Genomic DNA, 490423 nt, shown 5'->3' on the forward strand with positions numbered 1-490423 from the left:
AAAGTAATCAAATCCAAATGTTCCTTTCACATGTTTTTATAAGGGATGCCAAGAAATTTATACGGACTAAATTTCTAAACCGTTAAATGATGATTGATTCAAAATAAAATTAAGTGTGACATGTATGTGACAGCATACCTGTTCGTTTTTGTGAAAGTAAAATTGGTCAATCAAGAAGTTTCTTGATTATTGAAGAAACTGAAATGTCTGCGATAAATCTTAGTTAGTTAGAGTGTACATCCTTAAGACCTACAAAAACTACTGAGACCGTACAGCCGGTGGGCAAAAATACGTTTGGAAGTGTACCCTCTAAGATTGCTGCATATCTACGACTCGCTGATGCAAAAAAGTGCCTAAGGTGTCACTTCACTCTGATGCAGAGGGTAGTTCAGACAGTCTAATGAGATTAGAAGGATGGAAGAGTGCTTCTGTGGCACGCGCAGATGTTGGCGGCAGCGACAGCTCCAAGAAGATGAATGCATCTCTTGTGGCTAACTACAACTTGTACCAGTATCACAATAAGCGCTCTGAAGAATGGACCCTCCAACTTTTCGGGCAAATTTGAGAACTGTGCCTTTCATTTTAATTCTTCTATTTCTTATTTGTTTCTGCTTGATCTTTGAAAATAAAAATTCGAGATTTAAACGATTTGATTTAAAAAATGGTCAGAGGGCATTATGAAAAATAACGCCCTATGGTCATTTCTTAGATAATTAACCTTAATAGGTGTCATTATTGATAAAATAATAGCACTGTCGGACATTAAAAATTAACTGACATAAATTGTATTACTGTAGATTTTGGTGGTATCCTATATTTCTACTTGAATATCCTTTTCATAATTAAAATAGCTTTACTAATAATAATATGTTGAAGGAATATAGACAACAAGAATTTAATTCCGAACTATTGCGTTTTTCATAACATCAACCTGATTCGTCACTATTTTCAAAATTACTGTTTAACTTCTTCTCGTCTTCAATGTAACTGGCATACAACTTGTCAAGCTGGGCGTCTATGTCTTTCAACGACTGCTCCAATACGAATTTCTTCCAAAATTCCTCGTCTTTCACCACCGGAGTTTCTTTGTCTACATTTTCCTGGGCGCCCCGATCTTCTGTCAATTTCTAATAAAAAAAACTATCAAATTTAATGATTACCTCTGAATTGGAATAGGAAAAGTAACCTTAAGTTCGGAATCGATCTCGTCCAATCGGGTTTTATCACAATCGCCCAGTGAATAGGCGTTTTCTCTCCTGAAAATCTCCTCATTTTCTTCATTAGGAGCCGGTTCAGTGATTGAGGTGGAGGACAAAGACAGTTCTACGTCATCTAACTGGCAATTGTCTAGAAAATACTTTTATAACACCCTCTTAAAGATGGTATTGAAATCAACCTAAATCTTTTAGAATGTCAGCAATTTCCGCCTTTTCCTCGTCTGTCAATGAAAAACTTGCCATAGCACCTTGTTTTGCTGTCTGGAAAACCAATTTACTTAAAAAAGTTTGATCGATACAAACCAGACAACGTTTACGTCAATGTTTTTCTTAATAAAGTAGGGAAAATCGAATTCGCTTTTTTGTCGGTAAACTTCGTTAACCTGTTCAGTTTCTTCTGAACTACTACCCTGAGTTAGATCCTCATTTCTGTAGTTTTGGTGTTCTTGAAAGTTGCACATTTCGAGAAACTTATCAACGTCGCGCTCTTCATGCAGCTTTTCCTTGCTCAAAGCCTGACACATTTCAAATTCGGTAGATAACCGCTCTTCTCGTTCCACCTAATGTCAATAGATGTGTTTAAAAAGTTTAAAAAATTACACTTCTAAACCTTGTAACGATTTATAGTGTCGTTAATTTCCAGATCCAATTTGTTTATAAAATCCAGTTTTTCTTTAACTTCGGGGGTATTTTTGAGCTCGTTAAAAGTTTGTTCAAACTCTGGACACGGACAGGATTTTAACGATTCTAATTTGTCGAGCATCGCATCGTAAAAGTTTCCAGTTTCATTAACATTTTTTCTTGAATCGCCTGTAAAAATTGTATTTTTTTCTTGAGTAAATAATTAAAACACTCGCGCCAGCGTTTAGTTTTCTTTTTTAATTCACTTAAATAAAACAATGAATTCATTGAGATTTAACAGCTGTTTTGTAGAATTTACACGTCGATCAAGTAGTTAAAGGTGTAATTGTCACGATAAAAGGTTAAATTTGAACGATTAAAAATATTATGACAATCGGAATAAGTTACGACTGTTATTCAACGGTTGATGATGGCTTAAAACAAACTGCCTGGTTAAAAATACCCTTCGAGTCGGTTTGTTTAGCTTAAAAATATTTGAACAACATGCGGCGACTTTTGGACTTGGCGAGTAATATTTTCTGACTAGATCACTTGGAAAAATACTAAGCCAGTTTAATAACAGGATGCAGTTAATAATAATTTTATATAGCCGGCAACTGGAAAATTGGATTTTGCAAAACATCAACGTTTCAGGAAAGAAGGTTTATTAATTATCATGACCAATTCTTTTGGTTATATTTTTATTTGAAAAGTATTTTAACTGTGTAAAACATATAAAAATGTGACAGAATGTGAATATTTTTGTACCAAGGGCGTAAAAGTGGTTTACGCCAGAGGTGCAAATCACATTTTTTGTACGCCGGGAATAATTAAATAATTATATTTTTAACTTTTAAGGTGTAAGTATCACTTTAGTCATCCCGTATGTTGATTTTATTTCACGGGGTTTCGCTTTATTTGCTGGTGTCATTGTTTAAAAAAAGTGAAGAAAGTCATTAGCAGTCAGAAGGCGAACTCTCTAACGAATAGCAAGGAAATTTCTTTGCTATCATAGAAAACCCTTCTCTATCGTAATATATGGTACTCTCTACGTTTCAATTGGCGAAGATCGGCACTCAACGTAGCTATTCGGGTTGTGTAAAATAGAAAGACCAAATGAGGTCTTGCTATGATTTTATCTCTCTTGCGGCTATGAAATTTTGTATTTGTCAATCTTTCTTTTCCGTCGTCTTCTAAAATTCAAATGTTTTGTTTTTTAACCTTTATGCCCGTCAGTGTCAACATTGTGTCAATAAGGTTGTGTTGGGGACCAATTGATTGTGTTTGCACCCCCCTTTCTTTGTTTTTGAGTTTTTAGTTAAAGTGTTAATACATCTATTAGTTATTGTTTTTGAGGTGTAAGCTGTTCATGATGGAATGGTTGTGTTATGGCTATATGGGTTCCATCAACACATCCTAAAGTTCCATCCTACTTTCTTCACAAAATGCATAAAAATTGGTAGCATGTTTACAAGCAACTGAAAAATATTAATGGTCTTACAAGAAAATAAGAAACTGAAGAGACAGAACTACAATAAATAAAACCAACAACAAAAATGGCAACAAAACAGATTATTTTAGAATGTAAACTTTGAAATATATGATTAATTACTGAAAAAGAAAGTAAAAAACGTAGAATTATTCAAATTATTGTCATTGATACTTGTCATTAACCCTGAATACGACGAAACAAGTAAAAGCCCTAGATTTATTACTAGAAATTAGTCAATGTTTTTAGGACCGATAAGTTCCCGTTTTCTGTTAACGGTGTCAGCCGAATGTGATAGAAAACAGCTTAGAGAGTACCAACAGTTAATAGAAAGAAATTTTCTTTCTTGTCTATTTCTATGCGTTTTCTATTTCCTACATCGTTACGGAGTTCGCCTTCTGATCAATTTAATGTTGCCAAGACAATAATAAAAAAAACATTTGCTTGTCAAAAATTATTGAATGTCAGTCTTCAAGTATCTCATATAAGAAGAAACTATTCCGACGAAAATGATGGCAAATTCAGCCAGTAAAATATGTTCCTTCAGTTGATGCGAAAAAAGTCAAGAATATTGTATGAAAAGTCATGCCAAGATTTTGTTAAATGGTGTGATCTAAGGCAAGTGACGTGCAAAATGAAAGTGCTGTGTTGGTTTATTTCAATGAAAGAAGCCAGATTTTGAAGCCTTTCTAAAACGACGTTCGGAAGCATATATTCCGAAGAAATCCAGTCTCTTTACGAGGGAGGAAATCCAGAGATTTTTTGCAACTGCTCCAGATGAAAGCTATTTGCTCGAAACTCAAGAAGTCAGAGGCCCTTCCACCCAGACTTTATGGTTTACCTAAAATACACAAGCCGGATGTACCTCTGAAACCCATCGTTAGTGCCATAGGAGGCCTTACGTATGAGATAGCAAAGTACCTTACAACACTCCTTCAACCAAAAATAGGAAAGACGGACAGCTTCATATAAGACTCAGGACATTCTGTGGACAAATTGCATGCCTTAGCTTTATCTCCAGGTAAACGATGCAGATAGGAAACGACGGCTATGAAGCAGATAGAACGAGATGTTCCACTGGACATCGCCAAATTGTAAATTGCAAATGGTAAAAGAAGTAAGTGGTGGTTAGGCAGACACTGTCATATTTCAGTTCAAATCACCAGTCGTTTATCATGGTTGAAAAAAAAAAGTATACAAACCACGGTGGAAAGGTATTTTCTGTCTCGAGATAAAGTTTACCTCGACTTCGTCCTAATTTCTCACTCTACTTAATTTCTCGACAGAAATCAAACACTTTCCACCTGAAATATCTATCTACAGGGTGGTCCAGTTTTAAATGTCAATAATTTACCATTCGATAGCCCATCAAAAAAATAAGTTAACACTATTCCTGAAAAATGCTTCCCAAGGAAAATCGGTTTCTTGTCATAACTGTCAGACCGCTGGAGCAATAATGGTTTTCATTTTTCTGCCTTATTCTCTACGTCACTGGATATTTTGCAAAAATTTCAGTTTTTTTTTACTTTACTTGTTCAATTTGACAAATAAAGTATCTTTTATAAAATTCTGATTTGAAACTTCGTTTACGAGATAATTGAGTTATTACGTTCAAAGGCCCAAAACCAACTCAACCCAACTTAAAAATTGTCTTGAAAATGGTGAAAATTGACTTAAGAAGCTTAAAAAATGTCTTTGTAGCCAGTTTTCATAGTTTCCAGACAAATTGAAAGACTTTAGTTTTGAAAATTGACTTAGAAACCAGTAAATTTACTTTGAAACGGTGAAAATTGACCTGAGAGGCTTAAAAATTGTATTTGTAACCAGTTTTCAGACAAATTGAAAGACTTTAGCCTTGACAATTGACTTGGAAACTATGAAAATTGACTTGAGAGGCTTAAAAACTCTCTTTCAGTCAGTCGTTATAGTTTTCAGATAAGTTAAAAACTTTAGTAGTGAAAATTGACTTGTAGCCATGAAAAAGTACTTCATCGAGAATTTTTCACTACAAATTCACACATTTCAACCTTGAAAATTCTTGGACACCAAAAAGTGACTCTGAACCAATGAAAAGTGACATCAAAAGCTTAAAATTTTAGGATTTAAAGTAAGTTTTCATAATTTGAAAATACATTTCAATATTTTAGTCTTGAAAATAGTCTTAAATACAGGATATTGACATTAGATTTATGAAAATTGACTTGAAGACTAACTTTTCAAGTTTTTTACTTTGCTTTTAAATTGCTGGACTATTTTTAGAGCTTATAAACTGCTTTCAGCTTAGAAAATCAAGTTTTAGGGTTATCTTCACCAAGTTTTTGACATAGCAGACTTAAAAAACTGTTTTTATATTTTCCATAGGCTTAAACATGCCATTTCACGCTTTGTCAGTATTAAATTAACTGCTAGATGAAAGTAAACAATTTTGGCATTAAATGCTACGATATTAGTCTTGAACACTAATTTTTAGAATTAAAATAGTTCGAAAATTCGGATTGTTACCAGCGTTTAAATGAATAAAAAAAAATGTTATTGAATGATCAGTTTTACACTACTTATAGTCTAAAAAATTGAACGCCAGTAAACATTAGTCCAAAAATCCTGTTTTTTAACTATTTTCAGTGTCAAAAATTAACTCGTAAACCTCACAGATCACCAGATTTTAATCCTTTTGAACCATTTTAAAACTAAAAAATACAATAACCCAAGTAGGCATTTTTGTCAATTTTGAATAATATCCAGTGAGCGTAGAAAATAAAGACTATCCCCCTATAACGAGTACTCATTTCATAATTACTTGTTAAAAATTTCATCAAAGTTGGTCCAACAGTTGTAGCAAAAAAAACGATTTTTTAAACTGAACTTTGGAGGTCTGTGTCTTCCTTAGGAAGCGTTCTTCAGGAAAATTACATAATGCATGTCAACTTATTTTTTGATGGGCTATCGATTGATGAATTATTGACATTTAAAACTGGACCACCCTGTATATACTATTTAGTATCTACAACTTTCCTTTTGAACCCTTTTCTCTAGGGCGTCAAATTTTGCTAGAAATTGCAATAATACGATTTCAACCCTTATTTATCACCCCCTGCCAACTGTAATCAACTGCTCACGCTTTTTATTTTTTTTGTTTACTATAATCTCCATTATCAATTGTCCTTATCCTGTTTACATTTTTTTTTGTCAAAGTACCTAGACTATTGAAACGTTACTATTTTTTCATATTGTTATTGGATTAATTTATTTATACAGCAATTGATTATTTTTCTGCTTGTGACCATTAAAAAACACACTAAAAATGTCATACAATTAGTTTAATAAGTCTTTCTTTCAAAGATTAGTATTCTTCAATGATTCAGCGGTAGTTTCAAAGGTGAACAGTGGGCACATCAATTTTGCAACGTGACAAGCACATTTTAGATGCGTGTGTGAGAATTCCTGAATTTTTTAACCTCGATTCGACACTGACCTCAAGTGGTAAGGATTATTTTTCTAATTTTGACTGAATAATATGGTGATTTATTTAAACGTGCCATCGTTCAAATCAATGTTTATATACTTGCTATATTCAGTTTTTAAAGGAGAACTGAAACTTTCCACTATCATCATCTGAAAACTTTTTATTTCTGATTAATCCTCAAACTAATATTTAGTTTAAAAAAAAAACTGATTAGCGCAACAACCTAATAATACAAAAAAATCTATTTTTTATAGCATAAGATCACTAGAATAAGAATAATAATTAAACTTCTATCGACCTACCAGCAGCTGAACTGCTTTCCTCAAGGGAGGAAATTTTTAGGGCTCCCTTCATTGGCCTCCAATCCTCCATGCTGAGTCTTTTTGATAAGCATTCCGAAGACATTGGAGGTGCTTGATATTCGTCGTCAGACGTTCTGGAATCGTCCGTCGATCTGGAATGTGTGTCGTCTGATACTGGCATTAGTAGTCGATCATCTGTGTTGATCAAAAATATAAAAATGTTATAATGACAAATCAATAGTATTGAGAACAATATTGAATTACACATTAATGATCAGAGGTAATAACGATGTACTTCCATTTTCTTTAGAAAAAAGTCAACCAGACAGAAATATTTACTTTTTTAGATAGTTTCTTGAAGTGATACTATTAAAAACAAATAACGCTTCCAGTATAGTTTATGATCATTTTTAAGAGGTTTAGCGGAGGTAAAACAGCTGTTCAAAACGAATATTTTACTTTTTTTCGGTCCCTAAATCCCAAAAAAATAAAGGAGTTACAGAATTTTGAAAATTTTGGATACTTTAAAGTTGAAAAAAGTAAAAAACGACAAATATCTCGGAAACGCTTAGAGTTAGAGGAAATTTTGCAAGAGAGCAGAAATATTCAGAATGACTTTCTTACTCAGTGAACTAGGTTTACACCAACTTAGAGCCGAGTAAACGCAGAGCGTTAGTTTTAAATTTATCTGTACTTCTTACTTCTGTACTATTTCTGTTTTTGATCTTGTTTTTTGAATACTCTGCATTTGTCGAGGGGTAGATCGCCGAGGTAATTTGGTGTACACATTGGAGGTTTTATGAGGCACTTTCCCATTATTACAAAGCATTGTTAGGTATTACAAGGCATTACGAGGCATTTTGAGATATTTATAAGACATTTGAGAGTATTTTGAGACATTGTCTGTATATTTCAAAATGTAGTGTATTAATATAACAAAATTGATTGAAATTTGAACAGAACAGCATAGGCACATGTAATTATTATGGTAAAATCTGTGTTACATGATATTGAGTTAAAACAATATTCATTACAAATTATTATAATAATTTACCAGTTTTCCAATATTTAAACTACATTTTTAAGGTCACGTGACTGTTTTTGACAGGTGTCAACTGGCTTTTACAGTGGTGCTTAAAAGTGTGTTATTAACGTCACGTAACGTGTATTTTACAATTTCAGCTTTTACAGCTGTCTAAATTTAATTTACCAATTGATCAACGTTTAAATTTCATTTTAAAGTCACGTGACTGTTTTTGACAGGTGTCAGTTGGCTTGGACAGTGTTGCCACCTCTAAAATGACATAATCAAAGTCACGTGATGTGTCTGTTGCAATTTCAGCTTTTACAACAACTGTCTAGAAAACATATCCGACGTTCAAAATATGTTGAATAACGTCAACATCTAGTCGAAAATATGGTCTAACACTCAACGTCAAAAAGGCCAAATACATGATTGTGACCAAAACTGAATGGCCAAATGAGGATCTGTATGTGGAAGGCGAAAAGCTGAAAGGCCTCGTGAGCTATGTCTACTTGGGGACAAGTGTCAACTGTTCTGTGGACTATTCTTCAGAAATAAAGATTCACATTAAAAAGGCTTGTGCATTCTTTATGAGGATCAAGAAGCTGCTCTGTAGTCGCGATCTGAGCATGGATCTAAGAACTCGTAGGCCTCCCGGTCCTTCTGTATGGTGTGGAGGCTACCCTAAACGTATATTGATAGCGAAGATTGGTTGAGAATACCATGGAGGGAAGATGTTACAAACGTAGAGGTCCTAAGAAGAACGAAGAAGTGCGTAGAGATCCTACATGAAGTTAAAAAGAGAAAACTGCAATATCTCGGACACGTATGAGAGTTCAAAGGTATGAGATCCTGCAACTCATAATCCAGGGAAAGATCGTGGGAAGTCTGTTGAAAGGAGAAGAATATCCTGGCTTAGAAACTTACGAGAATGGTTCGGCGTCACGTGCCTCCAACCTATGATGATAGCCAACCAACGACATGGAGATTGTACATGAAGAAGAAGAGAAGAATCAGTTAAAAATCCAGCCAATCCTGTCATATTAACCGCAGTATAGTTTTGTATATCTTAATTTTAAGATAAAGAAGTACTTTAGTTTTGTATTGGTTATGGTCCTGTAAAAAGAGTATCGGCCCATTTTTTAGCCAAAATGTTGGTTATCTCTTCTTTCTGTGTCTTGGAACCCAGAACAAGGTAACTATTATTTCGGCCTAGTTCATTGAGTTTGCCTAGACATTCCCATACCATTTTAGAGCTATGGTTGAGCTCAGCCCTCTTATGGCTACTTGACTATCGGTCAGAATTGCAATATCCTGCTTGCGATAGCCGTTTTTAATGCTGAACTGAGCGCATTTTTCTATTGCGTGAATTTCCGCCTGAAAGATACTGGGGTATCTTTCATTGGCTCCAAGTATTTGGTTCTTGGCTCAAACACTCCCGCTTCTGTTCCCTTGTGTATCTTGGACCCATCCGCATACCATTTAATGGCGTGTTCGAGCAGACGGTAAGTAACAGATTTATTGGTCCACTCTCTCTTGTTGCTTACCTTAGTGAAAAACGTACTTCCAAAGTAAAATTTCCTGATAGTTTAATCTTTTGAATACGTCAGATGTAGAATGCTTTTTGATAGAGATGGTCCAAGATCTCTTACTTACCAGCATTCCTCCTCCAACTCCGTTCTTAGCCATTCTAAACAAAGCTGCCTCAGCGACCTCCATTGCCGCTGTAGGACATATTCTCATGGCTCCTGTTATGCATATGCCAGTCTTTGTATTTGCTATGGGTATGCCTAGCAGTAAGTACCTTGTCTGGTTTTATTGTACCAAGCAGCCTCCCCATACGTAATAAATCATGGTGGTATACATCCATATCAGAATACTTAGGTTACAACCCCAGATCTTTCCTGTCAGGCTTACTACACACCATTAAATGCACAACAACTAACTAATAGCTCACAAAACGTTTCAACCAGTTTATCAGTTTTTAAAAGTATTTCAAAAGAGAGTTTTAGAGTCTCTGAGATTTGATGAAGTATTGGTTAAAAAAAAAACAAACCAAAATTACCTAAGTCTTTTGATGTGCTTGGCACTGACGGTATAGAAGGTCTCTGCAATCTAATGTTGGGGGAAGAACGTTTTCGATTTTTCTGTTTCAACTTCTTCTTGAAAGCGTGCTTTGTCTTGGAACGGTCATCGTCGCTGCTGTTTTCCGTATTCAGGTCTTCGCTAGAAATCCAAAACTCTTCGTCCTGCAAAACAGAAATGTTTTGAAAATATTCAGGTTATGCTGTACCTGATAATGTGTAAAGGACAACGTGTTTTAGGACATTTTCGGTTCACTACACCCTCTAGTCAAAGTAAGCAGACCCAAATAAAACAAAAATAAATACTTGTGGTAAATGGGAATTATGTTATTGTGCTATCCCAGTAAAATTTTACAGTGGTTTTCGAAATAACGACCAAATACTACAACTGCATTTTTTGAGAAAATAAATTATTGATTTTTAAATAAAAATTAATTTTCTCCAGGCTGTCTAGTTTGTTAACTAGGTCTCTATCCAGTTTTTCAAAAGAAAATATTTTTTCTAATTTTCGCATATAAAGTGACACTTTTCAAAACTGATTAGCGTGACAAAACGTTTTACTTTTCGTAACTAGTTACGAAAAGTAAAACTTTATGTAATTAGTTATGAAAAGTCCATTTCATAACTATTTCATTCATTTCATCCATTTCATCACTCCCTGTTTTTATGCATATCCGTAGAAACATATGGGCGACATCCATCATAACATGTCGTTGTCACAGTTTATACAAAATACTATGAAAGTGAATATTTGTGTTAAATCACTTTAAAATATGGTTTTCACAGCTTTTTGGTCAACATTAGAAAAAATTATGTATGCAATACGTTTCGAAAATGTCTTATTGTTTAACTCATTCAAATTGTAGGACCTCGCTGCGCTCGCCCTACAAACATTCATTCGTTACACAAAATCGAACTTTTCGTAACTGGTTACATAAATAGCTATTTCAGCATTATCCACGTACCTTTTTTTGTGAAAAGACTACTAATTACTAATAATGACCAGAAATTACTTTTCACACCACGTAATAACTGCTCTCTACTTGGTTAATGACCATCATTAAAATAATAACAGATAAAGGAACGCTTTAATTGACTTCGTCTGATTACCGATGTACCGTCGACCTTAACTAGTGTCGTTCAAAGGTCTCATACATATGAATCATACATCCATATTATTAAGTCCAATTAAATCCAATAAAGTTTGATCTTTTACAAAAAGACCGCAAGTATAAAGAAACTCACCTTATTTTTTATGCACGTCATAACCATCATATCAGCGACAAAACTTATATTCTGGTCTCCCGTCATCAAACTGAATATTACTGGTGTTTTTGTTAGTACTAAAGCAATATTTAGGTACTAATATGTATGTATATAAGCGCGTGATTTTGTAGCATATATTAGCACTCATGTGCAAATTTTACAGCACTATTTGCTCGGTGCACATAGTAGGATTATGTGATAATTGTCGCATGAAATCGTTTTTAGTAAGGCATAATAAAATCCTATTAAGGAAATCGCGTCTGTTTAATGTGACATTACCTTCGTTTCTAAGTATCGTCGGAACACAGTCTAAACCATCTGTTATCCGACATTTAATTGCAAGGTGGATGAGATCGTAACCGTATTTCAGTGGCGAGGTTTTAAACGCCCTCATTTTCTAGAACAAGTTTAATACGGAGACGGTTGAGGTCTAACGTTTTAAGGGAATTGCTATTTGCCATCCTTGAAATCTAACAGAAACTAGTTCTTAACTAAATACGGTTTACTCAGGAATAATCGAAATTATAATAATGTGCTGAGCAGGAACGAACGTGGATAATTACAATACAGGGGATTCCCTTTAGTTATATATTCTATAAACATATTTTTAAATAGTGATATTTTTAATTCTGGTTACTTGTAAGGACTAGAGACTTCTCCAGTCTTACGAGTATTTATTTTTGTTGTTCTCTCCTCTAGGTCCTCGAGATTTTTTAGTTTTAAATTTAATAGCTATTTATTTAACCAGTGGGGACAAGTACGTTTTCTTAATTTCCCAACTTGTTTCATACAAGATTTTTTCTAATTTTGACCTCGGCGTTCAGAATACGATCATACAGAATAATACTTGTAAATCACCTGACTTTAAAATAATGCAGGTATACTCTTTTTGAAATATTGCAGGTGTACTATGTACCGTTGCCTAGATTCCCAAAATAAGTCAAGCTTGACACATTACTATTGATCACAGATTTTTGGTGTTACTTTTCATTGCTAATTAAAAGGTAAGTACCAAAACCATGTCAAGCGAAGAAAGTGATATTAACAAAGATATTGAAGAAGCCGCCCAAAGATCCACTGTTATTCCGACAAAATCGAATGGAAAGTATGATTTGGCATATGCCAAATTTGATGCTTGGTGCAAAGATAAAAATGTAAATCATATAAACGAGAAGGTCTTGTTGACCTATTTCGAAGGAAAGAAGACCATGAAGAATTCCACCTTATGGAGTCTATTCTATCTCTAACTCTAAAAAGAAATGTGAACATCAAGAAATTTACTGTTTACTTGCATTTTTAAAACTCCACTCCAAAAATTATCAGCCTAAGAAGTCAAATGTCCTGACGAAAAAAAAAACATTGCTAATTTTGTCACAAAAGTTGACGATTCACATCACCTAAAGATGTTTATGACAATACCTAACCCGGCTATAATAATGGATATTTGTTATTTTAGGTGGCCTTGATTATTGGAATCTCTGGTGCTTGCTGGAAAAGTAAATTAACATGTCTTCGCCTAGATAACCTCGTTGATGAAGGACAGTACTTTAAAGTAACAATTCCTAACACAAAGACAAACATACGGACGGGTTAGACCTCATGGAAATTATAAAAAAGTACGTTTCGTTTCGACCACCAAACATGAAACAGGATAGATTTTCTAACGGAAAATGTGGACCTCAACCAGTGGGTATTAATACTTTCGGAAATATACCGAAAAATATAGCGGCGTTTCTAAAATTACTCAATCCAGCTCTATACACTGGTCACTGTTTTCGAAGATCATCGACTACACTGCTTGCGGATTCTGGTGCAGATCTTTTAAAAATTAAGCAACATGGAGAATGGAAGTCCAACGCAGTGGCAGAAGGTTACGTCGACAATTCCGTAGAGAATAAGCGGAGAATTGCATCCAGGATTCTTGGAGAAGCTTTAGTGCAAAATACACAAATAAATACAAATGCAAACACGTCTTTGTCATCTGGAGTCAGTATCAGTAATTCCTCAAATTGTGTTATAAATATATACAGGGTGGTCCAGTTTTAAATGTCAATAATTCACCAATCCATAGCCAATTAAAATATAAGTTGACATTCATTATGTCATTTTCCTGAAAAGTGCTTCCTAAGGAAAATACAGTCCTTCAAATTTCTGTTTAAAAAATCGTTTTTTTTTGTCATAACTGTCAGACCGTTGGAACAATATTGATTAAATTTTGAACAAGCACTTTATTACACGTAATTACGGTCAAAGACCCAAAACTAACCCAACCCAACTTAAAAATTGTCTTGGAAACGGAAAATTCACTTGAAAAAATATTATTGTAGCCAGTTTTCATAGTTTCCGGACAAACTAAAAGACTTTAGTTTTGAAAATTGAATTAGAAAAGATAAACATTTCAGAAGCTTAAAAATTGTGTTTGTAACCAGTTTTCATGCAAATCGAGAGACTTTAATACTAAAAATTGACTTGTAGACATAAAAACTACTTTTTCAAGAATTTGTTACTACAAATTCATACATTTAAACCTTAAAAATTGACTTGAACCCCAAAATGTGACTGAACTAACTAAAAGTGACATCAGAAGCTTAAAATTTGCACATGAAGTAAGTTTTCATAATTTGAAGACAAATTTCAATATTTTAGTCTTGAAAATAGTCTTAGATGTAGGACATTGACATTAGATTCATGAAAATTGTCTTGAAAACGAATATTTCGTGCTTTTCATCTTCTTCGAATTCTGGACTATTTTTAGTGCTTCAAAACTGCTTTCAGCTTGGAAAATCGAGTTTCAAGACTATCTTTACCAAGTTATTGACATAGCAAACTTAAAAAACAATTTTTACATTCTTCATAGACTTAAAATAGCATTCCAAGCTTTGTCACTATTAAATCGACTTCTAGACACCTCAGTGCTAAAAAGTCGGGTATTTCTTAATAAACTAGACTGTTTTTAGTCTTTTAAGGCTGTTTTCAGTGCCTCAAATCGAGTTTCAAGACTATCTTTACAAAGTTTTTGACTTATCAGGCCTAAAAGCCAGTTTGTCCACTGACCATAATCTTGAAAATGTTATTTCAAGCTTCTTCACTATTAAATTGACTTCTACACTCATACGTTCAATAAATTGTAGCATCTCTAAGAAATTCAGACTGTTTTTAGTGCTTTTTAAGACTGAAAAATCGAGTTTAAGACTATTTCCAAAAGTCAAGTTTCTTCAGTAATAACAGTAAAAAATGTTGGTACCAAATACTACAATAATGTCTTGAGAACTAATTTTTAGAAATAAAATAGTCCGAAAATTTAATTTACTTCTAGACTTGTTGTCCAGTCCAGAAAATTGAGTTGTACACCAATTAAAGCCTTGAAAATATACTTTTGGGCTCTCTTTAGTCCTAGTAAAGTCAGTTCTAGCATTAAAAGTCAACTTTTATATTATTTTTAGTAGTAAAAAATGAGTTTCATGCACAATACAATCTTTGTCTTGATTTCAGTTCTTGAATGCCAGTTTCAGACACTCAACCAGGATGGCAGTCTGAGAAAGCGAATCATAAGACCATTCCTAGTAGTAAAAAAGTTTTTAGACTATTCAGTACAAATTTGGACTTTCACAAGTCTTGGATGTTCAGTTTTAAAATATAAAACGATTTTTTAAATTGAAATTTGGAGGACTGTATCTTCCTTAGGAAACGTTTTTCAGAAAAATGACATAATGCAAGTCAACTTATTTTTTGATTGGCTATCAAATGGTGAATTATTGACACTTAAAACTGGACCACCCTGTATAAAGATTAGTTTTTCACCAAGTTTCATACACCTACATATTTTCAATAATTTTTCCTTATTACCTTATTGACTTTTATGTTAATTATTCTCTAGGAATAATAATCTTATTGAATATAAACAATTCAAATATTGAGTTAACCATTTTTTTCATAGTAGATATACCTACATACGTTTCATAAATGGTGGTGAAAAGCACTTTTCAACACCAGTTGGAAAAAGTTTTACTTTAAAAGTCATGAAAAGTATCACTTTACATGTCAAAATTAGAAAAATGTAATTTTATTTTATAAGTAGTTTTAAACCAGGAGCGAAACTAATTAAAAGTGCCATAGGTTAATTAAAAGTAGAGGCGTTATTTAAAAAAAATTGTTAAAAATCAATCAGATTGAAAAAAAAACTTGTTAAGAGAAAAAATAGTAAAAGGAAAAGAAAAAACTTGGAAGAAGCTCTGAAGAGGCTAGGAAACATGTTCGACTGATGGTGTCTGTCTCCAAGTTTGTACTTTCCCTAGTAATTGAGACATTTGGACCGAAACCTTTAAAGAAGGGCGTTGAAGGCTGGAAGGGCGTTGTTTCGTTAGCAGATTTTTGGAAACAACTTACGTTTGAGCTATTTTCCAAAAATAAGAAGTTTGGGGAGTGTGTCCTGATCAACTTATTGTTTGGACCGATTTTCACTGATGTTTGGGCACTGAATTGACAGCAGAGGAGGATCCGACTTACAGGCAAAGAAAAGATCTACTAGAGGTGATCTGCACTGGTGATCGGAACTGTGGACTGTGGGTACCCATAAAGACTTTCAAGTTTCGCTTCTGGCTAGTAGAATATTATTAGTTTTAAGTTTTGTAAATAAGTTACGGGTAGAAGATTGTCCAGTCTATTTTATTTTGAATAGTAACGGTTTAGAAATTTAGTCCGTAAAAATTTCTTGGCATCCCTTATTAAAACATGCCAAACGAACATTTGGATTTGATTACTTTTGAAAATTTATCTGATGATCTAGGGGCAACCTTAGGGACCTCACCTTTGTATACGGGGGCAAAATTAAATCGGGGTTCTTTAAGGGATAACAGAATTCACCATACTTGTGTGTACGAGCAATCAACACGCTGTACTAGACCAATTAAATATAATGTCTGGGTCAATTAAACTAAATGTCAGACTAATCAAGTAGAATAATTAAGTCAATAAAAATAAATCGAAAAACAGTGAATCATCCAATAAATTGATTCATCTAATTTGTTTTATACTACTAGTAAAGGACAGACAATTTTTGGATTCGACATTTTTCTCTAATAAAAAATATGTAAGGGTTTAATAAAATAATTCTACAAACAAACAAACAAACAACTAGCAACTAGAAGAAGCACTAGACGCAACTTCTCCATTTCGTAAACCCTGTATAGCCACTTTATCAAATTTTCTAATTCTTTTTTTTTCTTCTCTTGTAAAAATTGCTTGCTCCAATTATCAAATGATAAACAACGTTCTTAATATTTTTTAGACTTCAAATTGTTATTTTTCATCTGTATGGATTTTTATTTACCACCGGATGCTGATGGCACAGGACCGGAGGGAATGGCAAAGTATGAGAGAGGCTTTTGTCTAGCAGTGGACAGTACACCCTGATGATGAAGTATCGGTTTCCAGTTTCCAGAGCCTTTTATAGATATAGCCGTAAATAATAGGACATTTCTATTTATAACACTAATGTCAACATTCAATTAGCATTCTAATAATATCATTTTGTGATAAACAGAACAACACAATCAGCGGTAAAGTTGGCATTACTCAAAAACCACAAATCATGATAATCGTACAAATCACTCGCCATAGTTATTCATAATTTTAATTTGTTTAAATTCGTAAAAAATAAAAACCAATTGTGCCTACACCACATAAAAAAACAATTCATAGGTATGGGTTTCTTGGATTACACCAAGTCTTTTGACAGATGCCAGCATGGAAAAATGATAGAGATGTTAACAGATATTGGACTGGATGAAGGTGAAAGCTTTTGAAATGTGGATTTTCAGAAGAATTCTTAGATCTCTTGGATAGAAAGAATTACAAACGAAGAAGTACTTCGAAGAATGGGATGTGAGCCTGAAATCATGCTTATTAAGCGTAGCAAATTAGAGTATTTTGGCCATATCATGAGAAATAACAAATACAGAATTCTCCAAAACATAATCCAAGGCAAAGTTGATGGCCGACGAGGGCCTGGTAATATTTTAGGAAATCTTTGTATAAAAAAGTTTCAAAAAGTAAAATAAAAAAATTTTCTTAACGACCCTATTTTGTTTAGATGTTGAGATAACCTGTATAACAAAATCAATTTCCAAACAAGCGAGACAACTATTTATCATTCTCCATGCACTGTCTTTGATTAACATAAATTTTCTATTAATGCAAAAGTAAACCCAGTCGACTTTTTCACCTTGGTCCGTATTATTTAAATGAATTCTAATTTAGGCTACTGCATATTCGACCCTAATTATTATTTTTAATAAAAGTACGTTCTACTAATACCTATACACTAATTAAAAATTTTAAAAACAACTTAATAACATCAAGCAATGACCGGGATTCCCCATCAGGGATGTGCTATAAACATTCACTAAATTCAGCTGCATTATATTAAGTTGATTGACGTTAGTCAAGTTTATTGTTTATATTTTCATTTTACTAAAGAAAATATGGTTTTACTACAAGTTGGATTATTTAATAGAGATATCACTCAAGCAGACAGCAAATACGTGTATTATTATTCAATGTGCGTCGGTTTACAGTGCAAATAAAGCAACTTTTTATGGTACCTACTAATAAACCCATTATGTGTAAATGAATAACTAATTGCTGCGAAAGTAATTCTTTAAACGTATACCTTCAGTCTCTATTTAATATAAATTTTACATACGGAATTTAAAATTTTCGGACATTGTGTTCTAATGGGTTGTTGCACCAGTTTTAAACCAAGTTTATGACGTTCTGATTCAAGCTTACTTTAAACTAAAATAATTCTTAAAATATGAATTTAGCAACAAAAATTATGCAACGTTGCCAGAAAGTGCAAAAATACGCATTTCAATGAGATTTTCCATACTGATATGTACTATCGTCATTTCTCAAAATAACCTCTGAGGACACCTTTCAGTGGCGTTTGAAGAGTTTGAACCTTGCAAACGTTTTTTTTTAATTTGTCGCCATTTTTTTTTTCCTAGAATAAGTTTGATCCCGGAAACTCAACTATCAAAAGCAAGAGGACTAGAACATATCCAAATATATCGGTTTGGTAGTACAATCTAGTTAATTCATTGTTCATTGATTGTTTCTAATAATATTTGCAGAGACCTTCCTAGTGATTTCAACCACCCCCAAAGGCAATACTCCAGTGGATTTAAGTCTGGTGATCTCGGTGGCCAAGCGTGAGGTCCTCCTGGGCCAATCCAACGATCACGAAAATTATTATCCAAGATATTAAGCACTCTGCGACTAAAATGAGACGGGGCTCATCATGCAGAAAGTACATTCGGTGTCGAACAATTAGCAGAACATCATCCAACATGTTCGTTAAATGGTCTTCCAAAAATCGTAAATATCCATCTCTAGTAAGACATCCATCCAATACAAAAGGACCAAACAATTGGTCGTTGAGCGTTCCACACCACACGTTAATACTGAATCGATGTTGAAAGTTTCGTTCAAACATGGCATAAGGATTTTCATCGAACCACCGATGTTCATTGTGATAGTTGTTGATTCCATCGCGGGGAAACTGAGCTTCATCAGTAAATAAAATATATCTGTAGACAGTGCAGGTCTCGATTTTGATGGATACATTCACAAAATTGAACCCTTAAGTCATAATCACCTTCTTGAAGACTTTGAACTGGTTGAACGTGGAAAGGCTTTAAACCGTTTTTTCTAAGCGTCTTCCAAACGGCCACATGTGATGGTATTTGAAGTTCAACACTAATCCGCCTCGTACTAACTCCAGGATTCTCTTCAGCCATATCCAGAACATTTTCTTTATTTTCAGCATCTAAACCCTCCTCTCGTTCAGAATCAATCCTTACGCTTGGAAACATTCCAGTTTCCTGGACCCTTTTCGATTAAGAACTCTTCGATTTGGAAAACGACGTCGATATTCATCAACAGCTCGCATTGCCCTACCATTGCAGAAATCATACACGAATATCATGTCGGCAAACTCTCTATGGGTGAACGTGTGAGGCATTACTTATGCAACCTTTTTTGTCTTCGAGTCGGAACGCTCAATATCATTCAAACTGACAACAACCATGCTTGTCAAAACTATCAGTCAATTAAATTAGGTAATGACAAACACTGAAATACCTACAAACTAATGTTAAGAATTAAAAACACCTTGATTTCAGAAACGGTTAAGAATCGAATTAAACAATATGGGTTCATTTATCTTATTTTAACCTCCTGAACGCATTCCCAAAATGTTTCCTTTTCCTCCCGAAACACCCTGTATAACAAATAACTAAAACAACCACCTTTGTTTATACGGACCTGCTATTAACAGCAAACACAATGAGTTGTTGGTTAAACTGCCTAATTTTCGTGAGCAAACACAAAAAAATACTATAAACCGTGCTTTGTGCATAGTAGACCAACAGACAGAATAGTTTTCATAATAACGGTCATTGTTGCCAAAGCAACTACAGTCAAATCAGCCTGATTTTATGGCAAAGTCATGGTTTTATGTTGGTACGAATTTAATTTGCGACATAATTTAGTGTAATTTGGGTTGTAATCAAAATTATTCTACATCTCTCGCTTTAACCATTTTGGGCAATTATAAACCCCGTTTTAAACTTAAATTGAAAAATTTGTTTGCCCCCACTGTGACCACTTATTGTTAAAACGCGTGTTGAATAATTGGCAACAGTGCTTTTACTATCATTTTAGTGACGTAAAGCGAGTTTTTACTCGGCTATAAGATTCAGACATGTTATTTGTCTATTTCACTACACTTAATTAAACTTTAATTGGTTTATTCACTTATAATATGTTTAATTTCAAACACTGCCTTCAAAAAGTGTTGATTTTATCAAATTAATATTCCTTCTGTATTGTAATTTATTATAAACATATTTAATCTACACAGTGTGTGTAAAGGAGTTATATCGAAAATCAAACCAAATTTGAATGACGTCACAGTCGTACAAAATTGCATTGTTGCCAACTTCAGTTCTAATGGTGAAAATAATACCTTAGTGCCACAAAGGCCTGTTTATGTCATAGCAGAGCCCTTAAAAGGTACAGTTTCATTTGATTGACAAACAATAATGGCGTCTGATGGTAATATCAAAGATGTAATAGCTATTTATGTACCAAGGGCGCTAGAGAGAACATAATGTGCTAATACAGGCCGAAAGATAGATTTCGGCCTGATGGACATTATACTCTCCTTAATGCCTGTGGTTATATTTCACCTAATTCAGCAATTATTTACTGTTTCTGACATTGAAAAGTATGATTTACCTTTACCGGTATGTTGCTTAGTGTTTATTTTTTGTAATATTAACCATGGCATTTTTATACTTTCATGCCATAAAAACTACTTATTTTCTATCCTAGGATGCTCTTAACTTTTTAGGTAATAAACTTTCGTTAGCTTTTGCTGCATTTTCTTTTATATTTTCTAAAATTTCGTCCAGCTTTTGCCATTTTCACTGACTGACAGGATTATCAACGTCACAACATTCAGGAAAAATAATTTAAATTTAATGTCTTTAATGCCAGAAACAGGGGGTGAAATATAAAATTGTAACATTGTATGCACCACAGGCGTAGGGAGAGTTTGGAGAGTATAATGTCCATCAGGATGCGTATTCTTGAAACGAGGGAAAGGAGTTATCAAGAGAAATCACTGTAAAATGAGACAGGAATTGTCAGCTTCTTCTGTCATATTGCTTTCAAGAATTAGGCCCCAGGCTTCAAGACATTACGTTCTCTCTAACGCCCTTGGTACATAAATAGCTATTAAGCCTATTAGAGTTTTAGACAAAAGCTTGTAAATAAAGTTACAAACGACTATGTCAACCTTCATATTACAGTTACAATTTTGGTTAGTAACAAGTTTTTTCTTGGTGTTGCAAACATTGATTTAAAAAATAAAATTGACTTACTTCTTTCAAAATCCTGGCATGTTGGCTATGAATCCTTTTCACATCGTCCGGTTTAGCGCCACTTTCCATGTCGTCCAGTTGGAAAAATGAACTTTTCAGCGCGCTACAATATCTCCGAAACTATTCAGGAACACTGGAAAACTGGCTCGGATGCAAACGCTTTTCGCACGATTTATTTATTTTTTATGCGGTATACGGCGAGGCGGTACGCTTGTTTGCTTTGGTACGGTCCGTCTGTATATGTATGTGTGTATGTATATTCAAAATACAAAGACGGCGAAATCCTTGACTCGAATCCAGTTAACTCGACAAAAACCTGAATAAAAATTAAGTAAACACAAGGTGCATTTAATTAGATACGAGGGACTGTCGATTACGGGATATTTATGGTTTATCCAAACGTTTTGCATTAATCATTTAGATTGATTGATAATGATTTGTTTTAAGTCGACAGTTTAACGATTGGTTGTCTATGTTAAAATAGCTATTTATCTACGACTAGCATGGTAATGATCCATTACATAGCTTCTTTTGAGTTATGCAATGATCGATTTTACCACACTAGTGTGCTAAAGTATACCGTACCATACTAGGACCGTTACCGGACCGTGTCGGGCATCACTATGCAAACTATAGGGGATGTTGGACGGATGTCGGAACGGTCTAGTTGGTATTGTCTGATTACTTCACATGCAAAGAATATTGGTTTGCATGGGTCGGTACGATTACAGTCCTACTACGGTACGGTGTAGTGGGCAGACACCTTAAGAGTACAATAAATCAATTATTATCGCACTAGTGGCTGTAAAATTCCTCATTACACGTAATTCAAAGTTAGAGTAAAAAATTACTAAATTCTGAGTTAATTGTAGATAAAATATTGTACTGTGTGGTACGGCAAATTAAAAAACTCGTGTGTTCACCACAATGCTAAATACTTCCCACTCGAGACTATAAAAGTGCTCATACCACACTAGTAATGTAAATAACTATTATGTAACGCATTCAAAAAGCTTCAATATGTGGAACGAGCAGATTAATACACAAATTGTATAGAAAATGCCACCGAAAACTGCATTCACCTCGTACAATAATGTCGTTAAACCTGTCAACATTTGTGAGATGAAATACATTTTGCTAAAATCAGATTTCATTAGGGATTTCGTTTTTATAGCTAGTTAATGACTACCTCAGTTTCCTCCTAACTATACAAAGAAGTGTGTCCCTTTGTACAGGGTGTTCCAATAAGCCGTGCACGCGGCTGTTTCTCGAAAACTGTACATAGTAGCGGAAAAAAAAATCTGTATAGTAAATGTGGCCATAACAAAATGGAGGAAATAATTTTCAGCTTTCTAAATCCACCGCTAGGGAGCGCTGAAAAATGATCGAAAACTTTAAAAAATTAAATGGAATGGTATAGGAAAGTGTTTGTTCTCGACGAACAATTTTGCTATTTAACTTTTTTTTCTCTTCATATGAAGTGGTGGGGATGGTCCAAAAGCTGCTTTGACAGAAATGGATTATCTCGAAAATGGCTGATCGTAGATACCGTTTTTGCGCCATTTTAAAGACCATTATTTGTCTTTTAAAATGTCCCGACAGACATGTTCAATTAAGTTTTCAGTCTTCCCTGTAGAGGGTGTTTCAAAATGTACGCTTTCATTCTAAATATCTCGAAAAAATAGAATTTAAATTTAAATTACCAAACTTTTTGAGTTTTGTTTAAATCCTCATTTTTGCAACTTTAGAACATGGTTTGACAGTTTTAACGTTAGTGACAGTTGTCACGTGATTGTAAAACACTGTTAGCTAGACGTCACGTGACAATTGGCAAAATAACTGTCATAAATCTCAGAAACACGTTTTATATCAAATACTGCAAGAGAACGTTTCTAAACCCTGATTTTTGCAACTTTGGAGCATGGTTAGACAGTTTTAACGTTAGTGACAGTTGTCACGTGATTGTAGAACACTATTTAGCGAGACGGTCACGTGACAATTGGCAAAATAACATTTATAAATCTCAGAAACACGTTTTATATCAAATACTGCAAGAAAACGTTTCTAAACCCTGATTTTTGCAACTTTTGAGCATGGTTTGATAGTTTTGACGTTAGTGACAGTTGTCACGTGATGGTAGAACACTATTTAGCTAGACGGTCACGTGACAATTGGCAAAATAACATTTATAAATCTCAGAAACACGTTTTATATCAAATACTGCAAGAAAACGTTTCTAAATCCTGATTTTTGCAACTTTAGAGCATGGTTTGACAGTTTTAACGTTAGTGACAGTGGTCACGTGATTGTAAAAGACTGTCAGCTAGACGTCATGTGATAATTGTCAAAATAACTGTCATAATTCTCAGAAACACGTTTTATATCAAATACTGCAAGAAAACGGTTCTTAATCCTGATTTTTGCAACTTTAGAGCATGGCTTGACAGTTTTGACGTTAGTGACAGTGGTCACGTGATTGTAGAACACTGTTAGCTAGACGTCACGTGACAATTGGCAGAATAACTGTCATAAATCTCAGAAACAAGTTTTATATCAAATACTGCAAGAAAACGTTTCTAAACCCTGATTTTTGCAACTTTTGAGCATGGTTTGACAGTTTTGACGTTATTAACAGTTGCCACGTGATTTGAGAAGACTATTTAGCTAGACTATGAAGTGACAATTGTCAAAATAACTATTAAATCTCAGAAAATCGTCTTGTTTCGAAAACTGTGTTAAAATGTAAATCTTGCAAATTCTAGTAAAATTTTGACAATAGTGACAGATATCACGTGGTTTTAGAGAATAATTTGAAGTAAGAAAATGACTGTTTTAAGCGCATTTTTAGAATCCTTATTAAATTTCCTATTCAATAAACTGAAAAAGTATATGAAAAGTTTCAGAACCAACATAATGGCAATAACGTAATTAAAAACGTTAGATTATATACAAAAAACAGGAGAACAGTAGAAGAACTACAAAAACGGTAGATATACCAACATTGAGTGTAGGAAAAATTCCTCCCCCTTACTACTGGAAATGTGCAACGTTGCCAAACCGAAGGTTCAAGAAAACGGGTTTAATCGTTAAAAAGCTTAAAAATTAGTAAATTAAATAAGTATTTTTAGTTTTTACATGCAAAGTGACACTTTACTATCTATAATTACTGTTGACAATGCTGACCTTAGTGTCCGATTAGTATAAGCGGCAATATTTATTTTTTGTAAATGTATTGAAAATAATCTAGTGCTAACCATAGTAGCCAACTCATATGTAGCAATAATTATTAAGATCTCAAAAATGGAAAAAATATGGAAAACTTCCATTTTAAGAAATTAAAAATCAATTTTTAGAATGTCTTTACTATTTTTGAACAGAAAAGCAGTTCTGTTTGACAACGTTGCTAGGGTTGTTAAGCACCAAATAAAATGTTCAACCATCACGCTGGTGGTGCTGGTACCGATCAAAAATATGTCATTTATGTTTAGTATGGAGAATGCCATAACAAAGGAAATAACGTGAAAATATGAGTTTTTCCTGTGCGAAAATGATTCACCCTTATTTTGGTAAAAGTAAGTTAAATAAACAATCTGACAACGATTTCATCAAAAAAGAACTAAAAATACGGTGGCACCTAAATCGCACAAGAACCTTCATATCAACCCCATAATTATTTGTCTCAATTATCTCTTGGATAGTATATGTGTGTGTATGATAATGACCCCACAAATAAGTTAAAAACCAACAATAAAAAAAAGTGGCAACACTGGCAACACTGACACTGTAAAAAAATAGCTTCAGACTATTTTTAATTAATTTCCATTAAATCGATGATTCACCGTTAGTAGGTACGATTTGAAAATAGATATAAACAATTGCTCATCTGTAAACGCGGTAAGAATTGGAAATTAAAATAATAGACCTATCAAAAAAACTACTACATGGCAAGTGATAATGCATATTAAGTTCTGTTATTGACCTTAAACGAAAGCAGCCAAAACCTTGTTGTTTTGCTTGCTGTTTTTTTGTGTTTATTATTATCGATTAACACTCTAAACAAATAGAAATTCAGTTTGGATTCAGTTTTGGATGTTGGCGAAATTAAACGCAGACAACAATAACAAATTTGAGCAAAAATAAACAGTCTCTAGTTTAAATTCTAAACAAGACAGACATTATACGGGCAATCAAACACAGCACAAATAAAGAAAAGAATACCTGAAACAGCGGAAAAATCCAGTTGGTTCACACACGTTTTAATTATCCACAATAAAGTAGTTTTTTTCAAGTTGGACCTTCTAGAAACTATTTTGAGAGTGACAATCGAACAGTCGCTGTCATAAATTGCATACCTTTTCTGCTGAAAATAATCAAATTTCAGGTGTTGCTAATCTATCAGCTTATCAATACTTTGTGTGTACTATATCTTCAAATAAGATTTGCCGTTATATTTGGACCGGAATCAGGTAGCAAGAGCAAACTGATACAGTTTTACTAAAATTATTGTATCAGTTAGAGAACTTTCCGTTCCATTTACTACAGAAATAACTAATACTTTCCAAGAAAATCTTGAAAGATTATTTAAAATGGCAATCAGTTCTTATTAAAAAACGTTTAAAGCTTGTTGACTCGCACTTACTATGTACTATGATAAGTGTTTTTATCATTAGCATTAACTAAGCAAAAAGCACAAAAAAATTGTCTCTGAAATCAATAATAACTATTTAGCAAACAAAAAAAAACGCACATGAGGCATTTTTGTCCTATCATCGTTTTAATATAGTGCAACACACATAAACAGGACTGATTGAGCCATAAAAGTAAAAAATTCCTGAAACCAATTACTTAAGTTAAATAAAAGCTTAAAGTGTAGACCTACAGCTAAATTAACTTCAGATTGACGTTTAATCATTTTAACTAGAGAGAAGAACTAATCAATCGAGTTTAATACACCAGCATATGTCTGCTTCATCAATTTGACCAAAGCATTTGATAGGGTTCGCCTCTCCGACATCATAAATATACTGATAGCGAAAGAAACGCCGGACACCATCGTAAGAGCAGTCCGCAGTCTCAATATGAACAACATGACTAAAGTAAAGACAGCAGACACTTATACGGAAGATTTACCGACACCAGGAGGCATCAGACAAGGTGACAGCCTTAGCCCATTTCTGTTCAATCTCTTAATGGACAGAATTATAGAGGAAGTAGCATCATGTGATACCGAATGGGACAGAATAAAAGAATCAGCATGGCATGTTACGCCGATGATGCAGCTATTCTCGCGGAAACGAGGACGATCTACAGAGACAACTACACAAATTCTGCCAGGTCAGCCAAGCGATGAAAATGACCATATCTATAGAAAAGACGATAAGCATAACCTTTGCTAAAGATCCCGTAAGATGTAAGCTGGTAGTTCAGGACAAAATCATCGAGCAAGTCTCACAATTCAAATATCTGGATATGGATCTATCGAGTTATCACGACCCAGTGAAGGACTTAAGAAGCCAGATCAACAAAGCGACCGCCATGTCGGTCTGCTTAAGGCAGATAATATGGGCGAAAGGATAGCAAGTTCAGGATCTATAAGACTTTGTATCAGGCCAATCATGACATACGGAATAGAAACCAGAGAAGAAACCAACAAAACGAAAAGAATGCTTCGAGTAGCCGAAATGAAAACGCTCAGAACTATAATGGAAAAAACAAGAGTAGATCGAATTAGGAACACTGCATCTTCCTTAGGAAGCGTTTTTCAGGAAATGATAATGGATAAAGCATGTCAACTTATTTTTTTTGATGGGCTATCGAATGATAATTGACACTTAAAACTGGACCCCCCTGTATAGAGTAGGCAAATTATTTAAACATATACTTACACATAAAATCAACACAAAAACAATTGCGATTACGACATTACACTTTAAATAAGCCAACATAAACTCTAATGATCTTAAATTGTGTTGACAAATTTCCATATAATTCATGCACATTGACTGGTCGGTCATCCATATAATTTCCATGTAAAACTAGAATGTCATAAATAAAGTTATTAGGTGCTAAATTAAAAATCAGAAAATACCATTCAGTTACTCTATGATTTATTCTAATAGCTTCATTAATTTTAATAACTACATATTAAGTATAAACTTACTTATAATACTGGTTTAGTTGAGCAGAAATTATGGAAGTTCATCAATTTGAAGTTAATAGCTTTCTGATATTCATAGGCAAATGATCCCTAATAATAAACCTTTTATCTGACGAGTCGCTTAAAGTTCTCAAGTATCCAAACCAGTATATTACTAGACCAGGACCAAACCTACAACAAATATGTAATATACTGTACAAGTTTTTTTAACAGTTTTCTGAAAATTATTACAAAAAAATTCTCAAAAAAATGAAATTGTTGCACTTTTAGTATACTTACTTTCATGCAGATTTTTTAATCTTGTTGTATGCAAAATGTTAAAAATATATGCAAAACTCTAGACAACATTGTTGAACAAAGGATAACATAATCATAAATTAGCATATTGCAACCAAATATCATTGAAATGCAATTTAAAACAATCAAAAAATTGTAGAAAAAAACAACATACCTATTCCAGTAACTTAAGTACTGACTCCTCATATAATCTTTATGAACCTCTTCATTAGCAAACAGAGCTTTGCTTTCAATCCAGTTTATAACAAAACCATCAACGGCCACTGGCACTTCCAGTTTCAAATCTGGAGTTTTATCGTAGCCGAATTTTCTAAGGTACTCCTCATCTCGAAAAGCTAGACCCAGTTGGACTGCTTCTTTGTGCAACCGAATTTCGTATTGTTGTCCCAAAGACCTTAATGAATGAAAACCACAGTTATTATTATGTGGTTATTAAAAAAATGCTTACATTTTCATAGCGTCAGCCAATGGGCTGTAAAGATTGTCAAAAATTGTACACTAAAAACAAAATGTTTATTTAAATATCGGTACAAGTAAATTTAACTCATACCAAAAACACTTCATAAGCCAAATCTGGATCAGGTATGAGGCAGGTGTTTTTCAAATATTGATTTATATTAATAGGGCCTTCTCTATCCGGTGTTTTATCCTCCTGATCATCAAAGTGCTTTTGTAGTATCAATCTTGCCATTAAACAAGGTGGAACATCGAAAGTTTCCGCCAATCTAACCAAAACTCCCGGTGATTCTTTGCTATCCATTCCCTTTTTGAACATGTCCCAGAACTTGTTGCGATTGTTTTGGGTTTTACCGTAGTTCCATCGCATTTTTCTTTGGTACTCTGTACATAAAATGCTGTACAGAGTGTCTCCACTGATACTAAAAATAAATTACAATGTTGAACTAGTGGGTACAATTTTATTCCTAAGATAGCTACATAACAAAATTTGGGTCATGTTTGGCAAAACTTGTTTTTTTTAGTTTCTTGGGTCCTAAATAGTGAGAAACAGTCAATGAGAGCCCTCGGAAAATGGGCGTAAGTTCAGAAAAATCGGAAAACGTACTTTTTCAATTTTTGTCAAAATTTTCCCTACATTTTAGCAGTGAGCAGACATTTCCGGTGTTTTTGTTAATGAGAGGTGCTAGGATGGTCAAGGGACTTTAAAAGAAGCCAACCCGCTATTTTGGTTGGGTTACCTAATCCATAATCTACTTAAATTAGGCCATTTTAAGTCAATGTTTACTAATTTCAAAGATTTGTTTAGTAGTATTTGTTTCAATAACTTTCACAATTAGTTTACATCAACAAGAGAAGAAATTAAAAATAAAGAAACTGCCCCAAGAACCTCTAATAATATTACATTTACCGGCAACAGGTATATTAAGTTGCTGCAGTAAAGAAAATTGTCAATAATCTGTTTTTTGACACAAATTTGCAGTGGTCTAGTAGATTTTTTTAGATTAATTTTTTTTTATAATAATAACATATAACAATAATTTTTCTATTTACTGTGGACATTTCATCACTCTTTTGTCCAGGCCCGGTCAAAAAAAATAAAATTACTAAGTCATCTTAAAAAAATCTTTTAAAAACCCTTACAATGGGTAAAAATTGGCCAAAAATAGACTAATTTAAGTAGATTATGGGTGAGGCAACCCTAGCTACCAAAATCTTGTATTAACTTCTTTTAAAGTCTCCTGACCCTCCTAGAACCTTACATTGACCAAAACACCGACACCTATCTTCCCCTCGCTAAAATATAGGGCAAAAACTTAAGAAGAGCCATTTTCCAATTTTCCGAGAGCTTCCAATGGTCGCCTCTGACTACTTGGGACCTAGCAACCCAAACAACACTTTTAGCCGATGGAACCAAACTTTGTTACGTAGTGTAATTTTCTATAGAAACCTTAAAATCCAACGCTACTATTGATCAATTCTGTCAATTCTATAGAAATTATCCTAAAATAAATTTACTCAGAGGTGGAAGTATGGGCCTTTAAGTGTAACAAAAACATTTTGTCCCCCAGAGTTGTCAGATTAAGGACTTTTTTAAATTAAGATTTTTTTTGGACGATTTCTCCTTTGGTAAATATTAACTAGAAAAATAACTGGAGATTTTAGGTCTGATACTGCTCGAAATCACCCCCTTTGAGACAGTTTGAGTTTATGAAGAAATCTTTGAAAGGAAATATACTAAAGTTTTGTAATTCAGTTTCTCTAACACAACAGTGTTTTAGGCCGGTTTCTCAGTTATTAGTAGTTTTTCTTAAAAACTTTGTCTAGACAAAAGAAAGCAGAAGTTTTTGGCTACATTTTGACGTCAGAACGAACCTCCTTACTGTCACAGGAATCAAGTTAGGAGCTGTCAAAGTGTGATCTTTAAAAAGCATGTTCACTTGCACTGCTTTATTTTCGATCAAATCTCTCGATTATTTGTAATTTTGGAAAGAAAATTGTATTAAGTTAAAAAAATGTTACACAGTTACGGGCTATATTTTGATATTTGGACGAAATTTCTAGCTCCCATGTTAGCAGTTGTCAAATAAAAACATCTTTAAAGAAACAGTAGAAATGTCGCAATTTTAGGGAAGCAGAGAGATAGACAGACAGACATTAAAATTTGAGAGTGAAATGCAGGGATAACAAATTATAATCTATGAAATATGTTTTGGACATTTCTTTTATTTCTACTGGGAAAATGGAGATGACGGAATTGGAAACCCTAATGTCGCCGCATTTTGACTTAATAGAAATTGAGGAGTTGTCATAGCATTTCAACAAGTAGAAGCAAAAAAGTTATTATTAATCGGTATTTGCCTTTAACTTAAATTAAGCTAATTTCCAGAAAAAAATTTAAAAAAGGCAACTACACGTGGTGTTCCCAGGCGGTCACCCATCCAAGTACTAACCACGCCCTACGCTGCTTGACTGCGGTGATCGGACGGGAACCGGTATATCCAGCGTGGTATGGCAGTTGCCTGTAGAGGAACTGTTAAACATGGTATAAAAACTGGGAAAATGATAGAAACAGATGGAAAAGAAGTACTATAATTATTTATAACATAAAAAAAATGCCAAATATAACTGGACTGTAATGCAGATGAAACTATCTATAGACAGGCACAATTTACTTTCTCACACACTACATGTGAAGAAAAATTTTCTCCCTTCCTATGCTAAAAACTTTAAAAAATAAAATGTGTGAAGAAACAACATTAATTGGTAACTAGTAAAGTTGTGGTAAAAATTAATAGTAAGTTTGAAGAAAAGACTACAGACAGTCAAAAAAGCCAGTTTTAGAATGTTATAAATTCTATTACAATTATTATTTAATAACTTTGATATTTAGCACAAATAGCAACTACTGTTAAGGAAAGAGAGACATAATGTCTGAATTTCTGAATAATATATGGCATATGGCCAGCATTGATTAGAATTACAATTTGTGTTGATCTACTCACTTGGGAAAGGTTTCTTCTAGTGTTTTGCTGCAGTTTTTGGTTAAACCCCTATAGTTCTCGATTATGTTTATTACTTCTTTGTACTGTTCTGGATCCATTTGAATTTTCCAGTAGCTGGTCCTGTCTTTTTTATTTATAGGGGCTAGTATTCTGGCAATTTTCTATATTCGCCCTTATATTATTCGATTCAAATTCAATTAGAAATGTTGAAACTGCAAACCCAAAATATAATATTTAAATATTATGAAATTTTAAATTTTGTTTTTTTTTTATTGATGTTTACAAAGACTTTCCATTTGATATTTGACAGAAAAGACACTTATGGCAGAAGAAATGTCAACTAGATGGTTTGCCAATGTCAAACACCAAACTCGGTCACTATTCAATATTCATTCAGTGACGTCACGTGTGTGCCTGTTTCGAACAACCTTAACAAATTTTATTAATTATTTTTTGTAATTTTTTTAAGTTTTGTAATACAAAGGATAATTAATACTAAACTATTAATGAAAGTATGAATCCAGTATTGAATATTTTGTTGTCAAGTTCCCTACTTATGGCTATTATGAGGGGATACATAAAATATAACAGAGAACAGAGACTCAATTTAAAATAGTTCATTTGCTGAGACCTTTAAATGAAGAGTTTTAGATAGTTATTTTCAATAAGTTACGGAATAATAAAAAGAAAAATAGCTCACATGTAAGTTTTTTCTATAAATTTATTTTTATGTTTTATTGCATTTTGCTTCAAATTTTAATCTTAAATAATTTGTATTGAACTGATACTTTAAACTGAAATGCTTTGTAAATTTAACCAGTTCAGAGTGCCTAAAAATAAACATAAAACAGGATAAAACAACAAATGGAGCATTCAACAAGTAGTAGTACTCTTCGTTTCACTTGTATTTACAGTCTGTTTCTCTCACCTTTCCACACAAAAAAAATCAATTTACTTACCTTATTCCACCTTCAATGCATTATTTTAATGACGTTACCAAAAAAAAATGTCATTTTTACGCATTTTACACATTAAAAACTTAACGAAACACCTAAACAGACTGTATGGCGACAATAAACCCGTTATAACCGTTACGCCACAAATAGCAAACAAAAATGAAGATTCTAAAGATAATTCAACCGATTCCACTAAATTTGAAAAACGCGTTATCCAGCAAGTGACAATCGAAAAGGAACAGGACGCCCAAATAAGAATCCGCTTGTCTAAAGAATGTAATGCTTTCTATACGGGTCTAGGAAAACCTGTTGCGTCTGTTAAGTATGGCTCAATTCGAATTCCGGAATCCATTGACATGCCAACCAAACCCGATGATTGGTACTCGTACAATTTTGGGCAACTGGAAGCAACAGCTGTGAACTGCCCTCCTGAGGGGAGCACTGCGAAACCACATCCCAAAGGTGAGGTATCTTCAAATACAAAAGTTGATGGAAATAATGCGAAAGGTGGTGGAGATATATCAGGATCTGGTGGTAGTGGTTCTAGTTCCGTTCCCAGACCTGTTAGACAGGAACCAGCAAAGGTAAATTAAAACCTTTTATACGTAATAAAGTTTTCTATCTATGAGAGTGCCAAATTTTACACTCTTGATTGTCTAATGTGTTGTCTGGATGATTTTTCTAAGCCGATCTTGCAATAAAGTATTACCTTAATTACTTAATTAAACTGTGCTAGGTTTACTTCGCATTTATTCCTGAGAGCTGGTGCAACGCTTTCATGCCCAAAACTGGCGTGACCGGATTCTGGACGTTCCTGTTCACATTCGGAACGTTTCTAGTTAGCAAAGAATACTACGTTCTCGAACACGAATTTTATACTGGACTATCGATGTTTTTGGTGTGCGTACTTGGAATTAAGTATATGGGGAAGGACGTTGCTAATTATCTAGACAAAGGTATTGACGAGTATGAAAAATCTTGGAATGAAGGTACCGAAAAGCAAAATAATACGATAAAAAGCAAGAGTCACAAAAATATCTTATAGGAAGGGAGAATGAAAAAAAAGCGTTGGAGGAGAAGATTTTGGACGAATTGCATGCCCAGTATATAGCAGAGGGACAACTTTTACTATGTGACGCTAAAAGAGAAAACGTGCAATTACAGCTAGAGGAAGAGTTTCGAAAAAGGTATGTTACATCTAGAATAAAGTTGGAAAACAAATTATCCTGTTGCCAATAGGATTAACTTTTCAAATAATCAAGATTAATGCAACCACATAGCTGATGCATCACAAAGTGTTCTAAAATTACAATAGTTCAGACTTGGAAGGAAAGTAGATTGGAAGGAACTAGAAAGTCTTTTATAGCAGAAACCTCCCTCTATTCAAAGAGTTTTCTGACAAATGATTATGGCTACATATTAAAATAAATTTTGTTCACATATTGCTAATGAAACTACTTTGGACCGTAGTTAATATAGCAAACTTGGGTTATTTTCTAATCCACTATCAAGACCTGAAATATGACACATTTATCGTGAAACACCCTGTACTTACACAATAACTTACACAATATTATACTGCAAATTTCAGGAACATCTCGTATAAAATATTTTATCCACGACCAGTATATTAAGAAGGTTTAATACGTCTGTTTGGCTTTCATCTTCTAATACAAGACAGTGTATTAAAGGCCTACTAATACACTGTCGTGTATTAAACTCATAACACTACGCTTACCTGCAAGTCAGTACGTACCTATTTTTATAAAGAAAAAAATTTCCTCATGTTCTCACTCCGCTTTCACTTTTCTATAACCACCCTCCGATTTTATAGTATTTTATTTGGAATTATTATTAACAATAACATTTATGTCAAAAACAAAATTTTGGGCAGCAGTTTTCGAATCCACTTGATTTGGAGTTTCTGAAGAACTGGAAAGGCCAACTTTGCGGTTTTTAGGTAATACTTGTAATTTTTCAGCAATTGCCATTTTGCTGTACAATAAATCTTCAATATAACTTACCGCTACCGTACTCGACTTCCAACCTCCGTGGCGCTTGAGAGTGGTAATATCGCCTCCAGCATTGGCCAATAATGTTGCCGAAGAGCGCCTCGTCCGGTAAAACTTTCTGGATCAAGGAATCCAAAAAACGACGCCACTTTTGAAAAAGTTCTCGAAATTGTGTTGACGCTTATAGGTTGTGCAGTACATTTTCCATCCACATATCGCAAGAAGAATCTCCCATCAGTAGTTTTTAGCTTCTTCAATAATCGTGAAACTTCTTGAAATGTTTATTTTCGTATTCGGAATGAGCACGTGGAAGTAACTGCCTTTGTCTTGGACTTGGCGGATATCCAAAAAAGGTTAATTCGTTGCATCGACAAGCCTGCGACTTCCGTATGATCGTTGCAACTTGTAAATGGTTCAAAATAAAACATTTCATATGTAAATTGAAATATTAACTTCGTGAACTTCCTACCTTAACTTGTAAATATTCCTGATACGGTGCTTTTCTAAAAAAATCTTCAATTTGCTCTCTCTCCAGTATCTTTGCCCTCTTCAGTTTGTAATTTCTTTATATGAAGTAAGTTTACCATATTTCGAAGTATCACAATACTTCTATGCACTTTTAACATCGAATATTTTGTCCACATTGTGGAAGCAGCAAACCGTTTCTTCTTCACATTAAAAAAATAGGATAATAGAATCTCTTCTGTAATTGCTCCTTCTGTTTTACCCCTTTTTTTTCTCCAGCTGTTGAATTCCACCAATTTCTTCTTGTATACACTTTTACTTTTTGCTGGTAGCAGACATAAAGTTGCTTCTTGCTGGATTTCAGCAGGAATAAAGAGATTCTCACTCATTTTTTTGATGATGCCGATTTTGTAAACTGTCTTGGTCGCTTGTTGACAAATAAATCCTAGAGTTTACCTATAACTGAAGCGGCATTAATAATACATTAGGAAGCCCTTGAAGCGTAAACGGCTTCCTTTTTGGGTGCCACTTTATTTACATTGCGCTGGTTGTCTGTACTTATCATTTAGTCTATGATAAAACGTTAAATTAAATTCGGGGAATAACGGCCTTTAATCTTCTCGGAAAAATGTAACTCCCGGCTGCGCCTCGAGTGTACATTTTTTCTCGTGGATTAAAGCTTAATTAATAATTATTGTATTTACAGACAAATTATCGCATACGAAGAAGTAAAAAAACGTTTAGACTATCAAGTAGCTGTCAATCTAGTGAAGCAAAGAATTCATCACCGGAACCTAATCGAATACGTCACTAGGGAAGTACTGAAGGCAATCACCCCAGAAATGCAATCGAAGCTGATTTACTATTCCATCGATCAAATCGCGCAGGACATCAACATGGAAAAACACAAGAAGTAGAGTTTCAATTAGTTTCAGCTTGTTAAGGTATATTTGATAAAGAAACATTTCTAATCAAAGTTGTCTTTATTGAAAGTTGAGAAAAAATAATTGTGAAACAACTTAACTGAGTAACAAACTATTTACAGGCTCTAAAGTAGTAACAGATCGATCAGGTTTCAGTAGTGGTAAGTGGAAGAAAACCAAGTGAAAAAAGCAATAAAGTAGGTTTCCTTCGCTAATATTCACATTGTGAACAAAGATAGCCTCAACAGAAAATTAATATCAACAAAACACAGTTAATTTATCCTCTATTTTAATTGATATTTTGCTTAACACAGCCGACTGTAACATTCAGTTAAAAATAACATAACGTTATTTCAGCCATTTATAATATTAATGATTCCTTATCAATACGATCAATAGTTGAAATAACTTAAAACATGAAAAAATCAAATCAAAACCTATTAAACGAATTTGGCGCCAAAAATTAATAAATACACTTTAAAAAAACGCCGAGCATAATAAACTAAAAGTAAACAGGACATCAAAGCTGTCTGGAAATTCGTATATTTAAAAACTAGAAATTTTCTCTCTATATATTGACTCAAACAGGCATAGAGACTTACTTTATCCGTTTCTTTTTCGCCGTGTGAAGCGCGTCCATATCGTCGTCCTCATTTAAGAGTCCAGGTGGAACCGAAAAGCCTAATTCAGTAGCTTTTCTGCATAGGAACGAGGACAGTTGAACGCCACATCTGCAGATGCAAAACTAATAAGTAAAACCACAGTAGTTTTAACTAAAACTGACTTACTTATACACTTCATCCTCGCTGGAATTGTAAGTATTGCAGTTTTCAAAAATCAACCCTATATCCCTCATCACTTGACCGTCAGAATTGTAATTACCCATATTTAGTTTGTTTTTTATCGTGCCAAAGTCCATAGGTTCCTTTATGATTTCGTAGTAGTCGGGTACCTATGATTATCAACATACAGACTGTTATAAATATTGCACATTCATGCATATTTGAGATTGTTTTAGTATAGTGACAGAGGGTTTTTCTAAAAATAGTAAAGTACCTACTGTTCTCGCGGACTGAGTTTACCAGTGCGTCATCCCCCTGTGATTTAGAAGTAGACATGCATTATTGACTTCATCCTTGTCTATTGTTCACTTTCAGAAAGGGTAAATATCTAAGTGAATGTCTTCCAAAAAAAAACATTTACTGATAAGCGCTTCTATTTCAGTCATTGTCAGTTTGACAACCATCGAAATTTATTTGATTTGTTTACTATTAATTCTTTTCAGTTTCTTTGTGTTGTTAATCATTTATAAAGTTTCCTATTTACCACACCACCACAGTTCTTTTAAGAGCTATTGTTTCTACGCTTTTAACATTCTGTAAGTACTTTCATAATATTATTATTAATATTTTTATTTTATTTATGTCGGCTGTCACGATCTAACCAAAATTGGCACAATTACTAACCTGTTTTGAAAAAAAAGTGGTCTATTATGGTTTTAATTTAGCCATTTGGTTTTTCGTAAATTCGGAATTACTTACTATTACAGTATTTTTTTAGAAAATGCCTGGAAACATTCTCCACAGACAAGCCCAGCAGTTAATTCTTAACCTTTGTGAATATTTTGAATTGGAAAAAACCAATGGAGGCTCTTTAGAAGCTTTCATCTGTTCAGAAAGAAAATAAGAAATTTTAAGACCTTACATATTCTTACTGATGTATTTTTTTGATACTAGAAGGTGGCAGCTGTTTTGAAAATTTCCCGCAAAACTGTTTATTCGATTCGGAAAAAGCAAGCAAGTAATCTTATGATTTCCTCACCTAGAAAACGTAAATCGAGACGTTATCGACCGTCCAAGACCACTGATTTATCTGAAAGCATTAAAATGGATGTTCGAAATACATTATATGATATGTACAACGATAGTATGTTAATAATAGTAAAATATATCTACTTTTGTAAGAAACGTCCATTAACATTTCATTGTTTCCAGAGACTGAGATTTTTGGGTTGCATTATAGATTTTTTATAAAAATTTCTTCAAACATATTAATAATAAAGTCATAGAAAAAATAAAATAAGCGTCTAAAATGTTTTCCAGCGGGTTTAAAATAAAATAAGTGGATTGCAACCTGAAAATGAGATATGAGATACTACAGCATAACTCAAAATGTCTTATTGAATTTTTAATTTGTTGTATTTATTTTAGAGAAACATGTAACCATCCAGAACCTAAATCAAGAGCTTAAAGTTAAAGAAATACTACATATTGGTAATACATCTCTGCGAATTTTGATAAATAAATTAGGTTTCAAATTTAGACGGAATTCTATGTTCCAAACGGAGACTTCTCATAAATAAAAAATGTTATTTCGGACAAGATATTTTTGATTTGCTTTGGTATAAGGTTGTTTTAGTGCAAATTTGCAGCCAAAGATCTCTACTTTTTGACTGACAATACACGCAAAATTTTAAACGTGACGAAGCTTTAGACACTCCCTTTTCTATAATATGAACACAACAGGTTTGTTGACGAAAACTTAATTTGATTCATATGATTATAAATGACGTAGCCTTTGTGACGCACGGGTAAACTTACTCCGCGAGAACAGTATTGGAGAACCAAAAGTGTGATTTTTTATATTGAAGAAAAGTTAGATACACAAATGATCCAAGATTTTCTTGTCTCAAACACTATGTACAGTATGTCCAAGATTTAATTCTCTATACAGGGATCTCGCTTCCCGTAAGAGCTACTGCAAAGGTTAAATTGTTAAATGAAATATAGAAATGTTTTTGAATCAATGATATTTAACAGACTACCTAAAAATATTTTACTGTTAATATTTTTTTTCTACTCCTACAGGGATATTGGTTCATTCCTTAACAGTTTAGAGAACGGATAAGTAGACAATTGCCAACGGTTGAACGAATACAGAATCCTAGACTTTCCGCAACTGTGCGATATGAAATAGACCAATCACAGGCAATCTTCAGCGTACGATATGAAATAAACTAATTACAGCAAATCTTGAACGTAAACAAAATAATTCTTCTGATTGTCATCCTCACTGACAGTTGGCATCAAAACCGTTTTGAGGCAATGAAAAAGCCGTTCAAGTTCATATTAAAATAGCAAATGGGGCGCCAAACCAACTGTCCTCAGAACCACCGCCCAAGCACTTTGCTTCTCCACAGCCGAGTATGCATGATCATCCAGATCGGCGCATGCCAAAAAAGTCGACATAAGCCTCAATGAGACCTGTAGGCTGGGGACGGGATGCATGAAGCCCACAGAACTGGGGAACCTGTATACAGGGTAATTCAAATTCGACCCTCACCATTGGGATCTCGGAAACTATAAGAGATACGAGAAAGTTTAAATTGGGGCAAAGTTGCGCAATGTAAAGCTCAACCAAATGCAGTTTTAAAAATTTCGATTTTCCGAGTACTTCCGAAGATATCCGAAAAAAACTGAAAATTTGATTTTTTGTTTTTATTTATTTCTAATCTTATTTGAAGAGATATTCCACTACTAAAAGCACCTTTTCATTGCCACTTTTTCTCAGCTATTCGATGATGGATTCAAATTTGCCACACGACGTTTCGTTTTTTGGCAGCCATCATCAACTTTCTTTTTTCTTATGGGCGCCATATTGGATTTTTAGCCTACCAAATAGTACGTTTTATTCTGATTTTAGTGATGTATAATAACTTATGATTTGCTTCATAAATAACAAAATAATTCAATAAAAACTATTTTTACTTTAGTTATTGGCTTTGAGTTAATGGGTCGTTTTATAAAATGTCATTATTTGACAGTACTTGTCAAACACGATAATTCGGACGATCATTAGAGCTTTTAGAGATTTTACCTTAGTTAGCTTTGTTAATGAGACGTTTTATGAAGATTACTTGGTAGTACTTGTCACACGCAATTGACCTGAACATACTTAGGGACAAACGTGTACACGTGACTTAAACCGGTTTATTCACTCGAAGAGCTTAGGCCACTCGCTACGCTTGTGGACCTAGTTGTTCTTTTCGTGCATAAAAAATGGTTTAAGTCACTTGCTGTATAAATAACTATTAAATCACTCTGAATGACATTCGCCTATTTACAGATGTAAACAAACAAACATCAATGTTACATCTACGGGGCGTGGTGCAAATTTAATAGAACTGTAATTTTAGTTTTTTTTTTAATATAAAAAGTCGAAATTTAATAAAATACTGTATAAGACACGTGACTTAAACCGGTTTATTCACTCGAATAAATATGAATGAATAAAAAATGGTTTGTCACTTACTGTATAAATAACTATAAACATGCACTTAACATTATAAAAAATTGAAATTTGGCAAAAAATTAAGTTCTTAAAATGATGATCTTTCTCTTGGAAACATAAATAAGCCTTTTAAGTTAGAGATAATGCTAACAAATTTCTTTTTCTGATTAACCTAAATAGTTCAGCAATGCTTGTATAATAATAACATTTTCTGCGGGGATTTCTTTTCTAGATACATTTTTAACTATGATTGACGCTCTAATGATCCTCCGAATTATCGTGTTTGACAAGTACTGTCAAATAATGACATTTTTTAAAACGACCCATTAACTCAAAGCCAATAACTAAAGTAAAAATAGTTTTTATTGAATTATTTTGTTATTTATGAAGCAAATCATAAGTTATTATACATCATTAAAATCAGAATAAAACGTTCTATTTGGTGGGCTAAAAATCCAAAATGGCGCCCATAAGAAAAAAGAAAGTTGATGATGACTGACAGAAAACGAAACGTCGTGTGGCAAATTTGAATCCATCATCGAGTAGCTAGGAAAAAGTGGCAATGAAAAGATGCTTTTAGTTTTGGGATATCTCTTCAAATAAGGTTAGAAATAAATAAAAACAAAAAATCAAATTTTCAGTTTTTTTCGGATATCTTCGGAAGTACTCGGAAAATCAAAATTTTTAAAACAGCATTTGGTTGAGCTTTAAATTGCGCAACTTTGCCCCAATTTAAACTTTCTCGTATCTCTTATGGTTTCTGAGATCCCAATGGTGAGGGTCGAATTTGAATTACCCTGTAGAGCTGCAGGTTTCAGCGATCCCAAATTAAGAAGAACAGCTCACGAACACTGAAAAGTTTTAAAAAACCTTCGACTATCCCCTGTTTACCACCAGCTGCCTATCATCTTACAGATTAAAATCCAGACACCGATTTCTTAAAGATCCATTGGATGAACCACCAGCCAACTATACTCTCTCAGAGGACCCGCCCAGTGGTGTCTTAAGTGACTTTAAAACCTGGACGACGCTAAATCGCATTCGAACTGGTGTCGCACCTGTAAAAACAAACTCGATGAAATGGAGACTATCCGAGCCAAATGACGACAAGTGTGACTGTGGCACAGTACAGACAATGGAACATGTCCTGACTGCCCCATACGGTGTTCCCTCGACGACCTATGGCTATAGGCAAACCCGAAGCATTGGACGTGGCCCAATGCTGGGCCGAGAAGCTTATTCCGGACACGAAAAAGTAAAAGTATTGCCCATTAAGTTCGGTTGGCAATAGAATCCACTGTGTTACGACGTGCAACTAGTTATAATAATCAGGGTATACATGAATGAATACATTTTGTATTTTTCTAAGCACTGAATACACTTTACACTTTTTTTTTTCAGTTATTTTTGCAATCAAACAACTTCACTTCAATTTTTAGCTGTTCAATTTTGTGTAATAAACAAGAAACGCAGAAGACCATTTACTGTAATTTGAACCTAACAAAAGTTTCTAAGTGCTTGTTTCAATATTTTCTGTATTTTTTCTGCAAATTTACTTTAAGCCAAAAAGGTTAGTAATAAATCTTTCCAAATGTTTTGGTCATAAAATTTCCTGCCTAAAAACCTGACCCAAATATGATGACCAACTAAATTTCTTACTGAATTACTTCATAGTCAATTTCATTACCTCTTTTGGTTGGACCGGTCGCAAGAATGGCCAAGCAGCTTCGTGTTTCATGACGTCCGAGAGCAGTTCATGTAGAGCTGCATTGTGCAACGGTAAATCGTCCCGATGCTCGTCTCGTCTATATGATCGTTTGTTCACTACCTCATCTTCAATATCGGAATCTAAAAATCGGAAAAAAAATAAAATATATTCATAAATCATAACAATAACAACCCCAAATATAAATACTACAGAATAATTAGTTTTCTTTAAATTAATATCAGTTCTGTCAGTAGTGTCATCGATCACAAAATCCCGTTTTTGAAGTCAACAAGAAAAATGTTACCAACCAGCTAGTTCCAACACATCTCAAGACCACTTCAACAAAACCATTCTCTGACGTCATTCATCACAACTTAATGTTGACTTTAAAAATACGCATTTATTTACACGCGTTTGATTACATATTGGCGCAACGCAAACGCTAAATGGTCCTTTTTAAAATCATAATATCGTTTTATTGCAACGACGACGATCTCAAGTCGACTTTCAGTGTTGGATAGATCAATCTTTTTTCTGATATCACAACCACATGAGAACCAAGAACAATGTCATCAAGTTACTACATAATCATCGCCAAAGTAGTAACATGACGAAGTGTCATTAAATTGCAATGTGTTAAGTAATGTTAGCAGTGAGTGTCCATAATCTTGATTTGATGTTCTTCAGCCAATTCAAAGTGTAACACACACATACAGCTAACATGCAGAATACTAAAATATCTAGCTAATATGAAATTTATTGATGTGATGCTTTACGGATTAAAGAAATTAAAGCAGATAAATGATAAGAAAGGGTAAAACATAACGGCATTAGTGGATACAAATAAAAATGAAGCTAATCTGAATTATGGGTGATTTAACCCACCGCTTTCGTTATAGTTAGGCGACCTCGAGTTGGTATCGCGCAGCAATCGAGCGAATGCGTGGATTTTACGACTCGCTTTAGCTGCGCATCGCCTCTGGGTGTACGACAAGCCAATCACATTAATATTGGCGCCTTCTATGCAACAAACACTTATCGTTATTAATTATAGTAATTTCCAAAACAAATTTGCAAAGGTGATTTTGAATTAATTCAACTTTTTAATGTTTTCTTTTGTTAAATAGAGTAGTGTAACAGATCAACATTAAAAAGTGCTCACGTATGTATTCTTTTATACAGGGTGGTCCAGTTTTAAATGTCAATAATTCACCATTCGATAGCCCATCAAAAAATAAGTTGACATGCATTATGTCATTTTTGTAAAAAATGCTTCCTAAGAAAGATACAGTCCAAAATTTCAGTTCAAAAAAATCGGTTCTTTGTCATAAAGCCGGATTTATAGATTTGCGTAGCGTAACACAACGCAATCCTAGCGCATCGTAAGAAAGTTGAATCATCCAGAATATGTTGATCAATTTATAGATGCACAAGCGTAGCGTAGCACAACATAAGTACAACGCAGCGCATCGCAAGAGTTGGTAATTTTCAACTTTTACGCTACGCTTACGCTGTGCACCTCGCGTCTAGCCAATGAAAATAGGTTAAATGTCACTTGTCGCTTGTTAGTCTTTGTTTGACGCGCATGTATTCAAAGGAACTCACATCTTAAACAAATGAATCTATAAATTGCACTACGTAAGAAAATTGCGCTATGCTGTGCTACGCTGCGCTAGGATTGCGTTGTGTTACGCTACGCAAATCTATAAATCCGGCTTAACTGTCAGACCGTTGAAGCAATTTTGCCCAAATTTGGAACAAGTCTTAAATATAATTAATACTCATTACGTGATGTTATTGAAAAAAAAATTGATCGGTTTACACTTTCACAATGGTCTGAGATTATAACAAAAAACAACGATTTTTCCGAATTTTAGAGGGCTGTATGTCTCTTAGTATGAGGACTTTTATAAAATGACAACAAAACTTATTTTTTGAAGGAGAATGCACTTCTGGCAGATTTTTTTAAATTTTTATAAAATGATATTTTGCTGCCCGGATATTCCTCTTTTCTTGGGTTTTAAAACGTAATAACTCAGTTATCTCGTAAAAAGAATTTTGAATCAAAATTTGACAGCAGATACATCTTTCTTTAAATTGAAGACGGAAATTAAAAAACTGTAATTTTTGTGAAATATCCAGTCAGCGTAGAAAATAGAGTGGGAAAATGAACACCATCTCCCTGTATCTACGCCACTGAACAAGTTTGACAAAACGTCATTCACATGACATAATGAGCATTCATTTCATAAGTACTTGATGAAAATTTAATCAAAATTGCTCCAACGGTCGGACAGTTATAGCAAAAAAACGAATTTTTAAACTAAATTTTGGAGGACTTGACATTTAAAACTGGACCACCCTGTATAGATTAATGCAATAATTTTGTTAAATGACATTGTATAATCTGAAACTGAAATACAATCTTTGACTCACCATCAGTATCAAATCCATTTTCTTCGTGTTGATGTCTATTTCCATTTCCATTCGTGTTCTTCGTGTGGGGTTCTGGATGTTTTCTTTTTTTATTGGAACAACTCGGACAACTCCACGGCGACCTAGGAAGCCTTCTCAAAGGCGGTTCGACGCATTCCTTGTGATAACTAGCGTCGCACTTTTCGCACGTAACCATATCGCCACCCGACCCGCAGGTTTTGCAAAGATCTCTACATTTTTTAAATTATTACGTGCTGACTGAACCAAAGCCAGAAAAAAACTTACTCTCTATCATACTCCTCACTCTCACTGACACCCTCTGACGTGCCGCTCTGTTCCTCTTCAGCTCCGTCTTCGTTGCCCGAATCGTGCTCCTCCTCCTCGTCCACTTCCTCTTCTACAAAAATTCGCCGGCGCCTTTTTACAGGCCGTGGACTGAGCAGCAATTCTTGTTTCACTTTTTCTTTTTTACATTTATCACAGAACCAGTCTCCTTTAGGAACAGCCTGTAATCCAATGTTTTGAAGTTATAATTACATTCAAGGTCTCAAAAAACTTATTCAATGGTCTTCACGTCCGTTACAGTGATTACGAAGAGAAAGAAAAATTCCTGCATTGATCAAATGAATGCATATTTAGTCCAAAAAAACCGTAACTCTCCTTTCCCTTTAAAATGTATTATAATAATAGTAATTCCAACAAGCTTTTACAATAAAAAATGTCTACACCATTTACACATCTAGTTTCAGTTCAATTTTAGAATCCATAAGATAGATTTCATAAATATAACTTTGATTTCAGAAATTGCAGTTGTATTTCAGATTAGTCACTTGTATTACAGGAAAGATTAGTTGTATTTCAGACACGGTCCTTAAGTGTCCTAACTGTCATATTTAACGTGTTGATCATCATTTAACGTGACAACTACTAAATTTAGACCACAGAGCTACGAATAACAGTTTGCGGGGTGATTCATTAAAAAGACGCGACTAGTCGACATTTTACAGTGGCCGCATTCATAAGAACAAATCGATTAGCAATCGAAAAATCTGATTTTAAATTCGACGGATAAAATGACGTGTAAGTAATGCTTTTTTGATCAGTGTTAGTGCATTCAAAAGAAAATTGTTTCACGGCACTGTTTAATGTTTTGACAGATGTCAGATCACTATAGGACTCTGTCTTAAACGTTATAGCCACTTCAGTTCGTTAAAGTGGTCTACGTTTTGTGAACCAGACAAGTTAAACGTGTTTTCGACGTTGCCAGATGACTGAATCAAGAGTTTTGACTTTAACAACGTTGATTTGAATGTAATTTTCAAGCTTTTCCACGTGAAAAAGTTGTTTTACAGTTTAAAAAAGTGAATTTTTTTCGTGTGATGATTTGAGTTTAAAACACCGAACGACTCGTCCAAAATTCCATTGCGTAAATTGCTGCAAAGCCATAATTTTCAATTTATTATTTAATTTATTTCAAGCATTTATTTACAACTGACGAATAAAAAAGAGGGAAAGAGCAAATTCCCGATAAATTACTGAGAATTTAATGAAGATTATTTCCCTCATTGTACTAGCAGCCAATAAAATTCAATGAACCTTTCTAGTTCGGCCAATGAGAGCCGTTATATACTGAATAAATCCCTAGTTGCTAAAATTTTACACTGACAATTCCACTCATGTACAAAAAATGCCATATATACGTCATCAAAACACGGTTTGCTATCGGCTAATAAGGAAGGAAGAGAGTTTGCTAGCGGATAAAAAAATCGGATAAATTTTGCTGTTGATTTCATCGTTTCCACGGATTTTCACTACACTTCTATTGTTGCAATGTCTCACCTTGAGATTTTTGCTGGCACTGTCAATTTTGATTTTTGTTCGTATTGTTTTGGTTATGGCTCGCTTCGGATAGAGTTTTACTGCAGAAAATCAAAAGAACCAGAAAAATGTATTTCTGCCAATACATGGCAGTAGTTATTGATTATATTCATGGAATTGTCTTATCAAATACCATTCGAGCTCAGATTTTTAACAGGATAATTTTTCCGCTTGTCTTCTCATACTTTCTTTATGGTACAAAACTCGACCTATTTGGCAAAATCACTCGAGCTGCGCTCTCGTGATTTAGTTACAACAGGTCTCGTGCTGTTACACCAAAAAGAAAGTGTTCTAAGACAAGCACAAAAATTATCCGGCTAAATCTGAGCTCTTGTGGTATTGCCCCCGACAATTCCACTCATGTACAAAAAATGCCATATATACGTCATCAAAACACGGTTTGCTATCGGCTAATAAGGAAGGAAGAGAGTTTGCTAGCGGATAAAAAAATCGGATAAATTTTGCTGTTGATTTCATGGTTTCCACGGATTTTCACTATACTTCTATTGTTGCAATGTCTCACCTTGAGATTTTTGCTGGCACTGTCAATTTTGATTTTTGTTCGTTTTGTTTTGGTTATGGCTCGCTTCGGATAGAGTTCTACTGCAGAAAATCAAAAGAACCAGAAAAATGTATTTCTGCCAGTACAAGGCAGTCCCAGTCTTCAATATGGAAACAATTTAGTCAGTTTTGTGAAGAAAGGCAGTTCGAACTGGAGACACAGCAATCAGTAGACGATATTGCACTTATACTAATGGATTGGGGATTTAATATGAAAAAAAAAACGGCGATGATTATAAGGAGTACGTAGTAAAAACCATATGGAATACAACAGCAAAACTTCTGCAAATGAGATATCTAGAAAGGTACCGTGTTACTTTTAATCCTTTTACTGATCCTGGTTTCAAAAAGTCTCGCGACGCACGTGATTCTAAACGAAAGAAGCTGCAAAGTGACTACACTAAATGTAAAGAAAGTTCTGTCGCATTAACTAAGAGTGAAATCGACAAAATGGCGTTAATATGGAATGAAGACACACCAATAGGCCTATTAAAAATATTTTACCATGTTGTCGCATACGAGCTAGCATGGCGCGGAGGCGAAGCTGCTAATTGTAAAGTGTTTTATTTCAAGGAGGAAAGGTTTAATAATGGAGACTTGACTGGCCGCATCGAGTACAATTCAGTGTTTTCAAAAACTTGTCAAGGTGGCTCAAAACAATGTTGCGACAGTAAATGGTTAGTAAAGAACAAAGAAAATCCTTCTATTTGTCCAGTAAGATTATTTTACAAAATTTTATCACACAGAGAAAATCATATTTTAAGTGACAGATTCTTCTTAACTCCAAATCCGTTCTGGCAAAGTAACACGTCAAAAGGTTGGTACAAGAATGTTCCTATAGGAGTTAACAAAATACTCAAGTGGACAAAAACCTCCGCCGAAAAAATCGGTTTGGACATTAAAAGAAGAAAGATAACTAATCATTCTCACCGTTCGAGTGCGGTGTCAAATTTAGCAAAGGCCGGTGTTAGTAAACAAAATTTAATCAAAATTACTGGGCACTCCTCAGCAAGTTCCATAAAACCTTATTTACAACTTCACACTGATCATCATTTAAACCTTGTATCCAGTCTCCGAGAGCATTCTGAAAACTTTGATGCACCTATACAACCATCATCGAAGAATCTATTTCAGTTACATCAACAATCAAGTGCTACAGTTACAAAAGAATCTACATCGATCCTAGAAAGTAGCCTTCAAGGTGAAAGTGCAAGAAAGAATTGTGTTTTTAATAATTGTTCTTTTTAATGTGTAGTGTTTTTATTTGTTTAAATACTCGTTTCTAATAAAATTGTTGTATTACCTTATATTTCAGAATTATATTCATGGAATTGTCGTATCAAATACCATTCGAGCTCAGATTTTGAACAGGATAATTTTTCCGCTTGTCTTCTCATACTTTCTTTATGGTACAAAACTCGACCTATTTGGCAAAATCACTCGAGCTGCGCTCTCGTGATTTAGTTACAACAGGTCTCGTGCAGTTACACCAAAAAGAAAGTGTTCTAAGACAAGCACAAAAATTATCCGGCTAAATCTGAGCTCTTGTGGTATTGCCCCCGAATAAACACCTCCTACCTTTTTCAAATACGTTTTTTTGAAGAACATTTGATATTAAACGAAACGGGATTTAGACACATCAAATTTAAGCTATTTTCTTCAATATTAACAATTAATAAATCACTATAACGTAGTTTCCATTAAAAAATTACATAAATTAAAATATTATGACGTCTGATTGTCAATCTGAAATGTAAACAAATATATGGCTGAACGAAAATCTGTCGTCTGCTGGGGTGAGTTCAATATTATCATTAATTTCATCACGTTTAGTTTAGTATTTGTGTTCTAACTAAGGTGTTTTCTTGTTAATAAACTAAAATGTGAGTTTTCAGGAAATAATCTTGACTTATACCCCTCGGCGTTCACGTTTTATCACGTAAAATGTGCATTGGTAGGTTTTTTGCAAAATTTTTCTTTTAGGCAAATGGTTTCGACTAAATTATTCTTTGGAAAAAATCCTTCGACCTGCGGTATCAGGATTTTATCGTCGAATTATTTAGGGTCAATCATTTTCCAAGCAAAATTTTGCAAAAAATCACCTATGCACAGTTTACCCGATAAAACTTGAACGTCTCGGGATATAACCTATGATTATTTCCCTCATTGTACTAACAGCCAATAAAATTCAATGAACCTTTCTAGTTTGACCAATGAGAGCCGTTTTATACTGAATAAATCCGTAGCTGTTAAAATTTAACAGTGAATAAACACCTCCTACCTTTTTCGAATACGTTTTTTGAAGAACATTTGATATTAAACGGAACGGGATTTACACACATATAAAATTTAAGCTATTTTCTTCAATATTAACAATAAATAAATCAGTACAACGTAGTTTTCATTAAATAATTACAAAAATTAAAATATTTCGACGTATGTTTGTCAATCTGAAATGTAAACAAAAATATACATGGCTGAACGAAAATCTGTCATCTGCTGGGGTGAGTTCAATACTATCATTAATTTCATCACGTTTGGTTTAGTATTTGTGTTTTAACTAAGGTATTTTCTTGTTAATAAACTAAAATGTGTGTTTTCAGGAAATAATCTTGACATATACCCCTCGGCGTTCACGTTTTATCACGTAAAATGTGCATTGGTAGGTTTTTTGCAAAATTTTTCTTTTAGGCAAATGGTTTCGACTAAATAATTCTTTGGAAAAAATCCTTCGACCTGCGGTCTCAGGATTTTATCGTCGAATTATTTAGTCTCAATCATTTTCCAAGCAAAATTTTGCAAAAAATCACCTATGCACAGTTTACCCGATAAAACTTGAACGTCTCGGGATATAACCTATGAAAAAATATTCAAAATTCTGTTGTCCATAATGGATAAAATTACTTTGGGCCATATCTATTTAGAATTAATACTCGATTATTCATATTACCATACACTTGATATGCCAATAAAGCAATTAATTATAAAAACTTCTTTGACAATATCAAATATTATGTATGCTTACATCTGAAAATGAACAAAAACTTACCGTCAATTTAGGTTTGAGACAATACATGTGATGACCTAAATTACATCCATCACACAACAGCATATTTTCTGAATCCTTTGCCCTTCTGCAAATTTGACAACGGGCCAAAAGAGCCGAACGGGACCACATTACGCACGAATCCAACGTGCCATAATGCAACAAAACCTGACTGAAACTAGTCGACGCCAACAGAGACTGGACCCACTTATCCAGCCGATCGTATGGCTCTTTGTGCTTATTGTTGGCTTTAACGTCGGTGCGGCCTAAAGGTCGTTTTAAATGCTTGGGGTCCACAGCCTTGGCCACGTGACAAAGGGCGTTAGCCAGACACTTTATAGCCTTTTTGATGTCCTCTGCCTGATGCAACACCAAATCATCGAATTCCCAATCAGATTCGTTCAATTCTAGGTCATTTGTAGTTGTAGCACCCAAAAATTTGCCAGGATCTTGGTATTCATCCTCTTTATCGGGAATTTCAGGTGTGTTTGAACGGCTGCGTTCTTAAAAAAAAAAACATTAGCTACAATCCTAGACACACTACCAAAGTAAAACACCTTCATCCTTTTTGATTTTTAAATGTTTGTTGTCCATTTCGATTGGAATTGTTTCAAATTCGTCATAGTTTTTGTTTTGCAAACAGTTTCTCCATTTGTCGCGATCTTTAATTTTTAGTTCGCCCAAAGCGCCGCCGTGAATTTTATCTTCCATCTCTAGTATGTTTTCTATCAAAGCGTTTTCGAGAACTTCCTCACAACTAGTTTCTGGAGGATAACCCAAGTTGGCGTCTTCATATCTGAAATAACAAAACGTCCATGGTGAAACAATAGTTATACTATTTTACGTAACAAGTAGAATATGAATGAAATTATTAAGTAATGAATAATTAAATAGTTATCACATTTTAGGTGCGTTAATAAACATTATAAACATTGAAAAATCCATAGAGGATACAAATCTTATAGAGCTTAAAATGAGTTTTTGATTGGAAAATTTGTAACACTGTAGAGTGTATCAACAATATCAACATGTTAAAATTAATAGCAGACTTTTTATTCTAGTTTAATTATCTCTGTTATTTGAGAAGATATTAATTTTTTTGTACAAGCTGATTCTACAGACTTAGATGCAAATGCGTATATTGAAAAAATAAATTAAAATTAGGCTATGACAACCTAACATCACGCAAATTCAAATTAACAGTTTGTTGATGCTCCTATATCAATTTTTGCAGCACATTTCTTTTTATTTTTTACAAAATACAAAATGAAAAAAGACGCAGTCTTCTCCACAACAAATTTTATTCAACCTTTTTGTTGAATAAAATTTAAGTTTAATAAGATTTTTTAACGAAATACAGACAGGCGTGTCAGTGTACTGCGCAAATAAGATTTATCCCAGGGCTAGCGGCAGTGACGTAATATATTTGATAATTGTCGTTCTTTGTCTATTAGTTGTGAACTGAGCGAGAAGTAATTTTGTAGTCATGAACGTTTGTTCTTTAACTAATCGTTAAAATTCGAAGAAATTCGACATTCTCGCTGCCCGCAACGCCATTTCAAATTTATAATTTTGTTTCTTGACGTTTGTTGACAATTTCTTTCTCTCTGACAATTTAAATTTATCGATTTAGATATAATTTTTTGCGAGTTGTGTGTTTTTAATATTTTGATATTTTCGGTAACCTTACTTTGCAGGTTTACCATCAAGAAAATAACATACACAGTCCAGAATCACTCCATCCAACACCAGCCTGCACAATTCAAGTAAAATAATAACACTGATTTAACAAACATCTAAAGCACTGTTAATGTCAATCAATATGTTTCTGTCTTTTGCTAACCTTACTCATATATGGATTATTATTTCTGAATCAATCAATCAATATAATCCAAAAAACATCCAAATTGATGAAAACATTCAGAAAAATTCAAATTCAATTGGAAACACTTTAGTAATGCGATAATTTTTGTGAGGTGTGTAACTTACGTATAGTGTGTAACTTACGTATAGTAAATAAAACGAAAAAATCGCTTTTTTCTGAATACACCGAAGAAAACAACTAAGCTATTTAATAATCCTCAAAATGTCGGTATTAATTGACACATAAGATTGTTTTTTCTCCCCTTACACATGCAGAAACTTAACTTTCCTCAATACGGTGTAGGTGGCAAAACAGAACTATTGTAAACTAATGTTCTCACTAAGATAAGGAAAAACTTCAGTTTGATTAGCGGTCTGGCGCAACAGATGATACGTCATTTGACAGTTGGTCACAAGATAAAATTTTTATTTGTTTTGTGACTGATTGTTTGGTTTTCTCTTCTTACCATTAATTTTCAATAAATTTTCCATAAATTTATATTGTTGTAAATAAAAACAAAGTAGCAACAAACTCACCGATCCTTCTTCTTAGCGCTTCCGTTTACTCTGCCAAAAGGTTTCTCTTCTTTTTTAACCTCAATCGTCGGATTCAGCAATGCCACTGGAGTTCTAGCCACTAGATTCTCCAACTCAGGCTCCTCAAGTTTCATAATTTCCTTCAATTCTCCTTCTCGGTAACCCCGGCTATTTAATGCCGCTACCAAACTCCCAATCTGTTCTTTGTTATGGAAAAAGGCCCATTTTGAACTGTTGTGACTATAAGAATGAACCGGACAAGTGTCAGAGTCGGTAGTGCACAGCAGTAGCTCTTGGCAAACTTCCATATCGTCATGCGGTGACGATTTGTTGATCAACGAACCTAAAGTGAGTAGTTTGCATATAAGGACAAGTTTAAATGGTTGTTTGCTGATAATATTACCGTTTAGTTTCAGAGGCGCCTGTGTATCTTCCATGGGTTCAGTTTTTATGTTGAGTGATGATAAAGGTTCGTTTTTAATTTCGCCTAAGCAGAGGCGTTTAATGTGTTTGATGAGTTCGGTCCGGTCTGGTTCGAACAAACCGGGATACTGCACTGTGATTTTTTCCTGACAGGCCCCACCCAATTCGTCGTCCCAATTAACGAATAAACCAGGAACTGATTCGAGTTTTATGTATTTTCGGTATGCTCTATCGCGTCTGAAATTAATAATTACAAATAATCCTACAGAAAAATGCTTGAAAAAGTATCTTATTTTTAAACGCGCATTTGATAAGTGTCTTAAAATTGAAATATGACCTTCCAGTAGACATTTTCAAATGAGAACCGCCTTTTTTTAGCCTTTTTTACCTTTATGTATCACGATGTTCAAATGTTTTAGATGTCAACTGTTGAGTAACAATTTTTTTAAATTTTGGAGTATAATAGAGCCTAACTCGATTAAGATAGAGAAAACGGCTTCCATGTTTCTATCCTAACTTTTAGGAATCTATCATTCTGTGACTTTAATTTCGACGTGTCAAAAATGTTTTACAGTACACCATACCACAAAAAAATATACAGTGCGTTTTTTTTAACGCACAACATCGGATTTTACGTGTTAAATTTTTAAGCCCATGTAAGACCATGTTATTTTGGCACTGCAGGTCTAAAACTTGACGGGTGTGTCTTTAGTACCCTGAAGCTTAAGTAAGTTTACCAATTTGGTCTAAAAAGTGATTAAAAACTGGCAAAAAATCATTTTTTTTCGAAAAGATTTTATCGTTTTGTACTCTCCTGTATGCATTGTTCTTTTTCGTTTTTGATATCGGCAGGACAGGTAACAGGTAGAGTGACATATTTTGACTGCATCATGGCCCGACATCTTTTGAACGTCAAAAGGGCATTTTATGATTGTTTGGAATACTGTTTGGCTTCAAACTGAGGTCACTTTGAACAATTCACTTATAAAAATACCTCTTTTGTTCTTAACTTTCTTGATATAAAGTTAATGATCACCCTGTTTTACTTTCTACGCCAAATTTTACCTGCTACCTGCCGTGCCAGTATCAAAAACAACAAGCATCTATCATACATACAGGGAGTATGGAAAGATAAAATCTTTTCGAAAAAAGATTTTTTGCAAGTTTATAATCACTTTTTAAGCCCAATTGGTAAACTTGCTTAAACTTCAGGGTACGAAACAGCCACCCGTCAAGTTTTATACTTGTAGTTCTAAAATAACATGATCTGACATGTGCTTAAAAATTTAACACGTAAAATCCTATGTTGCGCGTTAAAAAAAACTCACTGTACAGGGTGCTGCATTTTCGATGGTTTTACGGGGTACAGAGAAAACGGTAATAGATAGAAAAAAAGTAGCATACGTGTTCTGATCTCTTTTTCTGAGCTGAGATGACTGGCGAAGAGTTGGCTGCGCAAACTTCTTTTGTTTCAAAGATACGGGGGGCTTTTGAAAATTGGTCATTTTGGAACCCCCTCTGTATTTCATTTGCTATTAAAGTTATCAAAAAACGAAAAACGGTTTCCGGTAGAAGTTTTGACGTAGAATCCAATGGCGGAGTCAGTTTTTTCTATTACGTTTAATTTCTGACATATGACAGTAAGTTATATTTTTTTAAATGGAACACCCTATATATTTTTAGTTCATTTAATTCTGATGATTTTTACTTTTTCAACGGTGTAATAAAACATATAAGTTTGTAAACGTTAATCTTGGTGATTAGAAAAAAAGCGTTTCCTTAACAAAAAAGTGCTAAATAATATGTATAAAAATACCCACAGCCGAAACAAAATTTGGCTATGTTCATATTAACAAGTTACATGTCGTTTATAAACAGTTTTTTTTTTTAAATTCTACCTTAAAAATAGTAGAAAATATAAATGGCCACTTTTCTTATTAAAGTGACGGTAGAACTGTTTGTAACTTAGATTTTTAATAAGATTTATTAAAAATATTTAATTTTCTGATGTGTTAGTTTATATGATTTCCAATTTTGTTTGGTATTTTAGATATTGGCCTTTTTTTAGCTTAGCAAAGGTCTTTTTTTAAAATAACAGGATTAACCTCTACAAACTTATATGTTGTAATACACCGTTGAAAAGGTAAAAATCAATAGAATTAAATGACGTAAAAATATATAGGATGTTCCATTTAAAAAAATGTAACTTACAGTCATATGTCAGAAACTAAACGGAATAGAAAAAAACTGACTACGCCATTGGATTCTACATGAAAACTACTACCGGGAACCGTTCTTCCTTTTTTGATAACTTTAAGAGCAACTGAAATACAGAAGAGGTTCAAAAATTAACAATTTTCGAAAACCCCCCGTATCTTTGAAACAAAAGAAGATTGCGCCGCCCACTTTTCGCCAGTCATCTCAGCTCAGAAAAAGAGATCAGAACACGTACGCTACTTTTTTTCTATCTATTACCGTTTTCTCTGTACCCCGTAAAACCATCGAAAATGCAGCACCCTGTACAGTACACCACATATCACTTATGTGAAACTCCTATATAAAAAATATTTTTCTTATAATTTCTGAAGGGTTTCCATTAAGTAAATTAGTATAACAGTTGAGTAATAAAAAAATTGAGTTAAGAAGTAGGTACGTAATTCCCCTGGTAATTCCGGGGTATCCCAAAGTTTCTACTTTTTCAAAAACATACATTTAGTATCAAGCAGTCAACAAAAATAAATATTTCTGTAAGGTTTGAGATCATATAATATTTTAAGTTGTTGTACAAATATTTGTAAAAAGATACAAAATAAGCAGATCCCTTACTTTTCAGTTTTTACAAAACCCTTAAAAGTTAAGACCATACCCACTGCAGCACTGTAATAGGGTAAGTACACCTAATTTTTCAACCATTTGTTAGCATGGTAGTTACCGTTATACAGTGTGTCCATAAAATATGGAATAAATTCGATTACATTTCAGAGAATTATCTTTCAGAAAAATGCTCGAACACGTATGTTATTACTTTGTGTCTTGACAGTGTCATATTGTTTATTATGTTAGGTCAGAAACGGGTTGTTCAATTTGTCAGGTGTAAGTCGTTTGTTCAATAAAGTTGTTCCTATCCACTCTGGATAGGAGCAACTTTATTTATTCTTCTTTTTTTTTCTTTTTTCTTCCTCTGCCACGACCCAACACGTAACTACCGTTTCCCGGATATTCGACTTTTTTTGAAAATTGCATCAAAGTTTTCAAAATTCCGTATCTCGGCCATTTTTGGAGTTTCAGTGACTGTAAAAAGTTCAAAATGTTCGTCTTGAACTGCTCTTTGATTCCGTGCTAACCGCAACACAATTCAACATATACAGGTTCAAAAAATAAACAGTTAAATTTACAACTAATGTGAACTTTTTTTGTAAAAAATGGATTTCCATTCCACTCTTCATATTTTGGATTCATTATTTTGGAAAAAATGGGTAAAGTTACGATTTTAAAACTACACAAATAGTGTGTATGGAAAAATTAAAAAACTTACCCTAAAAAGCTTTGTCCCACCGTCAGCGATTTTTCAGTGTCTGCAATTTTATCCTGAGTCACTTTGCGTAGTTTTTCAGTATGCACTTCCAGTTTCTTTAAAGCCGTATCCAGCTTTTCTGGTTCTAGACCTAATTGCTTCTTTAGCTTGGTTCGTTCCGTAATAAACTCGGTTTCGTGTCTTCGTTCCTCCGCCCTCAAACTTCTCAATTTAAGTTTGGCCGTTCGAGCCTTTTCTAGACTTTCTTCAATAATGTCCCGCACGTCGGCGTATGATAAAATCTGATGCATCAAACATGTGATGATCTTAATTTTATCGTTAATAGACAGCTGCACCACGTTGTGGATTGCCAAGGCTTTTAGGATGTGGGTTTGGTGCAGTCTCATGTACAAACCTTAAATTTTTATAATGCTAGTGATAATTGATAGACAGGATTTAGTTCAACTTACCGGGGTCGTCTTCATTGGTATAGCCGCCTCTCTCTTGATAGCGCCATCTGGAGCCGTGATCTTTAATCCGGGCACCGGACGCTAGTAAATGAAGCCTCAACACTTCAGACACTGTTAAAGAGTAAAGTGGCAATCTTGCGATTGGGAGACCTTGGTACTTTATCGGCCATTTCGATGCCAATGTGGCTAAATGGGTGCCTTGTTCCACACTGTAAGTTGTAGAAATGTTTTTTTCTTTCATATCTTCCAGTTCTTCAGTTCTGGTGTTGTAACTGTTTGACTCCTCTTCCTGACAGTTAAAAATGGCAACCAACAGCATCTGTATCAAATCTGTTAATGGACCAGCCACTTCCTTTTCTGTAAGCGACCTTTCCAGAATTTCTAGCGTAAAACCACCAGGAAAAAAGTCTTTTGTAGACAGCAATTTAGTAAATTGATGCACGAATTCCAAAATGGAAATCATGTCACCAAAATATTTGTTGGGGACTTTGCATTGAATGGGAGTAGGCACCGGTAATTTCTGAATAACATCCACATTAGGCTCAACAAAGTGTAATTAAAATTAACTTACCTGGTGATTCTCCAACTCTAAGTCTTCTTTTGGCTTATACCAATCTCTTATATGCTTCTCAACCATTAGCTTTTCTTCCTTTTCCTTTTGTTTGCGCAACGCTTTTTCCTCGTCATTTAACTGCTTAAGCCTCTTAAACTCCTCTTCCCTTTTCCTCATAGACTCAAGAAGCTTACCCCCACCCTGGCCATTTTTCTTTTCTTTATCTTTGTTGAATTGTCCTTCCTTTTTCATAACCAGTCCATTTTTCTGCAGATAGTTTGCCAAAGTTTCTTGACGTTGTTTCTTTTTCCCATTCAAAGCTTTCTCAAAGTTTTTGGATGATTGGAAATTTGGTGGCGGTCCGTCAAATATTGTATCCCACATTACATTATTCACTTTATACTGTTCTAATACGCTGGGTTTGATCACAAAAATTCCACGTTTATCTTGCTCCACGTTCTGTTTCAAAAACAGCTTGACTTTTTCCCGCGAATACTGACTTCTCTTACGTCTCACCTGATTACTGTCTACAATCATTATTTCACTTACTTCACTTCCAACTGTACGTAAATATTCCACTTCGTATTTGTACAGTCCACTTGAAGGTATAAATATCCGTTCTTGAGGACTTTTGTCTCTGTGAAATTAATTATGGTTTATAAGACTTTGAAGTTCTACCAGAAAAAAGGTATACAGAGAGGCCACTTTTCGTTGGTTTTACCTCGTATAGGGAAAACGGTAATAGATAGAAATCATCACAGATAAAAATATCATTGGAATCAGCTATCCAAAAAAAACAATAACATAAGAAAGAAGTGACTACATCAACAATTTCAAGATTAAAAGCTGTAGACAAAAAGCGACTACGCCAATGAAACTATGTGAAAAAACCTATAAGTAGCCGTTTTCGGTATTTTGTTACCTTAAATGATTTAAATTTAAAAAATATTCTGTATATCCAAAACAACTGAAGGCAAAACAATTCTAATTGAACCAGCACCCTAAACTAGAAAATCAAGCTCCCAACACCTATCTTACTGTTTTTTATCTATTACTGTTTGCCGAGGGGTAAATGCCAGTAATGCCCACTAATTTCTTATCTCTTTCTAATTCCCAGTAATTCCTATTAATTAACCTAACCTAACCTAGCCTAACAATACCCACTAACTTCCTGAATTATCACAACTGGAGCGTCTAAAAAATCCTTTTTTAATTAAAAAAAGTAAAAATCAGAAAATATGCGTGAAACGATTTAACAGGAAGTAGATATCAGCTTATTTTAAATGGGACACCCTGTATATTTTTTAATTTTTGTATTCTACGTCAAATTCTAGACATATTTCGTGTATTAATGTCATATACCTATCTATATCCGTTTCTGAGATATTTACCATTTTATGTAAAATTCGATATTTTTGGTATCCAAAACATTTTTAATTTATACATATCAGGAAAGGTTTTTTTCTTGGTTTTTGTGTTTTGTCATGTTAGACAAGGTTTGTTCTAGGAATGAGTGCAGAAAGACGTCAAATCATATAATACAGTGTGGTCAAAAAATCAGTTCTAAAAAAGGACAGAAAGTCTTTCCAACGGTACACATTCTTATAATTCTGTCTGATTCCCTGTTCAAAATTAAAAAAGTTTGTATTACGCCACTTATTTAAAAAATCACTTTTTAAATTGATACATTGAACCACCCTGTAACTGTCAAAATAACCGAAAGTAGCAGTTGTCAAATTTAGTCAAAACTGTCAAACCCAACATTTTGTATAGACTTTTATCTGTCTCTCATTAGGATAGTGGCGGTGGTTCAGGCATATTTGACCCTTACGAATTGTCATTTGCAAAAACAGTTTTTCAAAAAAATTACAAGGATTACGTCGTGGTAGATCTAGTAAGTCACGTGACCGTGTTTTCCTAATTTTCTTTATCTTTCTTAAATTAGCTTTTAACGAGTCAAAAATGTTTGTGGTTCATCCTGTTACTAAACCGTAAATAACACACGTGTATTTGTAGCACTTTGTATATACTTTTATATGTGAGCTTCTCATTGACGTATAAAAATTGATTGGTTAGTGGTACCGTTTGCCCGCTAGAGGGCGTGGGGTATCTTTTTGTTTAACTCTCAAAAACTAGCGTAATTGCACTATATTTTGGTATACGTGTTTTATACGTCAATGGACAACCAATCAAATGAGCTTTCTAAAAGTATCCCTATTTGGGTTGACAGGTTAAACGGTTTGGCCGCTAGAGGGCGTCAAATTTGACCCTTTTTTTATCACTTTTTTGGTGCATCCTTTTGTTTAATCCTCAAAAACCCGCTTAACTGCACTACTTTTGATAAAGTTTTATACATCAATAGATACCCAATGAGCTTTCTAAAAATACCCCAACTGGGGTTAATAGGTTGGACGGTTTGGCCACTAGAGGGCGTCAAAGTTGACTAATTTTTTCATGACTTGTTGGAAAAAAATAATATTGTATGATTATTTTTTTTATAATATAATTTAGACCTTTTCAATTTTATTAATAATACTAATTTAATGCCCAGTAATGCCTACTTATTCTTAGTAATGTTGCCAATTCCCAAATAATGCCCACTAATTCCTACAGTTTGTACACCATAATGCCCCAGTGGTTTACCCCTCGCCGTTTGCTTTGTACCCCGTAAAACCAACGAAAAGTGTACTTTTGTACAATTTAACATGGAAAAGCGATGAAGTAAATGATTAGATTGCAAAATCGTTGAGAATTCTTAGGTAAAATAGAAAAGGAGGTTCAAAATATATAAATATGCACACATCATAGTTTGAATTTGATTGATTTGAAAATAAACAAATGTCAATGAAATAAAAGATCAGTTGTACTAATTGGAAATTGAGTAGGAAATAAACCAACTTATGCTTTGTTTTTAAAAGAATCATCAAAATGGTTAAACTAACTTTTATTATTCCGTAAGTCAAAACATGTTACCTTTGAAAAAAGAGATGCGCATCAGGAGTGTTCTTCAAGACTCAAAATAATTATTGTATACATTTAAAAACTTTAAGAAACAAACTGTGATTGATAAAATTAAATAAACAATCAAGCATATCAACAACTAAATCTGAAAAACTAAAACTTACCCAAGCTGTTTAATTTCGTGTTTATAGTCTTTCTCATTTGGAGCAATCACTGAGATGACATGGCATTCCTTCCATTTTTCGGGAGTAAAGCAAGCTTCAACATTTTCGCCAACAAAATAGCGATCCTTAGTGTAAAGAACAATGTCCTCGGCCATTTCGCCGAAAGACGTGCGCTTAGTTAGTGTAGCAAGATAGAGGATTGGAACCTTCAGTTCGCTCGGAAATACTTTGAGGCATTGAATAGCCTGCTCTTCACTTTCGAGAGCTTCTTGGTATGTTAAATTGGATTTGCCTGTCATGGAGCATGTCCAGACCATGGAGTTGCATAGGAACATTCTTTCAGAAAAGTCACTAAAAATGTAATGTGTTATTTATTTCATGAAATCAAACCAATGCTTAGAACAAACTTTTAAATTCAAAAATTTGAATTTAAGTTTTCATAATGCATCAAGACATGATATTAAAACTGTAATTTGCAATACAATAACTATGTCTTTTCAAAAAATGACAAACTACAAACACAAATTTTGTAAGAAAATCAATTCAATCAATCAATTTACACCTCAACTAATATCTTTCTGAGATAGTACCTAATAATGGATAAACTTATAATATCTCTCACCCTATTTAAGATGGTCAAATTTAAGATTTAAGATCTACAAATTGATATATCCAACTCAATATAACTAAAATCCATGATTTGTATTGTTGAGACAGTAGAATACAGACTTAAATTTAATTCAGTCTGTCATGATTGTTAAATAACATTTTTACTGTAGGCATTATAAAGAGTGGTGAAAAAAGAATTTAAAATACTACAAATTCATATATTGAATCACTCTGCTACTATTAAAATAAAATAACAACTGAATTATGGACTGGTAGAAACAGTAGAATTCAATCTTTCTGCTAGTCCAATTTGCCGATTATTAAATATTTGACATTTTGAACTACCTACCCTTTTGACAAAAAAATTGTTAATTTATTCATGCAAAATTGTCTAGAAGCTTCATTTCAGTCTAACCAAGTTCATACCTAAGTCTAACTTTATTTGAATCACATAATTCATACATTTGGCACTATGTTTTAATAGTTAATAGTATTGTCATTTTAAACAAGGGGACAGCAAACCTGGGGTAGTGTTGTGAAAAATTATATGTAAAGTTTTTTAGGATAAAACATTTCAAAAAACCATTTAAACAATTTTTAATAAAACTAATCTAAATTAATTTTTGATATGTTAACTTTAAGTTTTCAATTCTGATAATGGGTATGAAAAAATGGTGATTTCTCCACAATAAGATTATTTTCTCTTTAAACTTACTAAACTTGGGTTTTTTGAAATGTTTTATCCTGGAAAAACTGTAACTTTTTAATATTTTTGAACTGGTGTTTTGAAATGTTTTATCCTGACAAACTATTATTAAAAAATGTTTAAATGGTTTTTTGAAATGTTTTATCCTAATAAACTTTACATATATATTTTTTACAACGCTACCCCAGGTTTGCTGCCCCTTGTTTAAAATGACAGCCAGCTGATAGGCTGTTTAATTAGCCCCTGATGATGAGTAACTGCTGCACTCAAAAAATGTTTTATCATGCTAGTCATAGAAAAAGTTATTATTTCATTAACACTGTTCACACACAACAAAATGATGTAAATGACAATGTGTATAGTTTCTATTAAGTCCTGACTCCTGTTATCATGTTGATAGGGTTGAAAAATGTACTCTTAAGTATTTCACAACCCCATCTTCACTGGTAAGATTTTTGTCATGTTTTACAAGTATCACACCGTATTTGTGTAAATTTCAGCACAGTGGGTAGTTTGTGATTAGTCAAAAAAGCAGCTTTCTCTTGACCAATCACAAACAACAAACGGTGCTGTGATTTATGCCAATCCTGCACATATGGACTTCACATTCTCAAAGGATCTGAATGCATATGTGAGAGAGGTTCTGACAAGCTACAATAGGAGAATTACATGAAATTCACTTAATTCGCAACTTAACAAAATCCAAGTCAAGTGTTGCTTTCAGCATTACTACTGTATACAGAAAATAGAAGAGGCCTTGGAAAATGTTGCAATTTTATTAGACAACTTTGCACAACAAACCAAACCATCTAAAATCATGATAAACATTGTCTGTAAAAAATCCAAAGAATTTAAGCAATAATTAAATTGATGAGACCTGAAAGCATGGCGTGGTTGAAACGCAAGTAGGTACAACGACAAACCGTTATAGATTGGCGAATAATGAGTTTGCATTAAATGCCCAAGATCAGAACAAAATTTGGCTGCCTACAATGTGAAATTTCTACATTACTTACTGGTAATCCTTGAAAATCTCGTTAGTGATCTCACAGTGGAAGACTTCATCGTCGTCTCTGAGATATTCAGGCTCCACATGCTTTTCAAACACCTTCTTTCTGAGCAAAGGCATTTTGCGGATCAGTTGCAAGAATATTTGGAGGGAACTGGACAAAAAGTCTGGATTGTTTGTTTACATAACCAGATCAATTACGGTGTATCAGTTGTGGGAAAAACGTTTGATTTGCACTAGAAAAGTCGTTTAGTCACTGGGAAAACGGTGGACACAATTTTATTCGATATTTTTCTGTAAAATACGAACAATCTACAACGTTTGATTCGGTTGGGCTTGTGAGAAACGGAACGTCAAAAAAACGTAACTAAACGTCAAATCAATCTGTTAAGGCTGGTTTACACTAGCCAATATTCGGTCATTTTTTGACAGACCGTTATTGTATTTTCAACTAAACAACAAAAATCGAAAACGCATTCAATTAAAAAACAGTCACAAAAAAAAACCAAAGCAACAAGCTTATAATTAGCAATAAAAATACCAAAAAAAAACTAAAACAAATCTAAAAATGACAGAAGACAGAACGCGGCAAACAGGTGTAAATCCGGCTTCAGCACATTTGAAATGGATGATGGAGGATCATGCGTATTGGTTGACAGGCCAGATGATCGGAAAAAAGGCGCGCAAGTCATTAGCATGGTGGACATTTAATTCCAGTGGTTCTCAAAATGTTACTTGCCTTGATTTAGCTGTCCATACACGGCTACGTTAACGCACTTTGAACTATCTGGTTTTTGTCATTTTGTTTTTTTAACAAAGTTTATCATAATATTAAGAGTGATTTATCTCAGAAACTATTAGTAAAAAAAAAAGTAAGATAGCAATAACCAACAATAATATAAGAGGTTAGAGGCATTTTGTATACAAACAACTGTAAAATCTTACAGAATAACATTTACTTTATTGTATGAAAACCATCTGAAACATTTTGATGTTAATTTTTACAAAATATTTAAAGGCAAAAAATAATAAGCTTTGAAAATGTGTGATAATTTTAAATGAATTAAAATTTAACGATTTACATAATAATTATATACAAAAATATAAGTTACCCTACCTAGCCTAATGAGACATACAAAATGACATTTTTTTCAATGTTATGGGTGTTTCCACCTATTCTTTGATAACATTTTGATTAGAGAAGAAAATTTAAATTTACAAATTTGTTTTTTTAATAAAATTGCTGTAATCTTGGTTTTGTGAGAATATTTTTATTTGCAGTTGTTTATTTTTTAGTTGCACTTTTTTTTTAGAATACCTCATTGAAAATTCTATAGGGGTAAGGTCTGGCAACCTAGCAGTCCATTCGTTTTAGCTCCTTCACTTAAACTACTTTTTGTATCAGACTTTTAAGAGTCTCGGTATACATAAAGTTTATTATAAATAAATTTGTGAAGATTTTAAATTCTGCTACAGCTGATCAAAATGTTACCAGCATTAACGAACTGTATTAAATATGTTTTAACAAATAGGCTAAAATAACAATTATTGTTTCTCAAATAAGAAATCGTCTACATATTTCAAATTTCAAACAGAAATAATGGTTTTTAACCAGAAAATCTTGTTTGACTAACTTTATGTTCATTAGACCGAATATTGATAGACAGGTAGTGTTACAAATAAAGGAAAAACTAAAACTATTTTTTTTCGGTTTGGCATTTGCACTTTTTTAGTCACAGTGTTGTTGTATTACTAATAATATACAGAGAACTCTCCCGAAAAAATCACAAACAAAATATTAGGGGCTTCAACTTAATCTATAATAAAACAGAAGTTTAAAGCCAAAAAAGCGGTAAAAATGGAGAAAAACTTAATATTAACAAAACATAGTGAATTTCAAATTAATTGTTGACCAAACTGAAAGCATAAAACAAACTTGAAGCCACTTGATTAGCAATGAACAAAATGAACAGCCTTTGAGTAAAAATTATACTTGATGGGTGCATATTCATAATAGTTCCTGCAGTAAGTGACCTTATTCAGAGTGCTGAATGCTTTGATGGTTCTATATTGCTAGAGAGATGGTTCAAAAATTGCAAATTTTCAAAAAACCCACGTATTTTTAAAACAAAAGAAGATAGATAGTGTCCACTCTACTTTCTATCATCAAAAACAGCACCTTGTATATAAAAACAAGAATTTAGGAATAAAATATTATAAAGTCCGTGCCATATTAACGATGAAATAAATAATGCTAACTAATAGTAGCTATATAAAGTACTGATTAATATAAAAGTTTAAACAATGTAAAATTTATCTAGTCAGTAAAATCTTATCGATAGAAAATCAACAAAAATACTCAAAAATCTGGCAGCGTCTGGTTTAAAACCCTTAAAAAAATAACAATTTCTTGCCACACCAGAAAAAACAGAACACATTGAATGTATGTACAGGGTGGACTAACCAACCCCGTTTTTTGGGCTTAAAAAACTGAAATAGCCATTTGAAGTAGTTTAAAAAGTTGTATCCAAAAATTATTCTCAAATTATTCATAACACCCCGGTATATTTATGTAAACTGCTCGTCAAAAAGAATGGGACAGCAACATTTTTGGACTTTTTTGAGCGGCTGTTTCTTTAAATTGATTCACTAGATTTTAGTAATTTTTTTCAGGATTAAAAAGTATTTTCTTCTTCTTTCTGATGACCTAAATGATCTTTTTGAAAGTTGCCACGGATCCGAGATCTGTAGGTAACAGGTAAAAGTTACTGATAAGGTAATTGATGAATAAAAATTTTTTTTTTTGGAAAATAGACTGTAGATCCTAAAAATGTTTTTGTAAAAGTGAAGCAAATGCCAGAGCTACTCAACATTTCATTTTTGATGACAATGAAGGGACATCAATTAGCTTATCTGTAGATTTTACCTGTTCCCTGCATTTTACCTAGAGATAGATATACGTATGCAAGGTTCGTCAAAAAACAAAATAATTTGTTTTCTAATAGCCTCTATTTAGGAAAATTATTTAAGAAAAAAAAGTCTATAAAATATTTGCCAAATTTTGTTTGCATTTCTAAAATACTTAAACATACCCAGTTATACCCTTTTATTTTAAGATTAAGAATATTTTGGTAATCATTTTTGGATTCAACTTTTTTAATTACCCCAAATGGCTATTTCATTATTTTAATTGCATGCAGGAAAGCCCAAAAAAGGGGGTTGATCAGTCTCTAGTGAAAGAGTGAAAAGAAAGTGTTCGGATTTAGTATGTTTTGACAGGAAGACCTCATTTCCCAGCTTACTACAATCGAAGCATGTCTATAGTTAATCTTAAAAATATAAAAATAACTGAGATATTTGGTTTTGACATCGTATTTATTTCTGGTTTCTATGACACAAGAAATTTAACACACTTGACAACACTTGAATGTTTAAAATTCAGTCAAAGTTTAATTTTTTTTTCTTTATTTTATTTATAATTATATTTTCTACCGTTAATTTAAAAATTAGTTCTTCAGTTAGTTACTTTAATGTGTTTGAAAATACTTAAAAAGTAATTTGTTATTGGATCTGTTACACATTACATCGAATAATATCGGCAAACAAAGTCTACTTCGTTCTGTCCCATATATTCCGCTCCAAAATCATACACAGAAAATCAAAAATCAGGATATACAAAACCATCATCAGGCCGATACTATGCTATGGATGCGACACATGGGTCATGACAAAGAACTCACAGAATAAGCTGGAAGTGTTCGAAAGAAGAATACTAAGACGGATCTTTGGGCCACTAAATGAAAATGAGATATGGAGAAGAAGATATAATCATGAAATCTACCAACTTTTCAAGGAGGCATCTATCTCAGAATTCGTCAGACTACAGAGGCCACGTAGTAAGAATGCCGGATAACAGACTAACAAAAAGAGCCCTCAATAGTAGGATGCAGGGCAGAAGACCAAAAGGGAGACCACGGAAAAGATGGGAGGATGGAGTGACAGAAGATGCGCAAAACTTGATAGGTGTCAGAACCTGGAGGAGAGCGGCGTTAGATCGACAGTGTTGGAACAGAAGATAAAGGAGGCCAAGGCTCAATTTGGGCTGTAGCGCCATTGAAGGGAGAGAAAGAGATCTGTTACACATTGCAAGTTAACTTAATATTTGAGTTATTTGAAGGAATAACTACACACATATGTACTTACATCCTAGTAAATATTTAAAAATAGACATTTTTTTAATGTTATGTTCGATTATGAACCTCATTTAAAATAAGAAAGTTATGTCAATTATTGAGAAAACAGATGGCAGTAGCAAAAAACTATGCTCGCCACTGGAATCACATCAAAAAAATGCCAAAGAAGGATGTTTCTGTTTCATTTCGATATTTTAATAAACAAAAAAGTTGTGAAAACTTTTCAAAATGGAATTCGAAAAACACCCTCTAACGCTGTTTTTCGAGCTAACCTGTTTTCCTGTCAAAGCACACTAAAATCAGAACACCTTGTACATACAAGAATTGTCTTAACAATTACCTACTCATTTTTTCATGTGATTCTCCATATTAACCACAATACCTTCAATTTCTTGGTTAAGATCACGAATTTTCAGCTTTAAGTACACGTTTTTCATAATTTCCTCCTGAATTAGCTTTCGGACTTTAGTATGGTAGGTTGGATCCGCCATTTCGGCCATCATATGCAGGTACTGCAATTTAAAGTTGTCCATCAGCCTCTTTAGACTTCCTGGTAAATGATTGAGGCTGTTTGGAGATGAACTGGAGGAGTCCGAATTTTTCCTGGCATACATTTGTTGACTCCAGCTGGTAGAATCGTACTCTGGACTGCACGCTCTTGAATCCTTCCTCTTTTTTCCCCTCCTCTTCTTTGGTATTGGTATAGGTTCTTGAACTGGTTGCGGTTTGCTTAAGATTAGTTTTCCAGGTTTGATGATGTTGTTCGGAATTGGTTTTGCAGTTGTTAAGGTTTGTTTTAGTATAGGCCCTACAGCTGGGTTAGGGTCGTCATTTTTAACTTTAAATTTCCTTCCTCTTTTTTTGGGTGGGGGGGTTATTCCTAAGTAACAGTCGCTGCTGGCAAGGCTATCGCTGGTACCGAAAGAGTCTGAAGACTTCTCAGCGTCCTCACCATTCACAACTTGGAAGGTACCGTTCTTTTTTGCATTGAAATAGTTTTCCAGTTTGGTTCTGTCAATTACCTGCAAGTAGTAGGTCACAGGTTTGTCAGTCCAAGACACTGAGCTTGAATTAGGGGTGATTTCGGTGATGTTCATTATAGTACCAATATCACTTAAGTTCCGGTCAGTAATACGGAAGTTTAGGGGGCAAAAGCTTTTTGACGACACAATTTTGGTACCGTGCTTCAATTCAGCAAAACGTTGCTTCAGTTTGTGGTCTACTGAAGGTCCGAAAGCAAAATTATTTACAAAAATCACGCTAGACTCAAAAAACTTCTCTCTATGAGCATCATCAAAAAAATCACCTTTTACTAACTGGAAAGCACCGTACTTTTTGCCGTACCACTGCATCCAAAATTTGAACTTGTTCTCCATGGCTTTGGCGTACTTTGCCGGCACTTCTGCTCTTTCAATACCAACACAGACGCGACATAAACTTGTAGCGGCTACCTGTAAAACTACCTGACCCACCCCGGACCCTAAATCCATGAACACATCATCTTTGGTTAAATTGATCTGATCGATCATTTGGGCGATCAGATCAAACGAAGTCTCCCCATACACGTCAGGGGAAAACGCTTGATATCGATTCAGTTCCTCAGCATTCGTTACAGCCGCGCTGTACGTTTGCTGTATCACGTGATGCAGCAATTCTTTGCTGGCAATTTGGTTCAGTCTATCACAAAACTTTTGAGTACCTTTCTCTAAAGACAATATGTTGCTAATCGCTTTGTTGTAGCGCTTAGTGAGCGCTTTCATCGATTCGTAACTATTCACGTCAACGTTCTGTAAAATATTCTTTTTCAAGGGGACTTCTAGGTCGGGAATGTCTTTACAGCCCCATATAATGGTTTCGATAATTTCACGAGCCTCGTCGTAGCCCTTTTTTTTGTTTAAAGGCCACTGGTAGATAGCGGGCGAGCCTCCAACCGGCGAGTTCAGTCTTAGTTCCATGACGTGTATGGCCGGCTAAAAAACCGGTGACGACGTTGACATTTTGAGAAGCGCTGACTCGAATCGACTCAATGACGGCCTGACCGAAACGTTGTTTAGGTGATAAAATTGTGTACTCAGGCACTGTACGGTTTTATCATGATCCGTCAACGAACTGATGAAAGAAAACATGAGGATAACCTAATAAATTACGGAAAATATCGAGTGGTTTCTACGTTACCATTGAGAAATGCTGGACGATCTTTCCATTTGTATCAGAGGAATTAACCATTCAACACTGCACTCACACACACATCACACCAGTTAAACTTTTGCTTAGCTTTCTAATCGACAAAGTAGTTCGTTACCGATGTGGTGACCGCCTGAGGTAATTGAACCTAACCTACAAATTGGTAAAAGCGCGGGATCTAAACGGGGGAGATTCTGGTGGGATATTGTTTAATTTCGGTGTTTTTTTATTCTTTTCCGGTATCGCAGTACATTTGTTGCCCTTTATTGACTGAATTGACTCCTTGTCGTGCAGCCATGCTTCCATATCACCCAGATCAATAAAAATGTAATCAGTCCATGTTCCAGTAAATAGGATGTACCTACATAGGGTGGAACTTGCAGGCAACTTCTGAAAACCTGATTAGAGTAAAAAGAGGTGCCTCCAGTCTTTATTTCTCGTATCATAAGAACTGTCCTACCTACTTATTATTATTTTATTCAAAAGTAAAATTTGAGTAGGTACTAATGGTTGGTTGTTGGTAATTACCTACCTAAGCTGAAAAGTGATAGTACACTCTGTAATATAATAGCTGTAATTTCTTATCTAGGAACTGGGTAAACTAATTATTGCAATAATTGCTACTGATTAACATTTTAACTACAATAATTAATAATCTGAAATACAGAAATTTGAAACTGTATGTAATCTCAAACTCAGACCTATTAGGGAATATGGGACAGACTTGGCAACAACGATAACCGGATAACCTAATAAAAACGGGGACTGTCAACTGTCAGATAGGAAACCAGTTTTTGGTTTTGAGCATGATCATGAATTTACTCGCCTTACCAGCGCCCCCTATAGACAAAACGTAATAACGTAAAAAGTAGACTTTAATGGTTGCTTTAGCAGACTGTTTTTCCAGTATTTTCCAGAGTATTTTTATTTTATCACATTTTATAGTGTGTACTGTTTACATGTATAATTGGGAAACAATTTTTTTTTTATAGCAAAGCTCCACTTACGTCAAAAATGCCTACAAATATGCCTAGAGTGCTGTATGCAAACTATAAAACTGTTTATTTTGTACTGCTTCGGTATCGTTAAAAATATACAATGTGTTAATATACAAAGTATATTTTATTAATCTTCGTGATTTATACAGGGTGTCTCTAAAAGGTCTGTACAAAATCCTATGACACATAATACTAAAAACTTCTTAGGTCATAAGTAGAGTCCGGATTTCTAAAAAATTTGCTTTTTGTAAATATTAAAAGCAACCAACCTTTGACATCTAATGTGAACGATTTATGCAAAAACGCGTCCATTTGACCGATTTTGTTGATGCTTTTTTGCTTTTTTCCTCGTTTTGTGCTTATTTTACTGCTATTTTTGTATGGTTTAACTAGTTTTTTACAAAACAAGCTCTACAAGTTTTTAAATATAAACTAAACTAATAACTGCTTTGACAAAAAATTGCTATACCTATTGAGATATTGAAGGCAAGAAATGTATACGTATCAATTTACAAATTTAAACTGACCAACAAATTTCCAAATACTCCTGAAGTAGTCTACAAAACTGTAAAAACATTCCAAAACACTATAAAACCTCTAAAATGTCTTGCAAAGCTTACACAGCAGCCTAGAAGCTTCTAAAAGCTTTTAGAATAATCTAAAAGCTTCCAAATGCTTTTCAATTTATATAGAAACTCTCAAAAGCTTTCGTATGCTTCTAAAGCAGTTTAAAAGCTTCCAAAAATTTCTAAAACCGTCTACAAGGTTTCAAATGTCTTAAAGGCAGTCCAGAAACTTCAAGGCTCTTTAAACTGCCCAAACACCTTCCAAATGTCTCCTAAAGTAGTCTAAAAAGGTCTTAAAACACTACAGAAACTCCAAAATGCTTCTAAAGCAGTCGGAAATCTTTCAGAACAGTCTAGAAGGTTTCAAAAGCTTTTAGAACACTCTAAAGGCTTCCAAATAATCTTCAACTAGTCTAGAAGCTCTCAAAAAAATTCAAGGCAGTCTAAAAACTTCCAAAAGTTCAAATTCACATGTCTTAAAAGCAGTCCAGAACCTTCAATGCTCCTAAAGTAGTCTAATAAGATTTCAAAACACTACAGAAACTCCAAAATGCTTCTAAAGCAGTCGAAAGTCTTTCAAAACAGTCTAGAAGCTTTCAAAATCATTTAGAACAGTATACAAGATTCCAAACGCTTTTCAACTAGTCTAGAAGCTCCCAGAAGATATTAAAGCAGTTTAGAAGCTTTCAAAAAATTTTGTGAACCGTGTAAGAGATTCTAAATGCCTCTAAAGGATTCCAGAACCTTTAATAATATGCTGTTTAAACGGTCCAAAAATCTTTCAAATAGAGATCGAATCACCTAAGAAAAGGCCACAGGCGTCATCAAATGATGATGTCACATTATCTGTACCTCTCGCTTTAAACATTGTTGCTCTCGTTACTTTCCAAGTTGATGCAGCGAGTCAGTGGCGTGCTATTCTCTGCTCAGTGAAATGAAATTTAATTAACGTAAATAGGTGTAGTTTTTGCTTTTTCATTTCATAAATTGTATTAAAACAGGATAGGTAAGTAGGTTTTATAAAACAAACCAAATACATATACATACATAATATTGACGCTTTGAGAACAAAATTGGCCTAGGTCTCTGGTCCCATTTCTTTAAATATTAATTTAAAAAATAAACAAGAAAACAAGCAAAGGGTAAATTAAAATACAGTGTGTTTCGGTTAAAAAGATGTGTGCAAATTATTTTTCTGCTGTAGCTGCAGGGTGATGATTGATGAAGAATATTAAATACCAATTAGTTTAAATCCAAATTATATAACTTAACTTAGGGCAATGTTAACCACAAAAAAACATTGTCTTGGGGCAATTAATCAATTATTGGAAGATAAAAATAGGCAGCTGGTTTCTTTTTTCAATTATTCTTAATTTGAAGGTCCTACAGTGCAGCTAGACCTTGAAAATGAAGTCTCAAAGTAACTTTCAGCTTGCCTTTGCATCGTTTTTGATATACAGGGTTTCATGAAGAAGAGGTAATATTTAAAATTTGTTATCTTTGTTAAATTTAATAATCATATATTTTTATAAATTTGATAATTTTGTTTATTTATAAATACATATACATATACAAATTACGAATTCATAACATAAAACAAAAATCCAAAACTTAGTCTAGGAGTGAGCATCCTAATTCTTCTTCGGATAAACTGGCATCACATTCATCATCATCATCACCAAAATCTTCATCGCTATCGTCAGATGAACCAGTGTTAACAGTAAAAATAAGCTGGTCCACTGTATCATCAAAAATATGCTCTTTTTTTATGAGCTCCTCTTCATACTTTTTTACATGCTGGCAAATGTCAAACCACTCTTTTTCAGACACCTCTTGAAATTTTTGTTTTGTTAAAGCTTCGGTATCAGACAATTTAAAAGTGGTATTATGAGCTGCTACCCAATTTTTAACCAAAGCCCAAATTTTTTCTATTGGGTTTAATTCTGGATAGTAGGGTGGTAAACGCAACACAAGATGCCCATGTTGTTCTAACAGCCTATCTAAGTTATATTGTGGAGGAAATCTAAATTTATTTTCTTGTATGATTTGATACAGCTCTGGCTTTGTTAAATGAGGATCTGCTGGGATTCCTTTTTCCACTAGCCAACTTAACATATCTCCTTTTTTAGTAGCCGTTGTAATATTTTTGTTAACAGTAACATTGTGGTAGGCTGCATTGTCTATAATAAGGACTGAGCGGTCAGGTAAATTAGGAAGCAATTGCTTTTTTACCCAAGTCATGAAATTCTCATGGTTCATATCATCATGATAATCTCCTGTTTTTAAACCTAAAAAAAAAAAAAAAAAATCATAGTACAAACATTATGTGTCTTATATGATGTGTAAAATGTGGTTAAACTTATTAATTACTTGTTATATAAACTTATTTTATTTAAGCAGGAGGAAGTACTTAAGTAGGTTTGAGGTGTACATAAATATTACCTGACTTAAATATAAGCAATCCATTTTCAATAAATCCTTTTTCTCCACCTGCGTGCACTATTATAAGGCGTTGTCCTTTAGAAATTGGTTTCCTTTGTCCTTTGTCATGAATCTGACTACTGTGAATGTATGTCTCATCTGTATATACAATATTGCGACCTTCTGAGCGGTATTGCACCAATTTTTTTAAAAAATTTATTCGTTTTAAGCGAATGTCATATGATTCACACAAGAATTTTCTTTTGTCTGGTGTCTCCTGCCACCTACAAAAGATAAAGTTATTTTGATGTACATGATTGCCAAGATGTAAAACATACTTAAATCCAATGTTCTTAAGCAATCGCCCTAAGCTGCTTACACTAATGGATTCAGTCAAGATTTGCTGGTCAATAATTTTTTGCAAAATACCTGTAAGATAAAAAATAATCCCATTTTAGTCTAAATTTTGTTGTTTTAAATTTTCAATTAACACATTATCAAGGTTTATACATATAGCAAACTAGGCTTACATTTAATTGTAAAAAACATGGTAAGTTCTGCTAGAAAAACTCTGAAGACTCTGTAGGTATACCTAATGTATTATAAACTTACCTTTTAATGTTGGAAGTTTTTTCTCAAGAATATAGAAATCATAAATAATTTCTCTGATTCTTTTGATTTCATCAGGTTTGATGTTATCCAATTTTAATTTTTTAATCTGTCCCTTCTTTGTAGGAGTCTGAAATGATGAGCTTGGCCCTCCCCATTCAACATGTAGTGCTTCTCTAGATATCTTCTGCACAGTAGATCTAGACACCCCTGTAGCTGCTATAGTTCTCTCTCTAAAATGATATTTATTATATTATTCAACGTTTTCGTCGTTTTTAATCAAAGACAATACCTGTAGTTTTTCAAAGGAATGGAAACTCCTTCTGCTTCTTTCTTCATAAATTCTAAGACGTTACTTACAATTTCACGCCCTTGGCTGTGTATCACAACACCTTTCTTCCCAATCTTTTTTGGAGACATTATGACAAATTAACGATTTTTACTTATAACACGTGAACTCAAACTGCGACCATCAACAATACAACCAAAACACCAGACTAAAACGGAAACTAACCTAACCTAATTTTTAAACTCAACCTGTCCGCCACTACATTTTTTTAAACTTGGCAACATCGTTTAGAGTGCCGGCTAGTAAAAGCATGTAAAAGGGTCCATCTGTCCCTGGCCGCACCCGCATTTGTTTTAATTGTGCCCAAGTAAAAAACCGTACTACGTTGCCAAGTGGCTTTTTGACCGCTTAAGAATTTATTTTCGGGAATATTTTAATAGGACGCCTCTGATTATATCTAATGCGACGGCAACTGTAGAAGGAGAAAGAAATAATTTTAAAAACTGCGTCATTGATGATGCGGTGGCCTTTTCTCATCTGATTCGAGCTCTACTCTCAAGTAGTTCAAAAACAGCATAAAATCTTCCGTATGCTGCTAAAGCAATTCGAAATCTTCAAAAAATTTCTAGAAGTTGAACTCAAAAAAATTTTGCATCTCTGAAAGAGTTTTGTGTTTTTTACCGATTTTTATGCTTTTTTTGAAGAAAATAATTTTGTTTTTTTTCACGATTTTAGTACTTTTTAATCCGGACTCTAGTCGTACTACTAATATTAATTTAATACTATTAGTAAAATTAAATTTTGTTTTCTAAACTAGGCTTTAAAATTTAAAATATATTTTTAAACAAACCGATCAAAGTGGTTAGAAAATATTGTTTTAATCCTCTGATTCAGATTCAAACTGGTTTTTTACTGGAAGTTTTAAATCCAAATCGGAATAAGAATAAGCCTGAATTGTATGGAGTGTTTGATTTAGAAAACCTATTTGAAGAAAGGTGGCATTGCAAAAATGGCTCAAGCATTGAGAATCACGAAGAAGACTTCGAAGTACAGCCCAAGAAGGACCATAGAAGAAAAACTCTGCATTCTCTTAAAGAACCTTGCATAACCAAACAAGTTGATTGATTTGGAATTTTGAAACGCTGGTTTGGCAGATCAATCAAATAAATGATAATCAAATAATGAATAACTTTGGACATTTATAACTTCTATAATCTGGAAAGGTTTAAAGCCAATGGAACACCAATTCCAAATTGTTTTGGTTTGATTGACGGTTTTTACAAATGGTGTATGTCCGCACATTTGAATGCATGCATCTACATAGGGATTGTTTGCTACAATTTTCATTAAAAGGATTTGATCATTTGCCTAGCTGCCTAGCTGAATATCTAACTCTAAACCTTTTCAGACTGTTTTTAAGATATTGGTCTTAGAAAAAGTGTGTCCAACCATATGGTAGGTGTTTAGATATCAATTTAAAAAGCTATAATCTAATTTTTAACTTCTGGTAACATTATTTTTACTTATCAATGCTTAAATTAAAATTCATTCTAACTTCCCAAATATGGTAGAAAAAAAAATTTTTTCGGGTATTTTGACTATCAGTAGCATTAGAACCAAAGACTTTTTTCCTAATGACAGTTACGTCAAAACCACATATTACGTATACAATTATTGCACATTGCTCCAAAATCCCTGTCCTAAAAAATAATGGTAAGTCTACATGTGCAGCATTTGCTTAAATCACAGCATAGTGGATCGTTTGTAATTGGTCAAGACAAAGGTGCTTTCAGCTTGCTGCTTTTTTTGACCAATCATAAACTACGAATACGATTTATAATTTTGATATTGTTATGATTTATACGCAAATACTGCACCTGTGGACTTACCGTTAAAAACGTTTGACGTTTATTCTGAGGTTTAATAAAAGAGGTTAACATATTTTATTACTGTATTTTCTATTTGACGTTCTCAGTAATATTAGTCATATATTTTTTTCCTACTTTTTTTTTAAAAATTACTAACACTTTTTAAAATGCTAGGAAGTGATTCTGATATTAACACAGATGATACTGAGGAAGACGATGCCAATCCTTCAACCCTCCCAAATCGTAATTTTTTCGTAATATCAGTGTAGTTGCAATTTAATCATGTCTTCCAAAATGAATTTAGAACAAAATTGGCTGAAGAACACTAGTGATTCGTCTATAAAACCTACCGCAAGTCACCCTGATAGGGCCGAAACAAAAGTTCAACCGAAATTCAGAAGGTACCTCGGTTCCGCAGATTTGCTCCTACAACAAATCACTAAACCACCGTCTGTTCAAATGGTTACCGATGTGAACTTATGCGACAGCAAACACTTATTAGAACGGGACACCGAATCCTTCCGATGTTTGGCTCAGGTGATGTTATCCACTAGTTCACTGGCTAAAAACAGATTGTTTCTATTCCCACCCCTTGAAGACCCTGGCATTGCCCTGGCTTTCAACTATGAAGGTGTTTTTACAAGTTAAATCACAATTTTTACTACAACATAATGTTGTTGTAGATCCGGCACCGGTTATTGATGACATTGGAGCAGTTAGATATCAAAAACTATGCCGGGAACTAAAAATTGTCCCAATATCACGGATTGTCAATTCTTTGGATAGTAACGTTCTTGATTTGAAAGTACTTATTCAATCAACAATCTACTTAACAAATTAAAGCTTCTATACAATCTAGTACTACGGTCTAACGAGTAAAGATGTAGAAGCTTTATCAGAAGCAATGAAAGCCAACTCTCACGTTCAAACTTTGATTCTTGATGATAATTGGCTCACACCAGAAATGTCCCAGATGATTTGTGACATGATTGGAGAGAACACATCTTTACTCGAACTGTCATTGCGGGAATGTAGAATAGGGGAAGAAGGTTCTAAAGCAACTTCCTAGAAAACATAAAATTCAGTTGGATGATTTATTGTAGGGGCGCAAAAGTTGGGTGAAGTCCTGGCAAGCATGGAAACCTTGAGATCCCTTGATTTAAGCTTCAATGATTTAGGAGATGCTGGGTTGCTGGCTTTGAAACAGGGTTTATGTGGAAATGCCTCCTTAATAAAACTCAATTTGAGTCATAACAATATTAGCGAAAATTCTGGTGAAGTTATTGAAGCTGTTTTGTTGGAAAATACTACTATTCAGGAACTTGATTTGTCTTGGAATGGTTTTTATACCCAACCAGGTAGATTGAGAGTTGTAAACATGTATTCTTGATCGAGCAGAATATTTTGATAGGAAACAAAAAACTTTTTAATGGATTGTTGAAAAGTGACAGAATTAAGAGTCTGAACTTGTCCTGGAATGCTATTGGTGTTGTTCCAGCTGTGAGACCTTTGACTCGTTACTTAAAAAAAGCTGAATGTTTGGAGGAACTTGATATTAGTAACAATCGGTATACCGTACAAAAAAATCATACAACTTTTGTAGAAATGTATGACCCTGTTTTCTTGTAATTGTATTATATTTTTAAGATAGATTGAGTGGTGATTCACTGAGAATAACCAAAACGGCGATAAACAAAAACCACTCTCTGCGAGTAGTCAAAATCGGTAATAACACTTACGGACCTGAAGAAACTCAACTCTTGCTTAACATGTTTGCGGGAAAAACCAAAGACCCTTTAAATTATTTAGACTTGGAAAATATGTATATTAACAAAGATGTTAAACCTGTATGGTAACTAAATCGACCACAATAACTATCAACTAAGTTGTTAATTTCTAGATTTTAACCAAAATTAAGAACCTCGGCAAGTCAGTAAAAATAGGAGGTATTTTGGGCGACTATAAGATTCATGGTCCAGACGCCAAAAAACTCATTTACGAACGGTGTAGATACATTTTAATGAAACCTAAAAATCTTAAAGCCAGAAAGGATTTTGGGTACTTAATTTCAGCGATTTACAGAATTATTATTATCAATCAAAGTGATGCTTTTTAGATGTTTTATTTTATCTCTGCCTGACCAGCCAATGTCTACGGAAGATTTCCAGAAAGAGTTAAAGAAGCAAAAGATCAAGAAATTAGACAAGGACCTGGTGCAAGCTTTAATGAACCTGTTCACTACTAAAAAGCAGCAGGTGGACTGTCCGGCTTTGATGCAAGACTACAAGTCATACTATCCTGATGCTAGACCTCCACCACCAAAACCAAAGAAAGCCAAAAAAGGAAAAAAGGGCAAGAAAGGTGCTCTTTCTTTCTTTTCTTTTTCCTGTCCAAATCAACAAATCATATTGTTACGGTTTGGGCCTACTATGCTCGATACTCGATGAAACCGATGCGCCGCAATATCTGGCCGGGCGCGTGTTAAAGTAGGCCACACTTTGGAAGCGACACCTGGAATATTCGAAGCAAATCGCGAAGCGTTTTGCGGTCATTCTAGAACGTGGTTTGCGAATATAAAAGAAGCGGTGTCGACGTCGGCGAGAGTGTAGTGAAGTAGTGAATTTGGGAACGCGGTAAAGTTTAAATAGCGGAGTAATTGTGGAATTGTAGTAGTGTTTTTAGTAGCTGTGTTAATTATTGTACGGAGTGTTTTGAAGTGTAAATAAATTTATTAATTGTTGAGTTAAATTGACTTTGTGTGAACCCACGGGAAAATCGTAACAATTGGTGTCAGAAGTGCGATCAGACTTTAGTGCGACGTGAATTGGAACTAAACTTCGGGTTAGAGACTTGTGTTCAGAACCGGACTAGAGATTTTCGGAACAGTGGTGTGTTAAATTTATTTTATGCCAATAACAAGACGTCAAAGTGCAAACATGGAGGCCCAACTTGCAGCTATTATGGCAATGCTTGAAAAACAAGAAGAGAAACAAGAACAAACAGAAAGGATTCGACAACAAGACAAGGAAGAACAAGAAAGAATTCGACAACAAGACAAGGAAGAACAAGAAAGGATTCGACAACAAGAGAAGGAAGAACAAGAAAGGATTCGACAACAAGAGAAGGAAGAACAAGAAAGGATTCGACAACAAGAGAAGGAAGAACAAGAAAGGATTCGACAACAAGAGAAGGAAGAACAAGAAAGGATTCGACAACAAGAGAAGGAAGAACAAGAAAGGATTCGACAACAAGAGAGGGAAGAACAAGAAAGGATTCGACAACAACAAGAAAGAATGCTACAACAAGATATAGAAATGCGTCAAGAAGATAGAGAGCGGCAAGAAAAACGTAACGTAGAAATATTGAACGTTCTAGCACGGAACAAGACAGAAATCCAAGAGTATGTAACCCATAGTCTCAAAAAGATGGAGTGTGATGTTGAGGGAAAATTAAATGATGTTCGGGACGACATTAATAAAATTCAGAATGATGTTGAGATTAAGCTACGCGACTTAGAGCAGAAAATTGACAGCAGAGGAGTCAGCTCTACAGTGTTCACCGGAAACGGGTTCAACAAGATCAAGCCTCCCACATATGATGGTCAAACTTCATGGGCAATGTACCAACTCCAATTTGAGGCCGCTGCAAATGCAAATAGATGGAGTAACGAGGAAATGGCTGTAGCACTAATAGTGGCATTACGAGGACCTGCATTGGAGCTGTTACAGACGGTGCCTATCGCCCAACGAAGCAACTATGAAGCATTAGTAGCTGCATTAGAACGTCGTTATGGGGATCAACATAAGAAAGGACTGTATCGAACGCAATTAATGGCAAGACAGCAGAAAACTGGTGAAAATCTAGAAGAGTTTGAAACCGAAATTCGTCGCCTTGTGCATCTGGCTTACCCAGCCGTCCCGGATGAAGTCCAAGAAGAACTTGTGGCACAGTATTTTGTAGATGGGATTCGAGATCCGGAGGTAAAGAAATGGCTGAAGATGTTCAAAGGGAGCAACAACAGCGAATTACTGATTCGAGCGCTGGAAATTGAAGCTGCGTGCAATGATTTAAAGCCAGAGCCTATTCAAGAGGAAAGAGTACCGCCAGCCGATCATGTTGCTACATTAATAGATGAAATTAAAGCAATGGTAGGCCAATTAGTGCAACAAATGGCAGCATCAGGAAATAGTCAGTCCACACAATTAGAACGATCACGCCCGATCACGAGAGTGGAGTGTTATCGATGCGGACGTACGGGACACATTAGAAGGAATTGCAGACAGCGGTCTTGTTCTCCAAACCCACAGTGTCGACGAAACCAGGACATCAGAACAAATCACCGGAACTCCTCTGCTAAAGGAAACATTACATGTTATATTTGTGGACGTAAAGGACATTACCAATGGAATTGCAGACAGCAGTCTCGTTTACCGACCCCGCAGAACTGGCGTAACCAGGAGCAGGAAATGAAGAATCCGGAAAGACATTTACCGCGATATGTAGAGGATCGTCAAGTTTTTGATAGTGACTTAAGGTACCGGAAAGGACAAATTCATAATGGTTGGAGGATTGGTCAAATCGCGAAGGTGACAGATAAAGAGGCTACAAAAAGAATGAAGAGCAGCGTTTCTAAGGAAGTCATAATAAAAGGACAGCGCTCAGACTCTGATTTGGAAGTAATCAGAAGATGGTTGGAGAAGGATTTGAAACCGGATTGGCAACAGATTTCCAGATATGGACCAACAGTAAGGGGTTACTGGTTGCAGTGGAATTCGCTTCGACTGCGAGATGACTTAATTACTCGCAAATGGGAAAGTCCAGACGGAAAACGCTTTGTTTACCAAACAATAGTGCCCAATTCCTGCAAAGAGAATGTGCTGCGAGAACTACATGACAGTCGCGGAGGAGGACACTTTGGAGTAAACCAGACTTTGGCTAGAATAAGAGATCGATTTTACTGGATTAACTTCAGAAAGGACGTTGAGGAATGGTGTAAACGGTGTGACCAGTGTTCGTTACAGAAGGGATCCATCACAATTCGGGAACTTGAGAGAGAAAAGATGAAACCAAACAACGACCGTATGAAGATGACGCTGGACCACAGACCAACTGGTGGCAATTATAAGGAAGGTGATGCTGTGTGGATGTTTCAACCCAGGAGGAGCAAAGGATTAAGTCAAAGATGGCAACGACACTGGGAGAGACCTTACCATGTGGTAAAAAGGTTAAATGACGTCGCGTACAGAGTCCAACGCAGCCCCAAAGGCAAGATGAAAATTGTCCATCTGGACAGACTCAAGAAATACCAGGGATTAGATGAAGCGGATCGGGACGATCAGCTTTAAAAGGGGGGCAGTGTTACGGTTTGGGCCTACTATGCTCGATACTCGATGAAACCGATGCGCCGCAATATCTGGCCGGGCGCGTGTTAAAGTAGGCCACACTTTGGAAGCGACACCTGGAATATTCGAAGCAAATCGCGAAGCGTTTTGCGGTCATTCTAGAACGTGGTTTGCGAATATAAAAGAAGCGGTGTCGACGTCGGCGAGAGTGTAGTGAAGTAGTGAATTTGGGAACGCGGTAAAGTTTAAATAGCGGAGTAATTGTGGAATTGTAGTAGTGTTTTTAGTAGCTGTGTTAATTATTGTACGGAGTGTTTTGAAGTGTAAATAAATTTATTAATTGTTGAGTTAAATTGACTTTGTGTGAACCCACGGGAAAATCGTAACAATATCTTTTGTGCCCAGTACTGGGCGACGTCAATAGCGTTCTGTTCAGCATTCCACAAATCATCCAGGAAGCAGGTGTTCGTGAGATGCGCCATGTCTTGTATTTGTCCGCAGTCGCAAAAGGCGTCTTGATGGTCTATTTGGTTCCATCTAATCTTGTTGGTTTTTACGGCTGAAACTCCAGTTCTGATTCTGTTTAATGTTTGCCATGTTCGCCAGTCCAGATCCACCCCTCCAGGGTTTTCCTGACGTGGTGGGTAGTTTTCAGGGGGTTCTTCATCGAAGTTTCTGCGTGATCTGAGCCTTCCCTGTGTCACATATATTCCGTGTAGTGGATGTCTCTCGTCAAAGGTCTGCTTGAACTTTTCTGTATATTCGGCGGCCTGGCAACGTACCTGGGGACTGACAAAGCCTGCTGCTCTGTAGAGTGCTGGTAAAGGTGTTGCTTTCATGCACCTGGTGGTTATTCGGCATGTCTCATTGACGGAGCTCTGCCTTACAACTGGGTCTCCGTTGAGTTTTTTGATAAAATTCCAAGCTATTTTGCTGCTATGTATCATGTCTAGGCTTTCCAGTTTTTCAACCCATTTCTCCTGGCTTGTGGAGCTGAGCTGCTGGACCAGTGCGGTGCTACAATTTATTGTATCCTCGCTGAATGGATCGCGTTCATAGAGTTTAGTGTATTCATTCAGGAGATTCTTAGTGTTGTTAGACAAACCCGCTATGTATTGGGTTCTGCATCCTCTCGGTATAGTCTTTCTAGAGATTTCTTTGTGTATCTTGGTAAATTGTTCGTAGTTTTCCGGTATCAGTTCTAAACTGCTAACTGTCTGGTCATTTTGGCAAATTCTAACCAATTTGCTTTTTTAAAGTTGAATCTGCGTCTAAAGGAAATGGTTGGTGTTTTCACGGCAGCGTAAACTTCAAGACCAATCGGTCGGTGTTGGGTTTTTGGGATGGGATCGTGGACTCTCTTGACACAGAGGTTAGCTACTTTCTGGCTGGCAAAGCATAGGTCTGGATTGTATCCTCTTCTCCAGATTTTACTTTGGAATGAGTATGGGAGTTTAGAAACATGTATTAGGGAAAAATCGCCACTTTCACACCATTCTTCCACTGCTTTCCCGTTGTTGTCGGTCTCGGAATATGTTGTGTGTGAGAATTAAAGTTTTGTGGTGGTGTAAAAGCAAACGTTTCTGTAGGAGGTTTGTAGACTGTGACTCTGCCCATCTCTATAGTGATGATCTCAATTCCTTTGTTCTGGGTGCAATATGATGATGATATAGTCTTATCGGGTTTGGCGAAAACAGCGCATCCGTGCTTGTTGTGCGGAATTTCTGCTATCATGTGATTTCCTGCTAAAATGATGATATGTTAAAAATGTCGCAAAAACAAATATACTAAATAACTCTCTCACCACCGAATTAAAAACGTTACTTTTTTATATTGACTGAAATAATCAACATGTATGGTTCCAGCTCAAGAAGAGGAAGTAACTAAAGAAGAAGACGGACAAATACAACAACCAGTAGCATCTAAAAAGTCTTTGGTGGAAGCTGAAACTACCAAACCTCAAAGTGATTCTAAACAATCTGTTAATCCAACAACTGAAAATCAAGCAAATGATCAAACGCCTGAAGTTATCAAAACTGCTTCGGTTACCGGTAAATATTCTGATATAAAACTAGACTTATATTTCTTTACACTTCTTATTTTTATGTGGTATTGCAGAAGAAACACCAGCACAAGAAAACGAACCCTCCTCAAATACAGAAGAAATCCCGTAAAATATTACGTTTCTACATTAAATTGACAAATACTGAATACCGTATTTAGCGTTTTAATTAACTTCAAAACTACATCTTTTACTCTTCTCGTCATAATATTGTACTTCCAGTGGTTATTTATTATCATTGTTCCGCATCTTAGAAACAACATGTACTTAAAAACAGAAAAAATCGTTGGAAGAAATATGTTGCTCTCTAACCCAAAAACTAAAACAAACTGCTCACGGAAAGCAAAAAAGATACAGCAACATTTTTGGCCATTTTTAACGGCCTGTAACTATACCTCAGCCGAATTTAATAGACAAAAGAGGTTTTGACAGGCCCTTTCTTCTAGAATCTAAGAACCGTCATTAATTTTGGCTCAAAGTGTTTCTTCTTTAAAGTGTAATTTTTCAGATATACAAGATAAAGAAAAATGTGCTGCAAATGATCTAGTTTCTACTATACACTGTGGGTAAAAACTCTGAATTATTTCGAAAAATATACTAAAATATACAGCTTATGCGTATTTCCAAAAAACCAAACCCTTAATTTTAAATGATCTTGTTCCAACCTGCGCGTCCTCACTGTATATTCCCGAGACACACAGTAACATTAAATGTTGGAGTTTTTCGAAAACACCCCGTATATTTTGTTGAAAGTCAAAAATAAAAACAGTGCCAAACATGAGGTTCCCAGGTTTCAACCAAACCCATTATATGACAGAAAAATGTTCGAAAAATTATGCCAACTATCAAATGCAATGGGTTGAATTCAACTTCTCTGGTGCCTGCCGGAAAAGTGAATTAACATTTCCTCGCGTGGATAACCTCCTTGATAAAGGAGAGTACTCAGTAACAATTGCTAACACAAAGACAAATATACGTCGTGAATTTGTCATAACATCGGGGAACATTGACGGATTAGACCTCATTGAAATTATAAAAAAGTAGGTACGTTTCGTTGCGACCACCAAACATGAAACAGGATAGATTTTTTATTAAGTATTCTAACGGAAAATGTGGACCTCAACCTGTGGGTATTAATACTTTCGGAAATATACTAAAAAATCTAGCGGCGTTTCTAAAATTACCCAATCCAGCCTTATACACTGGTCACTGTTTTCGAATATCATCGACTACACTACTTGCAGATTCTGGCGCAGATCTTTTAAAAATTAAGCAACATGGAGGTGGAAGTCGCAATGGCAGAAGGTTACGTCGACAATTCCGTAGAGAATAAGCGAAGAATTGCATCCAGGATTCGTTGAGAAGCTTTAGTGCAAAATGCACAAATAAATACAAATGCAAACACATCTTTGTCATCTGGAGTCAGTATCAGTAATTGCTCAAATTGTGTTATCTTCTTCTTGTGGTGCCTATCCGTTACGAATGTTTGCGATCCTCATGGCGATGCGTAGATACTTTGTCAACCGCTGCACCAAAAAGGCCTACTGTTTTTGTATTGAACCATGTGCGCAAGTTCTTTAACCAGGATATCCTTCGTCTACCAGGCCTCCACCTTGCCCCGCAGAATCAGCCGTAGTAAGTCATACCGCTGGCTATTTCTCATTATATGTCCCAAATATTCCAGCTTACGGGTTTTTATTAAGAGAAGCAGATCCTTATCTTTACCCATTCTTTCTAGGACCCTAAGGTTGGTGATATAGTCGGTCAATGAGATTCTTTTCAAATGACTCAAGTTTTGTACAGGAAGCTTCAGTTAGAGTCCAGGATTCGACCCCGTAGAGCAGCACCGGAAAAACGTAGCACTTCAATAGTCTGATCTTAGTTGGCAGTGATAGCATCATGGCACTTGAATAATTTAGACATTTTCAGAAATGCAGCTCTGGTCCTCTCTATTCGACATTTGATCTCCAGAGAGTGATCCCACGTTTCACTTATCTGGGTTCCGAGGTAAGTATATGTCTGAACTCTTTCTATGTATTTGTTATTTATCGAGAGTTGGCCAGGATGGTTGTTGGTTTTTGACACAACCATATATTTTCTTTTTTTAAAGTTCAGAGACAGTCCGTATCTTTCACTGACTCCGCTCACCTAAACCATCATCTCCTGAAGACTCTCAAGGCTATTCGCAAATACTACAGTGTCATCTGCGTATCGTATGTTGTTTATATACTCGCCGTTGATTTTAATCCCACTGTCTGTATCTTCTAGAGTCTCCTGGAAAATCCGCTCCGAGTATACATTAAAAAGTAGAGGCGACAGCACACAGCCCTGACGGACCCCCCGTTGTATCGATGCGTACAGATGCTGTTTGTTGCCAGTACAAGTTGGTAATTATTTTTAGATCTTGTTCGCCTAGTCCGATCTCCTTTAGAATTTCAATAAGTTTATGCAAAAAGCCCTTATCAACACCAGTTGGAAAAAGTTTTACTTTCCACAACTGATTGCGAAAAGTAAAACGTTGTGTCACTGGCAAGGGTTATGAAAAGTGTCACTTTACATGTCAAAATTAGAAAAAATAAATTACCCACTTGGGTAAAAAAATGGAATTTTGGAAGAAAGGATGCACGGACGGAAAAACAGGTTAAAAATAATATTTTCTATTAGTTATTATTTGGTAATCGTACAGTTTTATTTATACAGGCATCCAAACAATAATAATAATAAGCAGCAGCTTAACACATCAGTCTTACATATACATATAATTTCAAGCATTATTAACATACTTTAGCGTTTTATAATAATTGGATATTTAAAATTTTCAAAACAGAACTGGAACAGAACGCGCTGTTCTCGCCTAAATAATGTCGAATCGATCTAGATACACGCACCATTTAAGAAAATATAAATCTTGCACATAGTTAGGTTTACGATAAGTTTACACGCACAAGTAGAATGCTGAGGAAGCTGAAGATCCTTAACTATCAATAAGTGTGTTCACTCGACTGCCTAAACTAAAACTAACCGTAATAATAGCAACTAAATACTCTTTTAAATTCGATTGGATGTGTTTTATCGTTTTAAGCTTATAAAAAATCGATTCATTCGAGTGATATGGCTCCGTAAAATTGAGACTTTAGCAAAAATATACGAGTGCTGATATTCTGAAACTACTGTTGTTGATGGGTGTGTATAACATGTATCAAAACCTCTCAAAAGTTTGATTAATCACTGTAAAATTGTAAGTAGATATGTAAAAAAGCTAGATATTTAAGACTATATTAGACCAGTTTAGACATTTTTGAGCCCAACTGAGACTGTTTGCATATACAATTATTAGACAGTTAAACCGGTTGTTGTTGGGATCAACTTTTGGCAGGAGTCTCCGATGTCCTAAAAACATCCTCCTAACTAAGCAAAAAAAGCACAAATGGTGTACTGACCTAATTAACTTAAAAAGACGTATACTGATAACGAGGAGGACAAACTACGCAGAAAAAGAACGCACTTAGGTTAAACAAACTACAGTAAATACATCTTAACTTAGCGAACGTTATAAAAATAAATTGAGACCCTTCTTGCAATAATAATTAATCTACCGTTTTGGTCAATAGTTCACAGACTTTTCGTTTGTTTTGATTCTAAAAAATACGTTAACACAGCAAGTATGGTCAGTTTCCTTAAAAAAAAAACCTTGAGATCTCACACGCATCCTGTGGCGCGGTTAAAAGGATCAGAACTTCGAGCTTAAACACAAAAGATATACAACTGGTTCTTGTTTTTTTTTTGTTTAAAGAGAAGGAATGGTAATTTTAAATCCTATAACACACAAAATTGATTATCCGGGTGGGTAAATTTCAAATATCATCCATTGTCAACAGATAATAATTAAATACACTTAATAAACTTACGCGAATTACTTAATTACTTCTTTTCCGCGTTTTCGGCCGGTTCGCCGGTCCCGTTGGTAATCGCCTCCTCTTTCTTTTCCTTCTTCTCTTCTTCTTGTTCTTTCTTTTCTTCTTTCTTTTCCTCGCCGTCTTTCTTTTCTTCAGACGATTGCTTCTTCTTGTCTTTGCCTTTAGCAGGGGTGGCCGGTTTCGGTTTTGGCTCTAGGCTCGGGTTTAGGATCATCTTACCCACGTTTTTGTGATCGTGCATTTTTTGCATAGCTTCCACAACCTATAATTGACGAATAAATCGAAATAAAAAAATGTTTGTTAAATAAAGGTAATTTAGATTTTATAAGTTTTTTAACGTAATCCCTATTACATTATGTTGTGACTAAAGTGTTTTTCCTTTTTCTCTCTTAACTATACCTATATTATAGTAATTACTGAATCTTTAAGTGTTTTGGTGACATGCCATCTTTTTTTAAAAACTGTTAACATAACGTAGAAGCATAGTTTCTAAAACAGATATTAAATACCATATTTTAACAAATATCGTTACTTTTACAATACCATTAGCACCGTCCAATCTCGCAAAACTATTATATAGCAAACAAAGGATCAAGAAATAATTAATGAATTAAAAGATAATGATATCTGTTCTGAGATAGCAATGCTAATGCCTTGAATTTGTAACACCCTGTATAGCAGAGCCCCACGAGATAAAAAAGGACACTCTGGAGTCGATATACTCATAGACAAAAAATACAAACAGAACATTGAAAACGAACAGTACATCAACGATTCAATACTGCAGGTTAACCAACAACGAGAGCACTCACTTCATAAGCGTCTACGCGCCCGATATAAGTAAAGAATGACAGACTAGAGAAAAATTCTACGAAGAATTGCAAACAGTAGTCGATAGTATCAAAGCACAGGATAAAATCATAATAATGGGAGACTTAAACGCTAGAATTTGAAATGAACCATTGGGCGGAACAACTCAGAGATTCAATGAAGAAACTGTTAATGACAGTGGAGACATGTTAAAAATGTCTGCGCAGCAAACAAAATGAGAATCAACAACACCTTTCTTGACCATAATATTAGTTACAAGTTCACTTGGCAAAATACAAGAGGACAGCAATCGGTGTATCGGACTATATTATAACTAACAGAGCGTTTACTCCACAGATGATACTAGATGTGAGAACACTTAGCGCTGCAAACGTGGGCAGTGATCACAAGTTGCTGCTTTGTAAAATTAGACTAAATATACCTGCCACACCAAAACCTAAACCACATTACATAGAGAAATTCAAGATCGAATCTCTGGAAGACGAAAGCCTGAAACAATTGTACGAAAGCAGGATGTCACAGAAGATAACAGAAAACCCAATCAACAGAGAAGACACTGTAGACGAACAATGAAGAACGCTAAAACTTAATATCCTTAACGCAGCCAACGAAACTCTAGGAAAAAGACAGGTAGATGTCAACAGATAAAACACCTTGGTTTACACCGGAAATAAAGGAACTATCAGAACACAAGAAGAAAGCACACATAAAGTATCTACGCAAAAGAAACCAAGAAAACTGAAATCTATATAAAACAGCACGAAACAGAATGAATGTTAGAATCAGAGAGATAAAAGAAGATTAATGGGAAAGATTCACCAAAGAGATGGAGAGAGATATGTACGGAAGCCAGAGAAAGATATGGGAAATGCTAAGAAGGAACAAATTAGAAATCAAGGATACTATATTGATCAATAAAATCAATGCGGAAGAATGTAAGTTATATTTCGGAAAATATATAAATGAAATGAGGGAATTGAACTACTAACAGAAGAAGACAATAAGAGTGCTGGACATTAACAAACAGGCATTAGCCTACCTATATGGGACACGCATATTAGAAAGAAAGAAGAAGAAACAAGGTCCGCTAAGTAATGGTAAATAATTTAATGGCGGATTTCTGGGACAAAAATAATTCGATTTAGCATAACTCAGACGAAATGTCAACGGAAACAGAAATACAGGGGGTCAAAGTTATTTTTTTGAAATGGTCTTTTATAGATAACTCACGAACAACCTGTTGTTTTATGGTAAAATTAGATGTTCGGGGGTTTTTCGCTTGACATAACTTTTTTCTGATATAGCCAAGTGACAGCTGGAACTCGAATATCTGTTTCCCAATATCCCATAGTATCCCTAAAACCACCGGTTTTCGAGATATTTGCAATTAAAGTATTGGGCTCCATGCATTTATGAGAAAAGTTTATGAAAGTTTTGGTTCAAATAACTGCCTATTATTGTTCCAAAATGCCTCAATGCCATTTTGAATTTGAATTAATAATTTGTCTACAATATCATTTATTCATACAAAAAAGGCTTCAGGTACACAAAAATCTAGAGGACTAAAATTCAAACTTCGCGTTGGTTGATGATATTTATTTTTTATCGGATTTCAGTTGTCACTTTGGTTTACCAGAAAAAAGTTGATGATTTGATGTACATGGCGCCCGCTATAAGCTGGCTTAAAACTGACTGGAAAATCAAATTTTCTCACCTTCGAATACCTAATTTTAGCAAAAAAACTCCATATGAACCGCCTGTTAATTGAAAAAATGCATAAAAATAATAACTTTGACCCCTATAAATACACCATTACTTATTGGACACCCTGTAGTTCTCAATTTAGTAGAGTAGTAGTCTTATTTGTTCCATTGTAAAGTTTTTCTTCCTTATTTGACGCTGATTCAATATTTAATAAGTGTAAATCGGTAGTCAATAATTATTGGTTCCCAAGTCATAAAAAAGGGGTTGAAAGGTGTATAAGAGGGTGTTAAGAAGAAAAGTATAAGGAAGAAGATACTACTCGGGAAGCAAACTAAATTGTTTTTCGGCAGTCCCAATCCTGTAAAAACCTGTCAAGTCAGTAACAATCCTATTTTGGTTGGTATTGTTGTGGCTAAATATTTTGGTCTTCTCTCTTGTGACAAATTGAGAGGCTACAACAATAATTGTTAATAGTTAGTTATTGTTACTAATTATTAGTAATGTGTGTGTGCGTGTTCTTCGTTTTAAAAACATCGTCTAAACTGGTAAGGGGTAGTTTAAAGCGGTATGGTACTAGGCAAACTTTTTTTTTTATTTAAATAAATTTCAATATTGTCTATTTTTTAAATTCATGTCTTCACTTATTTTCTCTTTGATTTGTAACTTTGCCATTTCCTCTACATTTGTCAATATTGTAAATATTTTAGGATTCGTAATATACGCATGTACTTAACGTAACGGTTGGTCTACAATGTTTCCAAGTGTGCTCAATTTTAGCTAGAATTTATCTCATGCTACATTTCCAGGGCCTTCAGCAAACTAATTAAAATATTGAAAACGAGAAAAACAGTGGCATAGACTAAAAGACTGTTCAAATGATTCTTTGAAGTCTACACCAAGAATTATTACCGAAACTCCGGAAATTGCAGTTAGTAAAAGAACAGTTTCAAGAAGAATAGTAATAACAAAAGCCATCTAAGTAAGCTAAATAGCTGTAAGTTTATCATTTGCACGAGTTCAACTAGACTTTGATCAAACGATTTATAAATTATTCAGTTTCAACAGAATGACTGTATGAAGGAGCCATGTAGTATATTTGTGCAATAATATAACATCATGAAACACGGAAATAGTATTTTTTTCCGGAAATGTTTCTACAAGTTTTGTACAGTGTTTATGCCAGTTTTGGAGTGGTCTGATAATCTTTGGGACGAAGTAGAATGTCACATTTGAACAATTCTAGCACAAAATGTCTTCAAAAATTGATTGATTCTTCAATGTTGCACCGTTGTGAGCTTTGATTCATGAGCGAATAATACGTTAAGTAAAGTTTTTAGCTCTAAATTCATCCCAAGTCCTTTAATGATACCAAAGTTTAGCTCAAATTTGGATTATATGTATCTTATCAAGCCCTACATCCTACATCATTGGATAAGCTAACTTTTTGCAAAACTATACGGGGTGTTATTTTGTGGGGTTGGGGCCCTCTTTCTGCTTCCACAAACTTTTTTCTGGTGCGCTAATATTTTTTTTATAAAAGATTCAAATTGTCTTTTAATTTAGAGATTTTTTTGTCTCTTTAATTTTTTTCGTACACAGTTTGTCACAGTTTTTGAGAAAATTACAAATTTCTTCGAAGCGAAAAAAGTATATCTAGTTAGTATCACCGGTTTTCGAGATATTTGCAATTAATGTATTGAACCTGATGCATTTAAGAGACATATTCAAGAAAGTTTCGGATCATCACAAAAATCTGGACGATTTAAATTCGAACTTCGTGCTGGTCATATTTGGCTTCCTCGACCAATACGGAATTTCACAAAAATTGTTTCTTAAAAATACTACTATAAATCTTCAGTACATAAAACCTATACCATTAAAAAACATTTTTTGTACCACACGGCTGCAATTAACGAACTAAAAATGTCCCAACTAGTGGTCCTGACGCATAGTATGATCCGGCTACTGTGCTAAAAAATACTATATGACGTCAAGGTATATGGCGAGCGCAACTTTAAATGTTTATTAACAAGTTATTTTTAATTTTAGAGTAAAAATACCTGGAATTCACCTTTTTTTGAGACCTTGCTTAATCAGATTATTGAATAAAAAAAATTGCAAAGTTCCCCATTCAACGATTCGGAAAGTTTTTGTTCAAGTAATTTCTCAGTTGCAAAGAGAAATGAGCTAAGGCTCCATCTTCCAAGAATATTACAAATTCGAATCATATATGGCACCGAATACTTAGTTGCAAATATCTCGAAAACCGTTGACTTAAAACTGAGTAGATAATCTAATTTGACCCCCTAGAACCCCATACGCGAATACCTTTTAGCAACAATTATTAATAGTTTTGAAAAAATAAATGGCTTCTCATCCTACAACTATACACTTTTCAAGTAGTGCATAAAAATGGAGTTGAACACTTCTTCATCACAACTGTATCCTTATAACTTAATTAGAAACACAATAATATGTATACTTACATCTTCCAAAGCCCACGTCGAGTCCAACAAAGGTTTGATCTTTCCCTCTTGGAACAGTTGGAATACTTTGCTGACAGTTTGCTTAACGTGCTCGGCACCGTCCTGCTGGTACATCAAATGGCGCAAATTGAACCCGGCCAGGCTCTTGTTTTCGTCGAACAATTTCAACGGAGACACTTTGTCGACTTGCCACCACTATACACAACAACTCTATCAACCATCAAACTTAATTAAACTCAAAAAGGGCACTTACGCATCTAGCGGCACTAAAGAATCCTTTGGTCTCGCCAGTAACCACGTTAGAAGTGCCGTAAAGGACGTACCTTCCCATGGGTTTAAGTAGGCTGTAGCCTTTATTGCATTCCTCGCCGCATAGACAGTCTAAAACTATGTCGACTCCTCCGGGAGATACCTAAGGAATCACATTTTAGAAGTCGATCAGTTATTTAACTAGATTTTGCGGAGAAAGATTGATTCAAGTGTTGTTATAACTAGGGCATGTAAATCTGATGCATTTTAGCTGTGAGTACCTTTTTAACATCGCTAACGTAGTCAGCGCCTCTCTCCAGCAAATGGTCAACCGGGGAAGCGGCTTCTTTCAAAGCTTCATGTTTGCCTTTGGAACAGATGCCAAAAATAGTGACGTCTGGCACAGTTTTAGCTAGCTGAGCTACTGCTTGACCCTAAAATTTACAAACAAACTGTCGTTAAACATCATAACATAAAAACAATCATGGCAATATAGTGCGGGCTGTATGAACTAATAAATCAATTGAAACGTCAAATCTTAGTTCGGTGATTAATTCCTCTTTATGAAATACTCCATTAATCTGTGCGTTCGTTTTTGACAGCTGTGATTCGTCGACTGTATATTGGATTTCCCCCCAAAATCATGACAGCTCATGTAAGTTCCTTTATAATATGTGTTGTACGTATTAACCGGGAGATAAAGGACGCCACGAGTCATTGTAATTCCCTGTGCATCACAACATGATAACTACGGGATCGATCAATACTGCATTAAGTGGAGTTTTCGCTTGTGTCAAGTTTAACGGTTCATATCAAAGTAAAACGCTTTAGTTAGTTTCCGAATGTTTTTGTCAAATATTATATTATTTGTTAAATATTAAATAAATAAAAATCATTTGTATGCTTACCTAAGATTTCAAATTGTTGAAAAAAATTAGTTTCAATCAAATTTATTGACCAAATTCATGATATATCTGATATTTACGAATTTAAGATACAGAGTGTTAAGTTTAAAAACTAGCGTTTCATTCGATGGTATCGATTTGAATAAAACTTTACCGCTTATTAAAACAATTATTGAACCAGTTAGATTCGATTATCAGTTTTTATGTTGGAAAAAAAATACAGTAGCAGTATAATTGCTATCTTTAAAAAAAGCGTATCATTCACCAATAAAATCTCCTTGAAATATCTAGTGGATTAAACCCAGCACTTGCAGACACATGTTCTCTTAAACATTTCCTTTTTTTTTATTCCTCTGAAACACCTTGTATAGTTCAGAAATAATAATGTCAATAATGGTAAAAAAATGTAGGTTTTGACCAATGGTTGATGCAATTTTAACTGGTACTTATTTTAAGGTTAGTTCTTAAACCCAAGTATAGCAGCAAGAACAGAAAAAACATGTAAATCGATAAATACAAAACTGGTTTCCGAAAAAATAATTACTTGTTTCCTACTGATTATCAAGCAATAAACATATAATTAACTGTTTAAATCAATAATTGAGCTGTAAAATTCTGACTGTCAAAGGATCATTGGACTGCAGTAGTTCTAGTGGATTAGTTTAAATTCACCAGCAAGAGTCTAAAATCGTTTCGCGTCTTGGTATTGTCAAATATCTCAATAACTGTCTAAAGACTGGTCATCGAAATTTAGAAGATTGTAATTAACAGTGCTAGTAAGTTTAGTGTCGTTATCTCATAACGCTATTGTTGGTTTCATTAACTTTCCTAGCCAGTAAATTGGCACAAGAACTATTTTTCACAATTTAAAATTGCTACAAACTATAACAATTACACAACCAAGTTTAAATTTGTGTGTATTGACAATCTGTGTGTACTGGCACATCTTTTACAACAAAAATAGCGTTGTCTTCACATGATGACAAAGGTACCCAACTGCTTTTGCAATAACTCATTGCTAACACAACAATATTATTAATAGTTAAATTTTTTACATTTAAGGACTTTCCACCCTTGAGAGTTACGGGACATTTTTAACTACTTAATCATAATCAAATCAACAAAATAACTGAGAAAATCTCTACATATAAACAACATTCCCACGCTAAAAAAACCGTCTAGTCAAGGGTCGTTTCAGCTTGAAAGCTAATTTCAAAACAAGGAACCTTAACCGATAGGATATTTGCAAGCAAAATCTCCCGACCAGAAATCCTGTCACTCAGACCAAAAAAAATCTAGACGGACACATTATAAAGGTTGCACTAAAACTTGGGAGAACAAATCGTTTTAGAAAGTTAAAGCGAAAGTGAATTTAGCAGCGACTTTCTGAAAACTCTCCCTTTTGGGCGTTAGTCAGGAAGTTTCCCGACGTGTTGGCCGGACGAAGTTCGGTAACATATGGACGGTTAGATTTCGATTTGACGGGTCAAATTTCACATTTATTACGTGCCTGAGAAGCAGTTTGTCTATTTTGCTAGTTGAATTTGAACTAGTTGTTTCGATTATTAAATAAAACTAACAAAGCGTCTAATTTAACATAGATACCAAAAGAAGATTTATTAGGCAATATTAACAAAACCCTTCAAGACCAGATGTAAAGTGATAAACCGCACCCGAAAATATTTACGTGCCAGCCTCGCATTACAATTTCGTGGTAAATTCCCGGGGTTATTAATAAAGTCTGGCAGAAATGGGAAGCGAAAAAAAAGCACTTTTCTTTGTCTGAGAAATTAAACATCATAATAAAGGTCGGTAAATAACCTCGTAATTGCATAGCCAGATATTGCAAAATTTCCTTTCAAACCCACAACATGCACGGATTAATTTGTAGGAAAAGCAAAGAATAACAATAAAGTGCTTTGCAATAACAATAACACTAGTTATAAGCAGAGGTTGACGACTATACATTTTTGAACCGATAACGCAATTTGTTTAATATTCTCTTCCAGAAATAGGATACTATTTGTAATGCAGCGGCTATTATTGTTTTGTGAAGGTCTTTGATGAAACTGATACCGATACAACAAATAATGGCAAATCAATATTGCGTTCATAATGATTACTTTTTGACTTTTTCCTGGTTTTATTTAGTTTCATGACGTCCGCACGCTTAATTTGTAGTTAAAAAAGCGCTTTTAGACTTCGTATCAAAGTTTTTTTATAAAATGATTATTACCAAAATGTAAATATCTCTGTTTGGCGTAAAAATGTCAACAATTTAGGCCGACACATTTTGAAATTAAGGTGGAATTCAGAGATCGTCATAAATGTGCACTACTATCTCATTCACAGTTTCTCCTTAGCTCATTCAATTTCGGGTTCCAATAAGGACCTAATAAGAGTATGCGTGAATTTAAAAAATGAGCTTATTAGTGTGAGGTTTAGCAGAAACCAAACCGATTAACTGCTTGAATCTAACTTAAAACTGATGTGTTCCGAACAAAAAGATTTAAAATGTTTACTGAACGCGAAAATTGAAAAAGATCTTTTATGACTGGTGAGGATAAAACCTTTTTAAAAGAGCTAGTATGTAAAAAATCACAACTATTTGATTGAATCTAAGCGCACTGATGCAATTTCATTATCTAAAAAGAAAAAGGCTTCTCAATATTCAAGGGTAAGAACACCTATAGTTCTGTTTTATGCCCGTTAGCTAAGACATTTCTTATATTTTTAGAGAACTGTTGAGCAATTAAAAAAATTTTGGGACAATTTGAAATCCAGGTGAAGGAAGGAACTCTCAGATGAAAAGAAAAGATGGGTACAGGTGCCAATAAAGCGCCAATTTAAGACTCTTTGGATAATGCCTTTAATGCAAAGCTGGAACTTGAATTAAAAGACACTATAAACAGCGACACAAGTTTCCAGAAAAATACAGTCAGAATGTAGTTTTATGAGACTAGAAAATGACATTCTAGAACAGGCTGATCCTGTTCTCTGTGAAATTTCATCAAAAGAAGCTGGAAACTGTTCAGTAAAATTATCTAAAATATGACTATCTAAATTTTTGGTATTCATATTTTAGAAACTGTTGCTTTACAGGGTGACCCTAAAATGACTGTACAACGGTTAACCACAAATTCCTTGGCCAAAAATAAGGCAATCTAGACTACCTATATCCAAAGTTGCTTCTCAAATTAATATCGATTTTTCGAAATAATTTATAAACGCGCTTATCGATTTTCACGAGATTTGGGACCAACAATTACTACATAAATTGGCATGTTTTGACCTATACGAAATATTTCTTCAATGAGGGGAAATAATAAAAATTACTTGGGCCTCGTAAATAAAAGTTTGTATTTTTGTTACCCCTGTATCAATTACTTTAATAATTTATTTGCTAGTAACTGACTTTATTTTGAATTATTTTATAATTTTTTTCGTCTAGCTAATTGGTAATTATTGTGTATGCTTTGTTTGTTCCGGTTAAAAATGTAGTGATGAGTTGCAAGGTATTGTACTTCTTTTTAGGAAAACTGTATGTCTGACAATAATTTTGCAGGAGACAAAAATGTTTCAAAATGAAGTCAGCTAGTAGGGAAAAAAGTAATGAACTAATTGATACACGGTTAACACAAAAATATAAACTTAATTTGAAGTGCGGCTACAAAGATCAACAAAATAGCTCAGGATGAAGAATTCTACTTATTCCAAGAGCAAAAACCAAAACTGAGGAACAAGGAGTAAGTAAATTTTAACAACCAATCAGTAGTTTATAGTTATCAGAGAAGTGTCTATGAATAGTAGAATTTAGTAACATAAACAATGTAACTGTGCCAAATAAACAAATTTTGTTTTTCATATTTACCTTGGCAGTCAGATAGGGTTCATTTTCAATGTAATCTACATATTTCCAGAAATTATCATCATCCATCTTTAAAAAAATCTTCCCAATATTTAAAGGTAAGTGAACTGTTTGCTCTGCTCATATCAAACCTATTCTCCACTCACTTGTTAGGGTCACCTAAGTACCTCACTCAAAAGCAATTTGTTTATGAGATAAGTGAGCGCAAATATTTAAGAAGATTTCTGAATTTCGCCCTAAAATCAGGACTGGCAGGGTCACAGAAATTTGTAAGTTTTATTTTTTAAAAGAACACCCATTTTTGGATGAATCTATTTTCAGAAATATTTCTAAAAATGAATAGCACATCTAGCGTGCACAGTTTTCGAGAAAATAGCGATCAAAAATTTAGCATTTACATGTTTAATCCGTAAAACCTAAATTAATGAATTCCAGCAAATTACCTGCACATTCCTATCTTAATTCTTCATGAACTATGTCAAAATGTCTTTGCACCAAATTTATTAGAAGATTTTTAATATCAAAATTATTGATTTTCAGGTTTAACTATGAAATTACAATAACTCAATATAAAAGAATAATAATAATGCAATACATTGAACAAAAATAATCATTTTTCGGTTATTTTGAGTTACCCATCGGAAAGATAGAGGTCGTTGGTTCAAGTCCAGCTACATAAGGAACAACATTTTTACCTAATTTTTAAATTATATTGCATGCATACCAAAAATCATTTCCTTTTATTTAGTATATTTACGGACTAGAAACAAGTTAATTTGAATACATTTAACTTTATAAACCAAGTACGCCGCCTTGAATCAAGCAGACCAATTCAAACCTCTGCAGTGCCATCTATTATTTTACTGTCTTATACTACCTACAGAGATTCCAAGTAAAAATACTACATTCTATATCTCAATTACTCTTCTTGGAAACAAATGATATTTTATTGACCAAACCGGTGTGCCTCCCCAGCTCGTAAAACTGCGAAAAAATAAAATAAAAAGTGGTTTAGACTGTCGTAGTCGGCTTTAGCTTTCCAGAAGTTGTGTATTTTATAACCCTTCACCATTCAATAATTCAGAGTCGCAATCGTGACTGAGTGGCCCTTCGAGGGGTAGCGACAACAAGGGTTTAACTTTCTACTTTTTTATATTGAGCTAAATCATGCAATCCCAGAACGATTACGACTACAATTGCACGAAATCTGCCGCCTACTCCCTTTCAAGTAATACACATTACATACTCGTATATGCATATGGGTAGGTCTACACAGTAACTTGAAGCAAGACGACATCTGTCCTTACAGCTTAGCCTTCAGAAAGGTCGTTTCTTCTCGGTTTTTAGACGCTAAAAAAGCGGCATAACTTTATCTTGGCTTTCGCCCACGGTGGATGCTTTTCGATTGGATCGATACGCGTCTGGAAATACCCGCGGACAACCCTAAGGGCGTCGCGGCGCCGGCGGACTGACTACCTGTTGCCGCGGCGTCGGCTAGAAAGGGTGAAGGACCGCGCCAAATGTATCGCAGCCGTTTTCACTACTGTCGTCAAGGGCTCACCTTCATTTTCCTTTTGTTACGATCTATTGTTAGTTGATCTATTCTATTTCAATAGTCAAATACAAGGGCATGACTGCACAACATGTTGCACGAGAGTGCTTTAACATTAACAACTACCAATCTAATCAAATACATTGACATTTGGTTTTTCTGATCAATAGACTACTTTCTACAATTTTTTAAAAAAATTGTTCTTCTGAATTATTTTGGCAATCTATTTAGCATGACTTTTAGAGCCAGTACTTTCACTTACTTGGAAATAACATTATTCAAAGTTCTATGGTCTTTTAATGGCTATAAAGACGGACGGATTATACAGGGTGTCCCACGACGAAAGACATCGATTGATATTGGAAAAAGTATAAATAGGAGAGTTTCGAAAATTTGGCAGGATACTGATGTGGGCATGCCCAATCTAACTAAAATATTTTCAAGATGGTTGCACTTCCGTTTATACCGGAAGTCGATCACAACTTTCTTATTTTAAATAGAACACCCTATATATTATTACATATTTGGATTCCTCACAAAATTCTGACCAACTTTTGTGTACAATGCCCTATGCCTATCTCTAGCCGTTTTCAAAATATTTGATGTTTTTCCAAAAAAGTGACAGTTGCAACGCTCAACATATTTTTGTACTCTGTCATTTTGCAATGAAACTTTGGGTTATTGTAAATAGAGGATCGTTTTATTAAACTGAGGGTGCGTAATGTATACAGGGTGGTCAAAAAAAATCATAAACCTGCCACTAAAAAAAATGAAAAATTTCAAGTTTTTTAAATAGAAACCCACATTTTTTATGACGGAATCATTTTGAGCATTAAAAATTACTATACGTTTCAATTTACTTGCCTATACCTAAATCCAACCCATTTCGTTTTATTTGAGAATAAACATTTTTTATTATTAAAACTCCAGATTTCTTGAAAATTTCTCTCTCTAATTACGTGTGGATTTATGTCACACCAGTATTGTGAATTATGTCTATTGAATATTCCATTTTTAGTGAATTTGGCCTCGTCGCTCTAAATAATATTATTCAAAAACAATTCTTCTCCATAGTGACTAGTCAGCAAAAACTCACTAAAAAACACTCTCTTTGGAAAGTCAACCTCTTTTAAGTGTTGCACTAATTTAAATGAAAAAGGGTGAAATTTATGTTTCTTCAGAATCCTTTGAATTGAGCTTTTGGATATGCCTGATTCTACAGAAACTTGTCTTATTGACGAAGTTGGATTTGCAACAAAATAGCCCAAAATTGCAATTTCTACATTTGCATTATTAAGGATTGGTTTTGTTTTAATAGCCTTTCTCTTTACAGATCCCGTATTCTTAAAATTTTCAATTATTTGCATGACAGCTTTTGGTAATGGCTTTCGTTTTTCTGGATAACGAGCGGCAAATACCTCACATGTTCTACTCACAACTTTATCACATTCTCCGTAAATAATAAACAGATTTAAGTAATCTTAGTTTGAATAACGTAACCGCGACGGCGTATTTGCAGTTGTTAAAACACTCAAAACTAGTGTTATTAACATGCTCTGCAGGTCTCCAATACCACCGTGTGTCAAAAGCATGACCAACTAGAGTACCAGCTAATCCCAACCATGCAGCCTAATAAAAAAAAGGTTAATTCTCAAATAAAACGAAATGTGTTGGATTTAGGTATACCCAAGTAAATTGAAACGTATAGTAATTTTTAATGCTCAAAATGATTCCGTCATAAAAAATGTGGGTTTCTATTTAAAAAACTTGAAATTTTTCATTTTTTTAGTGGCAAGTTTATGATTTTTTTTTGACGACCCTGTATACAAACGGGTCATTACGCATCCTCAGTTTAATAAAACGATCCTTTATTTACAATAACCCAAAGTTTCATTGCAAAATAAAATACGCTTTTGACAGAGTACAAAAAGATGATGAGCGTTGCAACTGTCACTTTTTTGGAAAAACATCAAATATTTCGAAAACGGCTAAAGATAGGCATTTTGGGCATTGTACACAAAAGTTGGTTAGAATTTTGTGAGGAATCCAAATATGTAATAATATATAGGGTGTTCTATTTAAAATAAGAAAGTTGTGATAGACTTCCGGTATAAACGGAAGTGCAACCATCTTGAAAATATTTTAGTTAGATTGGGCATGCCCACATCAGTATCCTGGCAAATTTTCAAAACTCTCCTATTTATACTTTTTCCAGTATCAATCGATGTCTTTCGTCGTGGGACACCCTGTATACAGCAATAAATTTATCCGGTGTGAAAGGGCTAAAGTGAAAGTACCGGTCCTTAAAATACCACTATTACTTGAAGCCAATTCCATTCAGAAATCAAAAGATGTCCAAAAAGCAAAGCAAATTTTGCATAAAAAAATCATTTCGTCAAACCTCTCTTCTAGGTTGGCAGTTTTCTTGGATTTTGGATACAACATTTTCACTCTTTATAGCGGTTTGTAGGCTTTCCATATTTACCTACCTTGCATCAAACCCAGTGGTCTAAGGTTTGATAAATTTACTATTCAAAACCTCTTTTAAATTCACTGGATCTACCACTTTTCCACTTTCAGGTCTGTCAAAATAGTTGTGCACAGCTGCCTCAAGGCTTACAGGAGATAATGCCAACTTATAACTTTTGTTAGATGTTTTCGTAAATCTGAAGTTTAAAATGTTTCATCCCTTTTTATAGTTGGTAAAACTGAGTGGAGAAGTGTAGCGGGTAAGAGACAAGAAAACTTCTTCAAAATTTTCAAAAAATTGCCGACGTTTTGAAGTTTTGTTCCAGCTTCCAGCTTTGAAAAAGAAGTGAAATAAACTTTACGTAAATGAAAGGTCGGCAGTTTTTTGAAAATTTTCTTGTTCCTTACCCGCTACATTTGTATCTGTAACTTGGGAGAGTGGTGGCACCACAGCACTTAGGCCACAGTAGGCCCATTGTGCGCCTCAGCAAGAGAGGAGGTCATCCTCAGCTTTATCCGGACAGCTCAGAAGTGCCTTGGATAAATTGCAGCCAATGGTATCGTCCCAGCGCTGTTTAAAAAGCGCTACGGAGCGTTCTTTGATAAGATTTTTGGCTACCGTCATGGTCAAACCCACGAAGGGCTCTGGTCCAAAAAGCTGAAGCCTGGCAGCCTTCTTAGCCAAAGAATCTGCAGCCCTATTACCCTTGTTGTGATTATGCCCTTTAATCCAACTGACTTTCACCGCGTTACTTGACGACGCCTCAATGAGGGTGCGGTGGCTTTATTGTACTAGTTCTGAGGTGAGAGGTGGTCTGGACAGGGTTAGTACTGCTTGTCTGCAATCCGTGTAAATGTGCACGTTTTTGTCAGTGATATTCTTACTAGCTATCTGTCCTGCCGCTATAGTTATGCCAATTAGTTCTGTTTGAAGAACGCTTGGCATGGAACCAAAGGCTTGACTAAGGTTCAGTTTTAGGGATTTGGAGTAAATTCCACAGCCTGAACCCATTTTGCCAGTGTAGATGTTTATTACGCCTGCCATTGAGTTGTTGCCAGTACCTTCCATGTTATTTGTGTAGGGTTTGCTGAAAGCAAATAGTGGCACTGAGTCCACTCTATATAGCCTCCAATAGTGGAAGCGAGTTTGTCGCCTCTTTCCAGATGCGAGCCCTCTGCAGACCAACTCCTACACTGGGTTCAATTCCTACAGTGCAGAAGCAAAATATTGGAGTTAAGGCGACCTCCTTAACGACCACTTTGGGAGAGAGTTCCCAGCTACACTTTTCCACTGAATTAAAAACAGTAGGGCCGTTACCACTTATCACTTTCATCAAGTCGGTAAAACCTCTCTTAAGTTCTACTGTATTATGAACCTGAAGATGGAATTCCTATGTGCGTACAGCCAGTAAGTCCTACAACATTAGGAAATCTCAAAATCTTAAATTCCTCACAGATAGCTCTAATTATTGATTGATTATCCAACAGCTTCTGATTTCTGATACTTTTTTATCACAGCACTGCTGGTTGATTCATAAATAAATAAGACAGTAGCATATAATCTCAAAGCAAGAAGCAGCTGAGCAGGTAATGAAAAATAATGTGCATTTTACGAAATAATCTTAGAAACTATATACTAGCAAAAACAATTTTCAATTTGTCACTGTTAATGTGAAGGCACTTGAAAGATGCTAGGTATAATGTTGTACGCACCCCAGAAACGACGACCCAAGTTTTGTTAATAACATAACTGTTTAGCAATTTGTTAGCACTACAAATTTCTATGTGATTACTTCCTGAGCAATCTGGGTTTTAGTGGAGTTTCAATTACATGAATAAGATCTTCATAAGTTTTCTAGGAAGTCTTCAAATACAAAATTTACATTTTCGACAAAACTCAACCGAAAAGTATAATAAAATCCTAAACAACCAAGTTTAAAAGGCATTTGGAAAGACATACTTGCTCAAAGTAATGGTTGTCTACTAGTATGGAATCTACAGAAACAATGAATGGGACCTACTAAGTCATTTTGCTGTTTTTGACCAAAAAAGAAGTCGTAAGGTTAAGCAGCTCGTTTAAAGCCTAGTATCATCATTTAATCAACTAGAATCGAATAGGGCGTCCATGTAAAGATCAGTTTCCTAATAAGATGATAGGACTTAACGAAGTTACGCAAATACATTGACAACTTTGATACCCTAGTTGTATCTCGAAAACAAACCGTGGGGAATAAAGTTTGCATGAACTTGAAACATTAGTTTCCATGTCAAATCGTTTCCCTACGAATAAACACACGGATCCACTCAATCAAAATCAACTACAGAACTTCTTTTTCAGAAATTAAACTTTGTCACTTAAATGGTTAAGTGGTTTACTTGCTTCCTAATTATTATGGTTTTCATCAAATGTTATGTTTATCAACATGGTAAAATAAATCAATTAAAATGATTTTTAAACGTTAACCACAGAGCCATTACATAAATTTAAATTAAAATTCAAACTTTAATAACACTCCGATAAATTGATGTCTTTATTTAAAACCTCAGCGAACAGTCACGTTCCAATTATTTGAATGAAATTCGCGCAGCTAAATCAACATTATCCAGTTATGTTGGTGTCACATCCGGTCGACCGATTGTACTTGGCAATAGTGGTTGATCGTTGGCTATTCACTTTTTTTGAGGTGAGAACAGTGACCTGTCTGAACATACATTTTCCATCCACCTTCGTGATCATTTATTAAGTTGGTAAGCCGTGTCGTGTTAACTGACAAACGATCATGGACAATAATGGTATGAGCATAAATCATTTCTAAAAGAACAATTATTGTAAAATTTCAGTATGCGTACGTGTGATTTACGGGAGTAACGATCCGTGTTATAAAGGAAATTAAAATCCGACCTTTTCCATGGGGGGACTATTCCCGATACGCGTAAAACAATAATATGCAACTTTTTACTTTAAAATGCTATGTAGTTAGGGCGTGGTCGCGCACAAACGCGATTATTCCGTCTAACCCCCGAGCCGTTTAAAAGTTAGCTTGATGGATGATCTTAATTAAGTAAATTGCCATTTCATCCTGCCGCTTTGGTTTACCCATTAATTCTACTTCTCCCTGATGTATGCATATTACCTCGCATAGCTCGGAGGCGGGTTCACATAAAGTTTTTGTGTCACTTTTATTTCCTCAAACAAATTTCCTTAAACCCTTTTCCCATCCCACCTACGGCAACATAATTACAAATTTCCATTAAGACCCTAGGATTTTGCCTTAAGACTCGAGGCAACCGTCAATACCACATTCCCAAACCACTCCCTGACAAATTTGAAGCACACATTTCCTTAATTTACCCCTAAGGCAGCAACAGCTCCTTAAGAAAGGACTTTCACAGAAACCCTTACTTTCAGAGCAAAACGAGTTTTCGCTGCACACGCAGTATATTAAACAGTCCATTTATATTCACGCTTTTTTTATTAAAAAGGTTAAATTCGCAGACAATTTTATTTCAATGATCCCACCACCCTCGCTATCAGAAATACAGACTGCTGCGGTCGAGCATTTGTCCCTGTCAAGAAGACGAACGCCAGTATCGTGGCCTTATTACTATGCAAAAACACAGACAAAAGAGACGGAGACGAAAAAATTCAGAGAGTAAACCTGATACTTTACCTGAGTAGTGAGAGTTTGCTAGGAAAGACCCAAAATTCACTTCATTACTAATTACTACTATGGAAATTACCCTCATTAGGAGCATTATTCAACTCTAGAGGATCAATAATAATAATGTACTGTATGAATCAACGTAAAGAGAAATTAACACGATTTACAAAAAAAAAACCCACTTCACTATACAACGCATAAAACACCTTCAATGCTCAGTCTCGCAAGAAATTACGAAACAGCGTTAAGAAATCTAACGGTAAAACCAAACGCAATTAGACGTAAAAACTCAATCAAGTTAAATTATAATTCTCTAGTATTGGATTGAAGAAAAAGCAGCCTCTCGACTAAGGCGATAATGACATCGAAGAGTACAAAAAGCCGCTGGCAATTTGCTGCGATACGATGGTCTCTGAAATTATGATTGCAAGTTCTCAGACAGGCAGAAACGAGCAGTATTTAAAGTAGTGAAATTGAAATCTAGTTTTCAGATGCTTTAAGAAGATAATTGAAATTCGAGATGAACAGAGGAAAACCCGTTTAATATGGAACAGAAAATTTGTGACATGTATTACAAAAACATCATGTACCCTTGATCTAATACATACACAAGAATAAACCTTGGAATAAACATCTGTAGAAAAGAGAACTAATTTAACAAAATGTTATTACTAGTCATATAATAAGTTCCAAATTCAATAATTGTTAAACCAAGAAGTCCTTTGTTAGTTGTATGGTATATGTTGTATTTACTGCTATTTTGATGTTCAATAATTATAGCTAGGACAATGATGGGATTGATGGGTTTGGTGGAAGGAATCTTTGTCCTTCTAGCTGCTTGTTCATTCATTTCAAATCTTTACTCTCTACTTTTTCCTGTCACTTTTGTTGTATGTACATACATAGAGTTCCAAGACTTTGTGATAAAGATGTCATGGAATGACATGACACACAGACTAACTGAAGTTTGCAGATCTTTATCAAGAGTATTTATTTGAAATGACTTTCTCTTGAAACATTTGATTTTTTATGGATAATATTAAATTTTTCACATCTACAGGGCGCCTCTAAAAGGTCTGGACAACGCTCTAGCACAGGTAGATGGTACCAAAATCTGGCGACTATTGTATGTACTTAATAGAGGGCGCCACTTGTCACCACACTACTCTAAATTCATATTTAATTCTATGATACTGGTTAATCTGATACCGTATGTGTGTGTTGAATTGACTATCATATTTTCTCACCAAATTTGCATAAATAGAGAAGCTTTATCAAAATCGCTAAAAACAACCGTTTTCGAGTTTTCAAGTAAGTTTTGAGAATCTATTATAACAGTATAAATAACTAGTTTTTACCCCAAAAATGTCTTATTTATGAAATAAATTCGGATAACATCTAACAAAGCACTTCCAGCTTGTAATAGAACACAGAAAGGAAAAAAGATAATATTAATTTAGATCAGGTAATCTCGCAATCATGAGTTATCTAGCTACCAAAAAACTATTAATCTTATGCACACATTACTACTTCAATTACATATTTCTCGAAAACGGCTGCTTTTAGCTATTTGGATAAATTCGGTTTTTAGCTGTAAATGAAGCCCTTCTATAAAGTACAGGGTGATTGGTTGAATTTTGACCACCCCCTTAACTACCTTAATTTAGATTTTAGCAAAAACCGTTAAACACAAAACTAGTAGATATTTAGGTCTACCTTACTTTAAAATAAACATTTATTATACAGGGTGTCCCAAATTTGAGTAACAAACCAAACTTATGTTTTTTGAAATACAATGACCAACTTTTTATCCAATATTTGAATTCCACGTCAAATTCTAGGCCTAATTGATGTAAAATGTTTGTATCGATATTTAACTGTTTCCGCAGCAGCGTTCTTGATTGATTGAATTTTGACCACCTCCTTAACTTCCTTATTTTTGATTTTAGTAAAAAAACTAGTTGTAGCAACTTAGTTGTAGATATTTAATCTACAACTAAGATTTTTCTACTTCACTCTTAGATAAACAATTATTATACAAGGTGTCCCAAATTTGAGTAATCAAATTAACCCTTAATCACATAATCGAGGCAATATTGTTAAATATAACCAATGCTGCTGCGGAAAAAGTTGAATATCGATACAAACATTTTACATCAATTGGGCCTAGAATTTGACGTAGAATTCAAAAATCGGATAAAAAGTTGACCAATGTATTTAAAAAAACATAAGTTTGGTTTGTTACTCAAATTTGAGACACCCTGTATAACAATTGTTTATCTAAGAGTAAAGTAGACCTAAATATCTACTAGTTTTGTATTTAACATTTTTTGCTAAAGTCAAATTTAAAGAAGTTAAGGGGGTGGCCAAAATTCAACCAATCACCCTGTTCATAAAAATAGTCAATTAATGCTTGCATATTGAAAAACCACCGTAAACAAAATTTTATGGCAAAAACAAGGAGACCTAAAAACACAAAGTCGTTGCCACTATAATTTAATGGGTAGGTAACCGGTTTCGGCCTAAGCCATCATCAGACCAATGTCGCAGACAAACACACAGTAAAAACATGGGAAACTTTGAGTTTTTGAACAATTGCTTCCTACTTAAAATTTGATGTATTTCCAATTCATCGTAATAATAGTGAATAATATTAATTAAAATCAATTTTTAACTTTTATCTTTGACCCTCTTCATTGTCCTTACTATCAGCTTATTGACTTAAGTAAATGTGGCTAAATCGAGATTTTGCTGAATGCTCTCATTTAATCTTTGAGACAATGTTGCCGTCTAATTTTAATTTATTTGTAATAAGTGACAAACAAAAGATTTACACTATATTGTAAGTAGTACCTACATTGTTATATTAGGGCTAAGGCAGTATTTTTAATTTTGTTTTTCAATAACATGTAAATTGTTTGTCTACCTAACATTTTAAAGATCCTATAACATGTAATTTAAAGGGAAAAAATATATTTACTATGTTTAAATATGTAGAGAGTTATTATGTCTAGTAGAACTAACTGTGTCTTAAGCTCTTCAAATAGAATCCAGAATCCTGTGTGTCCTGAGGATGACCCAAATAAAAGGGTTGAAAGGTCCACAACAGTGGAAAAACTCATTGTGTATAAATTCAGATTTGTTTTTGGAAAAAGATAAAATAACTTTAGTTGAACCCTTCAGTTGCAAAATACAAGAACAATATGACGTTTTAAATATTCACATTAAATGTCTATCACATTGTCAATATCATCAGTCAGTTCCGAAAAGCGGGATAAAATGAAAGTCATGATGCCTCCAAATTTGATTTATAGATCTACTGAATTGTCGTTTGAAGGGTTAAAAGCTTCATATTCAAAATATATTTTCGCAGTAGAGAGGTCCTTGGCACTTAATGTGCTTTATTTAATTAAGTTAGATATTTACGACATTCCATGGGAAAAATTTAGATAAGAGTTGCAAGCAGTTGTGTTAGTATTATTTGAATGTATAAAAAAATATCAACCAGGCCTTAAGCTAATAGAACACAAAGCTTTCTGGGGTTTATTTAAATGTAAACACACTTTTCTTTTGTGTTGGTTGTCTGTCTTCAGTCAGTAGTATTATCAACAATCTCACCCAACGAAAATAATATTATCTTGATCATAGGCTAGACACCATCATAACAGAGAACACAAAACTTTTTTTAAATGGAGTTGCTTTGAAAGTTTAGGCTAACCAATAACAAGTTTCATTAAATATGCAAAGCAAATTAATGCTAACTACAATAGTTTTTGCCTGTACATATTTGTGTGATCTAAAACTAAACCTAAAATTCAAAATTGCATAACTGCAACCTGTATACTCCTGACCACAACAAAAACCAGATTAACCCCCGCGCGGTCTTGAAACAACATTACAAAGTTACCTGTTCTAATTACCAGGAATATCACATCCCAATTTAGATCATAACATAACCACATTTAGAAGCCAAACCCAAGCGAATGAAGTTGATAACGAATATCCGAGCGACGGAAACTTCGAGGCGACCGAAAGTTTGTCAACTAGTAAAATTATTTACCAAATACTCGTTCAGAGTCTATGAATACAAATTAAGCAAAAGTTGGTCTGGAGTTTTCACGGGTTATGTAGGAAATTGTGGAGGAGGTTTAACATGATTGGATGGACCGTCAAGCTGCCGGGTGTGAGAAATCGACTTGCGGTCATCGACTCTGCTGCACGTGTACACTTATGCAAAGACTGGGGGATGATTTAAGTGTTCTCAGGGTAAAACCCTTCTCAAACATCTTGTATAAGTTATGAAAAATGTTTTAAAGCTTTTTGAGCAAATTGATTTGCACAGAAAATTCAAAAACCGTAAAACTGGTGGGTTTTACTGGTTACACTGATAGTATTGCAAGTGACAACTGTAAATATTTATAAAAATGTATTTTCAAGTCGTTTTTAAAGCGGTTTTTTTTATCTAATACAAGTCTATTTGTCGGTTTTCCGACTCGATTTTATTAAATAAAACATTTATAACAAATCGTAATACTCAATGTAATCATCACCCGGTGCGGAAAATTGCTAGGAGAATGCTACATAGACAGCACTTAACTGCCGGTCTCGTATTAAAACCACATTAAACAGACTGTTAACTTTGATAGTGTATATTCCAGTCGATTATATGACTTTGCTAACTATTGGTTTTAATGGACATAAATGAGGTTAGAAAGAATTAAACAGCCAATTTAAAGTTAGTGAAACTTTGTTCAAGATGGTGACAAAACTGGCTAAAGTATTAAAAGAAGAATCAAAGAGACATCGAAGTTTAAAGCAGAAGATTTATAGGCATGAATTAACAGCTGAAAACTTGAAGGCATGATAATTATCCCTTCCTCCTTATCCGCTTTCACACACCCTATTCAAGTCAGATGGATTCATTTTCTACATCCTAGTTAAAAAAAGCTTCAGTGTTATTTTTAGATAAGTATTTTAAATAAGGGATTTTTTAAATCGTTTTAAAAGCAGTTATAGTGTTAATAAATAATAGCTTAGATCCAAAGCTAGAATTTGTATAGCCAAAGGCGTTAGAGGAACATAAATGACCTGAAGGCCTAAACAGCCCGAGGAACAGGTTTCGGCTTGATGGGCATTATACTCTCGCTAACGCCTGTGGTGCATACAATGTTTTATGTTTCACCTAAATTCAGCAATTATTTGCTGTTTCTAATATTAAAAAAGGTTTGAGGGCGTTATGATGACGCCTGCCTATAATGCCCTCAGATTGTTATGAACACTATAACCTACACCGTTTCCAAAGTATTATGTATTTATAACCTATAGGTGAAACAAAAATAAACTAATAAAACTAACTTATTCTACTGCTTTTAAAAGATGTAACTCTTTGGATGTAGAACAGTGTAAAACCAGAATGTTTCACTCTGTTAACGTTTTGCTTTATTTGAAAAACTTCTGTAAGACAGTTTTCTTTGTAATTAAATGTCAGCTTTACAAACAAAGATAAGCGTTAACAGAGTGACAAATCTTGCTTTGCCACTCTGTCTTAAATCTATAGAAATACACACTGTATAGATCAAGATTTTAGTTTTGTATTGTAATAGATTGGTTTTGCATTCCTAATACAAAATTCTGTTGTTAAAGAAAGTTAAAATAAGTAGCACTTCATCTTTAGTTGTTTGTCGATGTTTGGACTGCAATTTAGGCTTTCTCAAGCCAAGAGAAGTAGATAAATGAATATAATTGTCAATTAATATTAATTTGAAAAAAAAAAACATCAAATTCAAAAGATATGCAAAACCACAAAAAATTTTAGATACACATGGCTTTGGAAAAAGACTGGAATAACAGTCATCTTCAGTATAAGGCATAATAAATCTTCACGCTTTTTAAAACTGTAATGCAACAAAACCGTTATTACAAGTTATTCTTAAATTTCACTCGGTTCTAGGAAGAATAACAAGCAATAGTTAATGATTATTCTAAAAATAGACTCCAAATTCAAAATATGAATCTAAAAGCAAGGTAAACATGTTAAAACTCCAACTTATTTGTGAACAGTAAGTTTACGACCGTGTACCGCATATCAAAGAACATCTCAGGAAAATAATAAACACACTATTATGCATATTTGTACGGAGATCAAGGATATCAAAAGGAAACGCTCTTGAAATCTTTAAATCAACATCTAAAAAGCTACTGTAAGAAATTCGGTTACTTTTACTGCACTTTTAATTAAATCTGAACAACAATGTTGCAATGTTTATGTTATTGCGGTCGTCACATGTTAATAGTGTGGCAACAATTGTTTTAGATGTAATTTTCCATAGTGAATACAATTATTCTTATTAGTCAGTGTAAAGGGTTTATTTCAAATTTGTTAATTCAAGTTTTTATGGGTAGAAAAATTGGTGAGTAAATTCTTAATGGAAAGCAAAATTGATCTCTATCAGTGTTTGAAAAGAACAATACTCATAAACTTACCACTCCACCTCCAACTGAATGCACCAGAATTGATTTTCCCTGAGTTAGACCGCCAATTTCGAAAAGTAATATGTAGGCCACAGTGTAGTTCATGGTGATGGTAACCGCATCCAGGTAGGACAAGTCATTGGGCAATTTATAGACGTATTTGGCAGGGACCGCCACTAGTTCAGCCCAGGCCCTGTATTCCGGAAGAGCTACCACTCTATCACCAATCTAGAACGGAAATTTTTATTAGTTTATCTCACAGGAAATGAATCCATGTTATAGTTAAACTATTGCAGTCAATGGCTTTAGGGTTTCCAAAAATATTAAGTAATAAATCGTGAAGTAAAACGATTGACTGGAAATTTACGACACCCAATATGTGTCCAAGTAAATCCTAGAAAAAATTAATGTTTATTGCCCTGGGTGAGTTTTTCCCAGAGATTTTTGTTTAAATACGTCGCACACCAAATCGACTCTATCTATCTCGATTTTTCACAAAAAAGTTGTTTACATCCGTCCCAAATCAATACGGATAAGCATGAATATTTAGTTCCTCGCCCAGTCTAAATACGAACACCGAAAGAAAATCAATAAACAATTATTTGCTTTCTATTGCCTTGCCTTTCTACGAATTATTTAGACTTATTTATTGTATAACCAAACTAAAATATTATAAAATTAACCGTTATGAAATTAGTCTCGAATTTCAAAAAAAAGACAAAATTTTGTACAAAAAAACATGATAAAACAGTTCCTGCTACAAAATATGAACTATTAGTGGAGATAACCATGGACAGCTACAGAGCCAGTCAAGTGAAATGAAACAAATTTGTTATTCAACTGACTTTTTACTGATATTTGATTACGCATCAATACTTAGACTATCAGCATTATTTACTATAATTATCCGTCATAAATTGACTTTACAAAAAATTGTATCATTATACTATGACAGAAACACTGACTATAGGAATTCCAGAATATTTAAAACTGTAAAATACCCAGTTTTATCACACTCAGGCCGGTTTTCACCAGAAACAAACAAAACTGAGTTTATTTTAAACGAAGTTCTTAAACTCGGTTAGCCACGCATTATTTTCACAAACGCTGTCTTTTTCCAACCATATTGAGAAAACAGATGCTTTAAGTTTACAATAAAAAATTCAAGAGTAGATTAAAACAGCAGACGCTTTTAATGCCAGAGGTATGTAAAACAAAAATAGACAATTAACGTTGGGAAATTTGAAGAAAGTAAAAAGAATACTTACTAAACAACGACAAAGTAAAATTGTCACATTTTAAGTAGGACTTAAGTTATAAGCTCACACACAAACATTTTTTTCAAAATTGGTTATCACAATATAATGCAACTTCCAAAAAACTTTTGGTTTGAAAAAAATTTGGTTCAAACTTTAACTGAGTTTAGGAAGCTTAACGGCAGTTAAAAATTTATAAAGGCCAGTGGTGAAATCCGGCCTCAAAGAATAATTAGAATACTGAATTGCTCACTCCCATCAGTATATTGTTAAATTCATATTTTCATTATAAATTAAACGTTTCTAATTAAGTTAAATTAACAATAAATTACTCGAAGATAAGGTCTTAAAACTCCCTTTAATAGTTAACCGTGATAGTTATTAAAGTTATGGCACCCCTGTATAATGTTAAAAGTCAATTCCAAAAACTTAAGAAGCTCGCGTGCCATTCTAAATAGGAGTTGATGTATGCAAATTACTAATTTATACCGGGTGACTCAGGAATTAGTTGCTAAGCAATTACACTACTACGATTTCGTGAGGAACGAAACTTTAGGGGTAGAAAAAATTAATGCAGCAACAAAAATACCCAACCGCTGAAGCTTTGAATCGAAACAAAGCTGCTTTTCAACGCATTTTAAATCCTAAACTAGGTGCACCTCCATTACCCACACCAGGAATACACGAACTCTGCAGTAACATCTCAAGTTGCGACAAGAAATATATGCTCTAAACAAAAGGGAAATTCGAGAAAAGTCAGCCCACACACAAAAAATCTAATGAAAACAAGAAATGGATCGAGAGGACCAAGGATAGGAACATCCGAAAAGATTTAAGAAATCATAAGAACACAATCGAAGATAATAGAAACATGAAAGTTCTAGATCCAAATTATCAAATGAAAGGTCAAATATGACTAAAGTAAAAAACAAGGAGGGTATTGTGGTGAGCAATCGTAGTGAAATGCAGTGACTGCAGTTCAGGACTTCTATGGAAACCTGCACAGTTCTAAAGGGCCGTCAATACCAAAGGAAAATACAAAATGTGGGATCCGAAGAAGTCCCTGAAATAAATATCGGAGAACTGGAGATCGCACTACATCAAATGAAAAACAGAAAGAGTCCAGGTGAAGATCTAATCACGAGCGAAATGATTAAAATAGGAGGTGAGACGCTGATGGAGCATGTAAGATTGTTGCTGAATGAATGTTTGACAGAAGGTAAAATCCCAACTAAGTGGCAAAATGCAGAAGTCATCCTATTATACAATACAGGAGACCGAAACAACATAGATAATTATCGACCTATCAGCTTATTATCGCTCTTAGACAAACAATTTACGAAAATAATAACCAACCGGTTGACGAATAAGATGGACTCATACCAACCTAACCTAACCTAACCCTCCATTTGGTCTTCATCGACTACCAAAAGGCTTTTGACTCTGTCGAAACCTGGACAATTCTAGAATTCCTAGACAATGCAAGGATCGACTCTAGATACTTAAACCTCATCAAACAAATCTATAATAACGCTTCCATTCATGTAAGAATAGATGATGAGTTAAAAACCGACAGTATTCCAATCAAGAGAGGAGTAAGGCAAGGAGACACCATCTCACCAAAACTTTTTACCCTTGCCCTGGAGGATGTCTTCAAAAAGCTTGACTGGCAAGAGAACGGGATTAATATCGATGGAGAACGTCTAAACCATTTACGATTTGCAGACGATATTGTAGTCGTTGTCAGCACAGGCGAAGAGCTGAAAAACATGCTTCGGGAGCTTCATCGAGCATCGCTGCAAATTGGACTTGAAATGAACTTGAACAAAACAAAGATCATGAGCACAGAAGACATCCAGGTGACCGTTAACGACCAACCCCTGAAGGTTGTCTCGGAATATGTTTACTTAGGCCACAAAATTCAACTTGACAAAGAAAATCAATCTTCTGAAATCACAGGAAGAATAGGCCTCTTCTGGGCAGCCTAGGATTTATCCTTAAATCTAGTGAATTTCCTATAAATTTGAAAAGCAGAGTGTTGGATGCCTGCGTGATGCCGGTTATCACATATGGACTAGAGGCAATGGCAATTACCCGCCAATTTGCCAATAAACTGCAAACCACCCAAGGAGCAATGGAGAGGGCTATGATAGGAATCACTCTAAAGGATAGAATCCGCAACGAGGAGATTCGTAGAACTAAAGTGACAGATGTTCTAAGGCTTGTGGCACAACTGAAATGGAGATGGGCAGGTCATGTGGCAAGGCAGGTTGACCACAGGTGGGCGCATAGGATACTAGTTTGGCGTCCAAGAGAGACCAAACGCAGCATTAGTAGGCCCCAGAGACGAAGGCGAGACAATATCCAGAATGTTGCAGGAAGGAATTGGACCCGGACTGCTAGAAATAGAACGGCGTGGAGGTATTTGAAAGAGGCCTACATCCAGGAGTGGGTACATACGGACTGAGAAGAAGAAGAAGGGGTAGAAAATGTGAAATAATATTTTTGATACTGTCCAATTTGCGAAGAAAAATGAAAGCAAACTTTCAGTCAAGATAACCTCATAAATTGAACTTAATTTTTGTAGAGAGATATCAGTCAATCATTCAGATAGAATCTTCAATTGCAAGACATCTTAAACACCATTTAAGATAATCTTTGAATAATGTAACAAATTGTTTCATTAGTCGCCAATAATATGTTATAAACAACCTCGAATCCAATAATAACCGTATTGTTTTATTTTTCGGGATCATTAATAAATTACAAACAAATCCATTAGTTGCAACCGGGAAAATAAGTGCTTTAATTATAAGCACACTTATCAATCATAATGTTTAATTATAAATTTTCAAAATGGATTGCAAAATATAATAATGTCCGGTAATTAAAAACTGGTTCTAATCATAAATGTGCCAATACTGACTAACAATAAACATTAATCTTAATAACAGTGATTCAGATTGTTTATCAACATCGTTGAGCCATTAACGCTAAGTACTTCCTTGAAATTGATATGATTAATGAGCGCATATTATTAAGTAAACACTGATGGTTGCTAATACCTGATTTATACTGTAAGAATTCTGCTAGTCACTTAAATTCTCATCGCTACAAGCAGAATCTGGAAATCGGCGAAATAAAAATCACTTTTAGAGTTATTGAAACATAAAGACTGGTTCAAAGTGATTAGCTGGAAACCAAGCGGAAATTACGCCTGGCATTTGAAACTTTTATTCGCTTTGATCGTTTAGACTCCCTTGAGCTATCGACCGCTTTACCAGACGGAACAAAACTTCCGCACAATGCTTTTTGTTTTCGACAGAAACAAGTAGCGTTAATTGGATATGGGTTTCACGTAACACGCACATCGGTCAGTCGGAATCAATCAACCCGACTATACATTTAATTATCAAAAATAAGGTTTCAAGCAGCAGGATTTGTTCATGTATACTTACTTGAAAGTCTTCAACACCTTCACCAACTTGCTCGATATCTCCGGCACACTCAAATCCTAAGATGAATGGACATTTTGGTGGAGAATCGATGGCACCTTGGCGTACCATCAAGTCTTGGAAGTTCAATCCACTAGAAAGTAAAAAATGTTTAAAAAAATTGTAATAATTTAGATCTACACAATAATAATATACAATATTTAAATCCAATCAATTTTTTCATTTATAAGTTGGGAATTCTGTATGTAACTTGTCTTGTGCTGTTGTTAAGGATTCATCAAGTTAAGTAGCTTAACATTCTTAAAAAGTACTTGACGAAGTAAATACTTTAAAAATAAGTATTTGTACAAACTTTAAGGGATAAATCTTTGACAAGTTTCAACCAAAAATTTCTACTTTAGGTTAGTTAGGAACTTTTTGCCTCTTGAATTTTTTTGATATCATTCTGAAGTTATTTGTATTACAAAAAATGCTTCGGTTTGAACCATAATTTTGAATGAATTTGAACCTTTTACATGTAATCGTTATGATTATTGAAACACCACGAATATTCAAAAGAGTTCGTCATGTTAAAGCGAATGGATGCTTGCAGAGTTGGTCATTTTCAGCAAATTATTGCAAATATTTTTTTACTTACTTCCATAAATAGTTCAGTTCAGTTTTGTAAATAATTAAAAAAAGTTTATTGCATTATACATATTTTATCTTGTTTTTCAAAAACACTCTTTTCTGTTTAAGAAAAAAACAAAATTTTGGCTCTTGAACTGTCATGACTTTTTTTGCTACCAAACAAGAATTTTCTGAATCCTCTGAATTGTTTTCCATGGCTTTCTTAACATATAAAAGTTAAATATTGAAAATTATGATTCAGAGTAACGGTTTTTTTGAAAAATAACTCTCTAATAAGTTTCTAAGAAGAAATTCCGATTTTGTGGAAAGAAATATCAGTGGCGGGTTCTCAACAAAAAAGTTCGGAGGGGTAAAAAGAAGGAGCCACAGAACCAAAACCCTGTACTGTATATTGAGGGAAAATGGTGATAATAAATACGGATAAGTGAATGTGACATTCCCAAAAATGGTTATTTTGTATTAAGATCAAAATTCAACAAGGAAATTCATCTACTCCGCGTATATCAGCAGAAACAACGACATTAAATTAATTTGTAGTTGATGTTAATGAATTTACTAGCTGAATATTAAGCTAAATACAAAATAGCCAACTTAAATTCTCCCTGCACAAATTGAAACAAGCCCATCGATTTTTCTCTCTTTTAGTATTGTCTGACATCGGACGTTATTTTGCCAATTTTGTATTGTCTGGCGTTTGCGAAAGAATTGCGACGCGGTATCCTAAAGTCAAATCACTTTTCTGTCAAGTTTAATGCACTCTACAGGGTGATTCCAAAGTTGGTGCTTTCCTTTCACATGCGAATAGGGCTTCAAAAAATAAGGTTTTTTCTTTGACTTTTTTCGAAATATGAACAATAACCAAGATACAGGGTGTCAAAGTTTTACTGAAAAAAAAACAAAATAAAAAATAACTTAAATCTTATTTTAACTAACTACAAGTTATTCCTTATTAACAGACATAAACAAAAACAAAAGATTTCAACCGCCTTTGAACTAATTTTTAATAATTTGACATTTTAAATTAAAACAGCATTTAATTTTAGGCACGCATTAAGACGGTTTTAATTTTTTTACTCGAAAGCGGTGCGTCGTAGCAAAAATTAATAAAAGGGGTTTTATTTTTAGAATTGAACAAGGAATTCAATAAATTTTATGTTGAAAAAAAAAATCAGTGGGGTAATATTTTTTTTCGAAAATGTTTTAAAAAAATTATACGCGCGCCACTGGTAAACGCAAGAAAATTGTTGTTTCATGGAAAATTTCCTTTCCACGTAGCTACTGACTTTGGAATCACCCTGTATAAAGGCAGTTCAACTTGGAACATCAAATGTTAATTTAACTACTTTTCTGTGTGTCAAATTACTGGATTTTTCAAGTACTTAGGGACTACTTGATTTGACTTGAAAATCCAGTCAAGCAGTAAATCCCTAAAGATTATACTTATTTAAGTCCTAAATTACTACAATAGTGTATTTTCTATTGACAAGTTGATTTATGAATGGTAAATTAAAGTTTCTAGCATCCAAAGTTTCTATACGTGATATTGGATAAAAATCGAACTGTATGGAACACAGCTCATCAATTCAGTAAACCAGACACTGTTTTCATTGAAAGCAATTTTTACCAATAAACCTTGTCTGCGTTTTTCCCATTAAAATAAAATAAATAAAACCGTCTCACAATGCGGTCTGCGATCAATCAAGCCTACCCAAATTAAAACACTTAAACCAATTTTACGAGAATTCTGGAATACAGGGGGAACGCGCTTTGAATTATGACTCATTCCATCAAGTCCTGGTCATATGAGTAAATTATTAAGGTTATCGGGTAAAAACTTTTTGGGTCACACCAAACAGGATGATTGTTAAAATCGACAAACCCCGGTATAGCCACAGCAGTCAGGCAATATAAAATACAATTATTCTATTCTATTTTCAACTGCAGGACCTGCAGGGCTCGGACACGTCTGCACCATACTCTGCAAGGGGTAAATGCACTTCCGGACTGTAAGGCGCCACGATGCATACTTTATTATTTTCCCCCCTTGTTACAAGCCGTCTTTCCTGGCCTTTCCAGCAATTTTCCTACTATAATGCACTCATAAGCCCTATCATTGTCCGACGTGACCCCACTTCGCAATAGGGAAATCTTTATGAATGCTGGTATTGTTAAGGGCTTAACGTTGGTTGGTTGAGTGCTCATTTGCTAACTCCATAAGTGGAGACAACAATCACAAAAGGAAATGGCTAGTGACGTGGATTTTTGACAATTTAAATAACAATAAATACGACAGGAAATTATTTAATTTGCATTGTGTGTGACTAATTAAAACTTTATTGTTTTTACAAAATATTTTCAGTATTATCAGTTAGTTCATAAATGTCTGAACTTGATGGGAACTTAATCCGTTTTATTGGCCCTATTAACCGAGCCAGATGGCATTAGACATGCTGGGTAATTGGACATTTGCCAAGCGGTAAACCACACACTTAATGGTGACAAAAAAATTTAGTCTGATAGACCAAACTGGTTAATGAACCCTAACATTGTTCATCAAAAACAATTAAAACGCTTGTTTTTTAGGGTTATATTTTCCCATAGAAACGCCTGCATAGCTATTTTAATTGACTTTAAGCCACAAAGCTTCAAATTAACACTTAATACCAATAATAACAGCTATTGATTCCATATAATGCATTCATTATAGGCAACGACCAGGAGGGCTTAGACCTGACTAATAGATGAGAGAAAACAGTGATAAAGCTGAATGGAATTCTTGGACTAATAATAGACTTCTCGAAAAGATGAAACATCCCGACTGACGGATCCTGGGCTATTGGATAATGGCCTTAGTAATTTACTAAATTACCCCCCTGAATTAAGATATTTATAAGTCAGCGTTCAGATTTTTTTAACGGCTAATTTACGCTTGAATTGATTAAAATGTGTTTTGATAGGGGCTACGGGTTCACACATCGACGGTTTAACACCAACTACAAAAGGTGTTTTTATGGTTCGTAAAATATTATTATTATGACAGGTTATCAAAACGTATTTGGTGATTTACGAGAAGAGGTTGATTCAGAGAAATCGTAAAAGCAAGTAAAATTATTAAAAGTTTACTTGTCTAAAAGAGAAACTGATAATTTGGTGAAAAATAGTAGTAAGTCTGACTAGAACTTTGTTCGGAACCAAATTGAGAAGTCCTGGGGCTGGTCCAGGTGGTCCCAATTGCTGAGAAAGCTCGTTTGGACACCGCACTAGTAAGAGGAATTCATAGACCAACTGTAAAAATTGCTCTCGATTTCCGCCATTTTGCTAAGTTCCGGACCAAATCTGGTCCCGGGATCCTAAAATCACCCAAAGTCCCGGGACTGGAAGCCCTAAATTGTAGTGAGTGGATCAATAAAATGCAGATTTAATGGACTAGAGAAAAATAAGAAAGTCACTTTGCTCTGGGGTACAAGACGCATAATAATTAGGGAATTGAGAAAGTTCTTTGGTAACGATCCTTGGAAGGATAAGATTCTAGCATTGCTAGATAGTTTATGACTAGTACTACGTAGCGGATGATTAACTAAAACAGGACGTTGTATTTGAAACCTAAAAATCATTAGAAAAGCAGGTCTGAAACAAAAATGTATGAAGAAAAAATGGGCCTAAAAACTGGGTAAACCGTTTATAAAACAGGCATCAAACGCTTGATTGATGGTATTAGGTGTTATTAGAATTCCAAATTTTGAAAACTTCATTATATATCTTCAAAACGAGAATATTTAAAAAGAAACTGATCAGGATAACAACAAACACACATGGGAGAGATACTTTGAAAATCTATCTAGTGACACACACATAGACGAGATAATAAGACTGGAACGTAAAAATGATCACAACGAAGACAAAGAGGACCAAAATCAGACAATATGACAAAACCAAAAATTGAACTAGTAGAAATCCACCATATGTGCAATATTCATTTTAAGACAAATAGTGGAAAAAGCCATTGACATAACAAAATTGCTTTTATGTGCTTTATTAAAGGAGAGAATCCCAAAACAATTATTGAAATCATTACGGAAAAGAACATCAGAAATAGCACGTTTATAAAAGCAAACAATAAGTTTTCCAACAAGATACCAGTTTCAACACGAATGAGGCAAGGGGATAGACTTAGCTAAAACTCTTTAATGTCTGTTAATGTATTAATGGATCATCAAAAAAGTGGATATAAACTGGGCAAGAAGGAATTTAAAACAATTTGCTATACGCTGATAACATCGGAAGATGAGGACCATCTGTAGAAATGTCTTTACAGATTTTGAAATTTGCAAAGGAACTAAACATAGTGATCTCTGTTGCCACACACAACAACATAAAGATGAAAAATTTATTTACGAGTCGGAATCTAACCATGGAACTTAGGATGAGGATGCTGCAGACCTTTGTGGTGCTACCGTAGAATGTGGAGGATTCCATGGACCGATAGAATTGCTAATGCCGAAGTGCTAAACCGGATGCAGAAGGAGTGCGAAATAGTTAACGCCATAAAAAAGAGAAAGCTCCAATATCTGGGTTATATAATGAGAGGACAGAAATACACACTTCTACAACTGATAGAAAGATTAGGGGAAGACGGAACATTGGCAGACGCCGCGTGTCCTGGCTAAGGAACCTAAGGGATTGGTTTGATTGTAGCAACGTTCAACTGTTTAAAATAACCAAAATAAATACGCTAAGATCAATTACGGGCAAAATACTTTAGTTATGAAAAACCAGTCATACCATTATCATACCAAGAAAGCATGAAAACTCTTTTAGACAGTGAGAAACCGCGATATCAGAGTCCAATGTGACGTTCCAACCATTGTACGATCAGAGGAAAGTAAGATGGTCCAGAATGGCTATTAATCGACTATCCAAAATTGCAAAAGAGGAGAAATCAACCAACCGTAGATCTCCAGGAAGACCCTCCAAACGATGGTTCGAAGGAGATTTGGATGAATAAAAACAAAGACTGTTAAAAACTGTCGGCGTTTCGCAAGTTCTTTCCTCAAGACTAGAAAATTATACAGGAGCATATGTAGTAAGAAATAACAAACATTTTGTTATTAGGTTACATTTTGACTTCATCTTCAACACTTTTTTCTACCACCCCTATAGAAAATAAGATTTTCCTCCCTCATTTGAGAGATGAATGTATCACTTTAACCTAGAGAGTGAAAGTGCCACTGGGTGCGGATTCTTGAAACGAGGAAAGGGAGTTATCGAGAGAAAGGTCTGTAGAATGTGACAGGAATCTGCCATTGTCAGCTTCTTCTGTAACATTCTATCAACACTTCCCTTAAAAATTCCGTTCCCCAGTTTCAAGAATTAGGGCCCAGAGAGACTGAAAGTATTTTCCTCCAATGGGAGAAAAAGTGCCACAAGTAAGTCACACTTTCTAACGACAGTTTGTCACTTACTTGACAAATATAATAGGACGAAATTTAATAAAAGTAGTGCTCAACTTCACCCTCTATATTTCACTCTTACCAAATTACATCACTTTATCTTCTGGGCAGAATAGAAGGGAAATTACTAAAATTGGAAACAAAAAACATAATGGATTTCCTAAACATACATTCCTGTGTTTATAGAATGTGTCGAAAGTGCGAAAAGTAAATTGCTGTCTAGAATCCCCAACTTTAAAGGACACAAAGTCAAAGCAAAAAAAGGGAAAATCCTTTTAACAAACCCGATTCAGGAGACGCGACATGGTACTCTTAAAAGCGAATAAATCTAATTTATCTACGATACCTCCTTGGCAGACAATTTCCCTGGAGCGTTCTTATCGGAAAACAGTGACATCCGGTAAAAAACCGTTCTAAGCCATTACCGTATAGCATATTCATGACCCATCCCAAGCGTTTCCAAAGATTTAAACAGAAAATATAAACGTCGTGGGTTGGTAAGAGAAGACAGCTCTCAACGCTGATGTCTAAGATAACAGGCTTTATTGGTGGTACCCATGATTGCAAGCGCCCTTGTCAGGCTAGTTATAAAGTGCTTCCGGTCTTGTCAGTCAAGATTAAGTGCCAGCCTAATGAAATTAAGAAAGGAATTTAAAAGTATTTATTATTTATGAATGGCTCTATTAAATTAGTCTGGACAACTTTCTCAAGATGGCTGGATGGGAAACAGTCAGTAAAATGGTCAGTACTTTTTTTGATAACCATTACCTTAAAAACAGGTGGAGGATATCCGGTCGTGTAATGACATTTCATAAAACTAAAAGATCACAGTCCAACAAAAAATTGGAAGAAATATCTCCTACCTGCATGGATGTTAACAACTCAAGCAACACCAAATGTGACAAAAAAGATCGTTTAGTTTCGACCTGATTTCAAAACCAAAACGTAGTTCTCCTAACACGTTCCAATGTTAATTTGTTTACGTTGCTTGCAAGCTAATGAGCTGTTATTCACTTTTTGATGTTTTTGTTATCATGAGTAACAAGTATTGAATATTTATTTTATCGTTTTTATCTTATCACCAACAGGCATTTTATCCAATAATCCATGTCGTGCAGGGGAAATATGGTTTTGCAAAATTAAATCAATTTTCACTTCATTCGCTGTTCATTTTACAGACCTTTTCTAATATTTTAACATTTTTTAATTTATGTTATCAAAAATAACGTATACGTAAGTCTTATGTTTAAATCCTCTAGTTAAACAAATAACGGAAGGTTCTGAAGAAAAGTGTTAAGACGACAAAATATGCATAATCCAAACAAACATCGCCCTATTTAAATACACTTGTTATATTGTATAAAATCTTTATCAGTATTGGATGTAGGTGTGTTTGATATCAATATGAGACTCAAGTTCATGAGAGTATTTTGGACAAAAATAGATCTTTGAGATTCTTCTATTCAAAGTGAATTATTACTTAATTTTAGCAATATTTAGCCTCCACATTGGATACAACACACAAATACAAATTTACTAGATTAGTTTGAATAATGGCCAATTTAAAGGAAGGAAAAATTGAGTTTTGTTAGTATCCATATAGAATAAATATCAATTTTGATAGGTAATAATCTATAATAATTAACCCTGCCTGAAGATGGCATTTTTTTAAGTTATACCTGCTGATCTACTGAGCTAAAATATTTTCAATGATGTGGTGTTGTCACGTATATCAGAAAAGTGGTTCAACTCTGTTACTTTCAATAAGACACCCTGTAGGTATATTACTGTATTTTTTTTAGTACGTTATTTAATCTTAATTATCTTTGAATAACCCTTTCCTATGCCTAATTCCATTAGTTTTCGAGTTTTTTATTTATTTGTATTTTTATTTCCTTCAAACATAGCTGTAATAAAATTGTTTTGCTAAACACCAAAAATTATTAAAATGTTCATTTTTTCAAATGGATTTTCTTGTCTTTTGTCCGCTATTTTAAAAGACAATTAAAAGGTCTTGAAAATGATATATCAAGTTCCTTTACCTAAATAATATTTTTTCATAAATAAAAGCCAGGTTCTGTAAGAATTAGACAAAGAATTAGATTATCTTGTGATAATAACATGATATATTGAAAGGAATTTAATTCCAAATTTAATTTTCTATTATACCTACTTAATATTTGACAAAACACAACATGAGTTAGGTTGTTCAAGATATTTAACCACTGCAATGTTCTTTAAAAAAATTGAGCCAATATTCCTGAACTTTTAGATATTGTGGTTATTCTAACCCTTCTTCGTGTATAAATAAATATTCTTTCAGAATGATTTTCCTGTTAAAAATATGTATTTGTAAACCACTAACTTTATAAGGCAAAAATGTAAATTTCTATCGCAGCAAACTAGTTTCTTCACTCAAACCACTAAAATCAATCAATAAAAAAGTTCGATTTTCCCAGGATTTTTCTCTATTTTGTTTCTTTTTTTATAACTCCGCAAATTACAAGTTGATGTTTTCGCTTGCTAGAATTGGAAAGTCAAAAAGTTGTATTCTTAGTTTTGGCATGTTTTTGTACTAAGGTTAGTGTTAATATCACCATAAAATTAAAGACTAAATAATGAGAAAAAAATGCCTAGACTTTAATGCAAAATATAAATAAAAATAGCATCAATCCAACTGTTAGCATCACTTACTAACATTGTTGAACAAAAATCCATGTTGTCACAGATAACAGAGACAAACAAATCTGCTTCTATTATCTTAATACAATTTTTGTTAACCTGTATAATTTTTTGTTCATTAAATAAAGCTATCTAGGGATCCTAGGGTAGACGATTAAAAATTTACAATTAACTTGAATAAAACGTTTGACAAGGCCACTATCATTCCCTTTCTTTCCAACTTTGAAGGTTATTGAATAAATTGTCAATTTGTAATCCCTGTAACATAAAAAAGCAAATAATAACAATATGCATCATGGCATTACTAAAATGTTTTCTTCTTCATTTTAATGTTTCTATTCAAACTAATCTAGTGGATTGGATGTCCGAATTATGTTATGTTTTTTTAAAATCTTGAAACAATTTTTCAGTAACAATTTGGATGCTAAATATTGCTAAAATTAAGTAGTATCTTAATCTATTTTTGTACAAAATTCTACTCAGCGGTTTACCCCTCTGTTTTCTTTGATAAAGAGAACTTTTGAGAAAATCAAAATATCATAAAATATTTTTTCTATACGTCTACCATTCAAATTTAAACTTGACAGTTTGGTAATTTCAATGAAATCCGATGGAAAACCACGAAAAATTATTAATTTTGTAACTTTCATTTTAAATATTTTAGCGACAAAACCGTACCACTAACCCATCAACTTTTATACGTCAATAGAAAGCTTGTTTCATTGGCTATACATTGACATATAAGAGTTTATACAAAGTCAAATAGCAAATAGTTATTGACGATTGAACAAAAAAATGCACCAAAAAAGTCATAAAAAAATTAGTCTACTTTCACGCCCTCTAGCGGTCAAACCCTCCAACCTATTAACCTAGGTTGGTATATTTTTAGAAAGCTTATTTCATTGGCAATCCATTGACGTTTAAAGCTCCACTAAAAATGGTGCAAATAATTGAGTTATTCAAGAGTGAATGAAGGGATGCACTAAAAATAAGATGAAAAAATTTGACGCCCTCTAGCGGCCAAACCGTCCAACCTATTAACTTAAGCTCATTTCATTGGCTATGCATTGACGTATAAAACTCTACCAAAAATAGTGCAGTTAAGAGACTTTTTGAGGATTAAACAAAAGGATACACCAAAAAAATTGGGCAACGTTTACGCCCTCTAGCGGCCAAACGGTACCCCTAACCAATCAACATTTATACGTCAATGGAAAGGTTATTTTATTGGCTGTCCATCGACATTATAAAAGTATATACAATATACAAATACGCGTATTATCTACGGTTTAGTGATAGGGTGCAGCAGAAGCTCTTTTTGACAGGCTAAGGGCTAGTTTGACACCGAAAAATTAGGAAAACAGGGTTACGTGACCTACTAGGTCTACTACGATGTAACGCTTACAAATTTCGTGAAAACCTGTTTTTGCAAATGACAATTTTCTTAAGGGTCAAATTTGCCTGAAACACCGCCACTCTCCTAATGGGTTTTGCGTTATGTTGGCCACTTAGTGCAAGCGATAATCGACCTTAATGATTTTATTTCTACAGTAGTTTTGCTGTGGCTTTAGATTTGACAATCATCATCAGGTTAGGTTGTGACAAATAACAGGGCCATATCTGCCCAATTAAAAAAAAATCCTCAAAGATATTAAGAGTGGTAACAGTCAAGGAAGCTGGCCATATTGTTGGAAAGCCCATTTGATTGGCTATCCATTGACATATAACAGTTTGCAAATAAAAGAGTTATTTGACAAATAAAGGCAGTTTTGATTGGATTTGACAGCTTTTTGAGCCCATTTTTTGACCCCTCTGTATCATATATTTTGACGTTTTTCTGCACCCATTCTTAGAACAAACTTTGTTTTACCTGGACAAACACAAAAACCAAGAAAAACTTTTTCTAGTATGTGTAATGTGTAGGTAAATAAAAAATTGTTTTGGAGACTGAAAATATAAAATTTCACAAAAAATGGTAAAAATATCTCAGAAACCAATACAGATTACATAACACTAATACACAAAATATGTCTAGAATTTGACTTAGAATCCAAAAATGCAAAAATATACAGGGTCTCCCATTTAAAATAAGCAGCAAGTTGATATCTACTTTGGGTGAAATTGTTGCATGCAAATTTTCTTGTTTGCTTGTCGTTTTTTTAATAAAAAAACATTTTTTTAGACTCTCCAGTTGTGGTAATTCAGAAAATTATATTGTTAGGAATTACTGGGCATTACAAGGAATTAGTGTACAAAATTTTACTCAGTGGTTTACCCCTCGGAAAAAAACAAAAACTTAAAATATGAATTTACAAAACTACCATGCATGCATAGTCCTATTTTATGGGAAAAAAGTACACTTAGTACAAAATCCCAGTGAGCAAAGTTAAAATAAGACTTTTAATTGATACAATATTCTCCTTTGTAAGTTAAAAAAAAAACTACCCTGCAAAATCTATAATACTGTTAATCATTTGCATGATTAACAATTAACTGATCAATAGCTGAAACAAGTTGATGCTGTATGATAAAGATGTATTGATTTTTTCCTTTCCTTGTCCATATTGCCTTGCTAATGATGACAGTTATTTCCATATGGAAAGTAATTTCAAGAATGTCCAAAAATCTTTCAGGCACACAAAACCATAGTTTTTTTGAAAAGGCAAATATGTGGTTTTAATGATAAGTGATAAGGAAAGTTGCAATAAACAGAAATGCGGGTAAAAACCGCCCACACATCAGAAAACTAGCAATGTGAAGACCTTATTGAATTTAATATTATTACTATTTGAATTTGAATTTTCCTCAAAAATCTTTAAGATGTCCCCCAAAAAAAAAACCAAATCTTACCAGGCCTTGACTCTGATCAAAACTTCCCCCTTGCTGACGGAGGGCTCGGGCTTCTTAAGAATCTTGACAGACTTGAGGCCCCCAAAACCGGTCAGAACGACGGCCCTCATTTCTTTTTTGGGTGCTTCGTTTTCGGTTTCTGCAACAGGTTCAGCGGATTCGCCGGTAGTGCCATTTTCCGTAACTTTTTCCTCTTTATTGTCGCCATTAAGCACAATATTCTGTTCGCCATTTACGGCAGGGGTGGCGTTGTCTTGTTGCTCGGACATTACGAATTCGGTTTTTCTTTAAAAGGGGACGAACGATTAAAACTGCACGGACGAATTTGTTATTTTACCGGCCGGTAAACGAACAATGAACAATGCTCTAGATCGAGCAGACGGCAAGAAAGTAACAGGTGCTTTCGGCTTTCAGTTCGCTTTGGCTTGGGGCGAGTCTGAGACAACGCCTGCGCACAATGTGGCAACGCCACCGCCGCTCAGTCGGTTCGTTCCATCAACTCAGTAATGCAAGGTTGAATTGGTCCTGATTGGTTAGCTTGCATCATGACAAATCCAACCACCAATCCGCAGAGCGCATGAAAGTTACATATCCCAGCGTGAACGCAGCTATAAAAAAAACAAAACGCACCCCTCCTCAAAGTCTGCGTGAGCATGAGCGTGCGTCAAGCGGTTGGAATGTGAATAGGGAAGCTGCTGATTTATGAGTGAGTAATTTATGATGATAACACAAAAATACGGAATATTCTAAGGGTAGTTTTTTGCTTTAATTTATCCGCAATTTTGAAATTATGCAACCCTCTAGTAAGCTCATGTGCTTTCAATAATCCTAATTTAAAAACGTTCACATCGACTGTATGACTATTACGTTAAAAAGGCACTTATGGCCAACGGCTGAAACATTGAGAATAAAACTTTTTACAAACAGTTACCTAGGTATACATAAAAAAAAAACAAAGTAGAAGTATGAAAATGTAAAATTAGACGTAAATCGCCGCCTACTATACTAGAAAACTTAGAAGGTGCTTGTCAAAAATTCCAATATGGCGGAAATAGTGATGACAGTTTGCATTTGTTTGTATTGTGCAAATTGAGTTTTTTGGGGTTTAGATGAATTTTTACGGTTTAAAATCAACACTTGAGGTTATTTGCGTGAATTATTTTTGTTTGCTGCCGTTCGTAAGTTTTGCAAGCCACATTGTAACAGCAATTCAGGAAAAAACTCAACCGTGTCAGTTTTTTACTTTACAAAAAACCGGATCTAACTCAACAGTGGTTGAACACTTTGAAGTGGAATGATTTTACTCCAACCCTATACTCAATGGTAAGTACAAGTACTTTCTAGTACAGTAAACTTATTAGGTACTTGTTACATGCGCAGGTATGTGAGTTTCATTTTAAAGCATCCTTCAATGTGAGAGCAACAAAAATAGTTTTGAATGAATGTTCTTGGTAATAACATAAGAACCATTTACCAGTTTTGCTTACCTAGTTTCAAGGATTTACACATTTTCTTACATTGAACAGTGTTTAAACTAGTTTGTTGTACTTTCCAGGACAAATGTTCTAACCAATTTGTTTAGGCTGGACTTGATTGTGTATAAAAAGCTCTATCTAACACATATCTGGATCAGGAATGAAGCTTTTTTTTATTTTTCACTCACAACTTGCAATCAACTACACGAAACAATTAATCTGCATACGTTTGTGTATAAAACGAAAACCGCTAACGCCGCCATTAAAAGTGACATTTTAGGCTTTCTAGTATAGAGGGCGGTGCGTAAACTCGTAAAATATTTCAAGATGGCGGCAGTGTCACTTGTCAGTCATTGTATCAAAAACAATGTTTTTTGATTTTCTATGAAATGCTGATGTGTTCTTTTTGCTTCTTTCCAAGTTGGGCAGAGATATGAGGTAACTCAGACTCGTTCTGAGCAACGAATCTTTGCCGTTTCTGCAGCCACCACTCGTCCGAATAGTCCTGGCAGCTGAAAGCCGTTAAACCAAAAAAAAAACAATGTTGCCATCACTGCAGTCAGTCAGCAGACAAAAACAAAAAAGTGAGAGTGAGAGATGCAGAATTCAATATATAAACACAGTATTCCAGGATGATTATGAAATTTCAAAATAAAAATATCAAAAATACCAGAAAAACAAGTAGGAATAATCTGTAGAACTGTTCTAGAGATTGCCAGATATTATGTTATTTTCGGAGCTTACAGTATGCTTAACATTGGACGTTGACGATTTGCCCATATTAGGTTGAGTTAATTCTCATAGGCCCTATTTATTTTCACGCTCCATGGAGCGAACAGAGCGTTTTTGACGTCACAATGACGTAATTTGACAGTTGGTCCAATTATGTTTTTGCCAAATTACGTCATCGTGACGTCAAAAACGCTCTGCTCCCTTTATGGAGCTTGAAAACGAATGCGGCCTTGTTGTTGCTGAAACTTCACTTGGATCTCCAAAATTCTTCCTTTCTCACTGCGGCTTCAGGTCCTGTATGTTCGGTTTCCATCCCTCCATCAGCTTCAATAAAAAGTCACGATCGGTTAATACGTAACTGGTTAGGAAATCATCATCCAAAAAAACATTACTGTCAAACGGGTATACCTATACAGGGTAATTCAAATTTCGACCATCACCATTGGGATCTCGGAAACTATAAGAGATACGAGAAAGTTTAAATTGGGGCAAAGTTGCACAATTAACTTTAGATAACCTTTCCTATTGGAATGACAAAAGTCAAAATTAATTGAGCCCCTATACATCGTAGGCTTATTCTAGGCGCTTGAACATAAGCGACTTGAAAAACTGCGATATATACTCTACAAGCCGCTATCTCAAGCCACTTATTCAAGTCAAGTCAAGTCTCTTTTTTAACAGACTTGAACTTACCAAGCCTATTTGAAGCGGCTTAGAACAAGAAGACCGTGCGATGTAAACGAATTGTAAAGTTTTTAAATGACATTTGGCTTCTTTTGTGTCGATTTGTATTATGAACAAGGCTTAAATCTTTAACATTATTTGATTCCATCTTTTTTCAATAGTAACGGCTTAAAATAGGATTGACTTTATCTTTTTCCAATCTTCAAGAAAAGCTGCGATAACTACGAAGCTTAACTGAGCCGACTTGGTGAAGCCGCTTGATTAAGTCTACTGCGTATAGGGGGTCATGTCAATTTTTATTGACCAAAAACCCTTTTCAGAGTTTCAAATTGAACATTATCAGGTTTAATATTTAGTGTTGTTGTTTTCTGTGTTCTGTCGTTGTGTTCCTTTTTAGATTCTCTGAAGACGGTGGTAGATTTTTCACCGAAACGTCAGCGTTTTTAGGTATCAAGACCGAGCCTAAGTTAGTTCCATAGACAGTGGTTTTGTGTTGGGACGACTAGGTTAATGTTATTTTCAACTTAGTTGAAAATAGTGCTTAATTCTATTTCCCTAACAAACCTTTTTTTGTGTGGTGAGACAGAAACCCAACTAACAATAAAGAAACGGACGTCTTCTATTTTTAAAAATTTTCAAACCGTCCCTTAAGTTGTTAGAGGTCGTAATTACCCCTAAAGGGCCGAAGCCGGTTCACAAAGGATCAATTAACTTTTGCACATAGCATATACCTACGCTTTTTACTGAACCACCCTGTGTTCTTCACCGTGCACACTTGACATTGCTAAGCTTTTAGTCGGACAGATAGAAAAACTGCCAAAAAGTCGTTTTTTTAAATGAAAAATAAAGTGTTTCATGGTTTGTAGTAAAAGAAAATTAAATTTAGAACAAATCCATGTATTCATTTCCTATACCTAACTTCAACCGTTTCTGACTTAATAACAGTTTTCCTTAAAAGGGCGCATACAATCGTAATCCATGATAACTGAATACGGACACCTGCTTGTGCTTAATGACTACATAGTTGTCGATTTCATAACTATAACATGTTCTGACAGATATTTGTCAAATTCAACACTGGTTCAAACTTAGCACAAGCAGGTGAATTCAGATTATTATGGAGTATTTCTACATATAGGCACTTTAAGGAAACATTGTTTATAACTCAGAAACGGTTGAAGTTAGGTACAGGAAGAGTATACATAAATGTGTTGTAAATTTAATGTTCTTTTATTACAAACCATAATATATTGGTGGTTCCATTAAAAAAAAAACGAACTTCTGACAGTTTTTCTATCTGTCCGACTTAAAGGTAAATATTGACCACCCTGTTGGTTTTTTCATTTTCAGTCTATGGGCTTTTAAATCATGTGGTATTATCTAACTGAGGACAAAAGGTCAAATAAGCAAACCTTTCATGACTTGAAAATTGAATTAATGTTTAGACTACCGTTTTGCTGACAAATCCACAATTTTTATGAAATATCTAAGAAACGGTGCAAGATAGATATAGGAAAGTATTTACATAGTCCAAAATATTTTACATAAAGAGTTTGGACCCAACCTAGGCTGCACTTCAAATTTCAACAAAAAATATTGAGTCGTTATCTAGATACTTCTAATATACCATCAGCGTGAATCACCCTGGATAATAAACTTTTGACATAAAGTCGATGCAAACAAGTTGCAATCAGGTAGTTTTTTCGACAAAAAAAAGACATGTAAAATCAATTTTACAAAATTTTTATTAAAACTACATCAGCAATGCAAACTACTTTGTAAGCATGTAATATATTAAAATTAAATACCAATATCCTTAATATGAGTTGTAATTAATGATAATTAAATCAAACGATAAATATTTCACTTATTGCCGGTGGTATAATCATCCCTAAATACCTACTATTTTAAAATTGCATAATATTAAGAGATAAAAATACTTAGATTGTTCGGAGACATCGGACAAACACCAAAAAAAGTAAAAAAGCTTTATCCAATAAAAAAAATACACTCTAAAGTCTAAAGTAATTTAATTTCAATTTCTGCTGATACAAAGCAGAAATGTATACACAATAAAATAAATTTAAGGATAATTCCGTCAAAATAGTATGAGATCAAAGGCTAGAAGCACATGGCGAAAGTCACTTGACTTTCTAACGCAGTTTGATTCAGGGAAACAAACTACACAAATATTTACAAGCAAACAGAATTCCTTTCATCTAAACTAGAAAAATATTAGATTCTGGGTAGCATACAGGATGAATAAACAGCGAAATAACTTTAATATATTAACTTTGAACCTATAGTACGGCAGCCGTAATGCGGAGAGATAACATTCTTTAAAATCGGAAGTAACCAGTGTCATGCATTAGTTACTCATTAGCTGCATTCTGACGCTGTCGGTCTTCGACTAAAGATTGCAATTTCCGGTTAGTCGTAATTCTCTTATTTGGCATACCTTCGTTTTCGTCGATTAATAAACGTTTACCCTGTATTGCGCTGCCGTTTATGGCACGGTTTATTTGCATTAATTCCTGAAAATACAAAAACAACAATACATAATACAATACATCAATAAATTTAAAAAGCTGAGCTAAGCCTTACCTTGGACGGACTTCTACTAAAGTAGTAATTGAGTGAAGTTCCGCCGGATGGACTGACTATTGAACCCTCTAACGGCTTGACAATCACATTTTCCATTATTTGATGAGTGTTGGAAGAATTAAAAGGTTTACGGCTTGCAGGTAACGGACTCAGTATAATGTCCTACAAGGGTTTAAGTAGTTTAAAAAAGTCCTGCTGGGGCTGAATAACTTACATTTGCATTGGCCCTGGGTTGAAATTTGATGGCTGATGATTCCATTACTTTGATGTAGACGGAGTTGTAGAAGTGTATTAGGTCTTCTCGTTCTTCAGGTACCATTATGCCATCTAAAACGGAGAAAAAATTCGATTTGAACATTTGAAAAAAAAATTCCTTGACTTTTTTAATGAATTTATGCGGGACTTTTGGCCTTTACTGTATAATTACAACACTAACTATAATTGAGTGGTGTCACAGCAAAACAGCCAATATCCATTTTTAAACTGATTTAAGATTTTTGATGCAATCAAGAAACAGGAAGGTTATTTAGAGTTCATTTGCACAAGAGCAGCCAATTTCTCATTTAAAAACATTTGTTGCAAAAGTGTCAAACTTCAAAGAGGTTTTACTGTTTTTACTCAAAACAACAAAAATTGGAGATTGGCGGTTTTGCTATGAGACCACTAAATTGTCGTTTCTTTTGTATTACAACTTGTGAACTGAGCGTGATGGAAATTTGACGTCTTGTCGTATGTTATTTACAAATCTTTAAATTCGTGAATGTTCGTACTGGTTCGGAGCAGGGACTGTTTGCGACGCTATTGTGAACTATTAATTTTTATTTCTTGTCGTTTGTTGACAGTTTTCTCGAATTTTTTCCAGTTGTAATTTGTATTTACTGAATCAGTTTTAATTTTGAGGAGTTGTATTTGAAGGAGATATGTTCTATATGTTTGTTGAGACGAGTTACTTATTTTTTTCTTTGTTTATTGGGTCTTCTGTCTCACACAAAAAAATGTTTATTGGGAAAATGGAATTTCGCACTATTTTCAACTAAGTTGAAAATAACATTAACCTAGTCGTCCCAACACAAGACCACTGACTTAGGCTCGGTCTTGTTACCTAAAAAAAAGGTTATCTATTGTTGTAGTGAAAGGTGGGTTTTACAATGAAAACAAAATTACAAGAAATTTCAGTTTCGTTTGATATGACCAAGTGATCTCCTCCTCTAGAATGTTTAACCAAGTTTGGTCAATATTAATAGAGGATGTAGCAACATAGGAGTCATGGTTTAATCTAATATATGCACTTTCTTTTATTTTACGTTTTTTTGATAAAGTTTCTTTGTCTATGATACTACATTCATTCCATTTGACTCTATGATCATTATCAAACGCGTGTTGGCATATATTAGATTTGTGAAAGTCTCCAGTTCTTAAATAATTTTGGTGTTCTTTAATACGTTTTTTTAAAGGTCTGGAGGTTTCACCAATATAAAATTGATTGCATTCGCAAGGAATTTTATATATCACGTTTCTTGTAGATTCATTTTCATTGTGAGGTTTTGTTTTAGTTAAGTGTGATCTTAATGTGTTTTGAGTTCTAAATATTGTTCTTATGTTATATTTTTTAGCTATTCGTTTGATTTTGTCAGAAATACCTGGAATGTAAGGAATAAAAAGGTTAGTAAAAGGTAAAATTTGATTTTGATTTCCAGATTGTTTTGGATGTTCTAAATCCCTAAAACATTTATTAATAAATGTTTCAGGATAGTCATTTTCTTTTAGAACATTTTTAATGTATAATTTTTCTTTTTTAAATTGTTCATTATTGCAAATAATTTTGGCTCTATCAAATAAACTTTTTACAATACCTTTTTTTACCATTATTGGATGATTGGATTTGTAGTTTAAATATCTATTTGTGTCGGTTGGTTTTCTATATACTTTTGTTTCAAATTTGTCTATGTCTTTTTTGATTAGAATGTCTAAGAATGGAAGTTCGTTATTTTGTTCAGTTTCTATTGTAAACTTGATTGTGGGTTCTATTGAGTTTATGTGAGTTAGAAATTGTTTGAGATGATCATTACCGAATGGATATATTGAGAAAACATCATCAATATATCTCCACCAGATTGTTGGTTTATAATTAAAATTATTAATGTTATTTTCTTCGAAATGTTCCATAAAAATATTACTTAATATTGGAGACAATGGAGAACCCATTGCCATTCCAGAATTTTGTTGGTAATAATCATCTCCATATTGGAAGAATGTTGTTTTAACATAAATTGTTCTAAAATAGTGTTTACGCTTAAGCTTGTACGTTCCCCAAGACTTGAATCATTTTGCAATTTAGATCTAACAATTGAAAGAGTTCGTGAATAAACTTACAACATCAAAACTTACCAGAATATGATTTGGATTAATGTCGATATGTTTGAGTTTTTCAAGAAAGTGAGGAGAGTTTTTTATGTAAGAATCTGTGTTACCTACTAAAGGATTTAAAATGTTTAGCAAGAAGCGAGCTAATGAGTGAGTAGACGAATTTATACTACTCACAATTGGCCTTAATGGCATGTTATTTTTATGAATTTTAGGAACACCATAAAAATGTGGTGTTTTGCTATTATGAGGCGTAAGATTACGCCTCTCAAGATCAGAAAATTGATCTCGATGTTTTTTTAAAGTAGTGTAAATTTGCCTTTCAATGTTTTCTGTTGGGTTTTTATTTAATTTTGTGTAATTGTTTTCATTTAAAAGAGTCATGACTTTGTTGTGGTATGTAATAGAGTCCATTATGACTGTAGCGTTACCTTTGTCTGCTGGAAGTATTTTTATGTTGTTGTCTTTTTTGAGAGAGTATAATGCTTGTTGTTCAGGTTTGGATAGGTTTTGTTTGATTTTGTGTTGTTTTTCTAATATAAGTTTTGATCTTATTTTAAATTCTTGTTGATGTTCTTCTGGCAAATTTGGAGTTGTCTCTTCAATTGCAGAAATAATATCAAGTTTGGGAATGTGTTGTGGTGTAATGGCAAAGTTTAAACCTTTTGAAAGAACAAGTTTTTCGCTATCAGATAAATTTTTGCTAGAAACATTTATTACAGTTCTTTGTTGAAGATTATTGACCTGATTGTGACTATTTACAAGTTGTATATGTATTTTTTCTTCCATTAAATTATTAAATTTATTGATATGAATTTGTTTTTGCTTATTACAATTTATATGATAGCTATTCAGAATACATTGCCACATATGATTAAAATCATTAAATGAGACTTTTGACTGAAGGTCATGCTTAATAAAGTTAATTTTGTATTGTATTTGAAATTTTGATATTATCGGTAATCGAAAATGCCTAAGCATTATAGTAAGTGCGAATAGCAGTTCATTTTTGGGTTGATGGAATATTCTCAAACAGAAAAAGAAGTGAATTAACTTTTGTTAACATTAAGATCATTATTACATATTTACACATTAAGATACATTAATAAACCCATGACGTCACAATGTAACTGACGTGTCATATTCCATGAAACTTTTCTGTTGCAAAAAATCGGTTATTGATGTCTTTTGTGTTGATGTTAGGTTTTGCTAATTTATTCATACAGAAAAAACAACATTTATGCACTGACATGAGTGAATTTAATATGACGTCATAATTAATGTGGTCACTGTCACTTTTCTTGGGACAGGAGGGTAAGTATTTTCCCATCTAAGAAATAGCTGAAATTTTTGATGTTAAAGTATTCCAATATACTTTCTGGATAATTCAAAACTAATGACTTTTTGGATAGTTAAACGTAAATAACACAAATAAGTTGTACTCACCAACCACCTTTGCTCTTTCAATCAACACGTCCCTGTATACCGAGCTGCAGGCTTGCGGTTGCAACCGGTAATATCTCATAATAACCGTAAACAAATCGGGAATTTTCATAATGTTTCCCACTTTACAGATGACGTAGATGGCGCACATCAACAATTGGTCAAGGTGCCGGTCTTTAATAAGATCCGTATGCCGGATGGAGTCTTCGAAAATCGTCCAGATTTTCCGACGCACCTGGATGTCTTCCAGTCCCAAGTTCGAGCACAAATGTTGCAATCTCATGCCGGCCAGATTGTAAAACTATTTTTGTTTTTACCGTCAATTAATAGGTAAGTTGATTTAAAAGCGATTTTGAAATACTAACTTTACGAAAAATTATCGCCAAACTACCAGTTCTACGAGGTGGAACATTAGGTTGGGGACTTGACCTAGCGCCGGGACTGCCATTCTGATTGTCAATCTTCACTTGATTTGACATTATTGGAATCAGTTTCATGTTTCCGTCTTGATCAGACCGAACTGAAATTGGTTGATCAAATTCTAGTTGGTTCTAGTAAAATTTCAATGTGATTTATACCTAAATGGGTTCCCTGGCGTTGCTGTAAACTCCCAAATCCACTTGTTGGAAATATACTTCTGCAAAGTTGAGACAGAGGAGATTGAAAACGATCTACTGCAGATGGAGTACCTGGAGATCCAAGCACTGAAAAAAATACAAATAGACTAATATAATTAATTTATTAAGAGAAAAATCTCTGGACTGAGACTTACAACTTTCATTAGATACATCATCATACAGCAGATGACCTGGCAATGCTGTATCTTGAAATTTAGGTATTTCCTGACCAGACTTTTCAATTACTTCCCAAATTGGACTGTTTGAAGTCCAAGCTAATGATTCAATTACTGTTTCTTCAATCTGATATAAAAAAGCAATCAATAAGTGAGAAAGTCAATAAACTTACGTAATTAGTAGTACTTACTCTATTTAGATGTTTGACTAATTCTTTGAACATTGTCTCTTTCAGTCTAACAATCAACTCAATAACTTTAACAAAATGAACCGGTTCTACGTTCAGCGCGTCCAAAATCCAAGGAAACTTCTTAGGAAAATTGTAGCAATACAACACAATTTCCAAGCAGCAAGTCAACATGCATTGATAAAACATTTGATTCTCCACCAAACCCTACATCATAAATAATAGAAAATAGAGATACAGTTGTTCAATAATAATTATTATCATGAAAACTAACCGAAATATTATTCCTGATCGTTTTCTCGTGATTCAAAATCATCTCCACATATTTATAGAACAGAATCACCCCCAACTCAAACCGATTCTGAGCCTCGTCTATTGACACTATATTGCCAGTGTACGCCTCAGTAAATATAACTTTCATTTTAGATATGACTTCATTGATTTTTGGTTGTGGGTCCCGTTGACATGAACTTTATTATCACAGTTTAGTTACACTACTATGACACTTGTAATAATTTGAACTTACTCAAAAATAGCCTTCAACTGATCACTAGAGCCAGCTTTTCGATTTCTTAAATAGGCGTGCAGTCTTGACACTCGTTCAGTCACTGAGCGGCCATCTGAATCTCGAGGACTGAGAAAACTCCTCCCACTTAAAGGAGTGTCTAAAACTCTGGGCTGATTCTGTAAGGTCAGGCTCAATGTAATAATGTTTATTAGGTAATATGTCAAAACGCCAATAGATATAAATATATTATTGTTAGATTTTAGAACACTCTTTATGCTATCTACCTCGTTGCATACGGGATTATTACAACTTCAGTTTCACGTTAACGCCATAACTCATAGGTTGCCAACTATTCCCAAATTACCGAAAAGTAACATAGTAGATACAGGAGTTTATTTGATTAATACTGAACTCTAATGCAGACACAAACATTATTTTCGTTTATAAAGTCTTACAACAGAATTTAACGCAATATGATAAATCTAATAAATGTAAAACATATAAAACCATCAGAAAAATATATATCTTATTGCCATTTGAAATTAAAATTCATACAAATTAATGCCAAATGATATGTTCCATCATTGTACTTTTTACTCAATCCATTCTAAATTTGTTCTTGTTGTCAAGTCATAGACTACGTTTATATCGAGCAAATTGAATCCGCTTATTCAATCCGATCAAGTAAACCGCGATAAAATCTTCGATATAAACAATGCAGATTAACGATTTAGATTGACTAGTGGATCCTAAATATTAACAGGATTGAAACACTGAATCCGATTAAAACGCCACTTTTTAAACGGGATATACGGGATTGAATAAGCTGGCATTTGACAACTGACGTTAACCAAGACAAGTGAATGAAGTAATCACAAAACAACTCCTATTTTTTGTTTTTTTTATTAGAAGCGACTTATTTTCTGCTTTGACTTAAATTTTAAAGCGCTCAATTTATTCCTTTTGATTTTTTGAAGGAAAACCGAAAACAAAAAAAGTGTAAAGTATCAGTTCTATTTTGTATCTTTTTTTATTTTGTAGCTGTCTTGCTCTGGTTTCTGGTTTCATCGGTTTGTCTATATCGATTGACTAATCCAAACAAAGCTAAATAGGAATAAAACAGGTTCAACTTATGGTTGTTGTATCCCCTTCAATAATCGGATTAAGGTTTCACGATATAAACGTAGTCATTCATCAAGTTGATAGATTATGTGCAAAGTTGAGCAGGCTTTGTACACTTCTCTAAAAGATAATCCATATCATTTCTACTCAAACTATAAAACTTTTATACTTTGAATGCGTACAGTCATACAAGTTAATCATTAACTGGCAGGTACTCTTCTGTTGTACCTGAAATATTTTGTTTTGTGAGGTTGCTTATGTTACTTGTAGGTATGTAATAGTGCTAGCAATAAAAAAACAATTTATTTATCAAGAAAAGCAAAATAGGTTGGAATTCTCGAACAAGGGCAAGGCGCAGTTTATCAATATTTACAACGCATTACAGAATACCTGGCAAATGTAATGCGCCATGAGAAATATTGTTCTGCAACTCATCTTACGGGACAAAAAGCAGACAGCAAAAGAGGCCTGGGTAGACGGGGTTTTCTAATCATGTAAGTATCTATAAATTTTTATAAAATATTAAGGCCAAAAACAGAACAAACTGTCATTCTCTAGCTCTGTTTTTATAAAAAAAAGGTGGAAAAATATAAACCCTTAGAAGAATGGTGTATACAATTAAACGCAAAATTAACATTGTAACCGATCAAGTGAAACTACTGCCAAGAAAAATCATATTCTTCAATTTAGATTTGTAATTTATAACATTGGCAACGCCGCCCATTTATTTTCTTGAAGACGTGTAACTGTCAAACTCACAAGTGATTGGATTGCTAAACTGGTTCTCGACCAAGTAAATCAAATCTGTATTTGCCACTAAACAACTCAGTTACTAGACAACTTTACTATAAACACTTTATAGGACGATCAAAAGAGTATTTCAAGGGTTTTATAATGATGAGCCACACTGTAACTGTAAAAATAACTGAGTTAAAATGAAAACTATGGAATTTACACTATTACTACATAACTCAGTTATCATCCTCTGTTCAGTGACTTCTGACTGTTGCGTCACATCCTTTACTGTTCTCGCGGAGTGAGTTTACCCGTGCATCATCCCCCTGTGATTTAGAAGTAGACATGCATTATTGACTTCATCCTTGTCTATTGTTCACTTTCAGAAAGGGTAAATATCTAAGTGAATGTCTTCCAAAAAAAATATTTACTGATTAGCGCTTCTATTTCAGTCATTGTCAGTTTGAAAACCATCGAAATTTATTTGATTTGTTTACTATTAATTACTTTTCTTTGTGTTGTTAATCATTTATAAAGTTTTCTATTTACCACACCACCACAGTTCTTTTAAGAGCTATTGTTTCTACGCTTTTAACATTCTGTAAGTACTTTCATAATATTATTATTAATATTTTTATTTTTTTTATGTCGGCTGTCACGATCTAAACAAAATTGGCACAATTACTAACCTGTTTTGAAAAAAAAGTGGGAGTGTCTATTATGATTTTTATTTAGCCATTTGGTTTTTCCTAAATTCGGAATTACTTACTATTACAGTATTTTTTTAGAAAATGCCTGGAAAAATTTTCTACAGACAAGCCCAGCAGTTAATTCTTAACCTTTGTGAATATTTTGAATTGGAAAAAACTAATGGAGGACCTTTAGAAGCTTTATCATCTGTTCAGGAAGAAAATAAGAAATTTTAAGACCTTACATATTCTTACTGATGTATTTTTTGATACTAGAAGGTTGCAGCTGCTTTGAAAATTTCCCGCAAAACTGTTTATTCGATTCGGGAAAAGCAAGCAAGTAATCTTATGATTTCCTCACCTAGAAAACCTAAATCGAGACGTTATCGACGGGTCAACACCACTGATTTATCTGAAAGCATTAAAATGGATGTTCGAAATACATTATATGATATGTACAACGATAGTGAGTTAATAATAGTAAAACATATCTACTTTTGTAAGAAACATCTATAAACATTTAATTTTTTCTAGAGACTGAGATTTTTGGGTTGCATTAGATTTTTCATAAAAATTTCTTCAAACATATTAATAATACAGTCATAGAAAAAGTAAAACAAGCGACTAAAATGTTTTCCAGAGGGTTTAAAATAAAATAAGTTGATTGTAACCTGAAAATGAGATATGAGATACTACAGCATCACTCAGAATGTCTTATTGAATTTTTAATTTGTTGTATTTATTTTAGAGAAACATGTAACCATCAAGAACCTAAATCAAGAGCTTAAGGTTAAAGAAATACTACATATTGGTGATACATCTCTGCGAATTTTGGTAAATGAATTAGGTTTCAAATTTAGACGGAATTCTATGATCCAAACGGAGACTTCTCATAAATAAAAAATGTTATTTCGCTCAAGATATTTTTGTGTCGCTTTGGTATAAGGTTGTTTTAGTGCAAATTTGCAGCCAAAGATCTCTACTTTCTGACTGATAATCCATGCAAAATTTTAAACGTGACTAAGCTTTAGACACGCCCGTTTCTATAATATGAACACAACCGGTTTGTTGACGAAAACTTGATTTGATTCATATGATTATAAATGACGTAGCCTTCGTGACACACGGGTAAACTCACTCCGCGAGAACAGTATCTGTTACTCATTTCAAGTTAACTTCATATTTCAGTTATTTGTAGGAATAACTATAGATATACTTACATCGTAGTAAATGTTGAAAAACAGACTTTTTTTAAAAGTTATATTCGAGTTTCAGTTAAAATAAGAATGTTTTCAAAAGAAACGAAAAAAGAAAGAGTTTTCAAAATGAAAAATTTGAAAAACGCCCTCTAGCGCCGCAAACTGACAAGATATCGAAATACGGTTTTTGCCATTAATCTTTTATCAAAAATCGAGCTCTACACCTCTATACTAGTTTTTTTTCCTATCTAGCCAGGAAATGGGGATTTTCTGTCAAAAACACACTAAATCCGGATACCCTGTGAGAGATTTAAAGAGAATTAAGAGGCCTTTACATTATTCTCCCTCAATATCCTGTGCAAGTTCAAAATTATTAAATTAATATTGACATATTTAAACAATTCCACTAAACCTGAGACTAATCCATAATAGTATTTTCCTTTCCAAGAATTCAAAAGGTACTTACATTACGATCAGGTACAACAGGTGATTCCAAAACGGTTGAATCCGCTGGAGGTAGTGAGTTAATTAAAGCCCAACTATGATCAGATTGATCCCTCTCCATCATGTTTCTCTTAAACTCATCTAAAATAATTATATTAAACATTGATAATGCATTTTGAGAAGCATTGAAATGACTAACTGAGAAACACTCTTTCATCAAACTGGCCCTGACTTTGCAAGTTACTCTCGTAAGATTTAGTAAGATTTCTGAAATTTTGGTCAAAATTGTCAAACACTCCAGTAAAATCAGTATCATCAATCACCAAGGTGCCTTGTTCTATCAATTTGCTTACAAGTTGCCTAAATATGTAAGCTTTCATGTGTAAAGCTTCTTTAATGACAGAGTCCCGTTGACAAAACCTAAAATTGTAACAATACTTAGGAGTTTTACTAAAATACAAATCCAACAACCACCTTTGAACCATGCAGGGCACTTCTCTTATTGCTCTAGTATCCTGGCTGTACTGCGTCAGTTCTTCGGCAATAGTGTCATTTAAAAATTCTCTCATCTTTGAGGAAACCACATTTTTGAACACAAAATCAATACAACAATATAGAAGGTGGTGCGACTTAATCAAGTCACTTCCGCATGCCGGTTCTTCGGATTTGAGAGTGACGAATAAGTTCCATATAAATTCAAAGATTTTAAGTGATGTACAAGGTATAGGTCTAAAAATACACAGTGTTTAACCCACCACTTACTAGTCGCAGACAGTACTTACTTGTGTTTTTTATTCCTCTGTTTTGAAGCCTCCAAGTCCAATGAAGTCAGTTCAGGCGGTACAAAAAGTTCCACAAAAAGCGGATGTAATTTATCGAAAGTATTAAAAACAATACTATAATTACTTCTTAAATTTTCAATATGGTTTCGAAAATCTTCGGGTAGCTGAACCATGTCCACCCATCGATTTATATTATTGAAGAATTGCACAAATCTAAAAGAACAATTTAAATTAGCCATAAAAAGTACAAAAACGCGCTTTTTACCGAGATTACCTCAATTTGCAAAGCGTTAACAGACTAGTAAAGTTTAAAACTGTGCCTTTAGCGGTGGAAGCTGCATTTGAGTCGCGCGACTCACGGCAGGCTACGTAAATTGCACATCCCAACCAATGGATTTTTTCTCCCTGAAATTGATGTTACACACATTCAGTTTCAAACTTAAAAAGTATTATCTCTACTATACTACAAGTTAATTAAGTATTCATATAGTGTGATTCTGCTCAACTTACTTATTCTCTTGTACTTTAGTTATAATTTTCATTATTAAACTCTCATTTAAGGTTTACTTCTTGGTTTAATCTAAATTTGTAGTGTTTTTTCACTTTGATATCATTTTGATCAGCAGTTACTTTATTGTTTTGAAAGATATGAGAGGTAAACCACTAAGTAAAATTTTGTACACTGATTCCTAATATGCCAGTAATGCCCACTAATTTCTTGTAATGCCCAGTAATTCCTAATAATTAACCTAACCTAACCAAGCCTAACAATACCCACTAACTTCCCTCCAAATTTCCTGAATTATCACAACTGGAGACTGGAGAGTCTAAAAAAATAAGAAAATATGCGTGCAACGAATTAACCGGAATGGGATACTCTGTATATTTTTTCATTTTTGTATCTACGTCAAATTCTAGACATATTTCGTGTATTAATGTCATGTACCTATCTGTATCCGCCTCTGAGATATTTACCATTTTATGTGAAATTTGATATTTTTGCTCTCCAAAACATTTTTAATTTATACATATCAGAAAAGGGTTTGTTCTTGGTTTTTGTGTTTTGTCATGTTGGACAAGGTTTGTTCTAGGAATGGGTGCAGAAAGACGTCAAAATATACCTATAATACAGTGTGGTCAAAAAATCAGTTCTAAAAAAGGACAGAAAGTCTAGTTTTTCAAACTGAACACATTCTTATAATTCTGTCTCGAGTCTCTGTTCAAAAGCAAAAGTTTGTATTACCCCACATTTAAAAAAATCACTTTTTAAATTGATACATTGAACCACCCTGTAACTGTCAAAATAACCGAATTAATGAAGGTTAAAGTAGTAGTTGTCAAATTTAGTCAAAACTGTCTTTATTGTCTCACACAACACTTTGTATAGACTTTTATATGTCAATGGATAGAAAATAAAATGGGCTTTCAAATAAATATAACCATGTAGATAGGTTGCTTCGTTTGGCCGCCAGAGGGCTCCAAAGCTAACTAAATGTTTTCCTTGACTGTTACTGCTTTAACATCTTTAAAAGATTTTTTTTAAATCAGGCAGATACGGTACTGATATTTGGAACAAACCTAGCACAATGATTGCCAAATCTAGAGTAGTAGCAAAACTGTAGAAATACAATCAATTAAGGTTTCGCTTGCACTAATTGGCAAACCTAACGCGCAAAACCCATTAGGATAGTGGCGGTGTTTCAGGCAAATTTGACCCTTACGAAAATTGTCATTTGCAAAAACAGTTTCAGAAAATTTCCAAGCATTACATCGTGGTAGATCTAGTAAGTCACGTGACCGTGTTTTCCTATTTTTCTATAGTCAATTTAGCCTTTAACTTTTATAAATGTTTGTGGGGCATCCTGTCACTAAACATATACTTTCATATGTCGATGGACAACCAATAAAATGAGCTTTCCATTGACGTATAAAAATCGATGGGTTAGCCGTTTGCCCGCTAGAAGGCGGCAATTGTTTTGGGGTATTTTTTTGTTTAATCCTCAAAAACTCGCTTAATTACACTATTTTTGGTAAAGTTTTATACGTCAATGGATAGCCAATGAAATGAGCTTTCTAAAAATATCCCAACTGGGGTTAATAGGTTGGACGGTTTGGCCTCTAGAGGGCGTCAAAGTTGACTCGTTTTTACATGACTTTTTTTGGTGCATTTTTCCTTCAATCCTCAATAACTGGCTTATTTACTACACTTTGTATAAGCTTTTATTTAGTCTATTTAATTTATTCCATAGTACTGCCAGTCAGTGTATAAAATAAGCTTTGTTTGGATTCATGATTCTGTTCTCACACTGATTTGGGCCATCTGCATGGATGGGATAAGTATTTCTGTGTAATGATTTAAAGGACTTATCAGGCAAATGATCCAAACCCATATCTAATACTGTTCAGAATTAATAACCGAAACAAAGCTGTTGATGCTATTTTCTCAGAAAAGTTAAAGATAAGTATAGGATATGCTTTATAAAGTGCTGGGTTTATGGAGTAGAATCCACATATCCAACAATATAAAGGATGTTCCATTTAAAAAAAAAATATAAGTTAGGTTCTCAAAATCATTGATCTTTCATTTTTTTCTTCAAATAAGAGAAAATGTTTGATTTATTGCTTGATTCTTGTTCACATTCTGATATTTTTAAAAACAAAAAAGTTAGCTAATCGAAATGTTAACAAAGCTATTGAAAAACACTGTATGTACATTTACGGCAAAGAAATACCTTGCACCTCTGGTTGAAATTTGTAGTACAGAAAAAAGTTTAAAAAGGCAATTTAAACTTGTTTTTTGACTTTTTTAGTACTCATTTCACATAGCTCAGCAACCTGCATTACTGGCTGCATTATAAATGAGAATTTTTCTAGTCTCACTTTAGTCTTTACATTAAAGTTTGTTACATAATAATGTAGGTGGGTTTCTTAGTTCCTTTATTTATAAATAGATTATTAGATAAACCTTTTTTAAATAGATTTAAACTGGTGAAGATTGATGGGGTGCAGTTGGTACTTGGTTTTGACAATTTTTATTTTATAACAGTTTAAGACACTACCAGTTTAGGTATAACAGACTGGATCCTAGACCAGACTGTATAACCAATAAACAATTTAATAACATACATATCTCAATGTTATACCTAATTGGTAATGTTTTAGAAACTTTGTTGTAATTGGTATAATGTTGGTTAATTTGAAATACTTAAATAGCAGTACTTCATGGATTATCATTACCACATAAAGAAGTACACAAGCAAAAACTACTGAACTAAGTTCAATTTATATAAAGAAACACACAACATAAAAGAATGAGAATGAGTCTCTCTATGTAATTATACATACCTCCAAAACAAACTTTTTGCTAATACTCTCAAAAGTGTCCCAACTGGAAGCCACAACATTGGAATCCAAATGTAATCTGTGGCAAATCTGCTGGTGAATTTTACTCCATTCCTCGTTAGTGGGGCCTGACTGGACCATGTTTGCGTGCAACGCAGCTGCTTCTAGCGCGGGTGTTAACACACAAATAAAGGGATAAAAGGGCACTTGTGAATCAGTAACAGTGGTAGCTTGGCAATTCAACAGACCAACGCCTATACAAAACTCCAAAACTCACACCTGCAGAGTGCCACGCGGGCTTGACTTTTCTGGAAATTGGCGCGGAAACACCTCCTATAGCAAATGGGCCTTAAAATTTCGCGGGCTCATTTTTTTCCTTCATCTGGGTAGGTGAGATTTTATGTGGATTGTTGTAAACATGAATATCAGCTGTCACCTATTTGGTTCAAATTATAACCTCAAAGATGTAATCGGCGTTTTGATGATTTAAGCCAAATTATACTAACTAAAGGCTTTTTAGTAAACAACTTAAATGTAAGGATTTCACTGAAAATGTTATAACAGCAGGATAATTACGCATTAACGAAAAAATTGGTAGAAAAGGGCACGTCCCGCCCAAACTGAGACTACATTCGTTTCACTGTACGATCACGCCCTGGGTCTACTCAATCCAAAATGCGATCTCTCCTATTGGTTGCTTCCTAAAAGGTATAACACGTGACCTCTTCAGATGGTAATTGATAACTGGAAATGATTTGTCAGCAAAGCAAAGGATGCATGCAATTCCGTCTGTCAAATGTCATTTGTTCGTCGTGCATACGCCTGACGTCATCAGATTGCCTGTGTAGTTTGTATATGAAAATTTGAGATTCTACTTTACAATCGTTTAGGATTTCTTATTTAGACAAGTCAATAAATGAAGAATCTAAAGGTCATTAATTATTTCATTACACAGGTATTGTTGTATAGACAGTCTTAAATGTAGCTTTTATAATATTATGTTCATGCAATAGAGTAATGTGTGGGATTGCATAAGGGCAATCGATTGTTTTCTCGTAATTCATAATAGTATATTACGTAACTAGTGCTGTAAGAAGTATTTTACGCACGATATGGAAAAAGTTACGCACGAACTCGCGTAGGGCCTTAGAACACGTGTGACGTACTATACTTTACGACCAAATGTAAAATTCTGCATTCGCAACTCTTATAATTTAGAATAATTTTTTTTTCATAAAAAAATATATTTTAAACATTAACATCATATTTTTACTAATCATAGGAATTGTGCTACTAAAGAAAAAAATAATAATGTAATAAAAAAATTTCACAAAAACATGTTATCTAATTGTTAGTGTTGTTCTTAAAAGAATGATTTGATATTACGGTTATTAAGAACAAATGGCGTATCTGTTTTATTGCTTGTTAACTTAGGAAAATGTGTTGCTATTATACTCCTCAGTTGAGTTATTATTAGTATTAGAAGTAGTGCTTTCAGTAGCATTACTTGATGTGATTGCTATTGCAGATGATATTCTAGACTTTAGGTGAACCGGAATTTACGAGTTTATACCTAAAACAATGCACTACGCGATGATCTCCATCTAATATACTTTGATAAAGCAAGAAATAAATCAGTTTTCTCCAGTATCAAAACAGTTAGTTTATGGCCGATCTTAAAACTGTGCGCTTTTTTTACAGCTGTGCGTAAAGATGGTCATTACGTAACGGAAAACTATGCATGCTACACTGAAGTCGTAGGTACTTTTTTTTAATTTAATTTCGTCCTATTATTTGTTAATAATTCAACGCTTAGCAACGATTAGCAACAAAACAGGTGCTTTCTGTAAAATTAATAAAATATTGTATAAAACACGTGATTTAAACCTGTTTATTCACGAAAAGAATAATTAGGCCCATGAGCGTAGCTATGAGTAGCCTAAGTTCTTTGAGGGTTGAAAAATGGTTTAAGTCACTTGTTGTATAAATAACTATTATCGCTCGCTACCTAAGATTTGGAAGCCAAAAATGGATCATTATTTAGTGTTTGTAGAAGAATAATTATAATTCGTACGTTAGTTTAGTTCCAAGTGTAATAAATTCAATTCTTTGAAAGCTTTAAATTCAGCCGTCATAGTTGATAAAAAGTATTAAAGGCGGGGGATGCAAAGAGGAAGCGAGTGTCCGATACGCTAAATGATACTATAAAATAATTCTTGAACATTTCATCTGCGATTGTGACCGGTTAAAGTGCTCTAAAGAAAAATGTTATTTTTTATAGTGTTAATTGGTTTAACTAAACTGACCAACTGTGTGTTTTTTAATTCCAATTCAACAGGTATAGGTGAACGTTTTTTATTTAAAAATTATTAGAAAAAATTAATGAAAATTTAGATTTATCAAACTGCGTTGTTTCGTATTCACGATCCGGAAGCGTCTACAAGGAATTTTATCCATTAAACATCAACGAAAATGATACTCTAGTGCTGGATTTCCATTTTGCGGTGCTCGCTAGCAGCGACGCTCATATTTTATTAGCTGAGACTGGTAAGTAACTATATTGTTTAATTTAAATAAACTGTTTATTAGTATAAATGCACTGCGTTTAAGATCCTTGAATTTACGCCTTGCAGAGAACCTCACCAAAACTGATCCTGCATATGAAATCGTTATCGGAGCAGGAGGAAACACTTTCAGTGATATTAGACGAATGCAAAAGTCCGAGGTGAAGCAATCTGCAAGGATAAAAGAACTTTTGTCTGCTCTTGATCCACGCTTTTTTTGGCTGCACATTACAAAAGGTATTATAACTTATCTAAATTTTATTATAATTAATTAATAATTTTGCGTCTTTTAATTAGGTATGTTTGAAATATTTTTGTTATATTTTTCTTACATTTGCTTATTCAAAGTTAGTTAATTTCTATTGTTATTCATGATTTTTGCCTCTTAATGGACATCAGAGGAACTACAAAAACGAAGAGATGACAAGTGTCTAGTAACTAATTGGTTTCAATACTTTTGACTAAATTTTTAAAAAAATTGTTCTATTCTGCCATCACCAATATTGACAAAAATGTTTATTAAATGACTTGTTTCTTGACATTTGGTAAATGTATGTTTTACTAAAGGACTCTTTACATTCAACAAGTGTCAAGAAACGTTATTCGCAATTAATAAAATTTTAATTTTTGGATACTGTGCTAATGTAATTAAACCCACATAACAAATAAAGTATATTCATGTGAAAAATACATGCCAATTTAAGAATATGCCTAGCATATACCCGACTGCTGTACAAATTTAACTTTTTAAATATTCCAATAAGTATATGCCAGGGGTATGTCTGAGAAGTGAAAACTGGTCTAGTATAGTTTGTTATAAATTGAAAACAATTTCGTACAATTGTTACAAGATATAATACACTATTTCAAACTGAATGATTAAATGAGAATAATGAAAATATAGTATAAACTATAAATGGATATAAGAAAAGCAAAATATGAATATGTCTTATTTTAAAATCTTACATTTTCATTCAGCCGTTGAGCTAATTCAAGCACAAGAAAATTACAACACGTAAACCAAACAAAAACTACAAAAATTACTGAAATCACAAAAAAAATACAATTTGGAATTTCCGCCTACATCAATGTTATTCTGAGAAACATGCCTGGCACATGAACTAAAGGGACAAAGTAATATGCCAGGCACGTATTGGAAATATACTTTCATATACTTTGCATATATCTGGCATATATTTGAGAATATATCCCTGTCTGAAAGTAACTGCCAGGCATATTCCAAGCATACAATTTTGCTATGTGGGAATTGTGAGTGTGCACAAAGAAGCTGCTTTGCGCACACTTTTACATATGCAAATAGCATTTTCACACTATGCGGGAAAAATTGTCAAATAAAAATTTAAAATTAAAAACAAAATGTATAGTTATTTCATTAGTAGTAGAACAAATGTGGTTCCTAACACTTGCGCAAAGTAATTTTCCCACACTTAAAAAAGCTTATCCGTCTAACTACTTTCACGTGCGGGAAAACATAACTTTACGCACTGATTAGAAAAACTACTATTTTCTACAAGCGTGCGCAATATTTTTGTTTTCGAAATACAGGGTGATTCACGCTGATGGTATATTAGAAGTATCTATAGAACGGCACAATATACATCAGTGATTGTCATTTTGCAAAAATATGATGCTGCTGAAATTTGTGCTTTTTTGAAAAATTTGCTACTTTTGTTCCAGATGGTGCTATACGAGTAGGTGTAGAGGGTCAAAATACCTCTTTTATTGAATGGGTGGATCCCGAACCGTTAAAAGTAAAATATGTAAGTTTCAGCACTTGGTCAGGAATTGAGGCTAAATGGTATTTTAATTGCGACCGATCTCAAAGTGAAGAGGTAAACTAAAAAAACTGCACTTACGCTTATACCAACCAATCCAATTGATATTGCAGGAAGCTCTGAAACAACTTCCAGCTATGGCCAAACTTAGGCGATTTTTACTTAAGCTTTACGATCCACTCGTTCGTCCTGTAGTAGACGAAATGACCACTACGGAGGTGTATATGTCTTTGGATATTATGGATTTGAAGTTTGTATGTTTTTAAATTAACGTCATACAGGGTGGCATAATAATACACTCTGCTGTAGTGAATTGGGTGTGTGATTTTGCAATTTTTAGGATGAAAACCATATTTCCCTTAACATTAGAGGTTCCGCTAGTTTGGTAAATACGCCAATTGCAATTTTTTTTTTACTTATGCATGTTAATTTTAGAAGTGGCATGACGAAAAACTTAACTGGAACTCTAGTTTGTACAGAAATATCTCGGTAATACCCGTAGACAGCAAAGAGATATGGACTCCTTCATTAAAGTGCTTTCAGTTAGTTCTCTGCATAAGGTTAATTCACTTCATTTAATGAAAATGTTTCAGGACCCCAAGTTCTACAAACGATTTCCTTCTTGACACCATTTTAAGTGTAAATAAAATTGGAACCGTTTTGTGGGAATCAACTTTCCGTATGGAGTCCCAATGCCAGCCTTCCAACAAAGGAGATTGGCCAAGAGATACTTATGTCTGCACAATGTTTTTTAGTCTAGCTAATGATTACAGTGGCGTCTTTCTTAACTTTGACTACAATGATAGTAATTTACTGGTAAAGTTTACTGTAACAGATCTGATGAATTTCGAAATATTACCAGAAATTTGTAGATTCAACAAGAGGATGACGAATGGAATGTGCTGGAAGCTTTGTTATTTGAAGTGCCTTCTAATTCATCCATGCATACTCCACCATGGGGACTTTCGTTTGAAATTAGGAGATCATCCTTAATTTACAGCACAGTTTTTTTGTTTCCTTTATTTGGTATATAAAATTCCATTATATTGAGGGAAAATCAAACTGAATTAAAATAACGTCACAAGTTTCAAAAGTTTGATGAAATATCAAAACATGTAGTTTCATATATTGCAATTTCTTTGTTTTTCTACACTGTGCCATCAAATGCAATTTTCGTGGCTGTGACGTCATCTTGTTATACTTTGATTTTCCGTATAGAAACCACTTTGTCGTATAAGGTTAAAGATATGAATGTTTCAGTCATAACTTCATGTCTACTGTTTATCTTCTGGGTGTCTCCACGAGGTAACACCAAACTGTTTTTGGGTTGTTCCCAGCTTATTATAGAAATTTTGGTTTTGCTGTCGCTGGCCCACTTTATACCACACAGAGCGGCCGGAGTTCCACTATTAAGTAAGTTAATAATAAATAAGTAACTAAATATAATATACGAAAGATGCAGATTTTATAGAAGAAATAATTTACAAGTGCCGCCACAACGAAAAACAATTTTAAAATCATCTGGTAAAACATTTTTTTTTAATGTTTGAGTAACTGTGTTTATCAGGATCTAGTGTTGCCACTGCAATTGAAAATACAAAAATTTGCTCTCTAAAATTTCGTACAAAAAATTTAATTCTCTAAATATGCAAGTTTTAAATACTGTCGAAATTATATTTCATATCTTAGTTCAACGTGCCTATTTTAAAATAATTTTTTTTACAAATTTACTATTTAAAACTCACATCACTTTGTCAAGAACTGCTTTATGGACTCTGATTAGAATTTAGTTCATTTGTTTTTAATGTTAAATAACTCAGTCGTTTGACATTTTATCTATACTTATATGTATGTTACGACAAAAGTTACTTCATAAAAATATTTGAAATTTCTGAATTTCCTTCTCCTTTCCCTTATTACGCTACAGCCTCTTATTTGTCATTAGGTAACTAAACATATTTTCCAAAATAATGTAGTGTTATTCGATAAAAATATTTTTATGTTTGTTTCAGTCATACTCTACGGTTTGTGCTTAGTATGCAGTGTCACAGCTCTACTTATATCAGTAACAGTGATGAACTTATGTAAAAAGAAACGGACCAAGCCGCTGCCTCATTCTGTAAGCAACATACTTACCAAAAAGTCAGTGAAAAGAGCGCTAATTCTTCCCAATATTGTGGTAAGACGACACACTCTGTTGATATACCTTGTTTGGTTTAAAATATAAAATTTTAGGTGCCTGAAGATTACGGTGACTTGGATTTATCAACGTCGTTTAACAACGTTTCAAGACCAGTAGACAAGGATCATACTGTATGGGTTTTATTAGCTATGGCTATCGAAAGGATACTATTTTTCGTCTACTTAATTTGTATGACAGTTATCATTGTAAAGTATATTCTTGCATGTTTTTGAAAATTACCGATTTATAACTAATTTTATACACATTATCATGTTCTCTGTGTAAAGAAACTATTGATTTACCTATACACACTTCACTTTGAATTGTTACATTTACATGCGTCGTTCGTTCTGTATTAATAAAAATGTAATTTTTTCTGTTCAAATGATTTTTTTATTGGTTACTCTATACAGGATGCTACAAATTACAGGGAGATAGAGGTAACAACAGCGTATTGGTTCAATTGGACTATAAAACTTCAGTTTAACTGAACTAGTAAAAGTCAGTTTTACATAGTTCTGTTAAACTTGTAGTTAACTAAAACATGTTCGGGTATTTTCATTGTTCAATTGATGTTTTCCAAAAACAAAATAAGGACCAAATTACGTTAAAACGAATCACGAAACTAAACGAAATTACTCTGTCAAAAATGTCAATTTAAACAGTTAACTCTGTTAAGTATTAAAAATATGAATATACAACACCAAAACATTGTAAACCAATAATGCTGACTTTAAAATAACAGGAAACGGTCACCATAGAAGAAATACACTAGACAGTGTTTGTTAAATCGATTCGACGTAAACAGCAACCAAACGTAATGACAAGTTATAGTCCTGAATTTACTCCTGAATCATCAGACAATACCGAGTTTAACAAAATAGTATAGAATGGACGAAAGTGTAAGAGACAAAATGGAAAATACAGAATATACTCTCGACGATCCGCTTTATCTACTCAGCAAAATATCACATAACGATTTATTGATGCTTGAAGAAAAATTTAAGAAAACTACGGTTGAGGCAGAAATTGGATTGTCTAAGGATAACTTCATTGAAATCGTCAAAAGCATTGGTAGCAATGGTAAGATTTGAAGAGCATTACTCAATTCTAACTCATTGATGGATATTTGTAGAAGCAATTTTGGAAAAACTTGCTGGCAAGGTTTTTGATCAAATGGTTGAAAAAAATCATAGAGAAACTGTCACTTGGAATGATTTTTTGGATTATTTAATTGAAAATATGTTTCCAGAAGTACAAAATGCACTTAGTTTAAAAGTGAAATCTATTGAGACAGTAGCTCACACCAAGGTATTATAATTTAAATTTAATTCATTGATTATTAAGTTGGTTTTGGTTATTTAGATTGAATCAGTTGCTAAAGTAGTTCTAATAGAAACCAATCAGTACTTTTCTTATGCCATCATACTAAAGCATGGTAGAGTGGGTTTGTACGATGGTAATCTCAACTTCTTGACTTCGTACCATGCTATAATGACTAGAGAAGATTTGAACCGACCTGAAGATGAACGAAGAAGACGAAACCGGTATCTTTTGCTATAGTATAAGTAGTTTTTGCAAATCTTACATAAAACTTTGAGTTTACACACACATTTTCTATATAAAGATCAATAATTTTTATTTAAGTAAACATAATAATTTAATTCTTGATTATTATTTGATATACCGTAGATGGGTGACTGATGCTATTTTTTGCTCCGACACTTTAATGCTAATCATCACCAACACTGCCAGAAGCATAGTGATTTACGAAGCATCGGGTTTAAAACATGTACCTTACTGGTTGATTTTGAGCACTCCCAACATAACAGAAGTTGTACCCTGTACATTTTCGTAACACTGTAACTGTGACTATTATTTTTGTAGGGTTTGGCCTACAAACCTTTTACCAAGAATGCTACTACAGGTTGTACTAGCAGTTGCTTGTTTACTGGAGACTGCAAAGGGCTGGTAATGAGTTTTACGTTTTTGCAACCCAAAAATGGATTACTTAGAAGGAAAAGAAATGATCAAATAACGCTTTTCTACTGGAATGTAATACCTATATTCTTTTTAATGCTAAAAGCTGTTGATTGTATGGAAATTCCAGGATTTTTTAAAAGAAAAAGACTACGTGATAGTGAAAAAATATGGCAAAGTTCACAAAGACTCTATAACCCAAATTGCTTTTGTAGAAGAAATGGGACTTTTGATCACATCTAGTCTGGATCCTGAAACATCAGTGATTCTTACACACACCGATCACAAGAATGATACTATTTGCTATAGGATGGCACACGTAAGTATGGTTTCTCCAACAAATCTTAAGTTTTATTTAAGTTTAAACTGTAGGGAACTAGAAGCTTTGGCATCAGTCCAACGTGTAAAGTTCTTATAACGGGAAGTGACGATGGTATTATTAGGTTGTGGAATATTTTTATATCAAAAACAATAGAGGTGTTTGCCGCTCATCAAACTAAAGTAGTCGATATTCAAGTTATCGATACTCAATGTGTGTTTTTGAGCTGCTCTGCGGATGCTGTAAGTAATGATGTTTTGACCTTAGTAGAAGTTGGAAATTTACGTTATTTTAAATGGGACATCCTGTATAGTTGTTGTTGTTGGTGTTGCGTGGGGCTGTTTAGTCCAGGTGTACGCAAAGGGGATTTCGTTGTCTTGCAAGCAGCCTCTGCAGGCCGGGTCTTCGTGAATTCTCAGCATGTGCATATGCCGTGGCAGATGACAGTGTTTAAGTTTAGGAAAAGTTTGGTCGTTTGGGGCACGGACCAGATATTAGGTCTTTTACCTGTCTCATGCCGGAAACAGTTGCCCAGCATATTGAGCGGACTGCCGTGCTATAGGAGATCCCCATACTATAGGTTCAGACCATAAGGGCGGTTCTGTGTGTCCCGGCACCCACACGTCTGGATGACAGACCCGACCGCTTCAAGACAGGGCCTCCAAGGTGTTTTTGCACTCCATTACCAGCTTGGACCGCACCTCCTTGGCCTCAATGGCCCTGATGGGAGCCTTACTGTCGGAGCAGATAACTGTTCTGCCACCCCTCCGCAGATCGGATAGGAGACACAGCCCGCAAGGATAGCATATACTTCAGCCTGAAAGACTGTAGTGTAACCGCCGAGAGCGATACTCTGTGACATGCGTCCGGAGATGGCAAAGATGCCACCAGACTGTGTACCAGACGTCGCTATTCCGGAGAAATTCCGGCCCATAGTCGGCCTCCCACTCCTCTCTGTCAGGAACTGAAGAGCGAGTGACTTGTGGTGAATGGGTAGACGTGTTAGGCATCAGAATGGACAGGAAAGGCATGATCATAGAACATGCCAAGCATATAAGAGGAAGGATGGCGGAGGCAGTCAGTAAGCTGACGGGCCTCTGCAGAAATAAAGAAAAAATGGACAAGGAGAAAGTGAGGGCGATCATAGAGAGAGTGGCAGCACCTGCGGTGCTATATGGTAGGCAGATCTAGATAGGGAAAAGGGCGAAAGATAGCAGAGTGATAAGGCACTTGGGGGCAGCGGAGAGGAAGTTCCTGCTGGCTACTGGACCGTGGCTACGGAGACCCTCAGGGTCGTCAATGGCACGCCACCAGGGTTGAATCTCGAAGAGCGTGTGAGAGAGAGCAAGGGAAGACGACAGACTGTTTCCGGGATGGAGACTCTGGGAAGGAGCAGAGAACTGTCTAGATAGTGAGGTCGTCTGGATGGATGCGAGCGTGCAGGATGGCTGGACAGGAGTGGGTGTATGGGGAGAGGACGGGATGAAGATAAGTCTCTGGAAGGACACCGAAAGGGAAAGTCTTAGTGCGGAGATTTTGGGGATAGATGAGGCACTAAGGGCCATAGGAGAAAGGGAAATGGGGTGTTACAGGGTTTGCTCAGACTGCCTTATTGCTGTTAATATAGAGCAACAACCGAGCCTACACAGGGTCGTAGAGTTGAGAAGTTGGTATGTAATAGGGTGTGCTTGGAATGGAAGGGAAAAATGAGGGACTTAGGAAAGCCGACAGCCTGGCCAGAAGGGCAAGATGGGAGGGCCAACCTGGAAGATGGGAAGGGCTGAAGCTAGGGGGAAGAAAGGATATTAAGAAGCGAATGATGGAATGGATCAGAAGGGAGTGGCAGGGTACTTGGGACACCTCAACCAAGGGCAGGGAGGTTTACCAAGTGTGTAAAGAAGTGGGTGCGGAGAGGTTGCCGTTGTCCTTCAGGGGAAGCCAGCTACTGACGGGGCACGGCAACCTGGCCGCGTACCTGAGGAGAATGGGGGGTGTGAGGAAACCTCACACCATGCGAGGGAGGATTGTAAGATGAATGAGAGAGAAGCTGTGAGGGAGAGAATGAGAAACGAGGGAGTGCATTGGCATTAATTATAATTGAAGCTGCGAGGGAATGGGAATGCCAATAGAATTGATGTGAAGCGGGTGAATTAATGGGGCGAGGCCGTCATCGTAAATGATAGGGACTAGGTAGCATAGGTTTGTAATTCAAAAACGAATAAAGGGCAAGCAAAAAAAAAGGTCTTCATCCCCGGTAGTTTTAGGTGAAGTGAAGGTTGGTGGGTTCGCTTGAGAGTGGTTTCGTTTCATAGTTGGTACAGGAATCGGCTCAAGCCCTTCTAAGGGTCAGGAAGCGTCACTTTTACGGTATGTCAGGAACTATGACTTTGAAGAGATTTGAGGGCGCGAGCTTAGATATCTGATGATAGCTTGGAGTAGGAGCGAACATCGGTCTGTGGCCCAGCCTGCCGTGACCATAATCGCCTTCGGAGTATTACGCTCCAAAAGTGCTCCACACTAGTCCGCATTAAGTATTAAGTGCTTAAAATCTCTGACCCCCGAACACGAAACATATCACTTACTCTCTAGGAGCATAAAGCACCAAGTAAAAGGTTGGTGTATCAGAGGTGAAGGACGAGAAAGCCAAGAGTGTTCCGGGAGGGTAGAAGTGTGCGGTTTTTGAGAAATTTACCAGCAAAATTGTGTTTGTCTTCCGAAACGAGATTGCTGTTAAGTGCTTCATCTGCATTTGAAGCTGAAACCTTGTATATTATAATGGTTTTAAATTCGCCTTTTAAAATGCCTTCTTAATGAACACCCTAGAACTTTTTTTATTAGAAGCGTGGTTTTTGAAATATTACAGTGGTGAACTTTTTGCACACAGTGTATACGTTTTCTAGGTCTTAAAGTTGTGGGATTTGAAGGAAAGCGTTTGTCTCCAGACAATAAAACTCGACTTTCCTTGTTTCCGTATTCATGGAAAGCCCATCGAGTGGGGTGTAAACTGCATTTATCCAGGTCCCAAAAGACGTCAGTTGGACGAATCTAACGTTAGCCAAAACAAAAGGGAATGTTTTGGCATCGGGGACGTCAACGAAATGAAACTTGAGGGAGATAAAACTGGTGCAAGGTCAGCCGAGATGTAAAGCATGTCTGAAAGTTTCTTATTTGGAATTTTCAGCTCGACGAAACGTATCTGGGAACAATGGGAAAGATCTTGCATTTTAGTGACATGTTGCAACTATTTTGCAGTAATTAATACCACTTTCAAGGATGTTGGCATAGAATCGACTTTTGGACATCCAATTTTGCCAGCTCCTCCTTTACAAAACAGCGTATTGATTCCGTCAAGTTGGGGAGTGCAAAGTGAAGACTTTAATTCCATACAGTATGCAAGTCATCTAGTGCAAATTTGATACAAATTATAGTCTGTTTCAGGTTTAACAAAGACCTAAAGTTTAATGTGGAGAAGCAACTGCTGGAACTACGGTTTATCCTCGATAGAGACATCCTGGAAGATTACGGTGGAAAAAGTGACATTAATTATAAAATTGCCATTCTGGAAGCTAAAAAGGAGAAGGTTGATTCTGTTTACACATGCTTCAGAAGAGTAAAGTTGATTTTTCAGATGCATACAAAAGTTGCCCTTGGCTCACCCTACTTAGCACTAGACATACCTGAAATCGAAGAACTAAAATTGACTTCTCGGTTAACTTTAAATAGAAGCAAAAAATCCGAACAATACGTTAAAAAAATTAATGGTTTGCTGCAAAGGGCGGCGCATCTGAATGAAATATTTTCATCCCCTGAACCTTCGAGCAGCCGTTCAAAATCCAATAAAAGTAGTGTTGTTGAAATGCCTTATTAAATGTCGGTTGTATTAAAAGTAGTATGTAACAATTATAATAATAATATTGTTTATAAGCAGTATAAGAAAAAATACAATACACAAAAGGCAACCATTCGCTTTTGTGTTCTTTCCTGCTCCCTACAGGTACATATGTATAAATAATATAAACAGATCCGACTTGATTATACTAAGCTAATACCTAACTAACTACCTTCACTAAGAAAATTGTGTTTATTATTACACAAAATTTTGGAGTCATTATTTTAGCGTGTGTGTGAATTGGTGTTACATCCAAAAATATGAGAAAAAGTTTTTACCTTTTCTAATGCATCTTCTTTGAGATACAGGGTGTCAAAGTTGGAAAAAGAATATGGTTTTTTGTAAGTATCTCCGAAACCGTTTGTAACCGTACTGAGAGCAATTTTTAAATTTTTTTTAGTGTAAATTGATTGATTTTACAAAAAGTAGTAGCAGAGATTTTGGGCTATCAATATGATGTCTTCTTTCTTCAAAAAACCACCTCTTTATAAAGGAAATGACATTTGTATGATCACAAACAACTAATTTTACATAAAGCAGTGGAACACATTTTGTGGTTTACAAGGTTTTTTGTGTTTTGTTTGAGGTGGTTTTGTGTTTTTCACCCTTAGGTATCTAGGGCCACAGGAGCTGCTTTAAAAGATTTTTAAAGGCTGAAGGCTTAGATATCCTACATCAAAAATTACTTCTGAAAATTGTTCAAAAATCGACCGGTTTTGAAGAAAATTGAATTTTATTACCAAAAATATGAAACTTAAAAGAAAACAAATTAATGAATTAGAAATATTTACATCATCAGAAAGGAAAAAAGGAAAGTTAAATTTTAATAATTTTTAACAAAATTCAATTTGACAATCAATTGATTATTATTAATAATTACTAAATAATTACGAACCGAAAATGGGTACTTTTGTGCGTTTTTACGGAAAAGGTACATTTTCTCGATAATGGATCAGTCGATAAATGAATAAGTTTTCAGAGTCATAATGAAAATATTATTTCATTAAATTTTTTCATTGGCGTAGAATTTAGGAACAAAAATAACTTTGTTGACCTGAAATATCCGCCACTGCTTTATGCAAAATCAATTGATTTACATTAAAAGGTATGTTTATATAAAGGTTTTCTCATATTTTTGGGTGTACTATCTATCCTTACAGTTTCGAACATCAATTCAGGGATATTCTGTAGAATTAATACATGTACGACGTCAAGGTAAAGCTAATTACACGTAGATATCCGTAACGTAATGACCCACTTTACGCACAGTTTTAAGATCAGCCATAAAATAAACTAACTGCTCTAATCCTAGAGAAAAAATTGATTTTGTTTCCATTTCTTTCTTTATCAGAATATAAGATATAGAGATCATCGCATAGTGGATTGTTTATACAATTTTAAGTAAATACACACATCAAGTAATGCTACTGAAAATACCCTCCTCATATTAATAATACTTTAACTGAGGTGTATAATAGCAATAATCTAAATGTATTTTAAAAACAACACTAACAATTAGATAACATGTTTTTGTGCTTTTTCATTATAACTTTTTCTTTGGTGGCGTAATTTTTTTGAATAGTACAAATTTGATGTTAATACGTTGAAAATAGTTATTTGCGCAACTAGGAAGGAAAGTGCAACTTTTGCTCCCGCTAAAACAGTTTGAGACCCGACGCGAAGCGGAGTTTTAAAGTTCAAGGGTGCAAAAAAGCAGTTCACTCCAGAGTTATTCCTACCAATGTTATGTTTTACTCCTAGTAACATAATATACTATTAAGAAAAATAGCTATTTATGTAACCAGTTACGAAAAGATCGATTTTGTGTAACGAATGAATGTTTGTAGGGCGAGCGCAGCGAGGTCCTACAATTTGAATGAGTTACACAATAAGACATTTTCGAAACGTGTTGCATACATAATTTTTTCTAATCTTGACCAAAAAGCGGTAAAAACCATCTTTTAAAGTGATTTAACACAAATATTCACTTTCATAGCACCTTGTATAAACTGTGACAACGACATGTTATGATGGATGTCGCCCTTATGTTTCTACGGAAATGCATAAAAACAGGGAGTGATGAAATGAACTTTTCATAACTAGTTACATAAAGTGATACTTTTATTAACTAGTTACGAAAAGTAAAACGTTTTGTCACTCTAATCAGTTTTGAAAAGTGTCACTTTATATGCCAAAATTAGAAAAAAGATTTTTCAAAATTATATGAGTTGCGAATGCAGAATTTTACATTTGGTCGTAGGTAAAGTATACTACGTCACACGTGCTCCAGATATTTTACGCACTCATGGAAATATACACACTCGCCGCTACGGGGCTTCGTGCGTAACTTTTTCCATATTGTGCGTAAAATGCTTCCTACAGCACTAGTTACGTTATATACTATTTCCATACCTTTCAGTTACGAAATGACCTTCTTTACGCACAGTTGTAAAAAAAACTCACAGTTTTAAGGTCCGCAATAAACCAACTGACCTATTCTTGGAGAAATTTGTTTTAGTTTTTATTTCTATCTTTATCAGAGTATATTAGAAGGGGATCATGGCGTAATCATTGTTCATATAGTTTCTAAGTAATTTCGTCTAAAACAGCATTTGCAATAGCAAACAAATCAAGTAATGTTACTGAACGTACTTACTAATAATAATTCAGCAATGCAGAATATGCCCACTCACGTTACATAACTTACATGAGTAGTACCAGTATAATGTTATAACGTTAAAAATAGAAAATTGCATGAAAAAAAAATACTCTGAATTTTGTAGGTTACGATATCAACCAACTTTACACTGGGTCGTAGATAAAGTACGTCACACGTGCTCTAAGGCATTTTAGGCCCTCAAATTCTTCTTACAGCACTAGTTTAGTGGGTTTGTTCTCTCAAACCAAACGGCAAACTTTCTTTAAACTGTAAAGCATGTGGGCTTCAAAAATTCTGCTTTTTAAACTGTTGTAATAAAACACAAATATGTTATTGGCAAGAAGTATTTTTATTTTACAAAGGCGGTATACATAAAACTAACAACAATTTTTAACAAACATAAAAACAAGCATTAGTACAGTACGATTATCTACAATATAAGTACACAGTTAATCAGTTCTGGTTAATTCAAATTTAATGTAACAATGTATATTTGTCATATCTCTTTTAGGTGTTAAATGTTCGAATATTTATTAATACAAATCTCTAGCATGGGTAATTGTTAAAACACAATCAAGAAGCTTCCTGGGACTTTATGGAGCTCTAAAACAAAAGAATATTTTTTGTTTGACTATCTTAAAAACACTAGGCTATAATATATTAAAGCTGATAAATACACTTTTGTTATTAGTAATCCAGTTAATACTTGTACACCGAGTGTTATCTCCTTTCCCACTTAAGTGATAATACAATATGGCACGCTTCGTAATAAAATCGTTAGTTATAATTTGGTGGTGGCTTGTAATTTAACATACCGATTATGTTGCACGTTATCCTCACAGTCTGGTGGTAAAAAGCATTGGTGAGTTTGTAATTTGGGTTTCAGCAACATTTTCCTTACTCCCCAGATCAACGCTATTACCATGATACACAGTATCGAAAATATGGTAACAAAAGCGATGTCCAGGCCGGTAAATCTGTGAAACTCCTTCTTGAACACTGTCACACATTTGGGTTTGGGAAGATCAATGGCAGGTCCTGGTTGTACTACATTAGCGCACACCCTGTAGGGACCTTGCGTCAAATCGACAAAAGTATACTTTGGGTTGGTGCAGGGTAGTTTTCTTTGTGATAGTAACGTAGTTTGGTCTAGAACTGCCACATTGAGTTCGCATTTTGCGTCGTCTGAAGGGTATGTTTGTATTTCTAAAGATAAACTTCCGAAAGCTGTGAGATTTGCTTTGATTCCTATTACTTTGGAGACTAAAATCTCAAAATTGCTTTGTGGTACCACCAAGTTCTGTACTAGAGGCAACATATCTGAACACCCTAAAATTAAAGACACATCATCTGATTTTTCTGACCCGAATAAAGCTACACAGTAGCGGTATCTATGTTGAAGTTGCAAGTTTGTTGGGATAGTAACATCCAATTGGTTATCGTCAAGCATTTCACTTGAATTGCATTTGATAGGGAATGACTCCAGAAGCACTTCATTCAGTCCCTGTTCTTCGTAAATAAAGACAGCATCGCAAGTATATGGTGTTGCTTCTTCTTCCACAGCCCAACTTAAGTGAACTACAACCCCATCGTATTTATAGTCTTTCAAATGCACTTTAGTTCTGTAAGGAGTACTCAATGGGGCCATGATGGATTCTTGCTCGTCCTCTCCACAAAGAAGAGAATCTGTAGAAATATCCAGTAAGCGAGCATTTTCTAATAACGGTGGAGTAGTGCAAATAGCTGTCACTTTATCCACAGTAGGTAATGTGGAGTTTTTCAACCATAAACTGAATTCTATTAAGCTACAGTCGCAATTCAGAGGGTTTTCTAGCAAAGTCAGATGTTTTAAAACTTCTGAAGGTTTCAAGGCATCTCCTGCTATTATTGAAATATCATTGTCGTCAAGTTTGAGCATTTTCAAAGACTTCAATGGTTGAATTAAGTCTGCGGTTAACGCTCTCAAAAAGTTATGCCTCAAATCCAGCTCGGACAAGTAGTTTAAATGAGCTAGCGATGCTCCAGACACTGCAACTATTCTGTTATGAGCTAAATCTAATGTAACTAAAGAGCTCAAGTGAAGAAAAGCGTGATCTTCTATTACATCAATAAGGTTACGCTGCAACCTTAGAGATGTTAAGTTAGTCAGTCCTTGAAGGGCACCCATTTTAATGCTGTTTAGCGAATTGTGGGACAGTTGCAAATCTTTGAGAGACTCCATTTTTGGGAAGGTTTTTGGGTCTAGCCATCCCACCAAATGGTTTTCGGATAGGTCCAAGTCTTCAACCGTTGACATGGGCTTTAAATTTTTGATCACAGCTAGGGAAATGTTGTTTCCTCTTAACCGAAGTATGCGTAGTTCGGGAAGGTTGTCGAAAGTGTTGGGAGAGATTTTCTCGATCACATTATTACTTAAGTCGATAAATGAGAGATTGCGTAGTCCCTGAAATTGATTCCAATTAGCTTGAAGTTTAAACTAATTTTAAGTGAAATTACCTTGAAAGAAACACCATCCAACAATTGCAATTTGTTTCCAGATAGGTCGAGTCGATCGAGTTGTGGTAAGCTTTTTAATGCTAGGGTAGGTACAGATGTAAGCTGGTTGTTAGGTAATCCAAGTGCTTGTAAAGGAGCTGACAATCCTAGAAGAAAACAGGTTTTATAGTCACTTTTGATACTGGTTTAAAGTGTAAATTTACCTTGAAATGCAGTTGTATCAACTTGTCTGATCTCTCCAGATGAAATGACTAGTCCGTGGAGAGAAATGCCTTCAAGCAATGGTCCTGACAGAATTGCGACGTTGTCAACTGTACAATCTAAGAGCGAAATTGAGGCAGCTCCTAAAGAACGAAGCTTTCGTGCTGTAAATAAATTACCAATCAGTTGTAATGTGGAAAAAGTTTAAGATTTTTGAAATTTGAAATTGGTAAACATTTGCTTTTACAGTACTAGTAATTTATCTGTGTAAATATCTGTATCTATGAGTGGCTTAAAATTGAGTTTAAAAAACCCAGAAAGACCCCCAGAAAGATGGTTTCACCTATGTTTGCTGTTGGTTAACTGCTGGTTAACTGCTGTCAAATTCGTGACTGAGAATCACCGACCTAAAAATATACAGGGTGTCCTGTTTAAAGTAGCACAGTATCATGGCTTGAACCAGGGGCCATTCTTCGTGGAAGATTCGAGCACATTTGACCTTCAATATCTCAGAACATTTTGTACTGCAATGTTTAGATCTCTGGTGTAGCTCTTGAAAAGTTAAATCATCTGACCGCGGAAAATACAGGGTGGTCCAGTTTTAAGTGTCAATAATTCACCATTTGACAGCTAATCAAAAAATAAGTTGACTTGCATTATGTCATTTTTCTGAAAAACGTTTCTTAAGGAAGATACAGTCCTCCAAATTTCAATTTAAAAAATCGTTTTATAGTTTAAAACTGAACATTCAAGACTTGTAAAAGTCCAAATTTGTACTGAATAGTCTAAAAACTTGCTTTTTTTTGTTTTGCTTTTTCAAAAGTATATTTTCAAGACTTTAATTGGTGTACAACTCAATTTTCTGGACTGGACAACAAGTCTAGAAGTAAATTAAATTTTCGGACTATTTTATTTCTAAAAATTAGTTCTCAAGACGTATTATGGGCCTATCCCACATATCATAAATTTTTGTTTTAATGACTGGAATCGAAAGAATAGGATCAAAAAACTAATTTTTCATATTCTTGAAGAAAAAACTATGGTCGTAAATGTTCCTACATTAGTTTGAATTTGTCCATTAAATTTAAAAGATCTGTTTTGGCGCGCATGTGGCGTACGTAATTCTGGGCGATTTTATTGGCTGTTGCACGCCATCTGTTTCACTTCTTGTCGCTGATTGGTTGATAGTGTAATACGTCACCGGCGGCGGGCGTTTTAAACATGAAATTAATGTAGTTTTTATCATCATTTTTTTTCTATTTAGACTTAATATTTTTGAAAACAAAAAAATACGGGTATAATATTTTCAATCCGTCTTTGTAGTTATGAAATAAAAAAAAATTGTGGGACAGGCCCATTGTAGCATTTGGTACCAACATTTTTTACTTTTATTACTGAAGAAACTTGACTTTTGGAAATAGTCTTAAACTCGATTTTTCAGTCTTAAAAAGCATTAAAAACAGTCTGAATTTCTTAGAGATGCTACAATTTATTGCACCTATGAGTGTAGAAGTCAATTTAATAGTGAAGAAGCTTGAAATAACATTTTCAAGACTATGGTCAGTGAACAAACTGGCTTTTAGGCCTGATAAGTCAAAAACTTTGTAAAGATAGTCTTGAAACTCGATTTGAGGCACTGAAAACAGCCTTAAAACAATCTAGTTTATTAAGAAATACCCGAATTTTTAGCACTGAGGTGTCTAGAAGTCGATTTAATAGTGACAAAGCTTGGAATGCTATTTTAAGTCTATGAAGAATGTAAAAATTGTTTTTTAAGTTTGCTATGTCAATAACTTGGTGAAGATAGTCTTGAAACTCGATTTTCTAAGCTGAAAGTAGGTTTGAAGCACTAAAAATAGTCCAGAATTCGAAGAAAATGAAAAGCAAAGTAAAAAGCACGAAAAGTTAAAGCACTTTTCAGGAAAATGACATAATGAATGTCAACTTATTTTTTAATTGGCTATGGATTGGTGAATTATTGACATTTAAAACTGGACGACCCTGTATATACAGGGTGACCTGAGTCGATATACGACAGTTTTATGATTTTAAATGAACTGACTACATTTTCAAACCAATTCTCTGTGGTTACAGTTTTTGATAAGTGATTTGTAAGGATTGAGTAGGCTCGGTTTACACCAATTTTTTTCTGGAAAACTAGTAGGGCTCGACCGCTTCAAAATAAGTGTAACCAGAACCCTAAAACAGTACCTAAGCAGGCAAAAATGAGTTTCAACTGATTTCAAAGAAGACAGTTGGTCAAATTACGGTTTTGCCAAATTACGTCATTGTGACGTAAAAAACGCTCTGCTCGCTCCATGGAGCTTGAAAACGAATGAGGTTCTTGACAATGGTTACTATTATTAGTATGACGTTTATGTCTTGTGTTTCTGAAATCCTAACCTGATTCCTATTTTATAATTTTAATTGTTGAGTTTATTGTGAATGATGTCATTTGTCTACTTCTTGCAGTGCACTTGCCATTAACAGTACAAATGCACTGCATGTTATGTGAATGTTACTTAAGACGTTTTGCTTTACCGATGCCCTTAAAGTAAGATTTTTAAAGATTACGGAAAATTTTTTAAGGTCACGTGACATTTTTTCCACCATCTTGAAATCTCATCATTTTTAAACTTTCAGTTTTCATTTTGTCGTTTTTATCAATTTAAACGTGTTTTTAAGATTACGTGCCACAGGAAAGGTCACGTGACCCTGACAACTCAACGCAACCCAAAAAGCGAAGAAAAGTCGTGTGACCCCTGAAAAATTGAAAAACCTATTTATCTCGTAGCAGTTTTGTGCAATGGGGGTAGTTTTTGCTAAATGTCCCCATGGTGACTTTTTAGGAAAAAAGGGCACTAATGCAATCTTGTAGAGGGTGAAATTCCCTACAAAGGTAGGACATATTTGACCCTCAATATCTCAGAAACTGTAAATATTTTGTATTATAATGTTTAGGTCACAGTGCAGCTTTGATAATTAGGATCGACTAACCGAAAAATATACATCAAATATGACTGTTTTATCGTTTTATAATAACGCACTAACTTCACTTTCAGAGCAATTGTTTGTGGAAGGTACATATTATGTGTTATTTTGAAAGGAAACTCATTTCATTCTTCTTTTTCTTTTCTTGGCCTGTACGAAGCTTTGCTGATATAAGAATAAAAATTACATTCAAAATGAAACTCATTATAACTAAAACTAATAACCGGCGATCGTCTAGATTGATCGGATTTCTTTGCCAAACTGGCAAACTTTCAGGGAGGCATTGAACACACCAAAGGAATTTCGTCTTTCCAACTCTCACGCGATATTGCCAAAGCCCCGGACTTTAACATTAATTAAATTTGGCGTGTTCTTTTTCCTGGCTTCCAATTTCCAACCTTAATGACGGGAAATTGGCCGATCGACCCGTTTTAAAGATACACCAAAAAAACCTGCGGAGTCTAGTGGAAATCTAATAGTGCTTTACCTATAATTTGTAATGCAGTCTTATCTCCAGTACATCTTAAAGTATGCGGCATGTCACAACTGCACTCCACCACTGGTTGCTGAGTGATTTCCGGACATTGCCAGGGGCGGAGACCGGGGGGCGGTCCCGGGGATGGAATAGCTGCGATACCACACCACCATATTAGGGAGAGGGTCAGCCACCACATTCTGAAATAAAAAGAACAATCCATAAATAAATTTATAAACTGTTTGCAGAAGTATATTCAATAAATTGCTTCTATGGATAAACCGTAGAAGAACTATTCGATTTGAATTTATTAATAGCTATAAAACTATATCAATCGTTCACAAGAGGGAAAAATTATCACCAGTTTAGCGAAACTCTGTATTTTTGTGTAAATTTGAACATGAATCTACGTAGTCTGCACCATCCTTAGTATTATTTTTGTATTAGTTTTATACAACCACAATTGTAGTAATTTTAAAGCAGTAGTAGTAGTAGCGTTTTGCATCACTAATTATAAACAACTTTTGCCTGATTGTTCTTAAAAATTAAAATTAAAATTCTTATCTAGGTTGATTGACACAGTAAATCAATTTGAATGTAAATTTTCAAATCTATAACAAGGTTCTAGGGTGGATTGAATAGATTGAGTGTAAGCTATTAGCATTCATGTAAGTTAACTTGCATCCAACACCTTTAACTGCAAATGAGAGTCGATTTCATTACAAAACAGGTGAAACCCTCAAACTTTTGCTGATTTTACTTACATATTCCTAAAGTATAAAAAAAAATATCTCCCTAAAGTTTACAGAATACAAGAGAATGAATATATCATAATAAGAACTCTTTACCTTGTCTGCAGGTCAAAAAGTGTACTATTTCAAATGGTACACCCTGTATATTATTACGTCATACAGTTCAGCTTGTCATGGCCTACTTTACAGTTTATTAGATACTGTACAAAAGCAAAACATTTACAGAGAAACAACTGGGAGAAAGAGTCCACAAAAAATTGCACCATCCTGATTGTTAATGCGTTCGAAATGCCAAAAAGGGCACTATTTTAAATGGGACACTCTGTATATTATTAAGTCATTTGATGCAGCTTGTCATGGTCTACTTTACAGCCTTTTATGTACTATACACAGTGATTGATGAATTATTGTGATCTGACAGCAGAGTATAAATTAGTAAAAAACCTGACAGAATATAATTTCTTTTTGCCTCAGAATCTATCATTTTAAGTCAAAATTATTCTTTTTCTCCTCTTGCTTTCAACTTTTTTTTTAATATGGAAGAAAACAATTTTTGGCGCAAAAATAATATCCACTAATTTTAGGATCTTCTATTTTCACTTCTTCTTTTCTCCTGTCAGTAATGATTGTTTTCCTCTTATCTAAATCTTTCTTTATTTTTCATTTCAAATCTCCTTCTGTCAGTCTTCTTTTCGTTTTTAATCGATTTATCTTTGATCAATCTAGTAGAATACAAATTTTTGACGCAAAAGCAGTAAAAAATGTAAGTTTTGAGGCATTTTTTGCGTTCTTGACTTCTTTTTCTTCTTGTAATAGCATAACTCTTATTTTCTCCTTTCAGCTTTTCTTTTCACCTCTTGTTATTTTTAATCTGTTAAAAAAATACAATTTTTTTATACAATTAATTTTTGATGATTTTTGCAACTTTAGAGCATGGTTTGACAGTTTTGACGTTAGTGACAGTTGTCACGTGATTGTAGAACACTGTTTAGCTAGACGGTCACGTGACAATTGGTAAAATAACTGTCACAAATCTCAGAAACACGTTTTATATCAAATACTGCAAGAAAACGTTTCTAAATTCTGATTTTTGCAACTTTTGAGCACAGTTTGACAGTTTTGATGTTAGTGACAGTTGTCACGTGATTTCAGAAGACTATTTAGCTAGACTATGATGTAACAATTGTCAAAATAACTGTTAAATCTCAGAAAATCGTCTTGTTTCGAAAACTGTGTTAAAATGTAATTCTTACAAATTCTAGTAAAATTTTGACAATTCTGACAATAGTGACAGATATCACTAATTTATTTAAGAAAATGACTGTTTTAAGCGCATTTTTAGAATTCTTATTAAATTTCCTATTCAATAAACTGAAAAAGTATATTATGTACTATACACCTTTTATGTACTATACACAGTGATTGATGTTTGTAGGTATTTTTACTCAATAGCTAACTCCATTAATTATTGTGATCTGACAGCAGAGTATAAATTAGCAAAAAACCTGACAGAATATAATTTCTTTTTGCCTCAGAATCTATCATTTTAAGTCAAAATTATTCTTTTTCTCCTCTTGCTTTCAACTTCTTCTTTTTTTTATTTTTTTTTTAATCTGGAAGAAAACAATTTTTGGCGCAAAAATAATATCCACTAATTTTAGGACCTTCTATTTTCACTTCTTCTTTTCTCCTGTCAGTAATGATTGCTTTATCTAAATCTCTCTTTATTTTTCATTTCAATTCTCCTTCTGTCAGTCTTCTTTTCGTTTTTAATCGATTTATCTTTGATCAATCTAGTAGAATACAATTTTTGACTCAAAAGCAGTAAAAAAACCCAGTTTTGAGGTATTTTTTGCTCTTTTGACTTCTTCTTCTTGTAATAGTATAACTATTCTTCTTGTATACTACTTATACAATTTTTTTATACAGTCATGTATGTTTTTTATTCGTCTGTTGTTTTTATTCAATTTCAAATATTACACACATTAAAAAGAACATTATTCTTTTTTGGTCGTATAAGTCCAGTAATAAATATGTCAATACTTAGTTAAACCAACCTTTTCTATTTATTGCCTTGTATGTCACATTACCAACCATTATTTGGTTTTAACAACTTAATTCTGCCCACCAAATTAATAAAATATGCAAGTGGCCAAGACCGTTAAAGCGGAATTTTACGATCAACGCAATTGCAAAAACTAAACAGCTACAATGTGCGTCCCAGGCACCGTCAAAGTACCAACAAAGAACCCATAAAACGTAATTTTAACCATCCCGTTTCACAAAGTACCTGGGTCTAAGAAAATAGTTAGTAATCGGTAATATGTTAAGACGTGGGAGTCGAATAAACCATTCATGCTTTGTAAACTGGTGAATGTAAATTTATACAGATGGAATTGATTGGGCAAACTTATAGACGATTAAACGGTCTCTTATAACAATTGTCGTGAAATTTGAGATTTTTGTGTAATATCAAAGACGGGAAATTTAAGGATTTTTTCTTTGATGCTAAAAGTCGTAAATTTTCGCAGTTTATTTACGACATCTCAACTAAATTAACAGTTTCAACAGAGTTTTCTCGCGTTAACTGTAATTTAAGTGAGAACTGCCACGTTTTCGCCTACAATCGGTGTTAAATCGCAGCTGGAAACCGAAAAAACCAAACAGAAAAACGAAAAAATCGTTCCGAAAGGCATCAATAAAAATGCAAACTATGCCACAATAAGAACGGGTTTTCGAATTTATTCCATGTTCGAACCCACGATTTCCGCCTGGTATTCACCTATCGGTACGGACAGCTCATTGATTTCACCACGCTATTGCTCAAGCCTATGTAAATAGGTATCAGACTTTAATTAATAATGTTTCACCTTTATTAAGTCCTTTTCGATTTAGATAAATGGTTGTTCAATAATCAAAATTTTATGTTAGAGCAGTTTCCAATGGATAATGACTTAAAAATTAAGCTTTTCAAATAAAACAAGGAAGTATAATAAAGAAGTTACTCAAATTTTACAATAATTCACTTGTTGCAACAAATGAGCTTAAAAAAGGTAAAAAATTAATAATTTCACCATCTTTAATTCCTGAGAGTTGATTATTGTCTATTATTCGTAAGATTATGGGTTTTGGGGATGGCCTGGCAGGCCTTTGAATATATTGCACGCAGTATCCACAGTGTTTCTGTTAAATCCTAAAAGATATATTTTGTTTGATACAATACAAAAAAAGTTAAGTTTAAGTACTTGGGATAGTTTAAATTTTGTTTGCTAAACGAGGCGGAATTCGTGGCAAATGGAAAAATCAATCACTAATCAGCTCCAGATACCGTAACCAGAATAATGTGATCATAATTGTTAAACCGTAGAAAGCAAGAAGAGAACTCTGAACTAAACTAAACAGTTAAGTATTTTCTTCTACTTATTACACAAGAAATACTAACAAGAAAAATGTCATCAGGAGTGACGACATGATTGAATTGTTGGGCAAACGTCCCTTCCTGGAAAAATCCGCTTAAGAGGAGTTTGAATCAGATGATATAAAAATTCGACTATTTTGGAGCTCTGAATATTTTTCAACAACATTTCGCTGTTTCTTTTTGCCATACGTTTCTAGAAGTGATATTAATTATATTTTTTAATTTAAAAAATTTGATATATTATATTCTATATTTGTGTGACATAGGAATGTCCTATGGGTTGTTTAGAGGGCGTGTGACCGTGATAATATCATAAAAGTTTTTACCATGTATTTGGGTTTCGAACATTATGGAAAAACTAAAAACAAATTAGTTTGCTTTTAAAATAAGCCCAGTTCGTGTCATACGAAGTTATGTTATGGTTTTCAACTATTTTAAGATTTTTTAGACATCTTTCAGACTTCCTGAAAACATTTTTACTTAAGTTTTGATGGATTTTTTAGGGACCACAAAGACATTATGCAAAGTTTTTATTTTACACCAGGGTGCGTATTCTTAACACGAGAGAAGGGAATTATTAAGAGAAAGACCTGTAGAATGTGACAGAAGCCCGCCATTGTCAGCTTCTTCAGTCACATTCTTTCAACACTTCTCTTAAGAATTTTTGGGGATTGAGTTTTTCATATAATAATATGACTTGTAAAAGTGCGTCTGCACATACACATTTACTAATAAATTTATGAGTTTAAAAAAATAACAAATAATTTTAAATCATTTCAACACATGACCAAATCAACATGGAATGAGGGGAGCAGCCCAGACAGTTTGGCAACCTTGCCAATCAAGTTGGTTCACTTGATAGAATTTGTCGATTTGGGAGCATTGCAAAGTCAATTCGAACCAAATTGGTAGAGTTGTCAGTTTGGCCGCATTGCAAACGCATTACAAACCGACTTAGTGGAATTTGACTGGCAGCAATGCCATATCAATTCGAACCAGTTTGATAGAACATCAGTTTAGCAACAATGCAGACGCCCTACGAATTGCCTTGGTAGAAACTGACAGTTTGAAACCATTCTCAGGTCAGTTCGAACAAAATTGGTAGAAGTCAAGTCTGATCATATACATTACATTATTATTTGAAACAAATTGGACTCACCACTAGTCTTTTTTGATAACTACCTATGTTACAACAGAATATTCAAAAAACTTCTGAAAAAGCAATTTCAGAGGAGTGGACAAAACACAAAAACAAAACAAAGAATGTTTGAAAATCAATATTTACTATTATCTTAATTACTTTCAAACGAATTATGTGATATACAAACTTTGTCATTGATCAGTAAAATTTTTGTACTGTTCTTGATACTTACGAACTTCTGAGTAACATTGTGTATTAGGTCTAACAAAGCAAACATATTAATTTTAAAACATAAAGTACCTGAATTTGTGCATTTACTCCCAAAACCGATTGCAAAATTCGTCCATTAACCTCATTGATCTTCCTGAATTTGTAGTATCAATCGCCCAAATTGTAAATTTAATACCGTCAAAATCAGTACGCTACAAGAAGGGATATTATTTCCAAATTGGCTTGAAGGAGCTTATTTTGCAAATCTGTCCAAAGGTTGGAAATGGTCGATGTGCTTTGAATTTGGATATAGCCAGCTGACCGCGTACTTGAGAAAGCAAAGCGTGGAAGCTCAAAATAGCAAATAGCAGATTTTTGGAAGGCGGATGATATTTATTTACTTATTTATTGTGCTTGGTTTAGCTCAAAAAATCGTAAAAAGAGAAGCTTTATAATACCAAGCCAGCTCAATGATGGAAAATATTTACTAAACTACAGTAAATACAAGCCTGAGTTAAACCACCACGTACCATTCATAACAGGCTGTTCTTCTCCTAAAGGAAGAGGGAGTATGCAGTGAGCAATTTGGTCACATTCCCTCCGAAATCGGTCGATATCCTTCCTAATCCTGAAGAGTATATTGGTGACAGTTTTCAAAGATTTTCATTTTGTTTTTAGCTACTATGTTAGCAAATTCTGGCAAATATATAACTAAAATTAAGAGATTAGGAAGTTGAATCTACAGGAAAACCTAAGAACCAACGAACTAGTAGAGAAAGTTATTAAGTATAAATACTTAGAAACAACTGTCAATGAAAGTAATGAGTACACTGAAGTATCAAAAAATCGCCAAAACCATATTTAACAGGATGAGAAATGTGTTAGATCTTAGAGTCAGAATATTGAGATGCTACGTTTTCTCGGTGGTGCTTTATGGGATGGAGTCCTGAACGTTAAAGATAAATATAAGTGATCGACTGGAAGCATTTGAGATGTAGTCATATACAATGATTTTAAGAATAAGTTGGGTAGAAATGTTAACAAATGGGGAGGTAGGTACTGGAAAGACTGAGAGAAAAAAAGATATTATTGAACGCAATTAAAATAAGAAAGTTGCAATATCTGAACCATATGTTGAAGGGAGAGAAATATGTTTTGTTGCAGAATATTATGCAGAGAAAGATACAGCGGAAAAGAAGAACAGAAAAATGGCGCATTTCCTAGTTAAAGGATTTGAGATAATGATACAACTGAATTTCCATAAAGTTTGAGTTGTTTAAAGCTGCATCATCAAAAGTGAGAATAGCCATATGATGGCACTTAAAGAAGAAGAAGAAGGAAGAAATTGAAAGTCCACAACGGTTGCTAAATATTATATCAACACAGGAAATATACATACACAAAACTAAATTTTTATTGAAAAACCTCTTCAGTCATAAAGCGATAAAGCAAATCGTTTTAAAAATGCAAAAAAATTGTTCCACTTGGAAAAAAATAGTACATGCTCAGGTGGAAAGTGTTTGATTTCTGTAGAGAAATTAGGTAACTTTATCTCACACACTGACAGAAATTAAACTTTTCACCGTGGTTTGTATACTATTTTATTTTCAACCATTTATCAGAATCTTATCAAACTTTCAATAAATCATTCAAGTTTAGTTAAGTTAAATTAAGAAGTTGGTCAACTTGCCAAAATTCCATTTAAAAAAGACCAATATCTTTGCATTACATGCAGCAGTATCATCTATATTTTGGAATATTTAAATATGAACTAGAAAACAATCAGGCGTAGCACATTGTACCTTTACTGCAGAGTCCATTTCAGTTTGCTCTCGGACAAACTGTGGGACTGGTCATCTGGCTGTATTGATAGGGATTTACTGCTTGTAGGTTTTTGGAGTATATTTTCTGCAATCTTCTTTTTATTAGCGATGGAATCTTCAATGTATGACTCTGCAACTCAGCTCGAGTTCCACTCACCGTGTTTCTTAATGTTGATGATATTGCATCCAGATTAGCCAGCATTGTAGCTGAAGATCTACGAAAACAATGGCCGGTGTACATTTCAGGATCCTGAAGGTCCAAGTATACAGCTATTTTGCATGGCATTTTGCCAAAGGTATTTACTCCTATGCATTGTTTCGTAAATTTGCCATCCTTGTAAACTATGAAGAAGCGGCGATGTGTAGTATGGTCCGGACGTAACAATTTGTATTTTTTGTAGAGGTCAGTGTACATTGTATCAGAATTCTCATAATTACACACTACAAATTTTCTTATAACATGGGTCTTTGTGTTTGGAATCGTTACTATCAAGACGCTATAAGCTTCATGAGTTTCTCCCTGCGACAAGCTCCTGCTATCCCGAAAATTGTGGCGACTTTTATCATTAAATATACACCATTGGGTGCTTCAGACAGGAATTTTTCTACTTCCTCTCTTTCAAGAACCTTTGATTTCTTCGGTCTAAATCCATCATTGGCTTTCTTCAAGAACGCTGTTAGCTTATAGAATTTGTGAATGTCTATGTTATGCTTGACTTTTAAGACCAGCTTTATCATTGCTTGGAATTGCAATCGCAAACGGAATCTTGAACGTCTTAAATTTAATATTGATTGGAAAAGCGTCTCCTAAAAAGTATCAAACACCATACATTTGGTTAATAAATAATGACGTGAAATGTGCTTGAAGAATGTTCAAGTCGAACCATAATGATTACCTTACTAGGTTCAGGAAATGAATGATTGACATTCGCAATCCAATCATGCCTGAAGATCAGATCCGTTCATAACATCTAGAGTAGTTTTTCCTGTTAGTTGCTATTCCAATCGATCACCCACCCAATTTAAACATTTAAAAAATCGAAAGTCTTTATCGATCAGTCAACGTGTAATTGGCCGAACGGCAAGAAACCGTCAAGTTCCCACCGTACCATTTGTTGTACCGACAATACCGATAGCAAAAATGCATCGATAAATACGCAGATGGCGACCAGAAGTTATATGAGGCCCAAAAAAGGAATCCAATTGAAAATGCCGGGTAACGCAAGCCGCAAGATCGGCGGAATGTCGAATCAAAACAAAGATGGACATACACGTTGGAGAAATTAAAACCAGCAGAGATGAAATCTCCGGTTTATGAGACTGGAGTTTTTACCCGGTAATAGATATGCTGAAGGTGTATTGTTTTTTACTCGTTTATATAAGGATATGCTGCTTCGTTAAGCTCCTAGTTTACCATCAAGTCCTCAACTTTACAGTATAGGTCAAGATTTTCCATATAGACGCATGGGAAATGACCTGATGATGCCTTTGGTCAATTTGAATGGCACGTTAAGGTCAAGTCCAAAAAAAAAAACTTATTATAAAAAACGTTCGGTTACGTAAGCTCGAGACAATGAATATTTGATGTTGTGACGAGCTTGAAGTATTGTTGCTAAAACCCATTCATATATACAGGGTGTACATTATTTAAAAACGACAAAAAAACATGCATCAAGGTGTGAACCTCCTGTCTATAATGAGTGTGCATATCACTGATCGTCATTACCAATTCAAAATAATTAGAGCTTTTCAACACAACAATATTGTCAAAGCTTGCAGATTGTTTTCACTCATACAATATGCAACATATGGGAGTCTCAATGATAATACAAACATAATTCAATGTTGCAATATTCTGTTGCCCGACACCATAATTAATCCAGTTATCTCTTATTTTTTACATCTTAAATCAACGCGTCATTAGAATATTATTATCAAACTGTACAAGCAACAAAATGTCTTGATATTATCTGGCGCTATTTGGTCTAACGCCAAGAGAACAAGTTATTACATGGATGATTTAACTCTGATTATAATCGGATTTATTGCTTAAGGCGTACTTGAACGCCCATGCTCAACCACGAGGTAATTAAAGTGTAGATATAGTGTTTTTTTAGACGTAGTAGGAAGCAGCCGTATGTGTGTTGAATGTTGAGATTTTCACAGAAATCGGTAACGTTTGATATGCCCAAAAGGTTGCAATTGCTTTCTATTTTTCAAGGTTTCCTTCCGTCGCCACCTTCTTTAGCAGATGGTGGCAATTTATTAAACCGATATGGAAATTTCTAGTCTAGTTGAGGGGTCACAGGCACAGAAATGTTAATACAGGGTCTTCCGAAACTATTGTGCCAAAGTTGGAAGGTTAGTAGGTTTCGCCAAAACAAACGTATATTTGCTTATAAACCCATAGGCAAATGCGCCTTATTTCCATACTACAAGTGTTACAAGATAAAAATAAAAATATGTAAGTAAACGTCATAAAAACACAAATTTATTAATATACTTATACTTACTTTAAAATACTTTATATGAAACATAGTGAACAATCAGCAGCCCCAACAATCTTTCCTACTAACTCTTCCTCTGTTTCAACAGGAGTGGTGTACACAAAAGTTTTCATGTGAGCCGCGAAAAAAGTCACATTTGTTCTTCTTCTTCTTTCAGAAGCCCTTTTGCATCCACTCTTGGGGCCTATTCTTGAAAGCAGGGAACGGAATTCTCAAGAGAAGTGTTGATAGAATGTGATAGAAGTAGCTGACAATGACGGGTTCCTGTCACATTCTACAAGTCTGTGCGCAATGTGCTCTATTTGTTCAGGGTTGGTAAAAGTGGAGGTCATGCATTTGGTGCGCTCCTGCGTCAATATCACAATCACTCTTTCCTGATAGTTTTGGTTAAGATGTTCCTTTACAAGTAAGGAATAATGTTAAAAGTTTTTTAAAAAATCCGAGTTTTTAACACATTTTTATTTTGTGACACTTTTAGTACGGAAACGTACGCCTAAAATACCCCTATGGGTTTATAAACAAAAAAACGTTTGTTTTGGCGAAATCTACTAATTCTTTAGTTTCGGAACACCCTGTATAGTCAATCATTAGAGTTTGAATTTTTTGAAGTCGATAGATTTATTGGTTTGGGAATGTTAAAGTGGTTTGTTACTGGTGTTTCGCTAACAACTCGTCACAGGTGTATTTCTTTCCGTTTCTGAGATATTGGAGGATGAAAATGAATATACGTGTTTACCGTAACATTCGCAACAAAAACATTTTCCAAAAGTCTCATGTTCTAATTGGTACTTCTTTATGATTGGTTGACTTGAACCAATCGAATTCAATATTTATGTGTGCCAAGGAGCAAACCAATCAGAATTTATATTTTGGAAGTTTATTAAAATCTGCCATTTTTTTTCAAATTAGATAAATTATGTTAGTGGGTATGTTAGGTTAGGCTAACATGACTCAAAGATCTGAAGTTTTCAAAATGATGACCTTTCTTCTCTAAGACACTGTCTGAAGACAGTTTGTCACTTTCTTGACAAATTGACAAACATATCTTTGGTACAACAACTCCTTCTTTTCCAGCGTTCAGCTAGGTATTAATATAGTATTTAACTGCTGCTTTTTTTCATAAAACATTGGTCGTAGAAAAAATTAGATGCGCAACTCTGGAGTAAACTGCTTTTCGCACCCTTGTACTTTGAAACCCTTCGCTTGGCGTCGGAATTGTTCGCGGGAGCGAAAGTTGCTTTTTCCTCCCTAGTTGCGCAAATAACTACCATATTGTTAGAAAAGAACTATTATATTTTTTTCCCCATTTTTATGAGACGGAATTCACAACAAGAAAAACCAAATGAGTAACTCGTCTCAAAGAAATTACAATCTTTTGTTGAGTTTCGGTAAAAACATTTTTGAAGAGGCAGGTCTTTAAAGATGACCAACCAAACATGTTGTTATTTTGGTGGACTCTTTTAGTAAGCGTGGTAGCGATTTTCTCTGTCTTTTCTTGTTAAAAACAAAGACAAATCCGTTATTTTTTTACACTTAGCAACTAGAGGCACAAAAAATTATCATGTTGTTATAATAAAAAGTAGGTCGAGCAAGTGGGATTTCGTAAGGGGTTTAGTACTATCGACCACCTGCAGACACTTCGAACTTTTATTGAAAAAGCTATAGAATATAATATAACCCTCCATTTGGCCTTCGTCGACTACCAAAAGGCTTTTGACTCTGTCGAAACCTGGGCAATTCTAGAATCCCTACACAATGCAAGGATCGACTCTAGATACTCAAACCTCATCAAACAAATCTATAATAACGCTTCCATTCATGTAAAAATAGATGATGAGTTAAAAACCGACAGTATTCCAATCAAAAGAGGAGTAAGGCAAGGAGACACCATCTCACCAAAACTTTTTACCCTTGCCCTGGAGGATATCTTCAAAAAGCTTGACTGGCAAGAGAACGGGATTAATATCGATGGAGTGCGTCTAAACCATTTACGATTTGCCGACGATATTGTGGTCGTTGCCAGCACAGGTGAAGAGCTGAAAAACATGCTTCGGGAGCTTCATCGAGCATCGCTGCAAATTGGACTTGAAATGAACTTTAACAAAACAAAGATCATGAGTACAGAAGACATCCAGGTGACCGTTAACGACCAACCCCTGAAGGTTGTCTCGGAATATGTTTACTTAGGCCACAAAATTCAACTTGGCAAAGAAAATCAATCTTCTGAAATCACTAGAAGAATAGGCCTCTCCTGGGCAGACTAATATTTATAGTTAAATCTAGTGAATTTCCTATAAATTTGAAAAGGAGAGTGTTTGATGCCTGCGTGATGCCGGTTATCACATATGGACTAGACAATGGCAATTACCCGAAAATTTGCCAATAAACTGCAAACCACCCAACGAGCAATGGAGAGGGCTATGATAGGAATCACTCTAAGGGATAGAATCCGCAACGAGAAAATTCGTAGAAGAACTAAAGTGACAGATGTTCTAAGGCTTGAGGCACAACTGAAATGGAGATGGGCTGATCATGTGCAAGGCAGGACGACCACAAGTGGGCACATAGGATCCTAGTTTGGCGCCCAAGAGAGACCAAACGGAGCATTGGTAGGAGAATAGAGCAACATCGTCGCGCAACATTTGTTGTAGCACAACAAAGACACAATGTCATTGCATTTAAAAAATCTCACCAATCACCATCACGAAACATTGTTCCGTCCCATCAGTTCATAACAACCCAACCAAGCATATAGTATGCTATGCCTCTCAGGTTTGAACTAAACAAGCTCCATATGTCTTCTTCATCTGTAAGTGCCTATTCGTTCCGAATATTGGCAATCATCCTGATAACTTTGTTTACAGCTTCTTTAAATAGATCGGTAGTGGTTTTTGAGAACCATGTTCTTAAATTTTTAAAGTCATGATATTCTCCTTCTGTAGTCTTCTGCCATTAACTTTCCCTTGGGGAATGGCTTTAAAAGGTAATATTTGCTTCCTATAATACATCCGAGATACTTAAGTTTCTTGTCATGATGATGTTCATTACTTCCAAGTCTTTCATTCTCTTCATCACTAGATTGGTCACTCGGTCCAGTCATGATATTTTCAGTATCCTCCTATATAGCCACATTTCGAAAACTTTGAGTTTTCTTTGTGTTGTGTTAGTTAATGTTCCCATATCGGAGAAGTCTGATTTTGATGTCTATGTTGAGGTTGTGACATTTATTGGTTGAAGGCGGTTCTTGCTTTCTCTTTTCTACACCAGATTACTTGTAAGTGGCCCCAATTCTAATGGTCTAGAACTGGGTTATTTCGTATTTTTCGCCCTAAAACTGACGATTTTAGGCTTCTTAGTAAAACCCCGTTCGTTAAAAGGATACATAAAAATTGCTTGCACAAGGAATTCATCATTCTCAGAATTTGATAAAACTCTTTTCTACATTTAGGAACTACCTTTAGAAAGTTATGTTAATTAATTTCTAGTACATCGTATTATTTTTGTGGAGTTTATGTTTTTCTGCATTATATCTCTAAGAGGAGCTGGTTGATCATTTTAAAAATTACGTGATAGCACCATCCTGGATAACTTCACTGTAATACAAACTATTAATATTACTACTGTGGTGATATGCATTATGTTACATGACTGGTATATCTAGTTAGGTTTCGACAAAAAATATGTGAATATTTTCATCTGTTCTGCACTTCCTCGGTATGGAGCAATAGCCTTATTTGTTTCTTTGAACATGTTTCTGATATGTGAGTTTTGGAAACTGATAAGTGAACAAACATTAAACATCAAACTGGACGCGTGTTCACCAATCGAAAATCTATGCGCATATGATGGTTGTATAAATAAAATACATCAGTATAATGATCGAAAACAATCACACATTACAGCATTCAAGAGTCAAGGTTCGCGGTAACATCCGCATATGAAAAAGCTCATACCATTTGACAGTCAAACGTGTGGTACACCGTTATAAAACGATATTAATTTTAAATCAATCTCACGTCGTTAAATATCTGTTTGTTTATTTCAAAGCGAAAACAAGGGTTTTATTGCGTTTGCATAATATTGGATTAGGTTATAGTGTGTGTAGCTAAGCGGATTAGGTTGTGCTGGTGTGTTTGAGAGTAAATATCGTCGGCTTAAAACTTAAATCAGCTACTCCGCAGTTAAGTGCTTAATAGAATCAATCCAAAGTTCGGATTGGAAAGGTAAGAAATTTGCATTTAGTTAAAGAGATTTCTTGTAACAAGTTTTGAGGAAATATTCGCAAAACTGGCAAACTTATTATCCTTTTTAAGCAGCATTAAAACTTCCACAACTGCATTATCAATAATTTTCATCCCGCTTTCAGAGTTCCTTTATTAATTAAAATTAAATCCCCCATCACTATACCACACATAAATCAAACAACACTGGTACCACCAAAACCACTTCCATTTTCAGCGATCCGGTCTTCATCGAGAATTCACAGGAAGAAAATTGGTGGAGTTCACTAACCGACGGTTAACTAGCCCCGAACTTCTCAAACTCGTCATTTAATTAGGACCCCCAAAAGGACATGAAGAAAGTTTGGTTTTTTGCTTGGTTCGTGCTCGTCCTGCTATCCGTACACGACGCGGACGCCAAAGTGTTCACCAAATGCGGCCTCACAAAGGAACTGTTGAATAATACATTTGAGCGAAGTTATGTCGGGAATTGTAAGTTCACTTTTTAAAAGTCGTCCCGTAAGGGTTCAGGTGTTTGATAATTGCGTTACTTGTTGCCCCCTCTTGCCCTTCCACATTTTTTTTCGCGTTTTGTTGCCCTCTTGAGGTCAAGCTGTATATGTTTGGTAATGCAAGTTATATGGTCGTGGAAATACCCGGAATTAATGAGCGCTTAAAATAAGCAATTCACATTCCTTTTAATCGTGCTGATAAAATTAATAACAATAATAACACACTGCTTGTTGCTATATATTTTTTATCGATGAATTATGCATTAAGTTTAATTACTCAATTAAGAGTTTACTAGGAAGTGCATTCTTGTTAATTGAGTGATTTTAATTTAGCTAGAACCCATGAGGAGCGTTCATTCAAAAGCAGACAAGTACAATTTCGACAAAAAATTATTAGTGTTTGGTCGACATGGTACTGGTAGTTTACATTATTTCTATGGATTTTACACTAAATTGTTTAGACAACCGCATCGGGCAGAGATACAGGGGCCTAAAATGTAATGCGTTAAATCAGTCAAAACAAGACAGAACCTAGTAAACGTTATTACGGTAGCAACAATAAAGTACAAGCCATAAATAGACATACCCAAATAAATATTTCATAATACTGGTGTTGGAAATAACAATAAGATATCGACAAGTATATCGTATATTTTTAAAAGTACCATTACGTTTATGTGGTTCTAGTAAACATATTTTTATAAAACTATTGTCTGCTTTATGTATATTATGTGTGTAGAAATTCTGTCTTTCCCCAAAAATCTTTGTGTATAAGACCTGTAAAAGGGGTAAAATCAACTAAATAGCTCGCTAAACCAAAAAAGACATATCTGTCCATTTTTTCAAGTTTTCTTTGTTAATTCTATCCATATTCTACCCACATCATCGCACCTGTTACATTATTTATTGCATAATTTCATATTTTAGACCACCAGCTGAAAGGAGTTTGTGTTTTTCTTTCTCCAAGTTAATTACTTTATAAGGAAAAGTCTGCTTTTAAGGTTTTAAATTTAAAATATTTACCATTTAACGAACTTTTTGTATTTGGTCCGCACCATACAGTTTATTACCACTGATTTCAACGAGGCGTATACACATTTTACATTAAAAAGTTCAAAACTTGGAAACCCATAAAACTTGAATGACAGATGAAGCTGCGACATTATATGACTGAACATTAGTGCTTTTTTGAAAAACTGTGAACAAACAATCCAAAAATTTGTTTCCAGAAGATGCTAAATATAATAATATAGCACTGTTTTTTTGATTGCCTCCCATGTCTCTTAAGTACTACTATTCTGTTAATAAAGTCACAAATTGACAGTAGTTACAAAATTTGATAAACCAGAGATGTGCTGTGCTATCATTTGCAGCGTTATTACAGACATTACCAATTACTCAGTTGCAGTTTACTAAAGCTTTAATTATTGTATACTTTGTTAATATTATAAGGTCTGTTTGCAGAGAGAATCTCTAACTAGTAATCAGAAAAATAGATACATCCATTGGCCCTAAATCAGAAAACGTCATAGTCACATGAGCATTCAACCAATAAAACTTGACATTTTCTGAGTTGGAAACCAGTCAGATATCGTCTCTCTAAACAGACCTACTGTGTATGGGAAGCTTTATTTGGATTCATAATTCTGAACCGCCCAGGAACTGTTCTCTAACTGATTTGGTCCGTCTGCATGGATGGGATAAGTTTTGCTGTGTACTAATTTACAGCACAATATACAAATTATTGTGCAAATGGTCCAAACCCGTATTCGAAACAGTTCAGAATCAAAAACCCGAACAAAGCTATTGTGTTTTCTTTAAATAACCACTCAGTCTAATTTTCGTAAGGATAATATTTAAACTTGACCATTGCACCTCAAAAAGAGACTTAACGCAATAACTGTCACGTGACGTTAAGAATGACATTTTGACCTTAAAAATGTCATAGTGTATAAGTTAAAAATTAAAAAGCGGTCACGTGACTTTCAGGATTCCGTTTTGATGTTAAAAAAGTGGAACATGAACTTAAATATACATATAAAATAATTAAATATAAATTTGATTATTGAAAATTGTTACGTGGCTATTTTCACTGTAAAAAGAGTGAAGTGACTAGAAATGTCTCAGTTTAAACTAAAAAACTAAGATGTGACCCTTCAAATAATATTTTGACATTTTCAGGATCCGTTTTGACGTTAAAAAAGAGTAACGTGACCTTTAAAATTAAATTTGATGATTGAAAATATGTAGTTACGACACTTAGAGGCCTCTTTACGAAGTTACAAGGCAAAAAGTGATATGTGAGCTAGTGGGTGCACCAGCTTTGTTATTTGAACAGTTACAAAGCAAAAAGAAACAGTGGTGCACCCTGTTGGTGTTGTGCACAACTGTTTTTTTAACACTATTTTGACTGAAAACTACGATTATGTTATCACTTTTAATGTAATTTAGTTAAGTTGTGACACTTCTTGTTTTTCTTCTGTACCTACTATTTTAATATTTCTACATCCTCAAGAGGCCTAAAGGCCTTATTTATCTACGCCTAGCATGGTAATGACTCATTACACAGTTCATTTTCAGTTACGTAATGAGCGATTTTACCACACTAGAGCAATAATAATTGATTTTACCGCACTAGGGTGATAAAGCACCATAAGAATACAATAAAAACAATCAAATACTAGTGGCTGTAAAATCTATCATTACAAAAATAATTTCTGTGTAGACCACGTGACTTTAAAAATGCTCATATCGCACTAGTAATGTAAATAACTATTATATGATTTATTGCATTTTCGTATGCATGTTGCCTGATGATTTATAGTATATTTGTGTTTTTCCGTTTTATACCGCCTTCAAAAATTTGCCTGGTGCTTTTAATACTACTAGCAGCCCCCTAAATCCGGTACTGCATTTACTATAATAAAGTTTGTCTTTTAGGGGTATGTTTGGTTGAAAGTGAAAGTGGAAAAAACACCTCAAAGCTGACAGAAAAAGCTGACAGGAGCAAATCACTGGGATTGTTTCAGGTAAATATTTAAACTTGTTTCAAAATCACTATCAGGCATAATTATGGAAAGCTTGATTATCTGGATAGCTGATTCAGCTAAGCTGAACACTAATAACGCTAATTTTAGATAAACGACAAGGAGTGGTGTACGTGGGGAAAAAAGGGAGGAAAATGTCACATAAAGTGCGAAGGTAATGAATTCCCCATTTTTTTTTTCAGGATTAATTTATTATTTAACCAGTCAGTTTGGTAATTGGCCAAGCATAGAGGAAGCAATTTTAAGTGTGGAAGTTAAATGTCGAAAGTGTGTTCTATGAAACACTTTTAATTTCATACGATCCTATTATTGACTTTAAAAACTTGAAGCTTATTTTGCTATTTTGCAATACTATTAGAGGTCAAGCTTAAACCCACATTTGCATGACAATGTAATTTGCTTAACAGTAGCATGCCCAACTAAAAATGGTTACAAAGCAAAAAAACGTTCGCATCAAGATCATTTTTGTAAAGTGGGGATTTACCTAATATTTTAGTTGCTATTCCCATAAAACTCACATTAACTTTGCATGTTTCAGACCTCATTGACGAAGATATCAGAAACGATTCGGCATGTGCCAAAAAAGTGCAAGGAGATTTAGGATTCAGGGCGTGGGAAGGTTGGGTGAGGAGCTGTTATGGTCGAACACTACCATTTCCACCCTGTAAAGTATAATTTGGTGTATGAAAAAGTGAAAAACAATGTGTACAAAAATCATGAAATAAAAAATTTCTTTTCATTTGAATTAAATATTATTATGAACTAGTTATGGCAACAATGACAGTAAAGTGGAATGACGTAACAATTCAGTAGAAAGGTTTTGAATATGTACTTTTGTCATACGTCCAAATCACTACAGTATTCTTTTTATACTTAATGCAGGTAAATTACATATTATATAGGTATACAGATTATACAAAAAAGGTATTCAGTTTATATCTTAAGGAGAAGCGCAACATGTGATGTTCAACCAAAAATCTAAATAGGTATACTACCCAATTTGACGGTTTTTTTTGTATACTTAAAACCGTCCGTTAAAACCGTTTAATTAAACTAAATTAAAGTAAAATATAACTTTTGAAATTATTTGTAACTGCTCGAGTAAACAGTTGTTAACAATATATTATATAACCGAAGTGATATTTTCATTATACCAGAGCATGGTGTTTTGTTGTTTGTTGATCTTTTCACTGTTGTTATAATATAATAGTTATTTACCTAACAAGTGCGGAAAGTCATACTTTACCGCACTCCAAACGAGTTGTTCTACGAGCGTTTCCAATACTTGGAAAAAACAATAATTGAAAATAAATGGAAAATTGAAATTAAAAAATTTAACAATATTGTTCTTTTATACATATTTATATGTATGTAACTAAAATATAACGCACTAAAATTATTAGCACATTAAAATAATTAAGTACAAAAATAATACTTGATCATAATCTACTAATTTGATTACCATAAATGGGTTATTATATTGGGATGAACTAGCTCTAATCTACTTTTTACTAATATTAATAATAAATAAACAATTATTGGCATTTTGTAAGTTTATAGTACACGAAACATAAATTAACATAATTTAATTTTTCCATCCTTGTGCGGGAAAATCATTTCATTCCGCACTAATGCGGTAAAGTAATTTGTTTTTGCACTAGTGCGGGATAGTCTATATTTCGAGAACACAAATAATGAAAACATTAAAAAGCACTAGTGCGGAAAGAAATTATTTTCGCGCACTAGTATGGGAAAAATAAATTATGTTAGGTTATGTACCATATTTTAAATTGTTATTCCATACAGGGTTGTATACATACCATACTATATCATACAGGTGTCATACTTTCTAATTTGAATAAGATAGAGCAAACCGGCTTGCATGTTCTTATCTTAACTTTTTAAGATCTATTGCGTGGTCATATTGAAATATTTGACAGGTATCAGTTTTTTACTGACATTTTTGACACCTGTCAAAATAAAAAATATTACCAAATGATAGATTTCAAAAAGTTAAGATAAGAACAACAATCTCATTCTGGTTAGGAGTTGTATAATATTTGAAATTGACTATTCAAAAATACAATAATATACAATAATACATAAGTTGACATCTACTTCCGAATTAATATTGAATCCTAATAAACTTTTAATGAACGTTTTGGTTGGCAAACCCTGTGTAATAATTGTTCATTTATTATTAATATTAGTAAGAAGTAGATTAGAAGTAATGCAACCCATGTATGGTAATCAAGTTTGTAGGTTGTAATTATGTGGTTTTTTTGTTCTTAATATTTTTAATGTGCTTTTATATTTTAGAGGTACATACGTATGAATATGTATAAAAGAACAATATTGTTAAATTTACTATTATTAAAAAGAACTTTTTCAATTTTCACTTATCATTTATTTTGAATTGTCGTTCTTTCCAATCATTGAAAACGCTTGTAGAAAAAAATGATGTTCCTATCACGTGCGTAAAGTGCCTTCCCCGCACTCGACTGTAGTCAGCGTACGAGAAAGTATCACTTTCCTCACTTGTTAGGCAAATAACTATTTCAGCATTTTCTTTGTTCAAATATACAAATCCAAGTCTAATAGCATGTACAGGGTGGGCCAAATTGAACGTATTTAAATGGGAAATGCTCTTATTAATAGAGATAGGCGAAAACATGTCAGAAGTTAGAATTTGATAGAAAACCTAATGGCAAAAACCGTTAGTTAATATCTGTCACCCTTTTGACAGATATAGGGTGTTTTTCAGAATTTGAAATTTCAACTCATATGTCATTAAAAACGTAATTTTAAGGCCTTTTCAAAAATGAAATGATATACAGGGTGTTCCATTTAAAAAAACAATTTTTTGATGCGTAGTTCAAAAAAACCGTGTCTAATAGAAAAAAAACTATTTACACTACTGGATTTTACGCACAAGTTACTGTAGAAATGTATTTTCAAAAATAAAAAATGACGCACCTGACAGATATTAACTAACAGTTATCGCCATTAGGTTTTCTATCAAATTTGAGCTTCAGACACATGTTTTCGCCTATCTCTATTAATAAGAGCACTTCCCATTTATATGCGTCCAATTTGGCCCACCCTGTACACGAAATAAACAACAATTATTAGTATTCTACTGAAATCTTTCAGGACTTCTTGATGAAGACATAAAGGATGATTCCCGGTGTGCCAAACGAGTTTTTAGAGATTGGGGATTTAGGGCTTGGGAAGGCTGGGTGAGGAGCTGCTATCGGCGAACATTGCCATTTCCGCCTTGCTAGAGTTTGTTTACCTCCGATTTAATAATTTTATTTTATATTGTTAATACAAATTGTTAACTCAGATTGTGTATCATTGTTCTCACTCTAAGAGGGGAAAAAATTATTAAAACTTAGTTGTTGCAACAAACTGTGTTAATAAACAGTTGAAAAACTTATTTGCACTATTTTAAACAACTGTACCATTTTTTTAGATTCCCTCAGTTACACACGTGCTTCACCTTGTGCATGCATAACCAATTTCCTATTTTACATACGACCGTCAGAGTAAGTAGCTAAAAACATAGTCGATAAGTCAAACGTAAAGCTCTTGTTCTCCATCAACTACATTGAACGGCTTCTGTAAAAAATTGTGCATACACTTGCATAAGTAATAGAAAAAATATTGTATGGTATTCGTGTTAGAAGTGTTTTAAGGCATTCAATCGAATTGCATGATGAACAAAGCGAGTTCTTGCAGAAAATTTCACATGCGTGCCTTAAAATAGCACTTTTAACACTTATACCAAAAAGAGCTATTAAAAGACCCTAAACAAGTTCAATCAAGAGTAACTTGATTCTTTGAAAACTGTAATCAAAAAAGTGTAAATGAAGAACGTTGTTTTTCAATTTAACTCCATATAGTGTTACCTACATATTTTTAAAAAGGTAATTGTTAGGTTATTCCAAATTTGCATAAATATATAGGGTGATTTAAAAAAAAAGTATATTTGGTTCACATCTTAAAAACGATGTGCTCCAGAAAAAAGCGGATAAATATTTGGATTCTATGTTCATTTTTCTGTGGAAAGCCATTTGTAGCTTTTCTGCTTCGGTAGTGATAAAGAAATGGAGGCAGCTGTGGAAGGTATGACAGCTCCAACGTTCCTTCTGAAAAATTGAGCACAGGTACGCAAAAACCGAATTTGCTACTTTTGGAAATACCCCCTAAAACCATAGAATTGGAGATACCCTGTACATACAGTATGTCACACGTGCTCTAAGACATTTTATGCATCCATGCAATTACACTCAATTACAGACACGCCACGCCGCTGATACGCGGTTTCGTGCGTAAAATATTTCTTACAGCACTAGTTACAAACAACAACGTAATATACTGAAAATGAGTTTTGCTCATAATTACTTTGTATGGAATGACATGATTACGATTGTATGCCTAAGAGCCGAGCTAAGAGCTTAATGCAAATTAAGCTTCTTTTATAAACTATAATTTTGTTAAAGAATAGAGCTACAATTTAGTAATGAAATTATTAAAACTACTGAGAGAAAATGTCCACAGTCAACTAAGGAAATGTTATGCATTAAACTTGCGGCGCAGTGTATTAAAGACAGTCAAAAAAATGAACTAAACAACTAACCTCATATTAGAAACGTAACATAATCAAAAAAGTCAAATAACATTGGTAAAACGACTGAAACTACCCCATATTGCGGGCTGCCGTGTACAAATAAAACCGTAATAAGACCGGATTTGCAGCGGAAAGAAAACTAAACCTGGCGCTCTTTATCCGATTGAGTCAACCCCAGACTCCTAAATCCAGACTGGTGCTCAATTTAATTGCAAAAACGGAACAACTCTATGCAATCACACAAAGCCGTATCCATCAACATCAGCCCCTAAACAATCCATTAAAGTTTTCTCTACATTTTGGTGGAGCGATTATTACTATACTAGAATTCGCACCCCAGGAAAGTTTACGACCTACTCTAGGGCACGTTTCGCTATATACACGCAAGATAAACTGAATTACAATGTGAATTATTAAGCTCACTATTTTACCCCTAAGTCTGTGTAGTCCGCAATTGCTCTGTTGGGGAATTACAAATGTTCCACTAAGAGACAAGATAAGACCGGGGGACAATTCATAACTTTGTTATTAATAATGTGCGAAAATTCGACAAGCGATTGTAAAGCAGCCGCTCTGGAAATTTTCATTAGGGGTGCTTTCCAAAACGAGTTTTTCCCTTTTATGTTTTAATCGTTGCGTTGACGAAAAAACATATTAATTTTGGGGATTATTAATCGATGATGCTCATTAACGCTTGATGTAAATGAGAGGGTACTAAAATAGGAGTTTAATGTTATAAACCCCATCAAGTGTATAGAGAAAATATAGTGGAACTACGTATTGCACAATATTATTTACTGCACAGCTATTGAATTTACCAGAACCACAACCAAGTACTAGTCGGATTTTCTTAGAGTAATCGATTAATATGATTACCACAATTATAGCAGAAACCTGTATAAACGCGATTTAGTCAATTTTTGTTTAGATAGTACAATTGTAAGCAAATATTAGGTTTTTATACAACCTCTCTGGTAAACGAATGTTTCTCTGGTAATTTAGATGAATTAATTACTATAAAACCAAAAAGTAAAAAAGAACTGTAATAAAAACTCAATAAAGTTTTTTTTCCACTACTAACATGATAAACATCATTACTGACCGATTAGTAACTTGAGAAATTAGTTTCCTCTACCTTAATGGTCATTGTTGACCTAGATCAAAAATAGAGTCTAATCTCTAGTTCAAACACAACATAAAAGGAAATATTATTGACCTAGGTAAATAATAATGTCAATGTCTATTAAGACATAACATGAGATATGAAATATACTTGACAGAGACAGATAAATTAGGTTGTCTCTTCATGTTTTTGTTTTGTTCCTAAATTTTTAAATTTTCAATAAAAGGACCATCGAAAATATGGTTAATAGTGGAAAAAACGCTATACTATCGACGGTTTAGACAGCTTCTCTTGACCTTAAATAATAAAAGCAACAATATACTAAATATTAACTAATCTAAAACGTGAAAACTGACTTTTTATTTATAGGGAATCAACTCTAAACTCCCTGACTCCAAATGGTGTGATTTCAAAAATATCAGTTTTTTCACAACTGTTCAATAATGTGATTATTATTTATTATATACAGGGTGTCCCTAAAAGGTGCGGAAAAAATGCTACCACGAATTCTCGAGGCTTGAATATGACGATATAACCTAACTTACCTCAGTCCAAAAGCCGATAATTTCGGAGATACAGAATGTTAAAAGTTCAATTTTGTATTAGTTTTTCGGAAATATTTTTTTTATTAATTGGTGTATTATAACAAAATTAGGCTAAGAGGGATTTTGTGGTGTGAAAAGTTCAAATCTGCTCTCATTTCCTTTGTGAAATGTAGAGGGCGCCACTCCTTGTACAGAGTGGGCCAAATTGGACCCAGTTAAATGGAAAGTGCTCTTATAGAGGATTGTTGATTGATGTTCATTACATCCGGAGATATCCGACAAAAACCAAAAAAGTCAAATTTCTATTGTATTTTTTAACCACTTTATGATTGATTATTTTGGAAAATCAGTGGCATCTTCTGGAGGTACTTTTTTAATGCTCTTCAAGAAAATGGTTTTAGTTTTTAGCTCCCATGTTTCGTGTTTTAGATATCATCATCAATTTGTCAAATACGGACCTGGACTTTTTATTTTGTTTTTTAGTAGCTACAGATCACGACATTAATAATGAGCCACTTTTTGTTTTTTTTTACCAAATTATTTAGCAATAAAATGCGCAACTTTGCCTCCATATAACTAAAGCACCCTGTATAGATTCTTTTGCTTAAAATAAATTACAACGCTCAAAATGGCGGAAAAATATCAGGTAATTTTTAAAAATACTAGTTACATATAAGTGAAAATTATATATTAAAACAAGTGTCACGTGATCTTATAATTTGATCTATTGACGTGATCTCTTAATATTCTGCCAAAATGACAGAAAGTGTGACGTGACTTTGGCGGAAAATCGTCAGGTGAGTTTGCAGAACTGTCAAAATAGCAGAAAAATGACAGGTAATCTATAAAAAACTGGTTGAAAATGAAAATACTGTCAAATTGACAGAAAGCGTCACCCGACACTTTGCCGCCTTTTTGACAGTTTTTCAAAATCACGTGACATTTTTCGGTAATTTTCACAGTACTTTCAAGGTCACGTGATACTTTTTGGTTTTTCTTAGGTGATCGCCGTTTTGTCAACATTTTTAATTCTAATCAATATTACTTGAGATTTCACCATCATTTTAACAGTCCTGTCAAGGTCACATGACATTTTCTAAGGTCACGTGACTTTTCCGCCATTCAGTTGCTTTTTTCAATTTTAACCAACTTTTTCAAAGTCAAGTGAAATTTTTCCGTCATGTTTGCCTTATTTACACTTTTATGTAGCCCCTCAAATAATGGAGCTACGCTCAGTCGAAACGTAATTAGTTCAAGAAAAGCAGTTTTGTACACTCTGTCACATTTGGCTATGTAACTCTTTAAGAAGGCCCTTATGAGCAAAAATACCTTAATACAATCTTGTAGATGTTAAAATTTTCTATAACTTTATTTATTTACACTTCTTTGTAGCTCTTCAAATAACGGAGCTACGCTTAGTCGAAATGAAATTAGATCAAAAAAAGCACCCTATTACTTTTTGCCTTGTAACTCCGTAAGGAGACCTTTAACGAAAAAAACACTTTTTTGCAATCTTGTGGAGGATAATACAGCTTTCCTTAATATAAGATAAATAAATATTAAAATTAGGTCGACATCCATTAACAATAAAATTGTTTTATTTGTGTTGTAAAAACACTGCAATAAAAGTTTTCTTCTGTAAAATGTAATAAATTGATTAAAACCGGTAGTAAAGTTGAAAAAGTTGTCCTACATATTAAATAAGAATTAACAATATACATCAGATTGGGCATTATCTCGTCACCATAAGAGGGAGTACTAAAATTAAACGAGTGAAATAAATCAGCCCACAGTAGTAAAGGCATTTCAGGGCGGGTCAATAAATTCCACTTTATACAGTGAGCATCATCTTTAATGACATTCTCGAAAGAATATCGGCTTCCATCTGGCCAGATCATATCGGCAATCGATGCGGAGATCTAGCGATATCATAAATACGTCCCGATCGATCCGAAAGAAATAAAAATAAATTACACAAACCGCGTATCCACGATTGGAAATTCGGAATCCTTAATCGGATAAAATATGCTGGAAGGCGAAAAAATGGAGCATTGTATATAGGCGGCAGTTATCATGTCTTTCTTAATTTTCCAGTGAGGTTTGTGGACGTAGCAGGACAAAAATCAAGACGTTTTATCTGCCTTTTATGCACAATCGGTCCGAAGAAAGGTATAAATCCTGCGGTAACAAGTCTATGGCGGCCGATGAGCCGCTTTTTACCGCGAATGAAAAGGGGGACCACATATGAATTATAGATTATGTATTGTATTCCAGAAAATTTATTTCATTTGTTACGATCCGTAGCTAAATTGAATTTAAAGGTTATTTATTGCGATCTTTAAGGGGGATTTACGACTGGTGCCCGGAAAGACTTGAACCAACTCAGTGTGCACTAGTTTACTCACACAACTCACCCATTTTTTGCATCTTAGCAAATTATTATAATAATTTGTCAAATTTTATTTTTAACTCTAACTGAAATGTTGACATTGAACGTGACAAATTATCCTGACAGAAAAGTGAGTATTTTTATTTTAGTTAGGTTAGGTTAGACCCAGTCTTGAATCACTTTTTCATCCACTGACTATCTACAAATCCTGAAGGCACTTGAAGCAGCAGGATCTTGCAGGAGCTACTCAATACAAGAAAAGAAGTTTAAGAAAGTTGCTGAGTAAACTGGAAGATTTTAAAACAAATTTGGGGACAAATGAGAAGTCAATGATGTGAAAAAAGTGGAATTATCTTCTAAAACTGACCTGACTATTGAAGATTTTGAAGATGAAACTAAACACGGAAAGATAAATAGGTATATAATTTTTTAGCAATGTTGGAAAGTTTGCTTCCAAGTTTGCTTGTTCTTATAGCACAGAAATCATAATATTTTTAAAGATATACAGGGTGTCCGTTTTACGAGTCTTACCATGGGGATCTCGGTTATTTCAAGAGATACAAGAAAGTTTAAATTGGGACAAAATTGAGCAATTAGAGGTTGATTCAAATGCAGCTTTAAAAATTCAAAATTTTTTAATACTTCCGGAGAAATCTAAAAAACTGAAATTTTGGAAATTAGTTTTTATTTTTTTACTAATTTATTCGATAAGATAACTGAAAACAAAAGACACTTTACTATTGCCTGGACTATTGAAACTGTCACCGTCCTCTCTTCCTATCATTGGTTGATGATGATGGTCATGTATCATTTTTACATATTTGTATACCCAATTATGACACAACATGCCTGGTATATGTTTGGTAAATAATTGTGCTACGTGAGCTTGGTAAACTAAAGCTCAAACTGGAAAATTCTAAAAAGCTTTAGCAAAGATCTATTGTAGCAACGAGCAGCACAGGAAGCATCTAAATTAAAATGACTCTCCCAAAAGAATTTATTCCAGCAGATCCCCAATAATACAGACAGTAGTTTTTCTAGGCACTGATACTCATAGTGTGGATTATTAAAAAACCATTGACCTAGTTGAACAAAATGGTCAACATGGTCAACATTGACCATTTTGGCTCATATTTCTAATTTTTAAGAGATTCAACAACAAAATACTGAAAGGTAAGAAAAAACAAATTTGATAATCTATTGGCGTTTGTGAGGTTTTATCGATTTTTTCTTCATAATGTACTAACTATACTAAAATGTCTTTTACCTACTACCTCAGTGTAAATAGCTAATTACACATAGTTTTCCGTTACGTAATAACCCTCTTTTTTTATAACTGCACTCTTTAAGCACACAGTTTTACGATCAGCCATAAACTAACTGTTTTAATGTGGAGAAAATTGATTTCCTTTTCATGTCTTGCTTTATCAAAGTATATTAGATGGAGATCATCGCGTAGTGCTTTGTTTATACAGTTTTAAATAAATACCGGTTCGTCTAAGAATATCATCTGCACTAAACAACACATCAAGTAATGCTGCTAACAATACTACGTCTAATACTAATAACTGAGGTGTATAATAGCAATAATGCAACACCTGCCTAAGTCCATTTGTTCTTAATAACTGTAATATCATCATAAATCATTATTTTAAGAAAAACACTAACAATTAGATTGTGAAAGTTGCTAAAGCAGGACTTTACAATTGGTCGTAGGTAAAGTATAGTAGGTACGTCACACGTGGTCTAAAGCATTTTACGCACTTATGGGATTACACACTGACTTTCTTACTTAACTGCAACAAACTTATACTTTCTATATTTGTAAACTAATTTGGTAAATTGTATGTTACAAACACAAAAAACAAACTTTCTTAACGTTATATACAGGGTGTCCGGATTTAGTGTGTTTTGACAGGAAAACCCCATTTCCCGACTAGATAGAAAAAAACTAGTATACATGTCTAAAGCTCGATTTTTGAAAAAAGATTAATGGCAGAAACCGTATTTTTGAAATCTGGTCAGTTTGCGGCGTTTTTCAAATTTTGCCAGTTTTGAAAACTCTTTACAACTTTTTTGTTTATGAAAATATCGAAGTGAAACACATTTTTAAGGCCCTTTTCGATGTGATTCCAGTGGCGTGCTTAGTTTTTCGCTGCTTCCTTCCGTTTTCCCAATAATTGACATAACTTTCTTAAATGGAACTTATAATCGAATATAACTTTACAAAATGCCTATTTTTAAACATTTACTACGATGTAAGTATGGTTATAGTTATTTCTACAAATAACTGTAATATGAAGTTAATTTGCAATGAGTAACAGATATAGACCCAATAACAAATTAGTTTTTAAGTATTTTCACCTCGATTTTCATACAAATTAAAGTAACTAACGACTAAACTAATTTTGAAATTAATGGTAGAAAATAATTTAAAATAAAATAGTGAAAAAAAGCTGAAACTTTTACCCAAAAGTGAAAAACGCAGTAATTTTCAGCATTCCATTGTTGTCATATAAACAAGAAATAAATAAACGTCATATTTGACAGCTGATGTCAAAACCTGAGACAAAGCCAATTTGATTAAAAACAAAAAAGTGTAATATCTCAGTTATTTTTAAGATTAACTAGAGACATATTTGCATTGTAGTAAACAGCATAAAATGGACGTAGCCAAGTCATTTCAATTTGAAATAATAAAGTTAGGTAAATTTGAGAAAACAGAAGACATTAGCAAAAAATCAAGCACGTCACTGGAATCACATCCAAAAAGTGTCTTAAGAATGTTTTTGTTTCACTTCAATGTTTTAATAAACAAAAAAGTTGTGAGGAGTTTTCAAAATGGGCGAAATTTGAAAAACACCCTCTAGCGCCTGACAAGATATAGAAATACGGTATTTGCCATTAATATTTTCTCAAGATTCGACCTCTAGACATACAGGGTGGTCCAGTTTTAAGTGTCAATAATTCGTCATTCGATAGCCAATCAAAAAATAAGTTGACTTGCATTAAGTCATTTTTCTGAGAAACGTTTCCTAAGGAACATACAGTCCTCCAAATTTCAATTTCAAAAATCGTTTTATAGTGTAAAAATGAACATTCAAGACTTGTGAGAGTCCAAATTTGTACTAAATAGTCTAAAAACTTGCCATTTACTACTAGGAATAGTCTTATAATTCGTTTCCTCAGACTGCCATCCTGGTCGAGTGTCTGAAACTGGATTTCAAGAAGTAAAAACAGTCCGGAAATCAAGACAAAGATTGTATTGTGCATGAAACCCATTTTTTACTTCTAAAGATAATCTAAAAGTTGACTTAAGCTAGAACTGACTTTACTAAGACTAAAGAGAGTCCAAAAGTCTATTTTCAGGACTTTAATTGGTGTACAACTCAATTTTCTGGACCGGAACAAGTCTAGAAGTAAATACAATTTTGGACTATTTCATTTCTAAAAATTAGTTCTTAAGACTAATATCGTAGCATTTGGTACCAACATTTTTTACTTTTATTACTTTACTTTTTGACTTGAAGAAACTTGACTTTTGGAAATAGTTTTAAAAAGCACTAAAAACAGTCTGAATTTCTTAAAGAGGCTACAATTTATTGCACCTATAAGTTTAGAAGTCAATTTAATAGTGAAGAAGTTTGAAATAACATTTTCAAGACTATGGACAGTGTACAAACTGGCTTTTAGGCCTGATAAGTCAAAAAAATAGGTCGTAAAACAATCTAGATTTTTAAGAAATAATTTTTGGCTCGAATTTTTAGCACTGAGGTGTCTAGAAGTCGATTTAATAGTGACAAAGCTTGGAATGTCATTTTAAGTGTATGAAGAATGTGAAAATTGTTTTTTCGACGACTGACTTTGAAAGTACCTCATGTACGCTTCCATTTCAAAGCAGAAAGTGGCCATTCGCCGCACGTGCGCAGAAAGTGAATCATTTTCTGCTCTAGAGCGTTTTCGCTTTCTACTAACAATCTACTCACCAACTTTTTTCGGCGTTTCCATAACAACGCTTGACATACCTGTTTGAAATAACCACATTCCGTCAAAGTGATTTATCGGTGACAATGAGTTCGAGCGACGAAAATGATGTGAGTTGTCCTTCTAATCCACCACAGCAGTCGTCGAAAAAATATCGTCTATATTTCGAGCCAAAAGTACTTTTGCCGCTTTTACATGATTGCAGCGTTCGGCTTCGCCTCAAGCTGCAAATTTCATGTGCAAGCGGCAAATATATACTTTCCGCTCTTAATATAGAATATACTATTTTAAGTTTGCTGTGTCAATAACTTGGTGAAGATAGTCTTGAAACTCGATTTTCCAAGCTGAAAGCAATTTTGAAGCAAAGTAAAAAGAAAGAAAAGTTAGTTTTCAAGATAATTTTCATGAATCTAATATCAATGTCCTCTATCTAAGACTATTTTCAAGACTAAAATATTGAAATTTGTCTCAAAATTATGAAAATTTACTTCTTTCTGATGTTATTTTTCATTAGTTCATAGTCAGTTTTTGTTGTTTAAGTCAATTTTTAAGGTTTAAATGTATGAATTTGTAGTCAAAAATTCTAGAAAAAGTAGTTTTTTTATGTCTACAAATCAATTTTCAATATTAAAGTCTCTCGATTTGCATGAAAAATGGTTACAAAATCAATTTTTAAGCTTCTGAAATCAATTTCAATTTTCAAAACTAAAGTCTTTCATTTTGTCTGGAAACTATGAAAACTGGCTACAATGAAATTTTTTAAGCTGCTTAAGTGAATTTTCCGTTTTCGGTCTTTGAACGTAATAACTGAATTATCTCGTAAACGAAGTTTTAAATCAGAATTTTATAGGAGGTAATTTCTTTTTCATCGTGAACAGTGAAATTTAAAAAAACTGTAATTTTTGAAAAATGAGAGATGTAGAAGATAAGGCAAAAATATTTTGACAAACGTCATTCATAATGAGTACTAATTTCATAAGTGCTCGTTCCAAATTTGATCAAAATTGCTCCAACGGTTTGACAGTTATGACAAAAAAACGATTTTTTAAACAGAAATTTGAAGGAATGTATTTTACTTAGAAAGCATTTTTCAGGAAAATGACATAATACATGTCAACTTATTTTTTAATTGGCTATGGATTGGTGAATTATTGACATTTAAAACTGGACCACCCTGTAAAAATACGGTATTTGCCATTAATATTTTCTGAAGATTCGACCTCTAGACATATACTAGTATTTTCCTAGACGTATATACTAGTTTTTTCCTATCTAGTCGGGAAATGGGGTTTTCCTGTCAATCCGGACACCCTGTACAAATAATATACGGAAAAAAAGTATTTGAAAACAGTGGGTGGTCGACGCTCGGTAACAATGCATAAAAACTCGGGCACCACTAATATAAATCATAAATTAGAAATTGTGATTAGAGTTTTTGTTGGAGGCACCTGTTAAGATGTGCGATCGAAAAGGGCAGTCTTGACCGATGTCAATGCAACCAGCAATTTTAGCAATTATAAATTGGTCCAGATATTTACTGGGAATGTGTCGCTTTCACTGGAACGGCTGAGACCAGACAGAGACACCACCAATCTCATTTTCGAGTTCAGTTTTTTCGTTCGATCGACGGGTGGTCGACGCTATTCCACCTGCATTTTTCATACGGGATACGAGAGGAGTTTCCTAGACATTTCTAAGGACTGCATTAAACTATATGTAACTCTCCTCGCAATTTACAATAGATCGAATAATTCAGCGATTTCGCCCTAACCGCATGATTTATTCAGTACCCCCATCAAGTCGGGCTTGTCCTAAATGAAATTCGCGGAAAGACAACGAATTTTACATGCATGTAGGCCCCGAGGACAGAACGAATACCGAGCTGATATCACGTAACCCTGCCAAAGTTATTCTGATTTTTTTATGGGAAATTTAAACGTGGTTTCTTTTAGTGCAATCAGAATTTTTACTTTCTTGTTTTAAAAAAGTAGTGTTTGAGCAAATTATTGAAAAAGTTGTGGTGAGCACACGATTAATCACATACATGTACAGTTGATTAAAACGGTAAGATCACTATACGACGGCACAAAAAAACATCAGTAAAGGTTTTATAACAGATAAGGGGCTTAAGCAGAAGAATGGGCTTGGCCCTTGATGATTATATACTGTACACGCTTAGCTTTGCTGACGACCAAGTGGTAATCGCCCAAGACTATGAAGATCTTGAACACATGACTCGAAAGCTTATAGAAGTGTACACCAAATGGAGATTGGAAGTCAACTTCTCCAAAACAGAATACATGTGCATAGGAGGAGAACAGCGAGATCTCATACTAGATCAACAACGGGGATCTAACAGAAGCAATAAAAGACCGACACACACAGGGAAAGATGGCAACATCACTGCTTAACAGCATACTTTGGGACAAGAATATCAGTAAAGAAAACAAAACAAGAATTTACATTACAATCGTAAAAGCTATAACTACCTACTGCTCAGAGGTATGGCCACTAAAAGAGACAACAAAGAAAATGGTGAAAGCAACAGAAATGGACTATTGGAGAAGAGCGGCGGGTAGGTCATAGATGGAAAGAATACCAAATGAGAGAATCAGAGAAATAATGAACATACAATAGTGGACGATATTCCAGATAAACAACTAGTATGGTTTGGGCATGTGCAACGAATGCCAGAGACAAGAATACCTAAACAAGTGATGCAGTGGAAACCAGGCGGAAGGAAGAAACGTCGAAGACCCAAAAGAAGCTGGAGAGATGGAAGAGGCATGGAACGACAGAGATGGATGGAGATTGGGAATCGGAAGACGTAGAACGTTGTAAACCGATATTTATATATATTGTATATAGAACTGATTTTTCTCTAAAACTGTCAACTATCAAAATTTCCTTTACTACTACAATTCATGTTAAATGAATTGCTTTAGATTGTATTAGTTTTCAATTGTGTGTTGTAGTTTTGTAACTTTATGAAACAAAAATTGATAAATTTCACATGCATGATAGACCAAACAACATTTGAAACATACAGTCAAATGTCATAGTTGTCAAAATCTTACTCATACAATTATAAACTACCAATCATTGAATCATTTAAAACCGTTTAAGTAGTTTTGTTGTTGTACAGGGTGCTGCATTTTCGATGGTTTTACGGGGTACAGAGAAAACGGTAATAGATAGAAAAAAAGTAGCATACGTGTTCTGATCTCTTTTTCTGAGCTGAGATGACTGGCGAAAAGTGGGCGGCGCAAACTTCTTTTGTTTCAAAGATACGGGGGGTTTTCGAAATTTGGTAATTTTTAAACCTCTTCTGTATTTCAGTTGCTCTTAAAGTTATCAAAAAAAGAAGAACGATTCCCGGTAGTAGTTTTCATGTAGAATCCAATGGCGTAGTAAGTTTTTTTCTATTCCGTTTAGTTTCTGACATATGACGGTAAGTTACATTTTTTTAAATGGAACATTCTATATATTTTTACGTCATTTAATTCAGTTGATTTTTACCTTTTCAACGGTGTATTACAACATATAAGTTTGTAGAGGTTAATCCTGTTATTTAAAAAAAAGACCTTTGCTAAGCTAAAAAAAGGCCAATATCTAAAATACCAAACAAAATCGGAAATCATATAAACTAACATCAGAAAATTAAATATTTTTAATAAATCTCATTAAAAATCTAAGTTACAAACAGTTCTACCGTCACGTTAATAAGAAAAATGGCCATTTCTATTTTCTACTATTTTTAAGGTAGAAGTTGAAAAAACTGTTTATAAACACATGTAACATGTTAATAAGAACATAGCCAAATTTTGTTTCGACTGTGGGTATTTTTATATATATTATTTAGTACTTTTTTGTTAAGGAAACGCTTTTTTTCTAATTACCAAGATTAACGTTTACAAACTTTACGTTTTAATACACCGTTGAAAAAGTAAAAATCAACAGAATTAAATTAACTAAAAATATATAGGGTGTTCCATTTAAAAAAATATAACTTACTGTCATAATGTCAGAAACTAAACGTAATAGAAAAAAAACTGACTACGCCATTGGATTCTACGTCAAAACTTCTACCGAAAACCGTTTTTCCTTTTTTGATAACTTTAATAGCAAATGATATACAGAGGAGGTTTCAAAATGACCAATTTTCAAAAGCCCCCTGTATCTTTGAAAAAAGAAGTTTGCGCCGCCCACTTTTCGCCAGTCATGTCAGCTCAGAAAAAGAGATCAGAACACGTATGCTGCTTTTTTTCTATGTATTACCGTTTTCTCTGTACCCCGTAAAACCATCAAAAATGCAGCACCCTGTACAGCTTCATAAAACAGATTTTAACAGTTGTCAAAATTACAGCAAACCAAACGACATCTGGATGTGTATTCTTGAAACGAGGAAGGGTATCCGAATTAATCAACCATAGTTTACGTTTCGTGAAATGTGGGCGACTCTATTAAAGGCTAGTTCAATATTAGAACAGAAATGTATAGCTAAAAATAATCCAGTAATAATTTGAATTATTAAGCATAGCCCCAATAATCTACCAAAATTTCATATAGAGGAGATATTTCTTGGGGTTGGAAGATTAATAAATGAAGAATTTAAAATTTTAAAAATGGGAGACTTTAAAAGTTGTTTTATCATTATATTATTTTATTATATTCTTGATAATTTTAAAGAATAAATAAAGTTTGTTGCGGTTGGGGGTTTTATTTTGGCATTATAACATAAATTTTATTATTTTTGTCGGAGGGATCCTTTTGGCTTTCCTGAGATTTTTACTGTAGCAATCAGAGTCAAAAATAAATAAATTATTAAAAAAATAATTATTTGGTAAAAGGGTTCATTAAAAAATTTGGAAAGAGTTCATGGTTTGAAGCTTTCGTCTAGTTCTCAAGCGAAGGGTATGCAGAATGTGACAAAATCCAGCCATTGTCAACTCTTTTCTCACATTCTATCAACACTTCTCTTGAGAATTTGTTAAATGTACACATATTTGTAATTTTTTTAAAGTATATTGTGTTGTTAACCACATTTTCACAATTATTACGTACACGACAACTCAATGTGCGTCTAAAACAGACAGTCAAACATCGCAACTCTCAAAATTCCACTCATAAAGATTTAAAATGATTTTAGTATAATTCAAACTAATTGTATTACTTTTTAAATGTTTACAGTTTTATAGAACACACAAATATGTCTTGTAATTGTCAATATTACACTGGTTTAAGCATTTTATTAAATAAAATAAAAAAGAATACAAACACATCTTCGCATAAAAAAATCACATAATTAAGAATAAGATGCTGGGACATTTCAAATACTCGTCCTCAAGATTAGGGCATTACTAAGACTGGAAGCTTTCAAACTTTACTAAGAAGGGTTTAGGGAATAAACTGCTCCAAGGGAATACAATTTTATAAATAAAACTTTGTCAGCCCCGAATTTGCTACGGACTCCCTTTTACATTCGCTTTGAAACTTTGACACTTTATTATCTAAATCAGGTTTAAAACTTCTTACTTAACAAACCATAAAACTTCCCACAGCGTCTAAACAAGGCCGGTATATAAAAGGCTAAAAAGAATAACGCCAATTAATAATAATAATAATAATAAGTATTTAGCAACGGCAAATACTGAGAATTGAAATTATTGTATTTTTTTAAGCAAATGAACCGTGGGTGTGCGTTACCCTAGATTTACCTAAGACCATTTACCAGGTCCAATTATTCCATAATTACGTCCGCCCACAGTAATCTCATTCATTCTTTTTTAAAAATCAGCTGCCTACCTGAACAGGTGACACACGTGTGGTCAGCTGAAAAAGTTGTTTGTTGATTGGTTCAGTTGAAAAAATGTACCACCATTTATTAATTTATTATTATTATTGCCAATGGATTATAAATCATGACAATTAGTTATGCTGGTTGTACAAATATTTATCTACTACTAGCACGGTAATGATCTATTACATAGCTTTCTTTGAGTTGCGTAATGAGGGATTTTACAGTCACTACGTCACTACGTAACTCAAAGTTAGAGTTAAAAATTGATAAGTGATCTGCTTCTGAAGCCAACAGAGGCTTTCATTTCATTCATTTTACTATACATTTTTGTTCAATTTAATAAAAATTGATACTCGTAGGAAAACATTTTGTATTTAACACATGCGAAAAGCGCTGCTGGTCTCGTGCGGGAAAGTACCACTTTCCGCACTTGTTAGGTAAATAACTATTTCAGAATTTTTCTTGTTAGACAGTCCAACATATTTCAATGTCAAAATTGTTGATTAACTTAACAAAAAACAAAAAATTAGTTAAAAACTTGACGGACACAAATTTTGAGCTACAATTTTGCATTTAAGGTATTTTTAATTTTAACATTTTTACCATCAGTTTAAACTTAATTTAAATTTAGACTGTGACCACTCACTACAAAGAAAATCACAGTCTGAACTTAAATCTTTAAAATGACTTGTAAAACACTTGTTTGACATTCCAATTTAGAAATTTAATAGGAGTTTCAAATTGTGAAAACTGTTTAAAGTTAATGATGATGATAATGATTATTAAAAAAAAAATAACATTTTTTAAGAACTGACACCTGTCCTTTCGATTTGGTTTCAATTGGAAATATCTCAAAAATGATGCAAAACACAAACACAGAAGAGAAAAGACGTAAAAAAATATAGAATTACAAAATTGTGCGATAACAGTGAAAATTCAAAATGTGAGTATTTAGATGGTGACCCATTTTACTAAAAAAATATTCAATAACAGATTTGTAACATCCTGTATGTCGTGTGAGTTTTATAATGTAGAATATTTCATTTTACTTAAAAAATATAAAAAATGTAGTAGATTTGTAGTAGTTATCTGACATATTATACTATTTTGCTAATCGCTTAACTCTGCTAAAAATAGGTTGGCTTTACTACGTTGTTAGTAAAAGTAAACTATGTAATTTTAATTTGAAACCAATATGGCAACAGTGGCAAAAAGCAAAATTGCGTCAAGTTACATATCTTATGATGTTTAATTCTATTTTTGTAGGGGGCTTTATTTTGGATTGTTTACACCTCTTTTTACAGAGTGTAGTGATAATCTACATATTGGTATATTGGAAACTGTTAGGGATACAAACTTAGTTAAAGGGAAGAAAAGTGGTGTAGTGGTTTACGTAAAAATAATTATTGTCAATCAATATATTGGAAAAATTGTTTACAATTACAAAAGCTACCATCATAAAAATGTAGTCTGAAAATACTGTCTAAATTGGTGTACTAAGTTGCTTTCGGTTGATGTTCACTTTCACTTTTCTTATGAAACATACCTGGTTCAAAAACCCTTATAAAGACGATTTTCAAAATAACAACCTGATTCTTCTAACACTTCCTTTTTTAATTTTATTTGTATGGTTATTGTACCACTTTTCTGCCGGTCGCTTTTACGTTTAATACTCTGAAAGTTTCAGACAGTTTAAAACTATCACTACAGTCCCCCAAATTTCAAAGCAAACTTTCTCCTTTTTTGTAACTTTTTATTATTGCATTATTTATTGGTTAAACTATAAAATACCGTTTTGTTATCTAGTCAGAATGCAAGGCAATGGATATGCAGACCAAAATAAACAGTCAGCATAATGTAAACTGTAAGGTCATTTTCAGGTTCATTTTAAAAGTTAAAAGTGCCGTAGAGCTAAAATTAATTGCAATAAGAGTTACAAACATTTTAGAATGCGTTTCAAATAATTTAATGGACAGCTTACTTTCGGTTCTGTAAGATTCTTAGACACCACAAATATCTAGAAGTTTTTGTGGGTGATATAGTACCAATAGCGTATACATGAAGCTACTTTCCCATTATTACGAAGCATTGTGAGGTATTACAAGGCATTACGAGGCATTTTGAGATATTTATAAGGCGTTTGAGAGTATTTTGAGGCATTGTCTGTATATTTCAAAATATAGTGTACTAATAAACAAAATTGATTGAAAATTGAACAGAACAGCATAGACACATGTAATTATTATGGTCAAATCTTTGTTACATGATATTGAGTTGAAACAATATTCATTACAAATTATTATAATAATTTACCAATTTTTCAACATTTAAACTACATTTTTAAGGTCACGTGACTGTTTTTGACATATCTCAACTGGCTTTTACAGTGTTGCAAGCTCAAAATTGTATTATTAACGTCACGTAACGTGTATTTTACAATTTCAGCTTTGACAACTGTCTAAATTTAATTTACCAAATGATCAACATTTAAATTACATTTTAAGGTCACGTGACTGTTTTTGACCGGTGTCAGTTGGCTTGGACAGTGTTGCAAGCTCTAAAATGGCATAATCAAAGTCACGTGATGTCTCTTGCAATTTCAGCTCTTACAACTGTCTAAAATAGTCTAAATTTAATTTACCAAATTTTTCAAAGTTTAAACTTTGTTTTGAAGTTCACGTGACTGTTTTTGACAAAATAACTGGCTTTTACAGTATTGCAAGCTTAAAATTGTATTATTAACGTCACGTAACGTGTATTTTACAATTTCAGCTTTGACAACTGTCTAAATTTAATTTACCAAATGTTCAATATTTAAATTACATTTTAAACGTCACGTGACTAATTTTGACAGATGTCAACTGGCCTTTACAGTGTTGCAAGAACATGCAGAATTGCATTTTCAACGTCACGTAACGTGTATTTTGCAGATTTAATTTTAACTACATTTTTTCAAAGTTTAAACTGCGTTTTGAAGTTCACGTGACTATTTTTGACAATGTCAACTGGCCTTTGCAATGTTGCAAGCTCAAAAATTGAATTATCAAGTTGCGTGACCTAGTTCTAACAATTTTACTACTGTCTAAATTTAAATTTAAACTGTTTCTTTTAAATGATTAGTTTCTTTATTTGACACGTGCTCACTTGGTTACTATGACAGTTAGAAGATTCGTGCAAACGTCAAAATATAATCCGTAATTTCAGGCAACCGTACATTAAATATTTTTTGTTGGTCATAGTTTGGAAAAAGAGTCACCTGACTTTAGAAAATCAATTTGAAGCTTTCGGCACAATGTCAAATCGAGTGTCAAAAATTTTATAAAACCTGTACGTTGTCACCTAACCTAACCTAAAAACTGTCACGGAACCCTTAAAAAACCGATTTTAAGCTTTTGGGTCTTTAAAATTTGGAAAAACAGTCAGGTAACCTTAGGAAGTCATTTTAATTGAATCATTAATCCTTAGCGACATTTTGACAATAGTCAAAAGTCATGTACAAATTGTAAACGCAGACATGCTAATTAATCCAACATAAAAACTGTCACGTGACCATAAAAAATTAATTTCTCATTTAAGAAATGAGAAATGAACAACTAAATTTAAGAATGCCTCAAATGTGTAAACATTTGAAGGTATCCTGAGGCAGTTTCAATAATTTAGAGGAATTTCGATGTATTTCAAAGAAATTTGAGGCATTTTAGGCAGTTTTAAGGCATTATCAATATGAGGCATTTTGAGCAATAATAGAAGCACTGTGAGGTATTTCAAACGCTTTTCAAGGTATTTTGAACGCAAAAAGGCATTTTAGTGTACAAAAAATGATCGGCGGACTCCCCCTCGTATGAATTAAACCCAATTTCTTACTAACAATCATAAAATCTGTTAATAAACTTTAATAGAAAATACATACAGTTGATCGATCAGCTGGTCTTTAAATTAAAATTCAATCAACATCCAGATTTCGAACAAAGATCACATCAATAAATCAATTAAATGTCAGTCAAGATAATGCAAAAATTGCAATCTTCAATTAAATCAATCGTAACGATTTAAAGATTATTAAGTTGTATAATGCAAGCAATAAAAATAGATTGAGAGTAGTTGATTTTTTTATGATGATTGATGGAGATTGAATAAGTTGATCGATTTAATTTTGTATTAAATTGTTTACATACAATAAAACAGTTACGTTTCCAGGAGTTTCAAAGAAACCGTATGATAGTATCAGTGTATAATGCTGGTTATTATTCACGAGGGTCATAATTCCAAAAAGTTTATTGTCATGACAGGAAAGGGTACTAAAATTATTTCAAATTTATTTGTCAAATTTATAAAACAATATTTTGTTATAAAAAAAATGAACTTTTTTACTGTACCTGGTATAAAATTTTTAGAGATGCTATCTATCTTGCCGTGTAGGTATACCTGCTCACTGGTGTTGGCGTTTCCAGTTTATTTCTTAATAGGTAGTCAAAACCATCGAGATAGCGACCAAAAAGACATGTAAAGAAATTCGAGATTGGATAATTTTGGCGCCCCGATGACGTTTCTTTTTTTCCCATTTACATTTTACCCCGGTTCGTGTCTTGAAAAAAAGTTTGCACGCCTTACAAAAAGGCAAATAAAGCGAATTACTAAAACTAGTTTCCAAGATTTTTAAGTTGGGGTTGCAAAGTTTTGCCCAAGTTGAGTTGTAATTTCGAAAAGTTAAATTATTTTATTTTCAGTTCTACGAGACCCGAACTGTTATTAAGGGTCGTTGGGGATTTGAAGTCGGTAACAGTGTCGATTAATCCCATTATGTTACTAAATTGGAAATCCGGAAAAATACTGGAATAATTGTTTGGGATCTGGATTTAGAAATGGTTTGTTAGTAAACTTGCCAATGTTTCGTAGTTTTTATTTTGGGCTTCTTCACACCCAGAAAAAGGTTTAGGTTAAGATTAAAAAGTTTTAAGGAAAAACGGATAGTAAGACTATAGGGAATACTGCCAGATGTACTGCTTTTATGTACGTACAGGGACAATAAGAGCACAGAAAGGGAAGCAAACTCATCTGGAAAAATTCCAATCACAAAGATACGTTTAACAAATGGACGTTACAATGTGTAATACCACTTCTTTGGTATATATAACCAGGAATGGGATTTCGTCAATACTAAAGGACTTTAAGCGAACAGATCCATATTTTTCAACACAAAGTAAAAAATTGGACTAAAGTGAAATGTGACGACAACACGGGTAGAGCTATTCAAAAATACAATAATATACAGCGTGTTTTATTTAAAATAAGCAAACTGACATCAACTTCCGGATAAACCGGAAGTGACAGAAAGATAAAAATATTTTTAAAACATAGCACGCATCAAATTTCTTTTAATTTCAAAATTTAATTTATATTAATATTGGATCCTAATAAACTTTTAATGAATGGTTTGGGTGGCTAACCCTGTATAGTCCAGATCAAAAAGGAACATTGCCAAAGATCCATAATTTTCTTCACAAAATTGTTCTGAAAATCGACGGTTTTTACGATTTTTGATCAGTTGATTCATATATTACATCATACTTAAAAATTGTAGTAGTGTTTCGAAAAAAGAATGAATATGAGAATATGTGAACCTATGCTAACCAAGTGACTGATCACATATAGGTATAATACTCAAACAAATGCTGTCCTGTTCTTAAAATCTCAATTTCAAATGTTTATACTAAACATTAAACACTACTAGCTAAAGTTCTAGTTTGTAATGAAAATTGTAATGTTTCTTGTAAATAAAGTGAAAACAAACTTTCAGTTTCAAGTTTCAATAAGAAAGTTGGCAAAACAGCGAACAGAACATCTCGTCGGGTCTACCTGTTGATTCAGAAAATTCGCCTAAATTTCCTGATTTTGAAATCTAATGTGTTTACTAGAGAAAACATGTCAGAGTTTTTAAAAGAAGTAGATGATTCCAAGTCGCTGTTAGCTATGGTAGGCCTAAACTATTACACAAAATTTCTATATAATTACTTAGATTATTATTTTCATATTTCAGGTGGTCCTTATTGTAGGTGTAGCAGGCGCCTGTCGAAAGGTGTAATTCACGTTTCTTCGGAATGAAGATGTAATAGATGAACACTCGCATTTTCGAGTTAACATTCCAATCACAAAAACAAAAACATCACGTGAATTTGTCATAACGGAAGGAGGTATTGAGGGAATCAGTTTTGTAGATATACTAAGAAGAAACATTAATATGCGACCAAAAAATTTGAAGCACAACAGATTTTTTATTAACAACCTACATGTTAAATGCAGTATACAACTAGTAGCTATTAATAGTATTGGACAGTTACCAAAGAAAATTGCTGAATTACTTGGCTTAAAAAATCCAGGATTATTCACTGGACATTGCTTTCGAAAGTCGTCTGCTACCTTTCTTGCAGACTTTCTTGCCAATTTGTTGGAAATATAGCAGCATGGGGGATGGCAATCGAACTCTATTGCCGAGGGATATGTTGAAAACTCGATTGAAAACAGTGAAACAAGCAGTGCCAAATCACTTGCTGTAACAACAAATTCAAGCAACAGCAAGACAAATTCGGGCATCAACTTGTCGAACTGTACAAATTGTGTAATTAATATTTACAATAATTGATTTTTTAAATTGTTATGTTCTTTTTGATATAAATTGTACTTAATTGTGATTTTCACAGTTTAAATGAGTAAAAAAGAAGTTAGAAAATCTAATAAATTGTCGTATTCATTTATTAACTAGTTAAGAAATGCCATTTCATCACTAGTTACAAAAAGTGTTACTTTTCGTAACTACACCATTTACACATGTAGTTTAGAAAGCGTCAGTTGAATTTTAGAAACCATAAGATGGATTTAAAAAATATCACTTGTATTTCAGAAAAGGTTCTTTCAATTTTAGAATAACTTTGATTTTTGACATTGCAATTTGTATTTCAGATTAGTCACTTGTATTATAGAAAAGAGCAGTTGGATTTTAGACATGGTCATTTGTAATTTGGAAAATTAAAGTTGAGCAAAAAAAGTAAATAAGTAAAAAAAGTAAATAGTTTAACGAATATTTTTAATAACATTGTGGTTTAAGCAGTTCAATGAAAAATCGATTTATCTCGAAAACCGTTTATTTTATCGAAATAAAGGAAGAGTACAATTTTTCGATAAAAATGTCAAGAGTATACATTAATGGCGTTTGCAGCTGAAAATAATGACAGCTGTCAAAGCAAATTTTGTCTTAGGTCCAGTTAGTTCCTGCCTTTCGAAGACGAGATACCTGGTTTTCATGTCAAATAGAAACTATCTTTCAATATAACATTAAACCCAATAATCCTTACAATATACAAAGTGTTTCAAAAGTTACGGCCAAAAACGTTAATTGGAAGGCAGTTCTTTGGGGCTCGATATTTCCCTTGGGAATGACTTTAAAAAAAATATATGAACAAATCGTATTAGTTTGACCTCCCCTGTATGCCCCCGAGAGATTGTCATATAGTTACGGGACACCCTGTATATTTTATATAAATTAATACTCCCGATGGGCGGGTTTTTTTGCTTAAAGTGATATTAAAAAAAAAACAATGAACTAAAAAAAAAAAAAAATCTGAAATTGAAATATCGCGTTCTAAAATACAAGTGACCTTTTCTGAAATACAAGTGACGAATCTGAAATACAACTTACATTTTTAAAATCCAAGTGATATTTTCTAAACAACATGTGTAAATGGTGTAGATACGAAAAGTAGAACATTACGTTACTGTTGTCAGTTTTGAAAAGTGCCACTTTATATGTCAAAATTAGAAAATAGCTATTTATGTAACCAGTTACGAAAAGGTCTATTTTGTGTAACGAATGAATGTTTCTACTAGGTCTTACAATTTGAATGAGTTACACAATATGACATTTTCGAAACGTGTTGCATACATAATTTTTTCTAATTTTGACCAAAAAGCGGTAAAAACCATTTTTTAAAGTGATTTAACACAAACATTCACTTTCATAGCACCTTGTATAAACTGTGACAACGACATGTTATGATGGATGTCGCCCATATGTTTCTACGGAAATGCATAAAAACAGGCAGTGATGAAATGAACTTTTCATAACTAGTTACGAAAAGTATCACTTTATGAAAAGTAAAACGTTTTGTCACTCTAATCAGTTTTGAAAAGTGTCACTTCATATGCCAAAATTAGAAAAAACAGTTTTTGTGTCACAATTCGTGGTTAGCTATCGTTTATAAGACACCAAATTTCAACAAAAAAATATTGAAATACGTTTCTCATCATATGTTCAGGAGAAAGAATCTACGATATGAATGAAGATGAGTTTTATTCAATGAAATATCCTACAACTTTTTGTTTAACCCAGGTACTGCGTCCCATTTTAGGTTTCTACCTTTTATCAAGTCGAAATGCATTTATAAAGCCGACATATTTGAATTAGGAGTGCCGCGACCTACGTCCCACGCCCAATATGGCCCACGTATTTGTTTGGAAACGCTACCTTAAAAACCACACCATAGAGTCGGATTTAATGCAGTACCTCCGGTACCTACTCGGTGCCGTTCACAACCTTAAAATGAATGAATACTTAATTAGGCTTTTAATTTTCAGACGCGTTGTGAAACGGATCGTTCGTTCGTTTTCCATGCCGTTGCTTAATTTATCACTTTAGTTAAGAACGCTATTTCTGGTTTGGTAAACATGTAAAATACACAATAAAAGCCACTGTTATTGTTTCATTAGTGTTTACATAAGCAGGTAGTGCCAAAAGCCGCACCGACAAAAAATTATTTTATCGCTAATAAATTTGCAATGGAAGGAATTTCGAAAAACTGTTTTCAATCAAAAAAGTGCATCAAGATAAGATGGGTGAGTGTTCTTGCGTTCAACCAAAAACAGTTTTAAATTTGAAATTAGTTGCGGCAGCTCCACTATCTCCGAGATTTATATCTCCAAAATCTCGGAGAGCGTATCGGAATGCCTGACGAGTAGGTGTTTAAAATGTGGAATTAATATTAATGGTGCATAAAAAACAGACACCTTCCTAAATACACCGCAGGTGTGTTGAAGTTATCCGTCCATCCCGTTGTTAATGATTTCTGCCAGCAATTTAAATTTGAAATCGAACCTTAATGGTGTCGAGGAAGGCGATTTGAAATTTCATCCATTAGGGCAAAAAAAACAGAGGCAATTCGCGCCTTAACTGTGGCAACATCGCCCAAATGACTTAAACAAACCCAGCAACTCGATGAAAAAAATTGGTCATTGAAAGTATGATAAACATACATATTTATTTGTACTACATATGTTGTGCTAAACAGATTGGAACTTTTTTCTTTACGAAGAAAATATAATCACCGACGAAATGTTGGCGAAATTTATTCACCATTGTTTTTAAACTAGAACCGACATGTGTTTTAAGAAGCGTTTATGGCGTACGTTTGTCAGAGAAGAATTTAAATGGCCGTAACAGTCGGAAATTTATGTACAAACTGGATCTTTGCCCGACGTTAAACATGCTTATGTTTCTATTGTAAGAAAGATCATAAACCATTCGAAGGTTTCGTTAAATGGTAAGTTTTAAAACTTGTTTCAATACTTCAAATACAAATTTGTGTTTATTATATTTGAAAACATTTACGTTAAGTAGGTAAGTTTGTTTAAAAGATACAACAAAATGTCCAAAAATCTGCTTTTGGTATGATTTCTTTTTGCAATAAAAAATAATTTATAACACCAAAAAAACTATTGATTGCCAAACTGTCTTTTGACTATTGACATGTTAAAACCATGTAAATCTAAAAAGAATAAATATTGTTTTCCATAGATCTTAAAGAAATTTTTTTCACATCTTCTTTTAAGACCTGATAAGCAAAACTTACAGAAGAAACTATAAAATGTCAGTCAGGGTACATAATAGTGTCTAAATTAGGTTGATAAAATCTGTTTTCTACTAATATAGAAATATTAGTAAATTTCTTAACAATTTAGAGAATGGATAAGAAGGCAATTACTACTACACACACCGGCAAAATTAGAGGAACGGTCAAAATTTAGACTTAATTTAACATCAATTTCCTCTTCGGCTCGATTTTGATCATCTTTTTTATGAATTGTAGCTTGATTCTTTATGATTGTCTTACTATGATTTTTAAGTGGTTTGTCTTTATGTCATATACAGAGACGAAAAGAAAGTCATTTTCTGTGCTCCTGGAGACACCCTGTGGAGAGAACAACTGAGAGTTGAAAACAGTTTAGAACATTAAATTGTAGCCCGTTATTTTCTGAAAATTTCCCTTTTTTATTCCCTCTGATATCTCAATTATTAAAGAAAATACAGAGTTTCGAAGAAAATGTGGATATTGATCTTATTTTTCCACACCGGTTTTAGAGGTAATCTATTGCCATGGTTTCCTAATCAAATTTGCTATACGTCCTTGGTTCTTATCAAGCGAAAGTCAAGAACATTCATCATTTTCATTCTTAAAAATGCAACATGGGTGATATGGCTTCTACTGATGTGGCGAAGGCTGTAGCGTTGATTGAAATTGGTACAAGTTAGAGCGATGTTGCTCACATGTTAAGAAAATCAAAATCTACGAATCTCGTACGATATATCGTAATGTAAGACGTTGGAGACGTGAGCAGTATGTGAGCAAACGAGGTCAAGGAAGAAAACGGTCAATCTTGCAAACATTATTGAATAGACGCAAAACAGTACCGCAACTAAGAAACGAACTGGAAGAAGTACGTGGAAGAAGAACAAGTGCTCGGACCATTAGCAGTAGGCTTAAAGAAGTTGGCTTGAAAGCTTATAGAACCAAGAAAGCTCCATTACTCCAGCGACGGCATTATTAGGAAACTATCAGTAAAGCCACAAGGGTCTTAAAGGTGTGTAGAAGCTGAGATGGATGTATATCACCATGATTAACCCCTTATTACGTATAGGGCGGCTGCTTGGTACAATAAAATCAGACAAGGTACTACTAGGTAAACTCTTAGAAAAGTAGCCATGAGAACATTTTCTATAGCAGTAATGGAGGTCCTCACTCTTCACACCCTTGCATCTCACGGAGCGCGCTGAGACAGCTTTGCTTAGAATGGCTAACAACGAAGTTGGAGGAAGAATGCTGGTAGCAATATGCAAGACACACAAAGGAACAGGAGCAGGAGTGTTTGGGTCAAGAACCAAATACTCGGAGCCAATGGAAAAATACCCCAGTATCTTTCAGGCGGAAATTCACGGAATAGATGCGCTCAGTTCACCATTGACAATGGCTATCGCAAGCAGTATATTGCAATTCTGACCGATAGTCAGGCAGCCATAACAGCGCTGAGCTCAATCATAGTCAGCTCTAAAATGGTATGAGAATGTTTAGGCAAACTCAATGAACTAGGCACAGAAATAATAAAGTCACTATGGTTCCAGAACACAGAGGATTTCAGAAAACATTCTGGCTAAAATAGGTTCCGAGACTGCTTTTACAAGACCAGAACTCTTCTGTGGTTTGACTCACCTGTAAACACGAGCTCAAATTGAAGGAGGAACACGAAAGAGCCAAGCTCTGGAAGCAACCCACTGGACTGGCGTACTCTAAGAAACTTCTTGTATATTACAACCGGAAAAGGAGTAAATATTTTGTAAAAATTGAGCAAAAGAAACCTACGCTCACTCAAAGATTTCCTCTCAGGACACTGTCGCTTGAGAGGCCACCTAAAGCGTATAGGCCTAGGAAGTCACGGAGACTGCAGGTTCTGTGGGGATGAGGAAGACACTCCTGAACACCTGCTTTGTGAATGTGATGCAGTCTCAAACATAAGGACCAACTTGTTTGATAGCAGCATCATCAATGATGGGGAGATTTCTTCTCCAAAACGACTCAGCTGCTGGGCTTTATTAAGGCCTTGAAGCTGGAGAAGGAACTGTGATGAGACTAGCCTCAGCCCAGATCCTAGTAACGAGGGGGTACAATAGGCTCCAAGACCACAGCGCATTGTTACTTTGGTAGCTACAAATCTACAAATCTAATTACTATGTCAAGACCTGCATGAAAAAGAAAGTCTGCTGTGGAGCTTTGTAGTGGACGAACTACTGTGAAATCTAAACGATGCTGGCCTGTATGCACAGGCATATGCAGACGACATAGTTATTCTCTTTAACGTAACCAGAGACAGGCTTCGCGGCGCTATAGCTAGGGCGCTCCGAATGGTGGGTAACTGGTGCGACCTAGTCGGGTTAAGAGTCAACCCGGCAAAAGCATAATTTATGCTCTTCAGCAGAAAGCGTGACCAAAGAATACGACGGATCCTACTTGTCGAGGATGCTTGGAAGAGGAAGAGTCGGCAGGACACATCTTAATGTAGTGTCCAGCCTTCACTCGTTCGCGGACAACATTCCTGGGACAGTCAATAATGACGCCCAGGGCAATCAAGGAGCTAAGACTTCGCAGACTGGTTGGCTTCATAAGGTCGACTAGACTGCTGTAGCTACCAACAACTATACGTTTCTGGGGCGCTGTCCCCCCGATTTGCCAACCAACCAAGGAAGTGTTACCAAGGATATGTTTGTCAATTTGTCAAGAAAATGTCACATTTCACTAGTGACTTTTACTTTCATCCCTGAAATGAGATAGGAAAGTTTTATTTTCTTTAGGGGTCGTAGGAATTTTTTTTATAAATTAGGTTTGTCTGGCATTTTTTGAGTTTGCAAGTGTTTTTTAACGAAAAATTCTGCATTTAATTACCTTAAAACTACGCTAGAAGTGGGATGTTCTATTTCTAAATTATATTAAAATAACATAAAAACGATAACAATAAGAAATTAAAACAGGAATTCGAATTTTGTTAATAAGCGCACTAGAAGGGGTAAAGGTATGACCATAGAAAAAAACACTCTGTAAATAAGAAAATGCCTAACAATGTGTTTATAAAGTCAAGATGTACCAAATTTCAGCTAAATATCTACAAAATTATAAAAAGTATACTTACATAAAAAACTAGAAAGATCATAAAACTTTGACACTCCGTATTTTAAGATATATCTATCAGTAAGGAACACCCTGTATATTTGGGACCAATACTTTTATTTTTTCAATTTCAAGAACAACGTTTATGGAAATAATGAACTGGGACGGTAACTCGGAAATTATGCTGGGGTAGAACTACATTTTTAAATACTGGAACTTATACTATATCTTGAAATTTATTTATAAATTAAACAATTAAAATTAAAATTATTTAAATTAAAAACTAATTATTTTATAACTAGAAAATATGTTTACTATTCAATAGACAAAATTTTGATTTAAAATCATTCAAACTCTTGTGGCCTTTTCTTTTTATTACACAGAAATTGTGCATGTGGAATTGGATAAAAATCCAGTAGATTTGTATAATTCAGCTGTTTGTTTTTTACTCGCCATTGCTCATTATTTTGGTTATTTCTTAGATTCTTCTACAGAGTGATAAATGCGCCCTCACGTATTGCATTTTTCACCTAAACCACAAGACAAATAAGAACCATTTCCTGAAAGCTATTTTTCGACGTTAAGTATTAGAACAGATGCTTTTAAAAAGTAAAAATGAACTTGCCCAAGGTATCCGCATTAATATTCTGTCATCGTACGAACGTTTCACAAAGAATGGGTTTCTTCTGCTTTAGCGTCAGTTTTTTTTGAAAAGGAAATAAGGAGATATTGCTGTGTGCCTGAGGTAACAATGTGGAATTTTTCTTCTTACTTCATACCTGATAAATTTATCAGACGATTTATGTTGTCTAACTCTTCTACGAATTATAAAAGAACCAAAAGTTTCGTACGGCACTACACCACATTTACGACTAATAATAAATAAACCTTCCTGAGTTTGCGCGCCTTTAAAACTTCCTTAATACTTAAAGATTTCCACCGAAAACCCATTAAACTTTTCCCATACTCCGGAAAATAAAAATTACATAAGCCTGGAAGTTCCAGCACACGTTCGGACTTCCGGATTGAGAAAAAGGTGGATTTAAACTGGGTTAAGTAGCGGGCGTGAACAAAATATGGCAAATAATGGTTTAACTTGTTAAGACCTTTTTGAGTAGGAGCTCATTCAATGATACAGTTACACACTAGACTAGAAGTACATTTGGTACAACCGTGAATCGCCGTTAATGACCTAAACAAACTTCTATTACAGTCACTTTATGCTTTTTTTATTTGAAGCGTTGTGTTTTCCAACAAATTAGTTCATACCATATCTGTGTGATCCTGCTCATTCATCATAAAGTCACGTACATACCATCCATAATATCACACACAACGTTACAAACACGTCATTCGATCAAGATCTAAAAACCACATAAAACCGTATAGGTATATTAATTATAAATGCGCGACAAAGAAGGTACCATTGATATGGTATATGGTGACATCCGCTTTTAAGTATCAGTGGGTTCCTATTGTGCACATGCCTATTGTCTCAAAATGTATGTAGGGGAAGAGGACGTCTGAAACGTGACTCCGAAAGTCAATCTTCGCTTAGTAGATGTAAATTGAGGAATTCTTCATTCTTGGCGTTAATTACATTTAAGTGAATTTACGCCTACGTTAAAAAAAAAGTTTTAAGGGAATTTGGCCTGCACTGTCTGCTATTTCCGACTTTGACGACCTCAAAACTATTTATAAAGCGTAATGTACTGTGATGGAGCGAAGTTATTCAACAGTGCATAAACGTCCTTCTAAAAAGTTAATAAGGTCGGTTGGTTGTGAATTTTCCTTAAGAGAATGAAAGATGGAAATTTATCGAGCGTACTCCTTTCCATATTTAAGAAACTTTTGCCGTATTTTTGCCAACTTTCGATCTATATTGCCTTCGTAAAGTTAAGTCACTTAAGTCTTATGTTAGAACATTTATTATCGATGAGAACTGGCAACGGAGGAGAACATTTAAAGAGAATCGGTTTAGTGTGATTTAGAATCAGTTTTATTATTTTTGGTTAAAATTATATTGTTTTTTTTTATATTGTGGTTTTTTTCTGGTTTTGATCGGTTCATTTTATTGAAATTACTATTTTTCTTCATCGCAAAGCTTTATTTTAATTGTAATAACATTTGAAAATGACAAGTACTCCTTTAAGTTAAAAGCTCGATGAAATTTAACTTATTAAGCTTCTTTCAGGATATTATAGTTGTTGTACATACAGAGTGGCCACTTTTTGTTGGTTTTACGAAGTACAGAGCAAACGGTAATAAATAGAAAAAAAGTAAGATAGTAAAGTTTACTCTAAGAATTAGTCTGTCTTTATTTATTTCGGATATACAGGATTTTTGGATCTCAGGTGTCATTTAAGTAAACTAAAACCTTTTCAACCTTCTCTTTTTTAATTTCTAAGTGGTTGACGTAAGTAACTTTTTTTCTTACGGAACACCCTATAAATTATTGATTCATTGTATAACTCTTTTTAAGCTGATTCCAATGATTTATAGTTTTATGTACTTATCTCAACTATTTTTGGAAATATTAATAAAAAACTGTTTTTTCCATAAGAAACAATGTGTTAGAAAGACACCGCATTTTCAAAATCTAAGTTAAGTATTATTTTCATTTTCGTTGATCGAATACGTTGTCTGAAGAAACAAAATCCATGAAAAAGACTATTATAATTACCACTCTGATTTATAAAATATTTTAGAAAATCGAAGAGATAAGTATACAAGGTAATTCAAATTCGACCTTCACCATTGGGATCTCGGAAATTATAAGAGATACGAGAAAGTTTAAATTGGGGCAAAGTTGCCCAATACAAAGCTCAACCAAATGCAACTTCCGAAGATATCCGAAAAAAACTGAAAATTTGTTTTTATTTATATCTAACCTTATTTGAAGAGATATCCCAAAACTAAAAGCATCTTTTCATTGCCACTTTTTCCCAAAAATCCCAATGGTGACGGTCGAATTTGAATTACCCTGTATAAAACTATATATCATCCAATCCAGCAATAATTTATAGATTTTAGAATTTTAGAATTTAGAGAAAAAGCGACTACGCCAATGGAATCTACGTAAAACCTTGTAAATGGCCGTTTTCAGTATTTTGTTAACTTAAATGATAGCTAAAATATCGCAATAATCGAATATGGCCAATTTCCAAAAACCTTCTGTATATCTGGACCAGCAAGCTAAACTCAAAAATCGAACTAGTAACACTTCTCTTACTTTTTCTATCTATTACCGTTTGCTCTGTACTCCGTAAAACCAACGAAAAGTGACAACCCTGTACATGTAAAATAGGCCTAATTTATAAAAAAAAGTTGTTTTTAACCCAAAAACTGATATAAATGGTACTGTGTTATACGTCGTTACTTACTGATTTTTCAGTCCACATAAAAAACAAAAAAAATGTTTTCTAAATATCTCAAGAGTTAAAAGAAATTATTGTTTTTTGAAAACACCATGAATCCTGATTGCGCAACTTTTTCCTAATTTAACTCATTTTCGGGTTTATCCCCACGCAATGTATGCTTTGCGTTGTAGGACACCCTGTATATAGGGTGTCCAAGATAAGAAGATAATAAGATCTTGGAAACTGTTACAGATACAGATTTGGTTAAATGGGAGAAAAGTTGCGTAATCATGGCCTTAATAAAATGACATTTAGAAAACGTCAAAATATTTTTTGGTTTTTGAGATATTTTGAAAAAAGTAAATTTTTTGATTTTGCATTTAATTTTTTTGTGGCTTCAATATTGGACCTAGACCAAAACTAATGACACTTTTAAAGCTCTTTAAATTGGCATTATCAGTTCTTCATTCCTTTGTCCACAAAGTCAATAATTATTCAATAACACAGTAATGTTCAGGTTGTTGGCAAAAGCTTCATGAGGGTCATATAATGTCAATTAATGACTTAATCTGCAGGAATAATTTTATTATTCCTTCACTTGTAATCAGTGCTAATGGACAGTGTAGTATTACCCTCACATTTTATGATCATTGTTTCCATGGGTGATTTGCGTTTCATGTAGGTACTTTTTAGTCTAAACTATTATACACAAGCCTTGTATACGAAATACTGATTGTGTCTAGTATTTATTGGTTTTCAATACAGATGGTGACCTCTAGACACATTATTATTCTCTTGACCTAAAATTTACACACACAATCTAATACTTAGTAGGTTTTGTACTTCTACCAACAATGAATATCTAAGGCCATACCTAAATCAAAATATGACATTTTAGGATTAATGTGGGGCAGAAAATCTCGTTTTTACTGGCGACGCGAATATTGCAACGTCATGTAGTATAATCAGGGTGCTCTCAACCTTACGGATTACAAAACCTAAATAGCGTCCAGATTGATTTGAAATCATCACCAAAACTTTAACAAAATTGTTACTTAATTGGTACTGAATGTTGTCAAATTTAAGATTAGTCAAAACAGACATTCCTTAAAAAAAAAAACAATTATTTCGATGTTAAGTAGGCAACAAAAGCTATAACAGTGAGGACCAAAAGTCTCGCATAAATTCATTACAAATTGAAGAAATTTTTTCTATCAAAATGCTTGAACACCTCAATTATTGTTCTTACCGCCATTTGCATCGTCGAACTTCAAGCCCAGTTTAAGTTAAGCGTTCAGACTGTAACTTTTTTCAACTGTATTCTACACAGTCTGAACCACAATTAACTTAAGCTTCTTATAGTACGACGGTGCAAATGGGGATTAGTTATGCATTTTGAAAATTAATGATTGAATTAGTTAATTTCTTAAAAATTGCAAATAACGGTGACCTGTTAGAGTATTTTCAAGAAAATACTGTCCTATGATTCTATCTCTGACACTGTTAGACGTCTCCAAGGCGTTTGACAGGGATTGGCACAGAGAACTTCTAATCAAGATGATGGATGCCGGCTTTTCAATCGGCCTGGTAAAACTAATTATGTCTTTTTTTTCATCTCGTTGCTTCCGAGTCAAAATCGACAGTGTCTACTCAAGTTATAGGGAAATGGAAGCAGGAGTGTCGAATTTTGTCCCCTTGCCGAAGAAGAACAATGCAACAAAATGTGAGGAAGACAGACTAATCAGCCTCATGAGTCACACACTGAAGATATTCCTTAAGATTATCCACTACAGAATATCAATTAGGTGCGAAAGAAACATCGGATCCACATAATTTGGATTCAGACGAGGTTTAGGCACGAGAGAAGCATTAGTTGCGATTCAAGTACTGATTCAGGCCTGCAACGATCAGAGAAAGGACATAATGCTGTGTTTTATCGATTATGAAAAGGCGTTCGACAGAGTCCAACATCATAAACTGATCCAAATCCTAAATAGATTGGGCATAGACCAAAAAGACATCCGCTGCATTCAAAGCCTATACTGGAGTTGGTAACGATCTCACAGAAGCAGGACAAATTTGTAGAGGGGTCAGATAAGGGTGTGTTCTCTGCCCATTTCTCTTCAATTTATATTCTGAAGCCATCTTTCAGGAAGCCCTAGTAGAACGCAACGTGGGCGTTAAGGTGAATGGTGTATGGGTCAACAATATTCTTTATGCGGACGACACAGTGGGACTGTCGGGGAATGCAGTAACAACAAGGACCTCAATATTAACACCAAGAAGACTAAATTCATGATAATTACTCGAAAGCCACAAGAATTTCAAAACTAACATATGAGAATCAACCAATAGAGCGCAATGAAAATATATAAGAACGTGGCTGAAAACTGTGAATCAGACACAGAAATCAGATGCCGGATTGAAAATGCCCGCAGTGCGTTCATGAAATTCAAAAAAGTGCTCACCAATACTGATTTTGATCTTGGCTTGAGAATTAGATTTGTCAAATGCTATGTCTGGACAGTGTTGCTTTATGGCATGGAGGGATGGACACTGAAGGTGAGCACTATGAACAAGCTGGAAGCATTCGAGATGCGGGTCTATACTGAGGATTCCATGGACTGCAAGAAAGAACCAACGATGAGGTCTTGAAAATAATCAATAAAGACCGCGAACTGTTAGACACCATTAAACGTCGAAAAACAGCATACCTGGGCCACGTAATACGCAACAAGAGGTACCAATTCCTGCAATTGATAATTGAAGGAAAGAGAGCAATCGGCAGGAAAAAGATGTCATAGTTCCGCAACGTTAGGTAGCGGACAAGACTGAGGACAATGCAAAAACTAATGCATACCATACGTAATAAGGAAGTGGACAAATGTGATCGCAAACATCCATTAATAGATACGCAGCAGAAGAAGAAAAATGTATGTTAAAAATTGATTAAAATATTCACGTGACTTGAAAAAAAACTGAAAATTCTCATTTTTATCAAAATGACTAAATTTATTAATCACGGGGAAATCAAATGGTAAAAATTATTCACGTGACCTTTATAATATCATTTTTAGCTATAATCGAAAATCTTAAGTAGTTTTCTGGTTTCTTATACAGGGTGGTCAAGTTTTAAGTGTCAATAATTCACCATTTGATAGCCAATCAAAAAATAAGTTGACTTGCATTATGTCATTTTTCTGAAAAACGTTTCCTAACGAAGATACAGTCCTCCAAATTTCCATTTAAAAAATCGTTTTATAGTTTAAAACTGAACATCCAAGACTTGTGAAAGTCCAAATTTGTACTGAATAGTCTAAAAACGTGCTTTTTACTATTAGGAATGGTCTTATGATTAGCTAGCTTAACTTTCAACAAGTCAAGAAGTAAATTAAATTTTCGAACTATTTTATTTCTAAAAATTAGTTCTCAAGACTATTATTGTAGCATTTGGTACCAAAATTTTTTACTTTTATTACTGAAGAAACTTGACTTTTGGAAATAGTCTTAAACTCGATTTTTCAGTCTTAAAAAGCACTAAAAACAGTCTGAACTTCTTAGAGATGCTACAATTTATTGCACCTCTGAGTGTAGAAGTCAATTTAATATTGAAGAAGCTTGAAATAACATTTTCAAGATTATGGTCAGTGGACACACTGGCTTTTAGGCCTGATAAGTCAAAAACTTTGTAAAGATAGTCTTGAAACTCGATTTGAGGCACTGAAAACAGCCTTAAAACACTAAAAACAGTCTAGTTTATTAAGAAATACCCGAATTTTTAGCACTGAGGTGCCAAGAAGTCGATTTAATAGTGACAAAGCTTGGAATGCCATTTTAAGTCTATGAAGAATGTAAAAATTGTTTTTTAAGTTTGCTATGTCAATAACTTGGTGAAGATAGTCTTTAAACTCGATTTTCCAAGCTGAAAGCAGTTTTGAAGCACTAAAAACAGTCCAGAATTTGAAGAAAATGAAAAGCAAAGTAAAAAGCACGAAAAGTTCGGTTTCAAGACAATTTTCATGAATCTAATGTCAATGTCCTGCATCTAAGACTATTTTCAAGACTAAAATTTTGAAATTTGTCTTCAAATTATGAAAACTTACTTCAAATGCAATTTTTAAGCTTCTGATGTCACTTTTCATTAGTTCAGTCACAGTTTGGGGTTCAAGTCAATTTTTAAGGTTTAAATGTATGAATTTGTAGTAACAAATTCTTGAAAAAGTAGTTTTTATGTCTACAAGTCAATTTTTAGTATTAAAGTCTCTCGATTTGCATGAAAACTGGTTACAAACACAATTTTTAAGCTTCTGAAATTTTTATCTTTTCTAATTCAATTTTCAAATCTAAAGTCTTTTAGTTTGTCTGGAAACTATGAAAACTGGCTACAACAATATTTTTTAAACTTCTTAAGTAAATTTTCCGTTTCCAAGACAATTTTTAAGTTGGGTTGGGTTAGTTTTGGGTCTTTGACCGTAATAACGTGTAATAAAGTGCTTGTTCCAAATTTGATCAATATTGCTCCAACGGTCTGACAGTTATGACAAAAAAAAACGATTTTTTAAACAGAAATTTGAAGGACTGTATTTTCCTTAGGAAGCACTTTTCAGGAAAATGACATAATGAATGTCAACTTATTTTTTAATTGGCTATGGATTGGTGAATTATTGACATTTAAAACTGGACCACCATGTATAAACATATTTTTTCTCTATTGTATGTGTGTAATGGCTGTCACAACAATTGAATGGATTGGTTTCTACAAGAGTTATAACAATTGCACAGTTAATCCTTTTTCGTCTAGTTTTCCTAAAAGGACAACTAGAGAATAAAAACAGCCAAACCACTGTAAAACCAAAAAAAAACATCGATTTCCACATCCAAAACGGGTTCTTGATGTTGACATTTTATTCAACAGGCTGTTAATAAATATTTGGCGTGTAGGTGGAAGACCTCGTTTTAAGTTTGCTTTCCAAACTGTACAATTAAATGGTAGGAGCGTAAAAAAAATAAAAATTCAATGGATGAAACTAACCTTCAACAACCAGATTTCCGCTGACCACAGTAGCCCTTTTCAAATCTCTGGTGCATGTTTCCGTTTCCTTTGGCGCCTCACGTTACAACTCACTTTTAGAAAAAACTCGAACTTTTTTCAACTGAAAAAGTTTCAGTCACTATAAAGTTTTATTTAATTTTTTTAATTTACTTGTTAGTCAAACTAGCGCGAATCACCATAAACTGTTCGAGAACTTAAAAAAAAATCAGTTAACTGAGAGACGCGTTAAGCAGCTGACAAGTTTAAATCCAGCTGAACAAGAATAACGAGACAATGAAGCATGTCGGGCTACATTTTCCGGGATTTTCGGGAAAAGAGGAACAGGTGAAGATCGCGGATCGCGTGCGTTATCGGCGAGAGCCGAGAGCGACGATACCGTACGGAAGTTGCGGTAAGAATAAACGGCGACGTTTACTCGTTTACCATGGGTTTGGGTTGCGTGGTTGCTTTACATTGATGCCATATTGTTACTTTTAAATTATTAATCAGAGATTTAATTTTCTGGTTAAAAAAAAATTAGATCCATAAAAACCCCTATAGAAAAAATCAAAGTGAAATGAGATGACGTAGCAGGGTAACAGCACGGCAGATGTTTTGAATGTGAAAAATAAAGAAGCAAACGTTACATTCACAACATCTGTGTACATTGTTCCGTCATGCCATTTAACTTTGCTTTTTGCATTGTTTAAAAATTAGTAATCACAATTTGTATACTTTTACTATACTAAAATTACAGTTGGAGATATGTTCTATGTTTGTTGAGGCGAGTTACTCATTTCTTCGCTGTTAGTTGGGTCTTCTGTCTCACCACACAAAAAAGGTTTGTTGGGAATATGGAATTTCGCTCTATTTTCTACTAAAGTTGAAAATAACATTAACCTAGTCGTCCCAACACAAAACCACTAACTTAAGCTCGGTCTTGATACCTAAAAACGCTGACGTTTCGGTGAAAAATCTACCACCGTCTTCAGAGAATCTAAAATAGAACACAACGACAAAAGACAGAAAACAACAACTTATTAGAAAGAAGTAGTAGTCCATATTCTTTCAGTGGAGTCGCAGGAGTACGAAAGGAAGGAAATGACAAACAGTCTTCTCCACAATACTTTATTATGACCTTAGATGGTAAGGTCTGCTCAACAAGTTTCGGTCACATAAATGACCATCTTCAGGAGCTCAAATCAGTCGACCAATGTGACTACTGTCTTTTTACAAGGGGAGAGACAGAGAGACCCATGTTATGACGAAATAGTGAAATTAACAAAGTTAAATAGGTGAACAAAGCTCATTATGGAGAAAAAATAACTATAGCACATTAAATCAAAAAATTAATTAAAATTAAACATAAAACTTAAACTAGACCCATTTAGGGCTGGGTGAGACCATAGGGGGGAAAAAAGAGCTTAACACTTGTGCACCATCCACAGAAGAGGCGATGAAACAGGGTTGAGGCGATGAAACAGGGTTGAGGCGATGAGTTATTTTTTATTAAATATTAAACCTGATAATGTTCAATTTGGAACTCCGAGAAGGGTTTTTTGTCAATAAAAATTGACTTGTGTCATTCCAATAGGAAAGGTTTTTTAAAGGGTTTTGTAATGAAAACAAAATTACAAGAAATTTCAGTTTTGTTTGATATGACCAAGTGTTATCCCCTCCTCTAGAATATTTAATCAAGTTTGGTCAATATTAATAGAGGATGTCGCAACACAGGAGTCATGGTTTAATCTAATATATGCACTTTCTTTTATTTTACGTCTTTTTGAAGACATCAGTAAATAAGCGAATGTCATTAAGGAGTGATTTCAAATTTTGTTTAAACCTCTAGTTAATAAAAAAAATTTCACATAATGGATAAAACTACCTACTTTCTGTTAAAAAAAAATGTAAATGAAACAGAAAACTACATTTAGTCTACTCATCAGTTGGAAGATGTATTAACACAGTGTTTTCCCATGGGGGCCATGACATTTTTTTCAGTGTTAATTTTTTGCCTAATTTGGTATTTATGCCTACAATGTTACCAAGTATAAGTAATAAGTATTAAAACCAGCTAAACTGGGTGGACTAATCTGTCCCTAGAACTAATAATTTATGAAGATACCGAATCACTCTGTAGCTATCAAAATAATCTATTATACATCTCATTATACAACTATTCATATTTTTCTCAACATACGGTCAAATCATCAAGGTGGTCAAAAAATTATGCAAATTGATAAATGAAAGCACGTTGTAACTGTCAAAAAAGTTCTAATGTCGAAGTGGAAACTCTCTAATTCAGACTTCAGTCAAGTTTAAGTTAAACGTAATTCAGACTGTGACTTTTTTCCCTTGTTCTGTCACATTCAAAACCAAACGATCTAAATTCGGTTTAAAATACGACGGTGCAAATAGGGGTTGGGGTTAGGGTTGGACTGATTTAAATAGTAATTTTAATTTCTAATCATGTTTTAAATAAAAAATTCAATTTTTTTAATTAGACTTAAAAAGACTTTAAAAAGTCTTTAAAAACCAAACAGGAATGAAATGTATTAGGCTCTTATCTACTGAAAATTAAATAATTAAAAAAATTGATTTTCCTCATTTTTATTGTAAAACTGAAACACAAAAACTAATTTTCCTCTTTTCTTTCAACTGTTCTTTCCTCACACTGAAAGAACTGAATTCTTCTTTAAAATTGGTTGGCATTTAATCTGTCTTTTTTCTAAAATTTTGGGCGATTAGCCAGCTCGGTCAAATTAACACATTCTTCCGATTATCTCTTCTGAAACTAGAGAACTAAATTCTTCTTTATAGATGATTGACATTTACTTTACTAAAAACTAGATCATCACGTGACTACTGTCAAAATAACTGTCACAACTCTCATAAACATGATTCATATCGAATACTGCAAGAGAACTTTTCTAAATTCTGATTGTTGCAGCTTTAAGAGCACAGTTTGAAAGTTCTGACGTTAGTGACAGTTGTCACATGGTTCTAGAATACTACTTAGATAGAGGGTCACGTGACAATTGTCAAAATAAATATCATAAATTTCAGAAACACGTCTTGTTTTGAAAACCGTGTTAAACTGTAATTCTTACAAATTCCAGACAAATTTTGACAGTTTTGACATTAGTGACAGAAATCACGTGATTTTGGAGGATAATTTAGCTAAGTAGTCACGTGATCCACTTGGAGTAAGAAAAAGGAGTTAGTCAGGCAGTTCGGAAACTCGGAAACTACAAGAGAGTTTATTTTTTGTTATGGACGCCATATTGGATTTTTACACGACCAAATACAGCATTTTATTTTGAATTCAGTGATGTATGACAACAACTTATGATTTGCCTGAGCTGGCTTTGAATACCGTCAAAAATGTCCTAATTTTTAAGTAAATGAGAAAATGGCGGCAGTTACAACAAAACGGACACCAGATTCATGTTTCTCATGCCAAAATTAGTTAAAATAGCCCTTTGACACGTCTAAATCTAATATGGCGACATGGTCAGTAAGTAGGCCAAGAAACCCTTTATTTGAAGAAAATGTCGGTGCATTTTTCCAAAAATTAATTGATTATTTGAAACATTTCGTAGACATATCATATGATCGTAGGTAGCCAATGAATGGAGCTATCACGTGACGTTGATCGCCCACTGTTAAGTTGCCCCGTTTGACCGCTAGAGGGCGTCAAATTTGATTACCTTTTTACGGACATTTTACTAAATCTCTCGAAAACGGTTTGAGTGAGCAGTGTGAAAGTATTACTATGTTTGCCCCTCAAAAAGACGCTTTTTTTTATTAAATATAATATTTTTCCGTACAACTCACCGGTTAACCTTAAAAAATAAAAAAACAGATTTTTTGACGTTCGATTTTTTTATTTTTTTGGCACCCCATAATTTTTGAATTTTGAAAATCATCTTCAACTGCCTTTATTAGTTTAGGATGATGGTAGTAGTAACTGTGAGGTAAAGTGTCATTGAAAACTGCCAAAAATGCCATAATTTCCAGGTCGGAGGCAAAACGGCGACAGTTACAGCAAAACGGACACCGGATTAGTGTTCTTCAGGCCAAAATTAGTAAAAATGACCGCTTTGACAGTTTTAAATCCAACATGGCGGCGGACAGTATAGTGTCCTAGAAAAACGTTTCACTTGCGCTAAAATTTGGTATTTTTTAAAAAAAACAACTTTCATCTAACTTACACTTAACCATTATAGAAAAAATAAAACTTAAGAAAACTGAAGTTTTCATGAATGATAACCTCTGAAAACCAAAAACATCATTACTTTTAGTGTATCAGAAAAAAAATTAGGTAGTTTTGTCCTAAAGTCCTCTGGCGTTCCTAAATGTTTGTAGGTATATTTAAGGAACACCCTGTATAATTAGATGAATTTTAATCTGGTTTTTGGGTCTACACATCACCCTTATTCGATGTCAAACTTGAAAATGTCCAAACCCACGTGTTCATTAATGAACACAACGTAGCGTAGCTGCAGCGTGGTAATTGTGGCTTTATACTTGTCGGATGCAAATTTGGCACGATAAGCGCTGGCGCTGCCTGTCGGGCAACTTTCACCAATTACGAGATAATTAAATATAAAAATGTGACCGATTCAACGAAACGTGTGGTTTGCCTTATGAATGAATTAGTAACGGCAGTCACGATAGTTTCGTGGCGTTCCTATTTAGAATTTACGCAATGAGATCGATGTTACTATTTACTAGATTAATGAATTAAGATATGTTCATAATATACGTGTTTGAAAATGTTTAATATTTCAACAGGCTTTTTCTTCTTGTCAGTTCAAGAATATGGTTTTGTAGTATGACGTATACTCTACAGAGTGTTACTAATTTAATTATTTTTTTTTTGGCCTTAGATAGATGGGTCAAGCAAGACTACTGCTTTTCACCCTCCCATCGCTGTAGACCAAAAGGATAGGTCTGGAAGAGGAAATCGCTACCAGTCCAGGAATTTTCCCTTTCTGGAAGTTCCCAGAGTTGCATCGGTATCCTCTGTCCTAGGAAAAGGATGCCCCCGCTGACGGAGGGGCTCTTCTGGCACTCTTCTTGTCCTCCATTTCTTCTTTCTTCGTCAGCTCGTCCATCTCTGGTGGTCCTGGCAAACTATAGGATGTCCAAACAGTCGCCTTTCGTCCGTCTGTTTTTACATCCTAAGGTTTTGGGGAGTTAGGTCTGGTGAGTGGGGAATGGTTTTCCCTCTTTTGCGTAGGCAAAGCGGGGGAAAGCGCCAGGAGTGCAGTCAGAGCCCAGTTAGCACCGGGATAACTGCGGAAAATGTTCTACCCAGATTTTGAGAGTAAAATTCTCGCCACTCGGTGGGAAGGTTTTGGGAGGAAATGTGGTCCTCTTCTTGGTTGGTTGGTCTTGAATTGTCGTCTATCTGAAACAGAAAGCTATTAATAATTACCCGTTATCCAATAGCTGGTATATGGATTTTCGCTTTTTGGAATATCTTCACTGCGCTCTGCTTGATCCTTTCCAGTGCGGTGGTGAACTTCAAGTCTCGCTGGATGTCGACATTTCTGACGTACCATGGAGCGTCCACCGCTGTCCTGAGACCTTTGATGAATAAAACCTTATGATTCCAATATAACAACTGGATCACAAACAAGATAGTTGTAGAGTAACATCTGGTGACATCTGAACTCCACTTTCTTAGATAAAAATATTATTCCGACTTTTTTTGGAAAACCTTCCAATTGTTAGACCATGTTTTGTGAAGTGGGCTTGAGTTTTTAGTTTTTTTTTTGCTAATTTGAGTTTGATACTATATTGCAAGTTGTATTTAGGTTTATTTGAAAGTAGGGACAGCTCTGACACTCGCTTCATTCTCCACCAGTCTGATATTTGGATGAGTGTTAGAGCTGTCCCTACATTTTTTTTCTGATATCGCTGGTATATCCTTTCCCATATGCATAACATCATATTTTTGGAATCGAATTTTAACGTGAGACAAGTTGCTTTTATTCGATTTTCTGTCTTCCAACTGGGTTTAATGTTCAATTATGTATCTCATGCTAATCATGCTATGATCCACAGTCTTGAATGAAAGAAATATTGACACTAAATATTACAAACCCTTAAGTATTAAAGCATATTTCAGATCTTTGTGACTTTGCTGTAAACTTTGCGTAAACTGAACTTCCGTTTTGGTTGGAAATGTTCTATTTATATTCTCTTCGAGCAGTCGTTCGTCCTGACCGACCGTACGCCTGTAATAAAGTGATTCCATGTAGGAAGAGATATGTAAATTTCGTACCCTGTTATTTACGCAACTGAATGAGATGGTTAGTAGGTGTATGACCCTTTTGTGTCGGCCGACCGTGCCCGGTGCTGTTTGTCGCTGAACCAACCACGCGTTTTGCTTCACGCGCTGTTGCCTTTCGATCGAAGAGAAAAGATCTTTTGGGTCGTTTTAATTAACAAAAGTCCGGAATTTTGCTTTAAATTGCTTGTCGTTTTGCCCACACAATTTCATTAAAACCCGTATTGGAAAAAATTAGGTGAAATCAAAACCACCAGCAACCAAACTGGCTTTAGGGTAATTTGCTAACACAAAGTGTGATTGATTTTTGATTCTACATTAATCAAGATGCTACATTAGTCATATCAGGAAAATTTAGGCCATAAATGACTTAACTAAAGAAAGTAAAGATCTTAAAATTACATGTTTTATTGATATTTCAAACAAATTCTATTTATTAAACTAAAAATGTGAAAGTTATCCAGGCTTGTAAGCCGTGGTCCAATGGAATTTCTTCATGATGTCCACATCTAATCTAAAACGCACGGATCGTTATCTCAATAATGGATCTAATCATCACCCTAGCCAAAAAAGAAGAGTGATCAAGAAATTGTGAACCATCAAGGATAGAAAAGGAGCTTAAACATCTGGAAAGGGTTTCCGGATGAAATGGATACAGTAGACAACAATTCAACAGAGCCACTCGCCCAAGAAACATCGAACTACGTTAGACGACAAGACGGAACGGGATGTTGAAGAGAAAGTTGGTTGGACTTACGTTTATATTGGAACAACTAAACGTAGTGTCAACACGAGAATAGCAGAGCACAAGAGAAGTTGCAGACTGGGACAGATCGAGAAATCCGCGATGGCAGAACATGCACTTTCCAGAGGACATGATATTCGTTTTGAAGAGGTGGAGGTTTTGGATCGATCACAACTTTACTTATCCTAGATTAACTAGAGAAGCCATTGAGATCTTTAAGCACGAGAACATCATCAACAGAAAGGAAGAAATCACGTTGTTAAATCCGGAGTGGAAGCGAACCTTGCTAAAGACGCGCGCCGATGCGTAGCCGTTATGCCAATGTGCAGCCCCCCACTGATATAAATACGACCGACGCTCCAGCAGTCGAGCCAAATCACCTGCAGAAACATCGACTGGGAACAGTACCGAATGCTCCTGCAACGAGAAGCAACACCCATCCTAAGACTGGAAACCGCAGCCGGAATCGAAGACGCAGTCCGAACTCTAGTCCAGGACATCAGACTCTAGTATCGAGTACCAAGGTAACCACAAAACCTTATATCCCTTAAATGTTTCAGGTATCCCGGAGGAAACCAAAAAGTTAATCGGGGACAGAAGACGTGCGAAAAGAACCGCCATGAGGACAGGAGTGCAAACCAGTGGCAGAAACACCTAGAAAGCCTAAATCCTGAGGACAGAAGCATGTGGAAAACATGCAGAGCGCTGCGACAAAAGAGGAAGCCGATTCCAGCCATTCACGGCAACAACGGGATGGTCTACGAGAAGAGGGACAACGCAGAAGCCTTTGCCGACACATTGGAGAGACAATTTCAGGAGAACGACATCGACGACGATGACGCCGACGCCTGGGAAAACATCGTGAACAGACGTGCCAGACGACCAACCAATCCGGCACACGACGTCAGAGGAGCTACAGGAAATCCTGCGGCACCTCAACATCAGAAAGGCACCAGAATGGGACGAAATAGGAAACATTGTGCTCAAAAGACTTTTGAGACGCGGGAAAGCTGCCCAGTTGAATATTATCAACGCAATAAGGCACTTTCCTGCTGACTTGAAGAAAGCCGATGATATCCTGTTACCAAAACTACAAAAGGACCCGCTGTTCCCCCAGAATTATCGGCCCATCGGCCTTTTGCCATTCTTGGGAAAAGTAGCCGAAGTTATCATCCTCAGGAGGCTAAAAGAGGAAGAAGAGAACCTGCACGTCATCCCCGACGAGCAATTTGGATTCTCGAGGACAGTATCAACGCAACTCCAAGTCCTGAGGATGACCGAGTACATCACGGAAGGGTTCAACAGGAAAGAAGGGACAGGAGCCGTGCTGCTAGACGTCTCCAAGGCCTTCGACAGGGTTTGGCATAGAGGACTTCTAATCAAGATGCTGGATGCCGGCTTTTCAGTCGGCCTGGTAAAACTAACTAGATCTTTTCTTTCAGTTCGTCGCTTCCAAGTCAAAACCGATAGCATCTACTCAAGTTATAGGGAAATGGAAGCAGGAGTGCCGCAAGGGGCAGTACTGTCGCCATTTCTTTATAGACAGATATCACTGGCCAGATCATGGCCCGGAGCAGGAGAGGCCGACTCCTGATTCGATACCTGCAAGAGGAGACCACAGCATTGGAGAAATTGTGAAACAAAGGGAAGATCGACCTAAACGCCAGAGCGACCAGAGCAAAACTGTACCCCATGACAAGCAGGACATCGAAGCTAGCACTCCGGTACAAAGTGTTATTTCAGATGTTTATTTAACGAAAAATGTTCCTTTACAAGGTGAGCAAAGAGATGAAAATGCCTTTGAAAATAACTTGCTAAAACACAAAAAATATTAACTGACAAAAGTTAACATACTAAATTAAAATATGTAAGTAATTAAAAATTAAACTTACTCAATCATTCAGACAGTGATCAAGTAAACTCATTTATCTGTTATTGGTGAATCCCATATTTCATCTTCCGCGACCTCTTTTGTAATTTTACACCTTTCTAAGACATGCAAATGCGCAACTAATGACTTCTACAAAAGGCACTCGAATAAATTAGCGAATAATAATTCCGTTCGCACCCTAAATAGACAAGCAAATCAGCCTTTTTGCTTGTACGATGCTGCCCGAGTATATGGAGATCACGTTATTGATGGACGGACTTTTTGCTCTGTTAAGAACCGTTTTGTTATTGTAATTAGATGCAAAATGATTTATTATCAAAGTTAAAAAAAACACTCAACCTGACAATAAACGCGACAAACTCAATGCGGAACCTGATTTTTTGTTGTAGGGTTTCTCTTTGTTGGTTTCTAAGTAGAAATTTCCGGTTAGGGTGGTGTTCAAGTCGCCCAACGGAACGGTTTCTTTGTCGCAATAGTTGATTTTGTATTGCGCCCAGTTGCTGCATTTTTGCGCCACCAGGTCTGTAGGATTTAAAACTGCTTCGGTAAAGTACGCCCAGGCTCTTCCATGATCGCACGTTACTGAAAAAAATATTAGTCCAATATGTATTAAGACCAAGAATAAAAAAAGAAGATGTAACAAAGGAAGAATCAGATCAAATCTAGAAATGGCAAAACACTGTGAATTACAAGATTTCTGAAATAGACATAACAAAGGCAACTGTGTAATACTTTTAGCTACTAAATTTTTATTTTTTTAAATTTATCAAACTTACCTGGATCATCAAGAGATCTTAACGGATCAGCCAAATCAATTTGTTTGCATCCAGGTTGGCTACTACCACCATTGGCAAAGAAATCAATAGTACCGCAAGCATCTTTAAATCCAAAAGTACCACCGTCTGTATGCAACACCTCGACCACATCTGCATCGTCTTTATTCAGTCTTTTGGTCAAAGGTCTAGTGGAAAATAACGGGCCTTAAATTGTAACTGTCAATACAAGTAACTATTTACTTCACTTGAAGGTCTACCTGCAGGATCTAAGGCAACAATCCTGGGCAAAGTTTCCAACGTCTTCTTTTTGAACTGTTTTCCTACAAAACCGCATATTTGCCCACCTAACGAGTGACCAACCAACAAGAACTGGTTCTTGTCTACATCATAGTCTTTGTAAAGTTTCACGAGCAAGTCGTTGATAATTTTACCTTTAAATTTAAAACTGATTACATTTGAAGATTGTTTGTATACGGAAAATCAAACTAAATTAGGATGACGTCAGATCAAGTCAATATAAACTTTAACAGCATTACTTGTAAAAATCAAAGTGATTTAATTATGGTTGTGACGTTGGTAGTGATTGGCAATGTTGCAAGATCTTGTAAAAGAAAATCCATAGGAAAACCGTGTAACTGATAGAGAAACATTGATAATTCCATGCACGAGACGAAGACGAAAAACCTAAAAACATTGAAGTAGACTAAAACTTTGTTGCGATGTTGTCAAACGTTTTTCTGAATTCGTCGATTAGATTGGGTGCAAAATTATATTTGTGATTGAAACATTCCTAATCATTTTCATTTATCTTAATAATCTCTTCTGTGTTTAGTGTGGTTTCTGTGTATATTTGCTTAAAAACTTAAATAAAAACATTCTTGGTTAAGTAGTGAAATTGCCTGTCCGAAATTTTCTGTTTTGTTCTATTGAGATTAGAATTTATTTACTTTTGACAGATGAAATTTAAGGCAGAAAGTTATCGCAACCCAACTCTAGGGTTTCTGTCTTTGTCTCGTACATGCAATTATCAATGTTTCTCTGTGCATTACACAGTTTTTCTATGATCGGTTTTTCTCTTACGACTCCTGTATATTTCAATGCCATAGCAGACGTCCTTTGTAGTTTTTCTGTCAAACTGTTTATTTAAAAGTTTTGTTAATGCATCTATTTAATATAGGAACATGTATAAGTCGCATTTTAAGCAGTAACATATTTTTCTGCTCTGTGGCAACAATGCATTTTCGATTGTTACATCATACTAATTTACTTGAATTTTTCATATAAAAGTAGAATCACATACCAACGTCATAAGTATTGATCGAAGACACATAATACAGCTGATTGGCCGGTTCCTTCCAGTCTACGATTATAACAATACTGTCTTTATCTCTGACGAGAAAAGCGTTTTTCAGATCCTCCAACCAAGAGCTTTCGCGACTGTTTGTCCACCCATGAATCAGAAAAACAATTTGATTTGTTTTGTTACGAAATCGTTCCAAATTATCTGGAAACAGTCGAAAATAAGTTAATTGAAATGGAGATTTAGGACTAGATAAGGGATATGGCAAAGGCGAAAGAAGATAAACTTTTAATGGGCTAGCTGTTTGTCAAATGGGAAAATAAATTTGGTTTTAGCTTAAAAATCAGTTTGAGGGAAATCAACGTAAAATGTAAAGAAAAAATAAATGCTGAAGTGGATGATGAATTACATTGTTAGACGCATAGACTATTAAAAAAAAGTCTTGAAAAAGTTGAAAGTCTCATTTTTCGTTTTTTTGCTTATATCTCGGAAACTATATGTCCTACCGACAAGACCTCTCTAAACAAAATGAAAGCTGCTTAAATTTGCTACAAGTTGTTTGATATCTTGTATAGTTTTCGAGATATCCGCTCTTGAAAATGTGTAATTTTGAAAAGTTAAATTTTTTTCTTCACATTATCGCTCTTATTGACCGGATAACTAAGGTCTCTGGGTTCTAATGCTTGAAAGCAGGGAACGGGATTTTCAAGAGAAGTGTTGATAAGATGTTATAGAAGAAGTTGACAATGGCGGGTTTCTGTCACATTCTACAGACCTTTCTCTTGATAACTCCCTTCCCTCGTTTCTAGAATGCCCTATTAACAAAAACTCCCAATTTTTCAAAAACCTTTACATGCTTTTTCGCAAATGCGAATCAAAAAGGTTAAAAATATATCACAGTGTGTAATAGTTCTTAAATAATATATTAATTATGAACTGATGATAAAATAATTAAAAGTTAAAAAACCTGTCCTAACCTACCCCACTCCCCTAACACGAAATAAATACGCTTTATCAACGATTTTTATCAATATATCACAAGACCTTTTTTCATTGTGATACAGACCCACCCTGTACATACATAATTATTGAAAACGCTCGCAGAATAATGGTCATCTTCGTGCAGGAAAGTATCACTTTCCACATTTGGAAAATAAAGAAAAATAACTAAACTGCTCCTCAAAAAAAAAATAGGACAGCAAAATTTTTGAATAACACAAATATCTTTTTTGAGCGGCTGATCTTCGAATTGAGTCACTCTATTTTAATAATTTTTTTAAGGATTAAAAAGCATTTTCTTTCTCTTTCTGATGACCTAAATGATCTTTTTGAAAGTTGCCACGGATCCGAGTATACAGGGAGTGACTGAGGTGTAGTCAAAAAATGAAAAATTTGGTCAAAAGCCATTTGTCGCAAAAATATTTTTTGGATTTTACTATATTAACCTTAATCCAGTCTCGTGGTCAATATCTCTAGACGTTTTTGCTAAAATGTGGTTTATTTTAATTTTCCTGCTTCAAATTCAACGATTTCTTTAGACCCTTTCCGGAAAAAGTAGGGGATTAACAAGGTTACACGTAAAACTACTCAATTAAAGAGACACACTATTTGTTTAATAATCAAATTCATATCTCTAGACATTTTCGCCAGTTTGACGGTTAAAGGCCGTTTACAAAATTTATTGGAAAATTTTTAAATTGTGGTTACTTTTAATTCTCTTATTTCAAATTCAACAACTTCTTTAGATTTTTTCCGGAAGAAATACGAGATTAGAAAAAATACACTTAAAACTACCCAATTTAAGTAAAAACATAAACTGCCTTCATACAGGGTGAACCAAAAAAAAAATAACAATATAAATTATACGTTTTATCGTAAATCTTCGTGTTATTTTTTTTATTTCAATTCACAAATTTGAATGAGTTAGTTTCAACGTGAGGGTTGAATTGGAGGCAATTTCAATTTTTTTCATCAATTTTTGATTTTTTGACTACACCTCAGTCACACCCTGTATACTCGGATCCGTGGCAACTTTCAAAAATATCATTCAGGTCATCAGAAAAAGAAAGAAAATTATTCTTAATCCTAAAAAAAAAATTAAAATCGAGTGGCTCAACTTGAAGAAACAGCCGCTCAAAAAAGACCAAAAATGTTGCTGTCCCATTCTTTTTGACGAGCAGTTTATTTTAAAGTTTTCTTTATAAGTTCAAGCGTTGGCAATTTTTTTAAATATTCCGACGTTATTTTGCAACAAACACCTTGCTGATGATGTATTATTAATTATAAAGTTAAACTATTCCTTATTGCACTACCTGGCCTTCAGATTCGTATATATTTTTAAAGATCGCTTGTGTTGCTAGATACATTCTTGATAAAAATGTAAAACACAGGCATTAAAGTAGAAATTCCAAACTGTCAAAGTTTCAGTAAAACTTACTTTTATCGATAGCTGTAAATTCTGTGGGATTTTCTCCGGTGTACAAGTAAAACGTGACTTGATCTTCCGTAACTGGCTTATTTTGAATATCCCTAGTTTCGATGGCTGCATTTTTGTATATGTGGAAAAAGTCGTCTCTAAGTCGTTCATCGAGTGCCAACTCAACCACTATAAACACAAACACCACTCAAAAAAATGCTGGAAATAGATTTTCCTATGTTACCTTTGAAACAACCAACAGTAAACACTGCCACTATAAGCACTTTGGCTAACAGAAACATTTTTCTTGAATACACTGTACTGAACTATCTCCGAAAGTATTTATATTATGTCATTAAGGGTTAAAGGAATTCAGCAAGTAAGTAATTGAAACCTAATCAATGCAGAGTCTAATATGTTTATTCTTGTCCTCCAAGATCAAGAGGTCGACTAAGATACCACATTATAAATTTAAGCGTATTTTTATTCTAAAGCTGATTTGAATAATTCGATTATTATCAGACTACTTTATATGTTTATTTATTGTTAACATGAGAACTAGTGTTGTTATACCAGGTGGCAACACTAATGGTTAAGCTAACAGAAGAGTGGTTTTATCAACTTTCTTCAAGCCCTGGTATTTTTGCAAAATCCCAGCATAAAGAGTCATGGAAAAAAACAGTTTTTTTGAAGGTCAAAATGCAACCGTGAATGTTAACCACCAGCTCAGAATTGATTTAGTTTAATTGGTATTCATTACATAGCCCACTGATTTCGTTGATTAACTCATCTGAGCACCAAAAAACGTTGTGGCTTCGTCTCCATTTTTCTAGACTATTATTAGCTCGTTCATTAACTAAGCAAATATAATAATACAAAATTTACATACATCTTCCTACACCCACTTGCACGTAGGCAACTCTTTAGTGTCCGCCCGGTGATTTTTTCAGAATTCTGTCTCCGACAATCGACGTCAAGTAATGTCTTGAGACTTTGCGTTCTGTTGTATGATAATCAGTTTAATGGTTCACTTCTTAATTGAGTTCGACTTCATTTTGTGTGACCTTTTCGCCTGTGCGATAATGGTTTATAAGTCCTAACCTACATAAACAGTCAAGTTACTTTGCGAGTTTGATGTGTACTTATGTAGGTATAACGTTATAGGCATTTTAGATGAGTTTATAGCCAAAAGAGCTTTATGGAGAATATGTCCTTAATTCTTCCAATTTTCGAAAGGAATATTTCAGCACGTAGATGTCTTTCTGCAGGAACCAGTAGTCTTTATGACAAGCATACCTCATGACAAGCCGGCGCACAGAGCACAGAGTGGAAATTTACTCAAAAACTCAGAGTCAAAAAACTAGACTTTATTCTTACCTTATTATAAAACTGAAGTTACAAGCTGTACAAAACATTCAGATTTTAAGATCCACACATATGTGGTATCTTCTTCTTCTTTAGCCTATGTCCATCCACTCCTGAATGTAGGCCTCTTCCAATGATTTCCATGTCCGTCTATCCAGGGCAGTTTGAAACCAGTTTCTTCCTGCTATCTTCTGGATGTCATCCCGCCATCGCTTCGGGGGTCTCCCTGCATTTCTTTTTGTGGCTCTTGGGCGCCACTGCATTATTTTATTAGTCCATCTAGATGGATCCTGCCTTGCAACATGACCCGCCCATCGCCACTTTAGTTCGGCTGCTCTTCTCATAACATCGGTTACCCTTGTTCTTTTTCGGATCTCTTCGTTTCTTATTCGATCTCTGAGGCTGATTCCCAGCATGGCACGCTCCATGGCTCTTTGAGTTGTTCTGAGCCTCTCTGCACTTCTCTCTGTAAGTGTCATAGTCTCCAGTCCGTATGTTGTGACGGGTAAAATGCAGGCCTCATAGACTTTCCGCTTAAGGTTAATTGGGATACTTTGGGATTTTAGAATGTAGCCTAGCCTACCGAATGCCGCCCAGCTGAGTCTTGTTCTCCGGGATATTTCGTTTGTTTGGTTTTGTTTTCCCAGTCTGATAGCGTGGCCCAGGTATATGTATTCCTCAACGTGTTCTAGAGTGCAGCCTTCTATGGTTATTGCCGTCTCTTCGCTGGTCATTATTTTGGTTTTGTTTAAATTCATCTTGAGCCCGATTTGTTTTGATGTTTCCTGCAGTTCTTCCAACATATCTTTCAGCTGATTGATGTCGTTACTGATGACAACAATATCGTCAGCAAAACGTAGATGATTCAGTCGGGTTCCATCTACATTGATACCTTTGTTTTCCCAGGCCAAGTTTTTAAAGGCGCTTTCCAATGCCAATGTGAATAGTTTAGGGGATATGATATCCCCTTGGCGGACTCCTTTTTCTATTTTAATCTTATCCGTTGATGTATCTTCGTCAATGGCTACTTGCAATGTAGCGTTTTCGTAGATGTGTTTTATAAGATTGGAGTATCTTGTGTCTATTCTTGCCACAAGATACTATGTGGTATAGATCTGCAGCCAACCATCATCATGGCTTCCGGTAACTTGTGATAACGAACTGTGATATTAAAGTATACTAGAAGTAACCTATAGTTTGACTGTCTCAGTTTCCTGAAATCATTACTATTTCCATGCAAAAACAACCAACATTTCAATGTGCATCATATTAGTATTCCTCTGACCTAACGTGCCAAAATATCGTTCTGAGATAAACGATCCTAAAAATGCTAATGTTAAGCATTTCTCTTCCTTTTTTTCCGCGACGCTACTGCTTGTGCAACAGTGAGATCAAGGAAAACAAAATATTTCTTTCAATTTTTCCTTCCCTTCCACGCCCTTTTCCTGATCTGTGTCACTTTTATTTGGGGTTCATAGCACCGGTGCAATAAGCCTAATTTTCTTCTGTTGAAGTGAGCATGATGATGATGATATTGCTAGATGCGCTCTCTTCGGAGAAGACACTTTAGCCGCTATAACCGGACCCATCACAAGCTAGTACCCTCCAGTTCGGTGGTCCTGATAAAGCCTCCTTGGCCGGGTACCTTGAATATCTAAGGGGTTGATTACACTCTTACCCCAAAGCTCTTTTCTGATCGTCGCAAGTGCCGGGCACTATGTGAGAACGTGTATCGGAGTTTCCTCGTCTTCCAGACACAAGCGACATTCTGGATCCTGTAACAGACACAGAATGTGCATGTGTCTTTTCACCTGACAGTGGCCCGTGAGAAGTCCTGTCACACATCTGAGGTCCTTTCTGGATAATTCCATAAGGGGCTTCGACTTGTTTCTTGGAAAGAAGCCCATGAGACATTGCAACTGCCGCATGCCTCCGGCCTCCTCCCAAGCAATATCGGATCTTTGCAAGAAGATACGGTCCACAATGGCGGATCCGACCGCACCGAGTCCTACAATAGGTTCGGGCCCTACGGGTCTCTCACATAGCCGCTCCAGTGCCCTTGTTGGGGCAGTTTTCATTGCACCTGTAATACAGACGCAGACAATCCATAGCTCCGGACCAAACAATCGCTCCGTATGTTATCATCGGGCGAACAACAGCGCAGTAGATCCATCGAAGGATCCTCGGCTGGAGTCCCCACGTTGTATCAAAGGCACTTTTATACCAGAGAGCATTCGAGCATGATTAGTTCCAGGCCAGCCTGGAATCTAGAATGACCCCTATAGGTATTTGACCTGGGATTTGTACCCCAGAATGTGGCCGAACAGATTTAAGTCCGGCAACGGCCCGAGTTTTTGTCGCCTCGTAATGATGACAACTTCCACTTTGGCCGGGTTCACAGAAAGACCCTGCTCCTCACACCAAACCTGTGTGGATCGAAGGGCAGCCTGGATATTCCTCGCCAGGCCCCCGACGGCACGACCACTCGAAATAATGGCCACATCGCCCGCGTAGGCCTGGGCGTAGACATCTGCAGAGTTGAGTCTCCACAGCAAAGTATCAACAACTAGGCACCAAAGAGTGACTGACGTGTTTGCGTTGAGCTCCGCAAAAACCAAACGGATGGTTTTCACCCATCCGGCAATCACCGGATGGGCCCAACGCCGCTCAAGGGATTGGCATATCGATGCAAAGGAGGTGTTGTCCTTCTCCAGCTTCCGCACGAGGTGATGAAGGGCGGCCTCCGTAGACCTACCCGCCCTGAAAGCGTATTGCTTCTCGTGTAGAAAAGCCACAGTGAGCAGCTCTTCCTTAATATGACTAGATACTTCTAATATACCATCAACGTGAAGCATCCTGTATGATTACTTCAACTTGTGCCCCTATTTAAGATTGTTTCAATTCGACTCTTTTTTAAACGGGATAGTAAAACTCAAACTATTATTGTAGTATACGTGTTTTTATTATTGCTTATTACGATTTGAGAGCTCTAATATTAGCTAAGTAGTTTCCACTTTTGCAATATTCTCAACACTTCAGTTAAAACTTTTTTAAAACATATTATAACCAGAAACAAGAACAAAGACTTTTAGTACAGTAAGTAGTTGAATTTGTGTCTTGTTATTATTGGTGCAGTAATAATGTTAATAGATCATCATCCAAACATCCGGAACAGGAAACTTTCGATATTAAGCTTATTGAACAAGTAAAACGAATGTAACAGTAAGGTTTTACCCATTATACACAAAGCTATCTAGTGTACAGTCCCTCATATTTCTAAAGTCTGTCAAGGATAATATTTCAGTTGCTTCAAAAGTGCAATTACAATAATATACAATAAAATTGAGAAATTTCCTAACCAAAGCCAAAATGTATTATTATCTATTGACAGACTTTACAAAACACAATAATAAAGAAAACGTTCATGTCATCAGACATGATTATCACAGATTGGCAACAAAACTTTGAACACATTTTCAACATGTATTTTATAATTTTATTTCTGTTAGAAACTTCTTATGTTAATCTGGCCAAAAAAAAAAGTTTTACACGATAAAAGTTTACTCTACAGTCTACATCAAACGCCAGCATTTGATACTAGGTATCATTGATATTTTTAAGTGCTTATTAACGATATTTACAACTGGGAAATTATTATTAAGACAATAAGTATAGTAAATTAATTATCTCATTATTAACATTTACATAAAATGTTGCTTTTAAAACGTAGGAAACCCTTTTTCGGATTATTTACACAAATTATTTATACTATTGTCTGTGTCACGAAAAAAGACGATTCAAAAATTCAATCAACGACATATTTCTTTCAATACGGTAGTGTTCTAGACAAAAACATTTAGATAATTCATGTCTTCCAATTTTGCAATCGGCTAGAAAAGGTATAGAAGGAAATGCTTGGAACACCATTTTTGACTTCGTAACTTTGTTTGGACTAGTTAGGAGGTCAACATATCAAAAGTCTCCGCCTCTAGCCCTTGAGTCGGGTGGAGGGGGTGGAGGAGTTTGAAAGTCTCATTTTTCGGTTTTTTGCTTATATCTCGGAAACTATATGTCCTGCCGACGCGAGGTGACCTCTCTATACAAAATGAAAGCTGATTAAATTTGCTACAAGTTTTATTCCGTCAAGTTTTTTGAGATCTTGTATAGTTTTCGAGATATCCGCTCTTGAAAGTCTGTCTAGTTTGTCTGTGTGTCTGGCGGTGGTAGAGGAAGGATCTGAAAAGACTGCTGACACTTTGTGGATCTCTGACGACTTCAGATACAACATCGCAAATGCGAATGCAAATGCTTTTTCGAAATGCGGAAGATGTTGTATCGCATCCAGTAAATGCATGCAAAAACAGCACGTCCTTGAAACCTTGTAGCTGATGCTCTTGAGACGAAAATACGGAATCTCTCATCTTTCCACGTCCAGGCTTGATAAAAATATTGTCCTTATACGCATCAGCTTTAGCCATCAAAAGGACGATGAGGTCGACATCTTCTCCCACAATGCAGACAGCTGTCGTTTCCAACATTTTTACAGCCTTATCCACAATTAGAACGTTCGCATCACTTTCTGCTTGAAGGGTCCTAATCCCATTGTCCTCAAGCTTCACCTTAAGCATGTTGATGAGTCTGTTTTTGTTGAACTGATTCTAAAGAAAATCTTCTTGTTTGACGTTTATCTCGCTGTCTTCGATGAAATAGATGTCTGCAGACTTCTTGAGTCGATAGCGCCTTTGGTGCTCTGCTACTTTTGTGCTTGAGATGAAGGACAAATAACCGTGAAACACTACAGTACAAATCTTTCCGTGGTAGTTCTTCGTGATAAAGTGGATGTAGCTCTTGCAGATTGTCGATATCTTTGCACCTCTTTGCCAAATTACATTATGAAGGAGAAGCCCTCCGTCAAATACGATTTGTAGCTGTGCGACCTGTACATCCTTGGTCGTAGTCTTGAATAGTTTGTACAGCGCTGAAGTCGCTTTCCTCATCCCACTTTCACTGACTAATGGGAACGGGGTTAATTCGTATTTCATGTATAGTTTAAATCTTGGTCTGTTTTTTTGCTGATTGATATACGTCGGAATAGCAAGAATGGGTCCACAGGAATCTTTTCGTCGTTGATTTGAACCGATGCGTTCACTGTTGAAAGAGGAAGAGCTCGGTCTTTTCGAGTCAATTTGATGTTTGAAAATGTTGAATTGACCATTCAGCTTTGCGGTTGGTTAAAGTTTTGGTCAAAAAGAGCGAAAATGTGAAGAAAAAATAGCTATTTATGTAACCAGTTACGAAAAGATCGATTTTGTGTAACGAATGAATGTTTGTAGGGCGAGCGCAGCGAGGTCCTACAATTTGAATGAGTTACACAATAAGACATTTTCTAAACGTGTTGCATACATAATTTTTTCTAATTTTGACCAAAAAGCGGTAAAAACCATCTTTTAAAGTGATTTAACACAAATATTCACTTTCATAGCACCTTGTATAAACAGTGACAACGACATGTTATGATGGATGTCGCCCATGTGTTTCTACGGAAATGCATAAAAACAGGGAGTGATGAAATGAACTTTTCATAACTAGTTACATAAAGTGATACTTTATGTAACTAGTTACATAAAGTAAAACGTTTTGCCACTCTAATCAGTTTTGAAAAGTGTCACTTTATATGCCAAAATTAGAAAAATGTCATTTTTCATAATAACATACTTTCAAAATTACATACAGAGCGGTTATCTGGAAAACTTTACAAGATATCAAAAAACTTGACGGAATAAAACTTGTAGCAAATTTAAGCATTTATTTTGTTTAGAGAGGTCTTGTCGGTAGGAGACATAGTTTCCGAGATATAAGCAAAAAACCGAAAAATGAGACTTTATCAGAGGAAAATTGGATGACTTTGAATCGTTTTCTTTCGTGAGAAAGATTATACTATAAAATTGTAAGTTAACTTAGAAAATTTCATAAAAAATTGATTAACATTCAAGGTAATGCGAGGTCATATTTTTATTACAGACACTTTAACAAAGCTATAGTCAAAATTTTACCCTTTGAGAATGACGTCAAGCAGGTGAAAAAACACGCATGTCTGGAATTAGATCACAAATTTTAACCTACAAATGCTTTGAAAAAAGAGTAATCATGAGAGTTTCAGTTGACATCTGGAAACTGTTTCTTTTCGTACTCGAAAAAAAGCAGCACATTTAGAATTAGCATTTGGGCCTTCTCATTGTAGCACAGCATTTTTATACCTTTGATATTCGTTTAAATCAAAGTGACAGTAAATGTCAACGTTTTTAATTTGACAGGACGACAAAATTAACTACGTGCCTTTTTTGCTAAAATTGTCTATTTCACATGTTTGATATGCGCGAAACAAAGATGTAAAAAGATGACGTCATTCTCAAAAGGTAAAAATCCAACTATAATGGAAAGTTGCTACCATGAATGAATTGATTGTATTATTTTTGTTATATTTTTTACCAGTTAGAAAACGACCAAAATCTTGTAAACTTATAAATTTAATTTTTTTCATATCCTTCTTTCAGACTCGTATCGAGACTCGGTATAGTACAAATCTACAAGTTCATCAGTAAAAAGCCAATAAACGAAATTTCATTTCAATGCAAAAGGCATGAAAATCCGTTTTAAAAATGAATCAAAAAATCATCTGCCCGGTTGACGTAATGAGCAGATAAATTCAACCATTTTCCATGAGTATTTCTGATAACTGGTAAAAAAATAATTATTGTAATTAACCCTAGTGTACAATAGTATATTCATCCAGTTTCAAATTATTAGAAAGTATAAGCATTCAAGTGAAACAACTTATCCTCCCTCTTCTTAATCCAATTCAACAATTTACTAACACATGCAATGGCATTTGTTGTTTCAATCAAAGGCTCAAACACTGCATACAACTCAAAACCTTTAGTATCCCATGAAAATACTACTTCATCAGCTGACCTCTCAAAACTTAACTTTAAAGATCTACTATTTGAATGCACTTTATGATGAGCGCGTTTATACAACTCTATTAGTTTTGTCCTGTCTTTTGTGTACGGTGGACAGATAGCTGGCTGATAAAACTGTGCTGTAGACTTGCATTTGTATAAATAATGCCTTAGTTCAGGAAATCCTGAAGCTAAAGCGCTTTCTTCTAGTGTGGCTAAAGAAGTGTTGATGTGCTCCATGCTACCACTAACGCGCAACTTTTCCACTATTTTCTGTTTGGCGCCACTGAGCGGAAAAAATACGTCGCGTTCAACTGTCAAAAGTAACAAACAGGCTTGACAGTCATCCGCAAGGTAAGACACATGCGCATACAAAAATCCGCTATTATCAAAGCGTGGTAGACATAAAGGTGTCCAACTTTCTGAGTATTTCAAACTTTCAGTTGCCTGGACTAAATTGAAAATTAAGTGCAAATCCACAGGGTGAAGGTGGTATTTCTTCATTTGGACTAGAGTGATTAGGCGGTTGTTGCCCAAAAGTATTGCAAAAACTAAATTCTGAAAACAAAAATACATAGCAGGTGTATTTTAAGTTTGACAGAGTTTTGAAGATTGTGTTAACTTAAATTAGAATAAAATAGATATCAAATTAAGAATGTTTATACCTGGTTTATACAGCAAATAAAATTTAACAAGAAACAAAATAAACATTTAAATGTACTGAATTCACTCAGCTACAACTATACTCAGCTTTTTTTTCTGGTTAAGATGATGTATCACACGCTTATTAACTGAACGCAATTCTGATACAAACGTGACTTTCTGGATCTCCACCTTTAGGAGTTGTTGCCAGATTGCTAGTTGACCCTTTGCTGTTTTTGTTGTTGATGACTTGACTAAAAACTGCTTTCAGAGAGACAGAAATAACCCCAATATTGACTAACATTGTCGTTCAAAATTCTCTGTTAAAAAACTGCGTCAACTTCTACAGGGTGGTCCAGTTTTAAATGTCAATAATTCACCATTCGATAGCCCATCAAAAAATAAGTTAACATACATTATGTCATTTTTCTGAAAAAGGCTTCCCAAGGAAAATACAGTTCTTCAAATTTCACTTTAAAAAATCGTTTCTTAACTGTCACCGTTGGATCAAATTTGGAACAAGCACTCATGAAATTAATACTCATTATGAATTCTACAGAAGCGTAGATACAGGAAGATGGTTTTCATACTTTTGCCTTTTTTTTAGGTCTTTGGATATTTTTCAAAAATTATAGTTTCTTTTAATTTTATTATTCACGATGAAAAATTAATTATCTCTTATACAATTCTAATTTGAAACTTCGTTTACGAGATAATTCAGTTATTACGTTCAAAGACCCAAAACTAACCCAACCCAACTTAAAAATTGTCTTGGAAACGAAAAATTGACTTAAGAAGCTTAAAAAATTTTATTGTAGCCAGTTTTCATAGTTTCCAAATAAACTGAAATTCTTTAGTTATGAAAATTGACTTAAAAAAGATAAAAATTTATTTCAGAAGGTTAAAAATTGTTTGTAACCAGTTTTAATACAAATCGAGTAACTTTAGTAATAAAAATTGATTTTTCTAGAATTTTTGATTACAAATTCATACATTTAACTCTTAAAAATTGACTTGAACACCAAAAAGTGACTCTGAACTAATGAAAAGTGACATCAGAAGCTTAAAATTTGCATTTGAACTAAGTTTTCATAATTTGAAGACAAATTTCAATATTTTAGTCTTGAAAATAATCTTAGATACAGGACATTGACATTAGATTCATAAAAATTGTCTTGAAAACTAACTTTTCCTACTTTTTACTTTGCTTTTGATTTTCTTAGAATTCTGGACTATTTTTAGTGCTCCAAAACTGCTTTCAACTTGGAAAATCGAAGTTATTGACATAGCAAACTTAAAAAAACAATTTTTACATTCTCCATAGACTTAAAATATCATTCTAAGCTTTTTTACTATTAAATCGACTTCTAGACACCTCAGTGCTAAAAATTCAAGTATTTCTTAAAAATCTAGACTGTTTTTAGTGCTTTAAGATGCTTCAATACTATCTTTTGACTTATCAGGCCTAAAAGCCAGTTTGGACACTGTCCATAGTCTTGAAAATGTCATTTCAAGCTTAGCTTCTTTACTATTAAATTTCTACACTCATATTTGCAATAAATTGTAGTATCTCTAAGAAATTCAGATGGTTTTTAGTGCTTTTTAAGACTGAAAAATCGAGTTTAAGACTATTTCCAAAAGTCAAGTTTCTTCAGTAATAAAAGTAAAAAAATTTGGTACCAAATGCTACGATATTAGTCTTGAGAAGTAAAATAGTCCGAAAATGTAATTTACTTCTAGTCTTGTTTCAGAAAATTGAGTTGTACACTAATTAAAGTCCTGAAATTAGACTTTTGGACTCCCTTTAGTCCTAGTAAAGTTAGTTTTAACCTTAGAAATCAACTTTTAGATTATTTTTAGTAGCAAAAAATGAGTTTCATGTACAATACAATCTTTGTCTTGATTTCCGGACTGTTTTTAGTTTTTACTGGGAAGGCAGTCTGAGAAAACAAATTATGAGACTATTCCTAGTAGTTAATAGCAAGTTTTTAGACTATTCAGTACAAATTTGGACTCTCACAAGTCTTGAATGTTCAGTTTTACACTATAAAACGATTTTTTAAATTGAAATTTGGTGGGTTGTATCTTAGGAAACGTTTTTCAGAAAAATTACATAATGCAAGTCAACTTATTTTTTGATTGGCTATCGAATGGTGAATTATTGACACTTAAAACTGGACCACCCTGTATAGAAGTAAATAAAAACAAAATGTATGTAAAGTTCCGGTTTTAATGAAAGAACTAAACATCTGGCAACGTGACGCGTTAAACATCAATAATCTGCATGGGCCGATTTATTGCCATCTACTGTATGATACTAGAATACCCTGTGTGAAGAAAGAAAATACTGAGTCTTATTTTATTTTTGACTGTATACCCCATTCACAAATTTTGTTCTAATTTGTTGTATAAACCAGGCATTAAGTAAAAATATGTATCTTGTACACTTTGTACCATTTTTTCTGAAAGGGGTATTGCTTAAACCCACTTATTTTAGTGTCTTTTTTATTGATAATCAATAAAAAAATCCCAAAACCCTCAAACTTAAGAGATGTATTATTAAAGTACCAACCTTAATTTTACTACAGGCATCTTTAATGGCTTTACTAATTGAATCTCTATCTGATAATGAAAGGGGAAGACATTGTATTGCTCCTAATGTAAATGCAGGTTCTGTCTCCGAAAAATCAAGTAAATGGTTGATCAACCTGTCTACTCCAGTCAGCAACCTTCTGAGATCATAGTTGGGTCTCTCCTCATAAGTTTTTATTAACCTCCTCAAGGTCAACATACTTACAATTTGATTAAATACATAACTAGAAATTACAATTCATTCTTGCAGTAGTACTTGCATAGACTGAAGGCTTACTTTAGTTGTAAAGTTAGTTGACTGACACTTTCACCACTTTTTGAAACAGCTACCAATATTAATGGTCTTTTTGATAAAAATACATAAATAGTATCACCTGAATGTATACTCTTAATACTATCATGACTGTATTTAAATAAGAGCAACATAACACCAAACAATCCTGCTAGTTTGTCTTCATTTCCATATCTGAAAGCACATATTTACTTAAGTTCTCAAGCTTCTAGGCATTTCACTTACCTAGAAAAAATAGGTTTACCAGCAGTACTTAACACAAATATATGCTTTTTTTTGGAAGTCCAGTCTAAAGAAGTTTCAACATCTTCCACTCTATCCATCCCATTTTCTTCTTTATTTGCAGAAACTTCCTGTTCTTCCTGAGTAGCACCGTTTGAATTTGATTCTTCATGAGCCTCAGCATTGCCATTTTTAATTTCTTCTAAACTAGAAGTCATCTGCTCGAAATTATCAAAAGATCCAGAAGTTATTAGGACACTGTCCCGAGCAGCCCCTGGTTCAACTTCAAACTCGGACATTTTGAATTTTATTATTTTGTATAGTCAGACACAGCACTTAAATCCAATCTGGTTCTATGACATTCTTAAAACATAGTTGATTTAATAATATAAAAACTATAAAATTAGAATTTTTAGATAATTAAATAAATATAACCACAAAATTTTGTAACTGTCAAGATTATTGACAAGATCAATAAACAACATAATAATCTACTCTTCTTTTCAAAAAAATAAGGCAGGAGGGCATTTTTCACCACACTATAGAAATGTTAGGATATCTTATGTTGTAACACTTGTAACCTGTCGGATCAGAACATAAGAAATAAGAACACTAGAACACTATCCCAGTGGGATAAACGGAAAGTAAATGGGACTGTGATAACTGTGTTTTCCATATAATTCTATTATGATGTCTAGGCCACTTTATTTTGCTTTTAAAGGTAGTAGAACATTACGTTTACTACGTCTAAAATATTTTGTATTATTAAATATTTATTGTAGTTCAATGAAAAATTTCTAATTTTTTCAGGACTGCTCCTGTTGTCTTTTCAAACAGTGCTTCTGGCAGTTCAAACTTTGATACCACTTTTCTCCTGACTGTTCCAAATTTTATAGTGTTTTTTTCAGGTTATTGGATAGGAAATTTAATGAGGATTCCAAAAATGTGCTTGAAACTGTAATTTTCTTACTCCAAGTGGGTTTGACTAGCAATTTTGTCCCTGACTATCAAACTGTGCTCAAAAGTTGCAAAAATCAGTGTTTAAAAAAGTTTTTTTGCAGTGTTCGATACAAAACGTGTTTGTAAGATTTATGACAGTTATTTTGATAGTGGTCACGTTACTGTCTAGCTAAATTGTTCTATAAAAACCACGTGATGTCTGTCCCTATTATGCCACAACCACAACTGTCAAAAGTTGATTAGAATTTGCATGAATTACAGTTTAACACTTTTTCTTACAGTTTTCAAAACAAGAGTGTTTCTGAGATTTATTACAGTTATTTTTACAATTATCAGTAAATTACTAGTAAATCACAAATTGTTTAAATAATAATATCTTCATATTTGAGTCATTTTTCTCATTACGCCCATCACTATTATTTAATATCTCTTCTCTTTTAATTTTTTTAACATAACCTATATGAACTCAACTAACTGAACAAGGAGCATCTGAGCATCAGCATAACCTCATTTTCTTGATAACTTCCAATCCAAAAGGTGTTACTGTTTATTTCTTGAAATAGTTTCATTTAATTTCTATGAACTCACTGCCCTGAAATAGTTTTATAAAGCAAATTTCTAGGCTAATACTGTAAGTGTTGTTTTTTTTCAAGAAGTACCATGGGAGAAGACGTTGTGGAAAAGAAAAAGTCTCACAGAACAAGGCATGCAGGTAAGTTTAACTATAAACTAAAGAAATAAACACAAATCAACTATTAAAACCAACAAAAATCTGTATAGGAAGGAAAGCCGAAAAAAAGAAAAACAAAAAAGAGAAACATGTTCAAGAACTTACTGACAAACAGAAAAATCCTAAAGCTTTTGCATTTAACTCAGCAGTGAGGGCTGAACGGCGATTTCGCCGAAAACAAGATATAGACACAAAGAAACAGCACATTCCTTTAGTGGATAGGACTCCAATAGAGCCCCCTCCAATTTTGATTGCTGTTGTGGGACCCCCAAAAGTGGGTAAAACTACTCTTATTAACAATCTAATTAAACTGTTTACCAAGTCTCCACTAAGTGATATTAAGGGTCCTGTAACTCTAGTGACAGGAAAAAAGAGACGAATAACCATAATAGAGTGTAACAATGATATAAACTCAATGATTGACTTAGCAAAAGTTTGTGATTTAGCTTTGTTGCTGTGTGATGCAAGTTTTGGTTTTGAAATGGAGGTGTTTGAGTTTCTAAACATCTGCCAAGTTCATGGAATGCCTAGAATAATGGGGGTTCTCACCCATTTGGACATGATCAAAAATAGTAAAACACTGAAAACCACAAAGAAAACTCTAAAACACAGATTTTGGACTGAAGTTTATCCTGGAGCTAAATTGTTCTACCTTTCTGGTATTATTCATGGGGAGTACCTGAGGAATGAAATTAAAAACCTGGGTAGGTTTATATCAGTGATGAAGTTTAGGCCTTTATTATGGAGGCAAAATCACAGCTACATGCTTGGAGATCGATATGAGGATTTGACCAATCAGGAACTGATAAGACAAAATCCTAAATGTGACAGAACCATTTCTGTGTACGGATATATTAGAGGGGTTCCTTTAAAAAGTGATAATGCTGTTCACATTGCTGGTAAGCAGTTTTTTTTTCAAATAATGTTACTAATGTTTTTTGTACACCAAAATGCCTTTTTGCATACAAAATACCTTGAAATGCCTTTAAAATACTTCACGCTTCTATTATTGCTCAAAATGCCTCATAGGGATAATGCCTTAAAACTGCCTAAAATTAAATACATCCAAATGTCTTTAAATTATTTAAACTGCCTTAGGATACCTTCAAATGTTTATGCATTTGTGGCATTCTTAAATTTAGTTATAAGTCCCCCTGGTATTAAGATAATGATAAATCTTGATGAATTACACCCTTAAAATTAAATTTTTAGGGTCACGTGACAGTTTTTAGGTTGGATTAAGTAGCATGTCTGCTTTTACAATTTGTACTTGACTTTTGACAAATTCAAATTCTGGTAAACAAAAAATATGTTTTGTAGGGATGCCTGAAATTGTGGGTTATATTTTGACGTTCACACGAATTTTAGAATAAAATAAACAGGATGACATAACAATGTTAAATACTGATATTTTGAATGTCTATTACATTGTTCCTCTCCCTCTATTTCAGTCGATTTCTGCTTGATTGTCTGCATAAATACCTAAGTCTCATTGTAGACTTGTGGTACTTGTTTATATTTTTGGTGATTTCCAATTTGTTTTACATTATTAAATAACCTTTTTAAATATTATGAATCATCCCTAAGTTATAGGAGAGGCAGATTCGTTTTTTTAGTAAATTTTGTGTGTTAATTTCTTTTCAAAAATCTCCAAAATATTATGTTTAATTATAGTAATACATTGCTTATATTTTTATTGTTTACTGCTAACACCAAATGGGCCTTCTTTTCTTTAAATTATTTTTTATAAAATCGTGCAAAAAAGTACACTTTTTGAATGTATACGCTGTATACAACACAGGTGTATTGTACAATATTTTATGTACCATTAACACAGAAATCAATTTTTAACTCCAACTTTGAGTTAGGTAATGAGGGATTTTACAGTCACTAGTGCAATGAAATCAATAATTTTGGCACTAGTGACTGTAAAATCCCTCATTATGTGCTTACTTTGGTAAGCTATGTAACGAATCCTTACCCGGCTAGTAGTAGATAAATAACTATTTACAAATTAATGGTCTCCCAGGTTTTACAAAATATGATTAAGTACCAACTAATATTTTCAAGTATATTTTACACTTTATTCAATTTGTTAAATAAACTGCTTACAGAAAAGATTGATACAGCATAATTTTTGGCAATTTTTAACAAAATGTATCTCCGAAATGCCTCAGCCGAATTTAATGATTACAGAAGGTTTTAAAATACCGTTTTTTGTAGGATTAGAGCCAGGGATTCATTTTGACTTACAGTGATTTCTGCACCAATATACAGGGTAAAGAAAAACATGCATCAAATTTTGCATTTAATAGTTGGGATAATTTTTTTGTGTCATATAATGGGTTTGGTTGATATTTTGTGTTGTGCATAATGGGAAAAATTTAATGGAGTTATAGGACAATAATTACCAAAAGTTTACACCTTCTCATATGTTACCCTGTATTGCAGTTAAACTGAGGATAATTTTAATAAAAAGATTCATATTAAAAATTAAACTAGGGACATACACTGATTAGTGAAATCCTTTCTGTATTTTTCAAAAACACGCTGTAATTCCTTTTGATCAAAAAATTAAAAACCCCCTATGTCCTAAGATATCAGCCAAGGCCATGAAATAACATAAGAAAGAATGTTCTAAAATTACCTCAGCTATCAAATGCACTGGGTTAAAATTTGCAGCACATTTTTCTTTACCCTCTGTATATCTGTGAAGAAATCTATTTCGAAACAAAATGAATGACGGTCCTGATTCTAGAAGAAACAACCTTTCAAAACCTTTTTTCTTTATTAAATTCGGCTGAAGCATTTTTGAGATACAGGCCGTTAAAAATGGCCAAAAATGTTGCTGTATCGATCTTTAAGCAGTTTATTTTAAACTCCTATATCGAAGCTAATAAAAACTCGATTTTTTATCATCAGGCTTTGGAGACTTAAGAATAAACGAAATTTCCTACTTGCATGATCCCTGCCCATTACCAGAAGAACTAAAAAAACGTTCCTTAGTGGAAAAGGAAAAACTAGTTTACGCCCCATTTTCCGGTGTTGGCGGCATAGTTTACGACAAAGACGCCGTATATGTGGAACTGAAAAATACACAAAGTCAAATGAGAAAAGATGAAGACAGTGAATCAGCAAACATTGTTGCAAACTTATTTGAAACTAGAGAAACCACTGACGTTAAAATTCAGCAACCTGAGCTGCAAATTTTTACTGGCGGTAAAAAAGTCACTGCCATGGATTTTGAAGATGATAATGATTTGATTGATCGGGATAGTGTTCAGCTTTTTGAAAAACCCAGTGTCACTAAATCTGTGGAATCTGAAGACTTAAAATTAGAAGAAGAGTTAAAAAAGTTGCGCAAAAAAAGTTATCAGGAAGAACAAGTGGAGCATTCTGGCAGGATTCGTAGGAAAGTTGTTTTTAACCCTTCAGACCCGGAAGAACAATTTGATAATAGCGAATCGGACTCGGATGAGGAAGGTGATTCATCTGGGTGCTTTAAAGTAAAATCTCAACCTGAACCTAAAGCTAGAGATGATGTTTGTTCAAAGATTAAGGAGGTTCTGAACGAATTAGAAAGCAAAAAGTCTCTTACTAAAGAAGATTCAAGTGATGAAGACAGTGAAAGTTCTGAAGATGAGGATGCAGAGAATCTTAATGGAGATGATTCGGATGATGAAGACTTTAACTCCGATGAGAACATTGATTCGGAAAACGATGTTAATGAAGGTAAAAGTGGAGATGAAGATGATGAGGATACCACATTGAAATGGAAGGACAACTTAGCGAAAAAAGCTCAGGATGCTTTCTTAGACAGGATCAGTAGCAATCAAAATTTAATGAAGCTAGTTTACGGCAAGTTGGCATTAATCAATCCAATATTATTACTAAAAATGTGTGTTTTTTTAGGTGTTTTTGATACTAAATTTCAGAAACAAGCTGCTGAAACTGAGGCACAGCAAGAGTCAGACAATGAAGAAGAAGATATTGGTGGTATTTTTAAAAAAGTTTCTAAGCAACAGCAAAAGCTGAAGTCTGATAAAGATAACATGAATTTAATGGAATCTTCTTTAATGTTTCCTTGGAATACTGCTACCAAAGATTGGACTGACGAAGAAGTAAGTGTTTTGTTTGTTATTTTAAGTAAAACTATTTTTAGAGTAATGCTTAAGTACAAGGTGTCCAAATTAGAGTGGCATTTTTGGTTAATTGTAGAGCAACTGAATCATACAGTTGGGAAAAAAACCTGTTATAAAAAGGGGCCCAAAGAATCGTTAGAAAATATTTTCAGTTTCGGGAAATGCCCACAAGAGGACGTACTAACTTTAATTCAAAAAAAGTGTTTTCAATTACAATTACACTTTGAAAATACTTTTGCCAGTGGCGTCCTATCGAACAAGTTACTGAATATTTGTGCAATGTACGCCACCGTTTTCCCATAAAATGCAAATCCGTTCAAATTAGAACAGAAAAGTTGTCTAGTAACTTTTTGATATTTTTCATTTGATAGGAACAGACAGTTTTTGCCATTTTTTCACTAAAAAACTGAAGAAATAAAATTTTGAAAATTGAATAGTGAGGAAAGTCAAAGATTTAGTATTAATTGTATAGGAATTTTTATATTTTATCGAACAAAAGGTTTTTTTTGGTAAAATATTGTACCCTTTTTCTCACTAAACACCACTTGTTACTTTTGACTCGCGTTGTAGATTTCGTTTGTATAACCTCGAACTGACAACTACTCTTAACAATCACAACGACAACTAACTAACCGGTCTTAGCTCAGCTCCATGGAGCGAGCAAAGCGTTTTTGACGTCATGATGACGTAATTTGGCAAAACCATAATTTGAGCAATTGTCAAATTACGTCATTGTGACGTCGAAAAAGCTCTGCTCGCTCCATGGAGCGTGAAAACGAATGCGGCCTATATAGGCTTCTATGGATTCGAGAAAATTCGGGAATATTCATGAAATTAGCATTCTCTCTTAAACTTCAAACTATGACATAAGTCCCTCTCTCTCACAAACAGCTGAACTACGACGTTCGAGAACATAAACAATCAAAATACGGGGTAACACGAATTAACTATCCTACTGCCTACTGTTAAAGAGTCCTTCTCGCAACAATATCTTGTAACCGGCACTGTTAAAACTGACTAACACTCTTTTCATTACAAAACATGCCTCCTCGATAACATTTTGGAATTAAAGTTTCAGTTTAAGCTAAACATGATATTCTGAAAGTCATGACGACTTTTTAAGGTCGAAATGAACAAAACGAAATTACGCGACTCTTTTTAAGAATGAAATGATATTTCTGTTACTGTTTTTAAGGTTTAAATGGAATCCTGATGTTCATGTGATTCTTTTTTTTAAGGTTAAAAATACATTCCAAGAGAATTTCCTTAATGTCAAAATGGCATTTATAATGTTTTGTGACCGTTTTTAAATCATCAAATTTAATTTTATAAGCCACAGGACCATTTTTAAAATTAAAACCTTATCATGCATGTAACCTGAGTATTTTCAATCTTCTAAACTAATTGATTATTGACATTGAAAGTAATGTTTTAGTGACAGCGCCTGTCAGACATATGTGACAATGCATGATATTTGATATTTTGCCCATACTACTCATGCTACTACACATGGAAGAAATTTTTTTAAAAAGACAAGCATCTGACATTTTAACAGATTTTCACATTATGTGTCAAATAACAGACTTAAGAAATTGTCATATTATGCTCTGCGCCCAAAGATAGCTTGGTTTAGTTTAAAAAAATGCAAATTTTGCTGTCTGTGTGTAAAAAGCGCCACCTGTCGACGAAATGAAACAACTTAAAGACTTATTTATAGTACATCTGACAAAGGGTTTCGAAGTTATCAAAGATTATTGTAAGCAACAGAAAAAATGTTTTAATCAAAGTTGTGACTAATAAACGTAGCTTCTTCAAGTATTTTAAAAGTGCCATTGAATTTGAATTTTCTTAGATATGCATTTTTTTAAATAAATAAACTTGTCAGTACATTTTCTTGCGGACATTTCTCAAAACGGAAATTCTAGCGATTCTTTGAGTCCCTTTGCAAGCTGTACTATCAATTTGGCTTTTCGAGACTTCTACAATTTTTCTTTAACAGACTAAAGCTTTGATAGCCAACTGTTTCGTAACGGGAAAATGGAAAGATTCAGAGGACGCCAGCGAGTTGCTGAAGCTAGACGACGCCGAAGATTTAAGTGACGTGGATTCAGAAGTATATGGAGACTTTGAGGACTTGGAAACTGGCGTTAAACATGTAGCACCTCAAAACAAAGATCAGACTGAAGCAGGAACTTCAGCGCCTCAAAAACGAAAGAGGGAAGCATCAGAAAAAGATGAGAAGGCCGATCGTGAAGCTCTGGCCGAAAAAAAGCGGAAACTCAAAGAAAGATTTGATGCCGAGTATGACAATACTGACAAGAGCACTTATTATGAAGAATTAAAAATGACGGCAGAGAAGCAGGCTCAGCTTAATAAAACAGTGTTTGAGAACATGCCAGATGATGTTAGAGTACAAGTAGAAGGTTTTAGGTAAGTTGAATGAAAAAAATTAAGATTTCGTGAACTAAAATTGCTTTTTAGGCCTGGTATGTACGTGAGAATGGAGTTTGAGAACGTTCCTGCTGAATTTATAACCAACTTTGACCCCACTTATCCTATCGTGGTTGGTTCACTAAATATGGGTGAGGAAAATATTGGTTATGTGAACGTTAAAATTAAAAAACACAGGTGGTATAGCAAAATTTTGAAAACTAGCGATCCTCTGATTATATCAATGGGATGGCGTCGTTTCCAGGTAATCCCATACTTTTTCTTTTTTTTTATTTGTCTTAAACACTCTGCCTATTCCAGACTATTCCTTTGTATTCAAAATTGGAAGATGATTTAAAATACAGATACTTAAAATACACTCCAGAGCATTTATCATGCAATGCTCACTTTTGGGGACCAATCACCCCCCAAGGCACCGGTTTTTTAGCCTTACAAAGTGTAGAGTCTAATCCGGAGGTAAGTTTATTACCCATTCTGAAATATTCGTTAAACTTGAAAGTTTTCAGATATTGAAAAAACAAGGATTTAGGATTGCCGCCACTGGATCCGTACAGGAACTCGACAAGTCAACGCAAATAATGAAAAAATTGAAACTGATCGGTTACCCATTGAAAATTTACAAGAAAACTGCCTTCGTCAAGGGAATGTTTAACAGCGCTTTGGAGGTGGCCAAGTTTGAAGGGGCGAGAATTAAGACAGTGTCGGGGGTGCGGGGGCAAATTAAGAAAGCGGCCAGCAAGCCTGAAGGTTGTTTTAGGGCCACCTTTGAAGATAAAATATTATTGAGTGGTAAGTTTTTCTTCTTTTCCATAAATAAATTTTCTTTTCTTGTCTTGTTGGATTTTGGGATTAATTATTAATTTAAGCTACTGGATGGTAGGTATCTTTGATTTTTTTTTTCAATTTGTACAGAGTGCAACTAGCAAAGTTGCAGCATTTTTTCTAAATCGCCCGGAATTTGATTTCAGATTTGATATGTCAATCACTTATCAAATTTTTGACTCGTGTTTTGATTATTTTAAATCAAACACGCCCTATATTTTATTTATTAAATCGGAAACTTTAGTCATTGTTCTTTAGTTTTTCTGATTTTAAAAAGGTATATGTATTTTTTTGCGGTTATATTGGTTACTTTATTTGTTTTAATATTATTTTTTTATTTTTTTTGTCTCTATTCCTGCCGCGCCTAACGCAGAATGAAATAGACAGTTGTAAAAGCTGTTGTTATGCAATTTTAAACTTGCAACCTATAAATGCCAGTTGACATTTGTCAAAATCAGTGAACTTCAAAATGTCGTTGTAGTGTAATTGAAACCTTGAAAATTTGGTAAATTTAATTTAGACAGTTGTAAAAGTTGAAATTGTAGACATGTCACGTGACTTTGATAATCCAATTTTTGAGCTTGCAACACTATAAAGGCCAGTAGACACCTGTCAAAACAGTCACGTGACCATAGGAAATAGTTTTAACTGTGAAAATTTGCTAAATTAGTCATTTGCTGTTGTTATGCAATTTTAAACTTGCAACCTGTAAAGGCAAGTTGACATTCGTCAAAATCAGCCACGTGACTTTTAAAATGTCGTCGTAGTGTAATTTAATCGTTGAAAATTTGGTAAATTAAATTTAAACAGTTGTAAAGGTTGAAATTCTAAGAGACATGTCACGTGATTTTGATAATCCAATTTTTGAGCTTGCAACGTTGTAAATGCCAGTTGACACTTGTCAAAACAGTCGCGTGACCATAGGGAATTGTTTAAACTGTGAAAACTTGCTAAATCAAATTTAGACAGTTGTAAAAGCTGAAATTGTAAAATACATGTCACGTGACGTTGATAATGTAATTCTGAAGTAGTAAAAAATGTAAAAGCTCGTTTACACCTGTTTAAACCAGTCAAGTGACTGTAGTTTAATCGTTGAAAATTTAGTAAATAAAAATTTGCAAAAATTTGCAACAGACATTTGCAAAAGTTGAAATTGTAAGAGGCATTCCTACACACAGAACTTCCTACACTGTAAAAGCCAGGTGACGCCTGTCAAAAACAGTCACGTGACTTTTAAAATGTACTTTAAAAGTCGAAAATTTGGTAAATCAAATTTAGCCAATTGTGAAAGGTGAAACTGTATAAAAAAGAAGTTCCGTGACTTTGATTACGCAACTTTAAAACTTGCAACACTGTAAAAGGCAGTTGACCATCAAAATGTAGTGTAAACTTTAAAAAATTGCTAAATTACATTTAGACAGTTGTAAACACTTAAATTGTGGAGACTTATCATTAATAAATACACTTTTGAGCCTTCAACACTGTAAAGGCCAGTTGACACTATTTGCCAATGTTAGTCAAATAATTCCATTGTTTTTAGTATTCATGGGAACAACACTATTAGGTTTGACTACTAAAATTTATATTTTTGAAAAGTGACCAACATAACCAATGTTAGATATGTTTCAAATCAGAAAAAAAAGATCTTTAAATTGAGTAAGTAAAATATCGGGTAAACTATTTAAAATAATCAAAACATGTGTCAAAAGTTTGACAAGCGATTGGTATATGTCGATTTAAGACAAATAAAAAATGTAAACATTTATATAGGGTGTCCCATAAGTAATGGTAAATAATATGATTTAGCATTTTACTTACCTCAGACGAAATGTCAACGAAAACAGAAATACAGGGAGTCAAAGATATTTTTTTTAAAATGGTCTTTTTTTAATTACTCATGAATAACTTGGAGTTTCTTGGTAAAATTAGATATTCGGGGGTTTTTGAAGATAACAAATTTAATTATTAACGCAGTTTTAAGCCAGCACGCAGAGGTCGCCACCTGCAGAAAATAATTCGCTTTAAAATCGACATTCTTTCTCAACTTTTTTCTGGTATAGCCAAGTGATAGCTGTAACCTGAGTATCTGTCTATCTCTCTACCTAGTAGTATTTTTGCAATTAAAATATTGACCTCAATACATTTATACAAGAAAAATTTAAAAAATTGGTTGAAATAACTATCTATTATTATTCCAAAATGTCTCAACAGCATTTTAAGTTGAAATTAATAACTTGCCTTGGTTATCTATTATTTCTTCATACACAAAATGCTTCAGGTAAAAATCTGGAGGACCACTTTTCGAACTTGGTGCTGGTCACAATATTTGGCTGCTCCGACCAATTCAACGATTCAGAAAATTTTTCTGTTTAAGTAATTTCTCACTTGTAATGAGAAATGATCTAAGGTTCCACCTCCAAGAAGATTACAAATTGCAATCAGGTTTGGCACTGAATACTTTAATTGCAAATATCTCGTAAACTGTTGATTTTAAGGATGCCAACTAAGACCTTTTTTGTTAAAAAAATATTGGAAAACCGATACTCAAATTTCGGTTGTCACTCCGCCTTACCAGAAAAAAGTTAGAGTGATTTTAAAGCAAATCACTGGTTTTAGATGGCGACCTCTATAAGCTGGCTTAAAACTGAGTAGATAATCAAATTTGGCACCCTCGAATACCTAATTTTAGCAAAAAAGTCCAAGGGGACCGCGTGTTAAGTGAAATAATGTATTTTAAAAAAATAACTTTGACCCCTTGTATTTCGGTTTCTGTTGACTTTTTGTCTGAGGTAAGTTGTGCTAAATCGAATTATTTTGACCCATTATTTTGAATTATTTATGACACCCTGTATAATAATCTCAAATGTATTGTCAAATTATCTGATCATAACGTTTCACTATCATTTTGTAGACATAGTATTCTGCCGCACTTGGTATAAAGTTGATGTTCCTGAATATTATAATCCTGTTACCACTCTCTTACTACCTCCGGATCAGAAGAATCAGTGGTGTGGTGTAAGAACGACGGGTCAAATTAAACGGGACAAAAACATAAAAAATCCTGTTAACAAAGACAGTTTGTATACCGTAAGTTATCAGAGTTAAATCAACGAAGTTTTTTTTTAATAATATTTTAATTACAGCCGATTGTACGAGAAGAAAAACCGTTCAAACCTTTAATAGTCCCGACAAAACTCCAGAAAGCACTACCTTACCGAGATAAACCGAACCACGGTGTAAAACTGGACGAAAAGAAGAAATCTCTGGAAAGAGTCGCTGTCATACGAGAGCCGCATGAACAAAAGGTTTGACTGTTATTTAGCAATTGTCAACAAAAACTAACAAAATCTGTTAAAGGTCGCTTCGATGCTGAAAATGATCAAAGCGTCATATCAGCATAAACAAGCCAAGTTAAAGGAAGAAACTAAACAGAGGTTGGAAAAACATAGACAGGAAGTGGCCGCTCAGGAAGCTAGCAAGGATAGGAAGATTAAGCAGAAAAAGAAAGAGGTGTTTAGGAATAAGAGTAAAGCCCAGTTGAGTCAGGAACGTAAAGCTGGCAAATAATAAATGGTGTATTTATCTTATTTTGTGAATAAACCTGAACATTTTAGATATTTTTCTGAGTTTCAATTTTTAAAAAGGCGCGTAATGTTTTTAAGTTTTTGCGCCTAAAATTTAACTTTTTTTAATGTCTTCATCCTAAAAATCATCGACGTTGTCAATGTACCTAAATTGAAGATGGACTTTATCTTTATAGGGTAAGGTGGGGTAACTGTAAACGATGTTATATTATTTACACATTTTTTTTGTAGCTCCTCAAATAACGGAGCTTACCTCAGTCGTAATGGAGTTAGTTTTAAAAAAGGAGTTTGGTGCCTCCTGACATTTTTTACCTTGTAAAGAGGGCCTTAAGGACAAAATCCCCTTAATACAATCTTGTAGAGGATGAAATTTCCAAAAAAATTCTCGATTTACACTTTTTTATAGCTACATAAGAGAAATAAGACGACATGAATCCAGTCACTCACAAACCACACACTGACGTGGTTTTATAAATGGCCTAACCTAACGCGACAAAAATCAGCTTTTGCTTTCCAATTACAGAACATAAACTTTCCTACAGTAACAGCAGACGGCCACATAACTGAACCAAAACCTTACGCAAAATACCTAGGCATTATAATAGACCACAAACTTATTCACAAAATATATTCAAAACATCAGAACAGAAATGACTAAAAGAACAAAACATTTTCGCTCACTGACCTATAAGAACAACGGAATTAGCACAAAGACGGCTACAAAAATACAGTATGTCCAAGATTTGATTCTCTATACTGCAAAGGTTAAATGGGGAAAGTTTTAGAGAATTTAATAGGCAATCTAACACCATTTTAAAAATATTTAATTTTTGCTTCGTTTTTGAATTATTTTCGAAAAACCAAAAACGACAATTTTCAAAAAAGTGCTGTATTTTCGCTAATTTTAAAATTTGGCAAACATTGTTAGAGCAACTTTTTTTAAGGACTATCTTTCTGTGTATTTCGTTTTCAGTCCTGACGTTTCGGTCTCGACATACCATCATCAAGTGACATTTATTTTTTTTTTATTCAGTTTTTCAAAACTGTTGCACACATAAGCTTTCGTTCGTGGTTGTAATTAATATTTGTATTAAAATGACACAAAATAAGTATTTAAATGAAGAGAAATTTGACATGCTGGCACTATATCTTCAGTCCAACAGAAACGCAGTCGTGACTTCAATTAGGTATTTGGAGACGTATACAGAACGACGCCAACCTCACAAGACCCACTTTAGAAATCTAGTTGTTAATTTATTAGAATACGGTGCTTTTGAAAAACCGAGGGGATCATACCGTCTTCATAATGAAATCCGGAATCGGAATATTTTGCTAGTCGTCATTGCAAACCGCATCTGTTAGAATGGTAGGACAAGATGTAAACGTATCAAAATCAACTGTTCTTAAAACTTCTGGATATCATCCTTATAAGCCAACAGTTGTACAATGACTTTTGGAGACCGATTATCCTAGAAGACTGCGTTTCTCGAACTGGTACATTAATAAATGTAATGAGGACCCAGAATTTTCTAATTTTGTTGTATGAACTGAAGAAAGCTGGATTACTAATTGTGGTGTTTTTAATAAGCACAACAGACATTTTTGGGCTGTAGAGAATCCCCATGAGGTTTCTCAAAGACGGATGCAAACAAGATTTGGCTTAAATATTTGGTGTGGAAACATGGGTATGCAAATAAAATATTACTTTTATAATAAAGTTGCGACTCGGTAACTGAGCAATGTTTCTCATTTTAGGAAATCGTTTAATAGGGTCATTTACATTTGAATATAAACTTAATGGAAGGAGGTATTTGGATTTATTGAGAGCTGAGATCTTACCAGCTCTTCGAGAAATTGTGCCAAATGAAGCTGATTTTAGAAAATTATGATTTCAACAGGATGACTGTCCTGCGCATAACACAGCGCCCGCTATGGATTTTCTTAGAGAAAATTTTGGAAACAATGTCATTGCATAAAACCGTTCAATCCCAGGGTCAGCTAGATCCCCAGACCTATCCCCTTTAGACTTGTATCTTTGGGGTCATGCTAAGAATGAGATTTATGAGTTTGAACCTCCTACAAATGTTGATGTTCTCCGAGAAAGGGTAATAAATACTTTTGCAATGATAAAACAAAATACACTTGGTAGTCATAAGTAGGGTACTGAATTGCGAAAAGTGTCGACGACCGAACGGGAAACATTTTGAAAATGTACCAGATTAAGATTAAGTTATGTTTGGTTAGATTGAAAGCTAGTTTAGACCTCAATTACATACTACATTTTCATCATTTTGTAATCGTTTAGATTTTGCATTAACGTAATTTTAAGGATTACTGTTTTTTAGCTTTTTTAACATAAAAGTACATTTTTTTTGTAACATGTAATACATCATTTTAATACAAAAAATGTGCTCTTTTTAACTAGATAAAAAAACAAAAATGGCGTCCATAAGAAAAAAAGAAGTTAATGATGGTATCTCGAAACCGAAACGTCGGAACTGAAAACGAAATACACAGAAAGATAGTCCTTAAAAAGTTGCTCTAACAATGTTTAAGCCAAATTTTAAAATTAGCGAAAATAATTCAAAAACGAAGCAAAAATTAAATATTTTTAAAACGGTGTTGGATTGCCTATTAAATTCTCTAAAACTTTCTCCATTTAAACTTTGCAGTAGATCTTACGGGAAGCGAAATCCCTGTATAGAGAATCGAATCTTGCAATAACATACTGTAAAGGTATAATAAATCTTTGGAAATGGGCTAAGAATTGGCGTTTCAAGATAAGAGATACTCCGTCTGGTGATCAGTTTTGAAAACAGTTTCGGGAATTCCAGATGTCATTTCTCTGTTTTTTTTACGTTGATTTTATTTACAGGTTAGGAATTTTGCACTATGTAGTTTCATAAATATGAAATGACGCCAATAGTGGGCTATACATATTTTTTCAAATAACGGAGTTATGCACTCGTTTCATTTTTTAAAACAGTTTTGAGGGAATATCTCCCTTAAATGACCGTTTAGGGCAAAAGTGCCCTGATGCAATCTTGTAGAGAACTTAGTTCGCTACAACTCTTCTTATTACACTTTTTTGATATTTAACATGGTATGTAACATGGTCTAACATGGGCTTAAAAATTTAACAGGTCAAATCCTATGTTGCGCGTTAAAAAAAAACGCACTGTATAGGTATACATATACAGGGTGTCCCGCGAGGTAAGGGACAACATTTTATGAAAAATGTCCTATGTACATTCGTCTGCAAATGCTTCCTTACCAAGATACGATTTTTTAAAATTTAATAGTGTTACTGACTGTGTTATTAGTTGTTTTGACCCTTACCTCGCGGAACACCCTGTATATACATCAAATAATTACGACTTTTTAAATAAAGTTACATTACTCTCCGACCCTTTTTCCCACTAAAGATTTTTAACTGGGTAAATTCAATTGGTACATACACAATAAAGTTTACTGTTAAAGGATTTTCCCTTAGACGTAAAATAGTTATTTATACAACAAGTGACTGAAACCATTTTTTATTCACGAAAAGAACAAGTTCAAGTTCTTGGAGTGAATAAACTGGTTTGAATCACGTGTTTTATACAATATTTGATTAAATTTCGACGTCTTATATTTAAAAAAAAACTAAAATCACAGTTCTATTAAATTTGCACCGCGGCCCGAAGATGTGACATTGATATTTGTTTACATCTGTAAATAATAAGCGAATGTCATTTAGAGAGATTTAATTTTAATTTTTTTAAACCTCTAGTGAATAAAAAATTGTTTAAATCGTTGAATAATTGTCTAACACCAGGACAAAATTTAATAAAAAAAAATATCAGATTTATTTTTGCAAGGAAACAAATGAAACAATAAAAAATCAACAACTAGACATCTTTGACAATATAAAAGCTACATTTTAGTAACAGACATGGTAGGTAATTTAAAAAATTAGACAATTCTATAATGTAGGTATTTACACTACTAATATTAATCGTATCAAATCACTTGATTCTAAATCAAGTATCATTGCAATAAATAACCTAGTCTTTTCATATTTACAGATCAATAAATATTTATATGAAAAAAATAAGATGATGTAATAATGGACTTTTTTATTAGTCACATTCAATCTTTTTATTACATTATTACATCTTCCCGTTTTACTTTTTGACCTTTAAGAGCTATTATAGATTTAATATGAAATAGTCTTTACAACGTTGACGCTACATACACAAATTCTACAATGGGAATTAGAGAACTTAATCTTAGTTCAAATGGAGGTGTCATAATTAGATATTTATAATGTTTTACCTGTTTACTTGTTAATCAAACCATAACTTTTCAAGATAAAAGTCCGACTGATGGATTTGAGAATTCCAACGCTAGCAAACTGTCACGTTAAAGCTGGAACTATCATTCCAGTTCAGTATCGACTGTTGACTGACCAAATCCCAAACGTACGGTATAAAAAACTCCTCAGGCTGTTCCTCCTCCACATATTTGAATTTCAAATCGGGAAATTTCTAGAAAGGATTCTCGATAATACACAAGTCAAGTATAATAAGCGGCAACTTACAGTTAGCTTGTCTCTTGGCCACTGTCTACCACCTTGTTGAATCACCTGTAGCACTTCATAAGCGTCCACTTCCTGGTGCTGAGTCTTTGTACTCAACAATTCAGAAAAGTGCTTAATCACAATCTCAATATTGTGAATAATATCCTGGAATACTACATTGTCTTTGAACGCTTCAAAGACATGTCTATTGTACAGGAGAGTGTATATTAAATTTGGATTATTGGTCAATTGAGACGTTAAAGTCGAGTTGAGAATCTCTAAAACCATTCTCAATACTTCCTCTAAAACATTCAAGTCTTGCTCTAGTTCAGCTTCGTCCTCGTTAATTGAAACGGTCGTTTCTAAATGGTTTGCTTCGGTTTTCAGTAGTTTAGAAAGCTTCTGATATCGTTTGGCAATCGTTTCGAATAAAGAGACTAGTCTTTGGCTTACGTAAGGATGCAAGTCGCGAAATTCTGAAGACATATTTGCCAACGCAGCTAGGCAATTAGTGTGCAAGTATTTGTCTCGCATTTTCAACATATTATACTGAATAGTTCGAATTATCACTAGAATTAATAAGCCACCTAAGGAAATTTCGGTTAATTGTCTTTCAGTGTACCAGCTAATGTTCTTGAGTTTCTAAAAGGAAATTTCATAAAATATTCAGCAAGTTCCAAATATAACAACTTACAGTTTGATGTACAGTTTTGTTAAAAACATCGTCTTCACTTAAAATCAACAAAATTATTATGGACATGTAAATATGATGACTATGGCTCTTAGGAGCGTTGTATAGCGTTTTCAGAATTGGTATTACCTGGCAAAAGTTAAAATCGTACAACCAACCATGTAAATATTTCAGCTTGACTTACCAATTCTTGTAAATCCAGTCTGCCTAAAAGGTAAGCCTTAAAAGTGGAATTTCTATGCAACAGCAGATAGAGCAACAAAGTAGGAGCATCAAAAGTGGCTTTCTTACAAATCGTTACAAACAGAGAGTTAAAGTCAGTTTTAAATATGATGTTTTCACTAGTGGGAGGCATAGGAGTGTTGTCTAAAAAACAGCCAGTTTCTAGAGGGAGCATTGCATGAAAAAAACAAATAATTACCTTGATTTAAACAGGAAAATAAACTCATTCTAAAAGGATTATTTAAAGTAGTCCAGTTATGAACTAGAACTAAAAGGAGCAGAATACTTTGAGTGGCTAATGGTGCCTGTTGAAACTCGCTCTGCTCTGTTACGTCAGTTTCGGTTTTACGGGAAAAGGTTAAAATTGACCATAGTTCAGTTGCTAAACCTGCAAGTTAAGTTTGCTATTTTAATATTAATGTATACATTTCATATTACTGGATAATCGAAGGCGACAGTGGAGGTTTAACTAGTTTTATTAAGTTAATGTCAACAGTCTGACACAATGGTCCCTGGTCACATTAACAGTTTTTGACATTAAGTGTCAAATAACATGCCTAAAGCAAATTTTGTCAAATAAACTGATACATTTATTCATGAAGCAGCTTTAAGAACTAATTTTTAATGCCAAATTTATCTTCAGTAAATACTGTAACACTGAGGCAAAAATACGCCTTTTATGTTTCACAAATTAGGTTGTACAGGGTGCTGCATTTTCATTGGTTTTACGGGGTACAGAGAAAACGGTAATAGATAGAAAAAAAGTAGCATACGTGTTCTGATCTCTTTTTCTGAACTGAGATGACTGGCGAAGAGTGGGCAGCGCAAACTTATTTTGTTTCAAAGATACGGGGGGCTTTTGAAAGTTGGTCATTTTGGAACCTCCTTTGTATTTCATTTGCTATTAAAGTTATCAAAAAAGGAAAAACGGTTTTCGGTAGAAGTTTTGACGTAGAATCCAATGGCGTAGTCAGTTTTTTTCTATTATGTTTAGTTTCTGACATATGACAGTAAGTTATATTTTTTTAAATAGAACACCCTATATATTTTTAGTTCATTTAATTCTGTTGATTTTTACTTTTTCAACGGTGTATTAAAACATAAAAGTTTGTAAACGTTAATCTTGGTAATTAGCAAAAAAGCGTTTCCTTAACAAAAAAGTGCTAAATAATATATATAAAAATACCCACAATCAAAACAAAATTTGGCTATATTCATATTAACATGTTACATGTCGTTTATAAACAGTTTTTTCAACTTCTACCTTAAAAATAGTAGAAAATAGAAATGGTCACTTTTGTTATTAAAGTGACGGTAGAACTGTTTGTAACTTAGATTTTTAATAAGATTTATTAAAAATATTTAATTTTTTGATGTGTTAGTTTATATGATTTCCGATTTTGTTTGATATTTTAGATATTGGCCTTTTTTAGCTTAGCAAAGGTATTTTTTTAAAATAACAGGATTAACCTCTACAAACTTATAGGTTGTAATACACCGTTGAAAAGGTAAAAATCAACAGAATTAAATGACGTAAAAATATATAGGATGTTCCATTTAAAAAAATGTAATCATCTCATATATCATCTGTCATATGTCAGAAACTAAACGGAATAGAAAAAAAACTGACTATGTCATTAGATTCTACATGAAAACTTCTACCAGGAACCGTTCTTCCTTTTTTGATAGCTTTTAGAGCAACTGAAATACTGAAGAGGTTCAAAAATTACCAATTTTCGAAAACCCCCCGTATCTTTGAAACAAAAGAAGTTTGCGTTGCCCACTTTTCACCAGTCATCTCAGCTCAGAAAAAGAGATCAGAACACATATGCTACTTTTTTTCTATCTATTACCGTTTTCTCTGTACCCCGTAAAACCATCAAAAATGCAGCACCCTGTACTTTCATCCAATCTGTTTGATCAAATTTGTTGTTTGGTCTGTTGCCAACATTTAAAAACCAAAAAAGCTTTAATTACAACAAAAACAACAAATATCATAATGGTTCAAATTTGTTCAAAATAAGTAACTAAATTAATGAGTTTTGCCATAAGAAACTGAGAATAGTTTGATACAAAAATGAACCAAAATGACATCTGTTACTAAACAAATTAAGAAACTAAACATTTCTTCAAAAAGGATGTTTTTGACACATCCGCAATTATACTCGAGGTTCCAAAAAGCTTTAATTACACCAAAAACAACAAAAAACACCTGACTCGATTTAAGGGAGTTAAATCCTGCACTGGTATTACCCGCCATAACCCTTGATGAATATTAAAAATAACTAAACCAAAAATACAACAAAGTAAAATACAATAATTTAACAAAACACAAAAAATCTGTTATTCTTTGCCTAGAAACAAAAAAGTGTGATTTGTCAACTAGACACCAGATTGGAATTCAAGTTGGAATTGTTGCCTGGGGCTTTAAAATTCTAAAAGTTTGTCTATACTTATCATTTAGTCTATGCTATTACTAAGAACTTTACTACCTAAAATTTGTTAAACAGAGTATTTTATCACTATCATCTTTCTCAACATGGACTTCTGATCAACTTAAAACTACTTTTAATATGTTTTAGAAAATAATATTTTACTTACCAATAACAATACTATGACCTTGCCCTACACCATAAGCAGCTGGTAAAGGTAACTGACTAACAAAATTACCCAAAAGACACTTGACAAACAGAGGTGCACTAATTATATGCTTTCCCTTCATCACAGCATCATAGACTAAACTATTGTCAGACCTTTGACCAGAATGAAACTGTACTGATAAGAGCACCAAAAGACAGGTAACAGCTTCCAGGTGAATTCCATAGGTGTTATCTTGAACTGGTACATCAACAATAATAGAAAACAGTGCACTAATAAACAGTTCTAGGGTTGTGCCATTAGAGTTTGCTTCAATATGTTCCAGCAACTGGTCTTCTGATACAGTTTCAGTGAGAAATTTTAAAATGCAACGGATTGTGAATAGATTGTTGAACAGTTGCCAGTTGAATAAATTTCTGAAATTGTGGTGGCATATAGTGGTAGTTAGGGTTTATACTACCATGACATACGCATCTGAGTTAGTAGCCCCTAACAACTCTGCTGCTCTTGCTGTAAATATATGAATTAAAGTGGCAAAGTTTCCAGAGTTTGGATTGTTTTTCAGCAACTCATGACATAGTGGTTCAATTTTTGATTCCAAAATAATCTGGTCATTTCTGAAATGTTCAGTATTTGTTAAATTGATAGGTAAACAACGTAGAATCAGACTGGACTCACTTTGTAGTAGGTGGTGTGATGTTGAAAGCTAAAAATCTATTCCAAAAGGGGTCATTCTGTGACAGTACATCTTTACCCACAAATTTTGAACAGTATTCGTTGGTAGACAAATCCAAATTTTTGCTCACTGCCGTTCCCATTTTACACGTAATACGATCATAAGTGTGTTTGGTAAAAAACTAATAAAGTCTTAATCTTTACGCGGAAAATCATTAATAATTATCAATTCAAGTTGTTGGCAAATTTTCACAAACAAAAACATAACCTCATAAAACTAGTCGACGGTTGAAGGACTCGGGACACGTCTCGTGATAAATCACAAATGCCAGACGATAATTGACATTACAATTTCATTAGAGGAATATGAAGGACGAAGGACAGCATAGGCTAAGTTTTGTTTTTTACTGTAATATTTCGCATTTTAGTAACACGTCGAAAATACAAATTACTCTGAAAGTACCAGTTTGTCATAGGGCACCTGGTAAATGGCGGGCGTAGGAAAAACTTTTTTCTTTATGATTGATTTTTTGACTAATAAACTAATTATTTTACATATAATTTGATGAGTAACTCCTTTATGGGCAATATAAGGCAAACGCTAGTTCAGCAAAAATATAGTTATTTTTCTAATTTTGGCATATAAAGTGACACTTTTTTTAGAGTGACAAAACGTTTTACTTTATGTAACTAGTTACATAAAGTATCACTTTATGTAACTAGTTTGTGTAAAATCACAGTATTTGTGTTAAATCACTTTAAAAGATGGTTTTTACCGCTTTTTGGTCAAAATTAGAAAAAATTATGTATGCAACACGTTTCGAAAATGTCTTATTGTGTAACTCATTCAAATTGTAGGACCTCGCTGCGCTCGCCCTACAAACATTCATTCGTTACACAAAATCGATCTTTTCGTAACTGGTTACATAAATAGCTATTACGCAACTAGGGAAGAAAGTGCAACTTTTGCTTTGCCAAATAATTTGAGACAAGACGCGATCGAGGGGTCTTTAAAGTTCAAGGGTTCAAAAAGCAGTTTACTCCAGAGTTGCGATCAGATTTTTGCTACGACCAATGTTATGTTTTATGAAAAAAAGCAGCATACAACATAAATACCTGGCTGAAAAAAAAGGTGTTACTAATAATATGTTTGTCAATTTGTCAAGAAAGTGTCAAATACTTTCAGTCTCTCTGGGTGCGTATTCTTGAAACGAAGGAAGGGAATTATCAAGAGAGAGAAAGACCTGTAGAATGTGACAGGAACCCGCCATTGTTAGCTTCTTCTGTCACATTCTATCAAAACTTCTCTTAAGAATTCCGTTCGAATGGGAATTGATGGTTTCTATCACATTCTACAGGCCTTTCTCTTGATAATTTCCTTCCCTCGTTTCAAGAATACGCACCCAGGTGACACTTTCATTCCCTAGGTAGTGAGAATGATATAGTATCATCTCTCATATCTAGTTTTGAATCAGCCTTTTTGCTCAGCTCCCTGGTAGAGTGAAAGAAATAACGTTATTACAGACATGGTTGAAAATAAATTTTTTTATGTCTGACATATTCCTTCCAAGGATCAGTAAAGATGTAATATGTCACACCTCGGCATCAAAATAAATGGAGCCAATAACAACAATCAGATATGCTGATGATACAGTGATTTTAGCAAACACAATCGAGGGACTACAGTTTGCTTATAAACAAAATCGATGACGTGAGAGAGACACAAGGTCTAAAAATTAATATAGGAAAGACCAAATTTATGATATTCAGCAGGCAACCACACAATGGCACGACCCTAACACTTGATGGAAGCCAAATTGAACGTGTCTCTAAGTTCAAACCTTGGTAGTAATGTTACAGAGGATCTAAACCCGGACTGCGAGATAAAGTGCCGAATAAAGATTGCTCGGGCAACTTTTAATAATATGAGATCCTTTCTTTGCAATGACAACCTGAATCTGAAGTTAAGACAACGCATGGTTGAATGCTATGTGTGGTCGGTATATTGATGTACGGAGTAGAGACGTGGACTCTGAAGGTCAAGACGATGAACCAACTGGATTCTTTCGAAATGTGGCTTCACAGAAGAATGCTTCGTATTCCGTGGACACATCATGCTACAAACAAGAACGTACTACAAAGAGCACCGAAAGACAACTCTTGACGACCAATGAATGCCGAAAGACATCACATCTTGGACATATTTTGAGAGGCGATAAATATCGTCTATTACAGCTCATACTACAGGGTAAGATTGAGGGGCAACGCGGAGCTGGGAGAAAGCAACAGTAGTGGCTCAGAAATATTCGGGATTAGACCGGCATAAGAGGGGCTGGTAAACTTTTTCGCTTGGCAGAGGACCGTACAGCTTTTGCCATGGTGATCGCCAACGTCAGGGAGACCGGACAAGGCACATGAAAGAAGAATGTCTGACAGGGCTATTATTTTATCAATAATGACAATTATTAAGGTCAATTATCTAAGAAATAATGCCCAAGGGTGATGAAGGCTACAACCCTCAAACTTCCTCAAGGTTGTAATTACCGAGCGGAAGGAGTGGGAAAATGGAGCTGCCCCGGTGGTCGTCCGCGATGGATCCAACTGGTTCACGGCTGGATCCAGCAGAGGGGGGCTGACGGGGGCAGGTGTCTGCGTTGAGACAGGCCAAACAGCGAGGCACTTTGCATTGGGTACACACGCTACTGTATTACAGGTTCTGGAGTGCAAAACAACCCTGGAAAAGCTGGCCCAACAGAACGTCTTGTGTGGGTTCCGGGACATACTGCTATTTCGGGAAAAGAAGAGGCGGATCGACTGGCAAAACTGGGCACTCAGAAACTGCCTGTTGGTTCAGAGCCGACTGTGGGGATCGCCAATAGCAGGGTGATCCAGTCGCTAAAATCTTTAGCCCAGCAGCTGTTTCAAGAACGCTGGGCCATAGGTATAAGGCAGGCCAAAGAACTCAGTGGCCCCTCAGCCAAAAATACGAAATACTGTCAGCTGAGACGGCATCAGTACTTGATTGGAATAACCGAGGATCCTACTTGTTGAGGATGCTTGGAAGAGGAAGAGTCGGCAGGGCACATCTTAATGTGGTGTCCAGCTTTCACTCGTTCGCGTACTACTGGGACAGTCAATTATGACGCCCAGGGCAATCAAAGAGCTAAGACCTAGCAGACTGGTTGCCTTCATAAAGTCGACTGGGCTGCTGTAGCTACCAACAACCGGGACGTGACGGGCCCATACAGGAGGCCTATACGTTTCTGGGGCGCTGCCCCCCGGTTTGCCAATCAAAACAACAAACAAACAAGTCAAAATAAAAAAGAAGGATGGCCAAATTATCGATGTTCCGTGCCCCCAAAAGTAGTAAGTGATTACAACCATAACATTAACGGAGTTGACTTATTTGACCAGAGACTTTCTACATACTACAAAATTGACCGCCGCAGTAAAAAGTAGTGGCATCGATTTTTTTTTTACTTACTGGACGCATCAATTATAAATTCAAACAATATAATCGGTTAAAGTTACCACAAACATCTGCTAAAGATTTTAGACGGTGTCATAAATGGATTACTCTCCGAAAGACCTGTGAACCCAAAGACAAACTCATGTACCTAATCAGAAGTTGGAATAAAGAAATTTAAGCCTTACGTACCCATAGAGATAAGGCAACAGTCATCTGCTCATTAGCCTACAAGGACTACCAGAAGGTGTGCCCTTTGCAGCACTAAAGCGAACCCATTAAGAACGGATTGGATTTGTTCCACATGTAAAGTTCCTTTGTGCGTGGGTAAACGTAAAGACAAAATTACCACGCCTAATTTCAAGAGCCACTTATTTTGTAAAAAATATTTTTTAATAAATGTTTGCTTTTAAACTTCTCTGCATTATGAACCACCCATTTATCAAAAAACTACTTAACATATTTTGTTTTTTTTTTTAATTTTTCTGTTATTAGTAATCACTTAAACTTAAAGGATAGTAATTAAAAAAAATAATATTTTCGGAAAAAAAATTACTTATCCACTCTGTTTTATTAGTCAAATTACGCGCCGCTAAGAGTTAATCACGGAGTTGGTATACGACTGTAGAAATAAAATAATAATGTCCTTTTTCCTCACATTAAGTTTCTTAAAAATATTCGAAAATAAAACGACCCAATTATTTTTGTTCCAACGAAAAACATTTAAAAAAAATACATTTTTTAAAAATTTACAAATATATTACAAAACAATAAATTAATCTTCACAAATAATAATAATAATATTAAACTAAGCGTCTCTCAAATGGAGGCAAGATCTACTCTACATATCTATTTACAGTGTTTTTTTTTTATTTATTTTTTTCACATATATCATTTTCAACTGATAAGTAAATGTATAAAGTTTCACCGAAAAATCACAAAATAATCTTGATAAAGGTCTTTTCTTATCATATTTTTTTATAATATTAGGTAGCATAATGTACTTATTGCTAAAGTTTAACGTAATGATAACGCTTATTTTATCATCAAAATCGTTAACGAAACCGTACATTTGAAATCGATATAATTGAATAAAGATATAACTTTAATATTCAACTGAAATTATTATACTTTGGTCACTGAACTGTCAGTGGCAATGCCAAAAATTTTTGGTTTGCCAACCGCAAAAATCTCAAGTACTCAAATTACAAAATAAGAATTAGTTTGTTTTGTTCGTAAATTCGCCTTGGGATTTTGCTTCTAAACCCGTAACTTTACAGAAATCAACTTTACATACCTGTAATTGTCCGTAATTATATACCGTCGAACAGCACGTGACCGCACGAAGTACCAATAAATTTGCTCGACCTGAGCTATTAGTAAACAAACCTAAATATACATTTTTCCCATTTGTATAATAGAATATTGTATTTACATAACGGCCGATCCAAATCATCAGTACACAAACGAACGATTTCAGTCCTTTGGATCGGCCAATACACGTGCGCGATTTCCTCGCTATATCACACTGAAAACACAAGCCGAACGTGGATTATACTATGGAAAATAAACGGCTGCTTATTGTTACAAAAGTAGTACAGGGCGCTCCAATTTTGTCCAGTTAAGCGCATTTACAAATAATTGGGACGCCCGGTATTACAGTGAAAAGGCACAGAATTGAAACTAGCCCAGTCATTTCAGCTTAAAATAGTCAACCTCCGAAACAGAGATGAGAAGGAAAGAAACTCGTGTACCTACATCAAAAGTGTCTGTTTGATAGGATGTCCTCAAAATTCAGTCTTTGCTTTATGGCACTCTAGCTGCCGGAAAGCAAATACTGAATTAAAATTGCACAATGTTCATTCAGAAAGCACATTTTAAAATGCAAAAAAAATGGTTATAACTGTAAAAAAAGTGAATTTTCTATAAAAATTAAATAAGAAGCGCAGCCTAGGCAAATGTGGTTTCTTTACTCAAAACCTGCCTATCTCTTTCAAAGTACGCGCTTGCAAAACCTACACAACGTTCATGAAACTAAAATGTCAATGTTTTAACTTTTAAGACAATGAGAAGATGTCAAGTGTTATTAACAAAATATACAAACTGATAAATAAAACAATTAGAGGTGTTAGAAGTCAAAGAGCTTAAGTGACATTTTCAGTTGATATTTTTGTTTTGATTTAGTTTAAATGAAGGTATACACAAGTGTCCAGCTTCTTATCTTCTATAATTCCAAGGTGAAATCCTAAATTGACTGGACAAAACAGCGACTTTCTGGCTACCAGAAATTCGCCTTTTTTTAGAGCAGTAACAAAAAAATTGCTTGCTGTGTGTAACTACACTTCCTCAAACACAATCAAATTGAAAAAGTGTAGCTAGACACAAGGTGTTATCGAGTGACTCTTGTACATAGTTAAAAAGCTACCAACCAAGCTTTTACACAGTCCAAGTTGGCACCATCTAAATATTTTTCTTATTAAAACATTGTCTTGGCTCTCAAGCAACAAACTTTTTAAAACGGTACAAAACTTGGACTAAAGATTTGACAGCGGTTCCGCAGTAAAAGAGCCACCCTCTAACACTGAGAAACGACATTTTTTTAACCAAAATTTTTCAGTAAAACACTAACTAGCATAAACCCAACTAACAAGAGAAAAAAACTAATATAAAAATAACTCTTCATTCCTATTGCACCGTTTCTTAATGAACCGATCGATGTTTGTTGCTTTACCTACGACGAGCCCTTGGTATACTTAGATTCGGCCAACCTGAGAATGGGCGTCTCGCCATCACCTTGCGTCACCTGAAAGCACCAAACACCATGAGACCGAACTCAAAACTGTACTATACAGGGTGCGGACATAAACCGTTCCTGTTTAGCACGTTCAAAAATCATAAATGGCATACGGTTTTCATGCAACGAAACAATATAAAATTAAGGAAAGTAATGTGAATTTAATCACTATTCATTAACATGCAAACATGCAAAATTAGTAAACCTATTAAAATACAATAACAACAGTCGAATATTACGAAAAGTAATAGGAATATCATTTTCTTATCGAGGTATTTGAAGTGGTTCGTTATCGTAAGAAGTGCTTGTTAGAGTTATTCATAGTAAGACTATTAGTTGGAGAGGTTGTTTAATTATAGTTTCATTGTTACGCTACTGAATAAGAGGTAAATTAATTATTACATGTTCTCTTTTAGCGCAAGGCCTTTCTTTTCTTATAATTGTTATTCAATGTGGTGCGATTTATTCAAGATCTGGTTTAGCAATAGTGGAATCATTAGAAAGTGAAACCAACTCTACAACCAAACAATATACTGGTAAGTTTGTAGATGCCATATTTGTTTACACACGTAACTTGTTTCAGGTAAATGAAGAATGCTTCATTAGGGAACACTTTTTGGATGACTCAATCAACATTTTGGATATTGTTAATTTTATGTTTCGATTTTATAGTTAATTCGTTTCACAAACCTAAAAAATAATAACCTTCCCCGTATAATTGAGTGGGTAACCCAAACCTTGACCAAAAAAACTAAAAATCCTATTTATTAGGAATCGTCAATTACTCTTTCTTCTTGTCTTTTGTTTACCGTGTAGAAATTTCACAAGAGAGAAACAAACGCCAAATATGTTTATCACGCAGTATCGTCTGAATAAAGTCGCGGTTCAAAAAACTAAATACCCAAATACCTACACGTTTAGAGTAGCCATGAAACCAGCTTTCCCAATCAACACTTATATAGAGTGATCCACGTTTTCCCACTCAATTTTAGCAATATTGAATATCTCAGTTGATAACTAATTTACGTTGTTGTCATAAGTATTATACAGAGTGTCCAGAAATCATAGTGCGCAAGTATTTCGAAGAGTGGAAGCTGTTTGACCACAAGCTTAACATAATTGGCTTACATTTTTTGTTTCTTACATTTTTATTTTATTTTAAATACGCCCTGTATATCATTACATTTTTGGATACTCCTAGTGACTCTTTATGCAGCCCCATATCGATGGTAATTGATTCCGAGACATTGTGTTATTACGTAACTTTAATTTACTTTCATTTTCCATATATCTTAAGGCGGATTCACGTTCGTACTTACAAAGTCATTGTCGTAAAAAGTCGCACACGTAAAAAGTTAAATTGCATGTAGTTATATGAGGCAGTTTTCAGTAGTGCGTGGAACGGCGCAACATAGAAGTTCGTAATACGGCGTACTTCTACGTGACGTAAAAGTATGTACGATTTCAACTTTTGATGTAGAAATCGGTACGTTTTTACTCGTGATTGAAGTTGACAATCGACTGACAAGTGGTAATGAATAAAAATTTAGCGGCGTCGGCCGGAAATCTGTCGCAATTAAACCTAAATTGTTTTATTGTTTTTTGAAATGAATGTTATGTTTGTATGTATAGTGAAGGGCAGTGTTCATTGTTTAAAAAAAATTTACTTGGCACATTTCATGACTTGTGCGACAGACGTTCCGCGTACCAAGAGAAACTCCATTTGTTGCTTTAATAATTTCTACGCATATCTATGTTATAGTGTTATACGACTTTTTACAACAGAGAAGTCTCAAGTGTGAACGTGAATCCGCCTTTAGGCGTATTTTAGCGGAAGTGTTAACCTGAGTTTACTCCTGACTGAGCTGTAGAAACATAGGCCATCTTGTTTTGTCAGAATGAGTTAAAATGAGATGGACACTATAAAGACCCTAGAACGTCTCTTGTGAGTTACGTTTAAGAAAGGAAATGAAAAAGTAACAATGTTAAGATAAAAACATTTTTCACAGACTGAACCATCCTGTACAGGGTGGCCTAATTTGCTTGTTTTTATATGGAAACTGCCAGAACCCTTAAGAATTTTTTTTTCAAAGTGAGTTCGATGCCGCAAGCAGAATTTTGCTATCGTTTTTTGTTTTCTTGTAATTGTGAAATTTTGTCATTTTGGACAAGTCCCTGTAACTTGTTATTATGAGAGTTTGGTGAAAACAGCTTTTACGCTCTATTAAGTAATATTAACATAATCTACGTAAAAAAGTACCCCAAATAATGTAAAAGCTATTTTCACCAAACTCTCATAATAACGAAGTTACAGGGACTTGTTCAAAATGTCAAAAATTCAAAATTTGACAATTACAAGAAAACAAAAGACAATAGCAAAATTCTGCTTGCGGCATCGAATTCACCTTGAATAAAGACCCCGGCAACGCCTTTATAATTTTTAAATTTCTTCTGGCAGTTTCCATATAAAAACCAGCGAATTAGACCACCCTGTACAGTCGGTCCCAAATTCAATACTCACCATTGGGATCTCAGTTATTATTGAAGTAACAAAAATGTTTAAATAAGAAAAGTTTTAAAGAATTATATGGCTAATTCAAATCTTTTTTGAAAAATATTCTATTATTTTTTGTTTTCAAGATATTTCGAAAAAACTGAACAGTTATGATTTCTTACATGACCATTATTTTGCAAACTGTTTATTGGACAGCCGGTAAACTTCGACATTGTTAGGACACTTTGTTCTGAAGAATAATTTGGTTGTCCCAAAAATGTTCGATCTTTATTTATTTTTGAGGTTAGGACACTGACTTTTGTTTTACTTATGGAAGCCATATCTAATTTTATTATCATCTAATAGGCCAAAAAATCATCATTTTGTTGATGTATGGCATGGTATAAAAATATCTATTTTAGTTTAACAGTTGTCCACTAAACGATTTGCACAATAATGGCCAAAGAAAAAAATCATCATTTTTCAGTTTTGTCTCTAAATATCTCGAAAACAAAAAATGCTGGGTTATTTTTCAAAAGAGATTTGAATTGTCCATGTAATTCTTTAAAACTTTTCTAATTTTTTAAACATTTTTCTACCTTCGATAATTACTGAGATTCCAATGGTGAGCATCGAATTTGGGACAGACTGTATAATCTTTTTGTTTTTAGGAGAAGCGTTAAACGTTATTTGTCACATTCAAAATGTTTATTTTTCCACAAAGATTCATTCTTTGGTAAATCTATTTTGAGTGTCATTTTTTGAGCCGTCATTATTTAAAATAAAATCTATGTGTGCAATTAAATGAATGTAATTTTAAAAACATGGAATTTTGCCGTATCAATCAGGCTAGTTTAATGTCAATATTGATTTATAAAAAAAAAACAATTATCTATACCTTGATACCGATTCCACTCATTAAATTTGTCCTTGCTGAATAGACTTACACTTAAAAGTTTATCAAAGACGGTGACCATAATTGTCATTTTAAATGATAATGCTTTAATAAAGTTGTTTGTTAATCAATGTTGCTATGGTTCTAACATACTATATTATACGAAAACTACTTTTTCTACTACTACCCACTAATCTAATCTAAGATATGTGCCTAATGTTTGACATTATTCCAATTTTTTGTATGGGAACCATTTAGCCACCACGATTTTCTGCCCTGAATTTTCTCAATTTATATTTATAAAAACACTAGAATCGCCATGAATAAAGTAAATTGCAGATAAAAAGTTATTTCTATCTTTATTGGTTGTCGAAGTACAAGGTACAGAAGGGAAGGAAGTTTATGCTATTACCCTGTATCTAAGAAAGCCAAATGAATGCATTAAGTAAACTAACAGAGGTACAATCCATTTTGTTCAGTAGTTAAATTAGGTTTAACATTCGTTATGTCCAAATGTGAGATTAAATCCTTTTCTAGTAGTAATAATTTGTTTTAAAAATTTTAGTAATGGAATGTTCCAACTTTTCAGCTCACTATCAAAATTATATTTACGATCCGAAAGTGAAAACTGTTTTTGAGTTAAAATTACGATGATGCACGTATATTCTAAAAATATTCTCCTAAAGTACATACATTATAATAAAACATTATCACAGTCTTTGCGTGAATAAAGTCAACTAAAATAGAATGTTTGCAATACCTATTTTACGACTGCTATAGATAAATAATACAGTCACCACTTTATGATGCGCGAAACAATAGTAAACTTGACGTATTGTCAGTCGTTACCTCTAGAGAAACTTGAGCACGAAATGATTATACTAACAGATCGATGAATTATTATTTTTTTAAAAGCTTTAGCGACACTCCCTACTTTTTAGGTATCTAAATTTTTCCTGTTTACTAAAGTTAGTCAACATTTATATGTTGTAAAAGTGCACGTGGGTAAATGATCTACAAAAACAAAACTATAAAAATAAACTTTATTGATATAACAGTTACACAAAATTTATAGTTCTTGTTTAACCGCGAACAGTTCTAATGAGAAGGACATCGGCTAGTTTTCGTATTTTTTTTCTTCTTAATAGAATGGCTGGAAATTGCAGTCACGCTATATTAACCAACGAGCTATGTAGAAAGCAACTATAACGTGCTCCAACAACAGTTTGAGATCAACTTAGGACCGTGACTGCAATTTTACAGTAGGTAACTTTAATTTAAGCATACTGAGAGCGTAGGGAGACACCACCGTTAGTAATTATTATAAATAGCAAGGTACTTGGTTAGGAGAATCCTAAGTAAAAGGTAATCTCATTGTAACATTTGTTAAATACGTAAAAAATTACTTAATGTGTAGTATGAGCAATAAATATATAAAATTTGCAATAAACGTAAACAATATACTATAATATAGTAAATAAATTTAACAACATTACCTTTTCTTTCAGTGCAAAAGGTAGGAAATTCAAGACTAGTGCATAAATCAGTGTTGGCACAATGTATGTAATAAATAACTAAGAACAAGAGCATTGCAGTATTATAATAATGCCCATAACGATTCGATTATATTAAAATCGTATTGGTGAATGATTCAATAAAAAAAGTTGGGGTAGTAGAGCTTTACGAAGCAAGTCAAAGAAGACCTAGAGAAATGAGATCAGTTTTGAATAAAACAAACTGCGGGATAATTACCAGGAAATGATTTATGTACCTACATCATAACTTAAAATTAAGTAAGTTATGCATTTCATAAACAAAAATACAGTTCTCGCGGAGCCAGTTTACCTATTTAAGTATCTAAATAAATGTCTTTCACAAAAAAAACATTCACTGTATTGAATATTGCTAGTATTTCATCAGGTTATCGAAATTGTCCTCAAACGGTGAATATTCAAGCTCGCTTCAATCAGTATTAAGTTACATCTTAAATACATGTTTTTCGTCAGTATACTGACAATGTCAAAATTTGACCTTAAACGATCAGTATTATTGACAGTATTTCGAAATACTCAGTAGTACCATTCGCGGGACCGCTTAAGGTTGGTGTATTTCTGAATCATCAATCATGCAACTTTCAGAATTTCCGGGAAAAACAAATTCGACGTTAAATGTCTAATTTTGACATAAAGACAGTTTGCTAGGTGAAAAATTATCACAATGAATGTAACATTTGATCTAAACCTGCTTTAATAGCTTCAATACATCGACAGTTACTCCCGTTATACCCTTGACAAATTTCAGTTCTGCTTTATGCTATGCGAATAAAGTTTAAGGTACTACCACAATACACTAGTGGCTTAAATTCTTAAATGTGGCAAAAATAATAAATAAAAACTTGTGGTCTCACACTATAAAGTCTTAAGAAAACTATAAAACAATAATAAATATTTTGAAAAAAGTAGATATCGTATATCAATATCAATCATAATAATATGTATAATGAAAAAAATTAAATATTTATTGAATCACAAAATAAAAAACTTCTAATAAATTGGATTCAGACAAATTTAGTAGTAAATTTAAAAAAACTTGTTTGATTCAATTCTGTTACTTCTTTAGCTTAAAACTGCAGTTTCCCACAATAAACTTGGCTAAAACTATTTTTAATTCATTATTCTGGGGGAGGAGGCGGTGGCGCTTCATGAACAGGGGGAGCATCAGTCGGTAAGGGAGGTTGCGCTACAGCCCCACTGTATGCCGCCATTTGCGACTGGTACACATTAAAATACGTACCGTAATAAGGGGCTGTATACATTCCGTAATTGGGAGGCGGCATACTGACATTAGGCATACTGGGGGGAGGCATTTGATAGGAATTATATGCCGCCATTTGGTTAAAGTCCATTTGGACTGGCATTGTCATCGAGTGATTTTGTTGTGGATACATTGGAGGTGGTTGTCTCTGATTATTTTTCCTAGCGTTTCTGGCATTTTGTCTGTTTTGCGTAAACTGTTTCTGATAGGAAGAGACATTGGAGAAACCATAATCATATTGGGAAACGGAATAAGCTGGGGGGTTCATCGGATGGAAAGCTGTAGAGGGTGTGCTAGTTGCTGCGGGACTAGCATTTGAAGTTTTTGTCAAGTCAGGGGCTGAAGAATCCCCAAAAAACTGTTTGTTTAATGAAACTGGCAACGAGGATACCGGAGATACTGACATGGGAGAAATTTTTTCTGGTGGATTGAAAGTTTCCAAACTATCGTTAGGAGAAATTGGTGACAGGAGACCGGGAGAAAATACATCAACCGTGCTACTAACACACTTAGAAGGACTGGGCTTCATCAGCGAGCAGGGTTTCATTAAATCGTTCACCAAACGCTTATTGTTATTCTCTTCGAATTGTTGCTGAACATTATTAATAGTTTTAATGCCGTCGTTACTGGAATGCACATTACCCGTTCGAATAAATACGTTACTAACACTACTATCTATCTGATCAGTACTGGCAAAGCTACTAGGGAGCGTTGGTTCGCTTACCTTGTTATAAGAATGTCTGCCGTTCTGTTTGGATTCTTTGTGACTGGACTTTGATACTTTGGCCGGTGGCGTTTCCGCTGGCGAGTACTTTTCTCGGTCACGCTTTCTTCCAGAACTTGAACCGCCTACAAACTCCAAAGAACTGAAGCCACTGCCCGAGTTTGTAATTTTCTCCTTAGGAATTTTTATTTTAAGGCCTTGAAAAAAAAAACATTATTTAGTAACATAATAAATTTAAATTCTAAATACCAAATATCTCCAAATAAATTCACCACTCTACACGGTGAGTCAGTTTATTTTAAAGTTCAGTCAGTAATCGCGTTTTCCACTGGCAAACTTAGTGCAGAACTAGTATACTTACTTGTTTTCTATTCCATCAAATATCATTGAAACAATATAAACCAGTTTTGCAATAAAATATTAAATCTAGCAAATACTCTGAGTTCAGGATAAGGAGTAAATTTGATTAAATGGAAGAAAAGTTGCGCAATCGTGCCGTTAGTAAAATGATATTTAGCAAACATAGACTTATTTTTGAGATATTTTGATTTTATATTTTAATTTTTAGTGACGTTAATATTGGACCTAGACCAAAACTGATGTCACACAGCAACTTTTTCACTCAAAGCTCTTTAAAGTGACATTATCTGTTTATCATTCCAACGTTTCGTCTTTGCGAAACCATCAGCAACCTCATTTTTTTAAATGTGGTCATTATTTTGTAATATCAGATTTTGAAAGCCCTTTTTATTCCGAATTCAATGATGTATGGCACTTTGTGGTTTAAATGCGTTTTACTCTGTTTTATTGATCTTAAGAAAGAAATGTCCTATTAACGGACCTGAAAATTATTTTTATACTAGAAATTGCCTATGCCAATAAATTGTTCAGGTTATTTAGATGGTTGCCATTAATTTAAACTTAAAAATAAGACAAAAAAAGTATTATTGCATACATTATTGAATTCGAAATAAAAAGGCTTTCAGAACCCAACATAAAAATATCTGGATTTGAATTTAAAAAAAACGTAGTTGATTTCACCTAATTCAGCAATTATTTACTGTTTCTGGCATTGAAAAGTAAGGTATACCTTTACCGGAACATATACAATGTATTAAGTTGAATGTGTATGAAACAGACATAAAGACACTAAACTCTTTGCTTCAAAAAACTAGTACAAATGAAAGTTTCGAAAATATGAAAGTTCCCAATTTTGCCCACCTTTTGTTTATTCTAGCTGTGTGGCACTCAATAAAGCACCTTATTTTAAGATAAGCACTTAAATACTAAGTCTGAAATCATTTCTTCGACTTACCTCCAGAACTTAGTTGTGGCATAATTGGTGGATCAGCAATTCCTTCAGTCTTAATCTTATCCTTGGGAATCTTGATCTTAAACTCGTTCATGGGCTGTATAGTCCCCATCTGGATTTTAATTTTAATAGGCTCGCTAACAACTGGTTGTACCGAAAGGTTTTCCTCCTTCCGTTCCTTATGCTTGTGCTTTTCGCGGTCCTTGTCTTTGTGCTTCTTCTTTTTCTCTTTCTCTTCCTTGCTCTTCTCCTTATGCTTGTGCTTGTCCTTCTTCTTTTTACTTTTGTGATGGCGGTGCTCTTTCTCCGGCTGGGTTGGTGGTTCTATTTGCACTTGACTGTCTTGTGGTGGTTCGATCACTTCTTGTTTCACCGTGACGGCGGCAACACCGGATAGATGTGACTTTGTTGCAACTTCTTTTAAAAGGTTGCTAATAAGGGTAGGATTGGTTTCCAAACCGTTTACTAGTTCTGCAGGATCTTTGATAGGGCTGAGCATTTCAGTTTGTTGTTGTGTTAGATTTGGCAGCGCGTCCGTTGCGCTAGGCAGGCCGCCAACGCCGATAGTGCTGTCCCGCATCAAGTTTTCGAAACCTTCTACTTGATCAATCTTCTTCATAGTGGGTCTTAGTTCTGGTTCCGAGCTGCTCGAATAGTTCCGGTTTCTTTGCGAGGGCACGCTCGGTGGCGAAGTAATCGGCGATAGGATCTTATCGATTGGTTCCGTCTTTATTTCCGTTTTGATTTGAATTGGGGGATGGTGTTGTGGGGTTTGATCTGGAGAAAACAAGCTAGGTCTTTTAATAATTGCAGGAGTGGGAATTTCCTCCTTGATTGGGTGCGGTTCAGTCTTTATTGTAATATCAGTAGCTTCATGAGATGCCGGAGGTTTGCTTTCATAAGATCCATTGACGTTACCGTTAAACTGCGGCTTCGGTGGAGCAATACTTGGTTTCGGGACGGACTTAGTCTCTAAATTAAAAGGCGATTTGACTTTATGCGAGGTAGAACTTGACGATTTGTGGTACGCGGCCTTGTCAAAACCTGCACCAGAATGTGGTTTCTTGACCGATTCTGGAGGTTGCTTTTGTTCTTCGTATCTGCGCATCGCTTCCTGTTTCTGAGCAGGTTTCGGCGGTTCCGACATCCTAGACCGGCTAGGATCCTTTAGAAGTTGTCGCACTTCCGAGTAATTGGTTAAACTGTTCGGATCAGTCTGGCTACTACTTTTACTAGGTAACGATTCGCGTTTCGGCACTTCTTTATTATCACTGCGCGCCGCGTAAACGTCCTTCGTGTGATCGCGCACCGTGGGAAGACCGAATGGTGAATCCTTGGTGGCCTCCCTCAAAATATCCCTAGGCTCATTCCTGTTCGAGCTGGGATAAGGCGGAACGCCACTTGAGTGAGGTCGGGAGTGCTGCTTCATTTTAGCAGGATCGCTCGGCGGTCTCTCCGGCCTATGATGGTGAGACTGGTGCTGTAACGTGATACCGCTCATGTGCGCTATCCTTTCCTTCTCTTTTCTCTCCTTGTATTCTCTCTCTCTTTGTTCCTGAGTGCGGTGACTGCTAGCGCCGGCCTCGCCCGGTCTTGAAGATCTATGTTTATGGTGATCATCACCTAAAATACCCACAGTTTAGAGCTGTAGAATACACGAAGCGCGGTTCGTATTCTACCTTTGTATTCCAAAGCTCGCAAACTGCTATCCTTTTTATCAGGATCCTGTGAAATAAAAGATCATGATATCAGAAATTGAGATACGAAAGATGCAAATATAGCAGGTTCAAGATAAAAATGCACTGCATGAGAATATTTGAAAACCTGATAGACACAAAGTAAGTTAAATGTTACGTTATTAGTTTGTACAAAGTGCTTTCAACCATAAAGTACTCATTTTAATGTATGAGGCATTTTGGAATTTTGTTTTTATTACGGATTTTTGTTCCACAATGCTGGTAACTGATGCTATGTCTTGATTCAACAACAGAATTTTTGTCATAAATTAGTTTTTCCCTAAATGTTTAATAGTCAAAATCTCAAAAACGACCAAACTTAGACAAAAACTGATTAGAAACAAAAAATGTCTAGATTAAAGAACAGAATCAAAAAATAGCATCAGTTATAGTCTATACGAAGTCAGTTGAAACAACTGAAAACACCAAAATAGTCGGCGTCTTTGTTGAGCATAGGCGGCGTGAAAAGAAAAAATATTTAGGGACTCTTATTAATCGTTTACTCCAATGCAAACTATAAACACCGGACGGCACTGCCTTTGCCACCTGTGCAGAAGATAGGATTGTCTTAAGAAAGCATATGAAGGAACTAAAAATAGATTTTAAGCCGCCGACCAATAAGAACTGTCGGGTGACCAATTAAACGGTCTTACGGTGCTTACGCCTAAAATTATTTGTGATACCTACTGGTCAAGTCCACGTTGACTCCTCGCAAATTACTATGGGGAACAACCACATACAAATTGCTCGTTTTTTGCTATGCTTTATGTGATGTGTTGATCGAACCCCGTATTTTTAACTGTCCCAACTGACATCGTATAGACTATACTAGGGTTGTCGAAGAAAAATCCGTTTTGGTAACCCTTTTAACTGACTGATTTATTATTTTGACAACAAACTGCAAAATACCAATCTGGTAGATATTTGTACATACATATCTACTTTATTTTTAGGTTTGGCATTAATATACCGGGTGTCCTTACGATTTTTTAAATAGAACTCTTTTTATGCGATTTTTAAGTGATAACAGTTAAATATCGATACGGACATTTAACACCAAATAGGCCTAGAATTTAAAGTAAATCCAAATACTAAAAAAATATCGGTCATCCTATTTAAAAAAATCGGTGTATTAATGGACTATCTCAAAACAAAGCACTCAAATCTTTGCTATAATTTTTGTTTAAAAAAAAAATTGAAAAAAGTAATATAGTTTGCTGGTCCAATCAAATTTGAGCGGTCGTCAACTCTTTTGGATTACAGAGGATTTTTGGAATTTGGCCATATTCGATTCTTTGTGATATCTCAGCTGTCATTTAGCAACAAACTGAAAACTACCACTTATAGTGATTTTAAGTGGAAATGACAAGAGCCCAATTCTAATTATTGAATGAGCAACAACTCGAAAATCAAGCTCGCAACACCTCTCTAATTACTGTTTGCTCTGTACCCCGGAAAAGGTGGCAACCTTATAATAAGGCGTAAATAGCGGTTTTGAGAGTGTTCTTGTAAAGGAAAATAACACAAATTAGTCGTAATGAAATCAAAACAATCATACATTTTCTAATAAAAGTTTAAACTTTAAAAAAACAGAAGACTTACCAATGGACTACTTGAAATTTCCGGTTTGGGACCTATCTTCTCTTTTAGCCTAGAAGGACAATTTTCAAAAATAACTAAAAACTCATTTGTCAGCTGTTGCAGTAACTCGGCAGTCACTGTGGGGTCGACGTATGTGTACCACTCCTTTCTCTCATTTGATAATGGTATTTCCCAATTCGACCATTTGCACGCTAGTAATATACAGAAACACGCCACCACGGTAGGTTTATACTGTATGCACATCGTTGTCAGGTGTAAACTAGAAAATAATACCATTTTACTAACATTGCAAGAAATGATATTGTAGTCAGATAGTACCTATTGCTAGCCATAAAATATGACGTTTGAGCTAAGTCTTTGCTAGCCCTTACTAAATGACAACATTTCACTACGTAGGTATGAGGATGATCTATGGCAACGTCGAATCCCAACGTTTGAAGGAGGACATTTTCGTTGAACACCAGATCCTGAGATTGGGCTGCGTACCTATTAGGACAAATATGTCGTGACAAGTTCATCCATTACACTAAACTTATCAATTACCTTTCGGAGTTGATGTCAAAGGTACGATCTCGAGGATTTTTGCAAATGTTTGCCGCCCTGATTACATATTCTAATTTCCTGGGTTGTTCCTCTACTTTAGCGGCCAGGAAAAGGGCGGCAGTCGCTATTTGGTGCCACGGAAAGTTGGTGAACGAGTGAAACACGTAAAACCGGTGCATGTACACTATGGCTGTGTTTATACATAACTGTGACCTGTTTGCTGATATTAAGGAAAAATCTGGATACTTTCGAAACAAACCTAAAGTACAGTTGGGCATGCTCAAAGTATTTTGATATTATACTAAACTGCTATGACTACCTTTTTTAGACGATTAAAACGTTGCATATACATTCAAGAACAGTTGTTTTACATTAACCTTTTATAGTAGTAGACTGCTGTGTTTCTTAACAAAACCAAAGAATTTTTATGCGAATTGGTATAGCTGTTACTTAATCGACCCGAAAGTGGTTAAAAAATCCCAGTCTGATTGCATGCCGAAACAAATTGAATTTTAGAGTAACAAGACTGTTATTTCGGCATGAATGTAATCGGATACGGAAGCAAGCTATTTGAAAAAACATTAATTGGTTTGTAGTTAAAAATATTTGATGACTATACAAGCAAACTATTGTTAGCTCTTGAGTTGTTAATGCTTCTGCATTTATTATACTGTCTGTATTGCAGAATATAAATCACCACTCAGTTATTATTAAGTAACAAAAATGTTTAAATTAGAAAAGTTTTAAAGAATTATATGGCTATTCAAATCTTTTTTGAAAAATATTCTATTATTTTTTGTTTTCAAGATATTTCGAAAAAACTGAACAGTGATGATTTCTTACATGGCCATTATTTTGCAAACGGTTTATTGGACAGCCGGTAAACTTTGACATTGTTAGGACACTTTGTTCTGAAGAAGAATTTAGTTGTCCCAAAAATGTTCTATCGTTATTTATTTTATAGGTTAAAACACTAACTTTTGTTTTACTTATGGAAGCCATATCTAATTTTATTATCATCTAATAGGCCAAAAAATCACCATTTTATTGATGTATGGCATGGTATAAAAATATTTATTTTAGTTTAACAGCTGTCCACTAAACGATTTGCACAATAATGGCCAAAGAAGAAATCATCATTTTTCAGTTTTGTTCAAATATCTCGAAAACAAAAAATGCTGGGTTATTTTTGAAAAGAGATTTGAATTGGCCATGTAATTTTTTAAAACTTTTCTAATTTAAACATTTTTGTTCCTTCGATAATAACTACTGAGATCCCAATGGTGAGCATCGAATTTGGGACAGACTGTATAGAAATGCAATAAACACGTTCCCAGAGTTTATGGTAATGGTAGGTGTGGATGGTGACAATTGTACTGCGACCTGATTAGATCTATTGTACCCCATCTTTCACGGTTTCCTTGTTCATAGCAGCCCCTCAAGATTTAGTTCCTTTAGGAATTTCAGGATCTTGAGTGGGTCTGTTCGAGGTATTTCTTCCACAGCCAGCTGGTGTAATCCCAGTGTGTTTAATCTTCTATGGCGTACAGCATTACTGGTGGAGTGTTTCTGGTTCTTCTCCGCAAAACCTGCAGGTACTGTCCTCTTCTAGGCCTAGCTTCTTTAGGTGTTCTCTGAGTCGACAATTACCCGTTAGAAACCCCGTTAATGCCTTGAAACTAATTTTGCTGAGGATAATCAGTGTCTTCGATCTTGCTCGGTTAAAATTGTCGAGGAGATCTTTGGCCTGCCTTAGTCCTGGAAGTCTTTGCCAGTGCGTTGCTCTCAGTTCTTCTTCAACTTTATTAAGTACTTCCTGGACATATGCTTTTCCAAGGCCGCTGAATGGTTCCCGATCAGTGGTGCTTATGCTCCTTTTCGTGCCAGAGTATCTGCTTGTTCGTTACCCTCTACTCCGACGTGCCCAGGAACCCAGAGGAGGGTTTCCCAGAGTTTATAGTGCAAGTACATATCTGGCGCCTAGGCTTGTCACGGAAGTGACCCAATGTAAAAACTCACTAATTTCAACTTATTTTGTAATTATACTGCACAGACTCCAAAGAAATTTTAATTGATGTTTATGTTTTCTTTATAAGCAATTAAGGTGAAATCAAACATTATTAAAATGTATGAGCTTGAGTTTAGTTAGTATTTATAACAGTACTTAATCGATGAAATAGGAACGATAAGTGTTCAATTGTTGTTTTATTAACAACAAAAAAGCTTCACTTTTGGCACAAAATAAAAACATCACTCATAGAGAGTATTTTTAAGATGTGTGAGTATTGTGAATATTTTTTACAAAAAAAAAAACAGGACAAAAATGAAGTTGAGGTGAAACAACCAAGCCTACCTAATTAGTAACATTAATTGTGGTAATTGCCACGGATTCTCTTTCTATAAAAAAAACCCAATAACCACCCATAGAATTAACATCATAAAACATTTTTGTCATTTATACACGATTTGAAGTAACGATAAGTGATTTAAATTTTAAATTACAGTATTGAAGGTACTTCAGAGGCATCATCTGCAAAGCATACTCAGGGCCTCCTGGTGAGATATTTTTACCACATGGGAAGATTCGCATTGTAAACGTTGCCGCTTAGATTTATTATTAGCGTTATTAATATCTTTGCTCTCTAATCTTTATGGTAGCTTATTAAAAGAGTAGTCTTTTTTTTATTTTGTTGCAGAGTAATAAGGTTCAGGAAGGCCTTAAAAATTGCTGGGCCAGTGTAATGAAACGTAACCACAGATAAAAAAAAACAGAAAATCACAGTTTAAATTAAAACCTGGGACTAGTCTGGTCAATCAAAAACTGGTCATCATAATTAACTGAGTTTAATTTTTAATTTTACGCAGATTCAAACCAATTAACAGCTTTGAAGCGGTAAATGGGTTTAATTATAATATTTTTATACTGTAACACAAATTAAGTCTTTCACAAGTACACTGACCTTAAATTTTTTTTTATGGGTGGTCAAGGGCCAAGGGGGAGCAGATAGGGGCATCTGCCCTCTCCTTAGAAATTAAAAAAATGTAATATCAATGAAAATGTACAGGATTTTCATAATAAAATAGTCGACAAATTTACGAAAAATTGTCTCACTGAACAAGTTTCTTGCAATTTTAAATAAAATACCATTGTCCCATCTTCCATTCCCTATCAACATGCCCCCCCCCTAGGTCATAGGCTGGCGACGCTCTTGAGGGTGGTTAATGCAATGTCGATAAAATATACTGCAAAGCAAACATTGCCTTGAACATTTAAGAAGTACTTCAACTTGAACTGTTCATTGGATAGCTTTGATAATGATAATGTTTGAAATCAGAATAGATTTCAAACATGAAGGAGGTATTGTCATCAAAGTTTTCCCCAGCAAACAAGCCATTACTTCCGCAATTTACTAGTTCATACATTATTCATGTTAAGACGAGTCTTAGGAATATAGAAATGACCCACAAAGTAAAAATAGCAGTTGCTGAAAGTAGACAAAGTGCATTCTATCTATGGTGAAAAAGTGAACGGATTTTTTTTTTAAAGCAGACTATTGTAGCGTTCTGTAAAGTGTCGTAGCAAGTTAATTTCAGTTAAATTGGACGAGCTTAATTTTTACAGCAGTTGGAAAGATAAATGGAGAGTAAATTTGCGCAATCTCGTAGTGACGCAACTGTAGGTTTCGTCCCACAACCATTTCGTTGGCCGCCATTTTTACGTATGCTCCTTCACTGTTCAGAGTGTTCAGTTTAGTTTCAATGTTCGCGGTATGAGCGCCTGTACTAGAAGTAACGCGCAGTTATCGCGGAAAAGCTGTGCCAACTCGTATCGGTAAAACCAATTATTGCGTTTATCTATCCTTTTTTATTGGTTCGTTTTAGCCACGAATACACGTCACCGTCGCATATGTGCACTTTACTCTTTTATATTACAAGTTTTCCTAAAGTATTTTAATGTTTCAGGTTTCTCTGCAGCTGTGCTTCGTATTTTTTTGTATAGGATTGAGGTGGCTAAAGAGCCAGTCGTCTCGATTATCGATTCTACTGCGGATCAAGTTCAAGGCACCGAATTAATACATTCCTACTTCAACCCAACGTTACACAAAGGGATGGTTAGTAATGTTTTGAATTTTAATTTTGTATTTTTAAATTGAATAAAACTCCCGCTCTTACGGGTTAAATATCTAGGGACAATATTGTCCTTGGCACTTTTGTATGTAAATTAGAGTGGAACAAGCGACCGCAATGACCTCAGTCAATTGAAACTTTAATGACCCAAAAAAGGTTGCATTTCCGATTCACAAATGATTTCTTCTTTTTATACAATGGTAAATAAAACTTGTTATTTGTTTAAGCGTTTTCATACCCCTTTTTCTTTAAATCCTATCCCATATATGCCGATAAAAAATAATGTCTAAAACTATAATAAATATTAAGTATTAAAAAGTTTTTTATCTATTCCTAACCCACACAAATTGCAGTATTTTTTCATATTTGCAATTTTACAGGGTGATTCAGAATACATATTATAAACTTGTGTGCAATGCACAAAATATTAGAAAATGTCCTTTAAATCAATTTTGCCAGAGCTTTAGTGTTTTTGAGATACAAGCTGTAAAAAAATTAACATTACTATAAACTACAAAGATGACAGATTAAAAACTACCTGCATGACTTTAACTATACCCAACTTTAGTCAATGCCAAATGTTTACATTTAGCGACTTGTGTTGCTACATTTTCAGTTTTTCAACTTTTTGGCCGCATTTGTTTTCAACCTCCATGGGGCGAGCAGAGCGTTTTTGACGTCACAATGACGTAATTTGATAGTTGGTCAAATTAGGGTTTTGCCAAATTACGTCACCGTGACGTCAAAAACGCTCTGCTCGCTCCATAGAGCTTGAAAAGCGGCCTTTATCTATATATATATATATCTTTATATTGACAGTAAACTGTCACAGGAATTACGTAGAAAAGTTGACAAATTTGCCGCCATTGAATTAAATATTTTTTTATTCGGATTATCAAATCATGTAGGTACTTCACTTAGGGACAAAGCTTGCTAAACAGCTCAACACCTTGTTTCTCAAAAACTACAGCTCTAATCACATTGGTCTATACATTTTTTTCTCATCCTCGCATACGTATTCTAACACACAACAAAAATCCTGTAAAGTTTTCAAATCCTGGTCTAGTTGGGGTATCGATAATTAGTAAAAATCTTTTAAGCTAGTGTATACAAGGTTATTTATAAAAAAAATTATTTTATAGAGCATTTTAGGAGAACGTATTTGGCACGTTGTTTAATATTGAGAAGATTTTAAGTTTCGACATGTTTGTTATGCTTGTAATTTGTTAACAATTTATAAACAGTTTGGTGGCTGCTGAACTATAATTATTGCCAACACAGTTAAATAATGTAGAACGCTACGTTCAGTTGTTTTGATTGATTATAGTTAAACAATTATTGTTTTGAGTCCTTACGAAATGTTAAAAATATATAAACTACGATTGTCCTTAATTACCCTGATTATTTATTTATATTATAATATCAAAATATATATTTGGCAGCAGACTAAACACATGTTTAGAGAAAACAAGTTTGTCGTTGTCTACTCGGTTGTCAAATTATTGCATCCACTTTTCGAAAAAATACATATTTTGAGAAAAAGTGAACTAGTTTAGAACTATTATCCGGGAATTGTCCTAAAATTGGTATTACCTAAGTATTTCTGGATTAATAACTTGTATATGAATGTGTAATGACATAATAAATTAAAATTCTCGTACAAGGTGTCAGATAATCAAAAATGATAGTTCCTTATCATTATCTGTAAAATTTGTTTGATTTTTTGAGCTGATCTAAAGTCTGAATATTTAAACTCCTTGTATAAAAATTTGAAAGTAACATGTCAGAACTCGACCTTTAACAAAAAAAAAAAAATACATAATACTCGCCATAAAATGTGAATGTTCTCGAAAATTTGTTGCTCTAAAACTGCTAAACTTGGTTTTTTGAAACTTGTCAAGGATTACTCATTAGGTTAAAAACAATCTAAATAGGTTTCTCTATAGATTCTTGGAGAAAATAAAATTTCTTAAAAATAAAACCATTTTATAAATCATCCTGTATAGGCTAGCTTAAGAAATATTTTGTAAATTGGCAAATCCGAATAGCTTTTCTATTAATTACTAAACAAATACTCCAAACCAGAAATTTGCATTTTGTTTTTGTTAGGCCAAAGTTTTGACTAACTCTACTTTATGAATTGTTCTCTTCTTAGTGTTAAATTCTAAAGAGTGGGTAATAGTTTGATTCTTTATTTCAGTGGTCAGTTGGTTAAACATAACATAATATTTTGAAAAAATTACCTTTAACCAACCGACCAAATAAATGTTAAATCAATTTTAAAAGACAAATCAAATATTTCAATACCAAATCAATTATTTCAAAATCTATAGTGACATTGTCGACAGGGTGTTTCTCAAATCTATAATTAAACTTATGGAAGTAATCCAAAATGAAAATTAATGGTAGTAGGTCATATACGTTTTCTAAAATATCATTTTTCTTTCCGATACCCTAGAATTAGTTTATTCTTATTTGATCATTGAAAGAAACACTAACAAATCCCCGTAGTAGGATAACCTTTTCTCAAGGCAATGATTAATTTACGTTACCAGTGTTACCACAAATCGTGATAATTGGTGTTAGTAAGTCAATCATGGCATTTTCTTTAGCTAAATTTATTTACCACTTAAATAAAAATTGTTGTTCAAAAAGAGGGTTTTTATGTTTTTTTGAGTAATTTACCTTCAACAATTCTTAAATAAATAAATTTAAAGTTTTGTAAAGCTCCAAAACTATTAGGTATACACAACATTTTTCACACATTTGCTACATTCTTTCTTAATTTTGTAATAATTCCACACCACCCTGTACAAAAAATAATAAAACATTTGATTTTAAATTTTTCTAACATTTTGTAATTTGTATCATCCCTGAACCTTATTTTTTTTAATTTTAAATAATTATTTTCTTTTATCAAACTCTTATTTACTTGAGAGTAATCCAATAGGTACTCAAAGAGGAACTATAATGAAATTGAAATCAGATCTGGACCCTTCTTTAGTAGCTTTACAATATTACTTTTATATTACTTATTGAATGTAAAGGTAGTTTAATAAATAAGTCTGGAAGTCTAAAAGTGAGCAATTTTAGTAAAAAAAACTACCACTGTCATTTCAGGTGATAAAATGATGAAAATCCTTAAAAACATCATGTTAACAGAAACCATTATTCAAGAGGATGTTGAAAAAAATGTATTGGAATCCATTTTTAGCACAAAATTAAACTGTTTTCAAACTTATAATGGTAAAAACAATCAGGTTTTGAATTAGAAATATTCTAAATTCTTGCATTTAAATATAAAACTTGTTTTTAAAAATAATAACTACAAGGCTAAGAGTAAATTAACAATAGAAACTAAACGCAGATTTAGAAATACATTTTCATAAGGAATTTACTATCCAGTAATCCAACTGAAAAAGTTTAAAACAAAAAGCACTTGAAACATACAGTTAGACACACTGTAGAAAATTTTGTAATTTTTTATTTGGCTTTACGGTTTTCAATACTTTTTAGACACAATTGCTTTTTATTGTTGACCAATATAGTCACTGTTTTAACAGCTTTTTCAAAGTTTTTAATAAAAAAAATTAAGCTTTAACCCAAAGACATTGAAAATTACTAAATTAGATCACTGAAAAATTATTTGTTTTTCAAAAAACAAATTGAATCTGAGTTAAAAACTTCATGTAACAAATAAACCATATTTAGGCACTGTAAAACCATGTCAGTTTAAAGATCACATTAACCCGATAATCAATAAAGGATAAAAAATAATAATCTACAATTAACTAATAGTAATTAGTAATTACTCATTAACTTGGAATAAAACTGAAAATAGTTATTTATCCAACAAGTGCAAAAAACGACTTTTTGCATAAGTTGTATACAACATTTTTTATAAAATTGACTTGTTTGATGAGAAAAGCACAACAAATATAACAAATGGAAAAAAGAGTTTGGTGCACTAGTGCAAAAAAGTAGAACTTTTTGCACTAACAATCATTTTAAAAATTTACTTTTTTGCACGATTTTATAAAAATCACATTACTATACAACTTATACAGGTTGGCGTCCAAATGAATTCTAGGATAATTCAATGGTGGAAAGTACAGGGTGAGTCAACGATTTATCGTTGATTTACCTCATTAGTTTTGAAAAATACAAAATAGTTTTTTATACAACTAGTGACTTAAACCATTTTTTATTCACGAAAAGAACAATTAGAGCCCCAAGCTTAACGAGTGGCCTAAGTTCTTCGAGAATATAAATCACCATTGTTTCTAAAGGTAGAATAGTCATATTTGGTGCAAATGTTCTACATTGTTCTACGACAAAGTAAATTTATCCAAACAAACTTATGTTAGATGCTACAGGGCGTTCAATAATTTGACTAATTCAACAAGAAATCTCAACTTTTTTAAATGGACCCTCTACAATATTCTTTTTCCTGATAGCTTTCATTAATTCAATAATTTTTAACTAATTTACTTATTTTACATGTCAAAGTTGGACAACACATGCATATTTGGTTTCTCCTAAGCAATTTAATTATTAACTTAATTTAGTTAAGATAACAAAAAGGAAGGTAAAAATTAAAAAAGTTTAAATAGTAGACTATTAAAATTAGGTAATGACATACCTAATAAAAGTTGAAGTGATTCATCAAATCTACCAGAAAAAAATAATGCACAGGGTGTTCCAATTAAAAATATCAAGATTTTTAAGTTAAATTAGACAAAGTACCTATATTTTAAAAAATTGAACGCCTTGTGCGCAAGTTTATTTAGATACATTTCTTTTGTCCTCCCTATAGAACGTTTGGACCAAATATGAGTATTCTACTTATGAAAACAATAGCAATACACTATACAGACAATTTTCCAAAAACTAATATTTTAGAAAAAAATTAATTATTAGAAAAACTATTAGGTTTAGGTGTATGACATGATTAACAAAAAAGTTTTAAAAGAGTTTGTGAGAATATAAAAATGTGTTAAAAAATAGGGGGTTTCATTTAAAAAAACTAATATTCTATTTCTTAATTATCCGACCACTCCTTTATGAACCACCCTGTATATCCCAAAGTAATTTTAAACTATGCATCCCAATATTCTCTAAAACTTTAGTATTTAACATTTTTTTTTTGTATTTTTCGAAACTAATGAGATATTTAACCTTACTCTATCCAAAATATTGTTACTGTGTGATCCCAAGTTTAGTTTTTATTATTAACATTAATATCATTTTGCTGATTTTGTTGAAATTTGTATGGCTAACTTCTAAATATCAATCATACAGGCAATACAAAAAAATAAGTTTGATACACAATTTGCCTTCAATAGCTAAATATGGAACCACACCATCAAATTGTAATTTTTAGTAGCAGTTTTAAAAGTAAAAATTCCTAAATCAAGGTATACCTCAACTTCTTTTAATGTTCTAAAGTATATAATAATACTATTTATTTTGTTTAAATAATTTACTCTGAACTCACAGTTAACCATTAAGTAACAATTTGTAGGTATGTAAAGAGGCTAAATTGAAATTTAAAAAAATTCTCATAATGTTTATGACAAACACTATCCCCAACTTATACTAAACTTATATGATTTTATTGGAATATTAATGTTTTATTCTTTGTACCTAGTGTATTGTACTAGACATTAAATAGATCACTTTTTTGCAAAAGAGTAAAGGGGTTGTTGTATTGTCATGCTTTAAGCCAAGCTTAGATTAACTGCAGTTGAGACTGTGAGTTTTTTACTCATTCTGTTACATTCAAAATACAAAACTAAACTTCAATTTAAAATATTATGGTGCAAGTGGAGGTAAATTACATATTTATAATATAAGACCTACCAAAACTTATTAGATGATACTATTAAACTGTGCAACTGAATATTTCAAATATTTTAGCTATAAAGAAATGTTGATAACTTTGATTGACACCTTGAACCTATAATTTTGCATTTATTAAAGATTAGACACTTTAAAGTACTGTTAAAAATACTAAAATTTCTTTCGTGATAGCAGAGCAAACCAAGAGAAAAACTGGGAAACGAAAAACAAATTGGAAGTGTAACTAAAAATTGAAGAAAATATAAACATCATAATTAAATAAAACTAGCGGATTTATTTCTTTTCTGTTCAATTTTTACATATTTTACAGTAACTTTGGTTTGTTTTCTTTTAATAACAAATACAAAATTAATAAAGTGTAAATAATAGCATTGTGAATTGAAACACAAGAGTATGACAAACTAAGAATTAAAAACGATGACCTGAAAGAGACAAGAACCTGAAAAATTAGTAGAACATGTAAACTTCAATGTGGGGCTCAGGGAAAAACTGTTTGCAAGCACATATTCACATAGAATGTAGGTCAAGGTTAAAACTTAGAAATCAATTGGGGAGGTGTTTTCCATCTCAAGAAAACTATTGCGCAATAATTATGCAATTAAAAATGAATTGGTTTCAATAAACTTTACCTTTGGGGCCATAGCAGCGTAATTTCAGGGCAAAAATTGGACTTTGAGCATGCCTTTCTACAAATTTGCAAATTGATAATCAATTGAAGGATACACTTGTAATCTTTGGCCCATGTCCTGGATAAAATTAGCCGCCTGCTGCCTGTACTGCAGTTCTTTGTATGCATCAAACCCAAATTTCCTGGATGGGGTATTTTCCAGCTGTTCCTTGGTAAAATACCATCTATCATTGTTGCTTGTGTTTGCCATTGACACTTTTTGCACGACACGTTCCCTGAGCAGATGGCGCTGTCTCTGATCAGAAATCCCTGACTCATTGAAAACTACTAATATTTTCTAAAAAGATAACCTCGTCCACAGACGAACTGAACAAAACGCGTTAATTAAACCAATTTTCTTCACTAAACACGACGATTTCAACGAAAAAAAACGTGTATTAGGGCTTTAACTACGTGCTTGCGTCACTCTTCGGCTGGTTTTTCCACGAAGTTCGACACGGGTCACAAAGACGACGGTTTTTTAGGGGGTTCTTAAGGAATTAAATTGGAAAACGTGTGTATACCTGTTAAGTACGATTTGCTGAATGTTTCTAAACAGTTTGTTTATGCGGAGAGCGTAGAATATTAATAAATTTGCAAATACATACACAGCAGTCGTGGAAAGATGTTATTCACTGCTCGATGGCCGACCAACCACGGTAAGCAAAACAATGTATGCTTCAAATTAAAATTCACACGCGAAACACGAGATACCCTGCACTTTCGACACTATAATTTAGGATTTGTTTAATCGTCTCCAAATATTTACTGTAAAGCCCTTATATTTTTGCTAAAATCTCTCTCACAAACACCAACGATAACCGTAGTCGATGTTTCCGACAATACATGTGACAGACACAGACGTCAAACGGAAATGCTTGCTTTGCATTCTGATTGGTCGAAATGGTCTACCTGAGAGCGGTTCGTTTGAATATGGTTTTATGATAGGTCTAAATTTTATTGGACTTTGGCATGTACCATAAACATCTTCCTAACCTTATTCCTTATTTTTGAAGCTATTTGTTTTGTTTGAAGTTTGTGGAGCAATAATTTTTCATGGTGGTTATTTAGGGCCGATGGCACCGACCTAAAGGTATCGTAAGCTAAGTTTATAGGTTCAGGTAGCTTGTAGCCTAGTTTTAGGTATTTTTTGATGAAATCAATATTCAATAGAATTTGTATTCTGCTTACAATATACAGGGTGTACCATTAGTAATGGGAAAGAGCTACAGGGTATTTCTCACATCAAAATAATACTATTATTTTCATCTGCTAATAGTGCTAATACTTTCTTGAAAATATATTAGATAAATAGTAGGTACTCAGTTGTGTATATCAATTGCCAAACATAGGCTCAATTTATAAGAACACATCCATTAACAATCACTAGATAATTTTCTTATGAATGCACTGAAATAAATTCATTACTGATCGAAAAAGTATTACTTAAAGGTCATTCTGCCCATCAAATTTAAAATCTGTTTTTTTGATTTCTAATCCATTTGTTTTTATGAATGTGGCCATACTTTATTAGCAATAACCCAGTTTATTTAAAGGTTTTTTTATTTTTCACATCAAGAGCCTGTATTTTCATCTGCTAGTAAACTTCCCTATAAATACATTAGACAAATTAAGTTTAGTATATCAAACCAGGAAGAAGAGTTATTGTAGGAATAAAGCAGTTTATTTGAATAATTTTTATTTGATACATCAAGTAGCTAATATATGGATAATAGGAAAACACCCCGAAAATGAAAAGCAATTTATGGGTCTTGCTCATTGGGTTTGGGTCTTTAAATCAAAAATTAGTTATTAAAATAGACATTTTTACAACTCTTCTGTTATATGCATCTAGATGCATAGGTATTACTTTTCTGTAGATGTTGCACTAAATTTGCATACAAATTCGGACAATAATAAAGTAATTCAAAGAACATTTTTAAGATACATTGAAGGTTGGTGAGAATGGATGTCAATCCTCTTTCAGTTTTATAGCTATTAGCTACTTTATTAGCAGATGGAAATAGGGGCCCTTAGTTGTGTATATCAAATGTAGATCAAGATTTATTGGACAAATAAAGTAGTTTATTTGTAGAATTATTTGATACACCAACTAGCTAATAAAGAGATAATAGGAACTACTAAATATCAAACATATGAGCCCAGAAAATGAAAACTGGTTTGTGCCTCTTGCTCATTCCCTTTGAGTCTTAAAATCAAAAAGTTTAACAACCCTTTGGTTATATGCTTCTGAATGCATATTACTTCACTGTCTGGGATTTTGAAGAAATCTATTAGGTACTGGAAAAGCAAGTAAAATTACAAAACCAATTAGTTTCCTTTGCAAAGTATCTATGTATATTTGTTTACTAACAAGAAGAAAATCAATAAATTTAAAATAATTTGTTAAATTGCACCTACATAACAGTTCTATAAAATTTAGTAGTATTCTAAATTGATTGGTTTGTTTCATTTTTTTATTGCATTGAATGAATTTTTCTCTAATAATTACATAGAGACACCTATAATGTTTTTCTATTTTAACTCTTTCTTATTTGGTGTTTCCATTTTATGATATGAGTCAATTTTATAAATAAATTGTCTTTGGAGGGCTTAATTAACAGCCAGAGATTCTGAAGAATTGACATATTAGACTAATCTGACAATGTATTTAGACACTGACAATGTATTAGAAAGGAAACCTCCTTTCTAATACCAATTCACCAAATGATTAATAAATAAACTTGCCTTGAAATCCGCATACAACTTATTTGGAAATTAATCTTTGAGATACACTTAATAGTTATTAGCTACTTTATAAGGTGGTGAAAATACCAACCCTTTTAGCTAAATTGTCCTATACCCCTATACTTAGTTATTATTAATAAAGATACAGGGTGTAAAAATTGACTGTTTATGAGATATTTGATATTGCATATTCTATACAGCAGCTTTCCAATTAGTACCTATATAATCTTTCATTTATTATTATTGTCTTTTTGTTGTGTGATGTATCTTAAAAGTCTCACAACTGGTTTTTGAGGTTTTGTATAAATTACAAACTTTTACTTTTACTTTTTAGGATTTAACCCTTTAATTGTACAAGCGAAAATGTGCCAACCCTGCCGAAAACGGTCAACTTAGTATACCTATTTTGCATAGAAAGCACATTAGAATCATATTAAGCATAATTAACCATATTTTAACCATAAGTAATACTCTCTAGTCTAATAGTCTTTTTAAGCAGCCAATATTGTAGCAAGCAGCAGCACTCCCTAAATCTTTCGAAATAAATAAAATAAATATTTTTTAAAGACAGAAAAAAATGGAAACAGTCAACAAGGCCATACATAATTGACCACCACATTCCCAATGGAAATTAGAACTGAAGAAAGATCTTTCTTAATATTAAATTTTGTTATAAGACAATTGAGTGAGCTAAACCGTATTACCCGTATTTTGATGTCAGGAATATGCTGTAGCTCAATGTCCCATTACTTATGGTCAGTATACAAAGTATTTTTGTTGAATTTTGGATTCTGCATCCTGCACCCTCAGTGTCACCAAATAAAACATAATTTTTTTTCACTATGTCTACAATAGGAAAGAATAGCAAGGAAGAGGGGTTTTGCATAGACTTGGACTGGCATAGGTGTAACTTGATCACTGTCAAAGTTTTTTTACGATTTTTTGGTTTTTATTCTATACAATAAACCGGAACGTACCTTTTAAAAAAAAATTGCCAAAAATAGTGTGGAAGCTATACCAGACCAGCCATTATCGCTATTTTTAATTTTAGGGAACTGAAGAATTAATCTATTAAAATGGATATGCCCGCTAAAGCCATTTTAAGAGCCCAAGTGGAGGCTGAATTATATAACAAAAAGCAATGTGGATATGAGTCTTATCAATGCTCCTTGCTCACTGTGGATGGTTATAAATACTGTATAAAACATATCTTGAATGACAAAAATGCCCCTTATAAACAATGCAGCTTTATCTATCAGTCAAATGGGAAAAGGTGCAATTTGCCTGCACCCAAAGGTGATAAAAAGGAGTATGGGTAAGTGGTAAAATTCCTCAAGTTATAGTTTACCAGTACAAAAATGATTTTTCAGGTACTGCAGTGAACATTCCTTGAAAACTACCTTGGCAAGAAATAAAAAGAATTCAAAAAATCCACCTCCTCTAACAGCTGAGTCTCTATTAAGCAACTTGTCACACTACATTAAAAAGCCAAAAAACAGAACTAGTTCTGGTTCAACTTATCTGCCTGAGGAAAGTCATGATAGTGGTGATGGAAAGTTGGTGCGTGTGGTTGATCCATTTGGTAAGTAGATTTCAGCTAAGATTTTTCGGATGCGAATTCAAGGATGTATATTATGATTTGTACCGGTTTTTGGGTTAAAAAACATTTTTGATGAATTAAATACCTATTTTCGAGGGGTTACTAATTGCCCATTATTTGGGTCAAAAGCTTGCCTCCCCCAGAAAATCTCCTCAAATCTCTTTAGATTTACTCAGATCTCCCCAGATCTCTTATAATTCTTCCGATATCCTCAAAAATCTCTCCGTTTTTCCCAGATCTTTTCAAATATCCTTAGATCTCTTTAATCACCAAAAAATCTGCCAAACATTTTTTCGATTTTTTTAAGGCTTATTGTTGTACGTCAAATTCAATTACTAGTCACATGAGTATTATAAATCTGAGATCAAAAAATAGTTTGATTTAAGTTTAATTTAACTTGTAACAAAGTTTCTGTGATTTGTTAGAAAATGTCAAGAAAAATGCTTTGCAATACCTACAATGTGTAGGTATTCAGGAAGTAGGAACAAAAGTTTGGGAAATGTTTTTTTTTATAAATTACAGACATACTGACGCCACACGCCAAGTGGTAACAATAGTAAAATACAGCGTGTTTCAAATACGGTTGTTTTAAGTGGCCAAACTGTAATGCTGTAGGTATAGTACCTACTACAAAAAATAATAAAGTTTGAGATATTGTAATGAAAGTTTTGTGTAAATCTCCTCTACAGAGCGCTTTTTTAATAGAAAATTAGAGTTTACGAAGCAATAGAATTTTGCCATTGATGATTGCATCAAGCTGGATAATTGACTTTGACGTTTAACGATTAACGGTCATTTCAGTTAGGTAACTGTTTAATTGTCTATACTATATGAAATTGAATACCAGCTAAACATGCAGAAATTACTATACAGAAATGGTAAAGCAAATTCAAATTTGAAAAATGTTCATAAACACGCATTGCATGTGGGCAAGTAATTTTTCTTCAAGTTTAATACTTGTTTAGGTTTTAAAGATTTTCAGAGATACAAATTTTGATTTTTTTATCGTAATTTACTTGAAAACTCTGTATATTGTGTTGATTACTTGATACATATTTTATATGAGCTTGCTACATATTTTTTTTAACATAAAATAATTACAAACAACTATTCTACTGCTCATTTTCTGTGATAATTACCTCGGTTGGCTTTGCTTGTAATATTTTTTTGTAACAAAAAGCGAAACTAAAACTTAATGAACATATACAAGGTGTCCCTAAAGTGGTGTCGCAAAGAGAAGAGTACAAAATTAGTAGAAAATCGTATCAGTTTACTTTAAATTACTAACAAATTATTAGAGATATGATATATCGAAGGACACCAAAATGTTGTATCGTAAAGCACTAGTGCCTTAAAATGCTATTTTTAATAGTTCAGAAGTGTGTTAAAAGTTGAATTTTTAATCCGTTCGTAGAAAAATAGTTATTTACATTACTAGTGGGGTATGAGCATTTTTATAGACACGAGTGGGAGTGTTGCCACACGAGTACGTTGATTTGCCATACCCCACGGGTGATGTACAACATTTTATCTACGACCATCAGAAGCAGCGTAAAGTAAGAAAAAAATTCATATTTTGTGCAATGTGAACTATTTAGGAACGGGTAGTTACGGGTAGTTATTTGTTACCCTTAAATCTTGTCATCTACGCTGTACTGTTTTGGTGTTGTTGCTATGGTGGCCATTTGTTTCCACATATCACTTAAGCGACAATTTAACAGTGTCAGTCACAAATTTTTAAAAGTGCATTTCGTTATGAACATGTCTGAAGAACTTCCGTCAGATATTGAAGAAGCTGCCGCAAACGAGGTATCTGGGTTGTTCCCTGCCAAGTCAAAGGAGAAATATGAAAAAATGTATCAACGTTTTGTCACCTGGTGCGAGACCAAGAACATAAAGAGTCCCTTTCAAGAAAAAGTGTTACTCGTGTACTTTGAAACCTTGGCAGCAACCTATAGTTCATCCAGCCTTTTTTTTTTTGTGTAAATTCGATCCAAGAACTTTCTAATTCAGGAATTCATTTCACTTTTAATATTTATAAAAAGTAAAATATAGTTATTATTTAAGATAGGTCTGTTCATGGTTTTATCAAAGTTATGTTTAAATTCAATAAACAATTACAGCAGAAATTTTCATTTAAAGTTGTTTTATCGCACTAGTGCGATAAAATCGATTATTATCGCACTAGTGCGGTAAAATCGCTCATTACGTAACTCAAAATGAGCTATGTAATGAATGATTACCATGCTAGGAGTAGATAATAGTTATTTACGTAACAAGTAGGATATGAATGTTATTACCGCACGCATGTGAAAATTTGCACGACGAGGCCGCAGGCCAAGTCGTGTAATCACACAGTGCGTTAATAACATATCCTACGTGTTACGTACAACATTTTATCTACAACGATTATTATATTAATAATTAATTGAAAAAAAAAATAAAAAAAATAAAAATTAAAAAAATAAATAAAAATATTTTCAGCAACTTGTTAGGCATGTCAACATCTGGCATTAATTTATCCAATTGCAAAGAGTTTACCATTAATATTTATCCTAATAATAATTGAGGTTTCATGTAATTGTATGTCATGTTTTTTAATTAAAAAATATCTAACTAAAAGTTACTTTTAATATTGATATTAACAAGAAGCAAGATAGTGGAGGCAACAGAACTCCAGATGTACAAGCAAATTGTTCACCGATTATTAACGCACTAGTGCGGTAATAAAGGTCATTATGACACTGAAAATAGTGCGAAATTACGATATTATGTAACTGTTGTAGATAAAGTAAATTAAACTCGTTGAACATTTTGATATTGTTAATTATTAAATATTGTTAAAGATTATGAAAATCAAAACTTTTCTTGTGGTGTAAATATTTCCAATTCATTATTTTGTTTTCTCGTTCTTTGTTTTTTTTAGCTTAAAATGGTGTGTAATAGTAATAACAATACATGCGAAATATGATAAATTATGTTATTATTATTTGTTGTCCCATTGTTACACAAGTAGATGTGAAAGAAAATATTGCACAGGAGAAATCTTATTAACTACTTGTTGGTTTCTTCAAGCCAACTTTTCAAGAACAAACTTGTGTCTGTTGGATTCGGCTGAATCAATAATTATTGACTATTAAAAATTTTTTATTTTGAAAGATAGAACCCAAAGATTTTCATCAACCTTATCCTAACTTCAATAATGCTGATCCTTTATATCAGAGTTTATCCTACTGAGGAAACTGAGTCATCATGTTAACTGAAAGTTTACTGTATTAAAACTTGAATGTCAGTTCAAAAATGGTGGACCTCTATGAAATAAGTGAATTTACAAGTTTTTTTATTCTTATTCATGCAATAAAACCAAATGTATCATAAATTATTGACAAACACACAGTAACTGAACTAATTTTTATTTGAACATTGTGACCTGTTTCGTTGCAGTTGATATTGACGCAGCTTCTGTACTTAACGAACAATGCAACGAGGTTCTGGATAATTGTAGCGAATCGGAAAGCGACGTTGAACCTTCCACATACGCCACAGTTTGGCACGACGCTCATGCTGACAGTTCAGATAATGAAAGTATTGATTCCGAAGATGAGGATCCGCTAAAGTAATTTTTTGGCAAAATGTAATTTTTCTTTAATTGACTAGTTGATTATTAGGCATGCTAATGTGTATACTGCCGAGGAAATTACACTTCTTACTAGAGATAAGTTGGTCAGGTTGCAGTCGCTGTATATTGAAGAATACAAACATTTGCGGTATCTTTTAAGAGAGAAAAGGAAGAAATATATTAATTCATTGAAGCGAGAGAAAGAAACCTGCTGTAAGTTGCGCTGCCACTTGACGTGTAGCATAAGTTTAATTAATACTTTTAATTAGGCAACATTTACAATCAAGTAAAGGATAATCCAAAGGAACAGAGGCTTTACAAGAAATTGAAACAGTACAATAAATACCAAAAAGCATATGGGAAAGAAGCTATTTTGGAAAAGCGTTTACACGATTTGAGAGCTAAAGTACGCTTCATAACCCACTCAGTGTCAAATGTTTTTCAGTAATTAATCATATTTTAGATATCAGACGTTGGTCCGGTAAAACCAAGTAGTCACACAAAGTGCCAATTTTCTGAAGGTGGAGTGAAATGCACTGAAAGAACATTACCAATGGCTAAACATTGTCGCAAACACATCTTAGAAGTAAGACAAAAATTATTTTGTGTAATTTATTTTTATGGCTAATTTTTGTAGGATCCTCATCAAGTATTGTTCAAAGCTTGTGGAAAAACTAATGCAAACGTTGAGTGCAGCACACCAGTAGAGGCAATTTTTGATGATAGTACTTGCAAACTCCATATGGACATTCCCTTAATCAGATCTTACAGTCAACCAAGGGTAAGTTTAAACTTTTATATTAGAAGGTTGGGTCACTAGAAAAGTGACCTGATGCTTAACTATATTGTCCTTGGGTAAGTGTTGATAAGTTTGACTGGTTTTTTCTTTTTTTCATGCAAGACTTCCCAAGGAAGTAAATACAAAGGGGTGAGTTATCACTTTTCCTTTTTATAACACCGTATAGCAATTTCTTTTTTACTTTGTATATTGCCTTTAAATGGATAGTTTTTTTGTAATTTTGTGTATCAGATGTTGTTTCTCCAACTGAAGTATTACTTTCAGACTGAATTGCTTAAATGTTGTTGCTATAGTAGTGTAATGATAGTTCGAGAACTGCTCCTGTAAAAAACTGGTTGTATTATTGGTTGAAGTAGTTGGTGGTTGAATTATTAATTTTGGTTTGGTTTCTACACTTATCAGCGTGTCTTTTTTACTAGTATATAACGTTTAGTTATATTTTTAACCAATAATAATTATTGAACACTTTAGCTCTTGTTAATATGAATTTTAATATGTTTTTTTTACAACAGGTTTCATTAATTTATTTTAATTCAAATTCAAATCTTGCATAAATCTAAGTACTCTCTTCAACCCATTATTCCAAAAACCCCATTATTATACAGTTGATGTCTGAATCAAAATTTCTTCTAATTTCCTGGAAACCTTTTCCCATCAGAATTTAGGGTTCGTGTTTTTCACCGTTATTAAGTGTTAATTATGCACCATTAGGAGAATGAGATAGTGATTGGAGAGTTTGCAGATCACTTTGTCTGTTACAAGAGATAATTAAACGATATTTTTATTGTGTGGAGGAACAAAGAGGAGAGGTCACAGCATTTCCTGGAATGTCTTAATAAACTTCACAATAGAATCACGTTAACACTAGATACCGAAACTTATAGGAAATTAGCGTTCTTGGATCTGCTGCTAATTCGAGACGACCAAAAACTTAGTTTTGTAATTATCGAATTTTGCTCTTTTTCACCTCCTGCAAACTTTAGCAGCTTTTAACTCCTTTTTTTTATAGAGTCTGCAACATCCCTTTAAAACGCCTTTGAAAAACTTCAAGTGATTAAAACACCTCACTTTTTCCAATGATTTTTCCCATCTACAGTATAATGAGAATATTTTGGAAAATTCGCAAAAACTCTTTATAGATGTTCTAATTGATTAATTGTCGTGAATGTTTTTACATGTCTAGAGTATAATTTAATTTGAACAAAAAACAGCTTGATTCCTCTGAAAGTACTGTAATCTAGTAAACATTTTATTAAACAAATTGGACTTGGCGCGTTTTGATATTGACTTATGGATTTGCAAGGGTTTTGAAAAGTAGATGTATACAGGATGGTCCGAATTGATTGTAGGCTACTTAAAGGGTAGAAAGTACATAAAAAATAAACGCCAAAGTGTCATATAAACTATGGTTGAAAAGTACCCCCTATCAGAGGTAGCGGGCCCTAAGTTTGTGCCCCAAGAAAAAAAGGTTTTTTAATCTTAATTAATAAACTAAAATAAAGCTCATATGAAATTTGGCATGCTTGTTCATCATTTGAGTTTTTTTTTTATTTTGTTAAAATAATCCTGAGGTACTACTTTTTTTCATTTTGAATTAGCGTATAAAAATGACGGTATCTGACAAACTATGCAAAATAAAAAGAATAATTCAGACATACTTTTCTTAGGAAAAAGTATGGGCTATCCTTAGGGCTATCACATGTGCCCCATCTAACTAACCCTCTAAAATTGCAGCTTAAAGAAATTTAAAGCTCTCAAACTGTTTGAACAGCCCCCTATTTGTTCAGATTATTTAAAAAAGTGAAAATATCCTAAATGATCACTTCAAAATGCATGCCAAATTTCATTTTTTTGTTCAACTCCTAGAGGGCACTTTTCGACTACAGTTTATATGACACTTTGGAGTTTTTTCAAACTATGTAAAACGTACGCTTTTTTCACTTGTTTAAACTCCCATATTTTGTGAAATTGTAACTAAACTGAAACGAATATCTGAGTCTGCTAATACAATTTCAGTCACATTCATAATGAGGTGCATATTTCCAGCAAAGATAAAGCTATTTCATTCATTTCAGCTTCTCATATTGTATACTGAAAGCAGTATACTTTGTTGCAGTTATCTTTTTTTAATTTAGTTTATTCATTTTATAATAATTAAAGCTTGACAGATGTGACTTAAGACTTTGTACTTTAGGTCAAATATCCAAAGCACTTGACGATTAAAAAATACAATATGAAATAGTACAATAAATGTTACAATTGGATTCTGATTATTTCAACAGAAGGAATCCGAATCCGATCCCGACGATTCGTTGGATCTGCCGCCCTATTCTCTCTCGACAAATGATAACGTTAAAACTGAAATGATCGATTACTCCTTGCAAACTCTACCCAAAATGGAAGTGTTACCCTCGATGCTGTTTGAAGACAGCGCTGAAAGTTTATCTTCTACTTTACAGGTAAGAAAATCATTTGAAAAAATGATCATAAATAATAATATTGCTATAAAGTTCTATAGTTTTTCAAAATACATGGTTAATAAATGTAAATGTTTTAGACGCAATTGGACTACTGGGCATTATATGATTATACTTACATGTTTTATTGCATACTAGGAACATTTTCTTGATTTTCAATCTGTTTGTATTGTGATTTTTACCTTCTACAAGTGAGATTGACTTATGTGTCCATATTAGCTTGCTGTTAACAACTACAAATGTAACGTGTAACTTGTCCAGTTAAGCAAACCCTGTTCTTATTTCATTCTTCTTCTTCCTAATCCGCCGTCTCCCGCCGGACGTTGGCGATCCAATTGGCAATCATTATTCTGGATGTAGCAGCTTTGAAGATGTCAATTGAGTTACATCCAAACCATCTTCAGCCAAGAGTTCTTCTTCTTTCCACTTTTTCCTTCAGTGATTAGTCTCAAGAGTTCATACCTCTCGCCTTTCATTATGTGGCCTATGTATCTCGTCCTTTTCTCCTTAACAATCAGCATCAGTTCTTTTGATTTTCCCATCAGCACAAGGATTCCCAAGTCGGTGATTCTCTGTAGACGCATCGAGAGTATCTGAATGAACTTACTTGTTCTATCTGTATATTGTTAATGGACAAATTCGCAATTATATTTGTCTTTGGAAAAACAACAAGCTTAGTTTTGGACGCATTTGTAAATAGTCAATACCGTTCACTATACACTTTATTAAGTCTTGTAAATCGGCCGGATTATCTGCTAGCACAACACAGTCGTCGGCGTATCTCAGATGGTTAACAATGACTTCATTGATTTTGATTCCTCTTTGGACCCCTTGCAGCGCTTCTCTAAATATACGAGTAGTTTCAGAATATAAATTAAACAGAAGGTGGTGGTATACTTATTTCATTAGATATTGTTTTACATTTTATTCTACGGATTTATGACAAACAAATTTGCATTATTGTAACATTTTCAGTATTCAACTTCCGAATTCACCGAAAGTTTTGCCGAACAGAATTCAATGGAAACACCAGATACATCAGCGTGTCACATAGAATTCAAGGTAACCGCTATGGAACCAGAAAGTGAGGCGGATGAATTAAGACCTGAATTTTCCACGACTAAACGCGATGATAGTTTCGTAAACAACGAACCTTTCCAACCAGATGACCCAAAGGAAGAAGTGTTGATTGAACAGTTAGAAACTGGATTGACCCATTCTGGGGAATGTGTCATTGAAGAAATGCAGGTCGATGCTGAGGAGTTTCATATTGAAGAACTTAGCTCAGTTGATTCTGATAGTCAGCCTGAAATGGTGGGAAACGACGTTAAGTTAACTATTGAAGCGAGTTCACTTGATTCTGACGGTGCAAGTCAGCCTGAAATGGTGGAAACAGAAGTTAATATGACTGCTGAAGTAAGTTCAGTTGATTCTGACAGTGAAAGTCAGCCAGAAATGGTAGAGACAGATGTTAATTTGACTGCTGAAGTAAAATCAGTTGATTCTGATGATGCAAGTCAGCCTGAAGTTGTAGGACCAGACGTTCAGTTTACCACAGAAGTTAGCTCTGCGGATTCTGACAGTATAAGTCAACCTGAAGACTTTAAGTTGTCCGACGACCAGAGCTGTCAATCTAATGAAGAAAAAATGGATGTTCACTAAGGAAAGTTTCTGTCATAGTTAAGACTTTTTCAATGTTTCGATTTTAATAACGTAGTTGAAAGTTTCGTAATATAAATTATTGTTCTGAATTTTTTTTTAATTTTTAATATTGGAATAATTGACAAAAAGTTTTCAGCAAAATTAATGTGCAACTGGTAATGTTTTTTCTTTTCCCATAGAATTTGTAAACACTAATGTATTAGTAAAAAGTAGTGATAAAGGGCAGACAAAAAATGTCTGCTCTTTATTCTTTGAAAGAAAGCGACGGCCATTTTTTTGTCCCAGATCCTCTTTCTAGTCCTACTTTACATTGGCTTAGAGTACTACTACCCTATGCCGAATAAAAAAGGCTGGAATTTACGTCAACCTATTTCACTAACATTTTTTGAAGAAAATGTCGGTTAGTAAAACTAAAATAACTACATTTATGAAGAACACAATGAAAGATCGAATTAATGTATTCTAAAACAGAATTATTAGGTATGTAGAAATAGAAATTTTGCAAACATAATTATTGGACCAAATTGGAGAACATTTTAAAACTTGAAGGGCCATTCTGCTTGGCAAATATAATGCAAAATATTGGCTCTAAATGGAAATAGATCAGTAACTATAAATAGCCGCAGAAAACTTTCTCCAAATGGAAAGTCAGTCAGTAATTTTAGTAAAATGTCAAAAAGACAAAAGATCTTTGAGTAAGTATGAATGAAGGATGAGAACATACTTTTTGGTAAAAAAAACCCGAACTTACCACAACAAGGAAAACATTAGAGAAGGTGCAGAGACTTGCATAACGGGAGCAATGAGATCGACCCCCACGGCAGCACTAGAGGTAATTCTCGACCTCACCCCGCTCCACATCATGGTGAGAAGAACTGCTTGGGGAGCACATCTCAGGTTGGATAAGGCCGAATTTAAAAGGAGAGCACACAGTGCAAGGGACTCACTGCCTATTGGCAGTGCACACCTCGCCGATCTTCCAACCGACGAAATCATCAGGAAGTTTAGTTTCGAAAAACAATTTGGAACGGAACTGAGCACCAAGAGAGATTGGAGCAGAGAATCCATTCAAACATTGGAAAAAAATACCATAATATGGTATACGGACGGATCTAAAACTCCCTAGGGCACTGGAGCAGGAGTCTTGAACCAAATACTCCGAACCCATGGGCCAGTTCCCTAGCATTTTTCAAGCGGAAATTCACGCCATAGAAAGGTGTATTCAGTTTAACCTCGACAGAAAATACCGGAACAAGGAAATTGCGATCCCTTCCGATAGCCAAGCAGCCATCAAAGCGTTGAGCTCATCCAACATCAACTCGATGATGGTTCTGGAGTGTCTAGGAAAGCTCAATGATCTAGGAAGGAACAACAAGGTAACCTTCCTCTGGGTTCCGGAGCACGTCGGAGTAGAGGGTAATGAACAAGCAGATACTCTGGCACGAAAAGGAGCATCAGCGCCCCTGATCGAGCCAGAACCATTCTGTGGCCTTGGAAAAGCCAGGAAGTACTTAATAAAGCTGAAGAAGAACTGAGAGCAACGCACTGGCAAAGACTTCCAGCACTGAGGCAGGCCAAAGATCTCCTCGGCAATTTTAACCGAGCAAGGGTTTCTAACAAGACATTGTCGACTCAGAGAACACCTAAGGAAGCTAGGCCTAGAAGAGGACAGTACCTGCAGGTTTTGCGGAGAAGAACCAGAAACACCCCACCACATCTTGCTGGAGTGTTATGCTGTATGCCCCAGAAGATTAAATACACTGGGATTACACCAGCTGGCTGCGGAAGAAATACCTCGAACAGACCCACTCAAGATCCTGAAATTCCTCAAGGTGCTGCTATGAACAAGGAAACCTTGAGATAGCAGAAGAAGATGGGGTACAATAGATCTAATCAGGTCGCAGTACATCTGTCACCATCCACCCTACCATTACGTTATTAAAACGACATTTTTTAACTATGGTTTATTTAAAAAAACACATTTATAACTTAAAAAGTACCGTCATCATGGTTTACTGGGCAATTCACCTCTACGCCTTTTATTAAGTTTATTCCGCGGATCATATATCTCAAACCAGTCATCGTCTTTTGTATTGGCGTCCTTTGCCACTACCAAATTATCTGTGAACTCTAGTTTATGGTGCATCCTGAAATGTGCACATTACAACACTATAAAATCATCTCAATGATTACCCATAACATTACCATGAATCATCTCTGTCCAAATCAGCCTCTCTCTGTTCAGCTTCTTTCAGTGCTTCTCTTTTTCTTTCCTCTTCCTCCTCTTCAGCTGCTTCTTTCTCTTTAACTGATTGAAGACGTTTTTTGAAATCTTCCAATAGTTTTAAGGTAAATTGTTCCCTATCCGATTCTGAAACAAAAAACTAACTAATGCTTTTTTTAACTGGTTTACCATTCAGATTACTTTTTTTTGGCAGTGACTTCTGTTTGCTTTTATACACGTCAACTTCTTCCTCATACTCTTTGAATGTGGTATTCTTCATTGTTTCCTTCTCTTTGTCTATTTTTGACTGTTGCTTCTTCTCCTCTTCCTGCTTCAGTTTATTTTGATGGTACTCCTTCTTTACTGCTTTTATTTCTTCTTTGAGTTCAACCCTAGAAGAAACACATCAGTTCTGCTAGGTAACTAGCAGTGAAGGGATTACATTTTCTTTTTTTTTTCTTCATCACGATCTTTGCCTAGATAATACTCTTCCAGTGCTTCATCATCATCTTCAACTTGCTCAACATTAACAGGCTTAGCAGATTTAGCTTCTGTGGGTTTTGGTTTTTTATTGGAACCTTTCAATTTCTTTCTAATATTGTCCAGCTGTTTTTCTGCATTTTCTTCCTCTTCATTTTCTTCGTTTTTTCGTTTTTCAGTCACTGTCACACTTTCTGAACTTAGCTTTGGGTCATCTAGTTTACGAGATTGATTTTAAAACTGAAATTACTTATTATTGTCTAAAACTTACTCAACACATCATGAGAACTCTTTCCTTTGGAGCTCAGTTTTTCACTCTCCCTTGTAGATATTTCTTCATCTTCTTCAGCTTCCTCACCAAACGAGAGAAGTTTGAAATTTCTGAAATTTGTGTTTCCTTATATTTCTTGTACAGTGCGTTTTTTTAACGCGCAACATGGAATATCAAGTGTTAATTTTTTAAGTCCATGTTAGACCAGGTTATTATGGAACTACAGGTGTAAAACTTGATGGGTGTGTTTTTAGTACCCTGAAGCTTAAGTAAATTTACCAATTCAGTCTAAAAGGTGTTAACAAACTCTCAAAAAATCATCTTTTTACGAAAATATTTTATTTTTCCATAATCCCTGTATGTATGGTAGGTGCTTGTTGTTTTTTGTACTAACAGGGCAGGTAACAGGTAGAGTGACATATTGTCTGTGTCACGAAAAAAGACGCTTCAAGACCATTCACACGTTCAATCAACGACATATCTCTTTCAATACGGTAATGTTCTAGACAGACATTTAGATAATTAATGTCTTCCAATTTTGCAATTGGCTAGAAAGAGAAGGAGAAAGTTCAATAGTGGCTTCTTGATGCATAAAATGCTATTTATTTTCCTTATTTACAGGATTTTTTCAACCTGTTGCAGTTGAATTGAAATGAATGACTGTTGCATGTAATGGGGACACATTTTGGATGTTTTCATTAATCTTTTAGTGATTATTGTTTGGGTTTATTTTAAATTGCTTTATTCTGTACATCTTTTAAACAATTAAAATTGTCTTTTTAAAGACATTTCTTGATATATCATCTATATCACTATTGAGAAGTTTTCCAAACCAGTTAGTATGAGGGGCCAGCCGCTGAACTCCCAATCCCAAGCTTTAGTATTTTCTTTACTGAAATATTTTCAAGAAGAAAAGGACAATGGGGGCCCTCTTACTGATTTATTGTTAGTGCAGAAGGTAGGTACACTTAAATAAAACTTAAGAAGTGTAATATTAAAGGGAGTTTTGCTTTTTTGTTACTCTCTGTAAGTGAGTGTGGCTGCAGCCTTAAATATAAGTGTAACTACCATCACCAGAATGCAAAAACGTTTTGATAATATCAATAATGTTCTGAAATCTCCCGGGAAAACGACCCAGACAAAAAACCAAAACTTCTGATTTGCCTGAAAGTAGTAAATGTGATATTTGTGACACCATCTATCAGATGTATTTTGAAAGTACTAAATCTCTCCTTATTGAACAGGATTCCTTGTAAATAATTTTCTTTATTTTTAGAAAAGCACATTACAGTGTCAACTTTAAATAATGTGTTGAAAGAGAAAAGCATAATTGACATAAGCAACTCTTCTTTGCATCGTTTATTGCCTCTACTAGGTTTCAGATAGAAAAAAGATGGAAACAGAAGGTTTTTAATTGAAAAATGAAATATTGCTTTACTAGGGACGGCATTTCTAAGGAAGTACATGGCATATTTCTTAAGTGGTACATACAATCAGTGTTTATGGATAAAACTTGGATTTTTTCAAAAAAAAATCTTGGCAAGATAGCTCAACAAAAAGTGTCAAAAGGCCTTTGGGATTCGAAGGAAAACGATTTATTGTAGTGAATGCTGGCAGTGATAATGGATTCATTCAAATGCAAGTCTTGTGTTTTCGCCAAAGTCAAATACTGGTGACTATCATATGGTGATATGAATGGCGATATTTTCATCAAATGGTTAAGTGAAAAGCTCCTGTGCAATTTAGAAGAACCATCCCTCATTATCATGGACAATGCTCCCTAACACAGTGTTTTAAAAGAGAAAATACCAAATACAAGTTTTACAAAACAAAAAGTTGTGGAATGGTTGACAGAAAACAAGGTTCCATTTCAATTAATCAAATTGGAGTTACTGCAACTAGATAAACAACATTCACATGAAAAAAAATATGTTGTAGATGAAATGATTAGGGTCATGAGGAATTACGCACACCACCATACCAATACGAATTTAATTGCCAATGAATTAATTTGGGCACAAGCAAAGCACTATTATGACAACTGCATTGGAAGAGATGGTCATTCAGATGAAAATATGTTTTGGGAATGTGGACAGAAGCCCTAGATCAAATTACTCCAGAAAACTGAAAAGCTGTATTAATCATACTAAAAAACTAATCAGTGAGTGGTATACCAAAATTATTACTGATGAGGTGCAACCCCTAATTATTAATTTGAACAATGACTTATCAGATAGTGATTCAAGTGACTCTGATGTGAGGGAGTGGTATCTTTTAATAAAAATGGTAATATTATAATTCCTTATCTTTCTTGTGTTTCTGAAATTTACTATATGATGTAAACATTATTTTAAATATACCTATACCTATATGATGTAAATATTTTGTAAATTTTTATTCCTAATTTTCATACTAAGTAAATTTTTTAACCCAACTTTAAACCTTTTCAGTCAAATCATTTTTTTTTGCACCTGCTGTCCTCATTTCATTCCTATTTTTAAACAAATCATCCTTGTGTTATAAATATTTATGGGTAGCCCTAGCATCCACAGATAAAAACCTTATTTTGTCTCACAAAATGACTAAATTGAAAAAAACACCAAAATATAACGCTTCAAAAGTGTGTATGGCTGCCATAAAATAACATTTCACTAACTTAAAATTTCCATTTTCAATACAAACACACAAACCTCACCTCCAAAGTTTGTTGTTAGCGTCAGCTGGCAACCGGCAATAATCATATTGAATCTATTTAAGAAGTATGTTCACATTTTTTTATTCGCCCTATCAGAGGAAAATTGGATTACCTTGAATCATCTTCTTTTGTGAGAAAGATTATATTTTGATTTGGCTTACAAAATGTCAATTTATACTATTAATAAAGCATTCAAATGGAGGTCACTTTGAACAATTTATTTTACCTTCTACCTGTCGCGTCAGTAAAAAAAACAACAACTACCTACCATACATAGAGGGAGTAGGTATGGAAAAATAAAATATTTTTGAAAAAAGATGATTTTTTGCGAGTTTTTAACAACTTTTTGGACCACATTGGTGATCTTACTTAAGCTTCAGGTTACTAAAGACAAACCCCTCAAGTTAAAAAAAAAAAAATCCTATGTTGCCTTTTTAAAAAACACACTGTATACAAACAAAGTACTCACTTAACTCCTGGCTTTTTCTCCTTCTTCTTCTTTTCCTTAACTTCTAATCGCTTTTCGCGGGGTACAATGTCAGGAAATGGATTATTTAGCACCTCAGTTTTAGTAATTTTGTGAGGATAGGCTGGCCTTTCATTTTCAATTAAACCTTCAGCCAGCTTGAGCATGTTATAAATGGTATCACCGGCAACCTTTCCAAAAATAGTGTGTTTGTTGTTCAACTCAGGAGCTGGGGCTAAAGTGAAGAAAAACTGTGATCCATTGTCATCTTTTCCAGCATTGGCCATGGCCAACAAGCCTCGGCGTGTAAACTTCAATCGTTGGTGAAATTCATCTTTAAAAGGTTCATCATAGATCGATTCACCTCCCGTACCATCTCCTCTAGGGTCACCACCTAAAATTCCCAAATAGCAGGTTCAAAGGGTTTTAATATTATAATTCACCTTGAACAATAAAGTCTTTGACAACTCTGTGGAATATTGTGTTATCATAGTATCCTTCAAGGCACAACTGAATAAAATTTCGACAAGCCTTTGGGGTTTCTTTTGCCCATAATTCAATATCAATATCACCAGCCGTTGTTTTGAGTAGAACCTACAAGTCATACAGTTTTGATTGGGTAAGTTCAGCAAACAATAAAGGAATAATAGAACATACCTTTCCGGAAGTTGGAGGTTCTAATATGTAAACGTTACTCATTTTACTTTATTTTATTGATATTTTAAATAAAATTATTTTTGTTTGATGTTTATTTACTATTAAACATTAAATGATGTCAAACGTCACTATACCAGCTGATAATTGAATATTGATGCCATTGACAGCAGTTTTTGGGTGGCTTTGTCAACTGTCAAAAAATTTCATTGAGAATAGTCAAAACTGGATGGGAAACACAATGCGAATATGTATGACAATTATACATCTGCAAATCTACGTTTTTGTCGAAGTTAGAAAAAAAAAATCTTGTTGGGGCACTTCCTACAACTGTTTGAACAACACAACGCTCAAACGGCGTTTTTTCCCGCAGTAGATAATTTCCTAAACACAAATCACTAGAGAATAAACTATGGGGGTATGTTCCCCAATTGGATTTGATGTGGTTGAGGTTTGACAGAGTAAAAAAAAATAAATATAAAAATATAAATATAAAAAAAATATAAATATCTGGGAGTCGCTCTAGATAAAACATTCACCTGGAAGCCGCATGTGAACAGACTAGTCAGTAGAGCTAAAATCCTGCTTTGGAGATGCAAAGCATCTGCGGGAAATCCTGGGGTCTAGGGCCTCAGCAGCTATACTGGCTTTACACCAGCACAATTATACCTGTGCTGACCTACGGGGCCATAGTCTGGTATGGCAAGAGCCTCCAGAGCACCGTAGTGAAGAAACTGTCTTCAATCCAAAGAAAGGCATGCGTTTTTACCGCGGGGGCCTTCAAGACAACGCTCAAGTCCGCGTTAGAGTGCCTCCTTAACTTAACCCCCTTCAGCTCTTGCTGAAGAGAGAGGCAAGGATGGCCTCTTATAGGCTCTTCCATATTAACTGTGTCCTGGCCACATACATGGTGCCTCGAGGGAAATTCTAAATCGCGAGTCCCTTGCTATGCCCTTCGATGTTCTGCCGGGCACGGCTTCCACCGATTTCTGCTGCAGGACCCTCGTACCATCGAGAGTGGACTGGGCAGAACGGGCTGATGGCCTACTCCGAGCAGATATCTGCTGGTTTACGGACGGTTCAAAATCCTCAAAAGGGACTGGAGCCGGGGTCTTCTGTGCTTTCTGTGTGCTGACTGAGGGCTGGGGCAAACCCCGACGGTCCTGCAGGCTGAACTCTACGCCATCGAGATCTACTCTAGGGAGATGATTAAAAACCTCCCTAGGCGGAAATCGATAAAAATCTTCACAGATAGTGAGGCCGCTGTTCGAGCCCTCTCCTCAGGTCGCTTTGTGTCAAAGGCGCTCCTGGGCTGTCATGAAGTTCTCAACACTCTTGGAAAATCCAACAGCGTTACCCTGATGTGGATTCCGGGTCACTTCGACTTCACAGGGAATAAAAATTACAACTTTTAAAAGTTCCGGAAAATAACGCAGAACCAACAACAGAATGGTCCGAAACACTAGTAATGACTTTGTTCTGAGTCTCGCATATCGCATATGTTTGAAATCGATTCTTCCAGTGTTTTCTCATATTGATATAATTTTATCGAAGAATTTCCGTGCGAAGACACCGAACTAGCTATCATTTGAGCAACCTTATTTTTTGAAGAAATACTTTCTTCAATATATCCTTCTGCAACCGTCGAACTTTTCCACTTTCCATGTCGTTTTAGAGTCTCTCTACAACAAGAAGAGTAGACGATGTGCGCCGCAGACAGTGGCTAGTGTACGACTCCGGATGATCCTCCATATCGTCATCATCACTTCCTATCGTATTCTTATTCACTGGCTGTACTGTACAGCGACCTTTACGATATGTAAGAAAGAATCTTCGCTCTTTTATTCCTTTAGGTCTTAGTGCTGCATATCTTCTTATCATACTTAGAACACCTATGTTTTCCTCGTCGACAATAGTAAAACTTTTTGAAATAAATGTTTTAGTTTCTGGCACTTTTACAAATATAACCACCCCTTTATCTTCAATATGGTCAACGGTCATTTTAACTAACTCATCTCGTTTTAATCCACCAAATAAACCCATTACCAGTATTACCTTATCTAGCAGAGAATGTCAGGAGCACTTTTCAGAAGTTTCGAAACTTGTTCTCTTTCTAAAACTTTGGATTTTTTCGGAACATATTTGAGCTTACCTTCAAAAAATGATAGCAGACGTTGAAAGTGAAAAAGGTCTATATTTTCATGAACGATCAGTGTAACCTAAGAATAAAAAATTACTTGGTCCATAGTGAGTTAGGAGTATAGTATTTTTCTGATTGAAATAATAATAAAGAGTAATTAAATTTATGTATTGAAATTATGATAATATTTTCAACTTACCAGCTTCTGGATATACGCCATTAAAACAGTTTTATTAATATTACCAATGGCATTTTTTGTCTTCCAGGCAATACAAAAAAACAACACCCGAGGTATAACTCTTAGGTTTCAGGACATTGTGTTCTCTCTAACGCCCTTGGTGCATAAATAGCTATTTTTGAAACTAAATTAACCAAATATGTAATCATAATTTTTTAATGGTATCTAACCAATCGAAGCTTTATGTCTGTATTGTTTTTTTTTTAAACAAATTATCAGATCTGCGTTACCATTTATGCTAATAAAAATCTCTGGATTATAATTAGTGACTTTCAAAAAAAGGGAATAACAAAGTCGTATACACACAAATGTTTATCCCCCGTGCATATTTCTCGCACTATGAGTTTTAACTGAAAATGCAAATATTCTTACTTCTAAGTCAATTGTGTTGTTTAACGAGTGTATTAACTCTATCAGGTGTAACGACAAATTTGAATTTCAATAAAATGTCATAATTACATACCGTGTGTTTTGTTGAAGCTATTTTTTATTAGTACACTAATAACTGCTTGGCACCATGTTATCATTTTAATCTCAGAAATTCCAGTGATTTGGCAACTTTTAGACCAGGCATCGTATCGGAAAATTTTATCGCAGAATATGATTTATTTGCATTACAATTAGTAATAAACACACTATCAAATTAGGACTGACTATATACGATTAGGATTTGAACAACATTTTTTTGTCAGTTGGTGTTGATAAATGAAACTCTTCAAGTAGCACCCAAAGATAGATGCCTATTTTTAACGTTTCTTAGGATAACATACCTAATTCTGACAATATAGTTTGTCAGATATTGTTTTACTCACATTTTTCTAATTAAATAGACATTATCGATATCGTACTTTAAACAAAAATAAAGGAGATAAGTTCTGTATATAGTTGTGTCGCAGATAAAGAGAGTAATTTTCAAAAAGATACTATACTACGCTTTGCGAGTCTGTTCGGGTCGAACTCAGTCTCGATTTTTTATTACGCGGTAAACGTATGTTTTTATTAAGTGCATGTAAATCTGGTCAAGACGATCAAACTAAAGATTATGACCGATAAGAGAATTGGTCTCGAAGGTAAGTTATAATGACACTTTAGGCTTTAAAAGTATACCGAGTTAAGATAATTAACAACCCTTAATACATTTCAGTACATTTTGAAAACAGTTTATTTGATTTATAAATCACACAATTAAAACCCAATTAACTATAATTTACGAACACTTTTTTATTGTGAACTGCGGTAGACCCAAAAATATCTGATTTTTATTGTTTTAGGTAAATACAGGGTGGTCCAGTTTTAAGTGTCAATAATTCGCCATTTGATAGCCCATCAAAAAATAAGTTGACTTGCAATATGTCATTTTTCTGAAAAACGTTTCCTAAGGAAGATACAGTCCTCCAAATTTCAATTTAAAAAATCGTTTTATAGTTTAAAACTGAACATCCAAGACTTGGAATAGTCTAAAAACTTTTTTACTACTAGGAATGGTCTTATGATTCGCTTTCTCAGACTGCCATCCTGGTTGAGTGTCTGAAACTGGCATTCAAGAACAAAAAAAAATCCGGAAATCAAGACAAAGATTGTATTGTGCATGAAACTCATTTTTCACTACTAAAAATAATATAAAAGTTGCCTTTTAATGCTAGAACTGACTTTACTAGGACTAAAGAGTCCAAAAGTATATTTTCAAGACTTTAATTGGTGTACAACTCAATTTTCTGTTCTGGACAACAAGTCTAGAAGTAAATTAAATTTTCGGACTATTTTATTTCTAAAAATTAGTTCTCAAGACTATTATTGTAGCATTTGGTACCAAAATTTTTTACTTTTATTACTGAAGAAACTTGACTTTTGGAAATAGTCTTAAACTCGATTTTTCAGTCTTAAAAAGCACTAAAATCAGTCAATTTATTGCACCTATGAGTGTAGAAGTCAATTTAATAGTGAAGAAGCTTGAAATAACATTTTCAAGATTATGGTCAGTGGACAAACTGGCTTTTAGGCCTGATAAGTCAAAAACTTTGTAAAGATAGTCTTGAAACTCGATTTGAGGCACTGAAAACAGCCTTAAAACACTAAAAACAGTCTAGTTTATTAAGAAATACACGAGTTTTAAGCATTGAGGTGTCTAGAAGTCGATTTAATAGTGACAAAGCTTGGAATGCTATTTTAAGTCTATGAAGAATGTAAAAATTGTTTTTTAAGTTTGCTATGTCAATAACTTGGTGAAGATAGCCTTGAAACTCGATTTTCCAAGCTGAAAGCAGTTTTGAAGCACTAAAAATAGTCCAGAATTCGAAGAAAATGAAAAGCAAAGTAAAAAGCACGAAAAGTTCGTTTTCAAGACAATTTTCATGAATCTAATGTCAATGTCCTGCATCTAAGACTATTTTCAAGACTAAAATATTGAAATTTGTCTTCAAATTATGAAAACTTACTTCAAATGCAAATTTTAAGCTTCTGATGTCACTTTTCATTAGTTCAGTCACATTTTGGGGTTCAAGTCAATTTTTAAGGTTTAAATGTATGAATTTGTAGTAACAAATTCTTGAAAAAGTAGTTTTTATGACTACAAGTCAATTTTTAGTATTAAAGTCTCTCGATTTGCATGAAAACTGGTTACAAACACAATTTTTAAGCTTCTGAAATTTTTATCGTTTCTAATTCAATTTTCAAAACTAAAGTCTTTTAGTTTGCCTGGAAACTATGAAAACTGGCTACAATAATATTTTTTAAACTTCTTAAGTGAATTTTCCGTTTCCAAGACAATTTTTAAGTTGGGTTGGGTTAGTTTTGGGTCTTTGACCGTAATAACGTGTAATAAAGTGCTTGTTCCAAATTTGATCAATATTGCTCCAACGCAACGGTTTGACAGTTATGACAAAAAAAAACGATTTTTTAAACAGAAATTTGAAGGACTGTATTTTCCTTAGGAAGCACTTTTCAGGAAAATGACATAATGAATGTCAACTTATTTTTTAATTGGCTATGGATTGGTGAATTATTGACATTTAAAACTGGACCACCCTGTATAGATTCCATTTAGCACTATAACATTATAAATACGGACGGAGTTTAGGCTACCCAAAGATATAGAAAGTAATCCATATTCACCACATTATAGGTATTATAGTGTAGCACGCAATAATATTTCGTATTATTTGTGTAAGTGCTTATTTATAATTTAAATATTTAAAGAAAATTTTTCTTATCCGAATACTAATCATTCGCCTTGAATTAATTGAGCATTAAGCGGTTAATTTGATTCTAAGTTCATTGAAATTTGACAAACTTAGGTATATATAGAGGGCTGAAAGAAGAGAAAGTTTTATGGTAAAGGGTGCCTACAGAATATGACTTTGTGAAGTTAGTTTACGCCTGTTTTCAGTACCAAAACAATTAGTTTACGATCTGGGTGCCCAAAGTCCAGGTAAATAACCTAACTGTACAGGTATAACTGGTATAAGGTGTCCCAAGTGTGAATCGGCAGCCAAATCATAAAGAACACTAAGAAATAAGAAAAATGTATCATTCGAACAAGACAATCATCTAAATTTAGCATTTTGTTGTTATATTTAACGAAGAATTTAAAACTCATCATTTTTATGCATAAACAAATCAAAACTTTCTAACACGTTTTTCTTGGAAAATATTACAGTTTTTTCTTTAAAATGCCAAAAGCTGTAAGAAAAAAGTCGTCTTTTTTCTTACTGCTCTCTTTAATCTGTTAGATAAAGATTTCTGCAATACGATAGTGTGGCAAAAGGTATGAGTCACATAAAGTAGTACTAATACTGTAAGGAGTGTAAGGGGTAAACGTTCGCAAAACGTAGATTTGCAAATGCTTTATTTCAGAAAATACAGGATGTCAAAGTTTAATTGTTTCAGATTCTCCTTAATATCAATGGTGCACCCCTACAATGTCTGGATAGGTAAATCCTCTTTAAATTTTTATTTCAACAGAAGATTTTTGTGTACCGGGTGACCCAATAAGACTGTTCCTCGGCCATATCTCAGAAACCGTACGTCGTCTGACTTTGGGGTTACAAAAATTACTGGGTTAATTTTTCGATGAAGAATCGCTGAAAAATATTTTCAAGATCTTAAAATGACCACCAGAGGTGCCAACTGCCATCTTAAATTAAAAAATTGCAATTTTCTATAAATTTTGCATCACAAACTACCAAGTTTATTTTGACATTTTTAAAGAAAATCAGTTTATCTAGCATTTTCGTAAAAATTTCTGTTATTTCAAAAAGAAAGATATTGGGGGGTGTTCAAATGTTTTTGTAATAACCTGCTGTAACTTCTTGGCGATCTGACCGATTTTAACAAATTTGGTATCGTTGAAAATAGCTTTCCTTGGGCAATAAGAATCAACCAAAATATAGTTCATTTAGTTGAATCCTTTGCCGCCAGGTTAGTTTTGACACCATGACACAAATTTCAAAAAAATCAAATGGAATGATATGACTTTTTTTGTTTGAAAAAGTAGCCAAATAACTTCCAAATAGGTCAGTAAAAACCGTTTTTCAAAATCTTTATAAATGGTTCCGAAATATGTGTTATGTATAATATACCTATTTGGGTTTTAGGCTTACCTACTTTTTATATTAAAAGTAAGAATTAAGGTAAGAATTTTGAGAGTAATATTAGAATGATAAGTTTATCATGCGTTTCGTCCCTTTCGAGCAACATGAATGTCCTGACGATTATATTTGTTTTAAATAAAATTTAAATTAAGTCTATTTAGACTCACAATTCCTTCTTTACACATCTTATTCATTTCGTAGCTAAATTTGTAATAGTTTTAGGACATTTACTGCGCGATTCTTGGCCTTTAAAGATCCATTAATCTGATTTTCCCAATATTTGAGGTTAGGAACGAGATTTTAAAAAACGGTTTTTACTTGGGTCCTTTTTCGTAAAGAAAAAGTCATATCATTCAGTTTGATTTTCTTAATTAATTTGAAATTTGGGTCATGGTTGGGTTATTACAAAAACAATTAAACACCCTCCACCAACTTTGTTTTTGAAATAACTGAAATTTTTGTTTTACGAAAATGCTAGATAAAGTGCTTCTCTTTTAAAATGTGAACAAAAACTTTGTAGTTTGTTATGCAAAAAAACACCCGGTATATTCATCTTATAATTAATATTTTTCACTCTTTGTTCGTGCATATGGTTTTCTGTTGTATGGTTTTAATACTGTTGTTATTGTAGCAAAAACAGCTGTGACAATTTGTACTTGAGACGATAATAAAGTATTATGCAAACTGTAGACAATATACACTTAAATGTACTTGTAAATTTAGAGGACGATACATTGTCCTCATTTGAGGTCTTTAAGTGAAAAACACTCATTTTCTACCACACCACAACAATACATTTTTACGCACAAGTGGCCTCTGGTAATGTTTGTTTATGCTTATAGGTTTCTATGACAGTCACTTTACAGGTCATCAAAAGGGTCTTTTGATCAAATTTACAGCCGAATAGTTTTTAAGTTACAAAAATCTTGTCGTCAATGACAACGGGCGGTAAAGTATGCTAAGATTCATTGTGGGTAAAACATTGTTTACGTCCTGTGGCTGTCCTAAACCTTTGGCCGCGGGCGTAATCTTTCTCTTTCAGCCTTCGATACGTAATAACTATGTTACTTTACTCAACTGGTTGTGTAATGTAGAAATATTTCTCACTGTAGTCGGTTTTCAAAAATTGTAATTTATTTTAAAACCTTATTGTGTACTATTTTGTGCATGTAAACACTACATGTTTTTGATAATAATTATAGCTTATACTAGAACAGCATGTTTGTAAGTAGAATCCGGATTAAAAAGCACTAAAATCGCGAAAAAAAGCGCTTAAAAAGCAAAATTATTTTTGTCAAAAAAAGCATACAAATTTGTAAAATGCTTTAAAAATGCACCAAACTCTTTCAGAGTTGCAATTTTTTTTTACTTTTTTTGACTTAGAAATGTTTTGAACTGCTTTAGAAGCATACGGGTATAGGGAAGATTTTAGACTGTTTTGAAAACTGGAAAAACAAATTTGAACTACTTGAGGAGCATTTGGAAGATTTTCGAACAGTTTAAAGAGCATATTGAAGATGATTGAATGCTTTAGAGGCATTTGGAAATTCTTAGATAATTCTACAATTTTTTGGAAGCTTTTAGACTGCTTTTATATTTTTTGGGAGCTTTTAAACTAGCTGAAGAACATTTGGAAGCTTTTAGAGTGTTCTAAAAGCTTTTGGAAGGCTTTCGACTGCTTGAGAAGCATTTTGGAGTTTCTAATAGTGTTTTATTAAAACGTTTTTCTTTAGGAGCATTTGAAAAGTGTTTGAACAGTTTAAAAAGCATTGAAAGTTTTGGACTGCTTTTAAGGCATTTGAGACCTTGTAGACGGTCCTAGAAACTTTTGGAAGCTAAAGTAAAAGCTTAAACTAAGCTTAAACTGCTCTATAAGCTTACGGAAGCTTTTAGACTGTCTTGAAATCTTTTGGGAGCTTCTATAGATAAGTTGAAAAGCATTTGGAAGCTTTTAGTTTGTTCTAAAAGCTTTTTGAAGTTTCTGGGCTGTTTGTAAGCTTTTGCAAGGCATTTTGGAGCTTGCATGTTTTTACCTTTTTTTAGACTACTTCAGGAGCATTTCGAAATTAGTTCAGTTTAAATTTGTAAATTGATACTTACCCATTTTGAAACAGATACTTGGTATGTTTTTGTCTTTCAGAACCCTTCAATATCTCAATAAAGCTATTGCAATAATTGTAAATTAACCTATACAAAAAATAGCAGTACCTAAATAAGCACAAAAAGAAGAATGAAGCAAAATAAGCATGAAAAAAATCTGTCAAATGACGTTTTTTGCATAAATCTACCTCTAAATTGACACCTTGACACATGTCCTACTTACAGAATTATGCATCATCCTTATTGCCTAGAGATTTGTAATAATTTGGTCTTATTTTATCATTTTCTATTTATAATTTTGATGTTTTTTAGACCTGTAATTATACATATCAGTGTTCTAGAAAACCATCATCAAAAATGCATTAAAAAAAATTCACATCAAACAGTTAAATAACTTGTTCAAATTATTATTGCTTTGACAGACATTTTTAGTGCAAAACTAACGAAACTATTATTTTTCGCTTCCGTGATAATTATGTAATAACAATCGCGATAATTTAAAGAATAACCGAACCAGTTTTACATAAACATTAAGTCAATAAAACTAATGTGAATATGTTTGATGCAAATCTGTATTTTTCCTGTATTTTAAAATAGTACAGGAAGCAAAATAACAATAATTCAGATGAACTTAACCATCAGAAACATATTAATTCATTTATCTAGTTTCGATAGTAGAAAAACTTTACTAGAACATATTAAATTAATCCATGACAGTAAATTTCAATATGGCGGCGCAACCATGACGTAATCACCAACTACCGCGGCTTGCTCTATATCATAAACTCTATTAACAATTCTAGATATTGTTTCACAAGATTTTAATCAGATTTCTTAGTAAAGTGATCACGTGACCAACTATTGAATGTCGTCACAACGGTTTTGACACATTGACATATGTCATTTACAAAATATTAGCCTTCATCCTTGTCTAGAGCATTGATTTGTAATAGTTTTCTTCATTCATCATTTCCTATTTGTATGATTCTGACGTTTTTATAACTGTATACTTCGATTCTAAAAAACGTCATCAAAAATGCATTAATAAAAAATGTACATCAGAGAGTTAAATAACTTGTTATTATTAATGTTTGGACAGACTTTTTAGCGGAAAACTAACGAAACTGCTTTAGTGACAAGCATGGGAAATGGAGGCTCGACGTAAAAGTGTAAATTAAAAAACTCAATTCTGTAACAATCGCGATAATTTAAAAAAATATCCGAACCAGTTTTACATAAACATTAAGTCAATAGAACTCATGTGAATTATTTGATGCGCGTTTGGGAAAAAAACCAAATTTGGTATTCCTGTATTTTAAACGTTAAAAATTCACACTTTTAGGTGTTTTGATGTTTTATGACTGATCAGAAACGTATTGACTCATTTATCTAGTTTCGATAGTAGAAAAACTTTACTAGAGCATATTAAATTTAACCACGACCGTAAATTTCAATATGGCGGCGCAACCATGACGTAATCACCAACTACCGTGGCTTGCTCTATATCACAAAGTGTATTTGAGGTATTGTTTCAAGTTTTACTGATAATAGACTAAACAATTTTAGCGAACAATATGAAAATTCAACTTGTAACGTAGCAACAATACATAATGTAAACATAACTGCATCTACATAACTAGTAAAAAAAAATGAAATGTCAAGAAATGAAAGTAAGAATAATTGAATTCAATATAATATTGGTTCTGCACACAGTGAGTTTATTTTTACTTTTAGTGCTAATTCTACGTGCGAAATAATTAAACCGTTTGAGAATTTGTTTTTTGTGTTCTCACATACCTAATCAAAACTTAAATAACGTTTTTGACCTTGTGGAAGTGATTTAAGTTTAAATTTGGTGATGATTTTTGGAGTAGATTAAAATTCGATTTTAATCCGAGAGAATATTTTCCAACCACGATTATGCATGCTGGAAGAAGTAACAGAGGGAGATTTTGCGGCTTATACTTTAAACAAGTATTCTAATTTTAATTAAATTTGATGGCAAATGTATATTTAAGATGAAAATGCAGAAAAGTGAGTATAACATACCTGGTGAGTTGAAAAAGTTTGCTAGTTCAAAAGTCAAAATGTTTGTGTTTGGTTAAACTACAAGAAACGAAAACTCAAGCCAGATCAAAATTTCTTCTTTTCTTCGTTTAACTGTTATTTACACATTTAATTTTAATGTTTCAAGAAACTTTTTAACATCTATTGATGATTTTTGAACACATTGTATAGACTACGAGTAGATAGATACATTAAAGTTGATTTATAATGGTCAAAAATATGACATTAGTGTTAACAAACCTATAAACATTCTTTCAGATGTTTAGGTATAAGACTTCTATTAATATGTTGTATAATCTTCCTTTATTTCAAATTGGTTATTTAGAAACAAATAACAACATGAAACAGCGTCAAAAGGAACATAGAGAAAAACAACTTACAAATGGCTGAGAAGTATCAATATTCAATTTGGTACTTATTGTTATACCAACGGACTGCTACTTTTTCTTATACTTTACTATTACTTATTAATAATATTTACAAAGGTCTTCAGATAGGAACAGAAAATTATTAAATTTGAGTTACTCAATTTAAAGAAACAGCAGCTCAAAAAAAAACAAAATAGTTGTCCTATTCTTTTTGACGAGTAGTTTATTTTTAATTTTTTGACTTCAAACATTAGTTTTACTTAAAATACTTTGACGGATTTGATAGATTTTTTTATGCTTTAATAACGCAAGTCTACAGGTGCAGCATTTGCGTAGCACAGTGAGTAGCTTGTGATTGGTCAAAAAAAGCAGCTTTCAGCTTTCTGCTTTTTCTTGTCCAATTACAAACTACAAACAGTGTTGTGATTTGCTCAAATACTGTACATGTGGTCTTTACATCACAGATTGTGTACATATAATATAACTTTGTGCAAAATTATTTGACTACCTAGTCCATTTTAGAGAAAAAATTGTGCAAATTGAAAACATTTTACAAAATAATTATTCTTGTTGGTTGCAGAAGTACCGTTACAATCGTTTGGTCCTTACGAAAAAAGAACAAAAAGACTTAAAGGGCCCCTAAGGGTGGTACGGCTATGCCTACTTGGTATAGTAGTTCCAACCCTGGTGTTGGGTGTCCCTTTGTACCTTCGCTACAATGTCTATGGGGCGCAGTTGTATCCATTGGCAATGTCCGATATGCGAATGATCGATAATAGAGTGTCCACAACATGGTGCCAGGTAAGAAAATTGCAAAAATAAATAAGATAATTTATATAGGTAGATAGGTAATTAAAAACGATTTTATTGTGTTTGACCGTTCTCGAACCGGAAAATTGTTATAAATAATGTGAACGTTTTGCATTGTTTTTCGGCATTAGGTTAGCGATTATGTAGGTAATTATCGTTTATAATCACTTTATCTCTAGATTTTATTTTCGTATGGCAATTTGAAAACAGTTTTAATTAATTTGAAGTAAACAAAACGGAATTTTTTTATTAAGTAGCAGAAGTTAACTAACTATAATAGTTAAAGATTGAAAGATTTTACACTTGATAAACAATATCTAAGAAAATACACGATAATAAATAATCACTTAAGTAAGGGATTATTCATGCAATTATAGTTGTTAACCTAGATAAATTTTTGAATAATATTATGATACACGTGTATAGGAAAAATATATAAATATTTGCCGGTGATAACCGGTTTTTTGCAAAAAACACTACTGTATGGAAATTAATGATTGAACAAACACAGAAGAGAGAATTGTTGTTATGCTTTTAACAGTGGTATAAAGAGGAAAAGGTTAAACAGGATGTTTTGAAATAATGCGCAAATATTTCACATTCAGAAATGGAAAACATTGCAGGTATGAAGATTTTTATATTATACATATAAATCCTATTATAAGAAGAGAGAACTATTGCAAATCAATGTTCTAGACAAAGATGAAGCATAACTTTGCGTATGTGACATGTGTCAAAACGGCTGGAACGTCATTCAAAAGTTGCATGGTCAAGTGACTACCTTATAAGGACGTCTCTCACCGCCGCCTACTATACTAGAAAGCCTAGAAGGTGCTTGTCAAAAATTCCAATATGGCGGAAATAGTGGTGACAGTTGGCGTTTGTTTGTATTGTGGAAATTGAGTTATTTGACAAGTGACACTAATGACACAATTGTCAAATGGCCCGGTTCAAACAATAAATAAATAATCACTCAAAACTGAAATTGTTCATTACGTTTTCTTATTTTTATTTTTGATGTTTTACATTTTTAAACAGAATTTTAATGCATTTTTATAAAATCAGAATAAGTTGCTTGACCTCAGACGTCAAATTTTATATGTCAATGTTCAAATAAAAAAAAAAAAATTTATGAAATAGTCAAAACACTCACGTGACCCTAATGAATACTGTATGGAAATTGAAAATTTTCTGGGACATCACATTAAATCCATCAAAGTTCAAATTGATAAAGAAATTGTTTTAAAAAATGTTTAAAACACTCACGTGTACCTGATAAATACAATTTTAAATGTGCAAATGTTGCAGAACGTCAAACTTGTAGTGTCAAAGTTGAAATTCAGTAAAACTCAGGTGACCCTGAAAAAATTAAATTTGAAACTGTCAAAGTTCAAATGTCAACAGGATAAAAAAAATTGAACAAACAGCACAGTTACGCGGCCCTAATAAATACAGTTTTCAACTTGAAAATTGTCTGGGACGTCGAATTAAAACAAAGTTGAAATAAAAAAAAAAGAGTATTCAAATTTTTAAAGCAGTCACGTGATCCCAATTAATGCAGTTTTTAACTTGAAAATGTTGTAAAACGGCAAATTTAAACTGTCCAAATTGAAGTTGAATAAAATAGTCACGTGACTTTAAAAAAAATAATTTGCAACTGTCAAAGTTCAAATGTCAAAAGGATTAAAAAACTGATGTTTAAAAAATAGTCAAAACAGTTACGCGACCCAAATAAATACAGTTTTCAACTTGAAAATTGCCTCTGACGTCGATTTAAAACTGTCAAAGTTGAAAGTAAAAAAAATAGTTTTAAAATTCTTAAAGCAGTCGCGTGATCCCAATTAATACAGTTTTGAACTTGAAAATGTTGTAAAACAGCAAATTTAACCTATCAAATTGAATGAAATAGTCACGTGGCCTTAAAAAATTGAATTGCCAGTGTCAAAGTTAAAATGTCGACAGTATATAAAAAACATGTTTAAAAAATATTCAAAACAGTTACGCGACCCTAATAAATACAATTTTCATCTCGAAAATTGTCTGAGACGTCAAATTAAAACTGTCAAAATTGAAGTGGAATAAAATAGTCACGTGACCTTAAAAAAATTAAATTTGAAACTGTCAAACTTCAAATGTCAACAGAAAAAAAGATGGTGAAGTTTTGTTTTTTGTTTATCAATTTAAAAAAAACTGTCAAAGTTGAAATAAAAAAAAAGAGTATTAAAATTTTTAAAGGAGTCACGTGAAGTCGTCAGTTTTGAACTTGAAAATTGTCTGGCACGTCGAATTAAAACTGTCAAAATTGAAGTTGAATAAAATAGTCACGTGACCTTAAAAAATTTTCAATTCAAAACTGTCAAAGTTCAAATGTAACAGGATTCAAAAATTGATGTTTAAAAAATAGTCACAATAGTTACGCGACCCTAATAAATACAGTTTTCAACTTGAAAATTGTCTGGGACGTCGAATTTAAATTGTCAAAGTTGAAATTTTAAAACTCTTAAAGCAGTCACGTGATCCCAATTAATGCAGTTTTGAACTTGAAAATGTTGCATAACGGCAAATTTAAACTGTCAAAATTAAAGTTGAATAAAATAGTAACGTGACTTTAAAAAAATTAATTTGCAACTGTCAAAGTTCAAATGTAACAGGATTCAAAAATTCATGTTTAAAAAATAGTCAAAACAGTTACGCGACCCTAATAAATACAATTTTCATTTTGAAAATTATCTGAGACGTCAAATTTAAACTGTCAAAATTGAAGTGGAATAAAATAGTCACGTGACCTTAAAAAAATTAAATTTTAAACTGTCGAAGTTCAAATGTCAACAGGAAAGAAGATGGTGCAGTTTTGTTTTTCGTTTATCAATTTAAAAAAAACTGTCAAAGTTGAAATTAAAAAAAAAAGAGTTTTAAAATTTTTAAAGGAGTCACGTGACCCCAATTAATGCAGTTTTGAACTTGAAAATTGTCTGGGACGTCGAATTAAAACTGTGAAAATGGAAGTTAAATAAAATAGTTACGTGACCTTAAAAAATGTTAATTTAAAACTGTCAAAGTTGAAATGTGACAGGATTCAAAAATTGATGTTTAAAAAATAGTCAAAACAGTTACGCGACCCTAATAAATACAGTTTTTATCTTGAAAATTGTCTGGGAAGTTGAATAAAATAGTCACGTGACCTTGAAAAATTTAAATTTGAAACTGTCAAAGTTCAAATGTCAACAGAAAAAAAAAAGATGGTGAGGTTTTGTTTTTGATCTATCAATTAAAAAAAAGATGTTTAAAAAATAGTCAAAGTTAAAATTGAAGAAAATTTAGTTTTAAAATTCACGTGACCTCAAGTAATGCAGTTTTAACTTGAAAATGTTCAAATATATGTTGAAAAATAGTTAAAATAGTAGCTTTGGCAATGTGTCTCTCGCTTTACAATTGATTTCATATGGTCAGTTTTTAAAATATTATCTATAGAAATTAGGAGGAAGGTTATGGTAATTTTAGTGCCTAGGTATCTTGTAAAATTGATGTAGATAACTCATTTTGACGAAAAACAATATGAAAAGCAAATGGAGCTTTTAAATATTCACAAAGCAAACTTGTAAGCTATTTTTTGAATATCGTTGCGTTATTATATTTAATCAAAAGTTCTGCTATAAAAACCTGGTTACTTATGACATAATTATAATTACTAAAATGTTATTGTCAGGTATGTACAGAAAAAGTAGTTTACTTGATTACATTAGTTCGTGTGATATAATATTATAATAAAAGGTCTCGAGCTTTTATAACCTTGTGGTGTGTATTACATTTTTACGTGTGCAACAAGCTTTCAAATTATTTGTATATTCAAAAAGAACCGCCAAATCAAACATAAAAGACTAAAAGCATATTCACATTTATGTCTGGTTTGCTTTCAGATTTTCGTGAGAACTTTCTCATTGTTAACCCCTTTTGATAAACAGAATACACTTCAGGCTGATAATGAAAATACAAACCTATATCGTTTGATTGCCTTATATCAAAAACAAAAGTTCAACGATTATGAAATATTTGTTTTAGTCAGTGCGATAACGAAATTTGTGCAGTACATCACAATTTTTTTGATTTTACTACAAACGTAATCTCTACTGTATATTTGACTTTAAGACCCGGTTCTAATTTGTGACGTTCTTCTTTTATAGAAATTGCGCATTATTTTTTGTAAAATAGCTAATTTAATTGTTGCAGAGACAAAGAGTGAGAACCAACACAACTTTTAATGCATTTTTACTTTCCGAAGCCCCGAAACTTGCCACTAACCAACAGACACTGTCTATGATTAGACATTTGTTGTTGGAGGATGATATTAAGGAATACTGGGGTTTCTACCTTTTGAAAGGCTCGGCAGTGACAGTAAACACTTGTGTCAGGTACACTGATATACCCCATAGAAAAGCAATGTGTTTAAACCATAATGTTTAGATGGCCTGGGGCTTCACTTATAGTCATTCGAGGCCATCGTCATCTCCACCAATGCGCCTACATTGGAGATGATTCATCTGAAGAAGTGGACGAATTGATGGACGCCATTAAAGAAGGAACGTACATTCCTTCGGATCAAGGCGTTCATAGATCAACCTCGAATGAATCGGTTGCCAACGATCCAAATTTGATGAAGAGACACCGAGCTGATGTGGAATTTCATAGGTAAGGACGGTTTAGGAAGTAGGTATTTACTTTTACGTAAGAACCCTGAAGATGGTTAAAATGTTTGACCAACTTTATCGGCTATTTTACATCCTTTAGTGCCTTCATATAGCAGCAATAACAGATTGGATGATTTTCACACACAAATTTGGTTTTCCATTTAGTGATCAGTTTTACGCAGGGAAAGTGTACCTTCTAAAAGAAATATTATGGATTTTGGTATGCGGTGGAGGAGCTTAAAAATGCCTAACTAACCACAATTACAAAACTAGTAAGAGAAAACATGTTCGCCTTACAAACCCAAATTTTTCCATCGCTTAAGGTATTTTAATCGACGTTTTGGGTTTTGTTCGTGAATTCAAGAGGAGATTGAAAAGATTCCTTTTATGGCAAAGCATTTATTTTTTCTAAGGATGCAACATTTTTTACATTAAATGATACAGTAAATACTCCAAATTGTCGGTGGAATGACTTTTATGTACATACAAATTCTTCTTCTTCATCAGCCTGTTCCCATTTACTCCAGAATGTAGGCCGCCTGTCCATAGCATCCCTCATCCAGTTTTTCCCGGCAATTTTCTGGATGTTTTTTTCAATTTTTTTTTTCAACATTAATTTTTTCGAAAACCGCTGTATATCGACATAGGATATGCTACATGAAAACTACATAAATGCAATAAAAAAAAATAAAAATGGGGGTACTCATTTGAAAATGTCAACTGGAAGGACGTATCTATACGACGGAAGTTAATAATAATAATATTTTTCATATGTAACCAACTTGAGCGGACACATTGTATAGATTTGATTACTTACATAGATTATTAGTTTAGTGAATTCACTTTCATCAGTTTTTTTTTAAAGTGTGGGAAAAAATATTATGATATAGTTCTTGAGAATCACTAGAGTTGTACATTTTGTAGTCCACTGGAATAGCAGATTTGAAGTAGTAACCATAGTTTATACGATACCCCAATGTCACACTGCTATTTATTGATTGAAATAACATGTATAGTCTGATTAAACACCTAGAGAGCAAGAAAAAACCTTTGCAAATCTGAAAAAGACCTGAAACTTTTGTTTAGGAATAACCTTGAATATCGGATTTAAAAAGTAGAGTTGTAAATTACTCCTCAGAAATCTTCTTCAAGGCTTCAGAGGGAAACCTTTTTAGAAGTTAAACTTTTACTAAATATCAGATAAGTAAAACTAATTTTTAAAGACATTTTTATGACTTCAGTCCACATCATTCGGTAAACAAAGAAAACCACACGTTGAAATCCAGCGTCGACACTTCGGATCTGAACGATCCAAAAATGCTGAAAACCATACTGGAAGCGTTGCAGAACAAGAAGAAGAGCAAAAAGAAGCAGTCAGAAGACCATCCGCATTTTAAGCGGAATTCTACTATAGCAACCGGAGAAAGTCGAAACTTTAACATTTATTCACCTGGTAAGCTATTAGAGCTAAAACACAAACAAATTTACCCTTTTAAAATTCTATGGAAGAATTAGAGAAACAAACTTAACTGCTTGTAATCAACAGGGTCGTAGATCACATTTGCTTTGCCTGTTCTGTTGGAGTTTTGTTTTTTTTAATACATTTTTGGATGCAGGTGAAACACCGCAATCATCTCAGGAAGTTCTCTCCCGTCTGTACAACATGCTACAAAGCCTGGGAGAGAAAGCTCCTAAATACCTGGAAAACCTTTCCAAAAAGCTCAAGGACCCAGATCTTGCAGATAATGGGACTGAACCAGGCGCCCAAGAAGCCGGCATCCAAAAAAGGTTTGACCAGCACTACGAAACTCAAGGCAGGCAGTACAAGAAACCTGCAGTAAATTTTAATAGAGATATAGATAATCGTAGAAGAAGACGTGATACCGCTTATAAAGATCTGAATAAAGATGATAGTGATAATGACCACGCTCAGGAAGATGTGAGTAGCTGCTGGTTTGTTTAGTATATTACAGTTTATTATTGTGTTTTTATTGCTTATAGTCGCCAAATAAAACCAATTGCTTTTGAATATTGTGGTTTTAGGGATTTGTACAAAAACCAGATGGTATAGCTGATCATAAAGGGATGCTAAACGAAACTAATGATCACGACATGAGCAATAGCGAGTTTTGGTCGTCATTTTCCAGCTCTGAGGAAGCTTTACTAAACTGTGAAGGGTTAATTTTGAATTTGCCACTAACACCGCACCACAACTGCAAACGTGATCTTAACGAACAAGAAGCGGAAGAAGCTTATTTAGCCAACTCCATCACATACAGAGTACCAGTAAACGGCTACTATTTCTTTGTATTTAACAGTGAAAACGAGGTCCAACCCAATTACATCAGAGTACAATTTCATCTTAATAAAGCGGTCTACGATTTGTCCAATCCAGTGCAGGTGTGTGCGAATTCGACAAATGTGTGCGAGGTGGACTTGAAGTTTTTCTCATCGGAGAAGTTGGTATTAGAGTTGCCGGTCAGGAGTAACGATACGCTGTGGAACGAGGAGTTTATCGTTGAATCTGAATGCGAGCCGAGGACTGCGTTGTATGCAGTGTGTGTGATAGCCGTTCCTATTATAATTATATTGTTTGCCTTTTCTTGAATACATATCTAGTCAGTAAGGGAAAGTAATAAATAAAAATGAAACGTTAGGTTTGTTTGTTATCCTTTTGTGTTCTGGTAGATTAGTTTAGGAGAGGAGACTTAGAGCGGAATTCAGAAATCTTGTTTGCGATTATTTATCTCATACTCAAGTAACTTTACCGGAACCTATTCTGATTCACAAACAAATTGCTTTTAACTGAAACTCTTAAAAGTTAATGGCGAACTAGCAATTAAGTTAAATGTGAGCAGAGCATTCAGTTCTCTCACCTGTTAATATTTTTGGAAACAGTTGGAAATGCTGAAATTGTAAAAGCACGTCGCTTGATCGTGACAAATTGAATGCGCAGCTGGCAACACTATAAAGTTAAGTTGAAACTTGTCAACAACAGTCATGTGACCCGGAAAATGTCGTCTTTAACCTTAAAAAGTCTGTGAATTACATTTAAACAGTTGGGAAAGATAAAATTGTTAAAGCACGTCACGTGATTGTGACAATTAAAACTCGCAGCTGGCAACACTGTAAAGTAAAGTTGAAACTTGTCAACCACAATCATGTAATCCGGAAAATGTCGTTACTTAGAAAAGGCCAATGAATAAAAAAATACAGCAGGAAGGAGCAATAGCAATCAAAGAGGGGGACAAAAATCGTTCAGTATGGCGGCCGTAAACTGTCAGAAAATCAGTGACGATAATCAATCTGCTGTTGCCCACTATTCACAAATCCACTCTTCAATAATAATTCTACTAATTTAAGTTTGCAAAAATTAACCTTTAACGGAACGAAAAACAAACGAAACAAAAACAACAAATCTTTGCGGTTTTTAGCTAACTTCACATACCACAATACTCTTTTCCGACTAACTTCGGAAGTTTCATTCAATTGCGCAGTAGGCGAATATGGGGGACAAAGATGGCGACTTCCGTCTCGGTCGCTTAATGCACAAACGGGGTATTTGCTACCTCCTGATATTTGTTCTTTTTGCTCGAAGGCAAAGGCTGTAGAGCTCGAATCAGATGAGAAAAGGCCACCGCATCATCAATGACGCAGTTTTTAAAATTATTTCTTTCTCCTTCTACAGTTGCCGTCGCATTAGATATAATCAGAGGCGTCCTATTAAAATATTCCCGAAAATAAATTCTTAAGCGGTCAAAAAGCCACTTGGCAACGTAGTACGGTTTTTTACTTGGGCACAATTAAAACAAATGCGGGTGCGGCCAGGGACAGATGGACCCTTTTACATGCTTTTACTAGCCGGCACTCTAAACGATGTTGCCAAGTTTAAAAAAATGTAGTGGCGGACAGGTTGAGTTTAAAAATTAGGTTAGGTTAGTTTCCGTTTTAGTCTGGTGTTTTGGTTGTATTGTTGATGGTCGCAGTTTGAGTTCACGTGTTATAAGTAAAAATCGTTAATTTGTCATAATGTCTCCAAAAAAGATTGGGAAGAAAGGTGTTGTGATACACAGCCAAGGGCGTGAAATTGTAAGTAACGTCTTAGAATTTATGAAGAAAGAAGCAGAAGGAGTTTCCATTCCTTTGAAAAACTACAGGTATTGTCTTTGATTAAAAACGACGAAAACGTTGAATAATATAATAAATATCATTTTAGAGAGAGAACTATAGCAGCTACAGGGGTGTCTAGATCTACTGTGCAGAAGATATCTAGAGAAGCACTACATGTTGAATGGGGAGGGCCAAGCTCATCATTTCAGACTCCTACAAAGAAGGGACAGATTAAAAAATTAAAATTGGATAACATCAAACCTGATGAAATCAAAAGAATCAGAGAAATTATTTATGATTTCTATATTCTTGAGAAAAAACTTCCAACATTAAAAGGTAAGTTTATAATACATTAGGTATACCTACAGAGTCTTCAGAGTTTTTCTAGCAGAACTTACCATGTTTTTTACAATTAAATGTAAGCCTAGTTTGCTATATGTATAAACCTTGATAATGTGTTAATTGAAAATTTAAAACAACAAAATTTAGACTAAAATGGGATTATTTTTTATCTTACAGGTATTTTGCAAAAAATTATTGACCAGCAAATCTTGACTGAATCCATTAGTGTAAGCAGCTTAGGGCGATTGCTTAAGAACATTGGATTTAAGTATGTTTTACATCTTGGCAATCATGTACATCAAAATAACTTTATCTTTTGTAGGTGGCAGGAGACACCAGACAAAAGAAAATTCTTGTGTGAATCATATGACATTCGCTTAAAACGAATAAATTTTTTAAAAAAATTGGTGCAATACCGCTCAGAAGGTCGCAATATTGTATATACAGATGAGACATACATTCACAGTAGTCAGATTCATGACAAAGGACAAAGGAAACCAATTTCTAAAGGACAACGCCTTATAATAGTGCACGCAGGTGGAGAAAAAGGATTTATTGAAAATGGATTGCTTATATTTAAGTCAGGTAATATTTATGTACACCTCAAACCTACTTAAGTACTTCCTCCTGCTTAAATAAAATAAGTTTATATAACAAGTAATTAATAAGTTTAACCACATTTTACACATCATATAAGACACATAATGTTTGTACTATGATTTTTTTTTTTTTTTTAGGTTTAAAAACAGGAGATTATCATGATGATATGAACCATGAGAATTTCATGACTTGGGTAAAAAAGCAATTGCTTCCTAATTTACCTGACCGCTCAGTCCTTATTATAGACAATGCAGCCTACCACAATGTTACTGTTAACAAAAATATTACAACGGCTACTAAAAAAGGAGATATGTTAAGTTGGCTAGTGGAAAAAGGAATCCCAGCAGATCCTCATTTAACAAAGCCAGAGCTGTATCAAATCATACAAGAAAATAAATTTAGATTTCCTCCACAATATAACTTAGATAGGCTGTTAGAACAACATGGGCATCTTGTGTTGCGTTTACCACCCTACCATCCAGAATTAAACCCAATAGAAAAAATTTGGGCTTTGGTTAAAAATTGGGTAGCAGCTCATAATACCACTTTTAAATTGTCTGATACCGAAGCTTTAACAAAACAAAAATTTCAAGAGGTGTCTGAAAAAGAGTGGTTTGACATTTGCCAGCATGTAAAAAAGTATGAAGAGGAGCTCATAAAAAAAGAGCATATTTTTGATGATACAGTGGACCAGCTTATTTTTACTGTTAACACTGGTTCATCTGACGATAGCGATGAAGATTTTGGTGATGATGATGATGAATGTGATGCCAGTTTATCCGAAGAAGAATTAGGATGCTCACTCCTAGACTAAGTTTTGGATTTTTGTTTTATGTTATGAATTCGTAATTTGTATCTGTATATGTATTTATAAATAAACAAAATTATCAAATTTATAAAAATATATGATTATTAAATTTAACAAAGATAACAAATTTTAAATATTACCTCTTCTTCATGAAACCCTGTATATCAAAAACGATGCAAAGGCAAGCTGAAAGTTACTTTGAGACTTCATTTTCAAGGTCTAGCTGCACTGTAGGACCTTCAAATTAAGAATAATTGAAAAAAGAAACCAGCTGCCTATTTTTATCTTCCAATAATTGATTAATTGCCCCAAGACAATGTTTTTTTGTGGTTAGCATTGCCCTAAGTTAAGTTATATAATTTGGATTTAAACTAATTGGTATTTAATATTCTTCATCAATCATCACCCTGCAGCTACAGCAGAAAAATAATTTGCACAGATCTTTTTAACCGAAACACACTGTATGTTTTTTTAATTTACCCTTTGCTTGTTTTCTTGTTTATTTTTTAAATTAATATTTAAAGAAATGGGACCAGAGACCTAGGCCAATTTTGTTCTCAAAGCGTCAATATTATGTATGTATATGTATTTGGTTTGTTTTATAAAACCTACTTACCTATCCTGTTTTAATACAATTTATGAAATGAAAAAGCAAAAACTACACCTATTTACGTTAATTAAATTTCATTTCACTGAGCAGAGAATAGCACGCCACTGACTCGCTGCATCAACTTGGAAAGTAACGAGAGCAACAATGTTTAAAGCGAGAGGTACAGATAATGTGACATCATCATTTGATGACGCCTGTGGCCTTTTCTTAGGTGATTCGATCTCTAAATTACATTTAAAAAGGTGGAAAAAGCTGAAATTGTTAAAGAACGCCACTTGATCGTGACAATTAAAATTCGCAGCTGGCAACACTGTAAAGTAAAGTTGAAACTTGCCAACAGCAGTCATGTGATCCGAAAAACTTTAACCTTGGGAAGCCTGAAAATTACAATTAAACAGTTGGAAAAGCTGAAATTGTAAAAGAACGCCACGTGATCGTGACAATTAAAATTCGCACCTGGCAACACTGTAATGTAAAGTTGAAACTTGTCAACAACAGTCATGTGACCCGGAAAATGTCGTCTTTAACATTGAAAAGCCTGTAAATTACATTTAAACAGTTGGGAAAGCTGAAATTGTAAAAGCACGTGACGTGACCGTGAAAATTTATATCTCCAGCTGGCAACACTGTGAAGTTAAGCTGAAACTTGTCAACCACAGTCATGTGACCCGGAAAATGTCATCTTTAACCTTGAAAAGTTTTTAAAACACATTCAAACAGTTGGGAAAGCTGACATATAGTATTGTAAAAGCACGTCACGTGTTCGAGACAATAATTTAAATTTGCAGCTGACAACACTGTAAAGTAAAGTAGAAACTTGCCAACAACAGTCATGTGACCCGGAAAATGTCGTCTTTTACTTAGAAAAGTCTGTAAATTACATTTGAACAGATGGAAAAGCTGGAAATTGTAAAAGCAAGTCACGTGATCGTGACAATTTGAATTTGCAGCTGACAACACTGTGAAGTTAAGATGAAACTTGTCAACCACAGTCATGTGACCCGGAAAATGTCGTCTTTAACCTTGAAAAGTTTTTAAAATACATTTAAGCAGTTTGGAAAGCTGACATATTGTAAAAGCACGTCACATGTTCGAGACAATAATTTAAATTTGCAGCTGACAATACTGTAAAGTAAAGTTGAAATTTGTCAACAACAGTCATGTGACCCGGAAAATGTCGTCTTTTTCTGAGGGAAGTCATACAAATTACATACAACAGTTGGAAATGCTGAAATTGTAAAAGCATGTCTCTTGATCGTGAATTCGCTGTCAATTTAGGTTAAAATCCCAAGACCATAATTGAAACATTTTTAAATTGATACCAAATTGTCAAAATTAACAAAATAAAGAAAAACTTTTCCAAGCAACAGTTTGGCCTAAAAATCTGAATTTTGTACTTACCTATAATATTTTCATAACATTATCTTCAATTATATAGTTTTGTCATGGTTTTCAAGTTAAAAACAGATGATTAATCTTTTTAAAAATGACCTACATTAACCAAATTAGGTACATAGTGTCAATTTAGATTAAATTTGTCAGTTTTAAAAAATCACAATTATAATAACGTACTAAATCGTGGTTATTTTTACCACTTTTGTAATATTTGACAATTTTGACATCATCATTTTAAGTTTCTAAAGTCAAGTTTTAATAATACCTTTTTTATAATTTTAAGTAAAATTTTAATTTCTGATTTCATTATTTAAAGTCTATCTGTCTGTTATCTTTATTAGTTAGAACTGGGACAAATTAAATAGAAAATAATTTAATAGGTCTTCATTGCCAAAGTTGCCATTTTGGCAATCAATGACAAAAAGCTATTATTTTGAAGTTATAGAACAATCAAAGTTGCATTTTAGTATTATTTTTTTGTAGCCAAAACGTTATTTTGTAAAATAAATCTAAAATTATTGCTTTTCAGATTCACGATAGACGACGAAAGTATTATGAAGAATTTGAATTGTATTTTAAAAAACTCTTGAAATTGAGTTTATACAAAATTATCTTGGTTATTTGCCTAAAAGGAATTGCATCAGTATTTCTATATCAGTTATATTTTTTCATTCACAAGTCGAAGTAGTTGTCAATCTTTTTCGGTTATCGCTTTATGTTATACAGTGTGGAACAAATGGAATAAATTCGATAACGAATAAATGAGAGCGTGTTGGGAAAAACGCTTGGACACGTCGATTTGTATTTTTAGATGCGCATTTATTAAAAAAAAATAAAAATTATATAGGGTGTGTCATGTGACAGTGGCCGATATACTAACTTTCTTATTTTAAATACAACCCCCTGTATATTATTAGTTTTTTGGATTCTTCAGAAAATTCTAGACATAATTCATGTATAATGTCCCATACCTATCTTCAACTGTTTCGGAAATATTAAGTGTTTTCAGATGTATTACAACAATTAACATTAAAAAAAGAAAATTATTTTATTTCACAAATTCGCTACATTACACTCAATACTTATTTTCACGGACATTTTGAACATCTCTTACATTGAAATTAATGTTCTTTTGTTCTTTTTTACATTATTTGTGAAATAAAATAATTTTCTTTTTTTAATATTAATTTTAGTAATACATCTGAAAACACTTAATATTTCCGAAACAGTTGAAGATAGGGATGGGACATTGTACATGAATTATGTCTAGAATTTTTTGAAGAATCCAAAAAAATTATAATATACAGGGGGTTGTATTTAAAATAAGAAAGTTGGTATCGGCCACTGTCACATGACACACCCTATATAATTTTTATTTTTTTTTAATAAATGCGCATCTAAAAATACAAATCGACGTGTCCAAGCGTTTTTCCCAACACGCTCTCATTTATTCGTTATCGAATTTATTCCATTTGGCTGTTCCACACTGTATAACTTATAGTGGATAAAATAAACGTATTCCAAACAATCTAATTTAAAAGTTATATTAAAGCATTAATTTCTTATGCCCTTTATAACAAACATTAAGATAAATACTTTCATAGTTTTTTACATACACACACTCAGGTTAGGTCCTTATTGGAACTATTAGTAAATACAGAAAGTAAGATGGACTTCAAATCCTAATTTGAGTGAAGTATTGAGGGTGATTATCAATTTAACATGATCTCTGAATTCCGCTCTTAAACTACTCTGCTTTTGCAATGTTTTAAAAGGAAAATAACGCCAAATATCTTTCTTGTACATTAAAATATGGAAACTAACTAGATTGCTTTCTGATACAAATGGTGCTATTCCTAACTAGCATATTGAGCTCATACCTTTGCGTAAAATACAGTCTTTCAGTTTTGTTATTAAATATTGTACTCAAAAAAACATTTCTTACGTATGTTATGCCAGGAAGGAAAGTTTGTCATTGTTTTATCAAAAACTAAGTAAATTGTTGCAAACTTTTAGAACATTATTTCTATAAATTTTTTTTTTGTCTATAAAATGTTTTGTTCTAACTTTTTTTATCATCTTCGTGGGAACAAGAGAGGCGAACCAACAAGCTAATCCTTATTCTAATTTGCTGTGGCACGCGTTTTTAATCCCCTCATCCAAATTAATTGGAGCTCAAGCACCAAAAAAGATCTGAACGGAAGATTAAAAAACCAACGAGGGTCGAAATGACTTTTGCACCCCATCTAACACCCCGTCATTATGATTATGGGAAACTATTTATTTTCTATTAGTGAATCAAAAAAAATCTGTTAAATTCATTGTAATTTAAATTTGATAAGTATTTTATTATTATTTAAATTATGATTGGTGCAGATAAAAACAATGCTACGATATTTCAACTTAAAAGTCTGAAAGTAAGAATTCTTTGAGAAGAGGATAAGTAATTCAAAGGTTAATCCATTGTAATTATTGTACTTATGGTATTTAGTTTTCTCTTTTTCTACTCTATAGTTAGATACAATACTAGTGGTAAGAGCATTTTGGTACCATTGCCGTGTTTAATAATTTAGAATAGTTAATTGTATTTCAGAAATTGTTAACTGCAATTCAGAAAGTTTTAATTCAGCTTAATTTTTAACCTAAATTGTTTTATTTTTTTCATATTCATTCATTGTATTATTATAGTATATGACGTAACTAGTGCTGTAAGAAGCATTTTACGCACGATATGGATAAAGTTCCAGGACTGCGTAAAATGCCTTAGATCACGTGTGACGTACTAAACTTTACCTACGACCAAATGGAAAGTCCTGTTTTCGCAATTCATTCAGATAATTCAGAGTGACTTTTCATTAAAAAGTATATTTTCAACGTATTGACATCATATTTGTACTAATCATAGGTATTATTCCACTAAAGAAAAAAATAATAACGTAATAAAAAAAATTCACAAATTATGTTACTTTAATAATTATTAGTGTTGCTTTTAAAATAATTATTTATGGTGACATTGCAGTTATTAAGAAGAAAGGGAAAACTTTCAGTAATATTACTTGATGTGTTTGCTATTGCAGATAATATTCTAGACGAAGTGGTAGTTACTTTAAACTGTATGAACAATGCATTACGCGATGATCTCCATCTAATATACTCTGATAAAGGAAGATATGTAAACAAAATCAATTTTTCCTAGCATTAGAGCGATAGTTTGTGACGGATCTTAAAACTGTGCGCTTTTTTTACAGCTGTGCGTTTTTTCTACAACTGTGCGTAAAGAGGTTCATTATGTAACGGAAAACTATGCGTAATTAGCTATTTACACTGAGGTCGTAGGTAAAGTATATTAATTTATTTAAGTGTCTTGGAGTTTCAGCTTTGGTAATGTTATCTATAGATAATGTATTTTATGGAATTGCCTTTCAATGTTCTGAACTTCATTTGATGGTTTCCGAATTTAAATTGATTTTTTCCTAATTTCACTTGATGGTTTCTGAATTGCAGTTCCTTATTCTGAATGAATCTCACTTGGCTTTTTCTGAACTACATTTGGAAATGGTGTAGTGTAATGCATCATTAGCATACCAGTCGTTGATAAAAGTATTATTATTAAGGTCCGGACTAAAAAGCATTAAAATCGTGAAAAAAGCACTTAAGAAGCAAAACAATTTTCTTTAAAAAAGCATAAAAATCTGTAAAAACGCTTGAAAAAGCACAAAACTTTTTCAGAAATGCAATTTTTAATTTTTTTACATATTTTATATTGTTCTAATCGCACTTTCTTTGCTGATTGCTTAATTTATTTTCTCTAATAATAAGATCTCAAAAAAAAATAAACAAAAATTAAACGTCATCCTCATACAGAAACAGGTAAACTAACTTCGAACTTTGAATAAGTTGACAACTTTGACGTAACTTTACGTTACTGTAAATTCCGGTAACTGTCTTTATAAATACCGTGATACGTTAATACCGTTTTAACAAACGCATTTTTGATAAATAACGTAAAAAATAACGGAAATACAGTCCAAAGAACTTTCTATTATTAATTTGATGTGTTGATATTTATACATATACTCAAAGGTACATATTTTTGTGTACTCAGCTGAGTAGATTGATTTCATTATACTGTTGGTGAGAAACTACAGAGCTATTGCAACTGTAAATAAAGCTATACAAAATAGAACCATACAAAAAATAGTAGCAAATAAGCACAAAAAACTAAAATAAACGCAAAAAAATGTGTTTTTGCATAATTCGTTCAGATTAAATGTCAAAAATTGGTTGCTTTTCTGATTTACAAAAGGCAAAATGCCCAGAAATTCTATCGAATAAAAAATAGCTAAAAACCACTTGCAGTCACCTTAAAATGAAAGATTTTTCTGGTAATTGCTCTATCTCAAACTATACATTTTTCTAAAAATGATTACTGTTGAACATATTATACATAATTATTATTGTTATTGAAATGCACTGTAACTAAACGAAAATGTACCACTCATAAAATAGAATTTATTATTGTCTGTCATTAAAACAAACAAATCAAGAATCACTTTCCCAGAAGTCACCATAATAGATAACCACCCTGGTTCAAACAGTGTTTACCTAATTTGGATGCACACTTGAACCTAATGTGGTGACAAAGGGTATTTTGACACTTCAATATGCCTCCGCATAAATTGGGGTGGAGCACATGACACCCCGAATAGGCTGCTTAGGGGGGCAGAAACAGAGGCAACGATAACAAAATTCTCATTCTAGAGTTATACACTACACTAATATGTAGTTTTTAAAGCAACCCCTTAGCGTAATAAATACTTAGAAATAACAGTTAATAAGTTTAGTGTATACTCTGTTACTTTCTGCTCAAACTTTAGAGCAATCACTTATGAAGGCAATGTTACTCTAAATCTCCGAACTCTGCCATACAGATTCTCCCTTAATTTGGGCTTATGGGATTTCAATAACAACACCAATATCTGTCCGAAGCTGATACCAGCCCTAATCGAGATAAAAATATTCTCATGAATGTATTAGCCCGGAAATATTGGCTTTTAAGGCTGATTTGGTGTTTGCTTTTATTGAGGGCGGTCCTAGAGGGACTGGGCAATTTTTTTCATAAAGTTTAGGGGTGAAAACTTAAACGTTGTACTTTATTACAAAATAAAAGTGTATGCCGGGTGATTTATTATTGTTATAAAGTCACGTGTTAAGGTAATAAAAAACAGATTGGAAATGTGGTTCTGCGATACAAACCGTGCTGAGAACGGTTTCAGGGGGATAAGCATAAAAGTGAATACAGTTTTTTTATTTTCAACTCTATATGAACTTACTAAAAGCAGATTAACTATTAGAATTACTATTAAAACCAGTTTCCATAATCGACTCCGATTTTAAAATATGTAGGTCTAAAATATTGCTTAAGGTGAATGGTCAGTATTGTAAATTCCATCGAAATAAACCAACATTGCTTATGGGTTCTTCATCTAACAAAATTATTAATTACGTTTGTTATCGATAATTTTAGTTAACATTTTATGAAATTCAAAGTAAAGTTTTATCAGTTTAAAGTAATTTTTGTTTAATTTCCTTAAACTGGGTACTTATTACTAAATGTTGGTTTCTAAACTGTCTTCTTCTTCCATGAACAAGATTGTTGAGAGAACCCCTTTAGTAGAATTCCCATGAATGACAGCATATTACCCTAAGCCCTTTAAAATATTGTTATCCCTAAAGCACGGGTCACATTAGGCTGCTGTTGGGACAAGAGGAGGTGGACTCCATCACTCCATTTTATTAGATTGACATTTGAAACTGGATCATCCTGTACAGTGGTAAGTTTACCTTTTACTTTTAACACTACAACTGTTTGGAAATGAACGTCTTTGAGACATGGAACAGGCTGGTAAAATCGTATACTATACTTGATGAAAATATTCATTACTGTCGAGTTAAAATAATTTCCGGAAACATTTTGAATATTTCCTATCTTATACTGTAATAGACTATTATAAAACTTCATTTAATGGTAGTAACAAAAAATCAGTAGATATGCATATTAATGTTGAGGTTCATAATTTGTCGAAATTAGAGGATTTTAACAAAAAGCTCTTCAAAGATGCAGGACAAGTAGTAGACAATAAATTGTGTAAAGTGTAACCTGTAAGCAATGCGAATTATAAAAAAAACTTCATTTATCGACTACAATTTTTAAGTACTAAAGTGTTGCTGCTAATAGTTAAGAACGTAACAATAATGTTGTATATCTAATCAAGAATGACTGCAAGCTTGTGTAAATGGTATTGTTTTAAGTAAACTGTATTTTCTAAGTTGTAAATCAAGGTTGGATTTAATAAAACCACTTTATTGTTTATTTTACCTGCCAAACATAATTGGAGTGAGTTTTAAAGAAAAAGTTAAGTGCCCAACAAACTAAAATTTCGGGAGAATTCAGGACTACAAAATTTAGACAGTTTCCTGCAAAATTTCCGTAACTCTATTCGTTTCCGAGATATTCGAAACTATTGAAATTTTTTAGCAAATTGCTAACAATTTTTCGTCATTTTTGAAGTTTCCATGTTCAAATGTTTGTCTTAAACTGTTCTTTTACCTCGTGCTAACAGCAACATGTTGTGTATGTTTACAGAGTGTTCAAAAAAAATAGTTAAATGAAATGGTAATTCTCTGCCAGTAATGATCGCGTTTACCCGGTTTTAAATGGGTGTAAATTCAGCCTACTGGATGCGGAAAGCCATTCTAAATATTTTTTGCTTTCTTTCAACATTTATGTAATAGTATAAAATTTGAAAATTTTATATCTCCATAATTTTTGGTATTTCAGCGACTGAAAAAACTCAATATGTTCGTTTTGTGCTGCTGTTTTCATCTCGTGCTAACAGGAACGCAATTGAACATATACAGGGCGTTCAAAAAAAAAAAAAAACGTTTAAATTTGAAATTGCCCTGCCAGTTGTGACAGCGTTTACCCGGTTCTAAGTGGGTGTAAACTCAGCCCTTTGTGTTCAGAAAGCTATTTTAAACATTTTTGCTTTTTTTCAAAAGCCGTTCTGTACAAAGCTCAGTGTGTTTGTACTGCTATGTGTTGTAACTACTCTTTTACCTCGTGCACAAACGATTTAACATATACAGGGTGTTTAAAAAACAAAAAAATATAATTCATAAATAATTATAATCTAATTAAGTCTGCCAGTTGTGACTGCGTTTACATGGTTTTAAGTGGGTCTTATGGACGCAGAAAGTTATTCTAAACGTTTGTGGTCTAATTCAGTATTTCCGTAACTCCAACCTTTAAGGAAATATTCGACTTTTTTCGTTTTAAAAATTTTCAAAATTCTGCAGACCTGCTCTTTCATTTCGTGCAAACCGCAACATAATTGAACACTTTTCCAGAAACAATTAAATTTGATATTAATGCTCTGCCAATTGTAAATGCGTTTACACGGTTTTAAAAGGAAGTAAACCTAGTCCACTGGGTACAGATTGTTACTCTAAATACTTTTGTTCTTTTGCAAATTTTCCGTAACTCTACCACTTTCGAGACATTTAACTTTTTTCTTTTTTTTTAAACTCTGACATCAAAACAATGTTGGTTATTGTTTTTTTATGGAAAAATTAGATTTTTTTTTATTTTAGTCTCCATACAACTAAATTCAGCTCTTATTCTCTGTTCATATTAAATCCAAATCTAAAATCAATTATTAATACATCATAAACCACCCTCCTCTCTGGCAATAAAGGTGCCAGAAGGGCGGTCCTAAACAAATCCCGATCCACCCCCATCGCGGCAATTTCCATTCTCTGATTGGCCAAAAGAGGGTGCCTGGATTCTGCTGATAAGGACCGCGTCGAGGATGTGTGATGCTGATATCACAAATTGTTATTCCGGTCATTTCCGTTTAGGAAAGTTGAAAGTTTCGACCATAGTTCGTGTGTGCGTTGTGCTGGTGATTTTACTTTAAATAATGTAGTTGGACAAGTGTTTTCATTATTTTGCGATATTTGAAATACAAAATGGTAAATATTTTGTTGACTTACAACTCATAATAAAAAAAAAATAATTTTCAACAAATATTGACTCACTCAGCCTCTCATAACAACAATGGCTGAAAAACACTCTCAAGATGGGTTTGGAGAGTGTTCAGGTCCAGGTGACAATATGGATTACGCCATGACCACCATTTCTCCACCTGGGCGTAAACCCCTTGAAAACGACTCCATGTCCGACGACGATGATTTTTCTGATGAATTTTCATTGGTGGATAGTGACGATGAAAGACGATTCGATTTCAACAGATACTCACCGCACAATTCAATTCAAGTAATACCGAATTTTCTCGCCCTTAAATAAATGTTAAAATGTAAAATTAATTTCAGCCCCCAAAAGAATTACATCATCGGGGATTTGTAAAGAAAATATTTACGAACAGCCGCGAAAGATGGAGGCAGCAAAATGTCAGCGGAGCTTTTGCGGAATTAAGAAAATTGGTGCCCACTCATCCCCCTGATAAGAAACTTTCTAAAAATGAAATTTTAAGAATGGCTATAAGGTAGGTGATTAATAAGTCACGTTGTATAAATAACTATTAAGTAATCCCAAAAAATCTGTTGATAACAAAAAAATGGGTAAACAAAGCGGAAACAGTAGACTCTCCCACTTTTAGCAAGGTTAGAAATTAAATGCATATTATTATACAGGGTGGTCCAGTTTTAAATGTCAATAATTCATCAATCCATAGCCAATTAAAAAGTAAGTTGACATTCATTATATCATTTTCCTGAAAAGTGCTTTCTAAGGAAAATACAGCCCTTCAAATTTCTGTTTAAAAAATCGGTTTTTTTTGTCATAACTGTCAAACCGTTGGAGCAATTTATTGATCAAATTTGGAACAAGCACTTTATTACACGTTATTACGGTCAAAGACCCAAAACTAACCCAACCCAAGTTAAATATTGTCTTGGAAACGGAAAATTCACTTAAGAAGTTTAAAAAATATTATTGTAGCCAGTTTTCATAGTTTCCAGACAAACTAAAAGACTTTAGTTTTGAAAATTGAATTAGAAAAGATAAAAATTTCAGAAGCTTAAAAATTGTGTTTGTAACCAGTTTTCATGCAAATCGAGAGACTTTAATACTGAAAATTGACTTGTAGACATAAAAACTACTTTTTCAATAATTTGTTACTACAAATTCATACATTTAAACCTTAAAAATTGACTTGAACCCCAAAATGTGACTGAACTAATGAAAAGTGACATCAGAAGCTTAAAATTTGCATTTGAAGTAAGTTTTCATAATTTGAAGACAAATTTCAATATTTTAGTCTTGTAAATAGTCTTAGATGCAGGACATTGACATTAGATTCATGAAAATTGTCTTAAAAACTAACTTTTCGTGCTTTTTACTTTGCTTTTCATTTTCTTCGAATTCTGGACTATTTTTAGTGCTTCAAAACTGCTTTCAGCTTGGAAAATCGAGTTTCAAGACTATCTTCACCAAGTTATTGACATAGCAAACTTAAAAAACAATTTTTACATTCTTCATAGACTTAAAATGGCATTCCAAGCTTTGTCACTATTAAATCGACTTCTAGACACCTCAGTGCTAAAAATTCGGGTATTTCTTAATAAACTAGACTGTTTTTAGTGTTTTAAGGCTGTTTTCAGTGCCTCAAATCGAGTTTCAAGACTATCTACAAAGTTTTTGACTTATCAGGCCTAAAAACCAGTTTGTCCACTGACCATAGTCTTGAAAATGTTATTTCAACTATTAAATTGACTTCTACACTCATAGGTGCAATAAATTGTAGCATCTCTAAGAAATTCAGACTGTTTTTAGTGCTTTTTAAGACTGAAAAATCGAGTTTAAGACTATTTCCAAAAGTCAAGTTTCTTCAGTAATAAAAGTAAAAAAATTTGGTACCAAATGCTACAATATTAGTCTTGAGAACTAATTTTTAGAAATAAAATAAAGTCTTGAAAATATACTTTTGGACTCTCTTTAGTCCTAGTAAGGTCCGTTCTAGCATTAAAAGTCAACTTTTAGTAGTAAAAAATGAGTTTCATGCACAATACAATCTTTGTCTAGATTTCCAGACTTTTTTTAGTTCTTGAATGCCAGTTTCAGACACTCAACCAGGATGGCAGTCTGAGAAAGCGAATCATATAAGACCATTCCTAGTAGTAAAAAGCAAGTTTTTAGACTATTGAGTACAAATTTGGACTTTCACAAGTCTTGAATGTTCAGTTTTAAACTATAAAACGATTTTTGAAATGGAAATTTGGAGGACTGTATCTTCCTTAGGAAACGTTTTGCAGAAAAATGACATAATGCAAGTCAACTTATTTTTTGATTAGCTATCAAATGGTGAATTATTGACACTTAAAACTGGACCACCCTGTATAGCAGATAAACAATAATAACAGTAATCCTAATATCAAAGTACTTTCTGATTGTTTAAACCGTAAATATAATGCTCTTAAAAAACTGGCGTAATGGTAAATACACGGCTCTATAAATGAGTATTAACAGAAAGAAACATACAAAACCTATATGTAGTAAACCAATCAAATTAATTGATATAGTTCAAACTGACAAAGACTGAAATTAAAGCGCTAATTAGTAAATGTTTTTTTGTATAAAACTTTCATTTATATAACTTACACTTTCTAAAAGTTAAAGATAGACAAGGATGCAATCTAAAATTTGACCGTTTCTCTAATTTTGCGGTGTGTGTAGTTCAGATGGTTTTTTTCTGACATTTGATGGTAAATATGTTTATATTTCAGTGTTCCTATTAAGTTTAATGACAAATATATCGATGACCATTATAGACATAAGACATGATACATAAAACCTATCTGAAATTCAATACAGAATTCCAAAATGTAAACCTTAAGTTGATGATAACTTTTTTTAGGGTTACCCTGTATACATGAAATTCTCTGAAAGAGAAACGCAGTCATAAATAACCATCGACATGTCCAAAGGTTTCCATACATTTGCTTCATACTGTATAATGAACATTAATTATTAGGTTGTATAACCCTGAAGTAGATTTTAGGGACCACAAAAAATTCCAAACTTTATCAAGTGTCTATGAAGTCTTAGAAATCACCTGCAGTGTCAAAAAGTGTCTGAAAATTGTAATCATCTGACTATAAGTAGGTACTCTCTTTTTCGAGTGACTTCTAACTGTTAAAACTATAATCATTTTGACAATCAGTCAATATCACATTTAAGTCGCTGAACAGAGAGTAGTAGTTTATCAACTTTAGTGACTACTCTCTTCATCATGTGTCCGAGAGACCGTAAAATAAAGGAATAACATATTGAGAAAGGTTTTGCAGCAAATAGGAGGTAGAATGAAAAAAGCTTTTAGAAACTTGGATATTAGAAAAACTCTCTGAAGTAGAACTGCAACATTAAATGAACTGAACTCACTTTATAAAGAAGATTTTGGATCAAAATAGAGATAGTTACTGTGCCTTGGAGAACGTGAATAAATAGAATGGATAACAAATTATACTCATTTGACACCCTTCAAGTAGGTGCTTAATAATTTTCTCCAAGTGTGGTGAATGATAGCAAATCATCACAACATGAACTCTGCGTCCATCAAACAGCTGCAGAATCAAAAATATTCCGAATTGTTTGACACTACACAAACAAGAGAATTCAGCATCTAAAGGAATTTCAAGAAACCTAAGAACTTTTTGCAACAAAGTAAAAGTACCAACCATTTATAGTCTTATACGAGTAGAAAACTCCTTGGATAGGAGACTAAAATCGAGAAAGTTCTTCTCCAATCTTTCGAAAACAAAAATAGTGCGGAAATGCTATCATTTGCGCACGCTTGTAGAAAAAACCTTATTCGTTGCTTCACCATTTCATATTTTAGCACAATGAAAAATACCACCCTTTCCAGCCCTCTTTGTTTAAACTTATCCCAGGGTGCGTATTCTTGACACGAGGGAAAGGAATTATCAAGAGAAAAACCTGTAGAATGCGACAGGAACCCGCCATTGTCAGCTTCTTCTGTCACATTCTATCAACACTTCTCTTGAGAATTCCGTTCCCTGCTTTCAAGAATTAGGCCCCTGATAGCCCATTTGGACGGGTGTGGGAAACCGAATTTTGGGCTATAAAATCAACCTGCAATTCGAAACAAACACTCTCTGAAACAAGCTCTCTCAAATTTACCATCACCTAGTAACGCTATCCCAATATGACTGCCAATCAAGTAACAATCCCAAATTTGTCACTTTGAAAGGTACTTTTGCTATTTGCAACCTACCTATATTTTACTCTTTCTCACAAACTAATCCAATACTTCATTACTTCACTTTGAAGGTAAGAGTAACGCAACTTATCTCTGGCTCTGCTAAGGTTCTAGCAGTTTACTCAGCTGCCCTACTCTAGTTTACCTTACCTATTGCTCAAAAATCACTACACACAAGTGTCATAATTTCAAAACTCCAGCACCGCGCAAATCCCTCAACCCAATTGGAGGGTCTCTAGTTTGAGCGCATACAAAATGATTGGTAAGGCAATTTGAACCTTTGACAGAGATCAATGGAGAGAAATCACATTCACCATAACATGAATGATACACTTAAGATCACGACATTTCAACCAATGAAGTAAACGACTAGAGAGAGAGCCTGGCACATTACGTTTGTTCATGTAAATTTAAGAATTTAATTATAAAGATATACTTTGCTAAAGTGAAAATTCTTGTTAAGTGGTCAATTACTAATAGAGTGACCCTATTCAATTGTTGGTATGTACGAGTACATGTAGGTACATAAGTGTTGTGGATTTCAAAACTTTGTTCTTAACACAAACGGTCAATTTCTTTGGCTTATGGCTTTGGAGCCATATTTCTACACCACTTTATTTCAATTCCTTATACTTCCACTTTGTATTTGTTTATGTTATATTATGGTATTGTTTTCTATTTTTTTTTATAGATATATACGTCTTCTTAGCAACGTACTAGAATGGCAGCAAACCAACACCCAAGTAAACATTAAATGCGAAGACCTACACACCATCAACAGATATCACCCTTTCTCATCCAATCACATGGCTAGAAACAGAGCTAGATTAAGACGTAACGTGCTAATTTCCCATCCTTTGCCCATGTGCGATCGAAATGGCAATAATCTGCTTATGATAGCGCCCAACAATCACCTACCCTTAAGAAGACATTTGGGTGGTAACGAAATTCAACGCTACAGGAGAGAAGAAGAAGGAGTTAAAAATGAAAAAGATGACCCGACTGAAAAAGAGGTTGAAAAAACTAATAAGGAAGAAAAGTGAGGATGTTAAAGTAGTTGCCTGTAACTATAACTTGTATACATTTGTTTTAATTTGTTGTATCTAACATCATAACTTAATAAATTAGGCTCGTATAATTAAGTACTAACCTCTAGATATTTCATTAGCATTCCCACGAACATCATAATCAAACGACCAGTTAAAAGCAAGGTGAAGCAACGTATACATACTTACAAAATTCCATCCAAGTGCATTATGAACGCGTTAATAAGCAGGTTTTAAAAACAAATCAGTTTAAGAGTGAGTCAAGATCGCGACACTCCTTAAGAAATTTAAATACTTCCTTTTGCATGTCAGAAAACAGTGATTGTTGACTATTGTACTTTTAGGAAGTCCGTTTCGAAAACCTTGACAAAATTAACAATGAAATTATGAAATTAACTTAAAAAAAAATGTGAAAAAGCATGAAAATTGCAGAGTCTATTCTAATTAAATTGGTACCTTTGACCGTGAAATAATATAACTCCATACTCCATTGTCTGGTTATGTTTTCTTCTTTTAGCACCTCAAATTCAATCAACTCTATTAGCCTATTTAATGGAACATTGCCCAAGGCTGCGAGATGAAAAACAATACGTAATATTACGCGAATAAGTAACAATGTCAACAAAAAACTAGTAAGGAACCGCGTATGATGTAAAACGCATAAGTCAATTAACAATCGGTTTTTTTCGGTCTTGTGAATGAAATTTAGAAATATCAGTCAATTAATTTTGATTTTTTAATGAAACGCAACAACAAAAAATAACACACATTAAAAAAAATAATTAATTTACATTGCATATTTTGTAATGACAATAGAATTTTAGTAGTAGGTCAATTTTTATGTTCTGAATTGTTTCTACTGAAATCGTTTCAGAAGAAGAGTATGCAAAATTAATTTTTAAATAAATTATTATTTAATAATAATGATATGTAAATCAGGAATTAGGCTTTTTTAAAGTATTTAATATGAAACTTACAGGGTGGTTGCAATAGAAATGTTAAAATCAAATACAGGCAATAGAGTAGTTTATTACAATTGTGCAATTCTGTAATTATACAGGATGTCTGTAAAAGGTCAGTAAAAAATCCTATGACATAATCATGACATCAAAATAAGCCGATTTAAAGCAACTTAGTCCGAAATTGTTCCGTCTTCGAGATACAGGGTGGTAAAACTAAAAACTACCTAAATTTTGTAACGTATTATTTTCAAAAAAAATTATTATTATACAAGCATTGCTGAACTATTTAGGTTAATCAGAAGAAGGGATGTTCGCATTATCTCTAACTTAAACCGCTCATTTATGTTTCCAAGAGAAAGATCTTTATTTCAGGAACATTTTTACCAAATTTAATTTTTTTATAATGTTAAGTGCAAGTTTAAATAATTGCATGTTTCACCTATTCGTTATGAATACATAATATCTTGGAAACGGTGTAGGTTATAGTGCTCTAACAACCTGAGGGCATTATAAGCGGGCGTTACTATAACGCCCGCTTAGAACGCCCTGAAACCTTTTTTAATATTAGCAATGGCATTTTTATTCTTTCATGCCATAAAAACTATGTATTTACTATCTTAGAATGCTCTTGACTTTTTGGGTAATAAGCTTTCGTCCAACTTTTGCCATTTTTGTTGTGACTGACAGGACTATCAGTCACAACATTCAGGAAAAATAAACAGTAAACAACATACCTACCGGTAAAGGTATACCTTACTTTTCAATGACAGAAACAGTAAATAATTGCTGAATTAGGTGAAACATAAAACATTGTATGCACCACAGGCGTTAGGGAGAGTATAATGTCCATCAGACGAGGGCCTATTCCCCGAGTGACAGGTTTCGGCCCTCAGGACATTATGTTCCCTCTAACGCCCTTGGTACATAAATAGCTATAATATTGGATTTTAAAAAACACCTAATTAAGTTTTAACTAAATAAAGTTATGTGGGGCTGTTGGCTTACTGATTACAGCTGGTTATCCTGGTGAAGGTCTTGGCATATTTTTGGATGATCAAGAGAGTTAGTGGGCTAATCAATTAATCATCCAAGAATAATGGGGGGGAGTTTTAATCGGAGGTTAGGAGGTTGATTTCCGTACCCTATAGCCTATATAAGCAGGCGGGGGAAAATCTGAGGAGGTGTAGCCAGAGCCCGATTAGCACCGAGTTAGCTACGGTTGGGTTTTACCCAAGTTTTTGAGAATAAATTCTCGCCACCCGGGGGGGAAGTCGTTGGTGGGGAGGGTGGTCTTCTTCATCTTGGCTGGATTGGTCATGGCTGTTACCTGAAATATATATATATATATATAGGTCGGTTTAGAACGTCTTTCGACGTTGTCCGACACCTAATTTCCAGCCTCTTCGAACACAATCTTCAGGTGTTAGATTTCTCTCACTCATGCATTTTTGCATGGTTTTCTGCCACTCCTGTTTTGGCCTTCCTCGTTTTCTTCTGCCTGTTGGTTGCCAATGAAGTACTCTTTTAGGCCATCGGGTATTTAACATTCTTTCCACGTGTCCGTACCACGTAAGTTGCTTGTTTTCGATATCCTGTGTTATTGCGTCTTCTATTCCCATTCGTTGTTTTATGATGTCGTTTCTTATTCGTTCTCTTCGTGAAATGCGCATCGATCTCCTAATTGCATCCATTTCAACTGCCTCAACTCTTTTCTTGTGTCTATCTGAAATTCTCCAGGTTTCTGATCCATATAGGAGGGTGCTTTTTACCATTGCCTCATAGATATTAAATTTCCGCTTCTTGGTTATTTCTTTGCTCCATAGGATTCCATTCAGAGCTCCGATTACTTTTTTGGCTTTGACTATTCGCTTTCCGATTTCTTTTACATCTGTTCCTGTGTTGTCGAATGTAATGCCCAGATATTCATATTCCTGACACTGAAGGATTTCTTGACCATTGTCCAGTTCCAAATTTCCGTCCTGAGTTCCCACACATAGATACTTTGTCTTGGCTATGTTGACTGTTAAGCCCCATTCTCTGTATTCCTCTATTAGCTTTCGCATCATGTACTGCACATCCTCTTTATCATTGGCTACTATGACTTGGTCGTCTTCGAACTGTAGGGTAAACAAGCAACTATCATCAATTTCTATTCCCATTCCCTGGACCTTTCTTTTCCAGTTTTTTAGTGCCATCGCTATGTATATTTTAAAAAGAGTGGGAGAGACACAGCACCCTTGACGCAATCCTTTATTCACCATAAGCTCTTCAGTGACACATTTGCCTACCCTAATTCTTGATTTTGATTCCCTATATAGTTCTTTAAGGGCTGTTACGTAGGTGTGATTAATGTTGGATTGCTCTAAGACCCTCCATAGTTTTGATACTGGGACTGTATCGTAGGCTTTTTGTAGGTCAACAAATGATAGGTGCATTTCCAAGTTTCTAGCACTTCTCTTCTCTATAACTTGGTTTAGAGTAAACACGTTGTCTATACATGATCTTCCTGCTCTGAAACCGCATTGTTCTTCCTCTTCTTTTCCTTTATAATCCTCTTCAATGAGATCACGTAAAATTCTACCATACAGTCTGCTCAATGTGCTTGTAACCGAGATGCCCCGATAGTTATTGCAGTCCAGTTTATTTCCTTTTTTGTGAATGGAGGAGATGAGAGCCATTTTCCATTCCTTAGGGACGGAATGTCCGTTCAAGCATTTATTAATAATAACTGTTAAATTTCTAAAAAGCTTTCGAGTTCCATATTTTAACATTTCGGAATATATTCTTTCTGGACCGCTAGATTTACCTACCTGAAACATAAAAACATTAGCAATAACTTACTCCAAAAATGAAGTTAAAGTCATGATCGGGTGTTGTCAAATCCGGGTGTGGTCATAATCGGGTGTTCAGTGCTGTCATCTATCGTCCAGCAACTGATGTCTTTATGGGGGGCTTCCATTTCTGGGTCATAGTCGATGGCGTTCCTTATGAGTGGATTCTGGTGTTCCGCCATCCTGTCAAAGAACTTGTGTGCATGTTCTTTGATCTTCTCTGTCGCTGTCTTGTATTGGAGATCTCTGGTGATGGTGTCGTTTCTAACATACCACGGGGCGTCTATGGCTGATCTTAGCACTATGTTCTCCACTGCTTGAAGGCGTTTCAAGTCGGTCTTCACTGCATATCCCCAGGCTGTTGAGGCATATGTCAGGTGTGGTTGGATGATGGTCCTGATAAGAGTCAGCTTGGTCTTAACGCTGGTTTTGGCATCTCTACCAGTGACTGAGTGGGTAGAGCTGAGTTCTGGCAAGCTTTGCTTTCGCCTGGGCTTTTTCGACTTGACACTTCCATGTTAGTGTCTTGTGTAGTTCTACGCCGAGGTATGTCACGTTGTTACTCCATGGAATATCTTCATCTTGGACTCGGAGGTTGGTTTCCTGTCTGAGTTTGCATTATCTCAAAACTAAGGTAAAATTATTTTTTATTGAATTATTTTGTCATTTATGAAGCAAATCATAAGTGCGCAACTTTACCCCAATTTAAACTTTCTCGTATCTCTTATGGTTTCTGAGATTCCAATGGTGAGGGTCGAATTTGAATTACCCTGTATATAAATATTGTACTATTCAAAATTTCTGCAGAAAATGAGACATTTCTACGATTTTTTCATTTGATTTTGATAATCTATTACTGGTACTAGTTAACTACTCACAGTAAGTAACCTTGTAAAAATAAGACCGAATATTGTATGGATTACTTTCAATCGATGCAGAACGTAACTTTATGATGTGTATCCCACCTACTGAAGTAAACTTAAAAAAAAACAACATGGTCGCACTAACATCTAACTCATTCCAAAGAACTGACCAACCATCACAAATCCAATTTGCATAACCTCAACAATTGCAACACGACCGCATTATTGGATAATGACAATTTCATATCCACCGTAAAAAATCATTGCAACCTTCAATACTGATATAGCTGGTACACCAAGGAATTGCGGTACCAAACAGGTGGTACGCCAATGGGCTACCTGTTCACTAGGAGTGTAAAAGAACCTGAAAACACGAATGGACTGTTGGCGCTTATAGTCGATGCCGTGGTACTGAAATCGAACGTAGTACCCGTGTTTTGGTTTTTAGTGTCGGTCGATTTAAAAATTAATGTGGTGTAAACAAGCCAAAGTTTATTAAGATTTGTTTAGTGCAGTTCCCAAGGAAATCGAACCGGAGCTGGACATTTGGTTTCATTTTGGATTGGGCGCTAAAAGGTGAGACTTGCATAATTTACCGATAGCTGAAACTAGTTTTACTGGTGAAATTCATAAAACTAAAACATTGTGTACATGACACACATTTCCAATACCGAGACTTCTTTCAGGTATCATGTATTACCGCACAATTCCTGCAATACATGTTACACACGATTGTGTAATATTCATTATTGATTACAGTCATCAGAAAATTCTTTTCCTGCATTTTTCTTTAGGCGTAACTCCAACTGTTGGGATGGTATCTGGTTAAGAATGCGCTTAATGAGTGTGCTAATACATTTAATAAACGGTTAACTAAAATGTTTTAAAGATACTCTGACTTATCCGGTTTTTGGTAGGTTTCTTAATGCTACTGCAATAATAATAATATTAGGAGAATTATTTGACATTTTAATAATACAAATTTGACGATTTAAAATACCTATTTTTTTTATGCAGACAAAACGGTTTTTTGCTTATACAGCAAGAAAATCTAATAGCTTTGAAACAGGAAAACTTTTAAGTAAAACCTCTATACATTAAAATCGGTCTTTTTAAAGTGTTTTAGTTACTTTTTGCTGCATTCCCTCACTAAATATTCTATTCAAGAAGTTTCTTCATTAGAATCCGGATTTCTAGGAATTTTGCTTTTTGTAAATAATAAAAGCAACCAACCTTTGAGATCTAGTCTGAACGATTTACGCAAAAACACGTCATTTGACAGATTGTTTTAATCCTTTTTTTGCTTCTTTCTTTTTTTTGTGCTTATTTGCTGCTATTTTTTGTATGGTTTTAAGTTGAATAGGCTAATTTACAATTGCAATAGCTATATTGAGATATTGAAGGATTCTGAGAGACAAAAACATACCAATTATCTGTTTCAAAATTGGTAAGTGTCAATTTACAAATTTAAACAGACCAAACAATTTCCAAATACTCCAAATTAGTCTAAAAAGTATAAAAACATTCCAAAACACTATAGAAGCTTCAAAATGCCTTGCAAAAGCTTACAAAATAGTCTAGAAGCTTCCAAAAGCTTTTAGAACAGTCGAAAAGCTTACAAATCTTATCTATAGAAGCTCTCAAAAGATTTCTAATACAGTCTAAAAGCTTTCGTATGCTTCTAGAGCAGTTTAACAGCTTCCTAAAGTTTCTGGACTGGTCTACAAGGTTTTAAATGCCTTAAGAACAGTCTAGAATCTTCAGTGCTCTTTAAATTGTAAATACTTTCTAAATGCTCCTAAAGTAGTCTAAAAAGGCAATTTTAACTATTTATGGCATGAAGAACACGAATCTGTGGGGCTATTCTTGAAAGTAGGGAACGGAATTCCCAAGAGAAGTGTTGATAGAATGTGACAGAAGAAGCTGACAATGGCGTGTTCCTGTCACATTTTACAGGTCTTTCTCTTGATAATTCCCTTACCTTGTTTCAAGAATACGCACCCTGCTGTACGTTTTGCTGAAACTGTCGCCATAGTCACTGACTTTGAAATTACTGAAATTAGGACATTTTTAACAGTTTTCAAGACATTGCACCCTTAAAAATTATATTTTGACAAATGACACTTGACGTCACATTTCTACCATTAACCTAAACTAACTAAGGCAGTTAAAGACAATATTCAAAATTCAAAAATTTTCCAAAAAATTTATAGGGTAACCCCCTTTAAAAATGTCAAAATCTAGTTAAAGGTCGACCGGTGCGTTGTATGATAAAATGTTATATTTAATGAAAAATATTGTTATATAGGGGGCTTTGAGGAGCATACGTGGTAAAAATTTCACACTGCTAACTCAAACCGTTTTCGAGATATTTAGAAAAATGTCCGAAGATAAGTGATCAAGTCTGACGCCCTCTAGCGGCTAAACGGGGCAAGTTAGCGGTGCCCGCTCAACGTCACGTGATAGCTATAGCCACTTACGATCATTTAATGTGTCTATACGGTACGTTTCAAATAATCAAGTTATTCGCGATTTTTTGGAAAATTGCACCAAAATTTTGTCAAAATGAAAGTTTTTCCTGGCCTACTATACTGACTGTCGCCTGAATTAAAGTGGTTTTTAGTAAATATTTTGAAAACGATTAGATTTACAAGAATTACAAAAAAAATGCTTCTCAAGCAGTCGAAAGTCTTCCATAACAGTCTAGAAGTTTCCAAAAGCTTTGAAAACGCTTTAAAGGCTTCCAAACAATCTTCAACTAGACTAGAAGCTTTAAAAAAATTCAAGGCAGTCTAAAAGCTTCCGTATGCTTTTAAAACAGTATAAAAGTTTCTAGAACCGTCTACAAGGTTTCAAATGCCTTAAAAGCAGTCCAGAACCTTCAATCTTCCTAAAGTAGTCTAAAGAGATTTCAAAACCCTGCAGAAACACCAAAATGCTTCTAAAACAGTCGGAAGCGTTTCAAAACAATCTAGAAGCTTCCAAAAGCTTTTAGAACAGTCTGAAAGATTCCAAATGCTCTTCAACTAGTCCAGATGCTCCCAAAAGATATCAAAACAGTCTAAAAGCTTTAAAAAAAATTTAGAAATGTCTGAAAATTTCCAAGTGCCTCTAAAGCATTCCAGAACCTTCAATATGCTCTTTAAACTGTCCAAAAACCTTCCAAATGTCTCTATGTCTAAAATCTTTCGTATGCTTCTAAAGCTTTAAAAAATTTCTAGAACTCAAAACAAGTTTTGAGCTTTTTTAAAGCTTTTTTACAGATTTGTATGTTTTTTTGAGGAAAATAATTTTGCTTATTAAGCGCTTTTTTTCAGGATTTTAGTGCTTTTTAATCCGGACTCTATTCATCATGATTTGCTTTGTCCAGGTTAGAGTAAATCCAGAATTCCCATAATTTCCAGAATCTATTTCATTAATTTCCAGAAGGTTTAATATATCAATCTTCTGAAGATAATTTACTTTAACCTGGACAATTCAGATGGTATCTTGCTGCAAAGCAGTTTTCAAAAAGTTTTACTATACGTTTGAATTGACTTTTTAACATTATCTTATTTTAAGAAAGTGTCGAAATAGGATCTTGAAGCAATTCAGAAAACTTTTTCTAATTAGGCTTCATCTTAAAAAAATATCGTCTTCAGAAAAGAAACATACTTCATTCTCAAATGCTCCAACAACTTTTACTCTCTATGGAGTTCAGGGGCCTCATTCTTAAAAGCAGAGAACTTAATTCTCAATAGAAGTGTTGATAGTAGAGTTGGGCAAAAGATACCGGAAACTTTCGATTTAGCAATCTTCGTTTGTGGTTGGACAATATTGGCATTTGGTGTCGTGTCAAACTGTCAATGTTGTCATTCAATTTAATAATGTTGTCATATCACAGACAGAATACTATGTTGACTTTGCATCACCTTTTTAACGTTTCTGCATGCCCCACTCTAGTTCTCAGACGTATTATGGCATTTTTCATTGGCAAGATTAGTGCAAAACTAATGTAGTAATATCCTGCTCTATTAATTGAAATAGAATAGCCAATACATTGGTTTTGCACCAAACATGGCAATCAAAAAATCCATTGTCCTCTTTAAAAGTTCAGTATCTAGATAATAATTATTTCAAGGTTTTATATATTTTTAATTTATTCGGATACTTGAAGATGTCAACTACAGAAGGTTTCAAATGTTTTAAGTGTCACAAATTGATTATTAGACACGTCTTATTCAATGGATTTTAGATTATTCCAAGTATTGCCAAGTATAGTAAAAGCACCTACAAAATGTTTCTAATATCTCCATCAAAGAATTGTTACAAACTTTGCTTTGAAGAGCGTGAAGAAGCATTTGTTTACAATCTCTGATTGACAATCGACAAACCAATTTCAAATTATTAATTGCGTCTTCGTCGACAATAGTAAAAGTTGTCTTCTACGTGAATAATAAAAATGGTATTCACTTTTTGGATAACATTCTTTTGACAATTTCTGCAAATATTCACTTTACTTATGATATTTTCGTATCACATGATTATTCATTTATAACGTCTTCTTTAACTTTACTTTTTATTGAATATTTGGGCCATAAGGAGTTTGAGGAAAATGTCTGCGAGATCTCTAAAGTTTTCCAGCAAAACAGTTTCCTATCATTCATTGATTTTACCTACTTTTAATACATAAATAACTATTATGTCGCTTAAAAAATAATTTGAAGGATTAAGTCTGGGGATTTTGGGGGTCATTCTGTAAAATCCTTTTTTGCTTTTTACGTATCGATTTGTGAAACACTAAATAAACCGAAGAATTCATTTCAATTCGTCTTCTTGAACCAATCTAGTTTAGCAAATGTCTTATTGTAATAAACGATTTACCGGAGAATTCCTGAACTGTACCATAACGCTTCACAACTTTCACACACAAACTTTCAATAATAATTATTATAATAGTCTAGTATACCATGATTTGGGCAGTTAAACTAAGCAAATAACATTAAACAATATCTACTGCAAAAATTGTTACTACTTTCACCTAGAATGTTCCGGAAAACAAATCTAATCATTGAAATATGATAAAAACAAAACCAAACTCATTAAAAATTAATTCTTGACAGTTTTTCCGGCAAGTCAAAACCCAATACGTTCTTTTGCCGAGACTACTTAACCTTCTTACATACTAATGAATTTGAGGAAAAAACAGTTAACGATCTATTGTCGTCAAGATTATATCCATTCGAGCTGCAAAAAGTATTGTTTTCTTCGCACCTACCAGATGGGTGTGTATATGGGTGTATGCTATAGTGAAAGCGGCCCGTATAAATCTGAAAACCATTTGCAATATCAACAAAAACGTTCATTACTCTGTATACAGGGTGATCCAGTTTTAAGTGTCAAGAATTCACCATTCGATAGCCCATCAAAAAATAAGTTGACATTCATTATGTCATTTTCATTCAGAACGCTTATTCCTAAGGAAGACCTCCAAATTTTAGATATTTCTTATAAGAGATACTTATTTTTTCAAATTCAATAAGAAAAGTAAAAAAAACTGTAATTTTTTAAAAATATCCAGTGACGTAGAAACTAAGGCAAAAAAACGAAAACCATCTTTCTGTATCTACGCCACTGGACAATTTCGACAAACGTTATTAACATAACAAGTACTTGTTGGACTGTATTTTCCTTAGAAAGCATTTTTCAACTTCAACTTATATTTTGATGGGCTATCAAATGGTGAATTATTGACATTTAAAACTGGACCACCCCGTATATTTAAATTTAAATAATGATAATAAGGCTATAGTAAACGGCCAGGGCAGTTTATTAAAAATATCTGCGACCTACATCTGGGGTGCTTTCGTTACCTGGCAGTCTAATACAACCCCTAGAGAGTGTATCCCAATTTAGGCTGAAGGGTTGTTAAACCCTTGACAAGTCGCGGTAAATAATTAATAAACTCGGGAAGTTAATGGTAATTGTTTACCAATCATTTGTGGCGTGCACATTCTTCAAAGGGCAATGTTCTGTATTTCCTAAGCTGTGGTTAATGTGAAACTGGTAAGTTTTCAAAGCTTCAAATTTTCCTAGAATCCAGCTGTACTTTGCTAGCTAGAAATCCTTGAAATCAATATGAAAGAACAAAAAAATTTAACTTATTCAACCAGGCAAAATATTATCGACCAAGCGGCAATTAGTATGCATTTTGTACTTAACTTATAAACAGCAAATGTGGTTCATATTTTACCAGTTTTTAACTTAATTACTAAAGTAACTAATTTATCTGTTTACTACCGTGATGTAGAGGTGAGTGTTATGCATGTTTTTTGTTTTATTTTAAATTGTAGCCAGTTGCGCTAAATACAAAAAATATTATCAGAGCTTTTTAAATTTCCTTCGAACAAAAAAACACCAAAAATTTAAGGTCACAAAAACTGATCCTAATTAATCTGTTTCTGACCATATACTAACATTTATGATGAAATTACCGCTAATAACAATTCGTCAACAATGTATATGAGAACGTATACGATATGTGATTTACACTTTCTCGCCATCTAAGATAATTACGCTTTTTATAGCAAATCATTTACAGTAGAACAAATATGCACTTTCAGTAGATACGTGAACAAGTTAAATTGAATTGCGTGGAAATATTTATAGTTCAGCTAATGGAAAATTCAGGAAAACAATTAAAACAGGTGATGTAGATAGTTACAGAGTGATTGTATTTACATTTTACTAAGGCCAGATTGTACAATCACAGTTTAAACAACGCACTGTTGATTGTTGAACAACTGGGCTAACTTTGTTAATAATGATCTGACAGCAAACTAATTTAAATTAGCAAAGACGCAGTATTTTTTCTGAAAGGCCATATTATACTAATGTTAAAATTGACATATGTCAATTACTTGTCAAATTTATTATATATGTTTAGATTAAGTATAGCTAAGTTCGGTTATTCCTTTTTTCATCAATCAGATGAGATTCTGACAGTTATCAGGTGACTGCGCTAATTGTAAATAACGAAGTGTCATGTGACAATTGTCAAATTGGTTTGGTCTAGCGAGGAATTACCGAACCAAATTAATTTTAAATGACACATTCTGTATTTTATTTTCCCAATCAGATCTACTTTTTGTGATTTCAAAAATTATAATTTTCAACCAATTTATTGAGGTTATGTTGTTTACTTTTCAAAAATGTAGAATAAAGAACAATTCAAATATTTGTGTGTGGTAATAGTTATATTTGAGCTATAAACGTCAATGTCACACACGAATATGAGAGTGATTATGTATGATACTGTATAGATTAGAACAAATATTATAAAAATTGATTTAGCGAGCAATGTTCAAACATTCTAGTAATTTTTTTAAACTAAAATCTTGAAAATTATTCAACATTCAGGAAGACTTGCTTAGCTAACCGTTTTCAACCGTTCTAGTCTATTTTAAAAGTCAAAACTTGATTGTTTTGAATACTTAAGGTCAAAACGCCAAAAAGGGTTTATTAAAATAAAAACTGATTTAGCCTTTAATTTGCAGTTACCGTGGTCAGTTTTCAAATCCAAAGCTTTCAAAAACAGTAAATTTTTATGAAAATTGACCTTCTGGTAGATGCGGTCACTCTAGTCAATTTTCAAAGCCTTAAAAATAGTCAAGTATCATGAATACTGATTTAACGAACTCTTTCTAGTTATTCTAATCAACTTTCTAGGTCAAAATATAAAAACATTGTACATTTTTATGAAAATCGACTTGTTGATGAACTATTTGCAATTATTGTAGTCAATTTTCAGGGTCAAAACATTGAAACACACCAAAATCTTATTAGTATTGACCTTCTTGTTTATACGGTCAATCCAGTCAATTTTCAAAGTCAAATCGTTATAAAAATAGTCAAATCAAACTGTCTCCAGTCATTCTGATCAATTTTAAGGACCAAAACGTTAAAAAATATTCAAATATCATGAACACTGAATTTACGCGCTATTTATAGTCATTTTAGTCAATTTTCAAGATGAAAATATCGGAAAATGGTAACATTTTATGAAAATGGATTTATTGAATCATTTTCAGTTTTCTTAGTTTGATTCAAAGTAAAAACATTGAAAAACAGTAAAATTTTATGAAAATTGATTTTCTTATTGCTGCAGTTACTCTAGTCAGTTTTCAAATATTATGAACACTAATTTGACGCCCAATTTATAGTCATTCTAGTCAATTTTGAACATCAAATTATTGGAAAACTGCTAAATCTCATGCAAGTTGACTTTCAACTAATCATCAACTTCAAACAACAAGTTCGACTAATCAATCTTTAAGGTCAAAACGTTGAAAAACAATAACATTTTTAAAATATTTACTTTCTGGACTATTTGTAGTGATTCTAGTCAATTTTGAAGTCCAAAAGTTTTGAAAATAATCAAATATCATTTACAGTTGTTTTAAAACGCTTTTTTCAAGCATTCCAGGTCATTTTCAAAATATTCCAACATGATACCATTTTATAAAAATTGACTTACCGGACTATTTGTAGTCATTCTAGTAATTCTGAAAGTTAAAACGTTAAAAGATTAGGCAAATGTTGTAAACACAAACTAAACGCGTTATTTTAGCCAATTTTTAAAGTCAAAATATTGGAATTCTACGCAAATTTTAAGGCCAAATCGTATAAAACAGTCGAATATTATTAACACTGATTGTTCCGGCATTAATAGACTTAAGTGCACAGTGCGGCAACGTTGTGTTTGTGCGCGTGTCCTCCCCACCCCGGGAAAGAGACGAGAGACTGAGACGGAAGACGGTCGACGATTCGAGAGAAAAACTCGAACGCAAGCAGTCAAGTCTAGTTAAACCTTTTATAATTATGTTTTTTACGTTATAAATTGTTCTGTAAATTTTAATGCGTTGTGTTCAAAATAAATACTAGAAAAACTACAGTCCACGAGTTTCATAACATGGTCCAATCGAGCCGCATAGAAACAAGAAGATTTGCCAGCATTTCAAGGAACTAGAAGTCGGCCGTGTCCGCCATTTTCGTCGTCAAGTGTAGCGGAGTCTAGCAGCGGGACGGCGCCAGTCAATTCACCCTAGAAAGCAGCAGTGCCTATGTCATTTATACGGCGGAGTAGGGTGGGTCGTATCCTTTTTACTAGTCCAGTTGATAAAATTCAGAGTTGTTTCATTCCTGAAATTACTTGTTTCGTTTTAATCTCGGTTTATCTTTGCAATTTGTTTAATACGTGCTTTATTACAAGTTCATAATGGTTGATTCTGTTTTAAATAGAAAAAGAGGCTCACTGAAGGCCACTTTAACTAGCTTTATAAAATTTGTCGATACCTGCAAGCAAAGCAATCAACCATTATCTGCCATTCAAGCAACAAATTTACGTGAAAGGCTATTAAAAATTGAAGAAATATATTCTCAATTTTGCGATATTCAATGCGAAATTGAGAATCTAGTTGAGGACGAACAGTTAGAGGCGCAATATGAAAAACGCTCTCAATTTGAAGATCTTTATTTTGAAAATGTAGCCACGGCAAGAACATTATTGCCGGCTGAGCTAGAAAGCAATCAGTCTTCTGTATTATTACAAGCAACCCAGCAATCAAATCATCATAGCACTGAAAGTAATAACAAAAACGTTGGTCAAGTTAGAATGGCAGTCAAGTTGCCAGACATTCCATTACCCAGTTTCAACGGCTCTTTCGAAGGTTGGTTGGAATTCCGCGATACGTTTGAATCTTTAATCAATTCGAATGATGATTTGTCTAGCATTCAAAAATTCCACTATTTAAGAGCTTCTTTAGAGGGCAAAGCTCAAGAAGTAATAAAATCTGTCGAGTTTTCAGAAAATGGTTACACCATTGCATGGCAAGCCTTAAAAAGTCGATTTAACAATTCTAAATTGTTGATACACAATCACATCAAAGCAATTTTCTCTTTAGAAGGTATCAACAAAGAAATTTCAAGTAAAATTAGAAGCTTTATTGATCAATTCTCAAAACATTTGAGTTCAATAAAACAATTAGGGCAAGATACAAGCAATTGGGATTCGCTATTAATATTTTTGCTCAGTTCAAAGCTGGACTCTAAAACAGCAATGGACTGGGAAAGATTTTCTATTCAAAATTCCTCCCCCACTTTGTCTGATTTTATCGCATTTTTGACGGATAAGGCTAACATATTGGAAACAATTGAACAAAAGGCAGGTCCTACTATTTCCAAAGAAAAAGGTAAACAAGGTAGGGATTATTCTAACTTTACTAGACAAACTAGTTGCGTTGGCGGCAGGCTAGCGTGTTATTTTTGCAATAATGAGCATGCCATTTATTCATGTGACAAATTTTTGCAATTACCATTCACGGAAAAACTTAATTTCGTAAAAACTAGAAAATTATGTCGAAATTGTCTACGCGATAACCATCCCGGCAAGCAATGTAAGATGGGTCCTTGTCGAAAATGTAAATCTTACCATAATACGCTTTTGCATACAGACAAAAAACTAACTAACGACGAGCAAACGAATTTTCAAGGTGACAATCATAACGTTGACAGCTCTGGTCAAAATATTGAACATGTGACTTCCGCGACAAGCAACCGGTCCAATTCTGTGGGGTGCTACTCCAATTTCGTACTTTTGTCGACAGCTAGAATAAAATTTGTTACCCAGTCTAACAAAATAATTTACGCCCGTGCATTATTGGATAGCGGTTCACAGTCATCATTTATTTCCTCAGATTTAGTTCAACGTTTAGGTTTGAAAGAAAATAAAATTAAATTGTCCGTATTTGGCTTAGGCAACCGCGAGTCTAGCATCGCGAGTAAATGCTCCGTTCAGTTTTATTCACTTTACAACAATTTTAACGCTACTTTGACGTGTTACATTCTTCCCGAAGTCACTAGCATTTCTCGAGGTCATACTTATTGCCTTCAAGACTTAAGAATTCCTTCAAATTTAAAGCTTGCAGATCCAAACGCTCTCGATTCCGGTCCTGTTGACATTTTGATTGGAGCAGATTTATTCTGGGATGTTTTGCGTCATCAAACTGTAGCTCTAGGAAAAGGCTTACCATCTCTACGAGAAACGGAGTTAGGTTGGATTCTGACGGGGTGTTTGCCATCAAATAACAAGTCTACTAAAATGTCTAATAGCGTTAGTTGTAATACGTCAAAAATTGAAATTGACCAGTTATTAGCCAAATTTTGGGAGATTGAAGAGACAAGTACTTCAAAAATTCTATCTCAAGATGAAATTGAAACTGAAAATATTTTTAATAAAACCACTCGTCGAGAATCTAGCGGGCGTTTTGTGGTAACGTTACCATTGAAACAACCGGTTGAAAGTTTAGGAGAGTCAAAAACTATGGCAGAAAAGAGATTTTTTGCCATTGAGCGCAAGTTAAATAAAAATCCGTCTTTCAAACAATACTACGTCGATTTCATGACCGAATACGCTCAGCTAGGTCACATGTCTGAAGTTCAAAATGTAGACAACAATCAATCAAGTAACTCTGAGTATTATATGCCTCATCACGGTGTTCTCCGAGAGTCTAGCTTAACTACCAAATTACGCGTGGTTTTTGACGCTTCTGCCGCTACCACCAATGGTTTATCGTTGAACAATATCCAAAGAGTCGGGCCCGTGTTACAGGATGATTTATTTGCCATCCTCATGCGATTTAGAAAACACGAATACGTAGTATCCGCTGATGTCGCAAAAATGTACCGGCAGGTGCTTATAGAACCGGCTCAAAGAAAACTCCAAAGAATTTTTTGGAGGTCAAATTCCGATGAGAACTTAAGAACATACGAGCTCAATACCGTGACATATGGCCAAGCAAGCGCTAGTTATTTAGCCATTCGGTGCTTATTCGAATTAGCGAGCGAGTGCGATGAATCTGACCCTTTAATAGCAAGCGTAATTCGTCATGATTTCTACGTCGATGATCTTTTGACAGGATCAGATTCGATAGAGGAATTACAACATGTCTGTCGCGGTGTGTCTAAGATGCTAAGAAGTGGCTGTTTTGAGCTCAGAAAGTGGCACTCAAATAGGCCACACATCTTGCAGCACATCAATGATGTGGATATTTCTGGTGAAGTATTACAGTTTGCTTCTGATGAAACTTCTAAAGTCCTAGGTTTAATTTGGTCATGGAGCGACGATTCATTACTTTATGAAATTAGAAATCCACCTAATCAGCAAAGATACACCAAAAGAAATGTGCTATCACTTATAGCGAGCATCTTTGACCCTTTAGGTCTTCTCAGCCCTTGTATTGTGCTCAGCAAAATATTTATGCAACGTTTATGGGCATGCAAGCTATCTTGGGATGACGCTTTGCCCCAGCCTATGGCTCAAGAATGGAGTGAATTTTGTAATGAGTTGTCGCTACTAAATTCGTTAAAGGTCGAACGACATGCAATATTTCATAATTCGGTTAGCGTTCAGTTGCATGGGTTTTCTGACGCGTCCGAGAAAGCATACGGGGCGTGTGTGTATTTGCGTTCCACTAATCATTTGGGCGATGTAAAAATATCACTTCTATGTGCAAAATCTAAAGTCTCTCCAGTAAAATCATTGACCATCCCTAAGCTCGAGTTATGTGGAGCCCTCTTGCTGGCCAGATTGGTAGGCAAGGTGGTTGATTCTTTAAAATGCAATCTTGAACAGTGTGTACTTTGGAGCGATTCGGCAATTGTCTTAGCCTGGTTGAAAGCTAGCCCAAACGTTTTAAAAATATTTGTTGGTAATCGAGTAGCCGAAATTCAAGGGTTAACAGAGCAGTACAACTGGCGACACGTTCCAAGTAGTGACAATCCCGCTGATCTTGTATCGAGAGGGTTGTTACCCAATAAAATTTTGAGTTCACATTTATGGTGGCACGGTCCAGACTGGCTTGCAAAACGCGAAACTGAGTGGCCTGTTACTTCGACGATTAATGAAGTGATACTAGAATTAGGACCCCAGCACGTTTTGACAGCGGTCAGAGACCCATTGTACCAAAACGATTTTCCCTTTAACCGTTTCTCTTCTCTTTTACGTTTACAGCGTGTAGCCACATATTTATTAAGATTTAAGGATAATTGCCTCACTGCGGTAGCAAATAGAAAAACGGGTACCCTCACGCTGTCTGAAATGCGTCGAGCTTGGACACACCTCATTAAGGCTGCCCAAGCTCAGAGCTTTTCTGAAGAAATTGTCAAGATAAATAATAAAAACTTACCTGTCAACCACAAATTAAGTAGTTTAACACCCTTTTTGGACCAGAATGGTTTATTAAGAGTGGGAGGGCGCTTAAACCATTCAGAATTTCCGGTAGAGAAAAAGCACCCATTAATACTAGATTCGCGTCATTCATTTACCAGATTAATTTTCGAACATGAACATAAGTATCTATTACATCCGGGTCCTCAATTGCTATTGTCAAGTGTCCGTGAAAAAATTTGGCCCTTAGCGGGACGAAACCTATCCCGGTCTGTTACCAGAAAATGCCTCCGCTGTTTTAAATTCAAGCCTGCAATGGCGCAACCTTTAATGGGTAACTTGCCTAAAGAAAGATTTATTACTGCTAGTCCGTTTCATATTGTTGGAATTGACTACGCTGGACCTTTTTTGATACGTAGAGGCCGCGGTCGTGTTTCGGAAAAATGTTATGTTGGAGTTTTTGTTTGTTTCGCGACCAAAGCGCTTCACCTAGAATTGATATCTGGTTTGTCTTCCAAATCCTTTATACAAGCATTACGCAGATTTATTTCAAGAAGAGGAAGACCAGCCAGAATTTATTCCGACAACGGAACCACCTTTGTTGGAGCCAAACGCGAACTGGGTCTATTTCTGAAGCACAGTAAAGATGATTTGATTGCCTCTTGCGTAAACGACAGCATTGAATGGTCTTTCATTCCGCCCTATTCTCCCCACTTCGGTGGTCTTTGGGAGGCCGGCGTGAAAAGCGTCAAACATCACTTAAAGCATGTATTAGCAAATGCTCAACTCACCTTCGAGGAGTTTACTACAGCTTTATGTCAGATTGAAGCAATTCTGAACTCTAGGCCCATTTCTCCTTTATCCTCCGATCCCAACGACCTCCTACCATTAACCCCGGCCCACTTTCTCGTTGGCAAAACTCTGATATCCGCTCCGGACGAACCAATAGAAGAAATGCCTACAAATCGACTTACAAGGTTTCAGCTGGTACAAAAAATCTGTCAGCACTTTTGGACACGATGGAAACGAGAGTACCTTTCTGAGTTACAACGGCGGTCAAAGTGGAAAGCAAGCAAGGGCTCTATCAAACAGGGAGCATTAGTACTTCTCAAGGACGACAACACTCCTCCGACTGATTGGCGGTTAGGACGAGTAGTGGAAACTCATTTGGGACTCGACGGGATATGTCGTGTTGCAACCATCAAGACTCTTAGGGGAACCGTTAAAAGGAGCTTTTCTCGGATTTGCCCTGTTCCTATTGACGATTGAAAGTCCGACACTTTCAAGGGGGGAGTTATGTTCCGGCATTAATAGACTTAAGTGCACAGTGCGGCAACGTTGTGTTTGTGCGCGTGTCCTCCCCACCCCGGGAAAGAGACGAGAGACTGAGACGGAAGACGGTCGACGATTCGAGAGAAAAACTCGAACGCAAGCAGTCAAGTCTAGTTAAACCTTTTATAATTATGTTTTTTACGTTATAAATTGTTCTGTAAATTTTAATGCGTTGTGTTCAAAATAAATACTAGAAAAACTACAGTCCACGAGTTTCATAACACTGATGAAATGCGCTATTTCCAGTTATTCTAGTCAATTTTCAAAGTCAAAACCTTGAAAAACAGTAAAATTGTTTGAAAAATTACTTACCAAACTATTTGCAGTCATTCCAGTCAGTTTTCAATGCCAAATATTGGAAAATGTATTGAAAATTGACTTACTGGAGCAGTTGCAGTGATTCTATTCAATTTTCAAGATCAAAATGTAGAAAATGTGTCATTTTATATGGAAATTGACTTACCGGACTATTTGCAGTCATTCTAGTCAATTCTCTAAGTCAAAACGTTGAAAACCAAATAATATCATCATAGGCAACGCCGCCAAAAATCGCCTGGTTTGACAATAAAAACAAACGTTAAAATCTGTTACTCTGTTTGTCAAAAGTGTCATTCTGACGCTAAAACTGTCAAAAGTTGTCAGAATTACAGTAAAAGAAAATGGTTGCAAATGTCGAAACATGTTGAGTTTAAAGTTTTGCTAAATTAGAGATTTTAATATTAAAACTTTCATTTTTAACATTTTATCAAAAATGCAACGCAAAACTTGACAAACTGACGAAAAACGCCAAAACTACTATTTTTTTATCACTATAACTGTTAGTTTTGCTGCGAACGTAAATCTTATTGTAATATTGATTTTTTTTGTAGATAGAAAATAAATACCACACCAGTAGGAGTACTATGTAACTTGATAGAGATAGAACTAGAGATTTAAACAACATAGACGTATAGTACGACATGCAAGTCAAAGTTAAATAAAGAAAGAAATTTATTTTCCATTCCCTTACATAGTTCCACTACAGGTTTCTTTGGTGCACCGTGTATTACGATATGTCACTAGGAAACATTGACTCGAAGAAACAGAGATATCGCACTAATGTAATTGTAGAAACAAAGATAAAAATATATGACTGACTCAATATTGAATTATCTTTAACTGACCGCAATTGGTGTGGTACTTATTTGATGACGTAGGGTAAAGTGAGACACAACGGTGGTACCGCAAGTTTTATTTAGTTGTGACGCTTTTAAAATGCTCTGTTTGTGTTAAAATGTCTTGACTTGAACAAATGTTAAAGTGAGTTTTTGAGCCAAATTTTGGTATTGGTCAATTGGTATGCTTTTGAATTAGTATAGTAATAAATCATCAATTTTAGTTTATATTATTAATCAATGTCCTCATCAGTTAATTATTTAAAAAGATTACCTCCGACATGCTACCACAAATTTCTCTTAATTATTTTTCCTGAGAGAGAGAATTCTTCATATATTTACATATTAGTCGATTAATCAAATGCTTTTTATTAAAACATTACATAAAGCAAAACTTATCTATTTTCAGTAGCACCTATACATTTGTCAAGGTGTAATATTGTTATGGGCGAGATTTGCTTGAAAGAAACTAGATAAAGAAGAAATTAATAAATAATAACATTACAAATTAATATTATTATATTATAAATTTCTAGTTTGTGCAGATTATTTACCTAAGATGGTAAAATAACATCAATTAATTGGGTTTAACATTTTAACAATAAATGTATTTTTATAATGACCATAAAGCACCTTCTGTTCTCAAACTTTGCATTTTAATAATCAGTGAAACTGTAACAAGGCTGAATTTCCTTAAAAGCATCGACATCCATGGCCATATTGTATTGGCTGAAACTCGTATCGTAAGTATAATTAAATTAACACCATATGGGTACTTAAAGCAATGAATGGATATTGTTATATCGGTTATAATATGCGCAGGGAATTCAAACTGGTCCAATAACCACTAAAAGAAATGACTTTGTCTCGCCTGTGATTCATTTAAGTCACGGTCTAATAAAAAAAACGTACATGTTAAAGAACTTAGATTGCTGATATTGGCAATAACAATAACAATTTACTTGTAGCAATACGCGACATATTTAGACTGGTTAAAAAAGTGCCACTGAAACATACCAGTCACGATCAGGGACCATGGAAGAATACGTAATGAAGTCAATTCGTTCTGAGTATTTGAGTAATTACCTACAGTTGGACACAAAAAGTTGGTTGGTTAGTTTTCTGGGAAGTATTATGAGAATTAATTTTGTATCATATTTACATCAAATGTTTGAAATATAGATATCAAAGAAAATATTAAGCTTAAGTTATGTGACTGAGAAAAACTAGTTGCACTATTAACTTATTTTGCTATTTATTATTATCATTATTCAGGGTGTTACAAATTCGATGCACTGCTATCTCATAAACTATAGTTGATAGAGCCTTAGTTATAAATGGAGGCAAAGTTGAGCATTTTATTGCTAAATAATCTGTTAAAAAAATAATCTAAACATTTTCATTACATCCGGAGATATTCGACAAATACCGAAAAAGTCAAATTTCTATTTTATTTTTTTACCACTTTATTATTGATTATTTTGGAAAACCAATGGCACCTTCTGGAGGCACTTTTTTTATGTTCTTTAAGAAAATAGTTTTAGTTATCAGTTCCGACGTTTCGTTTTTTAGATACCATCCATCCAATGGCGCTACAGCCCAAATCGGGCATTGGCCTTCTCTATTTTCTTCCTCCAGCCATCCCTGTCCTTCGCCGCCTTTGTCCAGTTTGGAGTTCCGAGCATTGATCGAGCGTCCCCCTGGATTTTGTCTGCCCATCTCCACCCTGGTCTTCCAACCGGTCTTTTACCTTCCAGTTTTTGGTTGAAAATCCTCCTGACTACTCTTGTCTCTTTCATCCTCTGCAAATGCCTGGCCCCGCCTTAAGTCTTTGTAATCTTATTGTTGTTGCCAGGTCTACACCATTTACACATGTAGTTTAGAAAATATCACTTGGATTTTAAAAATATAAGTTGGATTTCAGAATCTATAACTTGTATTTCATTATCGTAAATTTGGTTTTAGAAAACGTAAGTTGTATTTCAGATTCGTCACTTCTATTTCAGAAAAGGTCCCTTGTATTTTAGAACGCAATATTTCAATTTCAGATTTTTTTGTGTTTCTATGTGGTTATTAGTATTGTTTTTTTTTAATATCAAGCAATAAAACCCGCCCATCGGGAGTATTAATTTATATAAAATATACAGGGTGTCCCTATATGACAATCTCTCGGAGGCATACAGGGGAGGTCAAAATAATACGATTTGTTCATATATTTTTTTTTAAAGTCATTCCCTAGGGAAATATCGAGCCCCAAAGAACTGCCTTCCAATTAACGTTGTTGGCCGTAACTTTTGAAACACTTTGTATATTGTAAAGATTATTGGGTTTAATGTTTTATTGAAAGATTGTTTCTATTTGACATGAAAACCAGGTATCTCGTCTTCGAAAGGCAGGAACTAACTGGACCTAAGACACAATTTGTTTAAACTTTGACAGCTGCCATTATTTTCAGCTGCAAACGCCATTAATGTATATACTCTTGACATTTTTATCGAAAAATTGTACTCTTTCTTTATTTCGATAAAATAAACGGTTTTCGAGATAAATTGATTTTTCATTGAACTGCTTACACCACAATACGGTTTCAATAAAAGCAATATTTTGTCTTTTCAAAGGCATTTTGAATTCGGAAAATAAAAAAAGTTTGGTGCCAAGCTGAGTTGTTATTGTAGTGCAGTAATAAATGAAAAAGTTGACTAAATGAACCTTGCAAAATACATTCAGAAATGAAATACTTGAAAATTAGTTTCACATTACCTTAAGCCAAAGTTAATTGCTAAAATTAGAAAAACTTTCCAACAAACAAAAACCACATACATATTTACTTATATTATACAATATATTTACTAAGTATGTTTTCATTACCTTATCGTTCTTAGGGTTGTCTGCACGCGTTCGGAACAAAACATCGCTTTTAACAAAGTGGAACTTAAAAGTTAAGTTGAAGAATATAAATTTAGTCATTCTACCGGCCAAGTTTAACATAATTTTTGGTAAGTTGATGAATACTTTTAACATAAAAACAGGTTTTTAGACCAAAAACCATATCCATCCATCGTGCGTACAACTTACTTTGCACACTTGTTAGGAAAAGTGGTATGAGGAAAACTACTATTTTCAAAACATTATTAATCAAAACACCAGTCGTTAAATTTGTTACAGTGATGTTAAAGCCGTTTTAGATTATCCAACTTGAACAATAGACCGAAACAAACTTGCAGCAAATCTTAGTTCCTATCAAAATTTATACTTACAGCCAAGATATGATCCTATATTGGATGCAATTAGACAGAAAAATGCTTTCTTTATATCATTCGTAATGACGTTACTGTTTTTCGATTGGTTTTTAATTAATTAAGAAAAGTCATGAATGATCTAAATCAAATGTTTTATTCTCTTGTTTTCTTCAGTACCTACTCCTGTCGTAACGTGCACCTAAAATTTTGGTTTTTTTTCCAACAGAATTTTATTGAAAATTAGAAAGCGAAAATTATATTTATGTTGCAAAATAAATTAAGTCTGGGGTTCCTGGTAGAAAAAATATTGATACTAACTCTTGTGCAAAGTGTCTTGTCCGCACTTGTCTGTTGCATCCGAGTAGCTTAAAAAGTAACCAAATCAGTTTGTCTTTGGTTGAATGCATTTTTGGCATTTGTAAAATTTAGTTGTCTTTGACTTAATTTTAGTCTACTTTTAAATACATCCCTAAAAATACTTTCCATAAAACTGTAAAATCCACAAAACACTTTCAAAATCCAGTGAATACAGTATAAGCAGTACCAAACGTATTTTATAGCTTTATGAGTGGAATTTTGACAGTTATGACATTTGGTCGTCAGTTATTCTGTCCTAAACATGGAAACTGTGAAAACTGAATCCATAAAGGAACAAAACAACGAAACATACTTGCAAAGTAACAAAATCAGACTCAATTGACATTGATTTTTGCACAATAGCAGGCGGCTGCTATGGATTATGGATTATTATTACTAGATTTATTGAAATGTTACCAAATAAGGCAAAAATTATGTCATGTCTGTGAATGTTGTCTTCATTATTGTTTCATTCCATTATGAGGAGAAGATGTTAATTTTGCACATAATACCATGACTTGAACTTAATAATTTACTTGCTTCTAGTGTTTTTTTTTATTGGGAAATTGGATCTAGGTTTTAGTGAAAGTGAAAGGCAAGTTTAGAACCACCTTTCACTAAAACCTGGATTCAATTTACCAATGGAAAAAAAACAGAAACTCTTGACCTACACTGGATCACAAAAAAAGCAACAATTTTACTTGCTACATTTGTTAGTAAAGTAATATTCTTTCAAACTAAAATCCTGCTCTTTACAATAAAAACGTAAATTAATGTGTAGGTAGAGCAGTTAGATCATATCTTGGTGGCAAGGTTTAAACTGCTGGTCATGGCGGCCAGGGTCAAACGTCAGAGCCAAGAATGTGTAATAACGCGGAATTCCCTTGAAAGTCTGAATCACGACGTAGTGAACATAAAGGACGCCCTAACTTAATGCAAACCACGTTCACAATCTCATTGTTTCTATTATATTCAAGCTTAAAGGTTTTTTGGTCACGTGCACGTCGCAATGCACGCATAACTGCAAAATCGGTAAATAAACGGTGTGCAATAGTGCGAATAATTGTGGTTGGAAATTAATATGAGGTGAAGGTGTCCCTTTTTCAATTACCTTCAACAAGAGCAAGAAACGCCATAACCTTCAAACAGGTAATTGTTCCCATTTTTCAAAACTTTTCAATAAACTTTCATTGGCAAATATATGAATAATATACGAATATTATTACAGATTTATAGACTAGAACCATCATACTAATTAGAAATTAAGAAGGAAAGTTGATTATTATTAAATTAAACTAATGAAAGTTCTAATTGTTTCAGAAAAACATGCTCAAGTTACTGCTATTTGCCATTGCCATATCGACTGTGGAACCTCTTCCACAAGGTGCACCAAGCTCAGTATGTCATACCATGATGCCTTACCATGGTGGCATTCTACCCCAAGGGGGTATTAGTCCGTATACGATAGTACCTAGAAGACAAGGAGGAAAAGTTATTGTAACGGTAACCTCAGCCCTTGGAATACCGTTCCAAGGATTCATAGTACAAGGGCGCACACCTAGAATGTATGTATCTAAGGTATTCATAGAATTATAAATAACTTTAATAAAAACCTATTTTCTTGCATTAAAAAATATAATGTTTGAAGGTTAATTGTTCTTGTAAAGCAATTTTTGTACGAATAGTGGTGATTGGTAATTGAATTTTTTTTATTGAGTAGTTGATCTACTTTCAAGAACTAACTCAATTAATCTGAATCAGCAAAAACCAATGCTAACTGAATCATTACAAGATAAAATTACATAGCTCACTATTGATTTGGTTGTGCAGGGTGAACTAAGCAACTTCAAGTGAATGAAGTTTCATGTTTGAAAGTTCTAAAAATCCATAAAATTTTGTATAGTTTTTGGCGTTTTGAAAATTTTGTTTTTGTGCAAATCTCAAAAAATTAGATAATCCTAACCTAACCTAACTTGTTCTGCTCTATCTTCAACCGCTGGCCTAGTACCACCTGTCAACATACAGGGTGAGCCAAGTTGGTGATGCTTGCATAGGGATTTTGTTTATTTTTAGGGGTACAATGAGGATTAAATGGGGAAAGTTTTAGAGAATTTTATGACAATCGCATACCCGCTTTTCAAATGGGATTATTTTTCCCCGTTTTGTGACAAAAAATAGATTAAAATTTCCATTTAAATTCGATTGATTTTTCTTTTAGTTGTTTGATATAGTTGGTGATGTGGATCTGTTTCGTCTGAAGTCTTGTTGTTCTTCCTTATTTGTTATTTGTGTTTCAAGTTTTTCCTTCAAAATGCCGGTAAAGAATTTCATGCTTGTGTTCAGCAGCGTTGTGCCCCTGTAGTTGTCTGGCTGCGTCTTCTGTCCTTTCTTGAATATAGGGATAGTTATACTTTTGTGCCATTCCGTAGGTATTTCCGATGTTTCTAAAATTTTGTTGTAGAGGATTTTTAGATGTTTTCCTAGTTCAGGTCCGGCATATTTCAGAAGTTCATTTGAGATGAGGTCTGTCCCGGGAGCTTTTCTGTTTTTCAATTTTTTGATTTTTGCCATTACCTCTTCTTCGTTCAGTGTTATTTGATGGTTTGTCTCGTAGTTTTCGATGCTTATGGCTCGATCAGATGCAGTTTCCTGAAGTATTTTTCCCATACATCTTTGGTGACCCCTGCACAAACTCATTTATTGACTTTTCCTGTTCTTGAGCATCTTCCAGACTTTCTTCTGTGCTCCATCTAGGTCGTGATCCATATCGCTTGTAAATTTGGCTCAGTAATCTCGTTTTATGGCTTTGATTCTGGCATTGATTCTGTTTCTCACTTCTGTATATTCGAAGTGTTTTTCTGGCGTTGGTGAGCTCCTGTATATGAGGTAGTATTTCTTTTTCTGTTGTGAAAGTTTTTGAACTTCGTGACAGAACCAGGGTTTTTTGCCATTATTGGTCCCATTTACGTTGACTTTTCTTTTACCAATGAATTCTTTGGCGGCCTCTACGATACATGATTTGATTTTATTCTAACAGCTCTCCACATCACACTCTAGCGTATTAAGTCCTTTCAGTTTATTTGTTAAGCGATTCTCATACAGGCTTCTCGTGCCATCATGTCAGTAAATTAATATTAAGCTTTTCGATGGATGCTGTAGGGTTTTTGATCCTGTGGGGTTTTTCCATGAACATTTTACGCGGTAGTAGTTTGGTGGCATTGTTTATCTATGACGTGAATGCAGTTTTCGGTGGCGTTACTTATAGTATCAGTCGTAAGGCATATTTTTTAGAAAAACTAGTGTTAATATTGTTGTTTTTTTACAAATTTTTTCCTAATTACTCTATTTCTAGTTAATATTTGCGAATAGCGGCAAAGTCATCAAACATGAAACCAGTTTTCATCAATTAATCATGCATCTCTCCAGGCTGTGCAATTTAAATAATTTAAAAACAAATCCTGCAGTCATTAACGTGCCATGAAAACAACAATTCAGTTGTCATTAATAAAAAATAATCGATTAGTATTTATTATAATATAAGCTGTTTACACTATGCAGAAATAGACCTTATTTATGTGGAAAATAAGGTAAAAGAATTTACATCATTTATTCTGGTTTTAAAAACTCAAATCTAGTGGCGTTTAGTTATTTTACACAAAAATAAATTAATATATATTTTCTCTATTTAGGGACATTCTTGGCGAGTTTGACTCATCGACCATAAACGAAGGACATCCTCTAGACTGCGGTGAACCGGCGGACACCATCACTCACAACGCTCCCAATGATAAAAACACCATTGAGGTGGTGTGGGCCCCACCTAGAGACTACGAAGGCCCGATTATATTTAAGTAAGGAACTATTTCGGTCAGATTTTTTTTTTATGACATTGAAACCAATGGTAATTATTGTAAAACAACCTTGAAAGCAACAATCTGAAAAATTACCTTTGAAATGGCCAATAACAAATTATAGTAGTACTAAATCGTGTCTAGAATTGATGCTGATGTAAGATGCAAGTCATGATACGCAGGAATTGTGGGAGTTTTTATTGAATTGTTGTTCAATTTCTGTAACATCCTGTATGTAAAACGAATCATGTTGAACTACTTCATTTTAATGTATTTTTACGATCTTGGTTCTTGATTTCTTTTGTTTACTCTGTATTGTTTGAGGAGGGTCATGAGATGTGAACAGTATGCTGCTTAAAATTGAACGAGAAATTTAACAAAAAAACGTGAAATACTAAAGTTTTAGAGGATATTGAAATGCACTTGTGAATTTACAGGGTGGTTCACAAAGTCGTAGCAGATAAAATATTTTTTTTTTTATAAAACTCTCTTTTTAACGCTTTTAGATTCTCCATAAAATTCTAAAACTTTTTTTGTTAATATTGTAAAAATATTAGTTTTTGCTATGATGAAAAATGCTGAGAGTGCTTATCTTTACTTAGCGTTGACTCACTCTGTATAGAGTTCTGAGAGTTGAAGAAATTGCAATTTCCTAATTGCCGTAATATCAACTCACCGATAAAGTGACAAATTTACCGGTATAGGCTTACAAGTAAAGCTATAGTCCGGAAATACCACTCTATTACCACTTTTACTTCCATTCTTCACAAATTTCTAAATAATTGTATAGCTCCTATTAGCAAAATAAATTCTCTATGGTTAATAGAAAATTATTCCACATGCGACACTTAAATTAAACAGGTGAAATCCTATTACATAAAACAGTTTTCTTAAGATTGTACCTTGAGTAACAATGCTTGAATGAACAAACAGCCTTGAAAGCGAACAATTTAAACTATGCGTATTTTTACCTTTCACCCATCGTCGCCGATTAAGGAAAAGTGACGTAAAATCTAATTAATGTTATGTGAATTTAATTTTTACGTTTAAACAATCAAGTTAATTAAATTACTCATTAAAGAATGAGAGTTGGAATGATGCAGTTTAAATCTGAAAATTCTCTCACAACATTTCTCATAAATTCTTTTGGTTCGAAACCAACTGTGAAAGTTCTAATCAGTTAACAAATAAACAAATTGTTAACTTTGCGAGTTCTCAACATTTTATGTAATTTTCAGTGGCACTATAGCTCAAACCTTCGACACTTTCTGGGTAGGAGTAGAATCCGATCCAGTTCAAATCTCCAAACGAGGAGCAAACGACCCTATTTTTGACCACCCCAACCACCCTCACGTACACACCACTCCACTATATGAACCAAGACCTGCAAAAGAAAACGTGGCTCAATTCGATCCATTTTATGAGGGTTGTGCGGTTACCAAGCTGTGTTTTGGAGCTCCAGCTGAATGTGTTGCAACCAAAAGCTGCAAAGCTGTTAGTTCCTTGAAGCCTCCCGAAAAATCACCTAAAATCTAAGTTTTGTTCCTTTACAGGCCGTTGCAGTAACAGTGGCTGGAGATAAGTATGACTTTGAGCTTAAGGCTGAACCTAGTGCAGCTTGGGTAGGGGTTGGCCTCTCTGAAGACGACAAAATGGGGGATGATTCAGTTATTGAGTGTGTGAAACGAGGCAATGGGGTTGCTGCCTATATGTCGTATACCAAAGGCTCTCCTAATTATGGTGCACCTAGATTGGCTAATGTAAGTGCAGGCAGAGTTTTTAGTTAAGGTTTATTTAGTTTTCAAAATTAAATTAACCTTATTGGTGGTTTATGTGTCTTTCATTTTGACATAAAGCTTACAATGTAAATAAAACCCAAACAGAATACAGTAGGTACCCCTAGTTGATGACAATGAATGAGGCTACAAAAACAGTGCGTTTCTAAGGAGGACATAATAAAAGGACAGCACTCAGACCCTGATTTGAAAGTAATTAGAAAATGCAACCATTTTAAGGATTTGAAACCGGATTGGCAAGAAATTTCCAGACATGAACCAACAGTAAAGGGTTACTGGCTGCAATGGGATTCTCTGCAACTGCGAGATGACTTAATTACTCGCAAAATGGAAAGTCCAGACCAAAAACGCTTTGTTTACCAAACAATAGTGCCCAATTCCTGCAAAGAGAATGTGCTGCGAGAACTACATCTACACTTTGGAGTAAACCAAACTTTGGCTAGAATAAGAGATCGATTTTACTGGATTAACTTCAGAAAGGTCGATTTTACTGGATTAACGTGAACTTATCTCTCATGAACTTGAGAGAGATAAGTTTAAACTACCCAACGACCGGATGAAGATGAGACTGGACCACAGACCAGTTGGTGGCAATTATAAGGAAGGTGATATGAAGGAGGGAAGGGAATAAGTCAAATGGCAATGACCCTGGGAAGGACCATACCGAATAGTGAAGAAAATAAACGACCTAGTGTCCCGAATTTAACTGCCACCAAGATCTAAACCGAAAGTAATTCATGTGGAGAGACTAGTCCCTATAGAGGAAGAAATACGCCATCTTGAAACCTTCAGAATGACGCTATCCGAGATGAATAGCTTTTAAAGAGGGGGACAGTGTTACAAAGGCCACAAAACCAGATTAAGATTTTCTGAAATTTAGGGGAAAACTAGGGGTCACTATATAGGATTTCCCTACATTTAGGGACAAAGTGCACAACTTTGCATCCCAGGGGTGTCCCAAATTTACCAACCTAATACGAAGTCTCAACCCTCTAGGGCTATAAGGGAGTTACCCATATAAAATACTAGTACAAGTCGCCAAACATCCTTATGGGCACGTCTTGGGTGTCTATTCTTGAAACAAGGGTAGGGAGTTATCAAGAGAAAGGTATGCAGAATGTGACAGGAACCTGCTATTAACAAGTCTTCTGTCACGTTCTATCAGCACTTCTCTTGAAAATCCTGTTTTCTGCTTTCAAGAATTAGCACCCTGGTACCATTAAGAAAGTGTTAGCTATTACACTGAAAAACAAAGGTGATGAGGAGCTAGGAAGATATAGTTTTTAGATGGAAAAAAACATTATAATTGTAAATAAGTGAAGTCAAAAATAAACGGAATAAAACTGCATTGTAAAGGAGACAGACTGGGCAAATATAGGGTGTAACACAATTTTTAAACCTCAAATATCCAATCTAATCTGTGATTAATTTCGTAGATGTGAAAAGTCAATTTCATCTAATTAATGTTAATGAGAATAATCATTTTTTCCATAGTTTGCTTTGCTGATTTAAGTAATTGTGTACAATTAATGTACAATTCCCGAATAAAAGTTAAAACATAATTATTTAAATCTTCAGCCTCAACTGGGTATCCAATTACTCAACTCCAGTATCGCTGATGGACTTTACTGTAAAGTGCGCAGAGACGTCTTAACCAACGTAAATGGGAAAACTTTCGACCTGATTGGCCAGAAATATAATCTCTTAATTGCTGCAGGTTCCAGTGTGAAACGTACGTATTTAATACTGTTTTTATACCTTATTTGACATCGTTCTCTTATTTGTAGCAAACTCGGTGTCATTCCACGATTTGGTTTACCTGGCCAGCGCAGAACCTCAAGCTTTAGCCGACGTTTCGGCTTTGGCCGCCAAATCTAAGCTCCTCATCAGGCTTCACGGTTCCTTCATGTTGGCAGCTTGGTTGGGTACCGCTTCTGTTGGTATTCTATTAGCTCGCTACTACAAACAAACTTGGGTGGGCCACCAACTTTTTGGCAAAGATATTTGGTTTGCTGTAAGTTCATTTTTACTCCAACATTTCTTTAGTTAATGGAGTGTTTTTAGTGGCATAGAACTTTTATGGTACTGACTTGGGCCCTGACTATTGCAGCTTTTGTGTTGATTTTTGTGGAATTGAAAGCGTGGTCAGGGGAAAATAATCCTCATGCCATTTTAGGAACTGTGACCACAATTTTGTGCTTTTTACAACCGATAGGAGCCTACTTTAGGCCTCATCCTGGTACTCCAAAAAGATCTATTTTCAATTGGTTACATTGGAGTATTGGAAATGCAGCTCATATAATTGCCAGTAAGTTTTTACTACTCGTAGTTAATTAGTTAGTCTATTGTTGAGACTAATTGCATGTTGGGAAAAAAAAACAATCTTGCCTTGTCTTGCAGGATAAGGCAAGAATTGGCCTAGCAAGTCTTGTGACACACTAGTTGAGACCCTCTGTACAGGGTGAGTCAATGACAGAGTAAAATTCATTATCTCATTGTTTTGAGAAATTCAAAAAAAAAAAATGTTAAATACATTAGTTTTAGAGAATATTGAGATGCATAGTTTAAAATTACTTTTGGATATACAGGGTAGTTCATAAAGGCATAGCAGATAAAAATGAAATTTTAAAACTTTTTTGTTAATAATGTCATATATCCATATGACACAGTGTGCTTTTAAAAATTGAACGCCTTGTAGCATCTAACACAAGTTTATTTGGTAAAATCTTTTTTGTCGTCCCTGTAGAACGTTCGCACCAAATATGGGTATTCTACCTTTAGAAACAATGGCGATATAGACAATTTTCCATCATACTAAAAACTAATATTTTTCTGAAAAAATTTAAATAATAGAAAAACTATTAGGTTGAGGTATATGACATTATTATCAAAAAAGTTTTTAAATTTTATTGCAAATCTAAAAATGAGTTAAAAATACTAATATTTTATCTGCCACCCCTTTATGAACCATCCTGTATATCCAAAAGTAGTATTCTCTAAAACTTTTGTAATCAACATTTTTTTGTATTTTTTGAAACTAATGAGATAATACACTTTGTTGACTCACCCAGTACATGCAGACTTTTACTAAAACCATATTTTTCACAGTCATCACATTGTTCTTCGCTGTAAAACTTACCAAAGCAGAATTGCCCGAGTTCTTCGATTACATTTTAGTAGCCTACGTTGTGGTTTACGTCATCAGTCATTTAATATTACTGGTAAGTTTACGTCACTCACTGTATGCGTACTTTGCAATAAACGTCATCCTTTTTGTAGGTAATGAACTGCATTGCCGATAGATCATCGGAAAGACGAGTGACTTCCTTCCCCATGAAAGATTTGGGCGGTTCTGGGCGGAATTCCGCTTATGCAGATCGAAGTGGTGACGCACCTGTAAGTCATACTTTTAGCTTTTAAGTAACAAATAAAAAATATAAACAATTTCAGTACTCAAACTTCCGGAAAGGTCTGCTGGCAGTTTACATTGTGATAATTCTAGCTATAGTGATCGCCCTTATTGTGATAACTGCACTAGCTCCCATAGAAGAGACGTGGAGTAATATTAAGTCATCAGTAACCAACAACTAAAATTTAATTCAGGATAAGTTATTGTTATAAGTTGAACGAATTAGTGTAAATATTTTTAAAACGGTCCCGATTTGTTGGTGTTTTAAGAAAGTGTGACTGAAACCAGTACCTCGAATAAAGGATAACCAAAATCTGTTATTATATTATGTAGCTATATTAATAATATTTTAATATTTCCAGACTTTGGTGTTTTAGAAGTTCGTTTGCCATGTGTGTATTACTGTAACGTATAGTGTTTAAAATAAGTTTTAAGACTATCTATGAGATTACATGCCCAGATTACTTTAAAAATATAATTTATTTAAACTTATCATCACGTTTTACAAGTATTAATTTTGATTATAAATACCAAAATAAAAAAACAGTGTTCTGTAATGTATTTAAAAATAGTTTACTGAAGAAGATAATAATATATAAAATATGAGATACAAAGTAACTTTATAATAGTTTAATTGCAGCTTTGAGTGTATTATCATTAGAAAAAAGTGTATGATTCCAATGATATTGATGGTAAAGGTTCTTGAAAAAAAATCTATTTTCGGAAATATTTGGAGAACGTTTCGATGGATTTTAATGACATTTGCTGTGGATTGGCTCTAAGTTGGATGGTAGGCTCTAAGGCTCATGGTTGGATGAAACAACCACGTCCGTCCCATTTGCCTTTGAAAAGTGCTAAGTTTTTCAGTGACTAGGTTCAAAAATTACCAGAACTTTTTGCTTCGTCGTTAAAATTATTTTTTTATTATTTAAACTGATGTTGAGGCTTCACTACTCTTGGTAAAATTTTCTAGCATTCATAGTTCTTCCGCAAAAAAATGTTTTTTGTGTCGCCCTGTTATTTACCATTTTACGCATTTTTATTGCAAATAACGTAGCCTCCAGTTAATTTGATAACTACAAACTACCAAAGTTTTGACGTTAATAAAAAAAAATATAATTTTCTATTAAAACTACCAGCCAGATTTCAAAAGCAGAAGATTCACAAAAAAATAGAAATTACAACAAATGTTCGATATGCCCACCATTTTCTCGGATGCATAGCTGGATCCTTCGAATGAAATTGAATTGAACCTTCCTCAACATTTCTGCATCATCCCTAATTACGCCTCGTTCTGCACCCTTACTGGGATTCCACAGGAGTAGCGTAGACTTTATTTTTTAAGGCACCCCATAAAAAAAAATCTAATGGTGTTAAGTCGGGGGACCTAGGGGGCCATTCGACAGGAACATCTCTCCCTCTCCTTCCGATCCAATTGGGTGGGAAAGTGTTTAAATGTGCAGTTACATTTCTATTAATGTGTGGAGGAGCACCATCGTGCATGAACCACATCTGAGCACGCACATTGAGAAGGACATCTTCCATTAGAACAGGCAAGGTATTCACTAAGAATTCCAGATAATTTTCACCATTCAAGCGATGGGGCAGCATATAAGGACCCAGAAGAATGTCTCTGATGATACCGGCCCACACATTTATGCGGAATTCCAGCTGAAAGTGGTTAATTACGCCTCACATGAGGGTTTTCTTCTGCGTAATTATGGAAATTATGTGAATTAAAAACACCACTTCTAGTAAATCAGTGAATCAAATTTTGCTGGTAAAATTTGGGTCGCGTGCCCGCGCATTTTCAATAAAGTGGCAAAACCGAAGTCTTCTGTCAAAATCGGGTGGTAGAAGCTCCTGAACAGGCGTTGCATGATATAGATGAAGGAGCTGTCATCTTGTGATGCAATTTACTGTACTTTTTGGTACGCCAAATTCCAGTGCTAAACGGCGACTACTAATATTTGGGTCTTCAGCGACCCTGTTTAAAATGTCCTCTTCAACAGCAGCATTACGAACTTGAGGACGACCCACACGGTCAACGGCTCTAACACCAAATTGGCCTGTCTCCCGTAAACTTCCTTATTACGGACTCCCCTGTATAAAAAGGAGTTTCTTAATGTAAAAATAGTGTATAACTATGCGCTCAGTGATAGTTAACGTAAGGACGTTAAGGCTCGTAATAAAAGCAAGATGTGATAGTATAAATAGTTGTAAGTAGGCGGGCTGTCAATGTGTCCTGTGGACGTGAGAACGACCATCTTTAAAATGGACTTTTTTTAGTAGAAAAAAGCAGCTGCATCAACTTATGTTAGTCTTAGATTTGTGTGAAAAAAACTAATCTTCCTCTGTGTTTTTGAGTTTTGAACAGTGCAGTTCCTCAAAAAAAAAAAAGAACATATCTGAGCGTTATGTTTTGTACGGTCATTCCTTATTTATGTTTCTCTATCGAATGGGGCAAAACTCATCGTCTAAAAGCGTTTCTTTCTAACTGCCTTCCTTGCAAATGTCCGGTAACCCTAAGACCGCAAAACCCTACAGATTTTCTTAAATTGAACAATGTTTAAATTAGTTTGCTGTGTGTTGTACTTTCCAGGACAAATGTTCTAACCAATTTGTTTAGGCTGGACTTGATTGTGTATAAAAAAGCTCTATCTATACATATCTAAATCAGAAATGAACATTTTTTCAATTTTTCTTTACAGCTTTCAATTACACGAAACAATTAAAAACATACCTACATATTTCTTACTGCATCTGCATACGTTTATGTATAAAACGAAAACCGCTAACGCCGCCATTAAAGTGGCATTTTAGGCTTTCTTGTATAGAGGGCGGTGATGTCGCCCACAAAATTTGATTACCTTTTTACGGACATTTTGCTAAAATCTCTTTTCGACGCTGGCCGTGCTACAGTATGCTACAGTGCCGTGCGACGCTGTGAGTCGTGTTTCATATAATTTACAATTTAATTTTTTGACAAGTTCACAAATTAAATATAGATTCGGTCATGAAAGCAGCTTTGGAAACATTCCTAGCAAAGTAGGAAACCCAATGAATAAAAAAAATGTAAACATAGCAGGAAGGAGCAATAGCAAACAAAGTGGGTGACAGAAACAAGGGGGAGTAATATGGCGGCCGTCAATACTTGTTAATCTTGTCCACTGTACAACTTAATTTAAATTTGCAAAACTCAACTGTTAAAGAACCACAAACTAACACTATACTACAACAAATACAAACAACAAATTTTTGCGGGTTTGAAACTCCAAACTTTCAATGACTTTGCGTCAATTCAACTGCGCAGTAGGCGAATGCGCAATCAAAGTAGGTGGACTTCTGTCCCCCTCGCTTAATGCACAAACGAGTTATAATTTGTATTATTGTTACCTCCTGATACTTGTTCTTTTTACTCATTGAGGAAACCAAACATGTTTTATTTTACAGATGACATTTGCCAGACCAGCTAAGTGACTTTAATGACAGTGACAACATAAAACTTGTTATGAATGGATTCGTTCACCCGACGTCAGCGGCTTAGAGGTTAAGTAAGCGGTCCTATTTAGTTTGTTATGACTGCTTACTCAGCTTCTAAGCCGCTGAGGGTCGGGAGAACGTACACAATGTTATGATTGGAATGACTTTCCATTAGATTGGAAGGAAATGTTATTGAAATTTCAGTTAAAGAGAAAAGAGGTTGAAGTGAATGACAGAAAAGAAAATCAATAAACAAATAATATGAGTCCCTAATTAATATGCTTCAACTACTATTTAAAAAGAATTTAGTGTAATTGTAAGGTAAGTTCACTTCAGATGATATTATTTTATAGATTGTGTACTAAAAGATTGAATGGAAAATCTTTATTTTATATTTTTTTCCTATTCAAACATATGTAATTTTTCCCACATCGTTTGGAATGCACTTTGCATGGTTTTTTATTTACTTGAATGGATACAGTGAAAGGACTGCAATACATTAGTCCAAATGTTGGTCACTTTCTGGGTTATTATCTGGTATAAATAAATAATGATATTACTACTAAGATCATGAAAAATGTTGTGTTTGTATTATCTCAATTAGTCTTCTAGTAATCTTATAAAAATAGGTTGTTATGTTATTAAAATGTTATCTTTAATTCCAAATTTGATCTGAAAAATCCTACAAGGTGATTTGTGCGGAACCAAAAGTATTTAAGCTATCAAGTGGTACTATAAGTGGGTTAATTTAACAAATAGCAAGTCCAAGTAATTTTGTGTGTAAATGTGAGAGTAATGTGTGTATGTTTTCAGATATTCATCAAAAAAAAACATGCACAAGTTCAAGTGTAAAGCACTTTATGTTTGAACTGCCCTAATCAGTTGGTGTTTTAAAATGGCTGCTGTTGCATCCAAAACTGTTGAGGAACGTATTCCACAATGGAAAAAGGACCTCATAGCAAGACTGAAAAACCAAAACAAGAAAACTGAAGTAAGTAATATTTTATTCCAAATTGTTTTTTTTTTAATTTGGATAATAATTACTTTTATATTGTCCATTGACAGGAGATTCTGTTTGTAATGTTTGTATTATGCCTTGAAAATTAAGGAAATAGTGCACCAATAACTTTAAAAATAATGCCAAGTAATCCTAAGACATCACTAAAATAGACAAATGTTACATCTGGTTCTTCTTAAGGATACAACATTATAAATTAAAATGTTCACACTTTTATATGCATTTCAAAATTTTTAGGTAAAAAATACCATGTGGGTAGCATTTACTAACATCTTACAATGTGCTGTACAACTTGTATTTATGGTAAACAGTTACTCAGTTAAATCAACCCTTCTAGTACAAAAAATTGAAAATGAATTTTCTATGTTAACCTTCTGTCCACAGTTCTGCCGGTAGTGCTGGTCACTTGGTATGTTACTTTTTGCTTGTTGGTTCACAATCTTTTACATATGGATCAGTTACATACTCAAATATGTTTCAAATTTTATAGGATGTCAAGATGAAAGTCAAATGAAATTGTTTAAACCTTGATTAATTGATGTATTGTTTTAAATTTAATTACATGTAACCAAGTCAACATCTGATTTCAAAGAGTAAACAGTAGGATACCATTTGAGTCTACAGCAAATAAGGACTGTATAATCTTAATACCTACCATTTAATGATCAAAATCTTGTTGTTTTCAACAGTGAAACTCTTGAATATGGAACATTTACTGTTTAATAATATTATAATTTTTATTTTAGTCATAGTTCTTTCTATTTAAGGGGGTTGGTTACCCCTTTAAAAATGTAAAAAATCTAGTTAAAGGTCGACCGGTGCGTAGTATGGTAAAATGTTATATTTTGTGAAAAATATTGTTATATAGGGGGCTTTGAGAAGCATACGTGGTAAAAATTTCACACGCTAACTCAAACCGTTTTCGAGATATTTAGAAAAATGTCCGAAGAAAAGTAATCAAGTCTGACGCCCTCTAGCGGCCAAACGGGGCAAGTTAGCGGTGCCCGCTCAACGTCACGTGATAGCTCTAATCATTAGCCACTTACGATCATTTAATGTGTCTATACGTTAGGTTTCAAATAATCAACTTATTCGGGATTTTTTGGAAAAATGCACCAAAATTTTGTCATAATGAAGGTTTTTTCTGGCCTACTATACTGACCGCCGCCTGAATTAAAGTGGTTTTTAGTAAATATTTCGAAAACGGTTAGATTTACATAAAAACTGCAAGAGTGCAAAATTGTTCCTAATGGACCACTAAACCAAACTACGTAACGTTTGAACTTCAATACAGTTACCTGTATACAGGGTGTCCACAAAATTATTAGTGGATCATTATTTTTGCTCACCCTGTACGCAATTTTTTTAGATATAATTTTTTGCTCTGCGCCACTGAAAAGAGCAGTTCAAGACGATTTGTTTGAGTGCTTGAACCACCCTAAACTCCCAAAAATAACTAAGCTACAGGGTGTTAAAGTATTGAACTAATTTTCGGTAAAAAGTGCATCAAAGTAGTTTTTGGAAAAAAACTCGAAAACGGTTAGAATTACAAAAAAAAAACACTACAGAAATGCTTCTCAAGCAGTCGAAAGTCTTCCAAAACAGTCTAGAAGTTTCCAAAAGCTTTTAGAACGCTTTAAAGGCTTCCAAATGATCTTCAACTAGTCTAGAAGCTTTTAAAAAAATTCAAGGCAGTCTAAAAGCTTCCGTATGTTTTAAAACAGTTTAAAAGTTTCTAGAACCGTCTACAAGGTTTCAAATGTCTTAAAAGTAGTCCAGAATCTTTAATGTTCCTAAAGTAGTCCAAAAAGATTTCAAACACTGCAGAAACACCAAAGTGCTTCTAAAAAAGTCGGAAGCCTTTCAAAACAATCTAGAAGCTTCCAAAAGCTTTTAGAACAGTCTTAAAGATTCCAAATGCTTTTCAACTAGTCCAGATCCAAAAGATATCAAAACAGTCTAAACACTTCCACAAAATTCTAGAACCGTCTGAGAATTTCCAAATGCCTCTAAAGGCATTCGAGAACCTTCAATATGCTCTTTAAACTGTCCAAAAACCTTCCAAATGTCTCTATGACTAAAATCAATGTTTTGTGCTTTTTTGAGGAACATTTTTAGTGCTTTTTAATCCGGACTCTTATCATCAATATAATATGTAATAAAACTGATAGTAGTAGCAAACTGCATTACACATGGACAACCTTGAAGACAACACCTCAATAATGTTAAAATTCGTTTGCCTGTTAATCAAGCTGTTAATGATACAAATTATGTTCTGAGTACAGTGTAAATGTACAGCTTTATAATGGTGAAACACATTTTAATGAGTCAGTAACTCCAAAATTCATAAAAAAATCTTCATTGATTAGGCAAAACCTTGTTAAAAATTATAAGCCAATACAGTGACAGAACGTTAGGACTGTCACTTAATGAATTGATATTTTTTGAAATGTATACACATAATGTTAATTCATATTTTATCATTATTTTTAAAGAATTGATCTGATTGCAACCACCAGGTTAAATTTTGTTATAGGTATGTATGTTTCATGCTGATCTTTAATCATGCCATTTTTTTTATTTAGGCCCTTTTCATCAGAAAGCCCTAAAAGCATGTGAAAGTTAGGTTTGCTTTATATACCTCATATAGGAAAAACTGCACTGTTACTCCAGAGGCCATAAAGTATGTACTGTTAATTGAATGTTATCTTTTATGATGTTTTAATAGGTTTACCCTGTCAGTTAATCAGGAAAGATAGCGAAATTTTAGACACCAGTTTTCGAGGTCAGAACTCTACATTTTGTTTATATCGCATAAAGAATTTGACTATTCGACGTTGATACGTTCATCAACCTGATAATCAATGTAGCAGCTGTCGATGCACTAGCCTTTGTTGCCAGATTTGTCTCAATTAAATTTATAACAGTAAACGTACATAAACCAAAAAATTCATCCAGAAGTAGCTTCTGACCATTATTATACACCCTTTTCAAAATATTTTGGTATCTAGCCTAAAGTTGCTATTTTCTATGTAAATTTTGAGGTATTTAGCAGAGTAGTTTAAAGGATTAACTTAAGGCAAGTGTTGTCAGAGTTTATCTAAAATGCTAATAAAATCATAAACATTTGACAACCTTGTATCGCGTTTGCGGTCATCCGAAGCGAAACCCAGTTCAGTTTTCCGCAGAACCAGCCAACCAAACTGGTACTCGGCTGGTACCCGAACCGTTCGAATCTCGCGGTAACCGAGTCGTATCCACTTGATCGCATTTTTAGTTGTTTGTACCTTTCGGTGTTTTTTTTTTCCGGCTGAGAATAATATGTGATGGTATTTGGTTTGCGCTTATTTTCGTATTGACATGTCTTGCTAGTGCTCTAGTTATTTTTTGGATATAGTTGATGCGGATAGTTATTAAAAATGGTTCAGGTAAATATACATTTTTGTTGCATTCAACTTCGACAAAAACGACAAGCTTGACTGAAAATAGGACGTATAATATTGTATATTATGAATTAGAATTACTTGAAACATACTATTTTCAGCTGAATTTGATGACCAATAAAGTGTTTGAAAGGCCGTTTCTTCTAGGATTAGAACCGCTGATTGATTTTTAATAAAAGTGAAACTTTAACTCGATCTAAAATTGGATAGATACGGACAAATGTATCCGTAATCCAAATTTTTTTTTGAGAAACAAAGCAACTACAAACAAAACATTCAGTTTCGTATCTTACTTTGGAAACAGCTTAGAATGTAAATTTTGAACCTGGTGATTCAGAAATATTGGAAGGGGGTTCTTCAATTCCTAAGTTTCTTATCTTAATATTTTTGGCTAATAAATTTTTGATAGTAATTGGAGTTTGACTTTTTTGTGATATAAATTTAATCTCTCAATTTTCCTAATATTTGAAATTTTTGATATGAATAGTGCTGAGCTGTCTTATTGATAGTAGAATTTTTCAAAAAGATACGGTAACGCCTGTCAGATTCCTGCTAGAATACCCTTTCTCTTACTTGACAGAATAATGATAATTAACCAGTGAACAATGTAAATTTGTAAAATAGTTTATAGGGAATGACATAATAAGATCACATTTCTGCGTGGGACTAACACCAGAGATTTATGCAAATTTTGCAAATACCCATTAAGAACTGGGTAGATATATATTTTTATTGTAATGACAATAAGTTATGCATTGGTTATTTGAAATGTTCTTGAGATTTTAGGCTGGGCGATTACCTAATAAATGAATTGGTCGCGAATGACCTACTTCTTGTCCACAAAGGTTCCCTGATATTAACCCAATAGACTTTTGGTTTCAGTCTTTTCGAAAAACGCTACATATACAGGGTGTTTTGCGAGGAAAGGGAAATATTTTGGGAATGCGTTCCGGAGGTAGATAAATGAACCCATATTGTTTAATTCGTTTCTTAACCGTTTCTGAAATCAAGGTGTTTTTAATTCTTAACATTAGTTTGTAGGTATTTCAGTGTTTGTCATTCCCTAATTTAACTGACTGGTAGTTTTGACAAGGATGGTTTTTGTCAGTTTGAGTGATATTGAGCGTTGCGACTTGAAGACAAAAAAGGTTCCATAAGTAATGCCACCCATAGAGAGTATGCCGACATGATATTCGTGTATGGTTTCTGCAATGATTGATTCTGAACGAGAGGAGGGTTTAGATGCTGAAAATAAAGAAAATGTTCTGGATATGGCTGAAGAGAATCCTGGAGTTAGTATGAGGCGGATTAGTATTGAACTTCATTACCATCACATGTGGCCGTTTGGAAGACTCTTAGAAAAAACGGTTTAAGGCCTTTCCACGTTCAACCAGTTAAAAGTCTTCAAGAAGGTGATTATGACTTAAGGGTTCAATTTTGTGAATGGATACAACAAAATTGCGACCTCCACAGTCCACAGATACATTTTATTTACCGCTGAAGTCAGTTTACCCGCGATGGAATCTACAATTATCACAATGAACATCGGTGGTTCGATAAAAATCCTCATGCCACGTTTGAACGAAACTTACAACGTATTAACGTGTGGTGTGGAATGCTCAACGACCAATTGTTTGGTCCTTTTGTATTGGATGGACGTCTTACTGGAGATGGATATTTACGGTTTTTGGAAGACCATTTAACGGACATGTTGGATGATGTTCCGCTAATTGTTCGACACCTTTCAGCATGATGGAGCCTCGTCTCATTTTAGTCACAGGGTGCGTAATTTCTTGGACAATCGTTTTCGTGAACGTTGGATTGGCCGAGGAGGACCTCATGCTTGGCCAGCGAGATCACCAGACTTAAATCCACTGGATTATTGCCTTTGGGGGTGGATGAAATCTTTAGTATACGAAATAAGAGTAGAAACCGTGGAAGGACTCCGCAATCGAATTTTCAATTCTGCAAATATGATTAGAAATAATCCCGAAGCAATTCAGCGTACTACTCGACAGATTAACATTTCCCTTTTCTCCCGAAACACCCTGTAGAAAACAATGACAGTGACACAACGTTATTTATCTGGCTTTAGATCAAAACACAATTGAAGTAGTAAGTCGATTTATTAAAAAAGGAACATCAAATTGCAGGTGTCATATGCGTCACATTATGACAGATCACTTGAAGAAAATTGTACTTTGTAAATGTTCTTTTTTTAATACTTTCTTCAATAGCTGCAAAACCCTTGCCAAAAAGAGAACGTTTCAGTAAAGACACCAGTTTTAGTGATTTCACTAAATGATAAATAAAAATATAAGTAACTTATTATTGTAATATTCAAATTACCCATAACCGATATTTAAGTTTTTATTTAAATACCAATTGAACAAAATTATATTTTTTACCTAATATATAACAGTAAAAAGCGGAGCAAAATTTCGTTTTGCCATTTACTAGATTAAAGCTAAATACGTAATTAAATTAACTTGCGGTAACTAAACATTTTTTACCTAAACAGTGAAACGTACAGGTTTTATCATTTTTTTTAAATTTTAACAGTATTAAATTTCAGGATTTTATTTTTGTGAGCTTTCCCTTTTTTGTGCAGAAATTACCTCAGAAGTAACGGTGGTTTCCACTTGTTGAATGAAGAATTCAACAGAGTCATTATAATCTCTTCAGTAACTTTAAAACCAAAGTCATGCTAACACTGCATTTGAGGTTAAAAAAGTTTAACAGGCAAATATGTAAGTTGCAGGATTAAAATTATTACTTTATTATGGTCGATAAGGTGATAAAAAGGTAATAATAATTATTGAGAGCCTATAAAATCGCAAAGCAGGGTGGAAATATTGTATCTGAGCTATTTATAGTTAAAAAGGGGATTTTTCCAAAAAAAACACAAGCCATTCATAATTCTTTTGAAGCTACCCGATTGAAATGTATGAGCAACAGTTACCGAGTTAACTGTTAAATTAAACTCGATTGTTTCAGACTTACAGCTTGTTGCTTTAATTAAAGCATTTAATTTTAAGTCCATACCAGTTTTATGAGCAAAAATTTGCAACTTAAATATCCGAATTTGTTTTAAGAACTTCATTTAGCAAAATGTACATTCAGTAGATTAGATTGAGAAAAATTTATAAAAATAAAATGTATGTAGTAAAGGTTTATGGGGTCGTATATTTGGAGTTAATTATAATATTAGATTTCTAACTTAGAAAAGAAATTTCTCTTATTTTTTATTTGTCAACTTAGTTGTAATAACAAGCTTAAAACCTTTGAAATCCTTAAAACCATAAGGCAAATAATGATCTTACCTAGTAGAGTGATAAGCGATAAACGTAGGTAATAGATAAAAGTTTTTCTTATAGATTATTAGAAATTTTATTTCCAAAAAGTACATCCAGAAGGAGTGAGGAGTGTGATTTCCAAAACACATTATTAATTGTTATAAGCACATACCTATTAGGACTATAGGATAATAAACTTGAAGTGTTTGTTTTATTTTTTATGTCTAATTGATAGGTAAAATAAGTGTCAAATGATCAGTTGCATAATAGTTTAGCAGCAAAAATAAATTCTCTTGGTCTGACTTACATGTCGATAGCTCAAAGTAAAAGAGAAATTTTTTTTTGCCTGTTTGGTTCTAGCAGTGTTAATACAGGACTCCATTTTTGGAAATTTACGCTCTGAACTTTGCCCCTTTCTAACCAATTCAGTTAGACATACAAGAAATACATAGTATGAGATCATTCAAATAAGTCTCACAAGTTTGATCAAAATTTATCTTATTAGAAAATTGGTTTGTAATTCTTGACACTGAAACATGAGCGAATATTTTTTTGTGAATCATCTATAACGTCATCGCAAAAATTAAACTTACGTATCGGTATTTCAAAAAAGGGATATAATCTAATCAGTAAATGTTATCAGTAGACACGGACATGGTAAATAATGGAATATGTGTAAATACGGCCGGTAAATAATTAGACCATGATTGTTCATTTTGATTTTGGCTGACCTTATTTTTGATGCAAATGAACTAATTTTTACACCAATGGGATCATCCCAAATAACGTAAAATCGCGTTTCAATACTCGTAAATCGGGAAGCCTAGTCTGAAATGTCGAAATTTGTAGTTAATTTCCAAAAAAAATGTCTTGGTAATTTACAGGACTTTCAAACAATTCAAAACAACGGTTTTGCCGCATGTATGACGTAGACGACTTTCAGTCTGATTGACAGCATTTTCCGATCAGCTGATTTATAACCTCAAAGTCAACTAACGAGTGGAGTCTGTTTTTTATTTTTAAAATAAAAAAATTAGGTATTTCATATTTTTTTCCTTTCCAATTCTGAAATATAAAAAATTGTGGGATGAGCCTATTGTAAAATTAACCATGTTCTACTATTCGGCTTATTTTTGCATTTCATACGCAAATTTGTAAATTAGTTTTCAGTAACTGTGTATATTTAAAAAAAAAAACATCCAAATCTGTTCAGCAAAATAGTTTGGGTGTAATGTCATTAATTCAACCTTATTTTTACGGTTTCTGAAACGACAATCGTGCGTTATACTTTCTTGGCTGGGACCCGTCATCATTTAAAATTAAAGTGAAAGTAAATACATTTAAACTTAGGTTTAAAGTAAGAATTAAACATTACGTTTTTAGGTTAAATACCTTAAAGCATTTTGAACAGAAGGGGCCGAACGGTTCCCTCCAAATTAAAACATAATTACATTTAAACCTCAGTAATTGTGTTTGACAGCCCCGTTCTCATCCTAATTGTTTATTTGGAACAAAACGTAGTATTTTGAATAACTGTCTTAATTGGTTTCCAATAAAAAAAAACAAACATGATTTTGTGCTAATCATCATATTATTATATGCATTTTTTTGAATCACATGATTGATCGCCTCATTTATGATCTTTTAACAATGCAGAGGTTAATTAGTATGATATATTAGATTAATCATTAAAAAGCAATTCATTAGACTTAACTACATGTGTTTCTTATTTGCTGTTCAATAATGAAGTTCACTTTAAAGTGCATTGATATGAATGGCGGTTCTTTCACATTTCTTTGTTATTGAGCAATGCATTTATTTATGCAAGAGCTGTGGAGATGGTTTTGAGACACTAACGAAAGGGTATGTTCTGTCTTTTCACTGTCTGTTGTTTTGGTGTTGCGGGGGGCTATTTAGCCCAGATATACGCATAGGCCTCAGATGGACCCATCGCGTCCCGCTAGCCGGAGCTACAGCAGTCCCGTTGATGCAATGAATCTAGCTAGTCGGATGCAACTCCCTTAGTTCTCTATGCCACCGCTTTGGCGGGAAGGCGAGAAAAGTCACTAAGTACATGCCCCGGTGTTTCTTCGTCCTCCAAGCAGCCTCTGCAGGTCGGGTCTTCGTGAATTTCCAGTATGTGCGTATGCCGCGCCAGATGACAGTAACCCGTCATTAGACCAGTCATCGTTCGTAGTTTACCTCTGTTTAGGTTTAGCAGAAGTTTAGTTCGTTTGGGGCACGAACCAGATATTAAGTCCTTTGCCTGTTTCATGCCGGGAGCAGTTGTCCAGCGTTGCTGGAAAAGTTTTCCAGCCATGTCTTCTATTGGGCGGACCGCCGTACTATAGGAGATCCCCACACTAGGTTCAGGTCCTGAGAGCGGTTTCTTAGAGATGCCCGTGTGTCCCGGCACCCACGCGAGGCGGACCCCGCCGCCCCGAGACAGGGCCTCCAAGGTACTTTTGCACTCTATCCATACCAACTTAGACCGCAACTCAAAGGCCTGAATGGCCCTGATGGTAGCCTTACTGTCGGAGCAGATGACTGTTCTGCCACCCCTCTTCGGGTCGGATAGGAAAACCAGCCCGCAGACAAGGATGGCATATATTTCAGCCTGAAAGACTGTAGTGTAACTGCCGAGAGCGATGAGCGATACTCTGTGACAAGCGTCTGGAGCTGGCAAAGATGCCGGCCTCTGCGCGTCCTTCTGCCAACGATCGCCCCCCACTCCTCTCTGCCAGGAACTATGACTTTGAAGAGATTTGAGGGCACGAGCTTGGAGATGTGATGATCGCTTGGCATCAGTAGGAGCGGACACTGGTCTGTGGCCCAGCCCCATATCCTGCCGTGCCCAAATGAGCAGGATTCTCACGCACAGTTGGGCATGAGGTTTAACATCACCTCCAGGTCCCTAGAAGGAGTGGTCCTCATTGCCCCTGTCCCCGCCAGACACGCCGCTCTTTGGACTTTTTCCAGTTGAGTGGTTGCTGAACTTTGCTCTACACAGGGCCACCACACTGTGGCCCCGTAAGGAATTATGATCCTGACTGCGGTGCAGTAGAGCACCCTGGGATTTAGACCCCAGGTGCCATTAACAGCCCTCTTGCAGGCCCATAGTATATTCATGGCCTTCTTGCCCCTGGAAGCAAGATGATCGCGCCATGATAGTTTGGCATCTAGGTATATACCTAGATATTTCACCGTGAGTTGGTATTCGAGATTCGTCTCTGACAGGACATGGGTTTTGTGTTAAGATTCCGCTGCTTGCTGAATAGCATAAGCTGGACCTTCTTTGGATTGATACTCAGACCTGCCAAACGGCACCATTCATCTACCATCCGCATTGCCCTTGCCATGGGGCCCTGGAGACCGTTTCTGGCGCCCCTGCACAGGATGAATTTCACTGCCTGATAAGGCAGTATTTTGGGTTGGTTACACGACAGTATTACATACTAAAAGACAAATCCTCTTTCTGCTGCATTTTGCTCAGTAGTGGTTCTCAATCTTTTGAGACTTGGTACCATATGTTGTTAGATCACAAAATGAATTACTAGATCAAATGATGTTCGTTCTTCAGGTGTTTTACAATACACCCAATTGCCCTTGAATGACTGATGCAAATAAAGGGAACACCTTTAAGAATGTCCATAACATGTGTGGACTTCAAGGCGTTTATGCATCAATTATGATCGTATTTTTTAAGGTAAACAAAACGTGACAAACTACATACGTCCATCATAAGACGTTAAAAGTTACTCAGTTAAATCAGTTTTTTTCTTAATATTTTTAAAGGCAAATAGGATTGAACTATTGATTTCAGTATTTATACCAAATGTGTGTAATTAGTCCGTATTACGAATACAAACAATATAACCCACTGACCAGTTACATTAAATATCAAAACTGACTTATACAATAATTAATTTGGATCTTGATTAAAACTTTCTGTAACCCCTCATAGTAGGTCAATGGTCGTTTTTTATTATTTATGTTTGTCTGGCTTACAAGAAAAGGAAACATAATATTGTTAGGTGAAACTAGTTCGACCCTCTCGTTACGACGACCTCTATGTTCAGGATATATTATAATTTAAAAGTAATAATGACACGGTTAACACGCAATGTGGTATCAGAACTCGTGATAATAAATTAGTCATTTGTTCAATATCCTTGGAAGGTCGGTTATTGCAACTGTAAGTCGATTGCGAAGTAATAAACTAACTTGTGTCAACCATAAAAACCTGCTTTTATTTTTTAGTACAGTGTTTAATTTTGGTTTACTACAGATAGAGTAAGAATTAAAAATATACAGGATGGCTCATCTCCTGTGAAAAAAACACTATAAATGTTCTCTAGGTAAGAAGCCAAACACGTTTCATCTTAAAACTGTTTTTGGTCCAGTGAATCGTGGACACCTGGTACAACATAATTACAAAATCTTCAGAGATTGGACAGCATTATACTAATTGGATTTGCTGTTAATATAAAACAATAATAATTGTCTCTATATCATGGTTTAAGTCGAATTTCTCTCTTTGACTTAAACCATCAATTGCTACACTACCCACGTTACCTTTCCGTTATATAAGCCGATCAGTTAACGAATGGTATAGTGGGTTTATGTTGTAATAGAGTCGGCTTTACTGCTTTACAGTCCACTAATCTTGTCTAGGTGCATAAGTACTGCAGTTAATTCTGCGTTTCAATGCTGGACAAGTACAACTTGTAGCGTGGTAACGTTGAAGTATTTTGATACTGATAGCATAAGAATGTACACTTTTATCGGGTAAAACTTACATGAGATTTATATAAACTGTTTTTTTGATGAATCTGGAATGAAGTTAGGGAAAATTCCGATGTCAAATAACAAAGCAGTAAATTTGGGATGTGGGTTTGTAAATAATAGATGAAGAGATTTATACAGTATGAGGCAAATGTTTGGAATAAATTTGGGGGTTAACGAGAGACAGAGCAATCTTAAAGAATGTTTGTCACAGAAATATTTAAAAATTGTATTAGAAATTTATAATTACCTTAAAGAAAACAAGGTAAAAGAGCATACCTTGGGATTCAAAGTTAATTTAAAGTTTTAATTAATTAAGAGTTAAGTTTTCAACTTGAAATTAACTTTGAAACCAGCCAATTTTCAACCTATGAAAGTAGAATAATTGGAACTAATAAGAGTTTTAATAGAAAATATAAACTTATATACTGTTTTACAGCTAAAAATGGAGTGTTACATAAATGTAATATACCTACAAGAATCAAAAACAAGTTGTCAATTTGCATATTATATTGTATTTCGAACCACCCTGCGTTTATTATAAAATCTAGAGAAACTAGTATGCATAGTATCCCACAAAAAAAATCTAATTTTTCTTGAATATTACCTGTTATATAAAAACTAGATAACTCTGTATTATTTGATTGATGTATTACAAACAAGAAGAACTGTGGTTGTGGGTAGAATATTTTTTTGCATTCAATCCAATGTTTCAGTCATTATCTTCTCTGTATTTGTCAGAAAAGTCACCAATTAATAATCTCTTGTTATAACACTCAAGTTATAACATTTTAATGTTGGAGATATGCGACACTAAAGAATTGACAATAAAATTTCCTGAGTCAAAGAATGGGACTTTACTCTTGTTTATTATGCTTTTGTTCATGTTGATTGTAAAAACAATATAGCAAGTGATTCATATTATGATTATTACTTGTAAAACTGATCTAGTCACATTCTACCGTTCTACTAATAATGATTTGAAGTAATAATGTTAGGTGTTTCGCAAAAAATATGTATTAACCTTGTTTTTCCAATCTGTTAATGGCCTAATATTCTACTGGTTTATCAAGTTATATCAGTTCATTTAAGGTTGTGTTTTTTTGGGGGAATCATTCTGATGAAAAGTCCGGTTTATTGACTTAATAATTCGTTACATCATTAGAATTATCCGTTACTTTTAAAACACGGGCGTTGACTTTCAATTAGTTTGCACTTTATGACAACAATCAGGTATACACAATTCAAAACATTCTGTATTTTTTTTTCAGGAACGTTTATGGACCGATCATCACATTCATCACAAAGGTCATCTGGTGTGTCCATCCTCCTCCGACAGCGAATACTGCAAAGAGTCGGAATCACCTGGATCTTCGGACTCGGAGGACTTACATTATGGCCCCGGAATCGTTAATCGCTTACGAAACAAATATTTAAGTTTGGCTTTGAGGGAGAGCAATCCGAGACCAACAATACTACGAAAAGCCACCAGTTTGGAAAACTTGCTGGATGACGATGGAGGGCGTCATGCAGAAAAGGATGACGGATTTATTAGGAGGACAAGTGCGAATAATGAAGGCGGTATGTTGTGCAAACCTGGATTAAAACTTAAATAAAATTGTATTATTGCAATACACTATAGGGACGTCTAATTACAATGTTGCAAAATTTAGTTTGGTTTTGGATTTTTTTCCAGGGAACAGATATAGATCCACGAGTCGCCGTCAAGATATGAAACGTGCTCGGTCTGTTGAGGTTATATCCCGCGCCAATCACGAAGACGATTTAGTTATGTCGGTTTCAGTTACAACTAAGATTAATAACAGGCAGTCCTTGCATGAAGATATGCTTAAACACAATAACGAAGAGAAGCATGTTGAATCAGATAAACCTAAGTAAGTATTTTCCAAGAAATCACTAAATGTTTCATCTACGAACGAGCAAAAGGGTTTTCTTGAGCTCCCTAGTGTTATACAGTATGTCCAAGATTCGATTCGCTATACAGCTTCCCGTAAGAGGACTGCAAAGGTTAAATGGGGAAAGTTTTAGAGAATTTAATAGGCAATCCAACACCGTTTTAAAAATATTTAATTTTTGCTTCGTTTTTGAATTATTTTCGAAAAACCAAAAACAACCATTTTCAAAAAAGTGCTGTATTTCCGCTAATTTTAAAATTTTTTAAATTTGGCTTGAGCAGTGTTAGAGCAACTTTTTAAGGACACTCTTTTTGTGTATTTCGTTTTCAGTTCTGACGTTTTGGTCTCGAGATACCATCATCAACTTCCTTTTTTTCTTATGGGCGCCATATTGTTTTTTTATCTAGTTAAAAAGAGCACGTTTTTTGCATTAAAATGATGTATTACATGTTACAAAAAAATGTACTTTTATGTTAAAAAAGCTAAAAAACAGTAATTCTTAAAATTACGTTAATGCAAAATCTAAACGATTACAAAATGATGAAAATGTAGTATGTAATTAAGGTCTAAACTAGTTTTCAATCTAATCTGGTAAATTTTCAAAATGTCTCCCGTTCGCTCGTCGACACTTTTCGCAATTCTTTAGCACCCTACGTATGACTCTGCCAAGTGTATTTTGGTTTATCAATGCAAAAGTATTTATTACCCTTTCTCGGAGAACATCAACATTTGTAGGAGGTTCAAACTCATAAATCTCATTCTTAGCATGACCCCAAAGATACAAATCTAAAGGGAATAGGTCTGGGGATCTAGCTGACCATGGGATTGAAGGGTTTAATGCAATGACATTGTTTCCAAAATTTCTTTCTCTAAGAAAATCCATAACGGGCGCTGTGTTATTCGCAGGACAGCCATCCTGTTGAAACCATAATTTTCTAAAATCAGCTTCTTTTGGCACAATTTCTCGAAGAGCTGGTAAGATCTCAGTTCTCAATAAATCCAAATACGTCCTTCCATTAAGATTATAATCAAATGTAAATGATCGACGATTTCCTAAAATGAGAAACATTGCTCAGTTACTGAGTCGCAACTTTATTATAAAAGTAATATTTTATTTGCATATCAATGATTCCACACCAAATATTTAAGCCAAATATTCTCTGCATCTGTCTTTGAGCAACCTCTGGGGATTCTCTACAGCCCAAAAATGTCTGTTGTGATTATTAAAAACACCACAATTAGTAATCCTGCTTTCATCAGTCCATACAACAAAATTAGAAAATTGCGAAAAATGTACCAGTTCGAGAAACGCAGTTTTCTGGGATAATCGGTCTCCAAAAGTCCTTGTGAGGGGTTTTAAAATTAGCGAAAATACACCACTTTTTTAAAAATGGTCGTTTTTGGTTTTTCGAAAAAAATTCAAAAACAAAGCAAAAATTAAATATTTTTAAGTGAAACGTTGTAAGTACTTATAGATAAACGTTTTTTTTTAAATAGCGCTTGTATTACTTTTTAGTTTTTACACTTTGCTCTAAATAGCACTAATCTGCAAATTTTAATATCATTTATTCCAGAACGTATAAAATTCCCTCAAAAGAAACCAACGGTAACGGCGAAGAAATTAGTGATAAATTCTCCAGAAGAATAAATCGTCCTAAAAGAATTTCGCCATTACTAAACGAAAGGGAAAAACCGCCTGTGGATGTTGTAAAGCACGCTAAAATGATTTTCGAAAAAAAACCAGAAACACGAACCAAGAAACCACATCACACTGGTAAGTGCATTTCAAAGTTACGTAATTAATAGTAAATTTATTCTTGAAGCGTTCGAAGAGTGTATGTAAATTTAAAGCGTGACAAGAAAGTAATTTATCCTTTAACTTGTAAAATTTAACTGAGAATGCCGTCATTAAGATAAGTAGTCCAATTTAGTTTTTATCTTTAAGATAATCATCCATGCCAAAGCTGGTTATTATTAGAAAGAAAAACAGCGGATTCGCACGATATTTGTTGTGTTTAGAGTTTAAGATACCGTAATAAGTTTAAATTGTCATGATGTGGTCGCATCATGATTTATTGGCCGCTTTCACAATGTTAGTGGCATAAAAATATTTATTAGGAAGAAGTAGATTTTGTTTTTTAGTTATTTAAGAATAGAATTATTTAAATTTTAGCATTTAAATGCTCTATACTAGTCACAGAAGATGTTTGTCAGAAGAGCAGCAGAAATAAGGTTATACTAGGTAACCAGGCATTTAAGTTCACAAATTAAGACTATAAGTATACAGGGTAATTCAAATTCGACTATAAGAGATACGAGAAATTCGGGCAAAGTTGCGCAATTTAAAGCTCAACCAAATGCCGTTTTAAAAATTTCTGAGTAGTGCTTCCGAATTTATCCGAAAAAAACTGAAAATTTGATTTTTTGTTTTTATTTATTTCTAACCTTATTTGAAGAGATATCCCAAAACTAAAAACATCTTTTCATTGCCACTTTTCCCCAGCTATTCGATGATGGATTCAAATTTTCCACACAATTTTTTTGGCAGTGATCATCAACTTTTATTTTTCTTATGGGCGCCATATTGGCTTTGAGTTAATGAGACGTTTATGAAATGTCATTATTTGCCAGTACTTGTCAAACACGATAATTCGGACGATTATTAGAGCAAGTCAAGCATAGTTAAAAATGTATCTAGAAAAGAAACCGCCGCACAAAATGTTATTATTATACAAGCATTGTTGAACTCTTTAGGTTAATCAGAAGGAGAGATTTCTTAGCATTATCTCTAACTTAAACCGCTCATTTATGTTTCCAAGAGAAAAATCATCATTTTAGGAACTTTTTGCCAAATTTCATTTTTTTATAATGTTAAGTGCAAGTTTAAATAATTTAATATTGGATTTTAAAAAACACCAAATTGAGCCATGTTTTGGTTAAGTTTCAACTAAATAAAGTTATGTGGGGATGTTGGCTTACTGATTACAGTTGGCTTGCTCTCATATTATTAACTTAGTATCAAAATTGTGATGAAGCTTTAAATAATATTGCCCCGTTTTTCCTCATTGTGACTAAGTATGTTCAGGCCAATTGCGTGTGACAAGTACTGTCAAGTATTTTATACAAAAAGTCAAATTTTTAGTTTTTTTCGGATATCTTCGAATTTCTAAAACTGCATTTGGTTAAGCTTTAAATTGCGCAACTTGCCCCAATTTAAACTTTCTGGTATCTGTTATACTTTCCGAAATCCCAATGGTGAGGGTCGAATTTGAATTACCCTCTATACAGAATCACTTGAGCAAAATAGTAAAACAGGATTGAGGCGTAACTAGTTATGTAAAGTGGAATAAATGTCCATAATCTTACAGTGAGAGTATTTTAATTAAAAATTTGCAAAACAACACATCACAGCCGTTTACACAATCATTGACACAATTTTTTTTATGTCTTGGTTGTTGAACATTTTTTGATTTCAGTAAAGTATTTCAACTTTTTTATGAATGAAATGTTGAGGATTAAAACATGCATAAACTCAAGTTTTACCAAAGTTTTTGATGCCACGTAATGGTAAATTAAGGCTTTGCATTTCAATTTTTAGCGAACTTTGTATCGTCTAGCCAAGTTATTATTATGTATAATCTTGTAATTTCAGGCAAAGTTGCAGCTGAAGTTAAAAGTTTTAACGACATGATTGTTAAAACTAAATTAGCAGCAAAAGTTCCATGGAAACCTATTAAAATTGCAAAGCCCCTGGCATACGGTAAAACTATAATCGATTCGTGTGTCAAAATAATCGTGTTACTAACATCCATTCTTAAGCAAAAAATAATATAGAACTGTCTTAGTCTAGCGTTAGCCGCTTTTAATGACAATAATAGCCATAGTAACAAATAATATTGGTAATTGGTGCACCTTTATGTGTTCGTTTCCAAGGTGTGGATTGTTGTGTGTTTTGTTATAATTTAATAAAAATAATCTGTGCAGTATTGTTTGTTTGTTAAGATTTATGAGGCTACGGTTGGAAAACACGATTACAGATCACAATTGTTCGACTTTGACTAAAGTACTGATAAAAGAAAGGTCTATCTCTGTCTGTTTAATTCTGATTAGAGTATAGAAGATAAAAAAAGGAAATGTGCCTAAAAAATGGATTATTTTTTAGGCGATGTTGCATCGAAAGTTGATAGTTTCAACGATATTATAGTGAAGAACAACGTGGCCTCAACAGCGACCAAACCAACAATTAAAACCTCGAAACCAGTAATAACTGATAAAAGTAGAAACAATCATCATCACGTGCGGCCAGCCAAACCAGTAATTTTAAGTGAGGAAATCATGAAACCAAAAACTTTGGAACTGTCTTCTCCTAAACAGGAAAAGAAAGATTTCAATAACTTACCTAGTCCTATACCAGACGTATCTATGTAAGCAATCATTTCGACTTTGGTATTTAAAAAATTATAATTATGTATTTTTTTATTGTAGAGTGGATAGAAGAAGTCAAGACGGAATTGACTTTAGAAACAACTCTAAAAATTCTTTATGCGAAACTCCTGATTTAATATTAACATCCAGCCCGATTCAAAAAATTAGCTCACCCACATATCGAAAGCAAACTACCGAGAATTTTATTACAGAGGAAAGAATTCGTTCATATGGAAATCACCCTGAGGCTACAAATAAGTTAGTGATTGTTTTTCTCTTTAATAATTACACTTAAATTATAATTTTTTTCAGATTTGTAAGCCCTATTCATAGTCCCATTAAAGCACCTCTTTTCAATCGACTAAGTTCGGAAACTTTGGAATTTATTTCTCCAAGCACACAAATAAATATCACCAGAACTTCTGCAACTTATAACTTTCTGAATTCCGACGTTGATCAGAGACATTTACCTTCTGTAGATAAAAACAGCGTTAATTTAAAAGAGTCAGTACGGGAAAATTCTCATCAAACTAACAATAGCAGTAACAACGCTGGCAATAAAGTCAAACTGGGTTTAACTGCTTTTAACAACGAGAAAAATCTGAGAAACGTTGCCAAATTGGAAAAGAAAGAACGGGAGAGTAAAACATCTGCCGAAGATGAAGTTGACACCAGGAAACACGCCAGAACTGAACCAGAAAATGCAGATATAAGTGCTAGTCGAGTGAGTAAGTCAAAGAATGAAGAACTTCCCAAAAGTAACGGTCAAAGTAACCCCAGCTGGTTGAAACCCGAGTTCAAACTGAATAAAGTCAGCAGTTCAATTAGTGCTGATCCAACGCGGTCCATGGAGAGCAAATCGAAAGCCCAGGACTACAAAGTTCCAGATCTTGTGGAGACAGACACGATTATAAATTCCTCGACCAATAAAAACAACAAACCAAAAGATGAAGCTAAAGCGTTCGAAAAAGTTGATCAAAGTGTCGTGAAACCGGTTCAAAGCGGTAGTGTAAACGGTAGTGGCAGTGCTGTAAACAACGCCAGTGTAGAAGACAGTCGGCCAATTAAAATTATTATCCCGAAAAAGACCAAACCTAAAAAGGAAGAAGCTACTAGTGCTGTGTTCAATTTTACAGCAAGAACTGACGTACCTGATTACATATCCAATGATACCAGCAGAGTGCCTAGTAGACCTGTTATACCAAAGGTGAGTGTTTGTTTTTCTTGTGTCATTTTTGTTACTTTTTATGCTACTTTACGCATACATTTCAAAATAGTTACAGGAAAAAAATGTCCTTAAAATCTTTTAAAAGATGTTTATCAAACCAAAAAACTTAAATTGGTGACTAGTAGAACAAGACATTGCAGTGATCAAAATTTTCTTTTTATTAGTTAAAAAATGCGAATTATATGCTCTTAACTAGTGATGGGCGTAAATTTACTGTGACCGGTAAGGTAAAGTAAAATTGGAAGTTTTTTTTGCTTTTTAGTGTAAAATTTGAGGTAATTTTTTAATTATTTTTTTAAAGTTATTATTTGTGATTCATTGTCGGTTTTTGACATCAACTTTCTTCCCTAGCCCTGAAGAAGTTTCAAAATTCCAATAAAACGTTAAATTTAGTGTGACAGGAAAATTTACCAATTTCCAGTAAATTCCAATTTGACCAGTAAATTTATTACATATAATAAACAATCTTTATTTTTTTGCATGTGGATCCATTTGATGGGCTATTGACTGCACTTGGTCTTTCTGCCTAGTAAATTTATTTTGGTTTATCAATAATAAAATAAATGAATAAAGCTTTTCTGACAAAGTCATTCTTGTACCAAATGAGTTCCAATCTTACAACCCTTTCTTGAACAAGTAAGTGGCCTTTTCTAAAAAGTAGCATTTTCAGCTTTTTGTCACTTTTCTTTATTATCTCATGTTTAAATTATGACAAAAAATAATATGTTTTTGAGATGAGGAAAATGATGCAAATCTGAAGATATTATTATGTAAACCATTTGTAATTTACCAGTAATTTACTGACAATTGTCAAAATAACTGTCATAAATTTCAAAAACACGTTTTTTTTCGAAAACTGTGTTAAACTGTAATTCTTGCAAATTTTAGCAAAATTTTGAGAGTTTTGACATTAGTGACAGATACCACGTGGTTTTCGGAGAATAATTTAGCTAGGCAGTCACGTGACCAATGTCAAAATAACTGTCACAAATTGAGAGAAACACTTTTTGTATCGAATACTGCAAGAAAACTTTACTAAACGCTGATTTTTGCAACTTTTGAGATTTTGAGCATAGTTTGACAGTCAGAAACCAACTTGCTTGTCAAACCCGTTTGAAGAGAGAAAATGACTGTTTTAAGCACATATTTGGAAACATCATTAAAGCCGGATTTATAAACTTGAAGTTGGATTTGGATTTCGCGTTGGCTCTGGCGCTGGCGCTGTAGCCGTAGCAGAAATTTTTAGACCAATTTATATTCATGAAGTTGGATTTCACAGTTCACTTTGTTGTGTTTATTTTTTTACTTTTTAAGGTTATGTGTGTTTGTTGTTTATTGATTATTGATAAAATTATCAGTAAATACTTTCTAGGTTTGGAGAATTTTGAGTAAAAGGACATAGCATTGAAATGCACCCAAGACTCATGTGCTTCAGATCCCGACCTCATCTTGTTTCTCTCCTTAGTGAACCTGTCTCTCAAGGATTTCCAAGTCCTTTGACACTCTGCAACTAAAAAATGAAAGGATTATTTCCCTATTTGTATCAAACTGCTCTATTAAAAATAATATTACCAGAATGATTTACTATAAGAGCAATCTCCTCCCATGCTAAATTCTTTTTTTTTGCATTTTTATATTCAGGGTGCCCCATATTATATATAAATTCGTATCTTTGGATTGTCTCCAAAAGGAGACCTACATCTATGTTAGTTTCGGTTTCTTCCAACAAAACAGGAAACTGAGCTGAAAACAAAGCGTTTTTATCAGTGTAAACTAGTAAAAAGACATAAACAAGTACCTTGGGATTCTGAATCACTCATCATCGTCTCACCTCTGCTTTCAACCAAAACCAAAACTCACAAACCGGTAAATATGTAAATAAACAATCAATCACCTAACGACCTAACCCCAAATTTTGCCGAAAAACATAATCACGTGTTGTCAGAAACAAATTCCTATTGGTCGATGCAGGCTGCTACGGTTTTGCTACGAGCGCCAACCTCAGAAAGATAAAGTTGGTTTATGTTCGGCGGCAGCCCAGCGGCGGTTCAGCGCCAACTTCAGGTCCGACGGCGACTATAAATTGGCCTATGCAGTTTTATAGGATTTATCTTTGAGCGCCAGAGCCAACGCCAAATCCAAATCGAACTTCAAGTTTATAAATCCGGCTTAAATGTCCTATCCAATAACCTGAAAAAAACTACAAAATTTGGTACAGTCGGGGAGAAAAGCGGTGTCAAAGTTTGAACTGCTGGAAAGAGAGTCTGAAAGAACAGTCCGACAGAAAATTGCCTGTAAAACTCACTTGCAGTAAGAAAATGATTGTTTTAAGCACATTTTTGGAAACATTATTAAATGTCCTATCCAATAACCTGAAAAAAACTACAAAATTTGGTACAGTCGGGGAGAAAAGCGGTGTCAAAGTTTGAACTGCTGGAAACAGAGTTTGAAAGAACAGTCCGAGACAAAATTGCCTGTAAAACTCACTTGCAGTAAGAAAATGATTGTTTTAAGCACATTTTTGGAAACATCATTAAATGTCCTATCCAATAACCTGGAAAAAACTACAAAATTTGATACAGTCGGAGAGAAAAGCGGTGTCAAAGTTTGAACTGCTGGAAACAGAGTTTGAAAGAACAGTCCGAGAAAAAATTGCCTGTAAAACTCACTTGCAGTAAGAAAATGATTGTTTTAAGCACATTTTTGGAAACATCAGTAAATGTCCTATCCAATAACCTGAAAAAAACTACAAAATTTGGTACAGTCGGGGAGAAAAGCGGTGTCAAAGTTTGAACTGCTGGACACAGAGTTTGAAAGAGCAGTCCGAGAAAAAATTGCCTGTAAAACTCACTTGCAGTAAGAAAATGATTGTTTTAAGCACATTTTTGGAAACATCATTAAATGTCCTATCCAATAACCTGAAAAAAACTACAAAATTTGGTACAGTCGGGGAGAAAAGCGGTGTCAAAGTTTAAACTGCTGGAAACAGAGTTTGAAAGAACAGTCCGAGAGAAAATTGCCTGTAAAACTCACTTGCAGTAAGAAAATTATTGTTTTAAGCACATTTTTGGAAACATTATTAAATGTCCTATCCCATAACCTGAAAAAAACTACAACATTTGGTACAGTCGGGGAGAAAAGCGGTGTCAAAGTTTGAACTGCTGGAAACAGAGTTTGAAAGAACAGTCCGAGACAAAATTGCCTATAAAACTCACTTGCAGTAAGAAAATGATTGTTTTAAGCACATTTTTGGAAATATTATTAAATGTTCTATCCAATAACCTGAAAAAAACTACAAAATTTGGTACAGTCGAGGAGAAAAGCGGCGTCAAAGTTTGAACTGCCGGAAAAAACCGCTTGAAATGACAGTTAGGTACAAAATCTCCTATAAAACTCATTTGGAGTGAAAAAAATTTCTGTTTTAAACACATTTTTTGGAATTCTTATTAAATTTCCTATCCATTAATCTTGAAAAAAGACTACAAAATTGGGTACAGTCAGGGAGAAAAACGAGAGTCAAAATTTGTAGCGCCAGAAACACAGTATTTGTAATTTATCAATAATTTACCGGTCAAATATTCTTAATATTCTTGATAAAACAAAATATTTACTTTACCGGTAATTTACCCATTACTACTCTTTTCTGCAAACAATAGTGAATAAACCAATTTAATCAGATACAATTACTTTTGTTATTGGGCTTATTAAATCGATCGACACTAAATAAAACAATATTGTGTTTTCGAGTGGTGAAAGTGTACGTTAAACGGTCACCCAAACAATTCAATGGGTATTGCAAATCAATTGGAAAGCACATCGCTTGAAGCGTTCAATCACCGATAAATATTTAAATAAATACTTAACCGCTGTAAAATGTATCAGTTTCCAAATTTCGTTACAGTCTACATTGCAGAAGCAATCCGAATTTCCCAATAAATTCAATTGTTTGGTGCTCTGAAAGCTTAATTGATTATCCAGATTTAGGTGCAGATTTTTTTCACCAGTTTCAATGCAACTTTTGACGTAACATATTGCACCAAAACTAAATCATTACAAAAATAGTTCTAAACTGCATTTTAGTGAGAGTGTTTGAATAATAAATATTTAAAATAGTAATGAGAAAGTAAATTCTATTATTTCATTGTACGTATACGTTCAGAATGTAAAAAGACACATTTACATATTCTTTAAGAAAATTTCAAAACAAAACCCAGGATGTCGTTTCACTTTTAAGTTACTTTTAATCTTCAATTTAAAACAATTAGTAAGTAAGTCAGGTCAGATTTAATTTTTCAATTCAATTTGGTCGTTTAATTAAATTTTAATTTCATCCGCCTTGGCAAATCAACCGAACCAGTAATAAATTCTTGGGTAAATATTTTTCCAACTTTCCCGTGAAAGTGTGCCTAACGCAAATCAAAACAAATCTTTTATTTGGTTATGATCGTTTTATCTCAAGATTCTATATGATTTACTGACTAGATGCTGAAAGGCGTAATTAAATAAATTTTAGCTCGTGGTTACCTTATTCTAGCATTTTATTGCAAGAATTTATTAAAAGTTATTGACTATGTAGAAAGGAATTGGGTCATAGAAATGTTCTAATAAATAACTGGTTGGAAGTTTTAGTTTTCTACAGATTTAATTATTATTTACTGGCCAGTGAAGTACCAAAATATGATGATTAAGTAAAATGCCAAATTATTAATTAACTTAATTAAAAATCGTCAAGCAATTCAATATCGAATTTGTGCATTACGCCATTCTACAACAATAAATGAATAAACAAACGGTTCAAGGCTTAAACTGTTTTGAAAAGAACAGAGAAAAGCGTTCAACACCTGAACACCACAATAGGAAATTAAAACAATAATATTATTGTTCTGCGAAGCAGCTGTAATGTTTGCCGTTTTCCTCAGAGTTACCATGTTGCAAAAACCATGATGAAACGACCGAATTGATGATGCCTTTATATTCATTAAAATTGCACTCTTTGTTTATGCTGATTTAAGTGACTGCAATTCCGTTTATCCAAAACGCACATTCTTTACAATCCTTTCTAACTGCAACACCGAGTTTTGATAAAAGCTTTTGCGAATCAGCAAATTTGTATAGAACGTCAACATTAGTTCTAAAATTGCTTTTAGAACTAAGTAAACTTGTGTACAGATAAGAGGAATAAGTTATGTCGAACGGACCGTTCTCAATAACGTCGCACCTTTCAACTCAGTTAATTGACTCCAGATGCCGTAAGAGGTTACCGTTATAGAAACATTTATATTTTTACAGTAGTTGAAGCGTCTACCTATTTACCTAGTGTCACCGCAAGCATAAAGCATCACAATAACTTAATTGACCGTACTATTTCCTCTAAATGAGGAAGAATTTTCGATATTACAAAATGAATAGTTAATAAAGTATTCGTAAAATAAGTAATTTCTTGACATGTATCTGAAAGATGTGAATTCTATACAGTTATTTTCTACTCAGGAGATTCTCTTAACTAGTATTAGACTTTTATAACACTGAACTGCTTTTAAAATTTAATAAAATATCTTGACATATTCTCATGTAATCTTGCTTTTTATCTTTTCTTTCTCTCTCTACATTTTCCTTCACGAGAAATATCCATTTCTTTGATAGTTATTAAAGTCATAATCATTGAGTTTCCTTCATCCCTTGGAAAATAAACGTTTATTTCACTTTCTAACTTGGGTCCTTGCTTGTTTCTTCATTACTGACTTCAAGCCAGTAAATCATTTTCTTGTGCTTCTCCTCTTGCTTTTACCCTCCAAAACTGTCTTATTTTTTTCGAAAATTATCTGTCTGAACTCTTGAAAATAATATATTCTACCACCATTCTCTGTAATAGCATTTAGTGACAAAAACTGTTTTTTTTTTCTTTATTTATGTTTATTAACACAAATTCTATAAACTCTGATATAAACTATTAATGTTTCAGCCTGACGAACCTGGCATCAAGCTACTTCCAGATGCACTCCTGTCAAACTACAAAGAGTTCCAAGATATGTGGGAAGAAGATGAATTAATCAGATCTCTGGAAGCGCGACCGCCAAGTCCCTGTGATGTTACCTTCATAAATGACAATATTCTCATTGATGGAAAATCTAGTTTTATACAACGGTCGACTAAACGAGTTAAGGTGAGTCACGTTTTTTTTTTTAAGTAGGTTTAGCTTGTATAGACGTGTTAGGATGCTATCTATGAAGCAGTACGTAGGTAGACGTGTAATAATGATGCACCTGCTGTCTGCATACCGGGACGTTTTAAATGAAACATACAAAGCTGGATTGCATAAACCAGCGTCTAGGAAATATTACAGAAAATTACAGGGTTTATCACAACTAGTGGATTATCGTAAACGCCGTTATTGAAAAGACTATGTATTATATGCTCATGTTAGAGGAAGCAACATGAACTGTTTCATGTAAAATGCTGTATAAATCTTGTTTGTATTTGAAAGTGCGGATTAAATAACTCGAGGCTTGACCGATTATGTATGAAAGTGCGTTGCTTTCTTCTCACGTCAGCAAAAGTAATGTAGTTTCTATACCTTAATGGCGATTCCATTAATTTAGTAAGCTTTAAATTAACGTTTCTTAGGTATTATACATTACACAGGGTGGTCCAGGTTTTAAATGTCAATAATTCACCATTCGATAGCCCATCAAAAAATAAGTTAACATAAGTCATTTTCCTGAAAAATGCTTCTCAAGGAAAATACAGTCCATAAAAGTTCAGTTTAAAAAAATCGGTTTCTTGTCCTAACTGTCAGACCGCTGGAGCAATTTTAATCAAATTTAGAACAAATACATATGAAATTAATACTCATTATGTGATGTTAATGACGTTTGTCGAAACTGTCCAGTGGTGTAAATATAGAAAGATGGTTTTCATTTTTTTTTCTCTACATCACTGGATTTTTTTAAAAATTTCAGTTTTTTTTACTTTACTTGTTCAATTTGACATAATAAGTATCTCTTATAAAATTCTGACTTAAAACTTTGTTTAGGAGATCAAAGACCCAAAACCAACCCAACCCAACTTTGTATTGATAACGGTGAAAATTGACTTAAGAAGCTTAAAAATTGTTTTTGTAACCAGTTTTCACAGTTTTCAGACAAATTGAAAGACTAGCCTTGACAATTGACTTGGAAACTGTGAAAATTGACTTGAGAGGCTTAAAAACTGTCTTTGTAGTCAGTCGTTATAGTTTTCAGATAAGTTGAAAAACTTTAGTACTGAAAATTGAATTGTATCCATGAAAAACTACTTTATCTAGAATTTTTGACTACCAATTCAACCTTAAAAATTGACTTGGACACCAAAAAGTGACTCTGAACCAATGAAAAGTGACATCACAAGCTTAAAATTTGCATTTGAAGTAAGTTTTCATAATTTGAAAATACATTTCAACATTTTAGTCTTGAAAATAGTCTAAATACAGGATATTGACATTAGATTCATGAAAATTGAATTGAAGACTAACTTTTCAAGTTTTTTTACTTTGCTTTTCATTTCCTTAGTACTTTGGACTATTTTTAGGGCTTTAAAACTGCTTTCAGCTTGGAAAATCGAGTTTTAGGGTTATCTTTGCTAGCTTTGTCAGTATTAAATTGACTTCTAGACGTTTCACTATGCTTTAAGACTGAAAAATCGAATTTTAAACTATTTTTTATAGTAAAGTTTCAGACTTTTCATTGATAAAATTAAACTATTTTGGCATTAAATGCTACGATATTAGTCTTGAACACTAATTTTTAGAATTAAATTAGTTCGAAAATTCGGACTGTTGCCAGTGTTTAATTGAATAAAAAAAAAAGTTTGAATTGAATGCTCAGTTTTACACTCCCGGTAGTCTAAAAAACTGAACGTCAGTAAACATTGATACAAAAATCCTGTTTTTTGACTATTTTCAGTGTCAAAAATTAACTCTTAAACCTCACAGATGACTAAATTTGAATCCTTTTGAATCATTTTAAAGTAAAAAATACAATAACCCAAGTAGACATTTTTATCAATTTTGAATAATATCCAGTGAGCGTAGAAAATAAAGACTATCCCCCTATATCGACGCGTCTAAACAATTTTGAAGAATGTCATTCACATTAAACAACTCATTTCATAATTACTTGTTGCAAATTTGATCAAAATTGGTTCAACGGTCTGACAGTTCTAGCAAAAAACGATTTTTTTTAACTGAGCTTTGGAGGTATGTGTCTTCCTTAGGAAGCGTTCTTCAGGAAAATGACATAATGCATGTCAACTTATTTTTTTGATGGGCTATCGATTGGTGAATTATTGACATTTAAAACTGGACAACCCTGTATAGATTTTGAAAGTATCTAATAATGTATAGGTTTATAAAAACAACTAAATTATTAATTCACATTATTAATTCGCTAAATGTGATTTGTCACTTGCTTTTGTTTGATAGGGTTTCTTCCTAATTCTTGAAAGCAGTGAACGGAATTCTGCATAGAATGTCATAGAAGAAGCTGACAATGGCAGGTTCCTGTCACATTCTGCAGACCTTTGTCTTAATAACTCTCTTTTGTCGTTTCAAGAATATACCCTGATGAGCCAGGTACTTAACCAAACTTCTTTCTCAACTTGCGATAGGTAAAGTCCGTCCCAGGGCTAGTGGCAATGACGTAATAATTGTCGTTTCTTTTCTATTTTATGTGAACTGAGCGAGATGGAAATTTGATGTCGTTGACTTATTGACGAATTATTAATTTCGTAAATGTTCGGGGCTGTCGCAGGGCCGCGTTCAGAAATAAGTCCACACGCGTAATTTGATAATGTGTCATCTGATCAACATATTTAAAAAACGAACCGGTGCCACGTGACAAACTGTCAAATGACATGCATCGACGATATTTTTGAACGCATTCTTGTGCGCGACATCTTTGAAAATTATTAATTTTCAGTTTTTAACGTTTGTTTTCTCAAATTTTTCTTCTGTTTTATTTATTTCGTGCAGTGGTATTTGTAATTTTGATATTACAAATACAATTGTTTTTCTTTTGTGTCATTTTGACAGCAGAATCATGTTTCCAAGTTTTAATTGAATGGTATCAAAATGGCGACGGTTATCCAGTAATCCACGCAGAACTTATTTTCAAGAACGTTTTTGTGCAGTTATCCAAAAAATTCTCCATAACTTGCTTATTTGAAACATTCTGTATAAACACCAAATAACAAAAGAAAGCTAATGAATGAGGCTATCACGTGACGTTAACCGGACCAGGCTAAGTTGTACCGTTTGGCCGCGTCCAAATCGATTTTTTTTATTTTGGATACTTCCATGAATATCTTGAAAACGGTTTGAGTTAGGGGTGCGAAAATGTTTACTACGTATACTCCTCGATGGGAAGCAATTTTTGTTAGATATGACATTTCCTGTCCAGCGTACCGTTTGACATTGAGTGTCATTTGTAAAATATAATTTTTTAAGAGTGCCACGCCCTAAAACTTTTAAATTAGCCACACTTTTAAGGTCATCTCCGAAACGGTGTCATCTATAGCAAAACGGATCTTAGATTCGTTAGATTCCCCAATAAGATCACTTTCAGCAAAATCCAATATGGCCGCTGTAAGTATAGTAGGCCCAAAAATCTCCATCTTGAGTCAAAGTTTGTTGCACTTTTCCAAAAAATCGTCCATAACTCGCTTATTTGAAAAATTCTGTATAGACACACCATATGACAAAAAAAAGCTAATGAATGGGGCCATCACGTGACGTTGAACGGACAGGGTTAAGTTGTATCATTTGGCCGCTAAAGGTCGTCAATATTGACTCTTGTTTTTCTTGGATATCTCAGAAACGCCTTTGGTTAGAGAGGTCTGAAATTTTTACCACATACGCGCCTCGTTAGATGTATAGTTCAACAAAAACAAAACTTATTAAATCACCAGAAGGAACCGCTCCACCCGACAATCACAAAATATCAAAGAAATCTTAAGAACTAATCTAAGGCTGAAATGAATTTCAATATGACGTCACAGTTAATGTCATCACTGCCACTTCTCCTGGGACAGAAAACACAAAAGAGTTACCTAAAATGGTGGGATATGCATCATGGAAGTGGTTAATTGTCTATAAGACCCTCGAATGCTAAATTAAGGGCCGATTGCACCGATGTATTGATTTGACTGTGATACTTTGCTTCAGGTTTGTCACTGCCACATCACACTCACACAATAGCTTAGCTAAACCTAGTGCAACCAGCCATAAATGTAAATTTTGCTAGTTTTTGCCATTGGAAAAAAGTTTTTTTACAAAAGTGAATGAATTTTTGAACATAATTTTGTGAATATTGTAATAAAAAAATGCATATCCGAATCTAATTATAAGCAAACAAGAAACACTGTTTAGAGGAAGGTCGCAGATGATCACCTTGCCAATCGCCTATACCAATTATTTACCCATGAAATATTTTAATAAGATTCATTTTGAATAAATCTGAGGTCATTACTCGAAGTTGCTGGTTATCAAAAAGACCTTGCTTGAGCGAGTGCAGTGATTAAACAAAGTTTTTTTTTAACTTGGCGGTAGTATTATTTGTTCTTTGTGTCTGCGAGTCAGTGGTTAGCGTAGGCCTAATAGGACGTCAAAGAACTAGTTTGTTCTTTTTTGAAATTCTAAAAAAAATTAAACAATACTACTGTTCAAACTTGATTCGCCAATCCAGAGCAACAGAACAAGAAATGGGTTGATCAGCGTTTTGAAACGCGAATTGTACGGTTTTTTGTTTATTTGCAACGGTTGAATGTACGACTGTTCGTTCCTATTGGACAGGTAGATAGAAAGATAAAAAGTAACGGTCCAACTTGGACTTAACACGGATTAAAACATTATGTTTTTTAATAAATTTGTGCCGGAAATTATAGATCAAGATTCGCTTCAGATTACCGTTGCCAATTTCTTGATATGTTTCGAAGGTTTATTGGAGCATTATATCATTAACTCGATTAAGTATCATAGTAGAATTTACGTCAAAGTAGACAAGAGTTATTAAACTTTAACCTATTGCAACTGAAATGCTAGTTATGTAAACTTTGTACTGTCTTTTTTAGTAATGTTCAATCAACTGTTAACGTACTTTTTCATTTCATTGTCTTTCGTTACGCTCGTGAAATATGGCGATGGTTGATGTGCTTCGCTTATTACTGATTTGACGTGCTTGTTAGAAATTTAATAATAATTGCGTTGTTGCGTATTTTCTTGATACGACATTCACATAATTGGTATAGAAAAGGGTGTCTGTTTTCTGCGATGCGTATGTTACCTATGTACTAATGCATGGGGCCGCTCTAAACTTAGTAGGGTAGAGTGGTGTATACTGGGACATCAACCTCCAGGGCCATCATGTTGAAAGTTAATGAACCTTTTAAACTTTACTGTACTCTATAGTAGAAAACTGAAATTTCATACGTCAGGTAACCTTTTTACCGACGGAAGTAAGTGCCCGAGAGTTACTACTCTAATTCTGCCTGCCAAAAGTTATTGTTTACGTTTTGGTCTCATGAAGCGTTTTTTTTTTGTAAAAATATATTTCAGAAAGGGTAGCTGGCGGTTCCCTGCACATTATTAAGGGTGTGTATAAATAGAAGAGTAAAAGGTTTTAATTTTTGTCCCTCTTGATGATCATTATTGTGACGGGTCGCGGTGGTATTTAGTGGGACATAACTTGGTGGTGTATAGTGGGACCAAAGTTAACTTTATGAGGAAGACCTCGACCTACAATTTCATGTTTCCTGATATCAAAGATGAAGATGTCTGACGGAAGACAATATTATTTGTAAACTCCCTGAGGCGAACTTAGTTGGAGGAACAGAACGGGCTTTAAATCATATGACATTACTTTGATTTTGCCAAATATAATGTCCAACAATTTTTTTCTCTACTTAACTCCGGGAATTACTGATTTTAGTTCATTGTTTAGTATGTTAAAGCAAAAAATTTATTTGAGCATCAATTTCTTTAATTTTATCCTACTGTCCCTTTATATACCATGGGGTGGTTCATACAGGAACATATGGTATATAAAGGGACATAATTTTTTTTCTGTCAAATGTAAAAAAACCTGTTTCCCTTATTATGTCGATCGGTAGAGAGTAGTAACATTTATTTAAATTCTGAAGATGAAAAAAGAAAAACGTCCCTGTATATACCACCCTCCATTTGTAGTCCACAGCAACACTTTTTCGAAGCACACAATACTGGCATTTCAAGTTAAGCACGCAGCATCATTTGAACTTAAATCGGTCAACCCCTAACCTAAAATTATAAATAATATGACACTGTCACTTCATATTTATGAAACCAGTGCTAAATTCCTATCCAAAACGTAAACAAAACAGAGAAATGACATCTAGAATCTAGAATGCCTCACACCTTGTTTCGAAACCGATCACCAGATGGAGTATGTCTTATTTTAAAACGCCAATACTTGAAAAGTATTAACTTTGACTTTGACAATCCAACTACAATATTTTATGGTTATAATATTAAACCAATTGTGCAGCATTTGCGTAAATCGCAGCACACTGATTGCAAAGCGAAAAAGCTGTAGCACTTTACATTTCTAATGTTAATAATACTTATTATTAATAAAAAAAGTGATAAACAAAATTAGTGATGGGGACGTAAATCATAATTTGTAAATAAAGTAAAACTTTTCTGACAAAGCGATTCTGGTACCAAATGAGTTCCAATCTTATAATTTTTTTATGAACAAGTAACATAGCATTTCAGCTATTTGTCACTTTTATTTATTATCCCATGTTTAAATTATGATAAATAATGTAACTGTAAGAAAACTGTGTTAAACTGTGATTCTTGCATATTTTAGGCAATTTTGACATTAATCACATATATCACGTGGTTTATGGAGGATAATTTAGCTAGGCAGTCACGTGACCACTGTCATAAATCTCAGAAACACGTTTTTGATCGAATACTGCAAGACCACTTTTCTAAACCCTGAGTTCTTTTGTGCACAGTTTGATAGTCAGAAACATAATTGCTTGTCAAACCCACTTGGAGTAAGAAAATGACTGATGTTGATGACTGACTTGATGAATGATGTTTTAAGAACATTCTTGGAATCCCCATTAAATTTCCTATCCAATAACCTGAAAAAGCGCTACAAAATTTGGTACAGTCAAGGGGAAAAGCGATGGCAAAGTTTAAACTGCCAAAAACACAGATTAAAAGAACAGTGAGGGCCAAATTGCCTGTAAAACCCGCTTGGAGTGAAAAATGGCAGTTTTAACCACATTTTTGGAATCCTCGTTAAATTTCCTATCCAATAACCTGAAAAAAACGCTACAAAATTTGGTACAGTCAACGAGAAAAGCGGTTTCAAAGTGTGATTTACCAGAAACACAGTTTGAAAGGACAGTCAGGGACAAAATTGTCTGTAAAAGTCAAGTGTCACTTTATATGCCACAATTAGAAAAATACAGTTTAAAAGAACAGAGGGTCAAATTGCCTGTAAAACTTACTTGGAGTGAGAAAATGACAGTTTTAAGCACTTTCTTGGAATCCTCATTAAATTCCCTTTCCAATAACCTGAAAACACTATAAAATTTGGTACAGTTAGGGAGAAAAGCAGTGTCAAAGTTTGAACTGCCAGAAATACAATTTGAAAGGGCAGTCTGGGACGAAATCGCCTGTAAAACCCACTTGGAGTGAGAAAAAGACTGTTTTAACCACATTTTTGGAATCCTCATTAAATTTCCTATCCAATAACCTAAAAAAACACTAAAAAACTTGGTACAGTTAGGGAGTGAAGTGGTGTCAAAATTTGAACTGCCAGAAACACAGTATTTGTAATTTACTAGTAATTTACCGGTCAATTAATAAATAAATTCGGAAATTTCTAAACTAAAATATTCTATTCCACCTGCTGTAAATTGTGGGTTTCACCGTTTAGTCGCTGGAGCTTTTCACAGATGGCAAATATTTAAAAATGAATTTTTACCTTTCAGTAATCCAGTACTTGCATCTTTAACTAATTGGAATTCATTACATAATCTTTATTTTTTCATACTATAGAACCTGTTCATGTATAGTTCATTTTCCAATTAAGCAGGAAATGCCACAGTAAATATTGAATGTATTAAAAACTGGATTGATAAGTATGTAGCAAGGTCACATATCTGTTGCCGCATACTTGCATTTACGATAGAGATAGTCATATTTTGCCATATTTCTTTAATATTAGACTCTCTAATACACTTATAGTAATAAAAGTAAAGTGTTTGAAACGCTTTCAAAAATGACCTCCAAATAGATGATTACCTACACTTAAGATTACTGATATTCTTAACTAATAATGCACGACCTTCCGTAAGACCGAAAAATCTATTGTTGGCGTAATTCTTCCAACTGATTCTGAGATGCTTCAAAGATATCTTACTTTACTGCTTCACGGTCATTCTGCAAACATTTTTAATGAGCAAGCAGTTTCACTAATTCTCCAAATATGTAGAACACCCATTCGGTGGGTGTTTCAGACAGTAAGCCACATTAACAAACTATGACTTAACACTTTCCCTCCATACGGACAGAATATAAGGACATCTTTAATAGATCTAAAGTAGCCATTAACAAATGACATTTTAAATATCAAAACACTTTGCATATGAAAAGGGAACAACACCAAAAAGGGGTCTGCAGAGGAAGTTATTATAAATAGAAATTGTAATACATTTTGTCGTCAGCGAGGTCGGTGATATAGTTTATACTGGATTTCCTTCCGGTTACGAAAATGCTGAACATTAGATCCATTGTTACACAGTTGATAATAGACGATGTGTTCGCGGATTATTTACGATTCGATCCGCCTATTAGAATGTATTTGGAACATATTAAATTGATGGTATTTGTAAGGAATACTACTTGTAACAGTGGTATTTTTTCGTTTCAAAGTTTTACCAAACCATTGTCATACCCTCAATCCTTGCCAAATCCTAACATTTCCTTTCCAATATCCCATTCCACTTCTATCAACCCGCATTTGCCAGCGTGATAGGATCGATTTTGAGGATATGGGACTAAACATGAATGGTGAGAGATTGAACCACCTGAGATTTGCGGACGATATTGTCTTGGTTACAGACAGAATTGACGAGGCGAGGGAGATGCTCAGGCGATTGAACGATGCTTCGGAAACGGCAGGTTTAAAAATCAACTTTAGTAAGACCCAGTTTATTACCAACTTGGTAGTGAGTGAACGAATTTCCCTGGATTCAAGTCATATTGAACAAGTAGTCTCATATAAACATCTGGGAGATGAAATTCTTATAGGCAGAGACAACCAAACCCGGGAGATAGCGCGAAGAATCGGCTTAAGTTGGGCAGTTTTTGGAAAGCTAAGCAACACTCTAAAGTCGGACATTCCAACCTACCTATCTACAGAGAAAGGTCTTCAACCAGTGTGTGCTTCCTGTGCTAACGTATGGAGCAGAAACTTTAACACTAACAAAGAAAACCATAAATCGCGTAGCACAGAGAGCCATGGAGAGAGCAATGCTGGGCATATCATTGGGGGACAGAGTCTCTAACATCAGACTTCGCCGAATGTCTGGAGTTACCGATTCAATTGACCGCATAACAATGTGGGAATGTGAGAATGTTGGACGGACGATGGACAAGGCTAATTCTGGAGTGGAGACCGCGATAAGAGGCTTTTCGGAACAGAGGTCGCCCACCAACAAGATGGACCGACGATATTAAAAGAATAGAGCCAAATTGGATGAATGCAGCATAGTATCGAAGACGTTGGATTGGACTTGGAGGCCTATGTTCAGCAGTGGATGCAGCTAGGCTGAATGATAATGATGGGAGTTTAAAAGAGGCAAAATATACTTAAACAGTTACAGAAATGTTTTTGAGACACTCGGTAGTTTATAGTAGTAATATACACGTCAAAACAGTAGATTTGAAATCCTTATAATGCAACTTTACGTCAGACCTAGTAAATGCTTCTAGCTTAACCTACTTTGTATTTTTTCTAGTTCTTCCTGCTTCTCACGATTTGCCACTAATTCAAAAGGTAACAGATCCCAAAATTTGATTTGGTATTAGGCCATAATTGAAAGTATATATCCTTAACGGATATCTAAAAACTAAAATGCCTTAAACTTGTGGGAAAATGACTAAGTATATTGAAGCAAATCTGATTAAGTGCAATAAATTTAAAGACATCTGTCAACAAAAAGTCGAGTTTTGAAACCATTGCAATCTTTCCAATAATTCTTAAATACATAAGATTAGCACTTTTAGATTTTATTTTTCAAATTGATTGCACTATTTACTACTTCTCTGCATTACGTTGAATAAATATTTCTCCCAGCAAAAATGCTGTAATTACCAAGTTTAACAAAATTACCAAAGGTATTTTATAAGGAATAGTTGTTTACACGCAATGGAGAGTTATTACCGAAAACAGCCAAAGGGTATGTGTAGTTATGCATTTGCGTGTAAATGTTACTACCTCCGCCATTTTACTGACCATATTTTGAGTCGTTACGTAAGAACTGGCATTTATAATTTAAATATAAGACCTTCTAATCTATGTACTTTTCAGGAAATAAAAAGACCAAACACGCGTGTCGTTAAAATGTTAACTATTAACAATTAGTCGCCATTACATAATTTTTGTAAACAAAGAGAGCTCAACACTGATTAGTACTAAAGTCGTTAATAATACCGACTCACCGCAACTATTTATTAGAGTGCAATGTTCGTTTTTCGTAATTGACGCGGTCGTAGAAATAATTACTTTTTTTTTAAATTCCTGGTTTTGCATTTTTACTTCGCCACGATAAAATACGTAATTATTGTAGCTAAAATTGCAGTTACGCCAGCATAAGGCATCCAATTTTTTTTCCGTTAAACGTTTGGTAATTATTTCAGAATGTCTGAAGTAAAAATGTTTTTTTTGTTGCAGCTTAATATATCGTTTGTGGATGATGCAGAAATATACGAATATCCATCGGAGATATCTTTACTCGTAGAGGAGAGCCAGTTTTCTACCATAGGAGGTAGTGCTCAAGTTGGTCACAATACCCCAACACTTTCTGGTAAGTACGAAATTTGGTTTTCTGTTACACCAAACAAAAAGAGTTTTCAAAAAGAAATAGTTTTATATAAATTTCATAACTGAAATTCAGTCTTAGTTAAATTTGGCATAAGTGTTTGCTCTTGTCATTACATTTCTGTTTTACATCATCCATCTCTCTCCAACACCGGATGGGTCTTAACTGACTCCACGACTTGCCTCCATTGGTCTCTGTGCATCATAAGCTGCTCTGACGATATTCATTCTTGAATCTGCCGACAGGTTTTCCCTCCAGCGCAATTTGGATCTCCCCAAAAGTCTGCTTTCGGATGGATTCTCTTATTACCCATACTAATTTCACCACCCGTTTCGTCATTTTGCCTTGTGTCCGGCCCATTAGTCTTGTTACGTCTTTGTAGTCTTTCAGCTTTAACCGCTTGTTTAGATAGAATTCCATACACGAGACTTTCTCTACAGAAAAAGGATAACAACAGGGTTTTATTCCATATTGAGGCAATGCAGCAGTTCCCGCAAAGAAAGTTTATCTTCACCGATGCATCCAAAAGTTCAGATGCAGTAGGAATAGGAGTTTACGGACCAGAGGGAGAGAGGACATTAAGCAGAGTGACCCCATTTTTCAGCATTTGCATGGCTGAAATTTTGGCCATTAAGAAGGCTTTAAATTACATTCAGGACCATCCAGATCAAAAGTTTGTTATATTTTCGGAGTGGTTGCAGTCTTAGTGCATTGGAAAAAATATCGGGCGCGCCATCAACTAAATCGGATCATGTTACCCTGCAGGTTAGAGAAATTATTCATAATCTTAATGAAAGAAGTAATCGGGTGGTTTTGGCTTGGATACCGGGCCATTCAGAAATTGCAAGAAATGAGGAAGCAGACCAATTGGCCAAACTTGGACTTACCTCTGACAACCTTCTTGAAGTTGACTTGCCCTCCACTGAATGTCTTCCAATTTTCAAACAAGAACTATGGGATATATGGAAAGATAGGTGGAAGACCATATCTTGCACCAAAGGAAAATTCTACGCTGACTTGATTGAACAACCTTACAAAACCCCTTGGTTTAAGGATTACAAGGATTTATCAAGGAAAAATATTACTACTCTTATAGGAATGAGGAGCAATCATACTTTGTCGGCATCACATTTATACCGGATTGGAGTAGTAGAAAACCCCAGCTGTGAGTGTGGAGAGACTTCTACGCTGAATCATATATTTTTTGAATGTCCTTTGCAGCAACATCTTTCTAACAAATTGTACCAGGACTTGTCTGATCTTAATCTCACCCTACCACTTAACGTCACTACACTTCTTTTACCCTCGTCTCATGTCATGAATTTGGTCTCTGATTTCCTGAATGCATGTTCCATACGCTTATAGTCCACAACATGTTTGATTGGTCTTTATGGAGTAGATCCTTAGCAATTGATTCAGCTTGCTGCTTGCTTGCCATTCTAGTTTAATCTCTGACAGGGATATGGTCCTTTCCAGACTCACTTCTGGTGAATCCCTATTTGAATAAAGTTTTTGCAGCCACCACTCGGCCGTATAGTCCTGGCAGCTTAAGGCCGTAAAACCAAAAGAAGAAGAAGAACCGCTTGTTTTCCAGTTTTCTGTTGTTTCTGATCCGGTACTGTTCTGAGTTTTACCGAAGGATTTTTATTTCTACTATTCTTAGTCGGTTTTCATTTTGCTTTGTTAAGGCCCACGATTCGCACTCATCCATCATAGTAGGTCTCATAATACTGTGGTAGATACTTATTTTTGTTCTTCAAGAGACTATTTTGGACTTCATTATCCTCTGTAGAGCAAAGTAGCAGCGATTCCCTCTTTCTATTCTCATGTTGTATTTATGGTTACATTCTGCCCAGTTCGATCTCGCTGACCGGTTCTTACTGTTGTCATATATTTAGTTTCAGTCTAATTAATTTTTAAACCAACTTTTTCAGCATTTTCTAGTTTAACGAAATCTTCCTTTATGTCTGGAGGTTGTCCTTTCTATTACGTCTATATCGTCCGCAAAAGCTAGGATAAATCGTGGGCCTTGATCCCTGAACAAAATGATTTTCGATGTTTATGGCCTGGTTTCTGTGGTATCACCGGACGCTTTTGTAGATACTCGATTTAGTATCCGTTCCCATACTTTTATTGTACCATTTTTTATTCAGGCCATGCGCCCTCTATGAACTGGCTTAAAACTGAGTTGATAATCAAATTTGTCACCCTCAAAAGGCCTCAAATTCATAATTTCATAAAAAAAACTTCAAGTTTTTTGAAAGTTACTTGAAAAATACTATTTTAAAAAAATAACTTTGACCCTCTGTATTCTTCTGTTTTCCTTGACTTTTCGTCTGAGGTAAGTTGTGGTAAATCGGATTATTTTGACCCAATAAATACGCCATTAAATTATTTACCATTACTTATGGGACACTCTGTATAATATTGTTATACAGGGTTTTTCAATGAAAAGTAGCCACCCTGAATATCTTCCAAAATAATTTCTCTGTTAAAAAATGCTAAGACACGTCAACAAAGATTGCAAGGGGGGCATCTTTTTACGTAGGATTTGAATTTCTGCCATCAGCCCCTTTGCCGCCATAGCCACCCCCACTAAGTTTTCAAATGGCACCATACCCTGTGTGGCACATCGTTGGAAAGGGTATTTCATAAGGAATTAATTGCACTATTTTATTTGTATATTTGCTTTGAATTGAGACCAAAAAAAAATACGTTTTGTGTTTATTTTTTGTTAACTGCAGAAATAATAGCAAATAGCGGTTATCATTTAATTAATGGATCAAAATAACCTCCGTTAACTTCCATACAATAATACAAGCGACTTTGGAAGAGTTTGCGAACATTTGTGAGGACTTGCGGTGTCAGTTGTCGGCATTCATGTATTATTCTCTGCCTAAGGTCTGCAATATTGGCCGGCTGTGTTGCATAGACTTTAGATTTTAAATGCCCCCATAGAAAAAAGTCCAACGGAGTGAGGTCGGGTGATCTCGCAGGCCATTCCATGGGACCACGTCTACCAATCCATCTTCCAGGAAATCGATTGTTCAGATATTATCGAACGGGAAGTAAATAGTGTGGAGGTGCACCGTCTTGTTGGAAAATTAGTTGATTTTCAAATAAATTTTCCTCATTTTCTAGTAGCTCTGTTATGGTCGGATCAACAGTCGTGTCAAGAAGCTCAAGATAAGTAGCGCCATTCAAATTACCGTCAATAAAAAACGGAGCAACAATGTGGTCTCCTAATATATCTGCCCAAACATTAAGTTTTTATGGATATTGGGTATGGGTTTCCCTAAACCAATGTGGAATACCTACAGTTATGCCTGTTCACTTCTCCATTCAAAAAAAACATACACTCATCACTGAAGCAAATATTGTACAACAAGTTCACGTTGTTTGTCAGATTAGTAGACATAATTTCACAAAATTGTAGTCTTCTATCATAGTCATCTTCGTTTAATTCCTGAACCAATTTTACCTTGTATGAATGCAAATTGTGTTTTTTTAAAATTCTCCTTACACAGCTTGTCGAAACACCCGATGCATGGAAAATTTGATTTAAAGACTGATTATTATCCATTGCAACGTGTCCCAAAACAGCAACTTCAATTGGTTCATTAATAATTTGTCTTTCAGGTTAATGTTTTTTGTTTCTCACTGAACCAGTTTCCATGAATTTTTGCATCAACTTTAAGACATACTGATGACCAATTAATTTATCTGGATGGATTGCATTGAAAGTCGTTATGTTTGAAATAAAAACGTACAATTTCTATTTTTTCGTCAGTCGTGTAAACCATATTGACAATGTTCCTTCAAAACAAAATTACATGTTGACCGACTGAGGTAAAAACATGGAATGGAAAACAGGTATTCGGTAGTGTTATCAGCAGTTTGACCAAAATAACAAAAAAATATTTTTATTTTTTTTTTGGTCTCAATTCAAAGCAAATATACAAATAAAATAGTGCAATTAATTCCTTATGAAATACCCTTTCCAACGATGTGCCACACAGGGTATGGTGCCATTTGAAAACTTAGTGGGGGTGGCTATGGCGGCAAAGGGGCTGATGGCAGAAATTCAAATCCTACGTAAAAAGATGTCCCCCTTGCAATCTTTGTCAACAGAGAAATTATTATGGAAGATATTCAGGGTGGCTACTTTTCATTGAAAAACCCTGTAGTATACACTATACCGAGTAAAATAGTACTGAATAAGTATTCCATTTCAGGTTCATCTCTAGCAACATACACTCCAAAAACTACAGAAGACTTTCAATTAGGTGTAATGAAAACATTCCAAGACATTCCAACATCTTGTACAAAAGCCAGCGTACAAGAACCGAGTGAAAATTCTAATGATGACGTCCTATTAGAAGAAGTAGATAAGCCTGTACTTTTTAGTTCGGGTAGTACCAGCATACTTTTTTAGAACGACATATCCGATAATGTTTGATTATACAATGTTAGGAAGAGAAAATCTTTGTAGTGTTGTAAATGGAAAAATCCAATTTTTAATTCAGTCATTTTCTTTTCTTCCTTCTAAGGACATTTTCTATTATTAGGTCGGGGATTCTTACAGACTTGCAAGTTTACAGGATTGAATTCCCATAGCAATTAAAGACCATACAGCAAATATAAGCCGGTTATCGGAAGCGCCCATTAAAGTAAGTCATTATTTTTTCCATCCACGTCTAACATCACGAAGACTGGGTCACTGCTTGGTAAATAAGGCTGAATTTTTATACAATTTAATACTTTTTTAACTATAAAAATTACCTAAAGTGCGTCTGAGCCAATACACAGGTTCTGCCTAGTTTAATAAAGCTGTTTTCTTGTCTGTAACTGGTATATTAATATTTTTCTCTTTAGCTTGGTTAATATTGTACGCAAAACTAGTAAACTGTAGTAATTTTTGTGTTCTAGTAATTATTATGAAAACTATTATTGTATGTTAATCATCAGGAGTAACGAATTGATTAGTTATTATAAAAAAAATATCTGTGATTTACGTAGAACTTTCAGCTAAGTTTTATTATGTTTTTTGTCTTAATTTTATGTTAATAAATTTTGTAACAAGCCAATAGTTAATTATTAAGAAATATTTTCATAAATAACGTATTTATTCCGTACTTCAATAAAAACCTCAAATTTAAACACTGTTCCTAACATTATAAGCCCGGATGTAATTCTAAGGGCAGTGCTCATAAAAACACTAATTTAGTATACGAGTTAGGTCAACTTGGTGTTTCTCATTCCAAGTATGTTTTTGTTTATGTTATTATTTTGCTGAGATGTGTAATCGTCTGCGCAATTAAACATTGATGTATTCGGTGAGACGAGCTTGTAATAATTATTTCTATTGATATCGCTAAATATACGTGTAATTTTTAAGAAATACAAGTAACAGTATATTTATTAAAATGTAGTTTTTTTTTTCTAGTGTCGTTAAATTTGTTTTATTAATGTTTAAATGTACACGCTCAAACAAATTACCATCCTTCATATTCTCATCTTCATTTTGATTTTGGGTTATGGTTTATACGAATCATAGTTTAACGTCACTGGTTAATTCTTTTATTTCAGTGTCTTGAACAATTTTAAATAACATAATTAACTCAGAACAGCATATAAAACATTTAAAAACGCTAATAAATGAGCATTAAATTAGTTTTAATAATACAAGATCCTTAATCGATACAAACAAACATCAAAATAAATCAACAAACTATTTTTGACCATACAAAGAGGATTTGTCCATCATCTTTATTATCATTGGATACTTTTCTCCTCTGGTAATTTGTACATCCATAATGGTATCAAGTTTAAGTAGTTTGTCGTGCAGTCTTTTTAAAGCCTAAAAGTAATAAAATGTTGATCTAAATAAGGAATAACAGACATTTCAGACACCTTTCATTTCAATTATTAATTATTCTAATATCAAAATTTTAATAACTATTTTAAAGTCGTTGATTTATATAACGTTTGTGCTCAAATTTCATTCTGACCTAATATGAAGCGTTTAAATGCAAACCCAGACATTTCACACATAAGAAGTTTTGAATAAAATGAAAATAACCTACCAAATTCTTCAAGTTTCACCAATAAACTTCGCGTTTTCAGTTTTATCCAAAATGTTTGATGGTGTAACATTTGTAGTGTTTTTTCAAGTTATTGGATAGGAAATTTAATGAAGATTCCAAAAATGTGCTTAAAACAGTAATTTTCTTACTCCAAATGGGTTTTACAAGCAAATTTGTCCCTGACTGTTCTTTTAAACTGTGTTTCTGGTAGTTCAAACTTTAACACCGCTTTTCTCCCTAACTATACCAAATTTTGTAGTGTTTTTTAGGTTATTGGATAGGAAGTTTAATGAGTATTCCATAAATATGCTTCAAACTGTCCCGCTGTGTTTTTGGCAAATTAAACTTTGATAGCGTGTTTCTCCGTGACTGTCCTTGATTTTGAGTGCTTTTTTATGTCATCAGATAGGAAATTTAATAAGGAATCCAAAAATGTGTTTAAAAACATGATTCCATCACTCCAAGTGGAGTTTTACAGGCGATTTTGTTCCTGACTGCCTTTTAAACCGTGTTCAAACTTTAGATCTTAATTTTACTGATTTGTAAATTTGTTGCACCAAATCAGTTTTTCCTAAATAACTCCGAAATAGTGAGAGTTACGAAAAATTTGTAAAAGACCAACAATTTTCCTAATCAACTCCTTAACCCAACACCGTAAATTTGCAGGACCGTTTTTGCTTTCAGTATACAGGGTGTGCATAAAAAGTAAGGTGATTGACTGTTTTCTACACCACTGGAAAGAGAAGCGCAATACGGTTAATTTGAATGGTTGAACCGCGCTGAATTCCCAAAAATAACCGAGTTACAGGGTGTTCAAATTTCAAACCACAAGTTCAACTGATTTTAAAATGTGTTGCATCAAACCAATTTGTGTTAAAAAAACTCAGAAACGGTGAAAGTTACGAAAAATTTGAAGGAGAGCGAAAATGTTTGTAAAGAACTGCCAAACTCATACTTGGAAGTTTCACAGTAAGTCAGTACTATACAGAGGGTGCATGAAAAGTGTAGTGATTCAGATGTTTTGTCCACCCTATTCGCCATTTTTAAAAGAGAATTTTTTGTTCTACACTACGGAAAAGAGGAGCTCAAGGCGGTTCTTTTAAATCTCTAAAACAACAAATAACAGCCCTAATCGTAAAATACTTTTCAAATAAATGACAGGAAAATAAAATAATAAAAAAATTGCATTGTATGGGCTTGAGTGGGATAGTCTTATTTGTCTAACAGACATCAAAGAGTAAAGTATAAGAATAGCATGTCTGATCCTTTGTGTGTTCAGTATGGAGTACAATGATTTACATATCTGAGAGTAACTTGAATCTTATGCAGACGAACGTAAACAACGATTTGGAAAATATATTCAGATGGCTATGTAAAAATGAACTTAGTGTCAATCCACTCAAGTCAAAGTTTTGTCTGTTTGGGAGAAAAAGTAAGTTAAGAAACGTCTCCTTGGAGCAGCTCGATGTAATTATGAACGGCACCAGGATTAAGTACGAAAGTCAAATAAAGTATCTGGGAGTAATTATTGATTTCAAACTCAAGTTTTATGCCCACGCTGATGATATAACTCGAAAATTTTCAAAGAAGTTGGGATTCATTTCGAGACTAGGAAAAGAATTTTCTATGGAGACCTGTATATATATTTCAGCCCCTCATCTCAAGTTTTGTTCTGCTCTTTTATACAGTCTGCCTGGTTTTAAGATAGATCAGATCCAGATGGTGCAAGATCGAGCAATGAGGTGCATATTGCGATGCAACAGGTCTATCCATCCATCCCATCGTAACAATGTCCACGATTTTAGCATGTTACCTGTCCAAAAAATGATTGTGTTTGCCGTCCACGTGTTCGTGTTTAAAAAATGGACTGTTACCACCCTATGCAAGCGGATCAAGTCTTTTAACGAAGTCCACAGTTACAGCACTAGAAACTGTTCTGATTTTACGAAAGGAAGGAAATGACAAACAGTCTTCTCCACAATACTTTATTATGACCTTGGATGGTAAGGTCTGCTCAACAAGTTTCGGTCACATAAATGACCATCTTCAGGAGCTTAAATCGGTCGATCAATGTGACTACTGTCTTTTTACAAGGGGAGAGACAGAGAGACCCATGTTATAACGAATTAGTGACTATAACATAGTTAAGTAGGTGAACAAAGCTCATTATGGAGAAAAAATTAACTATAGCACATTAAATTAAAATTAAAACTTAAACTAGACCCATTTAGGGCTGGGTGAGACCCTAGAGGCGCTCAAACGTTTGACTAGGCGATCAAACGTTTGATCGCCTCTTCAGTGGATGGTGCACGAGTTTTAAGATCTTTTTTTCCCCCTAGGGTCTCACCCAGCCCTAAATGGGTCTAGTTTAAGTTTTAATTTAATGTGCTATAGTTAGTTTTTTCTCCATAATGAGTTTTGTTCACCTACTTAACTATGTTATAGTCACTAATTCGTTATAACATGGGTCTCTCTGTCTCTCCCCTTGTAAAAAGACAGTAGTCACATTGATCGACCGATTTAAGCTCCTGAAGATGGTCATTTATGTGACCGAAACTTGTTGAGCAGACCTTACCATCCAAGGTCATAATAAAGTATTGTGGAGAAGACTGTTTGTCATTTCCTTCCTTTCGTACTCTTGCGACTCCACTGAAAGAATATGGACTACTACTTCGTTCTGTTCTGATTTTGTTTTGAGTGGAAATTGTAGAACAACACATGTTCAATTCAGTATTGTACAAAGGCCTTCAAGGTTTAAATATGTTGCCCAATGTAGTAAAACACTGTGATAATTTGAATAATTTTAAAAGAGCCCTAAGATAACATGTTGTAATTTAAGTGCTTTAGCATGTTTTTACTTTTTAATTCGTTACTTGTTTCTAAACAGGTTCATATTTGTCCATTTTATTTATTTTATTTTTATATTTGCATGATTTGTCATTGTGTTTATTTTTATAGCTACATGCTAAATAAATACTATTATTATTATTATTAAAATGATATTTTACAAGCAAATTTCAATTAGACCCACAAATTTACTGGTAAAATTGGTCAATTCCTGTCACACTAAATTTTACTTTACCTTACCGGTAAATAACCGGTTAGGGTAAATTTACGCCCATCACTATTCTTAATTAACGTCATGTGTGGGAAGAAATATCGATTTATCCGGAAAATGGATGTTTTACTGTTCAATTTTGAATTAAGCCATATCAGCAGATTTATATTTACCATTCAAATGACGTTGTATGTTCAACATTATATGCATAATTTGAGTTATTTTCAGAACAAGCCCAACACTCTTTTATGTGAAAATAAAACCAAAAATAATCATTGACCAACCAGGGACAACTTAAAAATTTTAGTTTTTTGCACGCGCTTCTTTCCCATCCTGTATAGTACAATAAAATCACTGTCCCAGTTGAGTTAGAGCTCTTATTTCGTAATATTTTGTATGATGCACGAGAGACTCTTCTGTAGAATAATTCAAATATCCAAACTGAAATAATACTTACCTCAAGAATCTCCTTTTTAGCATCTCTGTTATCGGACTGAATTGTGAGTTCCCGCAATTCTTTCAGCCGCTTCAAAGTTGTATTAGCAAGCGTTTCCACTATACTGGAATGAATCTGAGCAGTTATTTCCCCTGAATCATCTTTGACCGTTATAACCATATAAATATCAGTGGCGTTTATTGTGAGTTTCTCTTTCACTTCTTTAAATTTGCCTTTTATTTTGAACTTTCCATGTCCAACGTTTGGTATTAAAGATTTTAATTTTTCTATTGAAAGCACGTTAACGGTTTCAAAGTTGTTTGATTTACAGACTTGTTTAACAGATTTTTCTGGTGAGTGGCTGCTAGAGTTGGCAAAATTTCCCAAATTAGATTCAACATTTTTAGCTGAAGACGTTGAGCAAGTAGACCGGTTTTTACTAGAATTGCCGAAGTTTAACTTGCTTTGAGCAAGTTTTTTAGGAGGGTTTTTCAATTGTGGTTTGAAACTTTGTGCCCTCTGTGTACTAGAAGGTAACTTGGACATTTCCTCATCTATTCGGTCTAAATGAGAGTCTATATCTATATCACTAAAACTGTCGTCCAAAACTATGACTTTCTCATCATTAAATTTACAAACACTTTGTGGTTTCGTAGAATTCAGCGCACTGACAGAATCTAATTGATCTAAATGATCATTCAGCAACTCATCATCTATGTCCATTCCTTCAAACAGATCTGGTGAATCGGAACGTCTCGTTTTACTTGAACCAGCGTTTTCCGTCATTTTATTTGTAGTATAAGCTGTTTGTGCATTTGATTGCATTGATTTGCTAAAGTTCTGTACAGAAGGATCTTCAAAATCCTGTTCCAGTTCTCGGAGTAAATCATCGTCAATAACAAAATCTGTTTGAATATTAGTATTGTTCCGTTTATTTCGGTAGTTGCTGCAACCAGGTTCAGCCAAGTTGGAAACACTACTACCTCTTCCAGAATCTGAGCTTATATGATTATTTTCAACTGTATTGGTAGAAATTTGATTTCTATTTTGTTGTAATCTTGTAGTTTGCATAGAGGTTGTATTATTAACCGACTGGGTCGTGGTGTTAGCTGTAATAAACAAAAGTTATATTAACTATACAATCAGTCATTTTTGGTAATATGAGCTTGGCGGGTTTCCGTGTAATCTAAGTATAGGTTCATAAATTCATTCAATTTTAACCTAGATGGCATAAAACTTACCTTCAGGAACTTCCAAAATTTTTTCATCAAACTCATTGGGTGTTGGATTTTCTTCAAGTCCTAGGGCTCTGGCAAGGACGTTTTCGGCAGCATTTGTTACAAGCAATTCTTCCACATACCCACCCAATGCCTACAATATACAAGATTCACGAAACATACAGATGTTTATTAGAGTATTAAGTATTAGAATTACAACCATGTCAGTAATTCTTTGGGTCATTTTTAAAACGCAGCCTTTTTGAAAGGAAACATAGATTATAATGCGGTTTGGACTATCATTGTGATAATTTTGACAATTATGACCCTTGATTTGTTGGCTTTCTACTGACTAATACTTTATTTTTGGTTTTGTTTTAACCCTCAAGAGACAGAGTGGGATTCATGATAACCCTCTAGAAATGATCATTAATATGACACTTATACCATCATACTAGCAGCTATTGTCAGTTTGACGTTTTTATCAGTTTTCTTTTCCTTTCTAAAAAGTGCCAGAGGCCTCTACTGTCTTAAACCTTCCCAGAGTCGTTCTAAATTGTCAGCGGCCTGCAGGACCGTTTTGAATGTGCCAAAGAGATCTACTGAGAACTTTCTGAAAAGTCCCAGAACTCTCTACAACTGTTTTAAACCCTTCCAGGATTGTTTTAAATTGCCAGAGGCATCTAGGACCATTTTGAAAGTTTCATAGACCTCTAAATGCTATTGAGAACCTAAAAAGTACCACAGGCTATTGCAAGTGTCTTAAACTTTTCCAGAACTGCCTCTTAAATTTGCTAGAGGCCTCTAGGACCATTTTGAAAGTTCCATAAACCTTTAAATGCTATTGAGGCCCTTTTGAAAAGTGCCAAAGGCCTCTACAAATATCATAAACCTTCACAAAGTTGTTTTAATTGCCAGAAGCCTCTAGAACCATTTTGAAAATTCGATAGACCTCTAAATGCTATTGAGAACATTCTAAAAAGTGTCTTAAACTTTCTCAGAACTGCCTTTAATTTGCTAAAGGCCTCTAGAACCATTTCGAAAGTTCCATAGACCTTTAAATGCTATTGAGAACCTTTTGAAAAGTGCCAAAAACTTATCATAAACCCTCCCAAAGTTGTTTTAATTGCCAGAAGCCTCTAGGGCCATTTTGAAAGTTCCATAGACCTCTAAATGCTATTGAGAACCTTCTAAAAAGCGCCAGCGGCCTTTACAATTATCTTAAACTTTCCCAGAACTGCTTTAAATTGCCAGAAGTCTCTAGCACAATTTTATAAGTTCCATAAACCTTTACATGCTATTGAGAACCTTCTAAAAAGTGCCAGAGGCCTCTAGGACCATTTTGAATCTACCAGAGACCGCTAAGTGCTGTTGACAACCTTCTAAAAAGTGCCAGAAGCTTCTACAAGTATTTTAAATCTTCCAAGAATTGTTTTAAATTGTCAGATGTCTCCAGAACCATTTTTAAAGTGGCAGAACTCTCTAAATAATGCTGCAAACCTTCTAGCTATTGAAAGAGGCTTCTACAAGTGTCTTTGAAGAATTGTTTTAAATAGTCAAAAGCTTCTAGTTACATTAAGAAAGTGCCACTGGCTTATACATGCTTCTGACAACCTTCTACAAGTGTTCATATTTAATTGTTGGTACATAAGCTTTGATTGGTTAGTTATATACTATATAATTTATTGTAGCCTTAAATTATAACCTATAACAGTAATCATTTTGACAAGCAATCAATATCACATTTAATCACCGACATACGTTTTTTGCTGGTGATTGTGACGCAGCAGTCAGAAGTCACTGAACAGACTATACAACGGCATTTGAATGATAAATATAAACATGCAAATATAGCCTAATTCAAGAATGAACGCTGTTATGATAATTTTCCGGATAAATCGATATTTCTAGACATGAATTACCTTAGACAACAACTTACCATGTTAAAAAAATATAAAAAATATCTATTAGTAAAGTATAATATACTTTTCATTTTTTGCTTACCATTTTAATAAAATGATATTAAATATTACTAAATTTAAAATAAAACCAACAAAAATTATTGGTCAATGCTTTGACTGCTTGGAAATTTCACTTTTTTGCTGTCTCTTTTACACCCTGTATAGTTGGATTTTTACCTTTTGAGAATGACGTCATCTTTTTCCATCTTTGTTTCTCGCATATCAAACATATGAAATAAACAATTTTAGCAAAAAAGGCACGTTGTTAATTTTGTCGTCCTGTCACATTAAAAACGTTGACATTTACTGTCACTTTGATTTAAACGAATATCAAAGGTATAAAAATGCTGTGCTACAATGAGAAGTCCCAAATGCTAATTCTAAATGTGCTGTTTTTTTTCGAGTACAAAAAGAAACAGTTTCCAGATGTCAACTGAAACTCTCATGATCACTCATTTTTCAAAGCATTTGTAGGTTAAAATTTGTGATCTAATTCCAGACTTGCGTGTTTTTTCACCTGCTTGACGTCATTCTCAAAGGGTAAAAATTTGACTATATAAGGCAGTTATAGCTAAAACATTTAAGTTTTTCACATCAGCAAAAAGCCAATAAATCAAGCCCAATAACCATCCAAACCCCATTAAAATCTGTTGATTCTTTTGGAAATGGCAAGGTTTTAAAAATGACCGCCAGTTTATATTCAACAATTTTTCTACCATTAACCAAAGTAAGACTACTGTATGTTAAAAATGTATTAATCTGCTTAATTCAGAATAGTCACCAAGTAATTGCTGTGTAGATAATGGGCAATATCATTTAGAATACATAATTCAATAGCTATTTATGCACCTAGGGTGTTAGAGAGAACATAATTATGAATGTGGAGTTATGACAATGCCTGCCTATAATGTGCCCTCAGGTTGTTAAAAACACTATAACATACACTGTTTCCAAGGTATTATTTATTCAAAATGCAAAGGTGAAACATAAATATAATTTGAATACCTTAACATTGACAGGTTCAAGCATCAGTCTTCCATTTCGAACCATCACAGGTCCAGTTATATTCAATTTAGAGCCAGGTCGTAAATTTATATTTAAACAAGGAACTGGTTTAAATTCCATAGCTTCCACTTCTTGCACCCCATCAGTAAGAGTCAGTTGCAATACCTAAAAAAAAAAACATAAGTACCTATAAAACAAAAATTAAAATTTGGTACTTGTACTGTATAAATATCAACAATAACCAAACAAAGGCCTTCCAAATTGTTAAACCTAATATTGTGCTTCCTCACCCGTTTTCCAAAATCTTTTTCCAGTTCAGTATTTTTGGCTACCTTATTTCTAATTCTTTGCAGTTGCCATAATTTTGGTTTTGAAATGTCAACTATTTTCATAATTTGAAGGTAGAATATTCCAGTAAGATTGTACCTTTTTTCTGAAGATAAATTAGCAGGCAATGACCGAATTTCCACCATTTTTAAATCTAAAAACATTCACAATCAATAGGCATCTTATTATAGAAGATATTAAAGTCAAGATCATTCTCCCTTATAAAAATAAAGTTACACATCTACTTTTCAATTCTTTTTTGTTTTTTAGCTGTTACTTCTCTGTATTAATTAAACAAGCTTTCTTACAGTTCCTAGTATTTTATAAAGTATTTTTAGAGCATCTGTAAACTTTAAACATACCTACACAATTCAAATCAAGGCTCCAAAGCTTTAAGATTAAGCTTACCTAAAAACAACCACTGTTGGTAAACCGAACGATATAACTCTTTAATAGTATAGTTGGGATTCAAATCATTTTTACACCATTCCGCACAACTTTCCAGCCACTCCATTGAGACAGGTATGTGGTAGCTGTCCAAAGTATCTTTTAACTCTTGAAGTTCTGTCGGCATCTTGGTAAGAGTTAAATTTTGATATTGAATATCAGTTAAACCCTGTAAGTAGGATACAATTTTCCTTATTTTGACTGCCTATTTTTTAAGTCAATTTAAATGTTTTGTTGAATTGTATCAAAACGCACTAATTACATAAAATTTAGTAAGAACAAACATCAATCTCCAATACACCAAACCCAAATCTTGTTTTATAAATTTAAATTTAAGAATAAACAAAAATCTAAATTTTGTTTAGGTAGAATGTTAGGTTAACAACTTCTTCTTCACCACATCTCATACTCTTGAGTATTATCGACCGCGACCGATACTTTCCGTAAGCACATCTCTATATGAAAGCGGAAATGACAGAGGTTATGACGTCGATTCGACGTATTTGACAGTCAAGACTACCAACCCGTTAGCGATTTTTATAAGTTTATTTCTATTAGTACCATTTATTTTATTTGAAAGTAATTCTCGTCAGTAGATTTACGTAGTTTCTGGATAATTTTTTTACATAAAATCAATTTTTGAAGAACATTTTTAGCTTAAAAACCAATGCAATTAAAATTGGCTTAAATACCTGTTTGTTGGCACTACGTCGACGCCAATCGCCGAGCATCATGGGAAAATCATGAAGGTTTCTTGACAAGTGACCATTGTTACGCATTATTCGAAAAAATAAACATTGTGGGATTTATTCGGAGCAATTAAATTAAAACGTTCAATTAGCTGATTAAATACATACCAGAAAGCCGAAACTATCAATAGGACTGGTATGGTTTGACTCCAAGCACACCCGGCGGCAGGATACACAGGTAAAAACGCCATTCAGTTTATGCGGGAATCTGCCAGTACATCAACAACAAAATTTAGTTTCTGTTCTGAAATTTTGGGTGTTTTTAAGCCGTTTAAAATACATTTTACAGTGAATTCTGGATTTCGTGCTGGAAAAATGAGCTCCATGTTTGATGATAGTGATGTGGACAATCCCCCTGTTTACAAAAAGGGGGACATTGTTTGGGTGAAGCTGAGCAGTTACTGGTGGCCTGGTGAGGTGAAAAATGAAGAGGATTTGCCCAGTGACTTACTCACAGATTTCAAAAAGCCACCATTGGTTATTGTAAAGTTTTTTGAGGAAGACACTTAGTAAGTTTATTATAGTTATTTTTCAGGCACAGTTTTATGCATTTGTTGCTTTTTCTACACATTGAAACGAGGTTACTGCACTCACAGACCCAAATTCTGTGGAATAACTTTTTCAATCTGTTGTTGACATAAAATGAAAACTTTTTTACATCTTGACTATGGTACTTAAAAATTGTGTTTTCATATTTTATTTTCTGCTTTTGTAATAATTTATAAACTGGTTTAGTCACTAAAATGTGTCATTGTGGATATCATGATAGAAAAAATCGTAAAAAAGGCAAAATGTTGAAAATTTAATTTAATTTTACATAGTAGCAGGAGGTTGTTTTGATGAAACTAATCTTAAGAAAAAGACTTAAAACAGTTTTCCTTAATTTTGTTATTATTTTTAATGCCTAATTAGAAAAATCAAGAAGCTTTAAAGAAAAAGTGATCATTTTCAATAAAATCTGCAATGTTTTTTGACTCTTCCATTCCATTTTATGTCATTAATTTGCTCCTTGTTATAACTGACTGCCCATGTTAGAAGAAGCAAACATTTAATTCATTGTGGATTCATAAGGAAAACTATACAGTGCCAGTTTTCATTTTTTTTTTGTTCTTTCTCAAAGCTCCGTAGCAGGTTTCACATATAGGTACTACCCACACATATCTTATTTTATTCTTGTTTCATATTGAAGAATTTAATTGAGTCACTTTTGGTAAACAAATAAAAATGTCAAATGGCTAAATTAGGGGTAAAGTAAGTATTTTACTTTACCAGGAAAATTTGACTGGTAAATTGTGGTTGTGTGTGGTTGTGGTTAAGTGTTTATTCATGTTATTTATTTATTTTATTTATTATTGGATAGGAAATGTAATGAGGATTCCAAAAATGTGCTTAAAACAGTCATTGCTTCCCTACAAATTGGTTTTACAGGAAATTTTGTCTGTGACTGTCCTTTCAAATTGTATTTCTGGCAGTTCAAACTTTGACTCCGATTTTCTCTTTGACTGTACCAAATTTTGTAGTGTTTTTTAGGTTATTGGGTAGGTAAATTTAGTGAGGATTTCAAAAATGTGGTTAAAACTTTTTGTTGTCGTTTTCTCACTCCAAGTGGGTTTTACAGGCAATTTTTTTCCTAACTGTCAAACTGCTCAAAAGTTGCAAAAAAATCAGGGTTTAGAAAAGTTTTCTTGTAGTATTTCATATAAAACATGATGTGATTTGAGATTTATGTTTATTTATGATAAATGACAGTTTTGATATTAGTCATAACTGTCAGAATTTGCCTATAGTTTGCAAGAATTACAGTTTAACACAGTTTTCGAAACAAGACGCGTGTTTCTGAAATTTATTACAGTTTTAACAATTTTTAGTAAACTACCGGTAAATTACAAATTGTTTAAATAATGTATTCTTATTTGTCATAATTTAAACTGATAATAAAGTAATAAAGAAAATATAATAGTTTACTGAGATATTAAGAAAAGTGACAAAAAACTGATATATAATGCAATTTTTTAGAAAAGGCTATTTGTTCACTATTCAATCATTTATTCAGAAAAGTTTGACTTATTTATTTTATTATTGATAAACCAAAATCTCTAAAGCAATAAATAACAAATCAAAACAACTCTATTTTTTGTTCAGTCTTTATTTTTCAGAATTCTACTTTGACAATATTTTATAAAAATTAATAACAGCCATGACAGGAATATGATATCTTTCAAGCAAATAGATCCATACATTTTTGATTTTAGATGTTTTGTTTCTTGGCAGTCATCATCAACTTTCTTTTTTCTTATGGGCGCCATATTGGATTTTTAGCCCACCAAATAGTACATTTTATTCTGATTTTTGTGATGTATAATAACTTATGATTTGCTTCATAAATGACAAAATAATTCAATAAAAACTCATTTTACTTTAGCTGGCTTTGAGTTGATGACATGTTTTATGAAATGTTATTATTTGACAGTACTTGTCAAACACGATTCGGACGATTATTAGAGCAAGTCAAGTATAGTTAAAAATGTATCTAGAAAAGAAACCGCCGCACAAAATGTTATTATTATACAAGCATTGCTGAACTATTTAGGTAAATCAGAAAATGAGATTTGTTAGCATTATCTCTAACTTAAACAGCTAATTTATGTTTCCAAGAGAAAGATCATCATTTTAGGAACTTCATTTTTTGCCAAATTTTATTTTTTTATAATGTTAAGTGCAAATTTAAATAATTTAATATTGGATTTTGAAAAACACCAAATCGAGCCATGTTTTGGTTAAGTTTTAACTAATTAAAGTTATGTGGGGATGTTGTTCAGGCCAATTGGGTGTGACAAGTACTACCAAGTAATCTTCATAAAATATCTCATTAAACCAGACTTGAAATACTGGTTGGACAGCACATACCAGCTTACCAATTTGGCTTTAAACCAAAACACTCGACTACACATCTACTCTTTGTTCTGACAAATAACATACAAACTAACTTAACTAACTAACTATTTTAACTAACTTTTAACTTAACTAAACTACACACTTAGACGACAAAAAAGGACAGCCTGTTTATTTATGAACATAAACAAGGCCTTTGACAGTGTTTGGCATGCAGGCTTATTATATAAACTGCATCAACTTCAAATACCAAAATACCTCCTTTACAATATTAACAACTACTAGAAAATAGACAACTACAAGTACTCATCAATACTGACTACTCCTATTCTTTCTCTCCTGAGCAAGGGCTTCTTCAAGGCTCTCCACTTTCCCCACTTCTTGATAACATACTGCCACAACATTTACAATCATAATTTTCAAGACAAAACATCTTACATATTACAATACGCGGTCGATACTGCACTTATCGTACATGACAAAACTACCTCAAAAGCTACAGAAAGACTTCAGAATCTAACGACAATACAATGACATGGTTTTATAAGTGGCGACTGACACCAAATGCCACTAAAAATCAACTTATTTTGTTTAATCATAAAATCAATATAAACTCACCCCCTATTACAGCTAACGGCCACATTACTGAACCCAAAAACGACATAAAATATCTGGGAGTGACTATTGACAAAAAATTAAAATTTACGAAACATTAGAACTGAAATTATCAGAAGGACAAAAGCTTTAGACTTTAGCACTTTAGATCACTAACCTACAAAGACAAAGGAATAAGTACTAAAACAGCCACGACAATTTATAAATCCATCTGTAGACCTCTGCTAGATTATGGAAATGTATTGAGGATAAATGCTACCGAGAAAACCAAACAATACATACAAACCACTGAACAAATTGCACTAAGACTAATTACAAAAATTAGACATCCGAATAACCCTTTACATAATCCATCCAACGAACTCCTTTATGAACACACACAAATGACAAATTTCAGAAAGACTGCTACAAATTCAAACTAAATGGAAAACAACCCTAACAACTGGACTATACCTGACCCTCTTTGTCTAAGAAGACAAACGAGACATTCCCGATTTTCCTTTCCCTCCTGCAAATAACTTAGATTTTAACTGTAAATTAAATTTTGATTTTTTTTTGTAAATATTACTGTTAATTTTTGTTCTCAAATAAGGTTAGAAATAAATTATCTTCGGAAGTACTCGAAAAATCGAAATTTTTAAAACTGCATTTCGTTGAGCTTTAAATTGCGCAATCTCGTATCTCTTACAATTTCCAAAATCCCAATGTGAGGGTCAAATTTGAATTACCCTGTATACAAAACTATATTTCCATTATGTATTTACTTACTAAACATTTTATTTTTAGTGAGTATATTAAACATTGGTCACACATTTATCCATATGATTGTGACAAGAAAAATTACTTTATCAGAAAAGGAATGGGTAAGTGTAAAACCTAAATTAAATTAAACAATTTTTTAATTACATGTTTTTTGTAAGGTGGATTCAGAGCCAAACTTTCCCATATGTCAACTTTTCCAAGGGATGTTACAACTGCTGAAGAAAGAACTGATGGTGACCCCAATATTTTAAGTCAACCTGAATTTTTACCAAACAAGAAGATAAACTATGATGAAATTTTTGGCACACCTTCTCCTAAAAAATCGTCCAAGGGTAAAAGCTTATCCAATAAAAGTATGTTTGCCTATGCAATTAAAAAAAAAAAATAGTGAAAACACTGCTTTTATAGAGTCTGTTACAAAAGATCCTAAAGCTCCCTTAGTAACACATCGTCGTTTTATTGGAAATGACGATTACAAATCCTTTATAATGGTTCAAGAACCATGTAAAGATCGGCAGCCAGACAGCGAGGACGAAGACATAATAAAATTGAATCAAGAACCAGAAGAAATTATAAGATGTAAAATATGCGATTTCTCAACAACTAGATTGGGAGTACTACTGATTCACAACAAATTACATTTGGAAGGTAAGCGTAACTAATTGTAGCTTATTAGAGTATAATTTATTATAAACAATAATCTTGAACAAATTCCAGATTAAGGTAGATTTGTTATTTCAAAACCTGTATGTCGTAAAAATAAGTTAACAGACTAAAGAACACGTTCTATTTGCGGGAATAAATTGACGTGAACTTTTCACAACATATTTGAAATCAAATTTTACTTTACGCTTTACACTGATCCAATTCGTCCGTAAAGTCCTAGCGTGAATAAATTCATTAATTTGCTGTCGTGAAATCGTCAGCACACTTAATATCTTCAGATTAAACAATAACTTAAAAAATGGTTTTTATTTTGTGATTATTTAGTCGTCCACAATTATTTTTATTTTAAATATTCTAAAAACCACTGAAAACTGAAAAAGTAATTGGAAACTATAGCCATAATTGCTGCTATAGTAACTTCTTGTTAGAAATACATTGACACATTTGATTTTTATTGAAGTGCCTATGTATTCACTTAACGGGTACCACAAAATAATGCGCAGATATTTCAGTCAAATTTTTTACTGATATTAGAAACCTGTTTTTCACGTTATCGAAAGTAATATGGTAATTGTAATGTCAAAACCAAGAATGTAATAAATCGACAAATTTTAATAAACCATTTTTTATACTTATACCTATTTCTAAGAAACAAAAAATGCGATCCTTTATGGATTTCGGTACTAAAGTTCGATGGTGCAACTGATTTATGTAAAGGTGACAATTTAGCCATTTTTCAAATTTTATTATAATGACTAATTATCTCTTGAATACATTTCCACATATTTTAAAATATTGTTTGTTCAGTGACTTCTGACTGTTGCATCACCAGCAAAAACGTACGTCGGTGATTAAATGTGATATGGATTGATTGTCAACTTAAGTCAGAGGCTAAATAAATTATATAGTATATGTCAACCAATCAAAAATGCATATACCAACAATTAAACAATTCTTAGAAGGTGTAGAACACTTTGCAGAGGCTTCTGGCTATTTTTAAAGGTTTTCAGTTGTATTTAAGAGCCTTTGGGAATTTCTAGATGGTTTGCAGTATTATTTAGAAAGCTCTGGTTCTTCCAAAATAATTCTAAAGGCATCTGACAATTTAAAACGATTCTCGGGAGGTTTAAGACACTTTTGAACCCTCTGCCACTTTTCGGAAGGTTGTCAATATCATTTACATTCAAAATGGTCCTAGAGTCCTTTGGCAATTTAAAACAGTTCTGGCAAAGTTGTCGAAGAGGGTTCTGGAACTTTTCAGAAAGTTCTCAGTAGCATTTAAAGGTCTTTGGCACATTCAAAACGGTCTCGGAGGCTTCTGACAATTTAAAACAAGTTTGGGAAGGTTTAAGACACTTGTAGAGGCCTCTGGCACTTTTTAGGAGGTTCACAATAGCGTTTAGAGATCTCTGGTACTTTTAAAATAGCGCTAGAGGTTTCTGGTAATTTACATTAATTCTTGGAACGTTTCAGTATAAACTCTGCAGAAGCCATAGTATATGACCAATCAGTCAAAGTTTATGTACGATTGGAAAACTCATTTTGCTAGTTCGTTTTTAAAACTTTCATCTTTATTTACATCGTTTGGGCTTTGACTTTGTACGTTAGATTTCAAAATGCTTAAAACATTTCTCTTTAAAATGTGACATCAGTAGTAAACAAAAAGGGTTATTAAAATAAAAATTTTACTTCTGAAAATAGACTATGAAAAGTCTTGAAAGGAGGATTTGTTCTATTTCACTATATCTAAACGGTATTTTGCACACAGAACTGCTCTATACAAAACGAGTCACGCTGTTTATTTACGATACTGATAAAAACGTAAAAATAATCTGAGATTAGTCATTAGTAAGCATGGGATTGTTTGCGTTTAGGTAACGCTTCCGTAACCGTAAAAAGAAAATTCAAAAAATATAAGGATCACAACACCACCGAATCAAATGTCAGCGAAAAGAAAGCGACAAACACGTCAAAGCCTAAGCTGCCTAAACCAAAAATTGTTCATTCCGAACCAAAACCTGCTGCGGACAGTTTTGCCAATTTGCTGGATGAGTGGGATGAATCCGACGAAGAAATGGAAACGCCAGTTAAGCAGAAGAAAAGTAATCACAGCAAGATCACTAATACTACATCCGAAGGTAAAGGTATCACCAAGTTAAAATTGTTTACCGTAATTTTAATAAATATCGGCTTTTGGTTGTCTAGAACATTATGATTTGTTTAATTCGCAAGAAGAAGAGGAAGAAATGAACACTACAGGGGAAACAGAAGACGCAAATAATTCTAAGCTAACTGACCCAAACAAAAACAACACTCACGACGACATTAAAAATTGTTTCGATTTCGATGAGGAGGAAGAAGAAGATGACAGTTTTTTGTATCCGGCGTCAACTGGTCGGAAGATACCCAGAGTGATTCCTGAAAAACCTAGAGCCAGTATATCCGAACTCTTAGAGCTTGGCGACAAAGAAGATGAACAATCTAAAAGTAAGTAAATTTTGTGTTTTTTTTTACCAAGCAGGAATAGTAAAATTTGTAACTGTGCATTTTATAAAACTTTTGTTTTTAATATTTTTTGTATTTGTTAAAAGAAATGAACTTTATGACTGACTTACCTTACTTGATTGTAATGGCTAATTTGTCGCCATTTTTATATTATTTTTGGCTTCAGGCCTTTTCTTTTTGTTTGTTTCTATAATACGATAATTTTTTAATTATAGAGATTAATTTATATCTGAATAATGCTTAATTCAAGGTAAATCCGACAAGCAAGAAGCTGAATCAAACGCTATTCCTGAGGAAGACGACAATCGTAAAAAAGAAATTCTTCGCGTTAGTCAGTCATTCAATCGAGAGCCTGTCGTGGATGACACGTTGGACAACACGTTCAAGGACCTTATGGAGGAAACCGAAGTGCCTGTTTTAGACGATTTAACCCACACTTTGAAGCCGGAGCAAAATTTTCATGATGTCAGGACGATAAAGTTTCCTGACAAAGGAGGTACCACTGTAAAGACGCCCGCAAAAAGTGGTACCTCCAAGAAGAGGTTTGTCACTTCATTTGAGGACTTTGAAGCGGGCTTTCGGAAAGTCGATGTCACCCCTTCAAAAGAAAAACAGGTAATTCAAGCTTCTTTATCTGATATTAGAAGGTTTGGGTGTATCCAGTGACCAGAACAATATTTTTTGCATCGAAATCCGCTAGTTTACAAAAAAATAAATCTTGTTTAGATCCTGCTAATTGAAGCAATTTAATTTAATTCCTCTGACCGGTTTCGCCGTATCACACTCAACAAAACCTTCATTCCAGTATAGTCAACTGAATGCCAAATTTTTTTTAAAAAATTGTATTAAAAGTTATCTTTCATTTCAGGAAAAGGATGTAAATTCAAATTCCGATTCTGATCAAAAAGAACGTTTAAAGGATATTGCCACCGAAAATCTTTCTGTAGAACCCAATGATATTTCAACAGAGCTCTCGAGTCCTGCAACACCTGAGAAATCTCTGACTGTCGTAAAGAAACGCCGAAAATTCAAGCAGCTACTTATCGAAGAAGATTCCGAAAAAATAGTGGAATACATTCGGGAGGATTACGATTCATCATTAAATCAATCCACCCAGGAATCTTCCATTGATTCAGAACTAGCCGGGATAAAACACGACTTGGAATCCCCCAACACGAAAAGCGAGCGTTTAAAAGAAACTCAAACTAATACTGAAATGTCACTAGAAGAGCTAACCAGAGATCTTGAAAGCAGCAACACTAGTCTAGATATAATATCTAAGGACGAAGTTACTAACGAATTTTTAGTAACAGAAGAAAGTACTACACTAGAGTCAACAACAGTCACACGTGCGAAAGAAGAAGATCATCACGAAAACATTAGCAGAAGAAGTAGCAGACTAAGAGGAGCTCATGCACCTGAAAGTCCTGAAGTAAATGCATTAACTCAAACTAAAAAAAGTAAACGGAAAGGGTTAGAAGCCAAATCAAGTCATTCTGATGTCGAGAGTATCACCAAAGAAACTGCGGACGTTAAAAAAGGCAAATCTCGATCCAGAAAGGATTCAGAAAGAGACCAGGTCAAACAAGAAGCAGTGGTTGAGAAAACCCGTTTAGATGATGTGGAAAAGCAGCTTTTAAGACGAGGAAGATCGAGGAAAACCGAGCATGAAGTTAGCGACGTTACAGCGCTTAAAGAAGATGAAGCAAATATTGAAAACGCTGGAGACAAAACACCAGCAGAGAGTCACAATTTAACAGCGGAACCAGTTTCAAGTGCGGAAAATGTATCGCCAAAATCCAGAAAAAGAAGCAGACGAAAGCTTTCTTCAAGCAGTCCCGGTGGCAATCCCAAAGAAGTGGAACATGAAGATGGATTAAGAACCAGAAGTCAAAAACATAGAAAAATTGAAGATAGCAATGAAAATACTAGTGAAATGGAAGCCTCAAAGTCAACCATTGAACTTTCTCATCAATCAACTGAAAAAAAAATCAGCCCCGATTCTCAGAGATCAGATGCGGACAAAGTGACAGAAAACACTGAAGCTTTGACTAGTGAAAATAGCAATCTAAAGCGTACTGAAAAAGATAAATTACCTGAAGAACTTTTGAATGCGGAAGAACTGAATGCTCCTGAAGAAAAAGTGGACATTTTAGAAGAAGACAAAGTACCTGTTGATGTTATTCCTAATGTTTTTGACAACGAAATTATCAAAGAGGACTTGACATCAAAAAGTCTACCTGCTGATGCTGAAGCCTTGAATATCCCTAGTACTGAAAATAAGAAACTAGATTCTTCTGAAAAAGATATCATCAAATCAGCTAGAAAAGGTCGTAGCACTCGAAGTAGTGCAGTGCATAAACCTTCTGCAAAAAATGTAGATGTGAATAAGTTACCGGAACCGTCAACCGAAGTGAGATCAAACGTACAACTTGAAGAAGTCACAACACCTAGAAGAAGGCGTGGTAGATCTCAGCTAAGCAGTGAAACTGTTCATACATCCACCACCAAACCAGATACCAACGTTTCTGAAACAAATGCTAGTTTAGAAAATACTGAGAGTCGATCGTCGAAGTCAAATACTGGAACGAAGAAAAAAGCAACAACTGATCACATTTGTGCTGATAATGAAACAGATTCCAAGTATAAAATTGCTGCCTCAGCCACAGAAGTTGGTGGTGATATTGAAGCCAAATCAAAACATAAAGCCGCACCAACTACAAACATTTTGTTAGCGGCAGCATGTGAACCCGCTATCCTTCAAATTGAGGATGTCACTACTCCTAAAAAAAGACTAAGATCTCGACGGTCTAACGAAAGTGCTAAAGATACAACCATAGTTCAAGATACAAGAAGTTCAGAAAAATTAGTTAATCCCGAAATTGCCGAAAAATCCAGCAGAACTTTGAGATCAGACGCGTCTAAGTCAAGAATAGATCCTGCTGATGTTACTACCATTGACAAAACTATTCAGAAAAATGAAGTTGCTGAAGAAAGTGAGTCTTCAATTGCTCAAGTTGAAGACGTCAAACCTGTTAAAAGACGACGAGGGCGATCCCAGCGATTTACCAAGTCTGTTGATAATTTAGATGCAAAACAAGATTCTAACAGTATGGAAAAAATCGTCAGTTCTGAAAATACCGAATCTTTGAGATCAGATATTGAGACAGAAAACATGGATGCTACTGAAGCTAGTCCTAATAATGAAGTTGCTGTACCTGTTAAAGATGTTTTATTGCCTGTAACATGTGATGCGGTAGAACACAAAGAATCTGCTGGACTAGAAAATTCCACTGTGTGTGTACAAACAGAATCAGTCACCGTTGAACGTGAAAATGAATCAGTTGAAGACGTTTTGTCAACTGAACTTCCCCGTTTAGATACACCAACAGAGCATAAAGTTGATAAATCTACTTTAGCAGAAGATGAAGCTATAACCCCAGTCACTTCTACTGCACCTGTGGAAGCACATTCAGAAACTCTTGATGATGCAAAAACTACAAGTTCTTCTGCGGAAGTATTTGCGGTTTCTTTAGAAGAAATTCCTTTACCTGAACCATCTGTAGAAGTTGCCATGCTGGATATACCTGTAGAAGATATACCTTTGCCGCCAAGTCCTACCCCTGAAGCTCATAAATCCAAAAGTTTACCTGTGACTAGCGAAATTCTTAAAGTTATTGATCCTAAAGAACATCAAGAAAGAAGTGATTCTGTACAGATACAATCTGGAACAACAGAAGATAAACCTCAGGCTAATATTATTGTTGGTACGGACAGTAGTAACATTAAATTGGAAAGTATTCCAATTCCTGACTCTAAAACTGATGATATAGAAAAAGGTCAAGAGCAAAAAAAGAAAGTTGAAAACAGTCAGGACGAAAGTTTAACATTTTCTCTTGAGGATATTCCTATTCCTGCACCCATAAACGCATCACAAAATGATTCATCTTGTTGTACAAATGTGTCTAACAAGCCCATTCAAAGCATCGATATGCCAAAGTCTCCTCAACAAGATGATCTAGAGATGATTGATTGTCAAAATTCAGAACAAGACAACAAAGTTGAAGCTTTGTTTAATTTGGAAGATATTCCAATTCCGACAACTACACCCGATGATGAAAAAATTAGTCCCACTATAGAAAATGCCGATGTTAGTGTGGCCGAGTCTCAAACTGAAACAAATAAATTACTTGATGATGTGACTTGTCAAAATACTGATAGTGCCGAACCAACCGAGCCTCAAAGAAAATTAGAAAGTCCCAAGAAGTCAGTTCTGACAGATGTGCCTGCAACAACTGTCGAATCTTTTGAAGACTTCGTGCAGCAAAATAAAGAGCAGAATACTGAAATGTTGGAGGAAAAATCACAAAATGCAGGCATTGTTTGTGATATAGTTTATGAACAAAAACCGGAAGTTCGACGGTCTGGCAGGACGAAGAGGTCGAAAAGACGATGGGATGTGCCAGAACCCACTGAATCAAACGTTGTCGAGTCAGACTTTCAACCAGAAAGTGTTCTAAGCTCTCATGAAACATCTGAATCACAAAATGTTGCTCGTAGTGACGTAGAAACCGAAGACCAATCAAAACAGGTCGCGCAATTAGAAAATTCTGACGCGTCACTAAGTGAAGCAACTTTTACCACCGGTCTTGAAAATCTGTCTAACAACACATTAGAAGAAACCCAATCAGAATTAACGGTTGGTGCAACAAGTGAGTTAAATCAAGAAAGCAGCAAAGCTGTCCCTGAAGAGAGTAAAATGAATGATGATAATTCTGATCAGTTTTCAGCTGTTGTTGAAAAACCCGATCTTAATCAAGAAGATCCAGTTGCTGAACATACAATTGATAACTCAACAAATTCAACAGAAACTGCAGAAACTCCAGAGTTAGTGACTGCCGAATCTAAAGAATTGTGCAACACTGTTAAAGGCAAAAATCGAGGAAGACGAAAGCAAGTATTAAGTGCTGAAAGTGAGCCTGTAGTAGAGTTTACATCAAATGAAAGCAACTTAGTAGAAAAGTGTGATAATAATCAAGAAGTTACCACAGATACATCAATACGTCATATATCAGCAGAAGACACGATTCATGACTTATTTGTAACTGACAACAAAACTGAAGACTTGGAGAAGGATGAAGGATCATTTTCGTTCAAAAGAGGACAGTCAAGTAAACAAACGCAGCCACTAGACCACTTCAAAACTCTTTTTGATGATGAAGAAATGGCCTCACCGCAATCAGAACTCAAATCGAGCACAAAAGATTATTTTCACGAACATGAAGTGGGTGCTTCAGAAGCAACAGTCAGCAAAACTATCAGCTCAACAGAAGGCGAAATTATTCTCCCGCTAAAAAAATCTAAGCGTGTGAACGAAATTAGTTCGCTAATTTCATCGGATTCCTTTACAAGAACTTCAGACTCGGAATTCAGTTTCCGTTCAGCTTGCGACGACTCATTTTTGTCCACTTCTATGAGAAACAACATTGACCGTCTGATCAACGAAATTGATTCTGTCGACACTAGTGGCGTCGAGACATTGTCTTCGTCTTCTTTGGACAGCCCCATGTTTAGCCAAATTGGTGATACGGAGAAAAGTCATGTTTTGGAACCATTAGTGACCGAGTGGAAAAGCGTACCGCCAAAGAAGAAAAAGGTTGATTTAAATGAACCGCAACCTGATGATAAACCGGAGGAAAGCGTGCCACAAGCTCCAAAAAAGAAAATGCAGAAGCTGTTTGAAAGCTCTAAATCACCAAAAAGCGTGGATGTTCCTTTAATGTCTCCGCTAGCAAAAAAGAAAAGCTTTTATTTTCATGATTTTGAAAAATTCGAACAGTCCCTTTTGACTAAAGATGGTTCACTTTCAAGCAGTGAAGACTCTACTGATGAAGCGGTAGATCCGCAAGAGTCCCCAGCAGAATTGGTTCAACCATCCAAAAATGAACAAAAAGACAAACAAGAACTTCCAGAACCAGAACAAAACTGTGATACTAGTAATTTGAGTAAATGTAATCTTGAATCCTCAACACCTATCACAGAGGCTAAAACTGAACCAGCAACCGATAAGGATGCAAACACAATTTCAGACTTGATGGAACCTGCTGCAGAGCAAGTGACACAACCAGAAAAAGAAACTGAAAAATCGACTGTTGAATCGTTAGAAGACCAATCTAGTTCAAACCAGGAAAAGTTGTGTGTTAAAGAAGAAGAACCGGAAGTTAAAATTCCTGCTTCAGCAGAACCAGAATTAATCCCTATCACTGTAGCTCCTACAGTGATGTCTGAAAAAGATTTAGACGACGCTCAAGTCGAAATAACCTCAGACGTGGTAATTAGCGAGAAAAAACCTAGCAGCTCTTTTTCTGTGAATTTTGATACAGCTATCGTGACAAAGACCGATAATTTGACAGCACCAAAAATATCGAACACTGTTGGTACCGAATTTACATCCAAAGCCATGGTTAAGGAGTTTGATAATAAATCACTAACGTCACAACCCAACACGTACGTTTTAAAATCTGAACTGTTGGACATTCTGGAAGGAAACTCGAACTCTTCCACGAATTCGAGCGGATCGGAACAAAAATTCAAGACGTCGTTTGACAATTACGATAAAAAGAATACCGTGCAAGGTATTATCGATTTTGAAGATGCCATTCCTCCTCAAATTGTTATCACCAACAAAATAAACACTGAGAGTGTGCTGTTGGATTCCCCTAAGCTGTTGGAAAGGTTGTCTATGTCTACAGATACAGGGGTAAGTTTATTTTTTTATCTTCTGTATCTATTTTTGAGAAAATTGGATATCTAAACTATGTAATTCTTTTTCTGTGTTTGTTACAATACTCGTACTGTTATTATATTCTGTAAATACTGGAAAAGTTAACTAAATAAACTATAATAATTATTCTGCTGACATCTTGTTCCGTTGCCGTGCATTTTCTCTAGAGTAGACATAAATGGTAGAACTTTAGCTGCAATGTTAATAGGTTCAATCATAAGATTTATTGTCATCAGCTACCTAAAGTTGGAAACATATTTTTCAGATGAAATGCAAACCGAAAACTATAACCGAAATAAAGCCTCTTGAAACTATCCCAAAAATTATTCCGAGCAAAATCGCTAAGCCGACAGGTCTGCCCAAACCAGGTCAGAAAATTCTCATTAGAACTACAAAATCCATGGTTGCCGCATCGCCTAAAACTGTGGGTAGTAAACCAATTATCTTATCAGAGCAGATAATTAGGTAAGTTTTCAGTTTTTATTTTAAAACTTTAATTATTGGATCACATAACTGGTACTCTAAAACTATTCCTTTTAACAAATATGCTGCGTTGTATTATTGATAAGAAATTTAAAAAAATATTGACCCTCGTAAGTCAGACAATCGCTTATTATTGTTACATATGGTTGGTGTCGCGTTAAAACATTCATAAATAGTCATGCATTAAGTTCAAGGCCAATTAATACAAACAAGGTGCTGACGGAATATTTTTGTGCAATAGGATAAGTTTTACAACATCGTTTTTTTGTATAATTTCAACTTGACTGAGTAATAATTATCGCGAGTCTTAACTTTTTGTAGGAATTTGACTGATTGTTGTAAGTTTGTTTAAAGTAAGTCATATTTTAGACGGGCCGGTTCAGCTTCTTCTATTCCAAAAATCGCGACGCAGGGTATTAAACGTGAATACGAAGACATAGAAGATGTGGAAGCTGCCTTTATTATACCGAAAATAGCCAAAAAATCGGTCGAAGAAGAAGCCGTTAGTACTGCTCCGGTAGAAAAGCCATCGAAGGCTAAGGGTTCTAAAGCTGGTAAACCGAAAATTTTGCAGCAAACCATCATTTCTCCTAAAGGTAAGTTTACACTATTTTTTTGGTAGCGTTATTACTTATTGATTCGTTTGCCTAACATTACTAAAGCTCGAATCAGCTAAGAAAAGGCCACGGCCGTCATCAAACGATGATGTCACGATCTCTGTACGTCTCGCTTTAAATATTGCTGCCTTCGTTACTTTCCAAGTTGATGCAGCGAGTCAATGGCGTGCTATTCTCTGCTCAGTGAAATGAAATTTAATTAACGTAAATAGGTGTAGTTTTTGCTTTTTCATTTCATAAATTGTATTAAAACAGGATAGGTAAGTAGGTTTTATAAAACAAACCAAATACATATACATACATAATATTGACGCTTTGAGAACAAAATTGGCCTAGGTCTCTGGTCCCATTTCTTTAAATATTAATTTAAAAAATAAACAAGAAAACAAGCAAAGGGTAAATTAAAAAAACATACAGTGTGTTTCGGTTAAAAAGATCTGTGCAAATTATTTTTCTGCTGTAGCTGCAGGGTGATGATTGATGAAGAATATTAAATACCAATTAGTTTAAATCCAAATTATATAACTTAACTTAGGGCAATGTTAACCACAAAAAAACATTGTCTTGGGGCAATTAATCAATTATTGGAAGATAAAAATAGGCAGCTGGTTTCTTTTTTCAATTATTCTTAATTTGAAGGTCCTACAGTGCAGCTAGACCTTGAAAATGAAGTCTCAAAGTAACTTTCAGCTTGCCTTTGCATCGTTTTTGATATACAGGGTTTCATGAAGAAGAGGTAATATTTAAAATTTGTTATCTTTGTTAAATTTAATAATCATATATTTTTATAAATTTGATAATTTTGTTTATTTATAAATACATATACATATACAAATTACGAATTCATAACATAAAACAAAAATCCAAAACTTAGTCTAGGAGTGAGCATCCTAATTCTTCTTCGGATAAACTGGCATCACATTCATCATCATCACCAGAATCTTCATCGCTATCATCAGATGAACCAGTGTTAACAGTAAAAATAAGCTGGTCCACTGTATCATCAAAAATATGCTCTTTTTTTATGAGCTCCTCTTCATACTTTTTTACATGCTGGCAAATGTCAAACCACTCTTTTTCAGACACCTCTTGAAATTTTTGTTTTGTTAAAGCTTCGGTATCAGACAATTTAAAAGTGGTATTATGAGCTGCTACCCAATTTTTAACCAAAGCCCAAATTTTTTCTATTGGGTTTAATTCTGGATGGTAGGGTGGTAAACGCAACACAAGATGCCCATGTTGTTCTAACAGCCTATCTAAGTTATATTGTGGAGGAAATCTAAATTTATTTTCTTGTATGATTTGATACAGCTCTGGCTTTGTTAAATGAGGATCTGCTGGGATTCCTTTTTCCACTAGCCAACTTAACATATCTCCTTTTTTAGTAGCCGTTGTAATATTTTTGTTAACAGTAACATTGTGGTAGGCTGCATTGTCTATAATAAGGACTGAGCGGTCAGGTAAATTAGGAAGCAATTGCTTTTTTACCCAAGTCATGAAATTCTCATGGTTCATATCATCATGATAATCTCCTGTTTTTAAACCTAAAAAAAAAAAAAAAAAATCATAGTACAAACATTATGTGTCTTATATGATGTGTAAAATGTGGTTAAACTTATTAATTACTTGTTATATAAACTTATTTTATTTAAGCAGGAGGAAGTACTTAAGTAGGTTTGAGGTGTACATAAATATTACCTGACTTAAATATAAGCAATCCATTTTCAATAAATCCTTTTTCTCCACCTGCGTGCACTATTATAAGGCGTTGTCCTTTAGAAATTGGTTTTTGTAAGCCTTTAAAACTTTCATCATACCATCCTTTGTCATGAATATGACTACTGTGAATGTATGTCTCATCTGTATATACAATATTGCGACCTTCTGAGCGGTATTTCACCAATTTTTTTAAAAAATTTATTCGTTTTAAGCGAATGTCATATGATTCACACAAGAATTTTCTTTTGTCTGGTGTCTTCTGCCACCTACAAAAGATAAAGTTATTTTGATGTACATGATTGCCAAGATGTAAAACATACTTAAATCCAATGTTCTTAAGCAATCGCCCTAAGCTGCTTACACTAATGGATTCAGTCAAGATTTGCTGGTCAATAATTTTTTGCAAAATACCTGTAAAGATAAAAAATAATCCCATTTTAGTCTAAATTTTGTTGTTTTAAATTTTCAATTAACACATTATCAAGGTTTATACATATAGCAAACTAGGCTTACATTTAATTGTAAAAAACATGGTAAGTTCTGCTAGAAAAACTCTGAAGACTCTGTAGGTATACCTAATGTATTATAAACTTACCTTTTAATGTTGGAAGTTTTTTCTCAAGAATATAGAAATCATAAATAATTTCTCTGATTCTTTTGATTTCATCAGGTTTGATGTTATCCAATTTTAATTTTTTAATCTGTCCCTTCTTTGTAGGAGTGTGAAATGATGAGCTTGGCCCTCCCCATTCAACATGTAGTGCTTCTCTAGATATCTTCTGCACAGTAGATCTAGACACCCCTGTAGCTGCTATAGTTCTCTCTCTAAAATGATATTTATTATATTATTCAACGTTTTCGTCGTTTTTAATCAAAGACAATACCTGTAGTTATTCAAAGGAATGGAAACTCCTTCTGCCTCCTTCTTCATAAATTCTAAGACGTTACTTACAATTTCACGCCCTTGGCTGTGTATCACAACACCTTTCTTCCCAATCTTTTTTGGAGACATTGTGACAAATTAACGATTTTTACTTATAACACGTGAACTCAAACTGCGACCATCAACAATACAACCAAAACACCAGACTAAAACGGAAACTAACCTAACCTAATTTTTAAACTCAACCTGTCCGCCACTACATTTTTTTAAACTTGGCAACATCGTTTAGAGTGCCGGCTAGTAAAAGCATGTAAAAGGGTCCATCTGTCCCTGGCCGCACCCGCATTTGTTTTAATTGTGCCCAAGTAAAAAACCGTACTACGTTGCCAAGTGGCTTTTTGACCGCTTAAGAATTTATTTTCGGGAATATTTTAATAGGACGCCTCTGATTATATCTAATGCGACGGCAACTGTAGAAGGAGAAAGAAATAGTTTTAAAAACTGCGTCATTGATGATGCGGTGGCCTTTTCTCATCTGAATCGAGCTCTACTTGTATTTTCTTAACTACTAACTTAATTGACTTATTTTTGGACGTAAAACTAACTAAATTCACTATTTTCACTATTAACTATAAAGTAAAACTAATATTGCATTATCAAAACTCAGTGGGTTCATGTAATTCTGTATAGGTGATGTGGTGCCTCAAAGAGCCGCTGCAACGAACAAACACAATATTCAGTTGCAAAATGTACAGGGACAACTTACACGCGATGATACTGTATTTGACATAAATTCGATGCCTATTGTGTTATCCGACGATCTTTTAACTCCAGAAAGCATACAAAACATGCCGGTGGTGCTTTCAGACGAGATTGTCTCAAATGCCCAGACCACCAAGACGCAGCTTGCTTCTGCTTTACCAAAGAAAACCATCGTCTCGACCATAGGTGCTAAACAGGTTGGTTTATTGATCTTCAATTAACTATATTAAGTTACTGTTTTCTTTTTAAATACTTTTATTATGCAACATCTTTTTCGTTTCAATTCAGATTATTTTTAAAACTACACAATCTTCCTCAATACCACTTTCGACTGTTAAGCAGCCTGCCAAACTGAAAAATGTACCAGCGTCGATTGCTTCGACCATTCAAACTAAGCTTGCTCAAGGTGGAACCACTGCTTTTATCGCCACCGGTACTACGCCCGATGGCAAAACCGCAAAATATGTTTTAGTCCCTCCGTCCGTAACTCCAGCTAGTACACAAGTAAGTACAGTACATTTAAAAATAAAAAATACTTGACAGGGCGTACCAGGTAAAAGATTACTATATGTATGGATGTATCCGTTATTTTGGTTAAATGTGGAAAAAATTACGTCTACAGTGTTTTTTAACGGTTTAACGAAAATGCGTCCAGTTGTAGTAATTTTATCTGAATTAAGCAATCAAGATGGCACTGAAACATAATTTTACTTAATTCAATGGCAGCCATAATCACTTTGGACATGATTTTCAAATTGACATTTTATTAGTTATAAAAAAGTTTTTTAATTTTTGAATAGGTCAAGGCTATAAAACAAAATATTATTAAAAAGCAGCCTGTGGCCCAATCGAAGGGGGCAGCTGTTGGCGTTGCCGCATCTACGAATGCGGCCCAGGTTGTGGGAAACAAGATTATGATCGTGACGAACGCACAAGGCCAACAGACCAGGGTGGTGCTGACTCCCCAACAGCAAAAAGTGTTCATGCCTGCAGTTGGTAAAACGAAAACCGTCATTAAAGGTGCAATTCCGAAGGCTTTGTTGGAAAACGCCACTGGAGTTACCATAGCCGGGCCTAGTGGAGTTACTGCAAAGGCTACACCTATATTATCACAAGGTAAGTTTAAAAGATTTTTTTTGTTTGTGTAGTTTAGAAGTGTTTTGAATTCAACCAATTTTTGCACTAAAAAATCGAGAAATTTTACTGACGGCAATTTATTTTACTGTCCAATTTTTGTCACTCGAGACTATCTCTTTTTAAAAAGTCAAACACTTTTATGGCTAAGGACGAATGTTTTAAAATTATTTCGGTTACCAAAATACTACAAGTTACTAGACTGAAATGCAAAAGATAGCGAGTGCATTTTACTTCATACTTTCTTCATACACACTGTTTACGTTTTAAAGAAAGTTCTTGTATTGGGTGGTTTTGTGATATACCGCACGTTATGGCCTTTTTTAATTTTCTTCTGTTTGAGAGAGAAGAATATGTCAAAAAGGTGTGATGTGTTTATAAAACAATTTGTGACTTTTATATCTATCTACCTATCTACAAGACTGTTAACTACATTTCTGACTGCTAAACATTACATCAAGTATTATCATTTCTTAGGTTTTGTTTGATGTTTAAAATGTTTGTCTAAAATTAATTAGTTACAGTTATACAGGGTTATTCACGTTATTCGACACGGAAAATTGTGACTAAATTATTCACTTTCAACAAAGTTTTGATTCTGGGATGGATATAGACCGATTTTAAGTATCTTTTAAAAATATTTTCAAGATGTACCGGTTGTCTCAAATGCAAAAAAGTATCAAAGTTGTATTTTTTCAAATGGAATACCTAGTATTTCATCTGATTTTCAGAATCTACGTTAAAAATAAAAAGGAATTACATTGAGGTTTTAAGACTTTATAGTTTCTCACATATTCGTTATTTTGTAAAAATTTAGAACAAATTTTAAGGTTTAATCAGTCAACCTCAGTTAGGTTTTTATTAATCAAAATTGGCTTGGGAACTGCTAAATGATAAAGTTTTAGGATCCATGAGTTAGAAATTGTCTAGCTCATACAGGATGTCTCAAAATTTTTACCCAATAATTGCAACCTTTAAACTTTAATAACTTGTCAAAATCAAATTGAACTATTTTATGGTTAAAGTAGATGCAAAATTTAATTATCTATCGAAAATTATTGAGGTCTCCTATGGCTTGGCGTTTTCTGGCCGATTTTGAGTGATTTTTGATACCCTTGAAAAATTACCACAGATTCAAACTGTTGTAAATGACATCTTAAATAGCAAATTAGCGAAATTTTTAAGAGTATATCCATTAATAAGATACTTAATAATGTTGCTGAAGGATTCAAAAACAGAGTAGGTATGTTTTTGTTTGTAGTCGAATGATCGCCGTTTCAAACATTTTTTATGAATTATTTTTGTAACTTGTATAGCAAATTTACAAAGTATTAAGCTATTATTTTATTCTAAACTTTACTTAGATTAGAACGATAGATATGTAATTGCAAAAAGTGATCTCAGTCAAAGTCAGCTCTAGTTTAAGAAATGTCGATTTTCCAAGAAAACGTTAACAATTAGCGGTATAAAACCTTAATAATTTTCGATAGGTAATTAAATTTTGCATATACTTTAACCATAAAATAGGTGGGGTTCCATTTGATTTTGACAAGTTTATACTACTTAAAAATTTTAGTTTTTGAGTAAATTTTTTGGGACTTCCTATATAAGCTAGACAATTTATCACTTTTGGATGGATCATCAAACTTAATCTGTTATCAGCGCCCAAGCCAATTTTGGTCAATAAAACTAAAAGGAAGGTTGAATGTTTAAATGTTAATATTTGTTCTACATTTTTACAACATAACGAATATCTGAAAAACTGTAAAGTTTAGACCTATCAAACCTTAATGAAATTACCTTTTATTTTCAATGTAGATTCTGAAAATAAAGTAATATACTAGGTGTTCCATTTGAAAAAAACATGACATTGATACTTTTTCTGCATTTGGGACAACCAGGGCATCGAAGATATTTTTAAAAGATACCTCCAATAGGTCTATATCCATCCCAGAATCAAAAAACTTTTTTGAAAGTGAATAGTTTAGTCACAATCTTCCGTGTCGAATAACGTGAATAACCCTGTATAAGAAAGACGTAGAAACAATACGAAAGTACGATAATATACGTTTTGTTAGGTGTGACATCGACGCAGCCTAAAACCATAACACCAAGTTTACTGACGGCAGTAACAAGCGCGACGGGACTTTTAATGCCAGTAGTAAAAAATGCTAAAAGTTCTCTTCCCACCAAGAAAGTAGCTCAAAAGTCTTCCAAACCACAAAAAACGATCCTAATCAAAAATCAACTGGGCCAAACCGTAAGCATTTATTTTACATCTAAGTTAGATTTTCCTTTATCGTTGTTGTAATCAGGTCAGGAAAATACAAGGTACTGACGACGCTGACTTGGATCGACAAGTAGCTGAGCAGTTAGAAGCCATCAAAGCGAGCGCCAGACTGCAACAAGCGAATAAAACACCGGAAATTATTAATTTTACTAATCGGTAGCCAAATTTTGTTCTATAATTTTCAAAGTAACTTTCTAAATGGTTGTGTAACTACAGGTCGATTCCTAACAGTACATCGGCAGGCAATAGGGCGGGAGCAATAAAAAAATCGTATATTAAAAAGGTTGAGGCGGTTAAATCTAAAGTGCCGGCTCAAGTTTCCGATGAAGGAGAGAAGAAACAGGACACTGTAGTACCCGCTTTATCTCCTTTGTCTCCCCAATCACGAATACCACAGGTAAGATTTTTTAAGTGTTGTTTCTATACCAACTTGAAATTAGTCAAATAACCTTTTTTTTTGTTTGTACATCTACTTCATAAACACCCTGCTTGACTATGAATTTTGTGGTGTATGTTCCATTACAAAACCTTTTAGCCCATGTTTTTAAATTTAGTAGAATAGGTGAAACAAAATTTTAATACAGTTCTTTTAAAATATTTTTAGGTTTCCAGCCAATCAACACAAAATGTTTCGAAAGTTTCTACAGTGAAACGAGAACAATTACGAATTCCTACTGGTAGAACGACGGACCAAGCAACTCATGTACAAACTGCCAGTGCACAGAAATCTATTAGTAAACCTACCGCAATACCTACACCTAAAACTGATAAACCAACGGAAACCAAAAGGGCAGAAAGTCCGGTGCGTCAAGTGGTCATCCAAGACGGCTTAGGTAACTTGACTACCGTAACTGTGGGACAAATTCTTGGTAAGTTGGTTTTTTACTTGTTGCCATCAGTGCAATTAATCACAACTTGGTGGTTTACAGCAATACCAAGTGAAACAGTGGACGGTCAACCGCAATCCTACATGCTAGTGACTGTGGATGAGTCTGGCAACTTAACGCCTCTAAATAACGACGCTTTAATGTCGTTAGATCCGAGCTTAGGACTGGGAGGAGATATTAATAATGTGGTTCTCCAAGTGGATCAAGGACAGGGTACTGTAGCAGCCGCAGTTAAACCTACTGTGGAAACTAAACCGTCTATTCCGGTTTCACAAAAGAACAAGGTATATAAGATGAGATCTTTTTTTTCTAATATTTTGTATTCTATATTTTTGTCACAGGTGGAAGAAAGACTAAAACCTGAAAAACCAAAGGCCGTACCACAACTGTCTAGTCAATTAAAGCCAGTGTTGGGAGTACCCAATCCACCGGAAGTTCCCATGGCAGTTGAACAACCTGTTGTTGCTGGGGAAGGAGTGGTTCCTGGAGGTAAGCCGCTTTGAAATAAGTTGAAAAAACTATTTCATATTAATATTGTCACAAAAATATACATATTGTATAAACACACCAAAATTAAGGAACACCAGCCACAAATTACAAATAAGTTGTATATATCCACTGGAACTCACAATTATCATTTTACATAGAAACTTAGCGTCTTATCCAAACATTACTTTAAGCAATCAGCGTACAGTGTGGCCTAATTTGCTTATTTTTATATGGAAATTCCCTAAACTATTATGAATTTTAAAAATCGTTTTTGGTATATTTTTTCATGAGGTTTGATGTCGCACACATTTTGCACAAGTGCCAGCAACTTCATTATTATGAATGTTTGGTGTAAATAACATAATTTATTTTTAACCAATGAGAAATATTGTTTTCAGACATCTTTTGAACAAAAAGAGATGGACCAACTTTTGAACATCTCTTTTACAATATGTATCATCTGTTATACTCCGCGAAAAGGGTACCCTTCTCTAGAGGCCTCTAGCAAATTTAAAATAATTCTAGGAAGGTTTAATACACTTTTACGGGCCTCTGGCATTTTAAAAAGGTTTTCAGTAACATTTAGAGGTCTATGGAACTTTCAAAATGGTCCTAGAGGCCTCTGGCAATTTAAAACAGTTATGGGAATGTTTAAGACACTTGTAGAGGTATCTGGCGCTTTTTAGAAGATTCTCAATAGCTTTTAGAGGTCTATGGGACTTTCAAAATGGTCCTAGAGGCCTCTGGCAAGTTAAGACAATTCTGGGAAAATTTAAGACACTTGTAAATAACTCTGACTTAGAGGTCTATGGAACTTTTGAAATGATCCTAGTGACTAAGTATACCCACTGGCAAATTAACACAATTCTAACAAGGTTTAAAACACTTGTAGATATCTCTGTCATTTTTAAGAAGGCTTTCAGTAACATTTAGAGGTCTATGAAACTTTTAAAATGGTCCTAGAAGCCTCTGGCAATTTTAAACGGATATGGGTAGGTAAGAGGCTTCTGGCGTTTTTTAAAAGATTCGTAATAGCATTTAGAGGTCTATGGAACTTTTGAAATTGTCCTACAAGCCTCTAGCAATTTAAAACAATTCTATAAAGTTTAAGACACTTAGAGGGCTCTGGTACTTTTTAGAAGATTCCCAGTAGCATTTAGAAATCGCTGGCACTTTCAAAATGGCCCTAGCGAATTCAACTAATTTAAATCAAGCAAGTTTTTCAAGACATTTTACTTCTGTAAATAGTCTATGAAAAGTCGTGGTCTTAATATAAGGATTTCTTCCTTTTCACTATACATGAACAGTATTTTGAACACAGACCTGCTCTATACAGGGTATTCCAAAGGGTTCGAAACGGTCTTCCATTTTCCACAAGGTTAAAGTTACAAAGATGAAATTTTGAAATATCACGTAATATTAAAAAATCTCTCTTGATGGTCATTTCTAATTTTTTGCACCTGGGTCTTTGGACAAGCGACATCCACCACCATTGTTTTTAATGGATCGGTTATGATTTTAATCAATTTTTACGTTCTACCAAAATTTTTATAATCAGCAGTTAAGGTTTAACAACGTTTTATCCAGCCAGTTTTGATAAATCTGAGTTTAAATTATGAAGAAAAAACAACAGGTTTATCGTTGACTAAAAAACCTGTTAATATCTAATCAGAAGGTGGATTAGGGATGACTTTTTGATCCTTCAAATTATCTTGACATTTCGTGTCAAACATTTATAATGTGTGTCTCAAGTTACATTACAAATTGAATAGAAAATGGTTCAATTACATAAAAGAGAAGGAGTAACATTACTCGTGATGGTCAGATACGATGACAGCAGACGTTCACATCTCCATCTACCGTATACATTTCTCAACTCAATTCACCCTTCTAATTTGACGTTATCAGGTATTCTAGTCAACAATGAAACCGGTTTTTCTTTGCTCAAAGTTTAAACTCAGATTTCTTGAAACTGCCTGAATAAAACTTTACCAAACTTTATTTGCTGATCCAAGGAATTTTGAAAGAACAAAAAAATTGATTAAAATCATTACCGATCCATTAGTAAAAATGGTGATGGATGTCGCTGGTCCAAAGACCTAGGCCGTAAAAATTCAAAATGACCATCAAGAGATAGATTTTTAGATAGAAAAAGGTAAACCGTTTCGAAACATTTGGAATACCCTGTATAAAACGAGTCACGCTGTTTATTTACGAAACTGATAAAAACGTCTAAATAACCTGACATTAATTGAACTGTCAAACTGACAACAGCTGGTAGTATGGTGTTATCAAACACACATTTTTATTTGATCTTCTTTTAATGAAATGAGATAAGGGATGTGAGGCAACAGTCAGAAGTCACTGAACAGAGAATAACTATTTTCTTTTATGTAATCTTTAGTTCATAAATCTTGTTTAACTATCAATTTACTTAAATTTAGAGAATGTTCTTCTTGCTTTTTGATTAAGCTTTATCGAATAAAGTTAAGATTACATTTGATTGTGCAATTACTTCTAGTTTTGAAAATTATTCAGATATGCGAATGTTACTTCATTGTCAAGCCAAGTTTACGAAAAGTTTTTATCAAAATTCATAAAATAAAAAAAGCCTTTCTGATGGAGTAAAAGTAAATTAAGACTCTTATTTAAGAAAATAGTTGAGTTTATAACTCAAAAAAGTAAATCAATAAAAGTAACATTTACAGAATCGTAATCTATGTAAAAAGTGCCTTAATAACAAAGACGATAGCAAATTTCTGTTTGTATTATCAAACTAACCTTGAAAAAATACTTTAGTAACGTCCTGGAGTTTTCCCAAATGAATGTTATTAAGAAAAACAAAATTGTAGATGCTGGAGGCCAACAACTAATAGTGACAGGAGATCCTGTAGCCACCCAAAAATTCCTGGAATCTCTGTCGGATGGTTCAACTGACTTGGCCGGTATTCTGGCAAAGGCGGAAGGTGGCAGCGTTTTAATTCAGACTGACGGCCAACAAATTTTAATCAGGACCAATACGGACTCGCAGTCTGATCTTGGTTTAACTGATTCAGAGGTAGGGTTTCTAGTATAAGTGTTTACAGCTCTATTAGTTTGGATTCGTGTATTTTATTCAACAGTTTTGTCAGAAAAGTGTATAATTTTCATTATTAAGAGTAAACTGAACCACACTTTTTTCTTGGATTTCTAGTTGCTAACATCGCACAAACCCAATCAGGATATTTTGGCCGCCGCCTTGGCAAACACGGACGTGTTTCAATCGACTGAACAAGCTGTCATTAACCAATCGATTGTGAAGGGAATCTCTTCTGCTCAGCTTAGTCCTGGCACTAGTGCTGGATTGTTTCCCATGCAAGTTGGCAATGTGTTGGAGACGAGCTTAACACTAAGTTCCCCCATCATGACACCCTTAGAACTGCCCAGTACGAATAGTAAGAAAATCGATGACGAAGCTGATGTATTGGGACAGGTTAGTAATGTGAATTATTATTTGTATTCACATCGCACAACAGTTTGAAATATCATTCATTCAGGTACCTAAAAACGTCGATTTGCCCATTACAATAACGGATCCAAATATTTCACAAACTGTGGCTCACCAACCTACCCTCATGGAATTGTCTTTGCCTATACCGGACAACAGTTCGAGTCAGGATATTAACAGTCCGTCATTTCCTTACGCCTTAACGACGATAGAAGAATCCGTCGGATTGTCGCAGAAATCTTTTAACGGTAGTATGCCTCTCCTTACGGAAGATGTGATTGAGGTAAGTTTATTTTATATATTTCACTGTCTACACATGTTAAAGATACACTAATGATATGTATCACTAATTTTGTGGGACATAAGATGATATTAACACGTATTTGGTTTGACTGTTCGCAGAAACAGCACATCTCAAATATGTATAAAGAATAATTTTAATTGTGGAAAAAATAGTATTTGTGTGAAAGGTGTTTTGGTGTGAAAATGATCAAGAAAAAGCAGCAATTATGCAGCTGTTGTTTGACAGAGATAAACTTAATTATACGCCGCTTAAAATAGATGAGAAAAGTTACAATTATATCTTTACAAAACTGTTACAATACAGGGTGTCCAAAAAGTCTGGAATATTGCAAATATCTTGAAAACTACGAACTAATTTTATTTTTCTCAAAATTTGTATATTGTTATAGTAATGAGGGTGAAATGAGGTTCACAAGTATACAGGGTCAGTCACAAAGTATATCAAATTTCTTATTTCAAACCTAATACCCGGTATATTACTTCAGATTTTAAGAGTACTCATAAAGACCAATTCAATGATTTACAGAATTACTACTATTACAACATTTTTTCTGAGTCAAAAACACCATTTTATGTAAATAGTACGAGAATTTGATTAACTTTACAGACTAATGGGCGACAAGCTTAATAGTACACGCTTCAAATAAAAAATAACAACCTGAACGTTAAATTAATGTGTCAATGTCAAGTCAATCCTGTTTACATCGGACATCCATGGCATGGACGTCACGTTTCAATCGGATAGAGCATTTTAATTCTGCTATTTTTTTAGGATTGGCTAGTCAATCGAAATTGTTAATCCGCGTTGTTTATATCAAAGGTTTTATGGTAGTTTACTTGATTGGATTGAATAAGCGGATTCAATAAACGTAGTCAATGACTCCTATTTTAACTATTTTTAAACATCAATTACTTCTCCTGATAACATTATTTGAACTTGGACAGTTGCAAATAGATTTTTTTTTATGGTCACAGGACTGCTTTTAATTTTAAAACTGAATTCTTTTCAATTTTGACAGCTTTAATTTGATCTGAGACAATTTTAAAGGTCAAAACTGTATTTATTAGGGTCACATAACTGTTTTGACTATTTTTTAACATAAATTTTTTGATCCTGTTGACATTTGAACTTTAATAGTTGCAAATTCAAATTTTTTTTAGGGTCACGTGACAATTTTGACAGTTTAAATTGGTTGTTCTGCAACATTTGGTAGTTAGCTTTAATAATTTTAAAACTGAATTGTTTTCAATTTCAATTTGATACAGACAGCTTCAATTTGACGTCTCAGACAATTTTCAAGTTCAAAACTGTATTTTTGAGAATTTGACAAATTTAACGTTTTGCCAGACTTTTACATTTAAAATTGTATTTATCAGGATCACAACTGTTTTAAACTCAATTTCTTTATCAATTTGAACTTTGACAGATTTAATTTGTGTGTCTCAGAAAGGTTGTGTCACGTGACTTTTTTGACTGTATTTTAAAAATTTTCTATTTAATTTGAACTTTGGTAGATAAAATTATTTGTCGTCTGAGCATTTTTAAATACAATTTGAATTTTTACAGTTTGACAAACAAAACTAAAAATAAACGAAACGTAATGAATAATTTGAGTTTGATCATTTATTTACCGCCATTTGTACCGCCGGACTTTGAACAAAACTTAAGTTAAGTGTAGTCCAGACTGTAACTATTTTGACTTGTATTGTCACAATCTGAACCAAACTTAACTTAAGTTAGGCTTGTGCCGGTTTTGTCAACATTGGCTAAGTTTAGTTTAGACTATGTTATTTTGCATCTGATCTATCAATTTAGCTTAAGTTGTACATAAAATCGACTTGGAAGTGTTACGGAAACAAGCATTAAATTAATGAGGGTATTCATTTTAATTAATGGGGATTATTGTTTGAACAGGGTTATTTTTAGTTCTGTCATTAGTGTTAGGCTGGGTTTACCCAACTTCTTTATTCTTAATTCTTATTTCTTAATCCTTATGGAGTTAAAACCCTGTTAGTTTAATGGTGCTGTGTACACAAGTTCTGAATCCTTAATTCATAATTTTAGTTAGTAATGCAAGGCCTTGAGAGCTCCCAACTTTAACTTTTTAAGGAAAAAAATATTTTTTTGCGCATGCCTTGATTTGGAGTTTTTGCCGGGGGAAACTTATGAAAATATTTGATGAAAATGATTTATTAACTTTGTGGGTGTGTGATTGTTTATTCCGATTAGCATATTTAGATTATGCAACTTTTTAGGATCTTTCTTCAGTTGGGAACCAACTAATGAATATAAATACACAAACTGTTCTTGTGTGATCCTTATGTATTTAAAAAATTGGTGCTGGTCCCACTCCAATTTGAGCGTATTCCTAACCATAGTAGCATATAGCCCTTCAGTTTTTCAGATTAATAGGCCGGACCCCAAACCTTCTGTTTCTTTTCCTGGATTTATGAAGTATTGCCCTAACTCCACAAATATGCATTAAAAACATAGCGGATAACTCTAATGCTGTTGCTTTTTTCGGGGGTAATATCCCTAGTGCATTAAATTTTTTCGGAAAAACGAGTTTCTAAGTAATTTGTTTTAACAAATAGCATGAGCGCGAGTGGTTTTAAAAATCATCCGAGTCGAATTTTTAAAACCACTCTCGCTCATGCTATTTGTTAAAACAAATTACTTAGAAACGAGTATTCCAATTTTTCCGCGGGAAAAATTAGATGCCCGAGGGATATTTGGTAAGATTATTTCCTGAGTTAAATAAACATTTCATTTTAATTAAAACAATAAGAACAATAATTAATAAGAACAATAACTTTCAAGCTAGAAAGGGTAACACTATTCTTTATGTTGCTGTGAGGAGTGTGCAATTTTTTCGAATTTTTTTCCGGAAAAACTGCTGACAGCTAAGTTGACAGTTGTTAAGTGATTTTTCCACTTAAAATTTACATTTGTTATACTAATTCTTGATAGCGATTGGTCAAAATTGATAGGAAGGAAATAATCGGGAGAATTTAATGTTATAAATAATCACTTCAATAAAACAAACCTGACAAATTTGTTTTCATTTAGTTTAACCTTACTTTTTGTTTTTAACTTTCAAATGTCATTCTGGGAGTCCGGTTTTCAACTTGAAACGTATCGCACGTCTGTTTCGTGGGCGCCATTTTGTGTCGCTAAGAAACCACGTTTCTTGAAACGGTGTACAGAGAAGTTTGAAGTTGACGACCGAACTCCGCAGCCGGTCGAGTGGAGATGGTGGGAGCTCTAAGTGGAAATGTCGATTCCTAAAAGTCTACGGGGAATTGTCTTGTGCGGTGCACTTCCAGGAGGTGGAAAGGGTGAAAACCTAGGAGAAGACCACGTGGATGTGACAGTGACGGTTATAGTTTCCACGAGGAAGGACTACATCTTTTGCTCGGATCGTGCCTTTAAGTGTTTCAAGGAAAAAAACTCTTCGCGCTTCCGGGCTCTGGGGGAGCTGTCACACCTTTGGAGGAGCTCGGATGGAGGAGTTTGAAGCCTTTGTTGTGTTGTCTTGCTGACTTCTTGGTCAGACCTAAGAGGAGGAGCTTAAGCTCTGACGTGGCGTAGGCCACCCTCGACCTAACCTAACTTGGCCTGGCTGAATACCCTAGTGGTGAATGCCATAAAGAAAGTTAAAAAAAAAAAAAAAAAATGTCATTCTGTACTAGTCATAATTTTTAAGAATTAAAGAATCTGCATAATCGACTTTTTAATAAAGAATTAACGATTAAGAAATACGAAATAAGTATTAACAATAAAGAATTAGCTATTAAGAATTAAGCAGTTGGGTAAACTCGGCCTTAACGTCAAATAGGCTGTTGATGCTGACGTAACGACAAAATTTTGAATACACCGGGTGCATTCACGAGGCATTTACGAAAATGATACCTACTAATTCCACCGTTTACCACAACTTTTAAGGATCTGGTTCATTACGGTGGAAAGAATTTTAGAACGCGATTGGTATTCCTAAACCTGATATGTCTTTGACATCTGGCATCCAGATGTTCATTGTTAAAATGTTTTATAATATCGGCATACTCTCCCTCCATCTCGCAAACAGAACATATTTCAATATCCATTTTAATTTAACAGGTCATCCTCATAAGCTAGCTAAACTGTGGAACAAACCGACAACCATAAACTAATTTTTGAGGTTATGATTCTAAATTTTAAGGAAAAACCTGTCAAAAGTCACTTTTTTCTTAATTCACCAACGGAACTTCTCGATCCATAAATCATAAACCGGGTACATATTTTCGGTATATGGGTAAAATTTCAGAACGGCAATAGCAGTTACCAAAAACAATTTTCGAACGCTATAGGTTAAACAGATATCTACCGGTAGAATATTCGTAAATGCCTACGGTGAACATATGCGGTTGCTATTGGTGTCAGAGTTTCAACTTTTACTTTAATTAACTTAAATGTTTCAGCATCGTAACGTGACTTCTCCCAGTAGCGACAAGGTTCTATTAGATAAGGATAGTTCAAGTAACTTCAGTGCAAACTTTGAGAGTCTACCATTGCTAGACACGATAGACGCGTCTAAAGAAGATAACAAAACAAGTGCTTTTGGCAATATTGAGTCACTGCCAATGCTTTCCGAAGATGTGGTCGAAGATAGCGGTTCCAGTATCGGTTCATCAAAGCTGCCAAGGTAAGTTACTGTTGTTTTTGCTGTCTTTACGTTACTAAGAATAAATAAAATGAAAAGTATAAAACATTGTTTTTTGACAGTGAATTTCCTGTATTTTAGATCTTCTCCAAAATCACTGCAACGCGACATAGTTGACGAAGGCTTATCGACACTCGGTGGCGAAATGTGCAGTTCGCTAAGCGAACCACCTCCAGACATGTTCGATCTGTCCAGTCTGGCGCCCAAGGAAGAAGAAATTTCGAGCGATTTGTCTTCGATACCGGAACCGGAAACGCTTTCAATCAACAGCGAGAATTCCAACGAAATTCCACTTCAACCTCCGATTGTGGCCAGTTTGAGCGACCTGAAACGGCACAGCGACGATGACTCGGAAGGCTCGGACGAGAAACGACCGCGATTCGACGACTGATAATGTAAGTCCGTTGCCGTTATTGTAAATAATTGTAAATTTTTTAAATTGCGTTGATGTGGGTTTTGTTAGTTTTGGGACACAAAAAGTTCTAAACTCGGTTATTGTTTTTTTTTAACTGTTATAAGATTGTTCTTTTAAAAGATCAATTGAATGGGCTTTTTTTTTTAATGAAATCTGATTTTTTTACATCTTGCAGTAATTTTGTTAATATTGTCAACTATAGTCCCATAGGGTATGATGCATTGACATATCTAAATTAAAAAAATTATAGTTTTTACTGGATTATACAGGGTTATTCACGTTATTCGACACGGAAAAGTGTGACTAAAGTATTCACTTTCAACAAAGTTTTGATTCTGGGATGGTATAGACCTATTGGAGGTATCTTTTAAAAATATTTTCAAGATGTACCCAAATGCAGAAAAAGTATCAAGGTTATATTTTTTCAAATGGAATATCTAGGTTTGAGTATGGAATTGAGGTTTGGTACCTACATTTAAACTTTACAGTTTCTCAGATATTCGTTATTTTGTAAAAATTTAGAACAAAATTTAAGGTTTAATCACTCAACCTCTGTTCGATTTGTATTAATCAAAATTGGCTTGGAAACTGCTAAATGATCAAGTTTTAGGATCCATGGGTGAGAAATTGTCTAGCTCATACAGGATGTCTCAAAATTTTTACCCAATAATTGCAACCTTTAAACTTTAATAACTTGTCAAAATCAAATTGAACACCACCTATTTTATGGTTAAAGTAGATGCAAAATTTAATTATCTATCGAAAATTATTGAGGTCTCCTATTATAACTGTTCGCGTTTTCTTGGAAAGTCAACATTTCTCGAACTCGCACCGATTTTGAGTGATTTTTGATTCTCTTGAGAAATTACCACAGATTCAAACTGTTTTAAATGACAGTTTAAATAGCGTATTAGCGAAATTTTTAGGAGTATATCCATTAAGATACTTAATAATGTTGCTGAAGGATTCAAAAATCTTGTAGGTATGTTTGTGTTTGTAATCGAATGGTCGCCGTTTTAAACATTTTTATGAATTATTTTTCTAACTTGTATAGCAAATTTAAAAAGTATTAAGCCACTATTTTATTCTAAGCTTTACTTAGAACGATAGATATGTAATTGGTGGGGTAAAATAGGTGTGGGTCCATCTGATTTTGACAAGTTTATACTACTTAAAAATTTAAGTTTTTGAGTAAATTTTTTGAGACTTCCTATATGAGCTAGACAATTTATCGCTTTTGGATCATGAAACTTAATCTGTTATCAGCGCCCAAACCAATTTTGGTCAATAAATCTCAAAGGAAGGTTGAATGTTTAAATGTTAATATTTGTTCTACATTTTTACAAATTAAGGAATATCTGAGAAACTGTAAAATTTAGACCTATCAAACATCAATGAAATTACCTTTTATTTTCAACATAGATTGATTTTTCTGCATTTGGGACAACCGGTACATCTTGAAAATATTTTTAAAAGATACCCCCAAACGTGAATAACCCCAATGATTAAAAAAATATAGCAGGAAGGAGCAATAGCAACCAAAGTGGGAGACAAAAATCGTTCAGTATGGCAGCCCTAAATTTCCGGTTGGCACTGTCAGAAAATCAATGACGATAATCAATCTGCTGTTGCCCACTATTCACAAATCTACTCGTCAATAATAATTCAACTAATTTAAGTTTGCAAAAATTATCCTTTAACGGACCGAAAAGCAAAATAAACAAAAACAATAAATTTTTGCGGTTTTTAGCTAACTTCGCATACCACCAAATATAAAAAAAACTGTTTTACGACTAACTTAGAAGTTTCAAATTCAAGTGCGCAGTAGGCGAATGTGGGGGACAAAGATGGCGACTTCCGTCTTGGTCGCTTAATGCACAAACGGGGTATATTGTTATAACCTCCTGATACTTGTTCTTTTTTACTCGAAGAATAACCCTGTATATATTATTTTTAACAATAGAAGTCAAATATCCTATTTTTACCTTGTTCAGGCTTGTCATTGTTTCACATTAAGCCAGGTAATGAAACTACTAAACAATCTTACGCATTGGACACATCAGGAAAGAAAACTTCTTATCTCATTCACGTCAAAGCTTCTCAACATGTTTTTTCAGCTGATATTCTGAAGATTTAATACTATTACACCAACTACACTAATTGAAGATTTATGATTAGATGTAAAAAGTATAACTCTCCTTATTTACGTACGAAATAATTATAAAGAATGTCAAAATAATATCTTAGTTGCAAATCGGTCGCTGTGTAAGCACAGATTATCCAATGCTCTCATTCATAAGTAAACAAAAAAACTTTAATTGAAAACGTATAGGAGATGTTCAACGGGCTTTATTAGAAACTTATTGAGGTTTCCAAAATACCAATCTATCAAAAACAGCAAAATTGGCATACTTTTTGATCTGAAAATGTTTTAGAATCATCATAACTGCTTACTAATGCATCCATTTTGAGAACTACCCTTTGACCCGTGTTCAGTAAACGTCTAATCTACTATCTACGGACACCCGGTATATGACATTATTCATAAAAAGTATTTAGAATAATCACAAAAACAAATTAAATAATTAAATAGAGGGTAATATTTTTTTTACCCGTTTTTCAAGATAAAATAGCTGATTGCCTTTGTTGACATGACCTGACAAGTGACTGAAGGTTGTTTTTGGGATCCAATTAATGTGGACTAATAGTTGTTTATGTGATAAAATTATCATCAAAATGTTAGGATGCTAAATTATCTACCGAGTTTAGACTTTACCTTATAAATCGTTTAAACCACTGTTTGACAGTTTGCTACTTGAATAAAATATTATTATTATTATTGAATTTGGACTACATTGTTTTTTTTTTTGTAAATAAAAGTTATAATGTACGGTATGTACATAAAATAAAAAAAAAAGCTTTTATGATATCTTTTATAATGAACATGTTATTATAGTTAAGATTGTCGTGTAGGGCCTGCGGTTTCATTCCTATTAGGTTATACTTGTATTTTTATCCCGGTTTGTTTAATTTCAAATGATTTCAATTGTCGGTTTGCGCCATAGGACTGAAACTAGAGGCTAGTTATTCTTAGTTAAGCACATACATAGATGTCGTATTCTATAGGTGTTAGACATAGTTATTAATTATGACAGCAAATCGCGCAGCACCCGGATTACTAGATCTTGTTTTTTAAAGTTGTCAGAATGTCTGCGTCCGCTGTTAGATTAGTAAATTTCAACTTGTACTTTTATTAAAGTAATATATTATTTATAATAAAGTAAATCATAAATGGTTTCATATTTTAAAGAAGAAATAATAAAGGTAAGTAATCTTTTTCTTCTGGTGGGATTCGAACGAATAACACGTTAACTGTCAAGCTACCTGTAGAGGATCATCACCATGGGGATCTCGGTTAAGAAATACGACAAAGTTTTTAATTTGGGGCAAAGTTGAGCAATTCATTAAAATGCCGCTTTAAAAATTTAAATATTCTTAGTACTCTTCATCTCAGCCGAAGTGGCAGCAATAAATGGTCACGTCAGATTGAAATTCACTCATGTCTTAAGCCCGTTTTAGACTATCCTATTTCATGTACCAGATCTGGTGTAAGAAATAGGCACACAATTGTGATGATTCTGGGATGGGACTGATCTGGGGTTGACAATTTTTCTGTTTTACACTATCCCATAAATGCTCTCAGATATGATCGAATTATTTTGACGCTTGACAAAAAAATGACATAAATGATTGTTAATTCTGAGTTTGCTGCACAATGAACTATTGTTGGAGGATCCTCATCATTATAGGAACTTTTTACGAATGGACAATGCCTGTTTTGTCAAACTTCTCGATCTTATTAAAAATGACATACAGAAACAATCAACCCATTTAAGAGAACCGATATCTGCTGAAAACAGGTAAATGGGAAATGCACAAATCCTATTGATTTAATAACCCTATAGTCATATTTTTTTTTATTGATGTTACAATGTTATACTATAACTTAATATGAGTTACACTGATATATATAAATACTTGTATAATGGGTTAACCTGAAGCCAAAGTTCTGTTAGGCCCGGTTGTAAAAAAGCAGTTTGAACCTAGTTCTGCTGAATTATCGACTGGTGACTGGGGTCGACTTTTAGATCACCGCCCTCTGTACAAGAAAGCCTAGACTGTCACTTTTAATGGCGGCGTTAGCGGTTTTCGTTTTGTACACAAACCTATGCAGATGCAGTAGAAAATATGTTTTTTTTTATTTTTTCGTGTAGTTGATTAGAAGTTGTGAGTGAAAAATCAAAGAACGCTTCATTCCTGATCCAGATATGTATAGATATGGCTTTTTATACCCAATAAAGTCCAGCCAAAGCAAGTTTGGTTAGAACCCTTTGTCCTGGAAAGTACAACAAACTAATGTGAAAACTGCTCAATCAAAGAAAATTTGGAAATCCTTGAAGCTAGGTAAGCAAAACTGGTAAATGGGTTTTATATTATTATCAAGACCTTTCTTTTAAAATGTAAATGTGCCAAATGTGCCAATGTAAATGTCCTGTTTCTTCAGAGTAAACCTTTGTTGCTCTCAAAATGCAGGCGGCCTCAAAATGTAACTCACATACCTATGTATGTAAGAGGCAATAAGTTTACTGAATGAGAAAGCATATTGTACTTACCACTGAGTATTGTGTTGGAGTAAAATCATTCCAGTTCAAAGCTTTCAACCACTGTTGGGTTCGAGCAGGGTCTTTTGGAAAGTAAAAGACTGACACTTTTGGGCCTTTCACCAAATTGCTTTTACAATTTGGCAAACAACAAGTGAACGGCATATTGTAGAGGCAATAGAATTTAAGTTAAAAAAACAACAACAAATTATAGAACAATGAAGGAACAATAACAATAGTGATAACACAATAAAATGAACACAAACTACACTTTCACTAGAACAAGAAACATATAAACAACAATATATAATAGCAAACAAAAATTATTTTGGCAAGTAATCCCAAGTCTTGATTTGAAACCTTAAACATTAATTTAATCATCGAAAAACTCAATTTCCACAATACAAACAAATGCAAACTGTCAACCACTATTTCGGCCATATTGGAATTTTTGGCATGCACCTTCTTGGCTTTCTTGTACAGAGGGCGGTGCTTAGATTAGTTCCAAACGTTTTCATTGATATTGCGCGGTTGCCAGCTTGAACGTTCCAGATTTCTTATGATTTAAAAAGTTTTGTTTTGTTTTAAGCCAGACATATTGTAAAGTTTGGGTATAGAGCATTTTTAAAAGCTGTTTCGGTTTTTTGCTACCAATAGATGAAGCAATCGCCCCCAGTATTGCTTCGTGTCAGTGAAAGAAAATTGTTTTATCCTTTTTTACGAGAGCATTCGGCAACATGACATCAGTGTGTTTTTAAGGTTAGCAAAGGACAGAAACATATTGATTGAGAATTGACAGTGTTTCAGTTGTTTACCGATTTGACAAGATCACAAGAGTGAGGTTAAGCTGGTAAAAAACAAAATATAATCAAGAACTTAAAAACGAAACGTCGATTATATCTTTTAATCGTAATTTTCGTAAAGTATATCTTTTGTTTTCAGTCATCATATCTGATGAAAGGCAATGAAAGGGGTAATTGTATAAACACTCGGATTGAAATTTAAAGAATACCAGGGTCCAGGGCACTAATGGGAGCGATGCACGTCATCAGTGAGTTTGACGTTTTGAAAATGCATTCCTATTGCTTAGCGATTAGTTGCGACCTGTTGCGCTCTCTTTCTAACACGCACTTATTAACTGAACGCAATTCTGACACAAACGTGACCTTCTCGATCTCGACGTTTAACGAGTAGTATGCGTTGTTGCCAGATTGCTAGTTGACTGTTTCCCGTTTTTGTTTTTATTGTTGATGACTTGACTAAAACTGCTTACAGAGAGAGACAAAAAAAAACTCAATATTGACTAATATTGTTATTCAAAATTTTCTGTTAAAAAACTGCGTCTGTCAACTTGTATATAAGAAGTAAATAAAAACAAAATTTATGTAAGGTTCGGGTTTTAATGAAAAAAACTAAACATCTGGCAACGTGGCGCGTTAAACGTCAATGACGTGCATAGGCCGATTTATTGCCTTCTACTAGGATACATATCTGAGCGGTAAGCGGCAGAGCTCCCGCCGCTTACCGCTTCTGTCGTAGCCAAAAGTTTGACTAACACTTTCGCGAAAATACGCCTAAACGTTTTCTGCTGCTTATTATAAACTTGAAATATCAAACTATTTCCAAGTCTTCGGTAGTATAGTGGTCAGTATCCCCGCCTGTCACGCGGGAGACCCGGGTTCGATTCCCGGCCGGAGAGAACTTTTTTTATTTTTTTACTCCCGCAATTTACACGCATTTAAAAAAATCATATTTACCCTCACATATTGCCACCCGAATGCCAATAAATAACGTTTTTATTTATATTTGACTACAAACAAAACATAAATTTGGTTTTATTTGAGCAATAACATTGTTTCACAGAACAAAGTAAATATTGGGTTACCCGAGGTTACCCGCCCTATAATTGAAGTGTATGTAGATGAGTAAGGAAAAGGAAACGTAAAGGGATGTGGAAAGGTAAAGGTATGTAGAAATGTAAGAGTGTATGGAAACATGCAAATAGAAAAAGTATGCAAAGATTGCAGAAATACAAAAAAAAACTTGAGAAAGAAAGAAAGTTTGAAAATGTTAATATAAAATGTCACAATATGTCTAATGTAAAAAAATATATTAAACTTGAGGCTAAACACACCCTATTACACTACCTTCAACTTTCAAACTTTGTCATTGATCAATAAAGCTTCTTTACTGTTCTTGATACATTACACTTTTATAAAGCTAATACCAAATACTAAAATAACTAAACAACAAAAACAAAACGTTAATAAAGTTACATTATTATAAAGTTACTTATTATGTAGTTAATTAATTCTTTAATACAGTTTATTTTTATTTACGTGATGTTGCGTGATCGTGATTAAGAACTATATCAAAGTTTTAAATACTTTAGTACCTAAATTAATTTACAAGCTTGTTTATATAAGCTTTTTATATAAATAACATACATATCTAAATAACGCAATGTTTTTATAGCCTGATTGGAATTCTAAGCCTCCATAACACAACCAAGCTTGTGATTACGTAGGCTACAATGTTGGTATATTACCCCATTCATGATCATAAATACTAAATTGTGACACAAACTATTTGCTATAAAAATAATAATAAACTTTACTGTTCTCGTTAACCTAAAAAAAGTGTCATGAAAGCCAATTTGATTCAACTTAAGATGGAAATTTACAAAAATATTATTTACTTTATTAGGAAATTTATAAAAATCAGTTGCATAACGCAAAAAATATTTTGGGTTCACCGTGTATAAAAGTGATCACAGAAACAAAATTTACTTTTATTAAAAATAATATTACGCTTATTTCGTAAACATTGATTGAAATAACGTATCAATAAAGAATTCGATTTATTAGGTCCATTAAATTTACGATCCACCAAGTTTCATAAAAGTACTGTTTTTATTTGCTATTTTTATCGGTGAAACTTAAGATTTTATTTCCGAACGGTCACAAATTTCTAATAATTTTATGTTCCAGTACTGATTCACGATTTTAGTATTTCTTATTATATTGTATTTGAGTTTATGTTACGTACAACATTTTATCTACAACGATTATTATTTTAATGATTAATTGAAAAAAAAAATTTAAAAAAAAATAAAAATATTTCCAGCAACTTGTTAGGCATGTCAACATCTGGCATTAATTTATCCAATTGCAAAGAGTTTACCATTAATATTTATCCTAATAATAATTGAGTTTTCATGTAATTGTATGTCATGTTTTTTAATTTAAAAAAATCTAACTAAAAGTTACTTTTAATATTAATATTAATAAGCAGTAAGATAGTGGAGGCAACAGGACTCCAGATGTACAAACAAATTGTTCACCGATTATTAAGGCACTAGTGCGGTAATAGATTCAAAAAAGCACTAGTGCGTTAATAAAGGTCATTATGACACTGAAAATAGTGCGAAATTACGATATTATGTAACTGTTGTAGATAAAACATTTTTACTAAAGTATGCATCTTATTGTCAAAATAACATTTCCACGAATATTAAACGATTCAAAATGGTATCAAGTTTTTTTGTTATTTATTTAATAATTATAATTAAATTGAATAACGATATAACAAAAGAAAAAACTTCAGATTTTGACAGACAATACGGTTTTATAAATGTAGAGTGATACCTGTGATACGAAATTCCACTAAAAACCAGCTCTTTTTATGCAACTACAAAATTATCCTAGGCTCGCCAATAGCAAACAGCAAACAAATTAAAATTTACAAAACATGTATGAGAAAGGAAAAAAATTGTCAAAACAACGAAACACCGATTACTAACGTACAAGTTAACTTAAAACAACAACACAAACAAAAAAATTGCTTTAATACTAATTACAAAAATGAGATTTTCCAATAATCCCTCTCACAACCCATCCAACAAACTTTCATTTTTTATGAGCGGCATATTGGATTTTGCATTTTTGAATGCAGTGTTATTCTTGATCATTTGACGGAGTAATTTAGGGTCAAAGCAAGGTGTGTCCCAAAATATGTGATTTTAGGGTGAAAGAATTTTGACGTCCTCTAGCGTCCAAACGGTGTCATCAATCAGCTCATGGAGGGGCATTGTTAGAAAGCTTGAAATCTGCTCTATCTTTTGTTTTCTATGACATTTTGACGTAACTTGTCAAATAAGGGAGTAATTTAGGGTCAAAGCGAGGTGTGTCCCAAAATATGTGATTTTAGGGTGAAAGAATTTTGACGTCCTCTAGCGTCCAAACGGTGTCATCAATCAGCTCATGTGGGGACATTTTTGGAAAGCTTGAAATCTGCTCTATCTTTGCTTTCTCAGTTTTTTTTTTTGCTCCAGGAGGGTTAAAATAGCGGCCTGAAACACCATTTTGCCTGTCATTTCTTGATACGTAAAATTTTTTTTTAGAATGAGGTACAAGTCAAGTAGAATAGCAACACCCTCAAATAGGTAATTTTACATTTTGAGAAAACTTGTCGAGACGATATCCGCATTTTGTCAGGGGATAAGGAAACCGTAACAGTTCAACAATGAGCTGGGAAAGTAAATTTAAGAACCTTGAGGACCGAAACAACCTACAGGAAATTTCCAACTGACTCCAAGGCTTGTATCCACAGACTGAATCCCTCAGACCAGAAAATATTATAAATTATTTAGGGTGAGCCAATAGCTTGAATGAATGAATGAGTATTGTTAGATGGGCTCCCTTCTAACAATAGCTTATTGTGACCCTTGACAAGCTAGTACCCCTCCAGTTCGGTGGCCCTGACAAAGCCGCAGAGCCTCCTTGGCCGGGTACCTTGAATATCTAAGGGGTTGATCACACTCTTACCCCAAAGCTCTTTTCTGATCGTCGCAAGTGCCGGACACTGTGTGAGAACGTGTTCGGAGTTTCCCAGTCTTCTAGACACAAGCGACAGACCCAGAATGTGCATGTGTCTTCTCATCTGACAGTGACCCGTCACAC

At 34.0% G+C, this 490423-nt stretch overlaps 29 protein-coding genes, 6 long non-coding RNA genes and 2 other non-coding genes across 70 annotated transcripts; 20 read left to right on the forward strand and 17 right to left on the reverse strand.

Annotated features, from left to right (window-relative positions):
- Positions 1 to 881: 881 nt before the first annotated feature.
- LOC145725059 (uncharacterized) lies at positions 882 to 25804 on the reverse strand. Of its 4 annotated transcripts, XM_081973638.1 has the most exons (10): positions 25766 to 25804; positions 25632 to 25718; positions 21414 to 21729; positions 10182 to 10365; positions 7093 to 7287; positions 1828 to 2027; positions 1535 to 1777; positions 1397 to 1478; positions 1187 to 1347; positions 882 to 1127 (listed from the first exon to the last, which is right to left on the reverse strand). In XM_081973638.1, the coding sequence occupies exons 3-10, from the start codon at positions 21480 to 21482 to the stop codon at positions 927 to 929; spliced, it is 1335 nt and encodes a 444-aa protein (XP_081829764.1). In that variant the 5' UTR covers positions 21483 to 21729; positions 25632 to 25718; positions 25766 to 25804; the 3' UTR covers positions 882 to 926. The 4 variants fall into 4 exon arrangements, with proteins under 4 accessions (XP_081829764.1, XP_081829767.1, XP_081829763.1 ...); XM_081973641.1 differs by having other exon boundaries at positions 1601 to 1777; positions 25632 to 25772; XM_081973637.1 differs by having other exon boundaries at positions 25632 to 25772.
- LOC145725070 (uncharacterized) lies at positions 12939 to 13511 on the forward strand. Its single transcript, XR_014177162.1, has 2 exons — positions 12939 to 13156; positions 13220 to 13511. It is a non-coding gene; the product is annotated as an uncharacterized LOC145725070 (long non-coding RNA).
- Positions 25805 to 27498: 1694 nt separating the features above from the next.
- LOC145725063 (CDAN1-interacting nuclease 1) lies at positions 27499 to 31629 on the reverse strand. The gene is made up of 5 exons (XM_081973647.1): positions 31329 to 31629; positions 28418 to 28745; positions 28316 to 28365; positions 28022 to 28261; positions 27499 to 27741 (listed from the first exon to the last, which is right to left on the reverse strand). Exons 1-5 carry the CDS (start codon positions 31424 to 31426, stop codon positions 27615 to 27617), a joined length of 843 nt encoding a protein of 280 aa, XP_081829773.1. The 5' UTR covers positions 31427 to 31629; the 3' UTR covers positions 27499 to 27614.
- Positions 30728 to 30846, reverse strand: LOC145725727 (5S ribosomal RNA). The gene has a single exon (XR_014177379.1). It is a non-coding gene; the product is annotated as a 5S ribosomal RNA (ribosomal RNA).
- Positions 31630 to 32334: 705 nt separating the features above from the next.
- LOC145725062 (ATP synthase subunit b, mitochondrial-like) lies at positions 32335 to 35737 on the forward strand. Its single transcript, XM_081973646.1, has 4 exons — positions 32335 to 32868; positions 33021 to 33273; positions 33330 to 33471; positions 35468 to 35737. Exons 1-4 carry the CDS (start codon positions 32335 to 32337, stop codon positions 35676 to 35678), a joined length of 1140 nt encoding a protein of 379 aa, XP_081829772.1. The 3' UTR covers positions 35679 to 35737.
- Positions 35726 to 62759, reverse strand: Acf (ATP-dependent chromatin assembly factor large subunit). 4 transcript variants are annotated; one of them, XM_081973612.1, is made up of 16 exons: positions 62420 to 62759; positions 60089 to 60439; positions 56982 to 57600; positions 56411 to 56930; positions 55962 to 56355; positions 52407 to 52663; positions 52004 to 52346; positions 50161 to 50399; positions 49607 to 50106; positions 44404 to 44624; positions 44119 to 44348; positions 42568 to 42702; positions 41662 to 41822; positions 36473 to 36636; positions 36287 to 36415; positions 35726 to 36214 (listed from the first exon to the last, which is right to left on the reverse strand). In XM_081973612.1, the coding sequence occupies exons 1-16, from the start codon at positions 62530 to 62532 to the stop codon at positions 36205 to 36207; spliced, it is 4386 nt and encodes a 1461-aa protein (XP_081829738.1). In that variant the 5' UTR covers positions 62533 to 62759; the 3' UTR covers positions 35726 to 36204. The 4 variants fall into 4 exon arrangements, with proteins under 4 accessions (XP_081829738.1, XP_081829739.1, XP_081829740.1 ...); XM_081973613.1 differs by having other exon boundaries at positions 35726 to 36237; XM_081973614.1 differs by lacking the exon at positions 42568 to 42702.
- Positions 36643 to 37651, forward strand: LOC145725064 (uncharacterized). The gene is made up of 2 exons (XR_014177155.1): positions 36643 to 37062; positions 37245 to 37651. It is a non-coding gene; the product is annotated as an uncharacterized LOC145725064 (long non-coding RNA).
- A 594-nt stretch (positions 62760 to 63353) lies between the features above and the next one.
- LOC145725054 (histone-lysine N-methyltransferase, H3 lysine-79 specific-like) lies at positions 63354 to 69000 on the reverse strand. Its single transcript, XM_081973630.1, has 2 exons — positions 68781 to 69000; positions 63354 to 68714 (listed from the first exon to the last, which is right to left on the reverse strand). The coding sequence occupies exon 2, from the start codon at positions 68558 to 68560 to the stop codon at positions 66950 to 66952; it is 1611 nt and encodes a 536-aa protein (XP_081829756.1). The 5' UTR covers positions 68561 to 68714; positions 68781 to 69000; the 3' UTR covers positions 63354 to 66949.
- Positions 69001 to 71876: 2876 nt separating this feature from the next.
- Positions 71877 to 74216, reverse strand: LOC145725057 (uncharacterized). The gene is made up of 5 exons (XM_081973635.1): positions 73676 to 74216; positions 73387 to 73616; positions 73113 to 73203; positions 72796 to 73058; positions 71877 to 72641 (listed from the first exon to the last, which is right to left on the reverse strand). Exons 1-5 carry the CDS (start codon positions 73801 to 73803, stop codon positions 71965 to 71967), a joined length of 1389 nt encoding a protein of 462 aa, XP_081829761.1. The 5' UTR covers positions 73804 to 74216; the 3' UTR covers positions 71877 to 71964.
- A 1394-nt stretch (positions 74217 to 75610) lies between these two features.
- On the forward strand, positions 75611 to 83100 carry LOC145725048 (uncharacterized). Its single transcript, XM_081973623.1, has 11 exons — positions 75611 to 75783; positions 75845 to 76171; positions 76224 to 76345; positions 76400 to 76589; positions 76644 to 76898; positions 76952 to 77108; positions 77192 to 77387; positions 77441 to 77598; positions 77657 to 77901; positions 82748 to 82933; positions 83001 to 83100. Exons 1-11 carry the CDS (start codon positions 75708 to 75710, stop codon positions 83054 to 83056), a joined length of 1968 nt encoding a protein of 655 aa, XP_081829749.1. The 5' UTR covers positions 75611 to 75707; the 3' UTR covers positions 83057 to 83100.
- Positions 83101 to 85597: 2497 nt separating this feature from the next.
- On the reverse strand, positions 85598 to 127798 carry LOC145725058 (putative NADPH-dependent quinone oxidoreductase VAT1L). The gene is made up of 7 exons (XM_081973636.1): positions 127382 to 127798; positions 115773 to 115902; positions 111071 to 111286; positions 92413 to 92565; positions 92136 to 92294; positions 91883 to 92077; positions 85598 to 87123 (listed from the first exon to the last, which is right to left on the reverse strand). Exons 1-7 carry the CDS (start codon positions 127648 to 127650, stop codon positions 86866 to 86868), a joined length of 1380 nt encoding a protein of 459 aa, XP_081829762.1. The 5' UTR covers positions 127651 to 127798; the 3' UTR covers positions 85598 to 86865.
- Positions 92560 to 137851, forward strand: LOC145725065 (uncharacterized). Of its 2 annotated transcripts, none has more exons than XR_014177156.1 (3): positions 92560 to 92786; positions 136815 to 137013; positions 137713 to 137851. It is a non-coding gene; the product is annotated as an uncharacterized LOC145725065 (long non-coding RNA). The 2 variants fall into 2 exon arrangements; XR_014177157.1 differs by lacking the exon at positions 92560 to 92786 and adding an exon at positions 128421 to 128704.
- Positions 132000 to 147117, reverse strand: LOC145725045 (retinoblastoma-like protein 1). The gene is made up of 16 exons (XM_081973617.1): positions 146489 to 147117; positions 143418 to 143548; positions 143144 to 143356; positions 142836 to 143090; positions 142561 to 142781; positions 142384 to 142502; positions 138191 to 138348; positions 137939 to 138134; positions 137668 to 137871; positions 137456 to 137603; positions 137262 to 137387; positions 137049 to 137203; positions 136687 to 136984; positions 133091 to 133203; positions 132877 to 133038; positions 132000 to 132806 (listed from the first exon to the last, which is right to left on the reverse strand). The coding sequence occupies exons 1-16, from the start codon at positions 146624 to 146626 to the stop codon at positions 132645 to 132647; spliced, it is 2799 nt and encodes a 932-aa protein (XP_081829743.1). The 5' UTR covers positions 146627 to 147117; the 3' UTR covers positions 132000 to 132644.
- Positions 147118 to 148659: 1542 nt separating this feature from the next.
- LOC145725053 (acetylcholine receptor subunit beta-like 1) lies at positions 148660 to 153412 on the forward strand. The gene is made up of 12 exons (XM_081973629.1): positions 148660 to 148823; positions 148880 to 149032; positions 149119 to 149286; positions 150748 to 150902; positions 150959 to 151099; positions 151186 to 151230; positions 151281 to 151387; positions 151439 to 151661; positions 151718 to 151871; positions 152106 to 152258; positions 152858 to 153024; positions 153081 to 153412. Exons 1-12 carry the CDS (start codon positions 148751 to 148753, stop codon positions 153258 to 153260), a joined length of 1719 nt encoding a protein of 572 aa, XP_081829755.1. The 5' UTR covers positions 148660 to 148750; the 3' UTR covers positions 153261 to 153412.
- Positions 153413 to 153655: 243 nt separating this feature from the next.
- Positions 153656 to 159286, forward strand: LOC145725047 (cilia- and flagella-associated protein 337-like). Of its 2 annotated transcripts, XM_081973622.1 has the most exons (11): positions 153656 to 154110; positions 154163 to 154338; positions 154393 to 154574; positions 154720 to 154861; positions 154915 to 155082; positions 155138 to 155326; positions 155380 to 155568; positions 158227 to 158456; positions 158508 to 158714; positions 158765 to 158906; positions 158955 to 159286. In XM_081973622.1, the coding sequence occupies exons 1-11, from the start codon at positions 153918 to 153920 to the stop codon at positions 159192 to 159194; spliced, it is 2058 nt and encodes a 685-aa protein (XP_081829748.1). In that variant the 5' UTR covers positions 153656 to 153917; the 3' UTR covers positions 159195 to 159286. The 2 variants fall into 2 exon arrangements, with proteins under 2 accessions (XP_081829748.1, XP_081829747.1); XM_081973621.1 differs by having other exon boundaries at positions 158765 to 159286.
- A 2916-nt stretch (positions 159287 to 162202) lies between these two features.
- Lrt (Leucine-rich tendon-specific protein) lies at positions 162203 to 225921 on the reverse strand. 2 transcript variants are annotated; one of them, XM_081973620.1, is made up of 6 exons: positions 225516 to 225921; positions 168050 to 168237; positions 164574 to 164735; positions 164371 to 164516; positions 162690 to 164317; positions 162203 to 162477 (listed from the first exon to the last, which is right to left on the reverse strand). In XM_081973620.1, the coding sequence occupies exons 2-6, from the start codon at positions 168234 to 168236 to the stop codon at positions 162468 to 162470; spliced, it is 2133 nt and encodes a 710-aa protein (XP_081829746.1). In that variant the 5' UTR covers position 168237; positions 225516 to 225921; the 3' UTR covers positions 162203 to 162467. The 2 variants fall into 2 exon arrangements, with proteins under 2 accessions (XP_081829746.1, XP_081829745.1); XM_081973619.1 differs by having other exon boundaries at positions 162203 to 164317.
- On the forward strand, positions 181780 to 189012 carry LOC145724470 (lysozyme-like). Of its 4 annotated transcripts, none has more exons than XR_014177008.1 (6): positions 181781 to 182111; positions 182347 to 182600; positions 185561 to 185649; positions 185758 to 185821; positions 186206 to 186653; positions 188821 to 189012. XR_014177008.1 is itself a non-coding variant. In XM_081972764.1 (6 exons), coding segments are annotated over exons 2-6 (420 nt in total). In that variant the 5' UTR covers positions 181781 to 182111; positions 182347 to 182461; the 3' UTR covers positions 188823 to 189012. The 4 variants fall into 4 exon arrangements, 3 of the variants coding, with proteins under 3 accessions (XP_081828889.1, XP_081828890.1, XP_081828891.1); XM_081972764.1 differs by having other exon boundaries at positions 186206 to 186331; XM_081972765.1 differs by having other exon boundaries at positions 186206 to 186291.
- Positions 225922 to 234745: 8824 nt separating the features above from the next.
- Positions 234746 to 239410, reverse strand: LOC145724598 (phospholipase A1-like). Its single transcript, XM_081972948.1, has 6 exons — positions 239189 to 239410; positions 238966 to 239133; positions 236529 to 236732; positions 235486 to 235659; positions 235229 to 235432; positions 234746 to 235034 (listed from the first exon to the last, which is right to left on the reverse strand). Exons 1-6 carry the CDS (start codon positions 239244 to 239246, stop codon positions 234787 to 234789), a joined length of 1056 nt encoding a protein of 351 aa, XP_081829074.1. The 5' UTR covers positions 239247 to 239410; the 3' UTR covers positions 234746 to 234786.
- A 3839-nt stretch (positions 239411 to 243249) lies between these two features.
- Mon1 (vacuolar fusion protein MON1 homolog) lies at positions 243250 to 251476 on the reverse strand. Its single transcript, XM_081972716.1, has 4 exons — positions 251020 to 251476; positions 250780 to 250968; positions 250483 to 250726; positions 243250 to 247826 (listed from the first exon to the last, which is right to left on the reverse strand). Exons 1-4 carry the CDS (start codon positions 251313 to 251315, stop codon positions 247113 to 247115), a joined length of 1443 nt encoding a protein of 480 aa, XP_081828842.1. The 5' UTR covers positions 251316 to 251476; the 3' UTR covers positions 243250 to 247112.
- A 1000-nt stretch (positions 251477 to 252476) lies between these two features.
- Positions 252477 to 263738, forward strand: LOC145725044 (ribosome biogenesis protein BMS1 homolog). Its single transcript, XM_081973616.1, has 11 exons — positions 252477 to 252688; positions 252757 to 253605; positions 255629 to 256564; positions 256619 to 256827; positions 258848 to 259278; positions 259330 to 259543; positions 259600 to 259755; positions 259806 to 260088; positions 263033 to 263208; positions 263265 to 263426; positions 263479 to 263738. Exons 1-11 carry the CDS (start codon positions 252637 to 252639, stop codon positions 263686 to 263688), a joined length of 3678 nt encoding a protein of 1225 aa, XP_081829742.1. The 5' UTR covers positions 252477 to 252636; the 3' UTR covers positions 263689 to 263738.
- A 3850-nt stretch (positions 263739 to 267588) lies between these two features.
- LOC145725049 (dymeclin) lies at positions 267589 to 272738 on the reverse strand. Its single transcript, XM_081973624.1, has 8 exons — positions 272456 to 272738; positions 272248 to 272394; positions 271781 to 272193; positions 269379 to 269567; positions 269142 to 269323; positions 268961 to 269086; positions 268288 to 268908; positions 267589 to 268234 (listed from the first exon to the last, which is right to left on the reverse strand). The coding sequence occupies exons 1-8, from the start codon at positions 272593 to 272595 to the stop codon at positions 268094 to 268096; spliced, it is 1959 nt and encodes a 652-aa protein (XP_081829750.1). The 5' UTR covers positions 272596 to 272738; the 3' UTR covers positions 267589 to 268093.
- A 5018-nt stretch (positions 272739 to 277756) lies between these two features.
- Positions 277757 to 301700, reverse strand: CycT (Cyclin T). Of its 2 annotated transcripts, XM_081974275.1 has the most exons (8): positions 301546 to 301700; positions 290833 to 291045; positions 290608 to 290775; positions 290290 to 290548; positions 288631 to 288676; positions 286955 to 288574; positions 285640 to 285836; positions 277757 to 278721 (listed from the first exon to the last, which is right to left on the reverse strand). In XM_081974275.1, exons 1-8 carry the CDS (start codon positions 301698 to 301700, stop codon positions 278650 to 278652), a joined length of 2730 nt encoding a protein of 909 aa, XP_081830401.1. In that variant the 3' UTR covers positions 277757 to 278649. The 2 variants fall into 2 exon arrangements, with proteins under 2 accessions (XP_081830401.1, XP_081830400.1); XM_081974274.1 differs by lacking the exon at positions 277757 to 278721 and having other exon boundaries at positions 283131 to 285836.
- Positions 278969 to 282232, forward strand: LOC145725495 (uncharacterized). The gene is made up of 2 exons (XR_014177296.1): positions 278969 to 280019; positions 280544 to 282232. It is a non-coding gene; the product is annotated as an uncharacterized LOC145725495 (long non-coding RNA).
- Positions 293514 to 295181, forward strand: LOC145725494 (uncharacterized). The gene is made up of 2 exons (XR_014177295.1): positions 293514 to 294664; positions 294796 to 295181. It is a non-coding gene; the product is annotated as an uncharacterized LOC145725494 (long non-coding RNA).
- A 308-nt stretch (positions 301701 to 302008) lies between the features above and the next one.
- dgt1 (KAT8 regulatory NSL complex subunit dim gamma-tubulin 1) lies at positions 302009 to 314483 on the forward strand. 3 transcript variants are annotated; one of them, XM_081974276.1, is made up of 11 exons: positions 302009 to 302148; positions 305289 to 305552; positions 305608 to 305819; positions 309282 to 309453; positions 309506 to 309669; positions 309726 to 309862; positions 309920 to 310042; positions 310094 to 310237; positions 310358 to 310384; positions 312538 to 312714; positions 313708 to 314483. In XM_081974276.1, exons 2-11 carry the CDS (start codon positions 305314 to 305316, stop codon positions 314392 to 314394), a joined length of 2082 nt encoding a protein of 693 aa, XP_081830402.1. In that variant the 5' UTR covers positions 302009 to 302148; positions 305289 to 305313; the 3' UTR covers positions 314395 to 314483. The 3 variants fall into 3 exon arrangements, with proteins under 3 accessions (XP_081830402.1, XP_081830404.1, XP_081830403.1); XM_081974277.1 differs by lacking the exon at positions 302009 to 302148 and adding an exon at positions 302468 to 302582; XM_081974278.1 differs by lacking the exon at positions 310358 to 310384.
- Positions 314484 to 316332: 1849 nt separating this feature from the next.
- LOC145725055 (spliceosome-associated protein CWC27 homolog) lies at positions 316333 to 321345 on the reverse strand. 2 transcript variants are annotated; one of them, XM_081973632.1, is made up of 8 exons: positions 321188 to 321345; positions 320974 to 321124; positions 320534 to 320924; positions 317370 to 317479; positions 317061 to 317313; positions 316820 to 317010; positions 316600 to 316765; positions 316333 to 316541 (listed from the first exon to the last, which is right to left on the reverse strand). In XM_081973632.1, the coding sequence occupies exons 1-8, from the start codon at positions 321227 to 321229 to the stop codon at positions 316400 to 316402; spliced, it is 1446 nt and encodes a 481-aa protein (XP_081829758.1). In that variant the 5' UTR covers positions 321230 to 321345; the 3' UTR covers positions 316333 to 316399. The 2 variants fall into 2 exon arrangements, with proteins under 2 accessions (XP_081829758.1, XP_081829759.1); XM_081973633.1 differs by lacking the exon at positions 316333 to 316541 and having other exon boundaries at positions 316623 to 316778.
- Positions 318195 to 319747, forward strand: LOC145725066 (uncharacterized). Its single transcript, XR_014177158.1, has 2 exons — positions 318195 to 318327; positions 318646 to 319747. It is a non-coding gene; the product is annotated as an uncharacterized LOC145725066 (long non-coding RNA).
- A 2942-nt stretch (positions 321346 to 324287) lies between the features above and the next one.
- Positions 324288 to 340837, forward strand: LOC145725051 (uncharacterized). Of its 3 annotated transcripts, none has more exons than XM_081973627.1 (7): positions 324288 to 324632; positions 333267 to 333487; positions 337724 to 337905; positions 337958 to 338182; positions 339423 to 339634; positions 339798 to 340120; positions 340225 to 340837. In XM_081973627.1, the coding sequence occupies exons 1-7, from the start codon at positions 324605 to 324607 to the stop codon at positions 340786 to 340788; spliced, it is 1755 nt and encodes a 584-aa protein (XP_081829753.1). In that variant the 5' UTR covers positions 324288 to 324604; the 3' UTR covers positions 340789 to 340837. The 3 variants fall into 3 exon arrangements, with proteins under 3 accessions (XP_081829753.1, XP_081829752.1, XP_081829754.1); XM_081973626.1 differs by lacking the exon at positions 324288 to 324632 and adding an exon at positions 331978 to 332303; XM_081973628.1 differs by lacking the exon at positions 324288 to 324632 and adding an exon at positions 331979 to 332285.
- A 980-nt stretch (positions 340838 to 341817) lies between these two features.
- On the forward strand, positions 341818 to 344629 carry LOC145725056 (uncharacterized). Its single transcript, XM_081973634.1, has 5 exons — positions 341818 to 342338; positions 342398 to 342627; positions 342811 to 342901; positions 342956 to 343218; positions 343371 to 344629. The coding sequence occupies exons 1-5, from the start codon at positions 342211 to 342213 to the stop codon at positions 344045 to 344047; spliced, it is 1389 nt and encodes a 462-aa protein (XP_081829760.1). The 5' UTR covers positions 341818 to 342210; the 3' UTR covers positions 344048 to 344629.
- Positions 344630 to 353467: 8838 nt separating this feature from the next.
- Positions 353468 to 359494, forward strand: HLH3B (Helix loop helix protein 3B). The gene is made up of 4 exons (XM_081973446.1): positions 353468 to 354080; positions 354151 to 354384; positions 354441 to 354613; positions 359037 to 359494. The coding sequence occupies exons 1-4, from the start codon at positions 354078 to 354080 to the stop codon at positions 359386 to 359388; spliced, it is 762 nt and encodes a 253-aa protein (XP_081829572.1). The 5' UTR covers positions 353468 to 354077; the 3' UTR covers positions 359389 to 359494.
- A 4897-nt stretch (positions 359495 to 364391) lies between these two features.
- Positions 364392 to 393007, forward strand: LOC145724936 (ferric reductase 1). Of its 4 annotated transcripts, none has more exons than XM_081973440.1 (11): positions 364392 to 364623; positions 384654 to 384898; positions 387023 to 387184; positions 388423 to 388678; positions 388738 to 388944; positions 390559 to 390712; positions 390768 to 390994; positions 391045 to 391288; positions 392089 to 392201; positions 392260 to 392376; positions 392431 to 393007. In XM_081973440.1, the coding sequence occupies exons 2-11, from the start codon at positions 384660 to 384662 to the stop codon at positions 392569 to 392571; spliced, it is 1860 nt and encodes a 619-aa protein (XP_081829566.1). In that variant the 5' UTR covers positions 364392 to 364623; positions 384654 to 384659; the 3' UTR covers positions 392572 to 393007. The 4 variants fall into 4 exon arrangements, with proteins under 4 accessions (XP_081829566.1, XP_081829568.1, XP_081829565.1 ...); XM_081973442.1 differs by lacking the exon at positions 364392 to 364623 and adding an exon at positions 370253 to 370338; XM_081973439.1 differs by lacking the exon at positions 364392 to 364623 and adding an exon at positions 370689 to 370733.
- A 3035-nt stretch (positions 393008 to 396042) lies between these two features.
- On the forward strand, positions 396043 to 438546 carry bif (protein phosphatase 1-binding protein bifocal). Of its 3 annotated transcripts, XM_081973431.1 has the most exons (12): positions 396043 to 396193; positions 396686 to 396863; positions 409686 to 409995; positions 410111 to 410309; positions 411905 to 412104; positions 413983 to 414090; positions 414493 to 414754; positions 414816 to 415013; positions 415068 to 415962; positions 421946 to 422146; positions 432972 to 433104; positions 437355 to 438546. In XM_081973431.1, exons 2-12 carry the CDS (start codon positions 396768 to 396770, stop codon positions 437552 to 437554), a joined length of 2802 nt encoding a protein of 933 aa, XP_081829557.1. In that variant the 5' UTR covers positions 396043 to 396193; positions 396686 to 396767; the 3' UTR covers positions 437555 to 438546. The 3 variants fall into 3 exon arrangements, with proteins under 3 accessions (XP_081829557.1, XP_081829559.1, XP_081829558.1); XM_081973433.1 differs by lacking the exon at positions 413983 to 414090 and having other exon boundaries at positions 396044 to 396193; XM_081973432.1 differs by lacking the exons at positions 396043 to 396193; positions 396686 to 396863 and adding an exon at positions 400068 to 400318.
- On the reverse strand, positions 416318 to 418103 carry LOC145725588 (transcription factor Adf-1-like). The gene is made up of 4 exons (XM_081974387.1): positions 417782 to 418103; positions 417556 to 417726; positions 417349 to 417493; positions 416318 to 416336 (listed from the first exon to the last, which is right to left on the reverse strand). The coding sequence occupies exons 1-4, from the start codon at positions 417804 to 417806 to the stop codon at positions 416318 to 416320; spliced, it is 360 nt and encodes a 119-aa protein (XP_081830513.1). The 5' UTR covers positions 417807 to 418103.
- Positions 438547 to 438683: 137 nt separating the features above from the next.
- On the reverse strand, positions 438684 to 448056 carry LOC145724935 (uncharacterized). Of its 4 annotated transcripts, none has more exons than XM_081973436.1 (6): positions 447618 to 448056; positions 447173 to 447363; positions 446883 to 447047; positions 443941 to 444070; positions 442721 to 443808; positions 438684 to 438979 (listed from the first exon to the last, which is right to left on the reverse strand). In XM_081973436.1, the coding sequence occupies exons 1-6, from the start codon at positions 447781 to 447783 to the stop codon at positions 438851 to 438853; spliced, it is 1869 nt and encodes a 622-aa protein (XP_081829562.1). In that variant the 5' UTR covers positions 447784 to 448056; the 3' UTR covers positions 438684 to 438850. The 4 variants fall into 4 exon arrangements, with proteins under 4 accessions (XP_081829562.1, XP_081829561.1, XP_081829560.1 ...); XM_081973435.1 differs by having other exon boundaries at positions 447104 to 447363; XM_081973434.1 differs by having other exon boundaries at positions 447098 to 447363.
- A 154-nt stretch (positions 448057 to 448210) lies between these two features.
- LOC145724932 (uncharacterized) lies at positions 448211 to 484093 on the forward strand. Of its 6 annotated transcripts, none has more exons than XM_081973425.1 (25): positions 448211 to 448583; positions 448695 to 448914; positions 452699 to 452775; positions 452833 to 453027; positions 453083 to 453322; positions 455215 to 455484; positions 455546 to 455827; positions 456096 to 456460; positions 456714 to 462605; positions 462895 to 463094; positions 463482 to 463708; positions 467022 to 467290; positions 467382 to 467597; positions 467894 to 468209; positions 470306 to 470487; positions 470543 to 470673; positions 470734 to 470914; positions 471122 to 471386; positions 471447 to 471688; positions 471746 to 471893; positions 474746 to 474951; positions 475087 to 475374; positions 475430 to 475663; positions 480145 to 480368; positions 480468 to 484093. In XM_081973425.1, the coding sequence occupies exons 2-25, from the start codon at positions 448721 to 448723 to the stop codon at positions 480775 to 480777; spliced, it is 11154 nt and encodes a 3717-aa protein (XP_081829551.1). In that variant the 5' UTR covers positions 448211 to 448583; positions 448695 to 448720; the 3' UTR covers positions 480778 to 484093. The 6 variants fall into 6 exon arrangements, with proteins under 6 accessions (XP_081829551.1, XP_081829553.1, XP_081829554.1 ...); XM_081973427.1 differs by having other exon boundaries at positions 475087 to 475365; XM_081973428.1 differs by having other exon boundaries at positions 467927 to 468209.
- LOC145724937 (uncharacterized) lies at positions 464018 to 466885 on the reverse strand. Of its 3 annotated transcripts, none has more exons than XM_081973445.1 (5): positions 466333 to 466885; positions 466044 to 466273; positions 465769 to 465859; positions 465428 to 465714; positions 464018 to 465273 (listed from the first exon to the last, which is right to left on the reverse strand). In XM_081973445.1, the coding sequence occupies exons 1-5, from the start codon at positions 466458 to 466460 to the stop codon at positions 464600 to 464602; spliced, it is 1410 nt and encodes a 469-aa protein (XP_081829571.1). In that variant the 5' UTR covers positions 466461 to 466885; the 3' UTR covers positions 464018 to 464599. The 3 variants fall into 3 exon arrangements, with proteins under 3 accessions (XP_081829571.1, XP_081829570.1, XP_081829569.1); XM_081973444.1 differs by having other exon boundaries at positions 465428 to 465526; positions 465572 to 465859; XM_081973443.1 differs by having other exon boundaries at positions 465428 to 465859.
- A 2996-nt stretch (positions 484094 to 487089) lies between the features above and the next one.
- On the forward strand, positions 487090 to 487161 carry TRNAD-GUC (transfer RNA aspartic acid (anticodon GUC)). The gene has a single exon. It is a non-coding gene; the product is annotated as a tRNA-Asp (tRNA).
- Positions 487162 to 490423: the final 3262 nt, after the last annotated feature.

This window comes from Ips typographus, linkage group LG2 (assembly GCF_016097725.1).
Source record: "Ips typographus isolate SLU linkage group LG2, UJ_Ityp_2.0, whole genome shotgun sequence".
NCBI classification, from domain to species: domain Eukaryota; kingdom Metazoa; phylum Arthropoda; class Insecta; order Coleoptera; family Curculionidae; genus Ips; species Ips typographus.

What these genes read in the sequence shown, in the direction of transcription:
- LOC145725059 (XM_081973638.1), bottom strand. Translation starts at nt 21,482, where the DNA reads ATGGAAAGTGGCGCTAAACCGGACGATGTGAAAAGGATTCATAGCCAA. An exon ending in AAGCACATCAAAAGACTTAG is followed by an intron (nt 7,288 to 10,181) that starts GTAATTTTGGTT and finishes TGATCAACACAG; the next exon opens with ATGATCGACTACTAATGCCA. An exon ending in GGAAAGCAGTTCAGCTGCTG is followed by an intron (nt 2,028 to 7,092) that starts GTAGGTCGATAG and finishes CAATTTTTACAG; the next exon opens with GCGATTCAAGAAAAAATGTT.
- LOC145725063 (XM_081973647.1), bottom strand. Translation starts at nt 31,426, where the DNA reads ATGGATCCAGAACAGTACAAAGAAGTAATAAACATAATCGAGAACTAT. An exon ending in CTAGAAGAAACCTTTCCCAA is followed by an intron (nt 28,746 to 31,328) that starts GTGAGTAGATCA and finishes ATTTATTTTTAG; the next exon opens with TATCAGTGGAGACACTCTGT. An exon ending in TGGCTTATGAAGTGTTTTTG is followed by an intron (nt 28,366 to 28,417) that starts GTATGAGTTAAA and finishes TTTTGTTTTTAG; the next exon opens with TGTACAATTTTTGACAATCT.
- LOC145725062 (XM_081973646.1), top strand. Translation starts at nt 32,335, where the DNA reads ATGTCATTTTTACGCATTTTACACATTAAAAACTTAACGAAACACCTA. An exon ending in TTAGACAGGAACCAGCAAAG is followed by an intron (nt 32,869 to 33,020) that starts GTAAATTAAAAC and finishes AAACTGTGCTAG; the next exon opens with GTTTACTTCGCATTTATTCC. An exon ending in GAGGAAGAGTTTCGAAAAAG is followed by an intron (nt 33,472 to 35,467) that starts GTATGTTACATC and finishes TTGTATTTACAG; the next exon opens with ACAAATTATCGCATACGAAG.
- Acf (XM_081973612.1), bottom strand. Translation starts at nt 62,532, where the DNA reads ATGCCTTTGCTCAGAAAGAAGGTGTTTGAAAAGCATGTGGAGCCTGAA. An exon ending in GTCTCAAACCTAAATTGACG is followed by an intron (nt 44,625 to 49,606) that starts GTAAGTTTTTGT and finishes ATTGGATTACAG; the next exon opens with GCTGTTCCTAAAGGAGACTG. An exon ending in AGTGAGGAGTATGATAGAGA is followed by an intron (nt 44,349 to 44,403) that starts GTAAGTTTTTTT and finishes TAAAAAATGTAG; the next exon opens with AGATCTTTGCAAAACCTGCG.
- LOC145725054 (XM_081973630.1), bottom strand. Translation starts at nt 68,560, where the DNA reads ATGGAACTAAGACTGAACTCGCCGGTTGGAGGCTCGCCCGCTATCTAC.
- LOC145725057 (XM_081973635.1), bottom strand. Translation starts at nt 73,803, where the DNA reads ATGTCTCCAAAAAAGATTGGGAAGAAAGGTGTTGTGATACACAGCCAA. An exon ending in CTTAAGAACATTGGATTTAA is followed by an intron (nt 73,059 to 73,112) that starts GTATGTTTTACA and finishes TATCTTTTGTAG; the next exon opens with GTGGCAGGAGACACCAGACA. An exon ending in ATTGCTTATATTTAAGTCAG is followed by an intron (nt 72,642 to 72,795) that starts GTAATATTTATG and finishes TTTTTTTTTTAG; the next exon opens with GTTTAAAAACAGGAGATTAT.
- LOC145725048 (XM_081973623.1), top strand. Translation starts at nt 75,708, where the DNA reads ATGCTAGGAAGTGATTCTGATATTAACACAGATGATACTGAGGAAGAC. An exon ending in ATGTAGAATAGGGGAAGAAG is followed by an intron (nt 76,590 to 76,643) that starts GTTCTAAAGCAA and finishes GATTTATTGTAG; the next exon opens with GGGCGCAAAAGTTGGGTGAA. An exon ending in TTAACAAAGATGTTAAACCT is followed by an intron (nt 77,388 to 77,440) that starts GTATGGTAACTA and finishes GTTAATTTCTAG; the next exon opens with ATTTTAACCAAAATTAAGAA.
- LOC145725058 (XM_081973636.1), bottom strand. Translation starts at nt 127,650, where the DNA reads ATGTCCGAGCAACAAGACAACGCCACCCCTGCCGTAAATGGCGAACAG. An exon ending in ATTCAGTTGGAGGTGGAGTG is followed by an intron (nt 92,566 to 111,070) that starts GTAAGTTTATGA and finishes TGTAAATTTTAG; the next exon opens with GGTCAAGCAGTAGCTCAGCT. An exon ending in ACGTTAGCGATGTTAAAAAG is followed by an intron (nt 92,295 to 92,412) that starts GTACTCACAGCT and finishes GTGATTCCTTAG; the next exon opens with GTATCTCCCGGAGGAGTCGA.
- LOC145725045 (XM_081973617.1), bottom strand. Translation starts at nt 146,626, where the DNA reads ATGGTCCAGTCAGGCCCCACTAACGAGGAATGGAGTAAAATTCACCAG. An exon ending in CAGTTGAAGGCTATTTTTGA is followed by an intron (nt 138,135 to 138,190) that starts GTAAGTTCAAAT and finishes GTGATAATAAAG; the next exon opens with TTCATGTCAACGGGACCCAC. An exon ending in TGGCGATAATTTTTCGTAAA is followed by an intron (nt 136,985 to 137,048) that starts GTTAGTATTTCA and finishes AAACAAAAATAG; the next exon opens with TTTTACAATCTGGCCGGCAT.
- LOC145725053 (XM_081973629.1), top strand. Translation starts at nt 148,751, where the DNA reads ATGTTATTTTTTATAGTGTTAATTGGTTTAACTAAACTGACCAACTGT. An exon ending in ACCGATCTCAAAGTGAAGAG is followed by an intron (nt 150,903 to 150,958) that starts GTAAACTAAAAA and finishes TTGATATTGCAG; the next exon opens with GAAGCTCTGAAACAACTTCC. An exon ending in ATATTATGGATTTGAAGTTT is followed by an intron (nt 151,100 to 151,185) that starts GTATGTTTTTAA and finishes TGCAATTTTTAG; the next exon opens with GATGAAAACCATATTTCCCT.
- LOC145725047 (XM_081973621.1), top strand. Translation starts at nt 153,918, where the DNA reads ATGGACGAAAGTGTAAGAGACAAAATGGAAAATACAGAATATACTCTC. An exon ending in GCACTCCCAACATAACAGAA is followed by an intron (nt 154,862 to 154,914) that starts GTTGTACCCTGT and finishes TTATTTTTGTAG; the next exon opens with GGTTTGGCCTACAAACCTTT. An exon ending in TTTGCTATAGGATGGCACAC is followed by an intron (nt 155,327 to 155,379) that starts GTAAGTATGGTT and finishes TTTAAACTGTAG; the next exon opens with GGAACTAGAAGCTTTGGCAT.
- Lrt (XM_081973619.1), bottom strand. Translation starts at nt 168,236, where the DNA reads ATGTGGTGGCTGACCCTCTCCCTAATATGGTGGTGTGGTATCGCAGCT. An exon ending in GACTGCATTACAAATTATAG is followed by an intron (nt 164,736 to 168,049) that starts GTAAAGCACTAT and finishes ATTTATTTACAG; the next exon opens with CACGAAAGCTTCGTTCTTTA. An exon ending in TGATACAACTGCATTTCAAG is followed by an intron (nt 164,517 to 164,573) that starts GTAAATTTACAC and finishes GTTTTCTTCTAG; the next exon opens with GATTGTCAGCTCCTTTACAA.
- LOC145724470 (XM_081972763.1), top strand. Translation starts at nt 182,462, where the DNA reads ATGAAGAAAGTTTGGTTTTTTGCTTGGTTCGTGCTCGTCCTGCTATCC. An exon ending in GCGAAGTTATGTCGGGAATT is followed by an intron (nt 182,601 to 185,560) that starts GTAAGTTCACTT and finishes TTTGTCTTTTAG; the next exon opens with GGGTATGTTTGGTTGAAAGT. An exon ending in ATGTCACATAAAGTGCGAAG is followed by an intron (nt 185,822 to 188,820) that starts GTAATGAATTCC and finishes GAAATCTTTCAG; the next exon opens with GACTTCTTGATGAAGACATA.
- LOC145724598 (XM_081972948.1), bottom strand. Translation starts at nt 239,246, where the DNA reads ATGTTTCTGTTAGCCAAAGTGCTTATAGTGGCAGTGTTTACTGTTGGT. An exon ending in ATTTACAGCTATCGATAAAA is followed by an intron (nt 236,733 to 238,965) that starts GTAAGTTTTACT and finishes GACTGTTTCCAG; the next exon opens with ATAATTTGGAACGATTTCGT. An exon ending in GATCAATACTTATGACGTTG is followed by an intron (nt 235,660 to 236,528) that starts GTATGTGATTCT and finishes TTAAATTTAAAG; the next exon opens with GTAAAATTATCAACGACTTG.
- Mon1 (XM_081972716.1), bottom strand. Translation starts at nt 251,315, where the DNA reads ATGTCCGAGTTTGAAGTTGAACCAGGGGCTGCTCGGGACAGTGTCCTA. An exon ending in GGTAAACCTATTTTTTCTAG is followed by an intron (nt 250,969 to 251,019) that starts GTAAGTGAAATG and finishes ATGTGCTTTCAG; the next exon opens with ATATGGAAATGAAGACAAAC. An exon ending in ATGCCTGTAGTAAAATTAAG is followed by an intron (nt 247,827 to 250,482) that starts GTTGGTACTTTA and finishes TTTTGTTTTCAG; the next exon opens with AATTTAGTTTTTGCAATACT.
- LOC145725044 (XM_081973616.1), top strand. Translation starts at nt 252,637, where the DNA reads ATGGGAGAAGACGTTGTGGAAAAGAAAAAGTCTCACAGAACAAGGCAT. An exon ending in AAGATTGGACTGACGAAGAA is followed by an intron (nt 256,828 to 258,847) that starts GTAAGTGTTTTG and finishes TTTCTTTAACAG; the next exon opens with ACTAAAGCTTTGATAGCCAA. An exon ending in AGATAAAATATTATTGAGTG is followed by an intron (nt 260,089 to 263,032) that starts GTAAGTTTTTCT and finishes ATCATTTTGTAG; the next exon opens with ACATAGTATTCTGCCGCACT.
- LOC145725049 (XM_081973624.1), bottom strand. Translation starts at nt 272,595, where the DNA reads ATGGGAACGGCAGTGAGCAAAAATTTGGATTTGTCTACCAACGAATAC. An exon ending in ATCACACCACCTACTACAAA is followed by an intron (nt 272,395 to 272,455) that starts GTGAGTCCAGTC and finishes TGAACATTTCAG; the next exon opens with AAATGACCAGATTATTTTGG. An exon ending in GGCCAAGAGACAAGCTAACT is followed by an intron (nt 268,235 to 268,287) that starts GTAAGTTGCCGC and finishes AATCCTTTCTAG; the next exon opens with AAATTTCCCGATTTGAAATT.
- CycT (XM_081974274.1), bottom strand. Translation starts at nt 301,700, where the DNA reads ATGGCAAACACAAGCAACAATGATAGATGGTATTTTACCAAGGAACAG. An exon ending in TTTGACATCAACTCCGAAAG is followed by an intron (nt 290,776 to 290,832) that starts GTAATTGATAAG and finishes TTGTCCTAATAG; the next exon opens with GTACGCAGCCCAATCTCAGG. An exon ending in TATTTTATGGCTAGCAATAG is followed by an intron (nt 290,549 to 290,607) that starts GTACTATCTGAC and finishes ATTATTTTCTAG; the next exon opens with TTTACACCTGACAACGATGT.
- dgt1 (XM_081974276.1), top strand. Translation starts at nt 305,314, where the DNA reads ATGGATATGCCCGCTAAAGCCATTTTAAGAGCCCAAGTGGAGGCTGAA. An exon ending in GGTGATAAAAAGGAGTATGG is followed by an intron (nt 305,553 to 305,607) that starts GTAAGTGGTAAA and finishes ATGATTTTTCAG; the next exon opens with GTACTGCAGTGAACATTCCT. An exon ending in GATCTTACAGTCAACCAAGG is followed by an intron (nt 310,238 to 310,357) that starts GTAAGTTTAAAC and finishes TTTTCATGCAAG; the next exon opens with ACTTCCCAAGGAAGTAAATA.
- LOC145725055 (XM_081973632.1), bottom strand. Translation starts at nt 321,229, where the DNA reads ATGAGTAACGTTTACATATTAGAACCTCCAACTTCCGGAAAG. An exon ending in GAGAAAAAGCCAGGAGTTAA is followed by an intron (nt 317,480 to 320,533) that starts GTGAGTACTTTG and finishes CACAAATTTCAG; the next exon opens with AAATTTCAAACTTCTCTCGT. An exon ending in GAAGAAAAAAAAAAGAAAAT is followed by an intron (nt 317,011 to 317,060) that starts GTAATCCCTTCA and finishes TGTTTCTTCTAG; the next exon opens with GGTTGAACTCAAAGAAGAAA.
- LOC145725051 (XM_081973626.1), top strand. Translation starts at nt 332,270, where the DNA reads ATGAAAATGCAGAAAAGTGAGTATAACATACCTG. An exon ending in TGTCCACAACATGGTGCCAG is followed by an intron (nt 333,488 to 337,723) that starts GTAAGAAAATTG and finishes TAATTGTTGCAG; the next exon opens with AGACAAAGAGTGAGAACCAA. An exon ending in ATGACCACGCTCAGGAAGAT is followed by an intron (nt 340,121 to 340,224) that starts GTGAGTAGCTGC and finishes TTGTGGTTTTAG; the next exon opens with GGATTTGTACAAAAACCAGA.
- LOC145725056 (XM_081973634.1), top strand. Translation starts at nt 342,211, where the DNA reads ATGTCTCCAAAAAAGATTGGGAAGAAAGGTGTTGTGATACACAGCCAA. An exon ending in ATTCCTTTGAAAAACTACAG is followed by an intron (nt 342,339 to 342,397) that starts GTATTGTCTTTG and finishes ATATCATTTTAG; the next exon opens with AGAGAGAACTATAGCAGCTA. An exon ending in CTTAAGAACATTGGATTTAA is followed by an intron (nt 342,902 to 342,955) that starts GTATGTTTTACA and finishes TATCTTTTGTAG; the next exon opens with GTGGCAGGAGACACCAGACA.
- HLH3B (XM_081973446.1), top strand. An exon ending in CACCGCACAATTCAATTCAA is followed by an intron (nt 354,385 to 354,440) that starts GTAATACCGAAT and finishes AATTAATTTCAG; the next exon opens with CCCCCAAAAGAATTACATCA. An exon ending in ATTTTAAGAATGGCTATAAG is followed by an intron (nt 354,614 to 359,036) that starts GTAGGTGATTAA and finishes TTTTTTTTATAG; the next exon opens with ATATATACGTCTTCTTAGCA.
- LOC145724936 (XM_081973439.1), top strand. Translation starts at nt 370,704, where the DNA reads ATGGAAAATTCAGGAAAACAATTAAAACAG. An exon ending in CAACCAAAAGCTGCAAAGCT is followed by an intron (nt 388,679 to 388,737) that starts GTTAGTTCCTTG and finishes GTTCCTTTACAG; the next exon opens with GCCGTTGCAGTAACAGTGGC. An exon ending in TGCAGGTTCCAGTGTGAAAC is followed by an intron (nt 390,713 to 390,767) that starts GTACGTATTTAA and finishes TCTTATTTGTAG; the next exon opens with CAAACTCGGTGTCATTCCAC.
- bif (XM_081973431.1), top strand. Translation starts at nt 396,768, where the DNA reads ATGGCTGCTGTTGCATCCAAAACTGTTGAGGAACGTATTCCACAATGG. An exon ending in CAAGAAACCACATCACACTG is followed by an intron (nt 412,105 to 413,982) that starts GTAAGTGCATTT and finishes TTGTAATTTCAG; the next exon opens with GCAAAGTTGCAGCTGAAGTT. An exon ending in GGTCGACTAAACGAGTTAAG is followed by an intron (nt 422,147 to 432,971) that starts GTGAGTCACGTT and finishes TTTTTGTTGCAG; the next exon opens with CTTAATATATCGTTTGTGGA.
- LOC145725588 (XM_081974387.1), bottom strand. Translation starts at nt 417,806, where the DNA reads ATGATGAGTGATTCAGAATCCCAAG. An exon ending in GAGTGATTCAGAATCCCAAG is followed by an intron (nt 417,727 to 417,781) that starts GTACTTGTTTAT and finishes CTTTGTTTTCAG; the next exon opens with CTCAGTTTCCTGTTTTGTTG. An exon ending in TCTTATAGTAAATCATTCTG is followed by an intron (nt 417,494 to 417,555) that starts GTAATATTATTT and finishes TTCATTTTTTAG; the next exon opens with TTGCAGAGTGTCAAAGGACT.
- LOC145724935 (XM_081973434.1), bottom strand. Translation starts at nt 447,783, where the DNA reads ATGCCGACAGAACTTCAAGAGTTAAAAGATACTTTGGACAGCTACCAC. An exon ending in TTGAACCTGTCAATGTTAAG is followed by an intron (nt 444,071 to 446,882) that starts GTATTCAAATTA and finishes TGTATATTGTAG; the next exon opens with GCATTGGGTGGGTATGTGGA. An exon ending in AATTTTGGAAGTTCCTGAAG is followed by an intron (nt 443,809 to 443,940) that starts GTAAGTTTTATG and finishes TGTTTATTACAG; the next exon opens with CTAACACCACGACCCAGTCG.
- LOC145724932 (XM_081973425.1), top strand. Translation starts at nt 448,721, where the DNA reads ATGAGCTCCATGTTTGATGATAGTGATGTGGACAATCCCCCTGTTTAC. An exon ending in TAACTCCAGCTAGTACACAA is followed by an intron (nt 467,598 to 467,893) that starts GTAAGTACAGTA and finishes ATTTTTGAATAG; the next exon opens with GTCAAGGCTATAAAACAAAA. An exon ending in AACTGTGGGACAAATTCTTG is followed by an intron (nt 471,387 to 471,446) that starts GTAAGTTGGTTT and finishes GGTGGTTTACAG; the next exon opens with CAATACCAAGTGAAACAGTG.
- LOC145724937 (XM_081973443.1), bottom strand. Translation starts at nt 466,460, where the DNA reads ATGTCTCCAAAAAAGATTGGGAAGAAAGGTGTTGTGATACACAGCCAA. An exon ending in ATTCCTTTGAATAACTACAG is followed by an intron (nt 466,274 to 466,332) that starts GTATTGTCTTTG and finishes ATATCATTTTAG; the next exon opens with AGAGAGAACTATAGCAGCTA. An exon ending in AAAACTTCCAACATTAAAAG is followed by an intron (nt 465,860 to 466,043) that starts GTAAGTTTATAA and finishes TTATCTTTACAG; the next exon opens with GTATTTTGCAAAAAATTATT.